Source organism: Patagioenas fasciata, chromosome 1 (genome assembly GCF_037038585.1).
Source record: "Patagioenas fasciata isolate bPatFas1 chromosome 1, bPatFas1.hap1, whole genome shotgun sequence".
NCBI lineage: Eukaryota > Metazoa > Chordata > Aves > Columbiformes > Columbidae > Patagioenas > Patagioenas fasciata.
In genome coordinates, this window is record NC_092520.1 from 210497515 (window position 1) to 211074230 (window position 576716).

General features: G+C 43.6%; 8 protein-coding genes across 18 annotated transcripts; 3 read left to right on the top strand and 5 right to left on the bottom strand.

The window, feature by feature from the left end:
* Positions 1 to 10684: 10684 nt before the first annotated feature.
* On the bottom strand, positions 10685 to 40793 carry GATA3 (GATA binding protein 3). 5 transcript variants are annotated; one of them, XM_065847365.2, is made up of 6 exons: positions 32427 to 32625; positions 31259 to 31823; positions 28110 to 28646; positions 25084 to 25226; positions 19825 to 19950; positions 10685 to 13681 (listed from the first exon to the last, which is right to left on the bottom strand). In XM_065847365.2, the coding sequence occupies exons 2-6, from the start codon at positions 31497 to 31499 to the stop codon at positions 13397 to 13399; spliced, it is 1332 nt and encodes a 443-aa protein (XP_065703437.1). In that variant the 5' UTR covers positions 31500 to 31823; positions 32427 to 32625; the 3' UTR covers positions 10685 to 13396. The 5 variants fall into 5 exon arrangements, with proteins under 5 accessions (XP_065703437.1, XP_071659631.1, XP_071659633.1 ...); XM_071803530.1 differs by lacking the exon at positions 32427 to 32625 and adding an exon at positions 40649 to 40793 and having other exon boundaries at positions 10686 to 13681; positions 25084 to 25229; XM_071803532.1 differs by lacking the exon at positions 32427 to 32625 and adding an exon at positions 33997 to 34066 and having other exon boundaries at positions 10686 to 13681; positions 25084 to 25229.
* Positions 40794 to 64427: 23634 nt separating this feature from the next.
* Positions 64428 to 189425, bottom strand: TAF3 (TATA-box binding protein associated factor 3). Its single transcript, XM_065845278.2, has 7 exons — positions 189164 to 189425; positions 177047 to 177289; positions 91999 to 93815; positions 86928 to 87010; positions 70938 to 71193; positions 67275 to 67381; positions 64428 to 66516 (listed from the first exon to the last, which is right to left on the bottom strand). The coding sequence occupies exons 1-7, from the start codon at positions 189327 to 189329 to the stop codon at positions 66402 to 66404; spliced, it is 2787 nt and encodes a 928-aa protein (XP_065701350.1). The 5' UTR covers positions 189330 to 189425; the 3' UTR covers positions 64428 to 66401.
* A 4903-nt stretch (positions 189426 to 194328) lies between these two features.
* On the bottom strand, positions 194329 to 203153 carry ATP5F1C (ATP synthase F1 subunit gamma). 2 transcript variants are annotated; one of them, XM_065862597.2, is made up of 10 exons: positions 203010 to 203153; positions 200800 to 200834; positions 199720 to 199851; positions 198785 to 198989; positions 198195 to 198338; positions 197751 to 197815; positions 197067 to 197222; positions 195870 to 195966; positions 194999 to 195038; positions 194329 to 194459 (listed from the first exon to the last, which is right to left on the bottom strand). In XM_065862597.2, the coding sequence occupies exons 1-9, from the start codon at positions 203051 to 203053 to the stop codon at positions 195032 to 195034; spliced, it is 885 nt and encodes a 294-aa protein (XP_065718669.1). In that variant the 5' UTR covers positions 203054 to 203153; the 3' UTR covers positions 194329 to 194459; positions 194999 to 195031. The 2 variants fall into 2 exon arrangements, with proteins under 2 accessions (XP_065718669.1, XP_065718672.1); XM_065862600.2 differs by lacking the exons at positions 194329 to 194459; positions 194999 to 195038 and having other exon boundaries at positions 195866 to 195966.
* Positions 203154 to 203155: 2 nt separating this feature from the next.
* Positions 203156 to 220685, top strand: KIN (Kin17 DNA and RNA binding protein). Of its 2 annotated transcripts, none has more exons than XM_065838208.2 (13): positions 203156 to 203356; positions 205712 to 205806; positions 206693 to 206736; positions 206853 to 206975; positions 207907 to 208088; positions 209486 to 209534; positions 209856 to 209913; positions 213808 to 213931; positions 214416 to 214466; positions 215077 to 215145; positions 216224 to 216323; positions 217820 to 217920; positions 219714 to 220685. In XM_065838208.2, the coding sequence occupies exons 1-13, from the start codon at positions 203243 to 203245 to the stop codon at positions 219774 to 219776; spliced, it is 1173 nt and encodes a 390-aa protein (XP_065694280.1). In that variant the 5' UTR covers positions 203156 to 203242; the 3' UTR covers positions 219777 to 220685. The 2 variants fall into 2 exon arrangements, with proteins under 2 accessions (XP_065694280.1, XP_071659634.1); XM_071803533.1 differs by having other exon boundaries at positions 213811 to 213931.
* Positions 220686 to 223544: 2859 nt separating this feature from the next.
* On the bottom strand, positions 223545 to 251445 carry ITIH2 (inter-alpha-trypsin inhibitor heavy chain 2). The gene is made up of 21 exons (XM_065838191.2): positions 251283 to 251445; positions 249634 to 249708; positions 244474 to 244509; positions 243573 to 243745; positions 242748 to 242852; positions 242234 to 242396; positions 240943 to 241050; positions 239644 to 239772; positions 238108 to 238224; positions 236723 to 236891; positions 234921 to 235046; positions 233852 to 234033; positions 232420 to 232605; positions 231294 to 231433; positions 230562 to 230734; positions 229069 to 229206; positions 227859 to 227972; positions 227179 to 227377; positions 226318 to 226490; positions 225509 to 225620; positions 223545 to 223917 (listed from the first exon to the last, which is right to left on the bottom strand). Exons 1-21 carry the CDS (start codon positions 251364 to 251366, stop codon positions 223770 to 223772), a joined length of 2850 nt encoding a protein of 949 aa, XP_065694263.2. The 5' UTR covers positions 251367 to 251445; the 3' UTR covers positions 223545 to 223769.
* Positions 251446 to 257886: 6441 nt separating this feature from the next.
* On the top strand, positions 257887 to 306160 carry ITIH5 (inter-alpha-trypsin inhibitor heavy chain 5). Its single transcript, XM_065859045.2, has 14 exons — positions 257887 to 258123; positions 261706 to 261750; positions 265877 to 266040; positions 267909 to 268016; positions 268485 to 268735; positions 274092 to 274261; positions 274809 to 274925; positions 289319 to 289490; positions 291936 to 292245; positions 294922 to 295475; positions 295855 to 295905; positions 296965 to 297081; positions 300350 to 300727; positions 302397 to 306160. The coding sequence occupies exons 1-14, from the start codon at positions 258004 to 258006 to the stop codon at positions 302693 to 302695; spliced, it is 2856 nt and encodes a 951-aa protein (XP_065715117.1). The 5' UTR covers positions 257887 to 258003; the 3' UTR covers positions 302696 to 306160.
* A 1198-nt stretch (positions 306161 to 307358) lies between these two features.
* On the bottom strand, positions 307359 to 347166 carry LOC136109094 (store-operated calcium entry regulator STIMATE-like). 3 transcript variants are annotated; one of them, XM_071803534.1, is made up of 9 exons: positions 346971 to 347166; positions 332135 to 332183; positions 330890 to 330985; positions 328864 to 328985; positions 318289 to 318401; positions 317103 to 317186; positions 315871 to 315987; positions 308560 to 308772; positions 307359 to 307988 (listed from the first exon to the last, which is right to left on the bottom strand). In XM_071803534.1, the coding sequence occupies exons 1-9, from the start codon at positions 347077 to 347079 to the stop codon at positions 307875 to 307877; spliced, it is 1017 nt and encodes a 338-aa protein (XP_071659635.1). In that variant the 5' UTR covers positions 347080 to 347166; the 3' UTR covers positions 307359 to 307874. The 3 variants fall into 3 exon arrangements, with proteins under 3 accessions (XP_071659635.1, XP_065707567.2, XP_065707574.2); XM_065851495.2 differs by having other exon boundaries at positions 308638 to 308772; positions 346971 to 347165; XM_065851502.2 differs by lacking the exon at positions 308560 to 308772 and having other exon boundaries at positions 346971 to 347164.
* Positions 347167 to 379310: 32144 nt separating this feature from the next.
* Positions 379311 to 507896, top strand: SFMBT2 (Scm like with four mbt domains 2). Of its 3 annotated transcripts, XM_065855554.2 has the most exons (21): positions 379311 to 379449; positions 393632 to 393801; positions 401486 to 401580; positions 404854 to 405094; positions 436289 to 436377; positions 439470 to 439716; positions 445857 to 445954; positions 458092 to 458193; positions 458854 to 459001; positions 464173 to 464255; positions 467695 to 467821; positions 474794 to 474907; positions 476188 to 476230; positions 476803 to 476873; positions 478053 to 478192; positions 486719 to 486828; positions 494995 to 495170; positions 496689 to 496861; positions 498651 to 498899; positions 499049 to 499177; positions 500594 to 507896. In XM_065855554.2, the coding sequence occupies exons 2-21, from the start codon at positions 393696 to 393698 to the stop codon at positions 500732 to 500734; spliced, it is 2682 nt and encodes an 893-aa protein (XP_065711626.1). In that variant the 5' UTR covers positions 379311 to 379449; positions 393632 to 393695; the 3' UTR covers positions 500735 to 507896. The 3 variants fall into 3 exon arrangements, with proteins under 3 accessions (XP_065711626.1, XP_071659636.1, XP_071659637.1); XM_071803535.1 differs by lacking the exons at positions 379311 to 379449; positions 393632 to 393801 and adding an exon at positions 402008 to 404174 and having other exon boundaries at positions 401514 to 401580; XM_071803536.1 differs by lacking the exons at positions 379311 to 379449; positions 393632 to 393801; positions 401486 to 401580; positions 404854 to 405094 and having other exon boundaries at positions 436290 to 436377; positions 439661 to 439716.
* The last annotated feature ends 68820 nt before the right edge of the window (positions 507897 to 576716 follow it).

Here is a 576716-nt window from a genome sequence, read left to right on the forward strand (position 1 = left end):
AACAAACTAAAACAATGCCCAATCCATGAACCTACCAAAACACCTATGCTTAGGGTACCTTATGAAACCATTTTAGAGAGAAGGGAAGAAAAGAGAGGGAGAGAGAGGAGAGGAGAGGAGAGGAGAGGAGAGGAGAGGAGAGGAGAGGAGAGGAGAGGAGAGGAGAGGAGAGGAGAGGAGAGGAGAGGAGAGGAGAGGAGAGGAGAGGAGAGGAGAGGAGAGGAGAGGAGAGGAGAGGAGAGGAGAGGAGAGGAGAGGAGAGGAGAGGAGAGGAGAGGAGAGGAGAGGAGAGGAGAGGAGAGGAGAGGAGGGAAGGGAAAGGAAGGGAAGGGAAGGGAAGGGAAGGGAAGGGAAGGGAAGGGAAGGGAAGGGAAGGGAAGGGAAGGGAAGGGAAGGGAAGGGGAGGGGAGGGGAGGGGAGGGGAGGGGAGGGGAGGGGAGGGGAGGGGAGGGGAGGGGAGGGGAGGGGAGGGGAGGGGAGGGGAGGGGAGGGGAGGGGAGGGGAGGGGAGGGGAGGGGAGAGGAGAGGAGAGGAGAGGAGAGGAGAGGAGAGGAGAGGAGAGGAGAGGAGAGGAGAGGAGAGGAGAGGAGAGGAGAGGAGAGGAGAGGAGAGGAGAGGAGAGGAGAGGAGAGGAGAGGAGAGGAGAGGAGAGGAGAGGAGAGGAGAGGAGAGGAGAGGAGAGGAGAGGAGAAGAGAAGAGAAGAGAAGAGAAGAGAAGAGAAGAGAAGAGAAGAGAAGAGAAGAGAAGAGAAGAGAAGAGAAGAGAAGAGAAGAGAAGAGAAGAGAAGAGAAGAGAAGAGAAGAGAAGAGAAGAGAAGAGAAGAGAAGAGAAGAGAAGAGAAGAGGAGTCCAACACTTCACTCTGTGTATTCGCACACTTTACACAGCGTAGTCGTTATTGTTCATCATTCTGCCTGGACAGAAATGTGCAGTTTCATTTGTGGGTTCCAGTCAATGTGTCACTCATAGATAAGATAAAACTTTCCTTACACTGGACGTCTCTATAGGGTGTATAAAGAGAGTAGTGAAATGTCATGATCCCTTTTAATGATGGGATTTCTGAGGTCAGACCATGTTAGCCTAGCTTGATTATTGATCACAAACAGAACAGATTAAGCTCAAGAATGATATGTAAAAAAAATATACCTTTCTGTAGAAGGAAAGGAGGGTTTCCATTCAGAAACTGAATAAATAATTAAGGGGAGTTAACACTCATTTTTTAATTTTGGGTTGAATGTTTTTTTTATTTATTATAGGACAAAGCTAAATATTTTGTTCAACTTGACACTCTAATTTTTACATTAATTTGTCTTACTAATTTCTTTTTCTTATTTTTCTTTTTTTAAGGTAAGTCAGGTCTTTAAGAAGAGTGTCTTTTCAAAATGAAAAAGCAGAACATTTTGCTTTGGAAACATGAAAACAAATACATTTTAGAAATAAAAATATGTTGAAAATGTTGAAATTATACATTTGGGGATTAATTTCCCCAAAATCAACTTCAAGCCCAGTTTTTTAAATGAGTCCCCATCCCTTTCGCATACTATTTTTCAGTTAATAAATTTAAAAAATACCCAGTTGCAAGGAGATAACAAAGTTGTTTGCTCCACCAGGAACACAGTTCCTGTGAGAAGAAATCAATGCAGTGCCATAATCTAACACTGTCTTTAGTAGTCAGTATAATGTTTCGCATTGTTAATCTCTAACTTTCTAAGATTTAAAACTGAAACAACCACTGATTTTTGCTTTGTGTGTTGGCATGTTTGCAGATGTAGAAGAGCTACAAGGACTTTACCCTTAGAAAACAGTATTTCTCAGACAGAACACCACCTGGTTATGGCCATGGCAAAGTACTATAATATTTAGTAGGTGTATTGTAAAAATGGTTTTAGCATTTCTGAGGTTACTAATTGGAGTTGGATGTGGACTGTACTGTTACATCAGCCACTTCATTCTGTTGTTTTAGCTTTGAAGCTTTTGACATCACGCTCAGAAATGTATTATTCTTACAAAATGAAGGAGATACAATACTTTGCATCTCAAATGGTTTCGCAATGGTTGATGACATGAGGCTAATTAGCCTCATTTTTCAGATACAGAAAAAGATGAGAACATAACAGGTTACTGAAATAGGCATTAGAGCCTGAACCTCCCTTTCACCATGACAGATAAAGTCCTGAAATCTTATGTGAGCAAGGAAAAAATGCTTATAATTAATTAAGGGTCACTTTGTAGATTTGTGTCTACATCACCATAATTTGGTGACTGGTTAAATGCAGAAGTTAAAATAGGACTCAGGAGTTCTGGCTTCATTTTAGTGCTTTAATAATGTTTTAATAGTGAAATAACACCCCCTTATGATGTGTGACGTATTAATTCTATGTAGTAGAGAATCAAAGTATTCATGTGTTTGTTTATTTACTTATACAATGGCATTTCAAGCTCCTTTAACATTATTACTGTGTCTCTGTGCCCTCCAATTACATGCTCAGATGTTAGATAAGACAAATATTAAAATAATTTGTGTCTATAATTATTGTTGCTGTTGCCAGCAGCTGTTTTGATACCATGTCTAAGACCAAAAAGAAAACCTGATGGATGTAAATTAGATGATCATAATAAAGTTAAGGAGGAATCACTGCAGTACCAAATGCAACATCGACAGTGCTGATAAAAACAAAGATGCCCAGATCTGAAGAGTTTTGGGCATTGGGGACTTTGCTGGGATGCTACTTCAGGAGGGGGGTTTTAGGTGAGGAATAATATGAGTCTCCTTCCTACTTTACCTGCTACATTCCTTGGAAAATTCCTTGCTATCAAGTAGTGATAGAACACTTCCAAACTAACCAGAAAATCTTCTGTATAAAGGTCAAAGTCCAGTAAAGTGACCCCTGTGTCTCGCATGAAGAAAATTTTTGCAAAATTTGCATTGATGCCTGGCATGGGACTCAGCTCTTCTACCTCCAGGTACTGGCAAAGCCAATATCTTCAGTAGAGCTACTCAGTACAAAGAAATGGGCACTTCCAGGATGTGGTTGAACTAATCCTAAAACGTCTAAAATATGCATAATATTCAAACCTTAGAAGTAACTTTTTCTTTCCACTGATTGTTGAGAGACTCCAGACAACTACGTGTAAATAAACCTCTTCTCTGTATGGTCCAAAGTTGTATGGGAAGAATATCTAGCCTGAGAACACGATAGTTGACTAGATGTACCTGAAAAGGGCTTTTTTCCAGCTGGATATTTTTAACTCCAAGCATGAGGAGGTAGAGGAACATGCAAAATTATCCAGGCAGCACAGCAAATAAAGTCAGAAACCTGTTGTAAGAGACCTCAGGAGAAAAAGAGTTAATTTCTGTGTCCACAGTGAGTCATTGGCCAGCTCCCATAGACACTGATGGAGGCTGCAGAGATCAGAGGCCTCTAAATACATGTAATCTTTCAGAAACAGAAGTCTTTTCCCTGGATATTTTCTACGAAGAGAATTTGAACTCCAAAGTTGTTCCTATTTCATGCTGCTCAACTGGTAGGCGTAATTCAGGACACAACTTTCTTATTGGATTAATTCCAGCCCTAGTTTCACAGCTCTAAGACCACCAAAATCAAATGTATTGATGGACTTGGTAGCAGAGATGGACTTCTCCTCATCACCTAAATATGAAAGGACCAGCCCAAATGCTGCTCCCCGTCCAGTATAAATAAGCTGCAACTCCACTTCTGTAGTTATAAAGGAAGTACAAATGTACCATGACATTGTTACAAATAAACAGTACCAGAGGAGAATCAGGTCACCACTTTTTCCCCTCTTATTTTATTGCTTGAGGACAAACGTACTGTGAGTATTTTGAAGGAAGACTACCACCTTCACAGCTCCCCTCAATGAATATCAACTGAGTGTGGTCAAGATTACATCCCAGGCTTGAATCTCCTCCTGGGAGTTTCTTTTTGAAAAGCCTCAGACTCCCGGGCAGGTAATGGCATTTATTGATCACCTCTGACAGGTTGTCTGTTCCTTTGAGGACCAAGAACAGCTGACAGCCCAGGAAATACAACATCCAACGTTTGCCTAGGGCTCACCCAAAGCCAACAAATGAAGCTGGAGGCTTCGCATCAGCATCAATGGCTCTGGAGATGAATCTCAAGGGAGAGGACAGGACCTTTTCAGGAGCAACATCTTCCAGAAGATCAGGATCTGAGTTGATTCCTATTTCTGAATCAACTCCTGAATCTACTGAATCAATCCTGCTGTACTCCCTGCTGCAAGCTGCCTCTGCTTTCCTGAATGAAAATAGTAGCATCACCAAATCATTACTGGGGCAAAGGCCAGAGGCCATGAGAAAGTCTTAAGGATGAAGTAACTAAGACATGGAAACAGATACAGAAATGAATGAGCAGGTACTTGAGTGCAGGGGCATTTGAAATGAGACCACACATTTTTATAGATAGGAAAATTCTGGCTTTGGTTTTGCATAAAGGACGTAGAATAAACCAGTTTGCAGGTCAGTCTGATTACTTAGGTGCTTATCCACCTGACATATATTCTGATATGCTAAGACATTCTAGAGCTTGTGCTATTTCTCACTTATATCACTGTTTCTGATCCATTACTGCAGCCAACGTGGACACAAATGGCTCTGGACCCTGGAGCTGTGAAAAGGATTCATCCCCCATTTAGGTAATGCAGTCCACCCATGTTTCTAAGTCATATTCAGTCACCAAGCTGCAAAATAGTCAAAGACAACATTTAAAATGTATTACAGAACTGTTGAAAAACATGTAGAAATCTTTTTTATTATCCTAAAATGACAAGAATCTGTTCATCTGGATTGATTTTAGCCCTAGCACTTATTGAAACAAATAAACTTCTATAGTCATGGTAGATGTTTTCCTTCCCATGCCATTGGTTTCTCACGGACTACAGACTTCCCACTGTCTTAAAGGAAAAATGGTTCCTTTTCCTAACACAGCAGGAGATTTATTGTGAAGAAGAAAGAAAATGTGGGTGTCCAATGACCTGGAAAGAGAACTTCGTCAAAGGAACCCAGTAGTTCCTGGGAGTGAGCAGAGAATGAGATGAGCAGCACTAGCATAAAGACCTGATCCTCAGAGTTTGAAGACAGATTTCAGTTTAAGGGTTATTCACTCTACATACACAGTAAAGATGCATGTCATCATGTCAGAGATGTGGATCAAGTAGACCAGAGGGAATGGAAAGAAAATTCAGTGAAAACACAGGATTTCCTCATTTTGCCAAACATTGTAAGTTATGTCTGAGCTACCAACACACTCTGTGCTGATCCATCCTACTCAAGTAAAGCAAGCACTTATGTACTTGTCCAGCCTGAGTTCTTCAAGAAGTCAGGAGGCATGTAGACATACCACTTGAAGGCTTAGAAAGTTTGTTAGCTTCTACATGCCTCCCAGCTCAATTCTTCCTGAAACAAAAAATCCCCTCAGAGACCAGCTATTTCAACTCAAGAAGGTCTGGAACAATGTGAGCAGATTTCCTCTGCACCATGGGTAGGTGAACTATGAGACACACTGCTAAAGTCAAAAACCAAGAAAGACCTGGGTGTCATCCACCCACAGATTCATAAAATCATTGAATCATAGAACAGTTTTGGTTGGAAGGGACCTTCAAAGGTCTTCTAGTCCAACCCCCCTGCCATGAGCAAGGACATCTTCACTCAGAGCTCAGAGCTCGGTCCAGCCTGGTCTGGGATGTCCCTAGGGATGGTTCATCTACCACCTCTCTGGCCAACCTGGGCCAGTGTTTTGCCACCCTCATTGTAAAAAATTTCTGCCTCATCTTTAGCCTAAATCTTCCCTCCTTTAGTGTAATATCATCACCTCTTGTCCTGTGGCAACAGGCCCTGCTAAAAAGTCTGTCCCTATCTTTCTTACAGGCCCCTTTTAATTACTCAATAAGGTCTCCCTGGAGTCTTCTCTTCTCCAGGCTGAACAGGGCAAGAACAGAGAGAAAGGACACTTTGAAACAGTGACTCAGAGCAGAGATGCTGAATTTGGTGCTCAGAGTTTGTGTGATAAAACTTGGAGTCAATTTGCCAATGAGGTGGTGAGATGTTCTTACCAGAGCCTGCACACAGCTTTTACATGCCCTGATGCAAAAGCACAACTCTGCAGAGCAAATGTGAGAGTGTTTCCTGTGTGCCACCCACGAAATACTTACGCATACACAACAGGGACAGGTACATGTTATCAAATCCATAGGCTTTCATTTTCCTCTCCCATAACCCTTTTGGAAAAGGTCAACTAAATACAAACAAGATTCACAGGCCCAAATGCAAGCATAACTCTTTTTTTGGTGTACAGGATATTGTAGAAAAAGCCACCCTACGGAAATTAATCTACAGTATTCCCATGAAGTTCATTGAGGGGAGTTGTAGAGTCTCCTTCTCTGGAGACATTCAAAACCCTCCTGAACACCTTCCTGTGTAACCTCATCTGGGTGTTCCTGCTCTGGTGGGGGAATTGGACTGGATGAGCTTTCGAGGTCCCTTCCAATCCCTGACATTCTGGGATTCTGTGATATACACTACACAAAGTATGAAAATTCTTACAGAAAGGTTATCAGCATCTGGCAAACTTAATCAAGTTTTCATAAAGGAAAACATCCTGCTTTCTATTAATGGAAAGACCCTGGGTGACTGTTCAGAAATCCATCATAGGTTCAGTCCCTCCTTCCTCATTTTTGGCTTTCCCATGAGTCCTGTTCAATTCCTACTCAAGGATCCTCCTCTCTCCATGTTCAGCATAATTCTACATTCCCCTGCACTTCCTGTCCCATACTGGCACTTTTATTAAAAAAGTCTTCTATGAAGCAGCTGCAATCAAGAATCACAGTTCAGGACCTGTGCCTATTCATTACTGTTTCCTCAGAGTCCCTAAATATAGTTTAAAATTTATCACAGAATCTATAAATCTGCTCCAGTGTGACTTTGCAGGAAGTAAATTCATCAGCGATCGTTTCTGTGTGCACACAGAAATGGGATGACCTTCTGCGAGTAGCTTGGGTTTTTGCAAGCAAGATAACTCCACCTCTTGCAGAGAGAGCTCCTCTGGCCTCCCTGGCCGTGGGCAGTCTTGGCACATGGGAGAAGAAACTGAAAGTCTCAAGAAGCCAACAGTCATCAACCCACACACACACATTTACAGTAGTTCGTATTGCTTTCTCCTGAATTCTTCATTATTCATAAAGACCTCAGCTGAGAGAGGAAGCTCTCCTATGACTGGTGAATACTAGGGAAGAGTATAATAAAAGCTGAACTGGAGCTGAAGGGTTGTATCCTGACCTGGAATGAAGTAACCCAGACCTGCGGACAGCAGTGCTGCCTGAAGTCTATGGGACCACCCCAAACTGGGTGATTTGTGGCTTAGTGACAAAAGAGTTCTGTAGTCAAGTAGTGTAAGAAGATTAATGCAGTTTTAATACAGAAATAGTTGAGCAAATGATTGCACTATAACATTGCAATATAATATTAATTGAGAACTAAAGCAGTTCATGGGCTAAGCATGTATGTGCATGCAGAAGGTCAGCTAATTATCCATGTTAGCGTGAACATCAGCCTGCGAGACCCACAAACAAGCTTTCTCTGAGTATTTCAGTCACTTCTGTCTTCCCAGAGGACAGGTTCTCATGAATTATTTCAGTGCCTCTGGAATTGACGATAACCCAGAGTGGAAATGTAAAAGGACAGGTTAAATAACCAGGTGTTTTGTACCTTGAGAGAAAAAAAATGAGTTGAGCTTCAGGTCAAAGTCTTAATTTAAACTTTTAACAAGGGAAATATACTTCTGAGATAGAAGGATCCAACATCCACCCAGGAGTCTGCATAGCCTCAGGGAATTGTGTGAAACAGGTATAAATTTGCTATACATCTGTATTGTGCCTTGGTTTCTGTGGAGCTGTTGCTTAGATATCAACACAGGCACACACAGAAGATCACACAACCAATAAAGACAGACAACTTACAGCAGGCACCCTCCAGTTCTCTGGGTCTAGATATACTTACTCATAGGCATGGCACACACCACATTTCCTTTGCTGACAAGGTATGGAGTCCATACCCCTGATAAGCATCCATCTATATCTGTACACATACATTTTTACAGATGAATGCATCCAAAAAATGCATTCAAAATAGTGTAAAAACTAAAAAATCAACCACTAAAATGTTAGGAAACACCAGAATTAATTATTCACTCTCCCTCCACCTCCATTGTTCCTTTTACATATATCAATCACACCCTATTTTTTTTCCTTTGCCCCATTTAGGGCACAGGGAAGACACTGCCTTTCATGGGCAGTGGATCTGTGTTTTGCTTACTCCTCACACCTTCCTTCCTGCAGACCTGCTGAAGCTGATGAGTTTTCCATGGTGCTCATCAATCTGCATCCAAGCACAAGACATCTTTGAGGGTTGGATGACTTATCATCAGTTCTCCACATTTGGGGAGGGAAGGAGGTAGAGGAAATTAAACCCTGGATTTACAGTTCAAGTTGAGATAAACCCTACATTTTTAAATAATTTCGTATTATACACCATTAATCCAGGCAGAAGATCCCCTGGCTTCAGATACCATGGAACATTTCTCCAAAGCAGAATTCAGGGTGTGAAATTAGGCAATCCCAAAAGGGGAGAATTAGTGATTCTCTGCATGTGACAAGTCTGGGTTGAGTTTCCCAGTCTCATATAGAACCTTTATGAAAGAGGTAGGGATGAACATGACGTCTTTTAGGGTGTAGTTTGCCAATTTTTTCCATAAGAGCCTCTTCTTGGTTTTTATTCTAAAATCTCCCAAATACCAAAAAAAAAAAAAAAAAAAAAGACAGGGTGTCTCTAGTCCTTTCCCCAACCACTCGGATTCTTCCCCAGACTACAACCAGTTATTCAGGAGTCTCAGTGACCACAAAGGAGTATGAGAACATGTGGTTTATGGCAATGTGTGCATTAGCATTAGGGGTGACTCCGAAGGGAAGAACAATCAGTCTTGAGGACCCAAAGACCATATTTTGGGGGGTTACTTCGGCACAGTTTCAGTCTGGTCCTGTGGTCTGATTTCCCATTAGTGTAGCAGCACATTAGGTGAGGATCCAAGGAAATCATGTGGTGTGAGTCAAGGTAAAATCTCATTACTCTGATGTGAAATCACTTCAAAAAGAGAAATCACTTCAAAAACACACTGCTAATCTGAACCTGAACACAAGTCTAGATGCATCCTAAGACAACTCATAATTCAAAGACATAGAAAAATAATGAAGGTTTTGCAGTTGGTGATAATGAACAGTATTTCTCATTTCTTCAACCTTGAAGTGTTGATCTTGGTAATCTTTAAATGTCCTTTCAATATTGCATGTATGTCTGTGTACACATGTGTACTGACACAGGACCAATGCAGCTGAAAACTTAACTAAGGCAGATAAATCAAGGTGATAATTAATCCTTAGGAGCTCTTGATTCAGGTCTTGTTGTATTACTTATTTGGAGTCTTTCCATTGATGTCAATGGACTTTTGCTTGGATCATGAGTAAAATGTAGTTACCACAGTCACATCAGCATAACAATTACTCACTCAAATTCCCAGAAGGCATTTTGCCAGCATAAAGACCACAGGATTTGACCCCACTAACGATTTCCAGGGTGTGTTCTACACAATATAGATTATCGAAGGAGACTTGACTCAGAGGGCTTTCCCGCTCCAACCTTCTTCTCATCAGTTCTTCGCTTTAATTTCGGAAAAGAAGACAGACAGAGTCACCATTCACAAGAACAACAGCTCTTGGCTTTTTCTGAGAACCAGCTTTTCCCTACATGTTAAAGTGAAGGAAAGAAACAAAGCCCCAAGCAAACGAACAAACAAACAAACAAAAAAAGACAAATCTTCAAAGTTTGAAATGCTGGAATATTTGCACAAAGAGAAAGAAAAAAAAAAAACACAGAACAGAGAAACTGGTACACAACTGGTGTTGATCTAACATCTCAGCCAGTAATCAGGGGGTATATGACATGAGAGATCCTATTCATCCTGCTCCTGGCATCAGAATATAAGACAATTGATGTAAGAACTCTCTAGGCAAACTGTATATGTTTCCTAAAGTATATGCAGACAGTGTGTCTACGCTTCTGTCCTTTTCAAGATGTTCATTCTCTGAGCTGGCCCCAGTCCTCCTTCATTGCACTCAATGCCCCTAAGAACTGTGAAACAATATCAGAAGGAAACTGCAAGATGCTTCCAGTTTTTTAAGGGAAAAAAAAAAAAGGGTGAGAAACTCAGGAGCCAATTCCCTCTTAAGCAAATTGAAAGATTCAAACACAATAATATACAAGTGCAAAATTCTACAGTTAGAATCCTCCTCTAGATTTCACCATTGCTGAGGTCCTGGAATCAATATCTTAGTCCAACTGCAATCTGTTGATGAGCAAAAGGAGGGAAAGGTTGTAGCATCACGAATTAAAAAATAATAATCTCTCAAGCTTAATATCAGCAAAGATGATTATTTCCTTTGATTTGTCAGACTAATTGAAAATAGCTTTATAGTTCGCAGATGATTAATTAGGAGCCAACAAGATCTCCATTTGCATCTCAGTAATTCTTCACTGTTTTATTTTGACATTTAGTCTTTATGCTTAAAATATTCATTGAGAAAGCAGAAAGGTGATTAACACAGGATTTTAAATGTGTGCCATTTGTTCTGATTTTTTTTTACACATTTTTGTCAACAGAGTAGAAAGGAAAGAATATACAACATTACAAAATGATTACTGCCTGTTCCACTTACATCTGCTAAATCCTCCTTCATGGTAGACATAGTTTAACTAGGTTCATTTTGAAACAGAGGAGAAGAAGCCCAAATAAATGTCAGTCCTCTTCCCTTCCTCCCCCATTTCCCAAATCAAATGACTATTTGACCTCTGTATAATCAGGTTGAAAGTTTTGAAGTGATCATTCTTACATGAAACATCCTTACTCATGTGAACCAATCTGCAGAAGAAGATTAGAACACGCTATTGTTACCCCCACCAGCTATCACCTATGAGAATGTGGGTTCAAAATAACACCTGACAAATATGGTGATATTTTTCCATCCACCTGGCACTGAAAGGCAGGAGTACACATATTTCTGGGTGAAAGAACTCAGTTATTTCATTCTGTAATTAAAAAAAAAAAATCATTTGCAGGTCGTGTCTGTTGAGGTTTTTTATGTTTGGGGGTTGCTTTTTGTTTGGCTTTTTTTAAACATTTTCTCACAGCCTTGGCAACCTCTCTCTTATCACACCATGCTTAAATCTCCAGTAAATGGAGTGGTGTGATAAGAGGTTTAACCCTTCATTTGGAAAGTAAATGCCTAACTCTTATGATGGTATAAACAAACTGGAAGAGTAAATACTGAAGACTAAAAGGAGGACCGATTCCTAAGGATTAAACCATGAGAAATCAAATTACAAGAGCCAAACCTAACAATAATAACATTAATATGAATGGCATTATTTCAAAGAAAACACTTGCAGGAGGGGACTGGCGGATGGCTGTTGAATTTTGGGGAATAGCCCTCTGTCTTCCATCAAACGGAGCCTTTTGCAATAGGTTCTGCCCATCTGTCGAAGCACAGGAGCAGAGTCTGGTCCATCTTGATTTCACATCAAGATCTTAACTTCAGATCATCAAATCACACTACTGAGTACCCAACAAGGCAGAGTAGAAAATGCTTTTCCAGCTCCTCTCCAAAGCCTGGAGATCCTGGAGATCTTTCCTAGTACTGCCCAAAAAGTTAGTCAGGACCATAAGGACCCTGCCGTGCCTTTGCCGTTATCCCAGTCCTAAATTCTCATTGACACGGATTTGTCACCGTGGTGGCCATGGTGGATTGAAACCAAAAGGGATCCATCCTAAGTGGGAGCCCAATAGCGGCCAGGCTGTCGTTCAAGAGACAGGGAGCACACACCAGACAGTTGGGGTTACACTAACCAGCAGTTCATTTATTTTTGAGTTGGTTTTTGTTTTTTCCTTTGTTCTGTGTTGGTTTGGGGTTATTGTTTTTTGTTTTCTTTTAATCAAGTCACTGCACTGTCAGCACGAGCAAAGACTCACATTCCCCTCCCAGTAGTAACTGTGTAATAAATGCCATCAAAACAAACTTTAAACGAAAAAAAAAGAAAGAAACATATTCCCTTTCACACCCCCAAGCACAAAACACTTTTAAGTCAACAGAATTTAATCTAGTTTATTCTCAAAAAAAAAAAAAAAAGGAGGAAAAAATATGAAAACAAAACAAAAAAAAAGCAGGTCTTATCACTAGCAGTAAATAAATTTGTACAACCATTCAGTCTGTATAATAGGATGAAATAAATCTACATCTTTCTTATTTTGGTGCGTTGAATTATACATACAAACAACAATTACAGGAACTTGTTCACAATGCGTATAGACCTGGAGAATGGCTATCTGAAAACCCCTTGTTGGCAATGTCCGCATGTTAACACTGATTGCCTGACACCATTGGTACTTCCTATGTAAAAGGCCCATGGCCTGAAATGAATGATCTCCCTACAGGTTTTATTTATTTAGTTATTTATTTAGTTAGTAAGTTAGTTAATGCATCATCAAAACCGTGCTAGCCAGCCCCCTCCCCCTCCCTGGAAACGAAAAAGAAATAAAGTTGTTTTTAAAAAAGGAACAAAATAAAATTAAAACAAAATAAAAGGAGAAGACATGACTGGCAGTTGGTCCATTTGTTCTTAAGACCGTGTTTCCTCTTGGTCTGCATTGTTTGTTTTTCTGGTTTTTAAATTGTCCTCCCGTCCTCTTTTTTTTATCCTTTTCCTTTAAAAAACAAAAAAAAAAATCTCTCGGAGTCCTTCATGCCTTTTTCTTTACAGCTTCCCAGATGCAATAAAGTCTTCCTCAAATGTACAGTATTTCTTACAATATAAGTTATATGCAATGTTCAGCGGTTTTTATTTTATTTTATCATTTTTTTTCACAGCACTAGAGATCCTGTCCAATAGGGAATGCAAGTTCTGAATGGCTTATTCACAAATGGTATCCAGATTCAGTGGGTAAGAATACATAGACGCCATAGTGAGTTCCTTTAAAAAGTGGCAAACATCACTTTTTTAAAACTTTTTTTTTACTTTTTTCTCTTTTTTTCTTTTTTTTTCTTTTTTTCTGCTTTTGTAGTTTTTTTCTGCGTTTTGTTTTTTTTCCTCTCTCTTACGCCTTCAATTTTTTTTTATTATTATTATTTTTTATTATTCTTTTTTCCCCCTCCCATTTGATTTGGGACGTCAGACCCATAACCACACGCCTGCAAAAATGCAAGTATATAAAGTAAATCTCATTTTGAGACCGTAGGCATTCAGCAGGGGAGTCTCTCGCTAACCCATGGCAGTGACCATACTGGAAGGATGGTGAGGTCCAAAGGAGAGGCTGGATGGAGGATGCATCGGTGTCGGCGTAGTCAGCATGTGGCTGGAGTGACTGAAAGGTGAAATGTGGCTGATGGAGGACATGTGTCTGGAGAGGGCGGCGGGGTTAAAGGAGCTGCTCTTGGGAAAGTCTTCAAGGTTGTCATGGACCTTTTTGCACTTTTTGGATTTGCTAGACATCTTCCGGTTTCTGGTCTGAATTCCTTCTTTCTTCATAGTCAGGGGTCTGTTAATCTAAACAAAAATCAATTATTTTTTTTTTGGGCTTCCGTCCCTTCTCCCCAAATCACTGTGGGATCTGTGCACCCAGGGATGTGCCCAGGACCATCTGAACACCAGCAGCCCCCTTTCCCCTCTTGCACATCCCATGTGCCGCCATCACACAACCTCTCCCCTCCCATCCCAAAATTCTGATCCCACCAGGAAATCCCAAGCTGGGTTGAAATTTCTGAAGACAAGATGACAAAAAATTGCTGGCAGAGCCTCACGAGTGCAAAAAGTACCCAAATAACTCACAGTGGCTGAAAAATTTCAGCTATCTGCACATTAGGTAATTGCACTGTGTTTAGGAATGAAACCAATAATTATTACCTTGAAATATTCCCCAAAAACAACGTCTCACCCTGAGGCTTCCTGACTGATCTAAAAACCATTAGTGGTAAGAGCTGCTGAGTTCTCAGTGCTAAGAGAGGTCTCAAACTTTCACAGTGGCATTAGGCACCTGGGCAAACTCTTCACAAAAGGGACAGGTATTTGCCTTATTTTTCTTCTTTCATAAGACTTCACTCTGGTCATCATTTCAGGTTTGCTTAAGCCAATGCAATTTTATTTCTAAAACCTTCCAGGTCTTTTTTGGGGCTGCTGAAACGGGTATCCATACTGCCTGGCAGAGGATTTTCTACTTTCATGCAGACATAACTATAGGAAACCTAAGCATTATATTCTTCTGCATGGTTATAAACAGCTGCAATGACTCACCATATACTCATCAGGGATAGGAAATGGTAGAAAATGCTGTCAAACCACCTCTAAGAAACTCCTCTTGCTGCATAAAGAGCCAGCATCACACCATGTATTAGTCCAGGTTCCATGAAAACCCCAAAAGACCATACTTGGGAAGGGATTTATGCACCCAGTATCCATAAACATCCTTAAATATCTTGACTTGTGAGCATACATGGGGAGCCACACTGGTTTTGCACTGGTTCCTCTGCAGAATTTCACCCATAGCAGAAGGCAGAAGAGCACAGCAAATCCCCCACTTTTTATCATAAATGTGAGCACACAAGAGAACTGATGGATATTCTGCAAAAGGAAGAAAATGGGGGAAAAAAATGGATCTTCTATCTACCAGCAACTGCTGTCTCAACCCCGATGAAGAACAATGAAAAAAAGTTCCTGCAAGGGTCCTGAACAGATCTTCGTCCATAAGATCTTAAATCAGTGCAAGGGACAAAGCACTCCCTTCTTCCAGATCACAGCAGAGTTTCACTTCTTGCTTATCAGTCACTGCTTGGTGCCTTTCCCCACGGCATAGGTGTCATTCATGGATTTCTGTCCCCAGGGAGGCAGGGATACAATAGCTCCCTGTTACAGGCAGGGGTGGAGGAACAGGGAGAGGAAGGACCAGGCTCATCTGCTCTGGTTTAGTCATTCCAAAGTTTGTCATTCCAGTCTGAATCAGTGACCCCAGGCTCTCTGTACCTGCAGTGATGGGAAACTTCACCTCATCTGAAAAATGGGCGAATAAAAGGCTGATCCCTCTGCCTCTGGATAAAGGGAGCTGGAAGGAACAGCCGTGCTTGCTAAAGATAGGAAGGAGGAATCTGCCCATGTGCAGTGCAACAGCAGCCCTGGGGCAGCAACAAGCAAAAACCTCAAATGTCATGGCCTTTCAATACGATATCACCCATCTCCCTGGTTTCCTGTCCTTGCGGATACACACGGGATACACACACAAGTAAAGTCCTTTGGTCCAGCTGGGTGGCTGGGAAGGGATAGCTTCGTCTGACCTGTTTTAAGTCAACCAGAAGTGATGTGTTGCCCAGATTCAAATCTAGAAGAATGTCCCAAGTGATCTCCACCAACCAGGAATGCTAGAGTAGATCTGGAAGCCTCAATCCCTGACGAATACAGCTGAGATTTGGAAAAGGCACACAGGAACCCCAGGCTCCACAGCTCCTAATGAGGATTTGCATCATGACACCAAGACTTAGGGGTAGCCAGAGCTTATTTCCAGCTGAGACAACAAAGGTGCAAGCTCAGGAGCTGACGATGGCAAGGTGACATCAGCCTGGTTCTGGGACTGTGCTGGCTCTTGGAGCAACCATAGGGGTCCTGACCCTGTGTAGCTTGGTGTCATGTCCTGCAGGACAATGACCACTTTCTTAGCGCAATGTGTTTTGTGTTTCACTCAGTTGCTAAGAACAAACTGGTCCAGGCCACGATTTGATGTGAAACTTAAGGATGGGAATACCAGCGTTGCTCAGGAAGGGGACAAAGCCACCCTCCTAGCAGATACCTGACTCAAGTGCCAAATGGATAAGGACTTGGATAAATGACAGGAGTGAGAACAGCACAATCACAGCAGCAAGCTGAAAAATTTTTAAAGTAACTTCTAAGGTCAGTCCCAGCGGAACTGAAGAGATTCCTAAAATGTCAAAGCCATGGACCCATCTCTTGGGTAGAGGAATGTGAGACCTGGAGGGAAGACCTTTTTCATGAAAATTCATTGTACTAAAAATGACAAACATATGCTAAATTTATATTAAACCAGTCCAATGTATGTATATGAAATTCATTAATTTCAGATGGAGCAAATTAATGATGGGCAGGAATTACACTCTTTGTTTTATCATATGCAAAATACCAACTGCTCTGCTCTTGGGATGCATAACCCTGCTTTAGGATATTGTCAAAGAGGCTTTTCCTGAGAACTTTTACCAAAAACAATGGCAACTCACTCATTTCTATGGGCACAGGCCAATCTGTTGTGCACCTCCAGAAAGGTACATTCCCACCCATCCCCGAAGTGAGTGAAGGCTGGTCCTGCCTCTAAGAAGGACTAAAATAACAAGGACGAGAACCTCACATACAACAGATCAAATCCAGAGGATAGTCTTAGACATTACAGGTCTGATCTTGCTCTGACTGAAGACAATGGGATTTTGCCATTGACCTCAATAGGGTTCTGTCACTGAAGCGGATTTATCCTTCAGACATAGTCATTACAACGTTGGGTTAATCTTCCAGGCTGGCTCTATCTTAGAAAGCACTCTGGGATGCCACAGGATGAAAGGCACCGTATCAATGTGAAATATTAGGCATTGTTAATACTGGTGTTAATGGAGCCGGCTCTTGTTGAAGTCAGTGGGAGAAATGCCAGCAGCTTCACTAAATGCACCCCAAGACTATTATGATTATTGCTTATATCCTACTGACAAATGGGTTTGCTTAAGCTGTGGGAATCAATGGTAAAACAAACTGATATAGCTCCATGAAAAAAAATTGCTCTATGAAAATATAGCCCCATGAAAATATAGCCTTTTCACTGCAATCACTCCCAGCGTGGACTTAAAAACTGGGTAAGCTCCATCTTCAGATCAATCCATTACAACAACCAAATGATCTGAAGGTCCATTAAAAATCCTTTAAACCTAAAGAAAAGACAAAATGGGGAGAGAGGGTAAAAAAGCAGCCAGGAATTTGCTACAACCTGGCCTGAAACAAGGTGAAGCATCTTCTGAGCATCCAAAGACCTTCCACTGACATTGGTGCAACATCTGTGCAACATCTGCTTGGGAGGGACATTTTACGGTGAGCCTCTCTATTTCTGACACTTCTCCTGATGGAGAACCAATGAAGATAGATACATGAAGGCAGTAGGACCACAACTGAAACAAACAAGTCTTGCACTTTAACAGACCAGACCAATTTGCATCACCGAAGGAATTTTGTCCACGTGCAACCATGAAACTTCCTTCTCCCTGCCGTGACTTGATTAAAGGGTGATGCTGGTGCCATTCACCAGGTAGTTTTAACATTAGCTCCATAGGTCCTGCCTCCCAGCAGCCAAAAAGATAAGACATCTCCCTGAAGCTACCACCACCTTACCACTGGTCACAAAAATCTCACTCCTATTTGGCTTCTAAAGCACAATGTGGCCTTCACAGTCACAGCTTCTAAAGCCATTTGGGCTGCAGAATGATACTCCAAGGCTCTGCCATCAGAGACCTTAAAAGCTGGTGGTGGTATCTTCAAGAACTATCAGTTGCAATGTTGCCTGTTTCTCACCACAGTAATAACTAAGTATCATCTTAAAAAAGTGAAAAAAAAACCAATATGCACTCATAGCCAGATTTTACTATCCCTGCTTAGTTAAATTGCTGCACACAGTATCTTAGTCCTCTAGGGGTTTCATTTAAGCAGGTCCCATTAATGGAGTTGTTCATAAGGCAAGATGCTACTTGACTTGGGTAAGTAGCTGTGCTGAGCTTTTAAGCAGCTGTCGGTGTTTTTAATGAACATCAAAATGGTTCCAATGTGCTCAAGGCCTGCCCCATGTCACAAATTTCACAGCTGGATCCAAGCTTCCCTAAAAGTGGAGCTAGGGGTCAATTCAGGCCAACTCAGTTCACAATGTTAGCATGAAAAAGGTTGTGCTCTTGCAGGAACATTTCTGGAGAACCTCAGCACTCAGACACCATTCTAGACACCTTATGGGGGATTCCTCTGGTCAGATGCAGGTAGATACATCTGAAGTCACCCTGCCACCTTTTGTAGTCATGGGGAGAAACTACGCCATCTTCAAGAATACAAGTTATCTCATCCAAACACAGGCATCTACATCATGTCCAGTGAATGGCGCCCGAGAAGAGCCTGTTTTCTTCAGAGGGTTTTGTTGAGGTACAGGGGGAGCAGCTCATATAGGTGTCTCTATAGGTCTCCCAGGCTAAGTGATATCAGTCCTACCACTGGTGGCTACACAGCCAAAATGAAAACATAGCACCAGTATAGATGTCTCCAATGAAGCTGGCTGACCTTGCTCCCTTTTTGCCATGGAAATAGCAAACAGGGAATATTTTCTTGTGGTATTCTGAGAGCTTTCACTGTAGGTCTAACCCCTTTGTTTGTAGTGATCACACTTAGAGTTTGAGGATAACCTTTGCTTGCTACATAGGACTCAAAACATGCTGAGACACCTGCCCACTAAAGGGTAAACACATTTTACTCTTTTCCAAGAGACGTGCCTCTCACAGAGCAGATGAAAAATTACTCTGTTTGGGTTTTTTTTCTACTTAATACAAACTTGTTTACTCATCCCAAGAAACTGAAGAGCTTGAAATAACAAATGGAAGGTACTGAGACACCACAAGGGTTGGGTGCCCCATGAAACCCGATCTGTCTTTGATGTGTTTGTGTGGGTGGACATGAGGGCAAAACACAGTCCGAGATTTCTAAGTCAAACATAAAGCAAACGACCATCAGAGAAAAAAGAAAAAAAAAAAAGTCATATTAAAGCAGAGAAATTGAAAGTCTTTTCCTTCTTCTGACATAATAATTATTCTATGGCACATGTGGAATGAGAGTAACAGGAGTAGCCTTAAGACTCCTTTATTAGTAGCATTATTCAGTAGAAGACCTTTCAGGTCCCTTTAGCTCTTTCCCTGGGGCGCATATCCCTGGTTCCTACAAGCTGGCTTTGCATGGAGATATTAGATTAAATCTGCCAGCCATTTCATTTCATTTTTTCTTCCCTTCCATGGCAGATGCTTTAAAATTCACATCATAGTTTGGGCAGACTCTGCAACCCACTAACTAAATCAAGTCCTTTTTGGTTTAGGAATCGCTTGCGTCAAACGGGGCAAACACAAGACCTAAATAAATCATCTTTGGGGATGGGTGGAGGGATGGGAGAAAGGCAGCCACAAACTCAAGAAAGATCTAAATAGTTGATGGCACATTTTGCTTCTTTTCCAGAGTCCGTATTTGCTGGAGGAACCAAGCTACACACAGAAGGGGTATTGGCTTGCAGGACAGCGTGTTTTCTTTTCCAATACACTGAGCCCAATCAGCAGCAGATAATGTCCCTCTGTGTTGATCCACCCTTCCTTTCTTGGCTCAGGCATGGGAAAGCTCTAACATTACCCGTGGACAGACCATTTTTATATCTCCCCAAGCCAGATGGGCTACTTTTGAGGGGATGCCGACTCATCGCTCCAACCCCCAAGGTCCTCAAAGAAACACTGGAGGCTTCAAGGAGGGTCAAAGGAGATTTCAGCAACACACAAGACTGGGAATCCTGAAGTTAAGGAAAAGTCTGGACCATCAAGCACCAAAACTGAGGCCCGGTTATTGAGCGTTACAGTCACACTTACATTGTGCAGCTTGTAGTAGAGCCCGCAGGCGTTACAGACGGGATCGCCGTTGGCATTTCTCCTCCACAGGGTGGTAGTGGTGGTCTGACAGTTCGCGCAGGACGTGCCCGCCCTCCTGGCTGCAGACTGTGGGAAGGAGGGGGAGAGACAGGGGAAGAGAAGGAGAAGGAGAGAAAAGCACCCGTGTTAAAATTGAAATGATTTTTTAAAAATTAAAAAAAAAAAAGAAAAAAAGTTGCAATCAGCAAAACTGCTGAGAAAGAAAACATCAACCCTGCAAGACTGACGCACATCAGCAGAGGCCTCCAGAAACTGGCTTGTGAGAACAAATAATAATTCCGAAAAAAATCCCTGAGGTACTTTAATCCCAAATTATATATATGAACTGAATCAGGTGCCAAAGGGCATCCTAAAAGTGAGTGCTAAACCTCTGATAGAACTCATCAAAATTAGCAGCGCTGGCACAGCCCATTCCAGAGGGGAAAACATTATTTAAATGCCAACACGTCTTTCCATCTTAATTCTCTCAGACACCCCAGGGGTCTAATTCTGCAGTCAGGGCCTGAACCAACAATTGTTGAAGTCAACGGCAAGAAGTTACACCGGCTCCAGCAAGTGCTGGGTGAGACCCGCGCTGAGTTGGTGGGCAGCTGCTTGCCGGGTCTGACCGCAAACACGGCCCCATCCTGTAAATTCAGTTCAGCTTCAAAGGATACGGGCTCCAGATCGGAAATAACACTGCGGCAAAGAGTGAGAATCCCAACTTTTTAATTACACCCTTTTGCAGCCTAAACCTTCATGTTTATTTAAGGATCGGTAATGAGGCTGAAAGAAAAAGTTGCCATTTCATAAAGGGAGAGGAACAAGAGAAAAAAAGTCTACGTGTCGAAGTGTATAAAGAAGCTTTTTTGTTAGCCCAAATTTGGCAAAGACGCTCCTCTTTCACATGCATGAATTCGTGTTTGTCATTTAAAAACTGTAACTTCAGCAAACAAATTGTCCTTCTGCCACTGAAGGAGGAAAAGGAGTTTGCAGACTTCTATGTGAATGCGTATGCATGTTTGCGTGTGTGCAAGTGCCTACAGCTCCTAAAAAAAGACCTTTAGATCCCCGTCCTATCTCTTCTCCATCAATATGACACAGTCCCAGAGCTCTGATTTCATCCCGATGCGTTGCTTTCAATGGGACTGCTCATGTGCTTAAAGTTAAAACATGTGCTTAAGCGATTTTCCAGATCATAGCAATGCTTGGCACCTTGCAGAACTGAGCCTTTAATGCTCTCTTTTGTGCTCTTACTGTTTCAAATTTACCCCTCACCCCACACAGCCGCACACTGTAGCGCATCCAACATTCGGAAAAAAAAAAAGAAATACCACATCTTTGGATACCGTACAACAAACCCAAAATGCAAACATGGACACTGGCACAGCACTAGCGTTAATACCAACTCTTGTTAGGTCATGTTGCAATTTTAATCATAATTGAATGTGGTGTAGGTGGAGAGAGGACGAGTTGGTTTTGTTTTAGATAGAGTAGGAATTTTTTTTTTTTTAATTAGACAAAAAGGGCTGTCTAAAACATAAATAAATATGATGCCCGTGAGCATTACGAAGAGCCCGATTTGACAGCAAGGGGTTCTCACTGACTGCCCGTGGGGACATTTCCGTTTTGCCTGACCATAAACCACGCTGAAACGAGCCGATCTCAAGCCCGAGGAGGCCTTTAGCTGACTTCTCTGTGCTGATGACAAGCAGGAGCTGGGAATGGCACACGGGTCTTTGGTTGCAAAAATCCCAGTGCCGGCAGAAGTTGAAACATCCCACCACTACCAGCAGAGCCCCAAACAGATGTGCACACACCTCGGTCCTGTCCTCCCAGATCCAGACTATCCCATGGCCCCAGATTTGGTTCCCATCGAAATTACCGGGTAAATACATGTCATCATGAACACGGCAGTTCTCACTGAGACATGGGGGTCAAGTCTTCAGATCTCTGTTGCCGCTCCGGCTCCCTCTGGCCCAGTATGGGTGGCTCAGAGGCTGGATTGAGTCTCTCAGTGGCAGCTTTGCCCTTATCAGTCTCAAGAATCAAGCCTAAGGAAATTTCTAAAAAACAGTGATATTTGACTCAGCCCACACAGGGGAAATATGTCCTTTGAAGATATTTGGGGTTTCTACACGACGCTCACCATAATTTCTCCTATGTCAAGTGTATTTAAAAGATTGTGCCTGGTCACCGCCTTGCTACCTTCAAACAAACTCTGACATTAAATAAATGAAAAAATCACAACATCCGTTGTCTTCTCTGAAACGTTTTCCATCTGCCACATTTCCCCTACAAAAATTCAGTGTTGTTAGCTGAATATTTTAAACTCTGTGCTCTTTCGGTCCCAGATTCTACCTTTTATGCTGTACCAACTTATACTGGAGACACCGGCAGTGGGCAAGAAACAATGAATAATAACGTTATTGTAAAAGTGCCCAGCAATGACATCCATTGGCGCCAGTCACCGACGTGAGCCCGGCCATGTAAGTAATGGGATGACTAATAGGGTGCCCTATATCATATATAGGACCAGACCCCATGGCACAACTGCTCGTGAGCAAGGACACAACTCGAGAAGCATGACAGTAATGAGAAAATGGAACTGAGGATGGTGCAGGAGGAACCACTGACAAAGACAGTTGATTAAGGGGTCTTTTCACTTTTACATGGGATACCCAGGAAGTTGCAAGCATCAGCTTCCTAAAAAAGACTGCAAATGCGTGTACCTTCTGAGAAAATTGTCTATAATCCTTCCAAAACCAGCATGGCTGGACATAGAAACAGAGAGCTCTGCACACACCTGGGCAGGGAAAGGAAGAAAATTCAAAGAAAGGTTCAATGGGGACAGGAACGGTCTCCAAGAGGGCCGTAGACCTTTTAACCAAAGTGGTGGTGTTGTACCACCTGCCTGTTCCTGATCCTCCTGCCAACATCTCCAGATCTTCCACTTTGCCCCCAAAATGAAGCGGAGCTGCCCGAGCCCCTTCAGCCAACAAGACACCGTCCATCCCCCCTAAAGGAAGCCCTTACAAAGGCGCCCATTGAATTTAATAAAGCTTGGGCTGGGTTCTCAGCATCTGAGGGTTTCTTTGCCTCCTCTCTCCAACCCATCAGAGTCCCTTCATTAGTTTCAGTGTGCCTTGGGATCAGAGCCTACCAAACCAGCCCAAGGTCACGCAGGAAATTCTGCGGCACACTGAATCCGCACCCCAAGCCTCCATACACAGCATCACCCTTGCCAGTCCCGCTCGCCTTTACTCTTTTCTTTTTTCTTTTATTTTCTTTTCTTTTCTTTTTCTGTTTGTTGTTTGTGTTGGTTCTTTTTTTTTTTTTTTCCCCAAGAATGACCTTTCACAATGTATTTATTTATATAGCTCATTCTACATGCGCTGGGCTGAGGGTGACTCGGGACATTCTTTCGTGGTTCCATCAGACACTTCTTGAAAGTTCTCCCCCCCTTTTCCAGCCACTTTCCTATTCTGCCTCCCCCTCCGCTTGTTTGGATACGCTCAAGCTCCTGTGTGCTTGGGCTGGGGAAACAGAGCTGTTGTTCAGGAGTTATCTCCAGGGCTCAGATATCCGGCAGCTTTTTCCTAGGAAGTTAACTTTACACATAAAGAGAGAACGAGGAAAAAAAATAGAAAAGAAAACGAGGTATGTGTGTTTAAGACAGAAGGGTTGGGGGGAGGAGGAAAAGAGAACAAGAGAGCTGCCCAAAAAAATTAAAAACCCCAGCCCGCACTTCCCTCCCTAGAAAGCTTTTCCTTTTTTCTAACAAGGCTGTGAAAGATGAACATTTTCTTAGACGGGAAAAGCCCAGAGAAAGGCACAGAGAGGTTTCACCACCGGGAAGTTTGGCGGTAGAGGAATAAACCCACATCTTCTCCAAATCCCACACAGCCAGACAGAGCTGAGGTCACTGCCCCTCGCAGCGAAACCCCCTGCAAATGCTTCCCAGAACCTGTGGAAATAACACCGATCCGATTTTGTGGATGTCTCACAGGTGAGGAAGCTGAATCCGTGCCTAAGAGTTGCCAGGCCGAGGCCATGGGCACCTTTGCAGGGAACACGAGGCCAACGAACCTGCCCGCAGGATCTGGTCATGCCGGGCACAAGCCTCACGCTACCAGTCACATCCATCCACCAGCTCAGAAACTCTGCGGAGAGGCGAGAGACGCTTCTCATCCGCATTTTGAGCAGCCCCCAGGAGCCCGACCACGTCTTTACTCCTAACAAAACCAAACGTGCCTCGATTCAAAACATTCAATAACTTCCCAAGCAGGGAACACACATTTTTCCCCCCACTTGATATATTTTTTTCCCCTTGTGGTTTGCCTGATTATTTGCCAAATATACTTCAACGCATTTGTTAGCCGTGCCCACAGCTTCCAGACCTTTTTGTGGCTTCCAGTGAAATTCATAAATAGATCACTGGGGATGCCATAACATATTGCCTGTACTTAATACAGTTGCTAGGCTTGCAACTATTATTTCAACTATTTACCCGCACATTTTGTCTTCCTGCAACTTCTGTGACCCTGGGAATACGCTCGGCTTTGCGCAGTCACCAGGCTTTGCCATCCCCTACTTTGTTTCCTCGCTCACAACAACTCAGAGGGGAATGACACAATTTGAGACCCACGTGGCTCAGGTACAAATGACCACACCAGGTTCAAGCGGCACCAGAACCATCAGTCAAGCAATTTGCAGGACCAAGGTCTGGCTGATACTCCAAGGGTACCCGGTACCCAGCTTGGGTCTCATCCATGACATCACCAGCCAAGAGGGATGGAGATATACTTGGTAAGAGAAGGACAGCAGTGTGGAGAGCCCAGGAGAAATTCTGTTCTCCTGATAATCTCTTTGGTCACAAGGAAATTATCCCTTTGCCTGTGTCCTCTGGAAACAGACACCATCCTTGGATCAACATCCAGCCGTGTTGTGCAAAGGCATCTGTTGGGAGAAAACTCAGTTCTGGTTTGCAAGAAGTCCTGGATCTTGATTTTTTTCAGCCTGTTTTGTAGTTTGCAAGAGGACCAGACAACTAAGGCCCACAGTGGCTGGGAGCATCTCTCCAAGCATACCCTCCTCTAGCCCTCTGACACAGTCAGACCAAGTTTTGGAGCTGAGCTTACCCCCACTTCATCCCAGAATGTAGATGAGGAGCAAAAGTTGCAGAAGAAGGAAAATGAAGTATTAAAAAAGGAGACTCACCAGCCTTCTCTTGGGTTTGATCAGGGGCCGGTTCTGCCCGTTCATTTTGTGGTAGAGTCCACAGGCGTTACACAAATAGTGCCCGGTGCCATCTCTTCTCCACAAAGGGGTTGAGGTAGCCCCACAATTTACACACTCCCTGCCTTCTGGAAACAAGAGAACACACAGTTCACTTAGGGAAAGCAGAGGTAAAAGCAGCCGGGGAAAGCTCCCCATCCAAAAAAACCAAACCCCCTGAGAGACCCAGCCATGCCAGACCCTGCCAGTCCCCTCCAAGCACAGGATGTCCAGGCAAGGGTCCAAGGTCATGGCTGAGTGACATCCCTGGCATGGGCTAGGGAGAGTCTGGTTGGGTCTGATCCTGTCCCCCTCCCCAACACTACCCTATAAGCAGCACCAGGCCTGTGTCCCAGCAGCAAGGAAGAAGGATGGTGACAATGACAGCTCAAAACCCATGAGACCTTGAGGGGCTCTGTGGAGAAGGTCTCACCCCTTCTGCATGTCCCTCCTTTGCGGAGGGACTGGCAGTTCCCCCTTACCTGGAGGGCTCTTACAGCCCTCCAGACCCCATGTTTCTATATGGACCAGACAAACTTTGGCAGGCTTTGCAGGAGCCTCCAACCCCCCAAAATGAAAGGATACCAAATTTAAGTCCATGGCCCCCTGTCTGATGTATATGAGGACCCCAGAATCACTCCTTGAGCACTGGTCTGGCTCCAAGGGTGGTGCGTAAGCCTGCGGGGGCCTCTTTCTTTGGCCACAGGTCAGACCACATCAAGGATCCCCGAAATAATCACAGATGAACATCCAAAACACCTCCCCGACCCCAGCCGATACACAATCACTCTGCCAACATCCACTATTGATTAATTTGCAATTTAACTTCCACCACCCAACATAGGAAAACCTTTTGGTTTCCCCACCGCATCTACAGCCTGATATTTGGGATTCTGAACTGCCCTGAGCCTGCCTGAGCCCTGATTGAGGTCTTTCCCTCCTTCTTCTACTTTTTTGGCACCTTTCTATCCTCTCTCCAGCTTTCGGGAGGGGGGTCCCCCAGGTTCCCAGGTTGGAGAAAGGAACTGGGGGGTGCAGGCATGCCTCCCAGCTACTTTCAGAGGGTTGAGTGGGTGTTTGGTTCGTTGTTTTTTTGTTTTGCTGTGTTTTTTTTTCTTGCACCTAATGAGACTCCCAGCCCATCTGAGAGCAGCACAAGACTTCAGCCGGCCAGAGCAGAGCTCACTCAGCAGAGAGCCGGCTCCCGCGCTGCGTTCGGGCAAGAGGCATCCGCACCCTAACCACAAACGGCAACCGTCTTTCCAGAACCTTTGCGCTAAACCCCTCTTCTCTCACCCATCCAGCAACAACCAAACCCAAAAAGACATTTGAAGCCGTTTCTCCCTTTTTCATCCTGCAAAAATACCCCCTGCCTCCTTTTCCTCCAGCACTAACTCTTTGTCCACGAGCTTCCCAGCTTGCTAAAATCAACTTTTTAAAAAAAAAAAAGTAAGAAAAAAAAATAGGTGTTGCTCCTGGGGTTGGTTTATCACGAACCGCAGATGTGTCTCTAGAAGGTAAAGTAACAGAAAGTGGCAAAAGGAAAACAAGAGGCGGGGTAAGGGGGGGTGGGGGTGGGCAAGACGGTTTGAAAATACCGCGCAGCCGGTGCCCCAGCGGGAGCTGCGGCTCCGCGGGTCCCAGGGCAGCCGGGGAAGCACAAAACCGTCCGGCTTGTACCGGGGGCGAGAATAGAGCTGTCCCTACCCCGCTACAGCACCCGGTCCGCACCGGGGCCAGACGGGGAGCCGTTCCCGTTAATACCCAGGTCGGGTTTTTTTCCCCTCTGGTTAAACGGGGCAGTCGCTCCGGGGCTGTTTGAGTCTCTGTCCCTCTCTTTTGTTTCACTCCATCTCTCTCTCTCTCCTGCTTTCATGTACAAAACATACAGGTCTGGGTTTTTTTGTCACTCTAACCGCATCCGGACTCTATTAAAGTTCCTGGCGCTGGATAAACAATGCAACTGTCGCGTGCAGCAGTCTGAAAATAATTGGATTAGCTCAAACATATCAGCTAAATAGAGACAGTCCCTGCTCAGACAGACAGAGTAAATGTCACCCTGGAAAAACCCTGAAAACTGATCTCATTCATGCCAGGCAACCCTGCAGCAGCCTCCTCGGAAAAAGGAAAAAAAAAAAAATAGAAGAAAAAACAATTTTTTACTAATCGCCCTTTCCCTGCACACACACACAAAAACACACCCCTCGGCTCACACGCTGCCCCTCGGTGCACACAAACGTCCGAGCCCGGAGGGTTCAGGGAGCGGCGCAACACCCCAGCCCCTGCACGGGGTCCGCAAAGCTCTGGGACACCCCCAGTTCCTCCCTGAGCGAGGAGGCCAGTGGGATGCTTTTGGGGTCTTGCGTTGGGGGTGGCCAAAGACCCTGGTACGGAGCTGGATGGGTCTGGGGGTGGTCAAAGACCCCGACACGGAGCTGGATGGGCGGGGGACTGAGTGGGTGAGCTCACCCCCCAGGGAAAACCCTCCCCGCATCCCCGGGCGCCGCATGGGAAGAGACCCTGGGAAGAGCGAGGCGGAGGGCAGGCGGGGGAAGTTGGCCGGGATTTAGTACCATTATTAAAATACAGAGAGATACACTAATGCTGCGGTTCCCTCGGTTTCGCTTCCTCCTTAGGCGCCGCAGCTGGGCACCCCGTAGGCTCTTGGGGTGGCGGAGGGGGCCGGATCGCCCCCGGGACAAGAGGTTTGGGGTTTTGGGGAGGCTAGACCCCCAGTCCGGGTTGGACAAGGGGGAGTTTGGTTATAAACTCAGCAGGGCAACCTGTAAAGCCAATACACACACATCGCCGGGGGCTTCAGCTCCCTCTGCGTTCATCACACGAATGCTTGTGCGCATCCCTCTACGTGAAGAGAGGAGACGGGGTCGCAACCTTTCCCCTTTCGCCCCCCGCTTTCCCCAGAGCTTCCTCTCCCGAGCAACGGGGATGAAGAAGCCAAAAAGCCCTACCTGTGCTTGACCGTGCTTTCGGTCGTGATTTGCACCCGAACCCGGTAGGCGATCCTCCTAAGAGGCTACTGGGGGGAAAAAGTCCAGAGCCATATTCTGGGACATACGGTGGATAGGTAGTGATGGGGTGATGAGCGGAGGAGGTGGCTCCTCCTAAAGAGGCCATGCTGCTCCGAGAGTGAGAGGACTCCAGCTTCATGGTATCGGCCAGGGACACCTGGTATTTGATGCATTCCTTCTCGTCCTGCCGGGTGGAGCCGGTGGAGCCAGGGGTGGAGATGGACGGATCCGGGGACACATCTTTAGGAGGGGTCGGCGGGAAGGTGAAAAGGTGCGGGCTGGAGTGGCCGGCGGATAAAGTGGAAGAGGAGGAGGGTGGGTAGACGGAGAGGGGTCCCGGTGAGCTGTGATGGATGGAGGTCTTGGAGAAAGGGCTGAGGTTCCAAGGGGAAGCGCTGTGGTGGCTGCCCAGCGCCTTGCTCCCGTCCAGCCAGGGCAGCGAGCCGTGCAGCAGCGGGGGCCGGCACACCTGGCTCCCTGCTCGGAGAGAGCACAGCGAAAACACCCATTACACTCCCTTTGCCACCCTGGCAAGCCCATCGTTGGGGTACCGGGCTGTGTCCCCCACTCCCTCCTTCCCAAAGGGCTCAGCATGAGGGAGGGAATAAGTAAAATTACATCTGATGCGAATCCCCATTCGCTTTTAAAACTTAAAATGTAAAAACTCCAATAAGCCTGAGCTGGCAGCCCCGATCCTGCTCAGGAACGGGTGTCCGAGTCGGGATCCCCCGACCAGGGATGCCAGCCCTAGGACACAGAGTTTGGCGAGCCCTGCTTCGCTCTCCCCCTCTTCCAGACAATCCCACACGGACTTCGAAGCAAAGACCCTGCGTGGAATCGCCAAGACCCCACTGCAGAAATATTTTGTTTTTCTTAGCTGGAACATAATTTTCCAAATGCAGCCATGGGCTATAAATCCTGGGAATATTCTGACCAAACGAGGAAGACCAGAAGATGCCCACAGATGTGATAATAACCTCTCCAACAGAGCTGTTAAACTTTGCAAACCGCCTAGTTTGTCTTTTTTACTTCCACGAGGCTGCACATAGATGTTTGCTGGCTTTTTCCGTCGCGATATGGCACACGGAGAGAGTACCAGCTTTCTCAGAGAAATTTTGCACCTCTTTCTTATAACGAGAGATCCTTCACTTGTATTTTAAAATACAGACCTAGAGTTTGAAAAAAAAAAAACAACCCTCACTAGGTTTACGCAGCCAAATCTTGATTTCCTTGGTTAGGAGATGGTAGCTAATATTTTAAATTAATCACTGCCCTTTCTAAAATAATAATAATAATAAAAAAAATAAAAATAATATATCCAAAGAATTAAATCTGCACAAATCCCCAGCAATTTGAGCAAATTGCTACAAGTTGAAAAACAGAGTTATTCAACCGGAGGAGAGCAAGTTTGTGCCTGCTAGTAAAGTCCTGGAAATGCATTGACATCTAGAGAGCCTGAACCTCTGTAGGTCTCTGGATATGTGTATAGAGGCTGCTAAATATACAGAATGAGAGATGCAAACACAGATCTATAGAGTCAGAGAAAGTTAAAGAGCCGGAGCAGTGTGGACACGTATGTTTGTCTGGGAGCTTGTACGTGTCTAGAAAATCTCCAAGCTAGTTTTCACAGTACCAGGCATTTGTGAACAATACTGAAAGTAACTGCTCAAAAGGAAGGGAAGGTGGGTTATACGAATAGAAAAGGGTCAAGATTCATTATCTTCTCCAGGAAGTAGCATAGTAAATAATATTCAGGCTAGATCAGAGAGAACGCATTTCCACTTTCTGCTGATATATTGGGGGAAAAAAAAAAAAAAAAGAAGAAAGGAAAAGAAAAGAAAAAGAAAGAAAGAAAGGACAAAGCGTGCTGATCCTTAGAAATAATTGTTTTAAATGGACTAATAGCAGAACAATGCAGTTACTGAGCGGAGCCTAATGCAGACTCGCACTCAACAAGTAGCTAAGGGCTGGGAGCAGCCCCTGAACCCGGCTCGGCTCCATCCCCACTCACTCGTCCCACTCCCCCTTCCTTGATTTTGGGGTGATTTCTATGGCAAACCTCGGGTTTTTTAGATTTCACTGCCACAGAGGTCACTCTCCGGCTTCGCGAAACAGCATCTGCTTTTTCCCCTCCTTTTTACATTTTTCTCTTTTCCCTATTATTTTCACCATACAGGTAAACACCAGTTATAACCACTGAATCTCCTCGATTCAGTATAAAAGATGGCACTAAAACACCCATCCCCTCACGGACCTGGGCCTCATCTGCCCCAGGTATTCCACCTCCTCTCTAAAAGCTATGACCCAGGAACAAAAGTCACGCTGTGGATCATTACCTTCCTGCAGGACCCACAGGAAAAAAACACCATCTCTGATACCTAATTACACCACGGGATTTATTATTTTTTTTCTTCTTTAGTTTTAACGCTCGCCGTGGTGTGGCCCTGGGTGCATGTGCAAAACTTTCAACCCAAGCCTAACAAGCTCACCAAGTGAGAATGAAATAGCCCAAGCGTGAGGACAGCGGGGTCATTTTCACACCCCTGCTCTCCAGCTTGCTTTTCTTCTCCAGAGCAGCTTAATCGTGCAAAAACTAAACACCGTATAGAAAACCCTAACTGTTAACCTAATTGAGAGAGGCGATGGGGAAACTAAAGCGAAAGAGAGAGGACGAAAACCAGAGAAAGATTAAAGGGAAAGAAAGAGAAAGAAGTGGGAAGGGGAAAGGGGGAGATAAGAGAGAGGGGAGAGAGATAAAAGGGGAAAGAGAGCAAGAGAAAGGAGAGAAAGACAGAGAGAAATAATATATAAATAAAGAGAGAAAGAAATGAAAGAAGAAAAGAAGAAAAAGAAAGATTTAAAAAAGAAAAGAGAAGAAAAGAAAAGAAAGAAAGGAAGCCTGGATTTTTTTTTAATTTCCAATAAGCCAACCCCAAAATCCACCCGTGACGTAGTTACCCCGCTGGCAGGAGAGCTGCCGGGGTCTGCCCGAAGACAGCCGGGCCGGCGGGACTCGGGGCAGCGCGGAGGGACCGGGACCGGTGCCGGGGCTGCCCCGTGGGAACCGGGATGTCGCCGGGGACACTCACCGTGGTGGGCCGTGGGGTATCGCTGCACGGTGGCTCTCACGGAGTTGCCGTAGTACGGTGGGACGGGGTTGCCTTGTCCGTCGATATTAAAAAGTACATCCACTTCCTCGGCGAGAGGATACTGCGTGGGGTCCATGTAGGTATGGCCGAGCGTGGGGTGGTGCGAGTCCGGGTGCTGCCCATTGAGCACGGCCGGGTGGTGGTGGCTCACCCACCGCGGCTGGTCCGTGGAGACCTCCATCTTCCGCGCTGGTTGCTCTTCCTCCTCCTCCTCCTCCTCCTCAGCAAGGCGCAGAGGGCTTGAGATTGGAGGGGGAGACGGTGCCGAAGTTTATTGCAGAGCGGTGGAGGGGAAAGTGCTCGGATGTTGCTGTTTAAGTTTGGTTTAAAGTGGAGGGAGGGGGGTGATGGTGATAAACGATCGATTGAAAAAAAAAAAAAAAGAAATAATATTTCAAGGAAAAAAAGAGGAAAACAAACAAACTCAGGGGAAAAAAAATCTCTACGAAGTGAGATCCCCTCGGTATCTTCCGCTCTTCTGCAGATGTTTCTCTTCTTTGATCACCTGTAACGAGAAAGAGGAAAGGGAAGGAGCAGAGAGAGAGAGAGAAAGGGTGAGAGGCAGAGAGAGAAACGTGCTTGAGAAGTTTTGAACTTTAGCACCTGACTTTTTAGGCAGGAGAAAACCCATCCCATCCCTCGGCAGCCATCCCTGGGAAGCGCCTGCTCTGCCCTGGACCCACCTCTCCCCAGCGCCTCTTTCTCTTTCGCTCTCTCCCGGCTCGGAGCGGAGCCGAGCAGCTCTAACCGCGCTTCTACCGCCTCAGCTCTTACTCTTGCCTCCTTTTTTTTGCTCGTCGCGGTTGTTTGTTTATTTGTTTATTTGCTTAATTTGCACCTGAGAAGCTCCAGCGGCTTAAGCCGGTGAGAACTTGTGCCATTCGCTGCTCTTGCAGCCTACAGCCACTTTGATTGCTCATTAATTATTATGCAACTGAGAAAAGGGGGGAAAAAGGGGGAAAAGGTGGGGGGAAATCGAGGAGGGGAGGGCAATGCGATTGGGAAGAGGGTGGGGGTGAAGGGAAGGAGCGGGAGGAAAAGGAAGGAGGGGAGAGAAAACAAAACAAAACAAAAAGGCGACAAGTTGCTAAAGAAATTCCGCACAAACCTTGGTGGAGAAGCAGTGTGTGACCCAGGAGGGATGAAGCTGAAAGTGCTTGATCAGATCAGATTGTGCTAGCTTGCTCTATTTTTTCCCCCTATATTTTTTCTCCTTTTTTTTTTTTTTTTTTTTTTTTTTTACAGGGAAGGCATTCTTTCTGAAAGGAGCAGGATGGCGCCAGCCGGCTCAGTGCTTACAGACAGCTGTGGCGAGACGCAACTTAAGGAGGTTCCAGTGTCATAAGCCCGGGGGAGGCGGAGCTTGTCCCCGCCTGAGGAGGGGACCGGCGGGGCACACCGGCCGCCCCCGCCGCGCACCCGCGGGAACCTCCTTTTTACCAACTTCTTTTCTCCCCCCGCCCCCCCCCTCCTTTTTTTTTTTTTCTTTTTTGTTTTTATTTCTCCATTTTTAAGGGGGAAAATAACTTTTCCCGCTGGCCGGGAAACTCTGCGAGTGGCCAGTCCTGGAAGCCATGCGCGGAGGGGACCGGGTCGGCTGTCCCGCCGGCACACCGGGAGGCTGTGAAGAGGGACCGGACCCCACCCCCTAAAAGCGAGACCGAGCCGAGCCGGGGATATGCCGGCAGGTGCAGGAACCCCGAGCGGGGAGAGAGGGGCTGGCCACCTGAATTTAAGCTGCACCGGCGGGTTTAGAGCTGCTCCGTCTCATAAAGGATTTAATTATTATTATTTTCAAGGATACAAGCGCAGAGAAACGGACGCGTTTGGAAATACTACGGTTTGGGGGTATTATTTTTTTCCCTTACAGGCAGCGGCGTGGGGGGGGGCAGGGGAGGCTCAGGGCAAGGGGACAGAGGGGGTCCCCGGCCGAGCTGCGGTGCGGGACGGGACCATGGGACCCCCCGACCCCCGCGGGCTCCGCTCTCGGAGCGCCTCCCGCCGCCCAGCGGGGGCCGCCGCAGCCAATGGGGGGCGAGCAGGAACTGGGGCGCCGGCCCCGGGAGACGCTGATTGGCTGTCCTCCCGCGCCCCGTCGGCCCCGGGAGGCGCTGATTGGCTGCCTGCCCGCGCCCCGCCGGCCGGCCCGGCCGCTGCGTTGAGCCAGGGCATCCCCTAGCGGCCCCAGCGGCACCGTGGCCCGGGCACCCCCCGCATACCACGGGGCACCGGGCAGGGAACGAACCCGGGAGAGGGGAATGGACGGAGGGAAGTGGCGTGGGGTTGAAGAGGGAAGTGGAGAGGAAGACAATAAAGAGAGAAAGGGGGGGAGAGAGGGAAGAGGAAATACGGAGAACGAGAAAATAGGGCAAAGAGAGAAAGGAGAGAAAGTAGAGAAAAGAGAGGAAAGAGAAATAAAAAGGAAATAGAAGGGAAAGGGAAAAGAGAAAAAGACAGAAGGCGCAGAGAGAAAGACAGGAAGCAAAAAAAAAAATAAAAGAAGAAAGGAAAGGAAAGGAAAGGGGAAAAGAGAAAAATAAAAAGTAAAGAAAAAGAAAAAGAAAAAATATAGAAAAAGAAGAGAAAAGAAAATAAAATAAAAGAAAAGAGGAAAGAAAAGAAAGAAAGAGAAAAATTAAAAAAAAAAAAAGGCAGTAAAACTAGGAAAAGTCACTTACAGGGTGCCTTTGCGTGCCGTCCCTCCGCACGCCGGCAAGAGATCGTCTCCCCGGGTGCGAGAGGAAGCGCCTCTAAGGAGGTTTTATACAGGGGGGTCTAATTAAAACCCGGGGTTTCGCAGCGACAGCCTCGCCGTTGCCGTTGCCCCCGCTGGGGCGGTCTCCGGTCGGCGGGGCCAGCGCCGTTCCCCGCGGCGACCGCGCCGGGCTGGGCTCAACCTGCCGCCTGGAAGTGCCTCCTCGGCCGATCCGATCCGCTCCTCGACGGGCGGAGGAGCTGAGCCTCCAGGCGGACGCTCCGAGTCCTTGAGCCCGTTTTAAGCCCGGGTTTAAGCCCCTCGGTGCGGTTCATCCGCCGTTCGGCGTGGGGACAGAGAAGCACCGCTGAGGTTTCGTGCTTCTCGGTGGGGATGCACACACACACACACGTATATACTTTATATTAATAAGGTATAAAAGCCGGGGAACCAACCGTGTATTGGGGTCGGTTAAGCACATCCCGGGGGGGAACCGGGTAATCGTGCCCGACTGGGAACTCCATGTGGGGGGACAAGCCGGGATGGGGTGTCAAATCCTGTTCCCACCCGGGACTGTCCGGGGGAGCGGGGTCGGCGCTGCCCCTCGCTGTCCAGCCTCGCTGACGCCGCTGGTGCCGAGAGCCGAGCCCCGCCGGCCGGGGGAAGCCGGGCACCGCTCCCGGCAGCCCATTAGGAGGACGGGAGAAGTGGGGATGCCGGGTGGGGGGGATGTTCACGGCCCTCCTGGAGCCGGGGGTTTTAGTTCACTCCGGGAAAGCTCCTGTTTCCTCTCTCCCCCCAGTTAGACAGAAGCCCCTCTGCCTGCAGCCTTTTTGTTTTGCAGGATACCCCACCCCGCTTTCCTTGCTCCAGTTATTGGGGTGCACTGCGGGGTAAGAACCACCGGGATCTCTCCTGATGTTCTTGGGGGGGGGTCCTCACCGCTTCCATTCACACCGGGAGCCCCACGGCCCTGGGTGCCCCGGCGATATAGGGGGTCGGCGGGGTGCCCCAGCACCGGGGGAGGGGGTCATTTGCCCACCCCTTTTCACTGGGAAGGGATTTCTTTGAGAGAAAGAGGACTGTAAAGAGGAGATCGTCATTTACAATGCATTTATTTGCAGGCAAGAGCACAAACTTTCTGCACCCCCCCGCCCCGCCTCAGGTTTAATGCATTTTATGAACGTGAGGGCGAAGTGTTTCCCCGGATTTTTCCTCTTTATCCCCGCTCTCCAAATTTCCCCAGACCCCAAACAGACTTTGCGGGCGAGAGTGGTCTCCAGCACTTGGAAAAAATAGTCACTTCAAATAGAAATATATTTTAACATCTGAGGGAGGGGAATATCTTAGTGCCGAGTTGGGATCTTTGGGCAGGTGAGCTGAGATTCCCAACCCCCCGTTCCCGCAGTTACAGCCCTGGGACCTACAGCCGTGGGACCACAGGAAGGGAATTTCTGTCTAGAGGTCACAAAATCGCTAAGCCATCGAGAAAACGCGCCTTTCCCCCGTCCGGGGGTAGGGGGAAACCACTTTCATCCAACTGTTTGGAGGGAATGGAATGTATAATGCAAAATAAAAAAAAAAAAAATAAAATAAAATAAGTCAATAGCTACACCAAGACTGATCAGTGGCAGGGGGAAAGAAGTGGGAACAGTCCTGAGCATCCTGTCCTGCCCCGGGTGGAGGGACGGGGGGTGTCAATGTCAACCTTACGCGTCGCCTCCCGCTTGCAACCACAGTCCCAATTTCGGGAGGTGGACACCCTGAATTTTCACCCCGGTCTCACTGCCGCGATCTTCCCAGCTTGGTGGAAACTGCGCTGGGGAGAGCAAAAACAACCCCTCAAAAAAAAAAAAAAAAAAGGGGGGGGGGAAGGTAAACCCCTCTTTCCCCCCCGCTCTCCCCTCGGATTAATTTGTGATCCCCAGGGTTTTTGCGAGGAGCGCTGGCCTTGACCGTCCTTTTCTCAGGCTGTGGCTGTAGATCCATCACCTCGGCCTCCCCCCTCCCGCAGCCCCCAGCAGGGTTTCCAGTGACAGCTCGGCGTTAATAGGAGCCCATTGTTGGAGCAATTAGCCCCAAGCTCGCCACCAGCCACCAGATAAGGCTCGGGGGCTTCGGGGGTTAATTCTGACGGGGGCGGGGGGGGCAGGCGGCTCACAGGGAGGGGGACCGAAGCATCCCTCCTAGTTAGGGAAGGGATGGGGGGGTATGTGAAATGGGGCTAGATCTAAAAGGGTCAGGAGGAAACACTTTTGACAAAGGTCACTGAAAGTCCCAAAGGGGGGTGGAAATTGATATAAATTTATATATATATATATAACAAAAACAAACAAACAAACAAACTCTGGGAGTTGGGGTCGTTACCCCGCCTACCCCTCCCCTGAAAATGAGCACTCAAAGGACACTAAAGCTGTGCGTGTGTGTCCCCGCGCTTTCCCTCTTGTTCTTTTTCAATAAAAACAGATACAAGCGGAGGTTTTTCTGGTGCCGGAGCCCAGGGCCACTCGCCGCCTCCGTCCACACCGGTGCCCACGGCTGACACTGGCACCTCGGGGCGGGGACAGGCAGAAAAAGCCCCCTCCTCCCCACCCTCCCCTTTTTCCCCGCTCTCCTTTTAGCCCCCTTTTAGACTATAATTGACTGAAAGAGGATTAAGTTACGTTTGCTGGGCTGGGATTTTTTTTTTCTTAATTTTTTAAACAGGGTACCAGAATAGTACAGGTAAAGCTGTACAAACAGCCGGGAGCGACGGATCGGAGGGTTATGGAGAGGACACGGCCCAGGGCAAAGCTCCGAAGATTTTTTTCTTCCCCCGTGTACAGTAACTTGCTCTCTTGCCGGGGGAGAGGAACCCGGCGTTAAACAAAGGCGGAGAGAAGAGGGAATATTTTGTTTTCCTCTTTTTCTTTCGTTTTAATTTGTATTTTCCCCTTCCTGAATCAGGCAGGGATTGTGGTCTGTTCCCCCAAGGCCAACCCCCCTCTCTCCTTATCAGTAAAGCGATAATCAGCATCCCTCCAGCTAGGGGCTGGCAAAATATAATAATAATAATAATAATAATAATAATAATAATAATAATAATAATAATAATAATAATAATAATAATAATAATAATAATAATAATAATAATAATAGAAAAAGAGAGACGGAGATACCAGACTGGCGTTTCTGCATCTCTTTTATCTCATGTGAGCCTTCCCCTCCTCTTCGAAACCAATCACACGGGTGGTTTATCTTTTTTTTTTTAACCTTTTTTTTTTTTTAAATATAGACATATATATTTCCGTTCTCTTCTAATAATTTCTTTATCTCTCCTTCGCGAAGATCGAGAGGAAACATAAACACACGCACACAAAGAACTGCTGAGCAATACAAATTTCAGCGAGAACAACTCAACGTCTGATTACACCGGGTCCAATTTTTTCCCCCTTCGTGCACCACCACCACCACCCCCCCACTCCCCCCCCGGACACACACACTTATTTTTTCAGCGCAAATGGTGCTGTTTGATGGACGGGGGCGGGCGGCGCGGAAGAGAAGGGGGAAAACCCTGCTCTGCCCAAGAACAGAAATTCGTAGAATTAAAATTGGGAGGAGAGAAACTGGGACTTTACTTTTCCCTCCTCCCTTCCCCCGACCTTCCCCCGCTTCCTTCTTTGAAGCTGAGAGGAGGGCGACTGCCCCGGGACACTGCAGGAGTAAGGAAAAAAAAAGGTCTGAGAAAGATCAAAAACCGGCTCCGCAAGTCCCAGAGGCGACCTCTCCCCCCGACACATTCCCCAAACTGCGCGGAGAGGAGCCGGGCAAAGGGGAGAAGTGGGGGGCGGGGGGGGACACACACACGCACCGTGTCACCCGTCCTGCTTCGGGAGGGGAGGCAGAGTCCAGCTCCTTCCTCCCTCCTTCCCTCGCAGCATAGCCCCGGTTTCAAGCTCAAACCGGTAAGTCAATTTTCCCCCTTTCCCCAACCGCCCCCCCCCCCCACACACACACTTTCCCTTTTTCACGCAGCAAAGGGATGGCTTGAAAAGGGCTTCTCCTGCTCTCCTGTGGTTTTTTGTGTTTAATTTTTCCTTTTTCCCCGACACTCCGCGTTGCGCGGATCCCGCCGCGGCACCGGGCATCCCTCCCCCCGGCACGGAAAGGCTTCTGTCTGATAAATTAAAACATATATATGAAAAGAAAAAGCAGAAATCCACCTGAACAGCCACTCCAAATTAAGGCGAGGTTCAGGAAATGCGCATTAGCAAACAAAAAAAAAGGGGGGGAGGTTATTTTTTATTTCGTGTTTCTCGGCTTTGCTTTATCGCCCAGGATCGCCTTGAGCGGTGCGTTTGCAGGCGAACTGAAGCGAAGGCAAAATATCTCGCGGGTTTTAAACCGGCGCCGTTTCCCTCTCACCCCAAGGAGAAGGTGAAGCTGCCGTCGGGTTTAATGACTTTCCCCCCCCCCCTTTTCAAAAGCAGAAATTACCCTGGGACTTAGATAAAGCATAAAACACAAATCGCCAGGTGGCTGGCGTGAGAAGAGGCGTCAGAATGAACACCAGCTTCTTGGCGCAGGGGCAGATCCTGACCTCCCGGGATAAAAAACGGAGAGATTTGCTCCGGGAAACTCCCGGCTGCCGCTAGTTCAGAGCAATTCCTTCAGAGCACCCCTTCCAAAATTTACCTCCCGTGTCCACAGCCACCCCCGCTCCGGTGCAACCCCGCACGACACCCCCGCTCCGTAAATGAGGGGCTCACCTTTACTGTCCCAAGTAATAGTCGGATAGTACCGGCGGATGGGGGCAGGGCAAAATCTGCGCTATTTCCTTTTGCTCTAAGGCTGGGGAATTATCTCACCCCAATTTCCCCTGACATGCCCCTGTAGGTACCCCTGAGATGCTCTTCCCCGCCCCGGCCCCATCACTCCTGAGATGCTGCCCGCATCCCAGTGGGCGAGAAAAGGCCCCCATTTGAGTCTCACACTGCACCCCACTCCCTACTTGCCCCTGGGAGGAAGCACCTCTTCGCCTGTTTTCCCTCTCTCGAAATTAAAACATCACCCTCGGCTCTGTACTAAAAAAATCAATCCCCGGGGAGAAGGAAGCGCTTTGCCCCAGCCAGGAGCGAAGTGCCGGGGGGAAGAACTTCCCTCTCCTTCCTTCCTAAGAGCCTGTTTCTCCTTTCCTGTGCCCCCTGGCTTGCCGGGACTCCCTCTGTCCCCCCTGCCTGCCGTGATGGCCGGGGATGCTGTCCCCAGTGTGCCCGGGGACCAGGGACAGGGGTTCGGCCGGGGCTGTCGCCGCAGCGGCACCGCCGAGTCCCGACTCCCCCGCTCCGCACCTGCGGCCCATAAATAATGGAGAAAACAAGCAGGGCCGGTGGTTATTAATTATCCGGCTGCATTAAAATCCGTCACCCAGAGCCCCGCTGCCTTTGTACGGACACGTGAAGGTAAGAGGAACTGGGGTGGATGAATGACTGGGTAGATGGATACGTAGATATACACATATTTTTTTCCTCTTTCTGTTTCGAAGACGCACAATGACAGCTAACCCGCAGTTCTGGACAGCCCGAGCCATTTCCAGGCTCCCTCCTGAAATACCCCCCCTTGCCAAGTCTAAAGGGTGGAAACATTTTCTACGAGGAGGTGAAGGAGGAAAGAGAACTAAACCCAGGAATGCCGAGAGAAAGGGGAAAGTCTCCTCTCGTTTTTCGGGCACCGAGTCCTGCTGGAGCTCAGGACGGATCGCCCCGGTGCGGGATCCCGAAACGGAGCAAACCCCCCCTCACCTCAGCCTGTCTTTACAGCACATTCCCCCCTCCGCAGCTGGGGTAGCTGTGATTTGGGTTTGCAAGGTATCAAAGGAGGAATATCCGCAGAAAACGGGCGGAAGATCGCCCTAATTAGATCCTATTAAAAGCACAGTGTGCTTGTTATATACTATACCTATTTTAACATAAAAATATCTCGTGCTAAATATATAGTATATGTTATGCGCTATACAGCACGGATTGACCTAACATAAGCAAATCAACATCGGTGGGTATTTTACACAGGAATAGTATGGAAACGCAGGCGTCCTGCTGCTCGCAGCTGCACTAGCAGATACCGGCACACGCACGGACATCGCTGTATACAAAAATATAAGTGGTACGCGTATGTTGGTCTGTATATATAAAGATATATGCACAAAGGTACGAAGCCAGACACGGAAAGGCCCCAATCGCCTATACAAAGATACATTCCTTCCCGTCCTGAGATGAGTATTTCGCATCCAAATATGACAGTGCCGCGTCTCCTATCCCAGCCTCTCTCCTTTGCTCCTAACACCCAGAGGTAAACCACCTTTTTCTCACCCACTTCCCAAAATTCGGATCCCTCCCGGGCGGGGGGGGGGGGAATGTGCCTTTCCCCAAGGTCACCGGGAAAACCAAATTCCGCGCCCCCCCCTCACCACACACACACCGCAAGTAATAAGGGTTGAGTTTCAAGCCGGCGGCTGCTGCCCTTTGAGCCCAAATCCCCATCCTAATTCCCTCCACGTGGAGAAGGAGAAAAAGGAGGAGGTGAAGGAATTAAAAAAAAGAAAGGGAAGAAGAAAGGTGGGGGAACATACAGACACACAAACCGGAGCATTCACTGACCTGGGCAGACGCTTTTTATTCTGTCCCGCTCCGCTGGAGCTCTCAGGGCAGCCGTGCGGGAGCAGCGGAGCCGCGGCTGTTGGCATCTCCAAAGCTCCCAGCGAGGGGGAAAACCTGGGGGAGCCGCATCCTCCAAACGCCCACCCTTGCCCTCCTCCTCCTCCTCCTCCTCCAGGCTGGGCTGAAGATCAGAGCTCTTCCGGGTTGGGAAAGGGCAGAGAAAGAGTGAGAGAAATATGATGGGCCATTTCTTTACACACCCATCCCGGGAATCACATGGGGCGGGGAGGTGGGGTGGGGGAGACAGGGGCAGGGCCTGGTTGCGGGGGGGATGTGCCAGGTACTTGGGGCTCGCAGAGGTGTGAGCGTGATGTAACCCGTCCCGGGAGAAACTGTCGCTGCCGTGAGGCTGCAACGCCTGCAAGAGACAGGGGAAAGAAAAGGAGAAATACAATTAAGCATACGATCATACAAATAACGCCGAGGCTCTCTCCGCTTGAATTGAAAGCTTTCGAGGAAAAACGGTGACATTAGCTACGAGGAGATGTTTCTTTTCCGTCCCCCCCTCCTCCTCGGGACGGACTTTTATTCACCTTATTTTACTTTATTTTTTTTACATTATTATTAATTTTTTATTTTGAACATGAGTCTGTGTAAGGCTCCAGAATATGGACATAAAAAAACACCAAAAAAAAAAACCAGAAAAAAACAAAACATAATCCACACGCATCCCTTGGCACTCCGAGAGCTGGGGTCACTGTCCCCTTGTCCCCCGTGTCCCCTCCTCTTAATCGGGACGAGGAAGGCTCTGGGCACCTCTGCAGAGAGATACCGACCTTGAGGGTCGGTCCCAGCCTGGGGATCTGTCCGTCCCCCCACGGTCTGTCCTCCCAGAGCCAGGATGGACTTGAACCTACGACCTCCGTGAGGAGCAAACGGGACACGCCGGGGGGAGCTGCAGCTCCCGCCTGCCCCCCAGTTCCACCTCCCAGCGAAGACCTGGGGGATTTCGAGGGCTGGGGAGGAGGTGGGGAAGACCAAAGCCCCCCCCCCCGAAACTGCTGTGGGGCCGCTGGAGAAGCCTGGGAGCCAGACTGTGGCCATGCCGCAGGCTCCGTCCGGGGGATTCCCCAAATCTTGTAGCCATGACAGGAGATGGGTGACTGGCGGGAGGGGCACTGATTTTCCACATTTAACCCCGCACTCGTGTCAGTCCCCAAAACCTAGTGCTGTAGCCTCTGTGTGCCCCCCCTCTTTGACCCACCGGCAGATTTGCTCGCAAGGAAACTTCCCTGCGGTTTGGTGATGGATGCTCTTTTTTATTATTATTCTTTTATTATTCGAAGACTTCCCCCCCCCCCGCCCCGTGTAGGGGGGCATCTGTCAGCACAGACGGACAAGACCCGGAAAACCAGCCACGGAAAACGCATCCTGGGGTGTCCACGCTGTTACCGGAGTGGGCAGCACTTCCCGGGATGGGAGAAGAAGTGGGGAGGTGGAAAAAAGTGGGGATGAGGGGGGAGAAACACACACGCACACCTCCCAGTTCAACATCAAACCCCACATTCAGCACTGGCGTGAAACGCTGTCACGAGAATAAACCACAGGAGCTTTATTCGAGGGAGTAAATAAGGTCTGTGTAGCAGCCCTCAGGCCCCACGAGTGGGAGACCCCCCATTACGTTTGAGGGGGACGCAGAACCGCCCCCCCGGCCCATCTCCGCGGTACCCGGCGCAGATCCCGCGCATCCCTACGGCGCTGAGTCCCGGCGCAACCCGACGCCCCAGAAACGGGGGCGAAAATTGATCACTTAAGGAAAAAAATACATATATACTCCTACTCTTGGACGGTTTTTTCCCCCTTTTTCTGCTGACGTTAGGCGTTCACTATCTCCGCTTCTAGAGTGACTCTATAAGGTGAAAGGTAACGCGATCGCCTCCCAATCCTATCTTTAGAATACACATTCAATTAAGGTAATAACTTAAAGCTAATTAGAGCTGCGAAGGGAGACTTCCCACCGAGAAGCACCGATGGAAACAGTTCGGGCACCCCAACAGCTGCGAAGCCCGTCTACCCTCGCTTAAAAATGTGGCTTTTGCTAGGGAAAGGCTTCGAAAACGAGTGTTTTAAAGCCACGAGGCTTGTGTGGTTTTCACCGAGTGAAGGAACCGGGGTTAAATCCTTGCAGATAAAAAAAATATGAAAATACGGCTAAAAACACTGGTGGGTTTTGTTCCCCATCACCGGACAGGGAAAATCCCTGGGAAAGGGAGGTGAGATCAACGTGGAAGACGATGTTGCCGGATCCTTCCAAAACTGCCCAGAATTAAAAATCAAATCAAATAAAATAAAGGGAAGGGTGAGGGAGCTGGATGTCTGAGAACATCGTGGAAACGGGGAAACGAAAAATCAAGGATTCTCCTGAAAAAACCGCTTGGGAAGCCCATGGAGACGGAGTCCCTGCTCTATTGTCTCCATTCCCCTGGCTAGAGCTTGATGGGGGCGGGATGGGGGGGGAGGTGGGAAGAGGGAATTTGGGCAGAGGCGCAGGCGCATCCACACAGACCCAGACCCCCCTCCCGCATTCACCCCGCACCGTGAAGTTCATTCCCAGCTACCATGGCTGGTGATTCAAAGGTTAAACATAACTAATGAGGCTTTAAATGGCACCCGGGGTTTATCACACATATCACAGACCTTCCCTGATGCCTGCAGTTTAGGTCCGAATATACATTAAAAGCAGTAGTCAGGTAGCCAGAGGTCATTTAAATAAATAAATACATGCATATATACACATATATATACACACACGTATTTTTTCCTTGTGTATGTCTATAAGCGGAATATATATATGTGTGTGTGGTGGATGTGTGCATATTTATATTCCACATATATAGAATATATATATTTTTAATTTTGTTTTTCTATGTGTTTTCCAACTAACTGGGGGAGCCTGTGGTTCTCCGAGTGCCTATGGCTAATCCCATCTCTTGCTCTCCTCCTGGCACACGCTGAGCCGCGTATACATCGAAATAAATACCTACACACAGACACACACACACAATCGATTTCGGCTCCTCCCGACCCAAGATTTGCAGTCGGACCCTCCATAAATATAATCCATGCGTTACTGTTCGCGATAACCGCTCCGCCGGTTGCAGAAAGGAGGTTAGGGGTGGTTTATTCGCTATAATTAAACTACCTTGTCTGCTCTGGAGAGAAAACCCGCCTTCCTCTGCCCCCACCCCGCAGAAAAGTTGTCAATAATCAATAATTTCCACCTCCCCAGCTGTGAAAACACAGTTTTAGGATTTTTTTTTTTTTTAATATAATCGTTGCAATCTTCATTTTCAAGGAGGGGGAGAAAGGGCCCTTGGCTTGATCTCCCCAAATCAGCCGTTTTGGCATCGATCCTGTGCTTTGTGTGCGCAGCGTATATTCGCTTTAAAACGATTTCCATTAAACGCAGCCTCCTACATTGGTGGGATCGACCTAATGACTTTGTGTGAACGGTAGGGAGGGAGAACGAGGCCGGGGGGGAACCTCGGAAATTAAAATAATTCCCCCCCCCCACTTCCACATCTTCCGTTCAGTCAAATGAGAGACTTGGAAATAAAGTCCAATCCCAGACCCAGATAAACAGCCCCAGTTGCAAATTCCCATCCATTATAGCCAAGGTGCAAAATATATTTATAAAAATATATATAAAGCACGTGGAAGTGGAGAATTTTAATTAAATCTTACTGCGGCTCTAACAACATCGAAGTGATATTTCATTCGGAGCCCGCCTCTTGCTTGTGTTTTATAGCGTTTTCTTGCCTCTGACTTTATTTAAAATATTAGACGAGGTACAGAATTATAAATGACTCTTTCCTTATCTGTGCTGCTCACATATCCAGGATCAGAGGAGCTGATTAAGAAAGAAGTCAGAGGCAACGTTGGATTCATAATGATTCGGAATAATGAATCCTTATCTCTGCTTTCCAGATTATCACCCTTTCAGCTCCCAATGTTTTGTTACATGGGATAATTTATTGCATCTAATACATCACAATGAATCTGATGGAGGAAAGCGATGGGCAACGTTGGGGGAAAAAGAAAAAAAGAAGGGGGTCCTTATTTTAGTTCAGTTTTATCCTGGGGGCAGCGAAACGGATTTTTTTTTCTGTTTTTTTTTTTAAAGGGAAAAATATAAGGTAAATCTGATAATGATAATAATAATAATAACAATAATAAGTTAGGGGGATGAGGCGCTTTAATTAGTGTGTCACTTTCAGACTGGAATTCAGAAAATCGACCAGAGTTTCTCCTGTCGGTGACTGCGAGATTTTACATGGTTTATTTTTTATTTAAGGAGGAGATAATATATCATAAACATTGACTAAAGCACGGAGCCGGGTTACGATAAAGCACAATTTGCATCTCTTTCTCTCTTTCTTTTTTTTCCTAGAAGGGAGGGCTGCCAATAATGTTCAATTTTCTCCCCGCCCCGTTGCCAAATAAATACATGCATAGCAAAAATCGATAAGATTTCTGCTGTGAGTCTCTCCCCTTTCTCTCCCTGTGTCTCTCTCTCTTTTTTTTTTTTTTTTTTTGTGTGTTATAAATTGGAGAAACTCCACGGGTTGCTTTGTATGCAAATGAACGCTGCTCTGTGTTTCTGGCTGCAGAAATGAAAAGGGGAGGGGGGCAAATCACCTGGAATTATTGATATTCGTGTGCCTGAGGAGGGGAAGATCTGCTGATATTTTGCTGGGTTTGAATGTGTTCGTTGGAATCCTTGAAGGGAAGGAGCAGGCGGTGTTCGCCTCCTCACCTGCGCAGGGAAAAGATGCATTTCAGATATTTTTTTGCGGTGAATAACCCCCACTACCCCCCTTTAGGGGGTGGGTTGGAGTGGGGAGATTCCCATTGCAATAACAACTCAGCCCAAAAGTTGATCTCGACTGAACCACCGTGTGGGTTAATGATGATAAAGACTCAACCCACCCCCAAAATCCTGCCGACGTTCTGGGGGTGCTCCTGACCCCCCGTTAGAGCATCCCCATCTCTTCGTTTCTTGGGCAGCACCAGAGAGAAAATGGTGCCTAAAATCCTCTTTGTGGGCAATTTGCTGCGCGTCGGTTTTTTTTAATTATATTTTTTCCTTTGTGTACAGACACTCCTGATGTTAAAATTTCTGGGGACAGGTGCTGGCAGCTCTGTTCTGCCTTGGTTTAAGTTTCCCTGGCTCCCTCTCATCCCTTCTTGGCTCTCACGGCACAGGGACGGTGTTTAATCATTAACCAGGTCCAGCTCGGTCCTTTTTTCTTTTCCAGGAAGCGGGAGAGGCTTCTGAAATGAGGTTGAAAAATAATTTCATTATTATTATCATTATTATTATTATTTTTGTTCCCTTTGCCTAAAGGGGAAGGCTCACACTTGGGGGTTTGATTGAGGGAGACCTTCCCACCACCACCACCCGTGTCCGTGTTGCAAATGCACGGTCTCCCTGCTATAGGTTCATCATTTTATATGCGGCGTTTCACAAATCCCATCCGAACGGCAATCTCTGCTTCCCTGCTCTTCCTCCATCGTATATTCCCTGCAATATTTGTCAAGGAATTTCAAGTATCAATTATAACCGCAATTTTTGATCCCCCCCCCCCAGTCTGAAGTGTAGATGACGTGATAGGAATATACATATATATAATACCGGTTCTCCCTTAGATGAATTTATTGGACCACGTCCCACCCTCAGCTGAACATTCAATATTCCAGCATTATCTCCGCACTTAAACTCGCTTTCTCCGTTTCTGTGCCAAGATAAATTTGCATAATATTTGCAGTTGTAATTAGCTGATGAACATCTCCCAGCCTTCCCCTTTGTTTTCCGTGCGTTTGGTCTTCAATTGATGCCACTTTTGATCTTTAATATTGCAGTATCCCGATAGAGTATTTTATATCTTATCTGCAGAGCATGAAAGTCGCGCAGAAAGGGAGAAAAAAATATGATGGGGAGAAAAGAGAGGGAGGAAAAGGCACTGAACGAAGCTGAACTAATCAGAGTTTCGAAAGGTTGCTTCAGATGCCTGGATCCGCAGTTACGGGGCAAATGCGATAAACGTTGAAATTAGAGCCATTTAACAATAATATGGGGCTTGATCAGGTGAGGTACCACCAGTATCTCTGCATCACCCGAGAAGGGCGCCCGGGGGTCGGGCGGTAGGGCCGGGGACACGGGGCGCCGGGGGGGGACCAGGATGGGCAGTGGGTGTGTCCCCCCGACTCCGGGCTTGGGGACCCTGCGAGCTTTTGGGGACTTGGGCACCAAAGTTGAGTTTTGTTTATTTTTTATTTTTATTTTATTTTTTAGGGGGCGGGGGGAAGATGCTTTTCTTCACTCTGCAGTTGCACCAGGGGCAGCTCGTACTGGCTACCCGGTACCCCTGAGCCCCCTCCCCACTCCACAACATCTCGAGTGAGCAGCCCCCACCTCCCCCCCTCCAGGGTCACCTCCGCTCACAGAGCCAGGAGTAAAGGATGTTATCACGTCGGGAGGGTTATTAAACCGCTAATGAATGAGTGTCTGTGAGACTCTGGACGGGCTGGAGAGACTGCGGGAGGGGGGCCGGGCGGGGAGAGGAGGCAGAAAGGCTCGATCTTCATGCCAATCTCTGGAACAAATAGCTAACATTTAACGTTTACACCCTGCTTGGCGACGAACTGGCGCTCCACGGACCCCTGATCCAGGCTAAAATGTCCAGAAAGCCTTTGGAGAGAACAAGTTCCTAGCTATCAGGTTCTTCTGATCTCTCTCCTCCTTTCATAGGGCTTTGGTTTCAGGCTGGACTTGTCCAATGTCTGCTTTACCGCTGCGCGCTCCTAAATGAGTGTCAAGGAGGCGAATATCAAATAGCAGAGAGGTCAAGGCGATTTGGTTAACCGTTGGCTGGGCTGATGGCTTTAAACTTGTGTGGGAGGCTGGGGACGTGGCGAGGGAGAGAGAAGGAAAGGGGGGAAGGAGTGGGAGACGAGGGGAAAAAAACCCAAGAGAAAGGAAAGCGAGGAGGGAGGGAAGGAAGAGGATGGGGTGTGGGGAGAGATGCGGGGCTTGGAGAACCCCAGAAAGCCAGGGTCGAGAGTTTCAGGGTGGTGGAGGGTCATGGAAACCCTTGGTGGAGGTTTTACTGGTGACCCTGGCTAGGCTGGGGGTGTCTTTGTCCATCGAGGAGTCAAGGGGGGGCATGTTTGGGAGCATTTGCACATTTTGATGGCATCCACGTTTGGGCTTGATTCTGGGTGTTTTATATGGGAGGCTGCAAGGTGTAGGTGGGTGCACCCCGGGTGAGTGGGTGCAGCTGTAGGGTTTGAAGATGTGTTGAGGGGGTTGTAACATGTGGGTGGAGGGGGCCACATGGTGTTTGTGCGCAGGGGAAAAACCCCAAAAATGCATCCAAGATGGTCCATTTGTGCAAAGGGTGCATGAGGGCAGGGCTGAGAACCTGGGTGCGGGGTCGTGGTCCTGGGGGTGATGTGTGTGTTGGAGCGAGGGCTGTAAGGGGGTGAGGGAGATGCCATACGTGTCTGTGCATTAAGGATGTATGGAAGAGTTTGCCTGTGGTGATGGGGTACGGCAGGTTGGGGGCAGTTGAAGAGGCTACACACACAGGGAACATATAAGGATGTAAAGCAACAAACTGCTTGGAGGGTGGACCAGCTGTGGGTGTAGGATGAGCTGTGCATGGGGTTCACACGGGGTTGCAGGACCATGGGTGCAAGGGGGTCCACGCTGTGGCCATGAGCGTGTGTGAGTGGGATGTGCTGGGAGAACCTGGGTCTGTGGAGGGCTGGGTGATCCAGCAATGTTTTTGGGGGTCAAATCCATTCCCCGAGCGTTCTTGTACTTCTCAGCATGGGGGCAGGATGGGAGACTCAGCAGGCAGCGAAGAAACCAAAGAGAAATTTTACCTTTCCTGCAATAATCATCTGCTTAAAAAAAAAAAAAAAAGAGAGAGAGAATTTCCTGGAAGAGAAAGTTTTCTATTACCGAAGTGGCCACTGAACAGAACAAATAGTCGAGGCCTTTTCCAGCCACACTCCTCAGCTATGAGCCCTCCCTTCCCAGCAATCACGTTTTTCTCCCAACATTAGCAGAAAACTCGCTCTGGTCTCAGGGAATGTAAAAGCTCCTCAGCTGAATCAAGGCAAACAATCACCATAGGAAATGTGTGCACAGCTACACACGGCTGAGCAGCGCCGGGGGTTGTAACTACCGCAGAGTTTGCCATGGCTAAAACCAAGAGGGAGCTAATAGTGAGTTGTGTTCCGGTGCCCTTGACCTACAAGTTGCAGAGCTCAGGAGTGCAATGCTGATAGAAGATATTCAGGTGAAGGCACCAAGGCCCTCAGTCTGAAGCTGTGGTCACCATATTGCCCCCGTGCTTGCATTTTGGGTATGTTATAGGGGAACCAATTCCTTCTGCTCTCCCTTTCGGAGGTGCACAAAGGACTTCAGAGGGTCCAGCCCTGGGCTGTCCTGCAGGAACGATGGATGCCATCAGGGACAGGTTAACGAAACCTGGTGAGGATGGGAGAGAGGACAAACAAATTTCAGGATCAAATAAGTATTTTTATCTATAGACATTTTAAAAATTTTATTCTAGTGGTTTTCATTTGCTTGGCTGCCTGGGGTAGCCTGGAGCCCAATGAGCGTGTGGGCGTGCATCATATGGGGATTGCAAAGGTGTGGCCCTATGGAGAGATGCCTCATATGTATGTTTGGACATGAACATATAGGCAGAGTGTGCACAGGGAGTCCTTGTGTGTGTGCACACCAGCGCTTGTAGATATCTCACACTATCTTTATTTCAAAATATATATATATTCCCTACAAGGCTCCAGGCTACACATTTCTCCATCATGCCTGCATACATCCACATACATCCACACGCTAAGGCTGCGTTTCCGGAGACATTCTCAAATAGAGCAGTGTAATTTCTCCGCTGATTTTGATTGACATGCTGTCCCTGGGATCATGTGTTAATCCCTTCTTCACTCAAGCCTTTTCATAACTCATTTCTCTCTGCTAGATGGAGACTCTGATGGTTACCGAGGCAACGATGATAGCACTAAGCCATTTCCCTCTCTGCACGGAGACCATTATTCCGCATGCATAGGCCATTTGCAACAAAGGTCGCCACAAAGTCATCCACAACACAGCACACGTTTATTAAACTTTTATTCTTCTTTTTTTTTTTTTCCCCCTAACAGAGAAAGTAGCCGGCACGTGTGCAATCTCTTCCTTTTTTTTTCTGGGGGGGGGGACATCTTTGTAATAATAACTGTAGCAGATATTATTGTACCCAAACTATATATCACACAGATCAGGGGCTTACAGTTCCTGGTCCAGAAAGATCAGGCTTAGATGGCAAGGTTTTGCACCAATGATTCCTATTTGTCTTTTGTTCTCCTATCAAATAGTAACTTTAATAGCAGTTGGAGGAAAGAACACCCAACAGCAACGGTATCAGAGTGGTGTGAGGTGAATATTTGAATGTAAAACCCACACAGAGATTTACCTTGCAAAACCAAGCACCTCCCAAAACCAAATAACTAAATAACAGTCGGCAATGACCACCCCCTTGCTGGGCTGATTTTCTTTTTAAGCCAAATTTCTAGCTGGCTCCTTAGCTGGGCTTTCTGGCTCCAGGTATAACTCACAGGGGACCCTCCTCGTGGTCTTACGAGCTGGTTTAAGGGAGTTAAATCCAGCTCTGGCTGTAAGAGGACAACGGGTTAATGCATTGCTGGAGCGGGACCCCGCAAACCTGAGGTGCTCCCTCCCCACCAGCCGGGCTTTGCCCATATGGGGCCACGTTGCTGGATTTTATTTCAGCCCCATCCTTCGCCTCTGGAGACTGAATGCGATGCGGCGCTTTGGGCTGGCTTTTAGCAGCCCTTTCCCACTGGGAACGGTGAGGATAAAGGCACAAATGCCTTTTCGTGGACCTGTGAATTTAGCACTGAAACCAAACATCCACGTCCAGCATCTGTTGACCACCAGCCCCACCACCTCTCAGTGCCTGGGATCACAACTCCTTGGCCTGCAGATATTTATAACCTTTTTCCATCTCTGTTCTCAGGCAGCTAAACACCTCTGCAGGTCTGCGTTTCCTTGTGGGGACAGAGCCCCCCACCCCGCTGCGATGGGTCTCGCTGACACGATGCCTGACGGGTGATACAGGGTTGGGCGGTTGCTCGGACAGTCCTGCGGCATCAGGTCTGCTGTGGATGTGAAAGAGGAGGAGAAGATGGCCCACGGTGATAAGCTATGGTGCCTCCTGCTCTTCTCTGTCCAGACAGCTCCAGCGCTGCTCCAGGATCTTATCTCTCTGTATTGCTGCACCTCTCTGGCCTCCCTCCTACAGTGTCCTGCTCAGCTCGCTACAAAACACACTCCTAATTGCACCAGCCTGGCCCAAAGCTTTGATTCCATCTGCCCTCTCCAGCTCCCGTCACTGGCTTCACTGGTTTTATCACCTATTTCGTTTAAGTGTTTGATGCCACCTCTTCAAAGCCAGGCAGAGGTCAGCCCAGCCCCAGCTCCTCCACTGTTTCTCCCTTTATTTTTGTTTTGGAATTAAAAACAAACAAACAAACAAAAAAACCTATCAACTTCTAAACATTCAGCTTCTTTTCTTACATACATGAGGGCACTGAAATTACTGAGAAGTCCACATGAGTCCAACCACACGCAAGTGCGTGAAGTCCAGAGCTTGGAGAACCACCTAGAGGAAAGCATCTCCCAGGAGGAAACCATCACTTGGAGACAGCCCCAGTGGTTTCCAAACCAGGTCGTGTGCGTGTTTACAAAGTTTCTGTTTTGCAAGATATTCAAATAATCAGAGACAAACAGGAGTTGGAGTTAAACCTCCCAAACGACCATTTATCTGGAGAATCACTTTCCCACTACGATGCAACCACCGCAGGGGAGGGTGAAACATCATCAGTCCAGCTGACACGCAGCTGAGTGGTTTATGGCGTGGGGTGAAGAAGCTCCTCTGCTGGGGAGGATTTAGCAGAGGTGTTTGGAGAAAGTAGCTTCCCTGGATCTCCGGTGGTTGGTGTCCAAGACCTGCCATGTCCACCCCTTTGAGATGATCACAGAATCACAGAATGTCAGGGGTTGGAAGGGAGCTCGAAAGCTCATCCAGTGCAATCCCCCCATGGAGCAGGAACACCCAGCTGAGGTTCCACAGGAAGGTGTCCAGGTGGGTTTGAATGTCTGCAGAGAAGGAGACTCCACAACCTCCCTGGGCAGCCTGGGCCAGGCTCTGGCACCCTCACTGAGAAGTTTCTTCTCAAATTTAAGTGGAACCTCTTGTGTTCCAGTGTGCATCCATTGCCCCTTGTCCTATCATTGGTTGTCACCCAGAAGAGCCTGGCTCCATCCTCCTGACACTCACTCTTTGTATATTTATACACATTAATGAGGTCACCCCTCAGTCTCCTCTTCTCCAGCTCCAGAGCCCCAGCTCCCTCAGCCTTTCCTCATAAGGGAGGTGTTCAACTCCCTTCAGCATCTTTGTTGCCCTAACAATGATGGTGGGCAAGAGCGAAGCTTGCTCCACCAATGCGACATTACAGTATGGGGACCCAAGAGGGACGGATCCTGCACACAAGGTCTTGCTGTCAGGAGGACACGCTGTCTCGTGGCTTTTTTAACTATATTCTTAATCCACATCCAGGTGTTCTGAATAAAAGCCCGTTCACTTTTTCCCCATCCCCTGCACCATCCAGCACCCTGGCCGCTCTTGTATCTCTCCTTCCACAAAAGTCTTCAGCCTGCCTGGATTGATATTAAATATATATATATATTTATCACGATTTCTGCTCATAACGAGCTCTCGCAGCTCATGCAAGGATGCTCAAGCCTGGGAAACGCACAAGAGTATTTACTTGTCATGTAGCCCTGGGATGGCGCTGGGACTTCTGAACGAAGCCGTGGCAGGTATTGCCAATCCCCGTGCACTAATTGATGGGCTCTCTATATATCATGCCAGATAAAGAGCTCTTGTGCAGTAAATGCTGATGTTTAGAACATCCTGATAGTGTTTTGTTAACAAGAAGATAACGAGAGAGCAAGATACGTTTGTTTAGCTGCCTATAGATAAACCCAATAGGGTCTTTGTTAAGTTTTCATGACTGATGGCAGGTACTAAATGCGATAAATAATACCCGAGGTCCTGACTGGAGCTACTGTAGCACAAATTATAACCCACGGCACTGACCTATGAGGGGGATGGAGGGGTTGAAGGCTACAGGATTGAAGATCTGGGGTCTTTTTTTGATGGCAACCCTTTGTTTCTGAACCAAGGGTGGTCTGCTAGGGTTTTTCCAGCACTCCTGACAAGTGGTACCCACCAGGAAAGCAAAGGACGAAAAGGAAAGTGGCAGCAGAAAGGCAGAGAGGCTGTAAAATATTCACAGGTAGAGGGCGTCAGTGGCCAATCCCAGTCCAAAACCAACAGGCACCTTTCCTCCAGGGCTCTTCACCAACTCATCCAGGATGGGGTGCCTCAAGAGTCTTTGGAAATGGAGGGTGAGCAAGGCTGTGTCGCAAAATCACGTCCAGCAGATCCCGAGCATCCCTCTCCCCCCCGCCCCAGGAGGACGCTGAGTCAAGGCAGCATCCGCCTCCCTCCCAGGTTCGCCTTCCTCAGGGTGCTTATTAGCATTTCTCCCCAAACAACCTGCTAATTGCAAGGTGGGTCGCTCTCAGCCCTCTTACAAAAGATGGAATTGTTATTGAGAGGTGATGTGGTGTCCCTGAGTCATGAGAGGAGAAGAGGGGCCACAGGGTCTGCCCACGATGCTCCCAGGTGATGTCCCAAGGGTGTCCCCACCGATGCACCAGCCTGCGAAGCCACGGCTCGTGTTTAACAAATTACCAGCAGGGAGAGAATCGCTCGGCAGAAGCTCTGCAAAGCCTACGGCTGCAAAACCTGTCAAGGCTTAGAAGTCAGGCCATGAAATGACCCAGCTCCTCTCAGTTGTTGAAAAGGGTTATAATTACACTATCTTCAGTGCCATCTTCCCTGAGAAGTCAGTAATTTGCTCCCTTTTTTTTGTTTTGTTTTGTTTTGTTCTTCTTGTGTCATTTTTTTATTTTATTCTTCTTGTGTCTTTTAGGAGAGGAAACTGCAGGAGCTGCACTGAGATAGAATCACAGAATCATTTCAGTCCGAAGAAACCCTCAGGATCATCGAGTCCAACCATAACCTAACTCTAGCACTAAACCATGTCCCTAAGAACCTGGTCTAAATGCCCTTTAAACCCCACCAGGGATGGTGACTCCACCACTGCCCTGGGCAGTCTGTTCCAATGCCTGACAACCCCTTCCATGAAGCATTTTTTCCTAATATCCAATCTAAATCTCCCCCGGCACAACTTGAGACCGTTTCCTCTTGTCCTATCACTTGCTACTTGGCAGAAGAGACCAACACCCTCCATGCTCCAACCTCCTTGCTAAAAGCGTGCATGACCCTTTGAATGAAGCTTTCCTGGTGCATCTCACTGAGCAAGGGGATGAGGAGGCCTTCAAGCTTGGCTCCCTGGCTGAAAACCTCTGGGATACAGGAAGTCTCAGCTCCTTTTCTGGTGGAAGTGAAGCCAGAAAGCAGCCATGGCACCTCCAAGCCGGTTCTGACTCTGCACGAGAACCCGATTCCCAGCCCGATGTCACGTTTTGGCTCCCTAGGAACTGGGAATGAGGAGCTCAGCGTCCAGGTTTCCATCTAAAAAAGGTGTTACCAAGACATGAAATAGGTCCTTGGGGAGGCTGTGCAATTTGGGGTTTTTCTATCCCAGCTGTTCATATGGGTATTTATATATATATACACGCACGCATTTTTTTTATATATATGCATATATATATGTATTTAATCCTCTTAAGGAGGTGGAAACGGCTGGAGAAGAGGGCACTGAGCTGGGTTTGCATAGTGTCCCAAATTATTTACATTAATAATAGTGTCCCATTATTATTTACTTTAATACCTTGACTGGTCCTGCTCCTTGCCTGGGGAAATGCCAAGATCTTGTAATTTCTACTCCCATGTCATGCACATCTATCCCATCCTTCTTTAGTTTTTGTGGTCACCAATAGCAATGGGCAGAGTTTATCCATTCCCATCCTCTGACCAGCTCCACTTTTGCAAGGGCAGCTGTAGGATTTGGCTGTAGATAAACCTACTCCTGGCATATACGCTCTAATCCAGATTAACTTCCAGTTATGGGTTCTACCCAAGCAGAGTTACTGCGAGAGGAGGGAGACTTTGTACCCGACTACACACATTTAAACACTCCAAGCTTGAAAATGTATGTATGGATTGAAACTCTGCCCTGTGACTGGTTGGGAAGATCCTATATTTCCATTTTGCTGATGCGGGACTCACCCCCGTGCTCCTGAGCGAGTGCTCGGCCCCGGTGTCAGCGCTGGCCAAGAGTGATGGGGAGATGTGAATGAAAAACTAGTGACTATTCCTGAAAAAAACTTTGAACAGGTATCCAAAAAACGAATGCGTTTTCTTCTAATTAGGAGCATTCATCATATCTCATGACGATCTACAAAACAAGCCACATGCCGGTTATTGTTGGTACAAGCACAACAATTCTGACTGTAGGAAAAAAAGTATTTCCAGGCATGTAGGACACAAAACTTACTAAAGGCATTTTAATGACACTTTAATTAATCTCTAGGCATAGGTTAAACAGAGAATATCTAAAAAGGCGTGTATGTGTGTGGTGGGTAATAACAAAAGTTAGGACTCAAATCAAAAGATGCTTTAGGACCTGCAAAAGCTATTAAATATAATTATATTCATTTCAAATATCCCCACGCACAAAAAATGGTAAACTGGAATGAAGGTTGCAAGCAAACCTCAGTAAATCAAGGCTTTAAAAAAAAATTTATCAAAAGAATGTTGTGATTATCATACGAGCAAAAACAAACCCAAATAAATTCAGAGTTAAGGTGAGACTTAAAAAAAGCAATCCAAAGCAGCTAGGTGTGGAAAATTACAGTGGGGGCAGCTAAACCACTTCAACTCGGAGGTGCCATGCAGGAACATAAAGAAAAAGAAAGTGTGGATTTAGAAACACGTTACCCTGACCTGGGACCACAGAAATGGAAATGCCTTTCTCAGGTGTCTGTTGGCTGATAGAGTTTATCACAACCAGCTGGGAGACTCTCATTTCCAGTTTGCTCACCAGACCGCCACCCTCTGTGTGTGCACACCTGAGACAAAGCGACCAGGGTCTCTGCAGAGACGTGGGTTTTGGTTCAAGAAGAAATGAACCCGATTTTATCCAAAATCACCGCTTGCTGCCCAATTCTTGCAAGTGCTTTGCTGAGCTCGCTTCGCGCCGTTTCCCAGTTGTGGTTGGGAGGTGCGTCAAGCAGCCTCGGGGGGAGCCCACGTAGAGACATCTCCCCACGCCTTTGGTTTGGAAGGGCCTTGCAGTGGGATCCAGACTTCTGCATATCTATTATATGGAGATCTTGGCAGCCAAGAACCACTTTTGGGATAAAAACTCAACGTAAGTTGGTGCCCGCAGTAATAGGTTCATATAAAGGTGCCTGGAAAAGTACCTGGAGAGGTACCCAAGGATGATGGAGGCTCAAAGGTGTATTTTACAACAGATGCTGCTATTAAAGCAAGGGTTAGCTGCTAGAGCAGATCTCAAGCTTAGAAAGCAGGAGAAAATTTCCCTTCTTGTATCATCGGGCAATTTTTCTCTGCAGATACTGACCCTCTTGGCCTCACATGGCTCTGGGACGGGTGGTCCCAGAGCTCAATGATGTCTGCTCAATGACAAGGGGAGCTGGGAGTTCAGAGATGCCTGTTCCCACCTGGGCTTTGCCCCTGACATTCCCTGTGACATGGCACAAATCACTTCACTGCCCTGCTTTGGTTTCGCTGTTCGTAACTCCAGCAGAAAATAAATCAGTCCCTATTCACAGAAAGTGGGTGATGCTAACCCAGCCCCATGATTTCTCCAAGCACATCTGATGGGAACTATCACAGCTTTCGAGGCCTTAAGCCATTGAACTAATATCCACGCTAAACAGTTATCTGGTTCTATTACCCCCTCCCAGTGATTGCTGGGGACATCCACCCACCTTGCCCAAACACAGGCAAGTGTAGGAGTGCCATAGTGGGACATGTTGCACGGTGATGGCAAAGCATAACCAGATGTTTCGAGAGGTCCCTTTCTGTCTTAAATTCCTATAAGGAGTGATCAGTTGTGTTATCCAGCTGTGGAGTGTGTTGCCAGCATGGAAGGGGCAGGTTGTTATCTGCAAAGGTCTGATCTCCAGCAGCTCCACGCTCCTGGACACCAGAGGGGTGGAAGGTGTATCTCCAATACACAACGGGCACTTGTCTTGCAGAGGGGAAACATGCAGTGTCAGACAAACAAAGGTGAGGGACCCATTTCAAGCAGCAAGACACTTCTGGTTGAGATAAGAATAACTCAAAACAGAGATAAACAGCTAAATTACTAAGTTGTTGCAGAAAATTGGGGTTCGTTGGCAGAGGCAACGCCAAGAACGTACTCAGCTCTGCAACTACTTTGCAACGTGTGCATCCAAGGCTGGATTCACACCAGAAGACCAAGTGATGCTATTTGGTGTTAACTCTATGACCAGTGCATGCGATCCAGAGGCAAAAAGAAAAACAAAGACGTGATGTAGCTCTGCAGTCATTTAAGCACGGTTTTGGTAAACAGAGCTGGTATAATATTCACCAGAGCCTCAGGCACGGGCTAAGGCACTGGCTCCTCCCTCCACCCACCTGCACACAGGATAACTTGTGCAAAACTTGGCCTAGTAGGAGCCCTGGCAATTAATCTGGTCCCCTACATCTCCCCACCGCCCTCCTTCCCCGACACCAAACCAGCAGACTCAGCTCTGCTTGTAAACACAACCGGACCATCAACCAAGGCCAAGCAAAAACGAGGAGCTGGGCGAGCATCCCGAGATCTGTAGCCTGTTAAATAAGCCCGAGGAACGTTTTCCAGTGAACTGGCGGAGAGCAGCTTTGCCAACATGGGCACCTGGGTGTGGAAAGAATGCTGGCAGGGCGATGAACTCATTAAGGTGGAGCTCTGTCACCACCTCCCGAAGGAATCTGAGATGAGTCCATCGCGCTGCCGTACCCTTGTGCAAGCGAGTGTAGGAAGGATCAGTCACTGGAGCTCCGCGCTCCCCTGCTCTACACGCCGAAGTCAATGCCACCAGGAGAAATAGGAGCCTTTTCCATGTAAGCGAACTGATCTGGCTGATATCAAGTGACTCATTAACAGCTTACAAAACTTAAGTAGACCATAGTGTTGCTCTCTAGTAGTGGGAACTTCTTGGCTCGAAAGGAGGATTTGATACCTGCCAAAAGCTCGCCTTGGGCCTAACCCTTGTTAGCAATAGCAGATCTGCCCTTGGACGTGCCTGCAAGAAGTTGCAAACTGCGCCTGTTTCAACTCCGAAGAATTAAGTTTTCCCAAGATTTTGGGCACAGAGATGAGCTGGACCTGCACTGGGCTAATGGTAAAGTCCAAAATGTGCAACACACTCAATGAGGGGTGAAGGTGGAATTGAGTTGTTCTTACGTCCAACAAATGTATCTACTCAAACTGTGTCTTTTCTCAGTACTCTATAACATTTCACCCTCTGCTCGCCCCTTCATCTTTTTCCCATCCAAGCTCCTCAAAAGAACGAAAATATCCCATGATGATCAGATTGATTAGAGGCAAATGAATCTCACTTTCTACTATCTATTCACAGAAGCCATGCTAAGAAAAGTAGTTCCATGCCCTTAGCGGTACAGAAGAATTTGTGTTTGGTCTGATGTGAAAAAAAGACTCAAACTGCTTGGAAGGTGACTGTTGTGTACACAGAGGACAACTGAAACTTTGCCACCAGCAATAAGGGTCTTGTAAGAACTACCTGTTTCTCCTGCACTTCTGTGACCACAATAATAAAGACCAAAAAAGCACCACAAGGCCCTGAGCACTGGTTTAATCGTGCAGCCATGCTAACTTGTGTGCTATGGGTGGAAGAATTAATACAGATCAGATTTACCCCTTTCAAGGCATATTTGCTTTAGCAGCTGCTAATCTAGAGGCTATGCAGAAAAGACAAACATGTCATGAGTTTCCTCCGTGTGCTTCTCCTGAGTATATTTCTGTTGTCCATGGCCTGGGTGCATCCTTACTTGAAAGGGGAGATAGATACATTTCCTTCAAAATAGTCACCTTGAACACATCCAAATTGGAATCACTGTCACTTGGAATAGGCAAAAACGGTCCATCCTTCACCATAGGTCATGTAGTCAAATCTTGCAGAGCACAGAAACAACAGATGGAGAGAATCCAATGGAGCAGGATCAGCTTGTAAAGGGGTTGGTAGGCAGAAGATGTTTTTTCAATTCTAAGGAACACAAGGGTTTTGCAAAATAGATCCTTTGTGGTCTGAGTAAAATGAGTAAATAGATTCTGAATAAAGGTTAAGTAGATACAGTGTGATGGTTGCTTGAGCTCACGGCTTTGCCATGCTGGGTATGAAACCTCCAGGTAGACTTAAAAAACATCCCAGACAGGACATACGCATGACACCTGAAGTTTTGGTTTAGTGAATTTGAAAGACATTTCTCTGTTTTAAATCGTTTAGCAAGCTAGAACATCTCCAACAGACTCTGTGGCTGGTCCAGACAAGACTTTGCACAGGTCATAGTTGTATTCCCTGAACATCATCTCATATATTAGATACCTACGACACCTTCAGTGGGATCCTCAGCACAAAACTGCTGAACATTCTGGCTTTTGGAAACTCCTTGGCCAGGACAAAGCAATCCTGAAAAGCAAATAAATGTGGCATTTAGCCAGTGGCAACTGGGAAGGTTGAAGGGACATGCTTGCTCCTGAGCTGTGACATTGCAAATCCGGCCTTTTAGAAAGGAGGTGGCACTAAGAGTCAATGGTCGGGCTGGGTTATTAGATACTGAGGCCAAAGTCTGGATTTTGGGCTTGACTGAGCATCTGTCTTTGCAGAAAGTATAGAGAACAACAGCATCGCTTCATTCTCAGCATCTTAATACGTGCCAACTCCAAGCACTAATGCAGACATTTCACAGCCCACAAAGCCCAGAGAAGGCAGCTATTGTATGAATTATGAGAGGTGTATTTTGGCATCCCTGAAGTAATTTTAAGCAAGAAGCTGTTCTTCAGGTAAACCTCATCCTAGAAGCAAAAAAGAGGTAGTAGCAAAATCAGGTCTCAAGGTCAGCCCAGACAGGCTCCCTCAGCAGAAAGGTTCAAGATCAGTGGATGAAAAGAAGGTTGGATTCATGTTGGAAAACTTCGCACAAGAACCTGATTCCCAGCCCGATGTCACGTTTTGGCTCCCTAGGAACTGGGAATGAGGAGCTCAGCGTCCAGGTTTCCATCTAAAAAAGGTGTTACCAAGACATGAAATAGGTCCTTGGGGAGGCTGTGCAATTTGGGGTTTTTCTATCCCAGCTGTTCATATGGGTATTTATATATATATACAGACATATTTTTTTTATATATATGCATATATATATGTATTTAATCCTCTTAAGGAGGTGGAAAAGGCGGGAGAAGAGGGCACTGAGCTGGGTTTGCATAGTGTCCCAAATTATTTACATTAATAATAGTGTCCCATTATTATTTACTTTAACACCTTGACTGGTCCTGCTCCTTGCCTGGGGAAATGCCAAGATCTTCTAATTTCTATTTCCATGCCATGCACATCTATCCCATCCTTCTTTAGTTTTTGTGGTCATCAATAGCAATGGGCTGCAAAGCCAAAGGATCTGTCTGGTTCAGGAGTGTAGTAGATGGTTTCCAGCTCCCACTCTCAATGAAAACACAAATGTAGAAGTGCAGAGAACGGCGTAGTTGAGGAGCAGGTTCAAGGATGGACCCTCATAGTTGCGTAGTTTTATCCACCCCGTGTAAAGGTGTTATTCTTGTTATTTAACCCGTGGGAAAGTCTGGGCTGTCTTTTACAAGCTTCACATCACCTGGGTCCAAGGCCGAAGCGGAGCTGCCAGAGCAGGAAACGTTATCCTCCTCCTGTGGATGGAAACTGGGACACGCACCGATCCTGCGCCCCAGCAGAGCCACGACAGAGCTGAGGACTGTGTCCGACTTTCCCACTGACAGGACAGTTTTTCTCCCTTAGAATATGTGCAAAGGTCACCACGTGGACAACAAAATCTTTGAGCAGATGTACACCCTAAACATGACGATATTTACAGCATTTCTTAGAAAAGTGCTGTAAATGACATCTCATTTACAAATAAATAATTGCACACTATTCCCTGCCTCTATTACCTGATTTGTTTCTGTATAAGGAACTTATACAAAACACAGCAAATAGTGCCCGGTCCCCCATTTGTGGAGGAGTCAGCTTGAAGGAAGAAGACTGAAGGTCTCCTGAACACAGCAGCAGCGCTGGAGGCCCTGGGTGACACCAGGGCATCGGGCTGGTGACAACCCATCATACTTGTCATTAGTCCCAGAGTAAAGCAAATGACAGGCACAGTAAGTTGTCAAACCCACACCAGCTTATGGAGGAATTGACAGGCAAGACTTTCTAATTTATAGACCAAATTCCTATTTGTGACAGGTGATGAAATCTTAATTTTTGTAAATGTGTTTTAAGTCTGTTTCTCCTCATTCCCTCGTTTAGACAATAAAATAATCTATTTTTTTTCTGTTTGGTTTTATAAGTTTCAAAGTCCTTGTGGGAACACTCATATTGAGCACACAACAGGGAACTGCGTAGTCATTAGCAACTTCTCTTTGTGTTTTTAAAATACGTGGAAGATCTTCCACCTATCCTGGGTTTACTTGGCATTTTGCTTTCTGAAAAACTGACCTCCTTGGTCAAAGGTTGAGGCAGCAATGTTCCACCAAACCTCAACTACCAGCACCTGCTCGGTGCCGCCACACCTGAGTGCAAGTCTCCATATGTGCAAGGCACCCAAAAGCCACCGAGCTGCTGTGGTTTTGGCACTGGCCACCAGGAACCAGAGTTTAAGGGTCAGGGTCTCTGGAGCAAACATGGAGTGGAAGGAAAATTAAAGGGCAGACTGGCAAGGGAGAGTGGGCAAGAGGACACAGTGGTCTTGTAGCCCCAAGCTCTCCTCCTCTCTTCCACTGGAGAGCACCACAGGATTGAAAGTCCTGCTGCAAAAGGTCACTGCATAAGCCCGGAGAGCTGCATCTTAGCATCATAGAATGGTTTGGGTTGGAAGAGAACTTTGAAGGTCACTGAGTCTCGGTGAGCAGGGGCACCTTCACCAGCTCAGGTTGCTCAGAGCTCTGTCCAGCCTGGCCTGGGCTGTCTCCAGGGATGCAGCATCCACCACCTCTCTGGGCAACCTGGGCCAGTGTTTCACCACCCTTATAATAAAAAATGTCCTTATATCTAGTGCGAATCTCCCCTCCTTTAATTTAAAACCCTTGTCCTATCACTGCAGGCCCTGTCTATCCCCGCTTCACCCAGTGTGACCACCACGCAGGCTGGAGCAGCACCTTTGAGGCAAATCACCCCAAGATCAGCTGCCATCGCTTGCGTTTAAAGGCTTCTGCTCACATCAGCCAGGTACGAGCTGTTTGCTGGCCATAAATCTCCCGTTACAGCCTCCTCTGCCGCGCAGCACACAAGGATTAATAGCAGCTTTCTACTTTTGAGGTTACAGCTGATCCGAAAGTCCCCAGAAGAAAGGGAGAGTTTCCTAAGTACCATGACTGACAAGACTGCGAAGAGGGAGTTTATTCAGAGCATTATCTAATTCATTCCCCAGCGAAGGAAACTCATCTACTTTTGAGACTTAAAACTTCTAAAGAAAACTGCTATGATCTAAAGAGATTGGCCATAAAACTATTTGTATTGAAAACTTAGCCAGCATGCCTTTAGTGAACTTCATTCATTAACATTCTTCTGGCAAGGTTTCCATATCTCAGCGTTCATTTTATACTTTAATTTGGTTAGTAGGTCTTTGTTTAATCGTCCTATTGAAAGGAGAACAAAGAAGGTTTAGGTGATACAGCGAAGTAATACACTATATTTTATCTCTGGAAAGCCCAGACAAAGTCAGCAGGCTCTGATACCCTCTGATTCAGGGTTTTTTTAATTCCCTTTCTCTTCCAGGACATTTGGAATCACAAATCAGTTGCGGAGCATAAAGATCCTCACTGTACTTAGCTGCGGACACCTTCAGAAGAGAAACACCTTGTCAAGCAGAGAAATGATGCTTTGAGCACGACATACAGCCCCGAAGGAAGATAATCTCTGGAAAAGTGCATCCCCATTACTCCGGGGATGGATGCTCTGCATTTGTATCTCTCCCTTCCAATAAAAATCAGTAGTCAAGATAGTTGCTTCTATTTCTGAGCTTTGTGCTTACCGTCTTCATGTTAATATAGATTTTTCTGCGTGCAAAACTTATCCACAAGCTGCAATTTTGCCTAATGATTAACACGCTTTGCAGCGAGCACCCAGTACTGCTGGTTTCTCCAGCGACCTGCAGGTATGGGCTGTCCTAAAAGGTGGGTTTAGAGGATAAAAAAGCATTAAAAACTGTCTAATTTCACAATAAACGGGGTTGCTCCCCAGCCTCAAAGTTGCCCGCATGAGCGGGCAGCTCCTGGGCTGGTGTAAACTGACACAGCTCCAACCGACTCCAGATAATCATCTGGCCCCAGAGTAAAGGCAGGATCCAACAAGCTTTTCTCACGGAATAACTTTTACGCTCTTTTCTTGAATATTTGCTACCAACACTCACCATACGGCATAAATCCACCGCATCAGTAAAGGGGGGAAAATTGTATCTGTCTTAACACCGTGGGCAGAGGGTCAGTTGTGTTCTCCTCACTGAAAACCTCTTAATTCTTTACTTTCTAAACTTTTAACCAGCTCTACTCCAACTAGCCATGGCAGTAGGTGTTTTCCAGAGGCAGCGCTCACAACTGATATTCCTCTTGGATGAAAGGGGTAGGAAAACCATCCAGAGATACTGATGCTCTCCCATGACATCCAACGAGCAAACCAACCTGCAACCCACCCACTGGACCCTCTTCCCATGGGGAACGGTGTTCGAACTCCAAATCATAAAAGGATTCAGGACAACACAAATGCCCAACCCATTAAATCAAGTGGCAAAGTAAGGGAGCAGCCCTAACTCCGGCAGAGTTTGCGGAGCAGAAACGCAAGCGGTGAAGTTCTAGCGGCAAATACAAACATCTGGGCTTGCTCAGCGTTGGGTGGCACCAGGGGATGTAAGGAAGGTCCATGCCCCACGGCTGCTCAGGGGGTAACTGGTTTTGGAAGCTGATTTATTCTTTGAAACCACCAATTCCTGATACACAGCAGTGAAAGGGGAGGCAGGCTGAGCACAGCTACGGACCGAGGATGGCTACAAACCGCTGACCCGGAGGTGAAGGGCCTCTTCTCCCGTTACTAATCCCCTCAGCCACACAAGGCTCCTGAAAATGATGCTTTGGTTTTATTGCCACGGGGGTCATTTATAAAATCATAAAACCCGGGGTTAGGAAACGAATCCGGCGGCAGCGAGGCACAAGCATGCATAGAAATAGCTGAGCGGCCGTTGGAATGGCAAAGTTCAGCCCTCCCACGGCACCTTGAATAATTTAGCTGATTAAATGAGAGAAGTTCTGATTAACGGTGGGGAGGAGGAAATGGATAAACAACTTACCAAAAGCTAGTTCTTTATTATTGCAACCAGAAATGACCAAAGACGGTGTATTTTGTATGCTTGCACATTACACATGGAAAAGGAAAACCCACAAGAATCAGGTTTGCAACATCCAGCAATTCAAAATAAAATAATCAAACCCAAGAACTTTCTTGACTGGTAATTAGCAGGGACAGAATATAAATGAGGTGGCATTGAACAAAGAATGTAACAGCGCACTTTTAATAAACCAATTTCATCCATATCTCCACTGATTTGTAATTTAACAGTTCTATCAGCAAAGCCTCGTTTCCCTAACTAGACTGCTACTTTTAAAAACATAACTAATTCATTCTCATTAATATCAATTTGGATACACTTAAAAAATAACTCTTATTATCTACACAACAGGTTAAAGGGCCATATTCTCAAACATCAAATGTTTCTCACTGTACGGTTTAAAGTACAAATATCCCCAAATTAACCAATGAAGGCTAAAATCGCTTTGGAAACAAAAGGCATACATTTTTTTTTCCCAGATTTATTACTGTGTTTTATTTAGCTCTGAGACCCATTGCACTACAGTATCTAATACTGCCTTGTTTCTTTTTCTTTTCTCTCTGTGATTTCCCCCCTTATTTTCAATGGGGAATACAACGCATATTCACTTTATTGTTCTTTCCAAGTGGCTATGAATAGCAGAACAAGGCGTCTTCTGGCCTTGGTGCCACTCGGCATCTCCTCCATCTCAACACAAGCCTGATCATTTTGGCAAACTCAATGAAAATAAGGAAAAAAAGAAATAAAAGCTCAGCTACAGATTAACACGCTGTAGCGACCATTGAAAGTGCAGAGCCCCCTGGCCTAAGCTCTCGATTCAGCCGGCGTTTAAGCACATGTAGAACCAAGTGTGGGAACAGGCTCCTTGAAGGCAATAGGATTACTCACTTCTTAAGAAGTTACCACATGTTTAAGCATCTGAATCGAGGCCTAATTATGGTGCTGGCCGGCTCCTCGTGCGCGCCAATCCCTTAAAGCCGTACGGACCGGCGTGCGTCGCACGGGCGTTTAATAGCTGCTAGGTTTGTATTCTCAGGCAGACAAAAATTAAAATCCTCAAGGCCTATAAAAAAATAATTATAAAAAAAAAAAGTACTTTATAAATATCTGGTATTTACACGTGTGAAAATCTTTTAATGGGAAGTGTTTTTACACACCAATGAAATGTACAAGCAATGAAAAGGTACACTGACAAAGACGAGGAAAAAAAAGCAAAACCAAAGCAAAAACAAAAGTATAAAATATATTACAGGTCCACTGAAATAAATTCACACGGGAGAAAAGAATCGACACAATAGAAACTTTCTTCTTTCTTTAAAATAGAAGATATATCACAAAAGCTTGAACGTGTTTATTTTATGTTAGTACTAAAAATCAAGGAAAAAAGCTTCATATATTCTTGTCACAAAAATATTTACCGGTCACTTTTTATTTCCACATTATGATTATCTGGCTCAGCAGGAATAGAGGCTGAACTGTATCCAGGCTATAGAAATCATTCCAGAAGGTCTCCTCAGTTTACAACTCACTGCAATTTACATTTTCTTCTCCTCTCGGCACCTTACTGCAAAGGTTCAAGAGAGATTAATAACAAATCAAGAAAGAACAGGACAGATAATCTGCATTTACAACATTCATCTTTGTTGCTGCCGAGCCATGAACTACCGAAGTTTTTATATCGCTCTGTGCAAATTCTCCCTTCGGTAGGTGAAACGGGATCAGAATGTACCAAAATCCAACCCCCTGGGCTCGGACGGTCTGTGAAACGCGACAGCCCCCGACGGAGAGCATCTCCTTGCCCCGATTCACTCCGGAGTCGTGACGGAGGGTGAGACATGACCTGGTTGGATTATACCCCCCCCAAACCTGCAACGGAGTCAGGGCAGACGGTGTCGCGGCGACCACACGACTTCAGTCCGCTGGCAACGTCTTCAGTGCGCCCTGTGCTTCCTCTTCTTGTGTTTTTTATCCTTCTTTTTGTTGGCACACTTGGAGCAGAACCATTGTACCTCTTCTGGGGGTGCAGTCGTAATCCCAACGCAAGGCCTGGGAAGGAGGGGGAAATATCGGTCTCAGTGGAGTAACGTTGATTTTGTGTTTTACCCAAAGAAATGCAACTTTTCAGCGGGGAGAAAGGATCTGGCCTTCAAATTAATACAGTAATTATGTTACTATTACCTTAATGAATCTAATGATTGAACAGAAACCTAAAAAGCACTTGCTTTGAAACAAAAAAAACATGTATCGAAAGGACACTCAGATAAGAAACACTATTTTAATAGAAAATATGAGTGCACTTTCAGGTACATTAGGCCAGATTCTAAATAATTTCAAATGCTTCTTCAACACATCTGCAAGAAAACCTCATGATTTTATGTAGCTGTTTAAGAAAATGCCTAAAAAGTGATTAACTTCCTCCAACCCTATTGTAAGAACTGACATTTATATTGCTGTTCATACAATGCTTCATAATTTGAAATGTCTATCTGTATACACTATGCTCATAATCCTGTAGTTCTCACAAAATTACCGGCATCAGCAATATTTCCCAGCAGTTTCAAAAACAACTGTTATCACCAATGCCCATTAATTTAAAAGTAACTCTCCTTTACAGCTTAAAATCTCCTTTTTCAAATTCCGGAGAAACTGAGATAAAAATATCTACCAGATTATTCAATTGGACATAGCAAAGCCATTCAAATATTCCCAGTATCATGAACCATAACAAAAGAAAAAAAGGTGTTGATAATATAGCCCCAAATCTGCCAGGGAACAGCGGAAGAGGACGGATGAGAAGAACTCACCAGTGATACCAGTCGTCGCAGTCGTCACAACCTATCATTGGACTGCCATCGTCTGGCTTGTTACAGCCAGGACAGATCCAGATCTGGTTACCCGACTCGTCTCGGATCTGGTGCAAAGAAAAGAAAAGTTAAGTTAGTTTTCAGGGCTTAAAAAATAAATAGAAAGAGTTTCTTGTCTATCCCACAAAGCTATTCAGCGGTCACTGTTGTTATTTATGAATTCTCTGATCATAAGCACTCGGCGTTATGTTTTAATTGATTTTCCTATACTGTACATGATGACAAAACCACGCATTTTTCTGTACCGTCCTGTAAACCAGTAAAGCCAGTTACACCACCCGCCATAAGTGCGGCCATTCACATACAGCAGCCAGGGCTTAAGGACACAATTCCTTCTCTGTCTATACTGTCGTGACTTTTTAAATTCTAGCCTGTTAATGGCAAGAAGGAGCAATGGCAGCCTCCTGCGTAAGATAACAGTCTTATATGCATGTAAAATATACAGTGCCCTGTGTATATATTGCCGTATTACTTATTAGCCAAAGTCTTCAACTTCAACTAGCCGATAAGATCAGGATATAAAAAAAGTTGTTACTGAGTAACTTTCCATTCCCCTTATGACATTTATGTCACAGTACAATTTACTAAAGGGTAAACGAAACGAGAGAGGCAGATCATTTACAGCATTAGGCAGCTGCTTACTGGATTAATCATATTCAGAGATTTATGATTTTTTTTTTATATTTATATACTGCTTGACCCTTTATTTGTATTTTTTAAACCTCCAGTAGTTTCTTTAACAGTTATTTGCTAAAAACATACATGCAAAATGTCACAAAATCCACCCAAAGAAGTGCAATTAACATGACAAAGTGCAAAATGTCGGGGTTTATTACCCAGATTTCATCATTCCTTTATGAAGATTTGCACATTATCACTGAATCTCAAGAACATAAACTGTTTTGTTCTCAGCTTTGGTGCATTAGTGCATTTACACGTATCCAAGGCAATAACTTTTTGCTATCTGTACAGCTTACAGAAATGGTATTAAAAAGTAGTAGACGAAAAGCCCCAAATGCTGTGTCTCTCACAAAAAAAGCTGCTACACGGTGGTCTGTACATCTTACACCACTTCTCAAAAAATCAATAGGAATGTACCAGAGCTGCAACCAACACATCACTCCCGACTGACTCCTCTTAAAGCCCTGAATTCTTTTTGTGATTTAAAACTAGAAAATACAAAGCCCAGAAATACAAAGCAGGGAAAAACCTCCTTCCCACTAGAGAAATGGAGCAGGCAACGTTCTAAAATGAACTTGATTTTAAAGGTGATTGATTGCAACGATCGTTCCTATCTAGGCATCTAATCTCATGTCTGTAAAGTCATTTTGAGTTGGCAGAGCAGCATCTGCTCCGCAGGTAACCCGGGTGTGAAAGGTCCGTGGTCGCCGCGGTGGGGAAGGAGGAGATGCTGTGTCCCAACTGAAGACAGATACCCCAACTTTTCCAGACTTTTTCAGGGGGAACGTGTGTCTGCAGGGGTTGGAGAGGGGCAGGGTGGTCTGTAACCACTGAAACTTCTGCCTGTTCGTTCAACGAGGACTTGGGCTGCTGAATGAGGATGTTAAAAATGTTGCGTAACTTCTCATTCCTTAACGAGCCAAGGGTTGTGGCAGGAGGGACAGTGTGTGATTGCTGGATGCTATTTTAGTACAAACCACTGAGAGCTCACGATCAGAGCACGCTTACTGAGATGCTATCCTGCAGGGAGAGCCCACATCATGTATTTGTAATTTTTTTTAACTATAAGATCACCCTCCTGTCCTCCCCTGCAGAAGGGAGTTGCTCACCTCTGTCACACTGGCTCCAATCTTATCTCTAGAAGAGCTTTCCCGTGTGACCTGGGGACAGCCATTTCATCATTCTGTGTCCCACATTCCCATCTTACAATGGGCTAAGAGTTATTAATTATTCCTTTCTTCCTCAACCTCTCTCTCACCTTTTTGACTTATAAACGTCTCATATCAGGAGTCTCTCTGCCTGCGCACATAGTTGGATCCTAATGAAATAAAGCCCTGGTTTTAACTACAATATTGAAGAAAGAAAGAAAGAACCTGGAGCCTACATGTCCTCCGAATTCTCCATAAGGTACTATCTAGGTTTTCCTTCTTTAAACTAACATCATCTCTAAGTTCTTCGCTTTTAATGCTTACTGAAGAAAACTGGATTTGGCGCAGTATTTTGGAAATGTTTCTTTCTTAGAGCGAATAAGTGGTGGAGTCAGGGTTTAAAAGGCATTTAGACGAGGTTCTTAGGGATATAGTTTAGTGTTAGAGTTGGGTTATGGTTGGACTTGATGATCCTGAGGGTTTCTTCCAACCGAAATGATTCTACGATTCTATGAAATTTCCAAGCTTCCGGGCACTACTGTAAGAGTGACATTGCATTTACACCTGTGATACAGGAGGTGAGGATGTGTATCCTGAACCCTAAAGATAAGCACAGCCTCCGTGCGGTCGTCTAGTGCTGTAACCGACTCAGGAGTGAAATGTAGCAGCTGTTTAAACAGAGACCAGTAACATGATACATCAGTTTAAGTCCAGCAGGGAAGAGCACCTTTTCCATTAGAAAAGGCAGGGTAGATTTACACTAGGAATCATTTATAAAAACAGGAATTAAAAAAAAAAAAAAAAGGAGAAAAATCATGCATACATCGCAATTAAAGCCCAGGAAGCTCTGTAATAAAAACAAGTTTCAGGTGTTTTAAATGGTGAGAGTTTTAAGCTGCTACCCAATACAGATAAGCAAGGTGTCACCAACCAAGCTGGAACGTGGCCAGGACAGGGAGGATAACAATGCCGGTACTGTTGTTAATGGTATCTTCTGCTCTTCAATGACCAGAAATGGTCAGGACTTTCATTTTACATCTCATCTAAAGCAGAAATTTTCAGTAGCACAGCAATCCTAGTCCTGCCCACAGGTATGTCCACGTTCTTTCAGAGAATGCAGTCCCTACATCACGTTGGATGGGACACTTTTCTGAAGGAATAAAGAAGTCTCCACGCTACCAGAGAGGCCAAGTTCAGAGCATATGTCAAACAGACTAATGAGCTGTAGACTAATGAACTATCTTTTTGAGAAGCACAAACCTTTGCAATTTCTGTATGTTGAAGAAACCAAAACAGAGCTTGTGGACTCTTCAGATGGACATTTCAGATGAGGGCTAAGTCAAATTCTTGATGTTGTATGAGGGTTTTGTACTTCACCTGACTGACAGCAAAATCTATGGCGAGTTTGACATTTGAGGTTTCAATTCAGCACTTATGAAAGAATCTATAAAACCCCTCCAACTCCAAAAATAAATGCTCTTGCTCAGTTAGCAGAAAATACCGAGTGGGATATAACTGGACTTGTTAAAAGAAACTTAAACATTGAAGTAGAAACAAAGGAGAAATTCAGTCTAAGTGGCAGTGTTTTAATTAAGTTGTTAACCCCTCAAATCACGTGCATGGAAGCAAGGGCTGGGTAAGGAGCAGCTTAATAGAGAGCAACATGACAAGTTCAGGGACCATCATTTTGAGATGATGAGTCACCCAGGAGCTCAACAATTCAAGAGATGAATGTCACCGGCAGTGGGACAAACTGCCGCAGCACATTACCTACCACGTAAGTACTGACGGTCTCGGTCACCACGCTCCGAACCGGAGCTTTGGAACCTGCTGCCGCCGAGACGGCTGGAGAGGGTGGTGGGATGAGGACCTGCGAGACGGTGGCCTGTGGAGGAGGAGGAGCTGGAGCCGAAGGAGGGGTGACGTGGATGGGAGCTGGGACCGGTGACGGCACGGGCGGAGGGGTTTTGGGCCGGCTCACAGGGGTGGAAGGTTTGGCCTCTGGAGCTGGCACCACTTTGCTGATGACTCTGTAGGAGTGAAAATGAGAATCGTTAGAGTTGATGGGGAAGAAAGCAGCGATCGATCACTGACTAGATATAAATAAATACAGAGCAGATAATTCACATCACCTTTGAGCCATCAAAGAGGCAGTTTGAACCCAACACAAGAACCCAACACCCATCCATTGAGCCATTACAAAGCCAGGACAGCCTGAGCCACTCCATAGCTCACTGCCATATAAATATTCTCTGTGGCTTCACTAAACCTTGTTTCGCTAAATTTTATTACATTACCTCAATTTGTGGGAAATATTAGAAAGGAAAGTTAATCAGCTGTGAACAGCACTGATTTTAATCTTCAAACTGAGAGACGATATCGTCCTCTCAAGATCCTACATTAGGGGGTTCTCCAAATATTTGCTAGTTTGGTATTTCTTTCCCCAAATGTTTATGAAATCAGCAGTGGATCTAGTCAGGACAAATAAATGACGCACACTATATACTCAGCAGTTAAAATATTGCTACTTACTCAAGTAGCTGAAGTAGACAGGATGTAGCTCTAGTAAATACACAGTATAGAATAATCTTGCCCAGGAAGGGGGATACATGGAGGACCCAACGTTTATTAATGAATGTTGATATACAGTGTTATTGACGTGCATACAATTTAATGAACAAGACAGAAAAAGCCCTCGCTATATGGCTCTAGATTAGAAACATAAAGAGAAGGAAAAGGATGTTTTAGAAAACAAACCAAACTGAACCTCAAACAAAACACAGGATGGGTCTATTTGTTTTACCACATTTCGGTAAATAATTTTATTAACTTATTTATATTCGAATGGTAACTGTGGGAGTGCAATTGATTTGTGATGGCACTGTGGGAAGAATGTGATTTAAAGAAAGGTTAGACATTCCAGAGATGAGGATACCTTAAGAAAGCTAAAAACTGAGACATCAGTAGGAAAACTATGATGGAAATCAAATTGCAACAACTCCTGAGAACAAGGAAAGTCCAGCTCCACCATCAGTGGGAACTTTACATTCAACTTCAGAGTTTACCACAGCTCTCTTATGATATTCAAAGGCAGTATCGCTATGATTGGGGATATTTTCTGCATCTTGAGTCAATAATCAAAGTGATTATTTGAGAAAGGCTTGGAATTATAGAGTATTTAATGCTTGGCTGAGACAACAGTGTTTTTCTCCCGAGATACGCCACTTGCACTACTAAATCAGAACTATGGCAAGTTGTAGTAAAAACACTTGGTAAAAGGAAACAGAGGAACGGGTCTGGTATTGCTGCTTAACCTGCAGCTGAAGCATTACACCCACCTCCCCAGAGCTGCCAGGAGTGAGCAGGGGAAGAAAACAAAACCCAAGGAAGTTTAGAAACTTAGAGCAGAGCAGAATCTAAAAGGCGTTAGATGATTTTCCATCAGTAACGCCCAAGGCACTCACATCACTTGATGTCTGGCGATTGCTCCAGGTACCTCATTTGGGAGCTCAGGCTCTCTATACGTGTCAGGAAGGTTCTAGACTGTGCGCCAAAGTGCAGAACTCGTAACTTAAGTTGTCTGTGACTTGAAGAAGGAAGGAAATCCTATATCGGGTCATACTGGAAATGATCTACTCATCAAATCTACTCTTTCTCCTGTTGGTGGGGTAAATCTGAGAAGCCACTGTCATCTTCCACCAAGAAAGTTTCCTTTTTGGCTCTTGAATGTCCATGATGTGTTTCTGGTTCAATGAAAGTCTTGGCATGTGGCTCCCTGGGGCTCCTGACTCTGATGCTTAGTTATACAAGAAGTCAAGAAGTTATAGAAGTGACTACACAGAATGCACTGAAAGTATTCCCCAAACTTTGGAACTTTCTTCGGATATAGACTTAGAAATAAGTAATATTGCAGAAACTATTATTTATGGTATAATTAAAAACCAACGTGCATCTATTTACATTGCTGCAGAATATACTGCCAAAATTATAGGAATTCCAGTTGAAGAAGTTATAGAAGTGACTACACAGAATGCACTGAAAGTATTCCCCAAACTTCAGAACTTTCTTCAGATATAGACTTAGAAATACGTAATACTGCAGAAACTATTATTTATTGTATTTATAGTATAATTAAAAACTAATGCCTTCCACCTTCCACGGCTCCCACAGAGAGCCCTGGTTCCCCAGGCTGAATGTCCAAGACCTTGGTTGGTGGCAACACTCCCATGGTTTTCAGAGCTACCCCCAGGACTTGAGAGCCACCTCTCGACAAAAAACAAAGCAATAATAAAAGCAAAGAGAGGGACAGACAGCAATATATTTGGCACAGCTAAAGTCATTTGGATGGTTTCAAACATCATTATCCCTTTCATTCTCCACCTCCCTCTTCTACCCCCTCCAAGTAAACAAAGTCCTGCTATGAGTTCTTCAGGGAGTCAACCCTCCCCGAGTCTAGACTAGGAAATGGATTAGCTAATAGGATTTTAAACACAACTTTGCACACAGTGTAAACAGTTTTAAAGAAGTATTAGCTAATATAATTTGAATAAGAGTGATCATGCCCAAATAACATATGAAACTAAATGATGCTGTTTCTTGGTCTAGATGAAACCAGGTTCTTCTCCTGAATGGGGTCTTTGAAGCCAACCTGCTAAGAACTGCAGAAGCTACAAGGAACATCACATACCAAATCTTGCGAAACTACAAATATTCATTAGCGGGCGACACACACTCATTGGTTGACTTGAAGTGTGCAATTAGGATGTGCTCAGTATATAGGGCAGCTTGTTTATCTTGATTTCAGAGCTCAGTTATCAAAATAGGAGATCGGCATTTCGGAGCACGCTTGGGCCTACCACTCCCTTGGGCTAAACAAGTTCAGAGACTTTAGACTCTGGAGTGGAGAAATGAACGGCTTTGTGCTCCACCATTAGAGGTGATGGAGTAACCTCAGGGAGGGTGGTTTAGCGTGTCCTCCTTTCTGAAGAAGGGGCTGCACACACGGCAATACAGAGGTGGGGAGAAATCAAAGCGAAATAGCAGTCCCACGACTAATAATTAATGTTACTTCAGACTTGGAGAGAAACCTGATATCAAAACACTATGTAAATGATGGCAAGATTTATGAGCTCTATTTTATAGACGTGAAAAGTGAGGCACAGAGCACAATGCGAGTAGGCGGTACTCACTACAGCTAATGTTCCATCCTCCTCATAGCTGGGTCCCTCCTAGGATTTAAACTCTACATTTGGACATCACCATACATAGAATCACAGAATCATTCTGGTTGTGAGAGACTCTCAAGATCATAGAATCCAGCCATTAGCCCAACACAGTCACTAAACCATGTCCCTAAGAACAAGATACACATATCGTTATCTTCTTTCCCAATATGTGTTTTTCATACCACTTCAAAATCAGCGTTTGTATATTAAAAGTTTGCACGTACAATACTAAATAAGACAAAATTTCACCTCCTTCCTCACCCTAATTCAAAACCTCTAAAACTGAGTTTTATTTTTTTAGGTAATCAAACACAGATGAACATCAACCACCATCAACACACTCAGAGGCCCAAGACAAGAATAACACTTCTCTGCAGGCTGCTTGCCTAGCAGTATATCACAAACACATTCTACAGTGAAAGATAAAAAGTCAATTCAAGTTGTTTTTGAATCAAAATAGTTCCCCCAGAATGAAGGGGTGTGAGAAAACCCTTGGAATAGATGTGGTAATAAGAACCTCCCTAAATCATAACTAAAGTTTACCACTCCCTTTAAAAAAAACCAAAAGACAGAATTAATGTCAACACTGTTTATCAGGTGGTGTCCAACCTACAATAACTTTGGATTTCTTTTTAAATGCCAACAGGAACTGTATTTCTTACAGAACCTCAGCACATTTACAACCAAACGCATGTACCAATACACCTCTGTATAATGGAAGAGCGAATGAAAACCCATTTTCATTGTTACTCTGGGGCAATCACCCCGTTCACAGCTACAGATCCAAACCCAAACAGGATGAAAACCAAGTGTCGGCTTGCAGGCAAAGTGCAAATTCTACCAAGATTTTAAGTGCCACGACAGGTCAGTTGGTTTATAATCGGCTCTACACCGGCATGAGCTGTAACACGCTACATCTGGAGCAAAATGAGGCTCCAAGGTGTGAAATGGTTTCCTATCTTTGGAAGTAATTTATTTGATTTCATTCTGATCCTTACGGCTGAAAGCCCCATTGACTGCTTCATATAAACACAGGGAAAAGACATGTGCACCAAAAGGAAATGGCTTTTCAAAAATAGGATATGAACTGCAGGGCTGACTGATTGCTACGGGTGATGAGCTCCAAATAAAAATGCTGTATCAGTACTTCGAAAGGTCTAGTAAAAAAATTACAGCAATCTTTGTTTCTCAGAGACAGAGTTCCAAAGAAGCTGCTTCTCTGCCCAAAGGAAAAACAACGTTTGAAAAGTCCTAATTCTTGAATTATTTTTAAGCAAGAATCAGGAGCTAAAGGGGTCTCTGTACATAGGAAAATATCACCATCGACTTCACCAACACAATCAAAATTAGTACAACTCACCTGGATTATTAAAAGTGATGCCAATGGCATCCTGGGGTGTATTAGAAGGGGGGTGGTCAGTAGGTCACAGAGGTTCTCCTTCTCCTCTACTCTGCCCTAGGGAGACCACACCTGGAATATTGTGTCCAGCTGTGGCCCTTGAGTTCCAGAAGGACAGGGAACTGCTGGAGAGAGTCCAGTGCAGGGCAACAAAGATGATGGATGGAGTGGAGCATCTCCCATGTGAGGAAAGGTTGAGGGAGCTGGGGCTCTGGAGCTTGGAGGAGACTGAGGGGTGACCTCATTAATGTTCACAGATATATAAAGGGTGAGTGTCATGAGGATGGAGCCAGGCTCCTCTTGGTGACAACCAATGATAGGACAAGGGGTAATGGGTACAAACTGGAACACAAAAGGTTCCACTTAAATTTGAGAAGAAACTTCTTCTCAGTGAGCGTAACAGAGCCTGGCCCAGGCTGCCCAGGGAGGCTGTGGAGTCTCCTTCTCTGCAGACATTCAAACCCGCCTGGACACCTTCCTGTGGAACCTCAGCTGGGTGTTCCTGCTCCGGCGGGGGTGACTGCACTGGATGAGCTTTCCAGGTCCCTTCCAATCCCTGACATTCTGGGATTCTGTGTGATTCTGTGATATTTGTTGATATAAATTCCTCAATGCTAGAAAATTAAGTGGTGTAACTATTTTATTACTGAAAAATCTCACACCTGGAACTGAGATTGTTGCAACAGAAAAATAAGAAACACTCTAAGACCTACGGATAAGAGTGTCAAAAACACCCAGGGGAATTAGGAAAATTTCCATATGGTTTAGATTCTTCACAGATTAGAGGTGATTTTGAAAATTTTTTTCCAACCCTGGAGGAGAATCAGTGCATTTTAAGCTCTGTAATGTAGGTTAATTCTCATATTACTTTTAGAAAGAGAAATTTAGTTTCTATCTCTCATGCTCTGCTGAGTATTTTATTCTGTGCAAACAAGTCATATTGGCAAATACAAGCTCCACAAATACACGCTATGACCAAACCGTGCATTTGCAGAGTGCCAAAATACATCAGACTTCCAGCGGAGCCTCCAGCAATTCTGCAAGTAAAAAGACTTCAGTACTTCAGCTTGAGATTAAAAAAAATATAAATATTTTCATGTGATAAATTGCCTGCAATGTGACATTCTTCTCCATCAAGGAAAATGAACTTTGTACATTTATTCCAAGCTGTCATCCATTTTTGTGGACACTGCCTGGTCTCTTACAAATGGCACAACTTCCACCTAAGGGTGTTAATCTTCAGTGGTGCACATGGAGTTCAATGGTCCATTCTCCATTTCCTCACTACAGCAAAACCTGCAAAAACCCCTTCTCGGGCATGAGAGTCTAGTGACTTCACAGGCATCGTGTCACCTAATCCCATTCACCAGTTTATTGAGCTTCATCTTAAAACTAGTTAATCTTTGTGTCCCCATCATTAACCCGTTCCAGGATCTCGCTGCTCTGGTGGCACACCAACCTCTTCTAATTTCCAGCCTACATTCATAGACAATTAATTCCCATTTGTTTGTCTGCCAACATTGTTCTTTAGCTTAAATAGCTTTCTCCCTCCAAGACGTTTACTTGTCTGATGTATTTGTAGCCAGCAATCACATCCCCTCTTCACATGCTAGACTAAACACACAAAGATGCTCTCCTAGGGGTCTGGAGCATCTTTCTTATGAGGAGAGAACAAGGGAGCTGGGGCTGTTCAGCTGGAGAAGAGAAGCTGAGAGGGGATCTCATCAGTGTTTATAAATATCTCCTGGGCGGGTGTCAAGAGGATGGACCAGACTCTGTTCAGTGGTGCCCAACAACAGGATGAGGGGAAACGGGCACAGACTGAAGCACAGGAGGGTCCATCTGAATATGGGGAGAAACTTCTTTCCTTTGAGGTGCCAGAGCCTGGCCCAGGCTGCCCAGAGAGGTTGTGGAGTCTCCTCCTCTGGAGACATTCAAACCCACCTGGACACCTTCCTGTGTGATCTGCTCTGGTGACCCTGCGTTAGCAGGTGGGTTGGACTGGATGATCTCCAGAGGTCCCTTCCAACCCCAACAAGTCTGTAATAACACAGACCCCCCTATGCTCCCCCTAACAGCGCTCCAAGGCCTTTTCTGCACCTGCTCTTCATCCTTCCCGAATACAACCTGCCTTTGAGAATTGAATACAGCATTTCAGATGAAGTATAAACAGGTTCTCATACAATGGCCTGGACACTTCCACTACCTCTGCTAAAATAATCTCTTGCAATGCATCCTATGGTTGGCAATTCTGTCATTTTGTGATCAACTAACGATCCCCTGACCACTTAATTCACCTAGTGTAGTGATACACCCACTGATCAGCTTTTTACTTCTGGCTGAAGTTTCTACTGGTACACTGAAAATCCAAAGTCTTAACCACAATTTTTCATATACTGAATTAAATGCCATTTTCCCTTCTGTTCAAGAGGATCCAGTTCTTTCCAGACAATTATAAGATCCTCATTTGTACTGACATGGTCCTTCAAACTTACTGCCAACAAAAAGCACCAGTGTTCTACCTCCCTGTGACAAAATTTTAAATGAAATGATTAAATCAAACCAGTCCTGGAATACATCCTTGAGCACATTCACTAGCAACCTACCTGGTTAGATAAGCTCTCTTACAACTCTCAGTTCCTATCTTCCTTTCACAGAATAGTTTGGGTTGGAAGGGATCTTCAAAGCTCAGTCCAACCACTGTCCTTTTCTCCTAGAGGTACGATGCTTATTCCCAACATCCTTTTGGAAGGAGTTATTCACAGAATTCACTCTGTAGTCATTTCCTACAAGTGCTGCGTTCCCATCACTTTTGAATCCATTAGGTCTTCAGTCTAGCTGACATCTCAAACTAACTCCTTTGGTTTATGGACATTTGCACTCTTGAAACTGAATTACAGGTTTTCTACTGTTTATTTTCCCATTACTTTATGCGAAACAGAGTTCTGTCCCGGCCTCCGGCCTCTGTATCTGTTACACCAGGGTATTTCTCCCAACAACCACAAGCACCTTTCTGCCGATGACTCCTAAATCACCCTCCCGTTCTTCCTCACCATTCTGACTTACATCTCCAGATGGTTCATCACTAGTCTGACAAAACCTGAATTGGTAGTGTGGTGTCTTGGTATCTTCCATCTTCTTTTCTGTCTTATCATCAATAACAACTTGCTCAGAGCTTCGATGTGAAAACCACCAGGCATTATTTCCTTCTGCTGAGCTCTCAACAGCAAAACCAGGAGCTGGTAAAACACGTTTATGTCAACGAGCTCTTTGCAAACTTTCTCTCACATGCTCCTTGCAAACTGCCCTTTACTGTCATACATTTTGGGAAATGTTACGCGATGTACAATCCAGAAGCTTGCTCATAAACCAGTCCGACATCTACCCTCTTTACTGGGAACTAGTATAGAATATTAACTTTATTAACTACCAGAAAATAAAGCCAGCATGGGCTTAGAAACCTCCAAATCTGTAATTTCCAGCATGTTACTGATACATTTTTTGTAAGAATCAAGCAATCAGGCCATTCCTGTACATGGAGGTTCTGTACAGCAACAGAGGAACTGCTCACAGGACAATGTGACTAGATCCAGGTAGGACCAGCTTTTTCTCCGTGTCCATGGACGGCTACTCTTGTCCCTATCCAGCTCTCAGGAACTATTTTTTGAACCCTTGAGTCTATATAGTTGACTCAATTTTGTTTAAAAGTTTCAATAAAAGAGTGAATGAGAAAGACAAGAAAATCAGCACCTTTCTCTTGCAGTCATCTTCTATAGAGGCAAAGTCTATTTTCTAAACAAACACCCATCTGCCTTTCTAATCTTTCACACATATTTGATCGGTTTCTGTTGTGCTTTATAAGGGCAGCTGCTCATGCCCATTTACACAAGCAATTCGTTTATGTGCCTAAACCTGCCTGAAGTGTTTTTTTAAATTGTGGTATACAGTATAAGATTTATTTACTCTTGAGCAATAAGCAGCAAAATCAAAGAATCTCACAGTAAGTTGTTTTGTTTTCTAATGACTCAAGCCTTTTTATGGATTCACTTTTGGATTCATCACCCAATGTGGCCAGCAGCAAAATGAAAATGATTTTCCACAGCCTACCACCTACCATAAACAGGATGAATAATTAGTTGGGGTGGCTTCAGTAATTAAAAAAAGAAATGCTAAGGACTACATCTGAAGTTGGAAATAACTCGTACTCAAGGAAGAAAAAAACTCCTCTAGAAATATAAACAAAAATGATAATTTATTTGTTTTGGTAAAAGGGATATGGAATTCTGTGTTTTATTTTTAACGTAAAAGCTGCAATCCTGCAGCAAGGGAGAGGCTGGGGTACCTCCATCCAAGGGAACCAGACTTGTGGATGGATACAAGACCACACATGGGGATTTTACTACAGGATCGAGGCCAACGTGTGACACTAAAAGAGAAAAATTGGGAAAGGGAGATGAAACATACCCGAGACAATAGCTTCATTAAAATGTGTTCAGCCTTTAAAAAGGTATTGAAAATCAGTCCTCCAGATCTTATAATTTAAAAGACTACAGAACAGAAAAATGAGGGTATGTATATACACACACAAACACAAAGATTTATGAAAGCTGTAGAGATGGTTGGAATTCCTTATGCACACCTCTGCTTCCTTGGAGAAGAGTGACATCATTTGTCATTGTTCTGTCTCCTCGCTTAGGTGGTCTATTGATCATATCAAAACCGATTTCACCATTACACACTCTTTTCTCTCTTGCACCAAAAGCTGGACTGACATCCACAACGTTAATTCTGTTAACACACGGTTCACGCGGCTTTTTCTCTGCTAAGTGCTGCAGCGTAAAATAATTGGGCTGCCCATTAGCACTGCAATAAACACAGACTTTCGCTGCCCGGACTCTATTATTTAATTTTCCCGAACAGCGGTTTCCCCTTCTACATTTTTCTCCCTGAAGTATCACTTTTTTCCCTCCTATTTAATTCCACAATAAGTTCTCCTCCAGAGCTTTCTGTTGAATAAGCAGCGTCTCGCAGGGTAACCAACACCGCCTACAGCTGTGTCCCACAATAGCCCCATGCTGCTTGCATTACGTTTTGCGAAGGATTTGGTCACGGTGCCTTAACTGCTCCAAACACTGCTTTTATTCATCGAAACGTGTGGAAGGAGGGGCTTCCAGCAGGATTCCTTTACCTGTTTTCCCCACCACAAAAACAGTGAAATAAATGGAACGGGTCAGGAGCTACTTGGCTGGGAATGCAAACCTATGGCTTGACAAGTCAATAAAAAGCGAATCCTTTCCTCTCTGGCCACGCGTGGGGAGCCAAGGCTTGAGGCAAACAATTTGGATGTGCCTACACAGGGAGGTTAATGAACCCCATTATTCAGCTATTGTGGGCAAACGTTATGAAGACAGTAATCTAAATTATCTGAGTTGCTCTCCACGAAATAGCACCCAAAGTTCAAAAGTTTCTTCACACGGTCTGATTTATCTGGATGAGAACAACCCTATTAAAAACAAAAGATCCTTGAATATTCACCAGCGATGATACTGTAAAATGAAGACGCATTATTGGAAACTACCTAGGGTAGAACTCTAGTTTAACTGGAGCTAATGGCAAAGTCCTTAGACATCCAGCTTTTTTCATAACTCCCAGGGAGTCTGAGCAGTTTTGAAAAAAACAGTATTCACGTTACAGCAGCAACAAGAGATCCCCAGTGAGCTCAGGGGAACACCAACATGGTCCTTGCCTCATTAATTGTCTTCAACCAGATCAATAAAAAACGTATGGATGGATTTGCTAATCCTCTCCTCCTCTCCTCTCCTCTCCTCTCCTCTCCTCTCCTCTCCTCTCCTCTCCTCTCCTCTCCTCTCCTCTCCTCTCCTCTCCTCTCCTCTCCTCTCCTCTCCTCTCCTCTCCTCTCCTCTCCTCTCCTCTCCTCTCCTCTCCTCTCCTCTCCTCTCCTCTCCTCTCCTCTCCTCTCCTCGTGCCCTTACCTTTTTAAAGTCTGACTGTGTATCTCTGGAGAGTCTGCAGCTCAGCTCTTAGGTAAATTAAGCTTGTTGAAGAAGATCCATCATTTAGGCATCTGTTTTTTGGAGAACATCATCCTGTAATAAACTTGATGGTTCTCTGTATGCTGCAGGTTAGATAATGGCATTTTACAGAATTTCCAAAAGTAGGAATGAAGAACTGGTTGACTGCAATTCCATTGCCCAACTGTGGTTGCACTTAAAATACCAAATTCTTGAGGAAGTAGCAGTGATGACCCAAACCATGTAAATTTATGAAAAATAAACTCCTCCAACAGCCCAGCTGTGTTTCAGGTAAGGTTACAGCTTCAATGAGGAGATTTTCTCAAGTCTCATTTCCTTTCAGGCTTCCACTTTTTCAGACACTTGCTTTTTGACAACTCATAAAAATAGGTGTTATGAGCACCTTATTGTGTTAGAAGTTCTGAGACAGACGATCGCAGAAACTCAGTGTAATCAAACAGAAGGAACAGGACAGGTTTCCTTGTCCTCTTAGTCCCAATAGCTTCTGGGTCACCCATATTACACAGAGAGGTCCCATCTACTGGTCACAAAATAATTTGGTCTATACTGGCACTTGGCTTCGAGATTCCCTACAAAGGATGTCAACGAGTGATACTGGTGGCTTTTGTCACAGTGGTATAACACAGTTGAGTGAGCCTTCAAATGAACACAAGTTAGGCCTTGGACTGATAATATCCCACCAAGTGATAAAAAGCTTTAGTGGCATCAATTCAATATTTGGATGACAAAAATTTTTCTATCCCTTAATCCTTTTAGGATTTTATTTTACAATCCACGAGTTATTTAATATACATTTTTTATAGATGCATAAGCACGCATATCTGAGCATATGCTCATTTTGGGGGGGAGAAAGTCACATATCTAGTTACTTCAAAATATGTAAGACAAGGGGCAACTTCATCGGAGCAGCAGGTTGGGTTTAGAAGTCAAACACTGTTAAAATACGTCTCTTCTCCCCAACTCATGCCTGGTTTCCAGGTTCCCTTCTGATGGCAGAGCTATGATACAATGCGGTACGAGTCTGGAGCAAAAGCCTGACATTTTAAGGTGAATTCGGAGAATCGATTTCACGTAACATATATATCCTGCTTCTAAGTCACAGAAGCACTGAAACAGCACCAGTGAGTGGTACTCTGCTTTGTGGGCTGGCACTAGTGTCAAAAGGCAATGTTTTTTCTTAGAAACTGTATTTAAATGTAGCATAAATTTATCTGATGTATAAAAAATCACAGCACATCGTATTGCTGAAGTTTATGTCAATCATGGCAGTGGTTGGAATGTCAACACCCCATCAGCAGATCTGCTTTTTAGAAACTTAGGTGTTTGGAAAATGATTGTGCTTAGGCAAAATAACCGGAGAAAGCAAAACCACGATGCAATTGAATTAAAGTATTCAATTCTGCCCATCATTTGCAGTTGATTTAAAATCGTGAAGTCTATACTAGCTGGGTTGTTCTTGTTTTGTTTTTTAAAAAGATAGCATCTCTAGTTCCTTCCTATACTAACTCAGTTAGCAATCTACCTTGATAACACTGGAGTGGAAAAAAAACAGTGAAAAACCCTTCCGACATATCATTCAAATCATATCTAAAAAGGTGGTCATAAATATTTCAGAACCCAAGCAAACTAATAAGAGCTAGGCCCATTAAGGATAAGATCTTTTACAACAAATTAAATAAAACAATTTATTGAAGCCTGGACTTGAGATAAACTAGATTTACTAGCTGACCTTTTATTCATTTAAAGAACAAAATTAGCTCTAATTGCATTAGAATGGAATCCAGTAAATTTCTTCTAATGTGGCATCCATGCAAGTATTGCTGTAATTGTTTACAACTAAGATGGAAATGCTTTGATTATAATCTACTTTCTTCTTGTTTTACTGTGCAGTTAAAACACTCGCAAAAAAACCTGAAGTAGAATAGATTTTTCCAATATTGGTTTCTCCATCCTTCAGGAACAATATGGTTTTGTGTCTATTATTAATAGCCTTCTCTTTTGAACTGATGTGTGTTGTAAGAATATTTGCACACTGGACAAGCTTGAATGCAGAGACCACTTTGAATTTCGGAGCAAAATATACTTGTATTTCCAGCAACAAGAAAGAAGGAGAATTCTCTGCCGTTACCATCACCGCTTTGTATGTTGGTCCAAGCAGAGGAGCCAAGAAGCAAAATGATAGAGAATAAACTGCTGGCTACTGAAAAGGTGTTTTCCTCACCACTGCTGCGCTATTTAAGTAAATTCATGTTGCTGTCGCTGTGCTGTGTTTATGGTGTGATGTGAAGCTTCACTTCGTGGCCTCACCAAGATCTGTAACTTCTTCCATTCAAGACAAAGTTGTATCTATTTTATCTATTCCCCCAGCCTCCAGTTGAACAGGTACTTATGTACTTCCAAAAGCCTCTAAACAGCTCTTCTCTTGAACAGAGGAAACTGAAATAACTCATTAGTCCATTTACTCATCAAATTCTACGAATCCCCAAAAACTTTTTCATACTTTTCCATGGCCATTCGTGGTATTCTCCAACAATCCCATGCCAGCAAACTCCAGAGACACGCTAATTGAAGCACAATATTTCTATATGATAATTACCAGATATCCAGAACTTCATTACCAACGCAGATGAAACAAAAGTTTAACTTTTCCTTAACATAACACGGAACAAAAGCTTTTGTTTCTGCCTTAAAAGGTTGATTACCCTACTATGGTCTTTTCAACTAATAACTTGAAATAAAGGCTGCAGAGCCATCTAGTTTTGCTTCAGATGTCCAAGTCACACACAGGCTTTGCCTCAGATCCACACCAGTCCTTTCCATACTGATCACAACACGTGAAAATTTAAATATACTCTGAGTTTAGGCTGAATATTAATTGTTGAGGATGACAGTAGAAGTATTATTTAGAGTAGGACAAGCCCTGCCAAATAAGACACCAGATTGACCCGCAACACAAAACGTTTCACAGAGCCACGTGGCACCAACTGTATTTACCTGTGTAACAGCAAATTTCTTCCTGGATTTTGCCTTGGGAAACTACGAAAAATCCTCAAAGCTGTTACAAAGCTCCACAAGTTCTTGTTTGCTGTCAGTCAGAAGGTGCGAGTGGGTGATAGAACCATTACACCAGGACAACATCAGGGTGCCAGTATGGTGGGCAGTGAGGAGATATTTAAGGTAGAAAAGGGAAACCAATAAGCAATTAGAGATGGAATACTAATGACTCAAACCTCGTTTGGTTACTCATCCTAAAACAATCTCGAAGACGACTGTCGCATGGAGAAGATGAAGTTCCCCTCATAGGCCCAGTATAGACACTGCAGAGAGCTGGAGCACAACCAACTTTTAGCATTTCCTACCATCTGCCTCCAGGACTTCCCAGGCCCAAAGATCTTGGCTTTGGTTTATTAATTCTCCCCTATTTTTGTCTAGAATCTTCGAGCTAAGTCGGCTTTGTGTATCTCCCATCCTGGAGTTGGGGGTTTAACTCTAGGCTCTACCATGCACAACGCCTGAGGTCCTCAGATGGTGGCCAAGGTGCCACCAAAGATGCACAAAGGAAACTGGGATAGAAGTGAGTTTCCCAAAAGGCCATAAAACAAGATGCCAGTATCTCTGACCCATTTTGGGCTGGCAGGGCTGATGACGATATACCCATGTGATTTGTAGGAAGCAGATGGAGTCTGACTCTCAAAATGTTTGTGAATATGAGAAGGATTAGGGTAAATTAAGATGGGAAGCAAAGTCAATTCCTTGGTGCTAAAATACAGCTTCAGAATTTTAATTTAGAAATTCTGCCTTGAAATTCTGACCATTTTCCTCATGTAAACACTTGTACAGTTCTTGAAAAAGAGGAGTTGAAAGGTATTTATGGTTCCTCAAGTTGGAAAATAGATTTGTGGGCTCTGAAGGGACACTCTCTCCATGTGGGCACATCCAAATCTGCATAGCAGGCCAGACAATGGTTCTGAGAAAGTTGGAGTTTTTGTACAGCAATTTGAAGCACAGAAATTTTAGATCACACTCAAATATTGTGAAAAGAAGGAGGCAGAAATGATTGAGGAGCAGGAAAAATTTGGGGTGAGGGGTGTCCCACAGAAACCAAGAAACGACTGAAGTCCCATAGCAACTTCAAACCAGTACAACTCACAGTTATCTACTGAGGAGAAGTCTGACAGCACAGAAAAAGAGAATAATCATCAAAGATGCCATTTAACTTATAAAGCAGAAAAATTAGCGATTAGGAGATTTAGTTCATAATGGCTGTAAAATAGAAACTACTTTATTAGCAATAATTAATGCGATGAATGGGAAGGAAAAATCTGTTTGGCGCTCATGTTTACCATCAGACATGAAAGTGTGCTCTGAGCCATTAAAAACAACATGAAAAGCCTGATGAAAAGAAAACCTTTACCTACATACACAGGACCAGCCTAAAAAGCCCTGTGACGCATGGTTTTCCCAGCCTCTCCAGCCACCTGTTTATGCTGTGTGATCTCAGGATAGGGATCATCCTATTTATGCTCATCCAGTACAAAGTAACTATTATTTGTACAACAGCACCCAATAATTAGGGAGCTAATGAACTACCATTTGAAATGCGTTAGGTACACTCATGAATAATCATCAACAGTTATAATAAAACAGAGGTGTATAAAGGAATTTCAAATGTTATGCTTTAAAGCATAAAACAACTGTTACCTGAAGAGCGTTGTGAAACTTGGCTGTAGGTTATCCTAGGGATAACTACATGTTATGGAAGCCTCACTATATGTCACTGGAGGCAGCATAGAAGTCTAGATGGAGTCTTGTAAATCCATGCCCTAGAAAGGCATGGACTGGGAAACAGTGTAGGATGGATGAAAGATGATGGGAGAGTAGAAGAAAAGGGCAAAACATCCAAAAAGTATCTATTGGTAAGTGTTCTGCTTGATTTCTCATTACAACGGTTCAAAGATGTAATAGGTGTATGAACGTCATTTGCCACTAATTTTTAAGTGTTTCCCACTGAAAATAAGAGCTACCGCAAGCGACAGAGGGGGAACACCTTGCAGATACGCCTTGCAGATGGACTTATTTGTACTTACATCTTGTCTTGGCCTGCACCCACTCTTAACGTCAGCCGAGGAATAACCGGTGATGGAGCAGGAACAACTGGTTCCACCTTTATCTGTACAAAGGAACACAATCATCAATCAAAGACTGCAAGCAGAGTCCCAAAATATATTAATTACATGAAAGCACTGATGGAGTTAACCAAACAGAGTGTATCAGCTTGATGAGACAGACCTATGACAGACTGACCACCGCGCTCTCATGCTTCGTGCCGTAGCACGGATGGTCAGAGTTTGTTGGGAGCTCCCGACACAGCAAATCACAAACCTGAATTCTACACTGAAAAGTCACCTTGAAATTTTGTTTCATTTGTGCCTTCTCATACACTTTGTTAACAAGTCTTCTTGATTCAGTACTTTTCTACACACACAAAAACCCCCAGTATATTTCTAAAAAATGACACTAAATGCTTTGACCTTGATAGGTGCCCACTAGTGTTTGCACTTTTTGAGGTTTAAATTCAATTATTTCCCAAGTTCACCACATAAATGTGCTGTGACCCTCCTGAGTTAAAATTAGACACAGAGCAAGCAAATAAACCTCAAGCACCAACACTGACTACTTTATGAAAGTGTTTATCCACACAGGTATAACAGAAGCATTGCTTTTTAATGCAATTAGGCTGAGGTTTCTAATGGCTATTTTTCAAATGGCCTGATTTTCAACCTCAGTATCTGGTGGAGTTTAGAGCACTTGAATATGTCCTTGAAGTCTTTGAATCAGTATCTGTCAAAATTACCAACTCCCATTGAGCTACTGCTTTGCTAAACCTGTATAGAATTATCTCAGATTTTACAGCTGACACTGTAATCATTCTCTGTACATAAGCCGCTCAACCTATATCCATATATCCATGTACATTATATATGCATATGTATATAAAAAGAGAGGGAGATTGATCTCATTTTGAGCATGAGTATCATCACATTTAATAAAACAACCACTTAGCTGAATCTGATCCAGGAACTCCAAGAGACAAAAAATAGTATGCACACACTAAATGGAAACCCGAGCAACTCTCAGTGGGAGAAATCTGTTTTAAAAAAGCTTTCATGATGAAATGGAGAGCAAACAATCAATTCAAAGCACAGAAAGCAGCGCAGGAGACAGCAGCCCAGAGTGGGAGGACTCAATGAGGACTTACATTGAGGAACAGTAATGATCGAGTCCCGTGCGACGCACCTTGCCCAAAGAACCGGAGCTGCTTGGGAGATGTCGACTCCAGAGAGAAGGGCTGCAGCCCGAGTGGTATTTCTGTTCTGACACAGTTAACCACGCTTTTCAATAAAGCTCTCCATGGATATGTATTAGTCTAATTCACAGGCCTCTCTCTTTTGTTTGTATAGCACCATTTTTTTGTTATGTCATTCCTTTGGAGTGTTGCAAGCGTTTTTTACCTCTGAAGATCTTAATGCTTGCAACAATTTCACTGCCACTTTCCACAGGCAAGTCCCTTAACTGCTTTCCCATCATCTTTATCTGTAGCATCGGCCACTGGACAGAGACATGGAATTGAACCCTGGGTACAGGAGGCTCAGGCACATGCCTTGGATTATTCCATCTCCTTTCCTGCAGCTTTTTCCTCCTTCTGTAGTGCCTGTTTCAAATCTAAAACTTCCTAGGACAAGCACTGCTACTTAGCTTCCAGCACACAGTACAGAAAGATACTCATGTCACCTATCCCTCACATTAAGGTCTTTCATATTATTATTTCTATTCGACCAAGATGTTCTAACCAGAAGGAACGCACATAAACCACTTATTTATGCTCAGATGCCAATACAGCAGTCTGCCCTGAGAGGAAAACTGGGCTCCACAACAACCCTAAATCTTATTCTTTGATAGAAGAGGAGATGCAGTATCTTTCTACAACATGGGTTTATGTGGAGTGTTTGCATGACTGGAGCAGAGGGAAAATTAAGAGGCATTCACAATTAAAGGGGCCGATAAGGAAGATGGGGACGGACTTTCAGCACAGCCTGGTGAGACAGGAGAAGCAGTGATGGGTTTAAACTAAACAGGGGAGATTCAGGCCAGACATGAGGAAGAAATTTTTTACACTGAGGGTGGTGAGAGCCTGGCCCAGGTTGCCCAGAGAGGTGGTGGATGCTCCATCCCTGGAGACATCCCAGGCCAGGCTGGACGGGGCTCTGAGCAACCTGAGCTGGTGAAGATGTCCCTGCTCATGGCAGGGGTGGCACTGGGTGAGCTTTGAAGGTCCCTTCAACCCAAACTATTCTATGATTATATCCTGGATATCGTGTTTTTTCCTCTACATCAATGCCAGGATTTTGACTCACGAGTTAACTTTGGGGCAGCTCTGGCAAGTCCTGATGCGCGGATGGCTCCGTTTCTCACGCAGCAGTTCCGTAACTGCTTTAGTTTACAGCTCAGTGTATTAAGGTTAGCTGAAACTGGGTCAGCAGCTGCTTCGTGAGCTGCTCAGTCACTCCTACAGCACACCCAGTAATCTCCATCGTAGAATGAGGTGTAACCGCTTCAACTGTCTGCTTTTAATTTAGCAGCGCATGCAAGGCAGCCCACAGCTCGCCGTCTCCTTTTCTGGCTCCAGGAGCAGCGCCCCAACACTCACTGCAAAGCACGGAGCTGTAGGCAAGCCCTGCGCACAAAACTCCTGGTCCTTGGTGCCACCACCCATCACTTCCAGCGTGCAGCTTTCAGCTTCGCCCTCCTGCCATTTTTGCAGAGTATTGGTTGCTGTTCTGTGTTTTCCAGCAGCTCGGGGCCAAATTACAGGGAAAACTTGATAAAAAAGTGTCAATTCGCCAACAGGGTGGGATACACGCTTAGGTAATAACTATAACAACACTCAAAAATGGAAACATTAGCATTATGTGACTCTTCTCTTTAAGCACGGCAATGTTAGAAATGGCAATCTGATGTTTTCTACTGGCCATCAAGAGCTGAAACTGCAGTTAAGCCACAAAATCATCTTGCAGGTTGTGCTCGCGCTGTGCAAGGTTAAGGGTCCGAGCAGTAACTTGATCATTCGCTCTCACAATGCAACCGCTGGCTAAATAAGTCATTGTGTAACCTACAAGCTAAATTAAGGAAACATGTACTTTTAGGGGTTAAAACGAAAGAGCAGCATTCTGGAGTAATACTGGGAATTGGGGCCAGCAGAAGAGCATTTACAGTGGATTACTAAGCTTCCCAAATCACCAAAGAGGTAAAGTCCAGCAATATAAGACTCCTTTGTAGCTAACTAAAAATACATTGTCAGTGGATTTGTCCAGTTTTATGTATAAGCAATACTTCTTTCACCTGAACTAATACTAGTAGTCATATAAGCCCCTTATTGCCATGTGCTGCATTTTTTTTGCTAATCTTCAAGGATTTAGCTTCTTTGCCACATACCTCAGGGCACCAACTGATAAAGCTCTAACTCTCCATTTTTCCAGGACACCAGCAGTGCGGCCTTGCAAAAAATGAAAATCGCTCAAGAGATTTAAAGGGGAAATTTATTTTGAAAATCCTGACTTGCAGCAAGATGTGGATTTAAAAAAAGCTTATCTATCAAGAATCAGTTTAAATTTTAATTCTATCTGGGGATTCTTTCATGCATTCTAGCTTTAAAGTTTATCTTTTGACAGGGACTTTTTGCCAATGTAATGGCAGCTTTGTCAATTTAATTTGGCCAAGTTTTTATTACTGTTGATCTCCTCTTCCTAATATATATATATATGTCCAATCTATACTGAAGCTTTACCAGTTTGTGCTTGTTTGTGTACCTGTTGTATTGCTCTAGAGCAAGCTAGATACACAGATTTGCAGAAGAAATGCGAAATGAAAAAACAAGCAACTCATCTCTATTTTGTATAGTTACACATTTATCTTAACACTGAAAAAAAGCATTCTTCAGCTTAAAAACTATGTTGAGTTTTGAAATTGGCCGTTTGTTTCAAGTCCAGCTTGTAGCACAATAGGGTGCAGTGGCAACAAAGGAAAATGAGGAATGTCCCAAATCTGAGCTTGTACGAATGGAGCATTATACATCAAGCAGGATGTAAAGAGCATCTTGGTTAAACCAGAACTTACATAGTGCTTCCTAATGCTAAGGATAGAGATTTAGGAAATCCTGTATCCAAGGTTATCATGTATGAAGACCATCTCTTTCTTTTCTTCTTTTTTATTTAAAAAAACAATTTAATGCGTATTACAAGGTGAAGTGACAAAAAATTAGAGCAAGCCTTGAATTAGGGGAGCTGTTTCTAATGGGATTTCAAATCTGATAACATGCAAATACGCTGGTTTCATTTCTCAAATATTAAATATATTCTGAAGATTCGGTGATATTGGAAAAAAGAAATTATCTTTGGCTGATGTAAATCACTAAGAGTTACAGGAGTGGAAGGAGCTCAACCCACTTGAAAACCAGCTCTCCCCTTCTCTCTTTTAAGCATAAGACTCAAAACGAAAGGTGACATTTGAACATTTAGACCGTAATTTGAAAACAATTTTCTTACTTCAAACAAATGGGAACAATAAGGGGGCGGTCACGCAAAGAGAGGATTCAGCAGCTCTTCTGAACAAGAAATAACTGGTGAACTTGTTTATTTGAAGGCACCTCATTTATTTCCGCCTTGTAATTTACAGACTCGTACAAGCTTTGAAACGTAGACTTTTAGAAACTAAATTTAAAGTAAAGGTGTATGGTTGCTGCTTCTGACTAAGGGAAATCTACAGAACAAAATCTGTGCATTGCAACGCTACATACATTTGTGTGTGTGCTGTTGTTGAGCCCAAGCCCCAACTTTTCGAAATAAATGGAGGAAAACCAGCAAGGCAATCTCATGTTTCAAATTCACAAAACTGAACTTCCTTTGTTTTATCTTCCAAAGAGGCGGGACAGTCCCTGGATCTGTTTGAGGACATCTTCCATGGAGCTGCTATGTTTAAAAAACACCAAACCTGTAATCACGCATCTCCTCAAAGCTCTTAAACAACGCTCAGCAGCAAATATAGGAATCCACGTGCATTTTTCAGGCAGTTACGCCATCTCAACTCATGGAAACAGCTTACCTTTTCATGTTTGTGTTTCTCCTTTTCTTTCTCTTTCTTTTCTCTTTCTTTCCTCTCCTTTTCCTTCTCCTTCTTTTCCTTTTCTTTGTCCTTCTCCCTTTCTTTCTTTTTCTTCTTCTCTTTTTTGTCTTTCTTCTTCTCTTTCGGTTTCTCTTTGTCCTCAAACAGTTTTTCGGGAAGCATTGGAGACAAGGAAGGTAACATGCTGGGAAGCCTCATGGCAGTTGGTGTGCTGACAAAGGGCAAAGACATTTCCTTGGGAGGTAACACAAGAGGTGCTGATGGAGCCTTTATCTTATCTTCCTTAGCCTTATCTTTAAGTTTCTCTTTGTCTTTCTTATCCTTGTCTTTTTTGCCTTTCTCTTTCTCTTTCTTTTTATCTTTATGTTTTTCTTTCTCTTTTTTGGTATTGCCATCTTTCAACTTTACTTTTGTGTCAGCGTCCTCAAAGTCCTTTAGCTTGAATTTATAAGGATCAAGATCCTCCTCTTTGAGTAGCTCCTTCCACTGAAATTTCGCTTCCTTGTTTCCTTCCTTGTCTTTATCCTTCTCCTTGCTCTTTTCCCTCTCCTTATTTTTCTCCTTGTTTTTCTCTTTATCTTTTTCTTTTTGTTTTTCTTTCTTCTTCATTTTTGTCTTCAGCTCCTTTTTCAATTTCTTTTTCACTTCAGCTGATGAAGCCAACTTGGTTTTCTCCTCATAGACTTTGATAAGAGGTTCTGGAGTTGGCGGTGAAGCGGAAGGAGAGGAGAAGTAAGTGAAGTTGGCAGGTGGATTAGAAGGTGTCCCCATGTTTGCCTTTCGAATGACCTCATCAATTGAGTCATCCATTGTCCATGAAATGTCTGAACTTGAAGTCCCACCTGAGGGAGGTATTGGAGTCGCTCCTGCCTTATTTGTATTATTGGCAGAAACAGAAGGTTTAGGAGTCGTAGCCTCTGAAACAGAAAGTCTTTTAGGACTGGTAAAAATTTCCCCTTCTGATTCAGAACCAGAGGAAAACTCAAAGGGATCCGGTTCTCGTTCTGCACACGCACGAGCAATCACAGCATCGATTGAATCATCAATGGTCTTGTCCATTACTGGCGCTTTCTTAGTCTGGTTTTCAATATTTGGCTTGGCAGTAGGTTCAGGTGGCGTCTGTCCTTGTTTTACTTGAATGTTTTCCTTTCCTATCTTGTCACTTAATGCAGCCAGAGGGGTTCTACTTGGTGTTTCAGGCTTGACAGGTGGTTGGGGAACATGAGCAGGAACCTTTGGACTTTTCGGACTTTTTGGGCTCTTGGCACGACCCGGTGACTTTTTTTCTTTGGAACCAGGTTTTGGTGAACGTATGGGGCTTCCAGTTACCACTGGGGAGGGCGCAGTTTTAGGTGATTTTGTCTTCTGTCCTGGAGAACTTGTTTTGGACTTTGTTTTGGGTACAAAAGGCTTTGTCTCTAAAGTTTTGGGGGTTGGCACTTGCGATTTTGCAATGGGAGCCAACATTGGTGGTTCTGGTGACGGAGGGGGTACGTCTGTACTGTCCTGAACATGAACTGGAGAAAGCATTGGTGGTACTTTTTGAGTATTTATTGAGCTGAGAGGCTCACGTGGTTCCAAAGCTCCATCCAAGGTGTCCCCTTTGGAAATGGACGGTTTTAGCCTTTTCACAGGTGGAAATTCCTCCGCGTCAGGACTTTCTAATGGTCTCTTGCTCAAGTAGTTCTCATCATTAATTGCCTCGTCCTCTTCCATATCTCCTTCTTCTTCCAGTGGCACCTGCATGGCCTCTGCAGATGTACCTCCATCGGTAGGCACCTGTTCCTCTTCCTCTTCTGTAACAAAGAACATTTTAAAAAAGCATTAGGATGATTAAAATGTGTTTTACAGAAACAAACAGGCAGCAGAGCAAATGTTCACATGTATCTCAGCCCATAAGAGGTAAGTGGCCACCTAACAGGTTCTTACTCCTCTACTTGGAAGGAAAGTCTTGTATCCCCTCTGTCTTGCATTGGTCACCACCACAACTGCCAGGTGCCCTCATTGCGGTGTAACATCAAACCCATGAGCAAAGGATCTGAGGGTAGACCTTGTGGAGAAGGTCCAAGGTGTCAGTTCCACCTAAAAAACACCCTGATTATTTCTCACTGAAGTTGGTGGGATTACAACACCACGAACCTCAAAGTAGTTTTTCCTGTAACAAAGCAGAATGCAAAGCAGACTTGAAAGTAAAATTCACTCAAACCATCTGTCCTGCTTATATATCACACAATTTTGACCACGGATTAGCTACTAGGAAAACGTCTTCCTAAGCCTGGTTTGTTTTTCCTGTAGCGGCACAGTCTGAAGGTTAAAGCAGAGGACTAAACCCCACTCAATCTGCCAGGTTTGCCTCCGATACCATCTTAAGTGCTGGCTGCACAGGGTCGTTATCTGTTACGATGATACGGGAACACCCCAGCATTGCATCTGAAGTGCTTCAGTCACATTCAGGCTACGAGACCTAAAAAAACCAGCTTTTGGAAATAAAATAAACCTCGAAATAAGCACAGTGTGGACATCAGGCACCAACTGTTACAAGACACTGTGGACACCATCTCTGCGATTGCTCTGTTTTTTTTGTTTAATAGCAATTATTTTTTTGCCTCTACATATAATGCCATCTTCAGTCCTACACATGGGACATTATGGTGCGGAGAAAGGAGAAAATTCACTTGAGATCTCCCAGTAAATCCAGAGCAGGTTTGAGAAGAGAACCTCTGATCTCCCCAACCACAGCCAAGCACTTTATCCTCTCGGATACGCTTCCTCACTTTCAAAATGGAATTATCCAAGCAGGAAAAAGGATTCTTAGTCTGGAATAAGAACGAGCACACCGGCATTAACCTGACACATTTATAGTTGCTGTAATTACGTCATTACACCTATGCTGGTTGACATTCCTGTGTAGACAACCTCATTGCACTTCAACCCATGTCTCTGTTTACCCACCTGCAAAACGTATGACATTTTGTCTAGCAGGGTTTCTGCAGAAAGGTATCAAGTGCCCTAACATTCTCGCATGAAATACGTAGCAAAAACCATTTATTATGACAGCAGATAAAGCCCAACTTCTTAATGAGCAGGTGGTTTTAAAGAAGCAAACACCAAGAAACTTATAACGTTACCCTAACACCATTTAGAGCTTTGCAAGGCAGCATCTTTCTGAAAAATCTCTTTTCGAGGCGTTTATTTTCAGGTTTTCTGCGCTGGTGTTTCTCTGCTGTAATGTCAATGCTCTGATTTAGGAGGGTTGAGTCAAGAGCCCTGGGCTGCAGCACAAATCTTGCCAGCATCACAAATTAAGTAAAATGAGCTAGCAACTCTGGCTTTTGCCAGGGCCCGGAGGATTTACAGCAGCCAGCCCAGAGAGGAGACTTTGCCCGAGGATAAAGTCTTAGCCTTCCGTGAAAAACAGAAATGTTAGGGAGTTTGGTTTTGCCTGGCTGGGCACTGACATTACATTTCTTAAACTGCAAAGTTCGAGTATAACTGAGAAATCACTGCAGACCAAGCCTGCACCTGCTATGGGAGCGGGGAAAAAATCTGCTTCCAGATTGTGGAAATAACTTCAATCTCTGTTTAAGCTGTTGCAGGAATCAGCTCCTTCATCCCCCAAAACGGTTTTGGGGATGAAGAATTGATATTCATCAGATGTCACGCAGCACCGGTTGCTACTGAGCAATTCCCTCCCAACCCCATTCAACCCAGTTTGTTTTCGTTTAAAATTTTAAAGAGTGGTAAAATTTAAAACAAACACATTAAAATCAGGATTTGGAGAAGTCTTCTGTCTCAGCTACAAGATGAAAAGTGTAGCCAAATGCAAACATTATGAAAGACAGGGTCTGATGGTGCAGACTTTAGGAATAGCAACATAAACCATTTTAATCTAAAAAACGTGGGGATAAAAAGAGTGAATAAGGTCGAAGAGAAACTACTGCAATGAATAGTAAAAAAATTACATTTAGTAGAAAAATCAGAACATTTATTTGCTAAAGGTTTCTGTCCGGTGTCTGTTTAAACAGCCACTGTGTTGTACTGTGTCTCACGGAAGGGCACTGCAATAGTCCATATTTTTGTAACTCCTTCCCATCCCAAGGTGCTTCTCATGTTTTACCTACTCAGGACTGCAGAAAACCAGCAGCTGCTGGATCAAAGGTGAAAAAACAATATCAGGGGAGGTTTGGAGAACAGGGCCTGGAGTTTTGTACAATTAAAAAAAAGCAATACTTATATTTTTTTTAATAAGGGCAAGTAAAGTTTGCAGCAGGCCCACAAAGTTTCTGTGATCTCGTGTGGAGGTGCCAGCGAAGGGCAGAAGAGGTTAAAGTGCAGTTTGTAGAGGTGAGGCTAGAAATTGGGGTGTCTTGGCTCCAGCTTTCATGCACATTCCTGCAAGCCACAAAGACAATTTAGTAAGGAAGCAGCAGCATTTACCATCCCTTTTATATGGACTTGGATTCCCCCAAAACATCTGGAAAAAATTGCCTGGGTCAGTCCTGAACAATCCGGGGACTAAGGAAGTTCACGAGCACTTAACTACTGACACACATTCACCACTTTTCAGACATGCTCAGATGACAATCTGGAATCCTATCGTGGTCAAATGAAACCCAAATTTCTCTTGGAACGAGGCCACGGTCTGATCCTCAGCGAGCGCTGGTTTTCTGCCAGGCAGCGGCTTTCAAACCTGAGCCACCGCAGCTGTGGCCGTGGCACTAAACAATAAAGCAGGTTTGTTGTGTTGGGTTTTTTTTGGGGGTAGGGGGGTTAATTAGAAAAAGTGAAATCTCTGTCTTATGTTCAAGAGTCGCAGGTTCTTTTTCCTCCAGAAGGATTCACAGGAACTAAGTATGGGGAAAACACCAGCTTTTAAGTGTCATCTGCTTGACTCGGTGATGAGCATTTAAAACCACGCAGCCGCTTTTTCACCTCTGTCCATCTGATTCGCGACCCGGCGCTTCTTGACGTGCAATTGTCTGTGCACGGGATTGCTTTTAAACTCTCTTTACTGCCATCTCTCCCTATCTCCAGCCACCTTATTAATGATCCTACTCTTGAGTTAGCATCTATAGGTCAAATGGATATCACCTCGGCCATCTGCCCTAATAACTCTCTCCTGTAATGAAAGGAGACTAGAGCTGTTTGGGAGGTTTCTCAAGATAACAAATATATTTTTTGGGGGGGGGAGGGCTTGTTAGAGAAGTCAGTGCTGGATCAATATTAATGTTCACATTACTAAAGCTATACAGAGTAATTGTTTATTATGTCAGCTGGACCCATGCGCAGAGCCCGGGTTCAGTCGATGCACAGGTTACAGGAGGGATGGGCTCAGCCCGGTTAATTTATCCAACGCTGAAATAAAACAAGCTGACAGCTGCTAATTCAGAGAAAACCGTGTGTTCAAACAGCATTTCTTCCCGGAGCACATCAGGATGTGTAACACCGCCTGTGTCTACGTAACAAGGCAAGTTCTTTGCTTTCATGAATTGATTTTGAAGCTAAGGGAGGAAGGAGCCTGTTCCTTTCCTGACACGGGTCTGCAGAGCGATCTTGGGCAGGTCACATCTTCTTGTCTTCCCATCTGACAAGTGATGATAATTTCATCTCACCGAGGTGCCGTAAAAGCTGAATGTGATAAATACATAGCTCCTTGGGATCTCCGGACAGAAAGCATTAGAATCCCAAACGCAAGCGGCAGAGCTCTGTCACCACTTCAAATACTGGAAAATGTCTTAAGTGGAACAGTTCAGGCAAGGAACTGAAAGTCCTGCATCTTTTTAACCAAAAAAAAAAAACCCAAACAAAACACTAAAGAAGCACAAAACTTCTTTCTTTGTACATCATGTTCCTGTAGCACAGCAGGGACTCCAAGAAGGCTTATTGAATATATACCTTCTTAATTTGGCCACGGCTCAGTTTCAGGACAGCAATACTCAACACTTCAGTAATGAACTTCCAAGTTCACCATGATCGAGAGACTGTTTGTCCCTAAAACTGACAGAGGGGTACACAGGGACAGAAATCCTGCCCTTATTGCAGGAACTGCAGTGCAATCACCCGTACTGCGCTATCAGGCTCTCCTGGCCGCCTCATTAGAGGAGGCTGCACACATCGCCCTGTCAAAGACAGGTCGGGTGAAAGTGAAGGCAGGAAAAAACAGATGTAAAGCCTTCTGGTTCAAGAGAAAGGCACCTATGTACAGGCATTCTACAAGCAAGAAAACCTATTTAAAAAAAAAAAATATATAAAAATACATATATCAAATTAAATTGTCATCATCTTGGTCATTACCAGACTTTTTACTTGGTAGTTTCAGAGACAGTAGCAAAAGCACTTCCAGCTGAATCATAGAATCATGGATTGTCCTGAGTTGGAAGGGACCCACAACGATCACTGAGTCCAACTCCCGTCCCTGCACAGGACAACCCCACAGTTCACACCGTGTGTCTGAGGACGTTGTCCAGTCTCTTCTTGAACACTGTCAGGTTGGGGCCGTGACACCTCCCTGGGGAGCCTGTTCCAGTGTCCAGCACCCTCTGGGTGAAGAACCTTTTCCTAATGTCCAACCTGAACCCCTGGCACATCTTCCTGCCATTCCCTAGATGATGTCCTAAGGAACATGGCACTGACTGGGACAGACAAGAGCTCTGCTCAGCTCTTGACGCTTCAAAAAACTCGCTGTTGGCTGGTATTTAAGTGGAGTTCCAGCATCTCTTCTAGCAACTGGATTAATACTTCCGTATGTCACAGGGCAGTATCAGGATAAAATCAACTGGCTAAGAGCTGGAGATCTAAGAATAAACCAATATTTCTTAGGGACAAGATGAAGGAGAGCCAGACACGCTGACCTGAAGATGGACACCACTTGCTGAAGAAAGTATAATATCATGTTAGGAACAGCAGCCTCTTACCTCCAAAGCAATGGGTGATGTAGAAATTACACGAAGCCCTGGCAGGTAACAGTTCCTGTGGAAGCCAACTCTTGTTATTATAATAATGCAAGATTTTGGCATGTGGTATTTGATATTTAGTACATCAGATAAACAATATCAGCTTTCAAAGCAAACTCATTACGGATACAGTGCTGAATGAGCAGATGTTTCCATGCAACTGATACCTGCCTGTTTTCAACAATTACATTTCTTCCATAACCTTTTTTCTTTTTCAAACAAAACTTGAACATTTTCTCTCCTGACCGAGTGCAAAATGGCCCAATATGGGTCTATCGGTAGATCACCCACCATTTTCACACACAGTTGTGCTCACATCTGGTCTCTGGGTTCCTCTGCACTGTGGGGTACCAAGTACCTAAGTCTGGAAGTTGAATGTGTCAGGGTTTCTAAGGAAAATCAGCATTCATGAAAAGAACTACTGTGGTAGTGTCTGCACTGAAATCTTCAATCCATCTCCCTTTCCAAGCATTTGCTGAAGGTTTTATACCCAAGCCAGTTCAGCCTCTTAAATACAAGAAATTAAGTGAGCATTCCACAGCAAATGAAACTTTTTAGTGGAAAAAAAGAACACCCTCAAACCAACAATATTTTCCTGCAGACTTCCAGCACAATTTTCCTATTGTCTAGATAAGGCATAAGATTAAGCCAAAGATATCTTTTGGGAAACTTTAAGTCACTAAGTCAAGAGCTTAACATCCTTAACATATCCTTATAAGTAGGGACTTTTGACTTCTGTTAAAAGTGAAAAGGTTTCTTCTTATGCCATGATAGGTTTTATCTCTTTAACTTGTAATAACAATGGCCTTTTCCCAAAACAAACAGAAAGTGTGCTTGTAGTCCATAAAGGAAATTAATGGAAGAGCAACAAAATTCAATCCTGATATCCTACAGGCCAATATCCTGATACTCCAATGCAAAATGAACACACTAGGATACTTGCAGTATATTTTGAGCTTAAAATGGCAGATTTTATATAGATATATGTGCATGCATATATGTGTTATATATATTATTATATATATAACTTCTCTGCCGTATAAACACAACTGATCACTGATGTGACTTGTTAAGCAAACAGGTGATACATCAACAGATTTCTCTTTTACTGTATAAAGGAGATCAACCAGCCTATTACCCAACCCTGATATTTCCAATTGACACTTTCTACGGGAAGAGAGCTGGTAAGAAAGCACCATCAAGGAGCTCATCTTCCACAGGTCTCAAATTTTTCCACTGACATCGCCAGCGAGTTCATTCCAGCCCCTTCTCGGTATGTTCTAAAATGTCGAAACCACAAATACGTTAAACAAAAATTAAAATAAAAAAAAAAAGCTTTCGGGTATGGATAGTGATTTTGCATACATAACCGAAACACTGAAGAGGATGTTAAAGATGCCTGAAGCTAAGCATCCAGACTCATTAGTTATATTGGAACATTTTGGTCCAAATGGCTGCGTGGTGCCTTCAACAACCAGTATTAGCCAGGGTTGAACTCGGAGGTGTTCAACAGGACTGAGAGACCTGGTGTATACATTTATCAATCACTCCAAAACGTAGTTCTTAACTTGTCTGAGAAGCTACGAGTGGTCAACAAAAGCGCCTTCCATCCCTAATAACAAAATAGATCCATCTGCCTTGAAATACAGATGATGGCAATAATCTGGATGAAGACTCACAGATTTCAAGACCAGTTCAGTTATCTCTCCACCCTGATGAACAACTAATTCACACTCTTGATTAGGCAATTCTTGGTATTAAATCAATGGAGATGAACTTTTCAACACAAGCATGGGAATAAGACATAGATAGTTTGCCAGAAATAAACCACAACGACTGAAGCTGTAGTTCTTCTACATCACAACATTGCTTTAAAAGTAAATGGTCCCATCCTTTCTTTTGTCTGGGTTCAAGCATTTGTGCAGAAGAATGGGGAACTAATTGAAGCTAAAATAAGAGAGATTATCTGTTAGTTTGAACCCAAATCACCAACCTGGTCTGTCATGATGCTACTCAAATTTTTGGGCTAGAACAAGCCAGACTAAAGTCTTGCACCTCCTTTCTTCATCCTCATCTTGCCCCTTCTCTACAGTGAAGTGTCTTAACAGGCTAACTCATATGGAAATATATCTGGGAGCGGGTACTAATTGACAGGAAGCTCAACATGAGCCAACAGTGTGCCCAGGTGGCCAATGGTCTCCCATCCTGTATCAAAAACAGCGTGATCAGCAGGACAAGGGCAGTGATCCTTCCCCTGTACTCTGCATTGGGGAGGGCACACCTAGAGCGTTGTGTTCAGTTCTGGGCCTCTCAGGTCAGGAAAGAGATTGAAGTGCTGGAGCGGGTCCAGAGAAGAGCAACAAGACTGGGAAAGGGACATGAACACAAGACCTATGGGGAGAGGCTGAGGGAGCTGGGCTTGTTTAGTCTGGAGAAGAGAGGGCTTAGAGGTGAGCTCAGCACTTTCTAGAACTACCTGAAGGGCACTTCTAGCCAGGTGGGGATTGGTCTCTTCTCCCAGGCAGTCAGCAATAGGACAAGGGGGCATGGGCTTCAACTCTGCCAGGGGAAATTGAGGCTGGAGATCAGAAAGCAATTCTGTGCAGAGAGAGTGGTCAGGCATTGGAATGGCTGCCCAGGGAGGTGCTGGACTCACCGGCCCTGGAGGTTTTTAAACTGAGATTGGAAATGGCACTTAGTGCCATGATCTGATCAATGGACTGGAGTTGGACCAAGGGTTGGACTTGATGATCTCTGAGGTCTTTTCCAACCCAGCCAATTCTGTGATTCTGTGAAAATAGAATAAAAAAATATAAAGCCTTTTTCTGTCCAGTTGGCGCAGTAAAAATCCCACCTCAGGATCGCATGAGCCTAAGGGTGTGGGAAAGGCTGGAGGCACAGAGCATCCCTCTTCGCTATCAGATAAATGTGCAGCTTTGGCTTTCAGTGCGGCCTTAGGATACTGCATGCAATAACACTTTTAGACATTAGTTGTGGTCCTCATTATAATACTTTTTTAGAATATGCAATGTTTATGAAGCCACACTACCCAGGATTCTTCAAATGACACACCCAGCTTCCTGCTGCAGACAGAAAAACAGCGTTGGCAGATTGTTATCAGTTACAATCTCTCTCTGACCTGACAAAATATCAGTCCTGCATTTGTGCTGCAAATAGGAAGCAAAACCGTGTTTCTGTCTAAATACAAAGAGGGGGAGTTTGAGTTTTTAATAGCGGCTCAACAGTTTTTTGTAGATCACACATACGCAGACGAATAAATGCACGTGCATGGCAATGTTATGCTGATGTGTCTGGAGACGTTATTCAAGGTTTTGGATGGAGAGTAAAACCAACCACAGAAACACCTTTAGGAAGTGATGGAGCGAGAAGGTGGGTGAGAACCAACCAGTTCCCCATTACCAGGGCAGCCTCGGCTCAGCCTCTTCAGTGTTGTTCTGAATTACCTGTGACTGAGTCTCTCCCCTGAAATCTGCAGAACACAGAACGACACAGAAACCACCACTGTTTGATCTGTTTTGATCAGGGGCAGAAAACTGCCATAAAAAACGCCAAAACTTGGATGAATCTGCATGGTTTTCACTCTACATTTTACTCCTGGGGTGTACGATCCTTGGCAGAATTTGGAACTTGCCCCGAAGTACATGGGAAGGTATAGAGGTTTTCTCTTTAAAGGAACATTTTGACTTCTAAAAAATGAAATTATTAGCAAAGACAAGGTAATTAGACAATGACAATTCATAGAGTACAACCAATCAATAACAGAGTACATTAGCAAGACTGACAGAGGGGTGAAGCTGATACGTTATAAATGGCTTTATACCGACCTGTAAAAATGCAGCGTTTCCCTCACATTTGGCACAATAAAAAACTAAAGTGCTATATAAGCAAGCCAACCTGAAATGACACCTAGTATTATAAATGGCCTAATCTATATGTTAATACTGTTGTATCACATAACTGCAGCAAGACCAAGATAACAATATGACTTTGGGGTTTCTATGGCTACATCCTGGGCTAACGTGCCTGAAAGGGCTCGCTGCTGACACCACACCAGCTTTCCGAGTGCTTCTCTTTGGTTATTTATGATATGATTTATGATAACGACAACATCTCCTATTTTCTCCCCTCGTCAGATACAATAAATTGCCATCGTTAATCACCGTTCTTGCTTCAGCTATGATTACAATAGTATAATAGGGCCAAGCTATGGTAATACTGTGTATTAAGGTGGTTTTTTTTTCCCCTCTAAAGAAATATGCAGAAGTAGATCTTTGTAGCCGATGTCAGTACCTGTGGTATTTTAATAATCTTCCCAGGAGTATTTGTGGATGAGAATTTCTGTTACAACTCAGATTTGACAGCGCTCCTCTCGCAAAGATCGATTTTAGGATCTAAAGACTCAAAATCCACATCGTATTATCTGTATCTAACAATTCTCAGATGTAATGCGAGGGGTTCGTATGTATTTTTCTTGATAAAAAGAAAGCAGATGGTCAGACTTTTCACTTTGCACCTCTGTATCTGATCTTCCTGGCAGAGCTTCCCAAACCAGCTTTTCAAGTATCACAAATCTTACTAAAAACAAAAACACTGAACCTACATAAACATTTGGAAGGATTTTACAGTGCCTTTCTCTTCATATATTATGGTCTTGTGTAAGAAAATATACTGTTCTACCTTCAATAAAATCGTGTGCTAAAAAACCCCAGACTTTTACAAATCTTTTAAGAAGCAAATATTTATAACTCCTAGAGGAGGAACAAACTAGGTATTTATTACATTTTACCACCTGTATTTCTGCTATAGTAATAATTTTTAGCTGGTATTGCAGAATCTGTTTCAGTGCTTCACAGATTTGCAACCTATATATGCATTCGTGTACAAAGTGAGAAAATACAGTGATTATTTAAGATCTTATTTTGCAACTGAGCTAAAGGACCCCAAAAAGGGTAAGGTATCATTGTCCCATAGACATCACATATTTCTTTTACCCTGTGACCTCAGACCTCATCCTTTCTTCCCAAAAGTTAAATCTCAAAAGCTTTGATTTCTGTGTAAGGTGCCCATGACAGCAGAATCGCGGTTTGGGACACAGGTGCTAGAATTCAAGAGTCACATTTCTCATCCTCAGGAATCTCAGAGACACCAAGTGAGAGGCAGACATGATGGCACGACGGGGTATTTCAGGTCGTATTAATAAGCATATCTCTATTTATGTTGCTGCTATAAATAGCTCACATGCCCTTCAGCCCTGTGATCATTAGTGACTCGACTCGTTATTGGTTTTGTGGCAAAGGTAGAAGAGATGGGTGGGGAGATGGTGACAATATTGATCGGTGCAGGGACGATGTTGGATGTGTAAGCAGCGGCATGGAAGAAATGGGAATATGAAGACAGAGGTGTCCTTTCAAATAATTATCTTAAAGCTCAGGTGATAACCACAGACACCTCTGTGTCAGGTGTGGCAAAAATCCAGGTGGAGAGAGAACATCTCTGCCACAAAATCAGCCACAATTACCTGTGACTTGCTTTACTCCATCAGAAGTAAACCTGGGCTATTTTGGGTATTAATCTGTTATATATAATACTCCCTCACATGACGGAGCTTCTGCAAAAAAAGCATTACCAGAAGGAAGCTTTGGCTCAACACAACTTAAAGACCATCATCACTCTTACTGTGCAGGACAAAGATGCAACTTTTCCATTGTAAAAAGGCCGTGAGTGTTTGTATCACCTTCAAATAACTTTTTAGTTCAACAAGTCATTTGGCCATTAATTGCCTTTCCACTCCTTTTCCTATTGCGCATTACTTGCAATTGCAAGGGCACGTTCGAAACCAAATGACAAGCTGCTCAGGGCAAGAACCGTATCTGTATTTTTCAAAGCGCTTTGGTTACTTCTGGGTACTATAAAAAGAAAACAACAAACCATGGGGCATGTATTTAGAGACCCTTCCATCCATTTGATTGTCTTCATCGGATAAGAAAGGGAAATTAAGTATTTTCTGAGCAGTAGAAAAAACATTTTATAAAAATGAGAAAGACTGGGGGAGGGAGGAGTTTATTTTTGATATAAGAATTGAGATGCACAAAAATATCAACCAGATGCTATGCTCTAGAATAAACTGGAAAAACTCTGTCTACACTGTCAGGCAAACCCCTGATCTGCGGTATCTATAGTGGCACAGATAACATAAGACACTGAAATTTAATAATAATAAAAAAATAAATATAAACCAGCCCTGCCATTGACTGGAAACTCCCAGTAATGCAAACAGAGTTACTATATCTTCAAAGTAAAAAAAAAAAGGCAAGTGTTTACCCTCTCTCTCAATATATGTATGTACACCATAGCCAGAAGTATTTACCAAATATTGCAGCTGTTGGGAATGGGTGTATCAGCTCATTTCGCTAAAGACAGCAGCGGCAATTAGGAACGCTGTTGCCATCCAGAGCAATGTGTTTATTCAAACAGTTGCTAAGTCAGAAATACAAATGCAATTCCAGCTTATGGCTCTGAACAGCATCCAAAGCCTTCACGAATATGTGCTGACAACGCGACCCTGGGACTTCAGTACCCTGGAATTGGTAGCGCTGTGTCTTGGTACACACGTGAAAACCCACATTTGCTGGGGAGCATTCTGAGATACAATAGGAATCCCATAACAAATATAATCTTTTTGATCTAGCAGAGAAGGAAATCACTGATGATAAGGCTTTAATAAAGCTTGACAAGCCTCAAAATTAAATTTGCTGGCAAGGGTTCACCCCCGAAACAGATACTTTCAAGCGGTCTTCACGAAAGAAGTCGAAGAAAGACTTAAAGAGAGGAAAATGTTTACTTTAGGAGGTTTTTTTCTTACAGCTACAAATCCAATTAGTGACCCTCTTTGTCTTTCAGCCTCTCTGCTTTATTCTGGGTGGGAGCACATGTGTGTCCCCTGCTCTGCCTCTAACCCTGCCCTGAAAAAGGTGCCCATAGGCAGAGAGCAAACTCAATCAGGGCAGGGTGACACAATCTAAAGAGCTGCACTTCTCAGCCATTTGAAACCGGATCGGACAGGCGGGTTCAAAATGCTGCTGTCAGCACCGCTGGAAAAAGAAAGAAAACAAGTGCTATGAGAGCACAGGGTGACGGTGCTGAGTAATAATTCTGCGGGCAGCTTCCCGCTCCAGCAAGAAGCCCAGTTCAGGGAGGCCGTAGGAAAATTTAAACCGCATCCAATTTAAAATCTCTGCTTTTTATTTCCTGCGACCTTACAATTTTTCAGGGACAGCTGCAAAAATCTATTGCTTCTTCCCGGAGGACCTCATGGATCACAGCAACATCTTCAAATAAATCTCACTTCCAAAGGAACTCAAAGGCTAAAAACAGAGCAAAGGAGTCTCTTAGATGCTGTCACCATATAAGAGCTTTTTGGGGGACAACTGGAAAGACCTTGTGGTCTTTTGCAAAGCCAAAATCAATCCTATGCTTCTACAGTCACTGCAAGCCTTTGTACGATAATTAAGCTAAGCAAAAAGCAGTGTAAAATACTAGAGAAAAAGAATAGAAGAGAGATTCAGAGATATCAAGAGTCACAGAATCCCAGAATGTCAGAGGTTGGAAGGACCTGGAAAGCTCATCCAGTCCAATCCCCCTGCCAGAGCAGGAACACCCAGCTGAGGTTCCACAGGAAGGTGTCCAGGCGGGTTTGAATGTCTGCAGAGAAGGAGACTCCACAACCTCCCTGGGCAGCCTGGGCCAGGCTCTGGCACCCTCACTGAGAAGAAGTTTCTTCTCAAATTTAAGTGGAACCTCTTGTGCTCCAGTTTGAACCCATTACCCCATGTCCTATCATTCATTGTCACCGAGAAGAGCCTGGCTCCATTCTCATGACACTCACTCTTTACATATTTATAAACATTAATAAGGTCACCTCTTAGCCTCCTCCAGGCTAAAGAGCCCCAGCTCCCTCAGCCTTTCCTCACACGGGAGATGCTCCACTCCCTTCAGCATCTTTGCTGCCCTGCGCTGGACTCTCCAGCAGTTCCCTGTCCTTCTGGAACTCAGGGGTCACAACTGGACACAATATTCCAGATGTGGTCTCCCCAGGGCAGAGCAGAGGGGCAGGAGAACCTCTCTGACCTACTGACCACCCCCTTCTAATCCACCCCAGGTACCATTGGCCTTCCTGGCCACAAGGGCCCAGTGCTGGCTCATGGTCACCCTGCTGTCCCCAGGACCCCCAGGTCCCTTTCCCATATGCTGCACTCTAATAGGTCATTCCCCAATTTATAATGGAACCTGGGGTTGTTCCTACCCAGATGCAAGACTCTACACTTCCCCTTGTTACATTTCATTATGCAGGAGAGTTGGGCATGAAGGTGAAACGGTTTGTGATATACCCCTCTTGGTATTGCATGCAATGGATGCAAAATAACAGAGGATGCTTTTGTGGAAATGTTCAGCAAGTTTCAAATTATTGTCTCTTTTTAGAAACATGCCAACCTGTTTTTTAAATAGAAAATTACAGCTCTCACAAGCCAACGGTGCGCGAGGTTGAACCTTCCACCCACCTCACTGCTGAGCACCCAGCAGCCTCCTTTGGGACGCACGGTCTGCCCCAGCGCTCCCAGTGACCTTGGCAAAACTCTTAAAACAAAAAAACACAAACAAAAAACCTCCAGGACCTCAGGCTCTAAAGCTATTTTAGAATTAGCTCTGAATAATTGTCCCACAATAGGAGTTTTCTTGATTAATTGCTTAAGATAAGGCCTCCCTTTTCCTTGCTCGCCTCCAGTGACTCCCTCTACTTCCCATAATCACTTTTGTCCCAGTCTCCTGTTTACTGGGAACTGCCAGCAGAAAAATCAGAGATACACCAACTCCATTACCTGAGGATTAGCCAGGAGATAACCCCATGTATTCCATTACTGACCATTATTTGAGTAATTATTCTATCAAGTTTAGACCATGCAAAAGATGCACGAACGCTTTTGCAAAGCTTGCCCAAGCTGCAGATCTAAGGGACGCGACTTGTGTCCTTCAACAAAACAAAAATGATGTGCTGATTGCAAAGGAAAATGAGAAGTGGTTTTGTATCAAGTATATTTTTCTTAAAAAAACCACAAATCAACAACCAAAACACACACAAACCCCCGACTAATTAGGCTTAGCTAGAAGTTAAGGATCTATTTTGATCGAGTTTTTGCACAAGATGGATTGTATACATACAAACAGGATTGTATACATGCTTGATTACAGAAATTTTGCAGGATATTGCTTTTCCATCTGAATTAGTTAAAAACCGGTACTCGGCCATTAGTTTATGAGATTAGCATCCTGAATATAGGGAAAGCAAGGATAGTGGAGAAACAAAGAGCCAGTAACCAGCAGGCTTAAATGAAACAAGAAACTTGTGCACACACATCAGTACTACACTCAGAGGGCTTGATACCCTGATTTAAACTGAATTAATGTCTTTTAGCTAAGTAATATTTTTCTTGGACAGACAGGAGAAATGAAAAAAACCCTATGAAAACAAATTTAGCAAAGGAATTGGCTTCAGTAGGCAGTTTTACGTAACATTAACTTTCCACTCAGACATTAAAAAAAATATATCCTTAATTTGAGAGTTGTTGGATTCCCATGTAATCTCCCTGTTTCGCGGACCTGGGACTGGGACTTTACCAGGGACACCAGAAGGTGCTCTACAAAGACCCCCTCTAAGAAGCCACAAACTAAAGACAACTTCATCTTGAGAGACAAAATTTCCTTCAGATATCAAACGCAGCCAAAGTACTTACAGACAATGCAAAATTAATCTATAACTATTTATCTGACCATTCTTCTCTTGCCACACTTACTGAACCCATGTTCTTAAAACTGCCACCGTCGAAAATCTACAGCCTTCATTTTCAAAAGCCCATCAACCTTCCAGTTCCAGCAGATATCATGTAATGTCTTATGTAAGCTATTTTTTAGACATATTTTCTTCGTAATTTTGAGTGCTGTTCTGGTAGACAGATATAACCACCCCTTAGCTAGGGGTAGTTTGGCGTTTTTAACTTAGGTTGCTTGATGGTCTTCCAGCTCTTGGCTAACGCAAATAAAGCTTCCACATGGTTTCCATATAGTCAGACCTTGACCACCTCTGTCTTGATGAGTTTCTGGGGGCAAAGCGGGGGATTTACCTATGGGAGGGAGCAAGAAGTGTTGGTATTCTCAGGATTCGGGCAGAACAAAGCGTGCTCAGCCGTGGCGAGCGAGCTCCGTCCAAGCTAAGATTAAAGCCGCTGGTTGGGAAGGTTGGGTTTTAATGGATAAATTGCTGCCGACACCGCTCAGCCAAACACCTTTGCTGATGAACAGGACTTGAAATTGGGTGGGGAGGGGATTATCTTCCTGCCGTGGCATGTGGTTTTTAAGAACACCCCCCTATTAATTTAGTTACGTGCCAAATAGCGAGCAGCAGTTTGACCCAAATCCTATTAGCAACAACAATCTGTCGTTACCTCCTCTCCCCAAAATGAAATATGCTCTGGGATGCGTTACAGAGAAATAAATTGAAATGCGGGAGGTTTTCTGCATTCATTTCTCCCGCCTCCCAGTTCAAATTGTAAATTCACGGGGCAAGGACCTGAATTATGTTTGTAAAGCCTTCACCCACGCTGTTGCATGCATAATGCACGGACATGAACAACACTGAGGATTTTCTTTTGCATTTCTTTGTTTCTTCTTTTTGTTCTGATTCTCTTTTTTCTCCCATCCTTGTATTTTCCTCCTTTGGTTTGATCTTCGCTGCCTCCCCCTTCCAAAAATATCACATTTTTTCTGTCTTTTTCCTGTTCCTCACTCTAAGTTTTCTCTTTTGCTAAAACATAAAAACCAGAAGAGGCAAGAACACATTTGCTTTTTGTGTCACTTGGGATATTTTCATTAAGGAGACTGGAGACCAAAGGCACAACTGAAGCAAAGCGAAAAGGACAAAACATTTAGGAAGCCCATGAAACACTGGACTGTAAGAAGTACCAAGAAGAAGGAGAGGAGATAAAGATACAATAAATAAGTATTTCAGGGACAAAATGAAGAAGATGGGACAAATCAGGATGTGGACACATGGTTAAAGCAACTGTGGAACAAGACAAAATGTGATTGGGGAGCAACTGTTTGCTAGTTTGGTTTCTCCATCATGTGATGTTATATCCTGCAAGCTCTGGTCCTTGAGCGCTTGCTTAGGGAGAGTCTCTTCAGTCCTGAATTCTTCCACCTCACATCTGTTACGGTGAATGCTGTGGCTTCATTTCTTATGTACATCCAGAAAACTAAAAAATGCCTGAGGATACTCTCAGATAAGAAGTTGTTCAGATGTGATGTTATCTCAGCAGTCATTGAAAAGTAATTGCACCTCATATTCTCACGAAGCATTCATTGCTTTCAAAAGAGACTTAGATATCTAACTTTTAGATATATAACTTTTGCAGATTCTACTTTATTATTCATATGTTATAGTAGAAACAAGGAATAGCTGAAGAATCGCAGTTTGGTCACTAATTTACAGATTGTCTTGCTTACAGTGGTGAATTCAGTGTCACCATTGCAAGCCACAAGAATATATCTGTCTAGTGCATTGCAGCCAAGATGAATTATCTTACAATCTCTTGAGTTTTTCTGGGTTCTAATATAATGTGTGTGAAGTCACTTGCAACGATCAGCAGCTTGGGACACAGGGTACTGATGCTGTCAAACACCGACAATTACAATTACAGATTACCCTTGCTTCAAGCACAACTGTGCTCTGACATTGTCCTACAGCATTGAGCAGCCACAGGGCAGCTCCACTCAGAGAGCTGAGGGAAAAGCCAAATTCTCCTCTTTCTGAAAAAGACAACTTTCGGCCTAATCATAGAATAGAATCATTTTGGTTGGAAAAGACCTTTAAGAACACTGAGTCCAACCATTAAGCCAACGCTCCCGAGTCCACCTCTGAACCATGTCTCTAAGATTCTCGTCTACGTGTCTTTTAAACCCTTCCAGGGATGGTGACTCCACCACTGCCCTGGGCAGCCTGTTCCAATGCCTGACAACCCTTTCTGGGAAGAATTCTTTTCCTAATATCCAATCTGAACCTTCCCTGGTGCAACTTGAGGCTGTTTCCTCTCATCCTGTCACTTGTTCCTTGGGAGCAGAGCCCGACTTCCCCTGGTTCCAAGCTCCTTTCAGGCAGTTCAGAGATCAGAAGGTCTCCCCTCAGCTACTGTCCTCCAGCTGAACCCCCCAGGTCCCTCAGCTGCTCCCATCACACTTGTGCTCCAGCCCCTTCCCCAGCTCCGTTCCCTTCCCTCAACTCGCTCCAGCACCTCAAGGGCTTTCTTGTCATGAGGGGCCCAAAACTGACCACAGGATTCAAGGTTTGGCCTCACCCATGCCCAGTACAGGGGGACAGCCACTGCACTGGTCCTACTGGCCACGGTATTCCTGGTACAAGCCAGGATGCTGGTGGCTTTTTGGCCACCTGGGCACACACTGGCTCGTATTCAGGCACTGTTGACCAACACCCCCAGGTCTTTCTCCACCAGGCAGCTTTCCAGCCGCTCTTCTCTGAGCCTGTAGTGTTGCTTAGGGTTGTTGTGACCCAAGTGCAGCAATCAACTTGTTCGACCAACTCCAAGGAAAGGGGAAGAAACAACCAGCAGAGATGAGAACGTGTCTGCTCCTCCTTGCAGCATCCCACAGCTACAGCAGATAAACTTTCCAGCACGTGGCAGCCTACGGTAGACATGGGGGTATCAGTCCTCCGACTTCAAAGAACGGCACACAATGAAAGCACAACATTCAAGGTCAGTATATCGCAGTATACAAACATTATTTCTGTTGCTAACTTTGGGGTTTGTATTTTACTAGACCCGTGAGCCCTTTCAGGCGAAATGGGATGTCCTTCACCTTCTCTTAAGGGTAGATATGAACACTTGGGTACTGATTCAGCCTCTTACTGCTGATGCAGAAACTTCAGGAGAAGACTTATTCAGGTCTCTTAGTTTGCAGTAGGACAGAGGATTCTTTCTTCAACTGGGGTAGGAGATTTACTTATTTTTCCTGAATGGCATCTTTGACTCAGCAGAAATCACTCCTCAACTTACATTCTAAATTTTGTCTTGTTTCCCCCTGTCTACACCATATTATGCCCTAATAAAGCAAGAGAAGGAAAACCCTTTTCTCTCTCTGACCCACCAAGAACCATCACTGCTCTGAGCTGAAATACAGACAGCAGAACCTCAGATAATGTCTAGAAATCCTCCTCAAAGATGAAATAACACTGAAATGTACAAAAAGGATGGGCCACCTCTTCTTTTGCAGGGAGCTAAAGAGCCTTTAACAAAGAATTTCAGATCCACAAATATTCAAGGTTTTTAAAGACACAAGCAGACATCAAATTCCTGTTTTATTTCTCAGCTTCTGCCCCCTCCTCCACCATTTCTGGGCTATGGAAACAAACAGAAAATGCTGGTGTGCTTTGTGTACACCCAGGAACTCATTAAGTTCAATCAAAATGACCTCCAGAACTGTGGGATGAAGTAACAAGAAAAATAAAGCATTAGGGATTTTAATACAATAACTACTTGCTTCCTTTCACCATAAATTCTTTATGGGTCTCTCAAATGCATCTGCTACCGTGGGATAAATATCTTGTGCTCCGGTTATCCAAGGTTTCCTACACAAATCTAAGATTTACTCAGCTATGTGCACAGAAAGCTGTTTAAAAACAATCTAACTGCCTTGTGAGGAGAAAGAAATCTAACCATAAAATTTGTGAGCAAGAACAAGAACATCTTCTTAATCCTCTAAGCAAGAAAGGGGTTGTCAGGACTTGCATCTAAGTCTTCTGCATATTAGAAAAGAAAAAATAAGAGTTGGTTATGGCCCAAAGTATAAGGACCTGGGAAGAGAAGAGCCAGGTAACAATTTTAATCAGGATACCTGGGAAACTGTAAATATATGATTTCCACTTTCAATAAACTACACCATTGCAAGAGAATATTACCCTTGACATATACTAGAGATGCTGAATGACAGAGAGGCAAAAATATCATTTATCATAAGTAATATGATAAATAAGCTCTGTGATTGCTCAAGAAGAGCCCATTTTTAAAGGCACAAGATATCTCATTCAGAATAAAAGTCTTAATTTATTCTTGCTCAGGAATAATATTCTTGCCAAGCCACTGTTTTGGGAATTTTCTGTTTCCGAGATCAGATATTTCAGGACAACCTGCTCATGGCATGATCATGTATTTTTACAGGCTCTTCATCCACAAATCGCAAAGAATTTGCATCGACAAACAAAATCAGGGACCTTAGAGAGGAAAAAACAAAGAGGGCTCAGAACAGGCAAACTACCTACACATGGTCACTGTCACACAAAATACTGGTGACAGAGATGAGAATAAGAAGTGTGGGATGAGTCTGGAAATATAACACTGAACCTACCAGTTCAACTTTTCCTTAAGAGAAGGTGTAATCTGGCTAATCAGAGATTTTTAATACAGTCAGAAGGGGAAAGAGTGCAACTGTCAGTTCTTGGGTTAGAGGAGATACCTTGAAAAAAAAGTCAGTGGTGTTTGTTCATCTCTCCGTAGGAGAGAGAAGCTTCTCCTGTCACTGAAAGAATCACAGAATCGACTGGGTTGGAAAAGACCTCAAAGATCATCAAGTCCAACCCTTGGTCCAACTCCAGTCCATTGACCAGATCGTGGCACTAAGTGCCATGTCCAATCTCAGTTTCAAAACCTCCAGGGCCGGTGAGTCCAGCACCTCCCTGGGCAGCCATTCCAATGCCGGACCACTCTCTCTGCAAAGAATTTCTTGCTAATCTCCGGCCTAAATTTGCCCTGGCAGAGTTGAAGCCCATGCCCCCTTGTCCTGTTGCTGACTGCCTGGGAGAAGAGCCCAATCCCCACCTGGCCAAAAGTGCCCTTCAGGTAGTTCTAGAGAGTGCTGAGCTCACCTTTAAGCCTCCTCTTCTCCAGACTAAACAAGCCCAGCTCCCTCAGCCTCTCCCCATAGGGCTTGTGTTCAAGTCCCTTTCCCAGTCTTGTTGCTCTTCTCTGGACCCGCTCCAGCACTTCAATCTCTTTCCTGACCTGAGGGGCCCAGAACTGAACACAACGCTCTAGGTGTGGCCTCCCCAATGCAGAGTACAGGGGAAGGATCACTGCCCTTGTCCTGCTGATCACGCTATTTTGGATACAGGACAGGACACCATTGGCCTTCTTGGCCACCTGGGCACACTGTTGGCTCATGCTGAGCTTCCTGTCAATTAGTACCCCCATTAGTACTATATGGAGTTTCTTCTGTCAGAAAGAGCTGTTTAATTCCTTGAAATACATAAGTGACGTTGGTCACTGGGCTATGACCAATTTGGGAATGACCATCACTTTGTGGCTGATGCCTCATTCCGTAGAGGTTTAGCTTTTAATTTTAAAAGAAATTGCAAAAGGACGGCGAGATTGTAACATCCACATTTTGTACCACATACTTCTCCACCCTCCCCTCCCAGTGCGGATTAGGATGGGGAGAGGAATAAATTATCTCTGGAGAACTACAAAAGATAGAATTGATTTTTGGTAAGAACTCCAAGGAAGTTCTTAATACCACCTTATCTTTGTGAGTAATACAGAAATGTTCCTCCGCCGAGTGAGCGCCTATCTTCGCAGCTATCCTTGCCAATGTTATCTCTACAGAAAAGCAGCTTTGAAGGATAGAAAATAATATATGTTGCCCATTGGTAGAAACGGAGTTGCGTCAAAACTTGTAACACAGAGTTTAGGTTCGGCACTAGATATTTCCGTAATTTAAGGGAATTCAGCAAGTTCGTCGCTGTGATACTAGCACGGTCCCAAGATAAGATTTGCCGATCTCACATAATGGAATTTAATAACTGTGATGGACTTCAGAGCACCTGTACAACCCTAATGATGCGACAGTGGCCAAATTCAGTGTCTTGCACATTAATATTTTTATTACAATGTGAATTATCGAAGTTTCTTTAACTACATTTAAAAATATCCATCACCTATAAGTGCTTCTTGAGAAAAGGCAGCAAAGTCCAGGGTGATAAGGGGTAGCAATCTCCTCTTAGACTAGCAGGAAGAGATGGAAAAAACAGATGTAGTTATGGATGCACAAGCTATTCTTCTTGAAAGTTTTTTGTGTAAGTCTAAGAGGAGATATTACCTCTTCCTACAAACTGCCTGCAACATTTACCAATACAAATATTGGACTGTCCCACCCTTAATAATTTAGGGTAGTCCCCCCATCCAACTTTTAAACGTTTAGGTCAAATGGTTGACTTTTTAAGAAACAGAAGCCTTTGGTTCAAAAGCTCGCATATCTAAGACAGTCTCATTTAAATGTGCATGAATCTCTGAACGCTGTCTTCTTGCCAGCCCAGGGTTATGCTTATGTTTAATACTTCCCTCTTTATTTTCAGCCCTTGACAACTAGCAAGCAGAACACACACAAAAAGCATCTTGCAGCTCCCCTAAAAACAATCCTCTGCTACAGCCGAGCAGTCTCTGCTGAGGAAAAGAAGAACTATTTGGTCATCTACCGAAGCCAGTAATTCTGTTCTTTGGAGTCCCAGGATTTCTGCTATCTGATGGAATATTTAAGTGGAGACTTCATTCCCCCGGCGGAGCTCAACGGCTCAGCCACTCCACTCCGGTGTTCAATGAGCTCTTGTGTTCTATTACAGAAGAAATGTGATTTTCTGCCCGGCTGGAAAATGATACTTGCTTCCTAGTGCAGAGATTTGTACCCCACTCTAACCCGCCTAAATAGGTCACAGTCACATTTTCACAATGCTACCAATATATCCCTTCAGAAAATGCAAAAGCTTATTGCAACCAGGGCAAAGACTATCTAACGTGGAATACAGCAGAGGGAGGGAAATAAATAAATCAAACTAAAAAACACGTCACATCTCTCTATAAAACCTCTTCCTTCGATGCGGCGGGTTGGAATAAGTGTCCCATATCTCTTTCTCTCATCGACTTTCCCATTTCAAGCAGATTTGAAGACCCTGCTCTGCCGGTGACCAGCTTGGCAGCGCTTGACAAGACACAGCTCTGCCCCTTATTCCCACCCTCTATCAAACGGGGATTATTGATATTTTCCACCGAGCTCTCTGAATGAACCAGGAAGCTTTATTTATTCATTTGCTTGCCCCAAACGAAACAAGTTCTGTCAACCCTACCGGGCAGGACGCTCTAGTGTTATTGATCTACATGGTACAAGTCTCCCAAAAAAATTGAGATGTCAAAAATATCGAAGTCTAGTAGATGTCGTGAGGAAACAAAAAGCGTAATATGTTGTTTAATTTATTCTTCAGACATCTTCTGTGCATGCTTTTCTTACGCTGCTTTACCAGTCAAATACAGTAATTAAGCACTAGTTAACGTGCCCTTCAAAGGGACACACTGTTCCCAGCTACCCTGGTAGAAATCTGGCTTAACCTTAAAAAAGCCAAGAGAGTTGAATCTTGCACGCGAGAGCCCTGAAACTTTCAGCGTCAAAATACATTCAAGGTAAAACGAATCAAAATGTGGAGAAAGGGGATGCTCAAAATTGATTTTTCCAACAAGGCATTTACAGGCGTTCCAAACACGATCCCCACTTCAAACATAAAATAGTCATTGTGCTGATTTGTTACGCTGCGACTTACTAACGTATTTGATTCCACATTATCTGAAACTCCCAGTTATCCGAGGTCTCATCTTCTTAACGGAAGGGAACGTACAAAAGCGGAGCACTCACTTTAACACACAATATATTATCTATACAAATTGGTACTCACTCAACAGACAAACTTAAAAACCAAATTATGGTTGACTATCAATTTGATACTCTGCAGTAGAAAACATTGCTTAAAGTCTGAGAGCTTATAAAGCCTTTTAACGACATTTCTTGGCATTATAAATACCAGACCTTGACTACGTGCTGGAACTTGGTAGAAGGCTCCCATGAGAAGAAAGTTTTTGGTAGCTGGCTGTTGCAGCTCAGAACTTACAGAATATTAAGCAAGTTACTGTATTGCGGGCTAAGATATCAACATTATTAAAACGTTTATTGTCATAAAACCCCACTGCTGTGTCAAAAGCAAAGATTCCTGCTGAAGGAACACGCTGGGTATCTCAAAGCAAATGATTTGGAAGCAAATTACACAGGCAAACTTGTGGGGGACTACAGTGGGTCCATGGATTCCCTGACGGAGGGCATGGGAACAGAAATTAGCCTTGAAGATATGAAGGCCTACCCGTGAGAAAGATAGGAGTGAAGGAGTATCTGGAGATGTTAAGGATGTACCCATGAGAGAGAAGGGAGTAGAAGAGTAACATTGATGATAGCAAAATCAGTCAATGAGATGTTACTGCTGTAACTTGTAATCAATAGTGAAGAGACACATGAATTGGTAAAACTGTATAAAAATGCACTTGTGGCAATAAATGGTATCTACTACTTTCATCCTGGAAGAACTTGGTCTATGTTGTCTGTCCATCTCAACCACGACACAAACCTGCACCCAAACCAGCGATCTGGCAGCCAGTGAATTTCAACTTTTATCTTTGCTTTGCCACAGCTGCCTCTAAACTAAGTTACCTGCAAAACACATTCAGAGCCTTGCCTCAGTTTCCCCAGTTTTACAGACTGCAGCACCTGCTTGAAAGCGGTGAATTAAATGTCAAACGTGGAAACGTAATTTGTCAAACACACATATGTGTACGGATGCAGCAATGCAAATTGCTTCTCCATTCCAACAGTCTTTCTGCATCTAACAAAGCCCAATGCTAGAGGTATTACTATTTACTTTCTAAAGTGCATGGGGTTTTGCCTTCGGCATAGATATTTTTGAACTCAGGGTCATATTCTCAACAGTACTTTGGTAATTTAAGAATAAGAATCCCGACAACTTTCAACAGAAATAATATTTTGTATTTCTTAGGCACTCAGAAGAACCTACCTTAATTTGCCGATTCCTTTAATTAAAACCTATTAGAAGTTTAAACTCGCAATCAAAGTTCTGTAATAAAAATGCTAAACCCCACATCTCATTCTACAGCTTTTCATCAGGATAGAAGCCAGACCCCAGTCGTCCAGCATCAGACCTGCTATTAACAACACAGCACACTGTACACTTTAGAAATCAAAATTCAAGTCCACGGTACAGTGACAGATATTTGGATGCTACTGGGCAGTTCATGTTATAAACAGAGGCATTTCTCTTGAAAGTTCAATAAGGTTGAAAGCCAAAACAGTGATATGGCATCGGGGATTTATCATCTAATAATAAAAGAGTGTTTGTTCCTCTGGATCTGCTCTGAACAAGCGGAGTCTGATGCTGAAAGAGCAGGTTCAGTAGGCATGCGGTTTTTCAATTGCACTCCTTATTGTATGCTTTATATTAAAGAAAGCAATTTAACTTTTGAGGACAAGAAAATTATCTTGAAACTGAAGTCCTGCCTAAGCTCAAGGCCAAGCTAGAAAAAAACATATACAATTATTAACAGGTCTTCAATTATTACTATGGCTGGAACACTCACAACAGCTATAACTCAGGGTGCCTATACATTTTAATTATAATCCCCATTTTCAGCAGGTTATAGCTTTCCCTATGATGCTAAAATTTATCAGGTCTGGCTTGTCATAGCCTTAAAAAAATAAAAACAAAAAAGTTTAGGTCATATTGTTCACTCCTGCTCAAATTATGGGAAAGCAGAACTAAAGTAACTGCAGTTCTGCTGCCCCATGGGTGACAAAGCAGAGGTGGAAACCACTTGAGCAACCTCTCTTAATGATTCCTTGGAGCTTTTTGGTGGAAACTAGGCATGGTATCATTGAAGCCACTCATGTACACTCCATAAGGTATAAAATAACGAGAGCAAGAATTTACTTAGTTGTAAAAGCAACGAGAAACAGAGGGACACCATCCTCCAAGAAGCTGTGTTGCACCAGGCACATATGTGAAGTAATTTGCTCTACCTCCACAAGCACAGATGAGATTTCCTACTTCAACAAGTCAGGGTTTTTAGATCTTTGCCTTACTCCTTATCGAGCAAAAGTGAACAAAACTGGACTCTGCAGGAATGGTCTAGGACAGCATCTTCCAGACCTCAACCTTCTACTCATGGACTTTCCTACAGTAGTAAAACCCCCTTCCCCAGCCACGCAAGTTTTGATGCAAAGTACAACTCATATACAGAACAGACCAATCTGCTAGTGTGCAGCCAAACTTAATCCGATACATACACTTCTTCTTTTAAATATCCAACAAATTCCACATAGAACCATTCTGAGACAGCAACATGGATGCCTGATAACTCCTAAAAGACTGGAAGCACTTCGAGTCCTGTTCTACATCTTTGGCCACACTGATGAGCCCAACTGATGCTCTGCTGGCCGCGTATGTTCTGCCAGAACAGAAAAACCAATCTGCTGCCCACTATTCTACAGCAGCACATCTGGGGAATACTTGGAAAATCAGAGCAGGCTGAATGACGTGCCCTGGCAAAGGCATCTCGCTCCTGTTGTTTTCTTTTCCTAGGTCTGGCTTAGAAATAAGCCGGGATTTCCTGCACGCAGAGGTCGGGCTGCAAAGGCACAGTTGGCTTTAAATTGGGAAGCACCGGACAAACTGGGCATACACAGATGGTCTGTACTGGGCTTCAGTGGTAGATTCATTCGCATGACATACACTCCTAAAATTTTGCTGTTCTTCTAAAATACTCCTCTGGATTTTGAAACATTCAGTGTAAAGTATAATATTACAAGTGAATACAATTAAAGCAGGAAAGAATCTCATACATACACAATGACGAGTGCCTACAAAACTATATACCAATGATCAAATTAAATATTAGCTGCCCAGACGTAAATATCAGGCAAAACCTACTATATTGTAGTTTTGTAGATCAGGATTTGTCAAATCAAGCTCCGGCTTGGAGTCCACAACATCTTGCTGCATCTTTTCCTGTTTCCAGCATTTGGATAAGTCAAATATTAATCGTAGAATCATTTCAGTTGGAAGAGACCCTCAGGATCATCAAGTCCAACCATAACCCAACTCTGGCACTAAACTGTGTCCCTAATGATACTGTGCACTTCAGAAATAAGTTGTGACTGTAACACACTCGTGCAATGACATGTTAAGATTCTAAGTTCGACCTCACCACTGGTATTTCCTGACTTTTTTGAGCTTAACAAGTATAACCTCACATGTCTCAATGTTTAAAAGAATGATGTAACATAATAGTAGCTTTGCATTTATGATTGTTTTTATTGAAGAAGCATATTGGAGAGCCCAGCTAACAACAGAACTCCATTGTGGTAGATGCTGTCCAGACTTAACCTGAAAAGCCCTCAGTCAGAACAGTTTACAAATCAAATAGGGAAGGCACACCTAAGATGAAGGACAGAAAATATTACTGTAATAATACTGATTTATGGAGGAAGTGACCTACCTAAGGTCATAAAGCAAGTCTGACCCCGGTCTTCCGAATCTCAGTCTATTGCACTAATTGCAAAACTGTTCTTCATCTTCCTCCCGAGATGAAGAACTGGCAAAGCAAGGCCGATGCTGCACCAGGAGAGCTCAGGGCTCCAGTCGGACAAGGCAACAAAAGAGTTCAACAGCCGCAGGCAACAATGACCATTTTAAGGATGGGAAGACAAAAATCTCTGTTTGCCTTCTCCCTTTGCCATTTTGTCTCACTTACTTCTTTGGTTTGGAAAATATAGCTCCAACAGTCTGTGTGGGCTTTCAAATGACTTTCTAAGTGAGGTACAGTAGCTTTCCTGGTGGACTAAAAGGTTTTATTCTCACACAAAGCTTAAGAAACACAACTATATCGTCCCGTCTACTTCCTCCGTGTCCAAAAAATTTAGTATATATCATTGTCCTACCACACAGCAGCAAGTTCTCTATACATAATATCCTATTTATTTGCAGGATATACTGGTGTATTAAGTACATTTTTTAAGGATTACATCACACTAAGCTGTTAAAACACCCATTTCGCCAGGGAACAAACTGAGATTAAATGATACAAGAAGACTCTTTGCTGGATCAGCTCAAGGTTCGACACAAATTCAAAAGGGCTCTTGAATTAAGGACTCTTTATTCACAACAACAAACTTGCAAGATGCGCACAGAAACCTGTTAAAAATGCATTTAACAGGACCGACAACACAGAAAACAGGAACTGCAATGATAAGTGGTCCAAGACCTTCAACTTACACTGGTTGAAGCTGATGAAGTTGAAGAACGTACAATGAGGCACCTTCGGGCTAGTGCAGAAGAGGCCACTCCTCCAGTGGCTCTCCTGGATGCTGATGTGGCATTTGCATTTTAAACACACAACATTTTAGGTCAGTCTTCAGGAATTTACGTCCAGTTTTAGTTATGATTTCACTAGGAAGTTCTATATATTTAAGCTGCTAATGTAAATCATCTTTATGATGGTTAAACCATAAGCATCACAACATCCTTTCAGTAGACATAGTCTGAAAACACCGGGAGCTTGGAAGCCAACAGGTGTCCTTGTTAGTTTATTTTCGTCTCCATCTCCTTGAAAGAAGGCAAAAAGCTCCCATTCTGGATTAGCACAGGATCAATTAAGAGCCTATTTTAATTGATGGGAAGCCAAGCTTTCCTTCAGAGCCATATGGGCTGTGTATTCGCCGATCAAACTAATTTCTCCCTTGTGTGACTCTTGAAGAAAAGTTTCCTTGCATGTACGCAGGAGCTGGAGAGACTCAAGACATCAAACCTTAATTGCTGGGGAGGTTTTTCTTTAGGCTGATTTTTAGGTACCTTTAAACTTCTAATTTAAAACACTGAAAACTAATAAGAGGTCAACTCTTCAAACACGGTCCATGTTAAACAAGAGCATTTATAGGGTTACAGTTAAGGAAACAAGCGCATTTATAGGGTTACAACTGAGTAAACAAGTGCATTTATAGGGCTGCAAGAGAAAAGCAACTTGAGCTCCTGCTGGAAGTAAAAGGGGTGGGTGGTGGACAGGGAATATAAAGAAAGTTTTGGGCAGTTTGTGCGTGACCTGTGTGTTTTGACTTCTGATTTTTCTGCCTATCAAGCAATAACACGTACAGACTCAACAACTAAAGCTCATTAGGGACTGAAATTACCGCAGGAAAAAGCTCCTGAAATACAGATTTGTTACACTCTGTCAGAGCAGCTGGACTAGAAGACGCCGCCATGGTGGAGAAGAGAGGATCACTGGGTTAGGAACCCAGAGAGAGTAATTTAAGAAAGTCCAGCGCAGAACAATGAAGATGTTGAAAGGAGTGGAGCATCTCCCGTGTGAGGAAAGGCTGAGGGAGCTGGGGCTCTGGAGCTGGAGGAGACTGAGGGGTGACCTCATTCATGTTTACAGATATAGAAAGGGTGAGTGTCAGGAGGATGGAGCCAGGCTCTTCTTGGTGACAACCAGTGATAGGACAAGGGGCAATGGGATCAAACTGGAACACAAGAGGTTTCACTTAAATTTGAGAAGAAACTTCTTCCTGGTGAGGGTGGCAGAGCCTGGCCCAGGCTGCCCAGGGGGTTGTGGAGTCTCCTTCTCTGCAGACATTCAAACCCGCCTGGACACCTTCCTGTGGAACCTCAGCTGGGTGTTCCTGCTCCATGGGGGAATTGCACTGGATGAGCTTTCCAGCTCCTTTCCAATCCCTGACATTCTGTGATTTTAGTGTATTTAAACCACAGCTGGTTTGCAAGCCCTGCACCTTAGTAAGACAGGAAATCACCGGGTTATCCTTCCTATTACCTGGACTAAAACCCATTCCATCCAGGGCTATTACAGAACAAAACAAAGAAAAAAAAAAATCACATGCATTGTCCACCTTGTAAAATCAACCAAAAGCAGCTTTTCTCTTCCCTTCTCTACCTGGCGCCAGGGAACAAAACCCGCGTCCCAGTGCTCGATGTTTGCAGACACGAAGCCATTGCGGACGCGCAGCCATGAAAAACCTTCTCCTCTTACCGCGGGGAACGAGGAGCGGTCGGCCGGCGTTATTGTTTTTACCCAGTGACATCCTCGAGCCTGTCATCGGGTACAGAAGGAGCCTTTATGCAGCGGTTGTACCGTCCCATTTCCTGGCTTCTGTCAGGTTTAACAAAACCCAAGTACTAAACACATTTTATGCCTTGGAGTATCAAATGTTCTTTGCTATCAGTCGAAATGGAGCTCTGTTCATTTTCATTATTGCTTCATATGAAAATGTTAGCTCTATTCATATTCCATATTCAAGATGTTTAACCTGGGTTCACTGTATGAAAAGTCAATCATGTGTGCATAAATTCAATATATTTTCCCCATTTGTTGCAGTACAATGAGTATCTTACAGAGAGCAATGTTTGTGTGCTGATTCAAAAATATTATCTCTTTCTTTTGCCCAATTTATTTTGTATTTATTTGAGGTGAGGCAGGTATATTGGGTTAAATAAGCTTTATCATTGCTCAAGGTTTATTATGTTTAGCACAAGAAAGAAAGGTGGCGTAAGAGAAGGAAATACAAAAATCCATCTTCGAAATCATGCCAGCAAGTGGGAAGAAACACTTTTGCTGATAAACAGGAAATATTTTATTTCTAAAGTTAACATTCTTAAGTAAAAAAACAAACACTTCAGCTAAATTTGTGGGTTTTAAAAACAAACTGTGGAAAGCATTAAGGGAACTAAATAGAAACCATCTTTCAAGATGGTAAAACTAGGACAACTGCAAGCACGAGGTATTAAACAAGCCATGACAACAAACATACACAACAGCCAATTTTAACACCAATTAAAGATATCTGCGGTCAAAACCTGGAAAAAATACTGCGAGAAACGTCAATCAAATTATTATGTAATAACCTAAACCCTTTACATTATTATTTCTATTTCGGGAAGTTGCACAGGCTCCAACAGAGTGTCCAGCATGTTCAAAGCACCTACAGTCTATAAAAGAATCACAGAATCACAGAACGTTAGGGATAAATTAAGAGATAAATTAAGAGCATCCTTGGTCCAGAAAATGCATGGCAAAGCTGAAGACTGGAGACAGTTGGGGTAGAAAGGTAATCAAAGAACAATTAATTGATGCAACTCATCAAGGAATGGAGCAAATGTTGGTAACGTCCTGCCGGGTTCTGCTCTAACTCTGCACAAGTTTTTGTGATGTACATGGGAGTTTTGGCAACAGTTCATCCTGCTGAAATAAAAATATATAAGCAGAAAACATCAGCCTTCAACTTTCTGTTGGCTCAATGTAAACGTGAGTGTCAGGAGGATGGAGCCAGGTTCTTCTCGGTGACAACCAATGGTAGGACAAGGGGTAATGGGTGCAAACTGGAACACAAGAGGTTCCACTCAAATTTGAGAAGAAACTTCTACGTGGTGAGGGTGGCAGAGCCTGGCCCAGGCTGCCCAGGGGGGTTGTGGAGTCTCCTTCTCTGCAGACATTCAAACCCGCCTGGACACCTTCCTGTGGAACCTCAGCTGGGTGTTCCTGCTCCATGGGGGGATTGCACTGGATGAGCTTTCCAGGTCCCTTCCAACCCCTGACATTGTGGGATTCTGTGAAAGATGAGGTGTTTTCCACCTCTGTGCTGCAAGTGAAACCCAGATTTCATGCACTTCTTAATAGAAGAATTGCAAAGTTTCCTTCCAAATTGAAAAAGCAATTTTGCTGCATTTTTTTGCACAGGAAAAAAAAAATCAACTATACACACAGTTAATTTCCATTGATCTGTCCATTCCGTCCAGTTTCTTTGCCTTTCTTCAACAGATTAAGCCAAATTTTTGGAGTATAGATTAACATGCATCACGCAGTGACAGCAATCAATTGCCTATAACAGGGACATGTTTCTTCTGGGTAAATATGGGGTTTTTGTGCAAGTAAAGTTCAGATTTTTATAGTCAATGTAACACAACATGGAGCATGTGTAATAAGCACAAGTGACTGGTCGGTCCTGCTCACCAGTGCACCCATCCCACTGCAAACACTGGGCAAATGGGACACTGGGGAGAACAACTGATGCGTGAAAAGTGTTTTGAAGCCGAAAAGCAAGAAGTGTTAAGTATTATATCCCATTTCAGCGTGTCATTACAACAGCTGCTCAAGCTTAGCATAAACACAATATATAATTAAAAAAAAAAGGCATGCAGTGAAGGAAAAATTAGGAATTCAGCCCCAAGTTGCTACCTGCAAAATAACTTGACATGATGGGGCACCACGCAGATGTTGTAACCAGCTCATGTGGTACAGAATGGGCACACAAGAAGACCCTGAAAGTGCTACAAAATACCAAAAAAGTATTAAACTTTAAAATATCAGGGTGAAGTCAGCAGCAAAGCACTTTGCTTAATCACAGATCATTAGAAGAAACTTAATATTCCAGCAAAGAGAAAGCCCTGCTCTGATTTCTTCTGTTTAGATTCATATACCGGTACCAAAACACCGACGACTAAAGCAACATGAATATTATGGTATCTTATTATTTACCTACAGTGAACGAAAGATAAAGAGTTTAACAGAACAAAAGCAAGTTAAGAAAAAAAATACAACAACAACAAAAAAATCTCAACTTCAAAGCAAAAACTAATTATGTGTTTTACTAATTACATTTTAAAAAGATACACAGGGCATTACCAACGAACCCTGCAAAACTGAAAAGACAACTGTGTCTCAGGCTGCCTTGGCCTGGAAAAGAGCTCCTGCGAATTACCAAGGGATTCCTGCTTCCCGCAAACACAGCGCCACTAATATTCTCCAGATTTGCTGGCCCTGCTACGAACCATCTCCAGAAAATGTTTACATTAAAGTCGGGTTCAGCTGGGAGGTCATTTAACTTTAAGGCTTTAAGAAATCAGCAGTCGTCTTGTCTCCCCAGCAGTGCAGGGGGATGGGGAAAGGGGTTTTTTTTTGCCTTAAAAAAAGAAGAAGAAAATCATTAACTTGCTTCATGGACAAAACCTCAGTTTTTCCCTCTGTTTCATTTGCTGTCAGTGATGTGAAAGTTCTGGTTTTGTTTCTTTTTCGTCATTAAGCGTCCATCACTAAGTTGTCAGCACATCTCCAAAGTTTCGGCATAATTTGAAGTTGCTTTTAGGTTGAGCCACGACATCGCACGTTTTAAACCCATCATGAAAATAATAGGTGCTATCTCACGCAATTAGCTGCGATTTTTATCAGGTTGCTGACTTTCGAGCTGCATACCTATATCGAGTAAACAAGATAAGGAATTTATATCGTATGTATTCAGCCTTTATTCCTTAAAAACCGCTTCGACGAACGCCGAGTGGACGTCGGATGATTTTCCGTTTCATTCTGTACCACGCGAGAATCAATACAATCTGGTTTTATTTGAGCCAGGCTCCTAAGCTTACATCTTATTTACATCTTGCAACTGATAAATGATAGCAATAAAGTGTGGCATTCCACAGGAAGAAAGTGAGATTACGCTTCATCTAATTGTTTAAAGTAGGAGAAACAGTCTTCCCACCCTGAAATAAATGCCTTAAAGGCTTCCAGTAGTATAATTGTATTGCAAGGGTCTAACAACTCTATGCTGAGCAAGAACGGCCACAAATACAATAAAAAGTCAACTATGTAGACATGTAAATATGTCAGAAAAAACACAGCCTTCCTTCAAGGTTCTTAGAAATAACCAAAATATATCTATGGCAATGACTGTGTAAGAGACTGTTTATGTGCACTGGTAACTGAAATCAGATGCAAAGAGCACAAAAGCAAATGTTAGTATTTGCTTCTAACACAAAATGCTTTAGCAGATCCAGAGTACAACTTGGAGCAACTGTCCCATGAGATACAGATTTGCATTGTGGCTGAAAGAATTCTTATATTTTTAATCCCGGAACCAGTTTCTAACAGCACACGGAGGGAAGAGAAATACCTGCACTGTGTTCTGGTTCTGCCTCATCAACTTTAATTTATCTCTATACTAAGTACACGTACTTCACCAAGCAAAAAAGCATTAAGAGCACATGTGAGTTATACAGGTAAAAAAATAAAAAGAGGTAAAAACAGACAAGTAAAATCCAGATTAGAAATAACTTGTGTAGAAGAAATAAGCTGAGTAATTTAAGAGAGTGAGTTAGCACATGGAATGGATGCAAAAAACTTTGAGAAAGGAATCGTTACTGTCCCTTTTGGACTCGTGAAATGAGCCTTTCTGCTGGGTCTGACTTTGGAGCAACTCCTTTTCCCGCTCGATGAATCCCAAAACGCTTTCCAAAGCTTTCACTCATTTTGACACAAAGGCTACAGGAGACTGTTTAGACTCCTAATAAGCCAGGAGCCATGAAAGCTGCACAGAACTGTTAAACCCGGGATGGCGGCAGCCAAGAAAACAATTCCTTGGAGAGGAAAGCAGCCAGCGTGTGCCCTCGTGTAGGAATCACATACCAGAGGAAAAGAGCTTTTTTGGTGTGTTTTTTTTTTGGGTTGGTGTGTGACGTGACTGTGAGATGCTGATTGTGCACAGAGAGGATCCGTTTCTCCACTGTGTCCCCTGGAATGGGAGGAGTGGCTGACACACCAGAAGGCTGTGCCACCATCCAGAGACCTGGACAGGCTGGAGAATTGGGCGGGGAAAAATTTAATGAAATATAACAAGGGAAAGTGTAGAGTCTTGCATCTGGGTAGGAACAACCCCAGGTTGCAGTATAAGTTGGGGAATGACCTATTAGAGAGCAGTGTAGGGGAAAGGGAGCTGGGGGTCCGGGTGGACAGCAGGGTGACCAGGAGCCAGCACTGGGCCCTTGTGGCCAGGAAGGCCAATGGTACCTGGGGTGGATTAGAAGGGGGTGGTCAGTAGGTCAGAGAGGTTCTCCTGCCCCTCTACTCTGCCCTGGGGAGACCACACCTGGAATATTGTGTCCAGTTGTGGCCCCTCAGCTCCAGAAGGACAGGGAACTGCTGGAGAGAGTCCAGCACAGGGCAACAAAGATGCTGAAGGGAGTGGAGCATCTCCCATGTGAGGAAAGGCTGAGGGAGCTGGGGCTCTGGAGCTTGGAGGAGACTGAGGGTTGACCTCATTAATGTTCACAGATACATAAAGCGGGAGTGTCATGAGGATGGAGCCAGGCTCTTCTCGGTGACAACCAATGGTAGGACAAGGGGTAATGGGTACAAACTGGAACACAGGAGGTTCCACTTCAATTTGAGAAGAAACTTCTTCTCAGTGAGGGTGTCAGAGCCTGGCCCAGGCTGCCCAGGGGGGTTGTGGAGTCTCCTTCTCTGCAGACATTCAAACCTGCCTGGACACCTTCCTGTGGAACCTCAGCTGGGTGTTCCTGCTCCATGGGGGGATTGCACTGGATGAGCTTTCCAGGTCCCTTCCAATCCCTGACATTCTGGGATTCTGTGAATGGGACAAGGAACATTTATTTCAGCCGCCCAACGTCGCCGTCACTTGCCGAAAATCCCGGTGCTTTGCAAGTGTTGGTGTTGCTGCCAACTAACAAATGTGAGATGCTAACGCTGAATCTTCTCAAAGATTTTTTAATCCTACTAGAAATGTGCCTTTTTATCTTTCCCTTCTACCAGGAAAAGCCGGACACCCTTTAAGATCCCCTGAGAGGCGCATATAAAATAGTGTTCATCTAAAGTCCGATAATCTCTGACTATACCATAACGCAGCACAGTAATTAACACATCACCACCATATTTCTTCCAACTCAGCAAATTTACAGCTGAAAACAGTTCCGTGTAACCCAGTTTAATTAGGCTAAAAATGTAGCAACTTATTTTATTAAAAGGGGATTGATTGCTCTACAAAGAATTTAGATCCAACAATGACCTTCTGTGCTACTGTAAAAGGTGTTCGAAACCCAATGAACACACAATGAAGGCTCTAAACCAGAAACTAATTAGCTCCCACACAAAATATTAAATCTGTTTCACAAATTATGTAAATCATATAAAAAATGAGGTATAATACCAATGGCAAACTGTATAGTGCCAAAATGGAATAAGCTGTATGTATACCTGCCTTCAAATTAACTAAAGCAATTATACTGTAAAATCATTAGCCCAAGACATAGTTTAAAGTCAAGTTTTAATAACTTAACGCTACATGCATTTTCTAACCACAGAAAAAGCATTACATACATTTACACTTCCCACTAAATTTAGAGGAGGCTATGCTGCATTAAACCAAGCAGGAAAAATAAAGTATTAAAAAAAAAAAAAAGGAATGCCAAAAAATGTTTAGTGTCGAAAACATGCACAAAATCAAACCATCATTTCCTCTGGAGCTCTGTTTCCCCACAAAAACAATGCATTATTATGCTTTCCGAAACATTAGCACGTTTATTCTGCCACCATCAACAAAATTAACTAAACAACTCTTCTGAGCGATGACAAAAAAACCCCAAATTTTACATGACCGTGGTGATACTGTTAAATGCCAATTATCTGGTCTCATGGCTCTACATGTCCCATGGCCAAAACCTCTTACTATTAAGTGGAGAAAAAGCAACTTACGGTAAAAGTGTGTCTGTACCACAGGATGCGGTGTTGCCTTTGCAGTCCTAAGGGATGGGATGAAATATGTAATTTTTTTGGCAGATGTGGAGTGCTTGGAAACCCTTCTGCTTCCCTAATGGGATTTCCAACCTGCTCTTCATCCTTTTAAGACATCTGCGGTGGAACTTGATGCAGCTGTGTAGGAGCGAAGGGATTGCAAACAAGGCAAAAATAAAGTGGCTTTCTTACTCTGCTCAGATGTTAAATTTGTTACTGCAATTTTCACAAGGTGGGGGTGTATGAGACAAAGTCCTTGTACTGTCGTGCGGGAGGACAAAGTTTAGTCAAAGGGCTCTGAATCATCTACCTGTTCCCATCCACAAGAGATGGCTCTACTGTATCTTCATGCAGAATTTTGCAGGTATGACATTTCAGATGATCTGTGATTCCCTCAGCATAAAACCATGATGCTGTACGTGTGATTTCACAGAATCACAAAACGTCAGGGATTGGAAGGGACCTGGAAAGCTCATCCAGTGCAATCCCCCTGCCAGAGCAGGAACACCCAGATGAGGTTCCACAGGAAGGTGTCCAGGCGGGTTTGAATGTCTGCAGAGAAGGAGACTCCACAGCCTCCCTGGGCAGCCTGGGCCAGGCTCTGCCACCCTCACTGGGAAGAAGTTTCTTCTCAAATTTAAGTGGAACCTCCTGTGTTCCAGTTTGAACCCATTACCCCTTGTCCTACCATTGGTTGTCACCAAGAAGAGCCTGGCTCCATCCTCCCGACACTCTCCCTTTCCATATTGATCCCCATGAATGAGTCACCCTTCAGTCTCCTCTTGTCCAGCTCCAGAGCCCCAGCTCCCTCAGCCTTTCCTCACACGGCAGATGCTCCACTCCCTTCAGCATCTTTGTTACCCTGCGCTGGACTCTCTGCAGCAGTTCCCTGTCCTTCTGGAACTGAGGGGCCACAACTGGACACAATATTCCAGGTGTGGTCTCCCCAGGGCAGAGTAGAGGGGCAGGAGAACCTCTCTCAACCTGTCTGAAAACAAGCACACACAAGATAATAGTTTTCCTGGCCTGAAGCTGAGATGCATCTTTTGGGGGTGAACCTAAAAGTTGAAGCACAGCTGTGACACACGTGTGTATGCATTAAAAAATAAAGACTATAGTTCAGCTTGAACAAGTAACAATTCGCACCTTTTAAAATTTCTTCAAGCTGCTCACTGCCCAGGTGTTACTGTCAAACTTCTCATGGGCACAAACACTTTGTGAATGGCTACAATTTTTTTTTCCAATTAAAACAGCTTTTTCATACGTCAAGTCTGATATATTACAAACCACATGAGCTAAAATCTGGTGCTCCATTCTCTGTCTGAATAGTTGGGGTATTGTCACGATACACAGAACCCAAACACCGCTCTAGAAAGGGATGTGGCTTTGGTGTGTTACACAGGAGCAACCGCAGAGCATCTTTCAAAAATTGAGAAAGAAATGTGAGAACTTTTCCGTTTCCAGAATATTGATTAACAAAAAAGCAAGTTTCTGAATTCGTTATGGAGCTTTTAATACTACAGATCCAATGGGAGACTGATCAGTAGCGAGGTCAACTGGTCAAAGGTGTCCAACAACTATTTGTGTGTGTAAACACATCTACAATCACTAATCCTGTGTAATCAATATATACAGACTCTACATTTACTAAGGGTTGTTATACTACTCCTTTAATACTACCTTCCTACAAAGACAACTATAAAAACAATGGGCATATGCTGGGAAGAAGTACATGGAGAGATGGAGATGATGGAGAGAATGGAAAGAATTACAGGATGAAGAAACTGGGAAAATCTGAGTTAACCTGTAGTGCAAATTAATAACATCCACGCAGCCAACTGAGAAAGGAGGACTGCAAGGCAGGATCGATGACTGAATCTTCTAATAAAATGCATTTGATTGGAAAAAAGTATTTCCTTGCCTCAAAGTATTCTCCCAGTGATCACGCTACGATAGGAGTTGTCTCTTAAATATCAACTGCCTCTTGATGTTGCATGACCACCTCCCAACCCTCTGCAAGCAGAATATAAACGTTATGGTAATTACGGTGACTGATGACATGTAAATATTTAATACACTTTAGTTTTTGTCTTTAAAATGAGTTTTAGAAAGGAGAGTAAATTAGTTTCCGGAGCTGACTCCGGAACTTGGTTATAGAGAATAAGGATAGTCAAGGGAAGTCGTTTTGTCTGCCTGGCACGCGAAATTTCAGGGGAAAATACTTGCTGGTGTAAACTGCTTTTCTAATTTGTCAAAATAATTCAAAATCAGATCGTTGTCACCAAAACAGACTCAACAAAGTCAGTTCCCTGACAATATTTTATCTGTGTCTTTGTGACTTACTGTTTAAATCCACACACATGCCAAATGCCAAAGCACTCGCTCTCCGCTTAATCTGTTTCCTTTGAAACTCATCATCAAATGCTCATTTCTGTACAGTTAACGGTAGGGTCTTTATAATGTGTTTTCTTTTTTAAATGTAAATCCAGTGTCTTGGGAAGGTGTTTAAACAAAAACCAACAACGCACAACAAAAAACCCAAACCAAAACAAAGAAACCCCCCCCCCCCAAACCTATGAAGTCTCGTTCCATGCTTTTGAACAGCAATGTTAAGTATAACACATAGAGGAAAAAGATGTCACTGATTTGAAAATTCCTTGGAGAGTTGTATTTCCCTTTCTACGAACTTCTAATATATCATAAAATATTGTCTGAAAGAACAATATGATAGTCTTTCCATCTCTTGTTTAAGCAGCTCTAAAGCCCTGTTTAGTTTTATTTTTAAGGAAAAAATAAAGAGAGAAAGAATGAATGAATGAATGAGTCACGAAATAGCCTAAAAACAAACAGCAAGAAAAACATAATTCCAACTGTATTACAGCTCCAATTACTACTTACACCCCACTTTCCTGGGTTAGACTGTATCTTGATCAATGATATCCCAGCTGGTTTTAGTTGAAAAAGTTTCCATTTCTGTACCTGCTAATGGTGCCACTGATAAAGAGGGAGAAATCCATCACATCTGCAGCAACTGAAACTCCATCGAGGGACGTATATTCATATACACATGCATGAACTGAAACCGTCAAGGAACATATATATTTATGAACCCTTGCCCATATATATAACATTTTGAAATACAGAAAACTGAATGAGAAAGTAGAGTGCAAGAAGCATACCCATATTAAAAAATATGCCAGAAAGAGGACTGCAAATCTTAACATCTCTAAATGCTGGATACAAGAGCCATGGAAAGCAGGATGTTTCTGTAAAGTTACATTAGAAACTATCAGCTTTAATGTATCACCCTGTAGTACAATATTTAATCACCATTTCTAGTTCTTCCAAGAGCATACTGTCTGCAGATATATATGGAATAGTTAGGCAAAAAGAAAATAATATATGCAAGGTTAAATACCCTCGGGAAGCGACCGGTACAGCTCAGCTGATCCTTACACTGTCCCTTTGCCTTGTTTTATTGCTCTTCCAATTTACAGTGAAATGCAGGTATAAAAACACCTGTGGAAAGGTGGCAGGAGGATGTTCTCGCTCCCTGCAGCTGTACAACTTTGATGAAGGAAGAAGGCATGACAAAACAGGGTAGCCTCTTTTAAAGAACCAGCTTCCTCTTCGATGAAACCTGAAAACTTGGAGTCGGCACCAAGCTCTGCTGTGCCGGGGACTGAAAGCATGGACGTGACTTACAGCATCCCCATCCCGATCAGCATCCCCATCCCGACCAGCATCCTCATCACAACCAGCATCCCCATCCCGACCGGCATCCCCATCACAACCGGCATCTCCATCCTGACCAGCATCCCCATCCCGATCGGCATCCCCATCCCGATCGGCATCCCCATCCCGATCGGCATCTCCATCCTGATCAGCATCTCCATCCTGATCAGCATCCCTATCCCAACCAGTATCTCCATCCCAAACAGCATCCCCATCCCGACCAGCATCCTCATCACAAACAGCATCCCCATCCTGATCAGCATCCTCATCCTGACCGGCATCCCCATCACAACCAGCATCCTCATCCCAACCAGCATCCTCATCCCGACCAGTATCCCCATTCCGATCAGCATCTCCATCCCAATCGGCATCCCCATCCCGACCAGCATCCCCATCCCGACCGGCATCCCCATCCCGACCAGAATCCCCATCCTGACCAGAATCCCCATCCTGACCAGCATCCCTATCCTGACCAGTAAACCCACCCATGAGCTCAGCACACCTCCCCGCAGCCACAGGCTGCTCCATCTATACATTAGCTCCATCTATACATGAGCAACATCAGCGTAGGGGAAATAAACCAAACCAAACCAAAACTCTAACCAAAACTCGTCTGAGGTCTTGCTCATTTTGCTTATCTCTGCTTGTATTGGAGTTTTTGGGTGCTTATTTCCTTTTTTTCATCTTTTTGGGGAGGGGGCCGAGGGGAAGGCCTGGCCTGTGTTTAGAAACGGTACATAAACCATGAAGATATCTCACCATGTGCACCAAGGCTGCAATGTTTTTTTCTTAAGCGTTGCTACTGCAATGCTTAAAAGACAAAACAGAGGAGCGTGAAGCAGAGATTTGGCTAATAGGAATAAGCTGTAAAGCCCAATTACTTTGACAGGATCCTTTTCAAATTCACATTCATCTTCCAAGCAAAGCCAGTCTGGCATCGAGGATTCAACAAGTTATATTGTAACTAGGTACTTGTGTGTTCTTAAAATAAACATTTCTTCTTTTTGCGTGGAAATGTCATCCCTTTCAATTTACATCTTCGGAAACAAAAGCCCCTGGAAAAGTATACAGAAAAAGCTGGAAAAACTCCATCCTAGTTTGCAAAACTGAAGTAAGATATACAAAGGAAATGAACCTGTAATACTGTTGCTGTAACACAAACACTCACTGTCCACCGCCACATTTAATTCACATTACGTGCTTTTTTTTAATCCCGGGTTCTTCACTTTAGCAACGACGAGCCATGCTAAAAATGAAAACTTAGATAATTGCATTTTTGTAGATTGTGGTGTGTTTAAGGTCAAAACAATCTGCGAAAAAAGAGGGACGGAGCTTTGTTTTTATTGCTAATGCACTGGTATAAAACCTCTGTTGGAAGAACGGGGTGGGGAGGAAAATAGGTGAGAATCTGAGGTATTTATATAATTTTCTTTAGACATCCAGTTTAGTTATCCAGTATTTCAAATCATATTCCTGGAGGTCTCTGCCCATCTTTGATTCCCATTTGTAATCAGGTGTTAAACAAGTTGGATATCTGTGTTAGACTCTATTAGTCAGTGTGAATATTCCCATCCATGTTTAAAGAGGATCCTGAACCAAATCCCTCAACAGGAGTGATTCTGACTTTTTATTTATTTTTTTAACATTTAGACCTAAATTTCAGAGCTTAAGTCTGCCTCTGTATTCAATTAAAAGAAAGGTTAATGAGATTATAGCCAAGCAACCATACAAAGGTTGATAACAATACACTTCGCAGCTGAAATGACTTTGTTCTGAGTTTTTTTTCTTATATATTTCAACATAAACTCTCGTGTACAGGCAGCACATCCCTGACTATCCATACCAAAATGTTTTGTGCTCTTCCACAGCCAAAACCAGATTTCCCATGCATGTGGAGTTTGGTGTACCTAAATCCATATTCAAAGCACATAATTTAATTTGTGGACATTTATGAACTCTGTAACCAAATTAAAACAGCTACCAAAACCTCAAGTCTGATCTCCTGCCTTTTCCGTCCTCGTATTTCTACCGCATCACGTTAATAATCGATTTTTCCATTGGATTTCCTCCTGTCTAAGGAAGAGACCGACCTGCTATTGATCAGCCGTTCAGACACGGCAGATTATTTGAGCGAGCGATGTGAGATTCGAATGAAGGCACTGGCTACGTCTGAATGTCCTCGTGTGTGTACAAGATCACACGTCGAAATAAACACAGCTGGGTTGAATTCTGATGTGCTGAGCGCTCCAAAAACCACGCTCGCATTACGCTGGGCGTGAAGATCCAGAGAGTTATACCTCGCTATAGGAAAAGCTATTATTTGGTGAGGAGGGAAATGTGCTCCATGAGCAGCCTGTAAACACACCATTTAGAATTAGTGAAAACATTGCTAAAAGTTGGAAGAACCCACTGTTCAGAGCAAGAAAGAAGAAACCATTCCATGCCATCAAAACGCTGGCGGATTGAGACTCTGAGGTTAAGAATAAAGAAATGCATTCCAAGCGTTTTGCTTCTGCCCTTCAAATGAAGTGTTATGGTCTTAAAAATACATTGTGAAATGGGATTCCTCCAGTGCAGTTACACAGCTGTGTTGCTTTGGCACCAGCCAGACCAAGCGCAGGGATGCTGTACCAAAAAACTCTTCACTTGGAGTCACCCCACCGGACAAACTTCTGGGAATTGATTCACACTTTGTGCTGCTCCAGGAAAACAAGCAAAAAAAAACCACGGACATAACTCTTATCATTCCAAGTACCATAAAAATTCAGTTTTATGGTATGTATTTTATCATATTTTATCATGGTATGTGTTTTATCATCTCCATTAGCAGGGAGGATGCACCTCCAATCCAACCGATGAGGTGAGCAGCTTCATACCTGAATCATTATAAGTGAATGTATGGCAGCAACTGCCAATAACTAAGAACATCAACAAAGCTGCTTATCCATCTATTATAACTCTGATTTTGCTTCTTTGGGCTGAGATCTCTGAATACACGACTGCCAAAATGAAAAATACGCATCAAAAACCTTAACAAAACCAATTAATTAAAAATTGCCATGTTCTTAAAGGTCAGCTAAGAAGCCAGGAATCAAGAAATTGTACATGTTAATAGTAGTCAGGCTACTGATTTGCTACACAAATTGACTTGAGCTGCTCCGGCAGAGTCTGGGAATGAAGGGGCAACGAAGATGCTGAAGGGAGTGGAGCATCTCCCATGTGAGGAAAGGCTGAGGGAGCTGGGGCTCTGGAGTTGGAGAAGAGGAGACTGAAGGGTGACCTCATTCATGTTTACAGATACATAAAGGGTGAGTGTCAGGAGGATGGAGCCAGGCTCTTCTTGGTGACAACCAATGATAGGACAAGGGGTAATGGGTGTAAACTGGAACACAAAAGGTTCCACTTAAATTTGAGAAGAAACTTCTTCTCAGTGAGGGTGGCAGAACCTGGCCCAGGCTGCCCAGGGAGGTTGTGGAGTCTCCTCCTCTGCAGACATTCAAACCCGCCTGGACACCTTCCTGTGGAACCTCAGCTGGGTGTTCCTGCTCCGGCGGGGGGATTGCACTGGATGAGCTTTCCAGGTCCCTTCCAACCCCTGACATTCTGGGATTCTGTGATTCTATGACAGAAAAAAAAAGTTTTCTGGTTTACCACAAAAAGTCAGTTCTCTACGGAAAGCAAAAACCCTTTCAAGAAAACTATTAGTGCAATTGAAAACACAATTTTCTGTTAAAGAATATCCTGCATTTGTTTTTTTTTTCAAACCAGCTGTTATGGTTAAAACTGTACAGAATTGGTCATCATTTACTGCTTCCTGTATTATCAAATCCTACATCTGATGCCCCAAGACTGAGCTTTTCAGGGCAAAAACCGCCCCTTTGTGTGCAGACAAAGCATCCAGCAAATGAGCGCTAAATAAGTTATGGAACTAATTAAGTTACGGAAATACGAAGATAATGAACACTTTCAAGTATTATTTCTTTTGGTTTTGCCATATAGAGCATCTACTTATGTTCTAAAACTCTACCATCTATAAACCAAAATGATTAAGTTGTTAACATATGATCTATAATAGTAGTCTGCCTGAATTGAAAAATACACACAACAGTCATATTTACAACAATGGCCTTTAAATCCTTAGTGAAAGCTTAACCCTCTGAAGAAACATCATCTGAAATGCCAACACAGAATATTAGTTTCTATTTTACTGACATGCCATGAAAAATAACCACAGAGGGTAATCTGATGCATTATCACCTCGGAAGCTGAACGTGGTGCCAAACTTACTGAGTCAATTTAAATCTGTAGGAAACCGGAACTATTATTATTATTATTATTATTATTATTATTATTATTATTGCTTCATTTTGGTGCAAATTTCCAGCTTTATGGTGTATTTGGCTACCTCTGCTGTTGTGTGGGCAATACAAGGGATGTGCCAGCATGGAGCAGAAGATAATTCCATTAATGGCAGCTTTAACTTCTTACTGGGCTATTCATATGTTGATGAAGGTGATGTACTGATCTACTACACAAGACCCCATGTCCAAGTTTTGGTCACTGCTTCAAAGAAGCGTCTATAAAATAAACAGTTATCAAATGCGACTCCAATATTTTTCAAGCTGAGGAAATAATTAGTTCATGCTACAATTGTCACAGAAATGAAGAGGGAATAAATGACCGAATATAGCTCTGCACATCCACTGCTCCGACAACTGTAATAATGAAAATATTTCTTACACTTCTTAGCCTGGTATTAAGCAGCAGAAGATGTAAAATGTCAAATTGTTTAAGAAAATATACACACGTGAGGAAACAGGCACCACTTATAGCACCAAGGGGTTCTTATATGGACGTTAAGGTGTCTCTTATTTATAGTATGGAAGTCTGGTCCCATTGTCAGAGGGTCATTTAAATATCACATGGAAACAAGTCAAGAGATGACTTCTCACCTTGGTAACATATGGATGTCACACATGATTATACATGTGTCTGTGTATTTCTGTGTGCACATGTGCTTTAGTTTACATTAAAAGAGCAGTTACACTGTCAGCCTATGTGGGGCAAGAGCCAGTTCAAGTCACTCAATGAATGTGAATATGAAATATGAAAAAATGAAGCATATTTTCGGTATTGCAGCTCCCCTGCAAACACAGCAGAGCACAGCGAGGTCTCAGGCCTGCCTGCAGCTGCTGGACGCTGCTCTGCCGCAGCATTTCAGGAAAGCAAAACAACTGGAAAGACAGAAATCATCTTACAATTCATTGTTCAATACCCATGAGGCCAAAGGCCCTTAAAAAGGAATTCAAAAATAATAAAATAAAACCAACAGCAGTTTGACCTGGACTCTTGATGCAAATTTCTGCATCAAGAAAACATCCAAAAGCAGGTGAGAAGGCTGTGATGCCTCTCCAGAGGTGGTTTTAGCACTTGGGGACCAGAGACTGGTTGGTATCTTGGCTGGAAAGGAGATAGAGGCTCAAATCCTGACCACAGATCCGGAGCTGTGGATGGAGCTGAGAGCAGCTCCGACCCGCACGTCTCCACCTCAGCTCTTGGGAGCTGTTGACAGCAAAGCTGAAAGGCCAAATCTTGACCCAAAACTCACAGAATCATAGATTGATCGAATCATTTTGGTTGGAAAAGACCCTTCAGATTATCAAGTCCAACTGTAACCTAACTCTAGCACTAAACCATGTCCCTAAGAACCTCGTCTAAATACCTTTTAAACCCTTCTAGAGATGGTGACTCCACCACTGCCCTAGGCAGCCTGTTCCAATGCCTAACAACCCATTCCATGAAGAATTCTTTTCCTGATATCCAATCTAAGCCTCCCCTGGTGAAACCTGAGGCCATTTCCTCTCATTCTATTGCTTGCTACTTGGGAGAAGAGACCAATACCCTCCATGCTCCAAGCTCCTTTCAGGCAGTTCAGGGATAAAAAGGTCTCCCTCAGCTCCTGTTTTCCAGCGGAACCCCCCAGGTCCCTCAGCCGCTCCCCATCACACTTGTGTTCCAGTCCCTTCCCTTCTCTCAACTCGCTCCAGCACCTCAATGTCCTTCTTATGATGAGGGGCCCAAAACTGAACACAGTAAAGTCAATAATCAAAGAACAGGGGAATGAAGAACGCTGTGTATTGGTAAGGAAGAAGTGCAGGACCTGGTGTATTTGGGCAAACACCCATGGTCCCCAGGAGCGGTGCTGACAAGCAGCTTCTGGTGAGCTCCTTGTTCTTTGATGACTCCAGGCTGGGAGCAGGGACAGAACACAAGGGTGGATGAGGGAGACCTGAAGTTAGAGGAAACAAGCAAAGGAAAAATAAAACAAAACAAAAAAACCCAACAAAACAGATGCAAGGAGTAAGTGACGGAGTCACTGAAGTGGCTTCAGTGAAAGGTGATCACCACCTTCTCCCAGCAGCACCTTTAATCATCCTTGATGCAATTTCACTAAAGCAAATTCTATTTAATTTCATTGTGCCTGACCAAGCAATGCAATTCCTACTAGCTGGACACTTTCTAGCCTTCATCAGGCTTTCGCAATAGCACTCATTCCCTCGAATTTATCAGAGCATTTATCACAGCGGTTCCAAAAGCGCCAGCTCCATGAGGCAGAACCTGGTGCTCAATACTTTATTTGTATTCAGCAGATCGACCTTTGCATTCTGTCCTGGTACGCTGATAATTTCCCCTGTTTCCAAGAGAGCTCCTACTGCCCTGCCACGTAATCACTCCCTCGTTTGACGAGCAGAGCACTTTCTTCACATAAGCTTCAGCACCTTGCATATTTATTCAGTATTTAGCAGCCCAACAAGCCTTAAGTTTAACCCATAGATATTTAATTTTGTTTTGCTACAAGAACAACAAAACTCGGCTATTTAGATTACCGGTTTTAACCCCAAATTTAAAAATTTTAGCAATCCTTTTGAGGAAAAAAACTATATATATATCATATGAGGCAAAGAAAGATTAATTTGAGAATCTCTACACACAGATGCTGGTCGGGATGGGGATGCTGTTTGGGGTGAGAATGCTGGTCAGGATGAGGATGCCGGTCGGGATGGGGATGTTGTTTGGGGTGAGAATGCCAGTCGGGATGAGAATGCTGGTCAGGATGAGAATGCTGGTTGAGATGGGGATGCCGGTCAGGATGGGGATGCTGGTCGGGATGGGGATGCCGGTTGGGATGGGGATGCCAATCTAAAGGATGAGGCACTCAATAAAAAACAACCAAGAAAATCCTTTCCTTCTTATTGTTTCAGTACTCTACCGCTTGTTAGCAAAGCAGCAGATTAACGGTGAGACTATAAATTATATCGATGTGCATAGAAATAGGTAACTGTTCTACAAAAATAAAAGTTATTCAAGTATTTCGCATGCATTACTATTAAAATATATCCATCATCACATCAGCTCATCATCTGGAAGGCAATATTTCTTAAATTTAGGGGTTTATGTTCATGCCATTTGCCATTTTTAACAGTAGAAAATGTGATCTATGTGGCATCATTCATCTTTAGCTTGGATCGGATCCAGGTCAAAGAGCTCCATATTTTCAGCCCATTAGTCATGGGAATTAGAAGTATTATACAGTAGCTTTTAATTGGTAGTTCATGTTCAACTACGGCAATTTAGTCTATGATTGCAAAATCGCTAAATTCTATTCTCAATAAAACATCATCCAGCTTACAAAAAAAAAAAAACAAACCCAAAACAAAACCTTTCCCAAAGCAAACTACATCTCACATGCATAAGTAAAATATAACCAGCTCCACACTCAACGATCATGGGAAAAATGTTGATGAGCAGGCACAAACTCCGGCTCAACGCCACGTTCCACCCCAGCTCCCTTTCAAAGGAAAGTCGTTCTGAATGCTCGACTGGTCAAACACAACATTAAGTAGCAAGCACTAAAAAGTTAATTGAATGTTTGCCAGGAGACATATGCCCTGCTTTTATACTGGATAATTAATTTCTTTGTTTTTATAAGAATTTTAAAGAGTGACCAACATGCACCCCGAGGGTAATGATCTTCACTCAAGGGAGACTTCTGACTTTTTGTGACACGGGACTTATTTGTATTTGGAAACACTCCAAGCTTATCCTCATGTAGGTGCTTGCTCTTAACATCACACAAACTCTTGTATCTATTTATTTTTATTTTTAAATTTTTATTTAGACGGTATCTTCGCACACCTCTCCTAAATGAAGACTTTTTCAGTTCAAGGATCTCAAAAATAAATCTGTTCTTAACGTTTTACAAGCAAGGTTGGGCTGGGGCACATGGTGGAGAAGGAGCTGCCTCTACTTCTAGTCACCTACTTTACAATTACAAGACCTGTCTTTTGTCATCTCTAAACCTTATTACACACAGGAACGGGGCTGTGCCGTTGACAGTGTGAGCTACTCGTTAAGATAAACTGCAGTTTTGGGGTTATAAAAAAGAATTTCTTAGGTTACTATCAACCCTGTCAGGAGGAATCGTTTTAAAGTATACTTGAACTGTCAAAACAGTTCAACATTTAGAGCCAGAAAGGAAATGGAGACTATCAGCATCTCACAACATGTGCCAAGGCTCCAATGTACTCAAGGATTTCTGGTCTACTACTGTTTTGGAATAAAAATCCAGAATGATCTTTACCATGATTAGGCCTTTGCTGCTAGCAATGATCGTTACTACAATTAAAATTTACATTTTGAAGTAATTGTTCCTAGACCATTGCAATCTGTGAGTAACTCCTTAATTGCTTCTGTAAATAAGTATTTCAACAGTTGATTCCCCATACTAAAGAAAATATCGACAAGAAGAAAGCAATATTGCGCCTCTCTCTTCCAACTCTCTCGCTGATAATTGTAGGAACTACTGCTGATTATAACTGTCATGAAAATATACCAGTTATTTATGTGGCATTTACCTTCCTTAGGTTTTGCCATTAAACATGACCAACTATTGGAATGACTGCAGAAACACCAAACTCTTGAACAAGTAAACTCTAAGTTTTCTTTAAGCTTTCATCTGTTTCCTTTAAAAGTTGGTGCAGTTTTTGGACTCTGATATTTGATTGCCAGCCCAACTGCTATGCCATCTAAAATTATCCCAGTTAACATAACAAGGTGGTTATTCTAATCGATAAAAACAGAATCAGGACAGGAGACTGAAAGAGTAACAGGGCGATGACACGAGTTTAGCTGCTAACCTGGGCTGGATCCTGCAGGTCTGAACACGTCTCCACTCCAAAATAATCAACAGGCATTTACTCTGCGTGGGTACCTCCAATCTTCTTACTGCTATCGCTACTAGAAGATCTTTTAAGAACCTTTTCCTCACTGCATGAATACCAATATGAGAGCAAATTTTAACTATCCACATCATAAAAAGCAAATTGGTGCAGTAGTGTTCGCTGACTGGACCTTCCAACTATCAGCTAGAATTGTTGGCAACAGGAGAGGGGTCAGCAAAACAAATTCTGATGTTCATCTCCCTTCGGTCTGCTTGCTGTCTAGGTTACCTGCACACTGTTTTGGGGTAACACTCGCTGGGGTACAAACATTCACAGTGTCATGACACCTTCCAATTGTGCTAGAATGAAATTACCTTCAACCTGCACACTGCAGCTCCACGTAAGTCAGAAGATCTTGAATCCCGGGTTCAGTTTTGGGCCCCTCATGACAAGAAAGCCCTTGAGGTGCTGGAGCGAGTTGAGAGAAGGGAACGGAGCTGGGGAAGGGGCTGGAGCACAAGTGTGGGAGCGGCTGAGGGACCTGGGGGCTTCAGCTGGAGAACAGGAGCTGAGGGGAGACCTTCTGATCTCTGAACTGCCTGAAAGGAGCTTGGAGCATGGAGGGTGTTGGTCTCTTCTCCCAAGTAACAAGTGATAGGATGAGAGGAAACAGCCTCAAGTTGCACCTGGGAAGGTTCAGAATGGATATTAGGGAAGATCTCTTCATGGAAGGGCTTGTGAAGCAGTGGAACAAGCTGCCCAGAGAGGTGTTGGAGTCACCATCTCTGGAGAGGTTTAACAGATGCGTAGACGAGGCTTGTAGGGACATGGTTTAGTGCTAGAGTTAGATTATGGTTGGACTCAATGATCTTAAGGGTCTCTTCCAACCAAAATGATTCTGTGATTCTATCTGAGCTGAAGGGCACAGTGGTGTTCTACTGGTTGGACTCGGGTGATGGGCACAAAGGTTAGTGTGGATATTCCCATAAGTAAGCCCGATCTTTTTGTCCTCGCTTGCATCTGCAAACATAGCCCACACTTATTTACGCTGAGACACAGTCGAGGGCTTGTTCCCAGTCACCAAACTCAGCTGGAGGAGAACTTGCTTGTCCTCCCAGGAGAGCAGGTCTTCTGCATGTGGATGGTAGCAGATTTCACTTCAAATCCAAGTAAACCTAAAGGAAAATCTCCCCTCTTCATACTACCAAAACGTCAGAGAAGATGTAAACCTATTAACGAGGCTTTCGCAGAGCAAGAAAAACCTGTACTCTGCCCTCCCTCAGATCTTTGTTGACGTGATGACAAATAAAAGAGAAAATATACTGCTCCTTGTGGAAGTGAAAATGTTTTTAGGAACGTGCACACGCGCTAATATTTAGGAGCAGACAAAGCCGTGGCGGTGATGAGGGGCCCACAGTGTCCCACTGGAAGAGCTGGAGAAGCTACTGGGCTGGTGGCATCTTACGCCTGAGGTTGTAGTAAGCTCAGCTTTATACGCTTTCTTCTGTTCTAAAATAAAGCACGCGCATTTATTGATCAAATATGAATTTCTTAACTGCAAATGCTTTCACAGCCATGGCCTTTCCAGACACTGCACTACCACGCTGTAACACTGCTATAGCCGAGTTAAAGCCGATATTCCACTCATACTGGCAATTTTCCACTAGCAACAAAACCAAGTCGAGTAGACGCAACGTTTCAAAACGCATGTAAACTATTTAGATGAATTCTTTTTATTGACAATCCCAGGGGAATGGAGAGAAAATGATTTGTTTTTACCCTCCGAGCTCAAAGCTCTCTTGGGAGGTATTTCAATTGAAATTTCACATTCAGTCTAGCCAGGCAGTGATAAACAGATGCTTAAATTAGCTGCATTACACCATAATCAAATATCTTAAGAGGGGGGAAAAGTTTCCAATAAACAACGGGGGTGGAGGGAGCTTCCCAGTATTTTCAGAAGGAATGTTTTTCATACCTCTCTGAAGCTCCTGCACTCCTTTAGAAACAGAAGCACCTAACAATGCAGAGAATACACACACACACCAACACAAACCCAAACACAACTGGCATTTCACCCAGATCTCTAAATTAGGCCACCTGCCCTCACCCCCCGCAATGCTTCCTTTATCTACTACACTTAAAAGACAATTTCTATCACCACATCCCGCTGTGCCACGCTGCTACTTCAGCGATTTTACGGAAATGCTCCTCTTCTTTTAATTTAAACAAACTGTTGCTTAAAATGTTCATGCACAAGTAGAACTAACCAGATTGGTGTTCAGATCCAAACACCCCCATACAGCCCACTAAACATCGTGCGTCTCCATCCCCTTTCTACCATCCTTCTTGGTCCTTCCCCTCCCTGTCAAGCAAAAAGAGTAAGAAAACTGGTGCTTTGCTCCTGTTCCAGCTGTCAGGAGTGAGAAATACATCAAAAATAACTAAATGTTTTGTCCATTTGGATGCGTCCCCTTGTTACTCCTGAAATCGCTGGAAGAGCATGAGTGGGTCCGGGAGAGTATTGAAAATACAAGCTGTATAGAGTTCTCCCAATTAAAGTCACTAATTAAAGAAGCTAATAATAAAGGGGAGGGAAAAGCATATTAGAAGCTTTTTTTAAAATTTTACCGCTTTTATTTAAAAGAGACATTTTGTGTTTCTCTCTGGACTTCATGTGCAGGTCCACAAGAATGCGTGAGTGCCCCCCACTGCAAACACTTTCTAGTTCTCACGGTCATGAATGTAATGTGCTTTAAACACATCCAGAAAGCTTCAAAAAATCAAGAGGAACAAAATAATCAAGACTATAATCAAGGTATTCCAAATAATCAAGATTTAATCACGGAGTTTTCAGTTACGGGGTTTGGTGCTCACTCGCTGTGTTGCCTCCAACGCAAACAAAATGCCCTGAAATATGGGGTCAAGTTAGCAGAGGTCAGGCTTGCAAACATTGTGTGTTTTAGGGGTTTTTTTGGAAGTTCATTGTCACTTTTCTTTATCAACAAGTAATCCTTAGCCTGCCCTGCCAGTGAAAGCATTTGCCTGCTGCAAGAGGCAATATCAGAGGGGAAAGTAAGACCTAAAATTGCAAACATCCTGGACTCCGAGGCAAAACTACTCCCTGTTACACTGAAGGTTGAAGTAAATGTTATAATGATTCCTCTGGCTTAAAAAAAAGAAACCAATGAGTACATTAAACTGGTTGAATCACCTTGTGCATCGTCACAACCGTAAAATCCAAAATGTAAATGGCTCCTTGTGTTTGAGCTACTAGTTCACAAAAGTTTGATTTTTCATTGGTGATCTTGTTTAATTTGGAAAGTACTAAGTTATAAGTAGATCCAAATAGCAATACTGGGGGAAATTCTTAAAAAGACCATTTGTGCATCCCCCAGGTCAGCTGCTATCTAAATTTTTAAACTACCTTTCTAACAAAGCATGTGTTTAATATATGAACGCTTGTAACAGTCATCTCTACAAAGATTAGATCATATTTTAAAGCAGCGTGGAGCACCACAATCTGAAAAATGAGGCTAAGAGTTAGTAGTTACTTATGGAAAGTTGGATTTTGCTGTTAGAGATTTGAACACTAAGTGACCATCAAAAATGTGTGTGCCGCATCAAATAAAACACAAAATGTTGCGTCGAGTTTTTTAGTCCGTGGTAAAAACAAGCTACACATTAGACACTTTGCAACTCCTATTGTAAGATAAACCTGGTGTGCCAAATAATATTTTCTTTAAATCACATTACTTCTCATCACAGTAGCTCAGGCGAAGCTCTTAGCAGCGACTGAAACGGGGAGGTAAAAGCCTTTTTCGACGACATGGATTTTCTCTTCTCTTTGGTGCCAAACGCGCCGGGAAGGAGCCGCTCGGAAAACTCGGCAGCCGCGGCGAGGTCGGTTCACAGGAAAAGCCTGACAGACCTTAGGCCAGACCTAACGCTGGAGTTCAAGTTCGCCTGACCCTCGGGTTAGCACCACACTGCAGGCGATGGCGGTGGCGGCTTTCTCTGAAACCCAATGCACCGGGGTTGTGGGTGGTGGGTTGTTTTTGCTTTAAGGGACAGCCGAGTTTCCAGCTTCATTTACTTACAGGGTTAAGAACATACAGTTCTTGCAGCAGATTAAAAAGCAGCACGGAAAGAGTATTGAATCAATCTCTCCTTCGCATTCCTGTGCCTTATATCTTCCATCTACGCTTTCATGAACTAGAAATATTCCAAGTTTCTCATCTAAAAAGAATTAAATAATAAAGTTTGCCGAACACACGGCTTTCAGGCAGCCAATGCTTTTTAGTGCTAATATTTCCAAATACTCATGGCTTTAAAAGGCTCCATGAATTAGAATAATGCCATGAAATCAGTAATTTAAATAAAGTCATATTTAATTGATTCTGACATTCAGAGACATTTCTTCGCATTGCCACCCCTTTCTGACCTTTCACTCAAGTGTGTTTCGCTCCATTGACGGGGACTAGCTATTTATTGCTGTCTTTGAAGTTACAAACGCACAGCAGCAAAATCTGCCCCCAAAGAAACAAGGGGGACATTTCCAACTAATCTTACTGAGGACAGGATTTGGCCAAGAGAAGCGTAATAAAAATCGCTCGAGAATACTGAAGTAACGTACACAAACACATCCAGCGAAAAGGCTACAAAAGCAGAGGGCCCTTCAGTTACTGTGGTTTCCCTTTATAGGAGGGTCAGGGAAAAATAATGGCTGTTACATGCCAAACAACATGATGTGCAATATAACAGGGCAGCTAATTAGACCCGCAAGGGCAGAACTCACTGGTCAAAGCTGTGACACAAGCATCCAGTCATCTTAGTATAAGTAGAGGTACAGAGGAGAGTATAGGCAGAGGTACAAAGGAGAGTATAAGTAGAGGTATAGAAGAGGTAAAGATAAATTTGGCATTTAATTCCTAAAGATAACAATATAAAACGCATCTTCCCCCCCCTGCTTTCCCCAAAGTGTACCACGAAATGCAGGAAGTGTATTGCCAAAAACCTCTAAAGTCTGTGAAAAACTGGGAAATATCTTGGTAAAATTAATAACGTTAGCCACAGCTTTATTAAAAATGTCTATTCTAAATATTTATGATTCAGCACAGAATTAAGGGGAGATATTTTTTCTTTGGGGTAGGGTGTTCTGCAGATGTCCTCCAAAGGACATATTTGTCTGGGATGTATTTGGAATTTACCTATCATACACAGGACAGCAAAACAAATCCTTTGCCATGATATAGACCCAACATTACAACACCTGGATTTCTGCATGCTTAAACTATCTATATTCATGCACAGCAGCACGGGCATTCTAATTTAAGACTTTAGTAGCCTCTCCATACAATATTCCAATGGTTCGGATACATAATACTCTACCACCTTCAGTAGATTCCTTCTTGAGCAAAACTATTTAAAAGACAAGTAATGTTTCCATGTTTTCCCAGAGTGAATATATAAACAGAGCTTGAGTGCAGTAAATAATCAGAAATTTGGTTAGCGGGAGTAAGAATTCAAGCAACATGTCTGAGAATGTGAAGTCTGCAAAGGTCTATGTGACAAAAGCAAGAATTGCAAATGCCTACATGAACTGCAAAAAGCTCCAGGCAAAGCTTTACAATTCTCCTTTAAAATGCAAGGTTATTTTGAAAACTTTTGGTTTCTGTACTATCTGTTGCTTGTAAAGGCAATTGTTTATTTAAGCAACAGAAAGTTCTAATCCTAAAGCATTTATCTGCAGCCATCAAAGTATTTTCATCAACTTATTATTATTTACAGTTCTACTTGGTTTTCCTAAACTCCACATTCCCAAGCTCTGCAACATGCTTTTTAAATCAGGCAAGCTTAGTTGCACGTCAATTAAATATAAGCAGTCCTGAAATTAATAGCTGAGCCCACAAACCCCTTTACTTCTACCACCCCATGACTGACGTAACCACCCTCAAACGGAAGAAGAGACACAAGTTTCTCCTCGACCAGCACATTTCTGCCTTGTTTCTCCCTACTTTTTAATTTTAGAGTATCACAACTTGTCCTATCTACCCAAGCAATATCAGCGCATTCATTCTCCCAAATGCATCACCCAAACAGGCACTTTAACAACCCTACTTTATATTCCTTTTACTTGCAACCGATAACTAGCACGCTTTTGAAGCAAGAGATTAAAATCAACCATAAAAAAACAGAGTAAAAAATACAATGCAATTTATTTGTATGTACCATCCACATGACAACGTACCTCCTTTGTCTAATCGACTCCCGGGGGTTAGAAAAAAAGAGGTCAGGAGGTGAGTTCTGAAGAGAGGATGGAGCTCAGTGGGACGGAGGAGAGCAAAACGCTCCCCAGACCGGGGCAACACAAGTGAGATACTGTGGAACCACAGGAAGGGGAAAAGGAGAGATTAGAGGTCAGATCCTGGTGTTTTTGCACATCAAACTCACTCCACGGTTGGCGTTTTGCACAACCAGGTTCAGGCTGCAATCTCAGGACACCGGAGGAGAGCCAGGGATTGGAGCGGGGTTTGGGGAGCCCAGGATCTCAGGTTCCCCTAAAGGGGTACGTTCTGCAAAAATACAAATAATGATCAAAAAGAAAGCAAACAGGACGACAAACGGAGAAAATGAAACAGAAGAGCAGTTTGGCTTTTGCATTCTGGCCTCATAAATCCTTCCTAGCAGAAGAGAAGTCGGATGGAACAAAGCATAAATAAAGTATGAGGTGAGTTTTAAGCATTTTTCAGGGCAGGGAGAAGGAAAGCTCAACAGACTGCACCTCTCCACCCTCATTGAGATGCAAACCACACAAAGGCGAAAAACTCATCTTGATGCACTGGTAGTTACGCATGTAAATTCCAGCGCAGGGAGCAAGATAAGCCCAAAGAATGCAGTTTCTCTCACCAGAAAGATTCAGCTTTGTGTATAATGCTGTAGTTTAACTGCTGTAACCATCAGGACGAGTCTGTTTAATATCAATAAAGTGAGCAATGTGTTTTTTGCCTCATGCTAAACAAGCAGAAAACCCAGAACAACCAATTCCCACAGCCTAGAAACACCCGTACGTGAAACAGCATCCAACTTTGCTTCGATGTAAAAAAACCCACCAAACTTCTTTCCACTTCAGGCTCTTCTTTCTTAAGTAGAGTCTGAAATGGGAGCCCACCTGTGCGGCACAACCTGAACCTAAAGCCTCCTCTCTTAAGGGAAAATAAAGTATTATTTTAATAAGACAGGCCTTTGACATGCCCTTGGATGATAACACTGACAGTACCATTTTGCAGCCTCTCTTTCCTCTGCCTCATCTCTGGCTAAATTGTTATTATTTGAGTTATTTTGGCAGCTGCAGAGCACACAAATCTGTGCACAGCAGCCCACAAGTTTAGTTATCTAGATGTGATTTTTTTTTTTTATTTTAACTATTAACAGCAATTATGAAGCGTTTCTTTTGAAAGGCCATAATTAGGGATGACAGACAAACAGTGGATGTGGCAGAAAAAGATAGTACCAGCTCTTTGATACTACAAAGCAAACCACCAAGGCAGTGTGATAGTACTAGTTTCATTCCTTTTGGAGTTCATCAGTTGTGAGCGATTGAATTCTGCCTTGTGACTGATAAATGCATATTTTGATTTGTTTCCCCTTGAAAGCCAAGTACTCTTTTATTGGCAGGCTGATTAAAGTGGAATTAAAATGTTCTCTGAGGAAAGAGGTGAAAACTTGTCACCTTTTTCTGCAATGCTCTTTTTTCCCCCCCCTTAGTAGATAAGGGTTTTTCTGAGTCACAGACACCGGATACTTGGGGGTAAATTAACCAAACTAGCTGCGTTTTAAAAGGACAATTGTTCTATTTTTAAAGCCGTCATTTTCTGAATATTTGATTAGGGCTGCGTTACAAAAGATAACTTTTGCAAACAGTCTGCTCTCCCTCACCCCTCCCCCCCCAGCCTTATTAATTTTACATTAGATTTCGAGTGTGTTCCAGCAAACCCCACGGTGAGTGCAGGCTCCATCCAGGCTTCCTTACTACAGCGATTTCTGCAGGATTCGAGTACGGTAAAGTTGAGCTACATCAGCAAACAGGCAGCCAGAAAGCTCAGGACCCGGACCCAAGCGCAGCTAAGCTTGAAAGGAATACAAATATTTAAAGACGGAGCAGAGGACCCATAAAAAGCAGGGAAAAAAGAACCCCCGATTCAACGAAGCATTTACACGACATAAAGCTACTAAGACTAAAATAAATGTGGCCCTCGTGAATTTGCTATAGCAGAAGTTTATGCTTCCCTCAATTTAAAATTTTCAAATAAAGAGGCTAAGTACAAAGCCCTGGAGAGATAAATAGTAGAAAGTATTATAATTATGAGTGCAACATCAACCATTGCGAGTGATATTGTTCTTCTCCATCAAGGAAGCAATAACTTTGATGAATAATCCCCTTAATGAACACCAAGATGGGGTTCTGCCTCCCTAATTAAATTAAATTAAAAGTGTCAGGTATCAAACCTCTGTGGTAAAAACGAAGAGAAGCCACACAGCAGCTTCCAAACATGGTATCATCCACCCCAAATTTGAATTTTTCAAGTATTAAAAATACAAAGAAGCAAACTTTGGGTGCTCCGGAGCCAGGAGGGGTAGAAAATAAACCCACTAAAGACAACAATGGGGTGTTACTAAGAAACCGAAAAGTAGGTGACTGTGGCAAAGGTGGAAACTTTCTCCTTAACTTAGTCCTTATGTTACTATGGCTGCATTGTGTGGTTTAAAAGATCAACTACAGAAAACTGAGACAGCAAAATGAGCTTGAGCGAGCCATGCGGGCTTATCAACAAATTATCTTTACCGGATATAAGTCAGATCTTCAGTATTACTTTAGCAGGATTTTTTGTGGGTTAATTTTCTTACTCTCTATCTGATGCAACAGAAAAATACAAAGCCTGAAGGAAAATAATCCCTATGATTTGCATTTTTAAATGCCCCTACATAAAATACATATTTAAGTAGATGCATCATAATGGCTGGAATTATTAAGTTACATAAGTATTTAGAGAGATTATGAAATACTTATTGATTTAACTGCATAAATATGTACCTGGGGAAATTTATATCACAAATGAAAGGGGCCTAAGCCACTCTGTCAGAGCCAAAACAAAGACAATTATCTTGTCAATAAAAAATGGAAGGTAAAATTCAAAAAAACTATTAGTGAGCTAAAAATACAGCAAATTTATAATCGTAACAGGTAACTTGGGGATAAGCTTCATAAATCCCTACACAAACACCCAAGTGAATGGAAAGCAAGCATTCGTTTTGATTGTGTCCTAAGAACCTGTTAGGATTTGGGGGAGGAGGAGCATAAAGCTCCATTCCTGTTAAAAAACATGGAGTTGTACATTTTTTTTAATTTAAAAAAGTACCTAACTCTATAATTGCAGAGGCCCTGTTACAAACAACCCTTTATGGCACCCATATTATACTGAGAGTCTTACAAGCTTTAAAAATTCATTAGGATCTTGGCAATAAATATTGCCAATGTATTTTACTGTAACTGTATCGATCCTAATGCACTTGACTTATCTACAGAGATAAAACTTATCTTGACCTTGTCGAATACAAACAGTCTGGACTAAAAACCTGCGATAGCCTCTCATGGGGAAAACATACAGCAGATAACAGCTACAGAGATGATACAGGAGCAGTACATCAGTATTAATGTTCCAGATGAAACAAGAATTTGTTTGAATATTCGCCTACCAAGCAGATGTAAGGAGACACTAATAAATAGGAAACGATATGAAAGCAAGCTTTAAAGAGGAAAACTGTACATTTAATTAGAGTGTTCTTGGGCAAAGTATTAGTCCCTTTAGAAAATACGTGATGCCAGATCATTACAACCCTCTGCACAGCGATATTATTGAGTTGTTTTGGTTTTTTTTTGGACGCAATCGCTTCCCTTTGTGGAAGTAAAATCCAGTTGCATCGCGCCGACAAAAAGCAACGCGACCAACTTTTGCCTTTGTTATTTCAAGTCGCCCTTTCCAGCTGCAACCCGAGCGGCCACTTTAGACGGGGGGCACCGGCCTCGAGACGCGGATCCTGTCGCACGCAGCCGGGGGACGGACCCTGCAAAACACGGGGTGTCTTCCCCCACCCCCCCCAAGCTTCCTAAAGACCCTGTAGAGAGCATGAAGGCCCCAGGATCGGGCCCCAAGCCCAGGATTTCCCATGGAAGCCCCCGAAGTGAGAAGCCGAATGGATCCGCTTTGCTTTCGCACTCTCCAGTGCTCCTTTCTCCGCGATCCTCCCGGCTGCCGTTAGCTGCTGATAACTTAATTAACACTTTCAACTACCAAACAAAAATAAATCCTTGTTATTTCTAAGGCAACAGAGATTTTATTTTTAACTTGCGTGGTTGATTTTTAAAATGAATGTTGGGTGTCCTGCCAGCGTATCCCTCGCTCTTTCATACGAACTTCTCCAGGTTGTTGTTCATGTAACTCAACCAGGTACAAAGAGTCACTTTCCAAAAGAAAAACAGAACGTTCTTTTTGCAATTAATCCTGTATTTGCCCATTTCAGAGTCAAACACAACCGAATATTAATAGACTTCCATCTTCCAAATATCTTCTCTTTACAAGCAGTAAGAACATTCAAATGCAATGTCAGCATTAAGATTAAAGATCTCTAGCACCTCAGAAAATGTATTTCTTTCTGCCACAGTGTTTTGTGGTCCATCTTCATAAATTAGGAAAAAATTAGGATGTTTACAGGTATTTGGACAAGCAAACTATTGCTAGGTCACACTAATTACTTTGCATTTGCAATTAATGAAAAATAACTATGCCCGATCACTCTGTAATTAATATTTCCATGTGCTAAACAGCACCTATACAGTAAAACTCCTTGCAAAGATACAGAAGAAAAATTAAAGAGAGACAAAAGAATCTGCCGAATAAAATCAATAGGTTTCCCACATAATTAAATATTATAGGTTTGTGCATATATTTTCAATAACCTGCATGTACTGACAATCCAACAATATTACAATACGCTTTCGGATACAAAGGTAAAATGATTTTGGCGCATTAACTCTGCTATTTCCTGAGCCACGAGCAGGGATTTTAAAGGTTTCCTATTTACTCCGAGCAAGTAAATGAAACTAACTACACGGTTTTATATTTCCACCTTTAAATATTGCTTAGCTTTGAGAAATAGCAATAAAACTTTCTACGTTTTGATAGGCAACAGTATTTTGCATTGACTGAAGGCAAAGAGAGACAAAAATAATACTATCCACAGCAGTGGCACAAAGAATAAGGCTCCATTGCTAATTATACAGGGAACTGAATTTAATTACATGGAGAACATTAAACACTTTCCAAAATAAAGAAAAAAAAATTAAGAAAAGCTGGAGATGAGACTTTCAAGCGTTTTTAATGCTACAACAGTGCCCTCTGCTGAGGCATCCAAATAATGCTGAGTTATTACGTGAACACCACACAGAACACAAAACCCAGGCATCGCTATTTGGGGGTAGTTTCTGCTTAAAATTAGGCACCATCACACAATCAAATTAAGCCAGCTTTCCATGGGGTGAATAGGCCATCGAGGTAGGCATGCGTTTGTCAATGAGATTGCAACCACTGTTTGCAGACGCAGTCGTAATTCAGAGAAATTTAAAAAGCAATATCTGAGGTCTGAATTGTTTCGTTCTCGCTCACAGGATCCATCTGGTGAGGATATTCCCGAAGATTCATCTGTTTAGGATCCCGTACTAAAGCACGGCTTTTCTTAAGACCCAACTTAGCTTCTGTATTATGATGGATTTAACGAGACAATATTAGAAACACCTTTGAAACTAAAAAGGCTATGAAATAATCGAAACCAAAATAAAAACTTGATTCATTCAATACATTTTAACAAGAAAACTGTTGTGTGCTTTTTTCTCTTCTCTTTCCCCAGATGGTAAATATCCCCAAAATACTCCTGTCTGGCAATAAACCAGCAAACTAAACCCGTCCCAAGCACTGTGGGGAGGTTGGACCGATGTTCATCAAAATTCCAGTTTCAGACGACCGAGTGGAAAAGGGGAAAGAGAAACAGGAGGTAAAGGATCTTAGCACGACTGAAAAGTGCAGCGTAGAAATTTCCAACAGGTTTGTCACCGTTCCTTTTTCTTTACGGAAAATGAAAACAAAACCCCAACAAACCACAAACCCCAGATGACACCCCCCCTCGCCCCATTAAACCAGCGGTTTAGAAAGGATCGAATGAAAAGTAAACTCTTCCTGAGAGAGTGGATTTTCACGAGCTGGTTTTCAGTGCAATTATTCTAATTTTATGTGTTTGGGGGAACAACAGCACAATTTCATAGCTATAAAAGTAAAGGTTCTCAGGACTAACGGAGACATGAGGTAGACAAGACCCTTTCCTTACATCCCTCATCTTTCCCACATTAATGTAGGAGAATAAAAAGAGCAAAGGAAGAATAAAAGGAGAACTCACGTTAACATCATCTTCTTTGACCAAAGTTTTAAAAATTTCAGCTCATATAAAAGAGCCACAGATTTGAAAGCCTGCGCATTGCCTTTTCCCCAAATTCAATATCTCTCTAATGATTAACTCACATATAATTTTTCTCATCTGCAAAATACTACAGCCACAGCACCCAGATATTTTAGGTTAGATCGTAGCTAGAAAATGTAGGTAAGAGCAGACACCGAGCTTTGCAGGTATGCAGAGGAGCAAGGTGAACAGCACGAAAGGGGCAAACACAGACTAGGTTAAAACTCATATTTTTCTACCCTCAGTGATGTCTTTTTTAAAACTAGGGGTAAACGGTGATAAACCTGCTTTTGTTTTAATAGTAGTAATTAAAAAAAAATTCTAATCTTGAGAAATATTAAATTTCTGTGGTTTTAAATGACAGAGAACATTCAGTGTAAAAGACAAATGCACGTTTGGCAGACTTGAAGTGAGGGGTTTTTTAGATTTCGGGCTCTTTTCCAGCACCTCAGGAGCCTCCTGAGAGGTGCCCATGCATCAGCGGCTCATCCGGACGGCGACACTGGAGAACGAGGGTGCAACTGGTTTTGATACGGACACCGTCTCCTGCGATCTGCATCGAGCGCGACGGTTTGATATCAGGATGCTAAAACTATGTATAAACCTGCAGGGTTGGGAGGACCTGCGGGTGCTGCTCATTTCCAAGATAGATGTGAGTTCTTAGCGATCCCAATAGACTTTTTATTTGCTACGTACTGTTAACCAGCCCTGAGCTTTCTGCATCCAGATCTATTTCTCTTTTGCCTGTTTCGCATCGGCAAAGCTGGGATGCTTTTGGTTAACTGAAAAATTAGTTGCTTAAGCACAGTAATACAGAAAAGGCTGAAATCAAGAGTGTGTCCGGCACCCATCCTCATATACCACTTCTTTCAATTTTAAATCTGTGTTGCGAGCCTAATTTTCACAGTCTATCTTTTTTCCAGATCGCAGCTGGTTGAGCCTCCCCTGGACATACATTTAAACTTCTTCACTCCAGAGGTTAAGTGAAGGTGTTAAAATCACTTAAAGCCACATCAGCGCAGTAACAACTACACAAAAATAGCATCTTAATAATGCAATATCAAGGATGTGTAATATCACCATAACTTCAGGCTAGACCAAAACATTTAACAACTTGCTTACTCAAAATGCTATGTAAATGATGAAGATTTACTGCTACTGTTGGATCCTAAAGGTTCATTTGCTGTCAATTTAAATACATAGCCTGCTTGGAGGTGGTTTGCTTTTTGCCTTTCCGAAAGGAGCGTTAGTTTTGCAGGACAGCTGCACAATCTAAAATCTCAATGAATTGTCCTCCTGTTGTTTTAGGTAGGTAGTGCTAGAAGTGATTAACTATATTAAGTTATTCCCTTTCATTCCCAAAAGGGAGACATTTAAATTCAGTGCGTATTTCTAAGAAAATCCAACAGGCTGTGATTCACTGAAGTTCTCTGGCATAAACGAATCTCCTTGTCAAGAAAACTTAAAAGATGATTGTACAGTCTTAGGAATAATCACAATAATGAAGAATCATGAGGGGTTTGACAGTTCTGTGTGCAAAATGCAAGCAAGGTCCAGCAGGCAAGAAAGGCAAAAAGCATTTTCTTCCTCTAAGTGTTAAATTGAGGCTTTTTAAAGAGACACGGAAGGCAATAACGAGAAGATCAGGTCACCTTTTCCTACAGGGAATTTAAGCAGGTCAGCATAATAAAAATAGCAACCAAATAATTCAAGAGAATATAGAGCCCTAATTTACTACAGACCTATCAGTTCACTCGTCTGAAAACCCACATTTTCAGGAATTCTCCATTCGGGTGCCACAGAGGGACACATCAGCCACCCAAATTAATTTGCCACCTGGTGTTTAAGCACTGATGACTTTCTAGAGTTTCCCCTGATCTTTGTGATCTATCAAGTCTCTCTCTACCTGCTGCCAGTCGCTACAACAAGGAGAAAATAAAGGCTGGAGCTGTTGGGGATAGGAAAAGCAAAGCAGAGCAATGCAGGAGGATCTGCCATCCCCAACTCATCAGTGCTGCCCCTACAAACTGTGTTTATAGAATAAGGGATGGCATTTCAAGGATCTAAGGGGAAAATTTAAAACCAAACCAAACCACCAGACACATTTTTTATTTTTAAACCAGTGGAAAAAAATATAATGAAACTTAATTTTCCTAGCAAGCAATCTGTCCATAGATTCCTACAGAAAGACAGAGGGGATGTGTAGATGCCAAAGAAAGCTAAAACTGGAGAGTATAAACCCACCTTCCTCTGCATGTCCAGCACACTTTGTTACACCTACAACACAGACTGCACAGCAAAAACTTTACAAAGTAACCTTTCCCAAATCACAAAAATCTTGGTTTTTTTTTTCCCCTTAAAGCATTTCTTTATCATTTGGGCAGGATATGTTTAGCTCTCTGCCCAATGAAAATGAGAAAGAATGCCTTAGTTTCTGTGTGCTAAGATGTCACGATATACAGCCAGTGGCCAATAGCTGTGATTTATGTTTCATCTTTTATGATTACTATTCATTATGATAGCGAATTCAGGGTAAAATACGCACCATAGATTCACGCCTTGTCTCAAATTAATTTCTTTCCAGTGGCACTTCCCACAATGTGAACATTAGTGACAGTGTATTAGATCTGATCTGAACAGGCACACTTCTTTACATTCAGTAAATAAACACAAGAAACGTCTTCTAAAATAGCAAACAAAGCACTAAATGGAGAACTCTTTTCCCCATGGATCACTCCTTCAAAATATAATGGAGTTAGTGCATTTAAACTTTGGTTGGTAATGGAAACTAAGCTTTTTTGTATGCATGTTATATTAGGCCAAACAGATGCTTTTAAGTTGGGTGATTTAAAAATCATTGAAATGCACTGAAATCTGATCTCTGCCCCCTCCAAAAAAACCCAGCCCAAAACAGGACACATAATGAAAAGGAACAAGAACAGCACATTATTTCCAAGTTAATTTGCTAGCCAAATTTAAGAAACAATATAACCCCCCAAATTCTAATTTCAAAGTACAAATCATTTGCATATATAGGGGGAAGACTCTTGCCAAACAGTGATGGCTGTCAAACAAATCCAAGTTGCCTTACTCTCCTCTGAAGGATTTCTATAAGATTCAGAAAGAATTCCAAAAGTTGAGAAAACAGAGCAGAATCAACACAAATATTAAGAAATAACTTAGGGGGGAATGAAATGTGACTGTGAGAGCTTTGCCAAGAGACACCTATAGGGAACATCTTACGTGTTCGGTACCTTAAGATGGCTATTATTGTATTTATTCCTCTAGATTTCTACACAAGGGTAAAAAATACTGTTAATAATACAGTCAGATCATTAGACTGGCCTACTCACAGCACAGTTGCTCTATAAAATCAGAAAGACAAGAAGATGCTCAGTAAGATCATGAGCACCAGTGGCAAAGGAACCTTTGATGGTCACATCCAGCTTTTCTGCACCTTTGCCCTCCGTCCAGCTGAAGCTTCAGAAAGCTCATTTAGGACCTCATCGAGGTGATTAAAATTAGGCTGTTCCCCTGGCTAAATCATCTTTCTTTTTCCTCTTGTCTTTTAGACATCTGCACAAAAGTGCGTTCATAAAAATTAAGCCAGTTGTTCGTTAAGGAAAGAACTATTTGCTGCGTTAGCAGACTGAAGTACTTCCAGTACAAATGAACTCGAAGCATTTTCAGCCGTTCTTCCTTGTTACTTTTGTTCCACGTACCCTTAGTATCTCACATCATGCTTTACTTATGATGAGAGTCTTACTGAAACTTAGGACAAGGGGTATGTTAGCAAAGATGAGTGCATTTAATAACAAAAAATAACTGGATAGTAAATAATAAATCAGATACAATAGTAAAAAATGAAAACATGCAGTTAGTACTGATCCAACAGTGTCAAGATACATGTCAAAACTTTATTCAATGTTAAAGAGACATAAACATTGAAACCTCTAAGATATGTCAAGTCTGGACCATGGCAGCCATCAAGTTTGGGTAGAAAAATCACTAATAAAAGGCTCCTGCACTGTCCAACTATGCAAGAAAACCATTTTGCCTTTTCAGAAGAACACAAACTAGGGAAATACAAGGAACCTCTAGTAAGAAAAGACTGAAAAACACTTTATTTTTATCCTTTAGCCAGAATCCTAGAGAAAACCATTTGCCTGTAAGGGCGGCCATGGGTTACAGCCACATCTCTGTATCAGTTACCATGCGCGGCTGGTCCTGAGTACGAACCCAGGGCAACTTTCCAGGAGGGCGAACAGGGATGGAAAGACAAACTGCAAACGCTTGAAGCCTCTGCACTTCATGCTGACTTGTTTAAACTTCTTGGGCAGTTTCCATTTTCAGCTGCTTCTGCTTATTTAATATCCATCCTCTGCACATTTCTATAAGAAAACTTGTATAGAAGAAAAGGTTCTTCAGTGATGTAGAACCAACATATTGCATTTTTTGTTTTGCTTTTTTCATACTGGGTAGTCTGAGACTGTAAACATCACTACTAAATTCCAGAATTATAAACAGTCGGTATCAAATAGTTTGTATCTGGAACCCAAGAAACCTGTACATAGCAGGCACCATTGTTTTGATACTGCTTGAGAAAATTCAGGTCTCAAACTATTCTCCTGTCTCTACCAGTTCACTAATTAGTAAAGCTGCTTGTTCTTACATGTATCTAATTAACATGAAGTTTGGAATACACACATACTTCAAAAGAATGACCCTAACAACTACCACTTCAACCCGTAACAGAATTAGGACATAATAAGAGAAAACCCCACAAGATTAGACAGAAAAATCAAAAAGCAAACTATGATCAATTTCCTGATTCTTCTGAAAGAACTACAAAAATCATAGACAGCTGGAAACTCTAATAGAAGCTTTAAAGTTCAATATCTGACTATCACAAAATCTTACTTGAAAAGTCCTGGATAATGAAGAGTGGAGAGAGCTACCTAGCAAGGAACTAAATGAATATCATTTATGCTTCTTGTTATTGTGTTATATTCGAAAAACCAGGATGATCCCACTGAATGAAACTCATCAGAAAGTATCACATTGAAAGCGTGGCACAAACATTCATGGAAAATGACAGCTATGAGAAATATATCCATAAATAAACTATTATGCTTAGAAGCTGATCTTGGCACGCAGAAAAATATTTAATGCATTTCAAGAAACCTGTTAATTAGCAAGAGAAGCATGGAATATTTAGGAGTGGTAACTAGTAGCAAGAGGCAGGCACTGGCAGGGAGAAAAGGCAAAGCAAATTTGCCCATAGCATTTAAATCAGTCTTAGTATTAGAAAACCCACAATGTTACATAGAAACATTACAGAGCTGTAAGTCAAAACCAGGTTCCAGTTTCCAGCTGGGGAAATTGCACACAAATTAGAAGGCGTTTAGGAAAATTGACAATTCCAGAATGCTGGAAAGACTGAGCTTGGAGGAAAAAAGAAATACATTGCTGAACATGCTGGTTTAGCAAAGTAATACATGTGTCCAAGTTAAGATGAGGTTTGCAAAGACACCAGCTAAATGAGAAAACCAAAACACACTGAGCACGAAGGATCTTTAGTCCCTTTCGGTAACATACACAGGCACATATATACATGGGGTTTTTTTGCATTAAGAGTGAAGCGCATTTATATAAAAAGACTGTGAGATACCATCTGATAGCTCTATTGAATCTACTTTATCTCCCTGAATGGTTTAACTATAGCAAATTGATAGTGACACAATGGCGAAGGCTCTGATGCTATTTCCATTTTAAATCATGCCTCGGACATTTATAATTCTCAGGGGGGAAAAAAACCCACCAGCTGTATCTATTAGAAATACAACATCTTAAGTGTGTTTTCCACTTAGGAGCTGAATTTCTGTGAGAAAGTTGCCGTAAGACTTCAGCTATTTGAGTTCACAAAATGCTTCCTTCCACATTCCTCTTTTTATTAGCAAAACACAGTGAAAATATATAGCAAAAAGTTTTAAATCGGTGTTTATCGAATACATTATTGACTGTAATAACTAGAGCTTTTGTTGCATATGAAGAAGGGTTTAAAAATAGCAGAACTTGCAGCTGTCTGAAAACCTACATGCTCAATAGCCTTAAGTCATAACTTCTCTCAACTTGAGGCTTGGAACGATGCTATAAAATATTTGCACATGTGGTATCTGAAGGGAGAAGAGTGATACAGACCTTCTGGGGTTTTTACACCTTGGGATTTTCTAGCTAATATAAAGCAAGCTTACTGCGCTTTCAAGCTGGAAATCTTGCTGAAAATAGTGTGAAACCTACGCATTTCGGCGGTGATCTGTGAAATATTACTGCTAAAAACACATTGATGCAGTGAGCGCAGAAGTCTAAACCAATATGATTATTGAATTTGCATTAAGCAGTAAATGCGGTGCGATGACTATGGTGAAAAACCACAGCTGTGTTATTCGAAAACACTTGATCTCATCTGATTGAGTTTTAAGAGGGAAGAGGAAAACATCTAATTTTTGGGGATATCTAGAAGACTGATGAAGAGAAAACCCAGTGGAATGTATATTTTCCATACAATCGGTTCATTAACAGACTCCAACCACTGACAGAAGGTCTGCAGACATGCAGCCCCCTTGTTTTGCCAGGAGAACAGACATATCAGAACCAGTTTAAACTTGAGACTGGTGTACCCGTACCCCAAAACCTCACTCAGCTGGCAGAGCTGGTGTTGTCCTTTAACATAGCACCTCACTGATGTAATCCGCTTCTCAGCAGTGATTCCTGCTCTTCATAAGATGGACCCATCAATGAACATCGAGCAAAAAGATGTGGATGTCATCTCTGAACAAAGGAGTCCTTCAAGCAGACAGCGCTACACGTGGGCATGGTACGAGGGTGTCGTGCAAGCTCTAATTCAAAGCGTTCTCCAAGTGCTCCCAATACAGGGCACCCACCTAAGCAGAGGCTCAGCTTGCTGAGCTCAGCCAGGCTTAGAGTTTACCCAACAGTATAAACTGACCTGACAGAAGCACCCTGGTAACATGGCTCTGTTGTTTCTAATACCAAAGTTATTTTGTTTAGCATCATCACCCTTATCTGTCACTGCAACAGACCCTGGGCATGCACTTCAAGACTTGGCTTTCATCTCTTTCACATCACGCACCAAAACATCCCATTACTGAATTATCCGCCAGAAGTACGCTGCCATGACGAGTCTGTGGGAAGGATGTGGCTCCCTCCAAACCGTCATCTCCCTTCTTGCAGCATCACCCTGTCCTCAGCACCTCAAATTGATGGGGGTGCAACTGGAGATGGGCTGTGGTCCTGTGCTCTTCCCAGAACTGCAACAGGAATCACAGAATCACAGGATGGTTGGGGTTGGAAGGGACCTCCGGAGATCATCCAGTCCAACCCACCTGCTAAAGCAGGTTCACCACAGCAGATCGCACTGAAATGTGTCTAGGCAGGTTTTAAATGTCTCCAGAGAAGGAGACTCCACAACCTCTCTGGGCAGCCTGGTCCAGGGCTCTGGCATCTCAAACTAAAGAAGTTTCTCCTCATATTCAGATGGAACCTCCTATGGTTCAATCTGTGCTCATTGCCTCTCATACTATCGTTGGGCATCACTGAAGAGTCTGGTCCATCCTCTTGACATCCACTCTATGGAATGGCGATGACCATAGAAACATTTTAGTTAGAAGACACCTTCAAGATCATCAAGTCCAACCATTAATCCAACACTGACACTAATCAATGTCCCTAAGAACATAATCTCTGAACCTGTTCAACCCCTCCAGGGATGGTGACTCCACCACTGCCCTAAGCAGCCTGTTCCAATGTCCGACAACCCTTTCCAGGAAGAAATTTTTCCCAAGATCCAATCTAAACTTCCCCTGGCACAACTTGAGGCCATTTCCTCTCATCGCTTGTTCCTTGCGAGAAGAGACCAACTCCTCCTCGCTCCAACCTCTTTTCAGGTCATTGCCAACATCTTGGTGTGCCCTGATGGCTCTGGTTCAACTCAACCACAGAACGTGTTCTTCACTAGCATGGACAACGTTCCAGTTGTTTTCCCTTTCTCCCCAAACTCTAGCTACAGTCACACCACTTTGGTGTCTTTTTGTGATTACTAGGAGCAAACCTCTGGACCTCGTGCTCCAAATTGCGCCAGGTGTATGACACGTTAAGCTCTTCTTCGTCAGTAGAGCTGAATGCATACTAACTACAAATACAAACCTCCAAGATACACCACAACTGTAGTCATCTGATCTCTACTGCTCAGATCGGCCTGAAACATTTAATTTTCTTTGAATGTGTTCGTGTGGCTCCTCTCAGCTTCCCTCCCGGAGTTTCCATTCTGAAACCAGCACGTGCAGCCCAAGCAATCACCCTCTCTGGATTTCTGCTCCTTTGTTTTGTGTGAAAGAGAGAAAAGAGGTGCTGGTAGAAAGAGCTCGTAAGCAACTTAAACTTAGAAATAAACACATTTAATTAATTTTAATTAAAACACAGTAAACATTAATACTAGTCTTTTAGTGATGCTAAATTAAAAAAAAAAATTGCAAATTTTAACACAAAGCTTAAAATATTCCATTTGTAAAATGCATTTTATAGCCACATAACGTGACAATATAAGATGCTATATGAAGTCAGATTAGAGAAAGCCTAGATCTTTCATATTATTTCCTTTGTCATATGTAACCAGATTATGCTGCTGTTATTTTAAGAGCATATATTTTGCTCTGAATGCTGTAAATGAGACACACACATAAAAGGCAAAATAAAAGCTTGAGGGAAACGACTTGGGTTTTGCAGAATAAAAGCTTCAGCCTTGATACTGCATCAGCAGAATGAAGGTAGGTGTGATAGAACCTAATACAAGTACTATGTTATGTATATATATAACAATTATGAAAAGTAAATCCTGAGTATGCTCTCAAATAGAAGTGGAGAGGGAAAAAATATTGAAAATCTCTACTTAGACATGCAACTTTCCTTCCATTAAATCAGAAGGTGTGATGACAGAACAGTTAAGGTGCCTCACTCTGCAACAAGAGGCAATGAGGGTGAGTATTGCTTTGGATTTTTGCCAAATGTAATTCTTCATCAACTCCCTTGTAATTAGGAATCCGGCTCTTTGCACAAGGAAGCAAGACTTTTCTTCGCATACTGTTTCCTACAGAAATTCAATTGCCTTAAACATGTTCACGTAGCATGCTACCTATGACCAGGAGAGGCTCCTGGTTTTACAAAGCTTTGGTTCATTAAAACGAAAAGGTTACGGCTGTTGTCTTAATGATAGAGAAAGAAATAAAAAGACTGTTCAGAAAAAGAATGGCACTAATGCAGCTTTGGCCGTTCAAAAAGCAACCCCGACCTTTTTGGGACGCTGGGACAGTAAATGCGGAAAAGGAAACAAAGTCACCTAATTCTGGAGAACAGTGTTTAGTGAGTTATGTGATAGCCCACATGTTCTCTCCCTGTTAACGCGATACTAAGTGGACACGACTTCTTGACGGGATCTCTCACTTGTTCCCTCATCTCACTGCACATTCATAAAAGATTATCTGGGAAAGCAAAACTCACACCAATTAAGGCAAAGGAAACGGCAAAACTGGACATTTTGAAGCTGCAGTCAACTCGGAGCCATCCTTGTGACAACCAGAAGCAAGCAGGTTTTTAAACCACATTTAAGCTTTTCCCTGTAAAACCAGCATCTAGAGTCTTTCCCTTGAGATACCACCAATATATTTCACCTCCTCTAACCAACATTAAAAGGTAATAACAGCTCAATGCAAAGATGTGCTGCGCTGAGAAACAGATCTAAGACAATGGGATTGTAGCAGAAACCTCGTCTGCCGTTTAACAATACAGAATGAAAGCATTTTCCTTTATTTCCACTTAAAAAGAAAGTCAGACTCCTGTGACTGCATTGATAGGAACGATGTACACATACTTCTGGGCGTATTGCCTTGAACTAAGGAAAAAGGAGCTGGTTCTTTCAGATGGAGCGGCAGCGCATAGAAGTCTCCGGCTCCAACTCCCTTTGCTCTCGATAAAAGCTCAGAGCAATGAACTCTCAGGAGATTAGCGCACACACACGCCAGCTCCAAAAACTTTAGGGAGCATACATGTTCTTTTGAGTCTCGTACATGTGTTGCGTATAATGTGCTCTTTTTGATATTAAAAAGTTGCTACGTTGCTCTCAAGCTGGAAAGGGTTTTCCATTTAGATAAGGGCAGTAGCTACGGCATAGAAGCGGCACATGGGTAACAGTGGGGCCTGAAAGAGGCACAAGCGTTCGTCGTTTTACCAGGAGCCGATAAGAATTATTCCATTTTACAAAAATCCTACTGTGAGTTATTTAAGCCCAACACACATTTTGGGTGGCATTGACAGCGTCACCTTCCTACATCACACACATTTCTTTCACAGCGATTATACCCAGTTGTCCTTCTACTTGGCTATTTGCACCTAATTAAAAGCCCGCACACCTTTTCTATACGTTGATTGTTAAAAATACCACACAGAAATTATCTATATTATGCACAAAAGCAGGCCTCATATGCATGTGAAAGGAAGAAAACTATTTAGATAATAGGAATCAATATTTGTCTTGTTTTTTTCAGTATATTCACAGCATCTACAGATCATATATGTTTTTTTCCTCTGCAAACATAGATTTGATACCACGATGAGCACTACTCCCTGTCCTTAAAGAGTGCAACGACCTGGCACTTGTTTATCATCATTCACACATCAAGGTCTAAAGCTAACTTAGAAAACACATATATGCTGCCGGATTTATACTTAAAAAATAAAAGAAATATGCTTGCTGCATGCATTCAATCTACAGGACCTGGTCTCAGCTCAGCATCACTCCAATTACGGCTGAAATGCAGTAATCTTGGGGGGAGGACGTGGCGGCTATTGAGCAGCATGGAGCAGCGCAGAGCGGCTTCTCCTCCACGAATTTGAAACTGCTCGGGGCATTTAGGTTGGCAGAACTCTCTAACCCAAATGGAACGGTGCCAGCAGGGTTTAACACGCTGCTCTTGAAAAGCGAGCCACCGAGCCTTTAATCACCACGAGAGGCGAAGGCTTAATTTTTCATCTCGTTTGAAATACGCCGGTCTCGACAGTAGACCGAGCTTTTTGTGAAATGCCATCGACTAATTGACACTGGTTCCTGCTTCATTGCTCTGCCTTGGATGTCTCCTAGTATGAGTTTTGTTTGGCTCAGCCTGTGATGCAGGGAAATCATCGCCTGCCACAGCACAGGACAGATGTCCCGCACGCAGGACACACGGACAACCGATACCACAAAATGCAAGCGCAGACTCCTTCTAATACCCTTCCCATAGTGATGGGAAGCATTTTGTCTTTCGCCAGGGCTGGTTTTTAAGACTTTAAGAGCTTTGCATCCCATCTCTATGAAATTACACTGAGGGTCTGGAAGATGTGTTGGGAATTCACCTCACCCAGCTCAAGCAGAGATGGACCAAAAATCATCGAATATTTTGGGTTGGAAGGGATCTTCAAAGGTGCAACCCACACACATGGAGGTTTACACTAAGAAATTCAGTGTTTCAACCCAAATCACCTGAAGTCTTAAATAGATACTGTGCATACTCTGTGAAAATCGGCCCATCTAAGAGAAGGTTCTTACCTGCAACATAAGCACTCAGATACTTATCACTTTTTAATTCACATAAAGTGAATTAAATTCACTCCCCAAGAGTCCTAAAAAAATATTCAATTCTTTCAATATATGCAATATTGTGATAAACCCTTCATACGCTGCAGTTTCTAAGTGCAACTGAACTACAAAGCAACACTGGAACAATAAAATTCCACCTCGATTTTTCAGCTCACCACAAGCAACTTGATTTTATATCATGTTTTTAAGGACTCAGAAAAAAAGTTAAGGGATGATGCTAAAGGAGGATAAACAGATGGCTAAATCTCATCAAAATTTACATAGATTTTTACTCGTAACGCTAAAACTTATTAAAAAACATCCCAGCTCAACTTCTGTGGACAAGGATAGGTGATTTTAACCATAGCTTTTATCTTAAAAAAATAATATATGAATATATGCACATGTTTTGATCACATTGCAAATATTTGTTTGTAGATTATTTTATACACATATACCCACCCCCAAAAGGCAACTGAAGGACAATAAACTTTGCTGATCTGAACACGTAAAGCCTGTATTACGGAAAATTAAAACTTGCATATAAGAGTGGTGAAAAAATCCATCAATCCTCTTTAAAATAGCAAAATGAACTAGTTATCTCAGAGAGATTACAGATGAGCTATCACCTTCAGCGATATTGTGATTTAAAATACACAGAGTAGCAGGAAAGCCTCTTTAATGAATGTGTTAAAAGTTTCTCATGCAAACCCAAACGCATCCTCGTTCCATATTTAATTTGCAATAGGATACCCAGCAGCTGGGCGATGAGAACTTTCCTGGCCTGCTGAGACGGGCTCCACACGTAGGTAGCGACACGATTGAAGACTTAATCCTCATTTCAGCTCCCTTTCAAGTTAATCTGAACACACTGGACTTGAAAGGAAATGAAAAGTGAGTTTCTTTCCCTTCCTATGGCACCGGGACTTCCTGTGTTTTAGTGATTGGTCAAGAACTATTATTTCCTCCGTGCTATTCCCAGTTGTGACTGTCAGACATAATTAAGCGTTGTCCGCACACAAGCGCAAAATGTATTCTTTGAATACGCCTGGAACGCAAGTCCCACATGCACAGAAACCTGGAGAAACGTGGAGAAACTTGGAGAATATTAAGATTCAAGTATGCTGTACCTGAACGAACACGCTGTTCTGAACATTTAGAAATGCAAAGTTCATTTGCTGAGATGAATATCCACAAAAATCTATGCAAGATAAGGGGTATGAAAATTATTCGCTCTCCAATTCAAGATGGATTATTTGGCCAATCTGTTAAGCTATAGCTCTCAGATGCACAGAATCAGTACCATCCTCCTCCCCTCAGGGAAAAGAGTTCATAACGTTTGAAGAAAAATATGTTCCATCCCAACTGTAAGAATACACATGAAACGCAGAGTCTTCCCTTAACACAGCTCTTTGGAATGGGAAAGCAGCAGACACCAACATTGTGAATACAGAGGGCAAACAAGTTCACTAAAGAAAATAAATTAAGGATAACGCTACAGGTTGTAAAGTGGCCAGAATAAAGGCCGTTTGAGTCATTATCGGACTGTTTTAAACGCAGACACACACACAAAGTTGAGCTGCAATTTATCTCTCCATACAAAATACCACCTCTGGCAGCGTGGCGTCATCACTTAGAACCACGACTGAAACATTAATCTCAAACCAAGTCAGAAAAATGTGTGACTTACTGTGTTACCACCTGAAGACCCTATGTTTTCCAGCCTTGGGCTAAATACAAGCCAGATCCAGCCCCGCTCACGTTTGACATTGCTTCTTAAAAACACAGGTATGCTATGGTAGCTTTTGCTTAACCAATCCAAACAATATCCATTTATAAACAACACACAAACAGAATTACATTTTACCTAGGCACGCAATACACAGCTGTACAAAGAAACAAAATCCAAACTAAAGAAATATATTAAAAAACAACAACTTGTCAAGTCATCAGAAAGTCATTAATGTTTCTAAGGAGTGCAATTACAAGAATTAGAAGTTTTTAAAAACCCACTCAGTTACAGAGGAACTTTAATTATCCAAGTGTCTTGCTATGTGAACCAGGGTCATGTCTCCAAATGCCAGGTTGAACTCTCCCTGTTATCCATCCAACTTTACACTCTCAGGCTCTTGTAGAGGTCAGTGGAGCTGCCTGGACACAAACACGAGTTATCCCTTCCTAAGGACTTACCCACTCACTAATGGAGCAAACAGGACCATGTACCCAAAGGCGAAGACTGGAAGAAGGCACTGAATTTAAGAGCTGCACAATAAAGTTGTAGCGCTTATCTGTGTGTGGCAAAAGACAAATGATTCAAATGAGCTTTCTTAGTCATAATTTTAAAAATTAGCAGGCAGAGTTCCTTGGTCTTAACCTGGACTCTACCGCATATTTGTCTGCAGCAGCTTGTAATGAGTCATTCACCTGATTAATGCAAGAGAGATACAGGTCCTGTAATCCATGAGTGATCTTTGTCTAGACAACGGCTTGCGCTAAGATCAAGGTTGGGCTCAGCTACACTCGAAAATGTGCGTGTAAACACCGTGCGGTGTCTGTTCCTGAATAACTCCAATACTTTTCACAGGAGGAAAGGAGTGTTTCAGACACTTCAAAAGTGTTTACCTGAAAAAAGTTATTCTGCAAATAACTCTTCTCTGGATGGCAGATTATTCGGAATAAACACCTGGAGTACCAACTCCTGAACTCCAGATGTGGACCCTTTCCCATGTGCATGTAAATGCCACAATTAACAGCTGTTCATCAGCAGCAGGAGCACGCTGGTATTGATGGGGAAACTTAGGGCCATGTGTCTCAAAATCAGATATACACAGGTCTCAACCATTATGTTCTACTTTGCGTCCTTCTCAAATGATTCTCTCAAATATAGCAAAAAATCAAGGCTTGCTTGGGTTATGAGCCATTTTTCAGAAAGTTTGGCACAAATTTCTGTGCGAGGGGGTAACAATTGAATTTGTGGTTTTGCTCCCAGTATCTAAAATACTTCTATTCATTTTTTAAAGGCCAAGAGTTGTTAGTAACCACTGACTAAGGTTTCCATTGAGTTAAAGCATCCTTGGTGGCAAAAGTCAAAGAGCAAGAGCACTGAAAAATAACAAAGTTACAAGGTCAGCCCTTAAAATAGGCCAGTTGGCTTCTCTTTTATCCTGATTTAAGGTGGCTAGACTTCCCATTTCCCACCTCCTCCCCTAGAGTCACCCAAAATACTCAGTGCAGTAAGTCTGAAAAGCCTGAGAACAGTAACACAGAGCTATCAGACGATAACCTAATTTGAAACGTATGCTTTCAAAGGCACAAAGGTGTCTGATGATGCAGATGAAATGAAACCCTGAGGTGCAGCAGCAGTACACAGCGCAGGAAGCAACGCGGGCGCTAAACAAAGTCACACATTGTCAGAAAAGGGAAAAACTGATCTGACGTGACGAGTCAAGACAAGTGACAAAAGTTTTGCTGAGAAAGGATCAGTGGGAAATTAAAATCATGGTAGCATTTCTGTTCAAAATATCCAAGACAATAGAATCCTTTTATCGTAAAGCCCCGTTTTCTCCTCTGGTTTTATTGTAGCCAAAACTGCAATTTGCACATCACAATGCACTGAAAGAATCCATGACTTTCATTCCAATTCAATGTAAATAATTTACTGGCTTTTATGACTCAACGTCTGCATTGTGCAGTTATTTTGAATCCTTAAGAATCACTAACAACTTGTAAGTTATCTAAACAGGTCTGAAAAACATAAAAGTCTTTGTGGGAAGACTTTAAAAAGATGATATCCCATTGAAGAAACAACATTTCATTTGCCATATGCAGTGAATAAAACCAGATAGCAGGAGGAGCTAAAGAAATACATTTTCACAATGTTGAATTTTTATAGTTAGTATTACTCGCTCCTTGTTATTACTTTTAAGAAAATGGAGTCGGCATCTTTATAAAATGTATTTTCTCATTTGCTTATTCAGGTACAGTTTGGTTTCAGCTGGTTTATTTATTTTGAAGGAGACAACACTTAAAAGATGCCAACAAACATAAACATAAACCCCATCACAAGCTCTCTCCTCAAACCAATGCAAACTCTTTTAATCCATTTCCTTCATTCTCCTCTTCCAGCTTCTTATGAAAATAGCAAGAGAGGGGTTTTTTTTCCAAATACACAAATGATCAGGAAAAGTTAGGTACTGGCCTCCTATAGAATATAGAACAGCGTATGTCTCTGTCTGCAAAGTCTATGATGCCCAGCTATGTGATTTGCTTTGTGTCACAGATAAAGTTTTACTATGGCACTTATTATATTGATTTTATTTTTTTAACAAGTGCTGCAAATTAAATGAAGCTCCTGGGTAAAAGTCTATTTAGTTTCAAATTTTAAGCTTTGAAAAAAAAAAAATCTTCCTCATTAAATCCTTTTTTGCAGTATTTCTCTGGAAATTATGCTTTCGATTATGATACAACTTCTTAAGAAAAGGTAAAGATACAGTTGTCTTCCCAATTACAGCTTTATCAGCACGCCTTCTATAAAAGAGTTAGTTTTCTGTCAAATGGCAAGATTTAAACCAGGCACATTTTCCGTACACTTTACTTTTGTTCCTGTCTCATATTTTCCTTTTTCTTTGAAACCTGCCTCTCCTATTGGCTCTTCCCCAATGCTTTTCTTCTGCCTGCATCTCAAGCTTGGCTGCCTTTTTCATTTTGTCTGTTCCTCCTGTTGCTTCTTCCTTGCGAGGCTGATGCGCCCGTGAAGACTCGTTTGCACAAAAGCCATCAGTGTCTGACACTCTGCGTATTGCACGGACAGCAAATACTCAGCAAACAGCAGCCAGGAGCAAACGTTCCCAGCCTGTTTTAACTATTCAGACTGGTACCTGTTCGTTGATGGGTGGTGGTTTCCTAACCAGGTATATTGGAAAAGCTCTGTTGAGAAGATCCTTGCTGCTTTTAAATCATCAGTGAGGCTGTTAGAATGAAGTAGAGTTGGCCTGTGGGATTAAACTAGACCTAAAAAGGCTTAAAAACGACAACAGCAAGGGCTGTGTTATCAGAATGGCAAAGTTGAGATCCCAGTATCCTTCATAAAGCACATCATGCACTAATTTAGAAAGAGGCGTTGGCTTTGTTTAACCCTTGAGGTAACCAGAGACTGAAATGATGCTGCTCTGAGATCCAAGACTTGCTACATTCAGTTCTGGATGATAGCCAAAGAAAGCACTACTAGACTGAGGGGCCAGTGACAGTTTTAAAATCGGATCTATCTAGCCACTGGAGCTAGACACTAATGCTTTGTACCACCATGATGCTTAATGCTTTATACAATGACAGTTCTAGCACTGGCAGACCCTAGATATCAGATGCAAAAATTCACGTTATGGTTTGACTCTATGATCTTGAGGGTCTCTTCCACCCTAAATGATTCTGTTATTCTGATTAGCACCCTGCTTGACACACACCCCCCTTCTCATCAATTCAAATGTAATTTTTAGTAACTAACGTTGTCTGATAAAACTAGAGATGTTCTGAGATGATGTGTAACTTCACAGCTGGGTTTCCATGCTTCCAAGTGGCTGCATGCATCAAGTTTGGATGGGTAACAGGTACATCAGCAGCAAAGAGGGGAAAAGGCAGGACTGTAAGATCATCAGCAATTTTATGCTTTGATCTGCCAGGGAAATAAAATGCTCCAACTGAAAAGGCTACAAATAAATCTGAATTAGTACACCGTGCCAAGAACTGGTCTGACACAATGATCAGAAATACGATGTCCATGCTTGAATACACATCATTAGGAATGAAAGTCCACAAAACTCAGTGCCTGGTAAAAATGGTGTTTGTTTCCAGGTCATATTTAAGGGAAAGGAGCTGAACCTCTTACAAAGTGGGAGTGAAGCGGTATGAAGCAGAAAACAAAATAAAATGAAGCAAGAACTGAGGAGGAAGATTGACTCCCTAAAAGCTGGGCCTCTCCCCATAAGAAAAATCTCAGCTACTGGGAACAGGCTCTCCTGTCTTTTCCCTTCTGACGTATCCCAGCACAATTACAGTGTGAGAGAGGAATGAGGGCCTAATGCAAATATAACAGACTATGAACAGTATCACTTGCACGAAAGCAACGTGTTTTCTCCAGTCTTCTGGTCAGAAAAACAGGGATGGACAACCTATGACTTCATTCAGGAAAGCTTATAACTAAGGTTACTACAGAACATGCAGGACGCACACTTTTCTTTAATTATGGAGGATGATACGTGTTCTTAAAGCATCAGGACTGAGGGTTCTCAACATTATCACAAAATGTACCAGTGATTATCATTAGCTGTGGAAAAGTATCTGGGCTTTGTCAACTGGCCTACTTTCAGCACAGTACTGTTTTGCTTCAAATGCAATCAACAGATTCTATGAAGTTGATGTATTACTGCAAAATGCATGTTCTTTTACATTAAAGCACAAGAAAGAAAGCATGACCATCATGTTTTGCAACTAATTTGGTTTTTTCCTCCTTTTTTAATCTGTCTTGCAACTTTACCATGACATCTTAGTGACAACAGTGCTAAAATAACTCAAAAAAACAAAAAGGAGACTAATTAAAAATAGGCAGACAGCGAACATCATGATATATTGGCATAAAATCATCCCTTCAGTGTCCTTTGTAAAAATACTGCTAAAAAGCCAACATTTGCCATGGAAATACTAAGTCAGATTGTTTTATAAAATACATAATTTTATATGCAGATCCTCGTATTTGGAATCTGTACCAGATCGTTTGGTTAGTGCTGCTTTCTTGGAACAAAACTTGTACCACTGAACTGAACTTGCAACCGACACAAATTACAGATCTCCAAAACCTATTTGTCTTCCACCCTGACCCCCACAACTCCAGAAATCATTCTGAGAGCTGTTTCAGCATTTTTTACTATTGAGTACACATGAAGGAAATGGCTCCTCTCAGGTTGGACAGGACTTTTTGCTCTTATCGAGTCTTTGGTGATGATAACTAAGACATGGCACAAGGTGCTGGGTAGATTGTATGATCTGAACACACCACCCCCCATTCTAGAGTAAGTGGAAATAAGAAGTTAGTTACATGAGCAGAACAAGAGGACTTTTAAGAAGGAGGTTAGCAGCACCTACTGGTCATGGTGCATACTGAATGCTGTTCTTTTCTTAAAAAAATAACAATAAAAGCAGCTTTTTTCTTACTGAAGCACCTAGTTAAAATTACCTGTGAAGGCAGCTTGTTGCCAGAGATAATACTTCTAATTAGATCAACTGATAAAATTAAAAGATGTTGCCTCTTCCAATAAACCTTGTTCTGTTCGCACCCTTGCGGCTACATTATTGCTATAATATATCAGCACTAGTAATTTCTGAATCATATCAGTAAATAAATACCCGTAGCATGAACTGAGCTCTAAGCCTCAATATAAAATGGGACACAATGAGTCCTCCTGACAGTTCCTTTAAGTGACTGTAAGATTTACATTATACATCGTAATGCGCATGATGCCTGCCTTCTTTACTAATTATCTTTATTGCCTACTCAAAGCAACTCAAATGTTATGAACTGCACAATCTCAGCAGTTCTATGGGTTTTTTTCTTCTGCTCTATAAAGATCTGTAAACTATTCAAACAGCTTCTGCAATTCTTCAGTATTTTTACCATGCGTTCATTTAATCTGCAAAAGTAAGGTTTTCTTCCAAGTTTTACTTGGGAATAAAACACAACTAACACATGCAACAGAGTTTCTTGATCCACCTCACCACTTCCAAAACAAAACCAGAAATATGGCAAAAATTTATAAATAGCACTTTCAGAAAACACCTAATTCCAAATTAAAATGTGTTCAACTATAACTATTTTAGATAAACTATAACAAACCAGCATTCGGTAGTTGTATTTAATGCTTTCTTTAAATTTCCATTAGAAAATAAATATTGTATTCATTTTTTGAAGCTGTGTCTCTGGGTCCCCTGATACAGTAGCCTTAGGCAGTAGAAGTTTTCCTGGTTCTCATCCAACTTTGGAAATAATATCTTCTTGCTTCGGGTGTTAAAAGGATTCATACATTATTTATAAGGCCTGCTCAAATCTAACTCCTGGATCTAACTTGCAAGAGAAAAGTTACATACAAAAAAGCCCACAACTGTCCCCATTTCAATTTTGAGCGTCTCTTTCTATGTCAGGTATCGCTAGACTGAGCCTGTAATACTCCCATCTCTCACTCCCATTTTCCAGATATTTGTCTACAGAGCTTTGAGCCTTGTTGAATTTGATCTTTCTTGCATATTTTTAAGGTATGATTTTCCAAGTAAAAAAAACCCCACAAACAAACAAAGCCGCAAAACTGCCAGGTAGCTTGTTACGCTTCAAAAACGCTGGATTTCTCTGACAGAATGGTGTTTGTTTACCTCCTCAAAAATCAAGGCTAAAGTGTTTCAAGAAAGTAGCCAGAACAAGGTAACTAAAATCCCTTTTAACTTCTTAACAACTTCTTCTTCTATACTTTTCTCTTTTTTAATCTTGTCTACATGTATGATATTTACATTCTGCTTGTTTCTGCCTGGTTGAAGAGAGTTCACTGTTAGTTTTTAAAAACAACCCTTTCAACAAACTTCACAAGGGGAAGATTTTAGTACCATCTTATCAATCCAACAAAATATTTCTGCAGTTTCACTGAAACCCAGAAGTTTTGCTTCCAGGATTACATGAAGACATTAAAATGCTATTGATCTGTTAAATAACTATGTAGGGAAGAAAACAGAAAAGTCAGGTCTTATAGAGCTTCAGAAATACTCATCAGCATGAGAAAGTCCTCACGTTATTACTGGAAATAGCAGATTTGTTCTGAACACACTAAACCCACTGTATCCAACAGCCCTTCCTGCTTCAGATTCCTGTTCCTGACTATAATTCCACTTAATCTAACTGGAGCACATAGTAACTTCATCTCTCTAGCTGAACACCATGTATGAAAGACTGAACCTACACTTACTACAGCTTAATAAATCACCGAAAAACTGCCCCATGCGACATTTGTACCAGCACAGCAATGGCTTTTGTTCGCCCTATAAGGTGATGTCGTTTACCTCCATCTTTACACCGGGCTGAATTTTTACACATATTTCAATGTTCAGACTCTGAGACTTAAGTTCTTAAAAAAGAACAATATGCATAATAGAGTATGATCTCCATTCTTTCCCTATATAATTAGAAATTAAGTGGCAAGTTTGAGAAGATTGCTCCAGTTCATTACACTCTTTCAGAAAATGAAGTTCTGTCCGGGATTTTTGTACCAGATCCACAATACGTTTATTTCCTCACAAAATATAGTTGCATGGTGTTCACTACTCAAAGGGAAATCAGACTAGGCTGTGTTTCTTAAAGGTGTATCTTATTAGCAATCAAATTTCATGTAGCTGAAAAATAGAAAAGACCAATTCTGCTTTTTTCACTGTCCCTGTTAAAATTCTCAGGTTGCAGCCCATAGTGTTCGTACAGTTGTTTCACTGTGACAGTGGCCCCCAGTCCCTGTGGGCCAGCTACACAAAAAAGGGAAGGGGAGCAGTTGGAACAGTGATAAAACCCTAATCGACATCAGCAAAGAGAATTAAAAGCCAGCATCCTGCCTCTAAAGGACTCTTACTTCCTTATTTTAAATCTGACTTGATTTTAGTTGAAAGAGTTTTTTGGTGGTGTGGGGTTTTTTTTCCCCCCTCCCTTTTGTTTGGTTGTTTGTTTGGGAGGTTGGTTTTTTTTTTTTCCTTTTGTTTGTTTTCGGTTTTTGTTGGTGTTTTTCTGTTTTGTTGTTGGTTTTTGTTTGTTGGTCTGGGTTTAGTTTGTGGGTTTTTTTCGTTAAATTTGTTCAAAGGAAGAAAAACATCCATCAGGAGCTGGGAATGCTGTACCAGTCACCAGCCTTCCTTCTTCTACCTTTATCAAATTCTGTGAGCTCTTGCAGTATATGCAAGAGTGATGCTAACACATAAGAGGTAACACAGAGTATTTGTTTCTATTGTCATCTGAAAACTTACCATTTAAATGCATATTAACACACTGTATTTTGACACCGCAAAAGAGTGGAAAATAACCTCCCCGCAGCACTGCTACCTGTTGTAAAACCACACTCGTGTAACAGCCAGCGGGTCCTTTCGGAGCGACTGCGACGGGGCAGCACAACTCAAACCATTCCAGGATGCAAACAAATACGCGAACGCACAGGGACCAAAACTTAAAGCAAAGGATTAATTTCGCACCTTCTTGAGATGAGACGATAGGTGGCATGTAATCAGGGATGTATTCCTTCCTTTCTTCTGCATCTTTACTTCCCGGCTGGGGGAACTGCAGGACATTGTTCTTGCTGACGGGAAACGATGGGATTTGATGTGCGAAAGTGACGGGTTCGATATTGTGTATATAATCTTCTAGCTCGTGCAGGTTAACCCCCATAAGCTTGAAGGCATCCCCTACATCATCCAAAACTGGATCTGTGCGGCCATCTGTAACAAAAAGGAAAAAAACAACAAAAGAACGACATTTTTGCAAAAATCCGGTTAAATAAAAATTGATCAGCAGATCTATGCTTAGAGATTACAGTCTGCTGCTAACGGAGATTATTGTCCCACAGTTCTGCCAGGTTTGCTGTTCATGAGGCTATATGTCTCAGGCTAAGAACACATTGTCATTTAAAACTGTTCTGTTCCGATCCAGAACGCTTTATTTTAACTCATACCATTAAAAATCAGCACCTCAAGAAGCAAAACCAAGGGAGCAGCAACAAGCAGCTTTACCTGGCAACAATTAACATCGTGCAACAGCACATAAAGCAGTTCTCAATTTCATAATATATATTCAAATAAAGAAAACAAGCACTTTATATATAGAAAGTGCCCCTTCACTACTATGTAGACCAAATACTATTTTTCAGCCTAGAAAAGGAACAGCTTTATTTTTGTAACTGACTGTAGTTTACAGGTAGAAAAAAAAGATATCTCATGTATCTTTTGATAACAAAAATATTTCACATAGTATCATTCCACCAGATGAAATCTACAGCCTTCATAAACTATGAGTCACTTTACCTACCTGTTAGATATACCTCCCAGATGAAACACAGGAATATTAAGTAGTGGTCTAATGAGGTGAGAATATTTTATATCAAATTTCATGAGTTGATTTCCCAGGGTGCTATTTGACTCTCCAGCAAAAATCTTCTTTATGAAAAGCACAGAGAATCCCTACTGGCCAAGCAGTCAGGACCTTTATTCAATAGGACCTCCAAGAAAGCAGTTCAAGAGAGGCTGTAGTTTGTTCCACACATGTAATTTGGTTCAAAGATTTAAATTATACAGCTCAGAAGTCCTCCAAGTGCCTCAGTTTCCCTGACCTGATGGAGGGAAATCCCTCCGAAAGCCTCCAGAGGGAGAACTTCACACCTGGCTTTGGTAGCCAAGGCACCACTTTAAGTCTCAGCCTAACTTTTCATAATAACAATAACACAAAAAGAAGATGCCTTAAGCCCCAAACATGACTTTTTGTTCTAATTCAATAAAATTATACTGAATTATTGAAATTCCGTATAGTTGGCTTATGAAGATATTACATCCCTACATGATGACAAGCTGTGATTTACTTTAAAAAGCAATTATGGAAAACCAGCCTGTGCTTATTGAAGGAACACAATCACTATTGTGAAGCCCCAGCTTCGGAGAACTGGGAGGGGGGGATGTTCTTTTGTTTGTCCTTTAACCTAATCTCTTCTTGGTTTATCTTGAACCTGAAGCAGTCGAGCAGGCTGGTTCTCACATCACTGGATGAATTCAAACCCCCAGCCAACTTATGCCTGCAGGTACATTTGGAAAATAAGAATTTTGTTCTAGAATTTCTCTTCTTAGTCTTGCGGTGAAGATAAGGGTAATACTCAGATTATGGTTTTGATTCTCAGCTCTGTAACACTGGCCTCTTGTGTGACTCTGGGCAAGTCGCTTGTGTTTTAATTCTCTCCGCAGCTAAAAGGGAGATCAGACCAAGTTATCGCCTCTTTTGTCCGTCTGTATTTAGAACGTGAGCTCTGTACGACAAGAACGGATTTTGTGTTTCTATAATATCCAGTACAAGTGCAATAGCAGTTTCCCCTGCAGACTCCAGGGACAGAGAAATATGGGGACTTACATAAACATAGTTAAAGGCGGATATCATCACTCTGCAGTAGTTATGAGATCCCTGTAGATATTAGGCAGACTGAAGAGTGTTTTATCCTTAAAAAATTAAATTTAGATAATTGACACAGCTAAGAAATGTTACGCTGTCGCTTTAAGTTGCTCTCCAGACTATGAAGATAACTTTGAACTTACTGAACCATTTTCCAAGGTGTCAAGACTTACAGGTACAAGCTGGACAGCCAGTTATAAAGAAAAACTTGGGCAAAGTTTTTCAACAAGCCCAAAAGTAGAGTGTATTTATTCCCTGGACACTCCTGAAATTGCTGGCTGTGCTTTTTGCCAGCCAGGGGATTCACAGTGAGCCTCAGAGCACTTGTGTCCAGGTGGGTATTGCCCAGACCTGGCAGTGTACCAATGGTCACGGACACACACAGCACTTGTGCACTGTTTCCCTTGGAAGAAAACCAAGTGCACACGCAGCAAAAATGCTGCAATAAGTTTGTTTCCCACCTGCACAAGCTGGGGCACAGGAGCGTAAGATGCACCACAACATCCACCTCATTGCTGGGCCTCCGTGAAGGTGTCTCAAGTGCCTTGATCAGTGTGCGCCTCTTGACACCAGCATCGTAATGGAATCATTTTGGTTGGAAAAGACCTTCAAGATCACCAAGTTCAACTGTTAATCCAACACTGCAAAGTCCACCTCTAAACCACATCCCTAAGCGCCACATCTTTTAAACCCCTCCAGGGATGGTGACTCCACCACTGCCTTGAGCAGCCTGTACTCACGGTGAAAGTTTAGTCCAGTTTATCACCCTGAAAAGGTCTTTTCCTAGGTTTGCATGTGATCTTTTCTTACATCCAAAAGAGTGTACTGACATGACTGGTAAGCGGTAAATGCTAATAAGCACTTCTTTCTACAAGCGCTTATTAAGAAGACATGACAGAGAACTGACTATGAAGTGTAACTGAAGCACTGAAACACTTAAGCAACTATATCAAAAAACAATTATGTGTGTTAGACAGCAAGTTCAAAAGAGGAACAAAAAAACCCCTGAAGATACAACTGTCCCATGTCTTGGACATTTGCCTCCAAAGAGACAACGCTAAGCCATAAGGTTGATTAAAAGATCAAAAAACCTGCGACTGCTATGAGGACAAAAGGACCAATCAGTTAACCTCTTCTTTTCAAGACAGAGTGTCCTCCGTGGTAATAGTGTACAAGGGGAGGTTTAGACCAGATATTGCGCCAGGGCAGGTTCAGATTGGATATGAGGAAAAAATTATTCCTGGAAAGGGTTGTCAGGCATTGGAACAGGCTGCCCAGAGCAGTGGTGGAGTCACCATCCCTGGAGGGGTTTAAAAGGCGTTTAGACAAGGTTCTCAGGGACGTGGTTTAGTGCTAGAGTTAGGTTGTGGTTGGACTTGATGATCCTGAGGGTCTCTTCCAACCTAAGTGATTCTGTGAAAAAAGTTTCAGGTTGGTATTTATATCTGTTTTTAAATCAAAATACTTATGAATTGGAAATATACACACAACAAAAATGCATTAAATCTAACTTCAGGTCATTTATCAAACAAAGGCTTTTGCCCTTACACTTATATTAGAACAGTTTAGCATTCCTCTTCTCTCTCTGGTTTAACAAAAATTCACTTAAAAAGCCAGATACATGAAAGAGAATGCTGACAAACACATAACACACTCTCTCCTGGTCTTTCATTAAGTTTTAGGTTTTTTTTCCTGTAAGTAAACGATGAAAAAAACACAACGGTTTAATTTGTGCTTACTGAACTTGTCTCAATATTCTTCAGATATTTGTGCTCTCCTCAGTTTAAAAATTCAGATGCTGAAGCATCTCAGTGAAATAATTAATCCAATGTCACACAGCAAGGCAGCACCAGATCACAACCAGTCTTGGAGCTTTTTGTTTCCAGCCTCTTGCTGTTCCCTGTACCATGACACATCAAATAATATCTGTTGTCCAGGATGGGGAATTGAAGGAAGGAGGTGGGAACAGTTCATCCAGCAAGTTACAACTCTCCTCCTTACCCCATGAACAGTGAGCTAAGAAAATATCTTTCTCATGAGTTTTTAAGCTGTACTATTTCCCTGTGCTCCAAAACTGATACAGCTGCGGTAAGCAGCAAAGCTAAATTAAGACCATTCCACCTCAAAACAGTTCACCAGAAACCCGTGGGAACATCCATGCAGTTACGATACTCAGCTTCCTTATGCACGAGAACTAACCAGGTGAGGGGGAATCTGCACGTGTTATGGAACCCCAAAAGAGTACAGAACGGAGATTATGGGCAAACAGAATCCACACAGAGCTGAGTATTTGGGTGGAAATTTATCCAGCACTTAACCTGCTGCTCAGCATCACCTGCAGATACACCCAGGTGCCTACAAGGAAAAGCAAATCAAACAGGAGGGCAGCGCACTAACTCCCCTTCAAGGAATAAAAGCTCGTTCTCTGTTTGGTGGGGAAACGGAATTTTTAGAAGCTACTAAAGCCTCGTTATATTTGCAAAAGTCACAAGAATTCCTCCAGGAAACAAGCTGACCCATGCTTATGTCATCCAAAGACACTGGGAGTGGGTAAGGCTTAGGGAAGAAACTGTCTTACTTTCCTTAAATCCAGACTCACGAATAGCTGATTTACTTTTGTCACACTCAATCCCATCAGCTCCTCCTTCCTGGCCCAAAGTTTGTACGAATCAGTGAAAATTCAACAAGCAAGCCAGTACAGAACAGAAAAGCTTTTAGTTTCATGCAGGGTTTTTTAAAGGAAGCAACTGCAACCATGTAATAAATACATTGAGAAAAATTAATGAGTCACTACCCATGCAACATGTACAGTTTACTACAAATAGCTCAGTATTCACCCTCATGTCTGCTATAAAAGAGATTTTTTTTAAAATTTTATTTTAATCAGCCAATTACTAGGTATGGCCTCTCAGTATTTTTATTACACACTCTATCACATATTCCTCACGCTCCTGCACATCACACAACCCTGCCATGCATTAAATACCCTTGTATCTACACTGAGTACTTACTCCAGGATAACTCTTTCAAGCAGACAACACATCACTTCCATCCAGTATCCACAAGAACAGTCAGAAGCATACACAGTAGACTATTTAATAATAGTATACATGCACTGACGTGGGGAAAAAGGGTCCTATTAATGTAGTTACCAGGCAGGCAAAAGCATCTACTTGCTATTTTTGCTCCGAGTCTGCTCCTTTTCTCGATAACATCTCAAATGTCAAGCAAAACCCCAAGTTGTCTTTCTTTATGGGTAGCCAGCAAGAAGTCAATAAGCTTAAGAACATCAACATTTAAGGTTATCAGGATATAAAGAGATACCCTTCTTATAACAAATGTTACAGGCCCTGGATAGATACTTGTTACAACAGTTGTTCAGCATCAGGACAGGGAATCAGCTCATTTAAACTGATCATCAAAATGTAACACTTTGATAAAGTTCATTATTGTATAATGATGAGTGAAATAAAACAACAAAAAAAAGAAAAATGAAAAAATGTACATGGTAAATTTTACATTTAATTAGAAGGAAATAAAAATGTGGTTGATGCCAGCTCAATTCTCTCCACTGTGCTAATTTCCAATGAAAATATTGGTCTGTCATTAACATTCTCCAAAGAGATTTGCTATAATGAAGTTAAGTTCTCCTTTACAGGAGATCATGCAGTGCCATTGGGGCAGGTTTTGAGCAAGCTCTATCATGGCAAAACATTTTGCAAAATGTGTCATTTTTCCTTTCAGCTACAATGTTGTGTTCACCAGATCAGAAGCTGCTTTTTTAATATAAATGCAGTTGCATTATTAATATTAATTTTAATACATTATTTAATATTATTTATTTTTATACGTATGTATATAATTACTTTTAGGTAGTCCTGCAAGGAGCAAGGAGTTGGACTCAATGATTCTTATGGGTCCCTTCCAACTTGAGATATTCTACGATGCTATCTTCAAAAAAATAGTCACACAATATAAAACTAAAGAGCAACTTTTATAGTTTATTTCCTCACTGTAAGCAGGAAAAAATAAATAAAAATCACAGCATATCCAAGCATATGCTCACCACCGAAAATTCAAGGAAAGGACACTGAAAAACCCACTTCTAGATTCAACACTCCTCGAATTCAATTATCTAGCTTATTACACTTCTGGTTTAGCAACGGATAACCTAAATTTATCCTGTTGATAAAAGCTGCAGTAAAATTAGCTCCATTATGTTGCATCGCTTAACACTAATGCTGAAATATGCCTGGGCGATCTCAGTGATTAAAGTTAAGCAGCTTCTACCAGGTTGTGTTTTAAATCAACGTAAAAGAAAAAAATCAGGGGTACAAACCACAAGTCCCTCCAGTCAATAATACCACCCACAAAAACATGCTGGAAACTGAACTCTAACTGGATGTACTAAGTTAAGAGGTGAAACATGGTGTATTTTGCATGTTTGTATCCAACCATCCCACTGCCAAGCTGCGTTAAATTCACAATCAATAAAGCAGATACCAGTCTGTCTTCACTGGACAGTTCCTCAACATCAAACATATATATATATATATATATAATGTATATACAAGTAAATCCAGAGCAGTTAACCCAAAGCACCAGTTGTGCTGCCGCCTCTAACAAACCACGTGAAATGTGAACACAAGTGGCACGTAACAGAGAACTTTTCCCTTTTCACCTTTGCTTAAAACTAACACCAACAAAAACGCAGCACTCTGCTCTAAGAAACCACACAACGTCAGTTTGTTTTCTAGTTCAATACCTTAATTACATACTCCAGCACTGGCTTTCAACTATTTAATTTTAGGATAAAAACATGTGAAGTGTACAGCATATTGAATAGGCTTCATCTTACAAGCTCTCCACAAATTCAAACAGCATAATGTGGTGTCCTTTAACAGCAAAACCCTTATTTTTCCCGAAGTTCACTCTCTCCTCCGCCCCCAACACAGTATTCAGAAGAATTTCACGGCATCAACCACATCTCAAGCTCGCTTTGCAAATCCTTTTGCCTCCTCTTTGCAGACACAGAAGCTCCCGTCAACTGCAGCTACTGTAAATGCAAAGAAACAACAGCAGAAAAGTAATGAAAATCTTGAATGTAGCTCTCCTAATGGGATGTAACAGCTGGAACAAAGATCTAACACAGCTGGGAAAACCATCATTTTCTTTTGCAACTGAGAAAATACGCGAATGGCAATGACATGCTTTTCAGAGCAATATCACACTGTCTCAATTACGTCAGAGTAAATCCATTCGGTTTCAAATACAAAGATTATGTTCCTCCAGCTGACAACCCTGCTAACTCAAACCCCACTGGTTTGACTCCGAGATAACACACTGACAATAAAGATGCTACAATTGGAATTTAATTAATTCTACTTATGCAAAACCATGGCAAAATTCAACTCATTCATCCAGAGCTGGGTTTGTACAGTAACTTATTTTAGGAGCAAAAGGCAACAATTCTGAAAAAGCTGGGAGATGTCAGCTGAGCATTAAGATGTCTTTTTTACAAACCTTTTAGGGAAAGACATACAGGAATCATTTTAAGAGAGGTAGTACAAAACATACCGTATCAGTGGCATAAAACCAGCATACTGCCCTTCTCCACCACAACGAAAAAGAACAAGAGGAAACAACTGTGATGCTTCCTTCACCATTCATAGAGGGGAAAAATAAATCCTTTCACTACTTTCAGTAAGCACACCCAAAGCAAGAGAGGGATACCTCAGCTCTACCCACTTCTAATTCCTCAAGCACCAAAAGGAAAAAGTTGTATTTTTACCATTCTGTGTCTTTTCCTCCCATTCTTACAAACTCTGCAGTATCTGTGGCAGAGGCAGCTGAGCTTGGGCGCCGGTGCTGCCCAACAACTCATCTCTTGCACAAGCAGTGATCCAGCAACAAAAGCGTCTTCCCCAATATTTGTACCAACTGCATCAAAGCACAGCTCTGACCAAGCTCCTTTTTCACCCCATGACTCAGTGCTCCCAAATTCTATGTTATCCCCTTCAATCGCTTTACAGATCATTTCTGTTCGGATTAAGATACAGACTTGAGAGACACAGCAGTTGCACTCATGCTGCTGGGAGATACAGCTTAATATTTCACAGTCCCATTTCCAGACTAACTAAGCAAAGCTTCACATCTAACTAGTGCTCAAATTTGGGGAAAGCTTCTATAAGGAAATCTATTCAACCTAGAACTGAAAGAGTTTGCAGCAATGTCACCAAGTTTCTCCTAAGCTCAGATACAGGGGCAGTGCCAGACTCAATCTGAATTATTCCTAAAATGATGAAGCAGAGACAGGGCCACATATCAGATATGCTCAGCTCATCGCTTTATCAGGAATCACTGCAACACCGAGAACTTTTCCTCCAGAGAAGGGACACGACCACAAGCAGCAGAACCTTCAGGCCACAGCTGCTTCTCTCCCGATCAAGCCTATCAAGCTGCACTTGCCACCTCCTGGGTCTTTGCTCCACATGTTCTCCAAACTCACGCTTGCAGAGGAAGCCAACACCTCCAGCCTTCACAGCTCCTCTGATCTTGAGGCTGTATCCACCACCAATTGACAGCAATGCGTCTCTGACATTGGTCTCACCTGTGGCTGTGCCACCCTCATTAGTGGAGCTCACACAACTTGGAGAGCAGTGCTGGCACACTTTTCCATTTATGCATTTCAGGGCTGCCATCGCTGTTACCTCTCCCATAACCTCCTGCGGTCCCCAGCACATTCTCTGAACTGGTGGTGGGTACGGTAGCCCCAAATCTACCACCAGTGAGTCACCTTCTCCTCAGCCAACACTTCAGGCAAGCAATCACATTATCCATTCCAACTCCAACCTCTGTTTCCTCTAAACACCTTCCCCATTGCCAGACCCAGCCGCAGCATCTCCAACCTCTGCCCCAGGGGCTCTCCAGGACTTCCCCCTCCAAGAGTAGACACAGACACGTGGAGCAGCGGCATCTCACAACCCCACAGCTCCCCAGAGGAAGGGGGAAATGTCCCTTTCAGCACAAGAGGCACAAGCAGCCCTGCTTCTCCATGCACACACAGCCTACACACACTCCTCCAGGGCACCCATGCTCCCCCCAGCCTCTCCACTCTGTGGACTCTCCTTTTGCCTCCCTCCCTATACTTACAGACCCAGCAGCAGCATCTCTGCACACACATCGCTGTTGTCCTCCCCATTCCTGAACACACACATAGGGCAGCAAAGACCTCCACACACACAGATACATGACCCTCCAACCACACCGACAGCCTGACCCTGGCTCCACATCTCCCGCAACACTCTCTGTGTTCAGACCCCACAGCACCCTGACAGCCTCCCTCTCCCCACATGCCACCACCTCCCCACTTCCTCCCTGACCCACCGGGACACTGCATCCCCTTCCTGACACTCCCACACCAAGCCGACCCCTACCACCCCCTTTTCCCCCCATCAGCATTACTGACTCAGCAAGCAATGGGACATCCCATACCAACACCCCACATTCAGCAGGTACCAGCAGGTTGTCCACCCACTCAGTACCTCCTCTGCAGGGATGGAGACAACCCCAAGGGACACACAACATCATCCTCTGTCACACTCCCAGACCCACTAGTGATAGCTGCTGCCCCTTCGCCATCCTGTCCACACAAACGCACTCCATATTCCTATGTGATCCAACCAGCAGCCCTCACACTGACTCACATATATCTCTTCTTTCTCTTCTCACACTTGGTGTAAACTCACCCTTTCCATGTTTCCAGCCCAGCACAGTCCCACCCCAAACACAGCAAGGCCCAGGGCATCCTGACCCTCACCATCACTCCCAGCTCCTTCTACATGTGCCACCTCAATGGCAGCACTGGCTAACTCCTGTCCCCAGACTATCCAGCCAAATCTCTTCCACTGCATCCACAAGGACACTCATACCTCATGCCACATGCACTAAAATTATCCCCAGCCACATCCCTCCCATACTCTATACACATACTCCACACATCCCACATGCAGCCTCATCAATCTCCCGCATCCTGTGAACTACAGCTCCATCTCCCCCCCGAAAAAAGTCTAGTGCAGGAGTGTCAAACCCATTTTCACTGGGGGCCATATCAGCTTTGCAGTTGCCTTCAAAGGGCTGAATGTAATTTTAGGATTGCATAAATGTAACTACTTCTGGTGACCAACGACAGAACCTGAGCAAATGGCAGAAGATGTGCCAGGGGAGGTTCAAGTTGGACATGAGGAAAAGGTTCTTCACCCAGAGGGTGCTGGACACTGGAACAGGCTCCCCAGGGAGGTGTCACGGTTCCAAGCCTGACAGTGTTCAAGAAGAGACTGGACAAAGTCCTCAGACACACAGGAGTTGGATCCTTGTGGGTCCCTTCCAACTCAGGACATTCTATGATTCCATAAGCCCTGACCCCGCACAGCACAGCACATGCACATCCCACTCAAGCATGATGGCTCCACGCCTCCCCTTGTACACATGCACCTCCAGCCCCTCAAACTGCTGCCCCCTTACACACATATACCCAAGCCAGAGCACTCCAGCCCCAGCAACAGTGTTTCCAGCCACATCTCTCTGTCCACATGCAGGTGACACCACTCCTTGCGGCCCCACCTCTTGGACCCCAGGCAATGTACATCCCTCTCTTCACCTTACATATCCCCTTGCCTTCCCTGCTCCATACACCCAACCCAGATCCTGCACCTTACTGCTTCAGCACTTCCCCTTGTTCCCACATCCCGGACCCTACACACACATTCTCACCTGCAGTGGACTCCCACAGCCTCCTCAGCATTCCCAACAGGACACAGCCACTAACCCAGAGATGAGCCAGGACAACACAGCAACAGCAGCTTCACAGCCTCTCATGCACACATGCCACCCAGAAAGAGGCCTGGCTGCCAATTTTCCCTCCCAGATACAGAACACAACAGCCCCAGCAGCAGGGCCAACAGTCCCAGCTCGTCCTCCTGTAGACACTCACCTCAACACCCTGCATGCTGTTGCCAGAGAAAAGGAGGCAGCAGCCCCATCTCCCCACACTTCAGACCCATTGCCTCAGAGCTCAGTTTCCCCCAAGTCCACAGCCCCAATTCCTCACCCGTATCGCCACGTCAGACCGACTGCCCCACAACTGACCTCTTGCACGCACCAGGGCCCCTGCGCACTAGTATTGCCCCATAGCTTCCCTCCTCATCCTCCCAGCCTCCTATGCTGCTCCACACAACCCAGCTCCCCTTCATCTTCCCCAGCTGGAGTACCCCACAGCGCCCATCACTGCCCCACAGCCTGATCTCCCCCACGCCCTCTCTGGAGCACAATTCTTATGAGAAGTGGTTGAGGGAACTGGGGCTGTTCAGCCTGGAGAACAGAAGGCTGAGGGGAGACCTTCTCGCTGTCTAGAGCCACCTGAAAGGAGGTTGTAGCATGGAGCGTGTTGGTCTCTTCTCCCAAGTAACAAGCAATAGGATGAGGGGAAATGGCATCAAGTTGTGTCAGTGGAGGTTTAGATTGGATATTAGGAAAAAATTCTTGGAAATGGTTGTCAGGCATTGGAACAGTCTGCCCAGAGCAGTGGTGAAGTCACCATCCCTGGAGGGGTTTCAAAGGCACTTAGATGAGGTTCTCAGGGACATGGTTTAGTGCTAGAACTAGGGTATGGTTGGACTTGATGATCCTGAGGGTCTCTTCCAACTGAAGCAATTCCATGAATTCTATGATTCTATGTCCTCACCTCCTTGCCACAAAACCCTTCCCCTACAGAACTGCCACCTCCCCACGCCACCACAACACTGCCCCACAGCCTGTTCTCCCCCACCTCACACCTGCAGCCCCCCAGACCCTAGCGCTGCCCCAAGCCCAGCCTCCCCATGCCCCCCTACACTGCCCCATAACTCACCACCCCATGTCTTCCTACTGTCCCACAACCCACATCTCCATGCCCCTCTCCCTGCAAAGCATCCCCCTCATCGCTGCCCTACAGCCTCCCATCCCACAGCCTCCCCGAACGGCCCAGGCTGGCATGGACTCATGGAGGTCACTTGGTCCAGACCCCCCACTCCAGCAGGGCCACCACAGCCGGGTCCAGGACCGTGTCCAGACAGCAACCACGGTGCCCTTCGCCCTCTCCCGCCGCAGCCCCGGCCCGCACTCACAGAGCTCGCAGTAGCGGTGGCAGCCCCGGCCGAGCCCCTGCAGGTACCGCTGCAGCACGTCAGTGAGGAGGTCGCAGGCCGAGACCTGCACCGAGTCCCAACCCAGCGCCTGGCAAATCTGCGCCACCGACACCCGCAGCAGCCACCGCGAGTAGGTCTCGCACATGCCGGCTCAGGCCGCGGTGCCGCCCGAGCCCGCCGCCCGCCCTGGGCCGGGAGGGCCGGGGGCGCCTCACGCACAGCCCGCCACCGCCGCCGCCATCTTGGCGCCGCGCCTCCCCGCCGCCCGCGCCAGGCCGCTCCGCATCAACGCCGAGCGCATCGAGCGGCGCGATCGACCCGCTCGGCCGGCGGCAGGGCGGGAACGCGGGGTCTCCCTGGGAAACGCCGGAATCACAGGATCGCAGAATTATAGAATCGTGGTGTAAGGGACGTTTAACGGAGAATTGATGTTTTTACATAACTGAGGGGCTGGCGCCTGGCGCCAGCAGGGGGGAAGGACCGAGGGACATCGGACTACGAATCCTTAATGTAAAACAGTCTCTTCCCGGAATATATACTGATACTTGTATGCATACTGGTACCTGTATTTACAAGTTAATTTAGGGGGAAGGACGGAGAGACATCAGACTATGAATCCTTAATATAAAACACAGTCTTTTGCCAGAATATATACTAATACCTGTATGCATACTGGTTACCTGTATTTACAAGTTAATTCAGGGGGAAGGACCAAGGGACATCGGGCTGTAAATCCTTAATGTAAAACACAGTCTCTTCCTGGAATATATACTGATACTTGTATACATACTGATACCTGTATTTACAAGTTAATTTAGGGGGAAGTGTAGCCAAAGTACGAGGAATTAATATTTTAAATAGATTGATAAGGGGAAGGGTATTGTATGCATAGAAGTAGTCTGTAAACCCTGAAGTATCAATGAATGGGGAACAGGGGAGGGAAATTGCAGCTGGGATTTTGGGAGGATATAAGCAAGGGCTTTTTGCCCTATTGTGTGTGCCTACCTTTAGGTAGAACACCCCGTCTTGCAAAATCGTTATTAAAATATACTTTGCTGAGAGATCCTGCCTGGGCCAATTATATTTGCAAAATAATTGTTTCCTACAATAGAATGTCGTGAGTCGGAAGGGACCCACAAGGATCACTGAGTCCAACTCCTGTCCCTGCACAGGACACCCCACAGTTCACACCGTGTGTCTGAGGGTGTTGTCCAGTCTCTTCTTGAACACTGTCAGGCTTGGGGCTGTGACACCTCCCTGGGGAGCCTGTTCCAGTGTCCAGCACCCTCTGGGTGAAGAACCTTTTCCTCATGTCCAGCCTAAACCTCCCCAACACATCTTCCTGTCATTCCCTCGAGTTCTGTCCTCGGTCACCAGAGAGAAGAGCTCAGCACCTTCCTCTCCTCCTCCCTTGTGAGGAAGATGGAGCCCCATGAGATCTTAGAACTGGGGCTTCCTGCAGCAGTGTGAGGGAAAGTTGGTCTGCAGCGGCATTTCACAGGATCATAGAATCATCTCAGTTGGAAGAAACCCTCAGGACCACCGAGTCCAACCACAACCTAACTCTGTCCGTAAGAACCCCGTCTAAATGTCTTTTAAACCCCTCCAGGGATGGTGACTCCGGCACTGCCCTGGGCAGCCTGTTCCAATGCCTGACAACCTCTTCTGTGAAGAATTTTTTCCTGATGTCCAATCTGAACCTCCCCTGGTGTAACTTGAGGCCATTTTGGAGCACTGGAGGGCTCTGGGCCTGGCGTCCACAGGGACAAGGCACCGACACCTCCTCTCCTCTGTGGCCCAAAGCGGCTGAGACCCCTGAGGCACTGGAGCAGAACCCAAGGGCGTCATTTAAACAAGCAGCAATTCCACCTGTTACCAGAAAGATGGAAATCTTTGACCAGAACGGTTTATTCAAATCCCTGCTTTATTGTTTTTCTCTTTATCTTTTTTTTTTCTTTCCAGCTGGGTGGAGGAGGCAGAAGTTGGTGAAGAGTTTGGAGAGGAAGCCACATGAGCAGTGGCTAAAGTCATTCCATTTCTTCAGCCTGGAGGAGACTGAGGGGAGAGCTCATGGAGGCTACAGCGTCCTCAGAAGGGGAGGAGGAAAGGAAGGTGCTGAGCTCTTCTCTCTGGTGACCAAGGACAGAAACCAAGGGAATGGCAGGAAGATGTGCCAGGGAAGGTTTAGGTTGGACATGAGGAAAAGGTTCTTCACCCAGAGAGTGCTGGACACTGGAACAGGCTCCCCAGGGAGGTGTCACGGCCCCAAGCCTGACAGTGTTCAAGAAGAGACTGGACAATGTCCTCAGACACACGGTGTGAACTGTGGGGTTGTTCTGTGCAGGGACAGGAGTTGGACTCAATGGTCTTTGTGGGTCCCTTCTGACTCAGGACATTCCATGATTCCATGTCAGCCCTCAGCTTCACTGGGTGTCTCCTCCACTGCGGGACCTGATGCATCCTCATACCCACAGTCATCGAATATTTGCCATCAGGACCTTGCTATTAAATCTTCCCTTTGGGTTGAAGCCTTTTAATTACTCTCCATGCTAATCCTGTCAGTTGGTCGCTTTTCGCTCGGAGATTGTGATTTTGGGCTGTCAGACCCCACTGTGTCACTCCACAGCTGTATGGCCTCGCCACCCTGTGTTGCCATATGTAGCACATGTATGGCCAACACGGCATCAGCAGCCTCCTGCGCTCACATGGATTAGGCCTGTGATGTATAGAAGAGGAACCTAAGAAATGGGAGAGGAGATTTTAGCGCAACAGAGAAAATCCTTTGAGCGCAAAGACACCGAAGGACACAGGAAGGATCCTGATTTAAAACACTTTAAAATAAAATTGACTTCAATGCCAGAAGACTTGGAGGGGATATTTCTCCTTTGAAGGAAAAAAAAACAAAAAACAAAAACCTGTTTTGTTACATTTCTTCCCTTTCTAATTTCCATAATTCTTCCAGCATCAGAGCTAAGAAAAAGGAGAAGAATTTTTGTGAATCTCCTCTGGAGCTGCAACTTTTTGCAGATGTTGGAACCACAAAACCAAACAAACAAAAAAACAAAACAAAACAAGGCATTTTAATGAGCCAAATTGAAGGGGAGTTCAAGGGATCTTTTGGGGAAGCAGAATCTTGCAAGGTCACCTTTATGTAGGCAGGTATATATCTACATATAAGGCCAGGATTGCCTAGATAGTAGAAACACTGACTTTGGGAACAGATGTAACAAAAGTGGCAACAATGAGGAAAAAGTGTTTATGAGCAAGCTGTTTATTTGGAAAAAGATGAGCAGGGAAAGGATGAAAGTGTGGTGGGAAAAAGGATCCAGAAACAAAAACAGCAGTTACTAGTGGTGTTGGAGGTCAAATGAGGAGCAGCAGAGCTGTTATGTTATTGTGGATGTGTATATACTAATAACACAAGTACTAAACTGTAACTAATAAGAGGATGAAGGACAGACTTGTATAAGTGGTGCATTATTAGAAGTTAATTACTTCATGAATTAGCTCTTTGATTTGACGATTAGTAGTATGTTGATTAGTCAATTAAACAAGCTGGTCTCTTGTATCAGTCTTCTATCTAAAATCTGTGACCTGAGTGGAGCTGGACCCAGGACCAAGTCCTGCAGCTCACTGGTTTTCAGGACAGGTCGATCTTTGCTCACTCCCCACAGTGTGTTGAGAAGCTCTGAGCAGTTTTGAACTGGCACCACATTTCTCATGTTGGAAGAGTACTTTTTTGAGTCATCTGGAAAGCTGCAAAGGGAGGGAACATCAGCCGAGGTGGGGACAGCAGGGGATGCACCTCAAATCCTGGGGTCAGTTCTGGGCCCCTCACAAGAAACACTTGAGGTGCTGGAGCGAGTTGAGAGAAGGGAACAGAGCTGGGGAAGGGGCTGGAGCACAAGTGTGATGGGAGTGGCTGAGGGACCTGGGGGTTCAGCTGGAGAACAGGAGCTGAGGGGAGACCTTCTGATCTCTGAACTGCCTGAAAGGAGCTTGGAGCCAGGGGGGGTCGGGCTCTGCTTCCAAGTAACAAGTGATACCAGGAAACGGCTACAAATTACACCAGGGAAGGTTGAGATTGAATATTAGGAACAATTTGTTCCAGAAAAGGGCTGTCAGGCATTGGAACAGGCTGCCCAGGGCAGTGGTGGAGTCAACATCCCTGGAGGGGTTTAAAAGATGTGCATATGAGGTTCTTAGGGTCATGGTTTAGAGGTAGACTTGGCAGCATTTATGGTTGAAGTCGGTGACCTTAATGGTCTTTTCCAACCAAAATGATTGAATGATTCTGTGATTCTAAATTCTTCATTAACGGGGATATAATTTCACATGGAAGAGAACAGAGAAGATGGATAAATCTACAGAGACAAATGGGAACATAAATAATCACAATTATCTCATAAAATAGAAGCTGTTTAAACAACCGGGCTAACTCTGTACTTCAAATTACAGTCTACTGCCTCTTTAGGCTTGCGCTGTCAAAGCAGTTTCTTACGTTTATGTAGGGAAGGAAACGAGACAAAATGTGATTTTAAAGGTGTTCTACATAAAATTATACTTAAAGAATTCCAGGCTCTAGATTATGAGAACTGGGAATTGCATAGATCAGGGACTCCTACATTGACACAACATCCAGTGGCTGTTTTTTCTGTTCACATTTTAGCACTCCCTGAATTCACTCATTCTGACCAGCTTCCTGCTACGTGAACAACGGCAGCATTAGAACTGTAGTTCCTTAAAAGAAGTAAAGAAGTGTTTCCTAAATATGCAACAAATCCAGCTGACTTAGGTCCAGCTCAACCCAAGTGGGTTGCGCTTAAGCACCTAGAAATACTAGTATTATGATATTAAAATGAAAGAGAGATAATTTTTACACATGCATGATGGAGACAGGTTATTGCAGAGTCTCCTCCAGCACACAGTACAACATACATAACCATCCAATACTTTTAAACACAGTGTGAAGAGCCAAAATCTCTTCCACTCTTCAAAAGAAACACCCACTTCATGTTTTCGCATGCCAGATACATTACAAAATGTAGAGCACAGCCCTTTAAAAATTATATTTCAAAGCATATCCATGTCAAACACAGATATTTAGACACTGAGAGCATTTGATCCATGGACAACCAAGAGCATTTGTTTCATGTAGGTGGTTTATTGTAAGAATTTACAGATTTCTGGGGCTTTACCACTTCTTCACAAAATACAGAGCAGTCTTGTTAACACAGGCAGGTTAAACCACATGATCAGAAAAGCTCTTCTTCACCTGTAAGGAAAAATGAAGCAAATTAAAACCCTTTTAATTTTTTTTTCCTAATTTAAAACTTTTAGCTCCTCCAATTTGAATATTTCCAACTCACTAATATTCCTAACCTTCCCCACCACCCCAACCTCTTTATTAAGTCTATTTTTCCTTGAACATTTAAATTTTGAATATGCTTATTTTGCTACAGAAAACCCTTTAGGCACCATATCCTACATACAGACATTTTAAAGTCATTACATAAGGTCTGGGCACTATGATAAAAATAAACAGTAATTTCAAATGAATCCAATCACCCAGGAAAAAAAAAACACAGAAAATTATGTCAAATGTGGATTTACGCTATCATGGATGTATTTTGCTTAAAATTATTGACTCTTAGGAACTTTTCATTCACATTTAAACTAGCAATGGGCAGTTTCCCAGCTCTTCGGGAAGAGCAGTTTGTCTGAACAACACCACCGAGTTCTTCATTTGCTGTCAAGATTTTCTGTGCTAATTCATTTAAAAGAAACAATCTGATTTCTATTTGATAACTTTACCTCTTGGATTTGGCTGAACCGCTTTTTTTCCGATTAATCCCTGGTTATTGTATTACGAGAAAAAAACAGAACAAGCAGGTTAGGAAGCAACTCATGCAAATTCAGGCAAAACTAAGCATGTATTTATGACCACAGATGTATTGTGAGGAGCACAATACAGCACATAACTGCTTTATGATATGTATTCCAGGCATTTTGTAAACATACAGGATATTAACGCATGTATTTGCATCTGAGTATAGCACAAAATTTCAGCTGTTAGATGTAATACACATGAGCTACACACAGTTACAAATTGTGGTCTAAGCCCACACATTTGTAACCTGCAGTACACACCTTCACAAAACTTCTTGCTCAGAGAAATAAGCAAAATACTGAACTTCAAGTCAAGTACATATTCAGTATCAACAGACTCTGGAAATTCCCTCCTTCCTCCAACCCCACCCCAAACTCTCAGCTTCTGAACACCATCACAGGCTGTTTTATCCAGCAGCATTTCGGTCACTGGATTTGCTCTCGACATCCAACACTGTTTGAGGAGAGAGACGAAGAGAAGCCCAGAGTAGAAGGGAGGAGTGTAGAAATCCACTGAACACCAAAAAGGAGGAAAACCACTGCCTGTTGAGGCTAAAGATCGATTTTACCAGCTTTTTAACTTTATCTGTCAAAAAAAACCACTGCTAACCATCACACTTGTTAGTAGAAATGCGCAGGCTGAAAACTTCAGAGTCACACCATGGACTGTCTTTCCTCTGGTTTTAGAACCAACACACCCGAATGCTGCCCGCTGACTTGACTGCAGCAGGACATATAATACAAGCATTACACAACTTTGCAACAATTCCTATTTCACATTTACATGGGTACTCACAGAGCAGCAGCACCAGAGATGATCTCAATAAGCTCCTTAGTAATGACGGCTTGACGAGTACGGTTGAATGTCAGGGTCAATTTGTCAATCATCTCAGCTAGAAAAAATTAAGGTTGGAATTTAAACACATAGTAATGATTCAAATACAGATAAAGAGAAGCTGTATGAACAGAAAACCAAATATTCTTGTAAATCCATCCAAACGATCAAGAGGCTTACTGCAGTTTTCATTTTTTTTCCCCACAGATAAAACTACTAGGAGACAGCCTAGAAACTCAATAATTTGGCTGGAGGCATCAGAGTTAAATATCTGAAGAACAGCTGGCAGACTGGTAAACACCACAGTATGACATAGCTTATTTTAACATAACTCAAAACCACATTATTTACTTTTAAATTAGATTTGACTGTCAATAACTACATCAGTATTTCCATCAAACTACTGTTGTTACGGTGAAGGAAGACAGAGCTTTTTGAAATTTTTATTCTCCTGTTCCATTTTTTTTTTTAACACAGAAGGCATTACCACTTTGTCACAAGATAAAGCGGTGAGCAGAGACACACCTATGGTTCCAGGTAACCCAACTGCAGATCACATCAGCTTTACGCTGTCACCAGTATCCTCAATGCAATGTGACCTTCTTAGGAATGAAGTCTTATCACTGTGCCACGTTAAAAGCTGTTGCTGTCTCCTACCGCACACTCTCTGCACTGTGCAAAGTTTGGACACCTTCCAAGGAATACTTGTATATTCTGAACTTGTTGCACAACAGGTGGGAAAGCATTTAACCATTGTTTCAGTTTCCTCACCCTTCAGTTGATGCAGTACTAATTACACTAGACTCAAAAGCAGGTAGGTAAAGGTTTCTAAAAATTTTGGAAATCCTCAGACCAGCTACACGAGAAGAGTGGAAAGAATATTTGGCTGTTACAAGATTCGTTGAGTATTTCACCTCCTGTCACCTAGTCTTGTTTCTCACATACTTGACAGCAATCCCTCTTCCCAGGGACTAAATAAGATTCACATGTTCAGAAAAGAATCCCGATTGAACTGCCTATAAAAAACAGACTCAACATGGAATTAAGAGAAAAACCAACTAATTTCTCATCATTTTGGAAGCAAAGAATTACACAAAGGTAGCTCAACGCCTTCATGCTAAACTACTGAAGTCCTGGGAAGTCACAGTGTAGACTTACAAGCATTTTTGCTGGCGTTGTCCATAGCCGTCATCCTAGCACTCTGCTCGCTGGTGGTGGATTCCTTCAGGGAATAGTACAGAATATTTGCTAGTGTGAATTCCTGGTAGTTTCTCAGCACGTCAGCATCAATATCATCATAGATGCTCAGGCTTTCTGTAAAATACAAAAGAGCAGACTTAGCAGAGGAATTTTCTCTATGCACTATGTGTACTTTCCTAAGAAAATTTTAAGTTGAAGAAAGATGAAGTATTTTATGTCTCTTCATTCAATTTAACACTAGGAAAGTCAGATTCTCACCAAGGCCAAATACATTATTAGTGTATTATGTTTAATCTTCCCAAACAATGCTGCAGAAACATTCAGGATATTTTTACTGAGTAGTGCAAACTCCCTGAACACCCAGGCTGTCAGGGGCTGAAAACTGGATTTGACAGTTTTGCATACGCTTATTTCTTGCTTGAGAGAGAATCATAAATCAAAATTAGTACAACAATCCTTTTTAATCTCTTTGCCCTACAACATCTTGACAGGTCACCCTTGGACTGCCAAAATAAAACAATCTATTAAACTTACGATATGTCCACCATAAGATGATATCTTAATACCATATTCCTGTGTTCAGAGTGTTTTTTCTGTGATTAATCACTGCACATAACTGGTGGTTTCTAGTTCACCACTTACCAGAACCAGCAACTGTTTCAAGAGAGAAAATGGGTTTTTCATCGGTCTTGTAGGAGATGACAGACCTGTATGAGCATAATAGGGTTAGTTGAACTGAAGAGCCAAAATTCAGTGTTTAAAATCAAAACAGAATAAACAACTTTTGGCCTTCCAATCCCACAAAGTTTTCTGATAATCCTGAGGAAGATATCTGAGGTCCTACGTGGAAATAAAGACGTACTCACTAAATACAACGGCACTCACTGCACAAAGAGCATTCCAACCACAGCTATTAAAAAAAAAAAAAATCACCAAAACCAACATCTCTTCACACACAACAAAATGCACTCACTCCTCCAGAAATAAAGCAAATTGGGTCAGTTTTCATATTATTTCATTGGGTCAACATGCTCTTCGAAGCCTTTTTCCCAATATTTTTCTAGTGCAGTTTCAGTTTAATCTTACCTGAACCGATTGTAGATGACAGAGCCTTCGTCAAATTCATACCCAGAGTTTAACAGCTCCAAGGCAATGATTGAAGCGTCTCCAAAGCTTGGAGGTCTCCGTCCCACTTCTTTGAATGTCAGCAGGAAGTAGTTGCCATGTGTCCTGCAGTAACATCAAATCTGCGTTAGAACAAGTGGTTGCTCTAATGTACAACTACGTGGCACCAAGAGGCAACGAGTCCAGCAACTTACTAGCGTTCAGAACTAAGGGTTTTACTGAATTAGGGCCTGAGATAAATATTGCTTTATTTTTCAGCTAAATTATTATGATAGTTTCGATAATAAACACACATTTGTAACAGCGCTAGTGTTGCCAGCTTTCAGACTTTTATTCTAAAAATATAGTAGTGCTGTGCAGCAATTTCATGAATGTCCAGATGATCAAAACCCCTTTTAGCACATTTGCAGATTTTTTTTAAAGAACTTGAGTTTAGCACAGTTTCATTAAATGCAATTGCCTGTGAATGGCAAACAGCTTTACAAGCAGTCTTGAAATTTTTGTTACAGAAAACAACTAAAACCACCAAACCAAACCCTTCCCCTCTTTACCTCTGAAGCAGACCTCTGATCTTGTCACCTACTCCGACCACCATAACTTCTTTCCCTGCATTCGTGAGGTTGGTAATCTCGTTCTTCATGGTTTTAGCAATAGACGTATGGATAGCACCACAAAGACCTCGGTCAGAGGACACACCAATAAGAAGGTGCTTCTTCTTGTCCTCGGGTGCCTTTATTTCTGCCTTCTCATACAGAGCTAAAAAAAAAAATCAAAACACAAAACCAAACAAACATACAAAAAACCACCCCAAAACCAAAAGAAACCAACACAAACAAACAAAAACACAAAAAAGAAGAAAAGGGTAAGTTCTTCAGGGGTGCCAGGAAGCAAACAGTTCATATCAAAACACCTTTGACTTATTCTAACTAAAATAATCCCTAAAGGGGTTCCAAACCACTGTGAGATTAATTTTATCTCCCTCAAAATTATGGCAAGTTCGCACATGACATGACCAGAGGTGACACACAATTCAAAACCAGCCACATCTCTGCATCGGCTATCACACAATCAGTGTTATTAATTAGTTAAGTTCACTGTGCAAGTCCACTGGCTCAGGAGCATGTGCAGCCCAAGAGTCCACAAGAAGGTGTGGCAGTGGCTGTAGCTGCTACAGAGACAGGACACAATTTAATTAACACACCAAAGCAGGCCGGAAATTCTGATTTATGGTACTTTTATGACTAACAAAAACAAGCACATGAAGTTAAAAAAAATATCAGAAATCATACTGAATTTCACACTAGAACTCTTAAGTCACTTTCCGTGAATCATTTACAAGGAATACTCAAGGTGACATTGGCCTTGAGATACAAATTCCTTTGGAAATAATCTAACAAAAGGTTAAAAAAGTCTAGGTATGTTATCACCACCATGAAAACCTTCCTCTTCTGATCCCACATCACGCAGCGCAAGAGTTTTCTCTCACCCAGTGCTCCTGTTCCGTAGACTCTCGCAGGCTTCAGCTCCCTCTCAGCTCTTGCGTATTTTGCTGCAGAAACCATCTTCATGGACTTGGTAATTTTTTGAATGTTCTTGATGGACTTCAAGCGCCTGGTAACTGCAAGGTTAATAGTTGAAGGTCATGGGCTGTACTGGGCATAACGATATCAAAAACTAGCAATAAATTGCTAGTAACAGGCATCCAAAAATATCTTGCCAAGTTCCTCAATGAAGAAAAAAATAAACAACGCACAAACAAACCTCATAAAAGACATGCCCTCAGTATTTATAGTAAGAAAAGAGTAAGAGTAGTAAGCTTGAAAACCCAAATGCATCTTTACAATAGGGATGTCGTTTTTCCCAAACACAGCATTTATTCAATATTTAGCCCAACGTAAGGTCTATTTACTATTCTCTTTCCTTCCACTTCCACCTGTTTAACAAATAGATCATTTGACGTATATTGTCATCTTTTCCTAGATGACAAGGAGAGTAAACAGAAAAAAACAACCCCAGACTAGAGAGACAGAATAAACTTCCTCTTCTGTTTAGACTGTAGCAAAAAGAGATTCATAAAAATAGTGATGTAAAAATGAAAACAGAACAGGTGTCCTATAGACAAGCACAATTCCAAGGCAATGTCTCTGTATAAGAACCTAAAAGGTATGGCTTAAAGAAGTTTTATTGAAGTGAAATCATCCAGTCACCCTTTCCCCTCTTCAATGTTAAACAAATGGACAGGGAAAGAAACATAACAGAAAATAAATTTCTTGAAGGTGAGCAAAAATCTGGTTTAGCACTTACGATAAAGTTATTTTTGAAGTATGTTTTAGTAGAACTATATCGGTTTGCTGAACTGACATCTAAATCAGCGTTAAAATCATTTTAAGCAATGCCTTTTGTGAAGACCACTCGTTTAATACAAGAAGTGCTGGAGTTTCATCTATCAAGGTTATGGTGCATCACAATTAGCTAATTTGACAGAGGCCAGTAGAAATTATACTTCAACATATGGTTTTCCTGCAACACTTTCCCTCTCTCAGAAATAAACAAAAGCAGTACTTACTGTCTTTTAGAGTTGCCATATTCCTGACTTGGCCCCTGAAAACAAATGCAGGATAAATTAGGATAGTTCATAGTTCTCCAGCAAACCAACACCTGCCAAAGGCAGGTCCCTTTTGGAGGAATGAAATAAGCCAGCAGTGTGCCCAGGTGGCCAAAAAGGCCACCAGCATCCTGCCTTCTATCAGGAACGGTGCAGCCAGCAGGACTAGGGAAATGATTGTGCCACTATACTCAGCACTGGTGAAGCCACACCTTGAATCCTGTGTTCAGTTTTGGGTCCCTTGTCATAAGAAGGACATTGAAATACTAGAAAGAGTATAGAGGACGTGATGAAGCTGGTGAAGGGCTGGAGCACAAGTGTGATGAGGAGCAGCTGAGGGACTTGGGGCTGTTCAGCCTTAAGAAAAGGAGGCTGAGGGGAGACCTTTTCGCTCTCCACAACTGCCTGAAAGGAGGTTGTAGCATGGAGGGTGCTGGTCTCTTCTTCCAAGTAACAAATGAAAGAACAAGAGGAAATGGCCTCAAGTTGCACCAAGGAGGTTTAGATTGGGTATTGGGAAAAAATTCTTCCCGGAAAGGGTTGTCAAGCATTGCAACAGGCTGCCCAGGGCAGTGGTGGAGTGACCATCTATGAAGGTGTTTAAAAGGCATTTAGATGAGGTTCTCAGGGACATGTTTTAGTGCTAGAGTTAGGTTATAATTGGAGTCAATGATGCCGAGGGTCTCTTCCAAACAAAACGATTCTATGATAAAGAATTGCTGTTTCTTAAAAAGAATACGGAGGAGGGACAAGCCACTCTAAACTATGCCTCGTATCCAGACCTATCCCCCTTCTCCTTAACTCTTGTGACACCATATCTCATTTAATATATGATCCACATCATTCTATGTAAACGAAGGCCAGACAGCATGGCATCAGAAGGGGGCACTTTTTAATCATTAAAAAAAAAAAAAATTACATTTTTTGAAACGAAGCAGAGCAGGCTACACCATTTCGTGACAAGAGCAGAGTCTCCTTGCACCACCTGTCACCTACAAACTGTGCTTTTTACTCCCCCACTACTCTCTCCCTGGCTGAGCAGCCCCTTCACAGAATCACAGAATGTCAGGGACTGGAAGGGACCTCAAAAGATCATCCAGTGCAATCCCCCCGCTGGAGCAGGAACACTCACATGAGGTTACACAGGAAGGTGTCCAGGCGGGTTTGAACATCTCCAGAGAAAGATACTCCACAACCTCCCTGGGCAGCCTGGTCCAGTATCTGTCACCCTCATCATGAAGAAATTTCTTCTCATATTTAAGTGGAGCCTCCTGTGTTCCAGTTTGCACCCACTGCCACTTGTCCTATCATCTGTTGTCACTGAGAAGAGCCTGGCTCCATCCTCCTGACACTCACCTTTCACATACTTATAAACATTAATAAGGTCACCCCTCAGTTTCCTCCAAGCTAGAGCCCCAGCTCCCTCAGCCTTTCCTCACACGGGAGATGCTCCACTCCCTTCAGCATCTTTGTTGCCCTGCGCTGGACTCTCTCCAGCAGTTCCCTGTCCTTCTGGAACTGAGGGGCCACAACTGGACACAATATCCCAGGTGTGGTCTCCCCAGGGCAGAGCAGAGGAACAGGAGAACCTCTCTGACCTACTGACCACCCCCTTCTAACCCACCCTAGGTACCATTGGCCTTCCTGGCTACAAGGGCCCAGTGCTGGCTCATGTTCATCCTGCTGTCCACCAGGACCCTCAGGTCTATCCACATTATTCTATGTAAACGAAGGCTAGATAGCATGGCATCAGAAGGAGACACTTTTCAAAAAAATGCAACTTTTTTTTTTTTTTAATGGTTAAAACAAAGCAGAGCAGGCTACACCATTTCCTGACGAGAGCAGAGTCTCCTTGCACCACCTGTCACCTATGAACTGTCCTTTCTACTCCTCCATTCCTCCCTCCCCAACTGAGCGACCCTTCCCTTCGAGCTCCTGTCCCTCCCTAAGCCCCGAACCGTGGCTGAAAGGACGGAGCACTCGATCACCCCCGTGTTCCAGGGGAAGCCGCTTCCCCTCAGCCTCACGGTCCCCGCTCCCCCAGCCACCCCACAATGCCTCAGGACCCGGCGGCCCCGCACAGCTGAGGGGACCATCACGTCTTCAGCCACCCCGCCGCTTTCCTCCACCACCGGGACGCATCCCCGCAGGCCCCTTCCCTCGTCCGTTACCATTGTGGCTGGTAAAGGGCGACCGCTGCCCCGCGGGTGAACATGGCGGCTCTACCACAGCCCCGCTGAAGGTCAGCGCGCCCGCACCGCGCATGCGCGCACCGGGGCGGCGGGCACCGGAAGTGCTTCCGCGACGTCTGCGGGTACTTCCGGCGGGGGCGGAGTGCCGGCCGTGACGGCGGTGGCGGAGGAGGAGGTTTCGTAGGCTTCGCAGGTTTCGTGTCGCCGCCGCCATGGGGAAGGCTGATTTCCTCAGCCCCAAGGCCATCGCCAACCGGATTAAGTCCAAGGGGCTGCAGAAGCTGCGGTGGTACTGCCAGATGTGCCAGAAGCAGTGCCGCGATGAGGTAAACCCGGCCCGGCGGTGACCGGGCCTGCGGGCCCGGATGGGCCTCGGTGTCTCGGGGAGGGAGAGTGATCGTCTGTGAGGGGGCGCGGGTGGCTCTGACCCTTTTGTAGGGAAACCCAGTCCCCTTGAGTGGGGCCGATCTCTTGGATATACACAGGAGGGTCAGATGCCTGCGGTTGGGGTCCTCAGTGCCCTTATGGGGGCTCCCATCCCCCTTGTAAGCGCCATTGAGGGGGACACGGGGGACTCCGATCACCCTGTTGCGGTCCCCAGTCCTCTTGGGAGAGCCGCAATTGTCTTATGTGACCTTATAACTTTGTAGGTTTCCCAAGATCCCTGGTGGGAGGTTCAGGGCTGGCCCAGATTCGCCTTGTAAATATCCCCAGTCTCCTTGTGGGGGCTGTGATTCCATCTGTAGGGTGTGATCTTTCTAAGGAGCATCGTGAACTCTGGCCCAGGTTGCTCAGAGAAGTGGCGGATGCCCCATCCTTGGGAACATCCCAGGCCAGGCTGGACAGGGCTCTGAGCAACCTAATCTGGGTGAAGATGTCCCTGCTCGTGGCAGGGGTGAGACTATATGAGCTTTGAAGGTCCTTTCCAACCCAAACTATTCTATGATTCTATGGCCTCACATGCTGGGAGCATGAGGAGCGCCAGCTCTCTTTAGGGAGTTGTTGGAAAGGGCCGTTTTTCTAGTTTGGGGGTTCACAGTCCCTCTTGTAGGGACCACGGTCCTGTTGTGGGCAGATTGATGGGACTTGGGAGGTTCCCAGTTGCTGGGGGTGGGGTGATCACTTTGGGATCTCCTGTGGGAGAGATCCTAATCCACTTTGGAGAAAGTGTCTCGACCCTGATCCATCTTTGGGGATGTTTCATCTCTTGCAGAGTGACTGTTTAACTGGGAGTGAGAAGGAGCACAGGGTGACCGCAAACCCCCTGGAGGGGTGATTCTCTCATATTTACCTTGAGGGATCAGTGGGGTTAAGAATTAGCTGGCTTCTATCCACCTTAGAGGGGAGTTGAGGGCAACCATGTTTTCTCTTGGGAATGGGGTGGGTGCAGTGACATGCCCAAGGGGATGTACATCTGGAGCAGTGTGAGGTCTCTCTTCACAGAATAGTTTGTGTTTGAAGGGACCATCAGAGCTCATCCAGTGCCACCCCTGCCATGAGCAGGGACATCTTCACCAGCTCAGGTTGCTCAGAGCCCTGTCCAGCCTGGCCTGGGGTGTCTTCCGGGATGGAGCATCCACCACCTCTGTGGGCAACCTGGGCCAATGTTTCACCACCCTCAGTGTAAAAAAAAAAAATTCTTCCTCATATCTGGCCTGAATCTCCCCTCCTTTAGTTTAAAACCATCACACTTCGTCCTGTCACAACAAGCCCTGCTAAAAAGTCTGTCCCCATCTTTCTTATCGACCCCTTTTAAGTACGGAAAGTCCGCAGTAAGGTCTCCCTGGAGCTTCTCTTCTCCAGCTGAACACCCCGACTCTCTCAGCCTGTCCTCTCAGCAGAGTTGTTCCAGCCTCGGATCATTTCTGTGGCTCCTCTGGCCCCTCTCCAGCAGGCCCATGTCTGTCCTGTGCTGAGGGCTCCTTCCTTCTGCTTCTGGCTCAGTTTCTTCCCTTCTTCTGTTATGCTTTTTCTTTGAAGCTTCCCCCTCTTATTTTCTCTTGTCTGTTTACTTGGACCCAGATGCCTGTGGAATCTGATTTCCACCAGATTGTGCTCCAGAAGTACCTCTGCTTGGGTTAACTGTGCTTTTAGTTTTCCGTTCTCCATGAATAAGCTCTTCAATGTGCCTTAGAGAAGTAAATCATTCTGTGAATGTTTAATTGGCTCATTTTTCAGCTCTTTCTGCGCCCCTTTCCCTTTCACCCAAGAAACTCAAATCCTATTCTCTTCCCAGAGACTACAAGCAAAAAAGCTTTGGAGTTACAATCTGACCTTTCTGTAAAGGGGGACGGGTCTCCCATGAAATGAAATTTGCTGTTGATTTAATCATATTGTGATGAAAGAACATTACATTAGACAAAAAAAAAGGATGCAGTCAAATGTCCTATGTCTGGATGCTTTTTTGGGAGCTCTGATGACTTCAGCCCTGTGCCAGAGGTGACCAAATCATCACAGTCCATAGCTTGAGCACCCAAACTGCTGGAATGTCCTGACTCATAGCCACTTTCACAGTTTGTCTTAAGGCTCTTGGGCCCAGGAGAGTTTTGTTTCTGGCTTGCCCGATCAATAGGGACAATCATCCTATGCAGGCCAAGAAATTTCACTTACAAAATGTTATTTTTAGTACTCTTCAGCTGTGCAAGTGTCGCAAATTGAGACAAAGTATTTTTATTTTATAGAATGGCTTCAAATGTCATTGCATGTCTGAGTCCCACCAGAGGCAATTGTTGCTGGCTTCTGAAAATCCTCAACAATTCATGGATTACTTTTCTCAGTAAGTTTGCTATATTTTCTTACCCAGGTCTTTGTTCCTCTATCCCATCTGTGCAGCCGTACCTCTAAAGCTCAACTTGTCCCACTGAAGAAACTTCATTCTGATACATGTTAGCATCAGCTCTTTAATGGCAGTTTGAAAATTTAGGTGATGTCACTTTTGAACGCACGTGAGAGGTTTCGGGGAGCCATCATGTTTAAACAAATTTGGCAGCTTTATCCTGTGTCTGAGTCCCGTTTTAAGTTGCTCTGTGTTACAAAACACGTCACCGTTCTGCCCCAGCTAAGTGAATGCCACACAGGCAGAGTTACAAAGGGCTAAACAAAAAATAGAGCCATTACAGAGCGATAACAAGTCAGGGGTGTGATTAACCTCCTGCAGTTTCCCCCAGTCCTTTGTCTGTCTGACCTGTGTGACAACTGGGTTGACTGGAGCTGTCTCCAGCACGAGGCTGAAATGAGGCTTTATACTCAAGCCCTTGAATTAGCAGTGAGATGAGTGATCAATCCCTCCCATCGCCCGCTGCCGCCCTTTGTCTTGCCCTGTGTTTGTTGTCAGCCAACCTGGGAAGATACCTGGTAATGAAATACCAGCAATTAGAGGGAAGTGTTTACATTTCACTCTTTCCATTTTACCCCTTTGAAAGGGGATTATCCTTTTGAAGATTTAATTTGTATGTGCAGGTACCATATTGTGTTTCTTTGTGTGTGCCTACTGCATTTAGTGCTAGTGTACAGAAAAAGGGAAATGAGTGTCTGAATTTCATTATGCTCTCTTTAAAATAACACTAATTTTTATACTGCAGGTATTTCATTCTTAATGGCAATAGAAAATTGCTTTGTGATCATTGAAAGTTTTACTAAAATACTTCTTTTTATACCCTAAGGGAGTTCCGAAATGATTTCCTAGAACTGCTCAGGAGGCGATTTGGTAAATATTTTACTGCTTATTTGTTTGTTTTTAATACCTTTTATTAGCTCAGTGCAAGAACTTTTGTTGCCTTTCTCCTAGATCCCATATTTATATGTTATAATTCTATATTTCAGGAACAAAGAGAGTTCACAATAATATTGTGTACAATGAATATATCAGTCATCGAGAACACATCCACATGAATGCCACACAGTGGGAGACACTGACTGACTTTACGAAATGGCTGGGGAGAGAAGGTAAATGTAGATGCTTAGGGTTGGGAAGTTTTTATCTTATTGGGTAATTGCATTGCTGATAAGTGATCAGTAAATGTTTATGTTAGGTCTCCCATTTCCTTTTGCTTTCTTTCTCTCCCTTCCTGCGTATATATTAACAGATGTCCAAACATATTTCTGTGCTGTTAGGAATTTGCTTATAAAAAATGTTAGAAACCTGGGATAAATGTGTCAGTCATGAACCTTTCCTTGTTTCCTGTTGGGCTGTATTTATTGGAGGTATTGCTATAAATTGCAAATCAGCTTCCAGCAGTTGCCATTTAAAAATCAAAAATTATGATAGAACATTTTTTATGACTTCAGAATCCTTCCATATTGAAGGTGACAAGAAGGGAGCAGTTGTTTTCATTCCTGGCCTGGTGAAAGGGTTAAAGCTTGAGATCTGCAGTTTTGTGTTCCATGGGAGAAAGAGCGATGAAATGGCAGAAAGTTTACTTTGGCTCTGATTCCCTGTGTCCTACAGGATATGTTCAGGAGTCATATACGGCTTGAAAAGTCACTCTAGTGAGTTAGTAACAACAGTGTAGCACAGTAGAGTTTCCTTTAGCGTGATGCTATTAGTGTGTATTGTTTATATATGTTAGATTTCTGCTTTTTACTTGTTAAAACATTGAGAAGGAAATATTTCCTTCAATAAGGGAAGTATTATCAAACAATCCACTTTATTATGTACTCTGGCCTATTTCCAAATAGAAACAGCTAGCTGAAGGGCAGAAACAGATAGTAAAGATAATTCGAAGTCAATTTTACCGGGCCAGTAAGAGGTACATTGTCTCTGGTAAAGTATCTGCATTGTTACAGTGACCCTGGACTGTGCAAATGATCTTTATATTTTCTTTGTCCCTTGCTTGCTTTTGTGAGTATTAATCTTTATCTTGCATTGACTTTTTAGGTCTTTGCAAGGTTGATGAGACTCCGAAAGGCTGGTACATTCAATATATTGATAGGGACCCGGAGACTATTCGCAGGCAGCAAGAACAAGAGAGGAAGAAGAAACAGGACCTTGATGATGAAGAAAAAACTGCTAAATTCATTGAACAACAAGTTAGAAGAGGTTTGGAGGGGAAAGAACTGGTGAGGAAAATTACACTGTATGTCAACCCCCAGCTCAAAACTCCTCTTGGTTAAGTTAATAGTGAATTTGATGCTGGTGGGATCCTTGCACTGGTATTTTCTTAGCAGGCAGTTAGAAGGTGATGAGTAAGCTTCATGCTTTAGGTTACAGGCTCATCACCAGCTCAAACTGGGGAACAGTGGGCATATTTGGCTGCATTGCTGTTCTCTTCTAAGCCACAAGGAATAGTCTTCTCCCAGATAATTCTGATAGCAGCCTGGACTAACTTGTTTCTGTTGAAATTGCAATTTGTTACACTTCCTTGAGTAACCAGCTGGTGATTTCTACAGCTGATGAACATTCAGGTCCTCTATGGATTCACAGTTTAAAAAAATAAAGGAAAACAGAGGTTTCAGCTCCTTTTAAATTTTATGTGATTTTTGAAATCTACTAAAATCGCATCCTGTGGCTGTAGTGTCCAATCCTGGCCATTTCAGACTTTGATTTAGTCTGTCTTCTTCCATGCTTGGATCACCACGTCAGTTCATTTACATTCTGAATTTTCTGCTATACAGTTATCTTAGATTATAAACTGCTCCAGAGGAAAACTTAGGGTTACTTGGTATATGACTCGCTTTAGTATTAAAGGAGTAACAATTACTGCTCTTCGAATGATTAGTGATTTAAAAATCACCCTTGAATTTAGGAAGGTAGAGTAAACAATACAATAACTAGCATGACGTTGTCTTTTGTGGTATTTCACAATTTTTAGGGCTGCAAATAACAAGTACCATGGGGACGCTGATAAATAACCTGGAGGTGGGGCAGGGCTGACATAATAAAATCCAAATAGTGAAAAGTTTTATTTTGGTAGTGCTGGTGTGGTATTTGGGATCTGTTTATTTGGCATAATTTCACAACTTCCACACACGTTGCCTGGGACTGGAACCTCGCTTTTGATCCTGTCTATTGATAGGTACATTTAAATGCCGTTGTTAACAATTATCTTTTTTCTTAATTTAAAACTAATTGAAGTTTAAATGGTCTGAGCCTTTGGTGCTAAAAATTTGTGAGGATTCCAGAATTTCCTGCTTTGAGTCTTCCAGAGACCTGTCTAATCGTGCTGGTTCAAGTAGAGAAAACTGCTATGGTAAGGCTACTTTCATGCTGGAATCAAGCAAGTTTAGACAGCATCTCTGTAGAGAGTGTTTTAGAGAATTTTGCACAGGAGCCTGTAATGAGATCATGTTTTCAATTTATAATCTTCTATGAATCAAGCCAGGTGGAATATTACAGCCACTTGTAATAATCTCACAGTAGTCTGTAAAACTGAGCTAATCAATGATCGCCAAAAACTGGTATCTTGGCTCAGGTTTCTGTTTGACTCTTGAAATGTGTTTTGTGTCTTTTTTGGCAGGAAAAGCCAGTCTACACCGAACTGAGCAGAGAAAATGAAGAAGAAAAAGGTAACCGGATTTTGATATATGTAATTTTCTAGAACATGCAGAGGCTGATTTTGTGATTAAAATGAGATAAGCACTGAGACCTGCTCGGTGCTTCCTACAGTGCTTTGAGAGCTGTTATAAAGAGCACTGGAATATGGAAATACAGAGTGTTCTTTCTTATAACGTTTAAAGTAATTTATTTTAAAATATGAACCGAAACATACATTAGTAAATATTTTCAAATTTATTGTCTTTTCCATTTGCAGATTTAAAAAATTGTAACATCCTTCAATGCAGTTATGTTTGAAGATAGAAATAGAGTAATGTCTTTTTATTTTTTAGTTACATTTAATTTAAACAAAGGAGCAAGTACTTCAATAGCAGCATCTTCTAAAACAAGGTGAGAAAAGAATTGAAGGGCAACCTTTACTGTTGCAAAGCACCTATAGGAGAATGATATTTTTACGGGCAGGAAGATGTATTTTGTCCTAAAATATTTGGAGTCTAATATCTCATCCTATCATATTGTTCAGGAGGGGATGCTTGGTGACTTCATGGTTCCTTTTATATTTGAAATGGGTAAATGGGTTTATCTTTCTTAAATGTGTGCAGTGAGGAGCCACGATGGTTCATGGCAGAAGCCCATGAAGTTCTAGGCATTGACAGGTTCCTCTGAGGAGATACTGATGTGAGAGGGTGGAAAAGGGATCCAGTCAGAGCATTTGAAGTGAATTCCATTTTGTCCCAGCTGCCTTCTACAAATGGGTATTCATGACTTGTTAATTTTGGTTCCTAAAAGATTTGATTGCCTTCTCTAATTGGAGGTAATACTTTCTCTGATCATCATTTAAGAAGCTTGAATCTACCTGATGTAAATCTTTCTGAAGCTCATGAATGTAATTGTCATCATATAACCATGAGTGACGCAGGACAAAAATGATCAATAATGCAAACAATTCTGACTTATAGCAGTCTGTGAAACTGTTTGATGAGCAGTACATCTTTCCATGTGAGGCAATATTGTAATTAAATATATTTCGGGTAAAACGAAAGGTTTTTTTTTCTCATCACAAGCTCAGCTCTTAGATAAGGTATCTGATGGGAGATACGCCAGGCAGAAAATGAGACAATTAAGTAGTTCTTTGCAATAATAGGTATAGATTTCAGGCTTTGAGGAAAACTTGTGAATTATCCCTAAGCATTGAGTTGTGCTTAAGATGAGTCCGAAACTTTAATTCAGACACTCACTTGAATAGTGTCAGTGAGGAATACTTAAGGTGCTTGCTAAAATTTGGCTGAATGTGAAATCATGTATCAAGTACTCTGATTTTTTTCGTAACATATGAGAAATACTTGTCTGCAAACTTTATAAAGCTACTGCAGAAGCAAAATTGGGATACCCACTTCCTGGTCAAGTGACTGGATGATGGTTTATATGTCACTGGTATAGGTGACAGAGATACAGGAATCACTTCTGAGTTGTGTATAGAAACTGCTTCCCTCTGACAGCATCAAGGTGCATTCTGCAGCTTCTGGCTGTTACTGAGGATCAGTTGAGTTCAACCTGGTGCCCAGCACAGTGTGCAGCAGAACTTCTGGCTTCCCACCTTCCATGCACAAGAAACCTGGCACTTGTATTTCATGAGTGATGCTACAGAAACAGGATCAGGAGATCCTAGGTAGTGGATGGTAGTTTAAAGGGTGTGAGGATACTGGTAGTTGGGTACAGAGATGGAGTGGGAAGGGAGATGTGCCTTCCCTTGAACATCTATGTGGCTGACATGGAGTGGGGACTCATCGCTGCGGGCACAGCTGCTGGTGCTGCCTGCCCTTGAGCATACTGGGAGCCCTGGGCTTATTTTTTTCCTTCAAGAACTTAGATCCTCAAATCCCTGCTTAACTCACTCAGTAGACAACTAAGATTATGATTACTTCTAATAAGGGAACGAGCAGAAGCTCCTTTCAAGCTACTTTCCTGAGAGAGACCGTATTGTGGCCTTTTGGTACTTAAAAGGGGCCTAACAAAAGATGGGAACAGACTTTTCAGCAGTGCCTAGGAAAAGAGGTGATGGTTTTAAACTAAAGGAGGGGAGATTCAGGCTGAACATGAGGAAGAAATTTTTTACACTGAGGGTGGTGGATCACTGGCCCAGATTGCCCAGAGAGGTGGTGGATGCCCAGTCCCTGGAGACATCCCAGACCAGGCTGGACGGGGCTCTGAGCAACCTGAGCTGGGTGAAGATGTCCCTGCTCGTGGCAGGGAGTGGACTGGATGAGTTTTGAAGGTCCCTTTCAACCCAAACTATTCTATATGATTCTCAAGGGCACTGACTCCTGTCTGCAGTCCTGCAAGTGTACCAGTCCTGTCCACACACTGATCAGCCTCCGTTGTGCACAGGGAGGGTCTCCCCAGCCCTATAATCCCAGGGGAAGACCCTTCAAGACCTGTTTGCTCTGATCATTAGGACCCTGTCTGTAATTTCTCAGGTAAACATAGTCACGGCTGGTTTATAGCAGTTGCTGTCACGTTGGTATCGACATTCAATATAAATAGTTCTTTTTCTCTCCATTCCCCTGATCCACTGAATATCCCTTTCTTGTCCTTGCTCCAGTTTCAGCTAATGTGGAGCTGATCAAATCTGTGCATACTGCAAATGAAATGTCATCGTGGCTTATACAAGGCACTAATGGTCGTCTGTCTTGATGCTTCCTAGGGTTGTATTTGACTCTGTCATGACTGGTCCACACTGGTAGCTGTCATCTGTGGTCATAGCCAGACCCCTTTCTGCTTTTGTTGTTCTTAAACAGCTCTCTGTAGATAGAAGGTAATCAGAATAAACTTTTCCAAAGTATGTGAGCTTGCATAATGTGCTGTTGAATTTTGTGTTTTTTTAAGATGAACCAGTCCCGTCTGGTGTCCAGTTCTTTCTTGTGTCCTCCACAGTGATGAGACACACTAACCGTGTTGGTGACCTCTCTCTCATTGTCCCAGAGTCCTTAATGTGTATGTTAAATAAGATTAATTTTAGTGCTGACACCCAGGAATCCCTTAGTAACCTCACAGCTAGAGTTTTCCGTCTTAAATATAGGCACTGCACTTGTTTTAATTGTACATTAAACTTTACAAGATGTTAAGTACTTGCTATTTGATTTGTGATTTAATGTGCTATTTCTTCTAGAACTCTGCCATGGAGATTATCCAGGATTCCTCTAAAATACAATTTTTCTCTCAATTTTGCTTCTACTGCCATTTCTGCATCTTTATTCTGATTATGTATCTTCTCTTTGCCAGTATATCCAACATCACCACCACAGACAGAACATGCAGTTTGTTGTAAGGCTGTGTTAATATTGCCTTACTGTCCGGCTCACAGCAGCTGTCTTCATCTTTCTGGATGAGACAATACATAGTTGGGTTTTTTTTACTGCACTCAAAAGTTAATTATAAAAATTGCTTAACTCAAGCTGGGTTTTGGCAGTTCTCACTTTACCTACATGTTCCCTGATATGCAACTTTTTGTACTGATTGCTCTTTTCTTTCAAAACTCGTAGGCTGTTTCCATATTTTAAATATGATTGTGAAGATGGTGTTTATTTGCTGAATGTGCAGCTCTTTTCTACAGATTAGGAAAAGATTCTTCATGGAAAAGGTTGTCAGGCGTTGGAACAGGCTGCCCATGGCAGTGGTGGAGTCACCATCCCTGGAGGGGTTTAAAAGGTGCATAGACAAGGTTCTTAGGGACATGGTTTAGTGCTAGAGTTAGGTTATGGTTGGACTCGATGATCCTGAGGGTCTCTTCCAACCGAAGTGATTCTATGATTCCCATGTGTTTTCTCCCATTGCTGGGTAGGTTAAGTATCTCTTTCTGGAAGGGGTTCTAGACATCTGCCATGTTGGAGAGTTGCTCTATCCAGGTGACTTCTCTAAAGCCACAAGTTTGTCCTTTCGAATTTGAAAACCCTATTTGCAGACCTGCTTTTGTCTTCTCCATTGACCTCAAGTCCCCAATCAACTCTTTGCTTTTTGTGCTGGTGAAATAATCATTAAGTTGCTTTCCTTCTACAGGACTGCTGGCAGCAGACATCAGTGAGCGTGGAGTTTACACCTCAAGGAGATCGGTTCTAGCTGCCAAATGCAGTCCTAGAGAAGAAGGCATGCAGGGTCTGGAAGGTGACTTGCACAATTCAAATTTAATAGATCAGCAGGTGTGTTTGCACAGCCAGTTCTTCAAATGCATCTTGGTAGAGGAAACAATGTAAGGTCTGCTGTGAAAACACCGTCTTACTCTTCCAGCAGTGTCCTTGGAGCAAATGCACTGAAGATGGTGGAAGGGGCAGTTAAAAGAAAAGAATCAGCTCATAGCTCTGGTCAGTCCAAAGAGAAAAAGAAGAAGTCTGCACTGGATGAAATTATGGAGGTAAAAATCATGCAGGACCTGTGTCTTTGTAACCCTGTGCGCTTTACCAGGGCATCCTTTGAAGTGACCTCAGACCTTCAGTTCATGTGGAATTCAGACTTTCGTACCTTAGCAGGCAAAATTATCTCACTTCCCCATTAAAATTGGTTTCTATTGCTCATCTGTCCCTATTCCACAGACAACTCAGATGTTGGAAGTAAAGGAATACAGATTTTGGAAGAGAAGAAAATCTCTAGAAACAAAACAAATCTTGACACAAAACAAATATGAATCTCCATCATTTTATTATGGATGCCTGGATCTCATCAGATTGATTTTTATGCAGCAAGCACATACTGACTTACCCATATTTAGGTTTTTGTTCTTTGGTTTTTTTATTCCCATTTTGATGTGAGCATAGAGAATTGGTTCAGCTTTTCAAAGGCATGGGAAGGTTGCGGTGAAAGGAGGAAGTAAATGGTGATTATGTTTTGTTGTTCTCTAGCTTGAAGAGGAGAAGAAAAGAACATCTCGAAGAGACTACTGGTTGCAGCCTGTAAGTGTCTTAAAAATTAGTATTATTATACCAAATACAACCAATTCTTCATCTCTAAAGCCACTGTTGATTTGTGTGAAGATCCAAGAGCAGATTCCAAACTAAATTCGCTCTTATTTTGCAAGATGCCAAATGTGAACTATTACAGTATTTGGGAGGAATTACTGCAGGATCTGCAGTCTGAAGTGTCATATGCCTGACATCAGATGGGGTGGAATTCTCTAATTAAAGAGTTGTTACTGTGAGTCTTTACAAATCATATTTAAATCTTGATTGTACTGGCACGTAGAAGTCAATGTAAGCCTTTGATCTGAGAGACCTCATCTCAGCTTCTGTTTTTCGACTGGACTTCTAGATCAAGAAGTCTGGCCCTTGACCCATTGAGGACTTTCACATTATATCCTGAATTCAACTGTAACTGTAGTTGTAGAACAAACAAACAAAAGTATTACTTTGGGACGGTAATTTAAGGATAAAGACAATTTCCTGAATGCTGAGTCTTTACTATTGTCTGTGCCTGGAGTCAGAGCAATCTGAATGTGCAATTAGCTTAGATTGTGTAGTTGTATATTTTTGCATCTTATTATTTGTCTCTTTTCAAATATTCCAGGATATCATTGTAAAAATTATAACGAAGAAGCTTGGAGAGAAGTATCACAAGAAGAAGGCAGTTGTTAAGGTAAAGTATGCAAACGTGGCATTGGTTAGGCTCTTCTGAGATCAGATAACTTCTGAAGTTTTGTTTCACTGTGCAAGTTGTCAACTTTAAGTCAACACTGACAGGAGCTGAAACATCACCTTCACTTTACTGGGACTTACTCTGGTCAGGGAGTGAATCGCTGAATTGGTTTAATGTCACTTACTCAGTGATTCTTTCTTAACCACTGTTTCGTCCTGCATAGATTGTCCCTATTAAAACATCTGCCTTGGAGAATAGTCCCTTTTTGATATGACCAAGTGCAGTGCAGTTGAGTTTTAGTCTCAGACTAGTCAGTTTTGCCCATATATTTAAACTGGAGGCTGCCTTTGAACAAGATCCTGTTTCTATACAAAATCTGCAGACTGTCAGCCTCGCTCTGTTGTTTAAAAGTACTTTAAACCACTGCCAGTGAAATGATGTTGTGCTGGGCAGACCAGGGCTCAACAGTCGCTGGCAAAGGTGCCAAAAACGACATCCAGGTGCGTTTTGAATCATTGACTAGAGTGTACGGAGCTCAAAATCACTGCTTTTTTGATAGAGATCTGGAAGGGTTTATGAGCTTCATGTCTGTCTTGTGTTGAGCTCTGAATACCAGAGGTGGAATATGGTTTATTGCAGGTGCAAAGATGATCAGTGACATTTCCCTTAATCGAGAGGTAGTAGTATCCCAGTATATACTGTGTGGCTTCCAGCCGGCTTTGCCTCCTGTGGGGGAAAGACACCTCTAATTTACTCTCCATCTTTGAGAGAATAGCCAAGATAGCTGACCTGAAGGTTGACAAAACCTTCAGAGAAGGCTCACAAAATTAATGGTCAATTAAATCCATCACTGGTGTTCAAGAGGAGCCCTTTTAATCAAGCCTTAACTTCAGCATGGGGCCGGTCAGCAGTTGGTGAAAGCTGGGTGCCTTTAGGGCAGCTCAGAAGTCCCTTTCTGCTTTTGAAAGTGTGGAAGTGCAGACTCGTGGTCCTGAGTTTGTTGATTTTGAAATGTAAAATTAGATTTTTTTAAAAAATATATTTTATTTTTCTGATTGGCCTTTGCTTTTCACAACAGGAAGTGATTGACAAATATACAGCAGTTGTGAAGATGATTGATTCTGGAGACAAACTGAAGCTGGATCAGACACATCTGGAAACTGTCATACCTGCACCAGGTATAGCTATTTTGTTCGTTTTTCAGTGTAGCTGTCACTGCAAAACTTGTATTTCAGTTCTTTTAAACTATAATTCAGGTAGTTGAAAGTACCATAACAAGAGCTGTCTTGTTCTTGGGACAGCGTTTTGCAAGCTGGTTTGATCATATACCAAATATCCCCTGGTTACGTTCTGGGCAATTATTACATTGCTTTTGCTTTGAGTCCTCACAGTCCTTTCTCATAAGAATTAGATTATTTTCTGAGAAGACAGAAATGCTTTAGGAATCAGTGCATTTGATGAGATGAAAGGATCTCTCTTCAACTGCCAGGAAGCATCTCTGGGAGCCCTGCAGAGCCCTTGGTCATATTTATCCTGTATTTTCCTTTCCAAAGTCATGCCTCAAATAGCTGTGGGCACTTGGCAAAGCTCCCCTCACCTCCTGTTTGGTTTGCTGGCGTTTCTTTGGCCAGCACACACTAATGTTTGTGTGTAGCATCTGACCAGTATTTCAGGGAACAGTCAGGGTAGCAGTAAGCAGAACACAGTGCATGAGGAAACAGGCTGTAGGATTTTGGGATTTTCAGTTTACTCAGCAGAACTGTTGCATTCTGCGTTTCTGCAGCTACTGAGGTGCTGGATGATGGTGTCTGTAGTGTAAGGATACTTGTATGTGAGCTCTGTCACTAGGAGTGATGTCCTGAGGGGACAGCCTGTGTGAGAGAGAAGGGAAAAAGGAGGTGCACTGAGCCATTGGTGTAGGGAATGGAATGTGGAAGAAATGGATTTGGCTTCTTGATGTAGTTTCAATTGTTTCAGCCCACAGTATGTGTAGCCAGGAGCAATAAATGGAGCTGCACTTTGGAAACGGGCAGGTTGTAATGTGTCCGCTTCTGGGCTCTCCAGTTTAAGAAGGACAAGTAATTACTGGAGAGAGTCCAGCTGAGGGCTGCAAAGATGCTGAGGGGTCTGGAGCATCTTTCTGATGAGGAGAGACTGAGAGAACTGGGGCTGTTCAGCCTGGACAAGAGAAGCTGAGAGGGGATCTCATCAGTGCTAATAAATGTTTCAAGAGTGGGTGTCAAGAGGATGGACCAGACTCTTTCCAGTGGTCCCCAGCGACAGGATGAAGGGCAATGGGCACAGACTGAAGCACAGAAGGTTCCATCTGAACATGAGGAGAAACTTCTTTCCTTTGAGGTGCCAGAGCCTGGCCCAGGCTTCCCAGAGAAGTTGTGGAGTCTTTTCCTCTGGAGACATTCAGACCCACCTGGACACCTTCCTGTGTGATCTGCTCTGGTGAACCTGCTTTAGCAGGTGGGTTGGACTGGATGATCTCCAGAGATCACTTCCAACCCCAACCAGTCTGTGATTCTGTGAAGCAAAGCTGGGAGCTGCTTGTCGGATCTGCTGGGAGAAACCTTCTCTTTCCCAGCAGTCAGTGTAGTTGAACACATCTCCATCAAAAGAAGCTGGAAACCCTGTTGTGTAACTTCTTTCCTATTTCTCATTTTAGGCAAGAAAGTGATGGTATTAAATGGTGGTTACAGGGGAAATGAAGGCATCTTGGAATCTATCAATGAAAAGAAGTTTTCAGTGACAATAATCATTGACTCTGTAAGTATTGAACACTGCAACATTTTGTTTGCGTAGAGCACTTTTCATGTGTACATTGGAGAGCTTGCACAAAGACAGATGCTATCATTAATCCTGTCTTAGAGGTGGGGTTTATTTACAGTGTGCAAAACGCCGTGGTCTCCTCCCGCCTACTCCCAACCAGTAGGAAAGCAACCACATATTCCCCGCTGCAGACTGATGTTCTGCTGTTTGCCTTTAAAAAGATGCCAGCATGCTGGTTTTGTCAAGTTTTGAACTTCAAAGAGTCTTGCAAAACATTTTGTATGTTTATTTTGAATGTGGCTGTTGTACTATTTTGTGGGAAGGTGAGAAACGTGAAATATGCAAGGAGGTGAATTTTCTCCTGCCTTTTCCAGACTAAACGTGCGGATCTTTATGTGCTTACTTGTTGTCTTGTTCATGGCTAACAATTATGGTTGTTTTTTTGGTTTTGTGTTGGGTTTTTGCTTGGTTGGTTTGTTGTTCGTTGTTGTTTTGGGGGGTTTTGTTTGGTTTTGGTGTTTTGTTTGTTCGTGGGGTGTTTTGCTGTTGTTCATTTGTTTTACGTATCACCTTTTTCTGAGCTAAAATTAAACCATGTTATCATGTCTGTGCAGCTACTTCTTCATTCTCCTCTGCAAAACCAATCTTTAAAGTCATTGATGCAGGAGAAAGGATATTGGCTCAAAGTCAAATTTCTTAAACACGGCTTTCAGGAGAGAGACCCTGTTAGGATCCCATTCGAAGAAGGGCTGCAGAAACTCAGCCCATATTAGATTTTGGAGAATTTGCTTGAGAACAGGCTGTGCGGTTGTCCTGATCACAGAAGGAGCTTTAGTTGGAGCAAAGGATCATGATAACATTGGCCTTGGAAAGCCAGGGTAGTGTTTCATAGAATCATAGAATAGTTTGGGTTGGAAGGGGCCTTCACAGCTCATCCAGTGCCACCCCTGCCATGAGCAGGGACATCTTCACCAGCTCAGGTTGCTCAGAGCCCCGTCCAGCCTGGCCTGGGATGTCTCCAGGGATGGTTCATCCACCACCTCTCTGGGCAACCTGGGCCAGTGTTTCACCACCCTCAGTGTCAAAAATTTCTTCATTGTGTTTTTTTCTAGTTTTCGTGCTTGTAGGTGTTAAGATTTCCCTTTTCCTGCATGACCTCTCAATCTATACATTAAAAAAGAGTGAAACTACTACTGGAAACCAATGAAGTCTGTGAGAATTTTCTTATTGTTTGTAGGGTGACAAGGATTTTTATAGATAAGAAGTTTGTGTTCAAATTAGATCTTTTACTACTTAGAAGTTCACAGTGAATTAATTCAAAACAGCTGCTGTTTGCCCCAAAATCACAAGGACTTTAACTATCATAAATAGTGTCTTGAAAGTGAAAAGATTTCTGGCACACTGTTGAGACCTTGTCACGTTCTCTGGTCAGGCTGAAAACAAAGAAACAGCAAACATGTTGTTATGAGCGAATCCCAGACCTGCAGTTTTTTGGCTGCATTCTGCTATGCACGCCATGTCCAGCGTCCGGTGTGCGGTTATACGTGGTTTTTGGGCAGAAAACTTAAACAGAAAAGTTGTTGTGTTTTTACTGGGTGCAGCACTGAGTAAAAACGCTAATGCCTGTGATTCCCAGTGCTGTTCATGTTGGTTGTGCTTCTTGAAAAATGTCTAGTGATGAGATTTCATACAGCCCCCTTAGCCATCTTATTTTAAGCTCCCTATTGGGAATTCAATAAACAAACAGGTTTATATTTTGATCGTAATTCTTCTACTATGTCATTCTCCAGGGACCTTTAAAAGGACGCCGAGTTGAAGATATCCAGTACGAAGACATTTCCAAACTCGCCTGAGGTGCTAATTGTGGATCAGAAAAGATTTTGATTCCCAAAAAATCTTTCTGCCATCTTTCAGGCAGACACAAGGCTCTACTGTGTCAGGGTTTTAATTGTGTGTGCGTATGTATTTATAATGTATATAGCAATTAACCACAAGCAAGCTGGATTTATTTAAAGATCACTATGGATTTATTACATAAAATGTTTGTGGAGATCTTATCAGGGGAAATATTTCACCTGATTCTATATCAAAGTTGTGTTATATTTGTTTCCTTTTCCTTTTGTAGGGCAGCTGCAAGCTGGAAGATTTTATTTACTGAAATATATTAGCAGTTCCATAAGAGAGAGAATTACCTACAAGTAGCTGCTTGAGGCAGGTGGTGTGTGTCAAAGCCATGGCAGTTTATACACCACATTTCTCAAGTTTGCAGCCAAAAGTGAATTCTGGCTGCAGAAACAAGGGAAGGGATCAGGAGAGTAGCAGGAAGGCAACAGTGCTGCAAGGAATTGTTTTCCTCGGTCTTGTCAGAATGATCTGGTTTATTAATTGCTGTCATCAATTTATTTTTGCTTAGCACATCAGTGATAGTAGAACACAAGGCATCGCTCCTCTGTTACCTTGTTTTTCAGGGTTCCTAATAATATGAATATGCAATTTAACTTCAGTTGGAGCCCAAGGTGGATGTTACTTGTGGAGTTTCTTGGATGCCGGCAGAAGTGTGTGCAGATACAAATTGGTGATTTCTCTTTTGGTTTTCCAGAGTCTTTTATTTTGTCCATGCTTCCGTTGTCACTCTGCTACATGAGTAACATGAGTCATGCTAAATGATGTAACATTACCGTTTTATTTTTTTAAAATGAACTCGCATTTTGTACAATGTTTAATTTCTAAGGAAGTTCAGGAATAAACATAAACCCTTCTCAGGTCGCTGTATTTCTTATCAGCCTTTAAAGTGCGTGAGGCATTGGTTCGTATCTACCACAGAGCACAGCAGAATGCCCAGCTCATGTGCTGCTGTACAAGAGAGATGCAAACTGTCCCAGGCAAAGTACAAACCATCACCCGATGATCTGGTCTGCCCCTGGCTTGGTGTGTGTCCCTGGAACACAATGGAGAGAAAACAAACAGCCCCATCCACTTGAGAGGAGATCTCAGCTGATCACAGAATTGCAGAACGTCAGGGATTGGAAGGGACCTCAGAAGATCATCCAGTGCAATCCCCTGACGGAGCAGGAACACCCAGGTGAGGTTACACAGGAAGGTGTCCAGGCGAGTTTGAATGTCTGTAGAGAAGGTGATTCCGCAACCTCCCTTCTCATACATAAGTGGAACCTCCTGTGTTCCAGTTTGTACCCATTACCCCTTGTCCTACCATTGGTTGTCACCGAGAAGAGCCTGGCTCCATCCTCCTGACACTCACCCTTTCTGTATCTGTAAACATGAATGAGGTCACCCCTCAGTCTCCTCTGCTCCAGCTCCAGAGCCCCAGCTCCCTCAGCCTTTCCTCACACGGGAGATGCTCCACTCCCTTCAGCATCTTTGTTGCCCTGCGCTGGACTCTCTCCAGCAGTTCCCTGTCCTTCTGGAACTGGGAGGCCACAACTGGACACAATATTCCAGGTGTGGTCTCACCAGGGCAAAGTAGAGGGGCAGGAGAACCTCTGTGACCTACTGACCACCCCCCTTCTAATACACCCCAGATACCATTGGCCTTTCTGACCACAAGGGCCCAGTGCTGGCTTATGATCACCCTGCTGTCCACCAGGACCCCCAGAGCCTATGATGTGCACATGGGTTATCTTACACTTTAAATGTTCAAGATCGCTAGAGGCAAAAATCACTGTTCCTTGTCCCTTGCCTCAAGGTTCAGTGTCTTGTTGATTTATATTTTTTTGGTTTCCAGGGGACTGCTGCAGGAAACGCTGAGAGATTGCTGTCTGGAGTGGTCTGAGAGAAACTCCCATAGGACATCACATGGCTTTGCTGTGGTCCTGAACACAAATACAAGACAGAGTCAAGCAGTAACACGATATCTGAAGAATGGAGCGAGTTGAGAGAAGGGAACGGAGCTGGTGAGGGGCTGGAGCACAAGTGTGATGGGAGCGGCTGAGGGACCTGCGGGGTTCTGCTGGAGAACAGGAGGTGAGGGGAGACCTTCTGATCTCTGAACTGCCTGAAAGGAGCTTGGAGCATGGAGGGGGTTGGTCGTCTCCCAAGGATAGGATTAGAAGAAACAGACTCAAGTTGTGCCGGGGGAGGTTTAGATAAGAATATTGGGAAAAATTTCTTCCTGGAAAGGGCTGTTGGGCATTGGAACAGGCTGCCCAGGGCAGTGGTGGAGTCACCACCCCTGGAGGGGTTTAAAAGACATATAGATGACGTTCTCAAGGACATGGTTTAGAGGTGAACTTGTCAGTGCTGAGTTAATGGTTGGAGTCAATGACCTTAAAGATCTTTTCCAACCAAAATGATTGTATGTTTCTAAGAATGGAGAATTATGTGGAAGGGAACCAGAGACAGAAGACACACTTGTCTGTAAATTCAGACTCTTTTTGCAGCCTGGATTGTGTAAACAGCTCTGCTGTTTTTGAAATAACAGGTACTGATTGAGAAGAGCTGTGCAGGAGGGTAATGAGGGTAAGTGAAAAAGCAGAGCAGCTTCTGAATCACTGAAAATAATTGCACTTAACATTCTGGACCCTGAAGAGTTAAAGTGAATATAATAGACATGTAAAGTTACAAACTCTGTGGAGAAGACCAGAGAATGATTATTCATTGCTTGTATTCACACAGAAGCTGGGAAACAAGGAAATCACTGATTTGGGGACTTAAAAACAACCTCAGCACACAAAACCTGTTTAAACCAGGGAACTCACTGCTGCAGGATATTGTGGAGGCCAAAGATAATAAATGAGTTCAAAGGAACGATGAATGGTTTGTTGAGAAGTTGCTCATGTTTCTGAGAATTACTTTGGAAAGACGCTTAAAACGCATTGATTCTCTCACTGTGGACACCATGGCTGCAAGAAAGGTCACGTACCAGCCTTTAGTTTATAAGGAAACCAAAGTTCTGAATGGCAAGTGGGTTACCTGAGACCCCTTCCTAGATTAGGGATGCTGAGAAAAATCTGGCCAACATCATTTTTCTAAGGTTGCCAGAAAGTAGAGTTTTAAGTCTGTCTCTAGGTACATAGACACACATATTTGTTTTGCTACTGCTCTCATTCATCGTTGAATATTCTTGAAGAGTTAAGGCATCTTTGGGGAGTTTATCTCGCTGGGAGGGAAGCTTTTAGTACTGATGGTGATTTCTATATAGTCTGAATGTTTCCTGCTTTCCCAGATACGCATCTTTGTGTGAACTCCACTGTGATGTTGACATTTTCACAAAAAATAGGCCCAAGGTTGTCTTGGGCTTATGTAATTAATTTCCCTGTGATATGGCAGCATTGGTTATTTCAAGGACATTCCATTGGCTAACCCGTCCTTAAGACTGGAGACTCCTCATGATACCCATTGCAGAGCCCATGTTCCTTTCCTGTTAAATTTCCTTTACATCTAATGCACATTGTCCTTTTTGCCCCATCCAGCAGTGTATGAACTTATATTTTCCCAGCAGCCTGAAAAAGCGAAGGTAAAAGTATTAAATCTGTTTGTCTGTTTTACCCACACTCCAGGAGCCCAAATACAGTTACGAGTCTGCTATGAAATGTGCATTACAAAATAGCTGAAAATGTTAACAACGTTTACTATCCAACAAATCAGACACGGCAAGAGCAAGGTACATATACTACAACCCAGCATGTCACTTTATTACAGATTTCATTTTTTAACAGAAAAGGGAGTTGCATTCCTTTGAAACACTGATCATTTATAAAGCAAATGGTGGTGAAGTCACCTTCGGTTGATCTGGCTTGACAGGCTGACAGCTACTCTTCAGAAGAGTTGTTTTGGCATGAAGGAGCAGATCAGATTTTTTTAATAATAAAAGATTTGTGTTGGAGCATTCAGGGTTTCTTCAGAAAGCTGTACAGGGTGGGCACGAGGTAATCTTTGTAGTGGCCGTCGATGAACCCTTTCCCGCTGTTGTGCACAAACCAGCACTGCACCTCCGTCCCAAGCACGCGTTCTGTCCTGTAGTCCTTCTGCAACCCCCTGTGAGGAAGAGACCACTCGAAATGAAGGTCACAACATGACAAGATGACATTGATCGTCACAGAATCATTTTGATTGGAAAAGGTCTTTAAGATCCTCAGGTCCAACCTTTAATCTAGCAGTGTCTAGTCCATCACTAAATCATGTCTGTAAGACCCTACATGTCTTTTAAACACCTCCAGAGATGGTGAGTCCACCGCTGCCCTGGGCAGCCTGTTCCAATGCCTGACAACCCTTTCTGGGAAAAAGTATTTCCTAATATCCAATCTAAACCTCCCCTGATACAACTTGAGGCTGATTCATTCTATCACTTGTAACTTGGGAGAAGAGACCAACACTCCCCCCTGGCTCCAAGCTCCTTTCAGGCAGTTCAGAGATCAGAAGGTCTCCCCTCAGCTCCTGTTCTCCAGCTGAACCCCCCAGATCCCTCAGCTGCTCCCATCACACTTGTGCTCCAGCCCCTCACCAGCTCCGTTCCCTTCTCTCAATATGCTCCAGCACCTCAAGGTCTTCCTGTGGTGAGGGACCCAAAATTGACTCCAGGGTTCGAGGTTTGGCCTCACGAGTGCCCAGTACAGGGGGGGCGGTCACTGTTCTGGTCCTGCTGTTCACTCTATTCCTGATACAAGCCAGGATGCTGGTGGCATTTTTGGCCATCTGGGCACACACTGGTTCATATTCAGCTGCTGTCACCAACACCCCAGATCCTTTTCCACTGGGCAGCTTTCCAGCCGCTCTTCCCTGAGCTCATTCATTCTGCTCATTCATGGCACTGTTCTGCTATAGCAGCGAGATGTGTGTCTTCCACCAGCAGAAAGTGGAAACAACCCCAAAATGCCATTAATTTTATAGTTCTATGAGCTAATGGGCCCTTTTGTGGGGGTCCCAGACACTTTGACAGGGCCTGGCCAAGGTCAGATGCTGGGCAGCTGTAAGGACACAACAGTTCATGTATGATTATGAAAGAACCCAACTTGTTCAATTTGCTGGAGGGAGTCGAGTGGAGAGCTACAAAGAGGATGAGGGATCTGGAGCATCTTTGTGATGAGGAGAGACTGAGAGAGCTGGGGATGTTCAGCTGGAGAAGAGAAGCTGAGAGGGGATCTCATCAATGGTTATAAATATCTCCAGGGTGGGTGTCAAGAGGATGGACCAGACTCTGTTCAGTGGTGCCCAACGACAGGATGAGGAGCAATGGGCACAGACTGAAACACAGGAGGTTCCATCTGAATATGAGGAGAAACTTTACTTTGAGGTGCCAGAGCCTGGACCAGGCTGCCCAGAGAGGTTGTGGAGTCTCCTTCTCTGCAGACATTCAAACCCACCTGGACACCTTCCTGTGTGATCTGCTCTGGTGAACCTGCTTTAGCAGGTGGGTTGGACTGGATGATCTCCAGAGGTCCCTTAAACCCAAATCAGTCTGTGATTTTGTCCCAAGTGTTTCACTAACTGCTAAAACCAGATAGTTAGCAGAGGGAAAATAAGGATATTTTTCTCCCAAGATACTTGAGACTTAATAAGCCTGTGGTCATCGATGTCATTAAAAAGAAACTAGATTTAGAAAGAGAGGAATAAAATGCATTATTCCTACCTGGTAACAGTGAGTTTGTTGCCTTTCACTTCCATGGTGGCTTGTGGTTTCTCTGGATCTTGCCCAGGTCTTTGGTCGTGGATATACACTTCTGGTTCAGACGTAAACTGACCTGATCAAAGAGAGGTTTAAAGTTCTTTGCATGTCCTTACTTTTGGGGCTGTTGTGGAAGCTGCTGCTGGGCATTTTTGGAAAAACAAATGGGCTGCATCAGGCGAATGCGTCCTGCATGGATCACAGGGCACCGAGTCTCCAGCGCCATCAGACCAGGAGGGTAAACAGCTTTGATTTGAACCAGCAAACTTATAAATAATCAGACTGAAGTTCAGAAGAGCGTCTTAAAAGGAGCCTTGGGTGGGTCCAGAGCGGGGAGGGCTGATTTTCCCTGTGAATGGAGCCCTTGGTTTTGTTTTATGCCATTGCTGTCATTCAGGGGAGAGCTGAGTTATGAATGTTTGCACAGAAATCTTATCAGAAAGAAGGTTTTTGAAGGGTTTGTTTCAGTCTTTTTATTTTCAACCTGCAGCAGATTAGCCATACCAGGAAAGCCCTGTCACAGTGTTTCCAAGCCTGGTCAGGCATGTTTGGCAAACACCCTCCCCAACTGGGATGAGGAATAATCTCTAATCCTAGATGTTCTACAATGTCCTTGGGGCTTCCAGGACATTACAGGAACCTCTCCCATTTTTTATTTAAATAATTTTCACACCTTCTCCATCAGGACACCAAGACCAATGAGTTCACTCAAAGATCTAGCAAAAACCCTTCCTAGTGCCCCCCATTCCCACCGCCCAACCTGCAGCCTTTACCTATCAGCCCGTGGGCTTCAGGAGAGAACTGGTTTTCAGGAGGAATGTAGATTCCCAGGAAGTTGACATTAACTGGGTGATTCTTCCACACACGGTGCAGCACAACCATGAAGGACATCTCCTCGCCCACGGTGATGGTAACGTTATTTTCTTTCTTCACAGATATAAGAAGCCTAGCAGAGATGAACCAAAGGAAGGACTCAGTTCAGCTGCCCACACAGAAGCTCTCAGGCCCCTTAAGATGCTCTTGGGTATTAGAACAACCACACAGGGATGACAGATATGACAGAGGATCCATCAACATCCCACAACCTTGGCAGTGATACCCAGAGGTCTGGCAGGACAGTAGGACTGATGCTTCATGCCCATGTTCAGGCAACCAAATCTAGCCCTACAAATTTAAGCTCTTGCTACAATGATTGGAGATTTTGGAAGTGATTAGTTTGCCTGAAAACATGTCCAGTACTGTAGGGTATCCAACGTGGCTGCTAGCTGTTAATCTGCAGGTGAAGGTCTCCTGGATGTTCTGAGTCATGTCTCCCATCACATCAGGAACCCTGAAGGTATCTCAAATAACATTAGGTGCTTATGTTTAGGCAACTGAATCCTGGTCTCAGCCAATGCAGTCAGCAGTAGGGAGAGGAATTCAGCTCTTTCTACTTGTGTCTGGTCAACTGAATCACTGTCTTGACCCTGCTGCCTAATTTCATTAACTGTAACGAGAGCTTAGACATCAAGCTAAGATTCACACACTCGTGGGCAGGCACCCTGTGATCTGGATCCCCCCCACAGCTGGGTCAGTCCAATGCTGTTGTTCCAAATGGTTTCCACAGGGCAGACAACAAACACTCAGCAACTTACTGTTTCCGAATGATGTGCCCCGTGTCCGACCAGGTCAGCGTGATGCTGTAAGATCCATCTTTCAGTGTTATTGTTTCTGTGGTGATCTCCACCTTCAGGCCTTTGTTTTTGAAATAAAACCCAATTTTACCGAAGTATGTGTTGAGTTTCTTATTCTCCATTTTCTTGGCTCCAACGAGCTGCCCATTGACCACAACTCCTGTGAAGAGCAAAGAAGCAGATCTTCCCTAAATCTTGGAGCACCACTTAAAGACTTAGAGTTCTGGTCTCAGCAGAGTATATAATGGGATCAGCAGAAACAAATGGCCATGCTCACAGTAAAAAAGTTTTTCCTAATAGCTCATGCCTACTCTGAATTCCACCTGTTGCACCTTGTTTCTGTCACCTCTTGTCCTTTAGCTATGTATCTTCTTTGGCTCTTCTTTTCTTAAGACTGACCCAACTCAGCTGTCTCCACTTCTCCCTGTACATACTTCGCTCCAGCCCTATAATAATCTTGGTGGTCACCACTGAATTTAATCCAGCTTGTCACCATCTTTCTTGTACTGGTAAACCTCAAACTGGGCCCAGCACTCCAGATGTGAACAGGAACAACCACTTTCCCCTGCTCCCTCCAAATACCTTTCAGACTTGAGAGAAGAAAAGCGTGCTGTAAAGTAAACCATGTTTTATTTCCTTACCAGTACCAGGATCAGAAACCAAGTTTAGGATCTTTCCAGGCTCTGAGTTGATATTGAAGCAGATGTTCCTTTGGCTCTTGGGCAGGTGTATGATGAAATGTGGGTCATTGTCAACTGAAAGTCAGAAGAGGAACAGGTGAGAGAAGCTGGTACCTGCGCTATAGGTAAGGGATGCAAAGACTGAGATGCTTTCCTTGGAGAATTTTGAAGCAATTTTTGGGACTCCTCAGAGTAGAAGGAGGGCCTTTTCCAACCCTGCAGTAGCTAAGGAAGTTCTCAGATGCTCCTCAAAAAAGCCCCTCAGACACTTTCTCCTCATAGCATGGAGATTAGATTAACCCTTGAGCTATGCTGAGAAGGAGTTTGATAGGTCTTTGATAGTTATGTAAACACAGACATCCGCACACAGGCACACATCCAGAGTTATTGTAGTTATGCTGCTTTTATAGGCAAAGGCTCTCACAGCTGATTTGTCTGAGCAGGCACTAAACTGTGGCAATGGCCCAAGTATTAACGGGATCCGTCATTCATCAGTGCATTCAGAGATTTTTATCTACCACAGAACATTTGTCTGTCGTTTGCAAGGGCAGTAACTTTACATTAGCTCTGCTACTGCGGAAAAGCTGAATGTGAGCTCAGTGAACAGCCTTGGCCTGGGGGAGCACACAACTCAAGATGGGGTTGCTGGGATCCCATTAGGATCTAAGCTAGTCTCACCTTTGTAGCTTAGAGCATATTTTTGCAAGTTCATCTATTCAAAGTCAAAACGACTCAGTATTTTATAAAGAAAAGTGTGATCCTTGGCCACTGAATAGATTTGCAAAAGTTTGTCTGAGGTGGCTGAGATTTGGGATGCACGTGATTGTGCCTGCTCAGACCTTCAGCAGAGGCTGCATTGAGAACCCTTCACACTGATGTCCTCTGCACCAGCAGTGAAGTAGCTTTACCGGCTATTCACAGCAGCTGATTTATTCTCTGGTGGACTAGCCCCTAAATGATGATAGAGCTTTTACAACAACTCAGAAAACTCAACAAGAAAAAATTAGGACAACTGATAGACTCCCGCAGCACTGTAGAGCTTAGCGTCTTGTCACAGAAGCTGAAATTCCCAATGTGACCAATAACTTTGGTTATATCACCTTTGTATGTTTAATGGATGATGAGTGATGTTGCCCAATATTTCCTTGCAGAGAAATACTGTAGATTTTACCTCTGTTTATGCTCAGAGAAGACACAGGAGGGCTCCTTTGCTCGGGCATGAAGCTGACTGGTACAGCCGTGACATTGGCCCAAGCTGGGATGCCTTTGTTGTTATTATTAGGTGCGTTTGGAGTTAATCCTAGAGTACCTGTTAAAAGACAGTCATAATGAGGTTTTTGTTAATGCTGACACAGTTAGTACTGTAATTTTTAAAGTCATGCAGTAGATCAGAGCCTGATGTTGTTCTACCAATGTAAAGCAAGTGCAACACTCTTTACAGTAGACAGATTTGTATAATGAGGTAAGGATGGATTTACTCCAGTGTCTCACCAGAGGAATATGACTTACCAGGGCAGTTGAACTAACCATAAGCTACTGGTGAAAAATGGAGCCTGACTTTTTAACTCTTATCACAGAATGGTTGGGATTGGAAGGGACCTCTGGAGATCCTTGTGGCTGATTGATAATAATCTTAGGAAACTTCCAAGGCTTAGAAAGGGTGATAAAATATGGTTTAGTCAATTCAACATCTTCAGTGCAGGGAACTAGGTTTATCTGTCCTATTAAGAAGATGTTCAATCTGTGACATCGTAGGCTTGTTGGAAACCTCATCATTGCAATGCTGGCACACTCAGTCCTCTCTGAAGCCAATGGCTCCAAACAGCACTTGTGTGACAGGGTGACCTCAAAGTGGCTGAAGGCTTGCTCAGCTTTCACTGAAAATACAGGTTATCCTGAGGGTACTGATGAATGAAAGAATCAACATGAGCTGGCAATGAGTACTTGCAGCCTAGAAGGCAAATTATATCTTGGTTTGCATCACAAGAAGCATGGGCAGCAGGTCAGGGAGGTGATTCTGCCCCTCTGCTCCGCTCTGGTGAGACCCCACCTGCAGTGCTGGTCCAGCTCTGGGTCCTCAGCACAGGACACACGTGGACCTGTTGGAGAGGGACCAGAGGAGCCACAGAAATGATCCGAGGCTGGAACAGCTCTGCTGGGAGGACAGGCTGAGAGAGTTGGGGTGTTCAGCTGGAGAAGAGAAACTCCAGGGGGACCTTATTTCAGCCTTTCTGGACTTACAAGGGGCTGATAAGAAAGATGGAGACAGACTTTTAACAGGGTCTGTTGTGATAGAACAAGGTGTGATGGTTTTAAACTACAGGAGGGGAGAATCAGGCTGGACATGAGGAATAAATTTTTTTACACTGAGGGTGGTGAGAGCCTGTCCCAGGTTGCCCAGAGAGGTGGTGGATGAACCATCCCTGGAGACATCCCAGGCCAGGCTGGATGGGGCTCTGAGCAACCTGAGCTGGTGAAGATGTCCCTGCTCATGGCAGGGGTTGGACTAGCTGATCTTCAAAGATCCCTTTCAACCCAAACTATTCTATGATTCTGTGATCCTATATACACAAACACCCAGAGTGAAAAATGAACTTGGTTGTTCTTCCAACACAAGGACAAAGCCAAAACACAAGGTAGTAATGGACAGACTGAGACACTGACCTGGGCAGCAGCCCCTTCTGGGGTCTTTGGGCTGATCTGCCAGCATTATCTCATCCTTTTCAGCATTTTCTATCAGCATGGCTGTGAAGGGAGTAACAATATGATGGTCAAGAGACATCTGTAGGATGGATTTGGTGATGTTCCTCTTCAAAGCTGCAGTGGGGGCTGTGTTTCTGAGTGGAAAACAAAACAGAAGGCATGGTTAACAGCTCTACAGGGCAGCTGCCTTGACGATGCCTCCACAGAGTGGTCGTAAAGCCAAACTGGTAGGTGTTGTAAGAAGAAAAGGCTGAAGGCCCACGTGAATGCTCTCTCCATAAGAAAACTATTCTTGGCTTCTGTGGGTTTTGGTCAAGACTCAAAGACGTCCAGTCCATCTCCTGGTCTCAGCAGAAGACTTCTTTCTGCTTCAGAGGGGATTCACCCTGAACCCTTCCGTAGTCTTAATTCAGGCTCTGTAAAGCAAATCTCTCATTCATTTCATTCACTCAGCCACACAGTCAGGTCTGTTTGACCCTTATTCTGAATTAACTGCTCCTAAACTCTGTTCCCTGATATCTGCGCGTATTAAAATAGGAGTAATGTGACTGTAAATATCAACTACTGTTATTCCAATTTGTGTATCTTACCCATTTGAAACCCTGTGAACAGCCTCATGGTTGTGCTCTCAGAGAGGACCAGATTGCCCTCAACCTTCTCTTCCCTCCCATCACAGACCACATTTCTCCTCACCTCTCTGCCATCATCTGGTTGACAGTCAGATAGGCCCACAGCTTCCTAGTGAAATCAGGATCTGCGTATTTGTCTTTCTTCATGAAGCCATCCAGTTCTTCAACATCTCGCAGGGTTTCCATGACGAGCTCTGCATTTGCCTATGCAATCAACAAGAGATAAAGATAATGCAGGGTGAGCCAGAAGAATGCGGTGGCTTTGAGCTCCATCTTGGCGTGTCTGGCATTAAGGATCCGCTCTGGCTCTGCCTGTGGTCACTTCTAGATCAGAAATTTCCAACACTGTTGACCTGACTGCCATGGGGAGTTGTCCAGGAGGGTCTTCTGTTAAAGATACTTTCAGTGACAGTGGATTTAATATAATAGGTAAAGCAGCGCATGTTACCACATGACAAAAGAGGAGGCTTTTACAGGGCTCTGCTATCCTCCCCTCAGGCCTTTTCAAAACCAATTCCTACTAAATAACAGGAACCAAACTCTACTTTCCCCACAGACCCTTGGACTGCACTATGTTTTGGCAGAAAAAAATATTAAATGTGTTTGATTTTTCCAACAAATAACAAATGGCAATTCGTAAGCCCTGTAAGAGTGTGGATATTTCAGTTCCTCCTCAGAAAGAAGGATCTGTATGTAGTATTCCCACCCCATCCCACTCCACCTGGAAGGGCAGCCCTGAAACGTGGGGAAAGCCTCATCACACCTGCCACAAGGCAGAGCCTAAAAGGACAGTGCTAGGACTTCACACACTGTAGACCCACCAGCTTCAACTCTACAACAGTGAGAGGTTCAGCCATGAAAGGATCTACTTTAGAGGATCTCCACTGCACCTTCACAAAGCATGAAGGAGGACTCCATAGTCTTAGTCTGGTTTGTAATTGAATTTTGTATGGTACATTTATTAGAAGGAAGTTCCTCTGGCAGGCTGCAGGATGCAGGTAGAGAATATTCATGGCTTTGCTTGAAGCTATTGTGAAACATTGTTGGACAAACTGCCTCATGATCCCACCCAAAACCCCAGTGGACAAAACACTCTGCTGGCAATAACCTCCAGCAAAGAAACTGTGCACACGAGTGAATGAAGCAGCCCAAAGCCCAGGGGCAGGTATCCTAGGGACGCCTTCACTCACTGCTGTTGCTGTGACGATGCTTTCCAAGTGCTGCAGGTTCTCCGTGTCAACCTTCCCAGCCACCACTATCTCTGAGCCACCAAAGTAGTTGTGGAAGCTGCTCTGGGTGACGTCTGACACTGACTCCTGGGGGTAGTTGAACTGAATCTTCTTCAAGAGTGGGGTGGAGACCTGGTTGTAGAAATTCTGAGATGGAAGGAGACAGAGAAGTGAGTCGGTTGTACCTGAAGTAACCGTCCCATGTGCACCACTCTTACTGAAAGTACAGCAGGTGACAAAACCTGAAGCCCTAATGGGAAAAGGCACTTTCCTTGTCCCACGGAATGCAGACACCTTTATACTTGGACCTTAGTACACTTGTAAGAGGGTACAGCAAGAAGGTCTGGCCCAAGTCTTGTGGAAGTCACAGGGTGTTCAGAAGCCCATGGACTGTGCTCTTCCTAGACCTAAAAGGCTTCAACACAGGTGTATATGAGTCTGAATCTATTACCAGTTTGGTCAGCTCTTGCTGCTGTGTAAGATACACAGCTGCTTCCTGGCGAATTCTTGTCAAAAATCAGACCTATGTCTCACTCGGGTTCGTTTCTGTGCTATAAACTGTTCACACTTTTCTGATCCTGTTGTACCTGGCTGATGTGAAATGGGATGTGTGGGTTTAGCTGGGTTTAGTGTACGGGGCCAGAGAAGGAAAAGATGTACCCACACAGTGCTAGGGATGAAGGCTGTCTCATCCTGAAGGGCTGCTCTCTCAGAGCTGCTCTGTTTGGCAGAACACCAGGTAGCGTGTCCTGGCACACCTGTGTGTGTCCTATCACACCTGTGCTGGGGAAGAAGAGGTATGAAAAGCCTGCACAGGTGGTGAAACCAGTGCGTAGAAAGGGAGTAAGAATGTAAGAGTTTGTTCATCAACAATTTCAGCTATGGATTTAGAACCATAGACTGCTGGAACTGAATGTTTTCTTACAATGGCAAACTTTGGATTAGCATTTAACATTTATATCTAGGTCTTTTGTTAGCACTGAAGTGGTCTGAGGTAAAATTCAGACCTTAATTTTAATTCAGATTTTTTTTTTTTTTATAGTTAGGACTGTTTTGTAGAATATAAATCCAATATAAAGCAAAGGAGGAAGTCTCCATCAAGGTAAGGACACTCATGCTCTTCCAGTGACTCTGGTTCTCTCTTAATGTAAGGGAAAATCCTATACAGAGCAGTAAAGTATGTATTATAGATACTACAAAAATTGTATAATAACTAGGAGCATTTAGGCAAATGCATGATTGTCATCTTGCAGGACTTTCCAGAAGAAACAATGCTTTTTGTGACCTCCCCTATGAACCTACAGTAACTACTCTTGTTAGTGGAGTTAACCAACTCCACAGCTGTGAACAGAGCTGGACCCTCAGGTTCAGAGGCAATTGGCCAGAAACGCACCTTCATTTGGGCAGAAGTCTCCTGGTTTCCAAAAATCCTCTGGGCCATGCCACGGTTGTCAGTTGCGATTCTCTGCAGGAAATCGTAGTCGACATCAAACCCAATCCCAAGGCAGAAGAGAGAGAATTCATCCTTTATGCTCTGCTTCACATTCTTCTGGATTGTCGTCAGCTTTAGCTCACCTTGGAGACACACAAAGGGTGACATCCATCTGAGCAATGGAGGAAGTCTCCATCAAGGTAAGGACACTCACGCTCTTTCAGTGACTCTGGTTCTCTCTTAATGTAAGGGATCTCTACACAACTAGCTCAGATGCCCAGTCTCTCTTTTGCAATGCCTACAGTGACATTTGAGCTTTTCCTGGATGGAGATTAACAAATTCTTTCCACTGAATATGATTCCTTTGAACTCTTTCATTTTGTTTTTGGTATCTGATGCATACTCTTTGGATTTCCAGGGCTCTTATTGGCTTCCTGAGGAGTCCTCACTATTACACATCTAGACTTCTCCCAGAATTACTTCTTGAAGCTCTCTGCAGACGAAGACATCTCCATAGAGGTTTTACTTTGTTTCTTGTAATTAAGACGTTCTCTGCCACCATTTGGACTGGGTTTTTTTCCAGCTTATTTTTAATGGCAACCTCCTCTAGGCTGGCATCTTGCAGTAAGCAATTGCTTTTGTCCTGTACCAAATCCAACCCAAATTAATTTGCTTTCTGCTTCATTTTCCTGATTTTGGTGTTACACTGGGGGCTGCATAGATCTGTGTGGGCCAAGGTCATTGGAAATAGAAGTTTTTTCTAAGGTTGTTGTGATTAGCTCTCCTACAGGACTTGCTCATCTCTGTAATTGCAAGAGGTACATATCTTTCATAACATAATCTGCTCATTTTTTGAAAGCCTCTATGCAAAGCCCCATGGCACCTATAGCACTTGGCAAAAAAGCAGCACAGGCATTGGAAGAAAGTGAAACATCATTTTTTCAACTTACTGTCAAAGTGTCTACGTGTTGCAAGCTTTTCTCAGGCCAATCCCACCGGCCTTTCTTCTCACCTAAAGCAGCATCCTTACCTACTGTTGGGTCTCCATCAGACACCAATACGATCATGGAGACTGAGTTAGGGTCCAACATGCCTAAGTTTTGGGCTTCGTTCAGGATGAAAGTGGCTCGGAGAAGAGCTTCGTTGATATTTGTTCCTGTCAAAGACAGAATGAAGAAAACAAGTTTGATTCTTGTTGAGTCTCTTGCCCAATCCAGATCAGTTCTGAGATTCTAGTGGAATTAACCAACATGGACAAGACCTGTGATCAAGGCAGCAAAACCCCTGCTCTGTGATGCTCATGGTACATCTGCTTGCACTCTGGTTCCCTAAATAAATGGAAGCTGAAATATGTTGCATTTGGGTGACTGTATTAAACAGATCTTCTTTATTTTCCTTACTCATAGTTATACTATTTACTGAAATCAGCAGAATTAGTCAGGATGTGCATTCCTGAAGTAGAAATAGTCTGTAATCCATCTGAATTTGATCATCAGCATGTTACTTTTTTCTCACCATGATGTTGAAGCATATGAATACCTACTTATATTAATTTATACACATCTCTATATACACTTGCACATGTGTTTAGCACTAAGTCACACTAAGGCACCAGAAGTTGATACCCTTTCTCATCCGAGACTGTCACCTCCAACTCCGTCCCCACCATTCCCCCTCACTAATTCCAGTGGGACCATTTGTGGTGTTGGGAATTATTTGCTGTGGGAAGAACTAGTGGGTTTGCGGGCAGATGATTGAATGAGAGAAGAAGAAACTTTCTGGCATCAGCCAGAAACAGCCAGCCTTGGACAACTTAGTTGGAAAAGGTATATATTTGCTCACCCTGTCTAAAGGTTTGGCTTGTGACATAGAGTAAGAAATTAGTATGAGAGGAGCAGGAGTAGGAAGGCTGAGCAGCCAGAAAATTAGTAGTTTGTTTGTCAAGAAAGAAAAACATTAGCTGCTCCAGAGACAGGGTAATAAAATGCTGCATTGAAATCTGGCTTTGTTGGATGGGAGCAGTTCCCTTAGCTTGTCTGTCAGTTAATTTGGGGTAACAAAGCCTGGTTTATGAGGCATTTACATACTCAACATGGGTTCCCATTCCCAGCTCACTGATGATGACGGACAAGTCTTTAACTTAATGTTGATCCCACCTTATCTGTTGCCAATGAAAGTTTCTGGTAGTGAAGCAGCAAAAGGCTCTGGTGTTGGGTAGACCCTCTACACACTGTTGACGTACAAATAACTGAACAACTAAACCAGAATTGCACTTCAGGGAGCAACAGACTAAAATGATCATGAGCCCTTTCTGTACAAGTAGCTCAAGCACTAGCAAAGGAAGTATCCAAAATGCTGTAAGGCTGAAAAAAGACAACTGTCCTTGTTTATCAGACAGGGAATTAAGTCACAAAAATTATGAACAGTTTGCCCAAGGTGGCATTTAGTACATCATTGTGTAGTCTACAAACAGCCAGTGGAGACCCTGGAGCTGGGCTGCTTATGATCAGCTTTACAAAGGCATGAGACAACCTTGGTCTTTCAAGGGTATTCACTATCTGTGAGGTTGGAGGTAGGACCTATAGATTAAAGGCAGCTGTTCCGTGGTCTGTGTTCTATCTGTTGTAGCTCATTCAGTAGAAGGAAAGGCCATCCCACCCCTAAGGCAATCAGCTGTCATCCTTGTGTTCTCCTTTGGCCCCAGGGCATGCTTTTCCCATCTTGGGAATCAGATTTTTTGTCAGGAATACTTGGCTAATCTGAAGGTTGCGTGAAGTACCTATTCCTGTGATAGCTAACTTCTGTGAGCACCTGGCAATCAAAACCTCATACCCCCATTGGGTTGGATTGTCTGGATGTACTTCTTAGCATCTTCAACCTGCGATGGGGTGGCTGAGACTAGGTTATCTCTCCAGCATCGGACGTTGTGGTTGAAGTCGATAAGGGAGAACTGATCAGCAGCGCGGAGCTCACTCAATATTGCCTTCATGGCCTCGATGGTCTGAGAAAGAGACATTTAAGAGAAGATGAGTTTATGCTTCCTGTCGCTGAAAGCATCTTCCTAACTTGTGAGTACAAGCACAAAGATGCCTCTGACGAATAAGAACATGAGCACTAGAATCCAAAATAGCATCTGCTATCCACCTCTTTTGCATTTCTTGCATAAAATTGAACTGTTCTCCAGAGAAAAAGAAAAAAAATGCAATTAGCAAGAACAAACTCATGAGACTCAACCCATCCTTCCTTAGTTCCTGCTAACACAGAGCAAGGTGTGAGAGAGAAGACTGTGGTTCAGGAGGGAGGAATTGCCTGTATCAGCTCAGCAGACTTAGCTCTGTCTGCAATGCTGTCATTTGAAGATGTGTGATGTAAACAAGTGACAATTAGTCTGTAATTAGCCAGTTATGCAGCACCTATCTCCCCAAGGAAGCAATCATCTGCCAAGCCTTAGTATTGTGCTCCAAAGCAAATCCAAATATACCTAGATAATTTTCAATTAATGTTTGTCTAGACGGTCCTTAAAAACCTTCAGTGATACATAATATACAAACCCCTGAACTCCCCTCTCAGCACTGAAAAGCTATTTCTAATATCTAATATAAATTTGTCCTGCTGTAAATTCATCTGATTCCATCTTATTCTACCCTGGGTGGGTGTGAACATCAGTTGATGAGTTTCCCGCTTAGAACAAGTGTTGGCGTATTTGGAGTCTGATTATGTCTCTTCAGGCCTTTTCTTTTGTAGACTAAAATAACCTGAGGTTTTTTTTGCATTTCCTCCTCGCCATGGCTTACGTTTTCTAAACAATTCTTACTGTTCTTCAATGGGCTATCAACAATTTGTCCACAGCATTTTGAAAGAAGGGATGTAGTATCCCAACTGAGACTTTCCCAGGATTCAGTGGCAGAGATTAGAGCAAAAGGGGGGGTCAGAGGCTTCGCAAAATGTTTCAATAATTTAATTAAAAAAAAAAACCATCTAAAATCAGTATTCTGATGGCATCACCTCTTCCTTACAACATGGGAGGAATATTGCAAATAAATAATAAAATCATTATGTCTTTGATTCACAAAATATTCTCCAAATCCAGGGAGGCTTTTGACAAAATAAATTGTAAAGAACTTAGCTGGTAATTTTGAGTGCTACAGAATTGTATGTTAGGGCACCTAGGAAAAGTTGGCAGGAGGTTCATTTTGCAATAGAGATCAAACACTTACTTGTTTCATTTTCAGTCCCCACATCGAGCCACTGACGTCTATAACAAATAAAATGTTTTTGGGCAGAGGATCAAGATTTTCCGGAGCAAAGAAGTGAATAAAATACCCATTAAAAATCTGCAAAATAAAATAAAAAAAATCACAGTGAAATGAGCTATAGTAAAGACATCAGAAAACTCAAGACAATAATAGAACAGAAAATGGGCCCCACATCATAAGGACATTGAGGTACTAGAGAAAGTGCAGAGGAGGCGATGAAGCTGGTGAGGCGCTGGAGCACAAGTGTGATGAGGAGCAGTTGAGAGACCTGGGGTGTTCAGCCTGGAGAACAGGAGCTGAGGGGAGACCTTCTGATCTCTGAACTGCCTGAAAGGAGCTTGGAGCATGGAGAGTGCTGGTCTCTTCTCCCAAGTAGCAAGTGATAGGACAAGAGGAAATGGCCTCAAGTTGCACCAGGGGAGGTCTAGATTGGGTATTAGGAAAAAATTCTTCACACAAAAGGTTGTCAGGCATTGGAACAGGCTGCCCAGGGCAGTGGTGGAGTCACCATCCCTGAAGGGGTTTAAAAGGCATTTAGATGAGATTCTTCGGGACGTGGTTTGGTACTAGAGTTAGGTTATGGTTGGACTCTGTGATCTTTAGAGTCTCTTCCAACTGAAATGATTCTGTGAGGGACTACGGTGGGTCCGTGGATTCCCTGATGGAGGGCATGGGAACAGAAATTAGCCTTGAAGATATGAAGGCCTACCCGTGAGAAAGATGGGAGTGAAGGAGTATCCGGAGATGTGAAGGATGTACCCGTGAGAGAGAAGGGAGTAGAAGAGTAACACTGATGATAGCAAAAATAGCCAATGAGATGTTACTGCTGTAACTTGTAACCAACAGTGAAGAGACACATGAGTTGGTAAAACTGTATAAAAATGGCATCTACTACTTTCATCCTGGAAGAACTTGGTCTATGTCGTTTGTCCATCTCAACCACAACATGATTCTATGAGCCAAATCTAACTTTCAGCTCTGCACATCTCTGTGTTCGTAGTCTTGTGCCATCTATACTCCATAGTCTTCCCTTTTTATCAAGGAAAGTAGAGTGTGGTACTCAGACAACTACCATGCTCTAGCATAAGGAGGAATTAAAAACATTTTTAAAAGACTGTTCTGTCTGTAATAATTCAATCCTATAATTCTGCTTCATGTTAACATAAATATAGTGATGTTCTGGTTGTCTCCTTCTGATATATTGGTACAACTTCCAATGCCTCTGTACTATGATTCAACATTAAATCACCAGAGTGCTGCTAGACATTGGCTTTTGGACAAAACAGGAATCTGCTGCTGACTATATATAGGACCACGTCTTAGTCATAAATTAAGTAAATCCATTCTGCCCACTTAAAATCTCTCTGTTCTCTCAATTGGATACAGAGCTGTTCCTCATGCTTATTCTCCTGAATTATGAAGTTTATTTAGCAATGTTTGCTTAATGACAGCAATTCTTACATTCACAGATCTCCCCAGTTAATCAGTAACACTTACTTCCAATTCTCCACCCGTGGTTTCTCTGTTCACGTCATATTGCACCACAAAATTTCCATCTACTGCTGTGGATGAGCACGTGGGGCACTTTCGTTGTTGAGCCATCGTTGGCTTGAAAGAAACGTGAGCCTTGCAATGAGAAGTGATCATCAGTCAATCAGATGTTGTGTGAAAAGCGGATCATTGAAAGAAAAAGAGTTCATCTTTTATGAAATATCATATTTCACTGAACGTTTTTCTTCTTTATTTGTGCTCTTAGTTTAAGCAGAAAATGGACTCTGTAACTTCAAAAGAAAACAAGCACTAGGGTTTGCCTGGATATGCTGATCCAGTAGCAGCAACTGTGACACAAATAAAATAACCCATCTACAACACCAAATAGACCTATTAACACCTATTAGAACTGTGCAAACCATTTATATTAAGTAGCTTGTTGGCTTATTTAACATTTTCCTCGCTGAAATTATCCATAATTTTATCAACATTCTAAATACCCTTTTTTTCCCCCCAGATGAACAACAGCTTGTAATGTGTCTGCAAACTGAGTGCTAGGAATCATTTTAATTAGTCACATATTATGCAGACTTTATGGCATCATTTCTCTGCTTTCACTGGATAACTTGAAATTTCCTGAAAATATACAACTTAATACATGTAGCCACACATTACCTCTGAAATAATTTGCTAAACTAGGAATGTGGGTGAATGAGATGTGAGGCTGAGCCTGGATATCAAGAAACAATACTACCTGAGATATTATTACAGTAGTGTAGACAGGCTTTTGGGGCCTGACTCACACATCCTGTATTACATATCTATGTAAGAGTGAGAAGAGTTGTACCCTTCCAGAGCCACTGTGTGAAGTTGCTTGAGAAAAACTTCTCTGCTGTTGGAGGATTTATTTATATCCAAGAGCTATGATGGAGAAAGCTAGGGTAAGAATGTAAAGGAAAAGAGCCATCCTAAAATAAGTTACTACGCAGGTGTTCTCAGTTGGAATTGAGACTGTGCAGTTATTCCAGAATGGTTGTTCCACTTAATATTCATCACCCCAGCGCATTGCTCTTTCAGAATTACAAATGAAAAGTTTTGTGCAAAGATGGACAGACTACACACTATTTCTATACCGCTGTCACTATATTATTTGAGCATCTCATACATACTGTTGTGTAGCAATAATTTTTTTTTTCGCCATATTTTTTCATTCTTCCAGCAGGTCTGAAAAGGCGCCATGACTGTGTAGGAACAAGTGTTGTGAAAAACAGAGTTTTCATGCTACTTCCAGTCTGTGACTATTACCTTTTTCTCTCCCTTGGAGATAGTGGTGATTCCATTAAAATGATCTCCGAGTGAATTAGGAACATGGACGTAGCGAAGTCCCTGTGGCTCAATAATGCGGACATCTACCTAGAAGTGAGAAGGGAGGACGTTAGTACTACCAAGATTTCACGAATCCTCCACAGGAAAACTCCAGCTGAGGATTGGGATGCTCTTGAGAATGCTCCAGTAGGGCTAGTCTCATTCACAGTGGGGATCCATGCAATGCTGAAAACAGACCATTATGGAAATATAAAAAACTATCCAAAGAATAGAAAAAGTTCAGTGGAAATGCTCATTCTTCCTCTCTTTCCCACCCTGTGGGGCAAATGGTGAGACAGGAGTCCAGGGTGATTCCATTGTTTATGCTGAAAGCATGAAAGAAATGTGACACGACTCTGCCTAAATGTTGCTTTGGGTTAGGAGGCCAGGATGATGATGAGTTCTCACTCTTAATGATAGGCTCTCTTCCTCTCCTACTCATGCTATTGACAGGAGAGTGTTTTCCCTTTTGATTGGATGGTCTAGGTGGTTTGGAAAATGAAGTTCTTCTCCTGTCAGCTAGAGATAAGGGCTTTTTCTGGTTATATTTCTGAATAGTTAGTAAGACTACTAGGAGGTAGGGCATGGTGTCCTTTTCAGTAAGATCAGCTCAGGCTGTTGGGAAGCTTGCAGCAGATCACAGCCTGCACCAAGGACATGCGAGCAGCCAGCTTTCCTATACAACTTGTGCTAAAGCCATGGAAAGCTGAAGGAGACATTCATGATGCGGGAACATGAGAATGGCCAAATGTTGTATCTGTTGATGTATGATAGAGGACACCATTGGATGAGTGTAAGAAAAGAGGGCAAGAATAAGACGAATCACTTTTTGGCAGCCAGTTTTGGAGGGAGTGTCATTCAGAGAACATCTGCTCTCATAGGACAGTACCTCATGAAGTTGGGATTCTTGTGAAAAGCACTGTTCTGAATAAATAGTGAATATTGTTGATTTTTCTTCAGTCAAGGCAAGTTTACACAAAGGTGTATATAGGCCAAAGCTTGTTTGCACAAGTGGTTCTGACGCGAGTCAGTCACAATTCAGGAGATGCCCAACTGTGTTAGTACAACAGGAGGCAGGACACATTTGCTTCTTGTTCCTATAGCTACATAGCTCCTGGTTTGAAGTGTCTCATGCTGGTCTACACAGTGACACTGAAGCTATTTGTACTGAACTCGTATAGAAAGAAGAAGCTGTAGATGAAATGTCCTACACACACCAGCTCTAATTTACCTCCATGTGCTTTGCCAAGCGTCCCGGCTTCACAGAGATAACGTGCTCGTAGGAGCTCAGTTTCCTTCGAATCATTTCATGGTAGTGAAGTTCAAACTGGATCCTCATCCCTGGGGGCACATTCACTTCGGTTTTGAAGTTTTCCATATCCAAGGCATTGCTCCTGAAAAGTCAGCTGTGGGGTTATTTTGGGAAAATACAAGGAGAAAGAGAGTTTCTTTGTATTTTGGTTTAGATCTGTACATTTGCTGGGTCTGATTCTGACTGTGGCCTATATCAGGGAACTGCAGTTGTCTGTTAGCACAATATGTTTTATCAAGCAGAATATCAATGTTTTATCAAGGCAGAAACACAAGTTAACTCCTTGACAATTACATTTCAGGGTTGTTAGATAAGTAAACAACCCATTTTCCTTCCCAGGGTTTCCCCCTCATCTATCTCCTCCTGGGATGGGACACCTCAGTTCTCTTATAAATAAGTTCAGTACAATATTCGTGTGCTAAACTCTTTATACCTTACTATTCCAGCAGCTTTGCCTTTGGCTTTTGCTTGAGAGTACATTTTTCTGGCTTCAGATTTTTCCCGAATTCTGCTGGTAAACGTTATACCATTGACATCCCTAGGAGAGAGAAGCACAGTCAGTTTGGAAAAAAAACAACTTCACAAGCGATGACTGTTTCTTCACTTTAGAAAAACATCAGTGAAATCTAAGCTGGTGGGAAATAAAATAATAAGGCTCTTGTTTAACCCCAAAGTAATGAAGTCTGGTTTCCAGCAGATCTGTTTGGTTTTTTTCCCCTACCTGTTTTTTTTTTTTTTTAAATTTCAAGTATCCAACACTCTTGTGCTCTGAGGAAGATCTATTCTCCCCATCTCCTTCACACTTTCTCCAGGCAATTGCTCATGTCATGACTGTTTTGGAAGGTGAATTGGGACATGTTTCTGACCAGCAAGCTGTCTGCTGCTTCTCTGAGTGGATACTGAACCAAGATAGCTTATTTCTGTTCAGTGAGGGCTCTAATTTGGGTCTCTCTATCTCCTTTGATCTGGTGCCAACTTGCAAAAGACAGGTAGGAGCGTAGTCTATTTGAGACTTCTGTTCTTTTGTCAAGTTTCATCAGCACTGGCCAATGGCCCAATAACTACCAGAGAGGAAGAGGTGGACAGACAGACAGTATGATGACATGAGCCTTTTTTCTTTGAGAAAGACTACTAAAATTACACTGAGCCTGGAATATAGTAAGAGGTGTTTTGCTTTTACAAATACCTCCCTCCCACCACATTCTGCCACCACATTGAACCTGCCAGAGCACGAAGCTGATACCTGACCACTACTTACATAGTAAAGTTGTCAATAAAAGCTCCTTTGGGGACTTGTACATCAAACACTATGTGCTGAGACCGTTTTGCATTATTCACCATTTTGGCTTGGATCATTGTGTTGGCCAACCGTGATGTTATAGTGGATTGAACTTTGTAGCTGTAAAGACCTATCTTGTCATCGTCCTCCACCTGTAATTAACAGAAATTACCACTATAAATTTGGAACACAGCTAGAAAATGTGCCCTAGAGGCCAATACCAACCACTTCTATAGTCTCAGTGCCTTTTTTTCTACTGCAGTGCACTGTGATACGACAGCCAGATGGGACATGAACTCAAGTTCAAGACACCTCTATATTTTACCTGGCAATGGTGGCAGGATATACATGTGGATATAGTTCATTATAACATTTCAGCTGAAAAGGGGAATTCATTAAGCTGGAATGTTTTCCTTGCTTCTAACCATGCAATGTGTCCTTGGAATGACTCCATTGGTGCAATCCAGCATAGAAGGGTACACAGTAAACCTCAACATCATATACTGAGGAGGGTAGAGCTTACATTTTCAGTAAAAGTCCTAAACAAAGGAGACCTGAAGCATTGGTTATCGACCTAGTCTTGTAAATGGTTAAACCATGGCAGTGGAAGAACTGTATTAAATTGGTATAGTAAGATCTTTTATTTGTCTAATCACTTTTGTTGCTTATTTGTTCATATTTATCATACCCTTCTCCCTCCAAGAGCAGTTGTATGAACAGTATTGTGCAAACGGTGCTCTGTTTAAAGAAAACAGGTTAATATCCAACCAGCAGTAAAAACAAGGGACTAAACAAACAAAAGGATTGATTTCTAAAAAATGGTTAACTAGAAAATCACTTTGTTCAGTCTTATTTTCCATAGAGGAAGGAAAAAACTCACCAGATCTCCAACATAGCCCCAGTCGGATGTGCTTCTCTGGAAAAGAAAAATATGGAGAACATGTTTCAGCAAAGCTAAGGAGAAGATTGTGTCTGTTTTGAGATGGGGATCAGATAGTGGCGACATCTAAAAGCTGCTTTCCAAGATGATCAGAGAAGGTCTGAGATCTCAGACTTAGTGTGCATATTTCTTTTGTCTTATTTTATGTACTTATATGTGGGATGTTGGAGCACAGGATCTCCCAGCTGTGACTTGGAGGTTATCAAAAGCAGAAGAACAGCTGACTTCCTCTGTCTTTATTTTTTGTACAAAACACTCTCTCCTAGATCAAAAATATTCTTCCTGAAAACAACAGTTGCTGGCAAAAAGTCATACTCAGAAACCCTAGCTTTTAACACAAAAGTACTATTTTTTTTTTTCCCTAGGAAAAGTGGAAAGACCCCAAAATCCAGACATTTTTATTTATTTTCATTTACATTATAGAATATATAATAATAATATTGTACTATCGGAAATATTATGTATATAAAAACCTATTGCATAATTGATATTAAATTTATATACATATATATGTAAATTTAATTATGTATGCACTGCTTAGAAGAGCTGAAACAATTAATTGTGTAGTGTGGTTTTTTTTCCTGCTGTATGAAATGGTTCCATTTGGAAATTTCTACACAGAGGTGGTGACATCTTGTGGCCATTAGAATAATTCTGTTTAATTCCCCACAACCAAAACTCACATGAGTGACCCTGGGGTGGGATTTGGCTCCACTCGTTCTAGAGGAAGATGTAATTGTTCAACACACCTCTCTGCTTTGGTGTTACCATCACAATTAGGCAAAATTAGCTCTTTACAGGCAATGGAGTGATCCCTTTCATCCGAAAATAGATAACTCACTTTGTTTGAATGAGTCCTGCCCTAAACCGTGCTGACCATGCTGATGAGGGAATTGAGCGCCCAGGGCTGCTGGAGGTGCCCAAAGGTACCTCCCTGACCTTCAGCTGGACCTCACGGAGCTCCTGTAGGTCTTTCATGACATCTGATGTCTTTGATGCTGCTAGATCTGTACATGTGGGCAACTCAACTGAGCCCTTCAGTTCCATTGATGACGATCAAGAACTTAGGGAGACTGGTTCAGATACTGATGGATGAATTATAAAAATGTACCAGAACATACCAGTCTCATCTCAGGTTGGATCCACTTGGATCCAAGAGGATCCAAATCACATAAGATGCTCAGAAAAACTGCTTTAGTCACCTAATATGTATTAGGCTCGCTATATAGTTACTAAATTAATCTGAAGGTAATTAACACACTATTACTAGGAAAATCTTGGGTTGCCTAAGAGATGATACATCTCATTGCAAGATCGTTTTAGTGAGGTGATTTTAAGGATCCTTCAAAGACAGACAGAGAGACTGCAGGATTTCTGCCTGCCTGAGAAAACAAACAAACAAAGGTTTTCGATTTCCTATTTATACAGGTTCCACCTGCAACATTCAGACGAGTATTTCAGGGTCTGGGACTTTATGGCTCTATACAGACCCTCTTCAAAGCTTGATGGATTGATCCTCACTCAGTCCATCCTGACATCCCACAAACAGCGCTGTACAGTGAACCAGACCCTTCACATCTGCTAAAGAACCAGACTATAAGGAATGACTATTGTCCCCATACATAGCATTGGGGTGGGAAACATCACCAGCATGAATACAAATTAAGAGTAAACCAACATTAACCGAAACAATTTTTGAAACAATTAGCTGAAACAAATTTTAAAAATCTGAAGACCAAGACCTTAACACAGAGAGGATTTGTTTTATTGTGTTAGTTTTCTGGTTCTCAGAAGAGCTCAAGGTTCACCTTTATAATGGTGAAGCTTTATAACGCTTTCAAGATGTCCAGCTTTCCTTCTCATTTGTTTTTGGGAAGGTGGAGGAGAAAGGGGCAGCACTGATGGAGACATGAACGTACAGTGACCCCCACCGCTGCTGTTAGAGATCAGACATGGGGTGAGCCAACCGTTCCCCCGGGATCTCAAAGGCTGCAGAGGGCAGCTACTCCAGGAGGATAGAGATGTAAATAACTACACTTCAGATTTGAGCACGGGAGAGGTTGTGGAGAACATGGACCTTGCAGGGACTTCTGTAGCACATGAAACGTGCTATTTCTGGATTCTTGGCTGATCCTTGCCTTTAAACCGCATCCAGATCTGCTGATTACGGCACTGAATGGAAACAGCACCTTGTGCAACAGCTGGTGTGTGGCAAATTGCTGGTTATGGTGGAGATGAGAAATGCTTCCAGAACCGTTTCGAGGATCTCGTCTTGACAGTTGCTGGGTCCTGTCTTTAGGTATTGAGACTCATCTTCTCCTGACATCTCAGGTTGGGCCAGGGGAGGTTTAGCTTGGATATTAGGAAAAAATTCTTCATGGAAAAGGTTGTCAGGCATTGGAAGAGGCTGCCCAGGGCAGTGGTGGAGTCACCATAACTAGAGGTGTTTAAAAGGCATTTAGACGAGGTTCTTAGGGACATGGTTTAGTGCTAGAGTTACGTTATGGTTGGACTCGATGACCCTGAGCGTCTCTTCCAACCGAAATGTTTCTATGATTCCATCTGTGCAGGCTATGGATACTTAGCTCTCCATAATGATCTTCGTTCAAATCATTCTACATGAATGCTGCAATTACTACACAGTCTACCATCAAGAAAATATTGAGTATTTCAAGCTATCTATTTTCCAAGGTTGTTGGCCATGATGCCTCCTGTCCTGTCTCTGGAGGAAGAAGTCATGGTGTCTAAGGGAGGAACGCATTGCAGGAGGTAATGCATTACAAGAAATTGCAGTTTTTATGTCATCTGTGGGATGCTTAGCTTAGCTTACCATTGCTTTTGAGTTGCAGTTCACAGGCTACTTTTGAGGTGTGACTTAGCAAAACAAGCCGATTCAGAGATGTTACACTCATTTTCTACTGGGGCATAAAAATTCCCAGGGAAAGTCATGAGAATCCGTAAATTAAGAAAGAGGTTGAAAAGTCGATGCCCAGCATGCTGTCTTCTCACAGACTTCCTTGTTCTCATGTGAGCCATTTCCTAAGCATTTTTTAATACACTGTAATCTCTTTGCAACTTCTTCAGACTCCTTTTGGGGATTATGACTCTCACTGTGAGGTGCAAGAAGAGCAATTTCAAACGTTGAGTTTGGCAGAGTTTATTTTCACAGTGCTGCAGATGAATCCTGGTCTTTCTGGTCAAATTCATACCCTGGGAGCCAGGGGGTTTTCCAGCGAACTGTTTCCATTCTTTGTGTTCCAGCCAAATGGTTCCACCCTCATTTCATTTCTGTGTTGGTTCTCATGGAGAGCAAACCAGACAGAGCAATAAGCAAATAGGTGTGATCTCACCTGGCTCTGGGCAGCCAGAGATCAGGACCAGGACTGCGGGACATGCTACAGAACATCCCACCTCACAGCCTCGACACAAACTCCATTATCTATCTCCAAAACAGAGATAACGACAGTGCACCATCTCACAGCGGTTCACAAGGTTACCTACATTCCAGCCCATGGGGTGCCCTGTTTCTGTGGTCACAAGGATCATTCACATCCCTGAGACACAGTATTTTTACTCAGGAGCTAATGTTTTTCACCAGAATACCTGATCTGGACATAAACCCAAATTAATTCTATTTTGAGCTAATCCATAGGGTCTGCAGAGTTCAATGGGCTACTGAGCTCATTGTAGAAAAACATAGTGCTAAAAGAGTAATTTGGAAGACAGTTTTCCTCTGTTGATTAACAGTGAGTAACTCTATGCCTTCTGTTGGTCAAGAGCTACTGTGTCAAGATGTTTCCCATAGCTCAGTTTAATCTCATATATTAATCTTTTATTGTGACTCAACTAACATAACATAACCTACAGCTGAGATCTTATTTTTACTCTTGCAAAGGCTCATTTGATAGCTAAAGGATGAGAAATAATATATGGGAATATAAGGAATAACAGGTATAATAAAACCACTAGTAGAATTACAAATTACTGCACGTGTATGCCTGTATCACCATGTATCCAGAAAGTTGGGTAGCAAAGGCAACATAATACATATGGCAGTAATGCAGACATGTTGGAAAGAAATTATGCCCTGAAGAAGTGTGGTTAGAGAGGATTTCTGCTTAGATCATGATTAAATTATTTGGATACTGGTCTGGCAAATGTGATCTGGCTGGATTCATATTTGTGCCAAAATCTTCAGTTTTTCTGGCAATGTAATGGGGGCTTTAGGTGACAGTAAGTTACATTTACATTTTGTGTGAAGACCATTTCACAAAGCCTTAGGATAATGAAGAATTGTGTTTCCTTGTGCATAACTTCAAAGATGCTGGGAAATCCAACTTTACCAAAGAGGATCTTTTGTTTTCACTGTACTGAACAAACTTACGACAGAGACCACAAGAGATACAGTGGAGGACAAGGTCCGTTCTGATCATAATTTCTTTCAGTCAATGATAATAATATAATGTAACAAAAGCTAATATCTTCAAACAACTGATTTCATTATTATTATCTTTAATTACTACTGTGTAAAATGCAAGAAAACTCCTGAAATGCTGTTTTAAATGTTTCTGTTACAGAAGCTGACAGAATACAGTAAACTACAACCCATCAGCATGCTGGAAACAAATTTTCTTCCCAGTTTCAGAATTTTCCATCTCATTACCTACCTGACACTGTGCTGCACTCTTTTGACCTGATTTAAGTATGAATGAATGGACTCCATGCAGGGCTGAATGGTTTCAGCCCACATTGCCAATGCCTGAAATCCTTTTCCACTTTTTCATGGAAAAGCCCCACCAGTATCAATGGGATTTTTCTTTCACATGGAGCTGGGCAGACAAGTATCTCCATTTTTTAGCATCTGCATTATGGTCCTTAGGAGCTCAGATATGGAACAAAGCCTTGTTGTTCCAGGTACTGCACAAAAGACCAGCAGCAGTTCTGGTCCCAACAAGAGATATGGACGTCTCAAGGCATATAAGAACCTCCTGATACCACCTGATGGTGCACTCACAACCCTTGACATGGAACAGATCACCTGCAAATTGCTCCCAGGCAATCTTGTTTCCCTTTTTTCTGAAGCATTTCTGGGTACTGTACCTGGTACCTGCCATTTCTCATCTTGGAGCTTGAAGGAAATCCATCAATTTCTAGGTCAATCAGATTTTCCACTTCCTAGAGAGGAAAGAGGAAGAAAGAAAGAAGTGTTGCTGTTGCCTTGCTGTTTGATTTATCACTTTATTTGTTGTTGATTAGCACTCCAATAGGGTTCTGAAGGGAATTTATCTCCCCTTGGTGCAAATGGGGAGCAAAGGTGCAAACCACCTGAGACCAAAATGCTGCATCTTCACACATTCAGTTTCCCCCTGTGGCCAATTAGCTCTATATACTCTTTAAAGATCATGACCTTTACTATCTTTTTACAACCTTTCTTTCTGAAACAAGGAGTAATCTTTAATGTGCTGAAATGACCATAAAAAGCAAGAGGCAGTTCACCATCAGGATGGGTCCAGACATCACAACTACAGCATTTCAGATGCTGATCTCACTTAAACCAGCAAGTTCAGAGAATTTTTGCTCAAGCCAGAAGTTGTCTCTGGTTTTATATTAATATACCTGAGATCTAAATTTGTCCTATTGGCAGTAAAAGAACATCGGGTATTTACAAAGTGCAAGCACTGATGCAATTAGAAGTGTGGTTCTTACATCACAGCAATACTCTTAATTAAAGTTTGTTAGAAGTTTAATTTATGGTGGTAAAGAAGTTTACGTTCATGAGTTGCTCTCTGACATATCATAGCACACACACAAAAGTTTTCACAAAATTTACTGATATTTTTAGAGCACATTGATATTAAACTGGCATGGTGTCTATGGTTAGAAAGGACTACAGGTCTGGAATATTTTTCCTGAGAATTATAAACTCAGTATAAAAATCCCACTGTGTTTTGAAAAGTGCTGGAAGAAGAAGAAGAAGAAAAAAAAGAGCATATCCCTGCTCACCAATTCTTTTTGTTAATCTTGCAAATGAAAAGAAAGCTTCACATCATGCCTGTTATTTAGACAGAAATATTGCAATGTGGCAATGTGTAAAGGGGAATAAACACCCCAATCTAAGTTCACCAAAGTCGGAGGCTTTAAATTTGGTTTCAGCTTCAGTTCAGAGTCAAGGCTATAACTACACTTCTTTTCATCATTGTATTATCCCAACCTTTACAAGCTCTTCTATAAATTATCTCTCTGCTGAGGAATGTATAGTCAATAAGATCTTAAGATTCCTGTTAACAAAACCTGAGTCTGTAAAAAAACTATGCTGAGGGTCACAGTGGCCCATACAGGAGACCCCATCAACAAAGAGATCTAGGTGCTATGTTTGTGTTTATTCTAGGGAAACAGGATATAAAATATGCTGAAGGTCTGAGCATAGAAGTCTACTTGAAAGCCTAAGGTTAAAACCAACAGAAAAGGCAAAGTTCAGGTAAAAATATTAATCCTCCTTGAAGAAAACATTGGAGTTATGCCCATACTATCCTAATTTAAAAAAATATTAAAGAAGCAATGCTATGAAAGACAGGTGAAAATCAATTATCAGAACAATCCCATTTACAGCTGTAAGTAGAAGAGAATTCACGAGACACAAGCAGAGCTGTGAAGCAATGATCCAATTCTACTCCCACCCAAGACAGCTGCAGTTCCAATGCTGACTTCAACAAGGAAAGGAGACCTAGGCCCTGCCTTGAAATACTCACATCTGGGATTTCATCGATAACAAGATCAAAGCTTCCTACTCCAGGAATGAGGAACAAACCCAGGAAGCACAGCAGATGCTTCATTTTCTTCCTGCTTGTCTCCTGAGAAGAGCCCGCATAGGTACCAGCCACAAGATCTTTCCTTCTCTGAGACAAGTTCAAGGAAACAGCTCAGGGTTATGCGGTATTTTGAACAAAGTTTTGAAACGCTGACTTTGTTTAGGCCATAGGTAAATATTTGCCTTGCAACGTAAGTCTGAGCTGTGGTGCCTGAGCAAGGGTTATCCAAATAGTGTCTTCACTCGCCTCTGCCCTCGATAACAGCTCAGGTTTGGATAGGCTCACTTCTTGCTTTTGCGGCTTCCCATGATGTTTGACTAATTTCCTGCTGGGCACAGACCTTGGAGTATCCAAAGCTTTGAAAGATCAAAGCAAGAACTCACTCCTAGCTTGTTTGTTTATAGTAAATGAGGTGAAGACTGGTTCTCAAAGCGACGGGGGCAGCAACATTGTGCTTCTCCAAGGGCCTTCCCAGCCAGCCATCTATCTCATGGGGGTTGGCAGAGACCTTTGGGCTGGATCCTGACCCACACAAATCCCTTTTTCTATTCGGCTGGAAAAGGATCCTATCTGGTGGTGGGATAGTTCTCGTTTTTCAAAATTAGTCCTGTGAGCACATCCGATTATGTTTTCAGATGCATATCGTGCAGCTCCTGGATGCTTTTGAAACTGTTTTGGCCTCCCTGCCTCTTTGGGTACTTCAAGAAGTGGGATGTAGTAAGCCAGCAAAGCAAAAGGAGGAAACAATAGAGAAAGCAGGTTTCTGACAAAAGGAGCTGGGGTACCACTTCCACTCTTCCAGGAAGAATGGAAACTGGCAGACATCTGAGCAACCTCAATGGAAAAGACTGACCTACAGTGTAGACCCAGAGGAAAAAAACGGTGGACAAGATTAGAGTGGAGTAGAGTGGAGTGGAGTGGAGTGGAGTGGAGTGGAATGGAATGGAATGGAATAGAATAGAATAGAATAGAATAGAATAGAATAGAATAGAATAGAATAGAATAGAATAGAATAGAATAGAATAGAATAGAATAGGTTTCTGACCATATAGTGCTTGACTCAACTTAATTACCTGCTGCACAGTATGGGATGAATCCTGCCCTTGCTGGGTCCAATTCACACCATGTAGGGAGTCCAGCCAGAAATCTCAGAGGAGGACACAAACCCTGGGGACATCTAAGATTCACCAGATGATGCCTACCTCCTGGATCTGTGGCTATGACAGGGCTTATCCGTGACTGCAAGAGCAGCAGGCATGTGGTATCCAGTCTTTCCTGTGTTGACGGTATCTACTATGGCTTGAATTTTCCGTCTAAGCTGAGTTCTGTTCACACACGTGCTCCTACCTCGAAGTTACCAGTCATTTCTCATCAGTAACTTATATCTTAAGATAGTTTTTCTGGATGTATCTGGGACCCTGGACTGGGAAGCTAATCACTGATGCTCTGGAGAGATAAAAAAGTGCCTTTGGAACAGAATTTACTTTAAACATTTATTTTGTAACCTGTTATTCCAATTCTCTCATAACCACCAAATGTGGCTTATTTTTTTCTGTAAAAATAACAAAATTAGCACATTAGTGTGACCACTAGATGGCATGAACAGCTCAAATATACTGTCCAAAAATCTGAAATTTCTCAAGGAAGAGGTATAGACAAAATACAGGAGGAACATGAGCTGAGGATGCTCAGAAAGATCTCTGATCCCTACCATCTGCTGCCTGGGTTGGTGGACTTCCCCAGAATTTCATGGGCAGGACAGGAGCTCAGTAAATGTTTTGTGGTACGTGTCAGCTGGGCTGTTTCATGACTTGTCCTCTCCATGGCCAGAATCCCTCTGGAAGGAATTTTTCATGCATTGTCCTCCTTGAAACACTTGGAGTTACTGCTGGGTAGAGCCCGTTCCTCAGAATAATTAGATTGTGTTAAATTGGCTTGCACCTGGGCAGAAATGCTCACTATTCCTGCATCTTATGAGATAGCCAGTTTCCCCTTACAATATTGAATATCTTATCTGAAAATTTCCAGTGATCCAAGCAAGAACACAGTGTACCTGTAAAGCAACACACTTACTCGGTGTTCCTACTGCACTTTGTCCCACTACACACCAACCATTCTGGGAAACTATATGTGGACATACTCAACAGGGTTTCTTGTTGCATCAACTTTAATCTCTTTGTAGTGCCATCCAACAAAGCCATTTCAGGTATGAGGACCTGACAATCTGCCTGACCAGATGACCTCTTCAACACATGCTTCACAGAAACTCCCCAGACAGATTCAGACATCCCCAGCACTGAGATACTTTGGCAGACAATTCGGGCATATTTAAAATTTTCATCCCAAATCAGGACAATAGCAGATGTTGAAGTTCTGAAATGCTCTGCTGGGTCATGGCACACACAACTAATGGCAACAGGGAGATCATCAGCCACTGAGATCCCAGAAAAGACCTTTCAGGAATGCAGGCACCTCCCAAATAGTGTGAGAACTGGGGACCATCAGGTCCTATCCAGATGTTTCAGAGGAGGTTGATTAGGTTAAGACCTGAAAGAAAATATTTAATGTAATACCCTGAACTTCACCATAATTAACAAAACCTCTGGACATTTGTCTGTGTCTATGACTGTGTAACCCTTTGGGACTCTTGCCAATTGCTTGATCAAATTGCTGGCTTTGAATGTCACTAAATTTTACATTTTATTAGTGCTTTGGGTAGATTTACTTCTTGGTTCAGCTGGGAATTTAATTTAGATGTGTCTGTGTGAGGTGCGATTCTGGCATCCCATTCTTCTACCTAGAAGAATGGAGAACTGGAAGCCTTTAATTTATGAATCCACGCAGCCATGGCACTGATCTTACGACCAAATCCAGCTCTGATCTTGTTCCCTCAGCTTCAGCCTGGAGTCTGGAAAACCCCTGCTCTTGAGCTAGAAGATGACAACATTTTATCTAGCTTCAGCATTCCCCACAGGGTTTATTTAACTGGTATAGTGAAAATGAGGAAGACTAGTCCTACCCATGAGCCTTGCACGGAAAAATAGGAAGATGCAGATGTGTGAAGGCAAAGTGTCACCAACGTGCATGTGTTTGTACATCAACACAGAGAGATTCCTTGACATAATATGATCCATTCCAGATGAAATACGTGTGGAAGCTCAGCTCTGAGATTGTGCTGGCCGTGGGCACGCCAGGCAATTTAATTTGTTCAGTTCCCACCCAAAGAACAGCTGCTCATCTTGCTAAGTCAGCAAAAATCAGCACCAAACATATCTAATGCGAACACACATGAGTAATTGCTTAATTCAGTTTCCAATGGCATCCCCAGAACAGTGCCTGCCACGTTCCCCCCAAAATCAGGAGACCAAGGAGCGGGATAATATGAACAATCAAGACCTCGGGCTTCATGTTCACTCACCAAACCTAACTGCATCTGAACCATGTTGAAACACACCTCAGTCTTATTTACTACGTGCTGTGTCCTTATGTGCCCCCACTGAGGAGAGCATGAGCAGAACTGGCTGCTTGTAATTCACTTTAGGAAGGGCTGTGTTTCTCCCAGCTCATTCTCTTATACCTATTAGTTATCCAGCATCTGCTCTAGGGTCCTGCTTTGGTCTGAATTACCTCCTTTCACCAGATGTGGTTAGGATCAGATTTATTGTAATATCTTTGAATTGTCTTACTGATTTGATTTAGTCTGTGCCTTAGCTCCTCACCCGTGCAAAGGGAGAAGCACCGCTCCCTATAGAGTAGGCAGGATAGTTTTGACTTGCTTTTACAGGGGTCCTCTGGTTTCCTCTAGGTTTTCCAAAGCAGCAGGAAAATCAGCCTATACGTAGTTTTAGATGCCCATTTCCAGCATTTCTAAGCATATGTGGCAAGACTTTTATTCATCCATGTCCCCTGGTAAAGTGAAATAACAAGAGAGCAGGTTGAGGAAGAGCCCACCCCAATGTCAGTAGTGAGGACACAGGACGCTGCAACCCTGCTTATCATCCTTCGCCTGTACACTTCTGTGTTGGAGGTAGATGAGACATATAGGAGATGAAGCAAACTGGACCCAGATGAAAAATCAAATTATTTTTTGTGTGTCCTTAAACCATGTCTCAGCCTGTACCATTGCTTTGAAGTCTTTCTTGATTTCCATCTGATGATTGAGCCCTCTTCCACCTCCCTTTGAAATGGTGAGGAGCTGAAGATAATGCCTTCACTATCTTCTATCAGGGACCACATCAGCACAGCAACCATTTGGGGTGTCTGGGGGCCCAGAGCACCCTGCTCCAGCCTCTCTCCAGCTTTCTCTTACCATCTTCTCTTCTCTCTTCTCTCTTCTCTCTTCTCTCTTCTCTCTTCTCTCTTCTCTCTTCTCTCTTCTCTCTTCTCTCTTCTCTCTTCTCTCTTCTCTCTTCTCTCTTCTCTCTTCTCTCTTCTCTCTTCTCTCTTCTCTCTTCTCTCTTCTCTCTTCTCTCTTCTCTTCTCTTCTCTTCTCTTCTCTTCTCTTCTCTTCTCTTCTCTTCTCTTCTCTTCTCCAGCCACATAAGCTTTTCGTTATACCCTGTGGTGCTGCCCAGCTTGACAGCTCCCATCAGGGATGTGGCTACACCAGGAGCCTTTGTACGTGCCAGTGGTGGGCTGGTCCCAGCGGGAGAGGGACTAGCCAGGCTTTCGATTCCTTCCCTCCTGCTGGCAATGCCATAAGGGACCTGTGTGTAGAACATGGTGTGGCTTCAGCCTATGTCTGAGCCATCGATTTACTGAAGGGGAGGTGTTGACCTCATTATTCCTTCCCTTTATTCCATCTCCAGCTCCCCTCATCCCTTCCAAATGGGTGGCAGGCACCTTCCTACTCCTCCATTACACATGCTAGATTTGGAGGACATAATACTCCCAGGACCTATGCTCTTAGTGGAGTCTCCTTCTCTGGAGACATCCAAATCCACCTGGATGCATTCCTGTGCCATCTGCCGTGGTAAACCTGCTTTAGCAGGTGGGTTGAACTGGTTGATCTCTAGAGGCCCCTTCCAACCCCAACCATTCTGTGATTCATTCTGAGATTCTAACAACCAAAAATAAATGACTGGGTTTAAGAAGTTAAGAAGTTAGCAGATGCGTCTAATTTGGGGTTAGGTGAGTGCTGCAGATGCAAGTTCCCGAATGCCCGGGGATGAGATGAGTCGGGTCCGTGCCAGCTGGCACAGCGGTGCCCAGGGAATGTCCCTGGCAGCTGAGCAGTTGGGATCCAGCCTGGGCAGCCGGAAGCCACCTTCGCCTTGGGGCTGGTTGGAAACGAGAAGGCTCTGCCCCCAGGAATCAGAGGGAAGAGGGGGAGTCTCACCTCAGCTTGGCCCAGCTGAGAGGTGGAGTCAAGATGACCAGAGAGGAGTGAAAGTACAGGTCTCAGACATCTTTGCCAGTGGGGAGGCACCTGGGTGCCCGGCGGGGTGCCAAGGAGAGGGTGTGTAGGGAGCCCTGCCCTGCTCCGGGATGGTGGGCCCTGGGGCAGCTTTCACAAACAGACTGGGGAGCAGGAAAATTAAGGGAGTGGAGCATTTCCTGTGTGAGGAAAACGCTGAGAGAGCTGGGGCTCTTTAGCTTGGAGGAGACTGAGGGGTGACCTCATTAATGTTTATAAATATGTAAAGGGTGAGTGTCAGGAGGATGGAGCCAGGCTCTTCTCAGTGACAACCAATGGTAGGACAAGGGGTAATGGGTGCAAACTGGAACACAGGAGGTTCCACTTAATTATGAGAAGAAACTTCTACATGGTGAGGGTGCCAGAGCCTGGCCCAGGCTGCCCAGGGGGGTTGTGGAGTCTCCTTCTCTGCAGACATTCAAACCCGCCTGGACACCTTCCTGTGGAACCTCAGCTGGGTGTTCCTGCTCCGGGGGGGATTGCACTGGATGAGCTTTCCAGGTCCCTTCCAACCCCTGACATTCTGGGATTCTGTGAAAAGCTGTTTCTTCAGATAACATGAAACTGAAAGGTTTTAAGCCTCCTGGGTAAAGCCCCAGTCCTGAAGCATGTCCTTAGATTGCACTCCCCAAAGCAGTGGGTAGGAGGGTGCTTTTTTTAATATGGACTCTGGCATAACCTGCCCGTTGCCATGGCTGATCCCATGAGGAGACACCTTGGCAGCCCAGAGTGTTCTTCCAGCTCCCACCAGTGCTTGGCACCAGCCCCTCAGGTGGTCTCTCTGTGGCAGTGGCCATACCTCAGCACCCAGCCAGCTGGAGGAAATGTCTCCTCAGCCTTCCCCCCACCCACTGAGGGCCACTATGGGGCTGGGGTGCTGCTGGTGCCAAAATGATGGGCAGCAGCATCTCAGGGACCCCCAGTGCCACCCCTCTGTGCCACACAAGGAGAGATGGGGGCTGAGGATGAGGGTGGCATTGAGAGGGACATGAAGGTCCATGGGACCCCTTGCTGAAGGGAGTAGCTGCGGGATGGAAACCCTGCAAGGATCTGCAGCAGGTCCTGGCAGCACGGAGTGGAAAAGGGGCCGGTCCCGAGCTGGGAAGGAGGAGAAGAGGGTGGGTTGGTTTCGCCTCCTGTCAGCCTCCTCGCAGCCCGTCCGGCAGCGCAGGCAGCAGCTGCAGGCAGCGGGATTTTCCTCTCACCTGTGGGGCAGGAGCCCCAAAAACGCCGTCCCCCTCCACCATGATCCTTTGGCTGTGGCTCTGCTGGGGCTTCTCCACCTCAGCGGGGCAGCCTGACTCGGAGCTGATGGCGAGGTACCTGGAAGAGAAGCTGCTGGCAGACTACAGCATCATGGAGCAAGTAGGTTTCAAGGCGGTCGTCATTGGGGAGCATCTGGTGGCTGGGGCTGGCTTGTCCCTTTTCAGCCATCAGTATCGACGTGCAGGGCAGTCTGCTAACAACGCATTTATTGCACTCATCCCATGGCTGTGGCAGCAGCTCAGCTCCGTGGGAGGTTACTACTAACGAGTAAGGCAGTTGTTGGAGGTGCTAAGCCATGAAAGCACCGGCACCCTCCCGTGGTGGGTGCTGCTGTCAGGGGATGGGTTCAAGGCTGACAACCCTATAGCTGTGCTAATGAGACATTTCACAGGGACAAGGGAGTTAACGCAGTGTCCTGGCCGTGTGCCAGTCTGAGTAATTCAGAGTATTTCGGGCTCAGAGGAAAGCTTTTATGACTATGGTTTCAGTCTTACCGCACTTGATTTTTAACTCACGCTGGATAAAACGAACCTTGTGAATTTCAGCTTGTAAAATGCTTCTTGACCAGGAGAGAAAAAAAAAAAAAGTTCTGCAAAGTGAGGGCTGTTATGTCGTATTATTGTGTGGCTTAGATTTTCTGGGGAAATGGCTCTGAAAGCAAAATAAACATTTTTCAAGTTGGTGGAGAGTTTGGGTGGTGGTTTGGGAGACTGTGATTTAAAAGGCTGAGCTCCAGGTCTGTGCTCACATCCTTCAGGTCCATAACAGATACCATGTGTGTCTTTAGGTCACTTAGGGCATCAATCAGTCATCTAAATTTGATCAGATCTCAGAAGCTCTGAAATATGTGAGACACCCATGTGGGAATGGCAGATAAGACGCAGGACCTATGGAAGAGCTGTGCCTTGTTGGAGGACAGGTGGGACACCCTGGCGTGTCCAAAATGTCACTGCATGCCTGTATTTGGCGTCTTCTGCCATACAGTAAGCAGGGAGAATGAGACTCTCTGTATTTATTGGTGTGTACTGGTCATTCAGTCGCTCATCCCACTTGGAACGGGAAGAATCTCTCTCCAGAACTGCCCATCTCTCTCCACTATGAGGACCTCAGCAACTTCATTGTCAATCCATATTGTCAATCCATATTGTTATGAATGCATGCTCCTTGTTGGGGAATTCAGCCACAAACCAACATTGTCTTGCAGACCCACCTGTCCAAGCGGGACAGAATATCTCCACCACTGTCCTGCCAGTGGAGCGGTATCTGGAAACTCTCACTTATCAGCTTTAGGGGGAAAATCAGTTGTGAAGCTCAGGCAACTGGCTCATAGTGTTGATATAACCTGGCTGATCTTGCCTGAGGCAAATGAGGGTGTTTTCACAGGAGCTGTGTTGCTCAGTGGCAGCAGTAACTTCCAACAGAAAAACAGTGATGTATGAATAGAGGTGGTGATTCAGCCCCCTGGGACAGCCAAATCTAGAGGAGGACATCTGTCCATCCTCACCGAACACAGGAGTCAGGTTAAGAACAGGCAGATGCTTCCCTATAAACACTATAAACACACTATAAACAAATCTCTGACAGATTCTGGAGAGCACTACAGGTAGCTGGGTTACTACTGCCCAGTTTATCCTCTGTATACCATGTTAAGACTAGCAGATGGCAACAGCTATGGGGTCACTACTAGCAATTATTCGGCTTCAATGAGTGCTTTGGAAGGCTTTGAAGGTAAAGGTTGATGGGAACTTGGAAATTGTTCCATTAGATGATGCTAGTGAAGCTGGATGATTCAAAACGCTTTGGTGGACTGATCAGTACCACAAACCCTGCAGCAGTGCTTTGGCAGTAGTCATGAAGTCCCAGCAAACAGGATACTGTTATGTGGTGATCCTTAGTTACTTACCAACATCTACTGGTTAGCCTCAAGACTTCAGAAGGAAGCTTTTAAGGAGCCAAGTCGTACAAAGCCTTTCTATGCAAAACAGAAAGAAAACAAAATGGGTGTGTTTTGGGGAAAGATAAAACCAGTAACAAAATTTCCAGTTTCACCAATCAGTCAGTAAAAGCCATTGTGGTCATTCCATACAGGATGGAAGGTGGATTTGTTCCAATAGGTAATCCTTTAGTTTAAAAAGTACTGAGAGGCACTGATCTCATCCTGATCTCTCATCACTGCTCTGGTCCTGTTCCAAACAGGACCAACTTCACAGACATTTCTCTGGCTTATTCTGAAGAACCTACAGTGATGGAGACTCTGCAGCCTCCCACACCAGGCTCCTGAGATGCTTTGCTTGTCTGAGATAATAGACCCAGACAGAAAGTTTCTTCCGAAATTTAAACTGCAGACAATGCCTCCTCTCCTCTCCTCTCCTCTCCTCTCCTCTCCTCTCCTCTCCTCTCCTCTCCTCTCCTCTCCTCTCCTCTCCTCTCCTCTCCTCTCCTCTCCTCTCCTCTCCTCTCCTCTCCTCTCCTCTCCTCTCCTCTCCTCTCCTCTCCTCTCCTCTCCTCTCTTCTCCTTTTTTCCACTCGGCTGTTTTTCCATGATTCTAATTTTACAAGATATTGGCTAAAATAATGAAGAAGGAAATAATGATTCTAGCAGAGCAGAGTGTTTAATTTCTCCATTGGGCTTTCCTGAGCTTTGCAATGCATGATATAAACAGAGATAAAAATCATCTCTTTGACAAGGAATGCTGTTATTTCAGTGTAAATCAACAGAAAGGGCAAATCAGGTAAAAAAAGCCCCATCATTGCATTCATCTGCCTTCCAGATTTTAACCGACATTTTAGAAGTTTCTTGGCTTCCCTTGTTAAAAAGAGACTTGAACTCTCTGTTTTGGGGAGGGATTTAATTTGGAGAAGTTGCTAAGCTGAGACACCATGTGCAGAAAAGAAGTGAGAGGAGGTGTTGTGAAGGGCAATGCAAGGAATATGATTGTGTTGTCGTAGGTAAAGCACTTTATAAAATCTGTGGCTGAGTTTAAATATCTTTATTCCCTACTTGCACACAACTAGTGCTTTTCTGTCACTGCACAACCAATCTACAGTACCTGTGGAGATATTTTAGGCAACATATCTGCTGTTGAGGTCATATCAATAAAGCTGATGCTGTAACACTACTTTACACAAGTCCTCCCTTGAAGCTGGTCCACACGTGCAGCAGAATGGAGTTAGGCTTGCTAAGCCCCACTGCAAGTGCCAGGCTTTGACCTGGTCTCGGTTCAAGCTCTGGCTTTTAATTACCTGAGGATGTAGATGGTCCTGCGTGGCATTTGATGAGCGTTGTGGACCATTTAGCAGCCCTATAACATGCAATGGGGCAAAAACAGTGACATAGAACCTCTGTGAGACTCCATAGGAAGCTATAAGGGAATATACTTCCAGGGAAAAGTCACAGCATCCAAGTCTAGGGCTAAAGACTGAGATCCCTGTCTTCAAATAGAGGGTTTCTTGACATGCAGCATTTGCAAAACATGCAGCACCTCATTGCCTGAGAGAGCCACATTCCACTGCTGAGCTTTGATCAATGGGTCTGTTAATATAGGAGAGATTTAGGTTTTAATTTTAACCAGAGGAACATTTGAACCTGGCTATGGGTGATCAGTCACACAAACCCGTGTCTGGATTTAAACAAGTGACATGTCTTCTGTAGGCTCCACTAACTCCCTTAACTCTTTGCAGGTTGCACGCCGTGTTCCAAGGCAGGCCAAATTTTTGCAGAGGCTGGTATGTATCACACCGTGTCTTTATTTTACCTTGTGAGAATGACACTTATTCCACGTGTATATATGTGTGTGTAAATCCCTGTGCCCAGGAATAAACTATGTCAGAGAGTGATTGTAAGGTGAGATTCTAGGTAAAAAAAGATCTTCATTTTGATCAGTGCAACAGGTACAGGTTCTTCTAATACTTCCTAATACAACTTCTCAACCCAAGATTTGGAGAGGTTATAAACCTTAACCATGCGGTGAATGTAAGCCTGATGAAATCTCATTCAATTTGAAGAGAAAGGGAGAGTTTGCTTTGAAATTTGAAGATCTCTCTTGTTCTCTGTTGATGCAGAGGCCAAAATTCACTGAAGAAGGGGAAAAAACAAGGAAGCCAATACCCTTCTTTCAGCATGGGAACCTAAAGTTTAAGGTGTAAAACTGGAATTATGAGATGTACAGCAAATCTGTGAGATCTGTCTAGATTGCTGCACTGAGAGTTGCACATCTTAGATCAAAAATTTGGCTAAGGAGGCAGCCGATGAAATTGCTGTTCACAGCCTGTTATTTTTCTGGCTTTTCTGAGGTAAGGAGACTTCCCAGTTGAGAACTGGAGGAATTCTTCACACATTGAGCAGCCATCACACGTTAATAGCTTCTGATCCCTTTGATCTCTGACGGATTTGAATCAGCAGCCTGGAGGAGAGCAACTCTCAGGCTTATTACCAGTTTATTACTTCTAATCTGAGATGCGGTCAATTTGTTTTGATGCAAGCAACTGATAAAGGCAAAAGCTTGGAGTGTATTTCATTTATCTCCAGCTCTCTTGTGTCTTTACAAACATTTGATGCAAACAAGCATAAAATGATTTGTTTGACAAGAAAATTTCAGCTCCCAGGTCATCATAATCAGCAGGACACCTTCATAAAGCGCCCAGCCAACCTGCCTCATAGCAGTGTGCTAATCTGCCGCCTTGGCATTCCCTAGTTTTATTTTTAATAGGGATAATAAATCACAGTAATAATAATATTAAACAAATGGTTTGTTTTGCTTCTTTCCTTTGTGCTACCTCTCATCTTCTGAAGACCTTAATAAAAAGTGGAGAAAACAAACAGGCGTTTGTGCAGCTGTAGGTCAGAGCATCAGGCGCTGATGGATTGTGCAAGAGCTCAAGGGAACGCACGAGAATTGTAGACTGGAACTTGGGCTGCCCGCCAAGCCTGACTTAGCAACCTGTTTGGAAACTGCTTCTGCCCCCACTGTTTATATTTTCTGTATACAAGGAATGGCAGATCCCTTCCAGGGGTGGGGAGATAAATCACTTCTTTCATCCTTGTGTGTGATGCCCTTATACAGTGTTTGCTTTCTCAACAGCAACTCCTATCCACCAGGAAGAGGGAGAGGTGTTGAATGTCTTTTTTTTTTTTGTTGCTGTTTGGTTTTGCCATTCCTCAGTATGTTAGGATATCAGAACTGGAGCTTGTTCAGTGGGATAGAGAGATATGACACAGATCAGATGAAGCCAACAAATAGTAGATACAGGAAAAAGCTCTAGGTGGTGTGGTTCTTCATATAAAATAGTATTAAGATGTGGAACTCCTTGCTACAAGGTGTTGGGGAGGCCAAAAGTTTACATGGGTTTACAAAGCAACTGTGTAAAATCACAGAAGAAAAATCCAGAGGTTTACTAAGTACAAAAATATCGCCTTTGGCTCAGGAGTTCCTTCAGCCACAAGTTACTGAAAGCTGAGATGGTATTTCAGGGTAGTATCAGTGCAGGTTGGACTGATTTTACACTCTTCTCTAGTGGTGCACTATTGATCTTTGCCAGTGATAAGGTAAAGGGTTAGAATTGCCTTTGCTTTCACTCAATACAACCATTATTATGTTCTTGTCTTAACAAGGGCAAGTCCATGTCCATGCCCTCTGTCATATTCTAAAGATTTTCTGAGTTCAGGTGAATCCATCACTGCATTCAGTGTTAGATTCAGTGTCAGATCTCTCACTGCAGAACCACCTTGTATCTGAACTAAAGGCAAAGGACTTGACCCTCTTTTGTTATTGAGCTGTCAACTATGTTTGAACCCACAGCTTATGATGAAATGCAGAACCTGGGAGTGGATGCAGAAGATCTGCAACCAAAGAATTTGCTTTAGTTTTAGATTATTTCTTTTACTTATGTTATTATAGCTTTTATATTTCTTGCTGTGCCACAGGCAATTAATGGTATGGAAGACTACATGAGACATCAGCTCATTATATCTGGAAACATTCCAACAACACTACTTCTGATCAAAACTCCCCGTCCTCTCCACCTTCAGGATAATGAGACTGGAAAGCCACGTTTATGTAACAGGGGAGATCCTAAGAACAGCAGGATATAGTTCTAATCAATGGTGACTGAGTGAAAGCCGCCAGTGGCCAAGGGGGGTGGCATTAGATCTGAGTTGATGTGTCTAGTCTAGACCCATCTCACTGAGCTGTCTCAAATCAGTGAGATGAATCGTACTCTGGAAGTGCTAATTTCTTTCCATCGTGCTCCATGTGAGCTAAGCCTGTGCTGAGCAGGATGATCGAGGACACAGAGAGCACGTTGCACACTCTACAGCTGTTAAAAATAACTATCACGATTGGATTCATCTGAGACACATTTGTCAGAGTCTTTCCAAGCCTTGAAAGTGTAGGCAGGTGGGGCTTTATTCCAAGTCCATTGACAGTTTTGTGTTTGTTTCCAGTGGATCCTCATTCTTCCATTTGCCTGGAATTCACTGGCCCAGCAGCTTGGCTTGTTGAATGCTCAGTAATTATGCTGCTTCTGATGCTACTACAGAAACGTTCTTGTTTCATACTTATGTGAACACTTGCTCCCTTTGTTAAGCCATTTGTCAAGCTTGTTTGTATTTGGAAGAAGAGCCTGGAAGTGCAGCTGAAGAGTATGTTCTTGTCTCCACAAGTCTTATGTGGCTGTGACTTTTTATCAACCTCAATAGGAAGAGTTTCAGTTTATTTGGCTTAGTGAAGTTGCTCTGTATTTCCAATGTATTTTACTCTTCAGCTTCCTTCTGCTTTTGAGGGTTTGGTCTTTGACTGTTTAAGGCAACATACAGAAGTGTTTTTTTCTTTACACTGACTGCTTATGGTTAAACACCCTGAAGACTTCCAGGAAGAAAACTGTTGAGCTCCATGGAGATGTTGCTGTCAAAAAATCACGTTAGCCTGGAGACACGCTCCAACGCAGGGCTTGTGAACAAAAACACATTCCCAAGAAGCAGAAATTGGCTTTCAGCTTCTATTGCTACATCATGTGCCATTCATTGCGGTCTCTTGCTTCTCCGCTGGAAGGAATCCAGTGTGGGCTAAAAGGCTTAAAATATTTTGCCTGAGACATCACAGTGTCAGTGTTTCTTATTAAGTCTCGTCCATCCATTGGCTGAGACCTCAAGGATGGATTCTCAGCAGAGGCAAACTCACCCTGCTCCACTGACAGCAGTTTTTCTGCTTATGTAATTTACGGATCTGATTGAGTGAATTTGAAGATGCTGCTTCATACGCAGTCCACAGGGCAGTTTCTCTGATGATATTTCTGGATCCTATGGAGATATAATTTGGATTTCTCTTTCCAGGCCACAAGGGACTAATCCCGATCCTCTCACATGGTTGCGGTTGAAGGGTGCAATGTAGGATACAGGTGGATCTTGTCAGTGCGCTTCACAACATAAAGACTGGCATAATCAGGGTTCTTATCCTTCCCGGACTCTTCCCGAGCATTGGAGAATGACTGTGGCCTTTGCTCTTGTGCATGAACAAAAGTAGCTCACCTGGAATTTTGAGGGCAAGCCCACCTTGACTGTTGAGTGTTTTTTCATAGGGAAGTCTAATACTCAAAGGGTGGTAATTTGCTGGAGTATATTGAGGAAAGTGGTTGAGTCACGGTCCCTGGAGGTATTTAAAAGATGTGTAGATTTGGCACGTAGGGAGATGGTTTACTGGTGGACTTGGCAATGCCAGGTTAACAGTTGGACCTGATGATCTTGAAAGTCTTTTTCAACTATATGATTCTATAATCCTAAGTATTAAAACCATCAAAACATTAAAGGGGTGAGTTATTTAGCTGCCAGTGTTAATGGGTTTTTTGATACCCTCAGGAAACCAGGCCTCGGATGTCTGAATTCACTGTGAAATCCACCATCATTTCTCGGTATGCTTTCACCACGGTGTCGTGCACAATGGTGAACAGCGGATCTGAGGCACGCGAAGGTGTGTTTGAGATGCAGATCCCAGCTGCAGCCTTCATCTCCAACTTTACCATGTAAGTAAGTGATGCTGACAGATGGGTGGATGATGTTTGTCCCATCACACAGATAGCTCTCTGAGATTTCAAAAACTGGCTAGACCCTCAGTAGAACTGTATCAAGGACTTCTTGTATTTCTTTGGGAAAAATAAAACCACACAGATGCTGTACTCCACTTGAGATGACTTGTGACTCCAAAGCACAGAGCAAGTCCTTGAATGACAAGATGCTAAGATTCAAGTCCTCAGTGTACGTAGGGAAGAAAATTATTCTATTTCCGAAGTGTCTTTTGTCAGCTTCATTCTCCTCCTCTCTTTGATTTGAAGCAGAAAGATCTCATCTAGCCTTCAGAAACCTTTCCAACTAAAGTTTCAGCAATGACAGTTATCTTGCCAGACTGTGGTGCATAAGAAGCTCCTTGTTGTTCCAGGTTCTCCTCACTGTCAATGGAGGAGAGTCAACTCCAACTAGCAGAGCGCTTCACTTGCTGCTGGTCATTCTGTGTGGATAACAGAGCAAGTAGAGGGCAACCAAGCTCATACCAAAATGACTCACTAAGGAAAAAGTTAAGCTCTTGGTTTCAAAAACATGTTTGGTTTAGTCGTGCTTAGATCCGCTCTATGTGTAGATATTGGGGCCATAATTTTGGACCTGACCATAGCAGACAGGTGACCTGTTCTTTTAGAAAGTCTTCCATTTGGAATGAATAGGAGGAAAAACAGTCTTTTGCTAGTGGCCAACCAAAATGTACGTTAAGGGCTATTTCCTTATGAAATCCATGGCTCTGTAACTTATTCCCAGGGAGAAACATTTTAGTCAGTGAGGCAGCTACTTGAGAGCACTCATCCTGAACGTCACCATGAGTATTGATCAGGATGGTGGATCCAACACCAGACAAAAAAAAGGGCTCACTGGGATTCTTGGCAATTGCTTTGCATTCTGGTTTGAATCATTATGCTTTGGGGATTACCTTCTGAACTGGGTCATTTTAGAGAGGTAAACTGTTGGACTGAAAATGTACTCTGTTGGTGTAACCAGCCAGGTAACTTCTAAGTCAGTTTCTGTCTCAGTGACCTGAGTGGACTCCAGGAGAGTTACACCGACAGCACATGAAGTCTATTCACGCGTGCACAGTCTGTGAACCCTTCTACAGCAAACTGTAGAGCTGTGTCGATGGTTGAGATTGTGGGGTGACAATCAAACCCTGGCAGATGTATTGTTAACCTCCTCTCCCCCCAAATTCCCCCTTTTGCCCCTCCCTCTCCCCCCTTCCTACCAAGGACAGGCGATCAGGAGGGAAAGAAGGACAGAGGGAAGAGAGTTGGAAAAGTTAAAGATGTTTTACTAATACTACTAATAAGAATAGAGAAAATAATACAAAATATACAAAACCAATCTTGAAAGTCTCAGCAACTGCAGAGCCAGCACCCAAAGTCCTGGATTAGATTCTGTAGCCAACCGGAGCTGGATTCAGTCTCTCACTAGGCCTCAGTTCACAGGGACGACCAGCAAGGTCCTCTCCTAATGTCGGCCATAAGCAGAAGGGAAGGAAAAGGGAAAAGGGACGAGATCCTTGTGATCTCCCACTTTTATATGAAGTATTCATGTGAATGGAATGTTATACACCGTTGGTCAGTCTCTCGGTCATCAGTTTCTCGTTGCCCCTCTCGCGAGATGTCCATCCGTGCTTATCAATAACTTTGCATTCCATTGCTATGTTTACCAAAACATGTATCTGGTTCTCCAGGAAAATGCAGCTAATATGAAGGCTTTAGCTGACAGGCAAAATTCACTAAAAGAGAAACTTGTTTTTTAACAAAACCAGGACAAGCTGTCACTGTGTAGGGGTACAAAGTGGTCATGCTGACATCTCTGGTCTCTCCAGGATCATCGGCAACAAGACTTACTATGGGGAGGTCACAGGGAAAGAAAAGAAACATAGCAGTGATGACAAAGAAAGGCACAAGAAGCCTCCGAGCCCCACAGATGGAAGGTAAGCATTGTGCATTTGGCTGTGTTCTGAGAAGTGATATACTCTCCTCCCATCTTTATTTTGGCTGCTTTGGCACATCCATCCATGGATTATAGGAAGAGACAGCTAAAAAGAACATTATCAGCAGTACCTGGTGTCATTACCATGCTCTAAGTCATGTAAAATTGCTTGTGGCTATTTCTAACTCCATTACACAACATTTTAATGTCCAAGTTGCTCCAGGATGTACTTGAGAGGGAAAGAAATCGTGTTACTTCCTGAACAACAGACCAGAAAATTAAGGCACACTAAAATTAAATGAGTCACAACTTTGTGAAGCATTACAATGTTTTCTCTCTTGCTTGTTTCACGTGTTCAATAATAGGAAATACTTTAATTGGGCCGAGAAAATCCAGATTCATCATTCACAGGAGGAGGTGGTGTGTGATGTGTATGGGCTGTGAAAGTGTTTTTGGATTTTCCTTTCAGGGAGAATGGCCATGAGACATTCAAAGCTGCTGTCTTCATTCCTCGCAAGATGCAGGCCAGGTTCCTACTACATTACGAAGAGCTTTTGCAAAGGCGACTGGGAAAATATGAATATACAGTCAGCATCCGTCCCCAACAGCTGGTGGGGAGGTTACGAGTGGAGGTGAACATCCTGGAGAACTCAGGCATAGTTTCACTGGAGGTGCCTCCCCTTCGAAACAGCAAGCATAAGGGCAATGGGAAGATCGAAGGTAAGGAGAGATTTTATGACCCATGGTTCTGTCACTTCCCAAGAACTGAACTGACAGTGTTGGGAGTTCTCCAAGGCAATTTTGGATAATTGTGTAAACTAGTGTTTCATTCACTTCCACTTTGCTCCGAATGAGGCATTAAAAAAAACCCCAACATTGCCTATAATAAAGACCATATTAGAAACTAGACGACACATCTCATGAAGACAACAAGAAAAATGAATGCTAGCAGCTCATTAGGCATAAACTATTCTGGTAAATTCCAACTCTGATTTTATTTAGAAAGATAGATTTTTTAACCTTCCTTTCTTAGAGATTTCTCATTCACTGACAAGGGAATCTCCAGGTTCATGAAAACTGGTATAATGGTTACATGAAAGGGATTACAGGATTATGAACGCTGTGAGGTTCACTGGTGGGAATTCAGTCTTATCGTGAAGGTTGATGGATTTTGTTTTATTTTTTTTTGGTAGATGACTGTGTCAATGTGGTATTCGTGCATAAGCATGTGGGAACTTTGAAGCTTAATGAGTATAGGGCTGATTCCATTCAGCTGAATAGGAATTCTTTTTTCTATTGTCTTTACGAGCTTTGAACTGGGCCTTCAGGCCTTGTGCTCAACATTTGAGCAGGCTCTTCCCTGGCTCCACATCTCCTGGGAACTGTTTATTTTAAGTGGATTGTTTTTTCCATCCATCCATGCCAAAGCAGATAGGAAATCCTGCATTTTAGAACATGGGAAATTCCAAGAGGAAAATCCATGTTTTGCCAAAGCAGTCCAAGTATCTGCGCTTACCCCCAACTGTCCTCACTTGCTGTTCAGACAGTGTAAAGGTAACTTTTCAAGTGTAAACTAACAGTGAGGAGCACAGGATACTGTGACTGCTTAAAAAAAACCCTCACCAAAAAAATGAGGGTGAGTCTGAGCTGGAAGCAGGATGTAAAGTCTTGTGGGACTTGATCCTCCATTACTCTAAGTGATAAAATGCCAACAAAATCAGTGGAGCTGTACATATCTGCCAAGTGAAGACAGATGTGTGAACATGGGGTTAAACTGATTGCCTAGTGTGATCATATTAATTTAAACCAAATCACATTGAAATCAAGGCTGTGAGTGACTTGGAGTAACTTCAGGTCAAGCCTTACACAACTAATTAGTCTCTCTGCCATATATCCATTCACTGTGTGATAAATGTGTCATGGCTCTCATCTGGAGGGACAGGAAACCTTTTTCACCTGTCAGGGAGTATAACATTGTGGTGCATTGTGGTATATGGTTTCCTGCAAAACATCTGGCATTGATCAAGGTTAGAGACAGCCTAAGCAGAGCAGACACGCTGTTGTTCTGGTGCAGCATGGAAATTCCTATATGTAAGTGACATATGGGGAAAACTCTGGTAACTTGCTCTCCAAACAGCAGTCTGTGAGCATTGATCATTCTTGGCACTGTGCTTCAAATTTAAAACAACTCATATAAAGATGGGCCCAAGCTCTAACGTTCCATAATCCTCCCTAGCCAACAAAGTGTATATAAAATAGAAGTCTCATTTCAGGATGGGTAACGCAACTGAAACTCAGATTCCCTGTGCTTCACCCTTGCTCAGAATTCAATTACAGACCCTTTCTATCTAGAATCATCCTATACAGTTGGTAAAAACTCATTGCTGTGATGAAATCACTGCTATGGAAGCCACTGAAAGGCCAAACACAGTTTTGGGATCCATCACAGAAAGTAAGGAATGGGTTACGTCTCTGGTAGATCATTGGTGCTCAGGTGTGTGCCACTCGGATGAATGTATAGGGTTAATGAATTCAGCAGGTTTGCTGAGCTTCTTTCCAATCTAAAGCAAGATGAGGAGATTAGGACATTACCAGGAGCCAGACAAAAGAAAAAAAATTGGCAGAGGGTCTCAGAAGGGTCTAAAATAGGTCACAGAGAAGGACAGCTTGTTTTCAATAGGAGGGATTTATTGCTTGTGACCTCTGCTGGCCAGCTGCACCCAGAGCAGACAACAGGAACTTCCTAAACGCAAATGGAAACTACAGGAATACTCCTAGGGAGAGCAAGGCCACGGCAAGGAGCATTTAACTTGGAAACCCACTGTATTCCCGTTGGCTGCCGTCGCCGAAGCTTGGTCCAAAAAAGCAAAACATCTGAGCCATTAGGTCCTCCCTGCAAAGCCTTCTTGCTCATATGACATCTAAAGATCCCAGAGCATGAGATGAGATCCAGGGAAGGCTGTGAGTTTTTAAGTGAAGACAGGTGAATTGTGAGTCTTACATTTAAAGAGTGGCTGCTTGGCAGACAGTTTGCAAACTCGGAGTAAGCCAGGAAAAATACAGTGTCTGATCTCTTCTTGGACTCCTGTGGCTTGAAACTCTTCAGTATCACTTCACTGCAGAGCATGCTGGCAATCTAGGAAGTTAAGTGGTCAACAAAGGATGCCAGACCAGAAGCTTCAATACTGTGTTACCTGCGGTGTCCCAGATGAGAGGTCATGACTTAAAAAAAGCTCAAATAAGGAATGGAGGCCTGCACATTGGAAAATGGTACTGCCTGACTGGTTTGAATTTGAATATTTCAGGAAAACTCTCTTATTCAATTTCCTGTGTCTACAAAGATGTCTATGGTATCTCACAGTTAATGATAAGATGTGAGATTTTGATAAGTATTAATAAATTACCTTGAGAGTATTGGGTCAAAAATGTATTGTGACATCAAGTCTCAGTTAAATGGCAATTCTGAGTAATACGTCCAAAGCACCACCAACCTGAAACCACTGTAGAAGATGGGATGTAGCTTCACAAGCCATTTAGGTACATCTGACTCTGACTGACCTGGATAAGAAACTACATCATTTTTCTGAGTACTGGTCCAGAAGATCCAATGTAGGATAGGCAATTTAGGTTGAAAATCAAATATTTTTGGCTTTGGAGTCATCCAGAGCTTCAGATGATGAGCACCAGCAGACACTGATATTCATAACTGAAGTGTCAGCCTGTTGTGACTATAAACACTGTTAGCAAAACTACTGAAAAAAATAATAACAATAGTTTAAAAGGCCCAAAATGGAGAAATGGCTGATCTGCCTTTATTTCATGGAGCAATCCTCTTACATTTTTGGTACTTCCTACATGTTATCCATAGAGCCAAAGTACCGTGCAGGAAGCAAAGTGGAAAAAACAATTTTTCTGTTTAATGATCATTCAGGATTTGCACTTTTTACTGCAGCCAAACTGCTTGTAGCCATAGAGTTTGTGATAGACAGAAATCACTTGAACATCTTCTGTCTATAGATCTTTCTTGATGAGGAAGAGTGAAGAACATTCTCTGCCATCTTGTAAATCAGTGCGGAAATCACAGCAGTAGAGCAGAAACAGTAAAAAGTCCAATTCTGGCTGGTTTTGACTGTAAGGACCCAAGACACAAAGATTGGACTTGGTTTCACAAACTACCAGTGATTTTTGAAAAGTGAAGCTGTGCTTTGCTGTAGCTGGAGGCTCTTGGAAAGTCCTGCATACATCCTCTCTGAATATGGAGCAGAGACAATGCGATGACAAGTCTTTCCAGGATATTTCCTTTGTTGGTGACTCCTGCATGCACAGCTCCATCTGGGAGTTGTATTTTTCCCAAAAGAAGGTATTAGGCACATGAGTTTTGGAAAGTAATCTTTTGACATGTGCAGGTGTTGTTTTCCGTCACATACAAACCCCCAAACAGGAGATGTCGAGGCAAATGATCCTGACCTTCTCTGGTGACCTCAGAATTGGAGCTGTTTTCTGAATGATGTCCTGCCCAGCATCCTCAGGGATGGCTGTCGTCATCCTTTTCCCCCAGTGTAGTGATGTGAACACCAGTCATGGACTTGGGGAGGGAGACATTAGGATGCTTGAGAATGACTATTTCTCTTCAAAGTCATAGGTCTTGGAAAAGTTTTTATTTCTTATCACAGTTATCCAGAAGTTTCCACGTGTTAGCAGAGGATGAACCTTGCATTTGAGCTCTAGTGCTGACTCTGCCAGTCTCCAAAATAATTTAGGTTTAACTGTTCATCATGTGGGGACCACAGTTTAATATGAAAAATGCTTTTTCCTGCTCTGTTTACTTCTTGAGCTGAATTTGGCAGAAAGTTTGTCTAAAGGCCCTATTAACTACCTCGGTCTGAGCACAGACCAAGTCTTTGGAGCTTGTCCATGCTCTGTATTTTGCAATATCTCATAGATTTTCCTCTTGCGGTCACTTGTTTGAAAGGAACTGGGCCAATAAACAGACAAGAGTAATTGTGATCTAGATATCAAGTGCTGCCTAAAAAAGAAACCTGTGGAATGACAGAGTAACTGTATTCAAATATACAAAAGGCTGCTGCAAGGAGGAAAAGAATACTGTACTTTCCATGTCAATAACAGAAAGAAATCATGGGTTTATAATCCAGAAATAAAAATGTAAATTAGACATTGAAAATGTCCAACAGTGTAAAAGTGAAGCTCTGGAAAGGACTGGCAAGGACAGGTTACTGAGTTTCCACTGCTGGAGGTCTGGACTCTTTCCAGGCCATGTCATAAAACAAAGTAGGAAGGGATTTGGTCTGGGAACGTGGGATGAAAGGCACATCTCTCCTTATTGACTCATGAAGGGGTCTTGGAGATTAGGGTGAGTTACATCTCAGAGTTGCCATTTGCATGCCTGCACTAGCAAGTGTCGGATTTTGTCTCAGTAGGACTGAAATTGCAGCAACTATACTGATAACTCTTTGTTCAACAGAAAGGCAGCTAAGGTGAGTTGCTCAGGTGTAGACATTACACGTAAGAGGCTTCTCAGATCAAGCGATCAATCAGTCAGATCAATCCCACTTCACATGCCTACAGTACATCTGAACAAGTCACCTCAAGAACTCTTTACAATCAATAGGGAGAAAACTGTAGCATGATTCATCTAATCATAGAGGAAATGTTTAAACAGGTCAAATGAATCATACTTGCATTGACTGGCAGTATCTCAGGTATAGGATCTACATTTTAGATGTCTAGAGTTGGCTGGAATTAATACCACATACATATCTGAAGTTGTGTGTTCGTTATTTACAGAAAGCAATTAACAGTCACACAGAGAACATCTGGCCTTTTGAGTTTAGTGACCTCCAAGCAGAAATGAGCACAGGAGTTTTGTCTAAACATTTATATCCCTGATAGCATTGCAGTGTTGGTTTCAGTTTAGAATTAGAGAGGAGGGGTTATTAAGGTGAGCTGAATCTTTAGTCTCAGTCTGTAACTGTGCTGTAACCTGTCTCCACAGTAATACTGTGTGTGCTGCAAGACAACAGGAAAAACTTGTAATATTGTGGTTTTATCTCAACAGGTGATGTTTCTCCTCCTCCTTCTACTGTAGTTGGACATACCAAAACCTTAGCTAAAGTCACGTTCAATCCCAGTGTTGTTGAGCAAACCAGGATTGCCCGAAATGGCATTTTGGGAGACTTCATAATAAGATATGATGTCAACAGGGAGCTGAGTATTGGAGATGTTCAGGTACTGTACACATGACTCATCTTTTCTGTTTTGTTAATTATACCTGAGATGATAGTTCAATTGTTTTCAAATTTCAACAATGTTCATTGTTTTCCAAGTGAAGGCTGTTTCTCCATCTTGTAAGAGCTATATAAAATTAAATCAACCAGCTGGCAGCCACAAGATGGACTTAAAAACCACAAGTACCTACTTCATTGAGTTTCTTTTTGTGTTTGCTTTTCAGTTTCTCAATGTACTTGCTGTAACATATCTGAATACAAGGCCAGTTCCCCAAATGCATGTTGTGGTTCTGATTCCTGGGTACATACATTATATCCTTACCACATTTGGAAGGAAACTCCAATGTCCACCATGGAAGGAGATGTGGAGAGCTCCAGTAGGCTCTCCCAGTCCCCCAGGATTAGGAGAGATACCAAGGACCACTCATATCCTGCAATGTAGACACAGACATTGAAAGCAGGATCAGGTGTGCCCAACGAACTATCCCATAATGATGTGTGTGGAACATGATCTACCTTCAATTACTGACTTAATTGCTCTTCCACAGATTCTTAATGGGTATTTCGTGCACTACTTTGCCCCCACTGATCTTCCTCCATTGCCGAAGAACGTTGTATTTGTGCTTGACAGCAGTGCTTCCATGGTGGGAACAAAACTGAAACAGGTGAGGTCCTTGCAGTTATTATAGACTAGTTGGCTGTAAGGTTGCAGCGGGCTTGGTTCAGACTTCGTCTCACCAGATGGGTTCTTCTGCAAAATGCTTACTATGTCTGAGGTGAGAGGAGGCTCTGAAGAAAACTCAAGGTGAGATAATTTACCTGCAATGAGAAAGAGTCATGTTAGTGGGAATGGGATGGGAACAAGAAGTGTGGAGGACTTCTTCACTCCATAAAAAAGCTCTGTGCTGTCAAAACTGAGCTAGAACGCTGCTGGCCTGTTCTCTTCTGGGCAGTTTGAAGAGAGGCAGAATAGGGAGAATTCCCAGCAAAGTGCATTCGGCAGATCATTGCACCCAGCTTGACAGAAGAGAAAAAATATTCTTGTCTTTATGTTACCTTGGCGAAACCCTTAGCAATATATAATTCAATGGGTTCTATAGAAAGAAGGGTCACTTTGTCCTCTTTGAGAATCTGATTTTTTCAGCACAAATCTCAGACATTTTTCCAGGGCGTAGACCACGTCATAAGTCAACATACCAAGCTGAAGGGCACAACAACAATGCTTAAAATCAACCTTTGACATGGAGGGTTGAGGCTGGTGCCTAAACATTTTTGTTACTTTAGTTCTCTGAGATGGACAGATGGGAACCACCTCCAGTTCAAGAGACAAGTATTTGTCTTGGAAGACAGGTAGTGCCTGGGGAAATATACTTTCTCTCTCAACACAATATTATCAATCTAAACTAGAAGCAGAGGTGAATTAAGACTCCAATTCTGAATGATTTGACAGATATATTTCAGGTCTGCACTCACACTGGAGAGTTTAGTCCAGTTTCTGTCTTATATATCTGTGCAGAAAAGGAGAAAAGTCCTTGTTGATTTAGTATTTTTTCCTTCCATTTAAAGACTTGCCCCACAGGCATGAGATATGGAAAAGTTAGATGCCTTCTCTCTGTTGAATGGCCACATCTTTATCTTCTACTTTCTTACCAAGGTCGAGCTAATGACAGTGGAAAGCGACACTTTCTATGCAGGTTGACATCCACATGGGGCAGTTTCAGCTTGTATGGATGGTGTGATGTTGTAACTCTACTAGAATGACTGAAGGCCAGTGGCTTGGACTTGGATCTTGGCCAGTTAAGGAGTTCTAATTAGCCCATTCAGGCTTCTTGGTTGCCTTCCTGGAATGTGCTGATATTCCTGGAAAGTGTGATTCTTTGAGAATCCTTTTTTTTTCTCCTTGGCCATTAAACTAGCCCAAATGTCCTTGAAAACACAGACCATGGCCATTCTCTGACAGTTCTGTCTTTGAACAAGGACACTGAGAGTATATATGCCTTTCTCTCTCTGCTAAAAACTTTACTATTAATATCTGGTTTCAGTGGTGATGATAAATCTTAATTTAGAAGCTGTGTCCCCTATTAAATCAAATTATCACCACTGTGAGTTAAAATGGAGAATGACTTTTATGGCTACTAATTATCTTCCCCAGGGACTAGAGTAGCAAACAGAGAGTCGCCAATAAACATACCTACTACGATGCTGAATGAGGTCTTAAACAAAGATGCTTCTGAATCTTTAGAAATTCCTTTGGACAGAGCCTGTCTCATGGCTTTCTGTTATCCTTCTGCTGAAAAATGTCTGCCTTGCCTCACAGAATAAACAGATACTGCACAAATGCACCCAGTTCTGCGTCCTGAAAGCAAACAGTCAATGATACAGTGCTGAACCAGGGAGATTAAGACTCTGAAGGGCTTTGGTGTTAGCGTGAGCTGCGCAAGCAGGGCCTTGGGTCAGCAGATTAACCTTGTACTATGAAAGCTTTTATTCTCCTCCTGAGCATATTAGTGTTTCTTTTTCATATACTTACTAGAAACAACATGGCCAGGGATTAACCCTTGAAGGTTTACTGCATAGCTTAGCCAGCTGCTACTGCTAAACATACATCAGTCTCAGGCTAATTAGGTACAAAGAGATGCTTATTGAGCGCAAAGTGAGCGAATTGTCTAACCAGAACCTTTCTTTGGAGTGAACCAAACTTTTTACCTGTTGTCTTAGATCACCATTCCTAGAAGTGTTTAAAAGATGCATAGACGAGATTCTTATGGACATGGTTTAGTGACAGGTTAATGGTTGGACTTGGTGGTCTTGAGGGTCTCTTACAACCAAAATGATTCTATGATTCTATGTACTCTTTTCGTGGAGAACCACTAATACGTCATGGGAGAATGACAGGTGCAGGAAGCAATAGAATTTCATGGAATTCTGACCTAAATCATAAAAACCCCACACAAATTAGTCAAGGAAAGACCAAAATCTAGGACTGGCTGAATAATATGCCTCTTTTGGTACACTAAGAAAGTGCAATCAGTTACAGCCATGACCCACATCTGCTCAGTGTCCTTTTTACCCAATTGTTTTTGTTATTAAGATGTTTGTTGAATTACAGACAGGTCCTCTGGTGGCAGGATACATGTGAGCAGAGGAAATGCCTCCTTTTCTTCTTTTTTTCTTGTGCCCTTGCAGCTGTGGTGATCTATGGTGTTGTGTAGAGAGCTGCGAATTCCGAAGGGACTGCCTTTCTTCATTTCTCTCTACTGAGTCACACGCAAGATCAGCTAAAAATACAGTCAGCAGTTGTAAAGAGTGCTCTTGCAGGTCAGCTGTGGTAACTGTGACAAAGGACAGTTTTTAGGGTTGTACAAGCAAGGATGAGAGCCATCAGTTGTGCACTTGAAGAGATTTTTCTACTCTTCACTCAACTGCTTTCATGAAGTTAATGTCAAAGTGGCTCAAATCGAGTCAGGATTTCATGCATCCTGCAGTTCCCACAATCTAATTGTGAGTAATTTCTTCTTTTCCTCTACCAAGGTTTTCCTTTTCCTACATTAATCTTCATCTGTTCATGCCATCCCTTTCTTCCTAAGGTATCTCAGTCTTTGAAGCAACAAGATGTCCAGACTCAGTTGCAAACACGTGTAGTGAGACTGGTTGATCAGATTAAATCATGAAGACTTGTGAGACATTCTGAGACATGTATCAGCTTTTTGGGAAGATCAGCTAATGTGCATGTTCCTCCTGCAGTTTTCACAGCCTCTGAACTCTGGTAATGCCTAACAGAGTCAATTGTGTTACAGTAGTCCACCTCCACCGAGGATTTGCACATTTCTGACATTCATCTTCTAGCATTGGCAGGGAGATAAAGGTCAGGAAGAGAAAATTCTCGAGCATCACAATAAAAGAAATGTTCATGTATTTGAGACTTTACACATCATTACTGCTGTCCCACTGGCAAAGAAAATTTTTTGTCCTTATGAGCTTTGTTTCTCCATTATCAAAGAGACAGCGTGGAATAGTTGCTTTCAACAGGAGCAAGAAGAGCTGGGGAACAGGTTATCTCTGCAAGGTTTACTAGGAAGCAAAATTATTTGCTCTTTGGAAAGTCTGACCTGCTCCTACTGATTTTTATGGTACCTTTGGCTGTAGAGGTGGAGTGGAACGTAGGAGTTTTACATTGGTATAACCAGAAGAAAGAGAGGCCAGTTATCGGTTTACCACCTTGTGGTTACCATGATTAACCCCAGCTTCACTAAATGTGGTGAAAAAGGACCTTTATCAGCCTGCAATTCAGTGGCATAGAACAAGCATGTTCCAAACTATGAATGTGTCCACAAGAGGAAGGATTTGCAGATGTTTTGCAGATACGCGGTGAAATGTAGCTGTTTCAACCACAGATTAATTTCACCTTACCTTTCCCACAGGCAATAAATGGCCACACACTCAGTTAAACAGTCGGCTACACCACAAGCCTGGCAAATTGTCAATGGTAGCCTGCCAGACTGTAATTTTCTTTGAGGTTAATTACGCTAGAAGGAACCCAACTGAAGCTGGGACCTGCTGCGTATTTGCAAATGCTTCAGTTTATTTCCCTGCAACCATCCAAGGGACGCTGTTGGTACCATTGATCTGTCACCCACACTGTCTGAGCACTTCTGAGGGCCCAACTGCTTTATAGACACATATCCCTAAACCTTTGTGCCTCAGCACACAGACTCCCTCTGAGTAGTTGCGGGGTGATGAGAGGGCAGATAAGCATCTGAACACTCAATGTTCTCGCTCCAAATTCCGCTGACTTCTGTTGGTTGATGCAGAGTTGGCTGCAGGCCTGTTGACTGCTGGTCCAAATAGTAGCTGCACCCCAGGAGAACTACCTTAAATCACCAGGGGACTTCGGAAAAAATGCTAATTCTAATTACAGCCTTAAGTGAGTTTAAAGATGCTGTGAAGGGGGAAGATTCGCCAGCTTTTCAACTTCTGTTGGAAAGCAGCAGCCTCAGTGAATGCAGAAGAACCACGTGCAGTATCTCCAACAACCTCATCCAGCTCCCTCCTTTTTGTGAATACACAACAGCAGTATCATCTCAGTCTTCTCTGTAGATATGAATACAGAATATAGGAACTACTACAGTAAATAAGATGTCAGATCCATATAGACTCTAAACAACCAGCTTCCAAGAAGGATGCAAGTATTTACAATGCAGCAAAATAATCTGCCTTCCCCAAGCCCTGAAACTTGTAAATAATGATAGAGTCATACAGACAAACAACCTTTGGAGCAAGATATCATCAAATATTTAGGACAGGGAGCATCTGCTTCTGGTCTCAGGACTAACAGCCAACATGCCCCCAGCTGATTTGCTCCATGCTGAGGCAGGAGAAGTAGAGATGGAATTTCCCAGGAAGACCCCAGACCACCTGTAAACAGCAAGTCCTTTAATTGGGTTTAGAGCAAATAGAATGTAAAGGCAAGTGCAGAGTTTGTCATGAAAATGCTGCTGAGGCTTAAACTGAAATCCCATGAAGACACTAAGAGATCTCCCAAGGGTTTCAGTGGGACCTTTGATGAATTAATCAAAGGATGAACTAAAAACAGGTGCTACTGAAGTGCCAGACACAGGCCAGTGATCATCAAACAAGTCCGCCATGAAAAGAAAGGGGCTAAATCAAGCTGGGAAGTTAGTCCATAGGTCAGGATCATTAAAGTCTACAACCAGACATAGCTGTGACAAAGCAAGAAACACAGCACAGCTCTTGGTCTGAGACTCAAACAAGGACCAACAACCCAGGCTGGAGCTTAAATGGAGTGTGGGTGGAGGTCCCAGGTGGGGCTGGCCAAAGCCATTAAAGTCTATTATTATTCTCAAGGCTTTGTGAAGTCTGTGAAGCTGTAGACCTGGGTTTCTTTAATAGTCTTTTCCAAGCTGGAATTGTGTTTTTTTTGCCAGTTGCTGGAGCAATACCTGGAGGGCAGTCCTGGCTTCTATTTATGTTTTCGTTGTGGATCTGTTATGTGAACTTAGGTAGGTTATGTTCTTTGCCTGTGCTTGTCTCTTTGTAGAGTCTTGTCTGTTTAGCTGGCAAACCCATGGTTAGGCTTTATGGCTGTACAAGATCCCTCAAATCTAAAAGACACCTGATCTTTGCCAAGACTTAAGCTATTAGTCTAAAACTGCTTGCAACAATGCTGTTGTTTCCAAGGAAACAGCCCTTCACCCTAATATGGGGTGTGCACTACACATTGCTCAACTGGGATGCTCCATTTTTAACTGTGAAGAGCAGCTGAAGCTCGCAAGTTCTTGTGGGATCTTATGTGGAAACCTGCGGGAGTGAGGCCATCCATGTTCTTTTACTGCATGAAGTTATCAAACACTGTTCATTGGTGGTTCTGACTATGAGGTCCACATGACGTAACTTGAAGTCCCTTGGGAATGAGGGGTATGACACTATGTGTGTCACGAGGAGAGAGCTTTTGCTTGGATAGCTACCCTTGATGTAGCGACTACACCTTCTCCAAAACATCTGCGCTCTTCTCTGCAGCGTTTTGACCAAAGATGTGGCCTGTGCTTGTGTCTGAGGCAGTGGCCTGGGATGGAAGGGGGCAGGGAAAGGGCTGGAGGCAGAAATGTGCAGGAAGGAGTGGGGATCCCATAGCTGGAGATCCCGAGGAGATTTGGAAATAATGAAAATGGGAAAGGGGGCCATTCTGCACTCACTGGGCATGAAAATGGGGAAGTCACATTTAAAAGTGAGAGGTATCACAGTCTGATGAAAAAGGGTCAGGGGTATCAGAGGAGGTGGCTACAGAGTCAGACACTTCATCCCTATGGAAGTACAGTGCTCCTTTTCATGGAGAAATAACACCTGCTCCCTGAGTAGGAATGGCACAATTGCTCCTTGTTGAGGTAGCACAGATCTTTCCTCCATGGAGAGAAACATCTCTCCTAGCAGGTTACACACACAGGTAGGGTGTTCTAAGAAGGGGCTAGAAAACCTGCAAACCAAATCAAGCCGCTGTGAGAGAGGCTGCCTGATGAAGAATGGAAGTTAATTAACATGAAAAGCACAACAAACTGTGTCTCAGCCCAATTCCTCCTGCATGACATAGGAGACAATGGTTGCTGGAATTGAGGGGATGCACTGTATGCAGCCTCTTGGGCACGTCAGGTCTTCCAGCACTGTGTCTGCAGCTGATCTGTGTGACACAGAATTAAAGTCTGGAGTTTCTGGAACAGTTTTAATGTGCTGGGACTAATTCCATTTTCTGAGGATGGGCAGAGACAGAGGTGTCAAACTCTGCATTGAGGGCATGAGGCACTTTTCCCTTGGCATTCACCTTTTTACTGCTATCTCCATGTAAATTGTTTGTCATGCTGGGGTTTGAGTGTCCGACTGGCGTATTATGGGATGCAATCCCACCTAAAATGAGCTAAGCACAAGAGAAGAATGTGGCCTCCGTGCACTGCTGTGTCAGTCTGGCTGTCTGCCCGGGTAGCCCCATTTTTTCCAGTGGGGTTATTTCAGTACAGCGCTGTGCGTCAGCCTTTAAACTTTTCCCTTTGACTTATTGTACAGAAACTTTTACTGCTCCAAATGTAATCCATACCACACTGTTGATAAGGGCTTGAAGCGACGATGCTTGGCACTGATAAGATCTTGCCTCCTTAAAACTTCGTACAGGAATTTATTTATATCCTCAACGCTGCAGTGACATTGCGAAGACTGAACATTTACTCTGCCTTCTGGGCACATGAGACCCTAGTTCCTGAGAAATCAGATCATCTTGCAGTTTTTCATGTATTTATCCTCACCATGCTGTTGGGTGCTAGAGAAGTAAGTTACTCCAACTGATAGCTAAGCTTGTCCACAGCACTGAACATCCACATCCTTGAAGACAGTTTTATCTTCTACTGAGCAGAAATACTGTGCTTAAATGCCCAGGATTTATGTGGAGCTAAGTGATTTACTTGATGCTAAGCGGAAAGCCTTTTTCAGAACAGGCAATAGAAATAGTTATTCTGAATGATGGAGAATGTCTTTTGCAAACAGGGAAACTACTAAGCAACTTTTTCTAAGGCCATATAGGGATCAGCAATGTTCAAGTTATTAGTGAGAGACTCATGATGTTCAAGAGAGACTGGATCATGGACTGGAAACAGACCTTTATTGTTCAGAGCTCTACAAGCCCTCTCCCATCGCAGGCCAGTGTTAGCATAAAACAAAATGCTTGTTGTCCAGAATTGCAAAGGAGTTTTCCTTGGTTACGTGATCAGTGTCTGCCAAGAAGAAAGCACAAAGATACATTGACAGGGAGCGGGTGAACTGCAGTCTCTGAACTGCACGACGGTCCCTGCAGAGGAAGAAAGGGCAGATTATCCTTCCCAAGATGGGGATGGAGGAAGGTAATAAAACCCAAGTATACACTTCTGGGTTAAACACCATTTTTGGTACAAAAGTCCCTGGCACGTGACCTGCATTACGTGGGCAGAAAGGAAACTGCGGCATAGAGGAAAGCGAAACTCACGAGATTTGGCTTCAGGCCTTGGCAGGAATGACACTGCCCAAACCTCTGCTCTCTCTGTACCTCAGCTCCTCCTGCAAAATAGCAGTGGAGCTCATGCTGCCTTTCCCTTGGCTGCTGGATCCCAAATCAACTCTACGGCAGTATTCGTCCATCATTTCAGGTGCAACTTTGATGCCAGCCTTTCCTTAAGTCACAGTATTAATTCCTCTGACAGACTATGGGCAGATTTGAGCAGATAAGGCTGTTGTAGCTTTGAAAATCCAGTTCTGGACCTTTTTATCAGCTGCCTGTGAGTTTTTACAAATGGAAAGATATGAACCAAGGCAGAGAGGATATCGAAGGGAAGCTCATCTGTTTTCTCTCCATGTATTTCCTTGCAGTGTTTTGCCAAACAACATATTTACTTGTACTTTTCTGCTTCTCGCTGTAGAAGATCTGGTTTGTGAGCCCCTGGACAGAGCTGTGGGTTCCTAATTCCCTTTGTGCAATCACTCCTTTCTCATCAAATATGCTTTCCTACAGGGGTCTGGAAGGATAAACTCAAGCCTAGTGATATTTTGTCTTCTAGCTGCAGCATCCTTCAGTATATGTTTGCAGATGGTCCCGTGTCTGTTATCTGCAGACTGTCCTCACGCAGCACTTTTAGATGATGGGTACTGCATTCTAAAGGCTTTGATGGTGAACGCTTTCCTCTCTGATAGCTACATTCTTCAGACTGACTGATGTCGAACCCACGCAGTTCCCTGGTGCTGCTGGAGCTGGGAAGGGGCCGTGTCACCAGCGCTGACGTCTCTCTGCCCAGCCATTGCGAGGGCAGATGCCAGCTGTGTTTGGGCGTGCAGGGTACAGCCGAGGGTTGCCAAGTGATCTCAGAGGCACTGGTGGGCTGGGTGTTGGTAGAGCCCCCTCTGTATCTGGAAGCTGTTTCCAAGAGGGGCCGTTATGCTGCAGTGCCGCAGACACCCACTACCCATCCAGAATTGGATCCAGCATGAACTGAAAGTCTTTTGATTGATTTTTTTTTTCTTTACAAGCTGGTATGAAGCTAGCACAGATGTGATCCTAGGATGAAGCACTTGCACATGCTCCTAGGCAATGGAAAGTGTGAATACGTGGGCTCGGGATATGCATTATAATGAGGTGCTTGAATTGCCCCCCTTGCTTCACAGCAAGGCCAATGTCTGGCAATGCCGTGGCATTGAACAACCACACATTGTTCCCTTCTGAACGGCACAGCTTACAGGGTAGCCAGGCTTCACCCTCACCCTGCTCCTCAAACAAACACGAGGCTGTGGGAGAAATGTCACCAGGACACAGATTCCTCCTAAAAGGTGCCCAGACGGTCTGACATCATCTCAGATGTCTCCAAGGCAGCTTTTTGACCCAAGAAAGGGCGAAAGGCTCTCAGCTCTCCCATTGGAGCATGTCTCTTCCCATGCTTTCTTCCACCAGTGTTCAAGCAGAGTGAGGTCTGTCAGAGCTAGTCCTGAGGGCCAGGTATGAAGGTGAGAAGCCACAGCTGAACTGGAGCACAGCTGAGGGAGTTCTCTTCCTGCTGTTGCTAGAGGTTGTACACCCCCAAATCATCTCTGTCCTGATGCAGAGCCCTCAGCAATAAGAACCAGAAGAGCAGCAGTTATGCTGCATGTTCAGGAATCAGCTTGGAGGTGACAACAAAGACCATAGTGGTGGCCGTGAGCTGGCTTGTCTCTGGCCTTGGAGGCTTGGGAAGACACTATCTGCACATTGGTCATTTAGACAGTGTGAACCCATCTTCAGCTCCTCCTCATTTCTGAAGCACAGACAAAAACTGTGGTCACACCCTGGCAACCAGGGTCATCTCACCTGTCCTCAGCTGTAGACCATGACTCTTCTGCTCCCCACTTGGGGAGTGATATCTTAGCCTGGACTTGTCTCTTTCAAGCCCCAGGTTCCAGTTGTGCTGAGACCTAATTCACCAGCACAGCTTCACAACTCAAATGCTCTGGAGTGGCAATTCTGACTCCACCTTTCAGCTCAATTTCATCCATTCTAATTTGGGGAAAATTGAGGAATTTTTGTCCCCCAAGTTATTATCTCTTAAATCCTCATTTAAAACTTGTCTCTGACAGGTACAAACCATTCCCAACTGGCAATTTTTTTTCTGTTTTGCATTGCTACTTCATGACATCCTCTCCTTTAAACCTTTCTTCACCCTCCACACAAAAATGCATCTCTTCAGGCAAACACTTTGGGGGAAGGGTTTCACCTTAGAGCACCTGGCACAAGGGCACTGGACCCTTGGGTTACATATCACAGAATCACAGAATCACAGAATGTCAGGGATTGGAAGGGACCTGGAAAGCTCATCCAGTGCAATCCCCTTGCCGGAGCAGGAAGACCCAGATGAGGTTCCACAGGAAGGTGTCCAGGCAGGTCTTGAATGCCTCCACAGTAGGAGACTCCACAACCTCCCTGGGCAGCCTGGTCCAGTGTTCTGTCACCCTCAGTGTTCTGTGCACAGTTTATCCCCAAAATGAATCAGTGTTGTACACACAGCCGTGGAGGAATGATCTGGCCCTCACCACGGAAGAAATGGTTAATTTTCTGTCTCTCAGGAGCGTGCCTTTGGCACCAGTTTCAGTGCAATGACTCACGGAGGCCAGGCGGGACTGGAAATGCAAAGACCCCATCGGCAGCAGAGCAGCTTGGGGATCCCGGCAGCCTCAGCTCTTGGCTCCTCAGAGCCAGGAGAAGTTCCAGCTGTGGCCTTACATGGCCACAACAAGAAACTCGCTGCTGCGTCCCGAATGAAGCTGCTGCCAGGCACTCTCTGCACAAAATGCTCTGCAAATCCTTGCCTGGGGGCTGCTGAAGGAGCGGGACGGGCACCAAGAGCACTCAGTCATAGCTGCCTACTTAAAGGATTTCAAGCAGTGCACTTTTACCAAGATGTTCTCCTTATTTAAAGTTGCTTTTGCCTGCCAGCTCCTGAATTGTATCCAGCCCTCCAGAGGGAAGTCACGTCTCTCTTTCAGCCCATTTATGGGTGAGAGATATTGGTAGCAAAATGTGTGTTGCCACCCCATAGGGACTGCAGTGTTCAGGATAAGCCTGCAGGTTCGTATGAGCTGGGGCAGGGGGGATAGAAACACATGGGATAAGCCAGGAAATTCAGAGCACTGTGGGAGAGATGGAGAGCCAGTTCAGCTCCTTTTGGCACCATTAAGTGCTATATTGCTCAGGACCAGGCAGGATTTGGTCAGAGATGAGTCCCACCTTCTCTATAGTTGAGCTACTCAGCCTCTTGGAGGTAATGCAGGGAGACAGGCATTTCCAGGCAATGACTCAGCCCATCCTAAACCCTGTCCAAAACAGATGGGATGGATCACTCTCTGGAGGTGCCTTTCCCTGCCTAGAGAGGGATTAGATGCAATGCCCAGCTTTCTGATGACCGAGTTGGGAAAGCTGAATCCCACCCTTCATTTTCGCTGGGGATGAGGTAAAAACTGCAGGAGAACGAACCATATGGCCTCCCTCATTCTGTTTGCTTTGGAGCAAAACCAGGTGCACGTACACACGCTTGTACATATGTTTCTATGTATATATATTACACAAGTTCCACAAATTCAAAGGTTGGTTTTTTGTTGTTGTTGTTCTTGTTGGGGTTTTTTTGTTTGGTTTTTAATTGCAGAGACAAGCATATGATTGAGATGCCAAAATCCAGGCTGTCTGTGCATCTGCATTAAAATATGACATACTTATTTTTCCTGAGAAAAACTGAATCAAACTCCATGGAAATGACTTAACTGTGACAAAACTAAGAGACTAAAAGGAAAGAGAGAATGAAAGAAGGGGAGAGAGAGAGATGGTCCCAGCCCCACATTTGGCCCCTCTATGAGGGTGTGGGGAAGTGAAAATCTGCTTCGGTTCCCTCCTGACCCCTCTGCAATTCTAGCTTGGATGCTGTGTGCACACAAACTGCACTGCTGCTCTGCGTTGTTTCTCCTTTTATTTTCCTTTTCTTTTGGCTGAACACAGGCAAGAATGTCAAAAGGAATTTCTGAGCCCTCTGGAGGTGAGACGCATTCTCTCTGCAAGAAGGCCAAACCAAGATTATTTTTCCTCTTGCCTTGTTTACAGAAACAACAGAGCCGTTCAGCCCAATAAATCCCTCTGAGAAAAGTGCAGTTTGACAGAATTACAAAAAAGCTGAAAAAAATAAATGTTTTGTAATGGAAAAGGTCAGATTATATTGCTTATAATCAGACCTATAATATGGATAATGAGACTTGGGGAGTTTTGCTCCCAATCATTGCTTCTAGGCACCTCTTTTTCCTTCCCTTGGCAGGGAGTGGAGGAGGGATGTTGCACATGGGAGCTGTTGTGGCCTCATTGTTTCTTGCTTTACCATCCTGCCCAAAATTTCCTTCAGCAGAGGTTGGCATGAAGGCCTGATCACACTTAAACAGGGTAGAAGCTTCTCCATTTTAACTTTCTACTCACTTTGATCTCATTTTTTGAGGGCCACTCTTGTTATCATGAAATAAATCCAAGAGTCCTTTTCTTCACTGTGTGATTGCTGCTTTGCTCTTCTACATGTGCATGAGAGATTATTTGACCTACTGGATTTAGAGCTGGAAACTCCAGGTTTTGGAAAGCTCTCAATTAGTGGCCTGGACATCACTACTGAAGTAGTCTGTGCCCAAATTTTCGCTTCTATAAAATGGGACTGTGAATGTTTCAGTGTCCCTCTGAAGGGTAATATGGATTAACTGCTGCATTTTTACAATACAAAGGCTATTGTGAAAGAGGAGATGAGACTGCATAAAACTTTTCCTTCTTTTGAAATAATGGCTATCTAGCTCATCTTAGCAGGTTCTCTATGGACTGTTAGGTTGGGGAGACAGCCCTCATGTTCAGGGCAGGAATTCATCTTCTTGAAGGTTTATTTGGTGCATATCATGGTCTGAACCAAGCGGGGCTCTCTCCTTCTCTTTGAAAGAACCTCTTTCACCAGCGTTTGGTTTAGTATTCTCATCTTTGAAACATTAATAAAATGTGTGGTGGTGAGACGTGGAGCAATGTTCCAGCTGAGCAAGTGGGAGATGAATCCTATGATCCCTACAGAGGAAAACGGTTTATACAGAGGACAGAAACAGGCAGGGAGGGACTCCAGACCTGGTTCCAGATTGTTTGAAGCTATGGGAAATATTCCCCTTAACATCAGATGAACAGGAAGCCAAGACAACAGCTGGGAGGACTACAGATTCCTCTGCGGTGGGTAATTTGTTTGCGGTTGCATCATTGCATCATCAGCTTCAATGTAGAATCCAGAGGGATATTGACGACACAGCTTGATCAGTCCTTTCAGCTCTTTTCCAAACTGTCTTTATTATAGCAACGTTAGGCCTAGAAACATGTGGGTTCCAGAATCGCTAATTACCTTTTGTATTTTTTTCCGAACAAGCCCTTCACATATTTCCTTGACAGGCACAAGAGAAAGCTTTAAATGCTGATGAGTCCACCATGTTATTTCCTAGATAGCTTTCCTTGGAATTTGAAAGGCTTAATGCTGGCCAAGAAGGGGCAGAGCTGAGAAGCTGCTGATCCCTCTGCTTACAGATATTTCCTCATATTCTTTCCATGTGTTTTGCATCCAAGGATAGGGTATGTTTGCATAGACAGAGGCTGCTTTTGGGCATCTTCTCTGAGCTGGTCTTAATAAGCTGAAGTTTGTCTCCATGCAAACACAGCTGCATGGCTGTTAAATCAAAGCTGGTCACACTGGGGAGAATTGGACACATCTGCACTCTGTCTGCTGGCTTATCCTCAGTGGCCTGTCTTTCCCACTACCCAGGAACCTTAACCTCTCTTGCTATGAACTCATCTTGATACCAGCTTTCCCCACTGTGATTGCCTGTATTTACATAGGATGACGAACAGTGGAGCAATATAACATTGAGATATTGCTGGAAAAACAAGCCTGGGACAAAACTGACTAGCAGGTGGAACCTGCAATGACTAGTCAGGGCTCCTTTTTATATCACATTCGTTTGAACGTATTAGCTTAACTGGTATCTTAATTATAAACAGAGCAGTTGCATCCTTGACATATTTAGAGGTATATTATAAGTAACCTTTTTAACAATATGTGATTTACAGCAAGTCTGGAAGGGTATAGAAGAGCATTTGGTATTAGTCAACATTATTTAGTATCCCTTAGTTCAGGGCATGGTTTTCCCAGTCAGTGAGAGCTTTTATCCTAATTGTCATGAATGAGTTTTAAGCTTTTAGGTCCAGGCATATTTCTCGCAGCTTTGCAAGATCTTTTGGGCAAGTGTTGTTCGTCCTATAGTTGTGTAGCACCTGACACCACAGGAGACCAAGCCTTAAAACAGGGAAGGACATCACAGTTGTCTTCATCAGCCAAACTGGCAGTGTAGAGATATTGATAAGAAATATCTGTAAGATCAGTAAACCTCTTAAGAATTAAATTCTTGCTCACTAAAACAGTGACAGTTGTGCCTACTGGTCTCTTTTCTTTTCTCTTTCTAGACCAAAGAAGCTCTCTTCACAATTCTCCAGGACCTAAGGCCTGAAGACCACTTCAATATCATTGGTTTTTCCAACCGAATAAAGGTCTGGCAGCAGGACCAGATGGTGCCGGTTACTCCAAATAATATAAGAGATGCAAAAAAGTACATTCATAATATGTCACCTACTGGAGGTACGATCCAGAGATACGAATGGGATTAATTTTGCTATCCAATTAACTACAGCAGAATGGGTAGTGGTGAATGTGGTCCTGTAGTATGTAGCAATAAAAACACATTGCGACTTAGGTCATGGGGCAAGGGGGCCATTCACTACCTCCTCTCACATTTATGTGACAGAATGATATGTGCTCTTTACCAGTGTGCACAATGGGAAGGTGTCCCCAGATCTAGTCATAGGACCCGATATACTTGTTAAAATCAAGTCACGCCCATTCTCCCATTCATCTGGTGAGACCCTCAGAGTGGGAAAGTTCCTAGGGTTATTTATTGAGGACACAGGAAAAAAATACCGTATTTTGGTGAAGGACACACAGGGCTGGTACTTGTGCAGTTTCTGAAAGCCTGTTTAAAAGCAGGTGCATGATTTTGTCTGGGCTGGAAACTCCAGGGATGGACTACTCAGCCTGCACTGTGGGATTGCTTTCTACAGGACCTGGTTTCTCACCTAATACTGTCTTCTTCATGTCTCTACCAAGGAGCAGCCAGAATTATATTTAAGAATTTCTTGACCCTTTTCATTTGTGCCTTGTTGCCAGAAGGGAAAAAGGGAGAGGAGGAGACCCCGGAACAGTGGTAGAGTGCAGACATGATTCTGAGTTTGAACCAGTGGTCTCTTATGAGGCTTCAGACACTAGTATAAAAAAAAAAAAACAACCCCAAACCAACAACACAGTGAGGTTTATAACCAAACATACTTTAGCAGATATGCCCATCATACCCAAGCACTCCTCAGATAGGCAGAGAGCTTCAAAATGACCTGTGCAAACCCTTCTCCATGCAAGCAGTCACAGTTTGTTGAAGGTCAGACAGGGCCTTCCCATGGCTTCTCCTGGCCAGTGACCACTCCTAGCAAAGGAAACTCTCCGATGGAAAAACACAGCAAACAGGATGGTTTGCCGTACTGTTTGTATTGTGAGAAGAAGAGTTTAGGAAGTGGTCAAGGGACCTACCCAGTTAAACAATTACTAATAATGGGACTAAACTCAGAGTACAAAACTTTTTGCTCCTGAAGTGCCAAAAGAGCTGTGCAGGAACCAGCTGAGTTTGCACGTGAACCTGCCAGAGAACAAAAGTAAAAGGAAATTATTAACTCAGGTTCATCAGGAAGGTGCAGTGATTCTCCATCACAGGCCTGCAGTACTTTAGTTTTGTCTAACTCTGTATTTTCCCTATACGACTGCTGTTGCTTCAGCATCTTCGAGTGAAAATGAACACACTCAGGCTTGCAGGTCACACACACAAAGAACGTGCAGTGCTTACACTGCTGTGTCATACTCACACACCGACGAAACGGGAACAAAGTATTGCTGCTAAATATTTGTGTATGTGGCAAACGGCAGTTTTCAGTGCTTGGTAACTCTGTGATCTGGCTGGGTTTGAAATGACACACTCTGCCACATGGGATGGTTTTCTTTTATATCTGAGGAGAACACTCTTTCTGAAATTTTGGATCTGGATGGAGTCTGAGAGAGTATTAGGATATTGAGGTGCGTGGTTTTGGGTCAAAACCATTTTGTAAGAAAAACAGTCTGGATTTTGAGGACTTTTCAGAAATCTTAGCTCATTTCCTATTCCTTATCTTGCTGCAGTCACTGGAGCTGTGCACACTAAGTTTCTGGATACCTGAGCTGTTTTCAATCCAGACATACTGATTTTGCAAAGGTTCCACAATCAATCCCTCTTTGCCTCGACTGGCACAAGAAATACATGGAGCAAGGAGATACCTGTGCTCGTTTTCCTGCTTTCTTTTTTCCTGAGCGTGCAGTGGGTTTGAATCCTTTTCATGGTTATTCTTCTAAAGTACATCTATTTCCTCATTTATCTTCTCTTTTCTCCCTCTCTCCCCACTTCAAGCAGCTCCATTCTTTGCTAGCCAATTGTTTTGTGAAAACATACTCCTCAGCTAACAAAACCGTTTCTTTTCCCTTTGAACTTTGTTAGCCCCTGGGGTTTGAAGAACAAACCCAACCACTTGTTTTCGCATTTGAAGGCTTTTTCTCTTTCTCCAAAACTTGTGCCCTTCAGACAAAGTGAGCAGAACTTGTTTTCCTAGTTAGATATAATCTGGGAGAGCCCCGTAATTAAGTTTAACTTTTTTTGTATGTACCGGCAGGACACGGTATGTGCCGTGACTCTGCTAATCATGGCTGATTATTGTACATTGAGACATTCAAGAACACGGCAATTTCACATAATAGACTGTGATTCCTAATTCAGTTCATACTGGTGCTGAGTAACAGAGCTGAACTGAATTAAAGGGCCAGTGCAACCTCATGTAGAGAAAAGGAACGTCCCAATGAACACAGATCCTGTCATCATACTAAATGGAGTTTAGGAAAATTATTTGTACCCCTATTAGGAGGAGAAATGAGCTAATCCTTTTGATAACTTCCTAGGGACTAATATTAATGGTGCTCTCCAGACTGGTGCAAAGCTACTTAATGATTACATTGCTCAGAATGACATCGATGCCAGGAGTGTCTCCTTGATCATCTTCCTCACGGATGGGAGGCCCACTGTTGGGGAAACACAGTCGTCCAGAATCCTCAGCAACACCAAGGATGCCATACGTGATAAATTCTGCCTCTTCACCATCGGCATTGGCAATGATGTGGACCACAAGCTGCTGGAGAGGATGGCACTGGAGAACTGTGGCATGACGAGGCATTTCCAGGAGGATGAGGATGCAGCCAGTCACCTCAAAGGGTATGTATGTTCTGCTTTTTCTGTGCTCATATATTTTTTGGGTCCTCTAGGTGAGGGTTTTGAGAAGGAAAACGCTCTAAGGAGACAATGCAAGAGATGGGAGTTTCTCCAAGGCTCATCTCTGGTAGAGAGAGGCAGAGTATGCTCAGATACTGAGGAGACCTACCCAGAAACTGTCTCCTTCCCAGAAGATCCCTTGAGCTGTACTGCAGCTTCCCAGCCCCTCAGAACAAGGCATTTGTTTTGCTGATTCAGATATTTGTTTTGCGCATGTAAACCTGGAGAGATGGGAGGCATGAGTGACACCTCTCTGCAGGTGGAGAGAGGGTGGAAAAGATGGCTTGTTTGCTTCAAATTGACAACATAAACAGTATGGAGGGGCTCAGGAATGGAGATATCAGTTTGGGGCAGAAAATTATTTCTGTTTGTTTGTTTGTGGTTTTTTGTTTGTTTTGTTTTTAATATATCCTTATATTCAAACTCCAAAATATTTGCCTTTGAAAAATACGCTGGGGCAATCATGTAGTCACTTAATCCTCTTATTCTTTGTAACCCAAACTCCTAACAAGTTTCCTGTAGTCCTTCTCGTTCCGTAAAAGCAGAGATTACGTTCCTCTTCTGTGATCATGGAGCTGTAGTTCAAGGGGAGACCCTAGTAAGGAACAACAAAACGATACCTGAACCACAGCTCTGTCGACAATGTCAGGCAGTGTGTCAGTATTTCCAAGCAAAAATCTTTGTGTTTGACTCCCAAAATGTTACTTTTGAACCTCGGGAAACAAAGAGACCTCTTGGCTAGCGAGTGTCTAATTCATCCGGAGCAATGAGATCTTGAACCTTCCACTAGAGCTTTTCATCCTGTGGTGGTGATGTGTGGACAAGGGTTGTCTTCCTTTTAAATTGGATTTTGTAGATCCATCTGCCACTCCACCCATCTCATTTGCTTCTCGGAACATGCATTTTGGGTAGTGAGTGGCATTTCATGGCAAATGAAGGTTGTGCTTATTGGTTGTGCCAAGGAACCCAGCACTTGTTCAAACACATACGTCTGATAAACAGCTCACTGTTTATCAAGCTCAGTGGTGGCAAACACATTGGGCACCTGGTGCCAAATTTACACAGAAAATCACTTCCTGGAGGCCAATTAAAATCATAGTTGGAGGGAAAATCGACATGGGTGCCAAGGTAATTTCTGATTTTTGTGGTCAGTGGGTTGTATTTTTACACAGACACTTCCCTGCATTGTCCTATAAGACACTGTATCTCTCACTCCACCATTTGTAAAACCAAGGAGTTATTTCACAGAGAGTTGTTAGGTTTAATTCACTCACGTTTTAAATTGTGACAAGGTCTCTGCATCAATGAGTGCTTAGAAAGACTTTAAAAGAAAGTCAACCAATTCAGGCTTTGGTTTTCCTTGAAGGGAGAATAAAACAGAAAGTGTGACTCTAGCTTCTGGACAATCTGTTTAAGCAGATGTGAAAAATAAATGCAGCTTAAACTCAAACATGTCTGAGGCCAATTCTTCATTTATTTACCAAATTAGACTCAAATCACTTGCCATGAGATGAAGACTCTGGCATATAAATGGGAAATATGGCATTCTTGAAGCAGTTTGGGAACATCCATCAAAAGCACATTACTTCAGGGAGAACACAGAGCTGTAAACTTAGGACTTGACTGCTTGTAAAGGCTTTCTGGCCCGAACAGGTGTTCTCAGAAGTATGGTAGGTCATGTTAACACGGCATTATAGGGTTAAGCTCCATGGAAACCATGTCTTGCTCCAAAAGAAAATTAGCAATAGGGTAGCATTGAGTTATCTTCTGCCAAGCTGCCTGTATTCAGTAGTTAGGACTCCTCAGTTCCTTGGAAATGTGCTCACTGGGCACAGCAAGATTCTTTCTTGATTTTCTTTCTCCTTTGACCCTAAATAAACTTCATTCTTGCCTGTCCCACACTGACCATCCCAAAATGTATTATCTAGGGCTCTTCCAGTGATATAGAAACTTTTGATCAGATACTCTCCAGCTTTGTGAGCCCTAACATCTCTGTCTTACCGTTTCTGGTTCTGAAATACCATGCAGAACACCACTAGACAACTGTGGATAGCAGCATCTCTTCTAAGTACATTTTGAAATAACTAGAGTGTTTTCTATGAGCCTGAGAAGTGAAGAATTCACTTGTAATGGAAACGTCCTCTAAAGCAAACTGAAGTGGTCACAAATATCTCCTTGCAGAGCTCTGGAATCAAAGTGGAAGGAAGGTGACTGCCAGGACATGGTGGGAAGCTTTTGAACATACTTAAGAGACTCTGCCTAAATGCCTAAGAAACACTGGAAACTACAATGAGGCAGGGAATAATTTTGGTTGTAAGGGACCTCTGGAGGTCGTGTAATCCAGCCTTCTGCTCAGAGAAAAGCTACTTTCAAATTTAGGTGAGGTTTCTCAGGATCTTGTCTTCTCAAGTTTTGAAAACCTCTAAGGGTTGGTCCTTTGCGCCCAGTTATAGTGGGTGCAGTGGTTAAATTTGCGGCCTGGTAGTTCTAACTCCTCTTGAATATCTTAGGAGCCATATTAGTTGGTCTGACTACATCCTTGGCCATGTATAAGTGCAAGAGTGTGTGCATATGCTTGGATGAGCAGTACTAACAGTGAGAAATGTGTTTTTGTTTAAGGTTCTATGATGAAATAGGAACACCCCTTCTCTCTGACATCCGTGTTGATTACTCTGAAGACAATGTGGAGCAAGTCACTCAGAACTTCTTCCCTAACTACTTCAATGGCTCTGAAATTATAATAGCTGGCAAACTCATCAACCGCACCTCAGACAGTCTCCACGTAGAGGTGACTGCTAGCAACTCCAAGAAGTACATTCTCCTCAAAACAGATGTGGCTATTGACTTGCCAAGCAGGAATGACATCAGAGGTGTCCCTGGCCTGGAAGATGGCAAAGGTGATAATAATTACATTGAGAGGGCATGGAGTTACCTCACCATCAAGGAATTGCTTAACTCTCGGTTGAAGAGTGATGACAACCAGGAAAAAGACTTTTTGATGGAAAAAGCCAAGTCAATGGCACTGACTTACAATTTTGTTACTCCCTTCACCGTTCTGAAGATGAGAGAGGCTGGGCTCCATTCAGAACCACCTCAAGAGGAGTTTATCACTCCTTCTACTGATGGCATCGGTGAGAAGTTGCAGAGCTTGCAGGGACACAAGGCACCACCAGGTACGAGAGAAAAATAACCATGTGCTGGTAAGAAATCTCTTCATGTATGTGATGTCTTATGGCTGACTTTGTCAACAGGGATGATCTAGCCAATGAACCGAGCAGCGGTAAACAGAAAGCAGAGATTTTCATACTGATTTTACTAATTGTGGGCTGTGTGACCCTAAGCAAACTTTTTAGGCACCTGACTCAGCCCCTTGAAGCATTTACTGCTCTGTAGATATCACTGAAGAAAAATTGATATTCTAAATGAAGTTTAAAGTAGCTGCAAGTATACATCACATAATCTTGCTAAATAATATTTTGGCACCATTGTTATACTATGTCTCTTTCTGCTGCTCTACAAGTAATTGTAACAGCCTTCCTTCCCCACTTCTAGGTATACGCAGACAGCAAGATAAACAAAGAATTAAAATCTCCAAAACTTCAGGTCAGTACCTCTTTTCATGCCTTTAATAATTCAAAATAATAGTTGTTGATTTATGGAAACCTCAGTTGTATGCCACTGTGGTATAAGGATCCTGACAAATCAGCCAAAAGTCTGCTTACCAGACTTGCAGAGGAGGGAGGAAAATGAAAACAACAAAACACAGAGAGGATCAGTAATGAGAAGTGATGTGAGGAAACGCAGCAAGGCAGATGATCTACAACACCTGATCCTCAGATTTGGGATTTCTGCAGACTGGGGAGACCAGGAAGCGCATCCTCTCTGTACTAGAAATACTCAAAAAAACGTTTTATAAAGTAATGTCGCTGAAACATAAAAAATGTTGTTGAATGGAAAAAGAAGAGAAAATTCCATAGTGTTTCACTATTTTCCTGTTGGTTCTGCACCTTTACTGAGTGTCCTTGTCACACATTAAAAACAATAATTGAGACTTCAGTTTCATTAGGTAAGGTTCAATTTACCTTAAAAACTAGGAGTTTAGCTTGTCTTATTATTAATTACACCTATTTGGTAGTTCATGATAGGTCAAGGATTGTTGAAAAAATTAAGATTGTGGCATTGTTCACTATCTGCTGTTGACTTCTCCAATCTGATATCAAGAACCAGGAAGGTTCAGTGTGAGGTGCCCATGCACTAGTCCTCGGTTAGAAGAAACATTTTTGTGTCCTGTGGGGACTGTAGCCTGACAACAGAATATGAAGGAATATAAAAAACCTGCATGACAACTCCCATTAATCACTAGAATTTTATTCCAGGAAGAAAATATCCTGATTTTCACCTGGACTGTTTTGAGTTTTCATTGAAAACCCATCCTCTCTTGCGAGAAAAAAAACAAACCAAAGTAAAATAATCTTTGTGAAAAACAATGCCAAACTTGGCATTTCCTGGCAAACTCCACCTGACCCTCAAAAAACAACAAACCATGGGGTCTTAGAAAAAACATGGACAAACACACTTTGAAAAGCAGGGTTTTTACATTCTTGGACACTACCATTTTGTGTAAGTCTCTCACATTTGTCTCTTTTTTCCGTCTTTTCTCAGCGGATGGAGACCCTCACTTTGTCATTGACTTTCCCTCCAGCAAGTTCTCCGTCTGCTTCAATATTGATGGAGAACCAGGGGACATTCTCCGACTGGTCTCTGATCATAAGGAATCTGGTGAGCAGCCAAGTAAAGCAGTTGCTTGTGGGGGAAAACTGTAGTGCAAAGCCCACTCTCTAGCAATAAGACTAAGCACCAAGGTGCTTCATAGGGAGGAAACTGAGAGGAAATTAGAAAAAAATTGCTTATCCAGACAGACAATGGAAAACTTGTGCATACTATTTTTGTTGCTCTAATCGCCTGGATTAGAAGGGGAGGTAAACTGTTCACTTGCACTTACTGACCTTCAACTTTGGCATCGCTTATGGGTAAATTCACAACAATCCTAAGCAAGGAGGAGGCCAGGCTGTTGTTACATACACAATACAAAGACATCTACAGAACTGTGTGTCAACAGAGTAGACCTAACCATAGACACAAGTGGCCTTCATATGTATCCAAACGTTTCCTAGTTCAGATCTTCATTGACTGGAATCAAGAGAACAAGAGACCCACTTGAGTCCTTGAGGATCACATTGCATACCTTCAGTCCAGTTAGACTGGAGGGCTCAGTTCCTGATCATAGAATAGTTTGGGTTGGAAGGAAGCTTCAAAGCTCATCCAGTGCCACCCCTGCCATGAGCAGGGACATCTTCACCCAGCTCAGGTTGCTCAGAGCCCTGTCCATCCTGGCCTGGGATGTCTCCAGGGATGGCAAATCTATCATCTTTCTGGGCAACTTGTTCATGTGTTTTACCACCCTCAGTGTAAAAAAATTCTTCCTCGTGTCTGGAGACCCTGATCATTAGATCCTGTATAGTCTGGGAGCCGTACTTGACAAGTCCTACAACAGTCACAGATGAACAAACAGCCACGGGCATTTTGCATATGGCATGTGGTGTTTGCCTGAGCCATGCAGCCACCTCCGTGCTGAGAGATTACGCAGGGGATTCGGCTTCTGGTGCAGAAACAGTGCATTTCTTGAATGGTGCAACTTCATCAGCCCTCTAGTTACGACGTCACGACATGAAAACAAAAGTTTGAACTCGCCAAAATTGCTCTGTTATTAGAACTCCACTCTTACAGCACTGTTTGCTTCAGGACAAAGTATCCAAACAGGCTAACCAAGCACTGAGGCTGTTTCAGTGGAGAAATTACCAAACTGGTTACAGAGTCATGACAGACTTGATAAAACCCACAGGATTCAGGATCTGCTTTGCCCAAGCTGGTCTTATCCCCAGGGGCCCAAGTTGTGCTCTGATCCCATCTGGAATTCTAAGCAGGCCAGCTAATAAGCAGATTATGTCCCGAGAAGAGAAATGGTGGGAACAAGAGGTGTCAAAACCAGAGACAAAGCACAGACTTGTCTTACAAAGAAGACAAAAAATGCCATAATAAAGTTATAAGAATTCTGTTCTGTGTGGCAGTGGTCTAGCCTTTATATTTCTGTGTTCATGCTTGCCTTAGTGAATAAGGTCCAGCTCTTGGCAAAGTTTCCCTTAAACATTTCACAAACTGTGTTTGTGCCTTTGCTTGAATGATTCTGTGGCTCAAATGTGGAATGAGGTTAAGAAAAACAGACCCTACAGCACTAGTAAGCTGAGCCTATAAAGACAGACATGAAAGATTCCCTTAGCAACGACTGGGATATGGACACATTTCATCTCAGTGTTGATGGATTTGGTCTAGCCTGAATTAGCCAGAAGCCTCCTCCTTAATTGTTACTGCCTAGTAGCTGTTCAGAAACCCGTGAGAAGTGAGACACTGTCTTACAGACAGGAAGTCACAAAAATAATGAAAATTATTTGGAATCTTACTGCGGACGTCTAGGCTTCAGTTGACTTAGTGAGGTCTGCACCTTAAGCTACTCTTTTGGGGTAAAACTGAGGGAAGCTGGAAGAGCAGAAGTGGTGAACTTGGAAATAACCCAGTGGAAGCGCAGGGTTCAGGGTCCTCTTCTTCAGTGGCACAAGGACAACCTGAATTTCTTACATTGCCACCTAGGGAGGTTTAGCACTTCAGACTGTTGCAGGTCAAGTTATTCCATCTACTGATCCTGCTCAGTGTTTAGCATGTTGACCAAGGTAATAACACTTACTCTGTGGCTTCCTAGGCTGGTTCTCTTCTTAGGTGTCAGGTAGAGAGGGACATCAAACTGCAACTGTCTACTATACTGAGATCCCTCTGAGACATCAGCATGAGGATACACCCAGGGCCTCTTCCTAGAAGTTCAGTCCCTATGCCAGTTGGTGATATCACAGAATCACAGAATGTCAGGGATTGGAAGGGACCTCAAAAGCTCATCCAGTGCAATCCCCCTGCCAGAGCAGGAACACCCCGCTGAGGTTCCACAGGAAGGTGTCCAGGCGGGTTTGAATGTCTGCAGAGAAGGAGACTCCACAACCTCCCTGGGCAGCCTGGGCCAGGCTCTGGCACCCTCACTGAGAAGTTTTTTCTCAAATTTAAGTGGAACCTTTTGTGTTCCAGTTTGAATCCATTACCCCTTGTCCTATCATTGGTTGTCACCAAGAAGAGCCTGGCTCCATCCTCCTGACACTCACCCTTTCTATATCTGTAAACATGAATGAGGTCACCCCTCAGTCTCCTCTTCTCCAGCTCCAGAGCCCCAGCTCCCTCAGCCTTTCCTCACACGGGAGATGCTCCACTCCCTTCAGCATCTTTGTTGCCCTGCGCTGGACTCTCTCCAGCAGTTCCCTGTCCTTCTGGAACTGAGGGGCCACAACTGGACACAATATTCCAGATGTGGTCTCCCCAGGGCAGAGTAGAGGGGAAGGAGAACCTCTGTCGATCTACTAACGTACTAAAAGGAGGCCTGTCAGCAGCTTTTCCTAGTCCTCCAAGATCTAGTATGTTTGCCCAGGTTTGAGTTACTCATCAACAAATAGGTGGTCTAGGTAAATCATACCACTGTTTGTCAGGTTATAGCAGTCAGGAAGATAAATATTTGTCTTATGTCGCTCAAAATTCCCTTCTATCATTGTCTCGATGATAGATAGGTCTAAGGTTGGATGGAGCTTAGGAAGTGCCCATGCTGAGGAGCAACTGGTCCTGTCCTGTAGCACTGTGTACACAATATTAGGACTAGCAAGTTTAGGGACTCCTGGCTCTAAGGAAGGCCAGTCTTCCTGAGCTTAGGTAAACTTAGATGCTCTGTATAAAGTATCCATTTTATAACAGACTGGTTATACTGCTTTAAACAATGGTAGGTGAAATAATTGAGCATGAGGTGGTGAATCTTCATGTCCTCAGTTGCAAGGCTTTTATCTTTGAGACAATAGACCTATTCTTGGTTCCAGCTTTCATTTATTGATTATTTTCCTGCAAGGTGTAACTGTGAATGGACAATTAATTGGAGCTCCTGCACCACCCAACGGCCACAAGAAGCATCGGACTTACTTTAGCACCATCACAATCCTCAACAATAAGCCAGAGAGGTCTTACCTAGAGATCACACCCAAAAGAATCATCCTGGATGACGGGGAAAGACTTCTTCTGTCCTGCGATCGGAGTGCTGTTGTGCGGAGCAGCAACCTCGAGGTGTCCATCTCTGCCAATTCCAACATCACTGTGACGATACGAGACACAATCAGCTTTGTCATCCTCATCCACCGTTATAAGAAGCCGGCCCCATATCAGAGGAATCACCTGGGGTTCTACATTTCCAACAGTAAAGGCCTCTCCTCTAACTCCCACGGACTACTGGGTAGGTAACATGTTCTCAGGTTCAGAGCCATAAATCAGACAAAAATGATGCTCCAAAACAGTTTTGAAGGATAAAGACAGGAAGGAACAAACAAGGCAGGTGGGGATTAAGTTCACAGGTGAGATTTTTACATCCATCCTCAAACAACTTCTCTGTCACTAGTATCCTCATCTCCTCTCCCATCTTTTTCTGTATGAGCTATCTCCCACCATCCTAGCTATTTGGCTGTGACTGTTGTTCAAATTTTCACTCTTTTTAACATTTTTAATACACTTGTCATTAGAATACACATCCTCGATGCTCCCAATACAGATATAGAAACCAAATATCCCACAAAAACCCTGAATGAAGGCACCAGTAAGAGATTGTCTAACAGTAGTCCTCATTCAGAATAGCCAGCTGCTTATGTGCTCTCAGGGACACAGCAAAGAACGGTCTGAATCTCTCTAGGCAAAGAGGACAAGAAAGCTGGAGAGGGACTTTTTACTAGGGCATGTAGTGATAGGACAAGAAGTAATGGCTTTAAACTGAAGGAGGGTAGATTTAGATCAGATGTAAGGAAGAAATTATTTCCCCATGAGGGTGGTGAGGCACTGGAACAGGTTGCCCAGAGAAGCTGTGGATGCCCCATCCCTGGAAGTGTTCATGGCCAGGTTGGATGGGGCTTTGGTCTAGTGGTCTAGTGGAAGGTGCTTCTGCCTCTGCCCATGGCAAGGGGGTTGGAACTAAATGGTCTTTAAGGTCCCCGCCAACCTGAACCATTCTGTGATTCTATGACAGTCAGCTGAGCTTTTGCAGGTTCTGGAAGAGAGCTTTAGTCACAGAGCTAGCACATTGTCAGAGATCATTGGCTTACCCTTCAAGTACTGCACTCACAGTTGTCTAGAGGGTCTGTTTTCACAAGACTGAGCTGTTCACACCTGAGCCTGATTGAGATCAAGAACCACTGATAACTTTTGTGACCCCTTTCTTTCAAATATGAGGTGAAAGAAGAGCCATCCCCACATTTTGAGAGCAACTAGGCTTTAAGTAGGCTCAGAGAATGACCAGATGGTTGGATTCCTTCAGCCAATGAGAAGCAGCAATGTTTATGACCATTTACAGCTGATGAACTCCAAGACTGAAGTCATAGTTTCCATGACATTCAGCCAACTACAGGTTAAGCAGGAGATGATCTGTCAGGAGTAGGATTTTGGATTCAGGCTACTTGCAAGCACAAACCTCTAAACCCACACTTAGGTTTAGTCTGAAAGAGCTTGCCCCCAAGAAGGCAAGGGAAGAGAATTTGGAGCTTCAGGCCTAGATCTTCTTTATGCTTGCTGGTGGGCATTGTATGGGTTACTATCCTCTAGTAACTGTGGCCCACAGAAAGGAACTTACTACTAGCAGCTCAAAAAGTGCTTTAGCTCAGGCAGTGTGTGTTGAGAAGTGAAAAAAATAATTAGGGTTTTATTATAATCTCTATCTCTATGTTCGGAAGATTTAGGAAGCACAGGACCCAGATCCATCTTGCTATTGCAGAGAAGTCCTTTTACAACCCCATGCGCTAAGAATCCTCAAAATACAGCCTATTAAAAAACAAACAAACAAGCAACAAACCAAAACCACAACAACTTATAAACAGGCACAAAACAGCCAGTCATGGATTCTATTTTCTCTTGCCTTGCAGGTCAGTTCTTGAACCATGAAGTTAAACTTCTTCAGGAATCTCTAAACGCAAGTCATCAGCTGGTTGGCCAGAACCAAACTGAAGCATTAAAGCCAAACCCTACAAATACCCTGAAAGTGAAGGGACGACTGGTTCCCGTTGTGTGGAAGCAGAGGAGGATCTACAATGGTCAGCAGGAAGTTGACTGTTGGTTTGCCAAAAACAATGCGGACAAACTGATTGATGGGAGCTATAAAGACTATTTGGCTTCTCATCCTTTTGACACGGGGACCAGCTTTGGGACAATTAACAGCCTTTAAGACCGATCATAGCAACGCATTGCAGCAGCGTGTGTGACAGCGATTCCCTTTTGAAGCCTCTAGAGCTAGGCAACTTATGAGTATTTCTTTACATTTTGGTGCCAAAGAAACCAAGGCTTTTTACCCTTGGAAATCAGCTGTCTCTCTTTCATGCTATATCAACATTGTTCATCAAATTCCTGAAGACAAGGAGGATATTGAGGGGAAGGCTTGAAGACGTGGTTAGATGTGTGATTGGTGCTTTCCACATGGGAAGGGTGGGATAAATGGGCCAGCACTCATATCTAACAGAGCAGAGAGCTGCTGGATGTAAAATAAACCCATGCAGGGATCTGTGCAATACCCCCAGGGGCACGTGAGTCACCCAGTGAGAGGCACAGATCGTGCAGCACAGTGTCTATCTAGAGATACAACCTCGGGTGATATGCTTGGTGAAGAAGTGACTCGGAGCACCTGCTCCAACCATGGTCCCTGGGGAAAGGAGAGAGACAGAGCAAGGAGAGGTGGGTGGATATTAATCTGCAATGACCCATGGGCATCAAAGAGGTAACAAAGAACTCAAAACTTTAAATCAGCAGGCCACAAGAGGCTATTGCTTTCTTGGTTATTGGGATGAGGTCTGGATTTACCACTAAGTGTGATGTTCCCTGAACCAGTACAGACACTTCAAACAGTGGTGAAAACCTTCACATGGCTTATTGCCCAGTGTGCAGGCTGCATGTTTAAAAAGCCGCTAAGCTCTTCAGCAGCACCAGGAGAGGTGCAGGTTCCCGTTCCATGACGCATCTCATCTAAGTAACATTCCAGGTTTAGTGATTTGAGTCTTGACTCCCTCAGAGACAAAAAGAAGTTCCATCATGAGCTTCCAACAGACTTAGTACCTCCTTGAACAGAGCATCACTTCTACTTAGCAGAGATTTAAATTCTCTAAAGGATGATGAACCAGCACCTGTGACAGCTTATGACCCTACAAAGCAGACTAGACATTTCTAGCTGCTTTTCTAATCAGGGAGGAAGTCTTTAGTTACTCCAAACTGTCAAAAATTTTCATCCCAGTTTCCCCTGGCTTCTTCTCCTTCCTTATACTGCAGGAATTTGTACACTGCAGGAATTTGGCAGCGGGAGGTTACAGAAGGGTCTGCCAGCCACCCCCACTGCAGGTGGTGCTGCTCTGGAAAGAAACCACCAAACCTAAACTGCGAGGCTGTGGTCTATTTTAAAGTGAGGCATCGCTGAATAATGCTATAGATCAGCCACAGGGGAGTTTGCGTAGTAGAGAACTTGGCCAAAGAGGACTTAGACAGCCACAAAGACATCTACATGGCGAGGCCAAATTGAGCTCATGCATACTCTGCCTTTCCAGAACTGAAAGGAAGGAGGCCGGGTGTGGAAGCATCTCCAGGAGCTAAATAACATCCATGTGTTAGGAGAAAACAGAGCTGCCAGAGACCTGCAGAAATAGGTTCAATCTTTACTGATTTTTTTTTTTTTTTCATATTTAAATCATATTGTTGCTGTAGGAGCTCCAGCTGCTGGGGATGGAGTGGTGATTCTCCAGTTGCTTGATCATCTAGTTAGTACTGCTCGCACTGTGGCAGCAGGGCAGGTAGCAAGCGTAGTTGCTTACTCACACCATGTGCTGTGGGGAAGAGGGTGAGAGCTAAAGGCAACCAGTTAGATTTAATTGCACTCTGGAAGATCCTTAAGACAGCTCAGTTAGTGCAAAACTCATGCCAAGGCTCATGCTTTGGAACAAAACATAAAGAAAACAACTACTGCTTTGGGTACAGCTATCTTGAGAAACAGCTCTCCTGCAAGGGAGAACTGAAGGCAAAACCTTTAGCACAGTCCTAGCGTGCAATAACCAGAGGTTAATGCTCTGGTTGACTTCTCCACCCAAGAAAGCAGTGGGAAGATCACCCAACCCATTTCAAATAACCTCCCATTTCACTAGAACAGGGTGAACAGGATAGTGGTAGTGAACTTCCAGGCAGTCCAGGGTTTGACAGGTGTCTTCTTCATACTGTCCTTACTGAAAAGAGATTTGGAAACCTTCACTCTCCTTCCACATTTTGCTGTTCAAGTATATCGCTAAGGGGAGTGATTGGCTTTAGGCTCTCCTCTTGTCTCATCTCCTGTATATACATATGTATATATATATATACACACACACACGTACATATTGCTAATGCTTCAGGTGCATCATTACTCCTCTTTCTCCTCCTCCAGTCAAAGAAACATCCTTTTAGGGCCTGAAAAGAACAATGGTCAAGTCCAACTTCCCAACCATGTGAAGCACCTGGAGCGATATACTCAAGTTCTCATTAAGGCTCCAGTTATCCATTTCACAATAAATATTTTACAGTGAACACTGCAGTGAAGCTTTCATTTGGCAAAGATAAAATGAACTTTGAAGCTGAGGTTATGTATGTTTTATGCTGCTGGACAAGCTCATGTTACCAGTTGGCTGAAAGAACCACTCACAAGATAACAATAGGTTGGGAACCAGAGTAATTTCAGCAGAAAAATTAAGATCAATGATGTTCTTTAGCTTCTATACATGTAATGGGAGGCAAGAAGCGTGTTATGCGAACAGACCCTGGGGGTCTACCCCCACACTACACAGAATTTAAATACATAGATAAGACTGATCCAGTCTTTAAATACGGTAGCATAAGACATAGGAAAACTGTTTGTGCTCCACCAAGAGCAGGTCAAAGACCATAAACTTCAGCTCTATCAATCCATGAAAGGGGCATCACAACACTTCTCTATTTCTCTCTCAGAAGGAGAATGTGTCCAGGCTTAGTCCTCACGGTGCTTTGCTGTACCACAAAAAGCCCCCAAGCAGCGCACTGTGACAACTGCATGCACAGGCACACGTTTGTTCTCATCTCCAACAGTGTCACCGAGCACTTTGTTTTGCAGGGATACGGTTAAAGATTGCAAACTGCTCAGATCGCTCAGGAACAAGGGCTGAGGAATCACTTTGGAGCACAATGGAAACAATTGCACGGCACCATTTCAGCCAAGGGGACAGGACTCCTGAATTTAGGGATGCTGAAACAACACTGGTCACGCAATGCTCAAGAGGGACAACTTTCTCCCACGTCACACTTGCTCTGCTATTGCTTATTGAGAGACTTCTTAGCCAAGGGCTAAGATGAAGATCACATCACTCACCTTCCACTGCAGGACAAGGACTTTGCTGTGGCTGAATTTATGATCTTCAGACTACAGCATTGCACTGTGCAGCCCCATAGCAAGAACCAAACCCAAAATACCAGTACACACTAAAATAAGGCAGCGAGTTTCTAATAGGGCAGCTGTTTTAATCTGTTTTCAGTCAAGACCTTTAACAGCACAGGAGTTATTCCAGCTGTTACCAGCACAGAACTTTGCCAGACAAGCAAAAGTTGCATTGTGAAACCAATTTCACTGAGCAATATAAATGATCTATTCAGAGAGCTCTGTGTCATGTGTTCCAAAAGCCATTTGATGTGCCAGCACAAGTAGGATTTTCACCCCTCATTAAGTAAGGAAGAAACAAACAGGGAGTTAATTTCCAGAAATACAGTATAAAGCTGCACAGCTGCAAGTGTAGCCAAGCACGTCTAGTTCACTAAGGGCCATGCAAGTCTCTGATTTGCATCAAATGCCTCTAAACTACTTTGAAGTTAGGAAAACAAAACAAAACAAAAACCTCAAAACCCCCACAAACCAAACAAACTTCACAAACTCTCAGCTCAGCTGTTAAAAGTCAAAAGCTGTCCAAGTTAGAAAATCCAAATCCTTTATTTTTGGCTCTTTAATATGAAGTATTTTTTTGGAAAATACAAGGGACTCGGGGGTAGAGGTGGAAAGATAATTCCTGCCCAGCACTTATGGGCGCTATTTTGTAATAAGCAAAGCCTGTCCATGGCTCAGCTGGATCTAACGGTTCAGCTGATCCTGGATCAGGCCCTGCTCTGAGGACTATCTGCCATTTGGACTCGCCATGGGTCTCATCAAAGCTGTGTATCTGCACTCAGCCTGGCAGGGCATTATGCAGCTGCACTGTGCCTCCACAGGAAAGCTGCAAAGTGTTTTGCATTTTTGTGTGTTTATAGATGAATTCAGTCACGTTTAAAAAGAGAGCAAAGGGAAAGCCCTGCACCTCATATTTGGAGCCAGGATCTGGGATGACCCAGGGGTCTTCTCCTGCAACCATCCTACCTGAGGCCATTCCCTTACATCCAGAACATCAGTGCTGGTTAATGGGGTTGAGTCTTCAGATCTAGTTTTTAAATTGGGTCCTGCAGAGATTTTGTGTTTATTTTAAACTAGGTAAAAGGAAAGTAGTCAACACCTATTTCCTGGTAAACACTCACTTTTAATGTGGCCACTGGGACCAATCTCCAGGTTAGTTCTGGTCTAGAGTCAGCACGGGCTGATGCTGCAGTGTCACACCTTCGCACTGAAGTGGCTCATACAACCCATCCACAGAAACAGAGCTCTGTGATCAGCTCTTCTTCTGCAGGTTTACTAGGTCAGCCCTGCTACAGCAAGACAACCTGCTCTGTCAAACTGGCCAAGAAATACTTCAACAGATCCCCTTCACCCTTTATAGCATTAAGGTCTTGCAAAACATCGAGCACATGAAGGCATTTCAATTATGAAGTGGTTTTAGGTCAAATATTTATTGCATTCCTTATAAAACTGTAAAAAGTGTCAGATCCACTGAGACAATATTCCCAGCTCAAGACATTTAAATACATATTGCAAACCAGTTCTTTTGAGCATTGTGAATATAAAAGTGTCACATTTCAGGTAGTACAGGATGGATTTTTTTTTTTTAATTTTCTATTAAAAAAGGAGATCATATTTTGATTTCAGCCTCTAGCCCTGCCAAAAATTTACACCCAGCTGGCCAGCCAGGGGAAGCACAGATCCATATTCCTAACTTCAACATGTACAGGTTAGGGTGAGACAGGCAAAGCAGATACTGCTCAAGCCCATACAGGATGCACCACCACCATCCCAAAGAGACAACTGCAGGACAACAGGCCTAGATGAGGCAGGCAAAAGGATCTCTGCAGATCCACGGGGATCGACTGGCATTCCCCACCCTGCCCTTCCTTGGCCAGCTCAAGGATCACAGTGCTGCTCCTCTTCCTCCACCTCTCTCATGTCAGTGTTTTCAGATGACCACTTGGTAGCTGGGCTGCTTCATCTTCTGGTTTGTTCTTTGGAGTCCTGAAATATCCTGGTCACTTTCAGACTGATCAAAATCCATGTCTGGAGAGAGCAACACCTAGAAAGGAGAACAGACAGATGCTGATGGAGGGAAAGTTCTCAGCTCTTCTTGATGCTGCTTCCTGAAGGGGTGAAGCACCCCTAGAGGGATCTGCTGCAAGATCTAATCCTCTCTGGCAGATGGGAAAGGTCTCAAGGTCACCTTGACCATCTTTCCAACAACAGACAGACAGATGTGGGTGCAGACACCACATCGATGTCCCAATCCCCCCCCCGCCCTCCCCAAGAATACAACAGGCAGCTAAAGCACTGTTCCCTCTGGGACAAGACATACATAGACATGAGTGTTCAGGCCAGGCTGCAGCCTCAGCGGAGATGTACAAAAAAAAATAGGCCACATATTTTGCAAGCAGCTGTACCAAACGCAGACCTTTTCCCAGGCCCCCAGCTGCTTACCATCTCCAGAGCTCAGCCAGGAGAGCAAGCAGAGCTACAGAGTTGCTTCAGCCATGGCCAGCAAGCTCAGGAGGGCTGTCCTGGCCTGGTAGCATCTTATTTCTGCCTGGCACAGCAGCTCCCAGCTTGATCTGAATTGTGGGACCCAAAACCAGAGCACTGACACCTCTCACCGGTATCTCTCCAGGTAAGAAAGCCCATGACTTTGCTGTATGATCAAAAGGCTGCCCATCGCCTCCAGGAACACCTACTCTTTCACAGTAGCTAACTTCAGACTTGAAGCTATCAACAGGCTGTTTTGAGCTATAATAACTGGCTGACACCGGCCCGGAGTGTTTGCACGATGTAGATAGAGCCACACGTGGGGCATCCTCCAGCCACATCATCTGGAAGAGGAAAAATGCCAAATTTTACTTGGGCTGTGGCTGCATTGACTGTAGAAGAGCCGAAATCTCATGCCAGCCAGCAGACTGGACAAATGAGCAATTTGTATGTTCACAGCCTGACAGATTTTTTGCTAAACCCCATTCTACCCCTTCTTCTTACCTCAAAAACCCAGCTTTGGGCAGAGAAGCCCTACTGTCATTACCCCTGACAACAGCTACCTCTTAGCACAGCTGAAGTGCAGTCAACTCTCATGCTACAGCTTGTGTCATGGCCAGAAGCACTCATGGGCTCAGTCAACTTATAGGATTTCTGGTAAACACTAGCCATCCACACCAGAAGCCTGGACAGGTCCTCAGCACCCAACTCTACAGAGAGGCAGAAGCCTAACAGCACAGTCAAGGTCCTCTAGTTTTATGTCTCTACATGAGCAACACCAGTAGCCCTTTCCCCCTCTTCCACTTGCCCATCACAGAACCCAAATGGCATCATCAGATCATGGCTGATGCAGGGACAAGGGCCAGGTACCACAATCAATCCCCCACACACAGCTTATTCCATCAAGGCAGTGTAGACCTCCCAACCCAAGCCTCAGCCCCATCTGACCCCACTTTGCTCCAAAGACTGAACCAACACCCTAGCAAGCCTGCTTGTGCTAACACACAGCAGGAACCTTCCAGCTCAAAGGCACAAGCTGAGGGATGGTGCATGGGCTAAATGCCCAGTGCATACACATGCAGAACATCCTCAACAGCTCAAAGGCACAGAGGCCAGGACTTGGGTCTACTGGTGGGTGAAAAACTGGACATGAGCCGGTGATGTGCACTTGCAGCCCAGAAGGCAAATTGTGTCCTGTGCTGCATCACAAGGAGCATGGGCAGCAGGTCAGGGAGGTGATTCTGCCCCTCTGCTCTGCTCTGGTGAGACCCCACCTGCAGTGCTGGTCCAGCTCTGGGGTCCTCAGCACAGGACACACATGGACCTGTTGGAGAGGGGCCAGAGGAGCCACAGAAATGGTCAGAGGGCTGGAACAGCCCTGCTTTGAGGAAATGCTGAGAGAGCTGAGGTTGTTCAGCCTGGAGAAGAGAAAGGGACAGAGCCTGCTACGAGAGGACAAGAGGCGATGATTTTAAACTAAAGGAGGGGAAATTCAGGCCAGACACGAGGAAGAAATTGTTGCCCCTGAGGGTGGTGAGAGTCTGTCCCAGGTTGCCCAGAGAGGTGGTGGATGAACCATCCCTGGAGACATCCCAGGCCAGGCTGGACGGGGCTCTGAGCAACCTGACCTGGTGAAGATGTCCCTGCTCATGGCAGGGGTGGCACTGGATGAGCTTTGAAGGTCCCTTTCAACACAAACTATTCTACGATTCCTTGGGCCAAACCAGGAGCATGGTGGGGATTAGTCTCATCTGTGGCTATTGCTGTGCACAGTGCACTTGTTTCCACTTAGGCAGCACCACAGGGCCAGTCACCACAGCAACAAAATTACTAAACAGGAAAAACAAACTGTAATGAGTCAATGACTTCAAAGGAGCAGAAGAGCCGCAGGGGAAGATTTCCTCCCCACCCTCAGCACACTACAACCCCTCTGTCTGATGTTATCTTCATAGCAGCACTTCAGACACTCCAAGGATAGCAGTACATCAGATTAAGCTCTCTTCCTCTCTCCCCCTCTCCAGTCTGCACTGGTCTCAAGGAATTTCTTCTGGTTCAAGACACACACTGGAAAATTTCTACCTCTTCCAAGTGAAGATTTCCTCTGTTTATAATATTAATACTGCGATGTTGAACCTGAAAAAATGGGTGGGTAATTAGTCACACTCAGCATTATAAGCTCGCTGAGCTCTGACAGGCTGCAACAGGCTAGTTTTGGGGCCTAACGAACTAATTTCAGTGGGTTTCAGCTGCAGGCTTAAATCCCCTTGCAGCCAAGTGTAGATGATGGAGCCTGCACTAAGCATTGTGCACCCACACCCATTCAGGCTGCTACCTGCCCACCATGCAGCTCACACAGAGCTGCTCGAGCCAACAGCCCCCCAGTAACCTTTCCACAAGTCCCCAGGCAGTTTCATCACGAGACAGCACCTCATTGCTATGACAGTTGTGGGACATACCCTCGGATACGGTTTTTCAAGCCAAACTCCAGTTTGGGAGTTTCCAGCATGACTTGGACAAGATGCTTCCCCTCCAGATGTGTCCAGGTCAGGATCACAGCATGTTGGTGGCACAGCTGGGAGTGGACCAGTTTCCTGGGACAACATGCTACTGTCTCACTCAGCAGTCCTCAAATACTTCATGCACTCCTTCTCGCACAAGGAGGCCAGCAGCTTCCAAAACAATGTGGGTCACGCTACCAAAACAGCGCTGCCCATATGCTCTGCCAATCCTTCCTGTCTGGGGGAAGAGGCTGCCTACTGGTTTGGTAATTCCATCCAAGTAGACCCCTCAGATAATCAAGCCATCTCAGTGGCACAGAGATTGCCCAGACAGACCATAGAATCATTTTGGTTGGAAAAGACCTTTAAGATCCCCAAGTCCAACCATTAACCTAATAGCACTGGTGAAAATGATGACACAGGCTGGAAAACAAGTAAGTGCTGGGGACATTTTTATGCTAGCCATGGAAGTCTGTTTGCCTAAGGGTCTACCGGCCTCGTGTAGAGGTAGGAACCGTCCTACCATCCTCCTGCAACCAAGTTTACATGAGATACCAAGAGTCAGTAGGGCTGACAGGTGGGAGAGTCTCCTTCCTGAGGCACCTCTATGCCCACCACACACCTGTCTATTTAAAAGCTCATGTTAAGCAACTAGAAAATCAAACTCAGTCTAAGGGTATTCTTCAATACTTATAAGCAAGCAGCATAGTTACTGGCATATTAGGAAAAGGTTCTTCATGCAGAGGGTGCTGGACACTGGAACAGGCTCCCCAGAGAGGTGTCACGACCCCAAGCCTGACAGTGTTCAAGAAGAGACTGGACAACACCCTCAGACACACGCTGTGAACTGTGGGGTGTCCTGTGCAGGGACAGGAGTTGGACTCAATGGTCCTTGTGGGTCCCTTCCAACTCAGGACAGTCCGTGATTCATCAGCATCTTCAGTCTAGGGATTTGCCAAAAATCACAGCTCCTATGAAGGGAATTGGGACAGGTGCTGAACTCCACGCTGACCAAAGGCAGGTCCCACATAGTATATTAGCTTTCCCCCCAACCTTAAAGTAGCCTCTAGTTTCACACCAATGATTCTCACAAGTACCACTACTATTATACCTAATTTTGCTTTAAGGCTTGTCTCTGAAAATGTTAGCCTTCAGAAAAGGAGCAGAAACTCACTTGTTTCCCTTGGGAAAACAAGAAACAAAACAAAAACAAGTTGAAAAAAGATCAAGCAAAGTATTACTAAAACTGACTTGTTTTCCTGAGTGGAGGAAACAAAGAAATTAGTGATAACATCCAAAGTTTATTGACACTAGCAAGGGCAAGGGAAAAGAGACTCAGGTCAAGGGCAGGACACATGCAAAACATAAATAAAGGCCATGCAGATGAATAAGTTTCTCCAGCCTGAACAGCACTGGATTCAGACTGGCACTCTTGGGAGTTCTCTCCATCCCACAAGAGAGAGACAAACAAGACACTTGCAGCTCTACTGCAGTGATGGACATTTTTTTCCTCAATGAGGGTGGTGAGAGCCTGGCCCAGGTTGCCCAGGGAGGTGGTGGATGAACCATCCCTGGAGACATCCCAGGCCAGGCTGGACGGGGCTCTGAGCAACCTGAGCTGGTAAAGATGTCCCTGCTCATGGCAGGGGTGGCACTGGATGAGCTTTGAAGGTCCCTTCCAACCCGAACTACTGTATGATTCTACTAAGATGTAGCAAGGCAAGGCACAAGTCTGAAACAAGAAAAAGCTTTAAAGACTGACTTGGAAGAAACTGTGAGATTTTTGCAGCCTAAGAGTTTGTCCCTTTCAGGGTTTCAGTGTAAAAACCAAACAAACAAACAACCCCAACAAAACAAAGTGCAGCATTTTCTCCATTATAAGCAAGAGCCCATTGTCACATCTGTGGCTCATCAGAAGAGACTTAAAACTCCCAAAAGGCTGACAGTTCTTTGGTCTAAACTATAGCCACACAGTCAGTAAGTGACATCAGTGGCAGAATTGCTGGTTGCTGGGTTTATTCTTGCTGATTTACCAAGCCAAGGACAAAGCTGAGCTTTTCCTGCTATCCCTATAGAAAAATTCCAAGTGTGGGTTTTTAGCAGGTTAACTTCAGCCCCCTCTTTCCATTCTCCTCCTTCTCCCCCCCACCCTTTCCAAAGGCAAACTGCTTAGTTCAAGTGAAAGTAATGACACATTCTATTGGCAAGATAGGCAGAGGGTTGAAATTCAAGAAGGCAGCATGATGGGGAGCTGTTGGCGCCTGCTGCTAGACAGCCCTGATGAACCCTGATAAACTGTGGGACACATTAGCCTCAGCCAGCTCTGTCCTATACAGACACTTCTCAGCCCCCCTCCTTTGGGCAGCATGTGGGGAAGAAATTCCCCCACTTGAACAGGTTATTAGCAGCAGCAATAAGCCTTGCAAACCCTTATTTTCTGTTTTCAAGACTAAATTCAAGCCAATCCAGCTGTGGTGCCTAGCTAGCCAATATGATCTTTAATTTATAGCCTAAAAAGCTGACACATGAAGCAGGAGCCTATGGCTACACCTTGAGGCCCAGTGCCAAGAAACAGAATTGGAGGTTTAGACTGGAAAAATTTATTCCTGGAAAGAATTGTCAGGCACTGGAACAGGCTTCCCAGGGAAGTGGTGGAGTCACCATTCCTGGAGGGGTTTAAAAGGCACATAGATGAGGTTGCTAGGGACATGGGTTAGTGCCAGTGTTGGATTAATGGCTGGAGTCTGTGAACTTGAAGGTCTCTTCCAACCAAAATGATTCTATGGTTCTATGGAAAAGCAGGTTGCCCATTTCTGCATTTCTTCATCATTATCTTCTTTCTGTGCTCAAACTTTGTGGGGCCAGAAGCACAGCAATGTGTCTGAGCAGAAAGGAGGCAGTCCCCATAGACTGCTCCAGCTACAAAGCAGTCCTCTTGGTAGCTCCATCACAGTGATAGATCTGAGGGTTTCAAGAAGGACAGATGATACATTGAAGGTCTCAGCAAAAATCTGATGAGAAAAGGACTCAGCAGTTGGAAGACAGGAGAAGCCTTTGACAGCAAGAGCCAGACTGTAGGAGTTGTCCCTGTCACTTGAAACAACCTGTCTGGATTGAGCTGCCAGAAAAGTCTTTCCTAGCTTTTGGAGGTTAACAGGTATCTTCCCTTCAGATTACCCAAAACCAAGCTAAAGGCCACAAAACACTCTGCTGAAGAGAGGGGCAAGTAAGTCAGAGGGCCAGCTCCATTTCCATGAAGGATCAGTAACTGCAACACCATCTGTATATCCACAGCATCCACTATCAACAGGACTGGATGCTGCAAGCTTAGGTGGAAAGGAGGTTGGTCTCTCAACCAGAGATGTCATTTCCTTACCCTTGCTTCTGAGGTGGTGTAATTTTAACCAATCTTAATCCTTCAGGGACACACCAGCACATCCATCCAGTAAGTCTGATCTTTACCAACAGCTTTACATTTTGAGCAGACCTCCAAACTGGCTCTTCTAAAGAAGTAACACTCTTTGAACATCAGGCACCACTAAGAAACCAGAACTGCACCATAACCTGGGACAACTTCATGCCCAGAGTTAATCCACCTTCAGATCCTAGGTATGAGTTCCTAGCTTCAATGCACAACTACCAAGACATACCGTGAGCGCCCAGCTCAGGACTCTTTTCCCTCTTCTCTGCAAAATAACAAAGATTTCTTGAAGATGCCCTCACCACATACACCACTCGAGAAACTCCCTGGGCCACACTGTGTTTCTAGTGACTTTGCCAAGCAACAACTGTTTATCTGGAGGCAGGGCCATGAGGAGTGACTCACCGATCTCAACAGCTGCTCACATCTGCCTGGTCTTCCTGCCAGAGGGAAGATTCCTCTGACTCTGCATCCCCACAAGAGGTGGACACCTCCCCAGCCCACCCTTGAGCTGTAGAAGCCACGGCTGCTGTGCAGACTACCGAGCATTAAACACCATTAAACGCTATTACCTCCATGTGCTTTGCAATGTGACCAATAATTGTCCATCCCACAACTCATCAGCAGGAGAGCTGAGTTATTCTTTCTAAAGAGAGCTCTCAGAGAGCAAGAGCTATTTCTGTTCATCCTAAATTCCTTGGCATGAGCTGCTTCAGGAGCAAGCCTATGACTGCCAGAAGTTATCTTATCTCAACAGGTCTCACCAGTGAACTGCAGGCTATCAGCAGTTGTTCACAGAGCACTTTGAAACAACGTCTGGGTGTCAGGGGAAGGAAGGGAATTCAACCCAATGACTCAGGTTATAGTCTCTGCCCAAAAGCTGATGACAAGCTCAGGCACCACCTGCCCAGCAAACCACGTGTTATTAACAAGAACAAAGTCTGCTGGGACTGAGCATTTCCTCCTCCCCTGTAACTTTTAAGTGTCAAGCTCACACAATACAAAATACAGCTTTCTACAGCTAAGGGACCATCATCTGGCTGAAAAAAATACCAAGCTGACAAAAATAGGATTGCCAGTGAGGTCTTGTCCTCAAAAAGGATGCTACCAATTACAGTAAGGAAAGCAAGCTCTTTCAAGCCAAGATTAATTATAATTAAAAATGAGAAAACAGAGAGAGGAACCCACCAGCTTCAGCCTGCCACTCCAACAAGCCCACACAGTACACTGCAGAAGCTAGCTCATACCCCACAAAACACTGTCATCTAGAGCAATATTTCAGCAACACTTCATAGGCTGCGATGTTGCTCATTGTTAGACAGGGCCAAATCCTGCCAGGAAACACCCCTCTGTTGACCTAAGCGGCAAGCACGAAGAGTTAGTTTGACTTAGCAGGGTCATCATCCACATTCATGCCCCAGGTCTAAGCAAAGTGCTGGTACCTTGTCTGTTTGTGGTAAAGCACACAGCCCATACCACGAGCTTGCAGTTTGGTATCAAACACAGGACATCCTTGGTCTTACCTGAGATTCCTCAGTCCTCCTAGCCCGAGGAGTTTCTATAGATCCATTGATGCCCAGGGTGTCCTTCTGCTTATATTTCCTCATGATCAAGCTGTCCACAACCCAGAACATAATGGCCTCGGGGAGAAAGAAGTTATATGAAAACACTGCAGAGACTAAAGTAATTTGATCAGTTATTCATTCTCCTTTTGGCTTTTCCAGATATACAGCCTTGATCAACCTGATTTAATATCTAAATTAACCCAGCATCAAGTGTGCCCATGGGGGCTGGATGAATCAAATTGCTGAGGTCCTTTCTCATATAAATCCTATTGATTCCATAGCTGAAGACCCAGGGAAACACAAAACAAATCCACAAAAAACAAAACAATGCAAACAAACAAACATCACAACAATCACACACACAAAACCACAACAAAAACAAACCCAAAAAACACCCAGACAAACAACAAAAACAAAACCACCAACACGATAGGCCAAGTTTCAATCAGGAAATAACTACCGAACGAAGCTCCATCCAAGGTTAATCCCACTCTGTCTGCACCAGTCCCTTGTCAGTTCTTTGAGAACTTCTAATAGGGAAATGCAGCCTGATGTGGTGGAGAAAGGCTGGTGGCAGAGGAAGGTAAACTCAACTTTGCCAATTCTGTATCCACTGCAATTCTCATTGAAAAGAGTTCCCATCTTTGCAGGAATAGCAGGAGGTCATGGATTACTCAGAATCAGGGACATGAGGAAAAAAAGCTAATCTTTCAAGAGGTTTTGCCAAGCTATTTTTGAGGAGATCAATAGTTTTGGGTAACCTGAATACCTTGCCTTGCTGTAATGCAATTTGAAGTCTAGCCAAACATCTAGATTGACAATTTGCCAAAGGCCACCACTGAACAAGCCATCCTATAGGAATTTAAAGGGCTTTGGGACATCCCCATGCCTGTATCTTGCTGCTGAGATGCAGCCCTCAGCTAATGAGCCTCATCTTTCCTCAAGGAGCTAAAGCATCATCCCCTCAGCATCTTGGACAAGTGAATGCGAATTAGGACCACAGCAGGGCAGCAGTAACAGATTTGTGTATTCATGGCAACAAATCCATTTGTTTCCACTACCCTCCACCCTGTCCCAGACACTTCAATTGCTCAAAGTCACCCCAAACAAGTTCCTGTACATGCTCCCCATTGAGGAGGGACCACAATTTCCAAACCACCCCACCCAGCGCTTGCAGAGGCATCACTTACATTGACTATAAAAGGCACAACAAACATGACCAGGATGAGCTCCAGCTGGGGGTTTGGGATGTAACCCAGGAGGATCTGCTGAAGCTGCAGAGAAGAAAGCATTCAGAAGCATTATTTGCACAGCATTGTTGTGAGAAGTTTGCTACAAACTGGTTGCCTTCTTATACCAGCAGTCTCCTGGCTAGTGCTCCACAGCCTTTGCTTTAACCCAGCTGTTATTAATAGAAGGATTATATGGGCTATTCCTTTAGCCCAGCTGCCAAACACATGGCTTTGTAGAGAGTGAAAAATAAGTAGTGCTAGTCTTTCAGTGTAACTACCCATGACAACAACTGGTGGGACTTTCCTTGGCTCCTTGGAGCCTAGCTGCAAAATAAGGACACCAGCAATGCACGATAAGCATGGAGAGGAATCCAGCAGCACCTCTGGATCTAGCAGTGTGTGCTGTGGAACAACACATCCACAGGCTGAGCACTGTAGACTACCGGGTTTGTAAAATAAGCCCCGAACAGGAACAGGTAACTGCTCACAGATTGCTGTAAACAACTCCTCAGTAACATCAACCTGTCAGGTACTAGGTACTATGTGTGAATGCACTCAAAACTGGAGTTTCCCATAGATTCCCATAATTGGTTTTTACACCTACCATACCTACCTGCCATCAGGTACATGGCTACAAGTGCCATAGGTTATTATTTTTATTTTTTAAAAGAGAAACTCATGATGAACTCAATTACCATTGCATGAACTACCATACAGAAGCAGCTGGGGGGTGGAGGAAAGGACAACATGCTACTCAAACAATTCTTTCCAAATTAATCTCTAAGAGTCCCCCATTGTTTATGCATGGGATCACAAAACACCACCACGAACTGACTTGATGAGAGAATGCAGAAATCCTCTGGCAGAATGAAAGTAGCTCAGCTGCCAGGCCACCCCATTTTATCCTTCCAAAGATGGAAAATTAAAGAAGCATCTTATTCCATTAGCTTTTGACTAGCAAGAGAATGTACCCAACTTATGGAAATCATGTTTCCCTAAACTTAAGTAATAGCTAATGATTACAGATGGATGTCAACAAGTCAAAGATTAAAGACCTGCAATGATGTGGACCATTAATAAGGCAAAGCTGACAAGAAACAAGCCACAACAGCTGTGGTTAGAAAAATACAGCTCAGGAGCTTACCTTTGTCCAACCGGGGATGAGTAGGACAAGGCTAATCACAGTCTTCTCAAAAACCATTATCAGCAAGTAGAGGATACATTGGCCAATCCAGGAAGCAGCTTGTGGAGGGTCACCTAGGAAAACAGCATATTAAATCTGAGACAGAGGACAGGAGGAGACAGCCTTGCAGAAAAGCGGCCTCCACGTTTGATACCTGAGGTTCCACATAGCAAGTTTTGCAGTGAGACGAAGACTAGATACCAAACTTAAAATTAGCAGAGAGATTTTTCTATCTGTAGTTGTGAAGCACATGCCTGAGGTAGAGAGGTTTGAGGTCCCTGCTGGGTCTACATGTCATTACTCCACTGAAGATCAACCCATACCAAGGATCTAAGCTCAAATCTTTCTAGTTTTTAAAAAGAAAAAAAAAAAAGTAAATCCAGCTTGTATTAGAGAAAATTTAGGAGACTCCCATTTTTAGTTGCAGCTCTTGGCATCTTTTCAGACTGATGTAGAGAAATAAACATGGAAAGGCAAAAAAATGCACCCCACTTTCACTTGTGCAGATGCCCTTATCAGGGCAGCTCTTTGCCTTTCACACTGCAGTTGTGCTTTTGAATTAAACCAGGCTATAAGCAAGAGAGTTCTCCCTCATCAGACACAACATACACCACTGGACTCTCGCTCTAGAAAATGATTCTCTTTTTCTACTCCTTTTGGGGCTAATTCTGAAATGGAGATGGCAACTAATCAGACTCCAGGTTAATCTGAAGGGCAAGCAAGCAACAAATTTCAGACATCACTTAAGTCGCATCTACCTTCCTTGCAAATGCTAACGCTACATGCATTTGCCTGCCTCCTGTCCTCTCCATTCCACCAGCCTGCCCCTGAGATCCACCAAGAGGAGAAAACCACCACCAAGAACTCTCCCATTGCCTGTCCTTCCTAGATCAACAGCTTTGCTGGAGCAAAAATCCTACAGGTGTCCTACAAGGCAGGTAGTCACCTTCTGTAAAAGGGGAGATACACATCTCTGGCTCTGCCTGAAGACACAAAACTCCCCATGTTTATCCAGCAACCCCAGCACTCACAAGCATACCTGGGCTCTCATGGGCCATAGCCCAGTAGCATTGCAAGTGCTTAGTGGAAGAACCATTCCTGGTAACTCCAAGGAGACTGGATCAATTTCTACGAATCTTTGGGGGAAAGGATGCATGGCCTTAGAAATGCAAGCTTTCCCTCTCTTTCAGCCATTGATGGGCACTACCAGTATCCTTCTCATAGTGTTGAGCTACTTAGAGCTTGACAGATACAGTTATTTGAGGAGAGGAAGCTCTACTTGTGCAAAGGGGCAAGTATCCCATCTCATCAATGCATGGATCACTAAAATCCTTTACACAGGGAAGGTTTGAGAGCTCAGAAATCTCAGCATCCCACTCATATAATTCCTTACAAGCATGTATTGCTTTGGGAAACTGGTCATTTAGCTTGCCCTTTCTCTGGTACCCTTTTATAAAGGTATCAGTGATTTCATTTCATCTCAATAAACCTAGAAAAGTTCACAGACATGGATCTGTCCAACTCTTTCCTCACCCTTCCAGTGCATAGGAGCCTCATAGGAGTAGGTCACAAAATCCTGGAGAATTTTAATCAGAATGGGAGACTGATAGTCTCTTCTGAATTAAAGCTAATCCCAAAAGCGATCTGCAAGACAAGATGCTTCTGGAATGACCCTCCTCTTTACAAGGACCAGTCGGTATCCTGCACGCTCCTCTATGGAAAACAAAACAAAAAACAAACAAACAAAAAAAACCAACCAACCAAACAACAAACCAACAACAACACCACCACAACCCATACAAAAAAATCCCCACAAAACCAAAAACAACCACCATTAAGGACATCACCTGCTATCTGTTCCCTGCTAAGCCTTACCCACCCAGTTGCCAGTGAGTTTGAAAATTTCTCATTACCATTTTTAATTCAAGAAGCATAAAATTTCAGTCCTAAACAGAATTATTTTATTTTTGCTGATGAAGTGATCAGCTGGTTACGCGATACTCGCTGTCTGAGCAAGAGACGGGCTCCATCGCCCCAGGTTTTAGAGCAATTTACTCAAAAAGAATCAATGCTAATTAAATATGAATGTTTCCAGTCTGGCACTCACCAAGTAATAAGTAAAAGCATATTTGTATTGTTAACAATGATAATGGTACCATATCTATTACATGTGCTTGCCTCAGCCCTCTGTAAGCACCCTGCCAGCTGGTTATCGTCTTCCCAGGCTCATCGGAACATCTCAGGTCTGCAAAACTGAGCTACAGTATCTGGCTTAGGAAAGCTGCAGCATTTCCTCTTACCACTTGAATACAAAGATAACCCCTGGAAACACTTATTTCCAGCATAATCAGGCCGGAATTTGGAAGAGAGAACCCAACCCACCATGAGATGCCAATGCCCGATGTGCGGTCGGATGGCAGCGGACTGGGAGCTCTGCCCCACTTTCCTCAGTACAATACTGTTCAGACGTGGGAGGGGAACACAATACCAATAGTTTACAACAACATGTTTATCCAAACCCATTATGCAAACCACAGAGAACAGCAGCACATACCAAGACTTACTAAGAGCTGGTATCCAACCCAGCCCAGCTCTAAGGGGATCTGCTTCTCAGCAAGGGAAAAATAGGTTTGCATGCCTATTTGTCCTTATTCTGTCATCTGTTAGCAATGCACGAAAACATTTCCATCGTTGCAAAGCTACAGCTAAGAAGTAGAGGCATTGAGCTAGCATCTCCATGACAGACATCAGAGCAATCACCTTGCAACTCAGCTTTTTAATTGCTCAAACTGTGATGGAGAAGGAAGCAAAGGAGGAGAAAAGGAAGAACCGGGAGGACAGTGGTGCAGAGAGGCTGCTCAAGCTGGGAGGAGAGCAAGCAGAGTACGCCAGACCAACCAGCAACCACACAGAGGGAGGGAAGGAAGAGGGAGCCAGGAAGGTTACGTGTGAGTGCGACCAGCAGAACCCGCAGAGGACTTCAGAAAGTGCACATCTCTGCTCCCTGGCAGGCAGCAGCTTAATGGGTGGTCTGCAGAGGAGACAGGGACAGTGTTAGATACAGCTAAACGCCAGTGTCAGGCAGGCTTTGGTCCTCCTGAAGCACAGACAGCCTCTCCCACTACACTTGGCAGCCTAGTTATCTTTGGTACAGGTTAACTGTAGTGGGGTTTTTTGCCCCATATCCCAAGACCGACTAGTTATCCTACAAACCCCCAGGTTGCCATCACCCATCTGAGCTCCGAGTACAAACAAAATAGGAAAACAAACATCCACCGTGTCCTTCCTGCATTTGAACTCTTTCCCTTTTGCTCTGTGTTGTCAGCTGTGCTCCATTCCCCACGGGGAGACAAGACTAACACCCACAGCACTCTTTGCAAGTCTGTTATTTCATGCTGTAGTCGTGATGGCACTTGCCAAATACTCCCCCCTGCTGCCTCAGCTTGCCCAAGAAGCAACACCAAGTTTGAGATCTCACCCAAATACCTCCTCCTGCACATCCTTTTGGGGATAGTCAGTCACTACCATTCATCATCACAAACAGCTACAGTTCTTAATTTTGTACGCTGTGCGCTTGGCAGCCCTAGCCCTCAACAAGCCATCTTTACAGACAGGTTTTGTTTAACCAGGCTGATACACAGACATCAGGAAAATCAACCAGCTACTTAACCCACGCTGGGCATGGACTTGACCAAGGTTAATAGCTCCTCACCCAAGCTAACTCAAAGAGCAATTTGATGGCTTTCTTCAAGTCTGACAACCTTTTCTCCCTTCCCTAGAGAACAATTTTTGCTGTGCAAATGTGAGATCCCACCTAAGGAACCCTGCTTCTCCAAGACCAGAGGCCTGCCCCAGTCAGGCTAGCTTTGCTGGTTACGTTTGCAGGACACATACAAGTATACGACAAACCAACAAGAAGGACAGACCTGTGCCCCTTACTACACACCACATCCAACCTGTCAAAGGTGCCTCAATCAGAGCATGGAGCCTCATATATTCATATTTCTCACTCTGGTCTTCTCTACATCACCTACAGGAGATGCTGTGAACCTCCTCCACAGTTAGAGGGACACCAGAACTTCTTACTTGTTCAGAGTAGACAGTGGAAGGTCATGGAAAGAGACCCAAAGGCCTATGCAGAGGACACTGTTTTTCAGCCTCTTCCTCCTGTTCCATTCTGAGCTTTGTTTGCAGACTATGGGATGAGATGTTTCTGTACAGGAATCCATCCTGAAGCACAGAATTAGACAGGACTTAATTTCCACCCCTTGACAGAAAGATCAGAGGGTATCTCCACAGTTACTTTTGACTGCACCTTGGTCTACCAAGGACAGGAGGCTGCTCAGTACCAAAATAACTCAGGATAAAGATGAAAATGAAACAGCAGCGTGGTACACAGGGCTGCCAGGATGATTTCAGCTATAAATTGACAGAGGCTTGTTTCCTCTTCACCAAGGAGCTAATCTGGCTGCTCCTTGACTCTGAAGGTTTGAAGTCACACAAGGACCATTGATACACCTCAGAGTGGCCATCATCCAAGTCTAACTCACCACTAAGTGCGACTGATGCCATTAACATACAAGTCACCATCTACTGGCATCTCCTGAGGGAAGAGGGAGCCTTTGGTGTGGTCCCTGGACAAGTCCACGAGACAGACTGGCCACATCTCCTCCTCCCACAGTGAGGAATTAAGCCTGGAAAACTCAAGCTGATCCTAGCTAAACACTCATGTCATTTAGGTGCTGCCTCTCTACAACAAGATAATCAGGGGTATCCTCAGATGCAAGCTAAGAGCTCTAATAAACAAACTGTGAGGTGCCCCGCTCCAAGAACTGGAAAGGATTCTTCTTGCATCAAGTGTTTCCATTTCACAGATCTAGGTCAGTGCCTACAGGACTGTTTCTGCCATGAAAAATTGCCAGCCAGCAAAAAACAATCTGCTACCTGGATATTAAATACTAATACTACTACTACTACTAATAATAATAATGAATAGATGCTCTCCTCTTTACTGTGTTCAGGGCTTCCCTTTCCTTGTAGTAGAAGGAGGAACAGGTCCAAAGGATCTTTGCAGCCTCCACACTGAACCTGGTAGGAGATTACATGCATCATGTTCCCTTTGAACACTTCCAGTTTCTTGTCCCCAGTCACCTCTGGAGATCATCCAGTCCAACCCATCTGTTAAAGTAGATTCACCAGAGCAGATCGCATAGGAAGGTGTCCAGGCGGGTTTGAATGTCTCCAGAGAAGGAGACTCCACAACCTCTCTGGGCAGCCTGGGCCAGGGCTCTGGCACCTCAAAGGAAAGAAGTTTCTCCTGATGTTTAGACGAAAATTCCTATATTTCAGTCTGTGTTCATTGCCCCTCATCCTATCATTGGGCACCACTGAAAAGAGCCTGGTCCATCCTTTTGGCATCCACCCTTCAGATATTCATAAGCACTGATGAGATTCCTCCTCAGCTTCTCTTCTCCAGGCTGAACAGACTCAGCTCTCAGTCTTTCTTCATCAGAAAGATGCTCCAGACCCCTCATCATCTTTCTAGCTCACTGCTGGACTCTCTCCAGTAATTCCTTGTCCATCTTAAACTGTGGAGCCCAGAACTGGACACAGAACTCCAGATATGGCCTCACTAGTCCTAGTTGGAAGGTAACCCATGAAATCTCAGCTCTACACAGTGACTCTACCACCAGCCTCTCCTTATACCTTAGTGAACATGCTTCGCTCAAATCTTCTTACAGCCATCTCCCATCCTGATAGAAATAAATGCATACACTGCATTTTAGACAATTCTCCTCCAGCAGTATTGCTGGTGCTCCCCACCCCACTATCAGCAACACCTCCTTGGTGCAGACCTGGGGCTCTGGCTCCTGCAGCAACATCACACAAACACACGTGTCTCATATTCTGCTTGTGCGTGGGAGCCCAACAGCTCACAGAGCAAAAGCAGCACTGCTTGAGGTATTTGAGTTGTTACCACACAACAGGATTAGTTTTAATCTGGGCTGTCCAACGTACCAAGCTGTCAGCATAGCCCACATGTTACTGCCAGACAGCTTTATTTAAGGTCTTTTGGGGACTGTGTGTGCATGGAGCAGGTAGAAAAAAGCTTAACCACAGCCAAAGCAGAAGATTGAGGAAAAATGAATATTTGAAAGAACTGAAAGTCGCACTGGGTGACATGGTAGGGATAGAAAAATTAATAAATAAAAATAATTAAAACCCACACCACAAACTCTTAAGACATACTCGAACAGTGCCTTCAAAAATCAAAGGATGTAATTATCATTTCAGGATTGTCCTATGCAGGGACAGGAGTTGGACTTGATGGTCCTTGTGGGTTCCCTTCCAACTCCGGACATTCTATGATTCAAAGCCAAGTACAGAGGAGGGTAAGAGCAGGAAAACACCTGAATTGCACAAAAGTGCTCCCTTTGAGAGCAAGAACAGGTTTTCAGAGATCAGGACCCGATCAGCAATTACACTGGTTATGGGCAGGACAAAGCGGCATCAGAGCAGCCAGATGGGTCCAGTGGACATCCCAAACCCTCTGGTATGTGCTGCATCTGAACTACAGGAGAGCATACAGATGGAATCAGTTCCCAGTTTGCAGTGTCACACCATTGTTCCTGGGTCTTTGGTCCCTGGAGATACTGCTCTTGCATTGGGGCAAACACTGTTGTGATCAGTCAGATACAAGAAGGTTTCCACCCCTGCTCAGAGCAGGGGACCTGACCACACACTTCCCCATTGAAGGATGGTCTTCAGTCCTCTCCTTACTTTTTCTCCCTGGTCCTGGAGGTGGAAAGACCAAGCATGCTAAGGAAAAGCACAAACCCTCAGGTTAGAGCTATTTTCAGCCTTATTTCCTCAAGCATTAGCAGCCAGCTCCCTTGGCTGCTTCAGGACGTGGGAACATTTGCTATGGAAATTTTGTACAACATCACAACAGGGCCAAAAGCAGCCTACACGGGTCCTCAGTTAAACTCAGCAGCTGGCACAGAGCATATTCACTTATAATTCTGACCAGCAGGGTTCAACAGGCCATTAAACAGACTTTAAAGGCCTCCAAGCGACATGACTTTCTATTTCCAGACAGTGAACGAGCACAAAGCATCAAGCTCAGACTAGTCGGTGACCACAGCCACAGTCACACATCAGTCAGCATCCAGATGGGCATCCAAAGAGGCACTTTCAAGCAAGAACACCCTCTCTCTCCCCATCATTTCTTAATGCTCCTCTTCAGCATTATACTTGCATATTGCAGAAACCATCTCTTAAGGAAAATTCATAACATTTGCTTACCTAAAAGAAATACTCCAGTATTTCTACAGTAATATTTTAAAGTTATTAGACACAATTGCAATGCCAGGACACTGCAGCCATCCAGAGGCTCCCTCTAAGGGAGCTTCTTATTGCCAGGGGAAGGGGTGAGGGAGAAGGAGGTTGAGGCAGTCTGGAGGTGGGGCACAAAGCTCAATCAGGCTTCATCTGTACCCTCTGACTCCAACCATTATCCCTTCTGCTCAGTCTGTACAGACCCAGCACAGCTCCAAGATCTTGGGTATCCACCTCCCAAGTCCTTTGCAGCTCCAACTCTGCTCTGCTCTCCTGTCTGCAGAAGTCTCCTACATGGAAAGCACCTATAGACAGGGCCTGCAGCTACCCCACAAGAGTAAATGGTGCCCAGAGCATTCGCGGAGTTTGTTATCTCTGAGTGTGTGTACAGCAACCACCATTCTCCAAAGCCTACTTGATCCCAGACAAAGAATAAACCTCTCCAATCTTTGATCTTTGGAGCCAAGCATATGCAGAAGCAACTGCAACCTTTTAAAATGCAGTTTCCTGTGCTTTGATGCAATCCAAGGAGTAATCAATAGCTGCTGGGCAGAGATGGAGGAACACAAGCATATAGGAGCCTTTGGCTCTCCACTAGCTAAACCCTGGGTCATTCCTGTCTGCAAAGTCTTCGGCCAACAGCTCAGGCACAAGAGAGGTTGATCTCAGAATAGGCGTCTCCTGGCTGTTTGAAATACAAAAGTAATTGATTTTTCTAAACACTTCTGGATAGCTGGATGCTTAAAATAGTAGCACGGATTTAGCTGCTTTTCCTTTTCTTTGGTTCTCCATTAATGCAGCTATTACAGTCACACGGGGAGCACCACCCAGGGCTGTGGAGACAGGGGTACCAACAGCAGAGCAGAGGGACTGCTGGAGCCAAAAACAAAGATAACTGCAGTTTGCATCTGTTCCAGGGTTGCAACCAAGAGCTGGATGATCAGAAAGGAGCTGTTGCAACAGAATTTTTTCTTCTTTTTTTCCCTCAGAGACCATGCAGGTAGATGGTACTGGCTATACTGGACAAAGACACAACTGTTCTTTCCTGATGATTGGAGCAACAACACTTATCACTGTCCACAATGTGGATTGGGTGCTTTTCTGGCCTTCTTCCTCTGCAGGACTGCAGGAGATGCTTCTGCTCCTCAGGAGAACTGAGGAAAGCAACATAAAGTCCGGTACAGCAATTAGATCAGAAAATGAATCATATTTTTGGAGCCTGTATCAGACTGGACAAAGTTTATGAGCATCTTCCAAACTGTTTTGGAAGTTACTTCCCACCCTGGATGAGGACAGCAGTGTTTTGCTTCCCTAGCCCTACACCAGGATTGCAGCAGACACGCCATGTGAGTCGTATCTAACTTTTCCATCGTGGTCACTCTGCCCAGAGACCTTCACCAACAGCAGTGCTGAGTGGATGAGATATTTAATCCTCAACTCAAGAGCTACATTCAAGCAACAGCAGAAACTTTTTTGTTAATGAAAGCAAGACTTCCTCAAAGGAGTGAGCCGTCTCTGTAGTCTAAGCCAGCCTTCATGAGGGGCCAGCTACAGCTCAATGGAAGCTCCTTACTGCTCTGCAAGGTTAAAGCAAGCTGCCAATACACTTTAACATTTCCTTGCTTCTGCTCAACTGCAGACGTGGCGTGTGAAGATGAAGCTGTGCCCTGGGATGGCTGCAATTTGGTTTCAAGCCCTTGTTGCTCAAAACCAGGAAAAATGCAAGCTCCTGAATCAAGAATACTATTTAGCAGGGCCTGTTATGACAGGACAAGGGGTGGTGGTTTTAAACTAAAGAAGGGGAGATTCTGGCTGAACATGAATTATTTATACTGAGGGTGGTAAAACACTGGCCCAAGCTGCCCAGAAAGGTGGTGGATGAACCATCCCTGGAGACATCCCAGGCCAGGCTGGACGGGGCTCTGAGCAACCTGAGCTGGTGAAGATGTCCCTGCTCATGGCAGGGGTAGGACAAGATGAGTTCTGAAGGTCCCTTCCAACCCAAACTACTCTATGATTCTAAGAACATCTGGATTTCTCTGCTGTCTCATCTGAATCACTTTAGCAATCTGTGCTTGGCTCCTCAGCTCTTTCAAAAAGAGCCATTGGGGGGGAAAAAAGGCAGCCCCCACCAAACACATGCTGTCAGGATGCTGAACCTGCTCTGGAGACCACTGCAGACTTTAAAGCCACTATCAAGCTTGATGAAAGATGGTCCTGCCACATCCCATCATTTCAACCCATCTGTTGTCATCTCACTCCAAGTCTGTAGCTGCTCATGCTGTCCCACAAACCAAACCATCCCGTTAATCCTGTGCTATGACCCATCACACAAGCTGAACGGGAGCCTGAGTAAGAGCTCTCAAGTCAGTAGGATCTCCACACTAATCCTGGTTTGGTCCATGTTTCACCAGCTCGGTTATCAAACCAGCTACAAAAAATACAAAGGAACAAGAACAGACTTAACGATTCAAGTCTTAAAGATGGAAATGTGATTGGTATGAATGAGATGTATTTTCTAAAGCAAGACTGAATTCTTCTTTATATTAGATATAACAAAATAGGCAAAGGGTTAATAATTCCCTCGCTCGCAGTCAGGAACAAGCCCTGTTCTTTCTGAAGAGAAGTGCTACCCTCTAGTGGGCTTTGCTGAGAAAAGCTTTTCTGAAACTCTCCATCTCAAGGCAGGAACTGAAGCAAAGAGGGGGGCCACAACTGGCATACCTAGAAGTGGTGTTTTGTTTTAAATCAACTGGCAAATCCCACCCCAAAACCCCAAAAGTCATTTGAGAACTCACTTTTGGGGCCTGGCTGTGTCCTACTGATGCCTACTACAAATCCAGGCAAATACAAGAACAACTCCATGTTCTGAAATGAGGGGCCAGGAACCCACCCCCCAAAAAATCACCACCCCAAACACCTCAGTTTATCATACACATGTCCTGGGGTATATTGTCCATCCAAGAAAACTCTCAACATTTTATCACCAACCTGCTACACTCATATGTGCTCAGCAGAGTTATCTGCAACCTGGTGATGTCCCATCATTTAACACACTCTGTGAGCTCCTTGGAGAAGGGACAACAGAAGCAGCTGTTCACCTATTTTATCCCCAAATGATAGTTTCTGCCATTTACTCCTCACCATCCATAGATGGGAGCAAACAAGCTTTCTTACTGCAGAGCAGTTCACACCTACCATATTCTCCAAAGACCAGGTATGTGGACTTCTTCTGCTGCACGATCCAGGAGACAACCTTCACACCAAGCCAGATCAGCAGCATTCCCAGCGTGGCATCAAGGATGAAATTAATAAGGTAGCTAAGAGCAGAGTTAAAAAAAACAACAACAAAATTATCAGGTTTCTGTTGTGTTCTTAAGCCTTATTCAAAATATTTTATTTCAATATGAGAATACATAAGAAAAGTCACAAGAATGTAAAAATCCACACTTAACAGTCCAAACTCGCTTCCTTTCTCTTTTATTGGATTTTCCTATAGCCTTACGAGCAATTTCTTAGTTTAAAAGGCTCAGCAGAGAAGGGAGCAGGCTCCAGCAACTCTCTGGCATTGCTTATTTATTTATACAGCATTAAATACTTCCCTTAAGCCTTGCTTAAGCGTGACCCCAAAAAAGGAGGCTTTCCTTTTGTAGCATCTTTTGTTCTCATTAGGATGAAATCCCAAGTTTCAGGGAAGCAGAACCAAATGTTTTTGGAATTTCATACAAGAAAAATGGGAGCTTCTTGGACACCACAGCTGCTCTGCAAACCGTGTAGCGGAAGAGCCAAAAAGTTCATTTGACCGAGCAGCTGTGAGAGGCTCCTGTGAGCAGAGGAGGTCTTGGGAGAGGTAACAAGCCCCGGCTCAACAGCCGCCATCCCAGGGACCCCAAAAACCTCTGGTTCAGGGGCCCCACTGCAGATCCAGGAGCTGAACCCATCCCTACCAGGAGATCTGGGCCTGATGGGTTTGCTCTGCAGTTTTGGATATTTAAGCCCCGCTGGACAGAGCGCCAGAATCAGGAGAACTGCTGGGACCTTCTGGGGATTGCAGGGTCCAAGCTCTAATCCAGCACTTTGTATTCTAATGAACTCCAGAGGATAAAAAAAAAAAGTCTCAGACTAATGTTTTCTGTCCAGTTTTCCATTACTGGAATATTTTCTGTCAAATCAGGCCAGATTTCGACAGCATGAAGAAACTACCAAGCACGGAGCTTCAGGAATGAACATTTCCAGAACTTGATACTGCCTCTGAATAAAGACACATAAAATAACAATCTGCTTCCGATATCCATTTTAAAAATATGACATGAAGCTTTTCTACATCCAGAGGCTCATTGCAAGCTTATTACAGTTTCCAGCTGCCGAAATCAGAGCACTCTGGTGGTTTATACCATGCAGGACACGTAGCACATGAGACTCAGAGCCCAGGGACAAGGCTGCAGAGTTTTAAGAAAAAGGCAAAGGGTACAGTATAAGCACTAAAGGGTTTATTTTAAAACAGTGACTGTTAAAAAAAAAACAACAATAAATAATTTTAGAGGTTATACTTAGCTCCAGTCAAACTTGCATCTGCTTAAAGAAACGTATCAAGGTGTAGCACTTTTACACATAAAAGGGAGAAAAGCCAGGTTTTACGCAGCATTTTGAAGCCTAGAGGAGTTTTTCAAAACAGGATAAAGTAAATTCTGAAACTAAATTTGTAGCTGCGAAATGGCTGGTCTGAAATAAAGGTGGCGATTCTACATTAAGTCTGAAGTCTGGCTTAGAAAGTCCCCAAACTACAGGAATACATGCGATAGGTGCAACTGAATATCAACCCCTCCAAAAAATATACTTGTACTCAAAGACCTTCACCCACACAGCGAGAAAAGCATTGTCAATAATCCTGTGAAAACAGCCAAATCGCAAAGTCTGGTGTCCTAACAAATAGCACATTTAACAATTATAATTGCAAGGGGCACCACTGCGTTATTTGCTGCAACTTTTTGCAATGTATATCACGGGGCTTTTAGTAGTCAGAAAAGCACAGTTGCACTGCTTCATCTCCAGACCAGCAGACTGCAAAGACCAGAAGACTACCCCAGACCCTGAAAATAAGCTCAGTTTATCCCCACATAGCACTTTGAATGGCTCAGTTTCCACCATACATGACATTTTCCAACAGGCTTGTGTCTTCCTTTTACAGATGTAGAACATCAATGCAAGCACCTTGTGTACTTACAGTGAGCAAGGGTCTTCTTCGGTGAGATCTGACAGAAAAACATTGGCAAAGTGGATGAAGAGGGCACCTATTGCTTGCTTGGAGGTATCATAAAACCTGGAGAAAAAAGAACAGGCAAAAAGGTCTGTGCCCTGGAGCACCAGCTGCCACACAAGTGATGGCCCTGCATGCATCTGCTTTACTCCTAAGATGCATTAATGGTGCTCAAGAAGTTCTACATGGTGAAAAAGAGCAGTTTGGCTGACTCTAAATACTTAAGAAGAAAAGATACCACTTCAGCATGTGGCAAGTCTGCATTGGAGATCTATGCCTGCACACGAGGAAGACATTTTTCACACTGCGGGTGGTGAGAGCCTGGCCCAGGTTGCCCAGAGAGGTGGTGGATGAACCATCCCTGGAGACATCCCAGGCCAGGCTGGATGGGGCTCTGAGCAACCTGAGCTGGTGAAAATGTCCCTGCTCATGGCAGGGGTGGCACTGGATGAGCTTGGAAGGTCCCTTCCAACCCAAACTATTCTATAATTCTATTTAGTGCCACGTTTCAGCCTACATCAAAGGGTAGTTGGCCTTCCAGTGCCCAGCCCAGCCTCAGTTTCTCCAAACAGCAGTAGGTGCAGGGAAGGCATTGAGCTATTTAGGATTTTTGCACTCATCCACAGGTAACTGGATTGAACTCCTGAATTAGAGGAAGAACCAAACTGAGAAGACTGACATGTTTTTCATCACTAATGTTAGCTGGTAGCCAAGCCAGCCTGACAGTATGCTGGTCCCAACCATCTGCACACCTCTCAGCAGCCCATAAATCCTTCAGTACAGGGATGTTTGGACAGGTGTCTAAAGCCAACAGCAATACCCAGCTACGTCACATCAACACAGAGGTAAACGCGTTGCCTGGTCTGTGCCTGAGCTGAGGGACAAAGTGATTAATTGTATTTAAGAATAAAACTTGACCCTGGCTGGGAGACAGCCCATGTGCAGTTTAGCCAGTAGATGGGAGAAGACTATAACCTATTGGTTCAGTCATTTGCAGTAAAAACAACCTTCTTTGGAAGAGCTGGGCAGGGAATTTCGCTTCTAGGGAGCACCAGCTACTACATGGAGGTTTCCTTGAGAATTAGCAGCAGAGCATTCCATTTAACAACTAAATACCATGCAGGACATTCAGATGGCCTAAAAGTTGTTAGTATAAGCAACAATAATATTACATATACATGGTCTTTTCAAACTCCAAATTAAAAATCTCACCATATCCTCCAGGGACGTCTCTCTTCCTTTGGTTCCTTAAATCGTTTTACTGCAAAGAGAATTAGAGAAGCTGTGTTAGCCAAAAGAGCTGAACTGATACACATGTGCAATCTCCACCAATCTTCAATGCAAAACCTGTCAAAAACAGTCTGGAGGACCCTCAGAATTTGCCAGTCTAAAGCTTAGCAAATCCAAAGGTCCTGGCTCCAGACTGACCAGAAGCAATGTACACACCCATGGGTCAGAAGGATTTTTGGGAGGTAGGTGTATGCTTCTGGCATCCATCAGCAGCAGCATTTTCATGCCATGGGAAGTGGGGTGAGGGAAGCTGGGGGCGTTCACCACCACCTACCAGTTCTGAAGTCTTCCATCAAACTGAAATTATGTTAGTGACAATGAAATTATACAGCCCAAGAGTCCATTAAAGTTTTACAGTCACATCAGCACAACAAAGCCATCTCCTCCTTGCAGCTAACAGGACCAAAGGACCTTTGAGGAAGCAGGACCTTGCATACTTCTCCAGCATAAAGGTAACAGTGCCAAGCCCCAAAACTCATCAAGCTGCTATGGCTCTGTGCTTGTGCCAACTAGTATTAAAACGTTATTTAATTACGCAATGTTTGTCATGCCCACTACCACCAGTAGTCTGAGACACATGGCTTCAGCACCACCACCCATATGTCACAAAAAAAAGATATTTGAAGCAACTCTTCCTTGCTTGAAAACATTCTAGGTAAGGTTGGACATGGCTCTGAGGTACCTGATCTGGGTGAAGGTGTCCCAGCTCATTGCAGGGGGTTGGACTGGATGAGCTTTAAATGTCCTTTCCAATCCAAACCATTCTATGATTGTTTAAATGAAATCCCTCCAGCCATAGATGAGTTTGCTCCTCGCAGCCCTTCAGGTCTGTCCTCCGCCAAGGAGCACTCAGTGTTGTCTATGACAGTTGCTGCTCTGAGATTTCTATTTTTACTACCAGGAGATAACAGCAAGTTGGATTTTTACCTAGTTTTTCACAAAGTGGGGTCCCAGCACTGCAGAAGCATCTCAAAGGTTCTCAGTTTATCACAAAGATTTGATGCCTTTCTTGGTTTCAACCAGTTTTTACATGCACAAATAGGAGCTGCTAATAGAGAAGTACCAAGTACAATATCCCATGCAGAAGTAATTTTTAACTATTTTGCTGTCACTCCAGCTAGAAGCCCATTTTAGAAAACACCAGCTACTAGGGCAACTCTTCTCCCTTTAAACCCACATGTACCAATGCTCCAGAACAAGCAGACCTGGAAGTGGCTTTTCCACTACATCAGATTAATTAGAATGAAAAAAAAAAACAAACCAAACAAAACAAAGGGTATCCAGTGACATTAACTTGCTTTATGGTAAGGTTGCTAACAGCTACATCTAGAGAATCATCCTTACAGACATGGAGGGTACAGGTCTTTGACCTCACCTTGGCTGCTGGAACCATTCTCCTCAGCAGCACTCATGAGCTCAAGATGGAGAGCAAGCTAAATCTGCCACAATCAATCCCCAAACATGCTGCCATCTTGAGCAGGATTCAGAGTTAAAAATAATGAGCTGTGGAGATATATATATATTTTTTTAGGGAAATAGAAGAAACATAATTCAGAGCATCCTCTCTAACCCCTGATAGTCTGGTTGGGGATGCAAGCAGACCAGCTGCCTGGTGGTGCCATCTAGCGAAAGCAGGAGTCTGAAAGCAGCAGGACACATGAGCATGAATCATTGCGCAGTGTGCAATCCTGCTAGAAAAACTACCCCAAAAGTATATGCTGTATGCTAATCACTAAATCCTTCTGTACATCCCAAATGTGCTACCGGGCAGATCACTGCAATGAGCGCTGAAGAGTACACAGACTGCAAAAGTCCAAACAGACCACCAGTTAACCTATTTTATCATCACTAAGTCTTCACATCCTTGGGAGCACTGTAGCCTACTCTGCTCCTTTAAAAAGCAACCAAAAGGCAGACCAGACACACCATCCCACTTGTCACAGCTCTTCCTCCTTCATACCCCCAGCTACACGTAATCAACCACTGCTTTCAGATTTACAACCAAAGGGACTTTTCCCACTGCTGACAGCTCTTGGCATGTGAGGACACTTCCCAGGACAATTTGGGGATATGAAGATGGGGACCCAGAGTGCCACAGATGAAGGCAGAGGCATCAGAGCCACACACTTCTGCCTGCTCTGCAGTGGGTAAAAAGATGCACTTCTATAGACATGAATTTCCTTGCTGCTCATGGGAGGAACAGGGCACAAGCAACACCTCCGGTCTATTTTAGATCACTAACACTGCTGATAAGGCCAGCACAATTCTAAACATAACTTGGTATCCAGTTCTCTTTCCAGATTTACATTCCACCCACTGGTTAGTCTTTCAGTTAATGAAACCACAGGGAAGCCAACAGCTTCCGTCCAAGTAAAAGCTGCCCTTTTAGAGCCAGGATCTGATCTAATCCAGGCACTCCACAGTAGCTGGTCCCATGGGCATCCCACAAAACACCCACAGGGAATATGAATGGCTCAGGTTATAACCTGAAATAAGGAATCTTTCTTCCCCTGCCTTGTGGGGAAATACATGGTTTTGACAGCACAACTTGTGCAGGCTCCACATAGCAGAAGGCAAAACCACTCTGAAAAGGAGAATCATCAGCAGGGTCTGTAAAGGCTGGGAAGAAAAACCACCATACTGGCTGGATTTAGCTCATTTCCAAATGAAGGTCTATTTGTTGTTCTGCATCTAGACAGTAATTAACTCATCTGTTCGGTCCAGCTGTAATTGAGCACACAGTTTGCCAGATGGAGCTCTACCATCTGCCCCAAGGGACAGCCTGGGCTCATTCCCCTCGGAAACAACTTTCTGGTCCAGCCTGGAAGTATGCGGGAACCTTCCTGGCAAAAGCTTTGGCATTTCAGAAGTATACCCTTGTACTTCTTTTACTGGCAAGATGGCAGGGTGATACATGAAAATACAGTCCTCCTAACCCCGGGACTTCAGTCAGGCACATGGAGGATTTTTGGTGCTGCTCTCAAATTCACAGAAAACTGGCACTCCAATGACCTGATCTGCTATTGCCTTTAACGGGTAACAAAGCAGAAGTCAGGTCAGGTTATACTAAGCATTTCCACAGCGGTCTGTGTCCAGAAAAAACACCTGGTTTCCTTCATCCAGCTGCAACCCACCACAAGATATCCCTGCAGCAACAACCTCCATCAGCATAAGCAAGTTCCATCATCACTGATCCCATTCAATGGTCACTTGTATTTTACCCACCCACAAGTAAAAGACCCAGGGACTAGCCAAGTTGTTTGAGTGCCCGGAAGTAATCAAAACTAAGCCTAACAATCTTGCTCAACTTGTGGACCAAAGACCATGATGCTGGAGAGAAGCTGTTGGAGGGGTCTGAAGGCCACCAGGTCAGCCAATTGACCAGTAGCCCAACCACGAAAGCACCAGGGATGATTTTCATTATTTTCTTAATGAGAAGTGACATGTTATGCATCCACAGCCACTCAGGCTAGAAATACAGTAATTCAGTGCGATAAGATGACAAGTAAGAGGTAAGAAGTTAATGGTGTGGTGCCTTGTTGAACACAGCTTGTCATGCCTCATTAGATTTAAGAGAGTTATTTGAGACTGCGTAATTATCAGAGACAGTAAAACTGTTGTATTAAAAGATAAAAGCTAGTATTATAGAGAAATAATTAACTGCTTAATAGGGCATTTACTGTGCAGAGCTGCAGCAGGCTGTCTCCAAATTAAACCAGAAATCCAGCCAAGATTACCAGAGCTTAAACAAGCGGCAGAGTCATGTGGTAGCTTTGACCCAGAGGTTATGGGTGATGTTAAATCCACACAGAAGTAGCGCCAAGTCTTAGGAAACTCAAGGAGCTGATGAAGTCCTCTTTGAAGCAGCAGCGCTGCTTTTGTGCTTTGGGAGCAACAGGCTGAGCAGAAACGGCAGAGCATCCCTCCGCTCTTGAGTCAAGACATGGTGTGCACAGGCATACAGCTGGCTGGGGTTGGAAAAAGGCTGAAGTCTCCCTTGCTCTCCCCAAAACGTGTCTACAGTCACCAGGGTCAACTCAGTTTTCCACCAGCTGTAGGCATGGGTTTGCTACCACAGCTCAGACAGATCAATCCACCCCTAAGATTTATTTCAAGAAAAGCTGTGCATGCTTATGCATGCAACAAGACAACAAGAAATATAGTATTTAAGTTCTAGTGCCTACAACCAATTAAAAATTAAGTTTGGTGCACACAGAGTTATATGAGATGGGAGAGAATCCCCATCCAATTAGATTAAAAATGAGGTGAGAGTGTACTGAGCCTACACCAGACAACACCAGGAATTTGTCTTACCAACAGCATCGATTATTTTAACTCCGCTTCCCCTCCCAGCTTCGCCCATTTGTAAAGCTTTTGCAAGGAAGCAACATTTATGCACAGGTCCACAGCTAAGTGATCCTCCTAAACTGCCCAGATACCTGCAAGCCCAGCTGGGGTAGCAGCCTGGACCACACCAGAGGCCAGGAGAGCACAGGTCTCCCAGCTTGCTGGTCTGTATTTGCTCCTCACAGACCCAGGTGCAAGCCACTGCTTTTTAAATGTTTGTGAGCAGGCTATGCACACACAGCGGGGACTTCTGATCTCACTTTGTGCTGCAACACATTATCACCAAACAGAAAACTAGCCCTAGTAAAATCCACACAAACCTTTAGATTCCCAAACCCTTCAAGGGGAAGGAAACACCAGTGGAAGTACAGGGAAGCTTTCAGACAAATCTTTGAAGTCTAAAAGAAGCAACGAACCTCAAGACATGTTGGGAACAATCACTCTTTGGTTGACTTCAAGCAGGGCAGCTTGAGAAATCAGCCTCAGCTCACACTTCCACTGGCTGTGTGAAGTCTAGATGTTTGCAGTGTGTTTAAGGCAAGTCCTAGCTTGTGTCAATGGCTTACTGAGTCACCCCTTTCATCACACAGCTATTTGTCTTCTGAAAAGTAGCAAATATGGGAGTTGTGCCAAGTCATCTACCTCTCTGACAGCACAAGAGCACCCAATGGTGCATACTGCTGCTGCAGAGACGCCACAGGTTGATGGGAGATGCCAGGTGAAATAAAGCTGAACAACCCACGTTTGTGGCCGAGTGTCCTTCTAACAAAGCAGGACGCGACAGCAAGCACCATGAAAAAACAAACTGCTAAATGAAAGAAGATGGAGATTTCTTGTCCAGGTTCATCCTGCAGGACCCAATCCTGCAATGAACATATTTCAATTTGATCCTGAACTATTCAGTTTGAATTTCAATTAACAGTAAAGTTGGTGGAAGATGCCAATAGTAGAAATTTCCTTCAGAAAGGCTTCAAAGATAGTCCTCAAGAACACCAAGAGGAAGCCTCTTGAAGTTCCAAGCTGAAGCATCCAAGGCACAGAGCCCTGCTGCAGGGTGGAGGTGATGCACTGTGTGACCATTTAAACTTGTACCATGGTCCAGAGTATCTCAGGAAAAGGTTGAGCGGATGGGAAGATGTTCCTAAAAGAGTCAGGAGAAGGAGATCTAGGTCTATCCCATTAAACAGGTGTAAAGCATCACTGAGATGACAGCCTGCCCTCTAGAGTTGGTGTCCTCCTAAGTTACCACCCTCCTGCTTCTTGGCTCCAATTACTGCAGATAAAAAGCCATGAAGTTAAACAAAAAAGGAAGGAAGATGAGTGACAATTTGAGAGACATACCCTGCCCACGGCTGAGAAAGGGCAGGGCAGGAAAGAAAATACTCCCAGGCCCTTCCTCTTCAGTCAAGGACAATAAAGATCACATACACTTGAAAATCCCTGAGAAACACCAGACTGGGTGGAAGTTGGACATCTGAATAAGAACCTGTGAAATGTTAAAAAAAAAAGTTTGGGAGGAGAGTTTTTCATTATAGATCTGCAAATAGCCAGAAAACTAGAAGATAAAAAGCTCAATGACAGCTAATGTCACTTTTTATTTTTCCAGAGTAATAAGAGGTAGACATTTATTATGGTGTTTTCTTAATGAAGTAAAAAGCTTTGCCCACCCTAGACACACATTGGCGTTACCCAAGTCTGCAGCAATGCTGCCCCACAGTCTGCTTTTGTTTTTAAACAAATTCTCTGTTTCTTATAACCAATCAAGACAAGCACAGCAGCAACCACCCAATTCCTTCATGCTGTTCCTCACCCCATTCAGGGGGGGGACACCCCTGCACGCAGCATCCTCCCCGCATCCCCAGCCTCGTGTAGCATTCAGCCAGCTCTGGTGGAGATGTGAGCATCAGCACAGGTGCCTTTTACCCCTTTTGGAAATAAAAATCCTAATTTAGGCAGAATTAGCAGCTAGCTACTAATTAGCAAAACGGACTACCAAGTCAAGTTTCAACAAAATTAAAGGGGGAAATTTATTTCCCAGGAGATATAGACGTGCTTAGCTGATAGTCAGACCCTCTCCTTGGTAAGTATTACTGTGACCAACCAAAGGATTCAAAAGTTGAGGTTTGGAAGGGCGATGACAACTCAGACAAAGCTTCTAGAATTTGATTTATAGGAGACACAAGCCTGACCCCACCAATCTCAGCAACAGGCCCCAGAAGATGAACACTGAAAATGAACCTGATATTGGAAGCACTCAGAGAAAATACTGCAGTGTTTATACACTTAACTTGTGAATGGTCCAATACAAATAAGGGCTGCAGTGCTCAGAACTGGTTATGCTGTCACCTGTTATTAAGAGAAGGGTCCATCTCTGGGGCAACATCACACTAGCAAAAGGGTCAGGACTTTATTTCTGGTATTTGCAGAAAAGAACTCAGAGCTACTGCAGCAGCAAGGAAACAAGCTCTCCCCCTGCCCAACCTCCACGTTATTTATAGGCAGTATAGTCTCCAATAACAGATTTCAACCTATTTTGAAGGACACACCCTTTCCCAGGCTTTTTCCAAGCTCCAGGCAGGAAAGAAGCCAACATGCAGGATGCAGAGGCCAAAACCCTGGAGTCTGCACTATTCTTAGCCTGAGCATGCAGCTACTCAGACAGCTCGACCCGAGACACAATGGGAGGAAGCAGCAGAGAAGTTTGCAGAGAGCAGCCAACGTGCTGCTTGTGAGAAAAATGTGCACCCCAGCTGGAAATGCTCAAAATGTGCATCCTCCATCAGCTCGGGGAGCAGCAAGAGTCCTACCCGTGCTTTCAGAGGACAGATTGCTAGCAATCTACATCCTCTAGTCTTCACTAGAGTTAGTCATTCTCTCCCAAATACCCTCTTACCAATGCTTCAAAAACATAAGCACCTGTAGCAAAACCGGCAGGGGGATATTTTAAGGAAGGAATAGGAATGAAGGCTACACTCAAGGTTATCTTCAGGTCTGCAAGAAATGAGGCAGCAGGGAAGTATATAGATTGAACTGGCTCCTACTGAAGACATCCAGCTATTGCTGGGCTACTCACAGAATCACAGACTGGTTGGGGTTGGAAGGGACCTCTGGAGATCATCCAGTCCAACCCACCTGCTAACGCAGGGTCACCAGAGCAGATCACACAGGAAGGTGTCCAGGTGGGTTTGAATGTCTCCAGAGAAGGAGACTCCACAACCTCTCTGGGCAGCCTGGGCCAGGCTCTGGCACCTCAAAGGAAAGAAGTTTCTCCTCATATTCAGATGGACCCTCCTGTGCTTCAGTCCGTGCCCATTGTCTCTCATCCTATTGTTGGGCACCACTGAAAGGAGTCTAGTCCCATCCTCTTGACACTCTCCCTGAAAATATTTATAACCATTGATGAGATCCCCTCTCAGCTTCTCTTCTCCAGCTGAACAGCCCCAGCTCTCTCAGTCTCTCCTCATGAGAAAAATGCTCCAGACTCCTCCTCATCTTTGTAGTCCACCACTGAATTCCCTACAGTAGCTACTTGTCCTTCTTAAACTGAGGAGCCCAGCATCTTTCAGATCAGAAAGATTTACTTTGGGTTAGACGGCTCTGACTTGCTTGCAAGAGATAGTTGTGCTTTTCCCTAACCAAAAAAGAGACTTTGACATCTTTCCTCCCTGAGATCCCATCTAACAGCTATTCCTCTCCCCTTTTCTTGTGTAGCTGCTGATGTTGTTTAGCCCATCTATTCCTATTCCCCATACAAATCCAGTGTCATTTGCTCTGGAACCCACAGAGCAGCACCACCTCCCACCACCCACCCTGCACACCCATATCAAGAGTCTCAGCTGGAGCATTCATCCTATCCTGGGACATTAACTGCCCAAGCAAATGCCACATCATACTTTAGTCTGGGTGTGTCTTATTTCTATGTGGATTTTTTTACAGTTGTCATTATAGCCAAGTTCCAGATGGTCACAAACCATAGCTTTGAGATGACAAGCATTAGTCATGCTTTGCATATTGAGGACAGGGCAAATTATTTGACGACACAGGTCTTATAAGAGACCTGGACTGGGGCTGGGCTCCAGCTCAGAGGCAAAGTGTTTCATTTAACTCTGTTCCCAGTATGAACTCTTTCCACATAAAGCATCACTACATTTCAGATTAGTCCCTTGAAAAATGGGTTTTAAACAGGGAATGCTGTATCTTAACACTGTGGGATCCAAGACCATTAGGAGAACAACACCTGAAGAATGAAGTGATGCAGCTGGGTTGGTAGTTGTCATTGAAGTCTATCTGCTGCAGAGTTTTCTCACAAATGCTCTTATAAAAACAGCTAGAAATTTAACAGACTCCTCCTTAAAGCTTTCCTTGCTCCCTCTCAATTACAGAAGGCTAGTTTCCCTGTAAAGTTCTTGTGTAGGGTTAAAAGTCACCTATAATATCAACTGTTCACCACATGTTGCAGAACTAATTCAGGAAGGTGTATTGCACTTCGCAGCCCTTGAGTAATGATAAGTTTCCAGGCAGTTCTACTTTGCCAGCTCATTTCTCATCTCACCCAACCCATTTGTTCCTTCAGAGACCAGGAACCTCATGCTCCCCAGTTTAGCTATTCAAAAGGTGACTTCCAAGAAGAGGTCAACGCAACCAACAGCTGCAATTCAAAAGCTTTGCAGAAAGCTGCGTTCAGCTTAATGAAGCACATCCAAGTGCTGCACGGACCTTCCAGCTTACAAAGCACAGCATACGTTTTCAAGCTCAGCCAGTTTTCAGATGTACTGAAGCAGAAGAAAACATCTTGAGAGTCTTGCCATATGCAGCTTTTTGCTTAACCCACAAACCAACATGTAAATTGACTATTGCAGTTTGCAAATCCCCATGCTTCGCACCTCCAGAGGCACAGTTAACCTTTGTGCTTTTGTCTTCCCCTAGAAGGAAAAGCACCTGCAGTGGTGAATTTCCCATTTAAAAATAGATGTGTGTGAATAATCAAAATCAAACAGCTAATGCATTTGTAGTAGAGGAAGAAAAGTCAGCAGAGCCTGTCTTGGGCACATTAGGCCTGTAGTGCTCTTGTGTCCTGGGCAAGTTTGTTTCTAAACAGATGTCTGGACAGATCAAATCATCTATTACTTCTCTTTCCGGGCATGGACTCACTTTTACCCACCCTTATAAGGGATTTTCAGGGTAAAAGCCAAAACAATACTCAGGATAATCCTAAAGCACAGAAACAGTGCTGCAATTCAAAGTATGTACAGCAACAAGACTGAACTTAACATAAGACAGGATCATACACTCTATAGAATAGTTTGGGTTGGAAGGGACCTTCAAAGCTCATCCAGTGCCACCCCTGCCATGAGCAGGGACATCTTCACCAGATCAGGTTGCTCAGAGCCCCGTCCAGCCTGGCCTGGGATGTCTCCAGGGATGGGGCATCCACCACCTCTCTGGCCAACCTGGGTCAGGCTCTCACCACCCTCATTGTAAAAATAATTCCTCCTTATATCTGAATCTCCCTACCTTTAGTTTAAAACCATTACCCCTCGCCCTATTGCTACAGGGCCTACTAAAAATTCAGAAAAGTTTGCTTAAGTTTGATTTATCTGATGGAGATGAGTACCCTGGGTTTCACCAACCCCTTTAAAGTTCAGCCATATCCATATACTCTGAGACTGTTTCCAATTTTCACTAGCCAATTGCCCACCATCCTGGAGAAAAGTGCACTGGCAGGTCAGCTGGTAAGTCCACAGAAACCAGGTTAACACAGACCATAAAGCAAGGGAGCACTTTTTATGTTCTTTACCAGCAGTTTTCTACCGCAGTCAAGAGCCACTGCTTCTTTTACAGCCAGTCTGTGGTCCTGCCTCGGGACAAGCTACTTGCACCAGAGTATAAAACATCATTCTACTTGTTAACAGCACATCTCCATCACCAAGCTCTGCTGGGGCATCAGCACCAGGGTCCCTACCACAAGCAGCTCTGCCTTCTTAGGCTAAGCTCAAGGCAAGATGTGTTGGGAGAATGCGTCCAGCAGTGATGTGCAAGAAGAGATAAAGGGACACTGCTGTCACAACAGGCAGGATCAAGGTGTTTTCAAAAATCAAGCTGAAAACCAGGTTTCACTGTGTGAAGTGAGCTACAGAGCTCAGTCCAGTCCAACTCTCCTTGCCTGGCAGCATGAACCCTCTGCAAGAGCTAAGTCTGTTTTTTGACACCTGCAGCACAGGTGCTACTAAACCTTATTCAGGAGCTCAGAAAACTGCTGAAATAAAGGAAGAAATAAAGGAAGATGGAAGAGAAGTAAATGCTCTTAGATGTCCTTCAAGCTGTTTGTGATAGGGTAGAAAAATATATACCAGCTCCAAGGAAAAACTTTTTCCATTCACAATAGAGAAAGATCCTTTAACTCAGAAAATCTGTTTCTCTTGCACTCCAGTTACACCACAAAGGGAGCTATAGCTAAAATTTCTACAAGATCTCTCTACACTTCAATGGGTTTTGCTGTCCAGGGTGCAAATCTGGACAACTTTTGATACTCTACAACCCCTTCCTAAAAGACAAACAAACAAAACCCTACACACAAACAAAACCAACTGCTTTTAAACTTCAATAAGTAGCAACTACAGGGATTCAAGCCCCATATCACGCCCAGCATCTGCAGCTGAGGTAACTGCAACACACTTTCTTCTCTCTGAGTGATGATCAAGGCAGAGCAGCAACAACAACTTCAGATGAAATTGCACAATTATCCACGCTCCTCCATGTCATGACCTCCCTAAGGGCAAGTTCTTGCACAGGAAAGTGGATTGCCACACACATGCAGCTGTAAGACTTTTCTGCCTCGTACTTTCAAGTGTATCTTAGTTCTTGTAGCAAGTGTCCATACAGCCAAAGTGTCTCCAAAGCCGCTGTAAACAGGTGGGAAGGATAATAAAACATTTTCACTCATTTGGTTACCCAATGGGGTAGAGCTGTAGCCAGAGCAAGCCCTGGACCATATTGGAATTAGGCTTGAATACAACCTTGAAGATCTTATTGATGGAAAAGCAAGAGAGAGTTTGGGGGCTCAAAGGAACTCTGTCATCACCATTGCTCACAGTAGTTACCCAGACCAGCATAACCTCATGTCTTGGTTTTGTTAAAAAACAAGTTTCTCTTTTAGTTAATTTGCCTGTCAGCTAAAGTTTCATATTAGCTGTGTTTTCCTGAAAAACCAGATACATAGTTTGGTAAAAACAGTAATGGAATGTGAAGTTACTGAGAAGCATGGATGCAGCTCTCGCAAGAGGGGCGATGAGAAACAGGTGACCAAGAAAATGACCAACGGAGTATAACATTCCATTCACATGAATACTTCATATAAAAGTGGGAGATCACAAGGATCTCGTCCTTTTCCTTATGGTCGACATTAGGAGAGGACCTTGCTGGTCGTCCCTGCGAACTGAGGTCAGTGAGAGACTGAACCCAGCTCCGGTTGGCTGCAGAGTCCAGTCCAGGACTTCAGGTGCTGGCTCTGCAGTTGCTGAGACTTTCAAGATTGGTTTTGTATATTTTGTATTATTTTCTCTACTCTTATTAGTAGCATTAGTAAAATATCTTTAATTTTTCCAACTCTCTTCTCTCGGTCCTTCTTTCCCTCCCAACCACCTGTCCTGAGTGGGAAGGGGGGATGAGGGGGGGCCAAAGTGGGGGGAGAGGAGGTTAACAATACATCTGCCAGGGTTTTATGGTCACCTTGCAATCAAAACCCTCGACACCTCACTAAACAGCTTTCCCAATTCCCTGCCAACACTGGGCATCATTGACCTCTGGGTCCTGTTTTCATCTCATGAAGGACCCTTTTCATGCACCCCACAGCAATGGGGAGCAACCATCCCACTCACCCCATTACAGGGAAACAAGTATTCCCTCTGCTACACGAGAATTTTTGCTCTAAATTGGCCTTTTTTTGAAGTCTTTACAAACAGCCTAAACTGGCTTCAAGAAAGCTTGTGAGTTGCTGCAGTAAAATTTGAAGGCACAGGTGACAGCTCCATTTCACCACTTCTAGTATTGCATACAAGTTGTGCTTCCTGAAACCTGGACATACACTGGACACAGAGAATCAATTCAGACAATCATGGAAGGCGGAATTCCTGCTCCGTTGGGTTCTCCTACCAGGTTGGTAGGATACAATCTTTCCACAGCCCCAAGAGAAAGACATTCAAAACCACAAGCTGTGCTGATAACATATAAACTTATCCTTCCTGGAATGGGCCACTCTTGGGACCCACATTCTAGATGAACGCTCTGTGAGCACATCCCATGGACAAGCACCCGCAAAACTCTGTAGAACACCATGTTATTGTTTGTCCAAGTTCCTCTTGATGTTTTTAAGCGCTCTGCACAGCCTCTGCAAAATTTGGAAGTCTTAGCTATTCAAATTCAGGTTCTACTATAGCTAAGACAAACTGGTACTTTAAAGCAGAACGAATGCAAAAAGCATTGGCTTGGGAATTGAATTTCCACTCGCTGACCTGTAAGACCAAGCAAGCTGGCTTGCAGCATCCCATTAGAGCAGAAATCACAGACATACAAACAACAGAAATGAAGGGCTGATGCTGACTCTGGTGACAGCAGTGTCCCAAGATGCAGAGGAGTCACCCAGCTGGGACTGCCCAGCTTGATGCCAGGCTGGATGAAGATGCAGATCAAGGTCCCCAGGAACCTTTTTGACTCTACACACACACAACACCACTGGCTCAAGTGGTTCCCATACCAGCCAGCTGCTGTCATCTTGTCCTCCCCAGGAAGCTGCCAACTGAACTGGCCACAGGAGTAACCCCAAAGCAGCCTCAGAGCAAGTTATTACCTAACATGAAGTCGTTGACAACTGTGGGTTAGAAGTCTGCATCCAAACAGCCCCAACAGCAGATCTCTGAAAGCCTCCAGCTGGGAGGGTGTGAATGGGGCACAGATAAGAAACAGCTGGGGTGAATTAGGGACCACCAGCCCAGCTGCAGACAGAGGTGTCATGGTTGGGATCCCAGGGCTGTAAACACATCTGCTTTTGGTGTCCCAGCCAGCAGTTTTCCCCCCGCAGCTTTGGTCATTGAGCAGATTCAGAGTGAAACCACGTTAAGATCAGCTTTCAGTTTCACCGCATTAACTAAGAGATTGTTAATGTTCAACAAAATATTAGAGAACAATAGTTATCCCAGGGTTGATGATTTTGTAGCAGGGGTTATGAGGCCTTCATCCACAGGAGTATGATAAACTGACATCCCTGGTTTTGTGGGACACTCCATAGAGTTCACAGGACAATTAACCCATACGCACACATCACTAAGGGAAACAGAAGCACTAATTTAACCTATTACTGTCAACTTTTGGTGAAAACACAAGCAGTGAAGGTTTGCAACTGGGCTATCCCAGCTGGAAACAAACAAACAAACAAAACAAAAACAACAAAAAAGCCTCAAACTATATATCAGTTATCATTGGAAGAACTTGTTTCAGTTTTCCCTGGCAGCTCAGTGTTAACCATAGCCCTGGAGCCTTTCAAAGTGGTTTCCCGAAGGCAGAGAGGGGCAAGCGAGCCTCAAAAATCTGCAGCTACTTAGCCAGAAAACTTGAAGTTTTAGTTCACCATCACCGCAGGCTTTTAAACAAGGAAAACGAATCGAGTTCTGGCATGTTATTCGACTTGTGTTAAACCACTTAACCCAAGAGGAGCAATGCACACGTTGCTCAGAGTAAAACGCAGCTGCAGCACAAAGCAACAGTAAATTTTCTCGGGTCTTTCAATACTGGTGTTCCCCCCTTTTTCTCACTACTCAGTTGCTTTTTCTCACTACCAGAGTCATCAGCGAAACACATTTTCACAGTAACCTCCTTCCCCAGCCCCTTCAGCCTTAAAACTTTACAGTTTAAGCAAAGTTAAACAAAACAACCTCACAATGCAATTAAGGGCACTATTACTCTAATCAAGCAGCACCGTATTTGACACCCGCCCTATTTTTGTTAGCGGCTTCTTCCTTGTAAATCGTCGAGTTACACCATTAGTTTTCACTCTTCATTAAAATTTTCTAAGTGACTGAGCAATCGCTCACGCAAGCGGAGCCAATCCTTACAGATTACAGCTGCAAGTTTGTGGTGCTTCATTATCAGCAGATTAAGGTTTGAAACAAGAGTTTTTAAGAACAAGCGTCTGCCACCTTAACTGTCGGCTCTGTACGGTTTTAGCCACAAAAACACCGCACTTCCCTCCGCTTTAAATCCTACAGGTAGACAACACAAAACTCGGTGCTCATAAATAAAGAGGTATTCAACCCCCCGAGCAGCGCTGGCCAGAGCCCGGTGATGGTAAAGGCGGTCCCTGCCGTCCACCCCCGTAGGTCAGGGGTGTGCCAGCCCCCCGACACCCCCCGGTACTCACGCATGAGGGTGCTGAAGGCGCAGAGAGCCAGCAGCGCCTGCAGCAACACGCCGAAGCGGCCCAGCAACGCGCCGCTGCCGCAGCCGTGCGCCGGGTGGGGGGCGGCCATGGTGGGTACGGAGCGAAGCGGAGAGGTGCGGTGCGGAGCGACGGGCAGCGGTGTGGAGCGGCCCCGCCGCGCACAAAGGCGGCCCCGAGCAGCCACCGCCCCCCGCCCGGCCCCCGCCGGCGGCGGCCACACCCGGGGGCGGGCGGGGCGGGGGTGTGACTGGCCGGGATGGGGATGGGGATGGGGATGGAGGTGGGGTTGGAGATGTGCATGTGCACAGGGATGGAGATGGGGATGGAGATGGGAATGGGGATTGAGGATGGGGATGGCGATGTGCATGTACACAGAGATGGGGATGGGGATAGGGATTGAGATTGGGATGGAGACTGGGAATGGGGACTGAGGATGGGGATGGAGGAGGGATGGGGATGGACACAAAGATGGGGATGTAGAGGGGAATGGGGGTTGAGGATGGTGATGGGGATGAAGGTGGGGATGGCGATGTGCATGTGCACAGGGATGGAGATGGGAATGCGGATGAGGATGGGGATAGGGATTGAGATAGGAATGGGGACTGAGGATGGGGATGGAGAATGGGATAAGGATGGAGATGGGGATGGGGATGGAGATGGGAATCAGGATTGAGGATGGGGGTGGAGAATGGGAATGAAGATGAATACGGAAATGGGGATGGAGGTGAGGATGGCGATGTGCATGTGCACAGGGAAGGAGATGGGAATGGGGACTGAGGATGAGGGTGGAAAATGGGATAGGGATGGAGATGGGGATGGAGACAGGAATCAGGATTGAGGATGGGGATGGGGATGAGGATGGGGACGGAGAATGGGATGGGGTAGAGATGGGAATGGGGGTGGTGATGTGCATGTGCACAGGGATGGAGATGGGAATGGGGAGAGGGATGGAGATGGGAATGGGGAGGGGGATTGAGATGGGAATGGAGACAGGAATGGGGACTGAGGATGGGCATGAAGAAAGGGATGGGGTTGAAGGAGGGGATGGGGATTGGGATGGAGGCAGAAATGGGGATTGAGGATGGGAATGGGGATGAGGATGAGGATGGGGAATGGAACAGGGATGGAGATGGGGATGGGGATGGAAACAGGAATCAGGATTGAGGATAGGGATGGAGATGGGAATGGGGGTGGCAATGTGCATGTGCACAGGGATGGAGATGGGAATGGGGATAAGGATGGGGATGGAGATGGGAATCAGGATTGAGGATGGGGATGAAGATGGCAATGGGGGTAGCGATGTACATGTGCACAGGGATGGAGATGGGAGTGGGAATGAGGATGGATTTGGGGATAGGGATGGAGGTGGGGATGAGGATGGAGATGGGGATGGAGATGGAGATGGGAAAGGCCTGGCAGGGATTGGGGTGCCAGTTTGGGGAAGGTGTGATGAGGTTTGGGGTGCTGGGTTAGCAGATTCTGGGTGAGGATAAGGGTGCTGGGTTGGGTGGATGGGGGTCCTGGCAAGTTTTGGGATGCTGGGCTGGGGAAGTACCAGAGATGTTTGGGATACCAGAATGGAGAAGTCCTGGTGGAGTTTACGGTGTCCTGGCTGGAGAGGTTCTGGCATGGTTTGGGATGCTGGGCTGAGGAAGCCCAAGTGCCATTTGATGTGCCAGGCTCTGAGAAACCCTGGCAATGCTTGTGTTGTTGGGCTGGGCAGGGTGAGTAGAGGTCCCAGTGTGTGTGTGGGGGTTCCAGTGGGGTTTGGGAAGCTGGAATGTGGGACTGCCAGTGGAGTCTGGGGTGCCAGACTGAAGAGGTTGTGGTGGATAACGGGGTACTGGGTTGGAGGAGTCCCAGCAGGAACTGGGTTGCTGGGCTGGGGAGGGTGGATAGGGATCTTGGTGGGGATGTGGTTGCTGGGTTGGGTGGGTCCCAGTGGGGTTTGGGGTGCTGGATTGTGGGGGTCCTGGCAGAGTTTGGGGTACCAGGCTGAAGAAGGTCTCAGCAGGGTTTGGGGTCCCGGTCGGGGGGTGTGGGGGTGGGCAGCACGATCAGGGCTTCAGGCATGGGGTGAAGATATGAATTGTCCCAGTGAGACGTTGGGTGTGCTGGGCTGGGAGAGGAGAGGGATGGTGCTAGTCAGGGATTTGATGGTACTCGGCTGGGAGAGCACAGGGTCAGCTCTGGGGGGATTGAGAGTGCTGGTCTGGGGGCTCCCAGGGTGCTCAGGGTTGGAGCACTTGCCCTGGTTAGAGATGCTGAGCCGGAGAACAGACAGCTTTGTGGATAGCCCATAGCAGCCTGCGCACCCCTATGAGGAGCACATCAGGCAGACAGCCAGGTGCTTCCCAGTGGTGTGTGGAACAAGGGGCATCAAGGGAAATACAAGAGGATCTGGCTGGATGTAAGGAAAAACTTTTTCTCTAGGACAGCAGTGACACAGGCTGCCCAGTGAGGCTGAACAGGCTCTGTCCTTGGAGGTTTTCAATACAGGATTAAACCTTGAGCATCCTGGTTTGATCACAGAATCACAGGATGTCAGGGGTTGGAAGGGACCTGGAAAGCTCATCCAGTGCAATCCCCCTGCCGGAGCAGGAACACCCAGCTGAGGTTCCACAGGAAGGTGTCCAGGTGGGTTTGAATGTCTGCAGAGAAGGAGACTCCACAACCTCCTGGGCAGCCTGGGCCAGGCTCTGCCACCCTCACCATGAAGAAGTTGCTTCTCATATTTAAGTGGAACCTCCTGTGTTCCAGTTTGAACCCACTACCTCTTGTCCTATCATTGGTTGTCACCGAGAAGAGCCTGACTCCATCCTCCTGACACTCACCCTTTCTATATCTGTAAACATGAACGAGGTCACCCCTCAGTCTCCTCTTCTCCAGCTCCAGAGCCCCAGCTCCCTCAGCCTTTCCTCACACGGGAGATGCTCCACTCCCTTCAGCATCTTTGTTGCCCTGCGCTGGACTCTCTCCAGCAGTTCCCTGTCCTTCTGGAACTGAGGGGCCACAACTGGACACAATATTCCAGGTGTGGTCTCCCCAGGGCAGAGTAGAGGGGAAGGAGAACCTCTCTCGATCTCGATCATAGATCTCGGTCATAGATTTCATCTCAGAGCTGACCCTACTTTAAGCAGAAGATTGGACCAGACACCTCCTCTCATTCTTTGCAACCAGAATGACCCTGTACTTCTGTTCCTGTGGTCTGTGGCAAGATGATCTGAGACATTGCAGCACCTGTTGATTGAGTCTCAAACTGCCGCCTCAAACCTCTTTTTTTTTGCTATTCTATGTAATACTGGTCCCATCCGCCTTTGCAGCCTCCTCCCCAGAGGGCAGGTTTTATTTTCTCTCTCTTTTCAGTATACTTTAGGCCATCTACAGGGAGCACTGAGGTCACGCGCTTGAGTTTTCCTCCCTGACTTTGAGGGGTAAGAGCTTGTGTTTGGTTACAAAGCTAAGCAGGCTGCAAATCTCATCATAACATCATATGACTCTGAGCGATGGCCTTGAAAACAGCAGTAAATGTTATGAGACACTTGAGAAAATCATGGGAGCTGGCCCGCTTCCCAAGTACTCCCTGTTTGCAACACAGGAGGGAATTGTGTTATCCACAGGCTTGGGAATCCCCTGTCCTGGTTAGGTTATTAGTGCCAGACAGTTTGGGCAGTGGGTCCCTCCTTCCAGCTGCCTGTGCTGAATTTCCTCAGCTCCTCAATCAAGCCAACACTTCCCCGGGTACCAACATGTTGACTCTACATTGCTAAAATAACCCCATGAGAAACAGTCCCTCCTTTTCTCAAGGGTGAATTGAATTTTGGGTTGCTAGATGTTCGTTTAACTCAATGACTTTAATCATGGTTTGATCACGAGTTCAGTCAGCAAGCTGGAAGTTGGATCTTGCTAACTCATTTTCAGCTGGTTTTATAAGTGTAATTGTTAGTTTCATAAAAAGGTTCATTCCCCTGGGCCGGTAAATCTGTTTGTGTTTTGCAATCGGTTGCCTTTTTATTAAATTCTAAATCAAATATTAAAGTTGATACTCTCAGATAAGCCTGTTCAACAGACTATATGTAGAAGCATCTATTAAGCAAATACATATCTTCACACAGATTTACTCAAGCTCTAACATTTTGCATTTTCCCGAATTTCCTAGGCTACTGCTAAAGAATCATTTTCAAGAATTGGTTGCTGGATGATAATTTTTCACCTGGGAATTGCCTTAGACTATTTGCCCAGCTACAGCACAGCAGTTGGTGAACACACACAAGAAAACAGGCATTTAAACTAGATCGGTGTTTCTTAAACAAAATTTCATTTTCTATGAATAACCTGCACATTATCTGTAAGAGATGGCATCAGCGGGTTGCGTTTGTGTGCATAAGGGGGGAGTTCTCCTAAGGCTTTCTCCAAACCGCTTGTGCCTCTTCCCCTTTACCAATAGCAAAATAAACGGTGATTTCTCCCTGCTGCTGCATTCAGCAGCGCAAAGTTGTCCAAGGCTGTATTTTTAAGTGCTGATACACTTACAAGAGAGCACAGAACCTCACACGTGTGAAAACACTCAGGATATAAAAGGGCAATAAACAGAAAACCCCTTGATTTCACCGCTCGTTGCAGAAGGAGGCAGATGTCCTCTAGCACATTCTGTTGGTCGAAACTCCGCCGTGAATTCACAGCTTTGCTTTATCAAGAGCGTGATTTGCACTTCAAAATATTTGGGTTTTCTGAACCCAGGCACAAAACCCTTCACACTCGGCTGTATCCGAGGTGGTGTCTGGGAGCTCTGGCTACTAAATTTTGCTGTGTTATTTTGGTGACTGAGATGCCCCACAACTGTCTCCCTGCTTTTTTCCCTTGGGATTTTCCATCTCTCTACAGATGCAGAAGGAATAAATTGATCCTCTTTGTATTCAGCACTGTTCCCAAAGTGTGTGTCTACCTGGTTTTGAATCATAGGGAGCTGCGACCATCAGGGCAAATTGTGAATTGGTGCCCTCGGGTGCTGCAGCTCAACCAATTATTTCCCTTAGGGAACTTTTCCTTTGGGGCTGTGGATTTTATCCTGAGTTGACACAAAGATGTTTTCCAAGCAGGAGAGCTCATAAAGTGACTGTGCTCCCTTATTTGTTCAGGGTAAGGCTCTGGAAAGCTGTGTGATATCAGGAATTTCCAGCCAATCTCAACAGAAAGAGAGGTGTAATGACAGAAAAGAGAAGATAAGTGCTGCAGTCCTTCTCTTTTCCCTCAGTGTTGGTTGGATCAAGGTCTGGAGAGGCTCTCAGTGCATTGGTCAGTTCATGCTGATTTACTTGTATCTATTGATCTTTTGTGAGCTTGCAGAAATATTGGTGAGAATTATTGATGACATTTGCCAAAAGAGTAAAATAAGAAAAAGCAAAACAAGTGAGCAGTTAGGAAAGGAAGTTCCTAAGAACTAGAAATTAATAAAGAGTCATTAAAGAAAATAAAGACCCAAGACAACTGAATTTGAATACTAGACCCTGTGTTTACACTTAAAATCAGAAAAGCCAAAACACCAAAATGGTTTCAAGTAAAAAGGGATGCAAAAAAAAAAAAATCCAGGCAGATCTGTATGCGTATGAAAGCAAAAGTAAAATGAAGGATGGAATAAATCAGTGAATTTGGAAAACCAAGTAATGGAAACCACAGAAGATACCTAATTCTTTCACCCTTCAAAAAAAGCATTAGCTGTGCCCAGCTAGCAAGTGAAATTAACTTAAAATGATGAGAGCAGAGATGGAGCAGGGCAAGAACAGGTTAAAAGATGAAAGGAGACAAGTCTGATGCATCCTAGGGCGCCAATAAACCTGTTCAAGGGTAGCTGTGAAGTGGGCAGGTAAAGCCTGGCTCCTCGGGGTTATCACAGGGGACGTGGTGAGGAGGTTTCGGAGGACTGGGGAAGGGCAAATGCTGCGCGTGTCTCTGAGAAGCAGAATGATTGTCTGGGGAACCAAGAGACGATCCAGCTTTATTCCAGTAGCCAAGAAAATGCTATCAAAAATTATCAAACAATCAATTTATAAGCACCTGGAGGATAATAAAGTGATAAAAAACAGTCTACGTGGATTTGGCAAGAATAAATCATGTCAAGACAGCTTCACTTTCTACTCCTAGAGGACAACTGGACATATCTTGACCTGGGGAAGGATTTTCTAGCCTCCCCAGTGGCTCTCTTGTAAATAAGCAGGGAATATATGGCTCCTGTGAGCTCTGGAGAAGCATCAGCTCCTGACAAACCCAACCAGCTGCTCAAAAATCTGTTTGTAGCTGCATCAGAAGAGGTGCAATAGCTCCGAGGTAGGCGTCTAAAGTTGGGAGAGGTAAATCCCACCCTTAGGCGATGACCAAGGATATCAAGCTAGAAGAATATGCAAACATTTGTGAGGTTAGGATGAGATTTAGAAATTATTTCGTCAAACTGGGGGAACAGGCCGAAGCCAATAGAATGAAATGCAATGAGTGATAGGGAGGGATGAAGGCAGAAAGTGGCATACTTGGCTGGGAAGAGGATCAGGAAATATAAGTAGCCTGCAGACAAAATGTGGGTCAATAACAAAAAAGGTGTTGTGAGGGAAATACATCCTATTCTGGGAGGTTATTTGAAGTGTTTTATAGAAAAATTAGGGCAGTTGCTTCATTGCCTTCAATGCTTCCGTTCAGCTCAGTTTTGCTATCACATGAAGGTTATACATGCTGGAGTCAGGAGGAAGGCAAGAAGAATGACCAAGATTTGAAAGAACAGGAATTAGAAAGGAAACAGGATTATTTTTTTCCCCCAGCAAACTGTGCAGGAGTAGTATGTGTCATTGGAGGAGCAGGGTTTGTGGCAAAACCAGCCAGTAAATAGAAAGTTATTAGAATTGTTCTTCACATCTACCTGTTCATTTCTCAAAAAGACAACACCATCATGACCATCATTTACACATCTTTTCTGGCTGAGAAGACAGTGACTGAGAGAATCAGATGTTCGTTTTAGGCTCAAAGAGAGCTTTTTCATTCAAGTTGTAGCAGTGTTGAAGGCCATCACCACTGGACTCAGGGCAGGAAAGGACATCTTATTACTCTTTAAAACCTAACCTCGAGCAAGGACATTGCAGCTGGGATACCAGGGCATCTTCTGTGCCATTTCCGTGTTGTGTGAGCGTGGCATGTGGGCTCAACACATCAGCGAAGGGCAGCAGCGTTAAATGTAGCACTGGGCAGCATGGACCAAAGAATCATTTTGGTTGAAAGAGACCCTCAAGATCATCGAGTCCAAATGTTAACCCAACACTGGCACTAAACCATGTCCCTAAGAATGCCATCTACACATCTTTAAAATCTCTCCAGGGATGGTGACTCCAACACTGCCCTGGGCAGCCTGTTCCAATGCCTGACAACCTTTTCTGGGAAGAAATTTTTCATGATATCCAATGTAAACCTCCCCTGGTTCTACTTGAGGCCATTTCCTCTTGTCCTATCACTTGTTACTTGGGAGAATCAGTGAAAGACTTCCTGGACAGATCTGATTAGAGAAACCAGCAGTGGTGGTTGCCAGAAAACATGTAAAATAAGTGCATGGTGCTGAGCTATATTCTGAGTGCATTTTTTTCCAGTAATCCCACGCTGTTTTACCCGGTGACTATTGAGACCCTGTTAATTTTCTTCCTGACCTTCAGTACTTACCTTCCATTGCAAAAAGCTGCCCATATTCCTTGAGGATAATATGCCTTTTTTTTTTTTGACTTAAAGGGTGTCTTGGAGCACTGGGAAGTACCCAGCCCATTGCAATGGCTAATGACAACTGTCCGCATGACATCCCTTCCCATGCACAGCTGGCTGGGATGTCTGACATGCAAGGCAGGTACCAGCTTAAACGCGGAGCCCTCGCTGTGGCCGGGCTCTGGTTTCAAAACTAACGTGGGGGGATGACACACTTTTGCAAGGCTTCCTCGCTTCAAGGGCACTTAGCTGTGAAGAGCTGTTGGCTGAGGATCAGGCAGGACACTCGGCACCGGGCCAGCGGCTCCAGCTTATTTGCATTTGCTGCTCTTTGCACTGAGCTGAGAAGGAAATAAGAGTGGAGGAAATGACATTCCCTTCCACATCCAAATCCCCACTTTTTTTGGTTTTTTTTTTTACATCTACTACTTTTTTTGTTAGCTTGCCATGGCCTGGGATGCCCTTATAGCATGGGATGTCCTTACGGCATGGGATGCACTTACAACAGTCCTGGTACAATCACAGGACGAAAAAGACACTCCGTGCCCTGTACAAGCTACTCTTGCGTGGGATCCATCTCACGTGGCTTTAAAGTGTCCCCTGTTGAGGTGTCTCTTGCCTCCTTTCACAGCCAGTTGCGATAAATAGCCTCTTGAAGGACACCTTCCTCTGACCCATTCTGGTCAGGTCTCAGATGAAGAAGTCCGCTCCATCTCCAGGAAGTTCACCGGCAGCCCCATGTGTCAGAAAAGAGCCACCAAACCATGAATGCTGAATTTTCACAACAACACAACGCTGTTTTCTTCAATTCATTTACCCCATAAGCATTCAGGTGTTTTGTACCCCCTTGTGGGGGTGGTAGGGATGAGGAGGGGACAGTGACAGATAGTTGCTGTGGTAAGGTGAAGGGGGACACACGAAACCGCCCCTTCGGGGTTGACACTCATGTAAATTATTCATCTGATGTTTATTTCTCATCTGATGGAGAAATTGCTTCTGAAAACAAGGTCTCTTGAGAAAACTTCCTTTAACTGATACTTGGAAGGAACTTTATTCATGCTGCCAGCAGCCATGATCCCTGTTGATTAAATAGCAGATAGACCTTGCTCTTGATGAATTACCCATTTTTACAAGGCCTAACACATTTAACAATCAGTTCTAGGTTATATTCATAAGCGAGAGGCAAACACCAATTTTTGCATCTGCCAAGGCCTTGGATACTCCGAGGAGTAATTGTCAAGATAATTCTTTTGTATTTTCAATAAGTGCTTTCACTGTGTGATTATGAGATGTTCAATGTCTTGCTCTGAATGAATGGGAACAATTTCACACCTTACAGGGCCTGTGGTATTGTTGGTGTGCTGTTTTTTGGTTGGAGCTGAGGTTCTCAAACATCATTTGCCCAGGTCACCCAGGGCCATGTAAGCCAGAGGAGCAGGTGACAATGGCTTTCAGGTCTGTGCCAAGCTGTGCTGATATGCAGAAATATGCAAGTCTCAGCCTCCCTTTTTCATTCCCCTCATTCAGAAAACCTCAGCGGTGCAAATCAGCTCTTTCAGTACATCCCATTAAGCTTGTATGGGAGTCCCTGTGGTAGGAGACGAGAGTGGAAGGTCCTGCATCACCACTAAGGAATCTCCTACAGGTCTCACCATCCCTATGGGGATGATGGTGCTGCATCAGGGTTGGCTTTTGCAGGGTTGTATTATCACCCTACATCCCTACAAAGATGATGGTTATACACAACCTACAGACTTCACTGATGTCAAGGAAGCTCATCTTTACTGGTGCCAGGAACTGGAGACCAGACCCTACTCCTCAGTCCCACAGAGAGCTCATGGCAGCTTGAGAAATCACCTTCTTTCTGGTCCTCTGGAGTGCAGGGCTCATCTTAGACTGACTAGTTCATGTACCATTGGTATGACTCCATTTGAATGGAAGGATGGCCTAATGATTACGAAAGTGGACTGAAACTCCAGTTTCAGTGGCTGACTTTGCTATGGGACTTGTACATTAGCCTGAGCCAATCAATACATCATTCTGCATTTTCTTCTTCCTCTGAGTACACTGGAGGACAACTACAATTCTTTCAGTTATCCACATTTTGAGGACACATTGTAGCCCATGGATCACGATTAGTCCATCCCAGTAACAAGTGAGATGAGCTTAATAAACCACCAGAGCAGATGGTTTGCATGGCCTTATTTTATTCTGTAAAGTAGTACCTTGAAGCTGGCCCAGAAGGGGCAGAAATCCCAAAAGTAATTACCAACATGATTTTGGGCCCTTTTATCTCAGGTCACTTTGCTGGTCTGGTGTATAGGGAAGCTCCTCAAGTTGCACCAGAGGAGGTTTAGATCGGATATTGGGAACAAATTTCTTCCCAGAAAGGGTTATCAGGCATTGGAACAGGCTGCCCAGGGCAGTGATGGAGTCACCATCCTTGGAGGGGTTTAAAAGATGTGTAGATGAGGTTCTTAGGGACATGGCTTAGTACCAGTGCTGGGTTAATGGTTGGACTCGATGATCTTAAAGGTTTTTCCAACCCAAACAGTCCTATGATTCCTAAAACATTTAGCCTGGCACAGCTGATGAGGGTGGTGAACAGCAGAGCTGGGGCAAGAGGCAGGGATTTCTTAAAACAACTTCGCCACAGAAGTCGAGGTATCAAATCTGTATACCTACATACCTAACAGATGACAGGAGAAAGCCAAACAAGGAGTGTCTAACTGGAGTACAAGCACCCACCTAAGCATACCCAGAGGCAGCTCTTGATTTGTTGAATGGGTTCATTTTGGTAGGATGTTCAACTATAATTCGTAACACTGCGATGCCAGGAAACCCCACCTGACATCAGAGTTCCCTTGTGGTTACTGTGCAAGTGTACATGGGACAGTCATTACACCAGAATTTTAGACCCAAACCATGTTTTTTCTTTTTAATGAAAAAACAATCTGCAGGCTTGTGATTATTTATATAAGAATAGTACTGGCCAAAAGACTTACTATTTTATTTTCAGAACGATTTCTTTCTTGAAAATTAAACTTTCTTCTCTACCCTTATAACAAAAATTACAGTGCAATTCCAGCATGCCCTCTGTATCTCTTGGCATGACGCTGAACTTTAGGAGCATACTGAGTTCAGATTTGTGGCTTGTGCCTGTCTGTAAGAATGGAATGGGCAGATCCAAGTACCTTCAGACCTGAAATGATGTTTTAGCTTACGGCCACTGTGGCCTGGGCAGAATGCTCTAGGTCTGAACTGCAACAGAGTGGATTTTGGTTTTCCAGGAATAAGGATAGTTAGGAGATGCAGTAAATTGTTGGGGGTGGAGGGAGACATTCAGAGGGTTTTAAGAGATAGTATTTTCTCATGTACAGCTTAGGCAATTGCTGCTCTGGGGTAGGAGGATGGATGAGTTGGTCTCCTAAGTTCTCCATGAATTGCTATGCCTTTTTTTTTTTATTTTTTCATTTTTTTAGCCAGCCTGTACCTCCAGCCTCTCCCTGTGATGCATCATTATCTACTGAACAGACAGGCAGTGTCCCAATCCTACGCTTTTGGAGATCTGACTCCTAATCCTGCTTGGAAGCACTACTGACAATATTTTGGGTTGTTGATCAATCTCTGGTGGTCATCGAGGTGTGTGGTTACACCATTACACTTCAAGGGAATCAAACTCAGGCAAAAAAAGAAGGTAAAGAGAAAAAAATCAAATAAAATACATTTTTGTTCTTTACAGCTCTTCTGTGTCTTTGGCAGATCTGGGATTTCCGAGGGGAAAAGGGAACATTTTTCTCTGCATGATCATGGGTTTGGATGAGTCCTTTCAGATCTTTTGCTGGATGTGTGAGTCTGACTGCCTGGGTAGCTATGTGAAAAGATCAGTTAGGAAATGGACACCTACCCAATTGATGAAATGTTATATATTCACAAAATTAATGTGGCACGAAGCAGAGAGGACTTTCATTATTTTCCCCTGAGTTCTATCACTCATTGAAAGTCTTGAAACAAAATGCTAATTTGCTGAGACCTGGAAAATATTCACTGATCCCAAGCCTCTCTTCCATTAGCACTTGAAAACCACGGATTCCTTCACAAGGCATCCTTGATGTTTTATAAATGTTATAGCTAAGACACAATTTCTACTTCCTTTAATGCATTTTTTACAGTTGCAGTAGAGATATTATTTCGATTCAGGCTGCAGACAATCATCCCTCAGTTACCTCTCCTGGGATGTTTCCAAAACAGTAAATGCTGCCTAACTTCAAACTAATAACCTGCTCGAGGTCTCTGTTTTACATTTGCATTGCAATCTCAGCTGCAGAACTGTGGGTTAGGAGCATGATGTAACCTCACAGCCAAAAAAAGTCTTGCAGAAGGGGGCTTGATCCTCTAAGTTTCACTCTTTGGATTAATGGGGGTGTTTCCTTCCAGAAAAAAAACTTGGACACGTAGGAAAATGGATGTAAATGGTGTTGGGATTAGAAATTATGTAATAAATATTGCTGCAAATAAACCTTAGGATTCATGACTTCAGCCTGGAAATCTCAGTAAAATCCGCCCCTGTGCTAACCTATAGTGTTTCTTCCCAGAGACTGCTAAAAATCATCCACTGTCTTGGAAGGTTTTTGTTATTCTCCTAGCTGGTTGGTGATGAGAAACATGCACAGCCTTTCTTTGGGCAAGTCAAGTGCAAGAGACTGCCAAGTTCTTCATAGCCGTATGAGAAGCACGAGAGAGTTCATAATGATCATTGGAAATTAAATGGGAGGGGAGGAATAAAAGCAGAGACTTATGTTATTTTTCTTAGGATCCTATCCAGGAAACCAGACAGCATGAGTCGCAGACTAGTACATCATCCAACATGCAAACATTGATTTTGTGCTGTAGAACGCAAATGTTGCAAAACCCAGAACTGATTAGGCCAAGCCAGTTCTTCCTGGAGGACCGAGTGATGGGATCTTGATTTTGGGTTTAGTCCCTGGTTGGTGACTTCCTATGTTTAAGCAAGAAACAAAAGTCACAAAGAAAATATAAAGGTGGGAATTGCTCATTTATCCTCCGACAGGTAACCTGAAATCTGGTGGTGGTTAGTAAAGCAAGTTGCTGTAAAATATGCACTTTATTTAAAATAATAACATTACTGTTATTGTTTTTCATTCATTGTGACATCCAGTGGTTTTCCAAAGCAATGAACACAGCGATGATGTTCCTTAGCTTAATCCTTTGTTTTTTTTGAATTCAAGGGGAATCTTTTTCCTGGCTCCAGCTTGCCTTAGGTCAGATCTGTAAATCACACCCTTACATGAGATCCAATACAAAACAATCTCAGTTGAATGAGTTCACATACTGGAGACATGTTTTCACGTTCTAGTTCCCAAACACTGGGCCCATGCCACAATTAGCCAACACACAACTTCTCTTAGTGCAGAAATGTTACAGCAAAAGCATGTACGCATGTTGAACTCACTGTTTCCTGCAATTCTGGAGGGGAGGCTGTGGCTGCAGGGCATTGTGTGTATTACTTTCAAACAGTTTAAGGTCTTTGACACATAGACATGCAGTCAAAACTGGCCTTCTAGACTTTCTCAAATTGTGTGTCCTCACAGAATCACAGAGAATCACAGAATCACAGGGGTTGGAAGGGACCTGGAAAGCTCATCCAGTGCAATCCCCCCATGGAGCAGGAACACCCAGCTGAGGTTCCACAGGAAGGTGTCCAGGCGGGTTTGAATGTCTGCAGAGAAGGAGACTCCACAACCTCTCTGGGCAGCCTGGGCCAGGCTCTGCCACCCTCACTGGAAAGAAGTTTCTTCTCAAATTTAAGTGGAACCTCTTGTGTTCCAGTTTGGACCCATTACCCCTTGTCCTACCATTGGTTGTCACCGAGAAGAGCCTGGCTTCATCCTCCTGACACTCACCCTTTCTATATCTGTAAACATGAATGAGGTCACCCCTCAGTCTCCTCTTCTCCAGCTCCAGAGTCCCAGCTCCCTGAGCCTTTCCTCACACGGGAGATGCTTCACTCCCTTCAGCATCTTTGTTGCCCTGCGCTGGACTCTCTCCAGCAGTTCCCTGTCCTTCTGGAACTGAGGGACCACAACTGGACACAATATTCCTCACCCCATGTCTGAATTCAGCATCTGGAATGGACAAAAAGATTCTTGAAACTGCCCTGAGCAGCTGTATCCCAGAGGAGTCAGGGTTTTTTTACTGCATTTCCATCTTAAATAGGAGAAGAGGAAAATAATTGAAGAAGCAGGACAGCAGCTGCTACAGATGATGATGGAAATCCATCCCACACTACAGTCCTGCTCTTGCTTTCCATGACTGCCTGAAATACTTTCCACAGTTGGTTGTGGATTTCTTTATATTTCAAGGTATTGAAGTATTTTATTATGTATAACAAAATTTCAAACTGTTTTGTAGGGTTTCACACTTCCACAGGGAATAAGTTTTGCGAAAATGCCCGAACCAAGGAGAAAGTATGAGAAATGTGTGAATAAACCATGTTTTCCGAGTTAAGGGTGCAGTTTCAGAGGACCTATGGAATTCCCCACCTGAGACTAACCATGAAGAACAGGCACTCTAAAAAAACCAAGCACTCTCAGAAAGAGCTTATGAAAATACCTCGACTTAGACCTAGAAAAAATTATCAGGATTGGCTATGCTGCAGAGCACAGACAGGGAATACCATGAGTTTTGGATAGAAAACAACATAAATGTAACTTAAGACCAAAAGTTAATACCACTGAGGTGGTGAAGAAACATGGGAAGTTCTGCAGGTAACAGGATACTTGTATTTGAATCAACAATGCATAGATACGACAGGTAAGATCCCTCTCACCTAAACTGACCTGTTGTCCCGTCCCAACAGATGGGATGAGTTAACTCTGATCGTGACACACGTCCTGACTCAACAGATGAGATCAGGTGTGAGTAAACTCTGGGTGTTTCCGCACAGTAATGAGAAGTGAACAGCAGACAATCGCTCCGAGGGTCAAATTCAGTTATGAATTTACCAAAAGCACATGGTGGAATACAAATTACAGCCATTAGTGACTTGGCAAAAGTATGTTATAATATCACAAAGCTTATCAATACATTGACAGCAAAAGTTTTTCTAAAACTGGTGAATTGACAACAACTAGTGACTATAATGCAAAACTTAATGAGACTTTAGTAGCAGAACTTACAATTATATTACTTTTATATGTTCAAGAAAAAGGAAAGAGATCAAGAGAATGGAAAAACTAGGATATCAGAGAGGGAGTAATTACCAGTCTTACTCCAGTGATGTCTAGTGGAGAGAAGGTGATTGTGTTGAAGACTTCAGTCACACTGCACAGCATAAACACATCACACCTGATGCTACATGTGGGGTCATTTTATAACCCAGTTCATTTACATGTGGGCGGTTCATCTCCTCCCTTTGTTCACTCTTCATGCTAATTAGGAAGACCTTTCAGGAAATGGGTCTGGGGTCTTCAAAATAGGGGAAAGTTCACAGTACTGTGACCAGAAGTGAATTATTTTGCCTGTTAGGAGTAGCTACTGGTTCATGGTTTCTTCTGGTAATTGGTTGTCCAACAGGTGGTTTAACTCTATCATTCCAATTATCACCCCAATTAGGCCATGGGACCTTCACTGATTAAGGTGTCTGACACCACAGCCAAACACAGAACCTTGGGGAAGATAAGATAAGATGAGATGGCTGCCTACACAGCTGTCTATCTTATTCTCCCAAAGTAACAAAATCTAGATGTTTAAGTCATAACATGGTCCTTTGTTCTGCTGAGGATGGGGGGAAACGCTTCAAGATTGTCACACCTGTGGATAACCAGTTTCCATTCGTAAGGGGAGAAAGAAGCTCTTTCACCGTGAAGTCCATCTGTTCTTCAGCAGATGTGAGCTGAATTGTCCTCTGTAAGTGTCCATCTCCCTCCACTCACTACTGAGGGAGCCTGGATGCCAACCTTAAACAAGGTACATAATCCTTGGATAGCTGCATTTGATCAATTGAATCCTACCCTAATTCTCACTGAGTGAGCTGAAACAATATAAGAGCATCCCTGGAGGGATGTAGATAACATCCACATAGAAAACATCTACTGTCTCAGTATAGAAAGAGCTAAAGAAAGACCAATTTCCCTGTGAAAACAGTATTATTGCCAAGAATTTGTCATGATGAAAAAAATGTTGATTCTGCTGAAAAATTTGGTGACAAAGCAAAGGTGGTAAAATGCAATGAAGAAAAGAGAGAGCTAAGGTGGTGGAAGTTATGGCAAAGAAAGATGATGCTTAAAAGATCAGTACATTCACTTGTTGCTCCTAAGGAGGCTACAGCACCTTTGGTTTGGTGTGGTTTTTTGGTGTTTTTTTGTTTGGTTTTGTGGTTTTTTTGGTTGTTGTTTTCTATGCTCGAGATCATTAAGTGCTGTTTTCTCTCTCAGACCCCATTATCAGTGGGGTGGGATTAGTCTCAGTCAGTTCTAGCTGTCCGAACTTAGACCATTAGTCTAAGTTAGCTGTCTGAGCTCCCTCCAGAGCCTGCAGAGGGAAACAGAGCTCTCTAAACATTAATATCTTATTAATACTGCTGTCTGAAATAGTGAGATGAATTGCTCTCAGTGTGATCTCCCTCCACGGGATCGAGACACCTCTCTCCTAAACAGCTACATTTAGTTGAGAAGAAACAGACTTTGCCATTAGATGGCCATGATCACTCACGGTGTAGGAGATGGAGATGCTTTCAGAGTAAGGGCTGTGGCTTCCTCTCCAATTCAGAAGAAGCCTTGGTCATACAAGACCTGGAGGTGTACACAGCTTCCAGGAAAAGCTGAATTGTCCAAGACTAGAAGGAAAGTTTTTAGAAGGACGCTCAGGGGAGACCTCCTTGCTCTCTACAACTACTTGAAAAGAGGTTGTAGCATGGACGGTGTTGGTCTCTTCTCCCAAGTAAAAAGTGATACAACGAGAGGAAATGGTCTCATGTTGTACCAGGGGAGGTTTAGACTGGATATTGGGAACGATTCTTCCCAAATGGGGTTGTCAGGCATTGGAACAGGCTGCCCAGGGCAATGGTGGAGTCACCAATCCTGAAGGGGTTTAACAGGTGTGTAGATGAGGTTCTTAGGGACATGGTTTAGTGCCAGAGTTGGGTTATGGTTGGACTTGATGATCTTGAGGTTCTCTTCTAACCAAAATGACTCTGTAATCCTATGATTCTACGAATGGGTAAAATCCTGAGGCAAAGCGTGTCTTTCCCATCATCGTGAAAAAAGGGCAAAAACAAGGCCTCCCTCAGAACAGAAACACTTATTTTACGACGTGACAAGGTGTTTCTAATGGGAATTTATTTATTTATTTTATTGCTATTTGGATAAGGAAGGTATAATATTGTCTTCCTAATGTCCTAGCTAAGCCACTAGAGACCTTCGCTTGAAGACAACCATGCAATAGGTGAGTGGTTGTATACCTACACTTACAGCTCCCCAGCAAATGCCTCTGGGCTCTGCCAATTGATGACAAATAGACATTGTCTTCCTGATCTGGTGTTTGCTCCCTGGGGAAGCTGAGCAAAGCTTGTTCTATTTAGGGACTGATTTGACATATGGCTCTGGAAGCTGCAAAGTGTCGGTAGGTAAACCAGGGTTTATTGCCACAGTGGTTCATTCAGGAACATAATCAGGTGAACATGCACATGCACATCGATGGAAAGATGCCCACAGGCTTCTCATAATCTGTGCAAGTGGCATTCGCAAGGTGTTTTTTCCTATAGTTGGTTCAGAAGGAAAAACCTGAATATTCTTTCCATAACTTAACATAGCAGGAAGTTATTTTTATAACAAAATGTGACAGAAAATTGATTTTTGTCAGAGTGGTTTACAGATCCCCAATCACTGTACATGTCTGAAACCAGGTCTACTCTTAAAATGTTTGTTGCACTGGCAAAGTGATGAAGTTCTACAACTTTCTTCCTGTGGTACATGCGGTTGAAAACAAGACCTTAACTGACCTAAATTTTGCTCATTGCACCAGAACAGTAACTCTACCAGCTGGAAACCTATTTTTTTTTTTGTGAGGAGATCTGTGCCTTAGTGACTTTTGCCATCTGTTCCCACACGACCTCTGCTGAGACCTTGGCTTTTGGTATAGCTCAAGGTGGGGTCCCAAAACTGAGATTTTTCCTCTTTACCTGGGAGGAGTAAGTCTGTTATTATATAGCATTCAATAAGGATTTATTCTTGAATTCAGTGCTTATTTCAGACTCACTCTAAATGGTGTTTTTACTCTCTTCCACTGTTTCTTCTACTTTCAGCCTTTCCCTAATAAAAGGCTGTTGTTGTAGCAGGTGACCTGTTAATGCTGACATGGAACATATGTTCTTGTCCTCCCACCTCTTCACTTCTGGATGTTATAGCTGAAAACAAAACCCCTGAATGCCCAAGGATTTTCAAAGGCCAGAAGACATCTGCTTGTCATCACAAATGTTTGGAAGTTAACACAGGGGAGGAATAATATCGGTCAGTGAGATTCAGAACTGACTGAAATTCTTGACTTAATTAGACTTAAATTGTGCTTTGATGAAGAATTAAACAGGGATGAAAAAAATGCAACTTAGGAAACAGTAAGAAGAGGAACTTGTTTATCACAATGGAACTGAAATACCATTGGCTTTTCTTCTCCTGGCTCACGCCTTTCGGCAATCTTGGGCTCGCAGATACATGACAAAAGGTTGCAGCACCGGGATGGTTGGGCTTGAGTCCATTTCAAGACTAAACCTTACCAGATAGGCACTGCAAGGACATGAGTGGACTCGTCCTGAGATTTAGCCAGAAGAAGCTGGGCATCTACCTTGAGCTCATTGTCTAGACTCCTCTTCCAGGCAAAGGCATACACACCTCCAGCACATAATTCCTCCTGTGTGGGACAAATATCTAGAAGTGCTTGGGATCACTCTCTGAAGGTGCGTGTTTAACCATAATGCCATCTGTATAGGCTAGATCAGGCAATTATATACCAGTGGAAGGCTCCAGTGGTGAATTTAGGGTGTAAGCTTGTGTGTGAAATGGTCCTAAATAATAAGGGAGTCTTCACATCACTGAGTGTCATTTCAGAAAACAACGGTTACCAAATATATCTCCACCCTTCAGCCTAGAGTGAAGGCATCCCAGCTAACTTTGTTACAGGAACCAGTCTTGCTGTAGCAGAAATAAATGCCCACATAGGCTCATTTTACTCTGCTTTCAACAGGGAACATATTACAGCAGCTATATTTTTTTTCTGGATAGGTGTGTCTGCATCGAGGTGCAGCATGAATGCAAGTGTGAATTTGGAACCTGTACCAAGCCTAAGAGATGAGATGCAGACTGGTGGCTCAGGGATGTAGAGCATGACAAAGGGAGATGTAGCAGCAGAGACAAGTCCCAAAGGGAGATCTGAGTGGCACAAGTGTCACCTTTTCTGGGGAAGCCAGTAGGGCCACCTTCAAGAAAAGCGCAAAGTTTGTCTCTCCAATAAGCTGCTATTTTATCTCTCTGTAAATAAAGAGCATGCTGTTCTCTTGCTGTGTCTATACGGAACTCCACAAGAAAACATCCTGTTTGTTTAAGCAGGATTGTGTCAGCTAAGGTAAAAATCATTCCAAAACCAATTTATTTATTCAGAAAGTATAGGGGTGCTTGTCCCTGCTGCTGTCAGCTCCCATCCATCCCTTTTATTGGACAGTACCAATGCAAGCTCTTCCAGCGAGGACGGTTCAACAGCATACAATGAAATTGATTCATTACTCATTTTCTTCTTATTATCTTTCAATTGCTCCAGTTCTTGATACCACTTAAAGTGGACATTAGCTCTTTGTAACCAGCGTGTGCCGCTAATGCAATAACACTCCTAGGAGAGAAATGCTTTTCCTCCAAGATTTCATTACGTATATTTTCATTTAGACTCATTACACCACGTGTCTTTCTCATGAACTTCTTACAAAGCTTTTATACAAGTTTGCTTTGCCTGGAGGTAGACCACCATGGTAAGGAGCGAGAGCACAAATGCATTTATTGGAAAAGCTGGCCCAGGTGCTCTGTGGGTGTAAATAAGAAGCATTTAGTGATGGGAAGTGGTTTTATTCACAGCAGCTGGCTCTTGAGCTATTTGGAAAGCAAAAAGGCTTGAACCACTAAAGGTGAAACTCAACTTTTCTGCTCTGCTTTGGCATGGGAGCGAAACTGTTTAAACTCCAGGAGAAGAAACACTTTCTGTTTATAGTCAGCCTTGAAAAATGAGGGTGGGAGTTGATAGCTTTGTTTTGGAATAGGAAACAGGATGATTTGAACTTCTGTATGCATTGGGAAGGATTAAAGCAACACTGAATTTAAGGTAGTTTTGCAGACTCTAGTTTGACTTCTGGGAGGAAAACTCCTCCTAGTTACCAAACTCATTTAGGATTTAATTCAAACTGGTTCAAAGTGGTGTAGCTCCAGTGCAGCAAAATTCATAAGTACATGCATAATTTTGTCATATGAGTAGTGACCCTATGGGGAATCTCTGCTCTCTACTCAAGTCTGTGGGACTGGGATTTCTCCTTGGCTTTTGGTTGGACTCTTTTCGCCTGAAGGTCCAGACTAAGGGACTTCACAGGTCCTGGGAGCACTGAGACAGGGCATGACCAAAGTGAATACTCAAATGTGGGAGTCAGGAAGTCTCAAGTATAGGTACAACATTGCTAATTACGCAAGGGCGATATGAGTTTCTTATCCAGGGTCTCTATAGTGATTTTATCCACCAGTTAAAAAGGGGATTAATACTTCAGATGCAGTCGTCTCAAAATACCCTAGTTCAGACAGATGAATAAAATTGTAAACATTCTATCAGATTTCTTTTTAATTAAAGGATCTGTTCTTTTTACAGTAACTTTAAGAGTCTTATTTATCATTACATTCTTTAGGAGTCTCTCAGGGAAATAATTTCCTGCTACTGTTTTTACTCAGTCTTTAGATCTCCTCTGTCTTGTCACCTGTAACAAAGTGCTGTGGGAAGGAGTGTTGCTGTATTTTGCTATCATGTTCTCCATCAACTCTGATGTGGGTGGTTGTTATAAAGCTTCATATATAATATCTGCCATATCTTAAAGCAGCCCTGTAAATGTTTGCACGTTTTCTTAACTCAACTAGCCTCCAGCTAACAGCTATAAAAAGGCATTTAAGCAGATTAACATTAAAGCTACCTAGTGAGATGAAAAATGCGGAGGTAGAATGGCCTCATGATGGATCACTGGGTTGTGACCAGTCACGTGGGAAAGTCGCATTTCTGTGCCTCCAATATGTAAGTGCTGGTGCTAATATTTTCTGGAAATAGTTCTTAAAAGTGCATGGTTTTGCCTCCCAAGGGCCACCTTTCTGAGCACACACAGGGAGGATTTTCCAAGCAGCCCAAAGGAAATGTTGACCCTCTCCCATTGAGTCTAAATTTGCTCTGGCTCTTTTGAAAATTCTGCCTTTGCTGTACAGACGCCTTTGAATGACTTAACATGCTGCTTTTAGTGCCTTTTTGCTGTGGTAGAGTGCTTTGAAATAGCTGGAGAAATGTCTTCAGAGGTTGTTCTGCGAGGAGATGGGATCCCATCCATGCCTGGAAAGCTACTTCTAGTGGCATTTGAGCTGAAAATCAAGTACATTTTAAAGCTTGTCACAAGGAAAATCATATTCCTTCCCTATCTTGCCTTCTCCTGTCACTCAGTAGAGGTGGAACATGAATTCCCTACCCTGTGCTGTCACATTGATCAGATCAGGATCTCCATGGACATAGTTCTCTGCTCCTATCCTACCTCTGGGCTGGAAACAAGTCATTTTATAAAAACAGAAGAACATGGAAGTTGCCAAACCAAAGGCCCCAGATACTTCAGTTTCCTGATTTTCTGTAGTGCTTATATTAAACTATGACAATTTGCCCAAATTACTGACATTTCCCCTAAACAGGATCCCAGTTCCTTATTCTGGGATGTGGTCTTGTGTACCCCAGAAGCTCTCAAAGGTGTTATTGAAGTATATAAGGAGTGAGATTCATCTGAAGAATCAGCCTGAGATGTCTTCATATGACCTGGATGCCTGAGCTCCTATTATACTTGGTAGATGCAGCCAGTCAAGTATAGAGAGCAGTTCAGCTCACCCCTAAGTTTGATATATATATTTGCTCAGCATTTTCGTTCTACATATCCCACTGACCAACTGGCTGCTGGATCTGCATTGACTTTGAGCTTGGACACATGGGGAAGGTTTCGATGACCTGAACTAGAAGACTTCCTAGCAGATGTGGCAGAAGACATGTCAGAGATTCAATCCTTTCAGAGCAGTAGTTGGAGACCAAGTGGGACACCCTGAGACAAATCAAATGGCACTGGATGTCTCCACTGAGGTGTTTGAATCCATCTGCTGACCCACATGGAGGTGCCTACATTGGTGACATCCAATTTTACGTGTGCTAATCTAGAGCTGCGCCTCAGGAAATTAGTCAGACTAATTGTCCAGACTCTACAGCCAATCACTGGAAGTAGACAGGCAATGTGGAACAACCTGACAACATCCAACATCTCCCCCTCTTAGGCACTGCCTGCTCTGCCTTGGTCTCCAGGTGTTCCTAGGACAATTTGGACTGGTTATGCTACGAGAAAAAACTTCCTTCCCTGGTTATAAATATGTGAAGCTCGTTTGCTGCTTATCACAGAATGATGCTTGGAGAAACCTTGTTAAAAGGCATCATTGTAAACATTGGCAGGTTTTGTAGATGTGCTTTTTGTAAAGCCAAATATGAGTCAAGAGCCCTGGCTGTGAAGCTTGTGTTTGTGCTGATGGAGGGAAGGGAAACCCACCCAAATAAACCTTTCAAACAAAGCCATCGACACATCCCAATTATGCGACAGTGACATTACACTTGCCAGTTTAAGAAGGCATCATCACATGAGCTTTCATCCCTGACATTTCTAACCGCTTGGTTTTCAAGCAGAAAATATTTGCCCTGGCCCTGCCTTGTTGGCACCTCTTCCAAAATCCCCCTTTGCCATGCCTTGCGCTTTGTACTTCTGGTTTATGCTAATGTAATGAGCTGCCTTTTGTGGATGCTGGATAAATGGGATATTCCATAGACAGTAACGTAATCAATTAATGCTAGACTGTGAGCATGATTTGTTTACCTAAACACTAGTTTAAGCTCAATGCTTTTCAGCAAGTGGTTCCTCTTGACAGGACTGGGCAACATCCTTTTGTTTAAGGACATTGAGACAAGCACTAAGAAGATTTGTCACAGCAAAACCTCTCATTTTACAATGTGAAATTGTACATGTGAACAAGAAAGTCAAAGCTGTTTGCACTGAGCAAAGAAAATGTGTGATTCCCCTGCATAAAGAGACATGTTCTTTCAAACAACAATTTTTCAGAGTACTAAAACCTATTAATTTCTCGAAACACTATGTCAGGAAGGTTTTACATTTATACCTCATATTTATAATGCAATGTGGTCAAAAAACGGGGAGAGAGGAGAAATTTCTCTCATCTGTTGGTAACACCTGGTGAAGACCCTGAATGACTCATCTGATGCTGATGGAATCTCCACCGTAACTTGTACCCTGCTTGTGTCATAGAATCATAGAATGGAATCATAGAATGGTTTGGGTTGGAAGGGACCTTCAAAGCTCCCCCAGTGCCACCCCTGCCATGAGCAGGGACATCTTCACCAGCTCAGGTTGCTCAGAGCCCCGTCCAGCCTGGCCTGGGATGTCTCCAGAGATGGTTCATCCACCACCTCTCTGGCCAACCTGGGCCAGGCTCTCACCACCCTCATTGTAAAAAATGTCTTCCTCATATCTGGCCTGAATCTCCCCTCCTCTAGTTTAAAACCACCACCCCTTTTCCTATCACAACAGGCCCTGCTAAAAAGTCTGTCCCCATCTTTCTTATCAGCCCCTTTTGAGTACGGAAAGGCCACAATAAGGTCTCTCCGGAAGGACTCCTGTATTTGTATCTTTAACAGAGGTTTTCCAGGGTGTGAGGTTGGTGCTCATCCCCTTTACAGGTATTTCTCGGCAGCCGGGATGGGTGTTACAGGCTTTGACCTTCCTGGCTGCCTGACTCTACATGTGGCAGAAAATACAATTTTTTATCAAGCTTGAATTTTTTGGGTTTGGCTGCAAATTTGTGACAGACGTAGGAGCTGAGTGTTTCTGTGTGATTTCAGAGCGAGTGCGAATTTCAAATAGAGCAGACGCTGCTGTCAGACCAAATCTTACTAAGGCTCCATACAAGCCTGAAGGTGCTTGAATGTAACCAGCTGTGTCCTGGGCAGGTTTATTGAGTCCAAAAGTGGAGAAAAGGTTATCAATGTCGTAATAAAAATAGGCAACTGCCTCGTTACAGCCTTTCGTGCTTTTAAAAAATGTTTCTACATTCTTAATACCTATTGTTTACAAAAGGATTAAGTTCTTAAATACCTCTATGGACCCAGCTTTAATTCACCTAGATTTCCATCTTGCTCAAGATCCTTCAAGATCATTGAGTCCACCTGTTAACACAACAATGACACTAAACCATGACCCTAAGAACCTCATCTCTGTGTCTTTTAAAGCCCTCCAGGGACGGTGACTCCACCACTGCCCTGGGCAACCTGTTCCAATGCCTGACAACCTTTTTCGTGAAGAAATTTTTCCTAATATCTAGTCTGGACCTCTCCTGGCACAACTTGAGGCCATTTCCTCTCATCCATTCTGCTGTGTGTCCTCTAGCTTCAAGTGAGAATGAGAAAGCATCTCATATAACACGGATGCATTTTATTTTCTGTTAGAAAAAAAAAGAAGATATATCTACAGGGGCTGAATGTTGATGTGGGTCATCATAAGGGACTTGAACACAAGCCCTATGGGGAGAGGCTGAGGGAGCTGGGCTTGTTTAGTCTGGAGAAGAGAGGGCTTAGAGGTGAGCTCAGCACTCTCTAGAACGACCTGAAGGGCAGTTCTAGCCAGGGGGGATTGGGCTCTTCTCCCAGGCAGTCAGCAATAGGACAAGGGGGCATGGGCTTCAACTCTGCCAGGGCAAATTTAGGCCGGAGATTAGCAAGAAATTCTTCGCAGAGAGAGTGGTCAGCATTGGAATGGCTGCCCAGGGAGGTGCTGGACTCACCGGCCCTGGAGGTTTTTAAACTGAGACTGGACATGGCACTTAGTGCCATGATCTGGTCAGTGGACTGGAGTTGGACCAAGGGTTGGACTTGATGATCTCTGAGGTCTTTTCCAATCCAGTCGATTCTGTGATAATTGCTGCCTTCCTCATCCTCACTGCCCTCCCTGGCCCTGCACACCTTGGTGAGCTGCCCAGCAGCAAACTTTAGCTAAGGTTGAGGAAAAGCTGGAGAGCAGAAATCACCACGTTGCAGCTGGGGATTATCTGTGCGTGCAAGTTGGACAGGAATATTATTTTTAAAAATCTTCCTTTTCAAGAAACTGTATTTTTAAGGCTTGTAGGTTGTCAGAGGTGCAGGTCACAACGTGAGCACATGATGTTTTTAAAAGCACGTGGCTTCAGGAATATTATATTATTATATATTATAATTGTATATTAGATATAATAATTAATATTATTATCTCAGGAGGGAGTGGCGCAGCCACAGCCCTGGAGAGCAGAGAAAAGGGATGTAGCAGGAAAGGGGCTGCAGGATTAGCTTTGGACTAAAAGGCTCACTGGGTTGACAAAGCTCCATCTCAAGATACTGGCATTTTTCAGCAGTAAATCTCCAAACACTTTGTAAAACCAGAGCAATACTCCTCTCCAGTTTAGAGACTGGGAAACTGAAGCACAGAGGCCATCACTTGTCAAAGATCAGTCAGGGTCTGGTGTCAGTTTAGAGTAAACCTGCAGGTAGGACATGAACTATCAAAGGGACATGGTCTGAAACAAGATTAAAAAATTGACTTTATGAGAAAAACTCCATTTCCTTCTTTATTTATTAACCCACAGCCATGTCTTGCTCAACAGAGTCTTAGTAAGAAAAGTATTTATACACCTTCTTTCCTGATCCCTGGACTGAAATACTCAGTCCTGAGCTCATTAAGACCTTAAATATGTTACCTATTACCTTTAATGGCATATTGTAGACTCCTCCACTTGTACATGTTCTTATTAAATGTGCTTAGCAACCTGGCAGTGAAGAAATAGAAGTGTCAGCTTCTTCAAATTAAAATAAAAAATCAATTATGCTCTTAGGGGCAGATGGAGATTAAGCGGAATACAATGTACATTTACACTATTGTGGGAGCCGGGGCCTTTATGTGCAATTAGTGGCATTTCATTCTTAATCTTCCTCCTCAACACAGAAGGAGCCGTTAGAAGAGCAAAAGCCATCCACAAGCCTGTTTCACAGCCGGCTTCAGAGAGATGCTTCCAAACGCATAATTTTCACCTTGTTTTTGTCAATTTAAAAATGTCCTTATATACCCATTTAATTCTTCACTGTTATTTTGGGGGTGCCAGTGAGCATGGGCTGGAAGGAAGGAGGAGAAAGACAGGTGTATAGTTGCAAGATTAGGGTTTTTTTGTTGCAATAAGAGATGTTTTCCGGAGAAACTTGAGCACGAAACATGATGTGGATGAACTTTTGGGCAGTTGTAGCAATGTACCAAGGCATTTCTCCCCACAGCCACCCAGCTCATAAATCAGATGCCATACTAAACCGTGCAAGTGCCTGGTCTGGCTTTCGAGTCTGCTCCTCAAGCAGGGCACATGGAGAGCCAGAACAACCCAATAGTTTGCATTGCTGTGATGCAGAATTCACCCAACTGCTCCTGTCCCCCATTGGGATCATTTCTCAGTTATGAGAAATGCAGATTTGAGGCAGAATTTACATTTTCTTAATAAGCTGTGAGCTCCTGGTTATCCTTGTTGGTCAGAAATTTTAGCCTTGTTATACCATTGGAGAGACTCCTGTAGTAAGGTGTGAGAGGGGAAATGACCAAATGACTTATTTAGCATCACAGAGTTGGGCAGAAACACAGCTGTAAGGTGAAAGCTATAATATTACCACTCTGCTGTGCTGCCCTGCTTCAGAGCTCTGCATCCCTTTCCATCACTGCAGCCTTGCCCTGGGATTGCATGTGTGTGTGAGCTGAGCCCCTCTTGCCTCAGTTTCCCCAGCCTCCCTTCCCAACACCAGCTCTTAGAAGCTAAACAACCCAGGAGCTGTTTTCTTGCTGAGAAAAAGCCTGTAAATACTCAAAATAAATAAGGAAGCTGTAAATAGCTGGTAGAAAAGAGCAAGTTTTGGATATGGGAGTGGATCTCTTCCGTAGTGCAGGCGTGATCAATAAGACTCATAGCTCTGTGCCTCAGTATTGACCCTCAGCGCTGTGATTTATTGGACATAACATGTGCTTCCTTTTCATTTATTGCTAAGGTGGAAAAGCTATTGTTTAGCACTGAGAACACACTTTCTAGGCTTTCCTGAGCTGCAGACGTGATGCACTGGCTCTGATTTTCCACTTCATGTTAAAGCCAGTCATTGCCCCTCTGCTGAATAGTCCTAAGCCCTACACAGCAATTTCTAATCAAGAGGCAATGCAAATAAACAAAATTTGGTGAGCAAGCTGCAATGAAGACTGCTTTGGGCTGTGGAACTGATGTGTGGGTCTCCACATGCTGTGTGGTCAGGGGTCTGCAGGGCAGCTGCTGCTGGATGCTGTGGGGGTGCCTGTCCCTGAGACCCCCCATTCGGGAGGTGATGATGATCCCTTTGCCACGGTGTCCTTAGAGCTACTGCAGGAGAAGGGGTAAAACAAAGGACCATTTTTTTGCCTCTGCAACCCCCGGTGCTGTCAAGGAAGAGGTACAAAGAGGTGTGAGACTATATCCTGGTGAGCATTTTATAAATCCCAAACCAGTCATATCATTCCTGCTCACAGCGTTTAAGAAACACGACTTTTACTGCAAAGTGCAAGGAGACAGTTTAAACTTTGGATTAACGTTGCTTATGCTAATGTCTTCTTTAGGTCATGCCTTAAACACCTGCCTTTGAAGTGCCTGACACTCAACGATAAATCAGATGAAAAAAGATATCTCCAAAATGCAGCCTAAATGTGGTTTCTCTTTCCAGGAGATGGCACTGTGAAACTAGTCTTTCAGCATCTCAAGGCCAGCTTCCAGGGACCAACTTCTCCCTGAATTCGGGTTTACGAGTAAAAAGGAGACAAAGGTGTAAGTGAGTGATAGCTCTGGCCCAAGACACAATGCCAGCATCAACTGGTATGAAATAAGAGCCTTATGGTGTCTTTTCCTCTCGTAAAGACTGAGTATGAGGTGGGTTGAATACTGTAAGACTTAAAAGCTCAAGGCCACATTTTGCTGCATGGCGGGGGAGAAAATGCAAAGTAGCTTAGCTATGTCATAGAATCATAAAGTCATTTTGGTTGATCAAGATTATTGAATCCAACCATTAACCCAACACTGGCACTAACCCATGTCCCTAAGAACCTAATCTATGCATCTTTTAAACCCCTCCAGGGATGGTGACTCCACCACTTCCCTGGGCAGCTTGTTCCAATGTCTGACCACCTTATTTTCCTAATACCCAATCTAAACCTTCCCTGGGGCATTGGTCTCCTCCTGACACCAAGCTCCTGTTAGACAGTGTCTCTGCTTCAGCTCACTCAGCTTTGATACTTCGAACCATCCCCAATAATTCACTAGTGCCAGCTCCACCACCTTGCTCCTTCTTGCAGTGCCGTGAGACTTGATGGCAGCATCTCAAAGCCAGCAACTATCTCCCCAAAGTGGAGCTCCTCTGGGTGTCAGCCTGGCTGCTGCCAAATCACTCCTCCCCAGTCTGACATTGTTTATCACAGGTGAACCTCCAGAGCCTGAATTTTGCCATTTTACCTGTGAAAAGGTTGGCTCAGACCTCACCATTTGTGCTGCATGCAAAGCTAGTGCCCTTTAGTCATGTTCATGAACACGTCTAGACACCATGTACAAATATGGACCTTATTCCAGAGCCGTGTTAAGCTTTTGGGGTATTCTGACTAAATTTGGGCCAGACACAGATGCCCAGGTGCACATCCATCTATGGTGTCCCCCAGGGAATTTATCTTTTTGGGCCAGCAGAGAGAAATTTGGAGTGTTCATGTTGTAACGTTTTTCTGTGTGTGCATGCTTGTGTCTCTCTATGTAGAGGATCTTTTTACATCCCCACCTCTCCTCCAAAAACCTGAACCTGCTGAAGATGGGAAAACGGAAAGGGTTTTGTGTAGTGAAGATCTATCCCAGAGATCAGGAACCGCTGATATCTGACTGTCCTGGTTTTGTGTAAAACAAGACCAGTTCTCTTCCAGTGAATTTTCCTTTCAGCTCCGTTCTTCTAAGGATGGGTGACACTGATCTAAAGTAATAGGACTGTCTGAATTTCACTGGGTTGGACATGTTTGTCTTGTTCAGCTATGAAAACCTGGGATGTGAACAGTTATATTCTTTGGGTGTGATCACTGGAGGCAAGGGCAGATAGACCATCGTTACAAGTTGGGTACTTGGTGCGCAGACAAATCTCATTTCTTAATCAGTGCTATTTGCATGAAAATATTTTTGTTAAAAACAACAACAAAAAATTCAGATGTGGAACTTCTGTTCCCAATTTGAAACACAATTTTGGGTGTCACGTAGCTGCCAACAGATGTGGCATTAAACAGCATGGATAGCAGTAAAATTAATAGAGATGGGTTGGTTTTAACGGATTGAAGATACATCCTGAGAACACAATGTCACTGGGACTAAAACTGGAGGTAACGGTGGGTTTTATTTTCCACCACAGGGATTCAATCAATGTTATATCTCAGGATACTGTCCTGAGATAATTCAGTAATTCTCTGAGTGCTTTCTTTTTTCACAGTGATGCTCTGAAAGGTAATGTTAAAATCAAATCTCTCAGCTATTACTGCAGTTCATGTCCACTAAACCAATCTGTATTCTCAGCTATGAGCAAGATCCAAAACCTTTGCTGCCAAGAGCTGTTACAGTCATCTTCAGATCCGACCTGATATAAATCCACACCTTTTCATTCATATCTAAAAGTCTTTTTGTAGCAGCTGCTCAGGAAAAAATCCAAAGGGATTTTCTTCCTCAGCCTCAAATATTATTACTATTTTTTTTAATCCACCTCTTTGGACACCATTCACAGAGCTAATTCAGATCTCTTTCTTCTACATCTCTATGTACAGGGCCAAATGCACTGTCGGTGCTTCAGAATAGTTTCTAAATGAAAATAGAAGAGGGCAGGACAGAGAAAACAGAAGCCAGGAGGGAGGAAGAAGCTCCAGAGAGGTGAGCGGAACCAAAGCTCCTGCAAAGAGCACTTAAGTGTGAATGGAAATAAAGCACAAAGGTGTCCGGTGTTAATGGAAAAGAGATGGAGACACATCTGAACTGCTGTGAGAGCTGCTGTGGCTGTGTCCCTAAGCTGGATGACAGTAGTGTCACCCGTCACCAGCTTTGGATCAAAACATGCTGCAGAGAGAGGAATCCCAGTGTAACCTAATTCAGAGCAGGTTAAAAGGAGCAAGAACACAGACATCGTGTTTGCAGAGCATCTTTTTTTCAAAAGTGTGTTGAAAATCTGAAATGTCACCATGCTGAAAATGTCACCCACTTCTATGATCATCTGGAGAAATGGGACTTCAGTACTTCCCTGGCACCTGTTGTGTTTTTGGACTTATTTTGAAGTTCTGATGATGTTCTCTTGCTGTTTGGAAATCCCACCCAATCCAAAGCCTTGAAAGATATAAGCTGCTTGATTTGTATGATTTATAGGACCTCGGCTGGAACAGGAGGGGCTGAATCCATCTCCATGACCTTCCAGAGATGGACTGGGAATGGCAAGAAGGTGGACTGTGGCAAAGAAATGCGCCATCTGCAGTGTTTGCTCTTTTCTTAATTCTTCAGTGTCTTCTCCATAACTGTATCCCAGAAAAAAAAATAATCACACCTTTCTCCATCTCTATGGCATTCCTCACTTATCTTCTTGCACAAACTCCCTGTGGTCTGTTAATGTGTCTGTGAGAGGCTGGTAGAAAATAAAGGGTATGAGGGAAGTGGAAAAGAAGGGGATTGGGGAGGTTCAGCAATGAATCCCCAGCAGGAACCAGTGCAAAGGGTGCTGGAAACTTCAAACTGTGGCTCAGAAAAACAAGTGGAGGCAGCAGTTGCATCTTTGAGATGAAAACTTGACAACTCAGGCATGGGAGGAGACACACACCAGCGTTTGGGGGTGAGTTTTACAGGTGGAAAAGACAAAGCCCAGGACTGGTTGTTGCCCTGAAGCACGGATGCCCCTTCCCTCCACTCTCCTCCCCACTTGTTGAACATGTGTGTGCTGTGCCAGCCCTCATCTCAGAGGATGCTCCAAACGCACCCACCCGCATCCTCAGCCTTATCAGGGATGCAGCCCCTGCGAGAAGGGATTTGGGGCTCCAAAAATCCACAGTAAAGAGTATTATGCAGCCCTGGGCAGGGCTTTGAGAGAGGGAGCAAAATCCCTGCAAAATACACTCACTGAGCAAACCCGGGTGGGAAAGCCCCAGAGCCGGCCGGCCACCACCGGTTGGAACATCCCGAATAATCCCGGGTACATCGGGGACTTTCAACCCCATTCTGCCCCCGGGATTTTTTTCTGGCATCCCCAGGGGTAGCAACAGTCGGTGCGGGGGGGCATAGGAGATGGTGTCTGGCCAGATTTTCCAGCTCTGCATCGGGGCCGATTTTCTCGAAAGGAGAATGAAACAAATCAGAAAAATCCCGCAGTGTGGTTGTACGTGCGAACACCCCCACACGAGCACAGCCGACGTGCAGCGCAACTCTGCCGTGAATCCCCTGCAACCGCTAAATAAAGAAATAACAACAGAAAAAAACCCCAAACGTGCAAACGACAGAAAGTTGTGCGGGAGGGTGCGCACCAGTTGATTTTGCATCTTGCTTTGTGCCTTGCCTTGCTTATTTTAAAGGTTTATTTTATGCAACAGGGAGTAAACAGGTAATGCAGGAGCCTGTCGAAGCGGGGGGGACGGGCGGAGACGGGGTGCATTTTGTTTTCCCTTCTTCCTCCATCTCCCTCCCTGGAAGTTTCTTCGAGAACACGAAATAAGGGGAGAAACCGAAAAAAAAAGAGGTTGGGGAGAGCAGTGGGGAGGGGAAGATGGGAGGCAAAGCTCCCACTTTGCCGGCGGTATAAAACGCTTTATGGTATTTCACGGTATTTAACGCGCGGACGGCGAGACCGCGTTACCGCTGCGCAGCGCGGAGCGCGGCGGAACCGCATCAATTTCACGAGTGAATTTCAATATCCCCCGCGGTTATTTAAGTCCATTTCCCGGGCGGAGGCAAAGCTCCGTGCGCGGAGGCACCGCGGATGCGGAGAGCGGCGGAACCGAGGCGATGGTGGTTGGGATGTGTATGTGATTTTTTACGTTTTTTATGAAACTGCTGAAAAAGGTCACTGAAGGAGTTGGCTGCTTGAAAAAAAAAGCCCTAAAAAGAGTGTTAGGCATGCGCACTGCGCGGATGCCATATTGGAATGAGTCTGCCGCGAGTGCGGGCGGAGGGACGGGTCGGCTCCGCGCAGCGCCGCGCACCGCGGGGGACTCTGCGCCGAGGCGCGGAAAATTAAAAATAAATATAGAAAAAAACAGCCAAAAAAAGGCAAACTTACCCAGGTAAGGTACCGCGCCCGGCAGCCCCCCCTTTCCCCCAACCCTCCCGGCTGGCATTTCCCTTTATTTTATTTATTGGGTTCTGCACCGCTTGGGTGGAGAGAGTCGCTTTTCGTCTTCCGAGATTTATCAGAAAGCGCCTTTTTTTTTCTTTTTCCTTTTTTTTTTCTGTTTTTCTTTTCCCTTTTTTTTTTCTTTTTCCTTTTTTTTTTTTAATTTATTTTATTTAATTAATTTATTTATTTTTTAAGCGGAGGAACTTGAGTGTGGGTGTCGTGTTGTTTGGTTTTTTTTTTTTTCTCTTTTCTTTTTCTCCCCTCTCCAAAGGGAAGAAAAGGCGGTGGGAGTTGTTGCGAAGTGTTGCCGTGCGGATTGTCGGGGCTGCTCGGGCAGATCCCCCGGCGGGAGCCGCCGGTACCTGCGCTCGGCTCCGGGGGTCCCGCTCCCCCCGCGGTGCCTTCTTGGAGTTATCACGGGCAGGGTTTACAGTGCCTGTGCAATTAATCCCAAGCGTGCGAGGGTTTTCTTCTTATCTCAGCGTATCGCATTTTAAATGCTCACATTTTTTTTAAGTAGTATGTATCGTTTCAGTACTTTCCTGAGAAATGCTTGCGCGACCTCTTTTCAGATTTACTCGGGTGATGCACGTCTCGGAAAGAGTTATTTTGGGTGTGAGGGTGGGTTTCTTCTGAATCTGCAGGGGAGAGTGGGAGAAAAAAGCAAAGCTGCTGCAAAAGGCGGAGGGGGAGAAAAAGAGAAAAGAAAGCAATCAGCTGTGCCAAAATGTGCAGCCCTGATCTGTACATATTTTTCCCGTAGCGCTCCCGAACTGCGGTAAATGAATATTTATAAAGCTTGTCAGTGCAACATGGCGGGTTAAGGTGTCTTTAAAAACTGAAAATAAACATTTTGAGAGGAGAAGAGGGGGAAAGCCGCGGTGCCACACGTTTGGTTCTACTCGCTTTTGTTGCTCGGAGAGGTGCGCTGGTGGATTTAATGTGGAGGGAGAAGGATGGGATCCGTCCTTGGGGTCCCCCCCCCGCAGGACTCGCTGGTGGGAAAAGTGTAGGACATTCGTGTGTGCTGGGAAGAAACCATGAGAAGGGACATGTGGACTTGGGAGCTCGGCCGATTTACCTTTGAATGCCAAAATTGCAGACATGCCATGAGAAAGGGGGGAAAAGAAAAGTAATAAAATGCCGAGAGACACAGCGATGATTTATTTTGCATTAACTGTAGACATATCGTGGGATGAGATGTCCTGTTGGAGCTGTCAAGCCTTCCCTGCTTGCCTCGGTGCAGTCAGCCGGCGATGTGGGTTGTTTTGTTTATTTTTTTTCCTGTTGTTTAGCAAAAAAGCTCTGAAATTGCATGGGAATTTGGGCTGCCAAACAAGTGACTTTACCAGTGTGTGCCACAATCAGCGTCTCTTGCAGAGAGACCCTAAAAAGCCCACGACGACAGAGGTGAATCACAGTTTTTGCAAAGCAAGCAAGTAGGAGTTTGCGAGGAGTTTGCAGGGAGTTGTTTGTGCCCTTCCCAGCTGCTTTTTGCAAATGTGTTTTCCAGGGGTGTGGAGGAGTGAGGCTGTCCCAGAAGCAGGAGAAACTTCCCTTGTTCCCATGCAGAGGGCAACTTCATAGCTGCTGTTTTGGGGTTGTTTCATTGTGGATGCAAGGTGTTAACTTTGGAGTGTCTGTGTTTTGTAGCCATGGGAGGTGATGCTCCAGCATCACAGGCTGTCGGTGCCTGGGTGTGGGTGGAGGAGCCAGAGAGGATCCCGGGGTGATAAGAGAGCTGATGTGCCAACCCAATTCCCCGCACCTCTTGGAGATGCTCTCCAGAAACCCACCATGCTTTGATTTAGCAGGAGTGGTTGGAGATGCTGTTTGCACACCTTGTCACACAAGTTGAAGTTTCCCCTTCCAAAAGGGCTGTGTTCCATCTTCCCACTCTATTTCCCCAGCCCCAGGTCCTTGCCAGGACCAAGTTTTGCCGCTCAGGGAACCAGCAAACTTGCATCACAGGGTATGGTGGTGGAGAGGGGGCTAGAGGAGAACACCAGGCTGAGGAGGATTGTGATTTCTTGTCAAAATATCAGAAAACAGCACTAATTATAAGCAGGGCATCTTGGAAGTCAGCTGTCTAACAGTGGTGGGACTTGGGTGGCAAAATATGTCAACCTGTGGGGATGAGAAGGGATGGAGCCATTGCAAAATAGAATCAATCCCTCTCCATGCATCTCTCTATCCCCAGGTTTGCTGCTCCTTGGACAGGACAGCTTTTAAAATCAGTTTTCTCTTGGGGTAGAAGATGTTGTAGAAGATAAACTTGGTGCCTGAGCAGAGGGGCAGTTTTGCCTGGTTGTGTGATGTGGACGTGGGGATGGAGGGTGCAAAGGTCCCTGGGGATCCACCTGTACCTGGGATCTTACCCATCTTCCCTTACTTCACTTGTTTTTCTTTGTCATGGAGGGATCTGCTTAAAAATGGAAACAAACAAAACAGCCTAAAATGGCTCTTTCTTTGCAAACTGCACTTTCTGATGGGAACACATCACTTTGCGTCAGCATTGCCTGTATCAGACTCTACAACTGACACCCCATGCAAGATGGGGTGACCCCCCTTCCCCAAATCTCCCCCAGCCTTGGCTCTTTGCCATCCTGGGGACACCCACATCAGCCAAAGGGGCTGTGTTTATGGGACCACTTCTTTGCTCTTATTTCCCTTGAAAAAGGGGGTCCCATTGCAGCACAAAGCCCGTGCACACCCTGCTGATGCACGGATTGCATTAGGGTTAGCTCTGGTCTCACCTGCCGGACACTTTTTTCCTGCAGCAACAGGGAATTGCTGGCCAGGATTTACTGCAATTTGCTTCTCGTCCCAAGAAATTTAGGTACAGACAAATTTGATTTCCTTTGCTGGGGGCAAAGGAGGAGCAGGTGAGGCAGGTTTTCTTACCAGGGTTGGGACTGTTGCCTGGGTGAGCAGGGATGCAAGTGGCTTTTTATTCCTCTTTTTTTCTTTCCAAAAGGTTATTTATGGAAGGGAAGAAAATATTCTCGCAAGTCTAATAACTTTAGTGCTTATAAAGGATTAGGTCCTAATAACTCCTGTGATAAGATGGAGGTTTGGTAATCTGTTGCTAAGTGAAAACCTAAAAGCTGTTTAAATAGATATGACAAAGAGCTATCAGAGACTAGTACATTGTAAACAACAAGGAAATACCTTTTTAATTATTTAAGGGGGTGCCCGGGGTACTGGGGCAGTACATGCATTATAAGCAAGACAGTATAATTTCATTTGTATATTGAGAAAACATTTACAGATATCCAACAGATGTCATAAGGATGTTGCAGAGGTAGAGTGTTTCACACAGATGTAAGAACATCTGTGGGAGAAAGTATATAGCTGTGATTATGAGCGATAATTGACTGGCTGGACAGAAAGTTGATGTTTTAATGTAGCATTTATGAAAACTTTATGGTAGTGTTACTAGAAACAGAATAAATGCTGCGACTGTCAACTCTTCAAACTCGTGTTGCTTTTCCCCCCACCCTCGGCTTGTGCTGCTGTCCTGTTAAATATGTAGAGTCACTCTTTCTGGCCTATTTGCAGCCATGGGGTTGATATAATGACAGCATCAGTGAGGGGATGCTTGCTGAAGGGCAGGGTATGATAGAGGAGGTGCTGTCTTAGTTCTTTAAGGACCTTTTGCTAAATTCAGGTCGGTGTGGGGTAGAGGGAGGTGTGGAAAGCAGCTGGGGGGGTTTCAAGGGTGGTGGTGGTTGAAGGAGGTGGCTGGGCCCTGACTGTGTCCACAGGACAATGTCAGAGAGTTGTGGAAAGCCCCAAAACCTGGGATAAACAACCAAAACTTGAAGCAGAGGAGCCAAAGCTTCTGAAGACGCACACAGAAAAGTAATGTGGTGACCACCAGGGCCACATTTTAGGTGACCTGAAGGTGATAGAGGTGTCAGAGGTCCTTTCTTATTGACACATACAGAGTATATTAGCTGGTGCAGCAGGGTCCTTAGTGTTGACAATGAAATGCTGGTGCTGTTGCTAATAGTGATGCTATTTGCAAATACCGACTTTGTTCTGTCATTGTAATGTGCCGGTCTTCAGGAGCAAGGTTTTTTTTAGGATTAGAGTAGCTGATGGTGCCTTGTCAATATTTAGATCTCACAATTTGAAATTGTTGGTCTTTGCACAATAGTCATCTCTGATGAAACCAGTCAAATCCATCTTATGGGTTTTCTGCCGGAAGATTTCTCTTTGCTTTTTCTGTATCTCAAGTGTGATTCCTACAGTGATTAAAAATGTTTGAGTTGCAAAACAGAGCAAGAGAGAAATAGGAGTAAAGACACTGTCACTGGCATTTAAAAAACTCCTGAAAAAGTTTATTTTGGCATTGGCCTTTTGCAAGACCTAAACAAAGCATTCTTGAGAGGCCTGCTTTGGAAAGTGTTTTTACAGTTACTCCGTTTTTATGAATCAGAAGCATTTGCTCTAAAATTAAATAGTAATAAAAAAAAATAGAAACAAAACAAAACCCAAGGATGTCTTGACAGCTGACTGAGAGATCATTTCTGAGCAGGTGTGAGGCTTGAAAAAAGACATGGGCAGAATACTTGCTATTTTTACTATCATCAACCACAATTCTTTCTTTCATGATTAATACCGTTAACATCACTGGGGTGGCTTGTGCAAAGGGAGTCCTATTTTCCTGGGTGAAGTCCTGAGACCGAGTTTGAATGTAAATTATTGGGAAGTTTTGTGTTTAGTTGCTTAGCAAGGAAGATGAATTCCCTCCACTAAAATCCAGGAGGTGACGTTATTGTTTGCCTGTGCCATGTAGGAGATCAGGCAAGATGACCATGGGCTGAGGATCCTTAAAGTCTAGGGAGTCATAAGTCCCTTGCAGAGACTTTTGGGTGGGAAGCAATAGCTTTCCTGGATGCATTAAAATTATCCCTTTAAAGAAAGAACAAGAAGATATAATATTTAACTGTTTCTTAGATGATGTTTTGAGCAGGGTCCAGGGTGGGAGCTCAGTGGAGGTGTAGGACCAGGCTCCACAATGTTGTACCATTGTATAAGGGGTGGTGGGACATTAAAACCTGGATGTCCTGGAGCAGCTCACATGTGCACCATGGCACCTCTTAGAGGCCACTTGTGGAACGAAAGGGAGTCCAATTTGCCTTGTCTTAGAGAAACAGGGTGGAATTAACACCGTGAATGTGACTTTCAGGGCTCTGGGTTCAGATGTCTTTGTGGAATTTGGTTCTGCATGGACCTTGGTAGGGATCTCGTGGCTGCCCTCATGTGCCCTTGGTGAAGTGAAGGGTCCTCCTCTTTCTGCTGATGTACCAAGGGATGGCAGGAAATGACTGTGAGGGCTGGATTTCTCTTTTTTTGGCAAATCCTGCCAGTTGGTGAAGCTGCTTCTGGATGTGAAGTACTGAGAGGGATGTAAATGTATGTAGGACTAAGCCCAAATGCTGATCAACTGTGCTGTTTAAATGAATCAAACAGTGCCAAGACCTAAAATGTCATTTTTCCTAAAAAGTGTTGGTATCAGATGGCAGATGTTTCCTGGATTCTGGTCTGCATGTTGCGTGGTTTTTTTGGAAAACAGCTCCGACTGCAGCAAAACACCGCAACATAGAAGGCAGAACTGATTGCCCCAGGAGATGGGAGTTTTGGCTGATGAGGGACTTCTGAATTGGGCCCTAAATTAAGTCTGTGAAAACAGTGTTTTGTGGTTCCTGCTGGGTGACTTCTATCACTTGGCTGATTGGTCCCATTCAGGGGGTCTGACTGATGTTTTTTTTGGCTGGTGTTTGGAGATGAAGAGCATCACATGAGGTGTTTTGGGATGATACGTAGCTGTGTATGTTCATGTTACCCGTCTAAGGCTTCCTCATACCAGCTCTGTTTCAAGCACGGAGGCGGGAGAAGACAAGGCATTGCAGGTGGTTGATATCGCCACTGTGCAAACCTGTGGGTTTTTTGTCTGTTGTAGAGAACATTGGGGATATTGATTCATTCTTCATGCCCTTGATCACATTAGTAGAATCACAGAATAGTTTGGGTTGGAAGGGACCTTCCAAGCTCATCCAGTGCCACCCCTGCCATGAGCAGGGACATCTTCACCAGCTCAGGTTGCTCAGAGCCCCGTCCAGCCTGGCCTGGGATGTCTCCAGGGATGGGGCATCCACCACCTCTCTGGTCAACCTGGGACAGATTCTCACCACCCTCAGTGTAAAAATATCTTCCTCATGTCTGGCCTGAATCTCCTCTCCTTTATTTAAAACCATCACACCTTGTCCTATCACAATAGGCCACATCCTCCTTATCGGCCTCTTTTAAGTACAGAAAGGCCACAATAAAGTCTCCCCGGAGCTTCTCTTCTCCAGGCTGAACACTCCAACTCTCTCAACCTGTCCTTATAGGAGGATACAACTGAGAGCTTTAGAAGATGCCTAATCTTAAACATGCTGTATTCCCAAAGTGGTTGTTGTATGTTCAGTCCTTAGCAGAGGTAGAAGTGCTTTGCCAAAGCAGAGCTACATCATGGAAACAGCCTGTTGAATCATGGAGGAGGTGACAGAACAACTGGAACCAAGACGGTTTAGTACCTGTCGACCTCCCTCTCCCCGGCCTGACACCTTGTGCTGACATTTATATCTGTGCACGGAGGTTGTAAAACACCAGTGCTGTGACAGGCGGGGATTTTACAGCTATGTGGATGAGCATCAGTAACACAAGCGCAGGGCAAGGGAGAGGCACCCGCTTGCCTGGCCTGGCAGTCTGTGGCAGCACCAGAGGGTGTTTTGGGGCCAAATCCTGCTGTTGGCATCTGAATCTGGGAGGTTTTCCCAGCCAAGTGATGTGGGAACGGAGGACAGGATTGTGCTGTGCACATGTGCTGTGTGGGATGCTCGCGGTGGGAACATCGAGGGTTAGCAGGGGCGACGGCGGGGTACAGGTGTGGCAGCAATGCCTTATTGCATTGCTGTATAGAAAGGAAGTTTAATGAAAGAGTCCTTTTAATTTTAGAGGTTTGATCTGGTCCTTGGTGAAGTTTTTGGCAGCTTGTTGCTTTAAGTCCAACTCCAGATCCTCAGGTTGTATTTAGACATAGGGCAGCTAAGAGTGGGATGGGTACCTCAGTCAGACATCTCTGTGCCTGCCTGTCATCTCTCTCATTTTTTTCTTCCCTAACTCCGCAGGGATTTTCACTGCAAACAAGTTACTTTCTGTAATTAGGTGCTTTTTACTTTCTGTTATCTTATTTTACTGCTGCTTATCTCTGTGTGTATCCTGGACTCTGGGGTGTGCCAGGTAGGGAGGATGAGAAAAATTGCCTTGTGCAGCAGGTCTGTCTCTGTCGGTGTAAAAAGCATGAGGCGTTTGGTACCAGTGCAAGAAGAGAGGAGAGCAAGGACCTGCTGAGTTACAAAGAGCTGTCACCATCTCATATAAACCCTTATCCATCATGTGTCTTCAGAGGAGTTTGTTTCCTGTCCTTCTTCCCCTTAGGGACGGACCAGACCATCCAGACCTTCCTTTCTCTGCTTGTTCCCTAGTTTCCCATTTTTGCAAGTTTTCCCTCCAGTCTTAGTCATTTACATGGTGTGCTGTTGCACAAATGAAACTGATGCTTGACTTCAAGATAAGCCCTATAGAGTGACTGGAGCAGGAGGGCTGGAAGTGACCTCCATGGCTTGTACAGACCATCTCTTAACCCCCGGCAGGATTAACTGTGCCAAGATCTGTTCTGGACAGATCAGCTTCCTAACCCCTCCAAAAAGCAAGACTCTGTGCCCTTCCCACAGTCTGTCCTGCTTCTTCACCAGATCCATTGTGAGCGATTTCTTCTCATGCCCAAATTAAATGTCCCCTCCTTCATTTAAATCCAAGCCTTCCTCTTTGATCCACTGAGAACATAGAAAAGAGATTATACTCTTTCCCCATTCAGCTGGTTTTTACATCGTAGAATCATAGAATGGTTTGGGTTGGAAGCGACCTTAAATATCATCTAGTTCCAACCCCTTGCTGTGGACAGGAACACCTTCCACTAGAACGAGTTGCTCGAAGCCCCATCCAGCCTAGCCTAGTGGAATATATATATCTGAATATTTTGAACACTCCTCTTTCTCTGGATTAGACGGGATTTGTTTCTTCCACCCCGGAGTACATCTGAACCAACACAGCCCTGTGCAAAGCAGTGATTTGCTCCTAATGAAATCCTGCGGGGGTGTTCAATATAAAAGAAATTGTGACTTGATATAAGTGAAAACATTTGGTGAGGGAAGCTCTCCAATAAATAATAATAAAAAAGGACTGGAATTTGGAAGAAGTCATCCTTAAAAAGTTTCCAACTGGTACTTTGTCTGCGAAGAAAGGCTCTTTCTCTAGGAGGTGAAATTGTTCCTTGATGTGTTCAATAGCCCTTCCAAATGAGCCTCCATTTGCATTGTGCAGATGCTCACGGGATGTAAATATTGTGGCAGAGTGCCACCAGCAATCCTGCGTGAAATATTGTTTTATTTAGGGACCTCTGTTTAGGGGAGCAGACTTCCTTCTAGCCACAGTGTTAGTCCTGTGCATCCTCATGTTAAAAGCAATGAGATGATTTACAGCATTGCCCGGAAAGTAGCTTTTTTGGGGAGCTGGAGATTACATTTATTGCCTTACATTGCCTGCATGCTCTTGAGGTAGTCTCTGAGCATTGGCAAAGGTTTCCTTAATTGCTTAAAGCGAAGGATGGAGATCCAGACTTTGAGACCCGGCATCACTGTTGACTTGCTTTGAGCTGTAAAAATCAGAGGTTGTGTGTGTTATGATTTGCAATGTGGCTGTTGGGAAGACTGATCTCAGTGTTTACTGGGGTCCACTGGGACATGAGTATCTCCAGGCTATGCCAGTGGAGGCAAACAGAGGCTGAAAGAGCACAACGTTGGATCAGGCCCTCCTGATGAAGGCTGGAGTCCCAAAAGAGAAAGGAGGTGCCATGGAGAAGAACGCTTGAGGGCGGGCAGGATATCAAGTTGGTGTTTTTTGCCTTGACTCTTAGATGATGCCTGGTCTCATATTGTGTCCCATGGGTGAGAAGGTGCCTGGGTGGGTCACCTGAGGAGGGAGAGCATGATTCAGTCTTGTGGTGGCCAACTCATGCATCCTAGCTCTAGTTCCACAGGTCTGAGTTCCCCTTCACCCTGCTCCACATACAGGGCCAGTAACATATGGCATCTGAGCATCTTACTTGTTCAGTTTGTTTGCTGGCAGATTTGGGTGTCTAAAATCTTAACAGGTGCTGTGCAAGCCCAGGCACTCCCTGAAGGTCATTAATCTCATCTGAATTTTGGGTGTATGACTTAGACCATGCAAATCGTCCTTTGGAAATGCTTTCTCTAGGTTAGCTGCAAATGATTGACTAGGTGAGGCAAATCCCACCCGAGGTGGATATGTTTGGTGGGCATTGTTTCTTGTAGTGCTGTTCCGTGGGGATTTGCTGTGCTGGAAAACCCCGAGGTGAAGTCAACAATGGAGTCAGGACCTGGTCTGGTATTATCTGTGTCCTGCCTAGGCTTTTACTTCATCTGCTCAGGTGTAGGTGCCTCCATTTTACCTGATGTAAAGCCATTTGGCCAGATGGGGATTGTTAGCAGGGACATAAGATGTTGTGTTCTGAAAGTTGGATGGAAGAGGAGACAACTGGAATGACCATCTCATCTCTGTGATCAGGTTGAGGCAGGGCAGGTCTCAGCATGGTCCTGTCCTGCTTCCTGAGGGCCTCAGCACCATTTACCGCAATGTCCTAATTGTTCAGGCTGGTGGATCTGGTCCCATTTCTTCAAAATGGTTTCACTGATCGCTTTGCAGTGGCTTTTTCACTCATGGTCCTGCAAAAAGCTTGAAGATGGTGAAGACTATGTGAAATCACATGTGGTTGCTCCTGGCTTTGGGGAGGCTGGGTGAAACTAGCAGATTCATTCACCACAAAGGTCTACTGGGGCCACCCCTACTCAGCTTCTGTCCAACTTGGCATAAAAAATAAATACAGAGTCCTGATATCCCAACATAACTTAGGGTCAAGCTCTGGAACCACGGTGAGCCCTGGAGCTGCCTATGGACCCACCTTCTCATCAGCCACGTCCTTGGTAGGGGCTCTTCACCAAGGACGTGGGGTCATGCTGGCAGCCCTGCTGTACTCATCAAGTGGCTCCTTATTGAGAGGTGGGACCATCTCAATTGATTAATGTTACTAAATATTGGAGGCAGGGGCCAGATTGTTGGGAACGCGGGGGGATTTCTCCTTCTCCACCATTCAGGACTTGGTACAACTGATGCAGTATCTAGACAGGAACTTTCAAGCATGTAGGAACATTTTTGCATCCTCTCTTCCCGCATCTTGTCTTTTTAATGTCAATCCCAATTAACCAAGCGTGCCTTGGAGGGAGAAAGGAAGTTTTTCAGGAATAACTCTAAGGGAGATCCCTATGATGCTGGATTTTTGTTTGTGGGTAGGGGACCTCTCCAAAGGACTCACTTACGAAGGGGACTTACTCCAATGGAAGGAAAACCAGGATGGAGTCGACAGTAGATGAGAAATGTAAAATGGTGTAAGGAAGCCAACGCCGGCACTTACACAAAGAGCCAATATTGATAGAGATGACAAGACAGCGTGTTTGAGATAATGGTGCGGCTGAGACTGACAGCCGTGGGAAGAAGGAAATAAAAGAGTGGTTTTTTTATTTTTTTAATATTGGCTGGCTTTTTCCTGCTTGTGAATTAAGAGTCTGGATCTGAATTAAATACCAGGGGAGTGGGAGCTGCGTGGGGGAAGAATGGGATGGGTTTGAACCACCACTGTGCAGGAAGAATGAACAAGGGATCTGAAAACAGGGAATTTTCCCCCTCCCTGCTCTTTCAAATGCATTTCATAATATTTTTTCTTTGTGTTCCTGCCTAGCATAGTGTCACCTTGAGCCTCTCTTGCTGCTTTTTCCCATCCCTTAGTTTACAAGCTGGTAATGTGCCTTGTGGTCCTTCATTTGGTTTCCAGTGGACACGCATTTCTTCAGATTGACAGAGAAATCCGAGTACGGTGGTGGGTGTTGCTGGTTTAACGTTGATGATTGCAGGCCAGTCGGAATGCTACTGTTAACAGTAGGGCTGGGGACTCTGTTTGAAGTGTTAATTAGCAGCAATTAATAAGAAATGAAAAATTAATGCCATATGTCAGCTTTCTTTACTTGTTAGTTATACCAAAACCAAGACTCAGAGCTATCTTGAAGCTTATGTTTGCATTGGAGTTTTGTCTTGTTGTCACATAGTATTAGGAAAATACTTAACTAGTTTACAGTTTATGATAGGAGGTCATTTATTCCCAAAATAAGAAGATAAACTATAGCCTCTGACAGATCCAGTTTTCTTGGGATGACATTTCAAAACCAGCAAGTTGTCCACAGCTCAAGCAAAAAATACATTAAAATAGTTAAACAAACCTCAGTCACCATCCCTGCAGGTGTTTAAAAGACAGGCAGATGAGGTTCTTAGGGACATGGTTTAGAGGTGGACTTGGCGATGTTGGACTCCATGATCTTAAAGGTCTTTTCCAACCAAAATGATTTGATGAATCTTGTGATTCTGTGAAACAAAGATGATGATGACATTGCTGAATCTGGCTAGGAGAGTCTACATTGCCCGCTTTGAATCAAAGTGGGGTCAAGCCCAGCCCAGACATGGCCACTGAGGATGGATCCCAGCCATGTTGTGAATGCCTCAGATGGTTTTTCCATCCATTTTCTATTTCTGATGCAAAATTCTTTGACCCAGGGGGACGGGCTGTTCTCATGGGCCTGGTAGCAGATTTGGGGCTTGACTGTGTAAGAAACAGCAGATGCTGTTGTTGTCTGATTGGACACGTTCAGCTTTTTATCAGTTCGTAACTGTCTTATCAGCATCGCGGGAGCATCACAAGATTTAACTATGCTACCAAATAACTTATCTTTCTTCTTGGTGTTTACATTGTTACCCCTGAGTTCTGTTTAAGATGATTATTTTTGTGTTTAAATCGATCTCTCTGTTTCTATCTGATTTTTGAATTTTTTTAAAATAGTGTCCTAGGCAAAAGTGAAAACAGCTGAATCCACCCGAGGTTTAACTTCTGCTAAAACCTCCCCTCCTCTCACATTTAACAAGCTTCATGTAAGATCCTGATACTTAACCAGTTTATTATTAATGATATTTACACAAGTTTTCACTACCGAAGGAGAAGTGGTGTTTTTTTTGACTTTCAGTAGACTGACTGCTTATAGTTTTGTAGTTAATTGAAACTTAATATACACTGGGGATGAATGAGATATGTTCTGAGGGTAGCGGCACTCAAAATACTCATAGTATATAATAAACATTAATTCATTAGCAAGACTCACGTCAAACAAGAATAAAGATGAAGTGCTGTAGTGACCATAGCAGTGGGGAAATGATTGTTATTATTTATGGAATGCTTCAAGTATACTAAGCACTTTGCAAAGAGAGCAAAAAGCATATTGCACTGAATTGGTTTACAGTCTCTGTTGTATCACTGTCCTTGGTAATTCACTTTTACCAGTGATACTTTGTGAAACACCCATGGTTTTAGCGTGGTTTAATTGCAATTGCTGTGATGGTGTTGTTATCACTCCAGCAAACAGTCCCACCATGGTTCAGTTAATGGATATTCCACTTATATTTGACATGCTCCTCATCTTTTTCACTCCCTCCTGTAACCGCTCTCACATGTTCATTTCTCCCTTGCTGTTTTCATTGGAACAGCCTTAAAATCTGTGCTATGACAGAGCAGTTTCCCTCTTTCTGTTTTATAACCGTTATATCTAGTCATCCTGAATATGCTTCCTGAGTAGTAAAAGTTGAAAAAACCTCATAATATTTTTACAATCTTGTTACCTCCTGCTTAGCCTGGCCTCTGGCAGTAAAACTTCTTTCATACTTTTACTCACGCTTCTTGCAGGGCATTTGGTGCCGATGCTGCCGGAATAGTTGTCTCTGTCATGCAAGTGGGATTCACTCACTAATAAGCAGTGCCAGTCCTGCACATCGTATATTCTGGACACACACCTCCCCTACTATGTGTCTTTGCTTTAGCGTATCTTGTGTGAATAGCTTGTTCCCTCTGTGCCCATAACCCGAGCTCTTGGTTTCTCTTTTTCAGTCCTCCTTTGACACCTCGTAATTCATCACCAACTCAAAGAGCTTTACCGAAAAGCTCACTTTGGAGTTCTTTTAAATCTACTCCTAAGAGTGTATCTCTGGGTATTGCTTGTCTTGGTGACTTACTGTAGCTAGAAATATAGTTCTCATTTAGCCTGGTGTCTGATTCAGGGTCTAGTCAGTCTGTATTCCCTTTCTCTTATCATTTTTCATCTCTGCATGTTTTTATTCCACTTTGTATTTACTGTGCTCACTCCTTCTAGAACAATCGCCTCTGGCAACATAACCCAACATGACATAATCTACACCTGAGTTAATATTTGCTACCCTGCATGGTGCTGACTGGTGCAGTTATCTTAGGTCAGTCTTCATTAGAAAAACAGTTGCAGCCTATGCAATTTCATTGGGGTATCTGCATTTTGCATGCTAAACTTTTATTTTCTAGACATATTCTCGTCTCTATCAGGTATTCTTCCTTCAGTGTTTCCTCTGTTTCGTTGTCACAAATATATCCCCCTTGGGAAGCTTGAATATTTATGGAGTGAGATATAAGTCACACGGTGTTAGCCATCAAAAAGTTGGATACCAAGAGCTGGACTCGCTGGAGGATGGTTGAGTTGGCCTTTCAGGGAATAGGTTGTGCCACCTTATGGGCTGGTCCTTCCAGAGCCACTTATCAAGGATGTGAATCCTTTGTGTTGAATACTGTGGGTTTAGTTTATTACCTCATTATCTTGTATGTTGTTATTGTTGTTACTGCTACTTTCATATAACTACTGCTAAGGGGGGATGTCCTTTGTTGTGGTTCCTCATGCACTGCTAGCTTCACCTTGGAGGAGAGAGCAGGATCAAAGGATTATAATTGACATGGGATAATTTGAAAACTATTAGAAAAGGCTGAGGGAATGAGTTGGTGTAGGTAGAAAAAGTCACTCATAGTTTTTTTCTTTCTCTTTTAGCTTGTCCTCTAGGTGCTTGCTGCTGCAGGATGAATTAGGAGGGCAAAGACTCTTCCTCTGAACCATGGAGACAAGGGCGTCTTTCATCGTCACCATGCAAGAGACCCAGCATCTGTCCCCAGAGAAAGGTCAGAGCCCGGCCAATGGTGACATGGAGCAGTTTGATTCAGGTGAGCTCTTCATCACCGCCGTGGGTGGTCTTCACTGGTACAGCCCTCCAACTGGTCACTGGTAGGGGTGGGAACAACCATGTTGCCAGAGGAGCATTCGAAATGGTTGTACAGTTTGACAGCCTTTTTTGGTTCTTACGCATTAGACTGTCGCCTGGTCGATGAGTTGGGAAATTTGAGCTTTTCTTCTTCTGGATATCATCTACATCTATTCAAAATTTAACTAAAAAGCAATGGAAACCCTCTCCCAGAACATTCCTCAGGAATTTTTTTCAGTGCTTCATGTGAGAGGGCTTCACAAACACTAGATCAGCCAACTGAGAGCTGGTCACATATTGTCCTTCTGCTCGTGGGTTTGACTGGATGCTCTGTAATGCTCTGGGATGGGCACTTAAAGGTGAGGATTCACTGCACTAAATTTGACCATCATCATGGTAGATACAGAAAAATAAGTGCTAGCTTCTGGTGATTTTTTTCTGGAATTAGGCGCTTTAACTTGCCATATTTAACAGGAGGAGACTGTATCTTACGGTAAAGTTGCACATTAGAGCTAGACCCATTTTACCTCCTTTGTGATGCCAAAATGGGAGACCTCTCTTTATACCATCTCTTCCCTTGCATCACCTCTGCTACCCATCACACCCTGGGCTGAGTCAGTCAACTCTCTAACCCAGCAGAAAACTAATCCAGAAAACAAAAGTCGATAATTTCTGATGGCTTTGTGAGTTGAAGTGACTGGAGGAAGAGGGGTGACCAAGAGCATTGTGTTGTTAATTTGGCTCAGCTATAGCTTGTAACTTCATCCTTGCTCTGTGTTTGCGTGGGAGAGCTCAACTCATGAATTTGTGGAGAGCAACACTGAGCTATCAGTCAATCTGTACAAAAGGGTTTAGTTTTGCATTATAGTACTTGTGTTTGTGCTCAGATGCTTGAATGCTTTTCCAGAACTCGCATTTCTGTAAGAGCTATTCTTGACAAAAGGGTCCAAAGTTGTAAATGGCAGGTTAAATTCTGTGCTTTCAGGTGGACCTCCTGAAGGGGTGCCTTGAGTCTACTTCCATGGAAATAGGTGCCCTCACCAGTGGTGAATCACTGATTCATCACTCCTCAAACACAATTGTAGCAGTGTTGGGGTGACAGCTTTAAAACTCTTAACACTTTGCCTTCAGTGTATTTTGCATCTTTTGTCTCCAGTGATATTCTTTGTGCTTTATTGGTCAGTGCTGTGCTGAAGTCCTTTGAAAAGCTGTGGTTTTCATCTACTTTTTACTGTTTTTTCCTCAGCACCTCAGAAATTCAACCACCCAACCTTGAGTTTCTTTACTTCTTGTAGTAACTCAGTGATTTTCCTGTCTCCCTGCACACCACCCATTGGAAAGCTGTGGCTGGTCCTTGAATCATTGCCATGTTCACTAATGAGTTGGGGGACTGGGGCAGAGACTCGCAGCAATGGGATACCATGCCTGTCAAACTATAAAGTACTTAAAAGGGGCCTGTAAGAAAGATGGGGGCAGCTGTTTTAGCAGGACCTGTTACGACAGGACAAGGGTTGATGGTTTTAAACTAGATGAGGGGAGATTCAGGCTAGAAAGGAGGAAGAAATTTTTCACAGTGAGGGTGATGAGAGCCTGGCCCAGGTTGGCCAGAGAGGTGGTGGATGAACCATCCCTGGAGACATCCCAGGCCAGGCTGGACGGGGCTCTGAGCGACCTGAGCTGGTGAAGATGTCCCTGCTCATGGCAGGGGTGGCACTGGATGAGCTTTGAAGGTCCCATCCAACCCACACTATTGTGTGATTCTATGACAGGCTGTGGTCCTTGAGGTGACCATGGGCTTTTTAGAGTGAGGATGAGCTGTCTTGCACAACCCCTTGTGCAGTGCAGCCATCTTCTGCAAATTTTACCATGAAAATAATAAACAGGAGTGGGATACTTGACCTGCAGTTTCCCAGTGACCACCTGGGCAGGTCTTAGCAATCAACTGCATTATGCTTGTGCAATCAAGATGGAAATGCAGGTGGGTTTCAAGATGTCAGCACAGGTAGGGAAAAATGACAGGGATGTCGTGTAAGGAATGCAGACTACCTGTATTGCAGTGAAGATGTGCTTGAAACGTGGGGTAGTCCATTTGTTCTTGCCATGATGCTTATAGGTTCAACTAGGCTCTTGAGCTCTGCATGTTAGGTGGGACACAGGTGGAAACTTTCCTGTGTTGTGGGGTTGTTAGCCCAGCCAAAATTTTGGTTTTTTTTCCATTCTATTTGCAGTGGTTCTGGTTATTTCAAATGGGTTCAAGTGGAAACTGGACATGCTCATGGAAGAGAGATGCAGCGTACTAACTGCTTAGAGATCATATTTGTCTCAAGGAAACCCCTGAACCAGAAATAATTAGATGATAGGAACTTAGCTGGTGGGGATCACAGGTGGTTGCCCTCATCTAGTGAATGTCTCTAGACACGCAGGAGGAGGAAAAACATGCAGGAAAAGTGCACTGTCTCTGTGTGAAGGGGAGGATGTGCAGGTGTGGAGGGGTTGTGATGAGAAACCTAGATTCATCCTACCTAAAGAAAGCAGGACACTCTTGTGTTACCTTATATAAGAACATAAATATTACCCTGGATTCTCCTATAGACATCGAAGAGCCTTCCTTCTATAGTGTGACTCATAGAGATGACCACTGAGGGTCACACAGAATCCCAGAGTGTCAGGGATTGGAAGGGACCTGGAAAGCTCATCCAGTCCAATCCCCCCATGGAGCAGGAACACCCAGCTGAGGTTCCACAGGAAGGTGTCCAGGCGGGTTTGAATGTCTGCAGAGAAGGAGACTCCACAACCTCCCTGGGCAGCCTGGGCCAGGCTCTGGCACCCTCACTGAGAAGAAGTTTCTTCTCAAGTTTAAATGAAACCTCCTGTGTTCCAGTTTGAACCTGTTGCCCCTTGTCCTATCATTGGTTATCATCTAAAGTGAAACATCTGAATCTGGAGCTGTAGTGTCTTAAAGCACCTTATAAAACCTGGTCATCTGATGGTGCCTGTATCACCAGTGAAGGAAAAGATACAGCTGCAGGAAACAGGTCATGGCATTTTAACCAACGTACTGGGTCGACTTTGGGTTGAGTTGCCATCTGCAGCTGCCTGTTTCTCCCCACTGAGGATGAAGAAAGCAAATCCTGGCTGGAGCAGAGGAGAACATCTCAATTCTTGTTGCTCATGTGATGCAGAACCATTTCTTGATTCATGTCCTCTAATTCAGACATTTCCAGAGTGGACACCTGCAGCCTGATCCTAGTCACCATTGATCCATTTATGTCTATGGGAGGGAGCTAGCAGCCCCTAGGGTGAGATTCAGCTGGCCAACCATAGACATTGTTTTTGGAATGAGAGGAACTGGCTTGTGGTGTCTACATTTCTATGGATCTGGGTGACCCACCCAAGGCCATACCAGAGGTTTGTGTTTGAACGGATTACACCCATAGGCTTGCTTGGTGTGTCAGCTGCTAAAGCATTACATTTCTCTATTCAGTCAAAAAGTCGTGACTAGATATGGCGTAATAGGACAGCTGAGGAATTTGCCACAAATATGTTCCCTTTCAGTGAACCTGGGAAAAATCTGTGTTTCCAGAGCCGCAGGTTTTAGGTATTTTAAACCCTTTATTTCCCATAGCCAAACGTCCTGGGGGGCTGTTAACAGCTAGAACAGTTGCAGTTTTATAGTGTCAATGCACGAGCACTTTAAAGCCATTGAGAGGCTCACAGTTAATGACTTGTTGATTTTATTTGCCATCCTGGGTTTGTTTATACATCACCATATTGTAGGCTGGCCAGCCTTGACTCTTTCATTAAGAAAGAGCACTGGGCCTAAGTGCCAGTAAATGGAAAGAGAGCTGATAAGTAAAACACACCTAATGCCAAATTTGTCATCTCACAGGGTGCTCAGTGAAATTTTGGCACGTGGGGTTTTGCAGCCCTCCAGCACAGCCAGGGTTTTTCTCTTGGAGATGTGGCTTGAGGAGCAGCAAACAGAACAGCTTTGTGATAACCGCTTCTCAAGTGGACAGAACCTTTGTTATCGTATATTAAGAGAGACTTTGCATTTCTCTATCTGCATTTTAAACGGGGAATCTCCAGGCAATTGAGAGAGAGCATCAAGAGGTGTCATCCTCAACAGTAGGGCTATTTTGATGGATGAGATTTGTGTACAACCCCATTACATGCATGGATGGGGTTGGTTCCCTTGGGCTGGTATCATCCCTGGGCCGTGCTGACTCTGCTCTGGATGCCAGATTTCTGGAAATCAACAAAGTCCATGCGAAACATTTTGGAAACTTACAGTCTCTTCAAAATCCTTTGTGATAAAACGAAGGAAAATAAAACACTGATACCATGATAAATGGGTACTCTGACATGATTTTTACAGACATTGTAAAAGTAATTTCCTGATAAAGTCTGCAGATAAAACACAGTAAAGGAGTCAGGCTTGTGATGTGTCAGGGAGAAAAGAACTGAAGGGAAGGCTGCAGCTCTTATGCCTCTGCCTTCTGGTGTCTTAAGGCCTCTCTGTTTGGGTTTAGAAAGGAGAGATCTGGGTGATGTTTTTTTTTTTTAAACAGATGCTGTTTTGAGTTTTGCTGGGCTGCATGTGAATCAACCTGCTGGTGGGGCTGTGGGAACAGTGGGGCAGTGAGTGTTTCTGTCAGCACATGGCCAAGTAGGTCACGAGTAATAAGATTATGAAGGATAGGAGGACTTGTTGCATCCATAACTAGCATCTGTAATGCTAACTTAATTAATGTGCTGTTACAGAATCACAGAATCGTTTTGGTTGGAAAAGATGCTCAAGATCATTGAGTCCAACTGTTAACCCAACCCTGACACTAAACCATGTCCCTAAGAACCTCATCGCATCTTTTAAAGCCCTCCAGGGATGGTGACTCCACCACTGCCCTGGGCAGCCTGTTCCAATGCCCAACAACCCTCTCCTGTAAGAAATTTTTCCTAATATCCAATCTGAACCTCCCCTGGCACAACATGAGGCTGTTTCCTCTCATCCTATCACTTGTTACTTGTTAGAAGAGACCGACCTCCCCTGGCTCCAAGCTCCTTTCAGGCAGTTCAGAGATCAGAAGGTCTCCCCTCAGCTCCTGTTCTCCAGCTGAACCCCCCAGGTCCCTCAGCCGCTCCCATCACACTTGTGCTCCAGCCCCTTCCCCAGCTCCATTCCCTTCTCTCCACTCGCTCCAGCACCTCAAGGGCTTTCTTGTTGTGAGGGGCCCAAAACTGACCCCAAGATTTGAGGTTTGGCCTCCCCAGTGCCCAGTATAGAACATTGCTCCCTGCAAAGGCTGGAGGTTGTATTCTTAAGTGCCCAAATTCTCTGCCTCTGCTGCTCCGTGAAATGACTCTTTCCCATAAGACTACTGAGGAAGGCTGGAGAAAAGGAGACAACTTGCCTGGACTCACCCAGCCAGCTTAAAGCTGAAATCAGGAGTAAAAACTGAAAATACACAGAGAGCAGCGTGGTCTGAGGGAAATACCTCATGCCCTGAAATGGAAGTATCTGAGCAGAAGAGGTCCCAGGGCTGACGTGGAAATGTCCTGTCCATGTCACATGTCGCAAGGTGAAGGTTGTTGAGCATCCCTTGGGGTTGTTGAGCATCTCATCCCAAAACCACAAGCGCAGATGGATGCAGAAGCAGGGCACAACCAGGCAGAGGGGATGCACTTTTAGCTGTTCATGTCAGATGCTTCTGACTTACAGTGGGACAGGGATTGGTTGTGCTCAGGCTAAAGAGTTACTTAAGCATTGGAGTAATTTTAAACCTGGGATGGATAACCAAATCTGCCCATCTAATCACAGCCTAACCTATTTTTGAGTTTCAGGCTTTGAAATCTCTGAACCTGGCTCTTCTTTAAAACGTCAGCTCTACAGGGTTACAGACATTAAGGCTAAAAAATTTCCCTCATCTTCTAAGTTGCCTGTGTGGATGATACATATGAGTGAAACTCTTAGCAATTTTTGCACTAAGCTCCTACCTTGTGGTTAAGCTGTGGCTTATCTTCGGTCAAGAATGAACAAACCCCTCGTTGTGGATCAAATATCTCAAGTAGAGGCAGCCTTTGTGCCTGGAGGTTTTTGCAGTGATTGCAAGAAACAAAACAAAACCCATCCCTTATTCTACATTGGATTTGTCTATTTTCAGGTTGTAATCATAAGGCTGGGTTATTTCTTGTCTTGCTGAGTTAAAAAGTCATCTAGTAGCCACTGTATCACAGGAGTAAATGTTGATTTACACCTTCATATTTGAGCAGGTTATTTGAGTTTAATGCAAGGAACCATGAACAGCGTTGACAGCTCTGTGTTCCACTTTGAACTTCCAGACAGGTCTTTACCCTCCACCAGCTCTGTCTCAAAAACCCTCTTCTTCTTCACTTTTTTGCCCTCACCTACGTGTGTCTGACTCTGTAGGCAGCAAATAAAACCAATGTCTTCCCCTTTTAATGATGAAAGATTCCCATTGCGCAACATAATTTTCTGATCCTGAAAACCGGAGACCTGTAGCAATAATTGCAATAAATTAACCCTGCCTTTTTCTTCATAAAATTGTCTGGGGAGCTTTCTTAATTCAGTTTGTCATGAGTCACTTTAATTACATCATGCCCACACTGATAAATGTTTGGGCAGGTAAGGGTCTTGCAGAGTTTGCCTGATAAATGCTTATTGCAAAGAGCTCATTGCTAGACTGTAAATATTTTTGCTCTGGGGATGAAACTTGGTTTGCAAGATTACTTGGGAACAGAATGAAAACAATCAGATTTGGCTGATTTTCTGTAAGTAAAAGATTTATTTTTAATTATTGCTGTGCGTGTTTCAACGATGGTTTGAGGCCTCGGCTCCACTCAAGTCAGCATGGTTATAAAAAAATACCAAACCGAATAAAAGAAAGCATAGTGATGCCAAGTCCTTCGCTGTGGGGAAGGATTGTGATGTACATGGAGTACAATGTGCAATGCAGAGCCCCAAATCTGAAATGGGGCAAGAACAAGTGCAGGGAGCAAGAAGGCAACAATGGTCTGGTGAGGGGTGCTGAGGGATTTGGGGGGAAAGCAGCAGTAGTCTTGGGGGAGGAGGGGGATGCGAGGACCTCAGCTCAGATTTCTAGGTGGAGGGATGCTGAGGAAGGAGGGAAAGGGTGGCAGGATTGGAAATGGGGTTTCTCATCCCCACGTGTTGGGGTTTTTGTTCTGCACACTGCTGAGCCAACAGAAGGAACTTCTAATATTACCACTAGGACACTGTGGTGATTAACAGTGCTGGGTGACCCACTTTTGGGGCACGAGCGAGGCCTTGTGATAGTGCACAGGCAACCACCTCCCTTGCAGCAAGAGAGTCATCAAATGCAAAATAAAAGACCACAAGTGCCTGTTGCTGTGTGACGGGTTTGTTGAAAGCAGAGTCATTTCTGGTCTCAAAATATTGACTGTTGAAGTCCCAAAGCCTGCTGAAAGCATAAGAAGAGCTGCTCAAAACAGATAAGCACAGATCTTTAAAACGAGCTGTCTGTTTTCCGTTGTGTTGATGTTTATACTGGTTGCTATTCTCACCCTGAACTCTTTGACACAACTTTTGCCTTCTTTGGCTGTGTTTTAGGCTGCTTTTCTTTCTGTCTTTTTTTTTTTTGGAATAGATGAGGGCTCCAGCTTTGAGGACGCAGACTTCAACTGGGATGAGTTCCTGGAGGAAACAGGAGCCAGCGCTGCTCCCCACACCTCCTTCAAACACGTACGTGCTTCATCTGAGCCTTGTGGGCATTGCACACATTCCTTCTTCTGCTTTTCAGGGGGTCCCTGGAGAACTGAAGTGGGGCCTGACCCTTTTGGGGAGAAATCGTCTCTGTGCATGCTGCAACCTGCTTAGGAATGACCCCCAATCTGGTGTTAGGTGAACTCTGTGTATTTGCATCATCTGCAGTTGCAGCTCAGAGCACTGTCTATGCCACTGCCTTGTCCTCTGCCTTAGGTTCAAATTTTCCATTCTTGAGGGTTTCTGTTGCTCTTCTTTTGCTTATAATGCACTCATGTTTTTTTTCTCTTCATCTGTTTTTTCTTCTCTATTCATTGCTGTCCATCCCAACCTGTAGAGATTAATCTCATAGAGTGCCTTATTTCTCCAAAGTTGTCCTCTTAATGCATGATTTACTGACTAGCAGGGCCCACAGGAAGCCATCTCTCAGCCTCCAGCCTGGAGATGTTGTCTCAGGAGCAGGAGAACCAAGTATTTTGGTGGGTAATAGCCTTGCAGAGTGAATGTGACTCATATAGGCAGCCATGGTAGTGACAGCATGGTCTGTGGCTCTGGTCTGTGTTAGCAAAAGTAGCATTCAAAGTGTCTGGAATCTTGACTGATGAAGATCAGAGCATCACGTGAAGAAAGGACTCTGTCTCCAAGTAGAGTCCATCACAGTCAACAATACTGTTCTTTGGGACCAGCTTGTCTGTCCACCACCAGCTGTTTAACCTCTTCTATTCAGCTACATGTGTGTGATGTCACATAGGACATGGGACAGAAATGTAGTTGATCTGCGAGTTCTTCGTCAGAGTCAAGGGCTTGCACATGTGACCACATCAGTAGATTTTGCGAGGACATCTTTTGTCATTCAACCATGAGACTGTGTTGTTTGAGATGTTGGGGCCTGATGGGGAGATGTGGTGATGCCTTCATCTGTGTCAAGCCATGACAAGTCATACTGGTTCTCCGTCCTGAGCTGCAAGTTCCAAGAGGATAGTGCTGCTCATCCTCCTACCTGCCCCATCAGATGTAGCAAGGAGCCTGTTCTGCTCATCAGCTGTGCTGGCTCTTCTCGCAGCTTCACTTGACTGGTCTGCGTGCTCTGGAGGACGTGGACATCTTCGTCATGAAGAGAGAGGTTTTAGCTGTGGTGCTCTGGGTTGTTCTACATCAAGTCTGTTTGCTGGCAGAGATGTCCTTTGGGAACAGTGTAGTTGTGCTGCAGTGAGAAAGCTTCCTGAAGAATCTGTTGCTACTTCAAGTCTTTATTTGCATGACTGCTGTCAAGCCAATAAAATACCACTGTCTCCAGGTGATTTCTTGGCTTGTTTTGAAGGGGTAAGGAGCTGCTATGATGAAAACCCTCTCTTCCATCTGCATCCGAAAAAAATATATAAATATATAAAAATAATAAAATCCTTCATTCCCTGTTTTGCTTCCATTTTAACAACAGTGGAGTATTGCAGGATGAAGGACCGTAATTCTCTATAATGGAGAATTACAGGGCAATACTTACTGTAGAGTGTGTCCTTGATCCAGCAGCTCTCTGCAGAGAACATCTTGTCCCAGGTTTCTGCTCCAGGCCTGAACTGAAATACAAGTGAAAGTTTTGTGCTTCATGAAGCCCCGAAGGATGCCTTTAGGTGTGTGGAGATGCCCACCTCATCCTGCTGATCCTGCTGACTGTGGTGCCTCACAGACCCACAATCCTGGGACTACTGATGCGACACAAGTTAGTACTGGGAGCGGTCTTCAGTGACTATGCTTTTGATCCTCAAAAAACCTTGGGTTGACCAGGAACCTGAAAGCTGTCAGAGAAGATGATGTTATCCGTCTGATTCCACTCTTCATGTGATTTTTAGTTGCGAGTCCCTTGCCACTAGAACACCATCTTGGTCTTTACTTATGGTGAGCGTGAGGAGAAAAACTACAAGTGAACATGTATCCTGGGTTATTTATGAGGACCTTAGCATCGCAAGGGTTAAGACCCTATCTTATGACTAAGTAGTAAATGTCACAGATCTTCAGTCTTAGATGATCTCCGAAGGTCTCTCCCAACTTCAAGTATTCTGTGGCTCCAGACATTGATGCTAATTGTGTCATGACCCGAGTGGGGTGAGTGAGGGACTGCTGCTGACACACCAGAAGAGTGTTTTCTCTCCAACCTGGCAGCCCCAAGTCTGTGCAGTCCTCAAGTGGCCAAATAGACCATATTATATTAATCTTTGTGAGTAAAAGAGTCATTTTAACCTGCCATTTAAATGAGAAGTTAATCATAGAAAATCTTAAACCAGACTTTGTGATCTCTGTGGTTTCAGTAGGAGATAAGTACTAAGAAACCTGTAAGAACCCATCCCTAAGCATCTCATAGGAAGTACAGGCTAAGTTTTGGATGATCTTCCGAAGACAAGTCTGGCAACTGAACCAGTGGACTGGCATCCACCTCTTCTTCATCAACAGCGGCTAGAGACATCCCACTGACCCTTGGAAGACACCAAATGATGTGTCCACAGCAGGCCCTAGTGTTTAGCAGCAGTCCTTGCCGTATCCTAGAAGAGCATCACTGACATCTCCAGTGTCCTGTGAAGGCAAGTTACATGTGACCTGTCACTGGTGAGATAGATGGATCTGACATCTCCATCAGATGACAAGACAGTTGCTCAGACCATTTTGCTTCTTTCAGCGATGGATCATTATACCTTATTTACGGGGTGCTCGAGGGTATGGGTTTAGTGTGTATGCTCTCCTTGGTCTGCTTGGTACAGTGTTCAGCCTTTGGTGCTTGTCAGGCCTCAAGAGGTGCTTCATTGTTGTTTTATGACTAATAATTGTGGTTGGGCTTAACTCCTAGAGGTACTTAGTACCTGCCTTTCTACCTTGCATGTGTCCTGTGATTTACGTGGTGGAGCTGTGCAGTGGGAAATGCAACTTCACTTGAGTTATAGTGCCTTTTCCCAGGCGTTAGTGAGATTTATGATGCTAAGATGGGTACTAAACCTCTCTCAGATGTAGCACAGCTGAGGTTACTGCTGCTGGAGGGCTTCTGTAGAGCGCATACAGGACCTTGCATGATAGAGTATATTCCAGTGAGGTAGGAATGGTCCTCTCCAGACAGATTGTGAAGGAGGTAGTTGGATTAAGGAGCACCATCATGTCCTATCCTAGAGCTGTAATTAAGGGTAGTGTTATCTTGCTCCTCTGAAGAGGTGTGGGGGGGTCTCCCTGCAAAGAAGAAAAGGTAACACCATGCCTTTCTCATTTTGTAAGGTTGAAATCAGCCTTCAGAGCAGTTTCCAACCAGGGATGAAATTAGAAGTGGCCAACAAGAGCAATCCGGACACGTATTGGGTGGCTACGATCATCACAACGTGTGGACAGCTCTTACTGCTTCGTTACTGTGGCTATGGAGACGACCGGAGGGCAGATTTCTGGTGTGACGTGATGACAGCAGATCTTCACCCCGTTGGCTGGTGTACGCAGAATAACAAGGTCCTGATGCCTCCAGATGGTGAGTTGTGTGTGTTTTGTTAAGGTCGTGCTCTAGTGTTGGGCTTGTGGTTCATTTCCAGACTTCCAGTCGATCTGGAATGGGTGCTCCAGATCCTCAAGTGGTGTTGGGTGGTGCAGTCAGGGTCAAGTCCCCACGGGTCAATGGGTGATTCCGTTTGCCAGTCAGCCTCTAGAAAAGATGTTTTTGCCCTAGTTGGTAACAACAGAAGGCGCTTCTATAGGAAGCTGTCTTAACAAGGAAACGTACTGCTAAATTGTAAAGCCGTGATTTTCAGTTAGGGGAGAAAATTGTCCTATTCTTGTAGGAAGGAAGGATGAAATTCAGAGTGAGAACAAACTGAAATAAGCAAGATCAGCTTGGGTGTAATCAAAATCAGAAGTTGGCTGTGCACTCAAGTGTTTTGCCCTGAAAGTTTAAAACCTTCCATTGCAAGATTCTTGGAGCTTTTGACTCTGATGGTAGGTACACGTGATTAAAGGCAGGAAGATTTGGTCATTATAGATTAGGGCACGTCCTGATTATCAGCTTTTAGGTGCACAAAAGCTAAATGCAAGAGCAGTAGGTTACAGAGTGGCCCATGTGGAACAGGTTGTTAATACAATTTGAGCGTCAGTGTGGGGTTGTTTTCTTTTGTTTATTTGTGGGTTTTTTTCGGCTGTATACAACAACGGAACAGCTGTGTATCCTCACCACTACGTAGCTCCAAGCAGAGCTATGATTGTCGCTCTTACTTATGTGCATTCCTGCCTTATATCCTATTTATTCTGAAGGAAGGGAAGAAGAGGTGAACATTTAGCCTCCAGCTTGTGCACGCATTTAAGAAAAGTCTCATTTAAGGATACTGCTTCTGAAGTTATTCTTCTCCTTTCTGTTACGTGTGACCATTGATAAACGTATATGTGCCAGTTGTGTGCCATGTGTGATTTCTCCTGGTACAGGTGTTGCCTTATTTCCCAGTGAACTGTAGACACAGTCTTTGAGTCAGAACTGACATTCCTGCCCTGCACAAGCCAAACTCTGAGTTAAGCTTATCTTTTTGTTCTGGTTTGTGTATTTTGAATAAACAGGATTGTTTGCTTAAAATAAGAAAGTTGTCTTGAAGACAAATATGTCTAAGAAATCTGTTGCTTTAACACTAGTAAATCAAGCTGATGTGAGAGGGGTCTAGTATTTTATTTTATTGGTCTCTTAAGCTGTGTTTTACTATGTGGATTATAATCAATATTACCAGTAAGGTGTACAGTGCTGTAAATGAAGTCTCAAAATGCCAGGGTCAAGGGGTAAGAGATCTTATCAACTGTTGTAATAGAAAATAATGATTGACTTATAACCGGAGGCAAGTGCTTTTCATGGAAATGTTGGAATCTGCTCTTTAGGTTGTGGCGACTTTGTGTGAATCGTCTTGCTTGAACGACTGCAAATGTGGGATGCATCGTACCTCCTTTTTTCTTTTGCTGAGTGATGTAACTATACACCAGGGTGTTAAATTTGATCAACTGCCTTTTTAAAAAGAAATTAATTTTATTTAATTTTTGTGTGTTTTTTGGTTTGTTTTTTTCCCTACTCTCATGGTCTAAGTCGTTCTAAGGAACCAAGGCTCACATCCTTCAATGAAAGCTGTTCATCCATTTGTAAAAGATCTGTGCATTTAGGTTGTATAACTAAAGTTCTGGTTTGGTTTTGTCTGTTTGCTCTCTTCTTCACTGAGGAAACAATTCATTTTGAGGTGAACTGATTATCTGTGAAAATGCATAAACGAAGGGCAAAAATTCAGGTTCATAAATAAGGAATTTGAGAGCCAGATTTTCCAGAGTATTCATTTCTAGCTGCAGTTATTTTCTCAGAGTTTTGAGTAGCCAGTCCCAAAACCAATCTAGTGAACTGTGGGGTTGTCATATGCAGGGACAAGAGTTGGACTCGATGACCCTTGTGGGTCCCTTCCAACTCAGGTCATTCTATGATTCTGTGATTCTGCTGAATATGTCTTAGTGTAGTTTTCAGAAAGAATAAACTAAATGCGTAGGTTGTAATTTGGAGAGATTTTTAAGCATTTAAGAGCTTGAGCCGTATTTTGAAATGAGGCATCTAAAATGCCCAGGAGGATTTGACTCTTCAGGATCTTTCTCACCTGGGAAAGAGAGAGGTCCTAAGCGTGCTCATAAATCGCAGAGCTCCTCTGGGTGTCTGCCCACAAAGTTCAGCCTGTGGTCAAAGGTGGGTTTTCAAAAGATCGTAGCTCCCATTGGGATCCCACAGGGTAGAAGCTGCATTTTCAAGAGTACCCTTTGTCTTCTATAGCAATAACTGAGCTCTGACCAGCTTTAAAAAGTATCTTGTGAATGCTAGACTTACTGTATGTAGGTATCTGGAGTTTATCCTGTGCTTAATTGCTTTGCTGGTCAGTGAAGGAGCCAAATTTAATTGCAGTGCTGAGAGTTTTAGCCTGTGGAGGCTGCAGGATCAGACTTTGCATTGGTTGTAGAGAAAGTGATCTTCAGTATGAATCACAGAATAGTTTGGGTTGGAAGGGACCTTCAAAGCTCATCCAGTGCCACCTCTGCCATGAGCAGGGACATCTTCACCAGCTCAGGTTGCTCAGAGCCCCGTCCAGCCTGGCCTGGGATGTCTCCAGGGATGGTTCATCCACCACCTCTCTGGGAAACCTGGGCCAGTGTTTCACCACCCTCAGTGTAAAAATTTTCTTCCTCCTGTGTGGCCTGAATCTCCCCTCCTTTAGTTTAAAACCATCACCCCTTGTCCTGTCGCAACGTGCCCTGCTAAAAAGTCTGTCCCCATCTTTCTTATCAGCTCCTTTTAAATACAGAAAGACCACAATCAGGTCTCCCTGGACCCTTCTTTTCTCCAGGCTTAACACCTGCAACTCCCTGAGCCTCCGTGGAGGTTTTTGCTGTTTTAGCATTGCACACTATTTTGTTGTCAAACCTTTGGAAGAAATGAAAAGCCAGCTCCAAATTGCACGAACCCATTATCTAAGGGCCTGATTCTGCACATCTTGGTTACGTGCAAACAGCGTGGCCAGAGCCAGTTATCTGTCGTCAGGATTTGAAGGCTTTGGTTAAAAAGCAGGTAGGCCAAGAAAGACTTGTTTAATGGGCAGAATACCGGCACTGAGACAATGCTCTGTTTCTGCTTACGAATCATATCGCACTGATTGACGCTTGTCTTGTAAACCTAATGCCAGACAAGAATGGCACAGAGTGACAAGACGAAGAATTTAATTAGATGGGAGAGAAATGCAAAAAATTGGGTGGTTCAGTTTAGCTGAGCAATAGAGCTTGATTTAATGTTCAGCAGACATGGAGCTTTCAAGGGGCAGCTGCCAAATAGTTATTGTTTATGATCCCAATAGAAGGAAGTAATTTAATTTACAGTGTTACATGATTATTAATTGGGTGACGTTAGTATTGCATCACGTTGCCTGTGAGTATAATGTCAAGTCATGTTACGTCCTCCCATGACATTCTGGTGCTATGCACTAGAATAGGACTGCTCAAGCCAAATAGTTGAGTTTGCAATATAATGTATTGGCTTATGAAAGAATGGTGTAAGTGCGTGTGTGTTGGCGAGTTTCACCCTCCGCTCCCTCCTTCCCTGCAGGAAATCAAAGGAATAAAATTGTAGTTACTTCAAGCTTTGCCATTAATTATATTTTTCTCATTACAAATCGGTGCATAATTTGAATTGCAAACTCAACACTATGCTGGCAGAATAGATCTGTTTACCATTCAAAGCAAAATGAAAATTATTTAAATGAGTTAATATAGAACTCATTTGAATGAGTTGGATGTTTATTCATGAACTAGCTGAAGCAAGTGTGAAGCTGTCCTTATGGTCTGTAGCTTTGGCACTGATCAGCTCTAAAGTCACGTCCTGGGACAGAAATTTGTATTTTATTGCATATTAACTGTGGTGTAGACCTGTGGGTAACTACTGTCTGATGTAGCTGAGTGTGTAATTTTCATCCTTACTGACAAGGCCCCTCAGCAGTTGTAATTCATATGAGGAAGGACAACTTGCTTCAAAGTTCCTTGACAGTGGCCAGGCTGTGGTGGTGTAGTAGGATTTGTTTTCTGCACTATATGGGTGGGATGTAGCATAATGTTTACAGATAGATAAAGGGTGTGTGTCACAAGGATGCAGCCAGGCTCTTCTCGGTGACAATCAATGATATGACAAGGGGTAATGGATACAAACTGGAAGACAAGAGGTTCCACTTAAATTAAGAATAAACTTCTTCTCAGTGAGGGTTCCAGAGCCTGGCCCAGGCTGCCCAGGGGGGTTGTGGAGTCTCCTTCTCTGCAGACATTCAAACCCGCCTGGACACCTTCCTGTGGAACCTCAGCTGGGTGTTCCTGCTCCATGGGGGGATTGCACTGGATGAGCTTTCCAGATCCCTTCCGATCCCTGACATTCTGTGATTCTGTGATAGACTTCCCATCGTTAGTTAAAATTTCCCCATTATATTAGCCTGCCTGGAAACAGGGACAACCTTAATCCCCTCCTGTGTCATACCCGAGTGCTGTCCTCCTCCTCAGCACAGAGCTGATGTGGCTGCTTTTTCAACATCCTCCATCCCTTGGGATGTTTTACTCATTGAGCATTAAAAATTAAAGTCTAACTTAACTTTCCCTTACCAGCAATTCCTTTAACTGTGGAAGGAAAAGAGGTCTCGTGCCTCCTTTAGCCTGTTATTTCCATGTGCTGTTTTCCTTTGTTGATGACAGTTGGGTCCAGGAACACATTTACCATCGAGTAGAAGAGCAGCATGGAGAACCTGACAAGTGTAGTAGCTAAATTATGCATTGTGAACCACGCGGAGAGCAGGAACGTCTTTCGATTGACACTTGGGTGTTTTTTCGTACAGATTGCGGATTTACAGCTGAGCCAACAGAGCTGAATCTCTCCTGGCACTATCTTAATGCAGTCTGGGATGCGCTAAAGACACTGGACGACAAGATTATTGTGTACACTTGTAATTGCCGCAGTGGTCCTGCTTTAATGTTATTGACAGATGGAAATTCAAATAGGGCATTTCTGTGTGCAGATCTGCGCGGTGAGCTAGAAATACAATGAGGAGGGAGCCAGGTCTGTATTTTGATTTTACAATGAACTGATACAGATAGGAAAACCTCTGAACACCATCTATCTTTACATTTGGTGATCAAGATGATCAGTCGTACTGTGATTATGTGTGGGAAAGCAGCCTTTACTTTTCTGTTACACCAGTATAAGGACGGTTAAAGCTGAATAGTCTAATCCTGGGTAGTGTGAATCCCTCTTGAATGGAACTGACCTTCATCAAGTGAAATACGCCATTGGGAGTGGTGGACATAAAGCATTTTCGTGCCCAAACTTTTCATTTGGTCACCATTTGAAACAGGTTTTTGTGTTTTGCTCAAATCAGGTTGACTTTTAGCCTAGATCTAGGCCAAAGGAGGGAAGTTCCACTCACATTCAAAGTACTGTGTCTGATTCTGGGCAGCATATGGATGAGAAAGGAGATGAAGCTTGTGCCATAGAAATCTGGGTTGCCTTCAAATGACAACATGTGTTTTTGTTGTTGTTGTTTGTTTTTGTTTTTAAAATACAATTATCTGGATATATCACTGAGCCAAATCTTGCTCTTTTGAGATCGCTGGTGTAAAGCCGGGGAGAAGTGGATCGGGTTGGCCATGCCAAAACTTTTAGCATCAAGACTCACCAGATTCTGCATAGTCAAAAGATGGTCGGTTGCATTACACAGCCTATTTGTGTGTCAGACAGATTGATAGATAGACTGAAGGAATAAGTTAACTTTGAGACAGTTTTCCCGTGTTGTTAGTGCTCAGGTAAACTCATCTGCGGATGCAGTGGGATTGAGACAAAATACGGCACAGGGGATGAGAGCAGCAGCAATAAGGGGAGATGGAGAGGCAGGAGCGAAGAGAAGAGCAAGCCTTGGGCTTCAAGATTCAAGATTTGCCTTTCAGCGTCATTCCTGGAGGTCACTTGTGTCTGCAAGGCTTGTCCACAGGTGCTTCAGAGAGTGACACAGAGGTAATGTTTCTGAGAATAGATGAGGGCTTCCAGAGCTTCTCAGGAAATATGATCACGGCTTATTTTATTTTATTTTATTTTATTTTATTTTATTTTATTTTATTTTATTTTATTTTATTTTATTTTATTTTATTTTATTTTATTTTATTTTATTTTATTTTATTTTAATTTTTTTTAATTTAACCAAAGCCAACTTTCCCCTGGTAATCTCATCCCAGAGGAAATAAAACTTAACTATGCCTGGAGGTCTGTGATTACAGGGCAGGTAGGGGGATCAGATGGGCAGGGTGGACTTCTTTTTTATCCTTGTATGGAGCTGACTCGCCTTCACCAACTTATCTGAGGTGAGTTTGCTTTTCTACTGGTATAATTGAGAGCAGGTCTGGCCCCGGTTTAGCTGTTTCACTGAAGGCTCACCTGAAATATTACTTCCTAAGAGCTCGAGGCTGGAGAAAATCAGTAGACATTCACTGAGCTTATGGTGTTTTACATCAGCTAAGAACTGGGCCCTCGAGCCAAGTAAAATGAAACTCGGAAATCTTCTTTGGCAGGTTGTACTGTCAAGGACTGTGGATATTTCTAAAGTAGTATATAGATTTTTTTTAATGTATCTTCTTTGCTCAATCTGTATCCTCTTATTCGATCAAAACCAAGTTTAGACTAACCTAATGTAAATAGATTGCAGGATTTCTTCCTTTTAAATACTGCGAATGACTCCTAGTGCAGTGTTTTGTGTGCTTTTCAAGTCGACTTTAGCAGAGTATTAATTATGCAGGGGTGACGTTAGCATAAATAACTAGTCAGCAAATAAATGTCAATTAAATATTCTATTAGCATAGTAGGCAGCTTTATGCATTGGCATAGAACATTTAGCAGATTATACTTAACGAGCACATAAAAAATAGCTTTATTTTTTCTTTGCTCTCCTAATGACGGCAGAGAAGGGGAGAGGAAGGGAGGTAAAAATAATATCCTAGTTTGGCTGAAGTGCCTGGGGTGTTTGGGCTGAAATTTGCCCTAGTAGGAGCTGTGCCAGTTGACTTGTCTCTGGGGAGCTGGGAGAGCTGAAATCACTGGAGCACATCGTGGCTCAGCATCCCCACCAGCCCATATAACCCCTTGCGGACCTGCTCCTGAGAAGAATATATTTTCCTGACAAAACACATAGTAGTTTTTCCTCCCCTTCCTTGACATGACTCAGAATTAGTTCATTGCTTGTGTGGTGTCGATGTAACGCTTTCCTGATAGGGAAAATGGTCTTTTCACTATTGTGTGAAACTGCAAATCTTTTGCATGTGCTGCTGGCTTTAGTTGCTTACAAAAGACTTAATATTGCTAAGTGAGGCCATTTGGGGGTAAACTGAGTGTACCAGGCCACCACGTGTCTTTTGGGAGTGTAAGTAACGTTGAACTACTGTGCAAATGTGACACAGCCTGGCCAGCGGGACATGCTTTGCAAAAGGCTTTTGAGTTGTAGACTATCAAATGCAGACTTTTTGAGGATCTCAAGTTCTGCTGGGCTTGAAGTCAAGCTTTTCTGTTTTGATTTTCCTTTCAATACAGTTTTTCAGGTCTAGAGGCATAGTTTCAGAGGACCTTGCAGGACTGGGATGCTGGCAGGTTTGTAAGGTGGGCTTGGGAGTAGGTGATTTATCTTGGTGTTCCTGTTGTGAAACTTGGACAAAGAAACACTGTGTGAGTGGGAAATTCTGGATGTGTGCTGCTCTGACTTTATCTGGGACCACCGTGAGTAATAGAGGCTATTGAGGGGAAAAAAATCAATGTTTGGTTAAACATAGGTCCTTTTGCTTCGAGCCTTTCAGGAGTGCAGTAGAGGTGGACCTTAGGGAACACATCTACCACAAGGCTCCCAGCTTTGGCTCTGCAATGTCCCCATGGTTTAGGTACACGGCCATGGGTGCTGTCAGGCTCTCTGCTAAGGGGAAGATTTCCCCTGCGGTGAAGGTGTCACTCTTTGTGCTTCTCTGTTGAGTTTTTGGTGGAACTGGCTTAGGAAAGGTGTGAATCCTCTGCCTGTTCTCATCAGTGTTTTCCTTTGGAATAAAGTCATTGTTTTTCCCCTCAAAAAATGTCAGAAGAGTTGTTTTGGGGATTAAGTACCCAAAACATTGACTTGAGTTGCAGCACTGCCCTGTGGGATTCATACCTGGGTGCTGGTGCCTCCTTGTTCTTTTGTCTGGGTTAGACTTTATCTCATGAGGGTCTGGTTTCTCCTTGTGGAGTCATCATGAGGTGATAGAATCGTTTCGGTTGGAAGGGACCTTCAAAGCTCATCCAGTGCCACCCCTGCCATGAGCAGGGACATCTTCACCAGCTCAGGTTGCTCAGAGCCCCGTCCAGCCCGGCCTGGGGTGTCTCTGGGGATGGGGCATCCACCACCTCTCTGGGCAACCTGGGACAGGCTCTCACCACCCTCATTGCAAAAAATGTCTCCTTGATGCTGTACAAGGTGCTCTTGTGCCTGGGGAACCCAGCCCTTTCTGAGGATTTGAAAAAAACAAAGCCATGCAAGATAGTTTAGGTTTCCAGGCAAAAGAAAATAAAGGCCCAAAGCTTTCACATGAAGTAGGCTCTGTTTATTAAAAGCAAGAAAAGTACACACTTTAATCAAAACCTAATTTTCCAGTAAGAAGCCATTTCAGCAGAAACATACCCAGCAAGCCTAGTTTCCAGGGACAACAACATCTGCTTATGCTGTATTTATATTTATTTATTCTCACAAACAAACGGAGCAAGGGAAACAGGAGCAGGGCTGGCCAGACAGCCCATGGTCCAATGAGAAAGGGGTGCACACAGTGGCTGTGGCCACCAAAACTGCACAGGACCCCACATTGCACCTGAAGTGCCTGCTCAGCATCTGTTTTGAGGTGCTTTTTTTATTGCTGAGGATTATTTGGGGAAATTAGATGTGGCCCGCACCCAGAAGGGGCATTAGTGCAACTTCTTAGAGACGTGACAGTTGCACTGATGCAATTGTCCCCACACAATCCTAATGCAGATCCTATATTTTCACACACTGATGGGTGGAAAGTGCTTTCATTTATATTGCTAGGTATAACCACTCCTCATTCCTGTACTGGACTGAGCTATAAAACTAGTGAAACAAAATTACATATGCTGAGGATAATATAGCACAGTTTACACTAGTGTGTTATTAACCCAACGTGGAGCGTGGGTTTAATCTGCAGGTTGGCTTATGACCAAGGAGAGGTTCAAGAAGGGGTTTCGCTAATGGAGTGAGGTTTGATAACAAATGATTCGGGCATACCGATACTGAAATAAATGCACTTGCTGACTGCTTTTCCCTTGCTTGGGTGGACTGTCTGTCCTGACTTTTCTTTCCATGTACTGCTACCAGTGCATGGTGCCTTCCTCCATAGATGAATGATGCTGCCATTCCCTTGGCAGGAACACATAAAGCAGCAGTATGGTTTGTAGCACTGTAACAGTCCCTTTTGGGTGGTACAAGGAATACTGAACTATTTTAACTACAACTGTCTTGTTATGATTGAAGAAGCAGCACCTTGTGTACAAGCAAGAGTGGAGCTGAGGATCAGGCTTATTGCAATGAAAACTGAAAGCCTAATCCTTTTGTAAACAATCTGGAGGGGGATGGAAGTGGGGGAAAGAAAAGCAGTGATTTTTATTTTTTTTTTGTGGACTTTGACAAGTTATAAATATATCCTGAGCGAAACCAATAGTGTGGAGCTTTATGAAAGATTTAATGAATAAATATTTCATGCCCACATGGTGCTTCTTTGGCAACGCATGCTGTCGGTAAAAAGCAATAAACAAAGAACCTCCTTCAGGGTTTGTTTGGGCTTTTAAATTAAACTAATTTAATCAACTTTTTCAGTCAAGCTTGATATTAGTTCATTTCTGTACACAGCACTGTACTCGGATCTGTTTGTTTTCTCCTGATACCTGTTCTGTTTGGAAGATGCTTGAATATCAAAGAACGATTAGTTTCATCCAGCCCCTCTAGTGCACATCTGGATTTTCAAGGCAGGGAGCACAGTCTGACTTTCTCCTTATCCTACAGTTGAGGAGTCAGCCATTCTCTACCATCCCATCCATAGGTGTTATGAGACCCCAGCTGAGGTTTTCCTTATCCAGCAGATAATTAAATGATCCAGAGATCACTTGAGCATGATGCGAGCAGGCAGGTATCTTTTGGGTTTTGGAAGTCTTGAGCACCCAGTTTGCTGCTTGCTTGAAGGACCAGAATTAGCTAAAACTGCTCTGGAGTCTGACCCCATGTGGGAAGCGAGGCTCGCACACTTCTGCGTTGGATTGCTGCACAGATTTATTCAGGGAAATTGAAATGTTCCTCCAGCTCAGAGACATGATTTTTCTTTGGGATCACAGGACTGTAGCCAGTTGATTCTTTCACAGCTGGACCATGCAAGTGAAGAGGAATGAGGACACAATAGGGAGGTAAAAGCAAGGGTGGTCACGGCAGTAAAAGTGACTTTGGGAAGGCATCTGTGGGTTGGTCTGCTAAATGAGTTGAGAATCTGCTCAAACTTGGACACTGATGCACCTTCGCATGGGCTGGTGGGGTCAGACACAGGTGCATGGAATGGGGCATTTCTCAGCTTCTTTTGCCATGAAAATGAGTAAAAGTGCCATTTTATTTTGATTATTTATTTTTTTTTTCCCACAACCACTGATCTGGAGCCACTTGATTTTGTACTGGGCAGCTTTGGGAACTGAAGTTTATCCCTCTTGGGTGGGTGGGGTATGTCCCCATGAGGTTTGTGCCACACTATCAACAAAACTGGTGAAGGGACTTGAACATAAGACCTATGGGGAGAGGCTGAGGGAGCTGGGCTTGTTCAGTCTGGAGAAGAGGAGGCTTAGAGGTGAGCTCAGCACTCTCTAGAACTACCTGAAGGGCAGTTCTAGCCAGGTGGGGATTGGGCTCTTCTCCCAGGCAGTCAGCAATAGGACAAGGGGGCATGGGCTTCAATTCTGCCAGGGCAAATTGAGGCTGGATATTAGAGAGAAATTCTTTACAGAGAGAGTGGTCCGGCATTGGAATGGCTGCCCAGGGAGGTGCTGGACTCACCGGCCCTGGAGGTTTTTAAACTGAGATTGGCCATGGCACTTAGTGCCAGGATCTGGTCAATGGACTGGAGTTGGACCAAGGGTTGGACTTGATGATCTCTGAGGTCTTTTCCAGCCCAGGCTATTCTGTGATTCTGTGTGATTCTGTGACAAAAAAGGTTGCAATAGAAACTGAGGAAGGTTTGATTGTCCAAACCCGTGTAGACCTTTGTTCTTTAGTATATTTTTTATAGTGTCAGGCAATATGTCAGATTATGTCTATATAGATCAAAACCCAAGCAGAAGGGTTCATCTTCGGCAAAGGTTGATGGAGCAAAATTCCTTGCAGTAGTTCTGAGCTGATCCAGCCCAAAGTGTTGGCAGAACCAATTTCTGCTGTGGCTCCCGAGCTCCTGCGAGGAGAGCACATTTTGGTGGAACTCAGGTTCCACTCAGGATGCGTGGAGGGCTTAAGATGAGGAGTTGAGACCCCACAGGTTTGCCTTCTGCTGCTCGCAATCCTGGTCACGGTCTGCAGGATAACCCTGCAGCCTCTGCTGTGACAAACCCATTGGTTTTGGAGCTGACATTTGGTATAAGTTGTGCTGGAGGAACAAAGATGCAGGAGGAATGGAGTAATTGCAGCGTGAGGCAGAGACTGTGAATGAGAAGCTGTATTTCTAAGGAAATATTGCAGGAAAAGGCTACGAGCAGACATAAGGCTTTTCTGTGAGTAGAGATTTCATGAGATTTCCCTGTTCTTTACCAGCAGGTGAAATGGGGTGGATTTTTGAAAGGTACCTTTGAGACCATTTCAAATAAAATCTCCCATTGATGATTGTTGCAAAAAACCTCTTCCATCCATTGCATGAAACAGCAAAATACTCCTTCTAAGACACTGAAATGCTGAGCAATGGAAATACGTAAATTATGTTACAACTAAAGTCCTGATGATGCTCCGAATAAAAAATGTGGGTGAGGAGACAGTAAATTTTAGAAGTACTGACCCTGTTACTTCGTGTTGAGCCACCGTTTGACATCATCCAACTATTTAGTGCAGACCGTGTAAATACAGAACAAAACGTAGGACAGCTGAGGATCTGTTCGCCGTCAAGCAGAAAGACTTACAGCCCTGTTTGTAGACTTGGTGAGTTATCATTGAAGAGACTACAATGCCATTATTCAAGCAAATACCCCTGAAGAATGTAATTATTCAAGCAAATAGTCCTGAAATGTGTGCCTCACTCCTGACTCAGGAGATCTCCACACCTTGAATATCCAGCAGTGAATATCCAGAGTTGTTCTTCCACATTCACACCACCTCCTGGGACTTGTGCTCTGAAGCTGTGGAGATAGGAAACCCAGAAACTGTGAAATAATGGGAGGATTGACCCCAAAAGCATAACAGTAGATGCAAAGCACTCGTTTTTGATATGGTCAACTTAACTAATGTCCAGCTGAATGAGTTTTTTACAAAATGTTCTTCAAAAATTATTATTTTGAGATATTTCGAGTAGCCATTCTTGGCAATTGCATGTCATTTCCCTTCCCCAGTCTCCTGTAATTTCCACCAGAGGAGTTTTGGAATGGAATTCCGTCTCAACTGTAAGACTAGGCCTGTGTAGTTAATGCGGTTATATAATATGTAAAACGTCGACACACTTAAATAATCACTATTGGAGACATCTGTGGAGACTTAAAAAAACCCCTGTGATTCATATTTTAAGTTAGGCCCAGTTTGGGGTCTTTATATCAGAGAAGGAGGTGACTTTCTGTGCGTTGCTGTTGGAGCTGGGAAGAGCAAATAGCACGAGGGACTTGATCCGGAGTATGCCAAAGCTGACGTACACGTTCCTGCAGTGGACCTTGTTTGTTCAGGTTGAAGATCAAATTGTATTGAGTAGAGCTGAGCCGACAGAGGATTTTCTGTGCTCTTTCAGGGGAAGGACAAGCCAACGTGTCTAGTATCATGTCTTCAGCAGTGTTCCTTCAGGTGCACAGAGGGGAACCTCAGATTTTGCTCATGAGGAACATGCATATAGAGAACTTGGGTAGCTTCTAGTGGCAGATGCAAGTGCCAGCATGATCCCAAGCCAGCTGTGACTTGCATTTGATTTTTCCCTTGTTACACTTGATAATGTGGGCTTCCATTCACCATGGAAAGGGCTTTCTACCTGAAGCAGACCATATGCTCCTGGAGCACATGGAGGTATCTGTTGTGCAGTGCAGAGATTTAAGTGATGCTCCTATAAATCATTTTCCGGATGGTAATTAAAAATCAGTTCCTCTAACCCAGATTCCAAATTCTGTGTCAGTTCTGACCTATTTGTCTAATATCAGAAAGCTTTTGCTCTGAATTGTGAAATGATTTGTTTCTATGTCTGTGTGTGCGCTCTCATTTCTGTTTGATTTTGGTCACAAAAATGCCCAAACACCACAACAAGCAAATAAGCTTAAGGACAGGCTGAAACCCTTCCTGATTAATGGTTTATTTTGTGTTGTGAGACAGAGCATCCACCTCCTGCGTTTGTAGCAAAACCAAGCTTTTTCTCACACCGTAACTGTTGGAAATGGATGAAGAAATGAGGGGAAAGTCAACATTTTCAGGTTGTGGTGTAAAGATGCAGCTACTTCCTGAAGCACTGGAATTAATCTAGAATATGTATCCCAGGAAAACTTTGCAAAACCTAGGAAAATGTCCTGCTATATATTGTACAAGTTCTAAAGAAGAGGCTGTGCCATGATGAGGATAGTGCCTAAAGAGAAATTCCGTAGTTCTCCCATGCTAAGCAACCCTGGGAAGGTCATTGGCTGTGTGAGGCATCTACACCCTGGGCATTTGGTTGCTGAAGCTCTTCCGTAAGGTCTTGCTTTGCTTTGAGCCATTCTGCTGTTACCTTTGAGCTTGTCAACCTAGACAACCTTGTCAACCTTGGGCATCAGGAGGTGGCTCCATTTGGAAGCCATCCTTCCTATAGAACATCTACAAAATTTATTTAGAAACAAAGAAGTAAAACAAAATCTTGGAGGAAACGTGTGCTGAAGATGAGATGAAGAGCTCACAAACCAGCTGAATGAACCACGGCTCTGCAGTAATATTTGGGATCCCTCAGTTTAACAGGGTTCATCAGAGCGTCGTCATCTCCAGTCAGTGTGTCCTGGAGTGATGGAGAAACTGAAGCTGTAGAATTCAAAGGAGATTTGGAGCATTGTGGCAAAGCTGCTGGCATTTCAAATCCCACAACGTGTCCTTATTTTCATTTCAGATGATGCCTTGCATGGTGTTCCACGTTGATCTCTGATTCAGACCGTTTAGGGGGATTTTTTTCATCCTTGGATTTATAGTTAAAGTAATTTTCTAGCTTCAAGTAAGGAAAACACATGTTTAGCAAGTGCAAAAGGAGCCTTGATGGGATGTTTCTTTGATGGTGTTGCGATGATGGTGATGAACGTACATCTTGTGCATAGGATGTTAAGCACCTCGTGGGGCCTGGCTGTGCTCAGAATGTACCACTGATTTTGGGAAGGGTGCGTGATGAACGCCTGTAAGTTCCCCATAGGTCCTGGTTTGTGGCACTTAAATCGTGCAGCTGAGTGGCTCCAAAATGATTAAATGGGATTCGATCGCTAGAAGCTGGCAGTATGATTCTGGTGGATTAAGGAACGCATTGCAAAGCGCAAAATGAGTTCCTTGTTTGTTTGTTTATTTTTTGTTGTTTGTTTTGTTTAAACATATGCTTCTGCTTCGTGGGTTGTCAAAAGGTGAAGTTGTGGTGAATGAGGCTTGTTGGCCATTTCCCGGACAATTCAGGAGTGTGCTGGCCTGCTCTTGGGTCATGATGATGGTTTGCTTCCCAGTAGTGTCCCATGCCCTGTGAGATTTGGGAAGAACCATGGTCAAATCCTTAAATCAGTGCATCTGGCTTTGCTGCTTGTACCTCACAGCACTGTTCTTCACCAGCTTGAGCACAGTGACCCCAGAATCCTGCCCGGGTCCCACCAGGGTTTCCCCACCAGGTATTCCTCAGCTCCAAGATCACCGAATCACAGAATCAACTGGGTTGGAAAAGACCTCAGAGATCATCAAGTCCAACCCTTGGTTCAGCTCCAGTCGATTGACCAGATCATGGCACTAAGTGCCATGGCCAATCTCAGTTTAGAGATGCATCTTCATCCTTGAGTTTGATGATCCAGGCTGGAACTATTAATGGCTTTTTCTTTCAAATCACTGCTTGTGTCTTCATTGTGAGACTAGATGCTAAATTTCAGATAGGTTATGTAGGGTGTAGTGAATCTAGACTTGCCCTGACTGTATTAGGGCAGAAAAAGTGAAAAATGTGTTTTTGGCTATTTGCTGGGTCTCATGCATATCTGATAAATTCAATAATAGAAAAAAACAAAACAAAACACCTTTAAACATTAACCAAAACTTGTGTCTTTTTAAAAATTTTTAATTGATGTTTCCCACTAGAGCTAAGAAGTTGTTTCAATTATTCTTCTGTAGTGTGTTAAACAATACAGTGTGTATAATAAACTGCAAATTTCATCCCTACTAATTCTCATATTTCTGTAGAAGATGAAAAAAGAAGAGGCAAAAAACCCAGAACGAACAAAAACCCAACAAACCCAGAATGATTTTCTTGGACATCAGTCCCTCTATATGTCTTCTATGTTTTGGTGTTTTTATTCATAGTGGATACTTGCTGTAGACTATTGGCATTACCAGGGAAAAAAAGGTAATTGTGCAGTGAACTGGTTGATGCTTTATGTAAGAACATTGTGCTGCTGTAAATTTGTTGCGTTTTACAGAGCTGTCTCCAAGAACAGCCTTCAGAAAGTGACCGTGGGATTTAGAAGTGAGAAAAGGCACTTAGTATGTGGGATAATTGGATAGGGTTTGGAGGCGTGAGGTCAGAGCCTTGGGCACAATATTTATACTGCGATAACATCCCCTTACAGAATGGCCCGTAACTTTTAGATGTTGTTATGCCACAGAATCCATTTGGCCTATGAGGTCCCAGAGGGCTAGGACATAAAAGTACCTCTTGTGTCCGTGTGCAAGGACGAGCAAGGGGAGAGCATTTGGGTCAGGGTCAGGTAACCCCCAGACCTTCTTTCCTTCACTAGCTCCACTTTCTAGCGTCAGAGTGATCTGGTGAAACGCAGTATTATGGAGAGATCCCCATACTAATTCATAACAACTCCAGTGTGTGGTCAAAGATATCAATTCGGAGTGTGAACTGTATAACAATAGTTCTGGCGGTGGTTCTGAATGCTACTTAAATGGGTCTTTATCCAGGAATTATTGCATTTTGCTGTGTAGACACACCTGTTTTTTCTCTGTGTGTGTTTGCCTTCTGGAGATACTACACAGGGAGCACATGGAGTGCTGTACATAGGCTTTACCAGGGTGATGATGGGCAAGCAGCATGCGTATATCCTCCCTTTTGAAACTCTTAAATCAGGATTTTATGAAGCCTCTGCAAATTTTTTCATGGAAAGGGCTGTGGGGCATTGGAACAGGCTGCCCAGGGAGTGGTGGAGTCACCATCCCTGGAGGGGTTTAAAAGACACGTAGACGAGGTTTTTATGGACACAGTTCAGTGATGGACTTGATGGAGTTTGGTTGGACTCAGTGATCTTAAAGGTCTTTTCCAACCAAAATGATTTATGATTCTGTGATTCTGTCTCTGTCTACCTGGAACAGCAAAAAAGCCTTCTTGCTTTTCACCCAAAGGGGCTACAACTTGGAAGGAAATATATGAGCAGCTGCTTGCTAAATGCAGTTTTGTGCAAAGAATCTTGTGTTTGTGCCCGTGTCTCATATAGGCGCACACATAACCCATCTCCTGCAGCCACACTCTGAGGTCTATGACCTGGGTTGCTTCTGAACGCTTTGGTTAATGTACTGATTTTGCCTGGAAAACAGAGTTCTCATAATTTTATTATTATTATTTTTAATCTCCGTGGGATAAAAATGGATTTAGAAATTACAATCAAAATACCAGGTTCCCCCCTCCCTGAATGCTCCGTAGCTGCTGATTTCACAAGGTGTTTATTAAGACTCCTGGGTCTGAAGATAGGGAGTTTGAGCTCTCATCGCACATGATACATCTCTTCTGCACACTGAGCGCGGTGCTTAATGCAAGAGGAGTTAAAAAATAATCAAGGAACGTATGTGGAGGCTTGGGGTTAAGTGGCGAGAGCCGTGGAGTTGGGATGCTCATTTTCACAGTGAGCCGTCACCCTAATGGACATTGATACTAATGATGGAGGAACCCCTGTGGTTATATGGTTTGTTCAGAGCTTTCAAACCCTGGGCATTGCCTGGCTTTCAGAAATACCTTTCTGAAACTCTTATCTCTGGGTGTACACAACTGAGACCATTTAAGTTGATAGTTCCTATTTAATTTTTAAGACTGTCATTGATAAAAATGAAATTTAGTTACCTTGTACCTAGAATTGGATTGGACAGAGAGCAATGTTATTGCTAGCCATAAAGGGTATACAGTCTCTATGAAAGTAAGAAATTTTGGAGAAGTTAAAACCACTTGCTCTGAGTGAATCGCCTTTGTGGTGATGCATCAGGTTTCCTCTTAACTTATTGCATAGGTAACCAAGAAAAAGATATACCCTTTTTTGCGATGTTGGATGCTATAGCAAAATCAGAATATCAACCTTCATTCATGCCTGCGTATACAAGAGAACAGATAACTGACCCAAGTAAGAATGTTTGTGTCTAGAGGATCTTTTATTTTCCTGAGTACATCACCAGATGGCTACTCTTCCTAATTCAGGGCAGTGTGATGGAGCTGTTTCTGTTTTTTGGTGCCTAATCTGGATGACGAGGTTTCAGAATTGTGCTGCAGGTGAAATTAATGTGAAAACACTTAAAAAATAAAAAAAAACCAACATGGCTATGCATGGTAAATACTCTGAAAATATGAATGTTTCATCCTTGAGTACCACTCTGTTGAGGCTGGGTAGACACAGGTGACTTGGCGCTATGTTGAAGGACCAGGTGAATGAATTGGTTGGAGCCCTGCAAGGTTGAAGGTGGGAAGAGATGAGTTTCCATCACCCCTTGTCATCTCCCACCCATGTCTTTCTCTTCCCCCTCCCCAGGGAGAGCAGGGCTGCATCTTGGTGGTCCCTGACTGTGCTTGCATCAAGTCTTCTTACAGCGAAGGGACGCGACAAGCACAAATAGAGCTGATAAATTTGCTGCTGTTCTTTATCTACGTAATCTGATTGCAATATATAGATAATCAATAGAATAATTTCAGTTGGAGGAGACCCTCAGGATCATAGAATCCAACCATAACCAAACTCTACCACTAAACCATGTCCCTAAGAACCTCATCTAAATGCCTTTTAAACCCCTCCAGGGATGGTGACTCCACCACTTCCCTGGGCAGCCTGTTCCAATGCCTGACAAGCCTTTCTGGGAAGAAATTTTTCATGATATCCAGTCTAAACCTCCCCTGGTGCAACTTGAGGCCATTTCCTCTTGTCCTATCACTTGTTACTTGGGAGAAGAGACCAACACCTTCCATGCTACAACCTCCTTTCAGGCAGTTGTAGACCAAGATAGAGCAGAGCTGCTTCCCACTATCTACATACCTCTCCTTTTTATCCTTCTGTTTGTTTGTTTCATTTAAATAACTCAGTACAAATAGAGTATTGACTTTAACTGAGGGGAAGTGATTAATCACAGTACTTATGAGTAGATAATTTATTGCAGCTTGCGCGCAGGATGGATACTTGAGGCTGTTGTTCTCAGTCAATCAAGGCAGGGTGATAGGGGTTAATGGCACCCGGGTCACCATGCCATTGGGATTTATTAGGCAAATTTCTCTTCTGATCCTGGGAAGTTTAACTTGTAAGCAGAGAGCCATAGCGACACGCTCTCAAGAAGAGTGGGTGTTTTTTTCCATAATGCTGTGTTGGGGTGAAGGCAGCTGAACCAACTGCATGCAAGTGTCTCAGCAGTTGCTGGTGGTGACCATCTTGCCAGTTACTTCTTGCTTGGCAAAGAGTCTTGCTGGGTTTCCTGAACTGCACTGAGTTCATGGAGAAAATTGCTGCAGGGTGTTGCATCATTAAAAGAAAAAATAATTGATTTTAATAGCATCCACTCAACCTGGCTGCACAAAGACACACTTTTCTCCCATAGCATCCCACCTCCACGTCCTTTCCTTCTTCCACCCATAGTTCCAACAGCTGGATTGGAGACATAGCACAGGCGAGGACACACTTGAAGAAATGAAAAGCAACTCCCAACCCACCCGCTGCTTTTTTTTTAATGCTAAAAAGATAACAGTTATTTAAGGACTAGAGAAACCCGAGGGGAATATTGTGTATGTCTGTGAGGGACTCAAAGGATGTTAGGAAGTGAAGCTTCATGTGGACAGTAAGACAGTTTTTTGCGTGTGAAGTTGCTTGTTTCAGCTGAGGGAATACAAGTGGATCATTGCTGGAAACTTTGAATGGCAGCAGGAAGGGTAACAGTCGCATTATACTCAAATTCAGTGTAATTGTATTGAAAAAACTAAAGGCAGTTCTTCACATGAGAATGTAAAGCACGTGTTTGTGCCTTTCTTTGGTTTTACTTCTCTTTTTCTCATCAAGGGCTGCATGCAGAATTGGGTGTACAAGGATTAAAATCTGCACATTGGCCCTTTCTTGGGTCAAAACCATAAAAAGAGCAGCATAGGTAGTTTTCTCTTAGAAATGGGATCAGGGTGTTTTGGGCAGTCTGAAAGACCAGAGCACATCAAGTATTTTGAAGACAACTGAAAAAACATGCAGAATATTTATATTATATGAAGTGACTTGTGTGGGCTAAACAAATAGCATTCATTTGAAGTTCACCCATTTCCAATTTTATTTCTTGAAATTTATTAAATAATTTACAGTTGTAAGAGATAGTAGATCAATTGATAGCTTAAAGCAGCATCTTCTAACAGTGTGCAAGAGCTACTTGTTCTCCTACAGATACCACATTTCTTCCTAACATCTGTTTCTTGGCCTATTGTAAATTCATATGAAAGGCACCACAGTGTTCTTCTGACTGCAGGAATGGATTTTGAGCACATATGTTCTTTGATGGACAGTTGCTTATAATTTCTGGTTTCCATGTAAATCCCCTATATATATAATGTTTTCTTTGAAGGCTTTCCATGTTTAAGGCAGGTATAGAGAAGGTGATGGCTGAGCTCTGAGTTAGATATCTCCACATATTTATGGCCACATCATTAGGAAATCACATCAACAGCTTTTGATGCTTTTCCTTTTTTTGGACTGCATTTTCATTATTTTGTGATCTGATTCAAGCTGCAGAACTCTGCTGGTGTGAGAACAGATGATTGTTTGAAGTTTTGAGTAAGAAATTTGTTTGAAGATGTCTCCAGCACCGTTTGGCTTTTTCCAGGGAGCTCACAAAAGAACCCGAAATGAACAGTGCTTTTTATAGAAGACGCCGTTAAATCACTAAGTAGCTTTTTAAAAATTTGGTTTATATTTATTTTATTTTCGAAATGCCCAATGGGGGACTTGGGGAGGGTTCAGAAACAGCGTGGACACAGCCTGAGCCCTTTGTTTTGGGGTAGGACTCAAACCCCCGTCCTGTTTTCACCTCCAGTCTGGTTCACAAGGGCACGTACAGTTCAGCAAACCGAGTAAAAATGTTTGGATTCAGCCATTTTCTGTCAAAATGCTGTTTTATCAAAACGGAAATATTTTGTGAGAACGTGTCAGTTTCGATGAATTGTTTTGATGGGTGAAGTCTAAACAAATTGTTTTCGCATTCTATGTTGTTTTGATATAAAGACATCTCATTTTGACTGTGTCAGTTAGACCTTTATACATAGTTCTAACATTTATATGTTATGACTTCTATAACTCATAAATATTCCATCAAATGTGTGACAACTTTCAAATTAAAAGAAAATATCAATATGATAAGGTTTCTACATTTTTGCAATATGCTATTTACCTTTTAAAAAAAAAGCATATCTTAAATAAATATATAACATATATATAAACTTTTGAACATCTTGAATTACTTGTTTATAATTTTATTTCGTGAGATCCTGATATTTTAGCATATTTCATAATGGAATGACAAGAATTGCCCAGGTCCTGTCCAGCTCTAATTTCTTTAACTGTTTTTGTTCATTCCAGTCCTTTGGAGGAGTTAAATTTTTAATAATAAGAATAGTTGTCACAATGAGAGTGTTGTCACTTAGCAGATTTATCCCAAAGATTCTAGACCATTTTATAAAGCTGTTTAAGATGCAGATCTTCACGTATGAGAAAACTGAAACTCTGTTGTTTAGAGGTCAATGGAGTCCAGGGGAGATTATCCAGTAGAGGCGTTGACAGGTTGATGGTGCTTTTGTTTTATTAAAAATGAAGAAAACAAAAAACACCACAAAAAAACCCCAACAACATGAAAAACATTCTTTGGATTTTCTCTTTTTTTATGGTAAGGACAAAAACTAACATAATTTGATGTTACTACTTGTCCTGGGCCCTGTTACTAGTGGCAGCAGCTCAGGACCTCTCAGATGGGCTTGTGTTAGCTTGTCCTGACGACTGCAAGTTTATACTGAAGAAGCGCAAATGGTAGATGGATAGATGGGCGTAGATATTGAATCATGCATTATGTATTATTTTGTATTTTCATGCATTATTTTGCTCGAGGGTCCCAGTGGCTGGGAACTTGGTCTTGTCCAGTTCCACCTCTCTTTGTGCTTCTTCTGCCTTGTGTTGTGTCTGGGAAGGGCAAGAGAATCCACTAAGTACATAAAGGTGTTTCTGAGGTGCTGGAACCCCGTAAGGTATTTATGCTACTATTAATTTTGCTAGCTGAATGTAGTAGTTTGAATTCCTGAGTCTTGCTCTTGTCAGTCAAGGGAGTGGTTTGGGGGTAAAAAAACCCCCAAAAATCACTAAAAAGCCAAAAAAAAGCACTCATATTCTTTCCACTGTCCTTTTCATCTTTCATATTTCAAGGTTTTTCCTACACTTTGCAGTGTACTTCTAAGAAAAAAGGAGAAATTGAGGATTTTCATATAGACACATGACTCTGGAAATAGTGGCTTTAAGAAAAACAGTAACTACAAGGAGACTAGATAAAATCCCAAGAGTTGGTAACGTGATAATGGTATCTCATATTCATTGAATGGAGTGCCTGTGACTCAGTGCTTTTATGGAACTGTAAATGTTCTTTTAATCTCTTATTTCTCTAGAGAGGCAGATAAATCTGAACCCATTATGTCTGTGGCTGAGGCAGGGCACAGGGATTTGAGGGATTGCAGGGGTAGCCAGTTGTGCATTGGGAATGAAGCTGCTGTCCTGGCTCTCCAGTTAGTGGGATAACGGGGATGCGGTGATGCAGGGGTTGCAGTATTCTGGCCTTTTCTAACCACTATTTGCATGGTTTTTGTGGTTGGTGTAGAATTATAGAATCATTTTGGGTGGAAGAGACTCTCAAGATCATTGAGTCCAAGCGTTAATGTAACACTGTCACTAAACCGTGTTCCTAAGAACCTCATCTCCACATCTTTAAACCCCTCCAGGGATGGTGACTCCACCACTTCCCTGGGCAGTCTGTTCCAATGCCTGACAACCCTTTCCGAGAAGAAGTTGTTCCCAATATCCAATCTGAACCTTCTCTGGTGCAGCTTGAGGCCATTTCCTCTCATCCTGTCACTTGTTCCTTGGGAGCAGAGCCCGACCCCCCCTGGCTCCAAGCTCCTTTCAGGCAGTTCAGAGATCAGAAGGTCTCCCCTCAGCTCCTGTTCTCCAGCTGAACCCCCCAGGTCCCTCAACCGCTCCCATCACACTTGTGCTCCAGCCCCTTCCCCAGCTCCCTTCCCTTCTCTCAACTCGCTCCAGCACCTCGAGGTCTTTCTTGTCATGAGGGGCGCAAATCTGAACACAGGATTCAAGTACGCACAGTGCAATGGGAAAGGGCTGTTTTTGAGCAACTGATGGTTAAAACGAGGGAAAACCTTGCGCGCGGTGAGAAGTACTAATGGGTACTTTGCGAATCAACCAGGGGTTGCAGCAGCCCCTGGCCCTCAGCTGCTGCCGCGGTGCCCAGGTTCATTCATGCCCAGGAGCATTCGGGTCCAGCCACAACCCAGAGTCGTTTGCTTGGGAAAATGAGACAAATGAGTAGAAGTGAGAAAATGGCAGGGAGTTGAAAGGGGAGAGAGGAATGGGAGTCAGAGGGGTTGAGGGCAGAGTGAATCAAGCAGAGAAAGAAGTGGGAAGAATTATTATTATTTGAGGGATATTGAGTGTGATCTGTTTTTTGATAGAATTCAGCCCTGTGGAAGGGGAGCTCAGTTTTACAACCTGTACCATCACTTCTGTGGAAATAAATAGAGTCTTAATGTGGAAGGGTCCTTTTTCTTTCTAATTTAAGAATCTGCTGTAATATCTGTCAAACTAGAAGCTGCTCTCTGAAACGAATATTCCTCATTGAAGGAGGCAGGAGGGCTTTGTATTCTCCTGCAGAGGACACAAAGTTTGTGTGCCACAAAGACTTCAGCAGAGCAGGGATAGTTGGTTTGTGCTTTTCCAGGTGTGGATAATTTCACTGAGGTCTCTTAGGAGGAGGCCAAGCCTTGGCTCAACCTCAGCCATCCCAGTCTGGTCACGAGTCTGGGAGTTGTCGCACCACTACAGCTGCTTCTCAGGAACTGGAGGGAGAAATGTGGGATCTTTCTCAGGTCTTTTTGTGGTGATCTAGATCCAGATGGCTTTTCCTCTCTGTGCATTTAGTCCCGCAATCTGGAGCAGAGCTCTGCTGTGGATACACTTTGGCCCAGCACCATGCAGATCTGGCCTCTGTTTTGGGCCGCTTTGCTCTGAGGCAGGTGGTTCTGTGGCATTTTTATGGCAGGAAGATGCTTTAAAGCCTTTGGCCTTGGAGCTGCAGAGGTGTGAAACCACCCACCCACGCCAGCACCAAGATGAACTGAACCCAACCCAAAAGAAACAGGCACATCTGCGTTCACAAGCTGCAGCTCCAAATGGGGCTGCTAAACCTGGAAGGAAAAGCAGTAACAAGAGCATTGGCGTTTCGGCAGCATCGCTTCGTGTGATGCGTGTCCCATGTTTGGGTTGTGCTGTGTCTAATATGGTGCAGTCTCCAACCAATGCTTTTTCCATGGTGAGATCGTTGCTAATGCCTGTCTCTGCTGTGGATTATTTACTGTTTAATCATTCAGTTCAGCTCACACTGTGGCTTTTGCATTGGTGGGATCACTAAACGGAGTCTTTTTTTCTGCTGCTGTGTCTCTGCTTTTTCTGAATAATTTCCTCTCACTATGATGAATTTGAACGCAGTTGGTCCCCAGGGTCTCAGACTGTTGCACCATCTCCTACTGGTCACTTCTCAGACTCCATGCAAGACCATGGGAATGGCACGAAGATGGATGTGTTTCAATATTGGGACTCTTGGTCAAGCTGTGACCTTGTAGAGCATCAAAGCCTCATGCTCTGGAGGACCGGTCAGTGTGGTTATGCTACAGTAGTCTTGGTCAAGCAAGCCATCATTGCATGGGATATGATTTCCAAATTAGCCCCAATGTAACTTGAATATCTCAAATGCTTTATTAGTTATTTGACCTGTGTGGAGCTCCACTGTGGTGTCGCTGACAGTCCTTTCAAAGGTCGAGGGAGATGTTTCTCCTGCTCTACTCTGCTCTGCTAAGACCCCCACCTGGAGTAATGTGTCCAGCTCTGGGTCCTCAGCACACAGGACAGACATGGACCTGTTGGAGAGGGGCCAGAGGAGCCACAGAGATATCAGAGGGAAGGGACACCTCTCCTGTGAGGACAGGCTGAGAGAGTTGGGGTTGTCCAGCCTGGAGAAGGCTCAGGGGAGACCTTATTGCAGCCTTCCCGTACTACTTAAAGGGGCTGATAAGAAAGATGGGGACAGACCTTTTAACAGGGCCTGTTGTGACAGGACAAGGGGTGATGGTTTTAAACTAAAGGAGGAAGATTCAGGCCAGACATGAGGAAGAATTTTTTTACACTGAGGGTGGTGAAACACTATCCCAGGTTGGCCAGAGAGGTGGTGGATGAACCATCCCTGGAGACATCCCAGACCAGGCTGGATGGGGCTCTGAGCAACCTGATCTGGGTGAAGATGTCCCTGCTCATGGCAGGGGGTTGGAACAGATGATCTTTGAAGGTCCTTCTGGCCTAAATTATTCTAGGATTCATGGAATCATAGAATGTTCTGAGTTGGAAGAGACCCACAAGGGCAATCAAGACTAACTCCCGTCCCTGCATATGACAACCCCAAGGTTCACACTGCATGTCTGAGGGCATTGTCTGTTCTTGAATTCTATGATTCTAAGGTCCTGTCTTCACAAATGAGCTGTTCCTGGTGAGGGAAGGGTTGGTGTGTGAAGGGACATGTAGTTTTCACAGAATCCCAGAATGTCAGGGGTTGGAAGGGCCCTGGAAAGCCCTGGGTTGGAAGGGCCCAGTGCAATCCCCCTGCCGGAGCAGGAACACCCAGCTGAGGTTCCACAGGAAGGTGTCCAGGCGGGTTTGAATGTCTGCAGAGAAGGAGACTCCACAACCTCCCTGGGCAGCCTGGGCCAGGCTCTGCCACCCTCACTGAGAAGAAGTTTCTTCTCAAATTTAAGTGGAACCTCCTGTGTTCCAGTTTGAACCCATTACCCCTTGTCCTATCATTGGTTGTCACCGAGAAGAGCCTGGCTCCATCCTCCTGACACTCACCCTTTCTATATCTGTAAACATGAATGAGTCCCCCCTCAGTCTCCTCCAGCTCCAGAGCCCCAGCTCCCTCAGCCTTTCCTCACACGGGAGATGCTCCACTCCCTTCAGCATCTTTGTTGCCCTGCGCTGGACTCTCTCCAGCAGTTCCCTGTCCTTCTGGAACTGAGGGGCCCAGAACTGGACACAATATTCCAGATGTGGTCTCACCAGGGCAGAGTAGAGGGGAAGGAGAACCTCTCTTGACCTACTACCCACCCCGTTCAGTCCTTAGCCTTTCTTGAAGAGGGCTTCATGTATTGGTAAAGGTCTTTCTCGCAGATTTGTCAGCTCCCTGGATTGAGAAGAATGAGAAATGTTTCCTCCCTGGATAAGGAGAAAAATGAGGGATGTTTCTTCCTGTGCCATCCAGGCAGAAGTACCAAGGGCTTTTTTAGCATGAAGATTTCTTACCACCTTTTGAGTCTGTGCAGCTCAGTAAGAGCTAGGGTGGTATGAATTAAGGTGAGATTAATCATGTGCTTGTAAATTAGTCCTTGTGCCCATCACACTTTGTGGTTGGGGTGGGCTCGTCAAGAGTATTTTCATTTGAAGGTTTGAACGACACGTTTTGTCCTCTGTGGATTTTGTCTTTTGTAGAAGGACCTACCTCCCTCATTACATGGGTCTCTCTGAAAGAATTTGAGGAGAACATTTCTTTTGCTTTATTTCTTGTGTTTCCCCTGCCTCCCGTGATCTTAGCTGAGGTCCTGAAGCTGCATTCAGCTTGACAGGTTGTGGGTGAGGGAAATTCACAGAGGTCTTCTGGGAATATGGGTCCATTGAAAGGGAGAGAAAATATAGGTATCTGATCTCTATGGGCCATTCATGACTCACCAAAGTTATTTAAGGCACGAAAAAATTGTTTTGAAAGTAACAATACTAGTGGAGCTTGGGTCCCTGTGGAAAAAGGATCTGTTGTCCTGTCCACCTTCTCATCCCACCCATTGGAAATGAAAATGTGAGTTAGAGATTGAACATCAGTGCTTCAGTTTGCAGGTGCTGAGTGTGATCCACCAGAGAAGCATCAGCATTTCCTGAGATGGATGCTCAGGTTCGGCACCCATGCATTACCCTGCCAGCCATTCCCATTTACCCAGCAGATTTTGCTTTGTTTGAATATTCTTGTTTAACATTTTGTTTGGTCCTCAAAGGCTTTTCCAGATACTGTGATCATTCAGATTCACTTCATTACTACCAAAAATTAATATTTGCATTGTAATGACTTAAACTGTACTACTGAGAAGCATGATTGTGCCCTGCAGGCACACAAAAAAGTGTAAATCCCTGTTCCTAAAACTTCCAGTGCAACCCGTTGTCTCCCAGAGGTTTCCACAGTCCTTTTATCAACAGCACAAAAGAAGAATAAAATAAAGCAAAACACCGTATATTATATTTGTTTGATAAGAATGGTTCTGAAAGCATTCAGAAAGTGGGAGTAAGTTTTTGGGTTTTTTCCGTGTTTTTTTTGTTTGGTTGTTTTTTGTTGTTGTTGGTTAATTGGTTGGTTGGTGGGGTTTTTTCTGGTGTTTTGTTATTGTTGTTGTTGTTTTATAACTGAGTCTTTTTAGTCTGAAAACAAACCTCACCTTGAGACTTTTGGACTTTGGAAGACCATAATCCATATTTGAATGTGGAGAGGGCCCCATCTTATTTTGGTGTCTAAAAGCTGTGAGGTGCAAGTCTTTTTAAAAAGGGCAAGATTTATTTTTCTTTTTGTTTTTTGAGAGGCATTGAAAGGGGGACTGACTGACAGACAGAGAGATCTGTGAATCGGGCACATAAGACGTCTCAAATTGGGCATCTGGAAATAAAGGCGCCTGAAATCTGTTGTCAACTTTGAAAATCCTATTTCCCCCTCGTCCCCCCCTGCCTCCTGCCAGCTTTGAAAGTTTGAACCGTGTTCTTTTTATCACATTTGTCATTCCTTAGTAATGAAGCTCTGGCATTCAAAATTTGGCTGACAGCTTCATGGGTATGAGCCAGAATGAAGTTCAACTTGCACCTTTCTGTGATGCACCCAGTGCTATTTGCAGCAAGAGGCAGAAGTCTGAACTAGAGGGACTCCAGCCTCATTTATTACGGCAATTACTGTCTTCTTGCTGATGCCAAAATTAAGCTTGTGTTCTTTATTCTAATGTAGATGGACAGGACCTGTTGAGGTGAACGCATCAGGAATGTTGAGAGAGAAAATGCCATGTATAAACCATTTATTCTCAGGCTATTCCTTCCTCTTAAATAATGTAAAGGTCATAAATATTCTGGAAATCGTGTAAAATCAGTGCTGCAAAAGACATTGAGCAGTTCCAGGCTAGCTTAGGTTTTATTTTATAGAGGCTCAAGTCTGGCACTCTAAAATTTGCTAATTTTAAATACATTTAAATGCATTTTCAAGGTAATTTAGATCTAAAAACTGAATGTATAGTTCAAGTGACGCTGGGAGAACTGGCTTTGGAGGAAAAAGCACAACTCAGAAATGAGGTCTGATATATGGTCTGCTGGGCATGGCTTGTGTTTTTGTCTGTGGCCAACTATATGGGTTGCACAAGGTATTTAGGATATGAACTGAGCATGGGCCAGAGTCCGAGTGTGCCAAGTACCCATAATCTGGAAGCAAGCACAACCATGAGTATGTCGTGCCAGATTTTGTGGCCATGTCATGTATGGATGACCATGAGCCAGCACTGGGCCCTTGTGGCCAGGAAAGCCAATGGTACCTGGGGTGGATTAGAAGGGAGGTGGTTATTAGGTTGAGAGAAGTTCTTCTTCCCTTCCACGCTGCCCTGGTCAGGCCACATCTGGAATGTTGTGTCCAGTTGTGGCCCCTCAGTTCCAGAAGGACAGGGAACTGCTGGAGAGAGTCCAGCGCAGCCACCAAGATGCTGAAGGGAGTGGAGCATCTCCCGTGTGAGGAAAGGCTGAGGGAGCTGGGGCTCTGGAGCTGGAGAAGAGGAGACTGAGGGGTGACCTCGTTAATATTTACAGATATAGAAAGGGTGAGTATCAGGAGGATGGAGCCAGGCTCTTCTCGGTGACAACCAATGATAGGACAAGAGGTAATGTGTTCGAACTAGAACACAGGAAGTTCCACTTAAATATGAGAAGAAACTTCTTCGCAGTGAGGGTGACAGACACTGGACCAGACTGCCCAGGGGGGTTGTGGAGTCTCCTTCTCTGCAGACATTCAAACCCGCCTGGACACCTTCCTGTGGAACCTCATCTGGGCATTCCTGCTGCGGCAGGGGGGTTGGACTGGATGAGCTTTTGAGGTCACTTCCAACCCCTGACATTGTGTGATTCTGTGATGTATCCTTGGGCAAACCCAGTGCTTCCTCTTTGCATTTCTTTAATTCAATTTTTGGCTTGAGGATGCGTTTTGAGAAGGCTCAGGTTTGGTTTGGGCTTAAAGGTGTCAACATTTGTGCTCCCATTGCTGTTTGCATTTGCAGTCCGAAGTCCTCCTGCTCCAACCACAGAGGTCGTACCTTCTCAGAGGTCCCACAGCTCAGGTTCTGCGTTGTTGAGACATTGCAGTAGCTGACACCCATCTCTGGGAAGGGCTGAAAACCACACTGAACTTTTAAAACATTTAGAAATCCCACCCTGATCTATGTGAAAGCATAATGTGCTTCAGACTGGATTACTCTTGAGTGACTAACATGTCATTTCCCTAAAGTGCGGAGCAAAGGACTCTGCTTTCTTTGAGCAAAACACAAGGACTGCTATAATTTAATTATTTTGGACCTGCGGTGGTTAATTAGAGCCTTTCCTGGGCTCCCCTGTGGGTTAATGGTCTTTAAACCATGTATCCAGTTGTTTGTTCAGATGAAATGTTTTAATTTTCAAATGCTTGTTATTTTTCCCTTCTATAAGTGTTGCTATGTTAGCAACATCACTACACCACTGTTGGTTGTCTCACACGAAAGTAAGATTTTTTTGGGAGAGAAAAATGTGTTGAAATTTAATTCCCATTTACATCCAGGTGGAATTGAAGTCTGGTTTCTGGGTTTTTGATTTCAAATGCGTAATGTATTTGAAGTGGCATCTGAACCTCTAAAGATGAGGTTTGTTGAATTGCCTTTTGATGCCCAACTTTAACTGATTTCAATGGGAACTGAAACAGAATTTGAATGCTAGAGGCAACATTTATATATAACAGCTCAAATCTTACGAAGCTGTGTGGATACAGATCCCTAAAGTAACACATGCTTGCAGTGTTTAGCTCAGAAGTTATTAAAACATTTTTTTGAAAATAAATAGATATTCCTGGTAAATTCTTTTAAGTCTTTTTTTCTTACAAGTGTAGTGACATGGTAGCTGACATAGGATGTTGTGAGGGTTGATTTTTGTGCTTTGTAAGGGGATGCACATGGAGTTTCTGTTGTCCTGTCGAGGAACTGAAAGTTTGCACAGGGTTCTTTTTGTTTTCTTTGAGTTAATTAGTGAACAGACAAAGGGACTTTATAAATCATATCTGAACCTATGCAGTAAGCAGGATACAAGTAGTTACACAAGCAGTGGCCAGTTTTGAATGGGGGAGATAGAGATGATAAGGCACGCTGTTGTAAATCACGGTCAGTGTCAAGTGAAGCAACACCTTCCCTTCTTTTAGTAGAATCATAGAACAGTTGGGGTTGAAGGGACCTTCAAAGCCCACCCAGTGCCACCCCTGCCATAGAACAGTTTGGGTTGAAGGGACCTTCAGAGCTCATCCAGTGCCACCCCTGCCATGAGCAGGGACATCTTCACCAGCTCAGGTTGCTCGGAGCCCCGTCCAGCCTGGCCTGGGTTGTCTCCAGGGATAGTTCATCCACCACCTCTCTGGGCAACCTGGGACAGGCTCTCACCACCCTTAGTGTCAAAAATTTCTTCCTCATGTTCAGCCTGAATCTTCCCACCTTTAGTTGAAAACCATCACCCCTTGTCCTATCGCAACAGGCCCTGCTAAAAAGTCTGTCCCCATCGTATTTATAAGTCCCCTTTAAGTACTGAAAGGCCTCAGTAAAGTCTCCCTGGAGCTTTCTTGTCTCCACGATGAACAACCCCAACGCTCTCAGTCTGATGTTGGGATGTAACCATCTGCATGGGTTGCCCAAGTAACTGGACAATAAACTTTTTTTCTGCTCTGGATTACAATTGTATCTGAAACTTTAGCGCTGGTAAAACCTCAACAAAATGTTTCTAAAACACACAAGGCATGTTCATTGCAGTGTGCTGTGCCAAACATTTCTTTTCTTTCCTCTCCCTCCCCAGCGATCAAAGAGAAATACATGGACTGGACGGAGTTTCTAATACACGATCTGACTGGCGCCCGGACTGCACCTGCGAATTTACTGGAAGGCGTATGTATTAGATTGCAGTTTCTATCCGATAAAAGTGTCACGATGTGCATGCTGCAGCCGTGTTTGTGCTTCCAAAGTGTCGGGCTGTGTGTTTGCAGCATCCCTGTGCTGGCAGCGGCATCGCTGGCCAAAAGTTGGTGGCAACGTTGCCTTTTTTTCTGTTGGATCTGCTTCTGACCCAGTGATGGGTAGTTTGTCTTGCCTTGAGGCTGGAAAGTGCTGCTTAGAAAGCTGGGTACTCAAAAAAGGATGGGTGGTGGAGGAGAGCATTGAGGGAGTCCATAGGAAGGACACAACCCCTTAGTACCCCTTAGATCCACCAAAATTACGACCTGAGCTTTCAGGTCAGGACATAGTTTGAAGAGGGTGTAGCAGGTTGGTGGGGATTTATGTGTGTGTGGAAATACCTCCCTCAAGGATGTTTTCTCCACCTAAACAGAGCAGTCAGATTTAACAGAGAAGTCGGGTGAGGTGGCCTCAGTTGTCAGTAGTCAAGAGAGAAGAAGAGGCTGATTTTTTTAGATTCACCCCGATGGCCAAATGCCCAGTCTGTGCAGTGTATTCACAGGGGCGACTTGCATCTGGGACAGCCTCAGCTTGCCTTAAGATATTGGACAAAAATCCCACAGATTCACTTTGAATCTGTGGGAACAGGGCACCTCCTCCATCAGGACCTACCCCGCTCTTGCGTGGATGCTGTGCAGGCATTTGGAGAGGAGACAGCCCATCCTGCAGGAGATCATTCTCTCTGTCCCTCTATTCAGGCCAAGAGTGAAGGCATACAGGTGGTTTACCTTTGTGTAAGCACTCAAGTTGGCTTTTTGGAAGAAAGTGTGCATCCAGGCACCGTTTTTGATCATTTTGTCCCTGGTCACTCCCACCTGCCACAACTGTGCCCTGTTTCCATGCGGCTTTGCAGCACAAGCTGCAATAATAGTGTACCATCAGGGATACTTTTTTCCCCCCAGTCTGTTAGCCGAGCATCCCTTGCACACCCAAAATCATGCACATCCAAAATAACACACATCCTCAGGCCAACTGCATCCCTGGACTGCTCCCAGGTGGCACATGCAAAAAGCTGGTGGATCCAACACCCATCTCGATGGCCAATGCCACCGCCAATCTCTCCATTGCCTTTCTGCAGGCAGAGAAAAGAGGCAGCTCCAGGCAGAAATGCAGAGAGGGAAAACAGTGCATTGGCTCAGAACAGTTTCTGACCTTTTTCTGGTGTTTTATGTAATATACGTGCTTAGTGCTGTCTGTGTTGTGCGATGTATGTAACCCCCTGTCGACAGATTTGCTGCTCGTGAGTGCTGCAGATTGTTGTTATACTGTTAAATCAATATGTAGTGATACCTTTTTTTTTTAACATGCTAGCTATGCATATAAAGAGTTCTTGCATTATGGTAAATGTTAATATTTCATGCAAGCCAATTATTAATTTTACCCATTCAGTTCTCAGGGGTAAGTGACAACCCATTGGCTTAAAATTTAGCACACAAATCAGAGAAACAATATTCACGTTTGAACAGCCAGGGATTTATTATAATGAGTTAAATCGTTACACCATTGTTTCATATTAAAGAATGTCTTGTTGCAATGAAGCAGTTGTATGAGGGGAAAAAAAGAGCATTGTATCAGTTATATTATTCAATTTTGACACTGCATTTTGCCATGAAATAATATTTGAAGGTCACTTACATTGTAGAGGAGTGGCTTATAATGGCAAATACATTGTTTGGAGAAATATCTATTAATCATAAAGCTGGTTAAAACTGTACATGTGATAACATTATAGTGAGTTTTAATTACATTTTTAACCAAATTCTCATTCTGTTGCCTGCAATTTTGGCTTAAGAGAGATGTAATCAAAATTGGTTTAATTTCAAAATCTTGAATATTTTCAAAATCCAATATGGAAGAGAACTTTTTTTTGAAAAATAAGGCTTTTTCCTCTCTTTTTTATTCCGTAGCCACCCCTAGAAAGAACGATCCTAGACTTACTCTGATTTACAGAATTAATATTTTTTAAAAATACTGTGAAATGTTTATATTGTTTAATTAAGTAGAAGTGGGAAAAACACCCACAAACGTCCTTTTTTAAAAACATATTTTGCCTGTGCTTAGAATCTCCTGTGGGGACCAATGCTTCCAACTCTTGGGGTGTTTTTTAGTGCTGCTCTTAAAACTCTGGAATCAAGAAATTGCATAAGAATTGGCCTTTTTTTTAATTTGTAAAGAAACTTAACCACTACATTAGTGGAGAAAAGCTTGACAACACAGAGATGCTCACAATCACAAAACAAAAATACTAAGCCCCCAAGGTATCATTCTGCAAAGCATCTCATGGTTTTTTAATGCCTGCAGTTGGCAGCTTTGCAGGTGTAAAGTTAAGCACATGTGTAGACTGTTGCAAAACTGGGATCACAGAAAATACTATATGTAAGCAAATAATCTCATTTACTGGGGTTTCTTGGGCTTGGTGGCTTGGTCCAGCAAATCCTGTGCACCTCGGGCTTTGATCCCAAGGCCATTTGTGCTGGTGAGAACCTGCCCTTGGCTTTGGAGTAACCACCATAGACTCTTTCATCCATGGTGGTGGGGGATAATTTGCTTTGTACACCAGTAGGAATGAGATAAAGCTTTTGGTGGGACTGATTTGCACAGAGGGCAATTTTAGTGTCATGCCCAAAGTAATTGCCTTATAGGTAAATGCCAGTGTCCAGTCCTGTGATTGGTTATTATCAGCTGCAATCAATGAGAATTTGGTTTGAAATCCTCCAGCTTAATTGGGCTTCGAGTTGTTCAGGAGCAACTGAAGTGGATGTGCATTATGAGCTGTTCCACCTTTTATTATTCTTTTTTTGTTGTTGTTGATGATGTCGGTTGAGAAATTAGCACAACTGTTGTTTTCTGTTTTACTTCTGAATTTGCACTTGGAAGACATTGGGTAAAATAGAAGAAGAACAGACTGTTTGCTGATCGCTTGGATGATGGTGTGAAAAACAAAAATAATCTTCTGCTGTCATCTGTTTCCTTGAGAAGTCTTCAAATAAAGTTTAAAATAAGGAGTTTTGCTTCTATTCAAACAGCCTCTGCGAGGAAAAAACCCTGTAGACCTCATTACAGTTGATTCCTTAATAGAGCTGCAGGATTCCCAGAATCCCTTTCAGTACTGGATAGTTAGTGTGGTTGAAAATGTTGGAGGAAGATTACGCCTTCGCTATGTGGGATTGGAGGAGACTGAATCCTATGACCAGTGGTTGTTTTACTTGGATTGCAGACTTCGACCAGTCGGTTGGTGTCAAGAGAATAAATACAGAATGGATCCACCTGCAGGTAAAGAGCCTCCTAAAAATACTTGTCTCTCTTTCATGCTGTTTACTGATGTTTGGAGATACTCGTGCAACCCATTTCTTCCTCTCCAGTATTCACATTGCTTTGGCAGTAGTTCGTAGCTGTGACACAGATGACATGTGAGAGTCACCTAATTTATGTTCAAAATCAGGTAAACTGTATTAAATGTATTTAATAAATTCAGTTTGGCTTAGCTCACTCCCAGAAGGAAGCAGCATCTAGGAAAAGCAGTTTGGTGCAGTTTTCCACCAAGAAGCAGACCCGATGGCGATAGTCCAAGGATGTTCCTGCTTGCTTGGCCCTTTGCAGTGGTATTTCAGTGGCCAGGTCTTCCTGACCATACTGTAGACATCCTGGTGGAGGCCTCACTGCGAGCCCGTCTTCTGCTGCCCATATTAAGTCCTAGGTGACACCTCGGGGCATATATTAGGCTCCATTTGCTTTCCCTTTACCCAAAGACCTCTTGCCCATTTGTCTTCTTGTGGTCACACACGTTTCTCTTGGGTAGCAGTAGACCTCCATGAAATTTCCCAGGGCTGGAGAGAGTGTTTTGGGACCCTCATGGTCCTTCTATAACAGGTCTTTCATACTCTGCTGTAACATCGCTGTACAGCTGCCAAGTGAGACCCGTCTTGTGTGTAACCAGTCAGGAAGTGCAGTGAGTGTGCTGGGTTTGTCTGTCTGTCCATATCAACTCACCCATTGAGGAACTATGGGATGTCTGTTTCTATAAAGTAAGAAAATACTCCTTTGAGCCAGGGTAGGTGGGGTCTTTCAGATTTCAAAGACCAAAATTTTGTCCTGCAGTTTCTCCAAGGGACTGGATTCTTTACAAGTAGTCAGACCAGATTCAACATCAGGAGATTGCAGCTCTCTGGAGTTGAGTTTAGTGTTCAAACCAGCTGGGAAGGAGGGAGGTAGAGACTGCAGTTAAGTCAGTCTAAGGTCAGGAACTGGAAGTCCCAAATCCAGGAGCAGGAGAAGTTCAAGGGACAGGAGCTGAGCAGAAGAGTCAGGATCAAGCAGGCTGGGCAAGAATGGAGTTTAGGGGTCAGCTGGAATCAGACGCCAATCATTAGGACTGGGTTTGGCAAGAGGAGCAGGATCAAACCAGCAGTGCAAGGAGTGCAGGGCTGAGTGTGGGGGAAAATATAAGGTTTACTAAGGTTTAACAAGCAGGATAAGGCCAAGGGACCACAGCGCATAGCAGAGGCTCAGCTGCTTGCAGCGTCTTGGAAAAATGCTTGCAGAGGCATTCACTGTCATCTTCTGGGGCTTTTGGAGTTGTGCTTCCATCCAGGCTATACCCCATTACAGCGGGACAAGACTTGGGAGGTGAGTTATCTCCACCACACCAGTAATACTGGTCAAAACCTTGTGAAAATTTCTGGGAGATTGCATTTCTATCTTCTCAGGGTGTTTGGTTCTGTGTTGGTCTGACTTGAGTTGTCTGGATTAGTTGAGTCAAGTTGGTTGACTTGACTTCTCTTGGAGGTGGAGATCTTGTTAAACATGACAGCTTGGACTGTTGCATGGTCTTTGGTGCAGAAAGTGTGCAGTATCTGTATTTTTCGTAAAGCTTTGACTTATACCTGGGGCCACAAATCTGTTTGTTAAGTCCTGTGGAGCATGGCCACCAGTTGCTAGCTGTTTGCACCTCCAAGCCAGGTGCCCTAGGACTACTGTTTCCCTTGAGAGATGAAGTCCTTTCTTGGTTAATGCACAAGTTTTGGCCCAGCAGACCTATTCCACGTTTTCCTGTGCAGGTGAACAACTTGTCCAGGTCCGTGACTTGTTTTTCTTGTGTCATGGGTGAAGTTTTCCCATGGGTGTCAAATGATAGGAGAAAGGTAGCTCTCCTTTGTGTGGATATTTCTGCTATGACTGCTGTCCGTCACATCTGTCCTTCACAGAGCAGTTAGCCCAATACTTGCAGTTGTTGTGTTCACAACTCTGTCTGGGTCTTGGGTCCAAGTTGGGATCTCAAATGCTTTTAGGAAGCCTGTGTTTTTCTTCACTGATTGGTAGGAATCAATGTTCCACATCACTTCTTAATTAGATACACATGCTGGAGAGCATGAATATCACTCAATCTGTTACTTTAGAGAGTATTTGTGTTACAGAGAAACACTTTTTCATTGACTGTCTTTGAACCCTCTTGGCCTGTATAGGTTTGGTGAATCAATACAGAAACAGCCCAAATGAGATTTGTGCTTCCTCTTTGTTTATTCTGTTGTCTTTCTACTCTTTTCTCTTTTTATCCAGTTGTACTTCCTTCTCTAGGGATTCCCTCCTCTGCCTTTTTTTTTAATGTTCATTTTTTTAGTTGTCTCAAAACTTGTTATTGGACTCTTTTTCTTCTCCCCTCTCCTTGATTTAACTGCTTTAAAAATGTCTTTCTCTTGTGTTCTCATCTGTCTTCATCTGATATCTGTTTCCTCTCTTTGTCATTTTCTCTGGTCATTCACTTTTTAGTGAACGTTGTTATTAATAAATCCAATGCCCCAGTTCTTCTTCCTGACTTCCAGTGAATTAAATAGGTGGTCACTACATCTCCTCAAGTTGTATCTCACAGGAGTTGACTGAGAAAAGACCCTTTGGGTCTGAACCCTTCCATTTCATCACAGGTCTTCTCATGAATGCTCCCTGCTTCTGGTCTGCCCAGTTTTCAGGCTCTGCGCTGCAGGGAATAGCCAGTCAGAAATGGGAATCCGATGGTCTTCCAGAGGCAGGGATGCTGGTTGTGCCACCTCTGACATAGTGGACTATATCAGCCGTTTGATGTCCACCCAACAGCAACATGTTCACAAAGCACAATGGGTGAATAAAGCTCATGAGATAGTTGTGGTATCACATTAACCCAGAGCAACAAGAGGGAAGAGGCCAAGTGGCTGGTCTTAGGGGATCTATTTCAGATCAAAGATCTGAAATCTGGGAGCAAGCAGGTAGGCAAGCAGTTGTGAGTTGTCAGGATGAGAAGGTGGCAGCAGAGGGCTCTAAAGAAACTCAGGGATGAAGCTATTAAACCACAAATTGTCAAAGGATGCAATTTCCTACAAGCCCCAGGCCAGGAGAGTGTGCCAGGGACACATCTCTGCCTGCTTACATCCTAGTGACTTCTGTAGTAAATAGAATTTGGGCTAGGAAGACCTTCATTGTATGAAAGACTTAGTATGGACCTTCTTGGGCAAGAGAGGTAGTTGTGTGGGCAGTATGTTGACTTTTTACACACCAGGGATTAAATTCACCTGCTGTAGGGTAAACCTTAAAAAGACAGTTCAACATGAGGTATTGCTTTCTCTTTATGATCAGTGGAGAAAAGGGGATACCTAAGACATGTCTAGCATAGGCCAGGTGAAATGACATCTTCATAAGCCTGTTTTTTCCCCTTGGGGGTTGAAAGCAAGGAGCACAGACCTGGTTGTCTAACTTGAGCATCTGAAGCCAGTTGAATGATTCCTTGATTGATAACAGGAACAGCCTTAGACTGCGTATCAAAGCTGTTATGAATCTCCTCTGAATAGATACCGAGGACATGCAGTTCCTCCCAAATCAGGCTGTGTGTTCAATTGCTGTCAAATGCAGATGTTCATCTGCAAGTCAGTTCTGCAGGTCGTTGCAGTGCTTTGCCTGCCCTTGACTTGGGTGCTGGGTGTGCTCTTTTATCTTTATTTCCCTTTGTGTCTGGGCCGTGATTTTTCTGTGTTGACCCACCCGTAGACCCTGCCAAGTTGGGTTTCACTTTGTGCAGCAGTTTGCGGTCCATCTTTTCAAGATTTCAAGAGCATTTCATATAAAGGAGATCCCACGGATCCAAATGTCTACAGTATTTTGGGTGGAAATGGCTCTTTTCTGAAAACTGTCCACATTTCAGCCCCGACTTAATGTGCAAGAGGGTTCTGTCTTCTCCAAATATATATCTTAATCCTAAATAAGCCTCCTTGCTAGTGCGAATTAGCAGAGGCCACTTGACACAGACCCACTGATGGTCTTGCCTTGACTGCTTATGTAGGAAGGGATCGTCTAATTTTATGTTACGTTCTATTTAAAGACAAATTGGCAGTAATTTTAATTGCTCACTCCTTGTTAACCTAAACACAAATTGACACAGTACACTTTGTTCAATTACCTGCAACCCCATCACTTAAACAAAACGCTTTATGCTCTTTTAACTGTGTGATTTAGTGTCTATGTACTTACCAACCTAAGCGAGCTGCCAGTAATTAAATGCACATATGATATTGCTTGCTGTTTGTTGAAACCATTGGAATTGTCTTAATCTCTCAAAGTTTGTTCACACTTCCCAAAGAAGTTGCTGCTTGTTGTCACTGATCTTGAACAAAGTCACCCAAAATGCCACTTTCTTCTTCTTCCCTGTGCTTCACTGCCATCATGATAGAAATCGAAGGTCTATCTTTAGTTTGCTGTGTCCAGGGAGCATACAGCAGGGTTTTCCAAAACTCAGACTTTTTGTTAGTTGAAACAACAGGCTGACTGCAACTTGGGATAAAATAAAGTTGTATTGTTTCCCTGGTTGGCATCATTTAAGTAAAAAAAAGGGAAGAAAGTTGAGTCGTTGCTTTCCGTGGGCTTCAAACTGATCAGAGCTCCTAAATGGAAGGGGGAACTGGAGCAACAAGGCTATAAAATAATGAACAATTAGATAAAGAGTGCCCTTCTTAACACTTGTGACTGCTGCACACACTGTAAACAAAGACTTGACATGGATATTCCTGGTAATAACTAGAGAGTTGATGAATTAAAAATATAGCCCTGAAAGGTTAACGTTTCCCTTTAAGTGTATTTAAATTCATATGCATATCCTTGATGTCTGCTCTGAAGTAGTGAGGTTTGATATAGTGGAAGTATAAATACACCCACTTCCAGTGAGTGATTCTGCAAATCCTGTTTTCATAAGGTCTTAAATCTGTTGAGATCAGAGCATAAAATTCTCTTGTACTGTCAGTGCTAGGTGAAAACAGTGCTTGCCAATTCCTTTTTTTTTAATACATATTTTTATTTCCTCTTTCGGAATTGTAAGATACAGCAGTAAATCTTTGGTAGCTAGTAAATATATACGGTTATTAGATGTACAGAATTTAAATGCAAATTGGGCCAAATTGAACTGTGATCTAAGTGCATGAAGCTAAACTGACAGAAGAAAAACCTCATGCTATTCACTCCATATCAAGGTTCAAGTTTATTATTGAGCAAATGTTCATTTCCATTTTAATAATTGTTGCAATCTATCTACCTATCTTGTCTCTTTAAGACCTTGATATGAATGTTCTGCAATAACTTGTTATGTGCAGGATAACAATATGTTTTCTAGGGCAGAAGTAAATCCAAGACAATGTTCTTCATCATAGCATTGTTTCCTACATTGTTTCCTTTGATTATTCGTAGACATTTCACTGTACTGAGCCATAAAGGGCTTGTTAATATAATGATTTAATAATATTAAACCTATTTAAAGAAACATGCTGAAAGCAATGTGAATCTGCACAAAGATGTTGCCTGGAAGTATAATGATGAAAATTCATAAGTATAAGTGTTTAAATTGGTGTGATAGTCTGGTTTGAGTGTGTGGTACCAACAAATGGTCCTGGGTAGAGATGTAACCGAAATGGTCCTTCCCACAAAAAAACCCAACCCCGCAATTAATAATAATAATAATAATGATAATAATAATAAACCCTTTCAAATGAACAGAAGCTTTGGTAAAGGTATTTCTGGTTTTGTTCAAATATAACTAATATTGGCTGAAGACCTGAGGCTCCTCAAACTGGAAAACATCAGTTTTTTTGAGAACTGAAAATCAAAGGAGAGTTTTTGTTATTTTCAAGTAATGAGATAACATGGTTGTCGTTTCTTCAACAGGAAATGAAGGACATGTATTTCTCTGGGTTTTACTTCAGGATATGAAACACAATCTTCCTCAAATGTGGCCCTGCTAGTTGCTTTTGTGTTGGATTTATCCACGCTATACAGATCAGAATTTACACACTGTTCATTTCACTTGTACTATCCATTTTTATGACATAGGAGCTTAAGTCTTTCAAAAACGTTTGATCCCCAAACAGTCACCTCTTGATTTTATTTTTCTTCTGTCATTGCTTTAGATATTTATTCTCTGAAGACTATATCCGAGTGGAAATGCGCTCTGGAAAAATCCCTTAACGATGCAGCAAATTTTCCTCTTCCAATGGAAGTGTTCAAGGTAAAAGACACACGTTTTTCCTTCAGTTACAGAACCCAACAATGAATAAATATCATGCAGTGTTTAGTGGTTTATGTTTAACTTCTGCAGTAAAAACAGTTGCTGCTTTAATGCATCACCATGAAAGCCACAAGTGAGATATTTGTCTAAAATGCAGTTTTACTCTCATGCAGATTTTCATCTGAGAACAAATTTCTTGCAGTGTTTTATAGGGGCTGGGGGTGATCAGCACTGATTTCTCCAAGATTATTTTCAATGTTTAATTTTTAATTACTCTGTTAGACCTGTGCAAAGGCATCGTCTACAACTGTGAAATTTTAGGGCTACAAATGTGAAAGCTGTCGTCAATTACGCAGCTTTTTGTGAGCCTTGCACCAACATTTTCATCTGATCATGAGCCACAAGTCAGAGAAACCTCCTTCAGGGACCTGTAGTGGAAGTGGGAGATGATTTTGCTCCCACATCTTGTAATCTTTTTTTCTTTTGTTTTTTTCCTCACTCTGTTCTTTAATAGTTAGAGATGTGCTCCAGCCCTGAGGCAGCAGCTTTAATTTCCCATCTAAATCTACACTGCTGTTAATTATGACGGCTCCAGATAGTCCCGATTTCTAGCTGTGCCTGTAAGGTTTCTAGCAGTTACATCCTTGCTGTGGTGAGATGGGCAGTGTGGCCATGGGTGCAAGAGGATGCTCGGGGCAGTGTGTACTCTGGTGTCACCTCCTGCTTGGGGACCTGGTAGACCACAGTGTCTGTCCCCTCTGCCATTCCTGGCTCATCCAGCATAGGGACCCTCTGGGTTCTTTCCCTTGTCCCATAAGGAACATTGCACTGGGACACCCCAAAACCTCTATGCAACTGGAGGAGGACATCCACCACGTCCTGAATATCCGCCATGCGGCTGAATATGAGCCAGCAGTGTGCCCAGGTGACCAAGAAGGCAACCAGCATCCTGGCTTGTATCAGCACTGGTGTGGCCAGCAGGACCAGCCCAGTGACTGTCCCCCTGTTCTGGGCATGGGTGAGACCAAACCTCAAATTCTGGGGTCAGTTTTGGGCCGCTCACAACAAGAAAGCCCTTGAGGTGCTGGAGCGAGTGGAGAGAAGGGAATGGAGCTGGGGAAGGGGCTGGAGCACAAGTGTGATGGGAGCGGCTGAGGGACCTGGGGGGTTCAGCTGGAGAACAGGAGCTGAGGGGAGACCTTCTGATCTCTGAACTGCCTGAAAGGAGCTTGGAGCCAGGGGGGGGTCAAGCTCTGCTCCCCAGGAACAAGTGATAGAACAAGAGGAAATGGCCTCAGGTTGTTCCAGGGAAGATTCAGATTGGATATTAAGAAAAGTTTATTCATGGAAAGGATTGTCAGGCATTGGAACAGGCTGCACAGGGCAGTGGTGGAGTCACCATCCCTGGAGGGGTTTAAAAGACATGTAGATTAGGTTCTTATGGACATGGTTTAGTGTCAGAGTTAGGTTAATGGTTGGACTCGACGATCTTGAGGATCTTTTCCAACCAAAATGATTCTATGATTCTATGCCCCAACCTGGCTGACATGCCACAAACCCCTGGTGCCACCTTCACCCTTTCTGCAGGGACATGCTGGCATCTTCCCATGAGGAATCCCAGCTCCTCACCCAGCTGAGATGCCCTTGAATAAGCAACATTAATTTAGAACGCTTTGCTCATGACCCAGGCAGCGTCTTGTTTGCTTGCAATGTGAAAGCTGTGCTGGGCTGGGAGAAGTGGGAAGATTTGTGCCTTGGCTTTCGGCACGGATGTGGGTTTGAGAAGCCCCGTGTTGCGATGGGAGTGGCGTACGGAGAGTTTTGAGTCTCTATCGTTTACTTCATATAACGCTTCGATCCGCCAGCTCTATTAAAGTTTGCATTTGCAGTTTCAAGATCAAAAATGCATTGTGTGGGGCAGGGATTAAATCGCAATAGAGAATGCCTAATGTGTAAATTTTATTCCTGTCTATATGGAAGAGTGGAGAATGTTTCTGATGAGGCTCATAAAACATCCTTTTTTTTAAAGTTTATAACTAACAGCTGTTTTGCTGCCTCTTCTCAGCACGCCAGGCTTATACCCCCTATTTTAATTATCGCATGAGGGTCATAAATTTAAATTCAGCAAGTCCCAGTTACCATGCTGTGTGTTTGGAGCTTGCAAAGATGTTCCTCTTAGAAGACAATGTAAAACATTGGAATGCTTGAGTGGCCCAAGAAGAGAGTTACTTTGGGGCCAAACATGACAAAAAGGAAGGATTAGGTCAATAGGGCTTCTTTATTTGTAATGTGGAAGATGAGTGCAAGGAGAGCTGAATGCAATGTCTGGTGTTATCTAAGCCCCAGGTTCTGGTGCTGGGAAGGCAGGAGGCTGAATAAATGGTTTGTGTGTGGGCATCACGTTATTCTGCCCATGTAGGGGCAATCAACCTCATCTTGTGCCTCTTATTTAAGGAGGAAAATGTAAGAGCTTGTCCATGCCTGCGAGCATGTCTTCCTCTAGTAACGACTTAAACGTGACTTAAGGAGAGGCTTTAGGAGACTATGAGATACAAGATAAGCCAGTATTTGTGTGTGGGACCTTCAAGGAGAATGCCAAATCCCAGCAAAAAGAGTTAAATCCAAAGGTGTCTTTTTTTATTTTTTTAAATTTTTTTTTGCAAAACCAGCACAAAAGTGGTGTCTCTGTGTGGCGCCTGGGGCTCCGTGCTACTGTAACTGTCATTTGTTAGATGAGATATAAAACACAAGGTTTGACAGCTGGCAACTGTTAAAGATCTTCTGGAAAGCTGGAAGTGTTTCCTCTGATGGACATGGTAAACTGCACACCGAGCAATTATGTTCTGCGTTTTCCACATTTCCCTGCAGAAATCCATCGGTGAGCAGAACGTGTGTTCTTGCTCCACAGACATGAGCGGTCCCCAGGGTGAGCATGTGGACATTTGACTGGATTAAAATTACTGTTGTCCTTTGACAGTGGATGTGGGCAGCGTCAGTAATGTGCCAAACTGGTCCCAGGTGGTGCTGCCGGGAAAGCAGATCCACATTAGTAGTGGGAGAAGTGGCTCCTTCAATGGGTCTATCAGCCCATCGTTGCCGTTGATGGTGGAGCTCTGTGGTTTTGGTGTATTAGGGTTGGGTTCTGTCCAAGACCTCATAAGCCATGGATCCTGAATTACCAACACTCGGAAGTGTGGCAGAGCTCAGTTTGTACGTGGTGGTCTTCAGCAGCAGATCCAAAAATCCTTTGCCAATGTGCAGCCCTCTTGGCATCCAAGAAAAGCACCAGACCCCACAAGCTCATTGCAGAAATCAGGAGGAAGGCTGCAAACAAGATCTTCATTTTTTTCCTGGTGCTATTTTACACTTGTCCATATGTTGAAAGTGTTTGTAAAATGCTTTGAGAAGGAACGTGATGTGCAACTGCCAGAAAATGCTGCTATTATATAGCTACTAAACATAGTGTTTTGCAAACTGCACACCCTGGAATAAATTTTTTCTTCAAAAAGCTTTTTGCAACACACCCGCTATTTTGTCATCCTGTTCTTTTCAGAAAATATGTTGGTCCTTGAAGAAAATTAAATACAGACAGGATTTTCAAGGGTGTTTGAATGGTTTAGTAGCACAAATCCTTCTGAAAGGCCACAACCCACGGACATATGTCCTTTGCTGTCTCTTCTCTGTTTTCAGGGTGCTGTAGGGATCCCCCATGCTTGTCTAGGTACTGGTCATAAATGGTGGCTTAGGCTTCATAGGACACCTTGCAAAATGCCCAGGGATTTGCGTATGAATAAGGGTGGTCAGACTGTTACTGGGGGCCTGATTTCAAGTTAAGTGAGACAATTTCAGCAGTTGCTTCAATGGTGGCATTGCTGGTGTTGTCTAAGAGAGAGCCTTCCTCAGGAAGCCAGACTCCAAACTCAGCACCTTCTAGCCCTAATATTTATGAGTCAATGAATTTTTTAGAGTTACAGCCCTGTAGCTTGGGTAGGATGAATGCTGGAAACAGATAATGGGATTTAGTTTCCTAGAGAGAGGCAGATAGCGTCCTGGGGATCTTCTCTGACTGTGCTCCCCTTGGTCTCCTGTGCCATATCTCTGGATCCCTTTCAGATATTGTGGATCCCCAGATGTCTTTCACCTCTGTTTGGGCAACTACACCCTATCTAGAATTTAGGGCAGTCATCATCTTTCTGTAAGTGTTGTGTATGGGCATCCTATTCCCAGGTCCATCTGATTCCTGTAAAGTGGGTCCTGATGAGTAGCTTGGGTGGAGCTGTCACCAACCACATCGCTAACCCAAAATTTGCTAAATGGCTTGAAGAGCACAGATGCTTAGGAGAGAGAGGTGTTACCTAAGACAGGTGGCAACTCCTGATTTATAGCCTTTGGTCCCATTCCTCTCATCCACACCTTCTGGTCCTCTTTTCCTAACGTTGTGGTTGTTTTTTTCCAGCTTGAAATTGTTCTCTCTCTGACAAAAAGCAAAAACAAAACCAAAACACCTGCTGTTCTACACTATGCCCAAGCCCAGTGTTCCCCTGTTTCTAACTGGAGCTCTTGGATGTTTCCTGTGATCAGTAATTGTATTAATTAATGCTAAGACCAATGGCATGGAAGGAATCAGTTGGGACAGGTGTCTCTTAAGGAGAGTGATGGAGGACCACCCATCACCCTGGCGAGAGCTGCCCCCTGAAATTCAGGACTTAGTTTAAGTTTTGCCTTCAAAAGTTTGAGGAGAAATATTAAACAGGACTCCCTGTCCCCCTCTCAAATGTGATTTTTCTATTAGATGAATTGTGAATTTTCATTATAAGAAGAACTATTTCTCCAAGACTGTGATTTTTAGTGGTTTTTTTTTTTTTTTTTTTTTTTTTTAAGAGGACAACTTCTCCCTGAAGTTTAATAAACCCTTCTGGTGATTTTGGGTGTTTTCTTCCATTATTTGGTGTTCTGGAGGAGTTTAAGTGTGAGACAAAGAAACCCAAGGACTACTTTCTGCTCAGACAATCCTGAACTGGCTGGATAAACAGACTGGAAGTCAAACAGAGTTTTTCTGTCTTCAGCCCCCTCAATAGATGGGCATGTGCTGATACAGTAGCTTAAAACGGACATGCTTGTGGTTTCACTTGGAAGCCAAATCCCAAGACAAGCAATCTCCAGCCACTCCAGGTACTTGTGGCTTGGCTGGTCCTCATTGCACACGCTGTGATTTAATAACCTGTGAGTCGCCCTGTTTGCAGGCTGCCACGTTATTTATACTGCATGTATTCTTGCGCACCCATAGCACTCACCAGCCCTTCTCCCTGACTGGGACATGGGCACAGTGTCACGATCCCTCTGTTGTTCAGCTGCCTTTTGACCCACTCCTTTCCCAAGCTCATTAAGCCATTTATCTTTGTAATACCTAATAACCATCATTAGGAGTATAGCTCAAGGGTCCTTATAATTGTAGTTGCCTTTACAGCTCTTGGGAGCAAGGATGTCTCCGATATCAAAGGTGCCACTTGGGTGAGATGGAGTCTGGTGGTCCCTCTGTGGACCAGGGAGAAGTTTTAACTTCTCTACAGGCCCCTCTTGACCATGGGCTTGCCAAGGAAGCGGGTGGAGAGAGCAATCCAAGGAGAAGAATGAAGCTAGGCCCCATCTGAGATGCCTCAAGGGTCTGTTTGGCAGCAGTGTGTGAAAGTCAGGGTTGGAAGAGAAAAGTCAAAGACAGTTCAAAGCAGATGGGGTGAGTGAGAACTGGGAGCCTCACCCTTCCTTCTCCCTCTGGTTGTAGAATCATAGAGTAGTTTGGGTTGGAAGGGACCCTCAGAGCTCATCCAGTGCCACCCCTGCCATGAGCAGGGACATCTTCACCAGCTCAGGTTGCTCAGAGCCCGTCCAGCCTGGCCTGGGATGTCTCCAGGGATGGTTCATCCAACACCTCTCTGGGAAACCTGGGCCAGGCTCTCACCACCCTCAGTGTAAAAACACTGCACATTCAGCACGTGTGGTTTTCTTTCTCTGTTAGGTCCCAGGAATCTCTCAGGATGGTGAGAGGTTTGCAAAAGGACCTGATGCAGTTTATGTACTGTATCCAGGCTCAGTATGGGTGAGTTTGTGGATGACGACCTGAGCACTTGCGTCCCTCATTCTTGGGCATGGCTGTGTATTCCACAGACAAGGGCTCATCTGCACATACAGCAGGAGTCTGCCCCAATGCAGGGACCATCCACCTAGAGATGGATGATTTTTCTCAGATAAAGCCAATGCCAACTGTGGTCCATAGCTGTTTTGCAGGGTGCTTGCAGCCCACAATATGCACTGAATTTATTCTGATCCTCTCTCCTCTAACAATTTCCCATTGATTTTTCAGTAGCGATTACTGCCATGACGTTACTAAGGGTAGACTTGGTACAAAGAAGTGCCTGTGAGGACTCATTCCCGCTTTGGAGCCAAGATACTTATTTAGGGGTGTGGAAAGAGACACTGATGGTTTCCTTTTGAGCACTCAAACTGGTATTCCCACCTGTGTTTTCCACTTGACTTCACCACTTGTGAACTGGGACCCATGCAACAAGGATTCCTTAGCAAATGCTTGGGGAGTGCTGCGGTGGTGCTGAATGCTGTAAGACATTAAAAACCCCAGGAAACGAATGCAAAAAAACCCCTGATTGAATGCATATCTGTCTCTTTTACCTCTTCTGCCCATTTTTCCACTGCCCGAGCAAATCAAAGCAGGCGCTGCGTAGGAGGGGATCTTTGCCCTAATGCCATCTGCGGCGGGCCAAGCCATACGGAGAAGGTGTATTTGGATTTAGACCGGCTACTCCGCTATGTTGCCGTTTCTATGGTAACTATTTTTTATTCAACAAGAGAAGCTTAAAAATCTGTAGGGCTAAATTTGATCCTAGGCAGATGCATCTGCAGTTTTTAAGGGGCTCTTTAGTAGGTGCGGTTTGTAGCTGGCTCTCCTGCTCATTACTTCAGGGTCACGGTATCTCTAAAGCTTCGTTCCCGGCACCCATTCCTCTTCATCCCACGCCACATCTCTACATTTTGGTCTTCCCATGACTGCATTTGTCAAATCGACAGACAGTTTGCTTGAGTTGTGTCTTACCAGGGGATTTTTGTCTCCCTGTGGTGAGTGTGTCTTCAGGGAAAATTGCTCCATGTTTAGCAAAGGGAGCTGATGAATCGCAAACAAGACAGATTCATCTGCAAATAATGCAGAAGATTGCATTTGGGAAGGTTTCTTTATTTATTTATTTTTTCTCAATTAAAAAACAAATGCCAGATTCCTGTAGAGGCAGTTTAACCACTGTTATTAGTGTGTTTGTGACTGGTTACCACACATGAGCTTTGTGATTAAAATTAGGCTATTAGAAGCAGCTAGTTTCTTGGAGAATTAGGGAAAACACTGAGGGAAGCAATTTCTTTGAAAACAAAAACTGAATCAAATAATATGTTTCCAATCATACCAGATGGGGCCCACTTCTTCTGTGCCTTTCAGTAGAGTAAACCAGGAGAGATGTGACTAAAGACAACAGCATTTCACACTGTTACAGTTGGTGAGGATTGAAGGAGGCTCAGGTCAGTAATTTATTAAGCACTCAGTGTTTCTTATCAGCTTCTCATCTTTGCAGCTTTTCAGCATTCAGACTTAGTTCTGAATTTTTGCAGAAAGTTGCAGTCTTACAGTTGTTGTGAGTCTCACTATCCTGGACCAAAAGAGCGCTGAATTTTAGGGCATTTGAAAATTAGAGTTCAAATTAGAGCCTTTTCCTCTTATCTGTACACTGTGTAGGCTGCTGGGCTTAAAATGAGGTCACTCCAGTGTTGTGTGTTCAACAGATGCGGATAAAAATGAGCATTTCATAATCGGAAGACAGCGTCCTTCCTTGGGTTTGTGGATGCAGCTTGAGCAACCAACCCATAGTATGGCTTCCCTCAATGTCGACAGCAAAAGCAGCTTAGCCAAGTCCTCCTGATCTATCTGCATTACCCAGCGCACTGAAAAATTACCTGACCTTCACCCTTTGGTGACGAGAATGCTGCTATGACATGACAGATTTGTGTTTATTTGCTCTTAAACTGCTTTCATTGAACAGAAATACTCATAAGCCGTATTTAGCAAGGTGTTTTGGTACCAGAAAGGGCAAATGACTATGATGATTGTTAAATGTATCTTCTTGTGTTCAAGACCTAAAGCAAATGCTTGGAGACTTTATTATTAGGACTTCAACATGTCACCCACACAGGTACCTCCCTAAAGTCTCTCTGCACCCTTTAGAATCTGAATACTTTTGTAAATCTAATTGTGAATCTCTTTTGAAATGACATTTAGGCTCCCAAGTCACCTGACATTTTTGAAACCTGCACTGCTCGTGGTTCGTTACCTATAAAGGATAAAATTATGCAGCTATCTCAGTACCTACAGAAAAGGATTGGGAATTAGGAGCCTGGTTCTCCTCCCAGCAGCATTGCTGACTTGTTTTTTGACCTTCAGACATGCCAGCCTTCAGCTCTGCAGGTGATGCTGGTTCCAGTGAGCTGTTGCAAAGCCCATCAGGATTTTTGCAGAAAGGTCGCAGAAACACACGGTGTCTGAAGACAGAGATAATGATGCAGATGCGTATCAAAGCGGGGCTGTTTTTCAGGTGGCCCGAAGGGTCTCAGCTTGTGCTTGCTGGCAGATTTGCAAATGCAAACTGCTCTAAAACGATGAGTGTGGGGCTGAGTTTAATTGCTTCTTGGGGTTTGTAGTGAGAGCTGTGACAGGTCTGGCTTTTGCCAGTGGGTTTGGGCTGTAAGTGACAGACGTTCAGAACGGGGTTATGCAATTTTCCATCTATTACCTGCGAGTGCCATCACAGGCTGTAATCCATCATGTTAGAGATTGTGACCCTTTGAATGAGCGACTGTGGTGCTTATGCCTCGTTAATTCGTTGTGCTTTCCTTGGTACGGTTTTTCTCTCTGCTCTGAGGGGTTCTTCTGCATCCTTGTCGACTGTTGATCCAGCTCACTTGATTGTTCTCCAGCAGTCAGAGGGTGTTTTCCATCACCTGCTCCGGGCTTGTGAACCACAAGACAGACAATCTGCTGGTAGAAATGAAGAAGAAATTGTTTACACTGAGGGTGGTGAGAGCCTGGCCCAGGTTGGCCAGAGAGGTGGTGGATGAACCATCCCTGGAGACATCTCAGGCCAGGCTGGACGGGGCTCTGAGCAACCTGAGCTGGTGAAGATGTCCCTGCTCATGGCAGGGGTGGCACTGGATGAGCTGTGAAGGTCCCTTCCAACCCAAACTATTCTATGATTCTATGACAAATCCATGTGGTGAGTGGGGCTGCTCCTGGGAAGCACTGACTGCCAGTAGAAGTGAAGTTTCACCAGGCACAAGGCTGTAAAATGCTCCAGCTGGTCAAAAATATTTTGCCTATTCATCTCCATTTCAAAGAAAACTGAAACTCTTTCAGAGAAGTTGCTAGAAAATAGTGGCTGATGACATTCTTGTAGGTGTCCTTGAATGCTGTGGAATAGTGGTGAAGGGTGGGATTCTGCCACCCGTAATTGTTTCAGGCATTTCTTTTTGTTAACTGCAGAGCCTGGCAATGACGAGGGGAACGTCTCACCCCTCCAGTCCTATTCTTGTAGCTGCTTTTATTAAACAGGCATCTTTCCTGTCAACATGAATAAAGGGAGGAGAGAGCAGTTCATTATCCAGTGTATCACTTTGAGTCTAATACTAATTAAAAGCTTTGCCTTCACTTGTGTGTAACCTATTCTTAGAAATTATGTAAATTAATGGGAGTTTTGAAGAGGAGCATATGCCTAATCCTAAGTAATTCCCTGCTGGCTGAGGCAGCTCCAGCACTGGAACGGGAGAACAGCATCGGGATTTTTTTTGTCCTTTTGTGGCTGCAAAATTCTAAGGCTGCTTTGGTAAATTTTGCTGCCTCTCTTTAGCAAATACACGAGAGAGATCAAATATCCAGACTCTGACCATTTGCCAGAGGTACAATACAAAGGCTTTTTCTCCATGAAAGCTTTCCCATCTCAAAAATGACATTTAACACAGACAAGCTTTTAACTTCTGCAGCCCTTCTCCGAACAAATGTACATTCCTGCTTCAAAGAGGATTTTGACCCTCAGAAAGGCGAAATACCCGAGATCCCGTAACTCCCCTTGCGAGTTCGCTCTTGCTATTAATTTAATGAGGAAGATATTTACATGCTATGCTGAATGAGAAGGGATATTTGATCCTAAAGTGCATAGCATATTGAGAAAACGGGATATACTTTTGAAGTGAAATAGCTTTAAATGTTGTTAGCTTTTTGTTCCCCCCCTTACCTGATTATTTTTTTCATTTGAAAAAGGCCAAAACAAACAGAACCAAAGAAACGCATTCAAATAAAAATGAGAAGCAATACGGCTTGGTCTCGATATATTTTGGTCTCAATCAACAAATCACTTAAAGTTGATGAAAACTACTTGCGTGTTTAAAGATAAACATGATTAAGTGATTTGGTGCATCTTGGCTTATTATGGATCGAAGCTGGATATGAGCGTGAATTGAATCCCGGAACTTTTGATGAGAAGACGCTGCAGTCTGAGCTTGCTTCCAGATGTATATTTTGCAAAGTTGCCTTTTCTTTACAACCCCACCCTAAGATTTAAGAGACGCTGGATGTGGACCCTCATGTAGGACACCCAAACTCCTGAATATCTGGTCTTTCCTCAAGGTTTTGGGCCTTTGTTGCGGAATCTTCCTCAGTTTCCCCATCAGTGCTGTGCTGGTTCTGCTGTGTGACTAAATTCATAATGATTTTTTGGGCTGCTTTTTGGTTCTCACTTAAAAGGCTCTGTCACATTGCAGGCTGGTAAGATGAAAACAATTCATTTAGACATGGTTGGGGCTTGTAAAAATCCTTATCTCTAATGACAGCAGGAATGTAAGGTCCCAAAATAGAAGTCGTTAAGTCTACGAGGGAAGGCACTTCTTGGGAAAAGAAAGCCTAATGACACAGAACTTCAGATCAATAGAAAATCATTTTAGAACAAGAATACAACATGTAGCAATGAATGTAGATGGGAATGACATTGCTAACCGTTTATGAGATAGCAAGGTTTCTGCATGTAGTCTGGAATCGTCTGTATGTGTGTGTTAAATATAACGTTATCTCTTTTTAGGCTTTTATTGGCTAATGCACAGGTGATCCAGAAACACTGTAGGACATTTTAGTTGAATGAACACAAAATATGATCATTACTCTGGAATTAAGACGCCAGCTTGTACACCTATTAGACAGGGATCATGAGGGATGGAATATTTTGGTAGATGTTAAACACTAAACTAATGGCCTGTCAGGGAGCTGAATCTAAGTTTCTTCTGAGTCTTGGGACTTCATCCTGCTGCCTTCCCCAGAGCTTCTGTGTGCAGCCAGCTTTGATCCCAGGTGAACGTGTTGTGATGGGCATGTACTTAAACACAATTGCATGTTTTCCCACCAACATGTTCTCATGTTGCCCACATCGGTCTGACTTCATCGTCTGGGCCTTAATCCACCTTTAGTCTCCTGTCTGGAGAAAAGACCTTCTTATCTCGCAGCACATGGAAACCAGCCCAAGCCCTTATTTTGGTGCCCAGAAGGGATTGGACATCCATCAGGATAAAAGGTGTTTTCACCCGTGCTGTGCATTACCCTGGGGGACCTCAGGTTGAGTCCTGGCACTTCTGGATCTGTTTGCTCTCAGATGGTGGTGGCTGTCAGAGGTGAAGACGCTCTGGCCAGGGGAGATTTTCCAGGAGCTGTGTCTCAGATGGGTCCTCACTTTGGTGAGCACGATCTCCTTGCTGACCAAGTTCAAGTTAGATGCTTCTGATGAGATGGATGCACGTTGTGCTTTAGGTGTGATGGGCTTGGTCCTGCAGATCTGTCCTCTAAGAGCGAGGTTGTCCCCTCTCTTTCTGTGAGTGGGTTGGCATGAAAAGAACCCAGTTGGAGCTGAAAGTCAATCTGGTAAACAGCTAAGTGACAAAATTTCAATCAGCTAAGTGACACATTTCAAATAGATTTTGAAATTTATCAACCCCTCCTTGGTGGATGGTGCTGACACACTGTGTGTTCCTCTTCCCCATCGCTTTGACAGGACCATGCTGACTTGCGGAACCACTTCTTCACTGTGGGGATGAAGCTGGAGGCGGTGAATGTGAGGGAGCCATTTCATATCTGTCCTGCATCAGTGACCAAGGTGAGTTCCCAGAAAGGCTGGATGAAAAGAGCCTGATTAGGAATCTCTTACTGATCTTCACTACATTTAGGCAAACTCAAGAGTGGTTCATCATTCACTGGAGAACACATTAAGAAATATGTTTAAAATCTTTGGTTGTTCCTAGTTAATGAACTGTTTCTTTCCCACAAGCCTCACCATCTGATGATATGCACTTAAATCCAATGGGGATGAGCATGTCCTTCTACCACTTCTTTGCAAAAATAAAGTTATCCCTATTTTATCTCTGTGTCTCCTCCATGTGTATGTATTTTCCCCACATCTGGGAAACCTTTTGAAATGTAACAGCTGGATGGAGGTGGTAGCTGGGTATTTGATCACACCCAAAGGCAAGAGAGGGGAAGGCTGTGGGGACTCCAGGATCACCTGCAGTCCCTGTGCAGCTGTGGGTACCCTGAGTGACCCTGAACCCCAGCATTCTCCCTTGCCTCAGTTTACCCATCTGTAAAACTCACGCTTCGGTGTCTTTGCTAGAAGCACTTTGATGAAAAGTGTTAGGCAAGAGCGGGTTATCTTCAGGAGTAGCTTGATTCCAGGGCCTGTCTGTTTCAGCTTTTCACATTGCCTAATATTACTGCAAAATTAACTTCTGGTTTTGTTTTCTTCTTTTTCACCCCTTAGGTTTTTAACAATCATTATTTACAAGTGACCATTGATGACCTGAGACCTGAACCCAGCAAAATCTCAATGCTTTGCCATGCAGATTCCTTGGGGATCTTGCCAATACAGTGGTGCCTTAAAAACGGAGTCAATCTCACACCTCCCAAGGGTTCGTATTCCTTCGTGGTGGTTTACAGGCTTCCTCTGAAGGAAGTTTTTGTGTTATTATTGCTTTTAATACTGTGATGCTGTTCACTGCAGAGCTTCACCCTAAGTTTCTTGGGCCAGAATAGCTCTTGAGTCACTGAGGCTGTTGTGGCTCATACCACCCCATGAATCATGAAATCATAGAATAGTTTGGGTTGGAAGGGACCTTTAAAGGTCCACCTAGTCCAACCCCTGCCATGAACAGGGACATCTTCACCAGCTCAGGTTGCTCAGAGCCCCGTCCAGCCTGGCCTGGGATGTCTCCAGGGATAGTTCATCCACCACCTCTCTGGGAAACCTGGGACAGGCTCTCACCACCCTCAGTGTCAAAAATGTCTTCCTCATGTCTGGCCTGAATCTCCCCTCCTTTAGTTTAAAACCATCACTCCTTGTCCTGTTGCAACAGGCCCTGCTAAGAATCTGTCCCTGAGAACATCTCTGCAAATGCATCTTGCTGGTGAATTGATGTCCATGTGCTTTGTAGTCTAAAGGAGGCTGCAGCAAAACCTGGTGAATTCCTGTAAAATGCATCTTAGTGATGCTTCGTGTGTGTAGAGAGCAAAAGGAACAAGAGAAGTCATCATACTAGAGGGAAACCAGGCAGTTCCACTACAGCATCCACACTGGTAAAACACTGAGCCCAAGGAAAGCTCCTAAATCTAAATGTCTTCTGTATTGAAGCCACTTTGTGCCCTGCCAGCTAAACTCAGAGCTGCCCTGTTGCTTGGGAGAAAAATAAATACCTCAAAAAAAAAAAAATCCACTAAGTTTTGTGCATGTGGATTTGTCTTAATTTTGGGAGAAGTATGCTGCTGCCAAACCTGGGGAAGACAGGGTTATTCCCTAACACAGTCAGAGTCCTCTTATGTATATCCAAAGTGTCTTTTCAGCATATGTAATTTGAAATTTCCACCAAAGTCCTGTGCATGCAGCTGCATATGATGCATCCATGTTCACTCTGTTGCTTTTACTGAAATAAATGTGCTGTCTGGATGCTTTAGCTCCTTCCTGCTTAAAACCAGGTGTAATGATAATGTCTCCATGAGTGCTCAATGATATTGACCAGAAAAGTGGATAAAAATGAAAGTACGTGGAATGGTTTTTTCTGGCTGTGTGGTGGGATTTTTTGGTTGGTTTGGCGTTTTTTTGTATGTGTGTTTTTTTTGTTTGTGTTTTTTCATTCTTGTTTGTTGTTTTTTTTTCCCACCCCAAATCCACATGCAGCATCCCTCAGGCCAGCTAATTAACTAAAGCAGATCATAGGCCAGACATTTCTCTTTACAGGGTCATGGCCTAATAATTTCCAATCTGTGCTGGTACAAAGTCTGTCCGAGATGGTGTTTTACAGGTCAAGTACATGCACTTTTTAGAAGTGGCTATAACATCTGTCATGTGGATATTTCTCAACCCAGCCAGTAAAGTCTAAGGAGCAAGTAGGTATCTGGTATGATGTCTGGTGACCAGGGTTCACTTGGCCTCCTGAGAAAGTGTAGGAAGTCTCCCCTCATTCCCCTGATGAAAATAAGATTTGCTTTCTGCTGTCAGATAGGAAATCCTGGAGGGAAGCTATTAAAAAGGCACCAAGCAAGTGGCAGATAGATGCACGCTATATATTCCTGTATTTCTTACACTGGATATGAGGGCTGCGTGCCCAAACTACATATTAGCACCATTGGTGTGAAATACCTCTTCTGTTGGCAGACACGCTCTTTGAGTCACTGAAATGTGATCAGACACCGGAACAATTTTATTGAAAACAAACAATAACAAAAAAATCACAAACCACCAAAAAATAAAGCAAAGGGAAAGGGAAAAGCATCCAGACCCCCATTGAGGGAGCCGATCTTTTCTGAGCAGAATAATATCAGGTTTGGATGAAGAAATAACCGGTGCTGATATGCGAGGGCTGCAATGCTGTGGAAGTGAGGAAGGTTGTGGTGTGAGCTGGCTGCTGATGAGCAGGCCTGCAGAAAGAGGAGGAAATCCCACCATTTCCACCCAAATCACGGGACAGCTCTACCTGCCCTGGGGGGTCCAAAATTGCCCCTTCTCACACCAGAATTGACCAGCCTCCTGCTTCCCTAGTGCTCACGCATTCCCAACCAACATTATCCTTAACAGATAACGTGCTAGTGTTGCCCAAATAGCTCTCGCTGTTGAAAGGCAAGAAGTGGAGCAAAAGAACAAGAAGTCCTTTTTGTGAAAAAAAGTCTTATTTGCTGTATTGTATTTCTTTGCTTGGCTTTTTTTTGGTTAGTTTGTTGTTGACAAGGAGGTTCTCTGAATTTAAAATGAACTGATTTTATTTCATTGGAACAATATGCCAGGTTGGGGTATTTAGGTTCAGAGTCCTTTATTTCTCTGATATCATTCTCTTGCCTTTTTGCCTATCAGGCCTTTGTTGAAGCCAAACATACAGTAGATGAGTCATGAACAGGAGGTGCAAACATTTGCTACTAGAAATAGAGAGCAGTGTTTTCCTGTACAGTGCCAAAAATGAATACCCATTTACTGCTGCTGTATAAATATTGAACAAGTGCTGTTTATATTTATTAAAGCTGGATTTGTAGACCGCTTCCCTTTAGAGTAACAACCATTGTTCCTTTTTATCAGCTATTAAGATGGGGGAAAAATGTATCGGTAGCGCTCCTAGTTGTAAGGCTTGCTAAGAAAATGATACTTGCAAAACTTGCAGTACATTTGTATTTTTATATTTGCTTCTGATTGAACTGCTGGGCTCCTCTATGCTGAGAGTTGAGGTAGAAAACACAATGGGTTTTTACATGTTTGGTGAATCACTCAAGCAAAGCTTTGAAGGTTGTCACTTGGGCTGAACCTGAAGGGATCGCAGCCCTGAGCTAATGACATTTGGTTCATACCATGGTGCTCCAGGGAAAGCCCATATACAGGTCCAGGCTTGCTTGAAGCCAGTTCTTGAGTATGGTCCTCTTGGAGTCATCCTCCTTGGGCTGCTGAAGTGAGTTGTAGCCAACTCTAACTGACCTCCTGGGTTTTCGTCCTGCTGAGGTCTACAACACAAGGTCTTCCAGTGATTTCAGTGGTGTAGGGACAAGCCAACAGTTGTGGTGACAACTCAGCCAAGTTTTTATGCCTCACTGAAACCTTGTCAACGTGCCTTTTCCATCCTCTCTGCCAAGACTTTGCATAACTTGCGATTAAGATTCAAAACCTGTCCGTAAGGGGTTTAAATCGTAGATACGAGAGTGTGCAGGGTGTAGGAGGGTTTTTGGGTCCCTGGGAGCACTGCCTAGCAACTGGGGTGGACCACAGGTCATTTAATGTAGACAACTATATTGTGGCTGTCCCCACCTCAGCCCATCACCTTAGCAGCTTCTGGAGTCAATGGAGAGTGAGAAGGACTTTCATATGGCAGTTCTGCTCCTTCTGCAGAAGGACGGACACATGGACAGACAGGTGGCCTCTAGATCTCCCCGTTTCTCCGTTGACTCTTTAGGGAATCCAAGGAGACAGGCACAGCTATAAGGCGTCTCCACTGCAAAAATCTGTATGCAATCAGATGAATCCCCTCCTGACGCGACGTGCACGTCTCCCGTTTTCCATTTCATTTTATGAAGCTGAAAAATATCTGGCAGACAACTGGAAAGCAAAAAGGAGATGGGGAAGAAGCAGAAAGAAAATACTGTTGCAAAAACTTGTTAAAAAACAGTGCAAGGATAATTTTTGGTATCAAAAATGTACATTATAAGTAATGGCCCTTTTTTACTTGCCTGTGCATGTTGATTTCTAGCTTCTGAATTATTGTGTGCTTTGATGCCCCACAGAGACAGGCACCTTTTAGGACTCTCTCTGCTCAAAGGCTTTATCTCAATTTGTATGTGCGCAACCATTAGAAGCAGAAGTTCATCTTATCCAAGATACTTGCGCCTTATCAGTATACCTGGGATTTTTATTTTTGAATTTTTTACCTCCTTTTTTGGGTCTGTGTGACTGATAGGTGACTCCACGCAGTATTCCAGTCCTTTCCTGCCTACAAAAGAATTTCACGATTTTCATTGTCATAAATGATTCATTCCCATCTGATCTGGAGAGTTCCTTTTTGACTCTCAATGAAAAAGGCATTGAGGGTTGTTCTGTGAAATGAGGGGAGGCCGAGACACCAGGAGGGGAGAATTTGGCCGTTAGGTGACTCCCGAAACTTTCCAATGAGAGTTCTCAATAATGTTATTGCAGTCTCAACAGTATCATCACAGGATGCTATTAGCACTCACCAGTTTCAAGCACCTTAAAAACAGGCTGAGACAGACAAAAAAATCCAAAACAAACCAAAAAGAAAAAAACCCACCCTCTTTCTGTCCCTAGGTTTTATTGCCTAGATAGCCAGGTAAGAAGAATCAATGAGCAGAGGTCTGTTTTGTCTCTCTGTGATGGGACTGTTTGAAAGATACCCATATAAATCAATGTTGCTTCATTTTCTGTCATAGAAGTAGAGGCTGAAGGGATCGTCTGGCTACCGAGACATTAGCCCGGGAGCTGGGAAATCTGGGTTATTTTCCTGCTCTGCTCTCCATTTCCATATAACCTTGGGTGACATGCTTAGTGTGATGGGATTCAGCCCTCGTACGCTGAGCTGCTGGAAAATCAGTCATGTAGGGTACACCCCTATCAATGAACAGAGAGTAGAATTTATCTCGTGCTTTGAGGAAGAGGGTGGATCAGCTTCTGACTGTGCTTGTCCTCTCCCTGTCCACTGCTGAGGGACCCTTGATGTCCATCACCCCATCTTTCAGATAGCTAAAGGAAGGAGAAAGAGATCTATGGCTAGTCCCATCTGGAAAATTAGGTAGTTATGGGTTTATTAAATTCTGGGAGATGCTCACAGGAAAGGGAAAATAAGGAAAACGAATATGTTTTATAACTTTTTAATGAAGATGCATAGTTTTCAAAGCAAAATGCAGAAGGTGTGTGAGTGGGGGCTGGAGAAGCGTTGGCTCTCATGATGTATAAACAGGCATCCAGAGAACTGATCGTGCGGAGGTCACTGAGGTGGGATGGGATGCTGGGACACACAGTTGCCTCCTTGGGGCCCATTCCGTGCTCTCTGTCTGGTGCGAAGCAGAGGGTGATGACACGTTCTGTTTTGTCACCCCGCAGGTTACTCTGGCCAGGACTTTGACTGGGCAGACTACCAGAAGCAGTGTGGAGCGGAGGCGGCGCCTCACCTGTGCTTTAGAAATGTAAGTTCTCTTTTTGCGTTTGTGTCGCTCCTGTTGATCACGTGAAACACGGTTGCTTGCACAGAAGATCTGCAGTGAGGCTTTGAAAGGTTCCCCCAGACCACTATGAATGTCTCATAGGAAGGAAGCTTGAGAAATATTTCAGGTCTCCATCCCTAAAAGATCAAAAACAGCATCTTGCTCTTTATCTGATTCATTTAGATTTTCTGCTTCTTATATCCTCTCTGATTTTGTATAGCACCTAGCACAAGAAGAATCTCAACTGACTTTTACAAATAATTCAAGTCCTATTAAAAAAAACGAACACTGAGAAAAGAAAATTGCATGGTATCATCTGACCCTTTTCACATGTTGGGTGTTTTCTCTTATTTCTGAAGGGATATGTTTAACCAAACCAAATGTGTTTAAAAGCTAAGGTTGCAACTGTTGAGCTCAGAGTGTGAGAAGAGTGATAAACGTGCATGGATGCTCTGGTCTTGGGGATGGTTCATGTTCTCCTTGATATGTCGAGAGTGATGTGAGTGAGCAGCACATCATTAACACTGTAGGCCGTTAAGAGCTTTGGAAATAGTCTTTTGCAGGCTTTTTTACGGCAATGGCAGTCTGGCATGGCTTGATCCCACAAGTATTTGTCACTTGGTGAAAGTAGCCTTCTATCTTTTACAATAATGTGGTGCTCTTCACGCTCCCATCAACTGATGGAAGTTGAGATCTCATCAATAACTGAAAATGTGGTGGTACCTAAAATGAGTGAAGAAGGGTTTGCAAAATAAAGTGGTGTTGTGAATGGTGAACAGGCAGGTTCGTCTGGGAGTTACATAGCTTTTTACTGTACTCAGAAGGTGTTTATGAAAAGCAGAACTAAGACAGTCTCACAAGACACCAGCTGTGTTTTCACATCATCTTCCTCATCTATGGTGGCCCAAGGGCAACCTGGCTTGGAACAGACCTTTGACGGTGAATTGATGAATGTGAACACTTTTTGTTGATGAATTCAGAAGACCGGTGTCATGAACAGAGTTTGACCTGGGAATCCAGTCAGAGTTGAGATTCCTTTGCCCCATTTATTGTGTTGTTCTATGCAGAATCCTCTGCCTCAAGGGGCTTTAAGTGAAGATTTCTGAAAGTGCTGAGGGAAGCTGAACAATGCTACATCACACCAACAGAGTGAGACAACTGCTGCATTTCTTCTCTTCTACAACCACCCCGCCCTTTTCTTTATATTTCTTCTCATTTTGTCAAGTAATGGATCTATGCTCTCAGCACTGGCAGCTTTGAGAAGAGTCTCTGCGTAATATCCTCCAAAGATTAAATCAGGTCTAAGCACTTTTTTTCCCTCTTTTTTTTTCTTTTAAGGAAACATTTATCAGATGAACAAGTGTCTGTTATTCTTTCACTCAATGACACAATTCTCTGCAGGGAGATGTAATCTCACTGTCATCTCTTGCACAACCTCCCTGGCAGGTCGGTCCATTTATTTCATGGCTGTGAGCGGCTCTTTGATAGAAGGTGTTTTGCAAACACATCTTCCATCTAGTGCAGCCAGACGTGGTGCTGGAAGTGGATATGCTGTAACTGTTTCCCCAAGGGGAGATATTTAACAAGGAGAGGCATTTATGAAATGGATCGACATGACCAAGTGCTTAGTAAAATAAACTCCCAGCTAACTATTTTGCCATTGATTCTGTGTAAATTAGCCTCCAGCACCGAATTGCAATGAAAGGAGCCGGTGTGATGATAAATGACATTTCCTTGTTAGGCAACATAAAAGGCATTTAAACAGACTCACCCTGCTTTTCTGCAGTCCTGGCCAGAGGCAGCTTTTACAGGGTGAAGCTGATCCATGTGCTGAGCAAGGCTTGTGGCAGTCCAAGCAGTGTTTGAGACCAGCAGCACATTCTGGGAAGGCCCCTTGATGAAAAAAAAGACCAAATCCGTAAGTTTTTAGTCTCACAAAGAGCTCCAGTGACTGGTCAAGGTGGAGTGCCCATGACCAGAGGTGCTACAAATAGCAGAAGGACTTAATTTGAATCTGGCTTCCAGTTGTTCACATGGGGTTGCTGGATGAGACACTGATGTCATTTTGAGTCAGTGACAATTATTACCCATCCTAATTATTGTTAGCCAAAATCTCAGCTGCAAGGGGGAACCTTTTTGTGCTACTGTGTGCAAAAAGAGAGATGCAAGTGTTCAGAGCTGGTGTGTTGCAGAATAGGTGGGACAAAGGGGATGAAGATGCAAGGAAAAGAAGCCTTGGCATGGCCACAGGTACTGCGCTAGTGTGTTTTCTGGTGGTGGAGATGTTGGGAAGGGACTGAGCAGAAGTGAAAGGAGAGGGGACACTGGAAGGGACAGAAGGTAAGGATGAAAGTAGATGAAGAGTAGCTTGAGGATGGTGGGGAAGGTTTTGGAGAGGGTTGTAGGGTTTTGGGATTGCTCCGCACTTGGGATCATCTGCAGTGGCTCCAAACAGGAGCTCTGGTTTGTTATGTTAGGGCTGAGCCATCCTGGCTCTGGCAGGTGCAGGAGGGGCTGGTCAGCAGCTTCTCTTAGGACACCCAAACTCTTAATACAACAGGGGATACTGCATTCTTGCAAGCTCATGACCATACGTTTTGGTCCTGTGTTTTGTAGTTGGAATGATGACCACTTCTTTGGGGAGCATTGCTCTAACATCAGAGCTGGCTTTGCCTTCACTGGAGAAGAGTGAGGGGGCAGTGGAAGCCTCATATAACCTGTGAAAGACCTGTTTCTTTGGTTTAAGTGCATTTAAGTTGTATTTAGGTTGTATTTAAGTGTTCAGAGTTACTGCTGTGGCAGTGAACACAACTGGCTCCATCTGCACCCACCTGCAACTGATGAACTTATGTACCTGAAGTCTACAGAGAAGGACCTTGTACATGGAGCTTAAAATACTCCATGAAGAAAAACATACTTGAATAGGTTACTCAGGTTTCTCCAGCCTCAGTCAGCCTGGGCAACTAAATGTCTGAAGGAGTTTCTCTGGTCTCAGGCAAGATGGGTTATTTACTTTACAAGGTTTCTCCTAAGAAGGTGAGAGGTGCTCAAGCACAGCAGATCTGGGAACCCTCTGTGTGATTTCCCATCAGCAATGGTGAACAGCAAATGCATCACTAGCCAGCATTCAAATATAAGCGGAACTGGTGTAGAGTAACCTCTGAGTCTCAGTCTCTGAGAATTAGGGGTTGGAGTAAACCATGAAATACATTCCTTCCTGATTTGTTGTCATCATTGTTTTTTCATATGGGTGTCGAGGGCAGCTCCCTTTTGAATCTGGATGCCTCTATGTTCTTCAGTGTATTCTGCACTTCCAGTGAAAAGCAAACCGTGCTGAATTTATGCTTCCCAGTGGACAGCCTAGTTAAAGTCATGCAGTGCTGCAGTGCCATATTTCAGTGTTGGCTCTTGACTCTTTCAGACATCCTTCAGCCGTGGCTTTACTAAGAACATGAAGCTGGAGGCGGTGAACCCCAGGAACCCTGCAGAGATATGTGTTGCTTCTGTCACCTCAGTTAAAGGACGGTTAATGTGGCTTCGCCTTGAAGGTACGTGATGTAAAGGCTGCTTGTGTTTGTGTGGTTCACTCAGACACTCTCTGAATTTTATCCTTCATCCTCTCCACAAAACTGCTTTATCCAGCCTTTCCATTTTATACACATCAACCAACATTACGTTATTAAAGAATTATCTTAGCCTGTTCTCTCCCTGAGGGAGCCACAAGAGCTTCCACCCTCCCATCCCTGTGGATTCTACCAGTGTGGTCTCCATTCATGACAGAAACCTCCTCCTTGCCATCATGATCGATCTCCATCTGGGAATGGATGTTTGCCTCGCTTGTGCAGCTGAGACTTCCACTGTGGTTCCCAACGTGCTCTCATGGGATCTCCTGTCCCCCTACAAATTCCATCCTCCTTCCCTCCCTCATTCGTTCACTCCTTTTTTGACGTAGGTCCATGAAACTTCTGCAATATATGCTCTTCTTCACCATGACCATCACATGCTCACATCTCTCCCTCCTTTGCTTGGGTAATTTCCTTTGCTGATCTAAGAGAGCTCTTGCAGGCAGCTCTATTATAGGGAGTTCGGAAAGCCATCATCCCATGGAGAACATCACCACGGTACAGGTGGTATTTAGGAGAGTGCTGTAAAACTAGCAGAACATGATACCATAGCAAAACTTCCATTTCCACCTTTCTTGAAAAGAGGTGTAGATGAGCTCATTTTTATGTGTTTTGCTCTTGGGACTTTCTTTCTCAATTCAACTGGGCAGAGACTTCTTAAGTAAGTGTAATTTAGAGCAACAGAGAGATTCTTCTTATTATGGCTTTAAAGCCAGTGTTATTTTTAAAGCCACCGAGAGCAGAAAGCCACACACAGGTAAGTATTTTGATGGGCACTGTGATAAACCAGAAAGTTGTTGTAAAATCCATTGTTGTCACAAAATAGGTTAATTTTTACCCATTTACCCATACTATTTTTTGAAGCTACTGGCTTCATCTGTAAGGGATATAAGAGCTCCACGTCCCTCTGAAATCAATAGTAATTGAGTCAGCATCAGCTGCAAATGTAATACACTTCTTTGCTTTCTTCTGAAGAATCATGAAAACATCAAAGGCACTTCTGGTGGCCTGTAGTTCTCCTCATCCCCAGTCTCTGTAAGATCTGTGCTTCTGCCTCTTGATGAATGCCAAGGCAAATGTGTTACCAGCCCCCATACAGACAAAAATCAACATCTTGCCGGAACCCTGCCATTTGCAAAACAAAATGCATTTGCCCAAGCTACCATGATGGTTCAGGGAGGTGTGATATTAAAATACCTCCACTCCTTTGCTTGCGGTCACTTGCTGATAGGTTGATACTGTGCAGATCTGCTCATGCCACTAGATGTTTCAAGGCATCGTTGAGATACTGGGCCGACGAAAGAGCAATATCTCTTAAACACTACGTACAACTCCAGGACGTATTACAATAATACAACGGCATGATAGCCTGGTGAGCTGGGAGGAAAGCGAGGTGCAGTCATAGTACAGAATCGTGGAAATCATTTCAGTTAGAAGACACCCTTGGGATCATCGAGTCCAACCATAACCTAACTCTAGTGACTCCACCACTGCCCTGGGCAGGCTGTTCCAGTGCCCGACAACCCTTTTTGGGAAGAATTTTTTCCTAATATCCAATCTAAACTTCCCCTGGTGCAACTTGAGGCCATTTCCTCTTGTCCTATCACTTGCTCCTTGGGAGAAGAGACCAACATCTTCTTCAACTCAGGGAGTAGTGTATGGTTTTGGTACTCCAGACTCCTAAGAGGAGGAAAGGTTGGGGAGAAATGAAGCTTGTGCTGAGCTCCAGCTTACAGAGTTGCCCTGCAGAGAGCAGAATCAAAAGGGAACAGAGCAAGTCTTCCCTTTGCTGAAGTCAGTGACAACTGCTTGCTCCATGGGAGCTCTGTAGCAGGGAGAGGGAGGAAAGGAGTCACCCATGTCTTCTCTGATGGCCCGTGGGGTCAATATGCTGGCTCACGAGTAATTCTGCTGAACTGCATTAAGTCTGGTCTGCTGTCAAGATTGTTTCTGCAAAAGCAGTTGAACCCTAGTTCTCAGAGCTTTATGAAGTTTATTTTGACCTTTCCAGGGTAAAACAGCTAGGAAAGGTTTAATGGGAGTACAAACCATAGTCTAGCATAGGATTTCAGGAAAGGACAGAGGAACAGGGGTCTTGACAAGAGGTTCTTGAAGAAATCCCATGTGAGATGAAGGCTCAAGTTTGATCTGCACAAAAGGAACCTCCTTTCCTCTGCAAAGTACTCAGCTCTCAGTGTTTTATTGCTGGAAGATGGTGAAAGCCAGATGGATACTAACTGTATTGCTTCATCATCACCCGGCACATCACCTTCAGCATCATACTGCATTGATTATAATAACCCAAGAAGTATTTCAGCGGCTGACAATGTGCAGTGCCATTTGTACAAGAGGAAAGGTCTCTAATCAAAGCCCTGAAATTTAGTAAACACATTGTCAGGTAGCCCAAAGTACCTCATCTGTGCTAGCAGCTTGCTCTAAAATATAATAGAGGCAGATGTTCTGCGGTGTTTAGCTCTATTCTATGGTAGACAAGGCTTTCCCAATGCTTTTGCAATAAATTCCATACTTGGGGGTTTATAACTCAATTGCTGCCTGAAGAGAGATTCCTCCTGACCTAAAGCTTGGCAGGGCAGATCGTTTGTGCTTCTTGTGTCTTCACTGTGAAGCCTCGTGGTTTGGGCTGGCAGGCATGTGGGGAGAGCAGAGCTGCAGCTGTGTGCCCAAATGCAGCAGAGATGGGAGATGTAGGAGAGCTGGGCTGTCATCCCTCTCCATCCCTGACGTATAGCTGTCACCCCACGCAGTTTGTCACCTCTGGTGAGGCCCCGTCTGGAGCACTGTGTCCAGTTCTGGGCTCTCCAGTTTAAGAAGCACAAGGAATTACTGGAGAGAGTCCAGCAGCAGCCATGAAGATGATGCAGGTTCTGGAGCATCTTTCTGATGAGGAGACTGAGAGAGCTGGGGCTGTTGAGCTGGAGAAGAGAAGCTGAGAGGGGATCTCATCAATGGTTATAAATATCTCAGGGTGGGTGTCAAGAGGATGGACCAGACTCTGTTCAGTGGTGCCCAACAACAGGATGAGGGGTAACGGGCACAGACTCAAGCACGGGAGGTTCCGTCTGAATATGAGGAGAAACTTCTTTACTTTGAGGTGCCAGAGCCTGGACCATGCTGCCCAGAGAGGTTGTGGAGTCTCCTTCTCTGGAGACATTCAAACCCACCTGGACACCTTCCTGTGTGATCTGTTCTGGTGAACCTGCTTTAGCAGGTGGGTTGGACTGGATGATCTCCAGAGGTCCCTTCCAACCCCAGCCATCCTGTGATTCTGTTTATCTCCAGTGTACAGAGCAGGTATGACATTGCATCTTTGTTTTTAGTAGAGCTATGTGCAGTAGCAAGCTTTGGTTGTTTTTGTTGTCTAAGATAACTGGTTGACTTGTGACTCAAGGTAGCAAAAGCTCATCTGCAACCTGCTCTGGACACAAGACAATTATTTTGGTAAAGAGCTGTAATCAACACTTGTTTGAAATTGATTTCTTACTAAGGCTCTTACCCAATTTATACCATCTGGTCAAGGAATCCGACCTATTTTGGCAGCTCCCCTTCTTAACTGGCAAAGTGCCTTCACTTTCATATGAAAATTTTATGGAGTTTGGGAATCCTTTATTTTGTATTATTTTTTTTTCCTGAACTGTAAGGTATTCAAAGGGACTTGGTGCTCATTAAACTTTTACCCATTACAGTGAATAGAAAGTGCTGTTTCTTGGATCTTTCAATCAACTAGTCCTCCAAGAGCCTGGATAGAGGGCAAGGAGATGGCCACACACTCCCACCTTGCTCCCCTCCCTCATCTCTTTCTCCCTGTCTTTTAATTACTTAAAGAATGTTTCTTACAACTTGTCATAAAAAACCCCCTGTGTGCATCTCCTTGTCTTTTGAATTCTGATATATAGATGCTTTATGCCTGTTTTATATCTCAAACAAAATGATCGGTAGTAAAAGGAAAGGATGCAAAAGACTGCAAAAACAAAAAGAAGTCTTCGCTGCTGTTGAAATACACGACCACAGTATGCACAGTGTTACACTAAAACTAAGCATTAAAAAAACCCCACTCTGCTTGCACAGTTGTAAAATAAATGTGGCTTGAACTGTGGCATTTTTTTTAGTCCATTAATACACTATTGTTTCTAAGTGATTATTTATATTCTGGTAGCACCAAGGCTCCCCAGCTACCATGGGAGCCCATTGCTGAAGACCTCGGGTCCCACCATCCATCATGGGCACGTCTGAAGCTTTCATTGTCACCCTCCCATTTTCACCGTTTGACAGCCCAAGCTGCGGCCATAAACCAGGACGCAGTAGTTAAGCAGCGTCGAGTTAGACGTGAGGGAACATTGCTTAATAAATCACGCTTTGTACAGTAGCAAAAGTCTGTAAACTTCAGGGCGAGCATTTAATGAGCAGCAGTATAGTTCCCCCGTGGTGGAAGAGAAGCACAGAGCTGATCCAAGGCTGTGCTCATCCCATCACTTCCTGCTTCTTTATTACTCATCATCTGCATTGTTAATTTTTACTGGTTCATTTTAGATTTTAAAGCCAAAGCATTCCTGGTATGAATTTATACAAGTAATAATGTTCAGTCTCTGTGCAGCTTAGGAATTTGAGGAAAACCCTCTTGCTAATCACTTCTCCAAGGAGGTTTTCCATAATTCTCCCTTTGAGAGTTTTCCAGAGTTGCTGCTCTGTTCTGCCCAGGATTTGTAGCAGGAGATGGATGTTTTCCTCACCCTATTTCCAGTCTCCCCGTTCTCTTCTTTTCCATTTAACATCTCAAGTCTTACAGACATTTCTTAGTCTGGGAGAATGTCAGCATAAAATGAAACTAATGAGTCTCAAACGAGCTGTTTTCTGCTTATATGAGTGAGGCCAAACGAATCAGTAAGATGTTGGAAGTGGAAGGCAGGGCTATCAATTGCCAGAAGGAAGAAGCATTACCAAGGAGGACAGAGTAGCTGTGAGCATGTTGTTCAAGAGGAGTAGTGATGTTGCAGGAGAACAGACATTATGGTGCTTCCTTCCTCATTTGGGTGGCTACAGCTGTAAACTTTAAAAACAAAATTTTCCTGCCACATTTATTGTTGTTTGCAAGCAAGGAAGTACATTTCATCTGTTTATTGGGTCAGAATGACACCATAGAACAGTTACAGTAATGAAAACCGTGGATTTTGCCACGTTTGGTGAAATTTTGGTGAGGACTGTGTTGGTGTCTTGCTCTGTTTAGGGCTTGCTCCATGTCTTACTCACTTCATGCATGTCTTGACACTGACTTCAGCAGTTCTCACATCAGATCCTTGGCTGGATTTGTGGTGTTAGCTGAAAATGCTCTGCCCACTGGAGAGTGCAGCTTTCATCAGGTTCAAACTGAGAAAGTGACCTCTTGATGCTTCCTCGTGGAGGGAAATGTTTTTTCAGGGAATACCAGGGGCTGAGACTTTGCATTGATGCTCAGCTGCTCATATGGGAAGGTTGTGTCCTGTATCATGTGCCTTCATCCCTTCCCCACCTCCCAGTGAAACAGAGACTATCTTCAGTGAACAATGCGTGAACACAATGCAGGACTCAGAGGAATACCACGAAGACATCCATGAATCTGTTCAGACACCATGATTTAATTTTTTTAAGTTATTTCCTCCAGCCGCACAAGCACCAGCACCTATTTTCCTGCTTCGTTTGGGTCTTCATACAACCACGCACACTCAGAGTGCAGCAAGTTTATTAATAGCGACGAGACGGATCCAAATGCTGCGTCTCAGCCTGGGTGCCATTCGCATCGCAAAGTTCAATTACTGTTTCAATTACACCGCAAGCCCTTGGTGAACATTCATTAGTGGGAAGTTCCCCGTAGTCGTGTAGCTGTGCGCAGCAAACGCTGCTGCATTAACCAGGAGGCGAAGATGCTGTAACAGATGCAAAGGCGAGGACGCTGCAGGGGAAGCTGCTGATCCTTTGGTCTCTTTTATTAGATTACCCCATGCTGGTGCTGGCACTATAGGTCCTAGGGTGGAAATGACAGAGGGGGGTGAACTTGCTGGCCAGGCACAGAACTGGAGTAACTAAACAGGATCTTGACTTGGGACCCAAAGCTGTTTTCAAATGACCTCGAAGCCAGTGGGAATATTTCCATTTGCTGCAATGGGCTTTGAGCGTGAGCCATGTAAACCAAGACAGGAGAGTGTCTTCTAAAGGATAATAACCAAACTGGAAGATAATTGCAAAGGTTTTCAGTGGGATTTTGGAGTCAGTGTTATGCCAGAGATCTTAGTGCATCTGTCCCAGCTGGGGTTTTTATACTGTTGCTCCCTCAGTGGGTGATCAGCTCATGTTTCATGTGCAGTGCGGTGCCCTAGAAGAATTCATGGCACCTCTAGACAGAAGGGTGGCCATCGCTCGCCCTTGAAAACAGCGACTCAAAGGGCACAACTGCACAAAACAGAAGTTTCAAGGGGGCACTGGGGCGTAAAGGTCTGTCACATTAGGTACCATCCTGTTGAAGCCCATATACACCCTGTTACCGTTAAGAGCAACCACCCAAAAAGTTCCGCTAAATTGCTTATGCAAAAAAAACCTGAGAGTCAATCAGGCCATCTTGGTGGGGAGATTCGTGCATGTTTAAGCATTCTGACTTTTGGCTGCTTCACTGCGCACCCTTACAGTGCTCTTAATGAGGATTTTCTCTGGAATCGCATTGTAAATGCAACAGCCTTATCATTGCTGTCTGAAAAATGGAAGATGAAATGATGCCTGATTTTGATGCAGGGAAGCAGATTTATTTTTATGTGTTCCATCATCTGGTTCCCTTGGTTCATGATGAATGCTTGAATGGCTCTGAGCTCAGTATTCCCATGTCTAAATTACATGATAAATTTGTATTTATAGGTTTACAGATGCCCTCTCCAGAGTACATAGTTGATGTAGAGTCTATGGACATTTTCCCTGTTGGCTGGTGTGAAGCGAATGCTTATAACCTGACTCCACCACACAAAACTGTTTGTAAGTACATGGAAACCTCAAGCAGCGTAGATATTACATCTACAGATTTATCAGAGAGTTTGTCTTATAGCTATAATCCAATTCTTGAAACCACCAGCCTAACTAGCAGACTAGTAACCAGGCTCTAAGTGTACTGTAATAAATAGTAATAAATCTAGTTAGTGACCAAACTCTGCAGCACTGGTATTATGCAATTTGTACTTGTCTGAGGGATAAGTCCCTCTAAAAATGGGATTGTTTGCACTAGGAAAGGCTGTTATGTGGTTTGGGATTGCAGTGTGGTTTGTGGGCTTGTGGTGGGGTTGTCAGACCAAAACCAGGTTCTGTTGTGCTGAGCCAAGTTCACCTGCCCCGCTGAGTGAATTAAGGACACAGGACCTCAAATTGGAAAAAAGAAACATAAAATACAGGGTGGAGTGGACATGAAGAGGCCGTCCATCCCTCTCCAAAAGAGGATCTGCTCCATCTGAATTGAGAAATATTTGCTGGCCCCCTGTGATGGAGTTTCTGCCCCTTCCCAGGGTATCTGTCCCGTTATTTCACTGCTCAGAGGTTTCCCTGGTGTTTAATTTAAATCTCTCCCAGAACAATTAAGCCTGTGGTGTTTTGTTCTGCCTCCAGTGCATATTAAGACCAAGTTCTTCCCTTTCCATTTGCATTTGAAGGCAGCTCATGAGTGCTCAGTGGCTGGGTGGTGTTCCGTTCCTCACAGAAACTATCCAGGCCTGATCTCAAGCCACCAGATGAAAATTAGCCTCACTGTTTATATTAATTAACATTTGAAAGGCAAATTTTAAAATGTGCCAACCCTTTTGAAGAGTTAAATATGCTTAAGTTAAAAATCAGGCAGCCGGGGCCTAATTTGGGAGAATACTGCTATGGCAACATTATGCAGCTTTATGGCAATTTATAGCTAGGGATAAATTATGCTGGAGGTAATCATGCTTGTAAAATGTAATTTTATCCATATGTGTTTCTGTATGGAAAAATATTTGTGTTTTTATTTTAATTTTTTTATACCGTTCCCATAAAACATGATATTAGCATTCCAGAGGAAAGATTAAGTGTATTATTACATCTTTAAAGTAGGTTTTAATGATGTAGTGACTTACTTAAAAAATACCAAGAAAAGATGGTGATAGTAATTAAGTACCATTTCATTGTGTTAGAAGTCATTTTATAGTCAGCGCATTTATATAGTTTTTTATGCATTATGGGTATGCTTTTTAGGATGGAAGAGTACAAAACTGGTGATTTTCTTCCTTGCTTCATTTTTGCAGTGCGAAGGAAGAGAAGAATTGCAGTTGTGCAACCAGAAAAGCAGTAAGTTTTTGTTTTTTAAGGTGGTATCTTTACAGTGATGCATCAGGTCTTCCAGGGGAGATAATAAACAGCAACTGAGTGACTTTGCTACTACCCAGGTACCACAGGAGAGTTGGCAAGGGGATTATTTTAAACTGAAAATATTTGTGAGCATGGTTAAAAGTCTTTGAAACAGAAATATTTTACTAGCTGGGACTGTATGGCCAGTGTCTGATGGCCAGTAAGGGATGCTTATGGAAGATGGACGTGCACCAGGAGGGCATTTCCCGATCTAGCCCTTGCAGTTTCTAGAAACTAGAATTTAAGGGATTTAAGTGTGAATATTTGCAGCCTGAAGGGCTGAAGCTCACAGACCAGAGTGTATTTTTGGAGGAGGGCTGGACCTGGCTCATTCTTCGGCAATATGCTGGCCCTGGGCTACGATAAACTGTGTGGAAGTGGGGTTGCATTTGAGGCATCCCCATTCCTCGCTCTGAGCAGGTCTTGGTGCATCTCTTGGTCCATCCTGAAGGCTGGTTCTGCCCCTTTGCCTTGTCTGACGCTATTAAATACACCGAATTGCTGTTTAACAGGTTACCATCCACAGTGCCTGTTGAGAAAATACCTCATGACCTCTGCCCGATTCCTCAGCCCGACACAACAGGTGAGGTTGCTCGGCACCAGCAGGATCCTTATTTCAAGGACCTGTTGCCTGTATGGAGGGGGATGACCCCAAAAAGGGAGTGAGAGTGTCATACGGGTGGGGAGATGGGACCACGTCCCCAGGGGGTGTAAGGTGATGTGGACCCACCAACATCGCAAAGAGTTTATGATGGACAGCATGTGAGGGTCTGGTCCTCCATGTGTGAGCATCGTATCTTGCTGGGGTTATCAGAGTTCCCCTGCAGCTTGCCCATTCCAGCTAATGATATTAGGACCGGACTAACGAAACTCTGGTGGAGATGGATGTGACTTTTTAATTGGCATCAGTGAAATTGCTTGTACCAGGACTTAATGGGTCCCTGTGTTAGCATCAGGACTGTGTGGCATGGCTGCTACTTCTGCTAAAGTAAATTTTTCCTCCCCTTTAGCTCTGAGAATGCAATATTCATCCGGTTAATTGCATAGACTCTGCAGGAGGGGCAGGATTTAACTCACTTTATTTCACAGACTGCAAAGCGTGCGTTGTCATCTGAGCCAACATCCCAGGGCTCTCTTACAATCAAATGGGGAGAAACAGGCTCTTTTTGGGTATGATAACCAAAAAATGGATAACCACTTGGATAGCACATGAACTGCATTTAGAAGTACCCATTTCGCTTCCTGGGATATGAAGTAGCCCAGGGTAATTAGCCCAGATGAAGAAAACTGTTCTGTAGTTCCACGTTGGGTCTGGGCAATGGCACCTCAGTGCTTACCGGGTTGGACAGTAGATCAATGGGGGTTTGTTGAGCCCTCCACCTGAATTTCCACCCTGAGCCTATTCCGTTTTTGTGAGAGCACCCAATACATTCCCTGTCTGGCAAGTTGCAACTTAGTCTTTCCCATTTGTCTCCAATGCAAGCTATGGAAGAGCTTTGGGTCACATTACGAATAAAATCCATTCCTGATTCTCCTTTTGGGAGGGTCTGCAGACAAATTAGTTACTATTAAAAGCAATTGCTTTTCCCATGTTGGATAGATTTGAGTAGCAGAGGCTTCTCTACCCCCTTTCCCAGGAGAGACTTCTTTGTGCCTCATTTACTCTTCTTCCCTCCTTCCCGCATCTAGGAGGAAGAAAAAGGGCTCCTAATTTATTGTACAGAAGTGCTACATGCACGTCAATGCTACTTTCTCCTTGCAGGCACCATCAATGGGAGATACTGCTGCCCCCAGCTCTACATCAACCACCGCTGCTTCTCAGGTCCATATTTAAACAAAGGCAGAATAGCAGAGCTACCTCAGTCTGTCGGGCCTGGCAAGTGCGTGCTGGTCCTCAAAGAGGTATGGATCAGCTATCTTTTGGGGGGATTTCAGGAGAAAGCATGGGTCATGGGTTGCCAGGTCCAGAATCTGAAAAAAACACACCTAGAATTGTCCTGGAGCTATGTATTGGTTTACATAACTCAAAACTTCAAGCTGGGAAGAGAGGGTAGGTATATGCTTTGTGGGTTTTGATGGGAGAGGTGACATTTTTGAAATGTGGGGAGTTTGTGGTTGGGAGCAAGTTTCATCTAACTGTGTGCAACAGAATTAATGTTCTGACCAGAGTCATCCCCAAAGAGGACCTCTGTGATTATTGACATCAACCTGTTTCTTCACATCCATGCTGCTGTTAGGCTAGCAAATTTAGAATCATAGAACCATTTCAGTTGGAAGAGACCTTTGGGATCACTGAGTCCAACCATAACCTAACTCTGGCACTAAACCATGTCCCTAAGAACCTCATATAAATGCCTTTTAAACCCCCTCTGGGATGGTGACTCCACCACTGCCCTGGACAGCCTGTTCCAATGCCCAACAACCCTTTCTGTGAAGGAATTTTCCCTATTGTCCAACCTGAGCCTCCCCTGGTGCAACTTGAGGCCATGTCCTCTTATCCTGTCCCTTGTTACTTGAGAGAAGAGACCAACACCCTCCATGCTACCACCTCCTTTCAGGCAGTTGTAGAGAGTGAGAAGGTCTCCCCTCAGCTCCTGTCCTCAAGGAGTGCTTGATGTGAAGGAAGGGCTCCTTCTGCCCTTGGGGGAAAAGCATGGGAACTTCTAGGTCTCCATTTATCAGATGTGTTTGCAAGACCCTCAGTACTCAGCTCAGGATGATTGCAGTTGTCTGAAACAAGATGAATCCCAGCTCTTAACCTAAGCACTGAAAAGGTGAGATTCCTCCCACATCACCCACCACTTTTGAAAGCACGTCTGTACTGTACTGCCGAGTGACTTCTGTGTCCCCATTCACCTCCACATCACCTATATGCACTGCTTCATCCACAGCAGCACATGAAGAGAGCACAATAATCCAGCTGCCTGTGAAGGTGGGACACTTGGGTCTCAAAGGAACAAGTCAAAAGTAGCCCGCAGCAGAATGCAGGATAAACTGGTTGCAGAGCAGAAGTTGACAGCTGCTAGATTTGAAAGCAAGTCCATAGTGTCTTGCTGATGGGGAGTGTTAACAATCTGCTGCCACTTGAAAAACAGGCAATGAAAAAGCAACGTGGGGGAAACATGAAGCAGGCACAGGCAATACTTATGCTAATGTTTCTTCCTCTTTTCCTCATGGAATTTGGATTTTGAAAACATAAGCAGTGAAAAGCTTCTGCCAGGTCCTCCCGTAGTGTCTTAGGACTTTGCTGCATAGACTGACCTCAGCTTCTCCAGATTCCTAACAATGGGACCAATTACCAACTGTGGAAAACAGCCCGAGTTTCCTACAGGAAGCCTGTTTTCTTTTGCTGTGCCTTTTCACAGATACACCTGGGTGATACACCTGGTTCATATCAACTACTGATGAGATGAGGGAGGTGTCAGCAGCTCAAAGAACCATGGACGATGTGGAGGATAGGGGTACCCAGCACATGGAGAAGGGAAGGAGTGGCAAAGACGACACCCCTACATTGATACCACAGAATCATAGAATGGTTTGGGTTGGAAGGGACCTTCACAGCTCATCCAGCACAACCCCTGCCATGAGCAGGGACATCTTCACCAGCTCAGGTTGCTCAGAGCCCCGTCCAGCCTGGCCTGGGATGTTTCCAGGGATGGTTCATCCACCACCTCTCTGGGCAAGCTGGGCCAGGTTCTCACCACCCACAGTGTAAAAAAATTTCTTCCTCATGTCTGTCCTGAACCTGTCCTCCTTTAGTTTAAAACCATCACCCCTCATCCTATCACAACAGGCCCTGCTAAAAAGTCTGTTCCCATCTTTCTTACAGGCCCCTTTTAAGTCCAGAAAGGCCACAATAAGATCTCCCCGGAGCTTCTCTTCTCCAGCTGAACACCCCAGCTCTCTCAGCCTGTCCTCCCAGCAGAGCTGTTCCTGCCTCGGATCATTCCTGTGGCTCCTCTGGCCCCTCTCCAACAGGTCCATGTGTGTCCTGTGCTGAGGACCCAGAGCTGGACCAGCACTGCAGGGGGGTCTCACCAGAGCGGAGCAGAGGGGCAGAATCACCTCCCTGACCTGCTGCCCACTCTCCTTATGGTGCAGCCCAGGACACCATTGGCCTTCTGGGCTGCAAGTGCACATGGCAGGGTCATGTCCAATCTTCCATCCACCAGCACATCTGAGTCGTTCTCCACAGGGCTGTTCTCAATCCCTTAATCCCCTAGCCTGCCTCGATACCAGGGCTTGCCCCAACCCAGGTGCAGGACCTTGCACTTGGCCTTGTTGAACCTCATGAAGATCTGTAACAGCTGCCAGGGTACCAAAAAGGGCTGCAGAGCTGAGTGGTGAGAGCAGTACAGGAGATGTTTCCTCCAGCCCAAGACCACAGCCACAAGGCATTGCACAGCTGATGAGTTCACAAGGGTCCCCAACCCTCTGAACCCAAACTCAGTGCTGAGCTTGATGCTTTTGTCTTGCTTTACATCCGCTGACAATGTGGCCTCAAGACTGCAAATGCATTATAATTATCTCTCTTCCACTATATAGGAAAATTGCAGGCCATTGTAAATTATGCATCAGCATAACTTGTCTGGAATAGATAAATTATGCATAGGCTTTACTTCGGCAACACACAGGGGAGGGTGGGAAAGACAACTCAAAACAACGGCTATGAAGGAAAAGCAGAGTCAGTAGAAGTCTGGTGAGAGCTGTTTAAATCACCATGGTCTCCAGCTGCAACTCACTGCCCTTAGAGATGCTCTAGTAAAAACCTGTGCTGGTCGCCAGCCAGGTCACAGTGGGCAGTAGTCTCCATGGTGGAGATCTTGCTCTCTTTGGCACTGATGGAAACTCCAGACTAAAAACAGCTGGACAACTTAGTCCTACGCCATTCCTTGTCCTGGATTAGCACTAAAGCAAGAAAAGACCAGATGTCCTCTCCCCAGTAGCACCAGGTGGTGGGAGACCTTGGTCCTGGCTGGATGCTGAGGGAGTATTATGGCTTCCCATCCTCTGCCTTCCTTCACATACAGTTCACGAGGGATGTAATAAAAGATGTGGCACAACTGGAGTCCATGAAGCTCCTCAGCCCTCATTTCCCACAAGGTCTTGCCCTTCCTTAGCTCAGTCACTGGTGCAGTGAATCACAGAATCATTTGGTTGGAAGAGACCCCTCAAGACTGAGTCCAACCATTAATCCAACACTGGCACTAAACCATGTCCTAAGAACCTCATCTGTGTGTCTTTTAAACCCTTCCAGGGATGGTGACTCCACCACTGCCCTGGGCAGCCTGTTCCAATGCATGACAGCCCTTTATGTGAAGAAATTTTTCCTAATATCCCATCTGAACCTCCCCTGGTCAACTTGAGGCCATTTCCTCTTGTCCTATCACTTGCTACTTGGGAGAAGAGACCACCACCCTCCACGCTCCAACCTCCTTTCAGGTAGTTGTAGAGAGCGAGAAGGTCTTCCCTCAGCCTCTTTTTTTTGAAGGATCATCCTGGATCCAGCTCCAGACAACCTGGTGCTACTGGCCTGCATGCTGGTAGTGAGATAGCTGTGGGTCAGTACTGCCTGGCTCTGGATTACACAAGGTTGGGAGATACCCTTGTAGTGTGGAGTAGGAACACCTTCCGTTTGAGTAGTCTGGGCTGTTGTCACCTGGGGTGTTGGGACAAAAGCAGAGCAGATAGGTTTGCTTTTGTGCAGCACCTCTTTTCCAAAAGAACAGGCGTTTCTGCCGAGTTCTGTGTTGTTAGTGCATCTCCCTGATTTCTGCCCAGTTGCTTTGTCTTAGTGTTGGGTTCAGAGGTTGTGAGCTCAGCAGAAGGAAGCTGCTAAGGTGCCTTGCAGAATGGCAGCCTGTGAGCAACATTTCCCAGGAAAATCTTGTTAGCAATTGAACTTATTTGGTAGTATGTTCAAAAATACTGATTTAAATTCTGTTTGTGTTCATGTATCCTTGCATCCGTAAGAGCCTTAGGTGAGCGAAAAGTAACTCTTGTGTTATCTAGCACCAAACGTATTTTTTTAAGCTTGGCTGTTCATTATTCCTGGTGCCAGCACAAGTCTCTGATGAGACTGGTGGTTTATTGTGGTTTTCTTCATCCCAAGAGGCAAGTGAGGTGGTAATGCCTGTTAATAGCTGCAAATCTTATCTCATTCCTGAGATGCTTGTTTGGAAAATAAGTTGAAACTTAGAGCCAAATACAGTGAAGACATCAACTATTGCCATCCAGCAACTGCAGCTGGGCTGCGAAATTGTCACTGTGTATTAACTAAGATACAGAATAAATGCTAAATTGAAGTTAAATTAAAATAAACACATTGTCAACTTTGGATTAAGTTCTTGGGTCAGAATGTAAAAATAAAAAGTCTTAACAGTTCTTCCACCCATGCCAACAACACTGTTTAGCTAAAATGAGACATGTTTTTAAGCCTTCAGATGATCTATAACTCAGCATATTTTAGGGGAATATGCTGTAAGGATTAATTAGCCTCATTGCTTACTGTTCTTACTATTTTTAAGATACTTTGTTCATTCTCTATTTAAAAAGTAAATGGACTTAAAAGTAATGTGACTGTCCAGCTGAAGCAAACAGGAGGAATCAGCCAGCATTTGTGAAGGAAGGCTATTGCACTGTGCAACTGGATTATTTTGGAGCACAGCATCACTTCCTAGGAGAAATTTGCATAATTAAATCATGGCGCTAAGAAAATTAAGTAGCTTGTGCTGAGCCTTAGGTGTATGATTGAGCCAGGCTGATAGTGTTATCTCCAGTAATCAGGTATGATGTTGGAATGGCAGAAACCTTCTATAGTCTGGAAGGACAAATTGCATTTCTGAAAGAGGATTCACTAACATCCTCTTCAGGACTACTCTGTGGACTTCAGTTCATCTCTAGTGGTTCCTTCAATTTAGGAACTGGCTATTGATATTTTTGAAATGTCATGGACTATTGTAAACGTGTCAACAGTCCTACAGCCTTGACTGTGGCAAAAGCTCAGTTCTGGGTGCTTGATCTTCTAATGAAGAAATCCCAAAGAATTCTGTTTTTCCTTCCCTTTCTGTCCTACAGACATGTCATTATTCCAAGGAAAATAAAATAACTTTTTATTTTCCTGCCTGAGGCTGTCCTGGGAGTCAGGGTCTATCCTGGTATGTAAAAGATGTGGGCTCACTTCTCAGAAAGAGGAGGGAAATTTAGTTTCTCCTCACAAGGATGCTGATCTTGAACATTAGGAGAAGTGTAATGGTATTTTAAACCGCAGTTCATCAGTGATGTCTCCTGAGAAAGCTTCATCCAGCGTTGGGAACATTAATGAATAGTGGTGGAGAGGTGGGAAATGTGTGAATACCAAAAACCTATGATGGGAAGAAAGGTGCTGAACTGCCCGATGGCATCAGGCACGTCTAAACCTGTTATTGGCCTCTGGAAGATCCAGTTCCAGGGTCAGAGGCATCTACAGTTGGACTCGATGATTTTAATGGTCTTTTCCAACCTCAATGAATCTATGATTTTTATGACATGCTCAGAAAAGGGCCCTTGTGCACTTGACAATCTGTGGCATGGAAATCTTTACAGCTAAGATGTCAGGTGCTGTAAGGTTGGGTAGAGGCTTGTGGTGGTGCTGTGTGATCATTCTCACATCTCATTCTCACTGACGTGACTCCAGCCTAATTGACCCTGAAAATCCAAAGTTCAGCTGTGTCAAAGCAAAACCTCATAGATGCGTAGCAGCAAATGCTGATGTTGTCTAATCCGTCTCTCTGCTCCAAGGCATCGCTGGCTGTTCCTGATGGAGAGGGCTGAAAGTGCAGCTGCCAAAATCTCAGACTGGTCACACTCCAGCCAAAGGGAATTTAGTGAATCAGACCAAGATTTGACCAGTCTGTTGTGGGTGAAGTGACTTTCCCTCTCCAGAGAAAGCTGGAAACTGGTTTCTTCACTGTTTTGCTTTAACCACAGTTATTTTTTCCACAAGAAACGAAGTGTTCTTTTTTCTCCCTAGTGTTTAATAGTGTGTAATATGAAGTGGTAATGTTGTTAGAAGATAACACTGTTAGCATGGTGATGGACTCCTGCTGCAGGCTAGAATGCCAAACTCAGTCACTTTTTGAGATACAAGAAGAGTAAAAACCAGAATTTTGGTGTGGTGGTTTTTTTTTTAAAAAAAAACATATTTTTTTTATTCCTTTAAAGGGAGATTATTGTTCTTACAAAACACTCTTTTGTAAAATGAGTTTAGAAGTTTACAGAATCCTGCTGATGACAGGGCAGCTTTGACAAAAATCCTGGTGTGGGTGTCTTTGCAAGGCTGGGGTTGATTAGATGTCTGAGATAATGCCCAGGCAGGGCCACACTGTTGTTTGCAGGGTCAGGCTTTATTTTCTTGCTCATTTCCTAGCTGTTCTGACAACTCTTACGAACACCATCAACCTGAAAACGGAGCAGGGCAGCCTTGTTTGTGGGAGTTGGTCAGTAAGAGATGCTTGCTTTCTGCTCCTGGGTGGAGGATTCTGAAGGAGAGCTTTCCCAACAAGCTCCCATGTAGGCATTGGATGACTCCCTGGATGTGCTGTTCAGGAGGAGAACACATCTGATGGGTTGTGAATGAGCACGGGAGCTATCCTGGCATGTGATGCTTTTTTGAAAACTCATCTTTGGCTTCCCTGCATCATATCTCAGTGTCATAGAATGATAGAACGGCTTGGGATGGAAGGGACCTTCAGAGCTCATGGAGTGCCACCCCTGCCATGAGCAGGGACATCTTCACCAGCTCAGGTTGCTCAGAGCCCCGTCCAGCCTGACCTGGGATGTCTCCAGGGATGGTTCATCCACCACCTCTCTGGGAAACCTGGGCCAGGCTCTCACCACCCCCAGTGTCAAAAATTTCTTCCTCATGTCCAGCGTAGTGTCTTGTGTCAGAGTCCATGGCCCCATCAGTTTGTATGTTGAGTAGCAGGCAAGAAGGGATGTGGATGAACAACTGGATGGGCTCACTCAGAGCTTTAGTTTTTTCTCTTGGGAATCCATGTGTCTTGGTAACCAGTATAGTGGGTTGTGTAATGAGATGGGAACCAGATGAAGAGCTGTGGGTGAATCTGTGTTGTAGTTTCCCCTTGTGTGAGGAAGGGAATGTGCTCCTGCCCTTCCTCATAGAGTACTTGAGATGTACAGGTGATCAGAGCTGCATAAGACACTGGTGCTTTTATTGGGCATTGCTTTAGGTGTCTCTAATTGCACTTTCTTTAAAAGTGGCTCAAGTAATGTTTCCAAGGGCCCAGTGATAAATCAGAGTTTGCTTCTAATAAACAACCTAACCAGGCAACTCAAACCACTGCCATTTTACATGGTACTGTGCAGCATTAAATGAAGCCTTTGCCTGAAAATAATTAATCCTATGAGGTTTCCAAAACACTGGAAAACCCTCAGGTTGCTGAATTAAAAAAAAAAAAAATCATAAAAACCAGGAAAAAATGGCCAAAACATGAACACATTGCTGTTTTTGCTCTTTGCAATATAACCTCGTCAGGTTTTAATTTCTGATGAACCACATTTATGAGTTCTGGGGAAGCTTAAAGCTCATCCTACCGACATCATTTGTGAGCCTCCGAAGAATTAAGAACAGGTGTTAGGTAAAGAGCTAAATTACATCAAAACCAATCCAGACTCACTGTGGGGTCATTCACATACATACGATGCAGAGTGTTCAAACACATGGTCTGGTGCTGTTAAGAGGTTTGTTTTTCTTGTATTTATCTCCTTAGGCCAAATGTAGACTATTAAAGCTGGGATTCCCTGAGCCAATAGTAGGAATCATTTTTATTCTCAGGGACTTTGGATTAAATGGATTCGCACATTTTGTTGTACAGAGTGGACACACACTGAGTTTCAGGGACACCTCCTGCAAACTCTTTTTGTGTAAACTTGATTAACATTCTGTTAATGAAGCCAAGGCACGCAGCACTCAGATGCTTAAGCATATTGCTCACCTCAGGTGTGTGTGTGAGTTTCCTCTTTAGTAGTCAGTGTGTAATGGTACAAGTGACTTTGTACCTGGTTGAACCATCAGAATTATTTTCATTTTTTATTAAATTGAGCCAGTGTGGATGCAGGGAGTGGAATCTTCTCTGGGTGAGAAGCTCTGCCTCAAAGCAAAATAGTGATTATCAGGAGATCTTTGGGCTTAGCTGGCAGCATTTAATGCAGTCACCGTATCAGATCGATGTGTTATCTACAGTATATTTAGCACATTGATCCAATCTGGGACCTTTTCTCATTGCATCTAGCACTTATCCTGTGCAGCCTTGAACATAAGGTGGCACCTGGAAGCTGCTCCTGCCTATGCAGCACCTGGGATCATGTTCAGTGTGGTCAAGAACGGCTGTTGAACCCATCGGTGTTGTCGGTTTTGTCTCTCAATAGGTTCTCAGCATGGTGATCAATGCAGCTTACAAGCCAGGGAGTGTTTTACGAGAATTGCAGCTAGTGGAAGACCCTCAGTGGAATTTCCAGGAGGAAACACTTAAAGCAAAGTAAGTCTTCACCATGCGATCTTTATTTTGAAGGCTTAAAAAATGAAACTGACTGGGCAGAGGAAAAAAAAGAAGAGAACAAAAGATTTTTTATTGTGAGAGTTTCACTTTTCTAATTATCATTTTGCTTCATTGAATTAGTCGTCTCATTCTATAGCAACTTAAGCAAATGAAATATTCACCTGAATGGTTCATTTCTATTGTGTTTCTCTAAGCATCCATCCAGATTTTGGTGAAAAATGCCATGTTTACTCAGGGAAGTCCTGAGTTTTATGATAAGCTGTTCCTATAAACTTGGCTATTGTTGAATTAACTCAGTTCCTGGCTTCCAAAATGTAGGAGTATTACTGCTTTTAATATAGAGCCTGTCACTCTAATGCAGAAAAACCTGACAAGAATGAATGGCACAAAAACCAAGTGCAAACAAAATAGCAGGGGCACAGTTTTAATCAGGAGAGGTATTAGGGCGAGATAGTAACAGATCTGGGATTCAGATCAAGATTTGAGGCCTTTCTAGAATATATGCTTCAATTCTCATTTAAACAATGTTTAAGAAATCTGTGTATCTAGAAAATACTAATTTTCCCCTTCCAGCTTCAAAATTTACCCATTTATGTCTTCTTTTTGTAATGGGCACTACACTTAGAATGTATTTCTACAGTCATTGTCTCTCTGAAGGAGAGGAATCTCACCTCTCTCCAGAGTCCCTCCAAAGAGCAATTCTTCCCCACTTCAAGTTGAATGTCAACAAATAGTTCTTTGAAGACATCTCTCCATTGACTAACTTGATCACCTTGACTTTTTGAGTACTGAAGTTAAATGTGGTGAATCTCATCCTTTGTACTGAGCGCTGTTACTCCTTTTCTAATCAAAGCAATTTTCTCTTGGCTATTTGAAATGATTGGCTGTCAAATATGGCGCTATTGATTGCTATTGTATTTGATCTTTGGCCATGCAGATCTTGCAGAAAACTCGTGTGTACTCTGGTTGAGGGAGAGAATTGAGAACCTTTTATTCTGTGTACTCAGAAACTGCTTTTCTAAAGGAAGATTGCAATCAGAAATGAAAAGCTATTAGAAAATCCTTTTTTTAATTTGCTTCTTTCACCTATGCAGAAAGTCATGTTTTTATGTTTTTGTGGATGGAAATCTGGAAGTCATCCTCGCACATGCAGATTTTCATTAAAAACAAGTCATTGTCCATGACCTGGTTTTCATTGACTCCAAGCTCCCACACTTTGTACCGGCAAATATCAGATAATGCACTTCTACAAGTACTTAGCAGTTGTGAAATCAAGATGTAATGCCCCAGCTTAATGTCCTGTCCCGCAAAGAATTTTGCTTACAGGCTGCAATCCTTATTTCTAATGGGAGACAGCCTGGAAAATGTTTAACTGATCATTAAGTGCAGGGATGTCTTGTCTTTGATCATCAGCTATGTCTACAGCTCAGTCCACTGAGAACCCCAGGCAGCTTGATACACCAAGACCAACTCAGTTATGAGTACGTGGGCCTCTAGAGATTGTCACTCATCCGTATCACATCAACCACTTACTCTCCCTCACTGTTACCTGATGTGCTAATCATCCTGTTATGAGCATCTCCATCCCCGTTACCTCCCCCCATGACCCATTCATTCCTTTGTCTGCCTCCTCCTCCCATCTATTTAGCGGGGCAGCCAACCTGCTGCAATACACCTTATATCTACATAACTTGCCATCTAAAAATATACCAATGCTTTCCAGAAGAGAGGTTTTGTATTTTGTGTTGGCCAGCCAGCCACAGGCTGTGTATGTGTTCCTGTGTGATGGCTACTCCAGGAGGCAGCAATCTCAGCTCTTCAGTGAATCAAGTAACCTCTTTCAACTTCGTCAAGCCACAGAACGGATCATTACAGGCTCAGGGCTGGGACAGCAGGTTTTGGAGTGACTTCTGAGCATCCAAATGTATTCTCATTCAGTGTGGCATTGTCCTCCGAGGAGACAGAGCTCATGGGGCTGGACGGCAGCTTGTGCTGTTGAGACTCATAGAGTGGTGCTGGCTGGTCATACCAGCTTGCCTGCGGGTAGTTTGAGTACTTCTGAGAGGGGGTGACAGAGGCCAGACATGCCCTAAGACTGTTTGACTACCCTAGGACTTCGCTCTTTTATCCTTCCTGAGTTTGGTTCAGCAGCTTCATCAAGAAGTGTATCGGGGGTTTAATCGCATCAGGTTGTGCAGAAGCAGAAAAGAAAACACGCTCGTGAAATCAGATACCCTGGGATGCGCAAATGGCACATGGCACATGACATCAGGTATGACAGACAGTTGTGCTCCAGAATCTTAAACAGAGACCCGTAACGAGCAAACGCCTGTCTACACCAACTTCCACCTACACCAGCTCCCGATGGTGTCTTGCTGCTAATGATGACAGCTCAACAGCCAGCTGGAGCGTCTGTGCTGTGATGTGACATGTCGTGTCACCGCCGCCCTTCTGATGTAAGCTGACAACTCCTTGGATCTTGACAATGTTGTTGTTTGTTTGCGGTGACGGCTGCAGAAGGGGAGGGAGGAAGACGGTGAAGAGAAGGTTGTTTTTCCCCACTGTCCCAAATGGCAAACCGCGCACTGCCAGGAATGCATTATCTCAGTCGTAGGGCAACCTGCATTTAGTTCACTCCGCTGTCAGGTGTGACCAGCGCAGAATCAATTATACTAGCCTTGCAAAGAAGATAAACAATTTAGATTGTCCAAAGAGATGTGTCTGCAGTGTGTGATGGCAGTCACTTCCCATCAGCGCTGCTGGCACTTTGTGAAAATAGTCAAACCTGATTTATTGGTGATGATGAGCTGGAAATGTCAGGTCTGATCCTCTGAATTCCCATGAGGACCAGGCAAAGCTATAGGCGTTCAACCCTTATCGTTTTGATGCTTTAAGTTCAGTGCCTACATCTAGATTTGACTTTCTAATTTTACATAAAATGCTGGAGGGACTTTATGCTTTTTAAGGGCTGTTTCTAAGGGCTGTAAGTGGGGTTGTCTGGACTTACCCATTTTTTCAGGACTTTGGGCTTAAACAGTATCAGTGTGCGCAGAGAGTTATCTCCTGGGTCTTGTATGAAGCCCAGTTCATCAAAATAAGAAAGATGAATATTCCTGGACTCCATTAAATGAAATTTTGAGAGCTGGCCAAATCCAGTAGCTGAACTCAGGAATGCTTACCCCAATCACAGGCATCATTGCTTATTTATGAGGCTGCATTTCAAAGGAAGTGTTGTCACTGTGGATGCTTCAGAAGACTGCCTTTCACTTGTGATGGGTGATGCTGAGGTGTTTGAAGTCTCCTTTGCCTCAGCCTTTGCTGACAAAGGTTGTTCTCAGGCCTCCCAGGTCCCTGTTACTGTTTGAGGGAGGGAAGTGTTACCCACAGTAAATGGTAAAGAAGGTAGAGCAAATGGGATATGTGCAAGTGCATGGAACCAGATGGGATGCAGCCAGATCTTGAGAAAACCATCCAATGTCATTGCAAGGCCACTCGCTGTCATGTTTGAAAGTTTATCATGATCAGGGAAGCTTTCTGATGTCTGGAGAAAGACAAACATCACACCCCTTCTCAAGAATGGCAAGAAGGAGGATCCAGGTAACTGCAAGTCATCAGCGTAACATTCCTGGGGAGGTTATTAGGCAAATCCTCCTGGAAGCCATTTCCAAGAACATACGGGACCAATAAGTGACTGGCAAGAACCAGCATGGATTTACGAAGGGCAAGTTGTGCCTGATGTGCTGAGATAAATAGTTTGGTGGTTGAGGGAAAAACAGTGGGAGTTACTTATATTGATTTTAGCAAGGTTTTTGACACAGTCTCCCGTAGTGTCCTTATAGCCAAGCTTTGGAGATGTGGGTTGACCATATGCATGGTGAGTGGACTGGACAATTGAACCCAAAGGGTTGCAATCCATGATATGAAGTCCAAGTGACAGCTGGTTCTTAATGGTGCTCCTCAAAAGGTCAATACAAACCTACAGCTCATATTATTTCGTTTGCCTTCCACATCAGCTCTGCTACATACTTCTTGAGGCACCACGAGGTTGAATTAGCGTGACCAGGTGGCCTTCTGTGTGAAGTCTTGGAGGTGGAGGTCATTAGCACCACTTAAACCCTTTCTTTCCTTAATCAGGAGGAGACTTAATGAGAGATGTCCTTAGAACCAGAACAATTCCAGAGCCCTTTCTGAATCCTTCAAGAGCACAAAATGTCACTGGCTGATTAAATAGCTTTGGAGGAAAATAACTCCTCATGTTTGCCAGACTTTAAGCTAATAAGACAAATTGGATTTTTTTTTTTTTCAGGAAAATAGACATTTTTTGGTCCCTCTAAAGGAAATTGAGCTTTTAGCCACTGAGTTGTTCAACATGATCTCAAGGATTGTCGTAACTGACTTTTGAAAACGAGGGTAGTCTTAATTTTCTTGCTGTTTGAAGTGTCTTCAGCACACAGCTTTTCGTGGCATCACACAATGGTCCCTCACTGGGGCTCCTGGAAGTCATTTTGTTCTCATGAGCCTCTGATCTTTTTTATCACCAAAGGAACCTTCAACAGTAGAAAGATATTGCCAGCAAAGTGCTGTTAGCTTAATACTGTCGCTAATGGATCAGCAAAGATCCTGTGTCTATTTTTCATGGAAATAGTTAAAGCCATAAGAGTTTCTCCAGTTTTGGGGATCTGAGGGCAGAGAAAGAGGAAAGGAGGATTTTCTTAGCTTTAGCTGAAAAGCATTTTTTAAAAGAACAGTAATTTCTAAGAAAACTGAAAATGCTATGCTTGACACAGCTGTTTTCCAAGTTTCCAGTGCTTCCATGCTGTGTGTGCAGGTTACTTACTGCTTACAAGTGGTTGGGAAGACAGGAGTCCTAGTATGAAAACATCAATAGGAATACTAATAACTGGTAATTTTTCAAGTAATGCTAATAGAAAGGGGGTTTCTGATTATATCCAAAGGAACTCTTCCCCCATGGCTGTCCTAGAACAGCTCAGATTACATTTGGTGGTGTTAGTGTTGAAAACCTTTAGTGTGTGAGGAATATGGAAAATATTAGTAGAGCCTGGTTTATAGTTGCAAGAGTTGCTGCCAAGGCTAAAATCATGTAAAAAAATATTATTGCGGCCAGTACTAACACCTTGGGTTATTGAGACTGATTTCTGCAGTCGTGTTGATCTCCATTTCACCATCCATTCTGTTAATTAGTGCGTGTGTTGCGTTCAAACCAGATTGTGGAATCAGTCAGCTGTTCGTTTTCCTAGTTTTATCGTTTTCTTTCACCAGGCATTTCAGTACAATGAGTCCTTTCTGGGCAGCCAAACACAATAGGAAGCACAGTTAGGAAAAGTCAGCCATCCTTGAATAATACCCATCAGGCAGCTTTCTTAGCTCATAAGAAAGAAGATCAAGAGGCAATTTGATTACAGTGCTTTTGCAGGGAAACAAAACCAGATGCAGTCTTTTCATCCTGGTGGTGAAAGTCAGAACAAGGACAAATAAATGTAAGTTAAATTCAGACACCTCCAGACATAAAATGAGGCATCAGCTCATGAGGTTTAGGTACAGGTGGTCCTGCTGCTGGAATTCTTCCAGTGTGGAGACCCCTGAGGAGAGGCTGGTGTTTCTTTGGAAGTGATGCTTTGGCCCAGCCAAAGTTGCTTGGGTTGAGGTGAAGGTAACACGATGAAGTTCTGCAACCTGTCACAGGAGTCGGACTTACTGACCTAACGATCTAGTCCATCATTAAACTTGATGGCTCTTGGAGAAGTAATAAAGGCAGGAGTCTTTTCAAACACATTGAAAAGAAATGTAAAATATTTATAAGTAGATATATTTAAATGACTGTGGAATTTGTTCTTTTGGTATTAGGTATTGCCAAACCCTCTTTAGCCAGCCTGTCTGTGCAGCTGTTTCATAGGGAAGCTGGGATAACAGTGCTCTGTACCTGGAAGGAACACTTTTTCCATTTTACGTCATCTGTCCAGGTCTGCCAGGGAGCATGAAGAGTTGACTGATTAAGTCATTCATCCATCCATCCATCCATCCATCCATTCATTCATTCAGATGAATTAAACCAGGATTTCCTCCATGACCTGAAGTCCTTGGTCAGGCACCACATGGGGTATCAGTTCCTGCTGCCTTGCAGAAATGCTCATTTAGGTAATGGAGGAGTTTCATGTTGAGGTGATAGTTTGGATCAAGTATTTTTGTGACATGGGGTTGGTTGGACTGGGGTGTTCTCAGACCCACGTTTCATTTGGACACCGCTCTATAACACTTCATGTACCACAGTTTCCAACCATTTTCCCATACCCCCGTATTTCCAGAAAGAGATTTTGGGAGCGAGAGCAGCAAAAGGTGGTTTCTCAGTTGCTTTGTGCAACCTTCAGAGAGGTAACAGAGTCCAGACACAAGCTGTGTGTTTTATCTGTCCGGACACATCTCCTTTGTTTCACCTTCTCCTCCTCTTCCTCTTCCATATCTGACTGTCAGCAGCTGATTCCCTGCTAGAGAACTGAGGCTTTTAATACACTCCCAAATGTCTTGTCTCATTTTTCCTGATGTCTGTAGCTTTGTCTTTCATTCCCTCCCATCCACTAATCTCTTTCACTGTCTCTCCATCTTTTGTGTGTTTTACTTTTCTCTCCTCTAACCACATTTATAATTCCTTAGCACCAGCCTCTTGCATGATTGTCTCTTGTGTTGCATTCCTCGGGACGCCTAAGAGATGTTTTAAAAACCTTATCTCCCTGTTTACAATAGCTTGGTGCTGCTGTTTAATAAATTATGGGGATAATTGGTTTTTCAGAGTTCACATCTACAACGTATTACAGCAGGGATGTAACTGTATCTTTCTCAGCTGTTTAGCACTCAGAAACACTTCATATAAAACACTGAAGTAAATGTTTTAGTAGCGCATGGGCAGATTTCTGCCCTGAGCATTCCCTGTAGGAATCAGTTTTTAGAATCATAGAATAGTTTGGGTTGAAGGGACCTTCACGGCTCACCCAGTGCCACCCCTGCCATGAGCAGGGACATCTTCACCAGCTCAGGTTGCTCAGAGCCCCGTCCAGCCTGGCCTGGGATGTCTCCAGGGATGGTTCATCCACCACCTCTCTGGGCAACCTGGGCCAGGCTCTCACCACCCTCAGTGTAAAAAATGTCTTCCTCATGTCCAGCCTAAATCTCCCGTTTTTAAGTTTAAAACCATTATCCCTTGTCCTGTCACTACAGGCCCTGCTACAAAGTCTGTACACATCTTTTTATAGGCCCCTTTTAAGTACAGAAAGGCCACAGTAAGGTCTCCCTGGAGCCTTCTCTAGGCTGAGCAACCCCAACTCTCTCAACCTGTCTTCACAGGGGAGGTGTTCCATCTTTCTGATGATTTTTATGGCCCTAAAACAGACCGTTTAGGGTCCGTTGCTGCAACTGCATTAAACAATTCAAGAGAGTCCCAATGAGTTCCTCAGGTTTTGTATTGCCCACATCTCATAGCGGTGAAGTCATCAGGTCCCCATATGCCAGTCAGTACAGTTTCCTTTGGATGCTTCCACACAATGTCTGTATACCAGGGACTGCAGTTGCCACAATGAAACTGTGGGCTTGTTCTGAGCTGGAACGTTATATGAGAGCTGCCTCGAGAAAGATGGCAATGAAGACGACCAAAGGTATATTGGGGGCTTATAGAGACATTCTCCAATGCAGCTCAAACACACAGTGGTGACCACAAAGCTCTGCAAGACTTAAAAACTTCTTATCGCAGGTCAATATATGAAGAGAGGCTACATCCCTCTCCCAAAATCTTCGCATCAGTTCATGGTATGGGCTTGCTGTCCTGTGTAGTATCCTCACCAAGTCTGCTGTGATGTTTTTCATCTCTTGCCCTATCAACAGATCTGTCCAGTCTGCACATGCATTCCTTCCTGAATCGTGTCCACACCTCTGATTCTTTTCACCCTGCCTTTCCTTCCCCAAGTCCCTCTGAAATGGAGCCACGAAGACAAATAGACCTGTTCTGCCTGCCTTCCCAAGAGACATGCTCTCCCAAAAGTCATTAGGGAAGGTATCTCCCTAACAGAGGACAGTCTGGTCTGTAGCATCAAAGGACATTGTGTGATTGGTGATATGGGACCTTGCACTCTTTTCTAGATACAGAGGGAAGACATACAGGGCGACTGTTAAGATTGTGCGGACATCGGATCAGGTGGCGGATTTCTGCAGAAGAGTCTGTGCAAAGTTGGAGTGCTGTCCCAACTTGTTCAGTCCTGTGCTGGTGGCCGAAGTCTGCCCAGAGAACTGCTCCATTCATACTAAAACCAAGTACAGTGAGTATCAGCCAAAATGCTTCTTGTCGCTAGCTGGGAGTCAGAGCAATGGCAGACTGTCAATGAGCTAGTGATGAAGAACAGGAGTTGTGTAACACATTGATGTTGAGTAGGATTCATCTCATCTAGGAGCAGTTATTTAATCCTGACCAGACCACCATAGTGTCCCTTAGTATTCTGTACAGAGAGACAGACCTCTCCATAAAACTGTCCATCTCTCTCCATCCCAACATATCTATTTTAAAGTCATTACTTTTTGGAAGTCTTTTCTTTATATGTCAAGTTAATATAAGGAGCACATAAAAGGAACCTGCAGTGGCCAACTGAGATTTAAACTTCTACATCTGAGACAGCTTCACTCAATGAAGAGTTTCCAGCAAATGCACCAGCACAGGCCAGTATCAAAATGCTCAGGTGCTGGGCACAGTTTGGGAGCGTTGAATCTCTCTGCTTAGAGTGTTCAATAATTAAACATGTTCCTTCCTATTCAGGAAGGCTGAAGTTAGGCATGTGTTCAGCACTTCTTGTTGTCTATGTTACTGATATTACTGACTCTTAAGTCAGGAAAGTGAAAGCGAATGCTGTCCTTCTTCCACAAAGGTTGCAAGAAAAGAATACGATTGATTCAAATGAATTATCTTCTGTTTGGTGCCAGAGAAGAAAGAGAAATGGGCTCAGGGAGATATTCAAATCACTGACTGTGGGTTTACATAGAGGTCTACACCTGAGCTAGACCCCTGGCTCCCACTGGTAGCAAATGAAGAGCTGGAGGAACACAGCTAGGAGAGCTTCAGCTGAGATTGTGTCATCTCAAAGTTGATGGTTGTGTGTGGCTGGATGAATTGTTTCTCAAAACTCCATCAATTGGATGAAAGGCTCAGTTCAGTTATGAACTTTGACATGGGTGCCAAGTGTTGTTTTAATTGTCCCGGGTTACCGTATCTGGTGCAGCCCCAGAAGGTGCTGTAGAGCACATCAAAACACACCTAACACAAGCAAGAGTCAAAAGCCTCTCACATCCTTAATTTCAACTCGGGCCACAAAATAGTTGAAGGTAATAAAAGCCTTTTCCTCCATGCATTCAACAAACATACATAAATCAAGATAGCTGGCCCTGTTCACTCTTTGCTGAACACATAAGCAACTGAAAGTGTCTCCAAGACTGTTAACTCATGCAGAAGGACACTGGATCAAATCTGAAACATCTTGGCCTCTCTCCTTCCAAACCTCTGCTTGGCTTAGTGGAAGCTCTGCCTGAATACATATTATAAGGTTAAATTCTGAACTCCTCACTCATCACCAATAAATGTGTATTACACAAGAGCTGTAACACTCTTGTGCTAGTGCAAGATGACATCTTGTATTTACACTGCACATTTTTTCCAAATCAATGTATTTTAAAGTGTCTCATAAAAGTGCACCTAGAGTGCAGTACTGAATCAGGAGCAAGAAGCAAGCCAAAGTTTCCTTCTCCTGGCGGTTAAAGTTTTTAATGGGTATCTTGCTTCATTTCTCCAGCTTATTATTATGGGAAGAGGAAAAAAATCATTAAGCCACCAATTGGGGAAAATAACAACATGAAAAGTGGACATGTCAAACCAGCCAGACGCAGAAAAAGGCGGAAATCCATCTTTGTGCAGAAGAAAAGGAGGTCGTCAGCTGTGGATTTGAATGCTGCGGGCTCTGCAGAGGTACGTGTTGCACTGGCATAAATCAGCAAAAACCCCTTGGTGCTTTTCTGTCCCCTCACCTGCATCTTCCTTTTGAGGGACTTCTCAGCAAACCTCAACACTTCCATTTTACATTTTGAATCTCTCCTTGCTACTCTGTTCTTTAAGGTCAGACTGGTTTTATTGGTACACATTGGCGACTTTTACCTTTGTCTATTCTAGAGTTAACTAAAAGGAGTTTTTGCGCCCACCTTCATAACGCTCACATGCTGTCTATTATTGTATCTGTGTTCTATTTTGCTTCCTTGCAAGCCCGTGTGCAGGCTTATGAGGTTGTTAGATGCTTTGCAAAGCATCTAGCAGAGCGAAGGAGGTTTGTGATCCATGTCTAGGATCTCGAAGTGTTATAATAACTGGTGGACCATTGTGGTTTCAAGGACTTAACATTTTTTCATTAACCATTTGTAATACTTTCTGGTTCACAACATCAAGCAAGAGAAGTTCTAGAAGCTGTAGAATGCGAGCAAATGGTTTGTGTCCCAAATGTATGGTATTTGAGGCCTCATTCTTTCCAGTGTGCTGGGCGACACGACAGGATCCCAGCTTCAGCAGTGGTTCGTGTCCAAATGCAACCTGGAGCAGACTTCGTTCTGCGTGGACTGTTCCCAGGTGTTTTTCCCACGATACTGATGACAAAGTTCACGTGTGGTTTCCTTGCTTTAGCTGAGTGTCAGTGATTTCTGCCCTGTACAATGTGAAGCAAAACTGATTTACTTAAAATCCCTCTAGTTCAGCTGGAAAGGGATGTTTTAGTCAGCTTCCAGTTGATTGCTTGCATCCTCATGACTTGGTCCTCATTTAGGTGTAGTTCTGCTTCATTTCCTTAAATTATACGTGCTTCAAAGGAATTTAAACTCATGCTAAGCCTAAATCAACCATGAGCCAAGTTTTTCAGCCTTTCAGCCAACATAACTAACTTTGTCTAAAATTGCTCTTTCATTTAAGACCTACACGTATGTCTTGGATGCGTGCTCACACTTTGATCAGAGCTAAGCTGTCGAAGCCTTTTAGGCCATTTATGTATATATAAAGCTCAAAATACACAGTTTCCATCAGTTTGCGTGTGCTTGCAGCTTCTGTGTGACAGAAATAACAAGAATCTGGTATAATAGCCTCTAAATGGAAATATGTGCTTTGCCTTCAGCAGTTAGCTATTGGGCTGAAAGCAGAGAAATCTGGGTGAAATCCTTTGTCCTGGGTTTTACAGAAATACCAGCTAAGAAATTAAGTACAAATATGCACTTGTAGATCTAGGTATTTTTAAGAGGCACTAAAATTTCCTTCCTTTCAACAGCAGTGATACCCATGACAATTTGAAGCAAGGTGAAGGTTTAAATTCCAAGCCCGTTTCTGATTTTATTTCATCTCGAGCAATTTGAGTTTTGTTTCATACTTCTAATATTTTCAGTTTCCCCTCTTCGTGCGCATCTGCAGCGCCATAAGGTTTGAGAGACAAGCCCAACAGAGGAACGTTTCATGCCAGATGAGTGATGGCTGTTGACCTTTTGTAAGAAACAGAAAAAAGGATTTGTCCACCGTGGTTTTTTTTTTTTAGTTCTACATTTTGTAACAAATCTAAATTGAGGACTAATCTACTTAGCACTGTAATGAAAATGAGGTAATTCCATTAAAATAAATGTTACCCTGGACTGTCGTGGGCGGGGGCATGCAGTTTGACCCGGTGCTTTTCAATTTGCTGCTGTATTAATCTCCGAGCCCGGATGCTGTTTCTCTGGTGGTCCTTGTGCAGGAGAGCGAAGACGACGAGCCGGACGCGATGGAGGATGAGACGGGAAGCGAAGAAACCAGCTCAGAGCTCCGGGATGACCAGACGGACACCTCCTCTGCCGAGGTCCCCTCTGCCAGGCCCCGGCGAGCCGTCACCTTGCGGAGCAGCACTGAGTTGGACAGACCTGCTCCCACGGAGAGAGCCCGACGGAGCCGGAGACCACAACCCCACTCCTACGGCGAGACGGAGAAGTGTGCACAAGTCAAGGAGGTGAGTATGAGGCTCCCCTTCCCAATCAATAGAAATATTCTTCCTAAATTAACCTTCGGTGCCAAGCCTTGCTCATCTGAGGAGGACATCCCTGCCCTGGTTCACCACAAACATAGTTTTCTTTATGAGAGCTTTTTGTCTTTTTGTAGGAAATGAAGCAAGAAGAAGAAGAGAAACTCATCCTGGACAGTAATCCATTGGAGTGGACTGTGACTGATGTTGTGAGGTTTATTAAACTGACTGACTGCGCACCGCTTGCCAAAATATTTCAAGAGCAGGTAGAGGTCTTCATGCAACTCTTTTCTTTGTGTCTGTGGTGCTTATTCACATCACGAAAGAAAGGGCAGCACATACTACCTTGCTAGCTGGGCCTTGAGCTTTGACAGAGAGATTAGGATCAGACTTTAGATCCCCTCAGACCAAGCTGTAGCACAAATTTTGGCAAAGCATGGAAGCCCTTGCAAGCTTGATTCAGAGCCTTGCCAGATCCTCAGAGAGACCAGAAACACCCCAGATGGAGTGCTTGTGAAAAGCAGGAGTCTTGGACTTTGCACATGCCAAGGTCCACAGCACCATCCTGGTGTCACACAGGCACATTGTACCAACAGGTAGTGGTTATTTGGTGTCTAGCAAGCTATCTCTCCTGGCCACATGGATTCCACCCTGGTTTAACAAACAGCAGGCTGGGAAGCAGAAAACTACTTCTTGAACCCCAAATTTGCTGCCTGATTTTTGGCACCAACACCTGGATGCTCCAGTTATGTAGACACCTACTTCCTATCTTCATCCCTCTGAAGATCTGGTAGTCAGCTCCTTGGATGATCTAATTTTAGGATATGCCAAGCATCTCCTCATTAAGCACGTAAGTTTGCAGGAGCAGACGCCAATGCTTTTTATCTCAAGTCAGTGTGAACGTGTAAAATTTATATAGAAACAGCCATTCCTTGGCTAATGAGTAACAGCCACTGCTGAAAGTAAAGGGCAGCACAAAGAAATCATAGTTAGAAGGAAGCAAGTGTGGTTAATTAGGCCATAGGCAATGGCAATCAGTGAAATGGCCAACTACACATTGAACTATCTCTGATTCTTCACCATGAATAACTCTGTGCCCAAGTGCAGCTGCTTTTGCTGGGAGAAGTTGAAGTGCGAGTCTAGAGCAAGGCTGAAACAGTCCGTAGCAAGATGCTGGAGTCACGGTGTCGTAGCGTGCTCCAACCATTTCTTAATCAGCCTGGAATAACGCCCAGAGCTTGAAAGCCAACCCAATCTCTCCTTTGCCAAAGAGTTTTATGGGGACTTTAATCAAACACAGATGACTGGAGCTTTTCCTTGTGATTTGTGAGGAAGCTCTGGTGCAGTGGGCCACGACATCAAGCTAAGGTGGAGGAAGAACCTGAGCTGTAGACAGTCCTGATCAAAGCAGGGCTTAAGGTGTCCAAATCCTCCTTGTGTTTAATGCAACCTAACCAGGGCTATCCTGGGAGTTTGTGTTGCCTGTGAGTTACAGTGGGTTTTTTTGCACTTAGACCGTGATCCTCCCTGTGCTTCTTTTGGCTGGGATAGAGTTAATTTTGTTCATAGTAGCTAGTATGGGGCTATGTTTTGCATTTGTGATGAAAACACTGACCTGGCTATGCTTTCTGCCTTCCAGAGTCCACAAACAAAAGCATTTTCCCTGTCTTTTCCTTCCCCAGGACATTGATGGCCAAGCCCTTCTGTTGCTGACACTGCCCACAGTGCAAGAATGCATGGAGCTGAAGCTTGGTCCAGCCATCAAACTGTGCCACCAGATTGAGCGAGTAAAAGTTGCTTTCTATGCACAATACGCCAACTGACTGCACTTCTCCATTTCTTTGTTCTCCTTGTTCCCTCTCTTTTTTAATATTTCAACTTGTTCAAGGTGTTTGGTTTTTTTTCCCCTTATCCCTTTTCTTTTCCAAGAACACATGGGATTGGAAGCGCTGGGAATTAATCTGTAGGGAAAGAAAAAACAAAAACACAGCAAGAAAACTAGCAACAAATTGAACTAATTTTTCTGTAGTTGTAAAGCACACTGAAAGACTGCTGGCGTCTCTCCCCACGACCCAACGCGTTACGCAGCGGTGCAAAGCCAACATGGATCAGATGGTTTGTCGTTTGTTAAAACAAAGCCACCAATGGCAGACACATTCCCAAGAAGGGCTGGACATTTCTGGATGATGATGGTTTGTCTAGGTCAGTTTCTGGACTTGAACAATTATTTTAGCCAACTCTGACACCCTTCTTTCATATTTGATCATTCATAGCATTACCTGGGGTTTACTGCAGATTTGATCTTAGTCATCAATGGTTTTTTTTTCTCCTGCCTCTCCAATCCTACAAAAGGAAGAAGTGTTAGACCAGTCACAAGCTGATTATTATTTCTGCGTGATTTATGAAAGAGGAATCAACCCACGGTCTCTGTATGGTATCAGACAAAGCTTCAGTGAACTGACAGGGGTGCAGCAAGACCTGTTGCACAGTAACATGTCCTGAGCCGTGCTGGCCGTGCACAATAAGCTGAATGTCCTTGTGATGGGATCTGTACAGTGCTGCTGTCTTGTACAGAACATACATGAAAGCTTTCATAGTCAAGCCCATCCTCTTAAATCCAAGTCACTTTGAAGATCTGACTTTGAGCCCCACAGGGTAATAAAAAAAAAAAGGTCTGTTCAGATTTAATGATGAGACTGTTGAGTGAATTCTGGTTTCATTTGCACCTTCATTGATCTGGTTGCTAGGTGGGTATAAAAAGCATCTATTTTTTCAGGTGGCGTACATCATGGTGCTTTAGACCAGCTGAGGATCCAGCCCAACACAATAAAGCCCCCAGATTGTCCCATTGCCACCCTTGGCTAGTGGAACTGGGGGATTGCTTCATGCCAAGCAGGGTGAGCACCAGAGAGGGTGAAGAAATGGGTTGGACACCTTGAGTTTGATTCAGTTGTATTTATAGGAGAAGTATTTTGCATTTACTTTACAGGGTTATGTGACCCCATTTGTCTCACGTGTTGAGTCTGAATTTGTTGTAACTCAGCAGAGGTGGGCAGCGTCCTGGTGATGTAAAATTCTCCCAAAAGCAAGAACCAAACTGAGACCAAATCTGAATTTTGCTCTGACTTCAAGGTGCAAGTGAATCCTTCCCTCGGAAAGTGAATTGGTTGGTTCGTGCTGAGTTTTAGCCTGATTTCATAGGAAACCACTGATTTCGGCAGACTTTATTTCTCAAACCATAAACAGACCCCTGTTTCCTGGCCTCAGGGAACTCAGCTTGGAAATTGTACACAGTTCTGTACCATGCTGTGATGCCAAAGCCCACTCGGTGAAGACCTCTTCAAAAAGAAATGTCATTTCTAGCCCTCAATCTGAAAACAGTGCTCATGGCCACATAACCCCCACCTCAATCACGTACCATATGGTGACAGCAAACTTGGATCAGATAATCCCGCTGACCACCGTGTGCTCAGAAGAACCCACTGACTAACATCAGGCTGTAGCTGGTACTTTTTCCTTCATCAGTTTCCTCCTTAAGTCCTTTGGATTAAAGTGGGAAAGCCTCAGAAATAAATGTTGTGGACTGCATCCAGATCTGCCCTAGAGCATGTGTTAGGCAAGAAGCATTGACTCTGTTTGCTATGCATCACTGGGGAATTTCTCGTCTGTTTTTCAGTGAGTTTCCTGATTTACCACTGAGGAATGTGATGGATGCAACCACTGCAGGCTGGGCCAGGACCTGCCAATTCCTGAGACATCACCAAAATTTTCTCACATGGGGGATCAGCAGGACTGGATCTGTTCTCAGCTGTTGTATTGTACTGAAGATCTTGTTGCTCAAGTTTTAATCAACTGAAGGGAAAAGTAGTCACCTCTGCATCAAATGGTTTTCGTTTCTCAGAATTCCAGGAATAGGTTTCTGTAGTGGTGTAGACATTCAAAAACTCGGCTTCAGACTGGATTTTCTACAGACAGGAGCAGTGGGCTCTGTGCATCTGGTTTGGTAACTACTTCGGATTACTCTTAGAGTCCCCTAAAAACATTGCTCCCTTTTTCGTCTCTGAAGACAAAAGGATTGTACCCAGAAAAATGAGAGCAAAATGAGTCTCCCAAAGGACTGCTGTCAGGAGAACAGCCACAGGAGGACATTTCAAGGAAGGGAAGAAGAATGGCTGTTTGCTAAACAGCATCCCAGCCCTGATCCTTTACTTACCGCATCCACCTTCTTCTGAGCATCGTTGGCTGCTCTGATGTTCTTAGACTTTCTGGCCACTGGGTTTTGTCAGAGACTTTTGACGCTTCCTGGGACACGTTGCAAAAACATCATTGTTTTCTCCATCAGCCTTGTAACTGTAGATATTCCTATGGCAGCTAACTACTCATGGAGGCACGGTTGGGAAGCAGACAACCACAGACTGAGAGCAACCAGCTCTGATGTTGACTAAGCAGGGGATGTGTGAAGCATGGAGCCCAACACATGGGAGTCTTTACTGGTTGATTGTTCAGGGAAGTTAAATCGTATTTAAAACTCACCTATTAAACAACAAAAAAAGAGTTTTAATTTTATCTTGCGCCGGCTCTTTTATTTCCTCAGGTTTCTCTCTCCTCATCATTCGTCTCTGAATTTATTGTTCTTGTGTCATGTCACTTTCTGTCCGTTTAAAGAAGATGATAATCTGAAATCTTTATACTAAAATTACCTTGGGTGGTAAACGCTTTATTATTTCTTTTAGTCTGCAGGTTGGGAAGAAATAGGGGATTGGGCTACTGTTATCTGTTGCACTGATTGCCTTCCAGAAAAGCTGGAGCTGAACTTCTTGGACAACTTATTAAGCATGTGGAAAATGGATGGTGCGTAGTTAAACTGGACAGTGTGCTCGGATTGTCACTTACAGCTTGAGCAGAGATCAGAACAAACTACTTAACTCTTGCCTGGACTTCATTTCAATTCTGGAACATTAGCAAGGCTTTGGAGTAATGTAATTCAAAGGAGACCGGAAACCCGATCTTGCTGGGGTAAAATATCATTTTACTTTGCAACCTGGAAGTATAGGCCACTGGAAGATTTTTTTGGTTTAGCCCCGGTTCTGAGTTAAATTCAGAGCTGGTGTAACAACACAGATACACCGATGGCATTGGTGAAGCCGCATCTTTGTCCCCAGCTCTTCTGAATTTGGCATCCAGGCCTGAAATTTGTTGTGTTATTAGCTACAAAAGGGAAATGCTAAACTCATGGTCTCCAAGACCATTACCAAGGGCTGAAGAGCAACCCTGCCATCGTTTTTGGGCTGTTGGATGCTGAATTTCACCACATTCACACAGACCCCTTTGCTCCCATAAGAAGGGTATGTAGGCATCTGTTATTTGCCTCTCTTCAGGCATAGGACCAAGGATGGGCATTTCTGGAGCAAAAGTAGGGGGTTGAAGAGTGTGTGGTACCTGCCTGTCTTCATCTGCACTGGCTTGTTTTGAGCGGGCACTCAGATTGAACAGGTCCATGGGCAGGTCCCTCCTCCCTTCCCAACACCCTCAACACTTTCCTTGACAGGATCGGCCAATTCCCAGTCTGCAGGCCCAAGGCACCAGCCTCTGAAATTAGATTAAAGCATTAACTTAGGGGAATGTCTGTGATTCTGTAGCTGGTTGTCCTGCCTTCCTCCTGCTGTCATGGATGCTCTTCTTCCACCTTGAAGAAAAATGCTCTCCTTGGTTTCAGAACTCTCCTTTCCAACTTGAAAACACAGCTCCTGTCTACAAACTCCCATTTTTTTTTTTCCTAAGTGCCAGGATGACCAAACCCGGTATTTTTCTACCTCTCAAAGCCATGATGGCCTCTCAGCTCTGAGAAGAATATCACAGTTTCCAGCTCCACTGTGTTAACCACATGCAATAGCCCTTGATAGTTTGGTCCTGCAGGCTGCAGAAAACCTCCTAGAAATGGTGTGTGGCTTGGGTAACCGCTGAAATCAAAGGCAATTATTACACACCCTGCCCATAGTGAAGCGTCTACCAGATGCATGTCCTAGCTGAGGTGGCCTGGCCCACACTGTCAGAGGTATTTGAATGTCTCTGAGGATTTACAAAGTTTCTCAGTAAGTTAGACGCCTAAACCCCATTAATATTTCACTCTGGGTAAACAACTAATTTGCCTTAAACTGGAAAGTCACCATTCCTTGACTTTAACCTTCAACCTTTTGCAGTCCTCAGTCGCGTGGTGTGGAGCTCTTCTTTGGAGGCAAACCAGACACTATTGGGCTGCTATAATCAACATTTGACCACTTGAAAAGCCTGCCTTTGTTTTTTCATGGTGCAAAATTGAATTTGGCAGAGCTATGGTGCCATCTCAGTGTTTCAGAAGCTCAGTACCATCAGGACACTTCAAATACTTTTTGCTTTTCTGTGTCTGGAAGATGATGAACTCAGGCTGTTCCTCCCATCTCCAAATTCAAGTGCCAAAAGATAAGAACATGCTGCAACTGAGCACCATCAAAACCAGCTTTATAACATGTGGATAAGTGCAGTCTCAAGGGCTCCATTTTGGTGCTAAGACATGTCACGCTGTATTTTCCATTGCTTGGGATTGCAAAGCTGATTCTCTACTCCAGGAAATATTTTCTGTAATCAGCAACATCTTAAGCATTAGGATTTTATTTCTTGTGGCTGTGGATTTTTTTAACTGAGATATACTCAACAAATACCACCCTCCCCAACCCCAGTCATGACTTTTGGAGAAGTTTTCTACAGTATACTGATGTGAAAACTCTTTCAAAATGGGGGTGCATGTATATATTCTCAATAATACTCTTCATAACATCCACTGGCCCAGAACTAAGGGAATCTGTTACTCAGGATTTGATCCAGGAGTAACCGAGGTTGGTGGATGGGCTGTGGGACCGGGTCTGCATCACATTTTTTCACTTGAAAGTCAAAAAATGTGCAGTTAATTAACATAGGATTTAAACCGCTTCTTCTCCTAGCGGGCAGAAATCCAGCTGAAAGCTGCCAGACTTAAGAAGAGAGAACTAGTGTCCTTAGGTGCTCATGAACTCCCAGTAAAGGAGCAGAAGCATTTACTATTCTCATTTATACTTTGGTACAATACTCCAGTGAGAAGTGCAAATATTCCTAATGGCTGAATTTAGAATATGAGTCAGTCATCAAATATGGGAGTTTTATAGCCCAGTAGTCTTTTTAATGTCAGCTATCCTGCAGAAGAGTGGTTTTGCAGTGATTTGGTGCCATGAGCTGGAATTCTTTTGCAGAAGACGATATGTGAACTGCACAAAACCGGCATGGATCATAGTTTAAAATATTCATGGCCTTTCTCTTGTTTTAGTCTTTCATGTTAATTCTTACCTTGAAAAATGTCTCATGTTCCTGATGTAAAACTCAATGCCCCGTGGCACAGCATACCAGCAAAATACATTTTTATCCATCATCACGCTGTAGTTGAACATGGAGTCATTTTGTTGACAAGCAGTTAGGTCAGGTGAGACAAGGAGGTCTTGCTTCAACACCTTGCTGAAGGACTCTGTGCAACCTGAAGGGCAAATGTTCCCCACAGCTCACTGTGGGAGGACAGATGTTTCCAGTGATGCTATTGCTGGAGAGGTCACGTAGCCTAATGGAGCAGTTCAACTGCTGTGTGGTTACCTACACACAGGTATTCTTTGTCTTGGTGACCGCCAAGGATGTGAGAGAGAGGAGGGAGGATTTCAGCAAAGGGGAGACATTGGAGTTCGAGACTTCAGAGATCTTTGTGGAGAGGGACCTCTCACGACAGGGAAGCACAGTTGTGGTCCATGAGCATCATTCCTGAAGGCTTTTCTTCACAGCAAAGGTCTTTTGAGCCCCAACAGGAGCCACATGAGATGAAGGAAAGAATTCGGCAATACACTCAAAGCTACAATACTGAAAGGTTCATATTCCATTTTCCCAGTGCAGATACAGAGATTTGGCTCAGGTGGCTCTAAGCTCCTTGGCTGAATAGTAGGGGAAAAAGCACTTTCTTCCTTTATACCCAACTCCTGTGTGTCTTTTGGGTCTGGGGGCTGAAGAACTTGCTCTTGCACTTTTCAGACCTCCACAGGAAATGTCAGGGCTAAAAACTTGAGCTCTCTCCCATAGAAAAAGGTGCCATTGCCCTGAGTTCAAATTGTGGGTCTACAAAACACTCTTGTGTTATGATGTGACAGGATGAAAATGATCATTCCAAAGTCACCCCACCTGCTCGTTGCTGCTCCAGTCTCACTGGAGATTATGGTCACTATATCTGCTTATAAATGTGTTAATTGAGATTCCCAGTCCCTGTTCCATCAGACCTGATCAGGATATGCTGATATGTGCAGTTATTCCAGCAGCTTTCACCTTCAGGGACCTGCTTGCTAGAAAACACTCACCTGGGGAACAGTTTCATGTACCCAGGCAGGGATGTCAAATACAACCAGGTATTTGCTGCAGTATGGTCCAGCAGAAGTGAGAGTCTCAAGTGCAGGCTGTGAATAGAGTTGAGTCTTGTCATGTACCATGGTAGGACAAGGCAAACACTTAAACACTCCTGTCTCTTATGGAACAACAGAAATTAACTCCACAACCAGCAGTTACGGTCCATTCGTGGTGATGCACGTTGGAAACCCTCAAATTGTTTTGCATTCCAGTTTGTACTGAAGATTTGATTCAAACTTTGTGTATATAATCCCTTTGGTGTGTTAGAGATATATATGTATATATATATGTGTGTGTATATGTATGTGTATATATATACATATAAATCAATTGATGCTGGTGTTTTTACTTTTTAAAGTACACAGGGCAAAGGGCATGTTAGTTTGCTGTAAGATTCTATTCTGTATATATGTTTTCATGTAAATAAGTGAAAATCTATATTCAGAGTTATATTTTAATTTTTATTCAAAATCAAATAAATCCCCTTTTTACTTGAAACAATTGTAAGCCACATTGTTAATAAAGTAACAATAAATCATATCTCTGGTGTAGTTTTTTGTTGGGCTGCACAGTGAGGGTTGTGTTTCATTGTTTGGTTCAGCCCTGAGAAGATAAGGTGAAAAAGTCATCTGCTTGACTTCACTGCAAATGTCAACTTATCTTCATCTTGGGTGGCCACACGCATCTTCTAGGGTGGGCCAGTCTGGATTTGTCCGTTGAGATGTTAGACACCTACAGAAGCACCTACAGTTAAGCTTTGCATTGACCAAATCATGTTGTTGTAGGGAACTGCCTCTTGTCAGTGCCTTTGGAGGACATCTAAAAAAGGTGAACTCTTTGTTTAGGTTAATACTAAGATGGGGTGAACCTGAGCCAGTAGCCAGTCTACATGGATGGGCGTAGATAGACGTTAGCTGTGGTTGCATCCCTCAAAGCATGATGGACACACAATGGTGTGACTTCCAGGCAGTGAATGTTCCTGTCCAGATGTGTCTCCACATCTGTGTGCTCTGCATACACCCCACCCCAAACCCTGATAAATGCATCAAAACTGCCTGGACCACAGTCTTGCTCTCCCTGAGCCTCTAAACCGTAAGGGAGGTGCAACACAACCTCTAGCTCAACCCTCCATAGATGCCAAGCTGCAGGGTTCGAGTTTACGTGTCTCCAAATTCTTCCCAGTATGGAATCATAGAATCATTCTGTTCAGAAGAGACCCTCAAGATCATTGAGTCCAACTATAACCTAACTCTCACACTAAACCATGTCCCTAAGAACCTCGAACATGAAACAAGACAGATGGTGGCTGGGTGAGGAGACACAAGAGCATTTGAGGACCTTTCAGGAGAGTGACAGAGCAGGGTGAAAGACAAGAATGAAGGTAATGCAATGAACAACAAGCAAAGGATGGAACAAGAGATGAGCTGATGGGAGGTCAAGAATTAGAGAAGGGCCACAGCACGTGAAGACACAGAAAGCAAAACTTCCCAAGATGTGCAGCAGCCACTGGACATGAGGAGGACCATCCTGCAGTGGTGGAACAGATCTTTTTGTGGTGTCCAAAAGGTGGGCTGCAAAGTTAGCAACATGCTTGGCAAAAGAAAATCCTGTATTTCCTACATTTCATATAACATTTTCTCTGCAGTTACAGGCTGTGTTGAGGAGCATAAGTTCCATCTTTCCAAGTGAGTCACCTCGCCTTTCAGATCTCTCAATAGCATCCTGACTCCTGTTTGGAAAGTCTCTATTGGTTGGACTAGCTTGGCTACCAGGCATTTGCCCTTGGTGTTATCACTCATCATTGATGTGTGCATGGGAAACAGTGAGCACAAAGTCTACAGAATTGGCTGACAAGAACTCAGATGATCCTCTGGTTGGTTGGTTGGTTGGTTGGTGTGTGTTGTTTTTATCCGTCAGTCCCCTTTGGATGCCTCTCATGGATACAGCAAAAGGGGAGGAACAAAATTTGTCCTTCCATGGCCCTCTACTGCTACAATATTTACTTGAGAATGATACACTTCTTGCTGTAGTGTCTGTACTCAATTACCATAAGTTGATTTTATAACTGCATCTCAGGTGAAGTAGTTCATCAAGACTGGTTATTCTTTAGCTGGCAAAAATACAACCACAGGCAAGCAAATGGGTTCAGGGTGATTTACAAAAGGGCAAAACAACTAAGAAGATTATTTTTTATGATGTCTACAAAGTCTTGGGATGGAAATCCTGTGTTACTTATCATGACTCTGTAACCACAGCCCATGCTTTGGGAAGGACAAAACTTAAGATGGTCAGAGAAATGACTTGTCCAAACAATGGATGGTGATGTGTGTTGACATATGGCTTGCTAGACCACAGAAGTCCTCACTGAAGGGTGATGTAGAGAATGGGAAGGATTTATACATGGAAATAATTCTGAGCTAAGTCTGATGGTGACATAAAACTAAAAGAGCAAAAGCTTGAATGTTTTATGATATTCTTCAGAATCCGGGGTGAAAATAAATCCATGAATCTCCCTGCAGCTTATTGCGTAGTCATTTAAAAGCAATGCCAAGGTCAGACACTGGTTTTTAAATTTCTGCCCCAGCTCAGGGAAGACATGCTCAGAGCTCTGGCAAGAGCTAATTTTTGAAGAATGTAATGCAAAGTGATTTTAGAAAAATGCTGGCAGGGTGTTCCAACTGAGCTCCTTGAAATTAATGACCAACACTTGAAATATAGTTGCCATATGTAATTTCCTCAGGGAAAAAAAAAATCTACCAGCCTTGTTTCTGACATCACAGGCCAAGATTTTGAAGACACCTCCATTTTTAGTGCTGCAGGTTTTAATGCACAATTAATTTCAGAAAGATTTCTCCATACTTTGCCTGATTTCTGGACACAATCAAGCACTCATGTAAGCAGCAGTATGAACACCAACATGGAGTCAACTATCCCATAAAAAAACATGTACAGAAATAAAGTTGGCTTTTCAGGTCTCTGAGGAAACACCATCTTTCTTCATACAGCATCAACAAAGAAAATAGGTAGTTATATTTAATGTAACGATTTGCAAAAGCCCTCTACTGCTACAATATTTACTTGAGAATGATACACTTCTTGCTGTAGTGTCTGTACTCAATTACCATAAGTTGATTTTATAACTGCATCTCAGGTGAAGTTGTAATTACATTGTCTTCTCTAATAAGTCATAAGATCTTAAAACCAGAGAAAAATAGTGCTGCAGGACACCTTGAGGTGTCCGCTTGGCTGTTTCCCCTCTACAAGGCAGGACCAATTAGACAAATCTTATTCCTATTCGGCATTTCTTTAACCCGACCTTCGGATGGGTGTCAAAATAACACCTCCAGCAACAAGCGATTCCCCGGCACTTCTACAGCATATAAAAAAAGTGATGACATTTGGATGATTAAGCATAATATTCACAGGGAAAACCAGGGAGCTGTTGCCAGTGAATGGCCATTTCATTTTGAAAAGCTCAATATGAATAGTGACTAATGTAGCAATTAATGAAAGTAGAGAATTCGGAGTTCAGATGGATTAGATCTCAGGTAAGCAACTGTGATAATAATTCCCATCATGAGTCTTCAGTTGAGCATGTAGAGCAGATGCTCTGGAGGTTACAGCAGATGATGCCAACTGTCCTGCAATACCTAGTGCTGCCATCATTGTCCTTGAGTCTCTTAATAAGTCATCTGTGGAAATAAAGCTTCGTAACCCAGAGTTCTCAGCTTGTGCCTGGGTAAATCAGTGACCCACTGGCTCACATCCATGCTAGCTAAGGAATCACAGAATCACAGAATGGTTGCGGTTGGAAGGGAATCCAACCTACCTGCTAAAGCAGGTTCACTAGAGCAGATCACACAGGAAGGTGTCCAGGTGGGTTTGAATGTCTCCAGAGAAGGAGACTCCACAGCCTCCCTGGGCAGCCTGGGCCAGGCTCTGGCACCTCAAAGGAAAGAAGTTTCTCCTCATCTTCAGATGGAACCTCCTGTGCTTCAGTCTGTGCCCGTTGCCCCTCATCCTGTCACTGGGCACCACTGAAAGGAGTCTGGTCCATCTGCTTGACACCCACCCTTGAGAGATGATGGGAAGCGGATAAGAGGCTGCAAATGTAATTGTAGACTGCTGAATGATGCACCCAATGTTAGGAGATATTGTTTTCCACCATGATTCCTCTGAAACCCGATATGTTATGTTCAGAAATGTGTTTCAAGGTTTTATTTATCTTCTGGGAATGGAGATGCTTTTGCACAGACGTTTTGGAGTTGCTTTCTGGCTTTTTTTTCTCTACTTCCCCCCCCTTTTTTTTCTTTTTAATTCCTTTAATAAGAAACAGCTTTTCTGTTTCCGTTTACAACTGTTAAGCTGCAGTATCCATGTGCGTGTGTGTCTCTGTGTGTGAGAGTCTCCAGTCCATTGTGAAACACAAACCAGAATATCAAGTCTTTGCATTTCCTTAGATTGTTTTTATCTGATATTGGATTAAGTAAAGGGCTTAACATTCAAAGTGGTGTTTGGGGAGTTACTCACACAAATTCTGTTATTGCTGTTAATGGGATTTGTGCAGATTGCTTTGAAGATGAGTCCCTTAATGTAGAATAGGAAAAGACAATCTAAATTGTAACTTATTTCAGACAAATCTATCTTTAATTTTTACTGATAGAGCATTAGAGATGTGAGACAAAAAAGCATTTGCTGCATTTTTTCATATATTAGCATTACTGACAGGCATGTGAAGAAAAGCTTGGTTCAGATAATCCAGTGGATACTTTGCTGAATTTTTAGGAGTGTAAAGTGACTTTAAATTTGAAAATAACTAAGAAATTTTGTGACATTTCAAAGAATACAGAGCTGGAAAGAAGTGACCATAAAACATTTCCTAGACACCATCTTAATCTGCAGTCTAAATACTGGTTGAAATCTTATTTTGTAAAGTGGACACCTCAGTCTGCAGCTTGGTAATACCTCCCTTAGTTATGGCACTAAATGATGACCACCCAGGTTTTAAGATGTGACTAGGAGGAGAAAAGAGCAGGCAAAGGGAAGTCTGGCTGATGGGACTGTGGAGAAATGGCTTGAGGATCCAGCATCGTGTAAGTCAGGAGGACTACGAGGATGTCATGAGGTTATGCAGGGAGAAAATTAGAAGGGCCAAAGCCCAACTAGAACTTAAACTGGCTACTGCCATAAAACACAATAAAAAATGTTTCTATAAATACATGGGCAACAAAAGGATGGCTAAGGAGAATCTCCACCCTCTGGTGGATGTGGGGATAACATCGTGAAAGAGGACAAGGGAAAGGCTGAGGTACTAAATCCCCTCTTTCCCTCAGCCTTGAACAGCAAGAGCAGTTGTACTCCAGGTACACAGCCCCCTGAGCCAGTAGACAGGGATGGGGAGCAGAATGAAGCCCCAGCAATCCAAGGGGAAATGGTTAATGACCTGCCACACCACTTGGACACACACAAGTCTATGGGGTCAGATGGGATACACCCAAGGATACTAAGGGAGGTGATCACTAAGACACTTTCAATTATTTATCAGCAGTCCTGGCTAACTGGAAAGGTCCCAGTTGACTGGAAGTTGGCAAATGTGACACCAATCTACAGGAAAGGCTGGAAGGAGGCTCCAGGGAATTACAGGCCTGTCAGTCTGACCTCGGTGCTGGGGACGGTCATGGAGCAGATCGTCCTGAGAGCCATCACATGGCTCGTGCAAGACAACCAAGTGATCAGGCCCAGTCAGAGTGGGTTTATGAAAGACAGGTCCTGCTTGACCAACCTGATCTCCTCTATGACACGGTGACCCACTTAGTGGATGAGGGAAAGGCTGTGGATATTGTGTACCTAGACTTCAGTAAAGCCTTTGACAACGTATCCCACAGCATCTCCTAGAGAAGCTGCAACTCATGGCCTGGATGGGTGTACTCTTTGATGGGTAAAGAATTGGCTGGACCCAAAGAGTTGTGGTGAACGGAGCCAAACCCAGTTGGTGGTCAGTCACGAGTGGCATTCCCTAGGGTTCAGTACTGGGTCTGGTTCTATTTAATCTCTTTATCAACAATCTGGATGAGGGGATCAAAGGCACCCTTGGTAGGTTGCAGACGACACCAAGTTGGGTGTGAGCTTTGATGTGCTTGGGGGTAGGACAGCCATAGAGAGGGATCTGGACCAGGTGGATTGATGTGTTGAAGCCAATTGTATGAGGTTCAACAAGGCCAAGGGCCGGGTTCTGCACTTGGGTCACAACAAGCCCATAAAATGCTACAGGCTCGGGGAAGAGTGGCTGGAAAGCTGCCCAGAGAAAAAGGAGCTGGGGGTGTTGGTTGACAGCAGCTGAATATGATCCAGTGTGTGCCCAGCTGGTCAAAAGGCCACCAGCATCCTGACTTGGATCAGCGATAGTGTGACCAGCAGAATCAGGGCAGAGACCATTCCCTGTACTGGGCACTGGGGAGGCCAAACTTCAAATCCTGGGTTCAATTTTGGGCCCTTCATGACAAGAAAACCGTTGAGGTGCTGGAGTGAATTCAGAGAATGGAACAGAGCTGAGGGAGGGGCTGGAGTGTGGTGGGGAGCAACTGAGGGACCTGGGGTTTTCAGTCTGGACAACAGGAGGCTGAGGGGAGACCTTCTCGCAGTCTACAACTACCTGAAATGAGGTTGGAGCATGGAGAGTGTTCTCTTCTCCTAAGTAACAAGCGATAGGATGAGAGGAAACGGCCTCAAGTTGCACCAGGGGAGGTTTAGATTGGATATTAGGAAAAATTTCTTCCCAGAAAGGGTTGTCAGGCATTGGAACAGGCTGCCCAGGGCAGTGGTGGAGTCACCATCCCTGGAGGGGTTTAACAGACATGTAGATGAAGTTCTTAGGGACATGGTTTAGTGATGGACTTGGCAGTGCTGAGTTAATGATTGGACTTGATGTTCTCAAAGGTCTTTTCCAACCTAAATGAGTCTGTGATTCTGCTGAGCTTGCAGTGAAGATTTGTGGTCTGATTCTTTCTCAGATCCTTGCAGCTCCCATATTTTATCCTCTGATCTGGATGATATAGTTGACAGAAGCTATATAAATTATAGTCTTTGGAGTATTAATTGCCTGTTTCTAAAAGATTAATTACAGAATATCTCTTACATTCACAGATCAGTATCAGTGAGACGCAGCATTATTCAACAATTTCTCTTCCTGAGTCACCCAGTCTGTTCTGGATGTAAAAAGGGTGGTAGTTTCTAAGCATAGAGTTGTGAAGAACTTATAGAAGAGAAGGAGTTAGTATGAACTTTAATGCTTTATCTACTTGTCATAGCTGCCTACATCTAGGCTCGTGGTCCATAGTAAACGTGAAGCAAAGTAATGCACTTCACCCACAAGCCAAGGTTACACTGTCACCTTAGTGTTGGTACTTCTGCTTCAGTGAGTGGTCCCATCCTCTCCCTGTGTCATTTCTGCTTTCTCACTTGTGCTGCCATCAGTATTTTGGCAGTTGGGAAATCTGTGTGGCAAAAGATTAACTCGTATTTAAAAGCCATCTTAGCTCTCAACTTGCTGATTTTTCCCAATCTGTCTGCCAGAAGTTCTCCATCCTAGATATACAATTTCACGACATATTTGAAAGCAATACCTCAAAGACATGCAGAACCAATGCAAAGAAATCACATAGAGGTGATGCAGAGAGAAGCTGAGCTAATGAATTTGTGTGCAGAGCCATGAAAAGATGTTTCTAAACGAGTAACTCCATGTTTGATCATGCTGCTTTATATCTCTCTAATCTAGAGGCATTCTGCTGACAAGCCCATATTTCCTCATAGAAGTCTTTCGCTACTGACCTCACTTCAGTTTTGTCACCAGTTATCCACACTTTCAAGTCAGATGAAAGCTTGACATACAATATTTTTGCTCCATTAAAATATTTGTTACAGTTTTTAAATACCGTTTCCCTCTCCCCCTTCCAAAAAAACTCAGAAGGTTCCTCAGCATGGCTCTGTAATCAAGCAGCCACATAAACACATAGTTAAATTTGAGCACCCAAACAGTTCTGAACTCTCAAGTTTTTGAAGGAATTTGGAGGCGTTTTCTGCAGGGTGGTAGGAAATGCCTTCAGATGTATCTAATATTACCAGTTGTGTTAAAAAGCTGGTTTATTAGTGGCTGCTATTTCTGGCGATATATGTATTTTACAAATGTTTCCAGACTTACCATTTGAAATATAGCCATTCTTACTCTGTTCAAATTTTCATAACCTTGAGATGTTTTTTTCTTTGCTAATTAATGCTTTGCTTTCTACCCCCACCCTCTTGTAGGTTTCCATTTCCTCCCACCACGGTCTTCTATCACTTAATTTTAGCTTTTCAGGCATATTCACCACATCTAAATTCCTTCTGCAGCCAAGGAAGGAGACAAGCACCTCCAGAGGGCAGTTTATCTCATCTATTTAAGACCATTACCTAGGATGGGATGAATTGTCTTCTGTCTCCAGAGGATGAGTAATTTAGTCAATGTATCTAAATTTTGGAAACCTGAAGTCAGAGAACTCTCACCACAAAGTTGTTTCAGGGATAAAAATGGATTTAGTTGACTTTGGAGTTATAATATTTTTTCCCCATTTCCATTCCAAGTAGTTTTCACATAACGGACATGAAGAAACCCTGGACCTTTTGAAGTCAAGAATCTTCATTGCAGACCAATTCTGATGTACCCTTCTATTTAACAGAAACTGAATCAACTTAATGCAGACTTATTTCAACCACAAGCTCTTCTAAAATTTGTTCTTCCTTGATAGACAGCCTCACCACTTTCTGCCCAGATAAACATCACACAACCAGAATTTTGTTTCTCAGTCTTCACCTAGGATGTTGAGGTCTCCCATGTTAGTGTCATCCTCAGGGTCGTTTTTTTGTGTGTTTTTCTCCTTTAAAAAAAGCTTCTTCCCACATGCAAGTCTAGACTTGGTGATTCATCAGTGTCTCAGCACCATCTCCAGATGACCTGTCTTATCATTCAATCCAACAGAACTCCAGTTCAAACAGGTTGCCCACCAGTCATGCTATATTAATTCTTTGCCCGTCCTAAGCCTGTAACTCTCTCTTCTCCATTCAGTCCATTCTTGGACAGCTGTTAACTTCTCTGTCTGCATCACAGATTTACACCAAGCAGAAACAGGTTTCCCTCATTCTCCCATCAGAGGTCTGTTGCTGTTTTTGTACCTATTTGGTTCCTTAGAATTCTTATGTTAAGTTCAACAATTTGTTCTCTTTGCTCATGTCTATATGACCAAGATTCACAGGAAGATATGCCCTAGATTTCCAGCAGGAGATGCACATGAATGTGCTTATTCAGGGGAGTGCTCAACCACCCTCAGAAGCCTTCATGCAAGGTGGCGTTCATCTCCCAACGTAGCACATTGCTCTAACATTGATAAACAGCTTTTATGGCTCTACCTGTAAAAGACTGGGTGGGACTGGTTTTGACAGTAAAACCTGGTTTTTGGGGGTATATTTCACAAAATAAATTATTAAAATATGTCACCCATTCTTTCCTTTACTATCAATGTTCTTCCTTTAACACTCATCATCTTCATTTCCTTATGGCACACCTTAATCCATTACTGTGCCTTGATTTCCCTGTTCTTTACCTCATAAATCGAGACCAACTATTTACACATCTATATACACAGAAAAGCACCTTGTGAGTTTTTGGAAGGAAATGCTCAGCTGTATCTTCAGGCATTTCTGAAAAACTGGCCCTAAGGCAGTAACTATTTACCGCAAGCCAAGACAGGTCCTTTGCTAAATAAAATGATTCCCTGATAACATAATTCCCAAGGTAGGATAAGAGGCTTTAATTGTCTCCCTTTTCCAACAGGAAGCAAGCAGAAGGAGTAATTGTTAATTGCTTTTAATTGTTAATTGCTACCTCCCTCATCTGCACAGCTTTCATTAGGAACTAATGAAAACTTAGAAGAGCTTAAATGGGTATATTGCTCTCTGTCCTCTATAACAGAAATAGGGTAAGTTTTCCACTGATACTTGTTTAGAAGGATGCTCAGAGCCTCTAACCCTGCCACGTGGTTTCAACCATGCCAGAGGAGCACGTTGCTCTGAAGCGTTCAATGGCTTCCAAAACATGATGAGTATTTTGCTATTATTTTGTCTCTTATCTCATGAGAGGGACCCTTGTCCTCTAGAAGTGCCCACTGCTTGTTGTTCTTTGATGAAAAGTCTTTTGGCAGCAATACTAGAGCATGAGTCAATAAATGTGTCTCAAGACCCATTTCTGCTATGGCCATCCTAGAAAGACCCTGTTCCCAAGAGTGGGGCTTTGTCAGGTTATCTGGAGATCATCTGATCTGCAGAAAGACTTTACACCTTGCACAGGAGATAGCAAAAGTGGTTGCTTTTGTTATCCCACACTGAGGGCACCTGCTCAGATGAATCTCAGGTCTGTAGACAACTAGAGGGTGATGCCCAATGGGCAGAACCCACCACAACAGGTGCTTTGGGACACCCATTGTTTTTCTGTCCCTGCAATAGCAGGTCTTTGTGTAAATAAATCTGAAGGCACTTCATTTGGAGCAAGTATTAACACAGAGGCTTACCAAAGGAACTACTCTGCATTGGTGAGGCCACACCTGGAGCATTGTGTTCAGTTCTGGGCCCCTCAGTTCAGGAAAGAGATTGAAGTGCTGGAGCGGGTCCAGAGAAGAGCAACACGACTGGGGGAGGGACTTGAACACAAGCCCTATGGGGAGAGGCTGAGGGAGCTGGGCTTGTTCAGTCTGGAGAAGAGGAGGCTTAGAGGTGAGCTCAGCACTCTCTAGAATGACCTGAAGGGCAGTTCTAGCCAGGGGGGATTGGGCTCTTCTCCCAGGCAGTCAGCAACAGGACAAGGGGGCATGGGCTTCAACTCTGCCAGGGGAAACTGAGGCTGGAGATCAGAAAGCAATCTGTGCAGAGAGAGTGGTCAGCATTGGAATGGCTGCCCAGGGAGGTGCTGGACTCACCAGCCCTGGAGGTTTTTAAACTGAGATTGGACATGGCACTTAGTGCCATGATCTGGTCAATGGACTGGAGTTGGACCAAGGGTTGGACTTGATGATCTCTGAGGTCTTTTCCAGCCCAGTCGATTCTGTGATTCTTTGACAAATCCACTTTCAATTCCCACCATTAATTATTGTAGAAAAGTGTTCACAAGTCTCTCTGTTGACAAGCTTTGCATCTCCTCTTACCAAGCCTTTTACTACATCCAGGCTTACTGATGAATTCTCATTTTAATCAGTCCTGGAGGCACTGGGCTGTATGTGGGATAGGAAGATGGGAGATCAGTACTGAGAGCTGTAATTCAGGAGCTGCCCTACCTCCTGCCAACCTCTGCATCTATTTTGTGTATCTTTCCATCTCCCCATCTGTAAAATGTGCAAAGTATTGCTTACTTCACTTCAAAAATCTTGTGAGTTCCTTACTTGTGGATAACTAAATATTATGACATATAAAAGCACAGGGTATAGATATATCATAGACTTCACACTTGTATTTCACACTCTCTAATTATGTGGCACTCCATGGTGAAATGATATTTACCAAAGACCTCCTGGGAGCAGATTTGATGGTTTTTTTTCAAGGCTAAAAACTGTTAAGCTCAGTGTTTATCTGCAATGGCAAGGGAAGGTGCTCAATGATAGTTTTCTAGCCATAAAAATAGCCTTTCCTATGCTCAGGAAAGAAAAAAGAAAATAAAATCCCCTATGAGATTTTTCTGGCATTAAGGCAGTCAAATTGTCTTTTTAAATAGTCTGAAAATTGACAGATCATAAAAACCAGAGAGAACAATCACTGGAGAGTGTATGATAATCTGGCAATATGGAAATTACAAATGTTAATATTTCCCCCCCGACTCAATGGAATATGCAAAGGGACAACTGCATAATACAGCAAGCTCTGTGTAATCCCTAGGTAGATAGAGTTAGCAAGATACTCTATCCTGGTTGGTTTTTCCTTGGTTAATAACAAATCCAGCAAATCACAGTGAAGGATACAAAAATCCTCTCTGAAGTTCAATTGTTGCACAAAACTGCTCTATCAAATATCCGAATTTAATGATGCTCTGGTAGTTTCTGACCTTGTTGAATTCTTATTGCAACGTGAAAAGTCAGTTGGCTTAAATTCGTGCAGCTGCCATCAATATTCACTTGCCATAATGGATTTCCTTGGTGATTTATCAAACACAGGATTTTTCTCCAGCAGAAACCAGCTCACCATCTTGTGCCCGGTTTCCTTTTTAAATCGAAACATTTTTCTTGCAAATTTAGAAGAAATCTGAGCAGATATTAGATTCAGGATTCTTCCCTCTTTGGTAATAAAACCACAGAGTGAAAGATCAATTCCTTCTTTAAAAAGTGCAAAACATTTTGCTAACTAATGTCAGTCACAAAATGACAACGGTGCTATATTCCTGCAGTGTGCAACCTTTGCTAGACAAACAGTAGCATCAAATTCACCAAGCAGATAGGTGCCTATAAAACGTGACCAAATGATCTGTGCCTTTTGCTTAAGAGCTTTTTTTTCCAAGAGGTTTTGTTTAGTTTCAGTGCCTGAGATGAACTTCGAATAATGGATTGTAGCAATTTCAAAATACAGCAGAAAACTCAGCCTGAGCTTGCTTGGGCTTCTGATTCAGAAGAGCACTTCAGCACATGCTTCATTTAAGCATACACTTAGGGGTCTGAAGGGCTGACCAACAAACTTATGCCCCTCTAATTAGAGATTATTCAAACCGTGCTGCAATACAGACCAGCAACTGAGGATGATTCAACCCGTCTTCCCTTAATGCAGAGGCAGAAGCAACTCCAAGGGGGGGAAAACTTACTCCTAACAAAATGACAAGGGATTTGTCTACACTTAGAGTTACACAGGCATATTCTGGGCTAAACTAGACAGGGAGGCACTGGCAGGACTGTCCAGAGAGCACTAAACGAACGAGCGATGCTGAATACAGACAACACTGGAATCAGAGCATTTTACTCAATCCCTCTTCAGTTAGCATGGAAGAAATTTGCGCTGTGAAATCATTCTTTCATTGGCTGGACAGACGAAGTTGACAAGCCCAAGACTGACCCACCTGTAATTAAAGGTACTCCAAACACAAGTGAAGGATTTTATAGCATTCTGGGACTCTAGGTAGGAACAACACATCAGTTTTTGTAGAAGGTAAAGCAAGCTCCAAACAGCAGCATGGACAGATGGGGTCTGACTGCAGTTAGCTGAGCTCTGATGAGGTTTTTCACTAGAGGATCTGATCCTTTTAGAATCATAAAACAGTTTGGGTTGGAAGCTCGTCCAGTGCCACCCCTGCCATGAGCAGGGACATCTTCACCAGCTCAGGTTGCTCAGAGGCCCATCCAGCCTGGCCTGGGATGTCTCCAGGGATGGTCCATCCACCACCTCTCTGAGCAACCTGGGCCAGTGTTTCACCACCTTCAGTGTAAATAATTTCTTCCCCATGTCTATCCTGAATCTCCCCTCCTTTAGCTTAAAACCATTACCCCCTGTCCTATAGCCCCAGGTTTGTCAAGCTCAAAGGAGCCTGCGGTAAGAATGAGCACCATGCTCATCCTGGACAGGCGGTTTTAATCAGAGGCAGGGTTCAAGCGTACCTTTCTGATTTTGCCATTCAAACTTTCCATTGAAAAACTTCCTGTTTCCAATAGTTCTTGCTGGAATTTGCCCAAACACAGCTGCTTCAGACAGAAAATCCTCCTTGCATGTCATGACTTTTAACAGCAAAACCAACCTGCCTTGTACAGCTTGGGTTTAGATGATTTTAATAATGGTTTTTAAGTAAGTTTATCATCTTCCTTCCCTCTCTCTGCCAGCTATACTTCCTTGTTAAATGTGACAAATTTACCCCTGGATCAACAAGCTAGAACAAATATAATCCCCCAGCAACAAGAGGAGCAGCCCTTTTTCGGGGGGAGCAATCAATCCCTCACAGCAGCATGTGCCTGATGGATGTGTCTCCTTCATTAGCTCTGGACTCCTAATAACCACTGTCTTTCCCAAATGAAGGATGTGTTATGTCGGCCTCCTCTCTCGTCTTCTCCTCCCATCCCTGCCTTGTCAGCAGCATGCTAATTTATGTAATCAATTCATAGTACCGCTTAATGAATAGCTTTGAAGTCATTAGATTCATCTGCTGGTAAAAGGGCTGATTGGTCAGCATCTGAATAGTTCCCATTTTCTGAGGCTCGACAGTGTCAGCCAACATAATTGCTTTGGAAACACCCTTGGGAGACACTTGGGAAGTAGCTGTATGCTCCCCCTTTATATTTAAGTGCAAGACAAATTGGAACAATAATAATACTTAGCATTTTTACCACACTTTATACCATTAAAACGCTCCCCAAACATTAACTAATTTTTGCAGTATGCCCAAAAGGTGAATCATTACTTCAATTACAATGAAAAGAGTCAGCAGTAAAGACAGTAGGTCCTAAACTCCTTCGATGCTGTAGCTGATGGGAACCTTTGTGCTCAGGAAGGACAGTGGTAAACCCAGACTCATTATGTCCCTTCAGTACCCAACTCCCATGGAAATCCCTGGGGAATGCAAGCTCTAGGATTTTAAACCACACAAAAATCAGAAATTGCCATTGGCTTGTAAATACTGAGAACACATTCAAAGATGTTATGGGCCTTTTCTTCTCAGGAACGTGGTCCAAGGCACACAGGCAGCCATGAGCAGGTTTCGATTACTGTGCTTTGGGGCAACAAGATTTTTGATCTTGATTGACAGGTCTGTGGCTGCCTCTCTTCTTGCCATCCAAGCACTTTTCTGTCTTCATTTCTGAGTCCTGAGCTCCTGCTGATGGACACAGTGGTGTACAGCTCCACTCAGCTCTATGGCGTCATGTGCTGCTGGCATAAGGAAAGGAATTGCAGAAAGGGGGGGAAATGCTTGTTGAATTCCCACCCCACTGCAAGGTATGGATCCTGGCAGTGTGGATGCAATTTGATGCTTGGGGGAGATACTCAAATGCGTGCTCAGCCAACCCCACCAAAGCCTGTAGAGATGCAGGCTGGGACAACAACCACAGCGCACTGATTTAGATAGAAGATGGTAAGCAGAAGGTGAGATTTCCTTTCAGCCTGACTGTCTGCTACCAACAGAGCTGAGTACTGCTTTAATTACTTGAAAACTTTCGAATACAAACAGTTTTGCTGTGCCTTATAATGTTTATTCAAGGGTTTCAGACTCCATGGTGAGCTGTGATGCAGGGTGCCCTCTGGCCACACCATTTCAGTAATAACGCTGGCATTTCTGACAGAGACTAATAGCAGAAATTGTTATCAACGTTTTTAGCAAAATACTGCAAGCTAGAAATTGGATTTCCCCCCCTTCTACATCCTCCTTCACTTGTTAATGAGCTACTTCTTCAAGGTGCCAATGGTAAAGCTGTAAAATGAGATAGGCGATTTATTTTCTGGGCTTGAGACTCTATGACACAGAAACATACATTTATTTATTTTAAGGCATCATTCACATAAAATTACATGATGCTTTGCAGGTGTAGCAGGAAGACAAGTTTCCTTATCCATGGGGACCTGTAGGTTGAGATATTAATGAGATCCTAGAGCAAGATAAGCAATAGATGAAGGAATCTCACACTCCAGGTATAGGTGAGGGTAGTGAGAAATGGTTTTGCCAGGCATTACCTCTTAGACTTCAAGAAGCTGGGAGTGGACAGGACATTTCTTTCTCGATTATCCTTACCTGTTTTGTTCGCCTGGCCCTGGTTTTAATCTTGAGAGAAGTTTAAATGAGAAAACCACCACCAGCAACTGAAAGACTCTGCCTTCACCATGACAACATTTTAATTTCTTGTCTGAATACCAAAGCAAACTTTCCCCCTGTAGTACGTATCTCTTCATTTGTGGCCTCTCATTTAATTACTGACACCATTGCGAGGAAAAGCCTCAAGTTAACTTCTTGTTCTTGTTGCTCGAGAATGTCCAAGGGACCCTAACGCACTGTTATTATTTTGCAAGAAACTTCTTTTGTGCATGATTTATTTGATTTATAAAGGGAGACATCAAGGCAGTTGTCACCTCTTCCTGTGCAGGCATCAGGTCTGAGCAGAGACAAAAGGTGAGTGGTACTCAGTGACAGGTTATTGCCGAGGTTGAGATACAGGGCCTTTTTGTTTTATTCTCCATCTAAATTAGTTACTGCAAAGAGATTTCCCTGGTGGAAAATTAGTTTCAATATTTATTTTCTACCTGACACTTTATTATTCTTTTATTGAGTGGAATGTGCACTCTTTCAGAGCAGGTTTTCATGCAGAGCTCTCTATAACCTACCTGCACTGTTTTGGTTTACAAACTCATGCCAGGTGCCTGTTACAGTTTGCTGAGCACAATGAATAAGTGTTTGAGGGCTGACCCCTTGTCCACCCTCAAAATAAAGATAATGCAAACATCCAGTTCAGATTAATCACAGAATCACAGAATGTCAGGGATTGGAAGGGACCTCAAAAGCTCACCCAGTGCAATCCCCTCGCCGGAGCAGGAACACCCAGATGAGGCTACACAAGAAGGTGTCCAGGCGGATTTTTAATGTCTCCAGAGTAGGAAATAGGTTTTTTTCCTTCTATCATATGAGGGTTATGGGAGACCTAACACAACATGCATTTGTTTTCAGTTTCTCCTTCTTGCATCTCTCTGCTTTGTATAAAATGTTCAAGCATGCACTGGAGAGGGACTAGAGACGTGACCTTGAGGGCAGTGACTCCTGAGTACCAAAGGACAATACGTTCTCCATTAGGTCCCTCTCACAGGTTTTTCCACCATCTGGCTTTGCCTGGTGAGGACTCACAAGTATCGCTAGAAGCACAAGACTTGTTTTGCATGGTGGCCCAAGGTCCATGGCTCCAGAAAACTGCTTAGCAATCTGTGTAATTTTTACGTTTGCTTCCCATGAGTAAATTTAAAGTGAAGCAGTTCACATGCATGGTATGGCCCCAAAAGGAGAGGGCGACACCCTTTCCTGAGTTACTTGCCTTTCCATTAAGAGAGGATAAATGTGATTTCAAATCTCTACAGGACAAGGAAATTGAATCCCAGTCTACCACCTCGCTGCTGGATTACAAGTAAACAGTTGGCATCCTGTTGTCTCAGCAAAGGACTCCAGGGTGAAACCACATCTCAGATGGAATGGGTCAGTAGTTTCTGTTGTCACAAGGCTGTATTCAGTCTGCAAGTCAAACCTTACTTTGTTCCTCCTGTAGCTCTTGGGGGTTCCTGTGGGCAGTTGTTCTCACCTGGTGAAATGACCACTGGACTTCAGGAGACCTGTTGTCTTCTTCTGCTGCTGTCCAGTTTAGGGCAAATAATTTCATGTTTACGTGTTCAGTTTTACCACTTTTCAATAGTTCTAGTGTTAATGTCTTCATAGAATACTTGAAAATTTAAGTAAAGAAGGTGACGCTATCTGACAGTGCTACAGTCTCATTGTTAGGACTGAAAGGGTTTAAATTTTACATGGTAAGCCAAAAGTACTCAACCTTCCTAACACCGTGGCTTCATCAGTTCTTTCAAAATTCAGTAATTTGTCTGCCTCTGGGGTTCCCTTTATCCAAATACGTGATGGACACTTAAAAAATATGATGGAGAAGGAACAACTCCTATGGTACTTTTCCTGAAAATGCATCAAAACACTAATCAGATAAATACTGAGTTGCAAACAGATCTCAGGTATTTATAGGGTTATACTAGGAAAGATTTAGCAAGAGAATGTTTATAATAGAGTTTTCTCACAAAATAACTACATGCAGGACAATGTAATATTACAGAGTATATCAGAGAGGCCTTTACATTAAGAATGTAATCTATTTTCATAATGGAAATATAAGAGTTTCTGCTGATGTTTTAGAGACTGAAATGTGTTTTCCTCCTCCCTCAGCTGATTTTTTTTCCTCACTTTGGCATCTTATTTGTATTGTTTCTTCTTATACAATTTTATTGTGACATCTGGCTGCAAAATAAAAATGCAGCCTACAGGAAAACTTGGAATTGTCTTCCCTACAGTGCATCAGTCAGACAATAAAACAGCCATCACTAGAAAGTGTGCTTACAAAAGCTATTATTTGTAAATAGAAAGTTTTCTTCTGGCTTTACATCCAAATGAACGCATAGGGACAACTTTTCAGATGATGTAAGCTGGCTTCAGGATGGCTCTACCAATTTTTGTGAGCTGGAGATCTGTTCAGGATGCATCCGTTCCTTTTCTACTTGTTCCAAGAGCATCCACAAATTGCATCCTCTGTTGGTTGTGTACAGGGTTGTTTTTTTCTAACTGATCGTTTTTCGTGTGTGTGAGGGTCATCTTTCATTGTGTTCATGCCACTGTTCCTTCTCATCCTGCAACCAGCTCCACTGACTATCTTGTGGTCTTCTCAGTGATGTGCTTGTCTGGAGTCAGGCAACCATTTCTGAAAGTAATAGGAATTTGGGCTTCAACATCCTCCTTTGAACACCATGAATAATACTACTAAGAGGTCAGTGGGAGGGATAATAATGGATTAGAAGCAGTTCCAAGATTGCTATCGCAAAGTGTTCATACATTAACCTACTGTGGGCTTAGGAAAAGAGCGAAAGCAGCGTGATTACCTTCTTACAAATTGAATACATCTATATAAACACTGCAGAGGAAAATGCAGGCTGATCAAAGCACAATTTTGACAACAGATCTGCTAAAAACGTTATTTTAGCAACTTGTTATGAGGCAAAAGAGAAGCTAGAGGCCCTATTGCATGAAGAAGACCTTGCAGAACAGAGGAACTGGTTTGAGAAGAGGTTGTTTGGAGCTGATAATGCTGCTCTATTCACGTGATAGTGCTAGAAATTGATTGTATTATACTACTGCCATGTGCTGAAATAGAGCATGAACATACAGGTAAAATGGCACCTGCCTCTGAGGTTGCCATTACAGTCAATGAAAGGAAACAAATACTTCTCAGGTACGACCTATTTTGAATGGTCAGTTTAGGATGAAATAGGTGTGCACAGTATCTGTTTCCCTCCACTGACTCAGAAAAGAGGACAGGCGACTGGTCTAGATGGAGATAACTCCATTATTGTTCTCTCAGTGGAAATGAATCTAGTCGGGATTTCAGGAATGGCTGACACTGATCATTTTCAAGAAGAAGTGATTAGATAAGGCAAAAACCTAAATCTGTGGTTTCACTCCTGTGTTCTTCTGGTAAAAATAAAGAAATAAAGGGTCAGTCCAGCACAGTTACTTTAGCAACAAGGTGTAGAAGTTGGATGCCTCAAGGGAAATGGGATGGGCTCAGCTTTCAAATCCTACACACAAGGCTTGATTAATCTGTTTAAGCGCTGTTGTTGGGTACCAACTGAGGTGCCATAGGACGTAAGCATGGGCATGCCAGGCATGACCTGAGATCAGAGGTGACCTGTTCCCTTTCAGACCAGCAACCAGAGACTTGGCAGGACATTTTGATTGGGCTCAAGTGGCACCTGCTACCTCTGCTTAGACAACTGTGTTGAGTCCCTGACTTTTAAGTAGCAATGATGACGGTCTCTACATCTGGGCTGAGTATCTATGGTCCTGTCATAGCCAGAGGAGACCCCATCATTACAGTCTACAGAGTCCTAAAAATTACTTATCTATTTCACCAAGCAGAAGTGTTAACCTTGCTGCTGCTGTTTCTCTGCTGACTCTGCTGAGTGAAACGAGAATTTTATGTTCAGCTCACGTGTCATTAGCTGCATTACAGTGTCTGCATCCTGCCCCTGTATCTCACAGGGCAAAAGTGATTGCTGGGACAGTAACTTGTGTGCTCTTTACAACCTGGAGTGAATGTTGGGAGCTGCGTAGGACTTAGGTAAGTACAATATAACCCAGCATGTATTTTTACATAAGTCAAAGATGGTCTTTTACTTACCAGAAAACTTCATGGGCTCATGACACTTATGATGACCTCAAGGGCTCCACAAAGAAGCTGCAGGTACTCTGCCATGTGAAATCTGGGTGGAAGATCATTCCAACTTCTTTTGTCTGTAGGCATATGTAGCCCACCCAATTAATTTTGTAAAGGTTATGTTTTTTCTGTTATTTTTTTTTTCCTAAATCATATCATAATAATGTTTATTATGACCACAGTTCAAATAAATCCATGTAATTCAATTTTCTGCCACCAATTATCTGCTCATCTGATTCTGATTATGTATATCAAAGTAATTGTATTAATGTCATCAAAGTTACACAAGCCTAATCAGTGTGTCTCTTGATCTAAGATAATCCACAGAACATGTACTTCTTGACCTCTTTTACTCAGTTCACCCTTACACAAAATGGAGAGGATGGATCAATTCTGCTAGGCTGAATGCAAGCAAACTGACCTAAAAACTCTTTTCCTTCCTAACTCATAATCTTGTTGAGGGGTTTAGTCAGGGACAATTAATGTCCTCAGAGCAAAACACGACTGCAGGGCCCAAGTAACGCTTTGTCCAGATAGAGGAGCTGGAGACAAGAGGTGGGGATGGCAGGAGCAAAGAGTATAAGTTATTCTGGATGTATTTGACATTGAGGCATGATGTAGGTGTTTCCAGGAAGACCTGCATAGTTTCCCATAAGGTCTCAAGCCTGTTGCTTGCCATATGGGTATGTTGTGTCACTTGAGAGGCCTGAGGATACTTTGCCCAGAACTTCAGTTAATGTTATAGATGTACAGATATAGACGCTAGCCCCTTTGGGCTGCCTCCGATAACCAGAGGCTTGGATAACTATGTCTGAGCAAGTGAACCAAACCTTTAGCATCTGGAAAAACCAAATGCTTCTTGGAGTCATGATTCACAGCTACTGGGAAGCTGAAGACTTTCCTAACAGACCCAAAACATAGCTGAATTGAGTCCAGTACTGCTTGCTAAAGATTTCATCCAAGATATCAACCCTTCGAAGCAGGTATTTTATTTTGCTAATTTTCATGTAACACAGCTAGTTACCCCAGGTCCTTATAACATTCCAGTAACTGCCATGGGTTCAGGCTAATGACTTCTCTTATCAAAGGACCCACAGGTAGGGAAATATATACTCCAACAAGGTATCAATCAGGGAATAAGCAGAAAAAGATTTCACAATGTGAGCTACCACAGACACTGGTGTGCTGTTTTCATTGGTTTCAATGGGTTTTATCTTCATGGCCTGTACAGGGAACAAACTTGGAAAGACATGTTACTCAGAAAACATAGATAATAATCCACAAAGATGGGTATTTTATTAGCTATTTATTAATACATCTCTAGAGATGGGGAATTGATCTAATCAGAGAAAAACTTAACTAATGGCAAATAACTTGGCTTATGGTTACCTGCTTTCCACAATCCAGCTTCTTAAGCTTACTTGAGTTGCACATCAAAAGCCTTTTGGGTGATTCTGTCAATAAAGATGCAGAAATCACTTGCATAAAGGCCAGAGTATGCAAAAGAGACAAACAGCAAGATAACTCACCACTTTCTTATGTCACTTTTCCTGCCCTAAGCCTCCAAGGCAACAACCTGCAGTTGCATCAGCAGATGGTGACTTGATTGTCTGTGAAGAAGCCCATTGTTTTTCCATGGCTACAGATGGTATAGATTTGAATTTATCAGATATACAAGCCGTGTGTGTTAGATCAGTTCCACCCATACATGGTACTGCTTACCATGTGAGCTGTTAACCCTCAGCTCCCATTCAGGTCAATGGAAACAGTTTTAGAATAGAATTCATGTGACTGATTTTAAGGAAATATTTTGCAATGAAGTAAATGATGTTCTGAAAGAGTTTATTTCCTCTGCTGACTGTAGAAGTAGTGTAGACAACTAGTTTTGTTGTAGATCCTGGAAGTATCTAACCTGCAAAACTTTTGAGATCAAAGAACAGAAATTTAACTCATTTGAAAAGTGTTACAAAGGTGTAAATAGATGTTAGAAGGTTTTCAAAGTTAGGGTTTTGCGAGTACACACTCTGATCAAATCTTTCCATTTACTTTACAAAGTGCTTGAACTTATATTGCCAATATTTCAGCACCAAGAGCTGGTATCTGTCTGAAAAATGAGATGTAGTTTAGTGCAGCTTATTAAAGTATCACAGTGATAATGTAAAAAATTATGTATGTCTGAAGGTAAATATATACCTATATGTATATTTATAAAGGATGCAATCGTGATTTTTCTATGGTGTGGTCACAGCATTTAATTCAAAGATTAGTACCAAAGGAAAATCTTTTCCCAGTGAGTTAAACTAACACTGTGTAATTTAATTAACCAGTAGATATAAATATAGAGCAGTGTAGTCTCGGACTGTAGAAATTTTGATCCTAGCAGAAATACACTGTGGATTTTTCAGTGTCATATTTGCTGACATTTTCCTTAATAAGCTGTTGAGTGAAGCTCATTGAAACATATGATCTCCAGAGACTTTCCTGTTTAATTTTACTGTGGATTTGTATTTTTCCATTCACGGCCTTTTGAAATCCCAAATGTTCTCCATCAAAGCGACTTTCACTTAGAAGTAAGTTGCTGCAGCTTCCTGAGGTCCCTTGGAAATCAACTTACCCAAATCATGGCATTAAGTGCTGCAACAGTATTTAATTTCAAACAGTTGGGAAATTGACTGTTACACATCTTTGGTGGTAGAAAGTTTGCTGGTAATTTCTAATTTTAAAGGTCTTTTGGAGGATTTGCAAAGCCCTTGAGACTACTGTGAAGTAACATTATATTGTTTTCTGCTGTTGACTAAAGTACGTGAGAGATTAAGCACAGAGGGAAATCTTGCATTATAACAGGTTGACAAGATAGATGATACATTAAGAATTCATCCCATACAACAACAAAGATCTGAGTAGATCTCAAACAGCAGAAACTGATTTCATTTTCATGCCTCTAAATCTGAATCTGGTATACCAAACACATAATTCTCTTTTTCCCAGCAAAGTAGTACAATAGCTTCATTGGGCAGAGGAACTGGCAAATTGTATTTCCAAGAAGCATATAGTTGAATGCTAAGGTGCAAAAGCCATATGCCAAACTCCGGAGTTCAAGTTGCAGGTAGGTGAGAAGCATTTCTGTTTGATTTTAAAGCAAGGCAGGTTTTAAAACAAAGATATTCCTTCTCTAGTGCTTTTATTATTTCCTGTAGGAAAATGTTGAGCATGGTTGTGAACTGGCAAATCAACTCCATTTCACTATAGAGTATTCTCTTCCAAGACCATTGTAAGAAAGGACCTGTCTTGACTGTATATTTTTTGTCAAGTGCTTCAAGACACTCTAATACGACTAGAGATTGATCACATACCCCTGTGAAGAGTCATTGGACATGGTTATTTGTAGGCAAGACCACAAACACAATGCAGGTTGATTCTGGAATTCAAGAAGACCAACCAAGTGACGCAACTGGAAGAGTTGTCCGCTCTGCAAATCTCACACTGCTGCTTACTAATCTCAGCCAAACCCCAAAGCCATTTCTCCATCTATTCCTAAAGCTCAGGCATTTATTTAGACAAGAAAATGAGTTTTTTAACTTTATGGGAAAGAAGAAATCAGAGGTTGGATGTTGTACTTGTTCATCCTCCTATCCACTTGCTTCAGATGTATGGGGGATTCTAAGGGATGGTAAATCTACCTACTCACTCCTCAGGTCTACCTACTCCTCACAAGAGTGTTACATTAGAGAAGTCATTCCTGGTGTTAAAAAAGGAGTTATAACCAAACAGTTATCACTATGTCTGTCCACTTGTCTTCTCTCTCCCAGCATTTCCCTCCCTCCCCCTAAAAATGCTACCTGTCTCACTAAGAGGAATGACAAATGCCCACAAAAGAGAAAGGCAAAGTCATCCCCACTGTAAACTAACCACCCTGTAGATCACACTGATTGAATGCTTCACGTCTGATGAAGATAATGCAGGACATTGCTCAGCGCCAGGAGCCTGTTTTGCTGCAGGACGCAGTGGGCTCAGCTGAGTGTATTAATGATTCAATACTCCACCAGCACATAATGTAGTGTAATCATACGGAACCGGCGTACGGCGGTACTCGAGACACATTTGTCCCGCTAATAGTTTGACTTCATCCAAAATGTTTCATTGGGTCACTGACCTATTAATTGTAGGCAGAGCGCGGGAGATAATATATAGTCGATATGCTCCTGAGTCAGACTTCTTTCTTCACAGTTACCAGGCAACCCTCTTCATCTCTGCACGGCACTGCTGATACTTTTCCTCTCTTCCCACGGCAAACTTAGCGATGGAGAACATGTGTTCATGAGAGCATGGGAGGCTGAGAGGCAAGGCAGAGCATATTTAAGTTAGATGGCTTTTTACAAGCACTAAGCAATGCACTCCTGTCATAAACAACTATGCCAGAGCTAATACTCAATAAACAGTGTGCTTTATAAGCAATTAGGGACTCACATTGTGGAACAGTCATTTCAGTGGAATGTACACTACTACCCTAACAATGCTTAGCAAGATAAGTGGCTTGTTAAAAGCATCATAATTCTCCTTTAAAAATCAATTAACAGTTTGGTGCATTTTTTTTGGTCCAGGGACTGCTGGGTGTCTTATTCAAATAAGGATGAATCCAGGGAATTGCTTCTCATGTTCTATTCATTGGCTGCTGAATTGTGCACCCTGAAAAGTGCAACTGAAAGCAAACCTATTAAATAAATAAATAAAATTACATAACTGTAGTCAAGTTCAGTTGTTTTTCAGCTCAAAAGGCAGCTGAAGATGCTCAGATGAGTCAGACAAACACATTTTCTCTGAGCAAAGGAGAAGCCAGAAAACATTATTAAACCATTCCCTTTGTGTTTCTTGGCTTTTTTGTTTGTTTGGTTTGTTTTGTTTAATTAAATTCATTAATAATCTGGGTTAGGTAGCTGGGTTAGGTAGCAGGGGTTTAGTTTATAAAGGTCTGACTGTGTTTTCTACGCAAACAGGAGTTATATAGTCCTTATCCTGAAGGTACAGCATATGTCTTCCTTCTAAAGAAACCTACTTTATGGGATCCCTGGGAAAGAATAATCTACGGGGGCACCAAGCACAGAAACAAACGGCGAGAACCTCATAGGAGAAGAACATCCTGGCCAGGCCTCCCCTCCATCACTAGCAAGCAGGGTACTGAAATACCAAATGTTCTCTCCTTTTCATCTCACAAAGCCAGAGGTGTTTTCAGCCAGCCCTGCTTGCAAACGGAAAAAGCCAGAGCCTTTTTCTAAGTGAGACTGTATACTTTCCTTGGTTCTAGATATTCACAGAACTGTTTTTTTCAGCCCAATCTGATGCAGTCCTTATTTCTCCCTGAGCAGCGATGTGCTCTCCATGCGATCGATTTGCCATCAACCCTTTCTAAATGCCTTCATTCTTCCCTCCCTGATTAATTATTAAACTATTAAATCAAATGCTGCATCCAAGAGTTTGTAAATCAAAACGCAACCTCCGCCTGCCTCTCCTCGACCGCTGAGCTGTGTGAGATACAGGTTTTGTTGGAGGAAAGTCATCTGCTGTTATCTGGGAGCTTCCCCTTCACAGCAGCAAGCAAACGAGTACAAGAAAAAGGAACAGATTTTGGAAGAAGATAAAGAAACGTTACTGGAGTTCGGTGCAGGATTTCTGTTCATAATTACAGCACATAGTAAGCATGCCTTGGATAACCAATATAGTTCGTGTGTACTTTTCAAATGCAAGTAATTGCAAAAGAGTTTGTACAGACTTTATAATCCTGTTGGACTGTGCTGATCTCACGGATGAATGTATACTTAGGCTGCAGAGCCTCAGAGGTGATATAAAAGCATATTGTGCTGCTGTAGATGGGAATGCAAGTGCAGAAATTCAGCCTTCAGTAGGAACTGTGGTGTAACACGGGCTGCTGGGAGAAGTTTCCAGGTGTCATGCTTGGATTAAACTAACTAGAAAATGCTTTTGTCTCGTCTACCACAGAAAGCTTCTGGGAAATAGATGAAGAAAAGAAAAAAATATACACTTTGGCTCCCTGGAAGCCAAACTGTTGAATTCCCCCCAGAGCCAGGGCTGCAGAGCCAGCTGGCTTTTCCCTGCCTCCCCCTCTGCATCCCCCAGCCTGCCCCAAAGCAAGAGAAACGCAGCTGGTTGCAGTGCTTTTGCTTTTACAAAGCCACTTCTTCCTGACTCCTATTTTAATCTCTGCACTGTAAACTCCGAGAGCGATTGAACAGACTGGAAACTGGGAGGTGGTGCAATCCAAACGGGGTGCCACAGCTGCTGCAGCTAGAGGCATGTGTATCTTGGGAGCCTGAGTACATGTCAAAATATATACTTTTCCAATCTAGAAGATTTCTCTTGTCAGTCTAAAGGGTTTTTTTCTTTTTAATAAAGAGCACCTTCTAGATAAAAAACTGAATGAATGTCACTGTTGGAGATAAATGTGTTCACATACACATATATAAAAATCAACCAAATAGCCAATATAAAAGTCAATGGAAAAATCTGATTCTTATGCTAAAGTTTATATAACAAAAAAACGTTTGCAGATACCACCTGAAAAAAATAAATGCAAATGACTCTATCTCCGGATTTTTTCCCTTTGCTTTTTAAAACTATTTTTTATTTAAATCACCTCTAAATGGGATTATTGGCAGGTGAGAGAGGAATTCATAGCATTCCTTAGTTGAAGTGATCCTGAACAGTCTAGGGACCAAAACTGTACCAAATATGTCCAGATCATTACAATACTGAAGTGAAGAGAGCTGACTTCTTGCTACCTGCTGCCTGGCTCCTCTATTCTATGAATCTTTCATTGGTGCTTTTGTTTCAGTCAAGGTGGGGAAAGACAGACAGATAAATGTCACAAAAACAATATAAAATGGACAGAAGTAGTACTTCTTAGGGCATTCTCATTAAAAAATCAGTATGCATATATTATCTGTTCTAGAGATCCTAAACCAAGCTTCATGCTCCCTGCACTTCTATTTCAGGCAGGCCAAATCTTGTTCGAGAGGAATTTAAAGGCTGTTTGGGACCCTGTGAGAGAAAAAAGGAGATTTTGATCAGCTTCAGAGACGTTTGGAGCACACTTTCACCTTGTTGCTGAGGTAGCAAAAGAAGAATAAGACATGTTAGCGTCTATAAGCACTTTTATACTGATACTCTAAGAAAAATTGCATCTAATTAACAAAAGTAGAGGGTTATTAAAATTTTGCTGGGTTTCTAGCTACGGCAAGAATTAAGCTGTCAGGCCTCACAAACTCTTTCCTAATCAGGTCCTGGTATCTTTTTACCCCTGGTTTGTAAAAGAAAAGTACGTGACTCAAATCCTTGCCTTTTTTCTCTTCCATGGACCTGCTGTATGAAGAGGAGCTGAATTCAGCAAGGTTTGAGGGTGGAAGTGCTGTCCCTGGCCTCCAGACCACTGCTTTCCTCAGTCCATTGTTGCTGAAGAGTCTTGCAGGAAGCACTCCAGCTGTTACCCAGGTGTTGCTCAGGGAAATGCCTTGACAACATTGAAGAGATTTCACCTCTTTCAAGGCCAGCCTCTTAGGGGTCACTGCTATTAAGATTTTTTCCATGGTTATGAATAGAACTGAATTATTCCCCTTCCCTTCCCTTCCCTTCCCTTCCCTTCCCTTCCCTTCCCTTCCCTTCCCTTCCCTTCCCTTCCCTTCCCTTCCCTTCCCTTCCCTTCCCTCCCCTCCCCTCCCCTCCCCTCCCCTCCCCTCCCTTCCCCTCCCCTTCCCTTCCCTTCCCCTTCCCCTTCCCCTTCCCCTTCCCCTTCCCCTTCCCCTTCCCCTTCCCCTTCCCCTTCCCCTTCCCCTTCCCCTTCCCTTTCTCCTTCTCCTCCTTTTTTAAAAATGGGTAAACTTTTAAGTTGTAAGATCATACGAAAAGGAAAGCTCTTCTGGTTTATTTTCTCCAGCCACGAGTGGGAGAAAAGTGGGGTGTTTTTCTGGTTTTGGCTATCAACTGCCCTGTTCCACCCCAACCAATGAACTTCTGGCCCTGCGCACCCTTGTTTTGTCTTCTGGATGAGTTCCAAGACAGCTGCTGCTGACAGATGTCTCCTCTCACCATTGAAACGTGAGCAACCGTTAGTCATAAGTCATCTTCATGTCTCAGTCAATGCCATCATCACCTCAAGTAATCAAAATCAAGCCTGGAAAAATCTCCTTGGCTCCAGGTTTCCTGGCTCCATAGAGCATGTGAAGAAACATTGGCACCGAAGAGCATCCAATAATGTGTAAACTTTCCTATATATGGCCTCAGTGGAAGTTGTCTTTTTCTTAAACAACCCTTTGTGTATCAGAACGTCAAGTAAACTGACGTCTTCATTATGTGTGTCTGTCACACAAGACCTCTAATTCCATCATTGGATACACAAGATGAGAGTCAATTAAGCCTAGAAATGAGAGTCAATTAACCCTAGATGGCTAATGGAGAAGAATAGTCATTTCCACGGCAAGACGCACCTGACTTCTTTTAGCTGTTCACTTAGAGATTAATTTCACCCTGAAGAAAAACCATTGGTAAGATCCAGTGGTGGCTATAGATACCAAATCCTCATTGAATGAGACCCCTCCCAAGTGCTGGTAATGACAATGAACTGATGTGTAATCAAGGAAATATTAATAAGATAATTTGAAATACTGTGAACTATATATAAAGATGTTACTTGGATGTTTTAGGTTATGACAGACCTATTCCTAGAACAGTTTGTTGACACCTTTCTGAGGAAAAGAGTTTTTATGTCTCATGGACATCCTGTTCTGCCGGAAGAGAGAGGCTGTGCCACTCTTATCCGCTAATCACATTTAGCTTTGTAAAAGACTTCCTTCATTTTCATAATGATGTTCATTCCAGTATTAATGTGAGTGGTCAGAGATGAATCGAGCAGAACCAGTAAGTATTTACATTGATTAGTCATTCAGACTGATTTCAGTCCAGTTTGATGGCACACCTTAGAAATTCATAATAATAAGAGACAACACCAATTGTATAAAGCCATGATTCTAAATGATCTAGCAGTCAGAATTAGCATCCTTTTGGGAGCAATCAGTTTCATATTCATCCCAGATAACCCTGCAGCACTTAAGATGCATGGTTAATAATCCTAGGCACCCTGTCAGCTTGCCATCTCCAAGACTCTCCAGTGAGCCCAAAAGATAACTAAAAAAAGCTAGCCTCTAGTCAATAAATGGAAATTTGCTCATCAGGGTCTTTGTCTCCAATGTAAAGGGTCAGAAAATTGAAGAAGAGTTTGAAAATCCTACTCTGAAATGACCAGAGAGAAACATGGACCCTTGGGGTTTTATTTGGATTTCAGGGGATTAAACTGCTCCTCAGAGGCTTCCTTTCCCTCTGGTGACTCTAGGGGAGCAGATGGTGACTCTGTTTCTAGCGTAACACCTCTGTTAACAGTCCCAATTATCCCAGTTGCATGTATCTCTGACTTCACAAAGATTCAACTTTTTAAATCACTAATTACCAGGGAAGATGACAGCAAAAGTACTCAGTTCTGCCTGTCTGACATAATGTTGTCAACTCTCAAGGGTATATTGCAGTATTAAACTATATGGTGAGGGTTTTTCTTGTAAGCCTCCAGTTTCTGCAACCATATCAGAGTTGCCTTGTTGCCTTCTCTTCCTCTCTTCTTTCTGCCTTCCTTCTTGTTACAGGAAAAAGCTGGAAAATGAGAACCTAAGGCACCTTGCTGCAAAAATAAATCATGAAAATCTTGCATTTCGTTCTTTTTAAACCACATAACTTTTTAAGCCCAAATTTTATTCCAGGAACTGGCTGATGTTTTTTATGCTATTAATCTTGTCAGTGCTATGACTCATGGAAACTACTTCTGAAAGAATCTCAAACATGGGGTCTGAAACTCATATTATCTTTAATCTGTTTTAATGGAAAATAGACTGCTTTGTTAGGTGGATAAGAGGTAGGCAAATAGGTTCATATCTTTTTTCATTCTGTGAACAATTACTACAACAGTAAAAGACAGCAAACCCTGCTTTGTAATACAGGCTGATAAAAAGCTCCGTTCTGTGCCTCCCATTTTGAGCCAGCAATATATAGCAGCTGCTCATGAAGTCTGTTACAATACCTGAAAAGCCTACGCTAAGCAAAGCTGAAATGAATGATAAACAAAACAGAGCCCATTTTTCTCCAGTCGTGTTTAAGTATATGGGGGCTGTCAAGGCAAAGATGCACATTAGTACTTAACTGAGAATGACTTCAGAGAGCAACTCGTAAACCTCCATTAATAACTCCCTGACAGCCTGGCACTGCCTCTCTTGGCATTTATCTAACAGCAGGACACTATTCTACTGTGACAAGTTTTGCTTCTCCAGAGTCCTCTAAAATACCTGTAGGATCTGGAAACATTTGAGAAGGGAAGAGTGCACCACTTCTCCCTTCTCTGCTCAAATTAGATTTATTATCATACTTAATCCAGTGCGAATACTGTCTTATTTAGCATGACAACTATAACTGCATATAGGTTAGCTCAACCCAGTGCTGACTCCTACGTGTAATTATTCCTTTCCTGGTTGAAAACAAGTGACACAGACTAGAAAACAACTCATGTCAGAATCCACATTGTAGGTACAGTGTGCGCTCAAGTTGCACGAGATGTTTCTTGCTCAGACCATCTTTGCCTTCTGCAGCTATTCCAGCAATCCTGAGGCTTTCCCCAGTGGGCTGGGAGCAGCTGCGTGTTCTCTGGGCATGAAAAACAGCAGGAAAAGCTCTGAAAGTCTCCTGCAAGGATACACCTTGATCTCCAAAGACCGCCGATACTTGAACAGTACAGATATAAAACAGCTTCCACCACATGGCCCGGGGACCATAGTCTGTTTCTTGGACAAATCCCAAACATAGTATAGATGAAGCCTATGTCATCCTGGCAATCACTTATCTCCCTGAGGACAAAGACCCCATCTGCAAAATATACGGAAGAAACCTATGAGCTTTGCAAAGCTTTAGTTCAGCTCATGGCTGCAAATCTTCTAATAATGACATATGACAGCTCTGTAAAAATGCTTTTAGTTGCCAAAACAAGCTCTGGAAAAGGAAAGCCAGATTATGTTTGTGAATACAAGTTGAATTTGCTCCTCTTCCTCTGTGCAGGTGGAATATATTTTGAAACAACGGAGTTTTTCTTGAGCATGAAATGGGGCTTGAATATCTCCTGTAAAGGTGCGAATCCAGAAGACTAGAGGAGAGTGAGAAGTGCCTGCCTATTAAAGAGAAAAAGGGAGAGAATCAAGGAAATCCTGATAATTTAGTTCGACTTCAACTTCCTTTCCAAAGCAGAACAAGCAAACAGTCATACAATAGAGGGTGAACAAGCTGAGCGCATATATACTCATGCTGTTTTCAACAGCATGGTTGTGTCAGCTGGAGGATAGCCTCCTAGACAATGGAAGTCATTCTCTTCTTTGTCCCAGGTGGCCCCCCAGGTCTGGTTTTGATATCACCCTTCAAGAAAGATGGTTGGGCCAATGGGAGCATTTGGAGGGCAAAGCATAATAATGACAATGATCACCAGAGTGACGTAGAGAGTTTGTAAGATCCAGTGAAAGAGCTGTAGTTGTTTAGCCAAAGGAGAAAAGATTTAAGGGGAAAGCTTTAGCAAGGCTGTTGTAAAGCAGAAGGCAAGCTTTTCTGTGTGCCCATGGGAACAGAAAAAGAAATCGTGGACTTTAATCAAGAAATGATTAGACTTTTTGATTCTCCCACTGTTAGTTCAAGCATGGAGTAGGGGGAAAGGCTCAGAGCACCTCACCTCCTGATTCTTTTAACAGAGCCACAGGCTGGAATGTAGGAGTTGATGGCTACTAGATATGTCAATGGAACATCTCCCAGAGCCCAAACACCCCTTTAATTTGCCTATGAGAACATCAATGCATCTATCTTAGGATGTTGCTAGCCTCTAAGTGGACTTGCCTCAAAGCAGACAAGACACAGATATAGCATGCATATTAGATAATAAAAAAATCAGCCGGCTGCCCCTTCTCCCTAATTTTTTTCCAGCTTTCCTCAACAGCACATATATTTTTTCTCCCTTTGAACCTTCCTTAGTTGGGTATTGAGTGCCACACATCACTCTAAAGTCCCCCAAAGGTCATAGGTCTGAAAGAATCTGACCTTCAAATAACATGGGTACTAGCACCTCCAAACATATTTCCCAAGACAGTTTTACTAAAGCTTGGAAAGGAATTTGGGATCCTCATCCTACCGTATGGAAAGTAGTAATAATTTTCCATTACTCCCAGGGAAGTGACAATATAGAATAACATCAGTTAGATCCGAAGTTATATTTGCAGCCCATTGAGGGGGAAGGGGCATTAGATCCCAGAGATTTATCTTCGGGAGAAGTTCTGCCTGTCTCAGGATTTGAGACAGTCTTTGATGTTAGTGAAATAAAAGAGAGAAATATTTCCCTGAGGGAGCCAGAAAAAAAATACCCGAAGTCTTCAGCCTGACTTTCTTTTGTATCGCTGCTCCAGCTACTGTCTCTAGAATTCATTACAATAAGCAAATACTCATACATCATTGGTTTAATATGACAACTATGATGCTTAATAAGGCTGGAAGAAACATCACTGTGACTCTATTTGAGCCTCCTAAACAATCAGTTATTGCTGAGAAGGTTACACCAGTTTTTATAGCTCAGGAGCTGATTTGCAATTTGTATTCATCTTTCATTTTGACTAGGCCAATTGTGTGCTCTGTCTGCATTATCAGCTCCATAAAAATTCATTTCTATCCATAAAAATATAAGATTTCTAATAATACCTCTCCTACTTTGTATGGGTGTATTTGTGTTTTTATTTAGAACAGAACGGCAGTTAAGCTGGTAACTGGATTGTCTTTCTGTCCAGTTTTACTTCAGGACCTAATCCATCTACTTTAAACCCATCCAGTCAGATTTAAATTGAATTGTTTTTCTGATGAGATATAAAAAATTTGCCTTTGCACAATTTATGAATTCTGAGTAACTGTGAAATTATTGCGTATCAAATGTCTCACTTTACAGAGTCACTCTGTGCGGATGGGGCTCCTGACAGATATGACCCATCACTCTGAAAGATGGTAAAGAACCAAAACAATTAACTGTATTTTTTGGAGCCTGATTGGGCAATAGGCATGTTACAGAAACATCTGAGCTGAAGATATTGGTTTAACCAAAGCCTGTCTCTAAAGAACTAGAGTGTGGAAAGTCCCAGTGAAGGGGCAAAATGACAGTATAGGGAATTAGTATTAAAAATAAGTCATGGATAAGAAGAGTAAGAAATGTATTTAAGCAATGACAATACCTTTGGTGTCAAAACCAGCCCCAGGAGCCTCAGGCACCTGTGATCCCTACAATTTCCAGGTGACTTCATGGTTATAAATATAACGGGAGACCAGAGCCAGTGTTGGATTGCCAAGGGAAGGACAGGAAAAGACTGACCTGTCATGAGGAGGTACAAATGCATCAGCTAAATGTCCGGGGAAATCGGTATCATTGAGGCCTGATCATTTCTCATCATTGCTTATCTTCGATATTTGACTGATGTTCACTAAGTAAGGAGGTGCAACACCTTCAGCTCCTCACAGATGCTTGCTGTCTCCTTATCAGCACAGGTCATGCTCCCAAAGTAGAGAAAGTTGCAGGAAACACATGCTCACATCCCACTAGTGCTTGTTCATGGTCCAGCGCCCTGAGAGAAGCTCACCTACAGGAGAAGTTGAGGCAATGCAAGAAATGGAGCAGATGAGGTGGGGCAGGTGTTTGGTTCTACCAGCTCAGCTGCAGGTGCTGACCATCAGTAAAGGGTGGAACACACAGGTAACACCATCCAAAAGTATCAAGAGCCTCTAGTGTAGTAAGGAATGGGCATCCAGATACATGAGACCTAAGAGGACTCAGGTAACCACTTGTTCCTCTTCTGTCTCCCTCCTTCTGTTTCCTCCTCCCTTCCCCTCCCTCCTTTTCTCTTTTTTCCTCTTCCTTCCTTCTTTACATTATTAAAATATCTGTGCCATGGATGGGTTTTCTTTCATGGTTCTTGCACATAGCAATACCAGTCATATTATGTGCAGGTAGTTTAAAAAAAAAGCCCAAAAACATGCTTTTCGCAGTTGATGCAATGTGCTGGATCAAGTGCAGGTGTGTTGCTATTTGTGTGTGCTAGATCTCAACAAACTGACTAAATATCCCTTCTAAATGTTGGGGTTTTTTTCTATACCGGTTGCTATTGTTAACCATGGTGCTATGGTAGATCCAGAGTCTGCAAGGTCTTTAACAGGTGCAAAACCATATTTTGATTAAGAAGGGTGCAAAACCAGGCTGGCATGTTAAAGAGGCAGAGAAGCATCTGTCTGATCTCAGCAGGTGAAAAAGAAACAAGAATTTGTCTTCAGGCAAGAGCACTTACAGAGGAGTCCCACAGAGATCTCTATCTGGCCTTACATTCTTCAGTGTTCCTATAATCTCTGTGAAATGTACTGTGCCATATCCATACTACCTACAATACATAAGCAACAAATTCTATGTAGTGTCTACTTCTTCCTACCCAGGGACCTATGCTCTGGCAACCCTCTGGAGAAGCAATCTCAGAATTTTGCTCTGAGATACCATATCAGTTGTGAGGACTAATGGGCATTTTGTGCCTAAGGCATGAAACTTGGGCTCTGATGGCCTGTACAGGGCTGGAAATACATGACAGCAGTCCAAAGACAGAAAAGAGGATGCAGAACTGGAGAAGGGAGAGCTCTGCATCACTTGTTGCCCCAGAAAAGTGACAAGTTAAACCTAAATGACCTTCCTCTCACTTGGCCCCTCCCCAGATGAAACTGGGAAGCAATCATTTTTGTCCCACCACTGTGATCCATTTATGTCCTAGAGTCTTTGTTGATCATTATAGTTGTGGGCTCCTGCCTTGGCTGAGTCCTCCTTTCTTCTTCATCTCCACCTGCTCCAGCATCTTTCCTCCCAATCCATTCCCTAGTGCTCCTCGCTAAAGTGTGTCCCTTTGTCCCCACAAACATCCCACTGTGGCACAACTGTCCATCTAAGAAGACAGTTATCCAGCTGGGGAGGCAAACTGGGATCTGTCATAGGGTGGAAACAAAGTCAGCTCTTTCCTAAGAACTATTGTTGCAAGTCCTCACAATGGACTGACACGGAGGCAAGAGACAGCAAGGAAAATAATCAAGCCCGAGCTTCAAAATGGCCTTTCCAGATTAATAAAGGCACCTTCAGGATCTATAACTTGTGCTGAGTTTTAATTCACAAGATTCCCCAAACCACCGCTGTCTGAGTCTGAGACACTGTTGTTTCACATGGCCAAACCTTCATCCTGAAGAAACCTCTGACTACACCCTCCACTCTGAGTAAAAGAATTTCTAAGGACTAGTCAGTCCATTCCTTGCAGCTGCAATCTGGACAAAGTGAGACACTAAAACCAAGTTTCATCTTGGCTACTGATGGTTAATTACATAAACCGCAGGTTGCAAAATAGCCTTAAATATCTCAAGTGGCAAATGTAAGTACCTTAGCAAATGGGACATAAGATAAGGTCCTTCATCTGTTGGCTTCCAAGCGAAGATCCTTAATATTTGGGTAAATAATATGAAAGAAACTGAAAGTAGAACAAGATTTATTAGGGCCGCAAGGCATGTCAGGACATGATCATCCTGTCCCACTCCATCACGGGACTGTGAGATAGCATAACTTAAAACAACCAATACTTAATCAATCTGAAAAACCTGAAAAAGGAGAATTTTAAATGGGGAATTTTCCAAACTGCACACTTTATCAGTTCAACGAGGGCAATGAACGAATTATGACAGTTCAGACATGGTATGAAGCGTGGTACACAGATGCTCTCCAAAGCAGGTTGCACACGTCATACTACAACATCCACTGCCCTATATGAATGGGAGACTATGTCACAGTGAGAAAAATATTTACATTTTCCCTCCTTTTTACTTGTCCTTTACCTTATATCCTAAGCCAGTATAGATTGACACCTTGACCTAAACTGTATCAGCTTTCCTGGGAAATGCATGTTTATATGTCAAAGGCATGGCCAAAACCACCCAGTTACAGACATTTCTTCAGAAGACAAAATAGGAATTAACGGATTATAAAGATCTGGTGTTTCATTCTGCCATAGGGCAACAAAGAAATTGTGTTTTACTGCTTCAGTTTCCCCACATATGAAATTAAGATCATGATACATCTTGGAAAAGTTCTAGGGGAATCCACTCATATAAAGGCACTATAGGAAGTCAAGAATTGTTATCATTATTATTATTATTATTGCTGTTATTAATAATGCAGTGACTGTGCAGTGCATTAAACTGCCATAAACTGTGGACAATGGGGATACAATATTTGCCTCATATTCCCAGTAGTGTTAAACACAAAATGTGACACCAGAGGTAGCAACCTCCTCCATGGTGGATGACAAAATATACCAAATAAATGAATAAAAATGACCTCAGCCCCTGTGAAGCGAAATTTCAGAGCAAATAATGACAACTGCTGAAAAATGCCTTTGGCTAGGAACAGTTGTTATGTGGTTTTGTCCAATTCCCATTGTGAGGACAGTGTTCCATTCTCTCCTCCACATCCTCAACTCCCCCATAATCCTATTCTTAGTTTGAAAATATATCTTGAGAAATAAATACGTGGAAGAAGTGGAAGTGTGTCATGGGGAGGGGAGAATATTCAGCATTTTGTCTCAGCCTGAGCTGAAGAAATGATGTTAACACATCTGGAATAGCCAAAAGAAAATCAACATTACGAGGGAGGTCTTGCTGGTTAAGAAATAGGAAGCAGCTCTGGAGAAGATATATGGAGCAATACGAAATGATTTACTTCCACAGCATTTATTGTTTGAATAAGCACATACAGCCCATCTATTTTCATTTGCCCCAGCATGCGTTGCAGTCCTCCCTGTCAGAGGATGACATTGTTGCATTTGTCCTCATCCCCTCCAATATATCATGAGGAAGAGATGCTCCAAGTACAGCACCTGGACCTGGGTTGAACGGATGGCAAAAAGCAATCCAGTCCCAATTCTAGCCCTGATAATGGGAGCTCTCCATCACGCTGCCATCTCACGGTGCGGAGTACAAGGCTTGCACGGTTTGCAGGAGCTCATCGGAAGTGATCTTACAATCGTCTTCATAAAGCCTGATGAAGTAAACACTTCCCAAATAACTCTTTTCATCTTATGTTCCCTCATATTGTGGCACTTCCAAGGAGCAGCCTGGTTTCTGAGCAAAAGGAGGAGGGAAATAAAAAGACACAGTGTCTCTTATAAGCACTGTTGTTGTCGAGACTTTAATATGATGTGGACTGCTCAAAATGGAAAATTATGCAGAGTCTGGGCACAGCTGGGGACATGACACTCGTTTGCTGAGATGGGTCATCCATTGACAAGTCTGTCTTGGTACTTAGTGAACCAGAGTTTAACTTAAGCTTGCTCCTACTCAAGTAAAATCATAGAATCATAGAATGGTTTGGGTTGGAAGGGACCTTCAAAGCTCATCCAGTGTCACCCCTGCCATGAGCAGGGACATCTTCACCCAGATTAGGTTGCTCAGAGCCCCATCCAAACTTACCTAGAATGTCTCCAGGGATGGGGCATCCACCACCTCTCTGGGCAACCTGGGCCAGTGTTTTACCACCGACATTGTAGAAAATTTCTTCCTTATGTCTGGCCTGAATCTCCCCTTCTTTAGTATAAAACCATCACCCCTTGTCCTGTCCCAACAGGCCCTGTTCAAAAGTCCGTCCCCATCTTTCTTATCAGCCCCTTTTAAGCACTGAAAGGCCACAATAAGGTCTCCCTGGAGCTTCTCTTCTCCAGCTGAACACCCCAACTCTCTCAGCCTGTCCTCCCAGCAGAGCTGTTCCAGCCTCGGATCATTTCTGTGGGTCCTCTGGCCCCTCTCCAACAGGTCCATGTGTGTCCTGTGCTGAGGACCCAGAGCTGGACCAGCACTGCAGGGGGGTCTCACCCGAGCGGAGCAGAGGGGCAGAATCACCTCCCTGACCTGCTGCCCACGCTCCTTGTGATGCAGCCCAGGACACCATTGGCTTCTGGGCTGCAGGTAGGTACTGAGGGGGAAGAGGACCCAAATATGGCTGATGGCTTTGATGGAGAGAGCCTTAGATCATTACATTTCAAGACACAAAGGGTTCCTTGAAATCCCTCCATGACTATTGAGGGATCAATGAATTTGACTCATAACACCTTCCTCCCGTCAAGCTTTGTGTTAGTTAAGTGACATAAATGCATACAGAGACCTCAGATCATATGTGAGACATCATACCTGGTGTGTATTACAGAGCAAATTCCAGCACATGGCTCTTCCAAACCTGGTCACCTTCTCCAGTGCAGAGGAGCAGTTTGCAACCTCACTTCACTTCCATGGTGGGATCCAGATCATGCCAGGGCACCTGGATTTGGTGGAGCCCTGCAGCTGGGGATGGATGAGTAGGGAAGTGCTGTTATGCCCAAAGACGACTCTGGTTTTGGGTAGGTGTGAACAGTAAGGTGAGATGCAGGGAGCTGGTGTTGGACATGGGGGCTGGATGAAGCTGAGGACCAGGCTGTCAGGTAAAGGTATAAATAAATTTTCTTAAAAACAAAAATACAAAACCCACAAGAGTTCCTGTGTATTTTCCATGGAGCTTTGCATTGTTTCAGGCTTGAACTCTTTCTAGGATCCTAAAACTGAATTAAGCCCCACAAAGAACCTTTGAATCTGATTTGAAGTCCATTACAATTACTTTGGATTAGGATCTTCATGTTTTTGTTATATGATGTTACCTCCTTAGTACAAACTGCCTCTGGAAGAAGAAGTGTTGCAGGCCATAACAGAGTAACTGGGATGGGTTTATTTTTTTTCAGTCATTTAATTGCCTTTCCCTAGAGGCATATTTATATAGGTTACATTTTGAGAGAAGCCCTAAGTTGTATCTGTTTCTCTCAGAAACTTTCTCAATAATCTGTCTATAATCACAAAAGCAAGTCATATAGAAAGAGGAACTATCTGAAATTAGGAATGAAATGTTCTCAGTGGAAAATGGGCTGTTGGGCAAATTATGCCTTTCCTTGCAATCCAAACAAACAAACACTCTTCACACCCTTGGGAGCCATTTAACTCTGTACTGTACACATGCAGAGGTTTCCTTCCTTTGGTTTGAAACTGCTTAGCCCATTCCTTTCCTCTCATGATTGCAACGTAGCATGATCCACTTTGAAAATGGTGAACCACATCTGCATGAGTCTTCAGAGAGTCACAAAGGCTGAGAAAATACCCTGAGGAGTATTCAGATAAACATAATAAAGATTGTGATGACAACATCATTAACTGCTTCATTGCCTAAAATACCTGGGAAAAAATATCCTGTGTTGGAGATCTACATTAGTATTTTCTAGAAAGGAGAGAAAGGACTTCCTAGAGGCAAAAAGAAGGTATGACAGTTGTCCCTGGCACATTACCTCCTTCAAGGTACATTACCTTCTAAGTATTTATTACTGACTCTTCTTTTATTGTTAGTTGGCCAACTCTGTGTACAGCCTAATAAGTCTTTGGACATAGGGTTTTTTTGTTGTTGTCATAGGTATAATTTGGTGACATAATCTGGTCTGAGGTTTGGTGCACTTAGTTAACATCATATTTAGCACAAGACATCATCACACACACATGACAGTAGCAACACTAAATCATTTTCCATTCCAGGTTGTGTTTCTGGTCACAGTAAAGCTTCATGTGGCTACCGCTGCATTCTCTTAAGAAACCCTACAAGCTTCCCAAACTTCATTTCAAAGCACTAGTCTCTCAGACATTTGAAGTCTTGCAATGAGATGCTCCAAAGCTGTAATCAGGACAAATTTCTCTGTCCGTCCTGGAGAAAAGTGTGAGACAATCACTGTGGCTGTGACCAGAGATTTTCTTTTGGAGCATCCCAAGAGACATTTGACAAGCTATTCACAAACTGTCTTCATGGGTGTCTACAGGAGACAATCAAGTCACAGAAAATGCCATCTTCACGTCACCTCTTGAAGCCACACTTTTGCATTTAGATGACCACAAAGCAAATGTCTCTGCATGACTTTGGGCTGGATTGAGCTGCCTCCACACAGGTAATGAGTGCCAGGTGAGGTGCCCAAGGATGTTTAAGCCATCCACATGGGTCTGCCAGATGTCACAGGATCTAAGGGACACCTGCACCTTCACTTGCATCAGCAGCTGGAAGAGAAGCAGGGTATTTGAGAACAGCTCAAACAACCTTGGGCAAGTAATTAGGATACCTGGAAGCTTATGTAGATGTATTTTAAGGTGTCTCAAGCCACTCTTGCTGCCTGAATGTGGTAAAGTGAATCACAGAATGGCTGAGGTTTGAAGGGACCTCTGGAAGTCACCTGATCCAACCCTCCTACTCAAGCAGGGCTACCTGCCCAGCACCATATCTAGATGACTTTTGAATATCTCCAAAGAGGGAGACCTACAATCACTCTGGGCAACCTGTGCTAGTGCTCAGTCACCCTAACAGCAAAAAAGTTCTTTGTGATGTGCAAAGGGAACCTCCCGTGCTTTAGTTTGTGTCCATGACCTCTGGTCCTGTCACTGGACGCCACTGAACAGAGCCTGGCTCTGTCCTCTTTGCACCCTGCCTTCAGGTATTTACACATTGATAAGATCCCCTCGAGCCCTCTCCAGGCTGAACAGTCCCAGCTCTCTCAGCCTTTCCTCTTAGGAGACACGCTCTGGTCCCTTCATCACCTTTGTGGCCCTTTGTTGGACTCCCTCCAGTGTGTCCATGCCTCTGTTGTACTGGGGAGCCCAGAACTGGACCCAACACTCCAGGTGTGGCCTCACCAGTGCTGGGTAGAGGAGAACGTTCACGTCCCTCGACCTACTGGCGATTCTTTGTCTAATGCAGCCAGGAGTTACCATTGCCTTCTTCACTGCAACAGCACACTGCTGTCTCATGTTCAACTTGGTGTCCACCAGGAGCCCTAGGTTCTTTTCTGCCACCTTTATCCCCAAAACGGTGATAGGAGCCCAGGCACCCACGTCACATAAAAATACTTCTGTGTCAGATGCTGAAATCAGGGCAGCTGAATAATAATGCCTTCTGGCATGCTTATTCTGTCCAACAGCAAATCAAATTGCTTTCTGTTTAGTCACATTACACTTGAACTCACCATCACCAAGGCATGGATCTACCTGGGATCAGTTAAAGCACCTTGGCAATAATATCACCTCCCCACTCTAGCAATAGGGGCCAGGAATGTCTCCACTGCTTGATGTGTTCCTATGCTGTTATCAACAAACACAATCACCTCCCAGACGATATTACATTGCAGGGGTGTTCCAGTAATGAGGGTCTATTCTTTACTTATGAGAATAAAAGGTTTAGTTTGGTTCACTCTTCCCAGATTGACACAGGAAAAGGATGATTCATCCCCAGCAGCTAATTTCTCCATCCAGTGTGTTCCTTATTATTTTTAACGAGCTTTTGAAAGTAAGCAAAACCACCAAGCGGATATGAATTTCTGTACAAAACCAAAAAAGAACCCAAAACAAAATGAAAACTCTAAGCACAACTGCTGAAAAGTTAACAGCTTTTAGCAACTAACCGAACAAATAGATTGAAGAAAGGCTGAATCATCCTAAAAGGCAGTGGAAGGAAATTGATTTCGTGTTTCGGAAAAAGAAACAGTCCACTTGAAATGGTTACAGCCACGGCTCTGAAAGAATAAAATTACTTTACTTCACCTCTGCTCAAGGTTGTGCTAGCAAACACTCATAAAGCCCCTACTTTGCCAGCAGATGATTGTGCTGTTGTGCACGGGCTCGTACTTCCACATGACAAGGTGACAGCTCCAACCGTGGCACGGAATCGCTTAGAAAGAGTTGTCACAGGGATAAACCTTTCCCAGACTCCAGGAAAAAAGCTCTTCCCAACTTCAGTGATCCCTTGATTTGGCCACACACTTCTCCCAAAAGTCAGTTTTATTTCTTTGTACATATTTCCAGGTTTTGGAAGAAGTACCTGTGTTGGAAATACTGAGCGGGCATCAGTCTGAAGACACATCTATTTTTGTGTGTACTTTGTCCATTATCATAAAATTAGAGATATAAACTGGTAGAAAGGTTTCTGTGATATCTAAGATGTGTTTCTATTTCCTTCCCTCCGTCCTACACCACCCTTGGTGTTTCTAGCTTTCAGATATGTATCTTCTAATCCCTTAGACTGCAATCAGTTTTTCAGTCCACGTGAACAATTCAAGTCATCTGAAAGTCAAGGCACCCTGGATCAATAACTGATAGTTGACTGTCAAAACAGAGACATGAAAATCATGGCTAACCTGGTAGGATCTGACTGACGAATTCAGGACAGGGTGTTCCTGCTACACTGGTAGTATTATTCTTGTAAATACACACAAGTATACTCGGAAGCATACAACTCCATAGAATGAATGAAGAGGAGAAAAAATGATGCTCACCCACATTAAATACTGCCATTTGCTGTATAAGAGCTTTTAGTCCATGTGAAAGCAAAATTAATGTTAGTAACATTAATAATGATGTGCTGAGTGAATTTGGGAATCTGATGGCACACTATAATGCATCTAATACAAAAGCCTAAAAAACCCAAAATACCATTCGATTACTCCAGCCCATGGTAGCATAATGAGAAAAAGTGACTTTGATAAGCCTGCTCCAAATATAGAGAAAAACCACCATAGTTACTGTAGTTTCAGTGAAAATTCCCTGATTTACACCATTGTCAACACACTTCAGAGTGGAATCCCTAATACCTACTAATTGAGACATCCAACAGGGTTTTTCTCACCGTGTCAGGATCCAGGCAACAAAGTGTATTAGTGAGAATGGATGGGACTCATGAGATTCAATGGCTGCCCCGCTCACTCATGGAAGACGCACCATAATAGTCACGTAATTACAGACAATTTTGCAGCGTCTTATCCTCTGCTTATTAAAGTGAAATGAAAGCTACTTTAAACTAGCTAGAAAAAAGGGAATATATTTGTATTTATCCTTTCAGCAGGTGCCATCTCTTGTCTGCTTCACTCCAGTCCTTTTCTTTCCAAGAAAAGAGTAATTTATAGAATCATAACAAACCAGAATATTAGTGACTGAAAGGATTCTATTACAAACCAGTAGCTGAACCTTAGAAGGTGTGTGTGCTCACACCATCACATCCTCACTCACACAACTGTCTTCTTTTGTTACTGCTAGCCATTTATTCTACATATACCATTAATGAATCTATAAGTAAACTCCATTCATGTCCAATGCCTTGTCTTTTCCCTAGCTCTTATACATGTATTTTCCCTTTCTGTTTATTGTTTTTCTATTCCCCCCCTTGTTAAATACTCACCTGTCCTTTGGAGAACACCAACCCAATCAACGTGATGACTGTTTTCTCCTTGTACAGCAGCCCTATTCCAGACTTTATTTTATATTCTCTCTATGTCTCACATTAGCTCACGCAGCCTCTTATTTTGATGGTGTCACAGGTGGACTGAGGTAGTTTGACCGCACATGGTTTCTGAAAAGGAGAAGAAATGTGAGAAGAACAGAGATGCTGATGGGGGAGCAGGGAAAAGGGGCCTTTCCCAAAGCAAGATTCCCTCACTGGTAGCAAGGTTGGCTCAGCTGCCCATGGGATCTCAACCCCTGTCCTCAGTTGCCTGTTTACCGTTGCTTTGCCTAAATTCCCTGGAATTCTCATGCTAAGTCCAGGAACAATTGGGTGCTTAATGTCTAGAAACTCCTGCATGTCTCCATTGCTTCCAAGCTTGGGACCTAAAATCTTGATGCTAGCCATATTTTCTACAACGCATTCACTGGAAAAAAACAAAAAAAAAAAAATAGCACATGTATCAAACCAGAGACCAGAACTCCCTCATAAGAGAGGGATCTTACTCCTAGAGTACTGCTCCCTGTAAGTAATTTTCTTTTTGACCTCGAGGTCAAATAGGGTTTTCCATCACTCGACTTCACAAGGAGAACCAGTCTCCTATTTCTTGGATAGGAACTCTATCTCCAAGTGGTGTTTGAAAATACAGGGGCATTTAATGTGCATCTGACACCTTCTAATGGGGCTGAGTGTTCTCCATGCCATCTGCCAAAGACACTGCTGTGGGACCTGCCATGGGGAATACCTGGCCACTGATACATACGAGGCTTCTTTTTCCTTTGTGTAACCCCCTGTCTGGGCAGTCTGGACATGTGAAAAGACACAGAATTAGGTGCAGGAACATTAAAATCACAGGAGACACCTCAGCAGTTCAAGTGTCTTTGAGGTCATGTTGCAACTCAGTGGATATTTCTAGGGTGGGTTTCCAAGACAGGGCAGCGTCAAATCTGGAGGTCTAACCATAGACCCTAGTTAGGGTCCCTAGACTCTAACTAAAGAGTTTTATCTCTGGATCATGTTCTTGCTGCTTCAGGGTACTAATCGTATTTGCAAATAAAATTTCCCCCTGTTCTTTCAGCTACAACATCCACCCAAAATACCCACTGAGCTTCATTGCTGATGTCGAGTGACTGTTACCTTCCACCCCCATAACTACTTAAGGATGTCTTTATTTACACTTTATGAAGCACCTGGGATTTTGTGAGGATGACTGACACCACACATTATAATTATTGCCACTCAGGTTGGAATCAGCTCTTAGTGCTTTATGGTGATTTTTGTTGTTGTTTGTTTTAATTTTTCTGTGTAAGAAGGCTGTTTAATAAAAAATGTATTTTATCATGTAAAAGTGTTTAACTTTACTATTTTTCTTTAATTCTTGTTCTTTGTTTTCTGTCATTGGTAAGGTAATTTTTTCTCCTCTAGACACTAAGCTTCATTCTGCACATCATTTGCAAGGGCTGTGGCTCATCAGAATGAGGCCCATTTTTTCTAGTTATAGATGAACAAGACCTTTCCAGTCAAAAACTTTCCTATATACGTAGAAATTTTTAAAGAAGCATTTGGGAAATTTGGGGAAATACTTATATTTTCCTTTTGGACTGCTCAGAATGCGGTTCTTTTGCAAACAGCTTAACAAAGCACTAAATTTCGTTTTCCTGCTCTTGCATGGCCTGATGGGACTAACAGTTTTAGCCCCATTTTCAACACTAAAATAATCTCCTCAGAGGATTGTGTTTCCGCTTAGGAACTGTGCTGACTTCCAACCAGCCAAGCAATGTGCTGTGTCATTACATTACCTTGTAATCAGCATGTAATTATTATGAGCAGGAAGCCTGGTTGAGTAGAGTGGGGGAAAAGTGAGTATTTCTGTTTTAACTACAGTTCCCATAAGACCACGTGCTGCTGTGAGAAAACAAAGTTGAATGGTGACATGACTCAAACCAAAACCTTTCAGCAAACAAAATGGAAAGGCTTTGATTTCAGGCATGTCGAAACATTTCTCCTCAGCTGAAAATGTCAAAAAGAGCATTTGACATCTGTTGTGTTTTGACCTTTCCAAATTGGATTTCTTTGTCGCTCCCTTGTCCATTCTGTAAAACGAAAAACACACATTTCTTTTGTCCTGATGTGAGGGAAAACACAAAACGGAGAAATATCTGGAGAATTTGCCGTGGAGGGGCATTTTTCAGTTTCACTTAGCTTGTTATAAGAAAGCTTAGTCTGAAATAAAATACCTCTTTCTCCTTCAGGTACCTGCAGAGAACTTGTATTGAGCTGAGCCCTGTGGCTGGGGGAGCAGAGGATAAAGCAGCAAGTGTATCCCAAGGGACTTCACTTCTTGCCTGGGCACTCCTGGGCTTCTTCACCTTCGAGCACATGATGCAGCTAAATAACTGATCCTGCCCTATATGTCCCTGCAGCACCTGTGTAGATTATATATTTTCCTTCTTCTCAGTCCTTGCTGCTATCTCCTGTGACATGTTGTCTAGTATATTCTTCGCATGTCTAGTACAAAATCGAATAAATGTTCTTTAAGTCACTTTCATCTCAACATCTTCATTATTTTCATGTCAGAAGTGTCTCAACAAGGAAATTCAAGTTTGGGTGAGCTCACAGACATTTCTTTTCACTCGTAAGACATGAACAAACCATCTGGCACAGTTAAGCTGCTCAGCATGATCCCAAAACAAAGACAAATGCTGCTGATGTTGTTTCATTGTTTAAAAGAGACATTTTTGGAGCATGGATTACTTTTGTTCAAACCTTCCGGCTCTTTTCTGTTAAACTCATACATATTGATACATGCCCCTGTATGTCTCCATATAGCCTTAAGAAATTGTCTCTTTATAAAAAATAGACATTAAATATATATAGCAAGTATGTCTGTGAGGTGTATCTTAATTGTAAAATCCATTTAAAATAGCAGAGAAGCTGAACAGGGATCTCAGTGCGCAGTGGTTTTCTACTGTAGACTCAAATAAGAAAGTGTCACCACTCCTACAACTCATCAGATTGAGCGTGGCTGTTTAAGACCTTGTTCCTGAGCCATGAAGGTGCTCGTGGAAGGACAGAGTTCTGAACAGTCCTGAGGAACAAGCAGTTGAAGCACTGATGGCTTGGGAAAAAGCCTGGGCTGAGTTTTCTCTCTGGATTTTTTAGCACAGGAATCATTCAATAATACTTCATGTTCTCCAGTTAAACCAAATCCCAGGAGACGGGAGGCTTGGCATGAGGTGACTAAAGCTCCCTTTTTTGGTGTAGTCTGGGCAGAGGACTGTCCTCTATTTGAAATGGTGCATTTCATTCAGCAAATGACTCTGTCCTTAATGACGACTTGCAAGAAAAGGGGATGCTGGTAAATAAGGGAAAAAAAGATGGAGCTGAAGTTGTGTGGAGGTTCATTTTCTAGAGAAAAACCTTCTTATTTATAAACCACACCTAGATCTCAGATGGGTTAAAGCCCACCAGTCTAGGCTATAACCCACCCTACCAGAACTGATGATAGGGAAAATGGACTCTAAATACAGAAAGTTCATTTAGTGACTGCACCTAGATTTCCTCCATTTTTCTGGAAAAACTGGAACTGGTTGGAAAATTGCTTCTCTAGACTGATATTCCCTGTGATGCCTTGTGCTATGTGGTCACATTCCTCCAACGGGCTGTCTGGTGCCAATGGAACGATTCTCATGAATCAGAGCTTTTACCATCAGACCATGACACCAGTTTCTAACAACTGAAGGAGATGTTGCATTAAAATTCACATCTTTCTTCTGTACTGCTGGTAGATTTCTCTGACTAGGTCTAAGAAAATGTATGGTGTCACTAAAAAGCACTGGCACCTTTTCAGATGTGATCCACAACTGCATAACAATCACAGAAATTTCCTTTTTAATATCAAGTGGCGCTAATATGACTAGGAAAGCCCAAGGGACCGTGTTGATTTACTGGTTCCCATGAACAAATCACAGGCTCATCGTTCGATAGACTCTGCCTTTTAACTATGGCCACTGTGCTCAATTAATAATATGAAAAAAATCCAATTTTCCTCCTCCACTCTTGGAAAATATATCACATTAAAGGATTTTATCACCTGCACTATTCATAATATCATGTACTGGATGTGATTAGATGTCTAGGTGGTTTCAACCCTACTCTCAAACTATCTGACATCTTCAATGATGCATTATCACCCATAAAAGTTCCATAAGGAGAAAGGTTGTGTGTTCAACATAAGAACATATTCCAAAGTTTTTATTAACTTTTCTTGGTATTGCAAGAGTCCAGGGAGCCTGGATGGAGGTTTGTATAGAAAAAGGACTCAGTTATTACGATGCAGCCTCTGCAAAGTCAAGGGTAGCCTGTACTTGTATATGCAGAGAGCCAGATGGGAGCTTACAGCTTTTCTTCTGATGTTCCTCTGGGAAAATGACTTGTGCCCATAACTTTGTGGAGCAGATCCCTTCCTCCTTAGTGCCAAGACTTGTTGGGATTTGCAAGTGGAGTGAAGTCTGGACCAAACTGTGACTTCACACATGCAGGATGACAAGTAGAGATGGCTCCCAGTAAAACTCAAACATAAAAAGGATGTGTGCAAGAGGTAGAAGCAGGGTCATATCAGATCACCCAGAATAAATAGAGAGATATGGTCTAGCTTTCCAAACATCATCCTCACATGTTCAGAATCCACCTGGAACTGAATCTAACAAGGGATGTGAAGGGCAAGAGGAAGGGTTTCTAGAGGTGTGTTAGCAGCAAAAGGAAGGCTAGAGAAAATGTAGGCCCAGTGCTAAAAGGTAGATTACCTGATGACAAAGGACATGGAAGAGGTCAGTATATTCAGTGTCTTCTCTCCCTCAGTCTTTACTGGTAAAACCAGCCAGGTGCTAAAGACCAGTGGAAAAGTCTGGAGCAGAAAAGACTTACCTTCAATGGAAGAGGATCATGTTAGGGAACACTTGAAGTGAACACACACACGAGACCCGATGGGGACCACAAAGAGTGCTGAGGGAGCTGATCATTATTTTTAAAAGACTGTGGTGTCTGGGAGAGGTTCCTAAGGACTGGAAGACAGCAAATGTCACTCCTGTTTTAAAGAAGTATCAGGGGAACTACAGACTGGCCAGCCTCACCTCATCCTCAGTACACAAAAGACATGGACTTGCTGGAGAGGGTCCAGAGGAGGCCACCAAGGTGATCAAAGGGATAGAACATCTCTCCTATGAGGACAGGATGAGAAAGTTGAGGTTGTTCAGCTTGGAGAAGAGAAGGCTCTGGGGAGACCTTGTTGAGGCCTTTCAGTACTTAAAAGAAGGATGGGGACAGATTTTTTAGAAGGATGTGTTAAGATGCAACAGGGAGTAATGGTTTTAAACTAAAGGAGAGAAGATTCAGGCTAGATGTGAGGAAGAAATTTTTTGCAGTTAAGGTGGTAAAACACTGGCTCAGGCTGCCCAGAGAGGTGGTGGATGCCCCATCCCGGGAGACATCTCAGGCCAGGCTGGATGGGACTCTGAGCAACCTGAGCTGGTGAAGATGTCCCTGCTCATGGCAGGGGTGGGACTGGATGAACTTTGAAGGTCCCTTCCAACCCAAAGTATTCTATGATTTTATATTCAAAGACCAGACAGATATGGCATTGGGCTGTGGTAGCTGACCCATGTCTGGACAGGGGAGGTGGACTGGATGTTCTCTAGAGATCCTTTCTAATCTCAATGATTCTGTGATTATGAGGGACACAGAAGTTTGGACCTATCCCAAACAGGGTGCACTATTAACAAAACAGACCATTTTCTAGCATTGATAAAAGAGTCTTCCTGTAGCCTGACAAAGTTGCCTTGAAATACTATTTCTCATGGGATGCAGAAGAAAGACTTGGCCATTTAAAATGTGTTTACAGGAAATGAAGCGATGCTTAAGGGTTCTGTTGCAACCAGCTCTGCTGTGTGTTGCAGTTCCACTTGTCTTCTTCAGGCATCTGCTCCTGTGTGACTGCGTTTTTAGTCTTTCTCAAAAGGGCAGATGGTATTTTTTTTTTTCCTGTGTGCATAATTAAATGAACACAAAACAAACTCATCTGAAGATACTAATTAATTCCTTTTCCTAATAGATTGCAGGCAGCCTATTAATATTATTCACTCTTGGGACTAAGAGTCTGTTAGCAAGAGCTTCCTCTTCTTGCTGTATTTCCTTCTCTCATGGTGACACTGGTGAAGGGATCCACCACATCCCTTCTCAGCATAGTCATACTGGAAGTACCTGTAGCCAGTCTGGTATTAGGGCTGGTCTTGGCAATAGGCTGACCATCCTTTTCTTCATTTTTTAAGCACTGTTGAACTTGGGGCCCCTCATCACCCTTTCCAGCTTTGATAATCTGTGTCTGAGTGGCCATGATGCTGCTTGGGATAGGTAATGGCTAAGGACTGGGTACTCCCTAGCTTCACACATATTTTACATACAGTGTGGGGTCTCTGTTGTTCTTGGAAAGCGTGTCACAAAGGAGAAGAAGTTTAATTGTTTTGCTTTATATCTATATATATATACACATTAAAAAAAAAAAAAAGGTGACATTAAAAATGCCTTTGGATGGCACCAAATGATTGTCAGCTCTGTTATAATTACCCAATTAAAGAGGTGATAATGAACCCAGATTTGAAATGCTGGAGGCAGAAAAGGAGGGTGTCACTGGGAACTCAACTTCTGTTTTATCCTAAATCTTTATTGCAAAGGAATCACCTGTCAGGGAGTCTGCTGAGGAGCGAGCAGGTACTCACTGCAGTGCTCTGATCACAGAAACACGGAGGGAACAAAAGCAGCGGTGACAGATTCAGGTAAGACTGTCTCCAGCCCAGGAAACCCAAGCAGTCTAGGGGTTTTATGAGGAGCCCATCCATCCTGAGGACAAGAAGGCGCAGATTTAGCTGAGGACTTTAAATGGGAACTGTGGTTTCTTGAGATATAAAGTGTTTTAAGTTCTTAGAGGGTGGGTTGTGTTTTTCAAAGTGTTGGACAGAAGGTAACCCATAAGCTGCATGTTCCCATGTTCTGTCCTAGCAGTTCTGCCAAAAACAACATGGACATTAGTGACCATCTACCATTATTTCTGAAAAGAAGGCGCAGATGGCCACCTCAGCAGCCATAAGGGTTGATAGGATACTGGTTTGTACTGACATGAGTGCAGCCAGGAGGTCATGGGAAATAATCCATCTTTTTTACTTCGCTTTTGTTAGACCAAATCTAGAATAGTGCCTCCAGTTTTGGATGAGAAAGGCACTACTTAAACAAAAGTGAGTTCCATGTCAGGAGTGGGGATTGGAGCCCTTGCTCCAGTCAGAGAGGCTGATGGAGGTCAGCTTGTTCAGCCTGGAGAAGGCTTCAAGGGGGATCTCACTGACACCTTCCAGTACCTACAGGGAATCATGAAGAAGACAGAGGCTCTTCATGGAGAAATGTTATGGTTAGATGAGAACACAGCATCTTCCTGCTCTGGGTCCAGCATGTTGGCAGGTTTGTGACAGGCTAGCATGAAGGCTCGTGATGTTGAGATTCTACAACACAACTGGTGGGCTTGGCTTCCTTTGGGACCCTATCACATGACTTGCAATGGCTCTTTCTCCATCCCATGACAAGATACACTGGACATGGTCCCTGTCATATGAGCTCATATGTGATGTTTATCCTTTAGGAAAGCTTACACTTGTAAGACTTGCTGTGCAGACTACAAGACCAAAGCTAGGCCATGTGAAACCACGTGATAAACCTAGAGTGTATTCCTCTTTCTGTCTCTCAGGATGCCAATACTCACTTCTGTATTCAATCAAGCCAAGTACTTCTTCTCAAAGTAGCCACGCGTTCATCTTCTCCCAGCTTGATCCTTCTGGAAGTCCATTTCTGTGAGGATTGTCCACCTTTGGGACTACAAATCCCATCAGTCTTCAGCGATGCCTCCATAAGGAGCATGGTTGTGCTGGACTCCAGAGGCCCACATGAACAGCCAGATAAATCAGACAAAACCTCCCCTCTGAGAGACAGAGAAGAAAGCATCTTATTAAATTCTTTCAGCTTTTAATGTGTGCAAAAAATGTATTTCTTTTCATATGATCCTCATTGCTGGATTTCAGTCTTGTTCAAAGATGACAAAATGAAAAAGATCAAATGATAAATCAAAACAAGAATAACACAAAAGCCTGAGGGATACAGAGCTGACAACAGATGATCACAGAAAAAGTGATCATATTCTTGCTTATTTCAGAAAAGTCAGCCTTAACTAAGAAATATTTTTTAGATATGTGTGTAAATGACATAAAAAATTTAGATTGATTGTTTTTACTGGATATTGTATCACCAAAATTTCATTTGATTAGAATTCTAACAAACCTGTTCATCAGTTTCAAGGCTGATTAGTACTAATATACATATATAAATATTTTAAAATGTGTTGAACAAGGTGAAGACCCAGCAACTAACAAATCAATTTCTTATTAGGTTACACCAGAAAATAGAGTGTCCAGAAGTGTGTGCCTCTTGTAAATATTAGGTGCATCAATCTTGGTTCCTTCAAACAATCAATTTCCCTGTGAAAGGAAGACAAATGTTTAAAAAAAAAAAAAAAAAGGAGAGAGAGGTAAAAAAAAGGGAAGAAAATATCTAATACCATGAAACCAGCAACACTATAGCAGGCTAAATCTAAATCATTGTTCTTCCACTGTGGAGAATATAGCTGCTCTATTTTTTCTTTTCTTTTTTCTATTCTTTCTTTTCTGCTGTTGTAGCTCATTACAATGACAATTGGAGTGAAAGTGTTAAAAGATAAATCACTTCTGAAACGTGTTTTGAAGCATGTTAGCAGTTATTACAAGCAGCCTTGCAACACTCAATGTGGTTATTTCCTGGGTGACGTATTGGTTTTGGATTGTCTTTGATCTGTTGAGGGACTTCTTCAGATCTCATGAAGGGTATCTCCTGTGAGGGAAAGAGATATCTGCTCTGGGCAGCCCTGGAAGAAGGTAAAGCAGATACTATGGTGATGGAGAGTCTTCATGGGAGTCTGGAGCATACTTCGAGGTTGTGGAGGTCATGCTGCCCTCTCCTCCTAAAATCAGTGTCTAATAAAAGCTGGCACATATCACAAAAATACTGATATCTCTCTAATCAAAAAGGAAGCTCAAGTGTCTAGCTGTGGCACAGCTGTCTATGGTAGATATTGTCTTAAGTAGCTCTCTAGGTTTGAAGACAGGTGGACACATTGCAGTTAAGTGTGGGGCAAAAATCATAGAATCATTTTGGTTGGAAGACACCCTCAAGATCATTGAGTCCAACTATTAACCGAATACTGGCACTAAACCATGACCCTAAGAATCTCATCTATAAATCTTTTAGACACATCCAGAGACGGTGACTCCACCACTGCCCTGGGTTCCAATGCCTGACAACCCTTTCCAAGAAGAAATTTTCCTAATATGCAATCTAAATCTCCTCTGGTGCAACTTGAGGTCATTTCTTCTCGTCCTGTCACTGCTTGCCTGGGAGAAGAGACCAATGCCCTCCAGAAACACTAGCTCAGGCCCATCCTACAATCATCATCTTGGCATGGTGCTGCTTCTGGGTTACTAAATGCCATCTTAGGCTGAGGACCAGCTGTGTGCTGGCTAATACGGTGCGTTGTTTCCAGCCATGGATCTAGCTGAACTGTTATTCCCTTGGAGATCTCTTCACCCAGATGTTGTACGGACACATAATATCCTTGGGCCTGAGCTCTCTTTTATGTCTGTGCCACCTCATTAAAAAGAGGCAAGGACCAGTCCATTGTTCTCAGACCAACTGATAATGAGTGGCTTGTGTCCTTGTGGCTGATGGCTACCTAAATGCTCAGTCTTTCCCCTCTTTATTTAGCAGGGTAGATATTCCCCATCAGTGGAGTCCCTCCTGGCCTAGGGGGGAGGATCTTTGTATGCAACCACTGAAGGCCATGAGGTCTTCAGACACCATAGTGATGATGCCATAAGAACATGCATGGAATTACCAGGAGTAGCTTAAAGGCACTCCAAAGCTGTATTTTGCTTTCTTGAGGCTGGGTTATCATGTTTTTCCATTGCCACTCGACTTCTCCACTCCTTTTGCAAATATGGAAGTGAAGGCTCTGTGTAGATCATGGCAGCAACTCTGAAGTCCTCAAAATGCCTATTATGCATTGCAAGCTTGAGCCAGAAGGACAAGAAGAAGCCAAAGCAGGGAAAATTAAGAGGAAGAGAAAGACAGGGTTGATAAATGTGGCACCATAAAGAGCTTCTTGAAATTGTCAGCTTGTGAGGCATTGGTACAATTACACTTTCACCACGCTGCTTATTTTAGTACCCACTTTTCCAAAGACCCACCGAAGCTAATAGATGTGGCTACTCAGCTTGGCAAGTACTTTGTGGTATATTCATGTTGATGTTGTTTGGGTTTTTTCGGTTTGGTTTGGTTTTCCTCAGTTGTTGCAGCAGGCTGTCTCACAGGTGTCTGATGTGAATTTGGCAGAAATGGCATTCTACAACCATTGGAGGTGTATTTAAACAGTTACACTGTGCTCACTTCTCCCAGAAAAAAAAAAAAAAAAAGCTTATTTCAGCTTTAAGTGAAAACATATACTGGGTCTTCTTGGAAGATTCTCAATGAGGGCGAAGGAAAACGTGCTCAAAGCAAAATGGTCACTGATGGGACATCTTTTCTATTCTCCTTTGTCCTCATTGAAAAGCCCTGATCTGATTTTATGATTTTCCCACTCAGCTGTTCAGTTGGGATTCTGATGTTCCTCCTGTCAGTGTGAAGAAAATTAGGCTCCTGAGTACTGATAAAAATATGACTTAAGCCCAGATCCCCAGGTGAATTTGGGCACAGTGATTATGAATTTGAGGGATGTTCAAGCAGCCACTTCCTAGCATACAACCACAGCTTTGAGTGATGTCTGCACTTTTTTAAACCTTAAAGAGGAACAGTAGGAGGCCAAGGACAGGATTCACAACGGACACGTGTCCACCTAAACACAAAAACATTTCTTATTTTCAATGAAAACCACAGTGTATGTGTCCATCCTCATGCATGCACTCATTACTGTACATTTTACCCAGTGCGGTGTACAATTTATTGAAAGGGTTCATATTAGAGGGTTCTGCTTTCAATAAAGGTCCAGGAAGGGACAAATGCTACTGCTTGTCTTTAGTGAAATAAATTAAATTGCACATTACAGTTAATCGGGGACATCAGTTAAGAGCAAGTATGTACTGCTGCAGTGATGAATGACTTAAGGTAAATTACATAGGTTCACTAAAACAGGGATAAAACCCAAACAGTAAAACAGGGATAGCATCTTTCTACTAAAGCTGAATTATCCCTTGGCTGCAGCTCCTACTGATTTTGTCCAGCTGAGTCTTAAAATCCTCACTCCGGGACCCCCACAAACTAATGCAACTGCCACAGAAGGATATTTGAGTTATTCCACTGCTGTCTCAGCTGTGGCTGAAGGTGCTGTATGGAAATGACCAGAGCTCAATGCACAGGGGCAGAAACCAAGAAGAAATCAGGAGGGACATAACACTCCAAGAGGGATAGGTGTGACTCCAAAGGAAGAGTGGTCCCAAAGTAACTATGACCAAGAAGACCTGATCTCTCTCTTCGTCTTGGTGCCCCTCCAGGATGCTGGCTGGAATTTTAACCTGCTTTGCTTTGTACTCTGCTCTTCCCTTGGCATAGCCTCTGAAACTAGCCTTTGTGAGAGTGAATGAGTGAAAAGAGCAGTCCCTTGTAGCCTCAGGGCTGAATCTTGGCTCTTCAGTTCATGCCCTTTGGTTAAGTCGAGGTTGTCTCTTTCTCCTATTTCTTCTCCACTTAACTGAGCCAAGTGATACAGGCCTTTTCAAGTCTTTCTTTGCACACAAACCCAACCAGTTTCCATATCATTTCTACTCCTTCTCATTAATGAATACTTGAAAGCTTAGCCCTGTTCAGTATTCAATGAAAATTCTTTAAGGAAAACAACCCAAAATATCCAGGATCTGAAATGCTGAGGCTACCAAGTGTATAAACTCCCTATTGCCCTAACCATAAACATAGGCTTCCCAAACTACTGTCCAGTGTGGATAACATGCCTCAGTCTTTAACTCTGCTCCTGTGGAGGCACCAGTCTTCTCACATTGCTTTCCCCAAACTCTACTTGCTCCCCTCCACCGCAAGATGGACTGTCCTGCATCTTTACCTCTGGTTTTTGCATAGTGGTGTGCACTGGTCAGGTTTTGGGATATGTACTTACCAATAATCCAGCATTCAGCCTGAAAATGATAAACCAAACCCTTGGACATCCCTGAGAAGGGTGGTGTGGCTGGAGTCCTGGCCATGAGGACATCCAGAGCGTACACCAGTGTGTGAATGTCTCAAAAGTCTGAGTTGGTGCTTTGCCAACAGCCTTGCTCACCAAAGCGGCCATCAGGCAGCAGGTGGGAGCTGGATGACTAGCTGAACATTGATGGAGATGGATGTGAGGTTTACAGCTGTTTGTGATTATTCACCACAGTGCAGCAGCACAAGCCTGAAAAGGACCAGTGTCTTTCAGTAGGCCACTCTGACTTTTCCAGCTAGGTAATTCGAGCTAAACCAGTTTTAATGTAATAATAATAGGTTGCCTGGGCATCAGCTACCCAAGTAGGTGCCTGGGATGCCTACCTGTGCCTCCTGTGGTACCGGTCCACTTCCCAAGCTAATTTAAGCACCGTGACCAAGGACCTGGTGCATCCCATTCACATCCCTCATTGCAGCATAAACCTCACTTGTGTGGTTCCAGATTTCCTTCTCTGCTTTCACTGTTTCGTTATTATTTTTCTTCAGCTGAATCTCACTCATTATTTCCAGCTGATATTCCCAACCTCTTCTGTTCCCTTGTTGTTATTTCTTTGCCACCACTACTGGTCCTCTCAGTTTGGTTATTATCAGTACTTGTTATTTTCTGTTCTTCTCCATAGTGCCATCATCTCCATGATACCTCCTTTTAACTCCAGTCTTGGCTGACAAACATTGCCTTTTATTTACAGCCCCACAGCTGTGACAATGTCTTGCTCTGAGTTGATTTGAATGAGTTTTACTTCAAGTAAGATTTCCCAAGTTGGGAATTGCTTCTGTAACTGTGCCAATATGAAGAGATGCCTGTTCATCCAGACGCACATTGTGCTGTAACAACCGTGGGCGTTTTGTACTGTCTTGGGGTGAAACGTGTCTGCTGCAGCGAAGCGAGTGGAGCTTGAGCTGAGCTTCAGATGGAACTGGAAAACCGTGCACTAATTAGTTAATTGGCTGAAGGACCCTACATTGTATTGGCTGGATTTAGCATATAAACTGAACCCAGGAGGCGGGGGGCGAGTGGGGGAAGGGAAAGAAAAAAGCTTCGCAAAGCAACAGACCTTGTTCATCTCAATTTTGCCTTCATTTATCTCAACATTATTATGACAAGAGGCTGACTGATGTTACGTTGTACTCAGGATCATTGTTCAAGCTTAAATCAGGAATGAAGTCTGAATGGCATCTTTCTTTCATTCTCATCTGTGATTTCAGTTTGCTTTGTTGTGAAAAACAGCATGAGTCACTGACTTGAACAGAGGAAGCGCAAGTATCCCTTTTTTACACTGGAAAAACACGTTTTTGGAGAGAGACAGAGAAATCCACATACAGCCAAGAAACTTGTGACCGGCCTGTGTTATCTGAGTCCCATCCCATCCAGAAACTACTTTTTTTGTCACGTTGCAACACAGTGACTCACCCACTTTGTGGTGAGTTGGTCTTCTGGTCAAGCACATCTTCTCTTTTTGATTTACTCCCTCTACCACACACACACACGGTTCTCATAAAGAACTTTTCAGAGTAATGAAGACATATTGAAGTTACTATTGTTTAGCTCTGAACTTTCTTGGGAAAAAAGGAATTCTTAGTGTATGTGAAGAAAAACTTTGGGGCTTTCCTGGCATTTGGGGTTTTGAGATGTTTTGTGACAACACGATGCAGAGGGGTGGGGGTGGGTTCTGTGGTGTGAAGCAGAATAAAAATCATGATAATGAGGGCATGAAATTAGCTTGGCAGTATTAACTCTGTGATACTGTGTAAGATTTTCAAATAGGATGACTTATATTGTTGCCAAAGTCAGAATGGATATAAGAATTCAGTAGGGTAGGAGGGAGGAAGAAGGCGAATCCTAAAGACATAGGAGATAATGAATTAGAAAATTTTCTGTACTTAGGGAACAGCTTATTCATCTGAAAAAGTGTAGAGAATCATGAGTATTACCTAGGAAATAAAATATCTGTATATACAGTGAGGATAAGAATCTAAACTGATGTCAGAGAAATCACAGCAGAAGAATAAGTGATGATTAGAGCCTCTCTTATTCTGCAGACCTGCCAATATTGCGTCTTCCAAACTCAAAGTGATAATTTGCACCATTGAAAAATATAAAGGACCAGATTTCTTCTGTGTGTAGTGCCAGGAAGGGTCAAACAAGACTAGGCACTAATGCTTTTCTGAATGGCCTAGTCTCTGTAATTTAGTACACAAAATATCCGCAGTATTTAATCAGAGCATAAGATCAAGCTTATTATATCTCATTTTATTTATGGCAAATTTCAGTAATGCTATTCAAACAGTAGTCTTCAAGCCTGCATTTTTGTGCACAATAAAAAAGTAACAATTTGCCCAGAATATTCTTTCATTCACTACGAGTCTGATTTTCGGAGGTGGAGTCTTTCAAGAGTGACAAACATTGTGCACCTTCCAAAAACTGATATTCCCCACCATCCATCTTTTTACATGTCTTCAGATGTAAAACATGCAGAAATGCTTGAAAAGCTTTATAAGAGCTTAGGAACCTGATTTCCACAGAAACATGCTTGATGGTGAGTGCCACTCCCCTTTTGCATTTACCTACTTTATCCTTCCTAAATAGAGTATAATGAGTGATTTTAATATTCCAATCATGCAAATCTTCCCCCAAGATTTCAATAATGCCAACAAGGTCTAATGTATACTCATAAATGAGCTATTCCAATTCCAATTCTTGTTTATTACTCAGACTTCCAGCATTAGAGTATAGGCAATTAAAGAATTTCTTCTCTTCACATCCCTTGGTGCCTTGATTAATTTTGTTCTTGACATCTTAATTTCGTGCTAAATGAATGCTCATTCATTCCTCCCTTTCTGCCTTCCTCTTTTCCTAGTTTAACACTCTCCTGACTACTCAGGTTGACACCTTGTAGACTCTCCTGTGAAAATGGAGACCATCGAAACTCCGTGGCTTTATCTTCTCCTCAAAGTAGGTCATTGCATTTCTTATAACCACAAATATCTGCCTCACCCTACTTAAGTTTCGCAGTGTTTCTTTTCCAGAGGTTTTTGCCTTTCTCTTCTTGTTGGAAATAAGGCTTCAGGACAGAAGATACATCTGCAGTATTCAGGAACACTTCAGCCACCTTCAGTCTCTCATATAAGTCATAAAGCGAGTGCATCACCAGCTGTAGGAACCTTGGGCACCATATGCTCAGGGTTGGGTGCTGGTGAGGCTGCATCTTGAATCCTGGGGTCAGTTTTGGGCCCCTCATGACAAGAAAGACCTTGAGGTGCTGAGGTGAGTTCAGAGAAGGGAATGGAGCTGGGAAAGGGGCTGGAGCACAAGTGTGATGGGAGCGGCTGAGGGACCTGGGGGGTTCAGCTGGAGAACAGGGGCTGAGGGGAGACCTTCTGATCTCTGAACTGCCTGAAAGGAGCTTGGAGCATGGAGGGGGTTGGTCTCTTCTCCCAAGTAACAAGAGATAGAATGAGAGCAAACAGCCTCAAGATGCACCAGGGGAGGATTAAGTTGGATATTGGGAAAAATTTCTTCCCAGAAAGGGCTGTCAGGCATTGGAACAGGCTGCCCAGGGCTGTGGTGGAGCCACCATCCCTGGAGAGATTTAAAAGATGTATAGACAAGATTCTTAGGGACATGGTTTAGTGCCAGTGTTGGGTTAATGGTTGGACTTGATGATCTTGAGGGTGTCTTCCAAGCAAAATGATTCTATGATTCTGCGCCTGTTCACCCTTGCAGTAGTACATCACGATAGGTTTTGGAAGACAATAGCAAATGACTTCTTTTTCTCTGGGAAATGTAATTTAATTCTGAACACAATGTCTTTGCCACAGTTGATGGGATTTGTGTGATCAAATGTAGACACATCAGAGGTAAATTTCTCCGTCTCTACCTTTATAGTCAGATGAGAGAAATAAGGCCTTCTAGGGAGAAATTAATCTGAATTTGGGCAGATGAATCATGTCTGGAAATTGCCCATTGCTCTCTACAGACTAGGATGAATACTTCAACTGTAGTTTTCTGCAATTGAGACCTATAAAGCACTCCTGGGGTCATTTCTACCCCATGACACGGCACCACAAACAGCATTTCAGGTAGTTTCATTTGGGGATCAGCGCTCTGAGAGATGTTGAGGTTTGTGGATGTGCATTCAGAGAGTGTATTATGTCAGGCACCGTACAGAAACACAGTCAAAGGCAGCCTGTCCTCTAGGGAAACTGCAATCTAAATGAAATCTTCTATTCCTATCCCTCTCCTAGCCTGGCATAATGCAGAATAACTTTTAAAACATTTAAACCCCTTCTTCCAGCTTTGCACATCATGACTGTCTCTCTGCCTGACCGTTTGAGATATTGAAAAACTGAAGATATACCATATGCAAAGCATGCTAAGGTAAAAACAGACCATATCCACCACTGGCTTGCAACAGCCATGTACGTGTAATTGTGCCAAACAGGCTGTTGCTCTTGCAGCATCTCCAAGCCAGTCTTTTCAAATTCCACTGGTAGAAACCTCTTGTGGAACGTAGCTGTTGTCATTGAAGCTAAAAACCCTGTGGGGTTCTGGGATGGTGCAATGATGGACCCAGGCAGAGAAGGATGCTCCCAGCAGCTCCATGGAGAAGAAAATGAGGGTGGGATGTGCCCCTAGTGTGACCTGTCAGCCCTGTGTCATTAGCTCGAACATGGAAAGAACCTGGTTAAGCAACTAACTTTGTGTTTGCAGCAGAAGAGATATACATGAGCTGCTGGTGTCCTGTTGAAATACGTGCTTGTAGGAGAGCCGCAGCAGATTAACTTGCCATCCTGCAGCTGTGATTTACTTTGACCTGATTTAATTTGTGTGGGTGCTGATTAGAAGTGCCCACAAAGCTGGCAGCCACAGCTCAGTTGAAGGGAAAGCCAGATTGCCCTACATCTGTGGTTCCTTGGAAACAACTCCTTTTTTCCGTCTGTTTTCTTTAAGATTGGACTTAAAGACTTTTTTTTTTCAAGTTTTTTTTGTTTTGTGGAAAAGCAGATGTCCCTGGAACCACCTCACAGAAATACAGCTGGTAGAAGCAGAGGTTTTAAACTGTGCAAATAGAAGCATGTCAGTGATCATTAGCTCTGTGGCCCTAACCTTTTCTATTTTATCCGAATTTAATACTCAGTCTTCTACAGGTGAAGTTCAAGCTGCAGTCTGTATTTTTTGCTCCAAGGAGCAGAGACTTGCAGATGAATCTCTGGAGACTCAAGCCAAGCTCAGCTTATGATTTTCCTTGTTCATGTTTCGGGTGTTGGGAGATGTAAGAGCTTGTTTCAGTAAGGTGGTATTCATCTCACCTAGCTTTCAGTGTGGGATCAAGCGTCCGAATTTCAATGTCTCCACCTATGTGTTTCTGCACAAACTATGACTCTAAATTCCCATGACAGTCAATGTAAATGTGGGATGGGATCCAGGTGTCTAAGCATGGGGTCTAGTGCTGGTTTGGTGGTCTGAGGTATCCTCCTGTCCTCCAGCAACACTCTAAGAGGGCAAAAGTCTCCCCTAAATCTCAGCCTCATTTCTCAGTCCCATGTGGGCACCTCTGATCTCCCAGAGCATTTCCATGTTTTGCGGCTAAACCAAGATGGAACACTTATCTAGGAAAATAGCTCTTTTGCCAGCTCTTGTTCCCTGGTTTGCAAGAAGAGTAGTGATATTTTTTTCCTGTTCCTTACAAGTTTTGTTCCTCTTGCCTGCGTGGGGCTTGTTCACATACCCACATCTCACACAGGGTCTAATCCTGACTGGATCTATGAAGCATACAGTTATGAGTGAGTCCTATTATATCCGCACCTGTGTTCATGGAGGGAGAAGCACCCAGGACTATGCACACAGCAGTACTGCAACAGCTGAAGACAGATTACAATAAACAGAGGAAAATCAATGTGGTCAAAGAAAGCACTTGAGCCTTTTCTAAACTGGTTCCTCTATCTTCACAAGTTAGACATGCTTTGGCAGCATAACACTGGAAACCACCCGACTGTACCCTGGAAAAATCTTTTTAAAGCAATTAAGTCAAACTGTGCTACACGGTGCTAATTTAGAATTTCAATTAGTGCATACAATTTCCTATCAGCTTAGGCCAAGTCATTTTCTCAAACCAAAGCTGCTCCTTGCTCGACTGTTTGCTTGAACAATATGAAGATGGAATCAATTTGTTAACGTAATCTGATTTAATATAACAATTAATGATTTTCAGAAGGAAGTATGGATTGGGTTTGTCAGGCTGATTATATCTGAAGGATGACTGAGAAGGGACTGGCCATTTCAGCCAGCCTGATCAATGCAGATTTACAGGACCTAAGCTGATCCTTGGCATTTCCAGGGTAAATTCAAAGTAGCTTCACTTTATTAGCAAAGTGTAGGATGGGTATGTTTGGTTGTCTGAGGCTGTTTGAGTTTCCTCCTCTCAGGGGTGAGTCCTGTTGCTATTTGTGATGGAGACTACATTCCCCAGACTCAACCTATCACTTGTTTCGCTATTCACACCCAGAGACCTCGCACCCAATTTATCTTGCGTTTCCCTCCTAGTAGAGTTGCTGGCTTTGCAAATCAATTCATCCAGAGACTGGGGCTCTTTGGTTATGGCTTTTTTTTTGGTTCAGCTTTGCAGGACTGTCATTACAGCAGTGGCTTTTGTCCTAGTCATTGTTGATGGTTGACCCTACATCTTGCACCGCAAAAAGAAATCTTGTGCATAGTGTCCAGAAGGTCATGTTTTTGAATACCCTTCTCTGCTCTCCCCCTTGGTCAGCAGTTTTACCATGACTCATGCAAATATTGACATTTGCCAGGGACTTGCTTTTGTACTTTAATTCCCCATTGAAATGGGTTGACGTTTTTCTTCTGAATTTGCCTGGACATTTTCTTAGCTCTTTTCTTTTACCCCAGCCTTTCTCTGAAGAGTCTGTAAGAAAGAAAACCCCCTTTCTAAAGCTGTAAAGATTTTTTTTTTTTTTCTGGAAACTTTAACTCCCTGCACAGATATTCTTGGAACTTTCCACTGTTCTTTAGCTGCATAACACAAGAAACTAGAAGAGGAACATCATCTCTTTGAGGCAGCAAGTCATTGCAGTTTCTAAATGCTGATCCTATTTTATTTGACTCTCTAGCTGTTTTATTCTGGCTACAATGCACTGGAATATCCTTGCGCTAGCCCAGCCGCACTTGCTTTCCTTCCTTTTAATGCGACTTGTGCTGCAGTCAGACTGTCTCCGCCATGAGCAAACCTACCAGCATCTGGCCCATTAATAAGGGCTTGTTATGAAATAAAAATTAATCAGGCACTGAGATTATTGCGCAGCGTTTCCCAGGACTTATTATCAAGAGTGATTGCGCAGACATCTTGTTGCGTAGGGGAAGATTGCAGTTTGGTTGGAATTAACTCACAACAGCTGCTTTATTACTGTGATGTATTATTATTTATGTAGGATGAAAGATGTGAATAGCTCTTGAGCACAACAGATCCATGCACAGAGGAGTTTACAGTCTAAGGGGGAGGCAAGGCTGGAGCAGATGACAATAAAAAAGAGAATGGGATGTATGTTGCTGTAATTCAGTCCATAGACTTCAGCAGACTTTGTTTCTCTTAGTCTCTTGTTCTTTATTTAAGGAACAGTTATAAGCAGCATTAATCAAACAGGTGAAGAGTCAAGAGCTTTGTCTTTAACATAATTTAAGTGTTTCTTGCTTAACTTTCTCCCTGTGGATCCAGTACTCGGGTCTGGCCAAGTTTCACTCAGTTGAGGAGCCAAAGCAAGCAGATAAAAGAAGCAAAGAGGGATTTATGTCAGAGTAACAGCAAGTATATTTTCATTTCAGAGACACGATGATTTAGTACAAGAGTACATATTAACCATCTTAAAATACAGTTAAGCTGTATGGTGACCTTTACACTGAAGCCATATTGTTCAGCTACTTGTTCAAATCCTGCAAGATAACAGAAGGTGTTAAATGACTAACTGGAGAAAAAAAAAAAAGGAGATTAAAAAGATACACATGCTTTAAAACATAAGTAAGAGCAAATTGATCTGCAAAGGGAGACTACAACTGATAAATACATAGTCAGAGCTTTGTCAGCTGTAACTGAAAAGGAAATGTGGTGGCCCTGCCCAGAAGGATGCACGTGGGTTTTGGTTTGTTGTTTTCCAAGAGCACATGCAGGTGTTTCTTTGAATAAAATGATTGAAATACTCTGCGATAAGGTACCAGGACCCTCTGTTTGCTGGAGGGAATATGTGTGTGTACCACTGCTTGTTATCTTTGGAAAAAATGTTGGGAGAGGAAGAAAGAACAGGATGGGTGACATTCAGGGAGCTGGTTACAAAGTGCCCGGGTACCAGAGTCTTGAAAAACTGGGGAGCAAGAGTTATAACCTGCCACCTGTGAAACTTTGGGTGCCAGAAATCGTTCAGACCAAAGTAGATGTGTGTGAAATGGATCTTGTAATTCCCACAATCCATTAAATACCCTTCTCATTTGTGAAAAACCCTCAGAATGTTAGGGGAATGTCAGGGGTTGGAAGGGACCTGGAAAGCTCATCCAGTGCAATCCCCCTGCCGGAGCAGGAACACCCAGCTGAGGTTCCACAGGAAGGTGTCCAGGCGGGTTTGAATGTCTGCAGAGAAGGAGACTCCACAACCTCCCTGGGCAGCCTGGGCCAGGCTCTGGCACCGTCACTGAGAAGAAGTTTCTTCTCAAATTGAAGTGCTCCAGTTTGAACCCATCACCCCTTGTCCTACCATTGGTTGTCACTGAGAAGAGCCTGGCTCCGTCCTCCTGACACTCACCCTTTCTATATCTGTAAACATGAATGAGGTCACCCCTCAGTCTCCTCTTCTCCAGCTCCAGAGCCCCAGCTCCCTCAGCCTTTCCTCACACGGGAGATGCTCCACTCCCTTCAGCATCTTTGTTGCCCTGCGCTGGACTCTCTCCAGCAGTTCCCTGTCCTTCTGGAACTGAGGGGCCACAACTGGACACCCTTCCAGATCCTCTCATCCGATACCTCACACCCCAATATATTCACCATATGCCCTTGCCTGATCCAATGCGCCCCCTGCCCCAATGCTTTTATTGTTATGAATGCATTTCTTGATGTATTTTGCCCAAAGAAATACCGAGGCATCTCCTATCAGCTGTACCTTGCCTTTCCTCAGCAGAGTTCTTAGCTACTAAAAACACTTTAAACGTGCCAGGGACAAAATGGGATATGAAGAACCAATTTCAATTACAGTGTGCGAGGTGGTTTCCCAGCAACAAGAGTATTTAAAAGCAACAAAAATTAACATATCTTAAAAAAAAGCAGCAGCAACAGCCACTGGTTTTCACAGTGTAATATTTTGTATTCATTAAAACGTACTTTCTGAGCATTGTTTCTGCCTCAAGGTACAACCCCTACTCATCTTAAAATCAAGTTTCTCCTTTCTTCATTGAAAAGTACTTAGAACTTTACAATGACAGAGAAGAAAAGAAAGTAGAGAGAAAGGAAGAGACAGGATAGACTGGTAACATAATTGCTTGGAGCTAAGCTATTGACTTCTCTCTTGCTGGAACAGCAAAACTCAGTTGCTCTCTCCAGGAATAATCCCTTCTCCTTTAGGATCCAGCTCCTGGTTTGAACCATAGAAAGAAATATTCCATCTTAAAATTGCCTTTTTACCCTCCCCTTATGCCCCTTTTGCCATCTCCACTGTATGTACATCCCTCCCTGTTCTCTCTGGACACTTCAGTTTCTCTCCAAAGCCTCTGGCTTGACATACAAATCCAGGAGAACTTGTGCTCTGCAAAAGGACGCTTTTAAAACACAGTTTATCAATCACAAATGTTGTGTCCCTGAGCAGGTAACAGATTTTAGCTTCAGGGTAGGGAAGGATGGTATTGGTAGAGACTAGTAAGACCCAGAGCATCCCAATAAACTCCAGTGCAAGAAGAAACTGAGACAGGATGGAGATTTTTTTCTATTTCTTTTACCTTGACTGATTATAGTATTTGAGCTGCTCATGTCCCTTAACACCTTATGGCTGACAGAAAGTATGTGTGGCAATGACATCTCCTTTGTATGGGTCTAGAGGAGGGCAAAAGTGCGGAGGCCATGAGTTGTGTCCTACCCAACCACACACATCTATACTTATATGGAGGCAAGTCCCATCCCAGAAACGATACCGGGACTACAGGATCCTGGACTGACCACTCCTCTCAGGGCACAGGGACACAAAGCCAGAAGGAAAGGCTAAGCAAGCCTAGCTTCTGAGAATGGGAAGAGCAGACGCCTGTGGCAATACTTCCCAGGCATACTTAAAAATGAAGTTTAACATTGAGCTGCTTAAACCAAAAAGGTTTTGGCCAGCTCAAAACCAAAATGAAACTCTTCAACCTCTGAAATGTATTACCCAGTTGTTTTTATTCCTCCAAAGAATTTCTCTTCCTCAGAAATACATTTTCATTTTCAGTTGGACCAGAAGACCAGTCTCATGCACTTGTATGGTCTCAGTTTGTATTTTCCAAGGGGAGAGATCAAAGGTGTATGTTGCATTGCACAAAATCAGCAGGACATAGATGACTCGCACTGCAGGCAGTGCCCTGACAACATCAATCTTTGGCATTTTTGGATGTGCAGAGGTCATTTTAGTTGATCTGCTTTGTCTGGGCTGCTAGACATCCAAAAATCCCTGCCAAATGCTCAAATTCCATTCTTTCTCCCCTGTGTGAACAGCATTTCTGAGTGAATAAAGGAAGATATATCAAAAAAAGCTGTTGGAGAATGAATGTAGGCACAAGACCAGGGGAAATGAATATTTTCTCTGAAAGTTCCTGACTGACTGATGAAAAACTAGGTGTAAGCAGACTTATCTCCCTACATCAGTTACAGTAGTAGGACAAAATCACTTGCCGAATGGTCCCGTGTTGAGTAAACACCCTGGCTTGTACCTCTTCAAATACAGGTAATTTTAAGCAGTCACGGATTGGTCCAAGTATGAGGATCCAACAAGGTTTTGAGCCACTCGCCTGTGCATAGGAGCCTTGCTGCAGATGAAATGATGCTTGAGACATCCTTGTAGGGTGGGCATGTGTGACTTGGAACCTACAGGAGACCTTTACCACCTAGAAAAAGTAGCTGAAGGCCAAGTAGGACCACCCAGTTTCACCATGTACCTGTACTTGGGCAAATGGATTGAATCCCCCAAGGTAAGAGTCTGAATCTTGCCCTGGGTTTCTCCGTTTGTTACAGAGGTGACCTTGGAGAAGACGAAGTGGCAGCAAAAGAAGCTACAAAGCCTAATGAAATTACAGAGATAAAAGTAGATGTAGACAGCTGCCTTTCCCCTTCCCTGCCAAGAGCAGAGAGGAGACCCCTGGAGAGACCTGTGAGCTCAGATTCTCAACAGGCGAACCGTCAGCAGAAAGCCAGTGAGAGTAAGATATTTGCAATTTAAATGGATTGAAATCAAAGACAAGGGGCATAAAGAATTGGTCAGCAAGAAACTAATTTTTAAAGTTTCTCCTTTCTTTTTCAAAAAAAAAAAAATCTACTTGAATTAACTGCTGTCGTCCCTTAATTCAACATGTCCTCCTAAAGTTGCTCATTACATGCAAAGCCACACTGAATACTGATGTTCCATTTACTCTGCTGAGTTGCAAAACTCCCTCCAAAATTGTGTACTTCCCTCATGTCACCTTCCTCACTTGCTCACAGACCCATCTGCTGTCTTTATCTCTTTGTAGCTGCAGTGGCACTGAGATGGAGCAGCTTTTTCTCGTATCAGTGTCTATTCACTATTGCCTCCCTATCCATCTCTGAAGGTGAATTCCTCCATACTTCCAGCCATCCAAGCCTGAATTTTCACCAGCATTTTCAATCCAGAAGGGAAAAAAAAAATACAAGTGACATAAAGCAGGGGGTGAGAGTTTTCTCAGCACCATGGCTGTTGCGTGAAGCTGAAGCTGGTGGAGCAATGGGGGACTCTTGGCCCTTGGTACATCAGGGTCATGGTGAGGGGTTCTCTCAAGGCTGATGCATCGAGTCCACAGACATCAAGAACCATGACCAGCAAGGAAGTTGCAGCCAGTATTATCACCCCTTGCCCCATATATTTTTTTCTGAAATAAGGATGTGAAACTAGCTTTGATAAAGGTGACTACCACCTCCCACTATTTCCAATGAGGCAGATGTGCAAAGAGATAAAATGGCTTCTGAAACAGGTCAAGCTCATGGCCAGCCAGAAGTTGTGGAGGAAGGAATAAGGACAGTGGAGGCTGCAGTGGAAATTAGGAGTGGGGAAAGAAAAGCTGCTGGGATGCAGAGGAAGTAAATGGGAGAAGGACTCTCTGAAATATTACATTTGCAGTTGGTGAATACATAGGCAGGTGCAAGTGGTGGAAATTTTACAAAGCACTGTGAATTCAGTTACTTCTGAGATGTTAAACATATGATACACAATTACTTTAATGAACACATTAAAAATCTTAAGACAGCAATGGTGTGAGGAAGCCATAATATTTTCTTTTTAACCATTAGTCTGCCAATGTGGAAAAGACATCCTTACATGTGAAAAACATTGCCGTTCTTGTGGATCTTCACAGAAAAAATAACAGAATAAGTTAAAAGGTAGCAAAGCACAGTGCTGAGAAGAGTTAAAAATACTGCAAAGTTGGCTGAAAAAAAGACAAAAAAAAAAATCCAAGAACTGATGTTACTGCTGTTTGATGTTACTCTTTGGGTGGGGGATTGGGTGGGTTTTGATCTCTCAGTGTAACTGAGACAAACGATTCTTATCTGTTGCGGTTGGCGGTGCAGGGGAGCGAACTGCACATCAGCTGCCTGCCTAGAAGGTGCGGAGCTAAATACACTCACATTCACAGCCTCTGCCTTCATTAGTAAATTACTGTATAATGAACCGGTACATAGAAACTTTCCTTTTTTTCTTCCACACCTAATGCCCTGCTAGTATCTCATCCATAGGCTTGTTTTACAGTATATCCAGCCTCCCACAACTATGACAGGCAGCAGCCTGGTCCCTCCTGGGTTTGGTGTGAGCCAACCTGAACCCTAAAAGTAGAGTTGGAAAGACACACAGAACTGGTTATGCTGGAGAGGAGTATTTGATCATTTCATTAACCCTGATAATGGTTCAAACAAAGACCTTAATGGTACAATCAATAATTCAGCCTGTGATCAGTTTGTTAGCCAGTCTCAAATGCTTTTCTTTTAGTAAGGGACTCCCTGAAGGATCATGAAGCGTTACTTGCAAGCAGTAATTTGGGATGCATGCAAAGCGTGACTTCTGGGTTTTATTTTGGATCTTTCCAACAACCACAGTCACTTCCCTGTCTCCTTAGACTGCTGCTGGATGACTTAGCCCAGGTGACCCAAAGTCCTCTATCCTCCACCAGTCTGTCATTTCTCAGCAAATTATGTGGCTGTTTGTTCTAGACTTTAATGCTTTTCAGGAAAAGTGAGTCTCTGAGCTTTGCCATGCCAAAGGCAG

Coding starts and splice junctions, on each gene's coding strand:
- SFMBT2 (XM_065855554.2), top strand. CDS start 393,696: ATGGAGACAAGGGCGTCTTTCATCGTCACCATGCAAGAGACCCAGCAT. Junction 459,002..464,172: donor CAATCTCACACCTCCCAAGG/GTTCGTATTCCT, acceptor GTCACCCCGCAG/GTTACTCTGGCCAGGACTTT. Junction 476,231..476,802: donor GTTGTGCAACCAGAAAAGCA/GTAAGTTTTTGT, acceptor GCTGTTTAACAG/GTTACCATCCACAGTGCCTG.
- ATP5F1C (XM_065862597.2), bottom strand. CDS start 203,053: ATGTTCACCCGCGGGGCAGCGGTCGCCCTTTACCAGCCACAATG. Junction 200,835..203,009: donor GCCCTTTACCAGCCACAATG/GTAACGGACGAG, acceptor ATTTGTTTTCAG/GGGCCAAGTCAGGAATATGG. Junction 197,816..198,194: donor GTCATCTACAATCGGTTCAG/GTAAGATTAAAC, acceptor ATGCTCATACAG/GTCTGTCATCTCCTACAAGA.
- LOC136109094 (XM_071803534.1), bottom strand. CDS start 347,079: ATGGCCGCCCCCCACCCGGCGCACGGCTGCGGCAGCGGCGCGTTGCTG. Junction 328,986..330,889: donor GAAGAAGACCCTTGCTCACT/GTAAGTACACAA, acceptor CTCTGCTCTTAG/CTACCTTATTAATTTCATCC. Junction 307,989..308,559: donor TCTTACCTGGAGAGATACCG/GTGAGAGGTGTC, acceptor TCTCCTTTCTAG/GTGTTGCTCTCTCCAGACAT.
- GATA3 (XM_071803530.1), bottom strand. CDS start 31,499: ATGGAGGTCTCCACGGACCAGCCGCGGTGGGTGAGCCACCACCACCCG. Junction 28,647..31,258: donor ATACCCCACGGCCCACCACG/GTGAGTGTCCCC, acceptor CTCTCCGAGCAG/GGAGCCAGGTGTGCCGGCCC. Junction 19,951..25,083: donor TCAAACCCAAGAGAAGGCTG/GTGAGTCTCCTT, acceptor TCCTTCCCACAG/TCTGCAGCCAGGAGGGCGGG.
- ITIH5 (XM_065859045.2), top strand. CDS start 258,004: ATGATCCTTTGGCTGTGGCTCTGCTGGGGCTTCTCCACCTCAGCGGGG. Junction 274,926..289,318: donor TGGGAACAAAACTGAAACAG/GTGAGGTCCTTG, acceptor TTCTCTTTCTAG/ACCAAAGAAGCTCTCTTCAC. Junction 300,728..302,396: donor TAACTCCCACGGACTACTGG/GTAGGTAACATG, acceptor CTTGCCTTGCAG/GTCAGTTCTTGAACCATGAA.
- KIN (XM_065838208.2), top strand. CDS start 203,243: ATGGGGAAGGCTGATTTCCTCAGCCCCAAGGCCATCGCCAACCGGATT. Junction 203,357..205,711: donor AGAAGCAGTGCCGCGATGAG/GTAAACCCGGCC, acceptor TTTATTTTATAG/AATGGCTTCAAATGTCATTG. Junction 205,807..206,692: donor TTCATGGATTACTTTTCTCA/GTAAGTTTGCTA, acceptor TTATACCCTAAG/GGAGTTCCGAAATGATTTCC.
- ITIH2 (XM_065838191.2), bottom strand. CDS start 251,366: ATGAAGCATCTGCTGTGCTTCCTGGGTTTGTTCCTCATTCCTGGAGTA. Junction 229,207..230,561: donor CAGAAGGGGCTGCTGCCCAG/GTCAGTGTCTCA, acceptor GTCTTTTAACAG/GTACTCTAGGATTAACTCCA. Junction 223,918..225,508: donor AACAAACTCACTGTTACCAG/GTAGGAATAATG, acceptor TCTTCCTCACAG/GGGGTTGCAGAAGGACTACA.
- TAF3 (XM_065845278.2), bottom strand. CDS start 189,329: ATGTGCGAGACCTACTCGCGGTGGCTGCTGCGGGTGTCGGTGGCGCAG. Junction 93,816..177,046: donor TATCGTCTCATCTCAAGAAG/GTGCGAAATTAA, acceptor TCTTTGTTACAG/AAGAGGAAGAGGAACAGGTG. Junction 66,517..67,274: donor TGCGACGACTGGTATCACTG/GTGAGTTCTTCT, acceptor CCTCCTTCCCAG/GCCTTGCGTTGGGATTACGA.